The 576,716-nt window shown below is 46.5% G+C and overlaps 4 protein-coding genes, 1 non-coding gene and 1 pseudogene across 12 annotated transcripts in view; 2 read left to right on the forward strand and 4 right to left on the reverse strand.

Annotated features, from left to right (window-relative positions):
* The first annotated feature begins 14,154 nt into the window (after positions 1-14,154).
* On the forward strand, positions 14,155-283,233 carry TTC7B (tetratricopeptide repeat domain 7B). 6 transcript variants are annotated; one of them, XM_039469191.2, is made up of 22 exons: positions 14,155-14,440; positions 43,181-43,335; positions 48,053-48,221; positions 82,012-82,142; positions 94,760-94,881; positions 95,534-95,557; positions 127,298-127,376; positions 132,622-132,794; positions 142,011-142,074; positions 145,900-146,037; positions 165,523-165,606; positions 166,597-166,701; positions 169,057-169,174; positions 171,269-171,326; positions 177,335-177,407; positions 180,066-180,226; positions 205,341-205,457; positions 213,580-213,677; positions 221,112-221,162; positions 230,455-230,595; positions 242,629-242,831; positions 282,240-283,233. In XM_039469191.2, exons 1-22 carry the CDS (start codon positions 14,320-14,322, stop codon positions 282,459-282,461), a joined length of 2,607 nt encoding a protein of 868 aa, XP_039325125.1. In that variant the 5' UTR covers positions 14,155-14,319; the 3' UTR covers positions 282,462-283,233. The 6 variants fall into 6 exon arrangements, with proteins under 6 accessions (XP_039325125.1, XP_039325124.1, XP_039325126.1 ...); XM_039469190.2 differs by lacking the exon at positions 95,534-95,557 and adding an exon at positions 218,641-218,805; XM_039469192.2 differs by lacking the exon at positions 95,534-95,557.
* Positions 127,778-127,896, reverse strand: LOC120364210 (5S ribosomal RNA; annotated as a pseudogene).
* Positions 283,234-411,245: 128,012 nt separating the features above from the next.
* Positions 411,246-422,591, reverse strand: CALM1 (calmodulin 1). The gene is made up of 6 exons (XM_039468887.2): positions 422,378-422,591; positions 419,516-419,546; positions 418,227-418,370; positions 415,644-415,750; positions 415,106-415,241; positions 411,246-414,861 (listed from the first exon to the last, which is right to left on the reverse strand). The coding sequence occupies exons 1-6, from the start codon at positions 422,378-422,380 to the stop codon at positions 414,833-414,835; spliced, it is 450 nt and encodes a 149-aa protein (XP_039324821.1). The 5' UTR covers positions 422,381-422,591; the 3' UTR covers positions 411,246-414,832.
* Positions 422,592-466,528: 43,937 nt separating this feature from the next.
* Positions 466,529-466,635, reverse strand: LOC120364085 (U6 spliceosomal RNA). Its single transcript, XR_005579438.1, has one exon. It is a non-coding gene; the product is annotated as a U6 spliceosomal RNA (small nuclear RNA).
* A 44,085-nt stretch (positions 466,636-510,720) lies between these two features.
* NRDE2 (NRDE-2, necessary for RNA interference, domain containing) lies at positions 510,721-565,820 on the forward strand. Of its 3 annotated transcripts, none has more exons than XM_003939864.4 (14): positions 510,721-510,859; positions 526,423-526,531; positions 528,045-528,278; positions 532,375-532,524; positions 540,901-541,348; positions 542,224-542,629; positions 544,289-544,422; positions 547,389-547,509; positions 553,480-553,655; positions 555,720-556,106; positions 556,874-557,802; positions 559,813-559,951; positions 564,759-564,830; positions 565,418-565,820. In XM_003939864.4, the coding sequence occupies exons 1-14, from the start codon at positions 510,796-510,798 to the stop codon at positions 565,541-565,543; spliced, it is 3,495 nt and encodes a 1,164-aa protein (XP_003939913.1). In that variant the 5' UTR covers positions 510,721-510,795; the 3' UTR covers positions 565,544-565,820. The 3 variants fall into 3 exon arrangements, with proteins under 3 accessions (XP_003939913.1, XP_010348882.1, XP_010348881.1); XM_010350579.3 differs by lacking the exon at positions 510,721-510,859 and adding an exon at positions 510,965-511,062; XM_010350580.3 differs by lacking the exons at positions 564,759-564,830; positions 565,418-565,820 and having other exon boundaries at positions 556,874-557,431; positions 559,813-559,931.
* A 4,195-nt stretch (positions 565,821-570,015) lies between these two features.
* The window catches only part of PSMC1 (proteasome 26S subunit, ATPase 1), a 13,959-nt gene continuing 7,258 nt past the window's right edge, over positions 570,016-576,716 (reverse strand). The window contains exons 8-11 of the mRNA XM_010350581.3: positions 574,524-574,713; positions 573,403-573,554; positions 572,601-572,755; positions 570,016-570,378 (exon numbers count right to left, since the gene is read on the reverse strand). Coding sequence (XP_010348883.2) covers positions 570,244-570,378; positions 572,601-572,755; positions 573,403-573,554; positions 574,524-574,713 — 632 coding nt within the window. The 3' untranslated portion in view covers positions 570,016-570,243. The remainder of the gene's footprint in view (positions 570,379-572,600; positions 572,756-573,402; positions 573,555-574,523; positions 574,714-576,716) is intronic.

The following is a 576,716-nucleotide window of genomic DNA, read 5'->3' on the forward strand; positions in this document are numbered from 1 at the left end:
GTTCTTCAAAAGGTTCAACATAGAGTTACCTATATGACCTGGCAATTCTGCTCCTACGTCTACACCGAAGTGAAATGGAAATTCATGTCTACACAAAAACTTGTACAGAATGTACACAGCAGCATCACTCTCAACCAAAGAGTGGGGTCAACCCGATGCCCAGCTCCTGATGAGTGGATGAATGAATGTGGCACCCACGCAATGGAACAGGAGTCAGCCGTCATGTGGGAGGAAGTGCTGATACAGGCTACCGCACCGAGGAACCCTGAAAACATTGTGTTAAGTCAAAGAAGCCCGTTGTAAAAGGCCTCATGTTGTATGATTCCATGTCTGCAAAATCGCTGGAGCAGGTAAATCCATGGAGACAGAAAGTCCTAGGGCTGGCGGGTGGGGGATGTTTTGGAAAATCTCAAGCCCTGTTTTCTTCTGTTTTCACGCCACAACAATCAACACAGACTTCTGTGACCAAGACCAGCCTGCGGCAGCAGCTGAGTCTGATACTACCTGTGTGGAGCTAGGGTCAGCTCCCGCAGGAAGCCGACTCAGCCCCCAAGACTGTGTCTTCCTTCAACACCAGTCACAAGTCCAGGCCTCTGGCACTTCTAACCAATCAGCTTCAAGTTGGGGTGGGGGTGCGGTCTCACAACGCCCTCTTTGGGTTGAATTAATTTGCTAGAGCTGCTCACAGAACTCCAGAGAAAACTTAGTTTATCAGTTTATTATAAAGGATATTGCAAAGTTACAGATGAAGAGACGCAGAGGGTGAGGCACTTGGGAAATGGTGCGGACTTCCATGCCCTCCCCAGGCGGACCACCCCCCACCCAGCCGCGCCCAGGCACCTCCTAGTGGTCAGCTGTCCAGAGCTCTCCAGCCCACTCCTCTTGGATTTTTACAGAGGCTTTGTATCCCGCAGCATGAGTGCTGCGTGGACAACCGTGTTGAAATGTGATTAGACCCAAGGAGTCTAAACCCAGCAAGGCTCATCTGTTCCGATTCTTTCCCCCATCTTTGTGTAGTATTCTTTTCTCCAGGGTCTGGGGCAAGACCCTCTGTGGCAGCTTAAAGGAGGATGGGAGAAGGTCAAAGAGAGATCCTGTGTAACAGGGGAGGGCTATGGGAGTTACGAGTCAGGAACTGAGGACGGATATATATAGATCACATCACGAGGGGAAATAGGGACTGATCGCTGACGCTCATGGAGTCTCTTTTATGGGAGCATTCAGAAAAAAATGCTCCTAGGTGCCTTGTAGTCTGTAACTATACCACTAACTTTTGAATTCTGAGCTTTAAATTGGGAGCTGCATGCTATGGGATCTATCTCTCAGGCAACTTTTTTAAAAAAAAAATCACACATTACAACACACTTCCCAAATGTTGTAGGGGGTGGGCATCCTCTCAGCCTGACAACTCCGCTCCGTGACTGCTCCTTCATTCAAAACCCGCAGGGCCCGCCAACTACGTGCCACATGATGTGGGAGATGGTGACATGACCCAGACCCAGGCCTGGCCTTTCTGAGACTCATAGTCTGTTTGGAGAAGCAAACGAACACCCAAGTGCCTCTGCCAGAAGAGGAACGGTGGGAGCTCATGACGGGAACAGCACAAAGCGTAAGACAAAATGATGAAAGGCAAAGCTGGGAGCCCCAAGTAGTCCTTCCTCCTGGGGAGGAGATGATCCTGGGGCAGAGGGTGGTGGCGTTCGGCAGGAGTGTTCCTTCTCCCTCCTTTGAGGGCTCACTGAATGGACAAGTGAACTGATGGGTGCCTGTCGAGGGTCTGCTAAGGCCCAGCCCAAGGCTGATGGGCGTCCTGGGGAATGCAAGGAGGGCCGAGGCATGAACTATGGCACCTGGGACTCCACATCCCCCAGGAGGGGATCAGGGAGAAGCTGACATGCAGAGTGAATGGCCTGCAGAGGCAGCAGGGGTGGGACACTGGCTTGTGCGCCCAGAAAGGCAAGTGCTCCCAGAGAGCTATGTCCTCACCAGCCTCTGTCCAGATTGTACTCCGAAAGCCCGCTGCGCCGGCAGATGCCTGGTGGGCACGTCCTGTGGACAGGCACGCAGCGCTGGCGGCATTCATGGTTTGAGCCTGGGGTAGGGACGAGATGGCCGACCCACAGCTCAGCCCCCGAGAGCTGGCTTTCTCCTTTCTTGAGGGTCCATCTGAGGCAGGTCTGGGAAGGTCTGAGGATTAGAGAGCTCCTACTGCCCCTTGGGGGAAAGGTGACAGCCCTGGGCATCTGGCACCTTTGCTGGGAAGGAGGCCTGAGAGGAGGGGTGGGAACCTGTCGGAGATGCCAGCCCCTGCCCCTGCCTTCTAGAGGCTTTCCCTACCCCTCCTTCACCCCCAGGCTCCTGAGCCCTCCTTGCTCTCTGAAACTCTGCTCCCAAGAAGGCAGCTGATCCCCAGGCCCCGAGCACTCCCAGAGCTTCCCCATGTGGCAAAGGGTGACTCAGGGAATGGCGTCCCCCAACATCCATTTCAATTAACACAGAGCAGTGGAGACAGATCCCACTGGAGTGAGTTCACTCATCAAGGCGTAAATGCAAGGGCTACGCTGGGGCTGGGGAAAGGGGCATTTTAAGCCTCATCTTCCATTCTAAAAAGAAAGTTTTCACCCCAAGTTAAAATCGGACTTTAGGTGAAGGACTTAGCTTTATGGAGCACCCTGGGGCTTCCTAATCAAATCAGAGAAGCCCACCTAGGAAAAGGCTACCAGGAACCTGATCTCCTCTCTTAAACCTAACCTCCCTTCCCACTGGGGGAAAAAACCCAAGTGTTTGGAGTAAAAGGCTCAGATCCCAGCACTTTGGGAGGCTGAGGCAGGCAGATCACCTGAGGTCAGGAGTTTGAGACCAACCTGGCCAATATGGCGAAACCCCATCTCTAAAAATACAAAAATTAGCCAGGCGTGGTGGCAGGTGTGTGTAATCCCAGCTACTTGGGAGGCTGAGGCAAAAGAATCACTTGAACCTAGGAGGCTGATGTTGCAGTGAGCTGAGATTGTGCCACTGCACTCCAGCCTGGGTGACCGAGCAAGATGCTGTCTAAAAAAAGAAGAAAGAAGGAAAGAAGGAAAGAAAAAGAAAGAAAGGAAGGAAGGAAGGAGGGAGAGAAGAAAGGGAGGGAGGAAGGAAGGAGGGAAGGAAGGAGCAAAGGGGAAAAGCGGACGTGTAGGAAAGCCCAATCATGACTCCTGGGAGCCTTTGTAACTCCTGTGAGAGGCTGGAGGACACCCGACCCGGCAATGTGACTCATTTCCCTCCGCACGACTCTGAAACTTGGGACTTGGTCTGAAGAAAATTGTACCACGAAGCCTCTCCATCCTCCGTCTGCTCCCCACCCTTAGCCTGGTGCTATTTTCTCTGCCTGAGCACCCATCCCTTCTTGCCCAGCCAGCGCCTGTCCCTCCTACAGGAAGCCTCCTTCAGCAGTCCAGTTCTCTGCTACAAACCGCAGGAACCAGCTCTGGCTGATTAAGGTAGAAGTGGACCTCATCACGGAAGGGGCACACATTCTGGGAGGAAGGGGCCCAGGCTGGAAGGCTGGACATCCTCCTCAGGACTGGTCTGGCAAGGCGGAAAAGTGCTGCCACCACTATGGAGCACAGACACCCACGTGTGCCCCAGCCCCACCCACATGACCTGCCAGAGCAGCTGCCACCTGAGGTTCCTGTGAATCAGGCTGCCCACGCTCCTGCACCTGCTCTCTGAGTGGCATCTGCCTGGCAGGGTTGAGATTCCCCGCCCTCACTGTAGCCACAAGGGAGTCTGGCACAATGAGTGCCTGGCATTTTCATTATCTCTGGTGGGGGATTCCTCAAATACAGGGAAGAAGATAAAGATCCCAGATGACAAATGGCATCCTCCCACGAGTGAGACCATCTAACTGCACTCCTTCCTTCCTTCCTCCCTCCCTCCCTCCCTTCCTCTCTTCTTCCTTTCTTCTATCTTTCTTTTCTCTCTCTCTCTCTTTCTTTCATCTTTTTTTTTTTTTTTTTTTTCAAAATAAAAATAGAGACAGGGGTTTGCCATGTTGCCCAGGCTGGTCTTGAACTCCTGAGCTCAAATGATCTGCCCACCTCAGCCTCCCAAAGTGCTGGGATTACAGGTGTGAGCCACCACGCCCGGCCTCACTGCACTCCCTCTGCTGCCTGCCTTCCCTGGCTCTCACAACCTCTGAGTCTCATAAAAGGCATCCAGCCCTGCATCAGTCATTCAACGCATATTTGAGGGCCCAGGCCAGGTGCCAGGGTTGCATTTCCTCGAGATGCTCCTTAGAAGAGTGTTCCGTACCCATCACTTAAAACTCTGTTTCCTTCTGGGCAAAGGGTCTGCATCCTTAGACTGCAGCAAAACAGAGGCGTTACACAAGTTCCTAGATACCCTTAAAAAGGAAGGCCTGGTGGACTGAGGACCAGCATAATAGCTGCCAGGCTCCTTCAGCACCAGGGACATTCCAACCGTCCCTCACACTGTAGTTCATTAGAAAATAGCTTTCTAGAATAGACAGTGCTGTGAGCATCTTTCTGCTGACCATAGACAATATGGCAGTAATTTGGAAATGAAACTGATGTATATAAAGCTTGCAGCAGGAAGCGGCAAAGTTGACTTGACTGCCTTGCCTTGCAAGGAGCCCTGGGCTGTGACCAGGGTGATGAGGGTGGGTCTCCTGGGCATGCAGCCAGAGACCAAGAGCTTAGTTCTCTGTTTCGCCACTGTCCTACTGAATGGCCACATAACCCTGCGCACGTCACCTGGGTCTGTTTCCACATCTGTGGAACAAAGCTGGTGTTCGGTTCTCCCCACACGGTGGGGTGGGCGGCGGTGTGCGTGGTTAGGGGACCACCGTGGGGAAATAAAAGGCTACCAGTGGACGTTCTCTCAGTGTTGCTGAATGGTTAGAGTTGATAGTGTGTTTGGCTGGATGGAAACAAAAGTAAACAAACCAACCCTCCACTTTTACTAAAGAAAATGAGGGTTCCCCCCAAATAAGTAAACTCAGTCTCTGGGGTGGGTAGGAGCGCTTTCTTCTGGTATTTCTCACTGCTACCTTAAGAAGGAGACCGCCTGTAATCCCAGCACTTTGGGAGGCCGAGGCGGGTGGATCACAAGGTCAAGAGATCGAGACCATCCTGGTCAACATGGTGAAACCCCGTCTCTACTAAAAATACAAAAAATTAGCTGGGCATGGTGGCGTGTGCCTGTAATTCCAGCTGCTCAGGAGGCTGAGGCAGGAGAATTGCCTGAACCCAGGAGGCGGAGGTTGCGGTGAGCCGAGATCGCGCCATTGCACTCCAGCCTGGGCAACAAGAGCGAAACTCCGTCTCAAAAAAAAAAAAAAAAAAAAAAAAAGAAGGAGACCGGGCCTGACCCATCGCGCTCACGGGAAATAAGCGCTGGGAGGAAGTGTTGGGAATCGAACCTCACGCAAAGCTAAGTCCAGGCTCTGGCAGGCACCGCCTCTGCCCCGCCCCGCAGCCTGCGCTGCAGCCCCGCGAAGGATCCGCCAATGAAGCGCCTAGGAACTGCATGACCTCATCAGAAGGCTCCCTCATTGGCTGCTGCCGCCGCGCCGGCTCGGCTCCTTTCGTTCGACTCCGGAAAGCCGCGCCGGCCCCAGCCCCCCGGGGCCGAAGGCAGGTTCTTCACCAGGTCTGCGGGCCTCGAAGGCTTCTCTCCGACAGCAGACCCCTCAGAAGGCGAGGCTGCTTTCTGAGAAAGAATCGACTGTTCCTTTCAACCAGCCGAGGGCCTGGTTCTCCGTGCTGACCCTTTGACGGGCGCGTTCCCGGGATTTTGCTGGGACCTTCATCTTCCCCTGCCTGCGTCCCTGACACATCTCGCTTCCCGCCCGCTTCCGTCGTGTATTGTGTGGAGTGTTCTCCGGCTTCGAGGTAGATGGACTTTTCAAGCCCCACCTTACTGTGAAATGCCAGTGATCCTCTTTCCCACAGCTAACCTGGGAATTGGTCCACTGACACCCCCAGAGAGAGGGGAAACGCCTTTCACAAGGTCACGTGGCAGGTCAGTTACAAAGATGAAAATCAAATCCAAGTCTCCTACCTTCAAGATTTTTGTCAGACGCCTTATTATTATTCGTTTTTATTTTTAGTATTTATTTTTATTTTTTGAGACTGAGACTCACTCTGTCACCCGGGGTGGAGTGCAGTGGACGGATCTTGGCTCACTGCAACCTCTGCCTCCGCCTCCCAAGCAGCTAGGATTACAAATGTCCACCACCACCCCCAGCTAATCTTTGAATTTTTAGTAGAGATGGGGGTTTCACCATGTTGGCCAGGCTGGTCTCGAACTGCTGACCTTAGGCGATCCACCCGCCTCGACCTCCCAAAGTGGGGACTACAGGTGTGAGCCACCTTGCCTGGCAATTGTTATTATTTTTAATTTGCTGCCTGAGAGCTCAGAAGAGGAACCTCGGTGGGATGGGATCATCCATATACCAATCCCATTCCAGCCACTCTCGCTTTGACAGGACAGAATCCCTGACCGGAGCCCAGGACCTTCTCAACTAGTGTTCTCCTCTTACAAATAAGGAAACTGAAGGGTACCTGATCATGAACAAGCTAGTTGATGGGCAGCACTTGACCCCTCCACCTCTGTTTGGACTCCCAAATGTGGGGAGGAATGGAATGCCCTACCAGTCCCCAGGGAACAGTTCAGGCCATCAGCATGGCTTTAGTACCTTGAACATTTGATTTGGGAGAAAGAAAACAATCAAAAGTGTCTGTATGCCTTGCCAGCTGTCCAGCAGGTCACATAGACCTTCACCCGCAACCCTTCCGACCACCAAGTGCTTTGCTGTAGGAAAGGAGACTAGACTGTCAGGCTTTTCTCATCCGATGGTGATCTGGGACTGGGTGTGTCTGAACACTGTGACCCCATTTGGAGTGCAGGAGTTTTGAAAACCCAGGACCGCTTTGTTAGATGGTGAGAGTTGGTGAGCAGACTGGACCTGAAATCTTTTTTCAAGGCTTGGCTTGGGGGTAACATTCTCCAGGAAGATTTCCTGGACTACCCGCCACAGTGAATTCCTGCTGCTTCTCTGAGTCCACCTGCAGAGTTGTTGTTCACTTCCTTCCCAGACTGAACTGTCAGCTCCTTGAGGGATGGGACCTTATCGTACACAATGTTGTACCACTAAGGCCTAACACTGTGTCCGGCACATAGTAGCTACTCAATAAATGTTTGTTGACTTCCACTGTGGAAACCTTGCAGATTATTGGCCTTATGCAGGAGAGGGTCACTCACAATTCCTAACTGAAGCAGATTCTGTGTCTATAAGGTTCCTTCACACAAAATGAGAATTAGCTTCTTCTTTTTTTTTTTTTTTTTTTTTGGAGACAGAGCCTTGCTCTGTCTCTCAGGCGGGAGTGCAGTGGTGCGGTCTCGGCTCACTGCAACTTCCACCTCCTGGGGTCAAGCGATTCTCTTGCTTCAGCCTACCAAGTAGCCCATTAGCTGGGACTATAGGCACCCACCTCCATGCCCCGCTAAGTTTTTGTATTTTTAGTAGAGACGGGTTTCACTATGTTAGCCAGAATGGTCTCAATCTCCTGACCTCGTGATCCGCCCACCTCGGCCTCCCAAAGTGCTGGGATTACAGGCATGAGCCACCACGCCTGTCCTTTTTAAAAAATACTACCATGTCCAAAGTGCAAACTTCAAATCTGTTTGCTGATACGACTCCCCAGGAACAACCAGGTCCCTTGTGCCTACCTAGTATGTGATTTCTCTTTAAAACTCCTGATGTCAACTGGGTATGGTGGTTTATACCTGAAATCCCAGCACTTTGGAAGGCTGAGGCAGCCAGATCACTCAAGGTCGGGAGTTCAAGACCAGTCTGGCCAACATGGGGAAATCCTCTTTTCTACTAAAAATACAAAAATTAACCAGGCATATTGGCATATGCCAGTAATCTTAGCTACTTGGAAAGCTGAGGCAGGAGGATCACTTGAACCCAGGAGGCAGAGGTTGCAGTGAGCCGAGACTGTGCCTACATTTTAGCCTGGGCAACATAGCAACACTTCATCTCAAATAAACCAAAAATAACCCAACAAACTCCTGAAGTGTGAATCAACTACCTCATTTAAATCAAACCACTCCACTGGGCGGCTGGTTGGCCTTCACCTGGCTGTCCCTCTCCGATGGCAACAGATGGTGAATTAGAAGCACCAGCATTGGTGCCTATGGCGGAGTCGCTCAGCAAGTTTCCCACTGCTTTGTCCCTACAACAGGAATCATGGTTCCAGGCAGCTAGAAGTGGCCCTTGGGAAGAAAGTCAGGGGAACCTCAGGGAACTCCAAGGGGGAGGGACACAGAGCCCTCTTCAATCCATCCTCAGAGACCCTGCTCAAGACAATGGCACGGATGCAGCTTTTATTTATTTATTTATTTATTTATTTATTTATTTATTTAGATGGCGTCTCGCTCTTGTTGCCCAGGCTGGAGTGCAATGGCATGATCTCGGCTCACCACAACCTCCGCCTCCCGGGTTCAAGCCATCCTCCTGCCTCAGCCTCCCGAGTAGCTGGGATTACAGGCATGCACCACCTCTCCTGGCTGATTTTGTATTTTCAGTAGAGACGGTGTTTCTCTCTGTTGGTCAGGCTGGTCTCAAACTCCCGACCTCAGGTGATCTGTCCACCTCCACCTCCCAAAGTGCTGGGATTACAGGCGTGAACCACCGTGCCCAGCCTGATGCAGCTTTTATAAATAATAACCTTGTCCATGAAAGCAAACCTGGGTATTGGAGGTCTGATAAACCTGGGGAATGGCTAATTCAAGTGTGGCACAGTCATGACATGGAACATGACACTCCAGAGAAAAGAAGACACGACGGCATTATTAGAAAGCTCAAAACCAAACAATATCCTGTATAGCAGTGGTCCCCAACCCCTGGACCACAGACCGGTACCGGCTAATTAGGAACCAGGCCACACAGCAGGAGGTGCGAGGCGGGTGAGCAAGCAAAACTTCATCTGTATTTACAACGCTCCCCGTGCCAGCTCCGCCTCCCGTCAGGTCAGCTGCAGCATTCCCTTCTCACAGGAGCGCAGACCCTATCATGAACTGTGCCAGTGAGGAATCCAGGTTGCTCGCTCCCCATGAGAATCTAATGCCTGTCTCCCACCACCCCCAGATGCGGCCATCTACTTGCAGGAAAACAAGCTTGGGTCTCCCACTGCTTTGATATTATGGTGAACTGTAGAATTCTTTCATTATATTACAGTGCAATAATAATGAAGTGCACAATGAATGTGATGTGCTTGAATCATCTCAAAACCATCCCCCCACCTTGCCCTCGCCATGGAAAAACTGTCTTCTGCGAAACTGGACCCTGGCGCTGAAAAGGCTGGAGACCGCTGGTGTACAGGGTTACATGTCGTACCCACATTGTGAGAAGTGGCAGAAGGCAAGTCTAGTGATAAAACTAGCTAAAAAACAAAGCAAGGGTATAACAACCCCAAAATCAACATGTAGTTCGCTCTGGGATAGCCAATAGCTTCACTGGTGTTCATCTTATTATTCTTATTATTTCATTATGTAAATAATGAGTCTGGGTATTTTTGTGTATGGGTATTTTTGTTTGTATCAAATATTACATAATTAAAAGCCAGCTGAAGGCAGCTATCATGACTCACGCCCGGGGCCTGCAAGCTGCGGCGTGGTTTCCAGGTTCCCGGCGACCGCCCACAGCACCAGCTGCTGATGGCTCACACCTCCCGGGGCTCCAAGGCCTGTCCCTGGCTCTGGCAGCAAGAGGACAGGGCTGTTGCCTCAGCAAGGTGAGGTCAAAGGTTAGAGGTGGTCACTCTTTCTGCTGGCACACTGAGGCTCCTGTGGACCCCTGTTTCTGGGTTTCTGTCTCCTGCTTAAACCTGCCCATCAGCTTCAGTTAGTGGATCCCCACTTCCCCATGGGCTGTCCACTGGGATGCCCACCTGCCCACCCCAGCCCTCCACCTTCCTTCAACCCATTCATTCATTCGACCAGTATTGACTGAGTACTCACTGTGCAGTGCCAGGAGTGCCGTCGTGAACAAAACCACACACAAATCCCTGCCCTCCTCAGGCTTTTGTTCTAGTGAGGGGAGGCGGATAAGACACACTCAATTAATAACCATAGATCAGGTGGGGCAAGAAGTAAACTATAGCAGTAAGGGGATAAGGGAATGAAGGAGAGCGAATGTGGACAGGGTGGTTGCGGAAGTCTCGGTGAGGATGTGACCTCCCTCCCTCCCTTCAGAAGGCAGGTGGGGTGGGACCACATAGGTTTCTGGAGAAGAGTCTTCCAGGCCAGGCCAGGGAGGAGAGAGGGCAAAGTTCTGGCCCCTCCTCCCACCAGTGTCTCCTTCCCCTGAGTTCCCTCCTCCCTACCCTGGCCACAATCCCTGTTTCCTTCCCCCTCCCCTCCCCTCCCCTCCCCTCCCCTCCCCTCCCCTCCCCTCCCCTCCCCTCCCCTCCTCCTTTTTCTTCTCCTCCTCTCTGTCTCTCTCTTTCCCCTCCCACCCCCTGCTGCTCACCTCTTCCCTTATTCTGATTGAGCAGCAAATCTAGACTTTTGAAGTTGAGAACTGGGAGGTTTGCCGATGGCACAAGCCCCTATTCGCACTGGCCTTGGAAGGAGTGTACTGCCTGTCTCCACTGCTCCCGGCACCCCAGCTGTTCTTAAGGAACTGGCCAGAAGTCAGACTCTCTTCCCAGCTGTCCTCCACTTCTTTCCTGCCAGGCACCCCAGGCCCCATGGCCGGGTTGGGCCTAGAGGCTGTGATTTTTCACATCCTTGTCTAACCTGTACTACCTGAATGCTAGAGGAAAAGATACTGGCTTAATTACTGTTATGAGCATGAATGCCTTCTCACTCCTGAGTTTACCTGAGTGCTGTGTGCAGATAAACACACCTGGAGAACCATCCAGGGACTTTGTCTTCATAGGATCACTTGTGCCTCTCTAGGATTGCCGTGACAGCCATGGGTGAGGGCAGAATATGGCAGGAAGAGGCAGGAAGGAGCCAGAGGCCCCAGGGCCCAGCTCTCAAGCTCCCATGGCAAAGGCCCAGAGGGTTCCTTCTCTCCTGCTTCAGGTGGACCATGTTTGTCAGCTTCTGCTCCCAAGCCCCATACCCAGCAAGCTCTGCGCCCAAGCACATGGTCTGAAGAATATTCTGGCGTTGGGCCCCTGCAGGGTGGGAAGGTGGAAACCTGGAGTGTAGTAACATGGATTCATCACTGGGGTGTCATATCCTAAGGAAAAGCACTCCAGGCTGGCTCTAGGCCTTGGGGACTCCAGCCTTGTTCCTTTAAGTTCTCACACTGTGCCAGGCCCTATGTGGGGTGCAAGAGGCAGAGAGACACAGACTGACAGCTGACACGGCACTCCGTTGGCACACTGGCACTGTTCTAAGTGCCCTACCTGTAATCTCCTCAGCCAGCTCTAGGCGGGAGGTATCACAGCCGAGGAACCGAGGCCTGGGGAGGTTATATGCCACGGCCCAGGCAGCACCCGCCCTCATGAAGACATCTCATCAGCTGGGGAGGCAGATGGAAGGCCCTAGTCATTCACCTTCTAGGGTGGTGACTGAGGCAGGGTATGAGGTCGTCATGAGTAAGACCCTGCCCCTTCCCAGAGGGACACAGCAAGTGCCGTCACACAGGGTCGTCAGATGTTGAGCAAGACTTCTCCGTGACCTTGGCCGGCATCTGAAAGGAGGCCCAGGAATCTGTCTCCTGAACCAGACAGAGAATATTCCCAGCAAATCTGGACAAACTGGAGTTGGGAGAACAGGAGGGTGTCGAGAGAGAGGAAACGTCGGCTCTGGAGAGTTCTTCTTCCTTTCCCGTTCGTCTTGGAAGAAGCTAAGGGCCAGCGTGCTAAAGGGTCCCCTGTTGAAACTCGAACATTCGAATTCCCCTTTCCCTGGGCTGGCCACAGGGCCTAGCTCAACTTCCATCACCTCGGCAGTCCCTGAGGTGCCAGAAAGTGATACTGGTCACGTCAGAAAACATCTCCTCATCTTCTCTCCTCACCTCTCTTAAATGTCTGTGTTTCAGCCTCCACAATGGTAAACTGAGGTCCACAATGTGTGTGCTTCATAAACTGCAGGCTGTGGTGGGGATGAGAACCTGCGTGTGATTGCTTTTGGAAAGTTGGAGTAAGGGGCACCCAGAAGGGATGACGCTGACGCTCAGTGGCTCCTCTGACTGCGAGCGGTCGACGGACCCTTCCACACTGACGGCTTTGCTCTCAAACGCAGGACCCAGAATCCGATACTGCTGCTGCCACAGCCATTTCCCTGGCAGTGTTCTGAACACTGCAGCCACAGTGATCGTCCTAAAGTGTAGGCCCGATCACGCCACTTTTCTGTGAAAAGCCCTGCGTGGCTGCTCCACGCCACCAGCGTAAAAGCCAAAGTCTTATAATGGCCCAGCAGGCACTACACAGACCTCCCACACTCTGCCTGGCGCGGTGGCTCACATCGGTAATCCCAGTACTTTGGGAGGCCGAGTTGGGCGGATCACGAGGTCAGGAGTTTGAGACCAGCCTGGCAAATGTGGTGAAACCCCATCTGTAGTAAAAATACAAAAATTAGCTGGGAATGGTGGTGTGCACCTGTAGTCCCAGCTACTCGGGAGGCTGAGGTAGGAGAATCGCTGGAACCCGGAAGGCCAAGGTTGCAGTGAGCCGAGATCGCACCACTGCACTCCAGCCTGGGTGACAGAGCAAGACTCTGTCCGAAGAAAAAAAAAAAGGAACTCCCACACCTGCCTCTAGGAGCTCATCACCTGCCTCAGCCCCTCTCCCTCACTCCACCCCAGCCCCTCTGGCCTCTACCGTTTCTCCATCTCACCCAATGTGCTCTAACCCCGGCACCTTCCCACTTGTGCTCTCTGCCTGGGGTATACCTCCCCCAGAGATATCCTCTTGGCTCCTTCTTCAAGTCCAGTGCCACCTCTGTTAAGCCATCCCTCACCGCCCCATTTTAAATGGCAACACTTGCTCAGGCTGGAGTGCAATGGTGCATTCACTGCTCACTGCAGCCTCCACCTTCTGAACTCAAGCAATCCTCCTGCCTCAGCCTCCCAAGTAGCTGGGATTACAGGCATGAGCCACCTGCCTGTCCCAATCCTTTATGTTCCTCACTGGATCCTTCTCCGTTTCTTCAAATAGCCATTTTTACCTTCTAGTTTACGACTTTATATTGCTTATTTTTTCCCCCAAATGGAATGTAAGTTCCCTTGAGGCAGTAATTTTGTCTTTTTAGTTCACAATCGATCTTCGGCACTGGAAACAGCACCCAGAACACAGTAGGTGATCACTAGACAGGTGATTCACTGAAAGAACACAGCTGGACACCTGGCCACTCAGTCTAGGTGGCCAAGATAGGAGGCCCCACTGGTGACTGTGCCTTCCCCTCAGGGTGCGCGGGAGCTGGTGTCTGAGCCGAGGCAGCCCCTGCCCGTCTCTGCTTAGCCATCTAGGGCACCCCGGCAGGTGCTGTGCCTTGCCTGAGATGGAGGCGCCTCCGTCCACCTCTGGCTGGGTAGGGGCTAGGGCTGCTGGGCAGAGGGGCGCCTGCTAAGGGTCACAGGCCAGCTGGGCCCCAGGGAACCGCTGGCCACCTGAGATGGCAGCACAAGCTCGGCCCGCCCCACCGCACCCCTCACACCAGGCCCACTGGTTCCCCCGGGCGGTGACCTTCCCCAGGGTCACTGCCCTTGCTTGGCCTACTCCTGGGGGTCACACCAGATCCCAGGCTGTCGCTAGCTCCCTCCTGATCCTCTCCCCTACCTTCATCCTGCCCAGACCCTTACCCCACTAGACCCCTCACCTGCCCTTGGTCAGATCTCTCTCCCACTCCGCTCCCCACCCCCACCCCCACTTCCCCTCGGTCTCCACCCCACCCCAGACACCCCCAGACCCTCCCCCTGGTCTCCCTGCCCATCCTGCCCTTCGTCCCGCGGGCCTCGGTCTCCGGCCTCTGCCCCGGCCCCCGCCCCCGCCCCCGGCCCCGCCCCCGCCCGGCCCCGGCCTCGGCCCGGCCCCGGCCCCTGCTAGTGCTGCGGCTCCGGCCCTGGCCGGCAGGGGCCGCTCCTCGCGGCGCCCGGGGCCCCGCCGCGCCCGCCGCCGCCGCCCGCCTCCCCGCCCCTTCCCCAGCCGGCGCTCCCGTTACGCCGCGGAGCCGGGAGCCGAAGCCCGAGCCCGCGGCGGCGGCGGGAGGCTGCGAGGGGGCGCCGCGGCGGCGGCGGCGGGGCCTGCGGGGCCTGCGGGGCGGGCGGCCGGGCCCGGCCAGGCCGCGATGGCGACCAAGAAGGCGGGCTCGCGGCTGGAGACGGAGATCGAGCGCTGCCGCTCCGAGTGCCAGTGGGAGCGGATCCCCGAGCTCGTCAAGCAGCTGTCGGCCAAGCTCATCGCCAACGGTACGCGCCGGGCGCGCCGGCCTGGGCTGCGGGGGGCGCCGCGGCCTCCGCGGGAACGGGCCCCCGAGGCGCGGCTGGCCGCGGGGCGCTAGCAGGGGCGCGGCCGGGCCGCGAGGGAGCCGCGGCCCAGGGGATGTGCGCGGGGCCGGGGCCTGGGGGAGCCCGGGTGTCCCGAGTCACGCGGTGTGGGGGCCAGGGGCTGTGCCGGCATCCGGGGTTCAAAGGTGCAGGGCGGGCTTCTGCGGAGTCTGGGGTGTCGGGGAGGGGGTCTCGGCGAGTCCGCTGCTCCACTGGGACCCCAGGAGGTTAGGGGCCGGCCTGGGGCTTCTAAGAAGTTAGAGGTGATGAGGGTCAGGGGGGTCCCTCAGGACATGGGTGAAGTCAGTGTGTGTAGGGTTTGCTCAGGGAATCAGAATGTATTTATGGGGGTCTGGAGTATGGGGTGTTGAATGAACACAGTATGGGAAATCTGGTTTGTAAACATAAGATGTTTAAGGGGCTCTGGGTGGAAGCGCAGACTCGGGGTGTGCGGGGTGGTGGTGGAAGGCAGGCTGGGATGTGGGTCCCGGCGTTCAGAGAAGTAGTATCAAGGCTGCCGACCCGGAGAGGTCAGGGTTGGGAACAGAGGAGAAATCCAGCCAGGGGAACCTGGAGGGAGAAGATTGTGGAGCGAGGTGGGAATGTGGGTGAAGAAGGTTGAGAGATGGAGTTGGCTGGGTGAGGGGTTGGTGCCTGGGCCAGAAGGGGGTCTGAGGCGGCCTCTGAGTAGGAGCCTCCTGCCTGGAGTTGGTCCATGACCTCTTTCACTGAATTGGTTCTTGTACCCAATCAAATCAAAATTGCATCCAGAATCCCATTCCAGTGCACAGCTCCACGTGGCCTTATTTGTTTTGGAAGTGAGTATCTTTAATATTTGCTTGTCCTTTAGTACCCGCCCAAAGCACAGGCACCAGTGCACAGTGGCCAGAGGGCAGAGGGTTTGTCTCATTTCACCCTGGGCTTCCTTCCCCAGGCCTGGTGAGCACATGTTGGCTGAACGAATGAATGAAAGAGTGAATGAATGGATGGCGGCACGGCTCTAAGGAAGGCCATCTGCACTATTTTCAACCTTCTCACTTCAGACTGCTCAGAAAGGAGAGGGATGTCACGTGTCCTCCTGGAGGGTGGTTTATGTTTGTGTCCTATGGTATTAGTGCCTGGAAATTAGAACTTGGTTTTGTGCACTCTCAATGATGGACGTGTGCTGTGGGCAGTTATCTTCTGGGTGAACGCAGGTGCCATGGTGGTGTCAAGGGCGTGGAGATAGCACAGACCCTATATGGGCTCCACTTGGTGGAAAATGTGGACTCCTCTCAGTTATGTCAGCCTTTGAGGAGATGGCGTGCAGTCCTGGGCCCCAGAGGCAGCTTCCCCTTGCCCTCTGAGTAGGGCTCACCTGCTTCTCCGCTCACCTGCAGCATTTTCTCTTTTCCTCTTGGAGTTGCACAGTCTCGGGACTACTTTGTGGCTTCCCAGCTGTGTAGGCAGAATGATGCCTCTGTACAGGTTGATGTTAGGATTAAATGGGTTTCCTTGTGAGCCTCCTGGTCTTTTTTCTTCTGAATCCACGTGTTTCCTGCTGTCTGCTTATTCATTCACCTAATATTTGCATGCCCACTTGTGCCAGTCACAGAACAGTGGTGAACAGCACTGACCAAGCCCCTGCCCTCATGCCCTCACCCTGGTCTCAGAAGGAGGTAGATGATAAGCAAATATGGAAATAAATAAACAGCACAGCTTCAGATAGGGAGAAGTGATTGAAACAAAACAGATGAGTTAATTTGATTGAGAATGACACACAGATGACAGGGGACTCAAGCTATGGTGGTCCCTGGAATGAGAGAGTAGATGGGTTTTTGGTGGCCTGGGCCTTTCCTCCTCACCTTCATGGCCCCTAAAAGGCTCGGCTGTCTTCCCAGGGGCTGCTCCCGATGGCCTAGGATGCGGTCATGAGTGGGCCTTGGGAGTGGGGTTTGCAGGGGCACTGCGGTTCATGGGTCTGTGTGCAAATTCAGTTTGGGGAAACTCATGGGAAATAGATTTTTGTGCCAGAGACTCAAATGGTGAGTGGTAGCCATGGATGGCAAAAAGTTACCCAGACTTGAAAAGATCAGAGAGAGCGAGTGTAGGAAAATAAAACGATGAAGCCAAGAAAATGATGAAACCAAACCAGAATGATTGTGGCTCTCCTTTGGTGTTCAGGGGGTTGTCTGCAAGAGGGGCCTTTCCTTCCTTTGACTGGAGGCCTTCCCGCTGTCGGGCTGGCAGAGAGACTTCTTCCTGGCTTTCGGGGCACCAGCTCCCGCATAGATTCTCAGGTGCATGAGCACAAGTTCTGGGCAGATTTTGCAAAATCCTGAAGTTAAAGCATCTGCTGCTTAGAATAAGGAAAGCAACTGAATGCCATGTTTGTCATACTAAGACAGTTACCTTGAAAACAACCACAGGAAAAAAAAAAAAAAAAAAAAAAAAGGAAAGAAAAAAGAGTACAATGTTTGGAACCAGCGAGCCAGGGGCCTGATTCTTGTGACCTTGGCCACTTCTTGACTTGGTGACATTGGTCAAATCACTTAACCACTCTGAGCCTCATTTTTCTCACTTTAGAATGGGATTTAAATGACTTTACCTTGCAGGGGTTGTTATGAGGATTAAGATAGCTACTGTCTCTCAGAGCCAGCCACTCCTTCCCCTTCCTTCCCTCCCTTCATTCCTTCCTTCCTTCCTCCCTTCATTCCTTCCTTCCTTCCTTCCTTCTTTCCTTCCTTCCTCCCTCCCTCCCTCCCTCCCTTCCACAAAGAGCAAGTCTCTGCTCTATGCTAGCCACTGTTTCAGGCCCTGGAAATACACCAGTGAACAAAACAGACAAAAATGGCAAAAATCTCAGTCCTTTTGAAACTCACATCCCAGTAGGGAAGGGGCCGGGAGACAGATAATCAATATAATCATTAGGTGAAGTTTACAGGGTGTCAGATGGTGGTCAGTGCTATCAGAAGAGGAAAAAGGGGAAGGGTATAGGTGCTTTGGGGATGCGCTGGGAATGCGGGATGCAGGAACTACTAGTTGAAATAAGGTGGCCGTGGAAGGTCTCCCCAAGAAGGCAGCATCCGAGATGACACCTAAGGAGGCGAGAAGTGTGTCCTAGGAAGGGGACTTCAAGGGCAGACAGTGGCGGGGCCTTGCAGGCCGTGGGTAAGGCTGTGGCTTTCCTCTGAGATGGGGCTGCGGGAGAGTTCTGAGCAGAGGAACCCTCCTTTCCAAAGCTCCCCCTTGCAGTGGGCTTCCCCACCTAGCAGCATTAGCTCCGTACGGGAAGGAAGCATGGCAGCCCCTCCCATTCAGGGCTCTACATAGTGGACGCTTTCAGAGTGTGCTGCCCCAGCCCAGCTCCTCTGAGATAAATTGCTTTAGACATTTTGCCAAGAGGTGGATAAGGAAGAAAAGGACAAATGCCAAGTTGAAAACCGAACCTAGAAATCCATCTTCTGCCTCTACCCTGCTGTAGTCACCATTTTCACTGTACCATCTCAGAAAACCCCCATGTGATGGTAGCTAGCTGTGCGCCAGGCCCGGGTGAGCCCCAGGAGAGAATGGTCACCTAAGTTAAGGGTTGGGGGGAGACAGTCCCCCTGAAGCCTAGGCCTCGTGATCACCATCTGACACCCTGAAGCGTGGCCCGGGGACGAGCGGTGTGGGCGTCACCCGGGAACCTGTGAGAAATGCAGATTCTTGGGCTTGCTTCAGACGTGTGGGGTTAGAATCCACATCTCAGCAAGGTGTCCAGGGGCTTGGGGGACATGGGGAAGCCTGAGGTGCCCTGGCCTGGAGCTGAGGCAGCAGCGGGGGCGCTCAGGGGTGAAGACGGAGAACCGCACACCGGCTCCATTTGGCTCACAGGCTGGTCCTCGTCCCTGGGAGGACAGGCCCATGCAGTGACCTGGCACCTGGGCTGCAATTCGGACTCTACCTGTAGTGGCTGGGTGACCTCTGGCCCGTTTCTTAGCCTCTCGGAGCCTGCCTTTCCTCCCTGCTCGGCCAGGGCTCAGAATGCCCACTCTCCCGGGGCACCTGTGAGGATTCAGTGGGCTGATACCTGTCAGCCAGGGCACATGGTCATGGCGGGGTTGTTTCCCTTCTGCTGACCCCGTGTGACCCTGGGCAAGGAAGGCCAAGTCGCAGCTATCAGCCTGGCAGGGAAGAAAAGAGAGTGGGGGACCTAGAAATGACACTCTTGAGCTAGTGCCCTGTCAAGATCCCGCATATCTCAGTGACACAAGCAGGCACTTGGGAGGTCTGCGCCTGCCCTGACGGACAGCCGCTCCCCTTTCTGGGGCGGGGGGTGGCTTCCCTCCTTCCCCAGCCTGCTAATCTTCTTAGGCAAGCTCAGTGACGGAGCTCCCTTAGAAAGATTAGGCCCCAAATGGTAGCTTCTCCCTGAGGAGATCATTGCCTGTTGGATCCTATAAGATTTTGAGACATTTTAATTACCTCTTGGTGATGGGTAGGTAGGGAACTGGTGCTGGAAACAAAGAGTATTTCTGGGGCAAAGTTTGGTAGGCAAATGTATTCAGCCCATGAAGAGGGTGTGGAGATCCGTGCTGTTTCAAGTGCGGCGTCTACAGCAATGTGGCTTCCCCTCGGTGGGGGTGCAGGCTGCCCGGCTCCTGCACGCCCCCCTGGGCTCATGCACACTTCCCATGACGGAGAGGAGTCGGGTGGACTGTGGTCCTCCTTGGCTGGCCGGAGGGTCTTCTCGGGAAACAGGACTGAGGTTTAACGAGAGTCTCTGCTGTGGGGTGAGGTGGCCCTGTTGCTTAGAGGTGGCTTCTTTGGACATGCCTGGGGCACCACAGACTTCTGGGAACCCAGCTGCTCCCCTCTGCAGGGAAGGACACCAGTGAGACCTCCCACGACCCTCCATTTTGGCCTTTCCGGGCCGGTCTTCCTGCTTTCAAACACTCTGCCCTGTTGTCCCCAGAAGACCACACCTTTGTGACAGAACCTGTGTCCTGCATTTTGCATTTAAAAGACTCATTTATTTGACAGTGACCGATTGATGACACTGAGCTAGGCATTGGGGCTCGTGGCTGTGGTAGTCAGGGCAGAAGAACCTTGATTTCTTGTGGCTGCACACAGTGGGACTGGGATTGCGCAGCTCACTGCCGGCCTCCTCCATCTGCTTGGTCTGGGCATGTCCTCCCGTCACCTGCTGCACTGCCTTTGTTCCCCCACCTCCCTCGGCTACTGTGGCCTCCTGGACCCTCTCACACACCTTGCTTATTGTCTGTGCACTTTTGCTCACACTATTTGACCCTGGAATCTTCTCTGCAGATCAAAAGCCTACCCATCTGTCAAGGTCTGGTTCAAGTTCCTCCCAGCTATCCTTTCATCACAGAAAAGGCTCTTTGCCCCACAGAAGACAACTATACAACGTTAGAACCAGAGAAGACCTTAGAGATTATGCTGCGTCGCAGTTTTCAAACTGCGCTGTCCAGGAACCCCTGTGGGAACATGCTTTAGGGCTCTGGAGGTTGGGTGAGCAGACCTCACTCACTGGAGCAGTTATACTTTTCCTTAAGGCTTCCTTTGAAGGAAAGGCTAATACACTTAAAACAAAGGACTTTGAGACCCATTGATGTAGTCCAGCCTCTTATAGATGACAAAACAGTTCCAGAGAAGGAGATGTCTCCTTAAAGCCACCAACAAGCAAGTGGCGGAAGCAAGCAGAGCAGGTAAGAGCTCTGGCTTGGAGTTGGGTTGCTTGGTTTCAAAGTGTGGCTCACCTGCTTCCCAAGAGGGATTACCTTCAACTGGCAAAGCCCCCTTTGTAGAGTGGTGACACACATCCCAAACCCTTTTATGGAAGCCCTTGGGGCCAGATGTATTTCAGAATGCAGATTTTTTTAGAACATGTTATGTATACTGGACATTAGGTGACATTCCCAATGGGGTCTGGGGCAGCATTTTGTAATAAAACGGGTCAGTATTTCTGCCTCAAAGCATATGAGCAGTCACTGCAAAAGGGAGAAATAGACTATAAATAGCTTCACATGGGTTCAGTTGAGGTTTTTGCCATCCCATAAATGATTAACAGCAAAAAACAACTTTTGGTCTTTAGAGAGTCCTGGATTTCAGAAACTGTAGGTAAGATATTATGAACCTGTGACGATAGTGCCAAACTTACAGGGAGCTTGTAAGGATCAAATGAAGAGAAAACCAAAATACCCAGAAGTGCTTCCTAGTGCCTGCACAGAGTAAGCCTTCACTAGTTCCCAGCTGTTGTCTGTTGCTGGTGGTGGGGGGTGTTATCTACTCTCAGCTCCCAGCTCAGGGCTGTTTCCCTCCCCTACTCCACCTGTTTTGGCATGTGCCTTGTCTTCTTACCAAATGGTCAGCTTCTAGAGGGCCAAGGGCCATAGTTCTACCTTTCTGGCCCCATGACATGGAGTTGGGCTCATAGCACATGCTGTGTTGAATTGGGTTGGCTTTCATGGGCCGAGGCCTCTGAGCAGTTGGAACAGGCCTAAGTAAGGAAGTCAGGCTGAGGATTTTCCAAAATGGAAGTGGGGGCCAAGTTACATGAATATCACGTGATGACTCTGTCCCTGAGAAATGGCATCCTGCAAGGACAGGTGTTTGTCCTTGGGGTTGGTGGGGTCTTGTGAATCATGGCCAGCCAGAGGCTCCCGGGTTGTTAATCTGGCATTCTCCACCCGCTTCCCCCAGCCCCGACTCATTTTCCTCCTTGATTGGGCGCAGTTTTGTTCAGCTGTCAGCAGTAGCGCCATGTGCTTCACTGTAGGAGTCCTGGCCGCAGTAGATACACTCCCTTGCCTGCGATTGGTTGGAGTGTGACCATGTGACTTAGTTCTGACCAATGAGACATCAGGGAGCATTTGCTCAGTGGCGGGGCGTCTGCGAGAGATTTCCTTGTGCCCTGCTTAAAAGGGAAGACGTGGTCCCTCTTTTTCCCCTGGAAATCGTTCATAACTTTGAGGCCTGGAGCTGTGACCATCTTATGGCCGTGAGGGCACCTGGTCTAGGAGTAAGGCAGACCCAAGGAGGGTGGCAGTACAGAGAGACAAGAAGAATCTCGTCTGACTATATCACCAGGTTGCGGATGGCATTGGGCCTGGAGTAGCCCTTCTCTGGACTTCCTGTTATGTGAGAGAATAAATTCCTTCTTGCCGAAGCCACATTGAGTCAGTCATTTGGTTATTACTGGCTGCTGAAGGCATTCTAACTGGTACAACACCTCTCACTTACCCAGAGCACGTCTGCACCCAAGCTGCCCGGCCAGCTGTGCCCTGGGCATGCGGGAGTGGCCTTTGCTCCTTATTCACATTGGCCACACGTGGGTGGCTTCCTGACCCTCTGAGTGACCTCATGCTTGGTAAGTGGTGGAGGGTTGCAGGCCTTAGACATGCGTGAAAGCTAGTGTCTCCTGCCTGAGAAGCCCAGGACGAGGGACGAGATTTTCTGAGACCTCAGAAGCGTTCCCAGCAACCACCAAGACAAGGATGAGCGGATGTCTGACCTAGAGATGGGTCAGATGGGTGTCGTATAAAATATGAAAGACGGCTACAGCCACAGGAAAGCTAGTGGAGTGGCTGCAGCCCTTCCACCCATGGGGTTTGTCCATCCCTGCTTATCAAGTGTGGCTAGTGGTGGCAGCGCCAGAACCATGCAGAGCAGATCTGGTCTGGTCCTTTTAGAGGCCACCGGGCCTGGAGTCAGAATCTTCTTGCGTCTGCCCTCCAAGTGACCTTGTACACGTCGCTTGATCATCTGAAACTAGTTGTACTGACTTCATGGGTGTTAAAACAGTGCTAGTAGGGAAGAAGAATAAATTGCATTTCTTGGGTCTCTCTTTCTCTCTCTCTCTCTCTTTCTCTCTCTCTCTTCATTTTTTTTTTTTTGTAGAGACAGGGGTTTCCCTATGTTACCCAGTCTGGTCTCAAACTCCTGGGCTCAAGCGATTTTCTCCTCTCGGCCTCCCAAAGGGCTGGGATTACAGGCGTGAGCCACTGCACCCAGCCTCTTGGGTCTCTCTTGTGTGCCAGATTCTGGGCATGAACTTTTACATAGATCTCAGTTAATCATCACAAGTGAATGAGGCCAGGGGTAATTCTCATTCAGGGATTGCGTAGACTGCGGCTAGAGCTGTTAATTGAGCTGGATTCTAGCCCACTTCCAACTAGTTTCACTGTTCTTCTATTACACTAATGTTTCTCTAAACTGGTTGGATCAAAAAATTACTTAGCTTATTAGAATTAAAATTGCAAAGCCCTACTTCCAGAGAGACTGCTGCAGTGGGTCTGGGGTGGAGCTGGGTTCTGCATTCTTAAGCTCCCAGTGCTGCAGGTATGTGACATGCTTTGAGTAATACTAAACCAAGTGTAGTTTATAGATTACCAGACATCTCGGCTGAGGGTGGTGATTCCCTTGGCCCAAGGTACAAGCTGGAAATTGACATTTTAAACCGCCTCAGGTAATTTGATTAGGCAAGCGTGGGAGCCTTTGCTCTGAACCACAGTGGTTAGCATTTAATGAGCACCTACTATGTGTGGGCACAACACCAGGTATCAGAGGGGCATCAGAAGAAACAGAGTGAGCAGGTCACCAGGTAGGGAAAGCTTACAGTTCAGGATTGTCACTTAGCCTCTGGGCACCAGCATCCCCTGGGGGCTAGTTAGCAACTCTGGCATGCTGGGCCCAAGCTTCTGCTTCTGGAGGTCTTTGTGGTTTGGGGACTCAGGAAGCAGGATCCTTAACAGTGCCCCAGGTGATTATGGTTCACCGAGTTCTAGGACCAGACTTCAGACATGGTTGTCCAAGTGGGAGACAGAATGTGACCCTGCCGCCTGAGGACAGCAATGACAGCATTGCTTACAAGGCATGGAGGGTACAGCTGGGACACTGGAGAGCTCAGACTCAATGGCAGTGGGTAAGCAGGGTCTGGCAGGGCACTAGGAGGAGGACCTTGGGCAGGGTAGTGGCCTGAGGGTGACCAGGTTTTAGCATTCAAAAGTCCTGAGTCCCAGAAACTCCCTCAGTCCGGGGCAAGTGGAACAGCAGTTCACCCTTCCAGAGAGATAGAGGTAATTTAGCAAAGGGGAAAGGAACCCTGGGCAGGAGAAAGCGGTGGGCTTTGCCCTGTTAGACCTGGGTTCAGATCCTGGTTCTGACACTTTCTGTTTGTCTGGCCTTGAGTGAGTGAGTGAATGACTCAACTTTTCTGAGCCTCACTCTTTTTGTTTTGTTTTTGAGACAGGGTCTCACTCTGTTGCTGGAGTGCAGTGGTGTGATCATGGCTCAGTGAAGCCTCAACCTCCTGGTCTCAAGCGATCCTCCCACCCTGGCCTCCCAAGTAGCTGGGACTATAGGCATGCATCACCATGCCCAGTTAATTTTGGTATATATATATATATATATATATATATATATATTTTTTTTTTTTTTTTTTTTGAGATAGAGTTTCACTCTTATTGCCCCGGTTGGAGTGCAGTGGCGCAATCTTGGCTCACCTCAACCTCGGCCTCCCTGCTTCAAGCAATTCTCCTGCTTCAGCCTCCTGAGTAGCTGGGATTACTGGCATGCGCCACCATGCCTGGCTAATTTTGTATTTTTAGTAGAGACGGGGTTTCTCCCTGTTGGTCAGGGTGGTCTTGAACTCCTGACCTCAGGTGATCTGCCCATCTCAGCCTCCCAAAGTGCTGGGATTACAGGCATGAGCCGCCGTGCCCAGCCAAGTTTTGTATTTTTTGTAGAGATGAGGTTTCCCCATGTTACCCAGGCTGGTCTCGAACTCCTGGGCTCAAGTGATCTGCTTGCTTTGGCCTGCCAAAGTGCTGGGATTACAGATGTGAGTTACCATGCCTGGCCTGCGCCTCACCTTTAACTACAAGGTTGTTTTGAGGAGTAAATAAGACGGTGCAGTTTCCGGCCCCAACGTTATCTGAAAGCAGCTGACTGAGTCAGGAGTCTTGTGTGTGGAAGTAGGGGAGAAAGGTTCAGATGCTTGGTTCTTTGCAAAAGGTGCATGGGGCAGGTGGGTTGATAACAGCAGCAGTGATGGTGGATGTAACAAGCCCTGCCTGGGGGAGGTGGGGTTCTAGTTGTACTGATTGTGACTCAGGCCCAAAGCTGAAGACGCACAGTGTTGGCTGGGTCACAGAACGAGTGAGTGCGGAACCCGGGCTTCAGCCCACGGCTGCCAGACTCCACAGTCCCCCTCCAGCCGTTCCTTCAGTGCTTTGGCGAGCCCAGTACAGAATGTGGGGGTGCTGTGCGTGTGGTGGGGAGGCAGAGAGAAATGTGCCCCGGGAGGGCAGGGCTTTTGGCTGGTTTTGTTCATTGCTGTATCCCAAGCACCAGTAACGGTGGCTGGCATACAGTTGGCGCTCAATTAATTATTCAGTGAAACTGAGTTGTTGAGTTTTTGTGTGTGTGTGTGTATCAAGTACTTCCAGGAACAGAGAAGAAATTCTTGCTCTCTCCCTCTTCCCTCTCCAAAAAAAAAAGAAACTCTTAAGTTTTTTTTCTTCCTCATCTGATCAAATGTCTGCATGTCAGCTGCTTATCCTGCAAGGGAGGAACTGGGAGGAAGGGCAGTCCCTTCCAGGGGCAAAGGCCACAGCCCCACCTTCCCTGGGGGGGATCAAGGAGGCCAAGGGCCCCTGGGCTTTGAGCTGTGCCAGCCACAGGGCTCACGGCAGTGGCTCTGTTGAGCTGAGGCAGGGCACGGACCCCCTGCGGGGCGGCTAATTCTCCGTATCTCGTTGGGGAGGGTCTCACTAGTGGTCTTTATTCAGCTTCAGGCTTTGTCTCTATATGAGGCATTGGGAGCTGGTTACTTCAGCCTCACTTAACCCCTAAATAATGCTGAGGGAAAAGCAAAACCAGCTCGGGGCACCCTTGAGTCCCTCCTCACCCCTGTTCCAACCTTGCAGATAGAGGTGAGGCTTAGGCTGGGTGTGGCAGCTCACGCCTGTAATCCTAGGGAGAGTGGATGACATGAGGTCAGGATTTTGAGACCAGCTTGACCAGCATGGTGAAACCCCGTCTCTACTAAAAATACTTTAAAAAACTGGCCGGGCGTGGTGGCATGCACCTGTAATTCCAGCTATGTGGCAGGCTGAGGCAGGAAAATTGCCTGAACTTGGGAGGCGGAGGTTGCAGTGAGCTGAGATGGTGCCACTGCACTCCAGTCTGGATGACAGAACGAGACTCTGTCTCCAAAAAAAAAGAAAAAAACAAAGAAAATTATTAAATGAACAACTTGGCCTCTGCCCTTGAGGAGTTTACTTAGATTCATTTACTCATTGGACTCTTATCGAACACCTGTGTGCCAGCCACTGGCCTGAGGCCCTGGACTGACGTCTAAGACGCACTCATAGCTCTTAGCAGACAAGGGCACGTGCTCAGGGCTGGGAGTGACTGTGGGCATCTGCCTGAGTCCTGGTCCCACAGCGAAGACTGTCGGTGTCCTCCCCAGGGTGGCTGTGTGGCCCTGCCTGCCTGGGGCGCCCGGTGGCCAGTGGCTTGCTGGTGGGGATGGCTGAATGCCTGTGACCTTCTCTCTTTTGTGGACCTGCAGGGTGGACACGTGCAGAGCAGCCTTCCCCAAGGAAGGGTTCCAGGTCCCCTCCACTGCCCCTCTGTGGTCCTCTTCTCTCGGCAAATGCAGATGGGCTGGACGCTTTTGCTGAGAGGGCTGGATCCCATGAGGAATCCCCCCCTCCACCTGCCCCCCGGCCCTGGCAGGTGTGAAGCCCCACAGGAAGCCATGTTTTCTCTGAAGTGAGCCAGCCCCAAGGAGTGTTCAGTTAAGACGCCAGGCCCTGGGTCCTGCAGCGAATGCCACCCACCCGTCCCTGGCCTACCAAGCCAAGAGAGGTGCCTCACCACTGAGTCTGTGGCCTGGGGAGGTGGCCTCTGAGACCTTTCGCAGCTGGCTCGCAGCAGTGGCACCCCTTCCCGGCCACTGCTTCACTTCACGCAAAGTGAAGTGAAGCCTCCTTTCCGTGCCAAGCCTCCTTTCCGGCTGGAATCACACTTGGGGAAATCTGCCACACTTGGAGAAGTTCCTGAGGCCGGCCGAGATCTCGCTTCCTATGGACACTCCTCTGAGCAGACATTCGTCTCCACACCGCCAGGCCGGGACTCAGTGCCACCTGTCCACCTAATGACGTGCATCCTCAAGGCTGCAGCCCTTTCTTTTGGCTCTCTGCGAGTGTGCTGAGCTCGCCTGTGTGGAGCCGGCTTCCTGAGAGGCCATTTCCAAGTCCTCTGGGCTGGCCTGATAACATCCCCCCGCCTGGTGGAGTCACTTCCTGCCCTGCGGGGCTCTGGGGACAGGCCAAACTAGCTCTGTGCCAATGACTTTCAGGTTGCCTTTCCTTGCGTCAGGCTTCTCCGGGGACTGTGTGCGTGTGCATGCATGTGCGCACACGTGTGTGTGTGTGTGTGTGCGTCCACGTGTGTGCATATGCATGTATGTGAATGCATATGTGTGTGTGTGCATGCATGTGTGTGCGCGTGCATGTGTGTGCATGTGCGTGTCCATGTGTGCGTGCGTATGTGTGTGCGTGTGTGTGCACGCACGCGACCAGCGTACTCATCTCTTCTGCAGTGTAGCGGAAGGATTGTCTTCCCTTCCCACACTTTACTCTCCCATCCTGTTCTAGCCTCTGCACCGTGTGTGGATGTAGGGGGAGGCCTGGCACGAAGCCTGGACTCTGACTACCAAGATTTTCCCAGAATATTGTTTCTGCCAACTTCTTCTGGGCCCCTTCATATGTGCCTCTTGCCATCTTTGCTTTTCAGTCAAGAGTCAGAGCCAGGCCCTCTGAACGGGGCCACAGTTTAAACCAAGAGAGTTATGAGAGTTGGGGGGACCAGAGGGAGCCCTGCCGTGGAAATGGGAAGGCCTGGGTTCCGGCCCACAGTCATCCCAGGGGAGCTGAGTCTCCTGAAGGGGAGACATATTGATTGATTGGTTGATTCCAGAAATATTTATGGAGACCCTCCCGTGACGCAAGCACTGGAACTAGAACATGAGTGTGAGGGTGATAGACGGACGTAGGGGCTAGGTGGTAAGTTAGAAGGATTTTGGCCTTCACCTGTGGGGAGAGGGGAACCATTGGAGGGTTTAGAGGGGAGGGGTGACCTGGTATGACTTACATGGGGTCAGCTCATTTGTGTTTCCTTTTTTTTTGAGACACAGTATCACTCTGTCACCCAGGCTGGACTGCAGTGGTGCGATCTCAGCTCACTGCAACCTCTGCCTCCCAGGTTTAAGCAATTCTCCTGCCTCAGCCTCCCCACTAGCTGGGATTACAGGTGCGTGCCACCACATCCAGCTGATTTTTTTGTATCTTTTTAGTAGAGACAGGGTTTCACCATGTTGGCCAGGCTGGTCTCGAACTCCTGACCTCAGGTGATCTGCCCACCTCGGCCTCCCAAAGTGTTGGGATTACAGGCGTGAGCCATCGCGCCCGGCCTCATCTGTGTTTTCTAGGAGAGGTGTGCGCCCTTCTCTTGTAACCCCACTGCTTGACGGCATCCCTGCCCTGTTACACGCACCTCTCTGCCTCTCATGCCTGCACTGTGCAGCTGTATGCCCCTGGGGATGTCCATCAGCCCTGTTGACCACTCGTAAGTGGTGACGAAAGACCTCAAGGAGCAATGCCACTCTTCAGTAGGTCAGATTTCCATGCTCCGAAGTGTCTGTTCCACCCTCTCCACTCTCCCTTCCTCGGAAAGCCACTCTCTCACACCTAGCTCATGACCTTGCCTCATACTTTACTGAGGAAATAAAACAATTAGGAAACCCCCTTGTTTCATGCCACTAACTCAACCAGCTTTCCCCTCTGTCACTGCTTGGGGCCCTCACTGCCTTTGGAGGCCAGCGGCTCCTTCACCTGTGCTCAGAATCCCTTCTGTTCTCACCCTCTCAGGACCCAGCTGCCGCAGCCTTCCCTCTTCCCTCCTGGCCCTTCCCTTAAGCAGGCACAGGCACCCGAGACTTCCTGCTAAAGGCTCCCTGAACCCCCATTGCTGTCTAAGGACTGGCCCACCCCTTCCCCACCTTCCCCAGCAAACCCTCAGTCCGGTGAGTTGGGCTCATACCCCGCAGTCCCCTGAGACTCCTCACGTCGAGGCTGCCCTCTGATGTGGCCTGTGTGCTGCCAGGTCTCTTGGGTAGTCTGTGATCTTACACTTGATGTTCCAGCTGCTTTCAATGCACTCAAACATCCATTGTTCCAGAAACCCTTCCTCACCTTGGTTTTGGGAGCAGACGTGGTCCAGGTTTCTCCTCCCGGCTCCTTCTCGCGCAGTCCTCCAGCTTCGCTCTGGACTTGGTTTCTCTACTTGGATATTGAATGTCGTCATCTCGCATTTCACTTGGCCCAAGCAGCGCTCTTGGTTTGATTCCTCCTCACCGCAGTAAATGGTAAAAGGGCACCACGCTCTGCTCCACGGTGCTGTCTACAATCGAGGATTTATCCTCAACCTCTCTCCTTTCTTCATCCCGGGGTGCTTGTTTCCTGTGGCTGCTGTAGCAAATGATCGACATTTGCTGGCTTCGAACAATGCACGTGTCTTCTCTCAGCGTTCTGGAGGTCAGAGTTAGAAATGGGTCTCACTGGGCTGAGTTCAACTGTCCGTGGTTTCGCGTTCCTTCCGGGGGTTCTTGGGGAGGATCTATGTTCGTGCCTTTTCCAGCTTCTAGAGGCTGCTGGGACTGCTTAGTGCCATCTCATTCTCTCTCTCTCTCTCTCTCTTTCTCTCTCTCTCTCTTTCTCTCTCTCTTTTTTAAAGATAAGGTCTTGCTCTGTCTCCCAAGCTGGAGTGTAGTGGTGTAATCATGGCTCACCACAGACTCAACCTCCCAGGCTCAAGTGATCCTCCTGCCTCAGCCTCCCGAGTAGCTGGGACTACAGGTGTGCACCACCAAGCCTAGCTAATTAAAAAAATTTTTTGTAGAGACAAAGTCTCACTATGTTGCCTAGCCTGGTCTCAAACTCCTGGGCTCAAGGAATCCTCCTGCCTCAGCCTCCCAAACTTCTTGGCTTATAGGCATGAACCGTCACACCCGGCCACCTTCCTCCTCCTTTAACGCCAGTGGTTTAGCCTCTGCTAGTCGCTCTCCCTACCTCCATCAGAACATCTCCTTGGACTCTGAGCCTCTAGCTTCCCTCTTCTAAGGACCCAGTGGGCACACCCAAATAATCCAGGATAATTCTCCTATCTCGAGATCCTTAATTACATCCCCAGAGCCCCTTTTGCCACATAAAACAGCATATCCACAGGTTTCAGAGATGAGCATGTGGACATCTCTGGGGGCTGTTATTCTGTCTACCACACCTCCAGTTTAATCCATCAGTAAATCTTATTTTCTTTCACCTTCAAATGATGTCCCCATTCAGTCTCTTTCTCTCTTTCCACACATTTCTCACCTTGTCCTGCACAAGTCATGGACACCTGTCACCTCACTACTACAGTAACCCCTAACCATTTCCAGCCTTGCCGCCAGCCACACCCCAGGTCCGTTCTCCACAGGGCCAACACAGGCAACTTTTAAAAAACTGAAATCAGAGCATTTCCTCACCCTGCTTAAAACCCTTCAGACTCCCAATTGCGCTTCCCATGAATGCCAGACCCTCGCCACCGTCTGTGCTTACCTGCCCCTCTGCCTATCCCCACCCCAATGCCCTTTCTTCCACCCAGCCACACAGGGCTTCCCGCTGTTCCTGGGACACACCAGCTCTGTTCCCACCTCAGGGCCTTTCCAGGAGATACTCCCTGTCCTGGAATGCTCTTCCCTTGGATCTGCAGGACTGCCTCCATCTCCTCATTCAAGTCTTGGACACCCTGCCCGTGGAGTCTTTCCCTGATCTGACCGCCCAGTCCACAATAGCCCTAGCCACCCTCTTTTCATCCTCTGCACAGCTCTTACCACTGTCTGGCCCATTTTTGGTTTGTCTCTTTGTCTTCCCTGTGTAGAGTGTAAGCTCCTTGAAGGTAAGACCTCCTAGGTCCCGTTCACAGCTGTAAGTCCTTGGTGCTGGCAGGTGCTGAACAAATGGGGGTGATGTGCAAAGTGCCACCAGGACCCTGATAGCCCGGGCCAAGGGAGCAAGAGAAGCTGCCCCAACCTGATCTGAAATGTGTCTTAAAGGATGGCTGGGAATGCAGCAAGAGAAGGGAGGGAGGCAAGATGTGTCCAAGCACCCTTGGGTGAGTCAGATGGCCATGGCCTTGGAAAGATGCAGGGGACCTGGAGTGCTGGTGTGTGAGCCTGGAGGCCCAGGGAGTTGGGAGATGGGCTTTCCATCATCATCGCAGATGTAAAACTCCTTCCTTGGCTCTGAGATGATGGACTGAGCCAGGGGAACCCCTCTGGGGTGGCCAGAATAGCCGCTCTAGACCAAGAGCATGCAGTAACGTGGGTCATCTTTCTTCTTTTTAAATGATCTGGTTCATGTTTTATGTAGGTAATGAATGTACATGGTAATAAAAATCAAATTATACAAAGGGTATATGGTAAAAAATAACCCCCTCTATCATCTCCATGTCCTCTTGCTCCCTTCCATAGGAACAGCCACTCTTTAGACTTTCCAGGGGGTCCTTTTAGAAGTATTCTGAGTATCTGCACATTTATAAGAAAACACGTTATAGTTTTTTGGCTTTTCTTTGAGATGGAGTCTCACTCTGTTGCCCAGGCTGGAGTGCAGTGGTGTAATCTTGGCTCACTGCACCCTCTGCCTCCTGGATTCCAGCAATTCTCTTGCCTCAGCCTTCTGAGTACTGGGATTATAGGCACCTGCCAACATGCCAGCTAATTTCTGCATTTTTAGTAGAGTGGGATTTTGCCATGTTGGCCAGGCTGGTCTCGAACTCTTGACCTCAGGTGATCCACCCTCCTCGGCCTCCCAAAGTGCTGACATTGCAGGTGTGAGCCACTGCACCCAGCCTATTGTTGCTTTTTACACACAATACTGACTATATACCCTCTTTCGTAGCTTGCTTTTTTCAACTCTCTGTTTTTGTGATTGTTAGTTATTGCTTCATAACAAACCATTCCAAAACTTAGTGCTTTAAAACAACCACTTTTTATTATTTCCCATGATTCTGGCTTGCCAGGGCTGGCCCAGGCACTGGCAGCCAGCTATGGGTCAGCACGGTGACTTTGCTGCTCTTGGCTGGGCTCTCTTACACGTATGGAGCCTTTCCTAGACAGCTCCACTCTACTCCACATGGCCTTTTATCATTCAGCAGGTTGGCCTGGGCTAATTCTGTGGGAATTCACTCAGGGTGGTGACAAAAATATTAAGGGAAAAATATTAGAGAAAGTTATAGAATATAGTCTCAAACCATTTTAGAGACCATAAAAGAGACGCTGAAGGCAGCCAGCGTCTCTTTGCAGGAGCCAGAGAGATTAAAGCACAGGTACAAAGGAAAGTGACTAGTTTACCTAGCTAGCTTGTTTACTATGTAGTCTTAAAACTAATGTTTAAGCCAAATAGCCCTCTCAAGAAGTCGACCAAAGATATTACCTACTAATAGTGTTTGCTTTAAGCATCAGAACCTGTCCTTTAATCTTTCACTCTAGTGGTGTTGACTCAAGCCTTTGCCAATTACACTTTACTAAATGAATGCAAGTCTCACGAAGTAGTAAGGGGCGGTGGTTGCAACTATTTATAGTACTCTCCCTCAGCCAAACTACCAAAGCATAGGATCTGTGTATCAGTATAATTTATTCATCCATTGCTCCGTCAGAGTCTGTAAGACAGACCCCTGCCAGTAGTGCCCAGCATGAGGCAAACCTAACAAGGTTTGGGCTGGCCCAGGCACGTTCTCTTGGTGGTCACAGAGGAGTAAGAGGGAGGAAGTGAGTAAGCCCTTTTCTAAGCCTTTGCGTGCATTAACATTTCTACTGTTCAATCAGTCAGAGCTTGCCCTGGGGCCAAGCCCAGGGTCAGTGGGAGAGGCCACAAAGCATGGGATTCAGGAAGCTTGCAGCCAGCTCACCATGGAGTCGTATGTAGATCGCTCCATGTGTTTATGGGTGCACCATCATGATGCATGGGGTGCACCACAACTCACTGAACAGGTCTCTGGTCAAGGACACTATAGCTTGATTCCTATCTTTTGCTATTACCAGTAGGGCTGTGTGTCGTAAACATCGCTATCTGTACATCTTTGTGCTGAAGAATGCATGTATCTGTGGGTTAACTTCGTAAAACTGGAATTTCTGGGTAGCTGGTATGGGAGTATGTCAGTTGCTTTGTGGAAATTGCTAAATTGCCCCCTGGAGAAACTCATGCTAATTTATACCCCTACCAGCATGACACTGCAGGGTCTGTGTTCCTCTCAGCACTCTGGAGGCAGGGAAATCACAAGTACTACAAATGCCAGATTACTGGGAATTACCAGAAGCTCAATAAACGCGGGGCTAGAGTTTACTTAGGTCATTCTGAGGCTTAAGAAATGGAGAAGCTGGGCTGGGCGAGTTGGCTCACTCCTGTAATCCTCGCACTTTGGGAGGCTGAGGTGGGCAGGTCACTTGACAGCAGGAGTTTAAGACCTGCCTGGCCAACATGGGGAAACCCCATCTCTATTAAAAATACAAAAATCAGCCTGGTGTAGTGGTTCACGCCTGTAATCCCAGCTCCTCAGGAGGCTGAGGCAGGAGAATTGCTTGAGCCGGGAAGGCAGAGGTTGCAATGAGCTGAGATTGTGCCCCTGCACTCCAGCCTGGTTAACAGAGTGAGACTCAGTCTCAGAATAAATAAATAAATAAAGACAAAGAAATGGAGAACCTGGCTGTGTCAACAAAGGGGACACTGAGGAGCCAGCTCCTCCCGGAATAAGGGTGTGTTTCTTCCTCCTGGATCCCAGCTGCAGCAGGAATGGTTTGAATAGTCCTAAATACTTCTCTATAGACAAAGAATCCGAGTTGTTGAGATTTTTTTGTGTTGGTGTCAAGTACTCCTAGGAATAGAGAAGAGTCTTTTTTCTTCCTCATCTGATCAAATCTCTCCATGTCAGCTGCTTATCCTGCAAGGGAGGAACTGGGAGGAAGGGCAGTCCCTTCCAGGGGCAAAGGCCACAGCCCCACCTTCGCCGGGGCAGGGGGGAGATCAAGGAGGCCAAGTGCCCCTGGGCTCTTGGTGTGTGCCAGCCACAGGGCTCACAGCAGTGGCTCTGTTGTGCTGAGCCAGGGCACGGACCCTCTGCAGAGGGGCTAATTCCCCGTATCTCCTTGGCGAGGGTCTCACTCGTGGTCTCAGCTTTTCTGAGACAGAATTTCTCTCCGTCACCCAGGCTGGAGTGCAGTGGCACGATCTTAGCTTACTGCAACCTCCTCCTCCTGGGTTCAAGCAATTCTTCTGCCTCAGCCTCCTGAGTAGCTGGGACTATAGGCATGTGCCACCATGCCCTGCTCATTTTTGTATTTTATATTTTTAGGCTGTTCTCAAACTCCTGACCTTGTGATCTGCCTGCCTCAGACTCCCAAAGTGCTGGGATTACAGGCATGAGCCACCACACCTGACTCAACTTCAGGCTTTATCCCTATATCCCTATATAAGCCACTGGGGAGCTGGTTACTGCAGCCTCATTCAACCCCCAAATAATGTCCAAGGGAAAAGCAAAGCCAGCTCTGGGCACCCTTGAGTCCCTGCTTACCCCTGTTCCCTGAGAATTCTAGCAGGTGGAGGAGAGGGACTCCAAAACCGTTCATCCAGCCTCTGCCCCAGAGGGGTTAAGTGGGCGGGGGTCACCCACTGGTTGGGAAGGAAGCTGGGCCCCTCCTGGAGGCCGATGATGTAGTTTGTGCCTGGCATGCTGAGAGAGTGTAGGGAGACGGCCTGGGTTCAAACCCAGCTCCAGGATGGGCCAGCTCTGTGGCCTTAGGCATGCTGCTCCTCTCTGCTGCCTGGTCCCCTGTTTGTGAGATGGAGATGATACTAGCGTCCTAGTATCGTGTCCAGGACTATCCGGATTGGGTAAACTGCTCATTACACTGCATGGCGCTTACGATGAGCTCAGTGTAGCCGGGCTATTAATGACTCACACAACGTTCATATCTTCCTGCTACATTTCAGGCCTGGTGAACACAGCTTTCTGGCCCCACGAGATTCAACATAACTATCCTGGGAAATAGTTAATCCTAAATGAATGGAAATAACAATAGCTAATATTTATTCACCACTTACTTAAGACTATATGCATTACCTATGGTCGCTAATCTTCACAATACCCAAATGAGAAAACCAGGACTCAGAGAGGTTAAGTGTCTTGCCTGATGCCACACAGCTAGCAAGGGAAGGAGGTGGGCTTTAAGCCCAGGGCTGCCAGAGGCCAAAGCTCTTTCCCCTGCATTGCACCGCCTATAGCCTCTCCTTTCTGGAAACTGCATTTCTGGCCCCACTTTGCAGTCTGGCTGCTCCACAGCTAGCTGCGCACCACACTGTTCCTGGTGAGTGCGTAGGCACGTGGGGATTTCAGCCTCTCCTGCACACAATTCTGATGTAAGGTCCCTGTTTCTGTGTTGCACCGGGAAGCTCTCAAGGCCGTAGTGGGCTCACCTGGTTTGTTACCCAGCTCTCAGGGGTCACTGTTCTTTGTTGCATGATACCCAAAGTCTTGAAAACATTTTTTTTTTTTTTCTGTCTTGTTTTTGTGGTTGTCTCTGATGGGAGAGTAATTTTGGTCCTAATACTCCTTCTCGGCTGAAAGTAAGAGTCTATCTTTAATGTTTTGATCCTGTTTTATATTTAATTCTTTAATCTGTCTGGAGTTAATTTTCTTGTATGCCCTGGAGTGCCTTTTTTCCTTCTTGTCGCCCTGTCCTGGATTGCAGCTGGACACATTATTGGGCAATGAATGCTGGTTAGGTGACGTCTTTTCTTGCTAGTGGGTTCAAATTACTAGCCCATGAGGTCCCTAGCAAGGGTAGGCAGTGCTCATGGAGTGTTGTTCACACCACCCAGGGCCCCTCCATCATTTAGAACTGAAACGTGCAGCCTTTGGATGATTTCTTTGGCCTGACTCTTGGTGTTTTTAATATCTCTGCCCTCCTGGTAGGGAGAGTGAGTGGCAGGGAATTCACTTTTTTTGGGGTGAAGGGGAGCAAAGAAAACAGAATTTGTTTGGGAGAAACAAACAAATTAGGACCTGGACATTTGAAAAATTTCAGAAATTGTTTTGCAGCCACCGTGCTCAATTTCAAATAAGACTGTAATCTCTCTTTTTGGAACTGAGGAGCCAATACTTATCTGCCTAATAGGAAACTACCCTGACGATTCCCCTTTCCTCTCTGTATTAGTCCATTCTCACACTACTATAAAGAGATACCTGGGGCCGGGCGTGGTGGCTCACGCCTATAATCCCAGCACTTTGGGAGGCCGAGGCGGGTAGATCACAAGGTCAAGAGATAGAGACAATTCTGGTCAACATGGTGCAACCCCGTCTCTATTAAAAATACAAAAATTAGCTGGGCGTGGTGGTGCACACCTGTAGTCCCAGCTACTTGGGAGGCTGAGGCAGGAGAATTGCTTGAACCCAGGAGGCGGAGGTTGCAGTAAGCCAAGATTGCGCCATTGCACTTCAGCCTGGGTAACAAGGGTGAAACTCTGTCTCAAAAAAAAAAAAAAAAAAAAAAAAAAAATTAGAAAAAAAAGAAATACCTGGCCAGGTGCAAGGGGAGGCCTTTGGGAGGCCAAGGTGGGCTGATCACTTGAGGCCAGGAGTTTGAGACCGGCCTGGCCAACATGTGTAACCCTGCCTCTACTAAAAGTACAAAAACTAGCCAGGTGTGGTGGGGTACATGCCTGTAATCCCAGCTACTTGGGAGGCTGAGGCATGAGACTTGCTTGAATCTGGGAGGTGGAGGTTGCAATGAGTCAAGATGGCGCCACTGCACTCCAGCCTGGGTGACAGAATGAGACTCTGTCTCAAAAAAAAAACAAAAGAAAAGAAAAGAGAAGAAAAGAAATTACCTGAGACTGGATGATTTATAAAGGAAAGAGGTTTAATTGAGTCACAGTTTTACATCACTAGGGAGGTCTCAAAAAATTTACAATCATGGTGGAAGGTGAATGGGAAGTGAGTATCTTCTTCAGAAGGTGGTAGGAAAGAGAAAAAGCACAGGGGAAATTGCCACTTATAAAACTATCAGGTCTTGTGAGAGCTCAGTATCACGAGAACAGCATAGGGGAAATCACCCCCATGAGCCAATCACCTCCTACCAAGTCTGTCCCTTGACAGGTGGAGATTACCATATTTGAGATGAGATTTGGGTGGGGACACAGCCAGACCACATCACTCTCCCAGCTCTTCATGGTTTGGTTCTAACGAAAGGTTTCCAATTCCCCAAATGAGTAGGACTTGTCATATCTTTGCATATTCTATTCCTTCTGTCTGGAACGCTTCTCCGCACATTTTCCATCTTGCAAATGTGTAGCATCACATTCTTGGTGCAAACTTTGTCTCCTCTCCCACCCCCATCCAATACTGTACACATCTTCATTAGAGCCTGTATCTGTTGAATGGTCTTGAGAGACTGGGTGTTGTGAGGGAAGGGATTGTCTCCTAATTCTGAGGAAAACCTCTTTTGCTCCATTGAACATTTTCCTGTGCTGCCCTCTCCTAGTTGCTGCTTTTTTTGTTGTTGACATGGAATCTTCCTCTGTTGCCCAGGCTAGACTGCAGTGGTACAGTCCCAGCTTACTGTAATGTCCGCCTCCCGGGTTCAAATGATTCTCCTGCCTCAGCCTCCCGAGTAGCTGGGATTACAGATGTGCAGCACTACACCTGGCTAATTTTTTATTTTTAGTAGAGACAGGGTTTCTCCATGTTGGCCAGGCTGGTCTTGAACTCCTGACCCCAAGTGATCCACCTGCCTCAGCCTCATGAAGTGCTGGGATTACAGGCATGAGCCACAGCGCCCAGCCCCCATTTGCTGCTGATGGAACGAGCGCTCTCCACATCTTGGCATCATGACTCTGGCGCATTCCCCCAGAATCAGATCAGAGAAACACAAAGGCCCTGAATCCTGCCCAGCACTTGGGTAGCAGTTTTTACACCTCTCTGCAACTATGAAACCCATTGTTTCAATGAGAGTTTGGCAATCCTGGGATGTGAAACCAAAGAATCTGTGGATTCTGCAGAGGCCCTCAGTTGGGTTCTAGGAATTCTGTCTGGAGACTAGTGAACTTGAGGACTGGGGTTGGTGGGTTGTTTCCAGATAGGAGTTCTCAGCCTGAAGTTGGTTTCTTGTTTGGGAGATCTGGTTAAGATTTTGGTTTGGCCCCTGTAACAAAGGTCAGAGCCACAGCGACTTAGAAAGTAGAACAGGATAGAAGTTAATGTTTCACCTTCATGTAATAATTGATTGTAAGCAGTCTGGGGCTCGGCGGCAGCTCTGGTGTTGGGATCTAGCAAGCCTCCCTGTGTGGCACTGCTCTGCTCTGCTCATCCTCAATAGATGGCTTCCAGCTGTGGTCTCAGACGGCTGTACCATTTTCCAGCAGCACCGCCATGCTCCGGCCTGTGGGGTAGGGTGAACAGGGACTGGCGGACAAGCCCATTCCCTCTAAAGGCTCAACCGAGAAGCCTCGTGCAACACTTCTCCTCCCATCTCATTGCCATAATGTAGTCACGTGGCCCACGTCGCCACAATGTAGTCACGTGGCACCACGTTGCCACCAGCGAGCCTGGGAAGTGTACTCTTCAGCTGGGCAGTGGTGTGCCCTGATAAAATTTGGGAGTTTTAATACTAAAGGAAGAAAGGGAGAGTGAATATTCTGGGACAACAAGCAGACTCTGCCCAGGCAATGACCATCCTAACCCGGGGAGGATGCAAATGCCTTCCCCATCATTGAATTAATTCACCATGTATAGAGCACGGACTCTAGCCAGTCATTGTGCATGACACACAGGTTCTTCCTTCAGGCCTTGTCCTTACTGTCTAGAAGGGGCAGACAGATTGATCAACATCCAGGGTGCTCAGGGCTCCTGGGGCTGCTGGAGGTGGTTTGGGATGGGGCACCTGTGGAGAAGTCCGCAGCACTTGGAGGGTTAGTAGGTGTTTACCAAGTATCGGTGAACGGTGTCCTCAGGATGCCAGAGCATTCCAAAGGGGTGGCACATGTGGCACCCGGCCAGGACCTGTTTTCCATTGCTGAGGGCTGTGAATGTGTTCCGGTGGTGGGGGTGCTGAGTTGGGAGGTCGGGAGGGGGAAGTGTTGACATCTTGGTGCTACGATCCCAGCTTGATTCTCCAGCTTTCTACCCACACCCTATTCCCCTGCACTTGGTTTTCTCCGCTCTCCTGGGCTCTGCATGGTGGTTTTGGTTGTGCTGTTTCTTCAGCCTGGTTTGCCCTTCCCTCTGCTCTTTGCCAGCCCGGGTCCTACTCATCCTCTAAGGCCCAGCCAGGAGGTGTCCTCACTCTGGGTCATAGAGGTTTCCTGCCGAGAACTCAGTAGCTCTAACCCACAGTCCGTAAATGGAATTGTGGCTCTGAGAGGGTAAGTCTTGCGTCCCCACAGCTAAAATAGGTAGCCTGGGTCCTGATCTCCCATTGTTTCTGCTCCCTGGCCTAGAGACTGCCCAAAGCAGCCATTTTCAGATGCAGGGTCCCTGTGGCAGGGAGGCGAGGAGGGGTGGGGTAGGCGGGAGGGGCCGGGAGAAAGGAGACAGTGGTCCTCTGTTCAGGTTGAAAGAGGTACCTTCTTCTAATTGCCTCCCTGAATCAATGAGGTTAAATCATTGGGCCAGAGTCACCGAGTGACAAACGTGTGTTTAAATCTAGGACTCTGAATCCCAAGTTCTATTTTATTTTATGGAATTTAAAAATACACAGAAAAGAAGTTCAACATAGACGGATAATCTTACCACTCAGAAATAACCGCTATTAATATCCTGGCATATATACTTCCAGTTTTTAAAGAAGAATTACTTTTTTTTTTCTAAAAGTGACATAAAAGGACTTTGCTCAATGTAAAGAATTTAAACTGCAAAGATGAGAATTTACGAATTACCTCAAATCCTAGCATTCAGAAATTCCTATTGTTTACACTAAGTGAGAATCATTTTAGACATCTTTGTAGGAACATAGACAGATATAAAGGTAGATATTTAGACATACTTCTATAAACAGTGATGATATTCCTGTTCAGTATCATAGCCACTAGCTACATGTAGCTATTTTTTTTTTTTTTTTTTTTTTTTTTTGAGACGGAGTTTCGCTCTTGTTACCCAGGCTGGAGTGCAATGGCCCGATCTCGGCTCACCGCAACCTCTGCCTCCTGGGTTCAGGCACTTCTCCTGCCTCAGCCTCCTGAGTAGCTGGGATTACAGGCACACGCCACCATGCCCAGCTAATTTTTTGTATTTTTAGTAGAGATGGGGTTTCACCGTGTTGACCGGGATGGTCTCGATCTCTTGACCTCGTGATCCACCCGCCTCGGCCTCCCAAAGTGCTGGGATTACAGGCTGAGCCACCGCGCCCGGCCTACATGTAGCTATTGACCACTTGAAATGTGGCTGGTTAAAGCTGACATGTGCTGTGAGTGTAAAATACACACAAGATTTGGAAAACTTAACATGAAAAAGGAATGTAAGAACTCATTCATATTTTAAAAATACTGATTACATGTTGACCTGATAGTATTTTGGTTAAATAAAATATATTATTTAAATTAATTCCACTTTTTTTTTAAACTGTAGAGATAGGGTCTTGCTATGTTGCCCAGGCTGGTCTCAAACTTCTGGGCTCAAGTGATCTGCCTGCCTAGGCCTCCTAAAGTGTTGAGATTACAGGCTTGAGCCACCGAGCCTGAGCTTCTTTTCCTTCTTTAATATGGCTGTTAGAATTTTTAAATTAAGGCTGGGCGCAGTGGCTCATGCCTGTAATCCCAGTACTTTGGGAGGCTGAGGCTGGCAGATCACCTGAGATTAGGAGTTCAAGAGCAGCCTGGACAACATGGAGAAACCCTGTTTCTACTAAAAATACAAAAATTAGCCTGGCATGGTGGCGGGTTCCTGTAAACCAGCTACTCGGAGAGAGGCTGAGGTAGGAGAATCACTTGAACCCAGGAGGCGAAGGTTGCAGTAAGCTAAGATTGCACCATTGTACTCTATCCTGGGTGACAAGAGCAAAACTCTGTCTCAAACAAAACAAAACAAAACAAAACAAAACAAAATTTCAGAATTACATATATGACTCGCATATATTTCTATTGAACAGCACTGCTCTATTATAGTAAGTATTAATAAGTTTATGGGAAAAAAGAAACTAAAATGAATTTAAAAGAATTTTTGAGCTGTAAATAAATGGTTCCTCATTATTTCCTGAGAGTTCACTAAAATTTAAAAATAGAGATTTTTGAAAAATAGTAAGAGATTAGAGTGGTTTTTTTTTATAAAGCACATGGTACAGTGCTTTGAAAGATAAAGGCATGGCACTCTGAAGCTCCTCCCAACTTCTGATATATGATTGTTTTTGCAATGCATTCATTTCTGACACTTCATATTCTGTTCTGAGGCTCTAATTCTTGAGGGCATTTAGCATTCTGGAAGAAACACTCAGGCCTCTGCCTACGTATCCTTTGTTCCTGAGTCCTGGGTGTCGTTATGAGCTGGATTTCATTTCTTGAGAAGGGGCCCATGTGTCTGGGAGGAGGCTGCTTGTGGCCTTTGTGCCTGGCTGGTGTCTGGACTGGCCCCACGCACTGGGGTCGCACTTTGTACCCTGGTGTACCCTGTAGGCGCTGCTTCACTGTCTTCCAGTGTTGGATGCTGCTGTGGCCCTGCCTGATTTCCTCTTTAAGTCAGAGTCTTGCTCTGTCGCCCAGGCTGGAGTGCAGTGATGTGATCTTGGCTCACTGCAACCTCCACTCCTAGGTTCAAGTGATTCTCTTGCCTCAGCCTCCCTAGTGGCTGGGATTACAGTCACATACCACCATGCCTGGCTTTTTTTTTGTTTTGTTTTTTGGTATTTTTAGTAGAGACAGGGTTCCACCATATTGGCTAGGCTGGTCTCAAACTCCTGACCCCAAGTGATCCACGCGCCTCAGCCTCCCAAAGTGTTGGGATTACAGGTGTGAGCCACCGCACCCTGCCAGATTTCCTTTTTGTTCTTGGACGTCTAGTGAATTCTTGAGTTCAGTAACTGAACTCAGCCCTGTTTAAGTGTTACTTGGCTCCTCCCAGGACTGTAGGTCTCACCTCTAAAAGTTATTTTAGGGTTCCTAGTACATAGAGCACTGCTAACACCTATGGATTCAGCAGTTTTGGGCCGACTGCTGAGAGCATGTACAAAAGGCTTTTGTTTTAGCTCTTGGCCTTTGGTGGGCTGACCACCCAGAATCTTAGGGGCTCCTCAGTGATGACTTTTTGAATTAATTTTAGATTGCATATATAATAAGCAAATCTATTCATGTTTTTAGGACCAGGATGTTAAAGACAAAGCTAAAGTCAATTTTTTGCCACCAGCCCCGTGGAGGTCCCTCCCCAGCACCCCAGCTGTAACTACTATCATGGGCTCAAGATACGTCCTTCCAGACCTTTGAAAACTGATTTTATATTTCAATATAATTATGTTCTGTCCCATCCCAGAAAAATAGACCATGCTTAGGCCGGTCTGAGTTATTCTGGGTTTATTCAGAACAGTCTGGGGGGTGGGTGTGGATTCCAAAGAGCTGCTCCTGGCGCTAGCTTTTCATTTGAATTAAGCCAATATAGACATCAACAAGTTATAACCATAAGTAGTGTGGTCTCCGGACTAAAAGCCTCATGCAGGCATTCCCAGATATCTGTATAGTTTTGACTTTTAGACAGAAACAGACTAACACTCTTATTCTGAAGGAATATAGACTTGCATTTCAGGTCATTTTGACATAGACTCATTTTATGGTCTGGCTGTACAGACATTCTACCAGCTCCACAGGAGACAACAGAAGGGGAGCTTAGGGGTTTCATTGCACCACTCTTGAAAATACCTAACACTGGGGTGTGTGTGTGTGTGTGTGTGTGTGTGTGTGTGTGTGTGTGTGTTTTGAGATGGAGTCTCACTCTGTCACCCAGGCTGGAGTGCAATGGCGCTTTCTCAACTCACTGCAACCTCCGCCTCCCGGGTTCAAGCGATTCTCCTGCCTCAGCCTCCCAAATAGCTGGGACTACAGATATGCAGCACTACACCTAGCTAATTTTTGTATTTTTAGTAGAGGTGGCATTTCATCATGTTGGCCAGGCTGGTCTCGAATTCCCGACCTCGTGATCTGCCTGCCTCGGCCTCCCAAAGTGCTGAGATTACAGGCACGAGCCACCATGCCTGACCTTGTATGTGTTTTATAAAGATTATACCAAATACATCATAAGACACCTTTGTTTTTTTCCTACTGAACTTGAACTCCGTCCATGTTAATATGTATCTACTGGCAAAGAAATGACTGAGGGCTCGAGCCAACACTTGTGTTGAGTACCTGCTACTGGGACATTTTTTTTTAATGAACTAAATTCACCATGAAGTGGTGCCCACCTAGACCCTGTGAAGGCTATGATGTTCCAGAAGGACCTTGCTGGGGGCCTGGAGCCTCGGGGTCTGGTGGTTCTGGGGTCCCATGGTGGGGTTCCACTTGCAGGCCATTCCTTCCTTCCATCTGGCTTCTCATTTTGTTTTTATAGATGACATGGCAGAACTTCTTCTCGGGGAGTCAAAGCTGGAGCAGTACCTGAAGGAACACCCCCTGAGGCAGGGGGCCAGTCCCCGGGGCCCCAAGCCCCAGCTGACTGAGGTCCGTAAGCATCTGACCGCCGCCCTGGACCGAGAGAACCTTAAGGTACGGTGGGCCTCTGGACAGTGTGTGGTTTAGAAAGGTGCTCAGGGTCAAGCCGGATGACATCTGAGGCTCACTCGCACACTGGCATGGCTTGCCTTCTTGGAAGCGGGCCAGCTCCCCGTTGGGTGGCTGCATCAATCTCTAGGCTGGCTGACCACCGCGAGGGCTTCTGGCCCAATAGGGTCTCTCTGATGAGAGTCTTCAATGACATGCCATCCTGCACAATGCCACTTATCTCTCAGATGCTCGAATTGAAGCTCTCTGATATAACCCAGACCTTAACCTGACATGTTAACCAGTTCTACAAAAGAGAGGAGTTCATCAGAAGGGGTACTCAGCACACAGTTTCCTGCTCATGAATGTAACAGGCCACTGTGGCCCAGAGCTATGGGGGGGGGGTTCCAAACTGGTGCCAGCAGACCTGGTGTCACAGTTGGGAGGGGGCCAGGAACTTCCCTGCACCTGAGCAAGGACCCTCACCCTCTGGCACAGGGAATCTTAGGCGCTGCCCCTGTCTGTCCACTCTGTTTTCTGGTCTCCTTATACGCAGGTTTCCTTTCCTTCTCATGTGGCTTGCTTGCTTTTCTTCTTGAGACTCCCCATTCAGTTTCTTCTGCTTTTCATGGGGGTCGTCTCTTCCCACCCTGCCCTTCTGCCCCCTGCCTCGGGTGGCCCCCGGGTCCTCTGGCTCCAGATGCTTCCCCTAGTTCAGATGGCTATCTGCAGCCTCCTCCATCCTGCCTGTCTTCCCCAGGACCCCCCTTCTTATTTCCCCAGGATGTATTTCCCACTGAGGACAGTCTTTGGTGAACTTCTGGAGCTCTGACTTCTGTTTCCTTTTAATTTTGATGATATCTTTTTCATTTTTCTTCTCTTCCTGTCTTGGAATCCTCTGGGGTTCTGTTTTTGGTCTTTATTCTTGTCTGCATGTGCACGCTTCCCCCTGGGAAGCCATGTTTTCCTTGGGTTTACCTTTCATATCTGTACTGCAAACTCGAGCCTGCTCCTGACTTGCTGAGTGACCCTGGGGAGGTTACTTGCCTCTCTGAAGTTTCCGTAGGTTCGAATGGGGTGGGCTCTTAGAGGGGTGAGCTCGGACCTTCCAGGCTCCTGCATGCTCTAAGCCTGTGAGCTTTCATTTTGAGCTGTTCCTCTTCTTGGTCGTCTGGCTCCTCCTCGGCCCTGTTGCAACGGAGGGCTTGGGCAATCTTTAAGTAAGTTAGGTGTTGGTCAGTGCAGCCACAGGCTTCTGGAAACCCTGATTGAGAGCTGTTTTCAAAATGGTCTCTGTGTATGTTGTCTGCATGGGACATAGCTCCAGGCCCCTAGAAGGTGGCTGGAGAGTGTCACCTCTACATAGGGACCCAGCCCCAGGCCCCTAGGGGGTGGCCGGTGAGGTCAAAAATGTAAAAACATAAAGCCCCTCATAGGGAGCCTAGGTGCCTAAGGACTTCCTGTGGCATTTGGGCTTCAAAAACCAGGTCTCTTTCCCCGATCGGTTTCTCTGTCAGGGCCATGCCACACTTTGGTAGATCACTCGAGGCCAGGAGTTTAACACCAGCCTGGCCAACATGGTGAAACCCTGTCTCCATGTCATGTGTTCTTAACATATGTCCCCCTGTGTCATCATCTCATCACCATGTCATATGTTCTTAACAGTGTTGCTCTGTTGCCCAGACTGGAGTGCCGGAACGCCATCTCGGCTCACTGCAACCACCACCTCCCAGGTTCCAGCGATTCTCCTGCCTCAGTCTCCTGAGGAGCTGTGGCTACAGGCACGTGCCACCACACCTAGCTAATTTTTGTATTTTTAGTAGAGATGGGATTTCACCATGTTGGCCAGGCTGGTCTCTAAATCCTGACCTCAGGTGATCCACCCACCTTGGCCTCCCAAAGTGCTGGGATTACAGGCGTAAGCCACCACACCCAGGCATTGAATTGAATTCAAATTAAAATGCTTCAGTTTGAGTTCACTTCTGGATTTATAAGCTGTGTGATCTTGAGAAATTACTTAACCTCTCTGAGCTTCATGTTTCTCAGCTACAGGCCTGCTTAGCCCAGTATTGTTTTGAGGCTCAGATGGAGAAATTCTTTCAAAGCTGTATAGCACTGGATACACATCATTTCTTGCTGCGTTATTGGTTCTACCTGGAGAGTTTTTCTCCCATTGCTGTTTTTCAGCTTCCTCCATCTTATAAAGAATGTTCCAAAGCCGCACATCTTTTGCATGGGTGTGCTGTCCGGCTCACTTTGGCTAATGTGAAATTTTCTTTTTCCTTGAGCTTAAGTCCAGCTTGTCTCGAGTGAACTGAGGCTGGGAAGACCAGAGCCAGCCAGTCATGTATTGGGATGGAAAGAGTCCTGGACCAGGAGTCAGGACATCTGGCTTCTGAGTCAAGGAAAGGAAATGGTCCTTATTGTGAGCAAGGTGGCCCCAGCACCGTGTTGGGCTGTTGCCCCGTGCCCAGACGGCCGAGGCGCCCTGGCCAACCTGTTTCCTGTTCTTCCGTGCAGACCAGACTCGTCCAGCGAGGCTTTCCCAATGTGTCCAAACTGTGCCTCTAGGCTTGCAATTTTCTTCAGGCTTTTTCTCCACCTGCCTCTTCAGTTTGCTTTTATTAACCGTTTTTTTTTTTTTTTCCCTTTGGTAAAATATATGTAACATACAACCTAACATTATAGCTCTTTGTAAGTGTACAGTATAGCGGCATTAAGTACATTATCATTGTCGCTCAGCTGTCAGCACCCTCCATCTCCAGGACTCTTTGCATCTTCCCAAATGGAACCTCTTGTGATGTGTCCATTAATGCTAACTCCTCACTCCCCCTCCTCCTTCAGTTTGCCTTTAATCAGTGGTTCTCAGATACTAGAAGCTTGGAGAAGGAGGGATGACTTCTCAGAATGTCCTAGGAAATGTTTTCAAAATATGCAAGCCTGGCCTGTCCCTAACCTGGGTGGAGAACCCCTGTGGTGGATGCTTTTATTTTTTTTGAGATGGAATCTTGCTCCGTTGCCCAGGCTAGAGTGCAGTGACATGATCTCGGCCACTGCAATCTCTACCTCCTGGTTTCCAGCAATTCTTGGGCCTCAGCCTCCTGAGCAGCTGGGATTACAGGTGCCTGCCACCATGCCCCGCCAATTTTTGTATTTTTAGTAGAGATGGGGTTTGTCATGTTGCCAGGCTGGTCACAAACTTCTGGCCTCAAGTAATCTGCCTGCCTCAGCCTCCCAAAGTGCTGGGATTACAGGTGTGAGCCACCGCACCTAGCCTGGATGCTTTTTTCCTCTTTTCTAAGTCTGCGTTGATTTCTCTGTCTCCAGACGTAATTCAAATTCCTCTGGTACATCTCCATTGGGCCACCCATAAACGCTTTTGCTCCTATCAGCCCTCCTTGTCCACTCTGCCATCCTCTCCAGTGCTGCCCGATGTCCCTGCTCTCTTCCAAGAAATGCCTGGAAGCTGACGACCTTGGCTGAGATAGCCATTGTAACACACGTACCTGGCCGCCTGTGCCATGCGGTCCACCCATCAAAGCTCTAGGTTACAGTATAAATAGTGCAGTTTCATGGTGTGCTTCTGTATGCAAAAAAAGGAAAAAAAAAAAAAACAGTTTTGAACAGCTTGGGCTCTGAAGAGAAGGTCTGGCCAAGGAAGATAAATCTGTTTCCTAATATAGGTGGCAGGGTGGCCTGTTCTCTCCCTAGGTGCTGGGGGACGGGTCAGAGAGGAGGGCATGACGAGGCTTTGGGGAATAGGGGACTGGCCAGGTCAGCCTCGATGACTGGGAGGAAGGGGGCCCACAGAGAACTTCCAGCCCTCAGCCTCTGGGGAGGGGACCAGGTCACCTCAGTTTACAAACTTCAGTGGCTCAGTGAGAAACTTCGTCCTGGAAAGCAAGCAAGTCCTGATCTTCGCATTCATTTGGGAAGGCTCTCCTTGATGATTTGGGTTACGGTGTTGTGGTGCATCATTGGTGTCATGGCAGGACCCACCAGGATGTCTGGGCAGCTTCCTTTTCTGAGTCGGGTACTTCTATGTTGAACTTATGAAGCATCCCAGCTGTCCCAGCCCAGCCCAGCCATGGGCCTGAGGGGAGCCGCAGGGTTTTGATTTTGATTTGTTTTTTGCAACAGCTTTATCGAAATGTAATTCACATGCCATACAATTCACCCATTCAGAGTGTCCAATTCAGTGATTTTTAGTATATTCATGAAGTGTGCAACCATCACCACAATCAATTCAAGAACATTTTTATCACTTCCCAAAGAAACCCTGTCACCGGTAGCACCACCTCCCATTCCTAGCAAAGAGTAATCTGTTGTTTTCTAACTCTAGACTTGACTATCCTGGACGTTTCATACACAGGGAAGCATACAATATGTGGCCTCTTGTGACTGGCTTTCTCACTTGGCATCACGTTTTTGGGGTTCATCTATGTGGTAGCACATAGCAGTATGTCATTCTTTACTACAACTGAGTAATATTCCATTTTATGGCCAGCCCACATTTCGATGGACATTTGGGTTGTTTCCATTATTTGGCTGTGGAATAATACTGGTCAGAATTATCCAGTTGTGGATAATACTGGTCAGAACATTCACGTCCAAGCAGTTGTGTGGGGAGCTGTGGGGTTTGAGAGCAATAGCTGGCTGGGCTCTGAGGCATCATGCCTAATATTACAGGAAAATGCTGTTCTTTCTCTCCTTTTCCTTCTAGTCAGAATTCCTACAAGAATCTAATTTGATCATGGCCAAGTTGAATTATGTGGAAGGTGATTATAAAGAAGCTCTGAACATTTATGCCCGGGTGGGCCTGGACGACCTGCCGCTGACAGCTGCCCCCCCCTACAGGCTGCGGGTGATCGCAGAAGCCTATGCTACCAAAGGTGAGGCCCCTGCCTTCTCCCCCAAGTGTCCTGTGCCCTGGAGCCAGCAGCGCCTCCTGGGAGCTGCCTGTTTGACCCCTGGCCCTTGGCTGGTGACAAACGTGACAGTTCCCAGCAGAGCTGCTGGGGCCACCCCCCTGCACTTGCTGGGTCATGTTAAGCCCAGCAGGGCTTTGTTCCTCTGAGCCAGTGGCCATCAGCTGTCACTGAAGGGGATGAAGGAAAAACATTTCCGCAAAGTTTCTTGATAAGTAACATGCAACTTCAGCGGGGACCTTTCTTGGTAATTCAAATTCTGCACAGCATCTATAGGGATTTGAATCATGTGGTCAGTTGGCCACATGGCTGATGGTATTTTTATTCATTAATGCCGCCTCTGGGTTAATGAAGGCTAATGGGTTGACATGCAGCAATCACTAGCAATCAGTCTTCTCTTGGTTAACTCTGCACCTATTCAGGGACTGGAAGAACGTGTAAATATCTCACTGCCATGAAGCAGTTTGCACTCTAGTGCAAGAGAATGCAATCTCATGGGAAGAAAACGTCCGGAAGCACAGGACACATGGACGATTGGACCATTCCCAGCCGCCGCTTCCTCAGTCTGTCATGGGCATAATCACGCCCACTTCACGAGGCTCTTAGCAGGATTAATAATGTATGTGAAGCATTTAATGTAGTTCCTGGCACATTCTAAATGCTGCATAGAAATCTTAAAATCTCAACCCCACACAGGGCAGCAAATGGTACAAGCTAGGGATGGGTAATAGGGAGAGGTCACTACAGGCCAGCAGGACCAGGAAGGCTTCCGAGAGGAAAAGGGACACTTTGAATGGGACTTGTTAAGGCCACAGCAAGAAGTGGATTATCTGGAGTGGCTCCTGTCCTTCAGCCATCTGCTGTTCAGACCGTGTCCGGTGACTGACTGTGGCTGGCAGAGGCCAGGGCCCTAGGTGGCTTGCCCCCGCAGAACAGTCGTGAGCTGGCCATTGTGTGCTGGCCGTGCTTTCTGGCTGAGATGTGGGGGCTACAGGTGGTTCAGGCTGTCTGACTCAGTTGTTCTTTGCAGCGCTGAACAAAGACCCAGCCCATGGCATACTTCTTAAGAGCTTTGTGGTGGGGATGATGTATTCACCCAGTTCCCTGGGGACCCTTGAGTACTGCCAGGCTCATCTCATTAATCTTCTAAACGTCCCCATGGGCTAGGAAAAATTGCCACTGCTTTTGACAGGGCACTCTGGCGGTTTAATGGGCACATTCCTTTGAGGCTGCCTCTGGGGTCCTGGCAGCATTTGGCTTTTGTTTGCATCTTTCTGAGCTATCAGGAGTGCTGGGGTCTGTGCCACACGGCCACGCTCTTCTCTCCCTGGTGCTTACCCAGTGACCTCACGTGCCTGAGGAGCTGTGTGTGTGACCAGCAACAGTATTCTGGAAGGAGAGCAAACCGTCGTCTGGCAATTTCCACCCGCCCAATTGCCCTGGGGCCTAGTGGGGTTGTACCAGGAGTTGGCTTGCTAGGTGGTGGTGGGAGATGGCTTTGGGGCCTGCCCAGAGCCCACGTCTTAGGATTGGTTCTGAGATAGTTAAATGGTGACAGGCTGTCTACAGGTGGCACTGCCAGCTCAGTCTTGTGGCTGCCATGAAAGGTGGGCAAGGAGGACAGGCGACTTGGTCCCTGAGCCTGGCCCTGGGTGATAGGTGGTCAGCAGTGGGCCCCCTACCCATGAGGTTGTGGCATTGGCTCTTGGGACACCTGCTGGCTCACGGGAGACCTGGCTGTGGCTAGTTTCTGACTTCCGTGAGTATGGGTAGAGTCACATGTGTGCCGGGAGAGGGAAGGGTCACTTCTGCCTAGAGGAAGTGGCCGGCATTCTGGGGGCTCCAGGCCCTGGAGAGCCTGGTGGGCCAGGTGAGAGGCAGTGTAGAGGGATGGTTATGGGCACCGGCCCTGACCATCTCCCTGGGTCCTACTCTTTGTCAGTCACATACTGGCTCTGGGGCCTCGTGCAGGTTCCTAGGCCTCTCTATGCCCCTGTTTCCCTGCCCATCAAGCTCTCATTGGCTGGTCACGAGGGCGCATGAGATAGTACACACAAAATGCTTCCACAGTGCCGGCACGTAGTGAGCCGATCGATGCCAATGTCACGATGCCAGTGTCAGCTGAAGAGCTGAGTGTTGGGTGGGGTGTGGGGGACTAGAAGTGACTTATACTAACAGGGCAGTTGCCTGCCGGATTCATGGAGATACCCAGAGACAGGCCCATTCTCTGAGGAGTTCAAGAGGCCCTCGGTCCTAGCTCTGTGTAGGAATATTCTTGGCTTTTCTTTCTTCACCAAGGTCCCTGAGGATTTTTAAGGGGAGGCTGCTGCCAGGGGTTCTCTGAATGTTGGTCCCTCCCCATGCTGTCTGCACACTGCTCTAGGCAGCGGGATTGACCTGCACACTTTGTCACCTCAACTTTTCCCTGGTGACCTGAGGTCTGAGTTGATCAGGGCTTTCAGATAGAGTCCCTCCTTCTGCTAGGCAACGTTAGCCTTTGCCGATTGGGAACTGGAAGGCTGCTCCGTTCAGCTCTCAGAACCTCCTGTGGGCCAGCAACGTGTTAGGGGATATCCTGTCTCTAACTCTCCAAATGCTGAATTTACAGAGGAGAGAAATGAGACTAGGTGAGATGAGGAAGTGCAGCAGTGGCCGCGGCGTATTGAGAGATTCCTGCGTGCCAGGTGTGATGCCCTTTATCCCAGTATCTCATTCACTGTTTTTCCTTTCTTTTTTTTTTTTTTTAGATGGAGTGTCGCTCTGTTGCCCAGGCTGGAGTGCAATGATGCAATCTCGGCTCAGTGCAACCTCTGCCTCCGGGGTTCAAGCGATTCTCCTGCCTCATCCTCCCAAGCAGCTGGGATTACAGGCGTGTGCCATCACACCTGGCTAATTTTTGTATCTTCTCAGTAGAGACAGTGTTTCACCATGTTGGCCAGGCTGGTCTTGAACTCCTTACCTTAGGTGATCCGCCCACTTCGGCCTCCCAGAGTTTTGGGATTACAGCCGTGAGCCTCTGCACCTGGCCTTCATTCAGTCTTTATTAGGAGGTAAACATCATTATTCTTTCCATTTTACAGAAGAGAAACCTGGGGCACAGGGAGGTTAGGTAAACCTACCCAGAGTCCTACAGCTAGGAAGTGGTCAAGCCAGGACTTGACCTCAGAGACTGGCTCCAGGGCCCTTGTTCTCCTCTGAGTGGCGAAGGGGTCTCAGTCTGACGCCATGTTCCTAAATGCTCTTCTGTACTGGCACGTGGACTGGAACTTGCTTGGGCCAGGTAAGGTTTCTTTGGGGAGAAAACATTCAGGTCACTCGAGAATGTCCTAGATTTGTACTCCCGCCCTTGGTTCCTCTACCTTAATGTCTCACCTGCAAGTTCTGTCCTTCAAGCTTATATTGCTGGCTTCTCTGAAGCCTCCTGGGACTCACCCATTCAGAGTCAATCATATTCGATGTTGTCATAGCACAGTACATGAGAACAGAATCGTGAGAAACAACTGGAGTTGTGCGCATGCTCACTGCAGGCGATTCCTAGAGGAAGGTCTCTTACCCGTTACACGCCGCAGTTTGGCCTGTTGGTGCACATGCTTGAGCGCACTCCCCCAGTTCCTGAGAACTTGCTGGGAAGCTGCTGATCACCAGTTTCGAGTTTCTTCTATCTTTTGGGAGACTGCCTTTTCCTGATGCGGGCTGCTACCAATTATTATTTTAGAGAAACAGCTAACAACTGCCTGACCATCATCTGCTGGTCACCTGACATTCCTGGTGTGTGTGTGTCAGCGGGAGCCCTCTCGTGCCCTGCTCATGCCTGCCTGGCTGCCTTCTGTAACAGGGCTACTTGCGTTCTCAGCATTCTCTGTGGCTTTCTTTTCTACGTACCTAGATGAAAGTAAGCACCTATCTTTGCTTTATAAACAGAGACATAATTAATAGAAGAGACAAACTGAACAGTTCCCTTTTATTAAAATAAAATTTTAAAACTGAAAATTTTTAAATTTAAAATTTAAAAACTGGGACCTGGAGACAGCAGGGGAATTAACTTCCTTTCCAGATTGCACGGCACGAAGCAGAGGACTGGAGAGTAAATGGGGCCTGCCCAGTCCTCCTCCATGCAGACATTTTATTTCCCATATGGGAGACTATACCAAAGAGAAGGGACTTGCCCTGTGTCATCCAGTGCAGGGCAGGACCACGGCGTGGAGATGTTTCTTGGTAGGAAACTTTTCTGTCAAGCCGAGTGACCTCTGTGCCCAGGTGGGGAAGGTGGCACTGTGTCGGGCGCTTTACAGAGTTCCTTCACCTTCTCCGTTCCTCCCTGTTCCTGGGGTGGAAGTTGCTCTTCTGACACAGTGGCTAAGAGCATGGGGCTTTGGGGTCAGACTGTCCAGGTTTGACCTCTGGCTTTGTCACTTACTAGTTAAAATGTTTTGGGCAAATTATTTTCACCCCACTAGGTCTGTTTTCTCATCTGCAAATGGAGACAATAATAATATCTACCTTACAGGCTTGTTGCAGGGAATGGGTGAATACATGTAAAGCACTTAGCACCCGGGCTGATCAACAAATGGGCTATTTTTATTCTTACGTATCCCTTGGGTTTGACCACAATTGGATAGGCCCCTTCAGATGTCCAGGTAGCAACATCTGGTTATGGGGAGGGAGAGGCCGCTTTCTTCTGTGAACACATCGGTGCCTTCGTGGGTCTGCTTTGTCAGGCAGAGGGTTTGGCCATCAAGAAATGGGACCTGGGATCCATACATTTAAGGCGGAGGAATCTTTAGGGGAAGATCAAATGAAGATCAGAGGCCTGGAGCATGGTTTAGGGAAGGGAAAGTTGTTGCTGATGCTGGAGGATGCGAAGTGCCCAGAAGTCAGGGGCAGCTGGAGAAGCTACCCACGTCATCCCCTCTGCCCAGCCCCAGCCAGATGCTTGGCAGGCCGATGGAGTGAGCGGGTGTGCTTTCTTCACAGAGTGGGTGGAGGGGACAGTGCAAATCCAAGTCAGCCACGACAATTCCATCCCACAGGGCTTTCTGAGGGCAGGGCCTAAGCTCCTGCCTGAGGCATGTGCAGAGGGATAAAAGGTGTATGCAGTGCTGACTGCCCAAGCCAGCTGCAGACCCACTTTCTGGTTTCTGCCAGGATCTGTGCTTTAGGGCCTTTTCAGCTGTAGGTGAAAGAAAACCCAACCCCAACTGACTTCAGTGGCAGCTGGATTCGGGGCTCAAAGACATGGATTCTTCCTCCCTGTTTCATGGTCCCCTCCCCTCCTGTCACTGCCCATCTCAGGCCCCAGGTGAGCAGAGCAGCTCCAGACTCTCATTCTCCTGGGTGTGATCCTCAGACATCTCGCCCGGGTTCTTGTTGTGTCTTACTGGATCACATTCTCATCCTTGATCCAGTTACCAGTGACATGACCTGTGACTGGCTTAGGCCCTGAACGAAAGCCATGGTGAAGAGGGGCTGGTCCCATTAGGGGGATCAGAGGACAGACAGTGTCCATGACAGATGTCCATAGCAGTGGCTTCTCCAAATAGAAGCCCTTTCATCAAATAGGCCCAGGGCTCTTTATTTTCTTTTTTGAAGCAGCCCCTGCAGGGAAGAAGAGAAGGGAAAACTGGGGAGGAGCCAGGTGACTGCTCTGTGAGAGGGTCGCTGTGGGCTGGAGAGGATTTTGGGACCAGACCACGTGAGACCGATCAGCAGTGAAGGAACGGGGCTTTTTGGGGAAGAGCAGCCTCCACGGGTGGAGGAGCAGGCCTTACCTGTGTGGTGGACTCTTGGAGGAAGGAAGACTTGATCTGTTTTGGCCTCAGGGACAGGGCAGAGCTGGGCATTGGAAACTGCGTGAAATTCAATGTTAGTCCCATTTACGGGGGCCAGTTTCTAACCTCACAGCTGCTGGAGAGCTCAACTGCCCTGAGAGGTGGGGGTTCCTGTGCCTGAGCATTTATTGAGCGCTGATGGAGAGTGATTTACCTACGTGATTGCGCTTATCCTGAGAACAATCCCCGACCCTAGGATTATCATTCCCTGCAGAGGGGTTAAGAGGAAGCTTTTCGGAGTTGAGATGGGATTCAAAGCAAGGCCTGTGGACTCCAGCATCTGTACTCCACTTTACCGAGCTGCCTCTCAGTGGGAGCGTAATCACCCATTGTGAGTGAGGATAGGGTTGTTGCGATTTTGGTGTGAGATAACCTGCTCAGCCTTGATTGTGTTCTGTGATTTAAGTCTGGCTTTTCTTATCTACAAAATAGAGCTAATAATACTCTCACAAGAGTACTGAGAAGACTAAATAAGACAAAATGGGAAGATGCTTTGAATATATAAATCCAAGGTCAGTGGAAGGGGATTTGAATAGTCAGATCTCATGGACAGCTGAGGCTGGGAGCAGCAGGTGGCTGTGATGGCCTTGCCCTTCTTGTTCATGAAGGCCCTACCTGCCACACTGTTTAGCTGAGCTAGCCAGCAATGCTTCTAGCTGTCCCTGGTTCCATCCCTCATAATTTTATGTTATTGTTCTTTATACAAATTTATTATGTATTTACTTTTTCGAAACAGGGCATCTCTCTGTTGTCAGGCTGGTATGATCTCAGCTCACTGCAGTCTCTGGCTCCCAGGCTGAAGCAATGCTTCCACCTCAGCTGGGACTATAGGTGTACACCACCCTGCCTGGCTAATTTTTTGGTATTTTTTCTAGAGATGAGATTTTACCATGTTGCCCAGGCTAGTCTCAAACTCCTGAACACAAGCGATCCTCCTGCCTCGGCCTCCCAAAGTGCTAGGATCACAGACATGAGCCACCACACCCGGCCTTATTGTTCTTAATATAGACAAAATACATGTGTTTTGAATAAAATTTGGAAATGTAGACTAATCAAAAGAACATAAAGATATCCATTACTCCATCTACTCAAGGCAGTTGCTGTTAACACTGTAGTTCATTTCCTTCCAGATCTTCTCTACACCTCCTATATGTGTGAAATTTTTTTTTATAAAAGTGGGATTATACCACATATACTGCTTTGTGACCTGCTTTTTCTACTTCACTATAGATTGTAAACACTTTCCGTGACAGTAGATACATTTCTGTAACATTTAAGCAGCTGTATAACATTTCATGATATGGATGACGTATAATCTATTTAACCAAAGCCTCTAGTTTTGGACGTGTAGGCGGTTTTCAGCTTTCCACTGTTATACACAAGGCTGTGATGAGTACCCTGTCAGCATGGTCTTCGTGCCTGTTCTTACCGACTTCCCTAGGAGAGCTTTCCAGAAGTAGAGTTTCTGGGTCAAAAGAGAGGTATTTCCAGATTGCCCTGCAGAAGGGCTGTACCTGTGTGTGCTCCTTGCTGCAGGGTGACGAAACAGCCTCCTTACATTCCAGCCAACACTGAATGCCATCCCTTTGACTGAAAAATCGGCATTTATTCTTCAGCTGTGTATTGAGTGTAAGCTGTTTGGAAAATAAAAATATATATACTTAATATTTATTTTAAAATATTTATAAATAGAATCAGGTACCATACTGTTAGTTGAGCTGGTTAACTACTGTTACTTACACACACACACACACTATATATATAATGTATTTAATATTTTTATATACAATTGGGATTATGCTTTATATATTATTTTATATTCTTTTTTTCACTCTATGTGTGTATGTGTGTACAATTACTTTTCAATGTCATGAAATATTTTTGAAAACATAGTTTTTAAAGGCTGCACAGTGGTGTGCCTTATGGATTTTTTTCTTTTTTTTTTTTGAGATGGAGTGTTGCTTTGTCGCCCAGGCTGGAGTAAAGTGGCGAAATCTCAGCTCACTGCAACCTCCATCCCCCGCATTGGGTGCAGGAGATCCTCCTGCTTCAGCCCCCACAAGTGGCTGAGACGATAGGCATGTGCCACCACGCCTGGCGAATTTTTGTATCTTTTGTAGATATGGGGTTTTGACACGTTGCCCAGGCTGGTCTTGAACACCTGGGCTCAAGTGAGCCTCCTGCTTTGACCTCCCAAAGTGCTGGGATTACAGACGGGAGCCACGGTGTCCAGCCTGTGAATATTTTTGAACCAGTTGCCCATGAAACATCTAGGCCATTTCAGTTTTCGTATTATAAATACACTCTATAGCTTTTTTTCCCCAAGTTATTTTATTTTGGTAAAACACGTATAACAAAACGTACATCTTAATCATTTTTAAATGCGCAGTTCAGTGGGATTAAATGTATTCTTGGCATTGTTGTGTACCACCATACGTCTCCAGAACTCCTTTCCTTTTAAAAAGTCATGAAAGAATAACTCCCCATTCCCCTCCTCCCCGCAGCCCCTGGCAGACACCATTCTACTTTCTATCTGTCTGATTTTGCCTACTCCAGGTACCTCATATAAGTGGAGTCATGTGGCATTTGCCTTGTGACTGGCTTGCATTTCATTTAACATAATGTCCTCAACGTTCATCCATGTTGTAACATGTGTCAGAATTTTCTTTCATCTACAGGCAAAATAATACTCTATTGTGTGCACATGCCACATTTTGTCTCGATTTGTGGCCTAACACATGGTCTGTCCTGGAAAATGTCCCATGCAGACTTGAGCGGAAAATTGGGTAGAGTAACTGGTTATGTCTATTAGGTCTAGTTGGTTTATTGTGTTAAGCCCTCTCTCTGTTTCCTTACTTCTGTCTGGTTGTTCTATTCATTATTAAGAGGGGGTCGTTGACGTTTCCAACTACTACTGTGGAACTTTCTGTTTCTCCCTTCAATTCAATATATGAAGTTTTTGCTTCATATATTTTGATGGTCTGTGGTTACATGTGTAAATGTTTATTACTGTTACATCTTCTTATTGTATTGACTCTTTTATTAATATATAATGTCCTTCTTTGTCTCTTATTTTTTATTTTTACAGATGGAGTCTCATTCTGTCACCCAGGCTGGAGTGCAGTGGTGCTGGCATAGCTCACTGTAACTTTGAACTCCTGGGCTCAAGAGATCTCCTGCTTCAGCCTCCCAAGTAGCTAGAGCTACAGTTGTGTACCATCATAACTCTGCTATTTTTTTTGTTATTTTTTGTAGAGACAGGGTCTCGCTATGTTGCCCAGGCTGGTCTCAACCCCCTAGCGTCAAGTGACTCTCCTGCCTCAGCCTCCTAGATAGCCAAGATTACAAGAGCATGCCACCACACCCAGCGCCTTTTTTGATTTAAATTCTATTTTGTTGGGTATTAGTATAGCCATCCCTGCTCTCTTGATTACTATTTGCATGAATATCTTTGTTTATTTGTTTTGGGACAGAGTCTCTGTCACCCAGGCTGCAACACACTGGTGTGATCACAGCTCACTGCAGCTTCAACCTCCTGAGTTCGAGTGATCCTTTTGGCTCAGCCTCCCAAGTAGCTGGGACTAAAGGCTCATGCTACCACATCTGGCTAATTTTTTTTTTTTACATTATTATTTTTTAATTTTTTGTAGAGATGGAGTTTCACCATGTTGGCCAGGCTGGTCTCAAACTCCTAACTTCAGGTGATCTGCCCGCCTCGGCCTCCCGAAGTGCTGGGATTACAGGTGTCAGCCAGGGCGTCTGGCCCAACATCTGGCTAATTTTTAAATTTTATTTTGTAGAGATGCGGTCTTACTGTGTTGCCCAGGCTGGTCTTGAATTCCTGGGCTTAAGCAGTCCTCCCATCTCAGCCTCCCAGAGTGCTGGGATCAGAAATGTGAGCAACTATGCCTGGTCGGAATATCTTTTTCCATTCTTTCACTTTCAATGTATTTGTGTCTGTGGATCTAGAGTCTCTTGTAGACAGCATATAGTTGGATCATGTTTTTTTTTAAAATCCATTCTGTCAGTCTCCATCTTTTGATTGGAGAGTTTAATCTATTTACATTTAAAGTAGGCACTGATGAGGGATTTGCTGTTTTCTACATGCCTTATAGTTTTTTTGTCCCTTGCCTTCTGCAATATTGTCTTTTTTTGTTAGTTGATTTCTTCTTGTAGTGAAATGTTTAAATTTCTTTCTCATTTTGTTTTGTGTACATTTGATAGCTATTTTCTTTGTGGTTACCATGAGGATTCCATTTAATATTCTAAAGTTGTAACACTAACTTAAATGTATGTCAGCTTGCTTGACTAACATACAAAAACTCCATTCCTGTAAAGCTCTGTCCCTACCCCTTTCTGTTACTGATGTCACAAAATTATATCTTTATAAATTGTATGCCCCAAAACATAAGCTAACAATTCTTTTAAGTGTATTGTTTCTTAAATCATATGGGAAACAAAACATGGAATTATAAACCAAAGTTATGATAATACTAATTTTTGAGCAATAATTTAAAAATGCATTAGTTTCTTAAGTCATGCAGATAAGTGGAGTTACAAACCATTGTTACAATAATACTAGTTTTATAATTACTAATATATTCACTTCTACTGAGAGCCTTATTTCTTTATATAGCTTAGAGTTACTGCTTAGTGTCCTTTTATGGCACTTTGCATGGCTTCTATGAGCATTTCTTGCAGGGCAGCTTTAGTGGTTAAAAAAAAACAACAAAAAAAAACTCCTCAGCTTTTGTTTACCTGGGAATTTATTAATTTATCTCTCACTTTTGAAGGACAGCTTTGGCAGATACGGGATTCTTGGTTGATATGGTTTGCTGTATGTCCCCATCCAAATCTCATTTCAAATCGTAATTCCCATGTGTAGAGGGAGGGACCTGTGATCCCCACGTATCAAGGGAGGGGTGCAGTTTCCCCCAGGCTGTTCTCCTGATAGTGAGTTCTCATGAGATCTGATGGTTTTATAAGCGTTTGGAAGTTCCTCCTTCACTCTCTCTCTCTCCTGCTGCCTTGTAAAGAAGGTGACTGCATCCCCTTCCACTATGATTGTAAGTCTCCTGAGGCTTCCTCAGTCATGTGGAATTGTGAGTCAATTAAATCTCTTTCCTTTATAAATTACCCAGGCTCAAGGAGTTCTTTATAGCAGTGTGAAAACAGACTAATACATTGGTTGACTTTAAATATATCAGCCGATTGTAATCTGTCCTCCTATGTAATCTGGCCTTCTATTTCACCAAATTTCAGAAGTTTTCAGTCATTAGTTCTTTAAATATTCTCACTGTTCCTTCTCCCTTTTCTTTCTATAATTCCTGCAATGCATCTGTTTGTTCTCTTGATGGTGTTCCACATGTTTCTTAGGCTCTGTTCACTTTTCTTCAATCTTTTTTTCTGTTTGTTCTTCAGTGTCTTAGTCATTTTTTATTCTGCTGTCACATAACACCAGAAACTGTGTGAGCCAGTTTCTGGTGCTATGTGACATAAAGAAAAGAAATTTATTTCTCACATCCCTGGAGGCTAGGAAGTCCAATATGAAGGTTCTGGCATCTTGCAAGGGCTTTCTTGCCTTATCATCCCATGGTGGAAGGTGAGAGGGTGAGAGAAGGAGGGAAAAGGGGGCTAGATTTCCTCTTTTATAATGAATCGACTCCCAAGATACTGGCATTAATCCACTCACTCTGTCCTCATGGTCTGGTCATCTCTCATTAGGCCGTACCTCCCAACACTGTTGCAATGGGGATTAAGACTTCAGTACATGCTTTTGATGGGACACATTGAAACCACAGCACTTATTCTCAATAATTTCTATTGTCTTGTCTTCAAGTTTGCTGCCTGCTCAAGTTTGCCTTTGAAACCCTCTGGTGAATTTTTCACTTTACTTATAATAGTTTTTCAGCTCTAGAATTTCACCTCTATTTTTTATAGAGACAGGGTCTTACTCTGTCACTGAGGCTTGAACACTGTGGCACTATCACAGCTCACTGTAACCTTGAGCTCCTGGGCTCAAGCGATGCTCCTGCCTCAGCTTCCCAAAGTGTTGCAATTACAGGTGTGAGCCACTGCACCCAGCCCAGGATTTTTTATTGGTTTCATTTTAGGTTTTCTATCTCCTTTTTGACATCCCCATTTTGTGCATATACCATTTTCCTGACTTTCACTACATCTTCCTTTAGTCCCTTGAGCATCTTTAAAATGGTTGTTTCTTGGTCTGGTAGATACGCCATCAGGTCTTTTTCAAGGACAGTTTCAGTTGATATATGTTTTTCCTCTGAATGGGCTGTTCTCTCCACTTTTTTGTATGTGCCTTGTGATTTTTTGTTGCTGTTGTTGAAAAGTGGGCATTTGAATCTAATAATATGATAACTGTAGAAATAGGATTCTCCCTGATCCTCAGGTTTGCTGGTTTTTTGTTTTGTTTTGTTTTGTTTTGTTTTAATTTACTTTTTTAATGTTGTAGGCTGTCTTTGTGCCAAGGATCAGCCTGGGGTATATACTTGAGGTCTTTTTAGGTCGTCTCGGAGTCTGGGCCTTTCCATGGGCATGCGTGGTCAACCATCTGATTTTCCCCATATATGTAGTTGCCTTTGAATGCTCTAGTCTTGAATGTCTGGCTCTCAAAAGGGAAAAAGAGAAAAATCAGGTTGTGGGGGAAGGGCACTGGCCCTTTAAATCCTCTAGGTGTCACTTCTGTTGGTGTATACAGGGTGGCTTGCAACAACGGGGCGAGGTGCAGCAACAATGGCTACTGCCTCTTTGTCTTCACCCCATGATCAGAAGCAGCAGTCCGTGATCAGAACACAGATACCCAATATTTGGAAGACAGGGTGCTCTTTGCCTGCCCAACCTCCGGCAAGCGTCATAATTTGCTTCTCTAGGAATGTGTTCACAGCTTCTACTGTACAAAGAGCTGAAATTAACTGCAAGTTACCATCAAGCTTTCCCCCGGAAATTGCAAGCCTTCAAGAGACCTGGAGTTCCAAAATAGTTATATTGAACAGATTGTGCCAGGACAATAATTGTCTGTGGGGGGAGATAGATTCCTGGTGCTTCATACTCTACCATCTTCCCGGAATTCTGTTTATATCTTTTTAAATAACAGACTTATTGATCTATAACTCATGTACCATAAAATTCAACCCTTTAAAGTATACAATTCAGTGGTTTTTAGTTGTGCAACCATCACCACAATCAATTTCAGAAAATTTTCATTACTCCAGAAAAGCAACCTTTACCCATTAGCAGTCACTTCCCATTTTCTGAACCCCACCCCACTTCTATAGCCCTAAGTCAACCACTAATCTATGTTCTATCTTTATAGAGTTGCCTATTCTAGACATTTTGTGCATTTTGTGTAAATGAAATCATACATTTGACTTTTTGTATCTGGCTTCTTTCACTTAGCACAATGTTTTAAAGGTTCTTACGCATTGAGCATGTGTCATTCCTTTTTGTGGCTGAATTGTATTGTATGGATATACCATTTTGCATATTTTGTTAATCCATCCATCAGTTGGCGGACAGCAGGTTGTTTCTAGTATATGACTATTATTAATAATGCTGCTATGAACATTTGTGTACAAGTTTTTTGGTGAACATAATCCCATCCAAAACATTTTGGGTTTTTATTTTTATTGGATATATACTTAGGAGTGGAATTCAGCTTAGCAGCTTAGCAGCTTCACCTGCATGAGGTTCTAATTTCATCACGTCTTTATCAACACTTTTTGTTATCTGTCCTTTTGATTAAAGCCATCCTACAATGTATGAAATTGTACCTCATTGTGGTATTTATTTTCATTTCCCTAAAGATAAGTGGTATTTAGCAATTTTTCTTGTACTTATTGGCCACTTAGATATCTTCTTTGGAGAAATATCTATTCAGATTCTTTACCACCACCAGCCCCCCGGCTTTTTTTTTTTTTTTTTTTTTGAGATAGAGTCTTACTCTGTTGCCCAGGCTGGAATGCAGTGGTGCAATATTGGCTCACTGCAACCTCCACCTCCCAGGTTCAAGTGATTCTCATGCCTCAGCCTCCCTAGTAGCTGGGATTACAGGTGCCTGCCACCATGCCCGGCTAATTTTTGTATTTTTAGTGACACAGGGTTTCACCATCTTGGGCAGGCTGGTCTTGAACTCCTGACCTTGTGATCCACCCACCTCAGCCTTCCAAAGTGCTGGGATTATAGGTGTGAGCCACCACACCTGGCCTCTTTGCCCATTTCTAACTGTGTTATTTGTCTTTCTATTATTGAGTTGTAGTAGATCTTTATATATCTTACATACAATTCCTTTTACAGATATATGGTTTGTAAATATTTTCTCCAATTTTGTGGGTTTTCTTTCACTTTCTAAGTGATATCCTTTGAAATCAAATGTTTTTCATTTTAAGTCCAGTTCATGTTTTTATTTTATTATTTTTGTACTTTTGGTTTTGTATCTAAGAAACCATTGCCTAATGAAGTTTATGAAGATTTTCTCTTGTGGTTTCTTCTATGAGTTTTATAGTTTTTCCTTTTAAATTTAGGTGTTTGATCCATTTTGAGTTAATTTTTATATATTTTTGTGAGGTCAGCATCCAGCTTCATTCCTTTGTACGTGGATCTCCAGTTGTTTTAGCACCATTTGTTGAAAAGACTGTTCTTTCTCCATTGAACTGTGTTGACATCCCTGTTGAAAATTAGTTGAGCATATATGTAAGTGTTATTTCTGGAACTCTCTGTTCTATTCCACTGGTCTGTATTTCTATTCTTATGCCAGTACCACACTATCTTTATTATTGTAGCTTTGTAGTAAGTTTTGAGTTTTTGGGAAATGTGAGTTTTCCAACTTTGTTCTTTTTCAAGATTGTTTTGGCTTACATTTCCATATAAATTTCAGGATCAGGTTGTAAATAAATGTAAGAAATAATACTTGATAGGGATTGTGTCAAATCTATAGACTGATTTGGGAAGTATTGCTATCTTAACAATATCGGGTCTTCCAATCCATGAACATGGGATGTCTTCTTTGATTTCTTTCAAATATGTTTTGTAGGTTTTTGGCATTCAAGTCTTACATTCCTTTTGTTAAATTTATTCTAAGTGTTCTTTTTTATGTTATTATAAGTGAAACTTTTTTTTCCTCTGGGGTTGGCCATATAACTCCTACCTTAAGGATAAGTGAAACTTTTTAAAAATTTCACTTTCAGATTGCTTATTACTAGGGTATAGAAATACAGTTCATTTTTATATATTAATATTGTATCCTTTAAACCTGCTGAACTCATGTATTAGCTATAATACTGTTTTTGTGGATTCTTTAGGGTTTTTAAAATATAAAAGATCATGGCATTTGCAAATAAAGATAATTTTACTTTTTCCTTTCCAATCTGGATGACTTTGTTTCTTTGTATTGCTTAATTGTGCTGGCTAGTATCTTCGGTACAATGTTAAGTAGAAATGACCAGAGTGGATATCCTTATTTTAGGGGGAAAGCTTTCAGTTTTTCCCCATAAAGATGTTAGCTGTGGCATTTTCATAGATAGCCTTTATCAACTTGAAGAAGTTCTCCTCTCTTTTTAGTTTGTTGAATGTTCTTATCATTATAGGGTGTTAGACATTGTCTAATGCTTTTTAAAATTACATTGTTCATTTAATTTTTGTGCTTTATTTCTAAAATATGGTGTTTTACACCAAATGATTTTCATATATTAAACCAACCTTGCATTCCTGAAATAAATTTTTTTAATATGTTGCTAGGTTCCATGTGGTAATATTTTGTAGGGGATTTTAATACCAAAATTCATAATAGATATTGGCAGTATTCTTGTGATGCCTTTGTTACAGTGGTGTTATAGGATGAGTCGTGAAGTGTTGTCTCCTTTGTTTTTTGGAGGAGTTTGTGAAGGATTGGTGGTAGTTCTTTAAGTATTTGTTAGAGTTCACCAAGGAAGCCATCTGAGCCTGGGCTAATTTAATCTGCAGTTACTCTGTTGTTTTAATAGATTTTAATAGCCTTTACTTGCTCTCCCTGTCCTTCTGTATGGTGTGTTTTCATTGGAGCCCTTAGCCTCTTGATCATGGCAAACAACCCAGTTTCAGGGGTGATGACTTTCAGGGGTAGTCTCTATTCTATTCTACAGCAATACTTTGAGTAGGAGTTCATCTCATGTTATAGAGCAAACCTGATAAGTGTCATAGTTAAGGGAAACAACACTTCCTATATTTGCAATTGATTGACAAAATCAGCCTGGTGAATAAATGCTATTTTTTTCTGCCAGGAAACTGCCAGCTCCTGCCAAGTTTTAAGCAGGAGGAATGACTTAATTAAGTTTTTAAGTAAGAAAGATCTTTCTGGCACAGAGCGGAGAATAGATTAGAAGGAATTAAAGATTCTAGCAAAGGAGACTGGTTAAGGGGGTGAGCTGGCTTTGGGTCCTTTCTCTGTCCTGTATTTCAGTGGGCTGAATTCTGCAGGCTGTTTCCAGGTCCCCAAGTCAGTGGTTTTTGTCTGGGTTTGGTCAAGAAGAGGCACTGGTAGGAAACTGGAAGAGAGAGAGAAGCCATGGAATTTCTTTCTGCCTCCAGCAGCACTTTTGCCAGCAATTATGTCTCTTCAGTTGTCCTAGCTTCTGTCACTTGAAACCTTTCTCTGTAGTTTTAGTGGCCATCAGGGAGCCTCCTCTGGGTTTTGGCTCTCTATGGCCCCAGCTTCTGGGCTCTTAAGACTGTACCTCCTACCCATGTTCTTTCCAGTCCTCGGGATGTTAGTGGCTTCCTGCTATTGCAGAATCCTGGGGTATAAACCATCCTGTTTGGCCTGTAATGACCAGAGTCATTACATTCACTTTCATCTCCTATACAGACAATTCCATACATTCAATTCCCTTTATTTGAAAGAACGAGAGTGTTTTCATTATCCTAACTGGATCCGGACAGATATCAGAGGTATTGCAAAAGCCTAGATTCCAAGTACAAAGGGCTGAATCAAGGTAGGGGCAGGCACGTCAGAATCCAGAGTCATTTGAAAGAGAAGCAGTAGGCCAGAGAGATAGGCTGTGTGTATTGGGAGTTAGTATGGGAAGGTGGTTGAGGGAGGAATCCAGATGTCAGTGAAATTTTTAGCTTAGCTCACTGGGCAGGTAATATGTTGTTAAACCAAGTAAAGATTGCAGGAGTGTAACTGCCCATTGCATTCTTCTTGCCCACTGCTCGGACAAAACCAACTCAATGAGACCATGGCATTGCAATGAAGAATTTAATTGGCTGGGCATGGTGGCTCACACCTGTAACCCCAGCACTTTGGGAGGCCGAGGCAGGCGGATCACCTGAAGTCAGGAGTTCAAGACCAGCCTGATCAAGATGGTGAAACCCTGTCTCAATAATAAAAATAGATAAATAAATAAATAAAAGAAATTAATTTACATGAGGCTGCCTGTGCCACATGAGTGATGGAGTTCTTAATCAAATCAATCCCTGAAAATTCAGGGGCTAGAGTTTTTCAAGGATAGTTTGGCAGGCAAGGGAATGGGTACTGCTGATTGGTTGGGGATGCAATCATAGGGGTGTGGAAAATGGTCCTCATGTGCTGAGTCCACTTCTGGGTGGGGCCACAAAGCACAGCTCAGTGGTGGATCTGGTGGGGCTGTTGGTCATCAGAAATGCAAAAACCTGAAGAGACACCTCAAAAGGCCAATCTTAGGTTCTATAATAGTGATGGTATCTGCAGGAGTAATTGGGGAAGTTGAAAATCTTGTGACCTCTGGAACAATGGCTGAACAATGGCTGGTAATCACTTATACCTTAGCAGAATTCAGGCTCCTCTCATCCTCCTAACCTGGTGGCCTTTTATTAGCTTTACAGAGGCAGTTGAGTTTTCGGGAAGTGCTATTACCATTTAAACTGTAAACTAAATATCTCCCAAAGTTAGCTTGACCTAAGCCCAGGAATACCGTAGTTTGGGGGTTAATGGCAAGATAGGGGTTGGTTAGATCAGATCTCTTCCACTGTCATAATTTTCTCACGGTTACTGTTTTTGCAAAGGTGATTTCAGGAAAAGGAGCCCATATTCCTAGAGGGGTAGAGGGAAGAGACTGGGTTGGCTGAAGATGGTGAAATCTCTTTGTCCACAAGAGGGTGCTATTCTGGGGGAAACACTGAAATTCTATGCTGGTGCTCAGCGTAAGGGTTTCCATGCTCTTGGTTTGTTCGTCAGGATTCAGGAATAGGTCTGTGTATAGGTGCAAGACTTGGTTAAAACCCAGGAGTGGCTGAAGCCCATTTGGAGGGCATGGCTAAAGGTTGGGCCCTGCAGGGCCCCAGCAAATAACAGGATAGCTCCACCTATAAGCAGAATAGGCTAGTGAAGGGGTGGAGGGATGCCAGTGACACAGAGCTTTCCCCTGGGGTGTACAGTGCCTGAAATACACAATCATTTGGACATTTGTGCTAGATTTACATTCTCAGGGTGATGTTAAACTGTGGTGAACAGTGTAAATAGTGGCCTGAGTGTCAGGAGAAGCCAGTGTGAGGTTTAAACGTACCGCGGAGAAACTCATATTGAGATAATCAAGAGGCAGTAATCTCGAAGAAAGAGTCATCTTCTCCCTTTTTGCTTGAATCTTGAGTTCAAGTCCTCCTGCTAACCCTGGCAGGTGTAGGTATGGCGTCCGCTTCTCCAGACTCCAGAGGATATGTCCTAGTGTTGCCAGGTTGGCCACATGTCCTGCTGTGTCCCACCCATCCTCTGCTCCAGGCTGCCTGCCTCCTTGCCCACCTGCCCTCACCCCTGCCAGGCCACCCGCCACCTCTGTTTATCTTCTCCATCCATCTAGGAGTCATCTCCTCTTCCCTGTGCTGAGCGCACCCTTGGTGACACCCGTTGTTCCATACAGACCTCTCCAGCCCCGTCTGTCCACACCAGTCGCTCCATCCTGTGATTCCACCTCTATTTATAGCTAGTACCATCTAATTTGGCATTCAGATTTTAATTATTTCACATCTGCCATTTGCCTCTCTCAAACTAGATTGCATCATTAATTAATTCATTAAATCAGCAGATATGTGAGTGCTTATTCTGGGCCGGGTGTTGCGGCTGTGTCATGCCTGAGCTGCCTGCTTTATCTTCCTGCATTTGCACAGGGACAACAGTGCCTGCTGCAGAGGAGTGCCTGTGACAGGACTATTATTCAACATTTGTCCTGGCACCCAGGGGCTCACTACTGAAGATAAACTCTAGCCGAGTAACACACAAGGTGCCTAAGCAAAAGGGCAACCTTCTCAGTGTATTCTGAGATCCTCTCATTTCAGGTGAAAATAGGTTTTGATTTGGGCCTGATATAAAAACAAGTCATCTTCTGTCGAATGCCTCTTCTGCCTGCACTCACCGACGGGCTGGTTCATCTCAGTTTGTCGACTTTCAAGCTGTTTGGCTCTCAAGGGGCTGCCTCCCACTGCTCATTTCCTCTGACAGCCGGTGGCTCTCTGGGCCTCCTGAATGCAGTTTTCTCCTCTGCAGTGCATGCTGGCCGCTGTAGTTTTTATTCTCAGGGTTTGGTTTGGCTGCTTACTTCTAGGATCTCCTTGGGGCCTAGACTGCTAGAAAGCTAGCGAGGTTGTAAGACATCACCTAGGCCCGACTGGTATTGATATTTTAAAACTCCTGGGACGGTGCTTGCTCCGTCACCACCCATCCCTTGGCTTCCACCGTTTTCAAACCATGTCTGGTGTTCATTTTCTTCTCCCAAATGTTCGTGATGCTTTGGGAATGCAGAAAGCATCCATATTTGGAAAGCTCAGAACTCTCTCGGGGGCGGGAGCAGAGCACAGATTGTTCTGCAGAGGAGAGTCGTGTGTGGCTCAGAGCAGGGCTCTCCGGAGTGGGTCGCAGTGGGGCAAAGGGCAGGAAGGAAGCTGGGGCCGGCCTGGCCGGGCCTCCCTGCGGGGTCCCGACCCCTACCAGGCAGAGACCGGCAGCTGCCCTGCAGGGCCCACCGCAGCCTCTCAAGGCAGGAACGCACGTTTGTTGAGTGCCTACTGTGCGCGCCAGGTTCTGGAACTGTAATAAATTATTAGTAATGATTACAGCATTGAAATAATTCCTTCCAGACACTGTTCTAAGCACTTGTCCCTCAGCTCTCTTTATCCTCACAATAACCGTAGAGCTAGAGACAGGAATAGAGCCCCTATTTGAGAGGGGGAGTGGGGGTGCCTGCTTCCTGGACTGGGGCTGGCAGGTCGTTTGGGGAGGGGCTCCCAGGTGCAGATTCTGCCAAGTCCGGACTGAAGGAGGACACGTCCATCCTGGCGTGCTGGGAGGTGCCTTAGTTTGCGTTTAGCGGCCTGTGAACGAGTCTTGGGACCTCTAAAAGCTGACTCGGGGCCACCTCAGCGAGGACTCGCTACTCACTGCCGCCCAAGGTCGTCCCGCAGCGCCTCGGCAGCCGCCGCCAGGGGTCGCGTGAGCCGCGTCCTAGCGGAGTTGCGCCCCACGGCCGCGCATGCGCAGCGCTGTTACGGGCGTCCTCGGCCGGGTCGGCTTTGGGACCGCACCCCTCCCCCCCTCCTCTTCCGCCTCGCGCTCTCGCCCCTCCCCTCCACTCCTGCTGCTCGCCCCATCCCGCCCCGCCCCTCGCCCCGCCCCGCCATCCTGGAGCCCCTGACACGCATCCCGTGCCGGTGTCGCCGCAGGACGGCGGGACTGGTTCCTGCCGAGGCCTCCGGGACAGTGGCCCCCCCAGGGCCGGCTGACCTTTTGCAGCCCCTGAACTCGGGTTGATTCCACGATTCAACCCGAGTTCGGGGATGGAAAAGAAAGGCAACTTGCCAACCTTCTTGATTAACCTCGCATTAGAGAACCTCCTTAGGGAGTCACCATGCCGAGCTCTCTGGGAGGCGTTCACGACTCACGGGCCCTGGCTGTTCCCAGGCAGCAGCTGAGCCTTCGCCTGTGTGCCCCTTTATCGTTTTCTGGGACCACGTATATAGCGATTCTCATAGGAGCTGACAGCGTTTAATACGTTAAACATTAAATGCATGGGGTATTTACACAAAGAAAGGATCCTGCTTTAGCAGGAATTGAAGTACGTCCTATTTTTCATGGACCAAAAGTCCCTGGTAATAAGGACTATAGAAGCCCAAGGAGGATTTTCCTCAAGTGTTTCTTGATAGATTCGTGTCTTAAAGTGAGATCTAATCCCAGCCTTTATGAATTGGATATTTGCTAATCACCATGATCTTCTAGGTGTCATCCTAGAGCTGAAGGACAGACTAGTGACCAGGGACATTTTCTGCTTTTTCCATGGCAGAAAGTCTCCAGTCTGTTGGGAGCTGCGGCCACTGCTACAGACCTGCTGTGGTAGTAAGCTCACTGGATCAGGCTTTGCCCATGTGACCTTGGGCAAATCATCTCTGAGCTTGAATCTCTTCATTTGCAAAGAGAGGACAGGAGAGAAGATAGAGCTCCATCTTTTTTCCTTGAGAATCGGCTTTTGTTTTCTTTCTTTAGAGACAGGGTCCTGCTCTGCCACTCAGGCTGGAGTGCAGTAGTGCCATTACAGCTCACTGCAGCCTCAAACTCCTGGGCTGAAATGATCCTTCCACCTTGTCCTTCCAAAGTGCTGGGAGTACAGGTGTGAGCCACCACGTCAGGCCTGCTTTTCATTTCTGGAAACTTTGCTATTGCTTCAGGTGCAGTAAAAAAAAGTAGTTTTATAGAAAAGTCCATGAGTGGAGGGAATAGGGTGGTTAGCGGAGCTTTCCAGAGTGCTTTCTTTTGGCTCCATGGGAAACCCAGAATGTGGGTGCAGGGGTTGTGAGAGGGCGCGGTAGGACCATGGCCTGATGGAGATCCACCATGTAAGCCTTCTGCTAGCTGTTTATCTCTAACTCCAGAATCTCTTCAGCGTCTTCCCATTCTGGATTCTGCTCATGGTGGGAGGCTAGATGGGTGTGTTGCATGTGGCGGCTCATCTCAGGTTGCTGGTTAAAGCTTCCTGTTTATATTTAGATAGTGTAAGAAGAGTAAGAACTGTTTTATTGCCACTGACCCATATTCATATTTAATGTTGCTTGTGTTAATCAGCTCCTCACTGGTTCTCTTTTTGGAAGGAGGCAGAGACTCAGAGGGTCCAGAGAAAGCTCAGAGGGCTGGAGCGTTAGTTCAGGTTGGCTGAGGTGCTTGTTCTTAATTTCTTCTGTGACAGATGTCTGTTTCAGTCACTGCATTTTTAACATTGTTTTGAAAACATCTTTCTCGGCTGGGTGCGGTGGCTCATGCCTGTCATCCCAGCACTTTGGGCAGCCGAGGTGGGTGGCTCACCTGAGGTTAGGAGTTCGAGACCAGCCTGGCCAATGTGGTGAGACCTTGTCTTTACTAAAAATACAAAAATTAGCTGGGCGTGATAGCAGGTGCCTGTAATCCCAGCTACTCGGATGCTGAGGTGGAAGAATCTCTTGAACCTGGGAAGTGAAGGTTGAAGTGAGCTGAGATCGCACCATTACACTCTAGCCTGGGTGATAAGAGGAAAACTCTGTCTTAAAAAAAAGAAAAGAAAACATCTTTCTCTTCCACTAGAGGTGAAATTTCTCAAGGGCAGAGTCCTGTTCTGTGAAGGCCACCCCTAGCCCAGAGTGCTGCCCGCTATTGGTGCCTGGTGAGGATTAGTATAATGGAACAAGCATGGGACTCCTGTTCACTGGCCCTCTTGCTCCTTGCTATAGTTGGGGACTCCAGAAGCTACATTTACTCATCACTGGTGTGATGAGTCCTGTCTTAGGAAGGAAACTAAAACCATGACCAAAATTACATGGCATTATGTGTTATCAAGGTTGTGGGTCTGTGCCAAAATGTGAACTGTGTTTGATTTTGAATGGTGGGAATATGGGTGGTTGTTATTGTCTTCTTGATGCTTTTCTGCATTTTTCAGCTATCCCTCAAAAAAACTGGGGATTATCGTTGTCCCAGGAAAGGCATATATTGATAAGAGTACTTATTGAGTATTTACTGTATGCCAGACACTGGGCCAAGCCTTCTAATAGTCAGTTGAAACAAGTGCTGTTTTGCTTATTTGATGAGGAACAGAGGCTCTGTGGTGTTAAGTAGCTTGCTGCAAATAACAGAGCTGCTAAATGGAGAAGCAAGGGTTTAAATCCAGGTCTGTCAGAAGCCAAAACTTGACTTTTCTTTTCTTTTTTTTTTTTCTTTTCTTTTCCTTTCCTTTCTTTTTTCTTTTCTTTTTTAATTTCTTTCCTTCCTTCTTTCTTTCTTTCTTTCTTCTTTCTTTCTTTCTCTTTCCTTCTCTTTCCCTCCCTTCCCTTCCCCTCCCCTCCCCTCCCCTCCCTTTCCTTCCCCTCCCTTCTCTTTCTGTTCTTTCTCAGGGTCTTGCTCTTTGGCCCAGGCTGGGTGCAGTGGCATGATCATGGCTCACTATAATCTTGAACTCCTGGGCTCAAGTGAGCCTCCTGTCTCAGACTCTGGAGTAGCTGGGACTACATGCATACACCACCATGCCCAGCTAATTAAAAAAAAAAATTTTTTTTTAGAGATGAGGTCTCACTATATTGCCCAGGTGGTCTCAAACTCCTGGCCTCAAATAATCCTCCTGCCTTGGCCTCCCGGAGCACTTGAATTACAGGCATAAGCCACTGTGCCCAGCTCTGCATTTTCACTCTTTAATATTTGGCCCAGCAGTTCCGTATTTACATAGTAGAGGTAATTTTTAGAAGAAAGACGAAAAATAATGTAACAAGACAGGTTACCACATGTCTAATTCTGTCCCTAGGTATATATCTAAGAGAATGGGAAATGTGTGCCCACACAAGAGCCAGTACATAAATGCTCATAGCAGCATTCTTCATATAGCCCCAAAGTGGGACAACCCAATTGCTCATCAACTGATGAATGCATAAATAAAACCATTCAATGGTATATCCGTTGAGCGGAATATTATTTGGCAATAAAAAGGAATGAAGTTTTTGAGTTAGATAGTCATGGTTGTTTAATATTGTGAAGGTGCTAAATGCTACTGAATTAATCATTTTTATTGAATTAATCATTTTAAAATGATTAATTTTATGTTATGTAAATTTCACCTCAATTGAAAAAAAAGAAGTTCTGATGTCTGTTATAATAGCTATGAATATTGAAAACATTATGCTAAGTCAAAAAAACCACATACAAAAGATCATAACACACAATATGATTCCATTTATATGAACCATCCAGAGGAGGGAAATATGTAGAAATAGAAAGCAGATTAGTGGTTCCCAGGGGCTGGGAGGAGGGTAGAATAGGGAAGAACTGCTGATAGAGGTGGGATTTTTCAGGGGGTGATGAAAATGTTCTGGAATTAGCTAGTGGCAACTATGTGAATATACTAAAACTATAGAAGTATACACTTTTAATGGGTGGATTTTATGGTATGTGAATAATATCTCAATTAAGCTGTTATTTAATATATACAAAAGTCATATAATAAACAAAATTCTGCTTGGAGACCTTCCAGCCTACTGTTACCTAAATCTAATAGTGAGAGAATTAATAATCAGAGTTACTATTTTCTGAGTGTCTGCTATGTGGCAGGCACTGTTCTAAGCACCTAGCATTTTTGCATATAAAGTCAGCTGTGGATTAGAAAGCAAGGAGTCTGGCTTCAGATCTCACAGTCTTAGCCACTGTTTGTACTGCTTTACATATGAAGACAGATACATCAAAGAGATGAGAGTGTGAGGTAGAGACTGCGAATGAGAACTCAGGGGTTAGGCTGTCTGGGTTCCAGTTGTGTACTCTTGGGTGAGTCACTTGACAGATTAGAGTCCTAATTTCTTTATCTCTGATGGGGAGATGATAGAAATCCCCCCTCATAGGGTTCTCACGTAGGGTTCTCTCATAGAATTTATAGATGAATTATCGCAAACTCTGAGAACAGTATCTGGAATGTAACTAGCACCCAATACATGTTATCATTATTACTATTATATGGTTACTAAATAGAGACTAAAAGAGCATACATGCAAGTTGCAGCCTCTCATTTAATGAGCATTTCAGGTTGAGCTAGCATTTCATTTGCTCACAGAACTGTGGAGCCAGAAGGGACATTGAAAGACCATCTGCTCTAGCAAGGGAATGTCTAATCCAAGGCTGGCGTCCTCTTTGTTTATGAGGGGTGTGTGTGTGTGTGTGTGTGTGTGTGTGTGTGTGTGTGTGTGTGTACCTGTGTGCACACCTCCTAAGAAGGATATGCTGACTCTGGCAGGAAAACAGCAGTTCAGGAAAGTACCCAGAAGAGACCAATTGTGGCTCCCAGCCAAGAGACCTCCAGAAATCACAGATGCTCTGGATTGACAGGGACCTCACAGGATATGCGGGCCAGCGTCCCTGTCCTTCTGCTTCCCCCCAGCATTTGATGGTTTCTATTGACATCTTCTCCTCCCCTGTATACCCCTGCACAGGGCCTTGTCCTCCTATTGAGCTGAGTCTCTTTGACACCTGTGGGAGCCCAGCCTTTCTAGAGGGGAGAACACAAGACCAGCAATCTGGGGCTGCCTTCGCTGGGGCTTGGCTTTGTGTATCTTGAATCTCTTTTCCTGAGTTTCTTTCCAGCCTTGGAAATGAGACCCTTGGACATTGTTTTATCGCCTTTGAAGTTCCATCATGGGACTGGGTTATCAGAAACTTGCTATCATAATAAAGGCTTTCTGGTACTTCCAGCTTTAAACACCCCTGTGGGTCATGTTACAGCAAAGCATCAGGGTGTACCTGTCCCAGGCCTGGCTTCCAGAGATGTGGTTAAGATAAATGAGGAAGGAATGCCTTGAGTTGTAGTACATAGTTCAGGTCATTCTATTTAGTAGTCTTTTCTAACATTGCATAACTTTATAAGAGGTTAACTTCCTGTCCATTTCAATGCAATTCAAAAAAATCAAAATATTTGTTTTGGCTGTTAGTCTCTTAGAGTTGTACAGCTCAAGGCAGTATCTCAGTAGTTCAACCCTTAATGACACAGGCAAGGAACAGGAGGCCCAGTGATCTGGGGAATTGCGTAGGCTGCTGCATCTCGGTAGGAAAGCAAACCACCCTGAAGTTCTAGACTTTGATTTCTTGCCTTTTCAATTTGAAACGCATTTTTGTAGTCATTGCTGTTATCAGACACTGAATGGGCTGCTGTCAGCAGCTCAGTGAGACAGGAGGTTGTGAGCAGCGCTTAGTAGTCAGACAGACCAGGGGTCGGAACCTGGCTTTATCATTTACTAGCTGTGGGGCCCTTAGTTCAGTCTTATCTGTAAGGCACTGTTAACGCCTTCCTCTCAGGGTGGCTGTGGGAAGTAGAAATAGTGCCTGTCATATCCCAGGCGTAGTGCTGGGTGCTGAGTAGGCTTTGATAAATCAACCTTTATTAAAATTGAAACTGAAGTCTTGCATACCCAGATAAGGCTGCTAGCTGAGGGATCTCAAATTTAGGTAGACCGGAAAGAATTTGGGGTGCTAACCCCTCAGTAATCACTGGATTTTCAGGCAATGAGCTGTGTAGCTCTCTACGTCCTCAGCCAGTCTCCCAGAGAATCACAGGCCTTGGGGAGAGAACATAGCATTGAACCTGAATCTTTCTTTTTTTAAATTAAATTTTTTGTAGAGATGGCATCTCCTGGGCTCAAGCAATCCTCTCAACTTGACCTCCCAAAGTGCTGGGGTTACAGGCATGAGCCACTGCGCCTGGCCCTTCATCTTGATGTGGAAGGAAACAAGGAGTGGAGAGTCCGGTGTGTTTACACCTAAATAGAACAGTTCAGAGGCTGGGCATGTTTGAGCTTTTAAAAGTACAGAGGGTCCTCAGCCTGCCTCTCAGCTAGCTGCCCAGCACTCCTCCCAGTGTGATGTCCCATTGGTCTCCTGGCCTCGATAGAGTGCCTTTGCTTTTCACACTCCACCCTGTGCACTCAGCAGTCCCTGTTGCCTCTCTAGGACATTACCCAGGGCAGGAAACATTGGCCTCAGTGAATGGGCTTCCTCATAAGGGGCTTCTACTTCTGACTCCTGCATAGACCTTGGGCAAGTCACTTAACTTTTCTGAGACTCTCATTCTTTTCCCATGAGATAGAAAAGAGAATAGTACATGTTGAACAGGACCAAACAGGCGAATGCACATGGAAGGGGTTTGAAAGCAAGTGTAATTATAATTTTGTCATTAATATATTTAAAATGTGTTACTTAGGCTGGGGCCAGTGGCTCATGTCTATAAGCCCAACTCTTTGGGAGGCTGAGGCAGGACGATCCCTTGAGACCAGGAATTTGAGACCAGCTTGGACAGCATAGCGAGTAGTGAGATGCGGTCTCTACAAAAAAAAAAAAAAAAAAAAAAGAAAAGAAAAGAAAGAAAGAAATTAGCAAGATGTGGTGGCATGCACCTATAGTCCCAGCTACTCAGGAGGCTGAGGCAGGAGGATTGCTTTGAGCCCAGGAGTTCAAGACTGCAGTGAGCTGTGATTATACCGCTGTACTCCAGACTGAGTGACAGAGTAAAACCTTATCTCTTCAAAATGAAGTAAATGTGTTACACTTCTTAGAAAGGGCATTTCAGAAGTGAGTCTATCTGTGGGGACTCTCTTGTGTGGCAGGCAGATAAATTTTGGGTTGTGTGGTGATTTAGCATTCTTTAAATCACCCAATCTGGGTAGCCACTTTTAGCACCCATGCTTTAGAGCTGGCTGCAGTTGGTGAGAAAGTATTGAATTTCCAACCTTTTTGTACGTAGCTTTAACTTTGGAGATACAGATCTTACTGAGATGTTTACTAGGCATTGCTGTCATACCATTATTTATCAAGTCTGCTTTTCACTTATTTTTGTCATGCTGTCTCTGGAAAAAGGAAAATAACTAAAAACATTGTTGATGGTAGCTTTCCAACTTGACAGTACATCATCTGACATTTTAATGGGGACCAATTTTGTCCATGACCTCAGGACTCTGATTCTCAGTGTTGATATGATCCTGGACACTTGAAAATTTATAGACTAGTCCGAGGGCCTGTAAACAGCTTCTGACAGAGAACTAAATTTTCTGGAACAGCATAGGCACAAATTCACTGTGATAAATCAAGACTCTGCCACTGCTCTGAGATGTGGCCAGTGGAATAAATGCCATAGCATTTGGAAGAGTGAAAGGAACAATATTTAATTAATTTAATACCTTAAAGGGCCGCCTGCCCAAGAATGGACTTGTTGCTAGGAATCAATTTGCCAGCTCACACTTTGGGTGTCCACACACCTGCCTAATTAGAACATGAACCCACAGGAAACACTAGTTTCTCCTCACTGTGGAGGATTAAGTTGTGTAGCTGGTTTGAATCTTCTTACTGACCATGCATGACTATGGATTGCTGCCCTAGATGATTGGTTTTCAAGTATTTTAGAACACAATAAAGTATAGATGATAGCAAAATTATGTTGAACTGGGTTTGGCATGAGTTTGATTCACGGGGCTTGGCAGATCTCTGAGAGCCTTGGTCATTTTCATGAGCATTAGTGATCAGAGTCCAGCCTGAAGCAGTACAAATCGCCTAAAAGTACACCCAATTTTTCCTGACCCTTTGACATACTCTGGGAAATTAGTTTTTTAAATATTAAATCCCTGTTAACAACTTGCACAGTATTCTTGCTTTTCATATAAGCAGAAGGCAGGCTATGAAAGAGTCTACCTCTTTTCATCATTTTTGGTGGTTTTAATTTTGCACAAGTGAGCACTTAAAGCATATTTGGAAAGGTAACACTTCCAAATCTGCAATTTGCTTTTGAGTAGCTCTGGAGCTATTCTGGCAAATGGTAAATTTGTTCATTTTATTGATATTCTCTTCCAATGAAAATGTCAAGAGGTTATAACAGTTCACACAAGAGAAAGGCTACTTATTGATTATTTTCAATTGCATAAACAACATTGGTGCTAAATGGAAAGATAATGAATATTGAGCACCTATTCAAAGTCATTAGAACTGTATTCCTTATTTCAGAAAGTTCAGTAGAGACGTGGATGATACAAATAGACCTACATCAAATTTCTAGAGATGAAAACTACCATGTCTGATATGAAAAGTACACTGGATGTGATTAATGACAGATTAGACATTAGGCAAAATAAAAGATTAATGAACTTGAAGACATAGCAATAGAAATTACCCAAAATAAAAGAAAGAAAAATTATTACTATTTTTAAGTGGAAAGACCATAAGTGATCTGTAGGACAACTTCACATGGCCTAATCTATGTGTAAAGTTCCCTAAGGAAGGAGGAGGATGACATAAACATTAAGAAAAAAATGGCTAGATGTTTTTCAAATTTTACGGAAACTGTAACCCTTAGTTCCAGGAAGTTCAGCAAAGCCCAAGCACTTCATAATCTAAATTGCTCACAACCAAGGGTAAGGATAAAATCTTAAAAGCAGCCAGTGAAAAAGACATATTACATATAAATGAACAAAAATAAGGGTGGTAGCAGAATTGTTGTCAGAAACCATGCAAGTGAGAATATAGTGGAGCAAGACCTTTGAGAGTAATGGAAGGGTAAAAAAGCAAACTGTCAACCCTGAATTCCATACTCCATGGAAATCTCGCTCTAAAATTAGAGCTAAATTCGCATTTTCCAGGCAGATAGTAGCTGAAAGAAACCAGTAAGAGCAGAACTGTACCACAAGAAATGTTCATACCAGAAGGATATATGAATTTACACAAAAGAACAGAGAGTTGGAAATCATAATTTGATGAATATACAAGAGTTTTTCCTTATGATCTAAATGTTTCAAAAAACAATTGACTAAACAAAAATAATACACATAAGGTGAGTTGGTTTTATTTATTTTTTTAAATGGAGTCTTGCTTTGTTTCTAGGCTGGAGTGCAGTGGCATGATCTCGGCTCACTGCAGCCTCCGCCTCCTGTGTTCAAGCAGTTCCCCTGTCTCAACCTCCTGAGTAGATGAGACTACAGGCATGCACCACCACGCACAGCTAATTTTTGTATTTTTAGTAGAGATGGGGTTTCACTATGTTGGCCAGGATGGTCTCGAATTCCTGACCTCAGATGATCTGCCCGCCTCAGCCTCCCAAAGTGCTGGGATTACAGGTGTAAGCCACTGCGCCTTGCCAGGGTGAGGTTTTTAACCTGTGTAAAAAGTAAAATGTACATAAGCTAATAAAGGCTGGGAGGGGAGAAACTGAGGTATGCAAAAGTCTTAACATTATATGTGAAGTAGTATAATATCATTCAAAGTAGGGGCCAGGCATGGTGGCTCAAGCCTGTAATCCCAGCACTTTGGGAGACTGATGTGGGTGGATCACTTGAGGTCAAGAGTTCGAGGCCAGCCTGGCCAACGTGGTGAAACCCTGTCTCTACTAAAAATAAAAAAAATAAAAAAAATAGCCAGGCGTGGTGGTGCATGCCTGTAGTTTCAGCTACTGGGAGGCTGAGGTATGAGAATCACTTGAACCTAGGAGGTAGAGGTTGTAGTAAGCCAAGATTGCACCACTGCACTCCAGCCTGGGCAACAGAGTGAGACTCCATCTCAAACTAACAAAACAAAACAAAGTAGACTATGCCAAATTAAACCCTAAAGTAATCACTGACATGGAAAATAACAATTTTAGTGAATAAGCCAATAAATAAAATAAAATTTAAAGATACTCAAATAGATAGAAAAAGAGGAAAAAAAGAACAGATGGGACAAATAAAAAACAAATAGCAAAGTGGTAGATTTAAACCTATCTGTTTAAAAAATTGCACTAAGTATAAATCATTTAAACACCCTATATAAAAGGTAGCTGTTGTCAGATTGGAAAATAAGCAAAACTCAGTTCTGTTGTCTATAAGAAATGCACTTTAAATACCAAGACACAATAGATTAAAAGTAAAGGGATGAAAAAATTTACCATGCTAACACTAATCAAATGAAGGCTGTAGTATCTATATTAATATCAGACAAAGTAGGTTTTAGAGCAAAGATGCCAATCCATCAAAAGAATATAATAATTCTGAAAGTTTATGATCTTAATAAGAGAGCTCTAAAATACATGAAACAAAAACTGATAGAACTTCAAGAAGAAATAGGCAAATGCACAGTTACGCTTGGGGATTTATATCCATGTTTCAATAAATGATAAAGCAAGTAGACAGATGGTTGGTAAGGATATAGATGCCTTGGGACAACACAATATACCAGCTTGACCTAATCGACATTGATATGACATTCCACCACCAACAGCAGAATCACAGTCTTTTCAAATGTAACATTTATCAAGATTGACCATATGCTGGTTCAGAAAAAGAGTTTTAACAAAATTAGGAGACTTCAAGTATGTTCTCTGTTCTCCGAACTGTGTCAGAGGTCCTCAAGACTACTGTCAGGCATTGATGTGCTGGAAAGACTCCCACAGCTCAGAAGAGCTGCTAAACTCATGGTTACAGTTTATTACAGCAAATGGATACAGATTAAAAGCAGTGAAAGCAAAAAGGCACGTAGGGCAGAATTCAGGAGAGACCAGGCTCAAGCTTCCAGTTTTCTTCTCCCAGTGGAGTCCCATAGACAGTGCTTAATTCTCCCAGCAATGGAGTGTGACAGCGCTTTCGAAATACTGTCAATCAAGGACGATCACTTGAGCTACCTCGGTGCCCAGGGATTTTATTAGGGGCCAGTCACATAGGCATGGAACACCCATGTTACTGACCTTAGTCACTCTCCAGCCCCTCCAGAGATCAGGCTGATAAGCATGGCCCTAGTTCTCTGACGTCAATAACATTGTTAGCATAAACTATCTGGTATGGCCCAAGGCCTCAAATAAACAAAGACAGGTAGGATATTCCAAGGGCTTAGAGTTTATCTCCCAGGAACTGGTAAGGGCCAGTTCTTCCTCTGGAATGTACAGGGTTTGAACATCTCAAGGCCCTAAGTCAGCCCTTTACCGCACAGATCATGATGGAATTAATTTAGAAATCAGTAACAGAAAGATCTTTGGAAAACTCCCAAATATTTGGAAACTAAATAACACACTTCTAAAGAAGAAATCAAAAGGTAAGTTAGAAAATATTATGAACTGAATGAACATTAAAAAAACAACATATGAAAATTTGTAGGATGCTGCTAAAGCAGTCCTTAGGGAGAAATTTCTAACACCTAAATACCTATGTTAGGAAAGAAAAAGGTCCAAAATTAATAATTTCTACCTCCAGAAACTATAATAGGAAGTGCAAATAAAACCCAATGTATTCAGAAGAAAGGACATAATAAAGATCAGAGTGGAAATGAATTAAACAAAACAGAAGAATGATAGAGAAAAATCAGTGAAACCAAAGTCAGTGACATTGAGAAATCTTAATTGAGAATTTCAGTAAAATTGGTAAATCTCTGATATCAGGAAGAAAAGACAGAAATTACCAATATTAGGAATGAGAGAGGTGCCATCTGCTAGAGATTCTACAGGTACCAAAGGATTATGGAAAATTATGAACAGTTCTATACCAATATATCTGACAACTCAAAAGACATGGACAAACTATTTGGAAGATATAAACTACTAAAGCTCACTCAAGAAGAAAGAGATCATCTGAATGACCCTATATCAAAGAACTAGAATTTTTAATTAAAAAGCTGCTCACAAAGAAAACTCCAGGTCCAGATGGCTTTACTGGTGAATTCTATCAAACGTTTAAGGACAAAATAATATCAATTCTACACCAACATTCTCAGAAAATTGAAGGAGAGGGAATATTTCTCAAGTAATTTTATGAGGTTAGTATTTACCTGATATCAAAACCAGGTATGGAGGCACTTCAAGGAAACTTCAAGCAAATACTTCTTAGAAACATAGTATGACAAAATTTGAGGCTGGGTGTGGTGGCTCATGCCTGTAATCCCAGCACTTTGGGATGCTGAGTCGGGTGGATCACCTGAGGTCAGGAGTTTGAAACCAGCCTGCCCAGCCAACATGGTGAAACCCTATCTCTACTAAAAATACAAAAAAAAAAAAAAAAAAAAAAAAAATTGGCTGGGTGTGGTATCACGTGCCCGTAGTCACAGCTACTTGGGAGGCTGAGACAGGAGTACTGCTTGAACTCAGGAGGCAGAGGTTGCAGTGAGCTGAGGTCGTGCTGCTGCACTCCAGCCTGGGCGACACTTTGTCTCCAAAAAAAAAAAATAAATAAATAAATTGAAGCCAAATTTTAGCAAATCAAATCCAAAAATATAAAAAAGGATAATTCATCTGGCCAAGTGGTGTTTTTGCCAGGAAGGGAAGGTTGGTTTAACATTTGAAGATCAGTCTATGTAACTTATCACATTTAAAAACTAGAAGTGAAAAAGCTATATGATTATCTCAATGAACATGGAGAAAGGATTTGAGCAAATCCAACATTGATAGAAACTCTCAGCAAAATTGGTGTAGAAGGAACCTTCCTCAACTTGGTAAAGGGCATCTAAGAAAAACTTATAATGTCAAACTTAATGCTTTCTGGCTAAATGCTTTCTCCCTCAGATCAGGAATAAGATCAGGATATTTATTCTCACCACTTCTTTTTTTTTTTTTTTTTTTTGGAGACAAGGTCTCTCTCTGTTGCCCAGGCTGGAGTGCAGTGGTGTGATCATGGCTCACTGTAGCCTCAAACTCCTGGGCTCAAGTGATCATCCTGCCTCAGCCTCCCAAGTAGCTGGGATTACAGGTGTGTGCCACCACAACTGGGCTTGCTCTCACCACTTCTGTTCAGCATAGCGCTGGAGATTCCTGCCAGTGCAACAAGGCAATCAATAGAAATAAAAGGCATCCAGATTGGAAAGGAGGAAGTAAACTGCAAACAACATGATACTCTAGGACCATCTTCTGAAGCAATATTTAAAAATGGAGACTTATGAAAAACAACTCACTCAGTTTTTGTGTGTGTGATTTTTTTTTTTTTTTTTTAAGGACTTTGTTTGGAGAAGCTGCCTATTTCTTCTTCTACCAGTAATCTCCATGCGGACCGGGAACAGGATGTCATCACCTGTTATGAGAAAGCAGGGGACATCGCACTCCTGTATCTCCAAGAGATAGAAAGGGTAAGTGAGGACCATGTGTTTGTTCCTCATAACTTTTTCCCCCAAATCAGATGGTGGACATCTGTAATCAATCTCTAGGAAGCTTTCAGCTTGTCTGCCTCTGTGTGCAAAGCTTTACTTCTACTACTTAAAGCTAAAGAGAGGATGGTAGTGACTGTGGTACCTTATGAAAAATAGATAGTTGGCCAGGTGTGGTGGCTCACACCTGTAATCCTAGCACTTTGGGAGGCTGAGGCAGGTGGATCGTCTGAGGTCAGGAGTTCAAGACCAGCCTGGCCAACATGGTGAAACCCTGTCTCTACTTAAAATATACAAATTAGCTGGGTATAGTGGTGCACGACTAAAATCTTAGCTACTGAGGCTGAGGCAGGAGAATCACTTGAACCTGGGAGGTGGAGGTTGCAGTGAGCTGAGGTTGTACCACTTCATTCTAGCCTGGGCAAAAGAGGAAAACAACGTCAAAAAAAAAAAAAAAGAAAGAAAGAAAGAAAAGAAAGAAAGAAAGATAGATGGTTCAGTGTTTGTGAAGCATTTTAGCATCCTCTGAGCAGAAATGACACTGTGCGTCCGTTCATACACTCAGCACCCTGAAGTTGGCCAGCCACTCCTGTTTTCTTAATAAAATGGGTTGAGCTTCATTTGTACTTGTGTGGACTCTGTGCCAAGATCTGTTCTTCTGGGGTTTGGGAGGCTTTACCTTGGCAGATGTGGCAAAGGTTTGCTGGGGACACGGACCAACCTGAGCATGTTGGATATCCCCAGAGACCATCAGGGATGGTCTGCTGTCAGCCGTCAGTGCTTTGTCTGTGGTGTGAGTGATGGAAACGAGCAGCTGCTAAGAGGGTCTTTAGCAGAGAACGAGTGAGCTGGGGGTTCTGAGCTCAGAGCCTCAGGCAGAGGAGGTTGGAGGCTGGAGGCTGGAGGCTGGATGGGGCCAGAGAGGTGAAGGCAACTTGCCTGTTCAGATTCTCATCTTTGGGTTCTGCTCTTTACTAAGTTTCTTCACCTCTCAGCCTTGATTTTTCCATCCATAAAGAGAACATAATCATAGTTCCTATTTCATGAAAGCTTTTGTGGGGATTACATAAGGTCTTGTGAATAAAGGCATTTAGCCCAGATTCGGGAACATATTGGGTTCTTGGTAAATGTCACTTATTTTTATTAATAACAATAGCTCCTAGCAGTTGCTGCTGCTGGCAGTTCTCACAAGGACACTGCTATTGACCCTTTCAGACCCAGAGTTGTACCCTACAAGAGTTTGAAATGATTAGAAATCCTGTGAGACTTTGAAACTGATTGGAGGTCTCGTTTTCTATCAATTTTCTGGGCTCCTTGTGTTTATAAGGATTAGACTAGAGAGGGGCTGCCAAAGTCTCCCTAGCTTTTGTCACTTTATAAATGAACAGACAGGAAGTAACTTTTTTTTTTCATAAATCACAGTGCAGTGTGTTGGTGCATATGATGTGCATCAGAATTGCCTTTTTAGGAGGCAGGAAGGTTAGAGGGAGAACCATAGCAGAAGAAGCGGAGAGAGTGATGGGAATAACATTGGACCTGGTCTCAACGAGCGTGGATTATAAGCCATGGTTGAAGATAGCCAGGAATTCAGGAAGATACATGTCTGTCTTGCCAAAATTATGTTCTATCAGAAGGTTGCTATGAGAAGAGAATTTCGTTGTTGTTGTTGTTCAGAATTTATGATATGATCTTTAAAGGGATGGTCATGCAGGCTGCTTTTAAAAGCCCCATTATTTCCAGTGTCTGCCTCCTTGATGGTCTGTGCTTGGAAGTGGAGAAGTCTGCTTATCTCAGCTAAGTTGTTTCTGCTGGCCACACAGCCCTGGCCACTTAGGACCCTTATGTTGCTGCTTACGCTCCACTGTCTTCCTGCCCTGTCACTTTGGAGCTGTCTTCTCCCTTGTGGGAGAAAGGAGGCTTATCTGTTACATGTGTCTGTAGTGACATAGGAATTGGTAGATCTGAATACACTTCCTTTGTGTTCTCACCCACAGCTCTCCATTCAGTGCTGGAGTCTTCAGGAGGACCGTCAAGGAGACTTCTTGTATAGTTGTAGGATTTAGAAGAAAGCCTTTTCTTTGATTTTGGGGAAATGGTGATCATAAGATGTTGGATTTTTGACAGGAACCTTGAGGTCCAGAAAGGGAGAGCCCAGGCACACACAGAAAGTTAGGCCAAAACTAGTTTTAGAACCCAGCTCACGTGACACCTAGTTCAGGGCTGGCTCACTTCATTCTCCCAGGCTGCTGCAAAAAAATAAAAACCATGTCATTTCCCCACACCCTTACTTAGAGAAAGTGCTCAATAAGGCTGGGTGTGATGGCTCATGACTGTAATCCTGGCACTTTGAGAGGCCAAGGCAGGAGGATCACTTGAGGCCAGAAGTTTAAGACCAGCCTGGTCAACATAGTGAGACCTTGTCTCTACAAAAGAGAAAGAGAGAGAAAGAGAAAGACAGAGAGAAAAAGAAAGAAAGGAGGAAGGGAGGGAAGGAGAGAGAGAGAAAGAAGGAAGAAAAGAAAAAGAAAAAAGAAAGAGGAAGGCAAGAAAGGAAAGAAAGAAATGAAAGAGAAAGGAAGAAAGAAAAAAAGAAAGAGAAATAAATTAGCTAGACATGGTGGCATGTGTCTGTAGTTCCAGCTATTTGGGAGGCTGAGGTGGGAGGATTGCTTGAGCCTAGAAGTTTGAGGCTGCAGTGCACTGATTGCACCACTGCACTTAAAAAAAAAAAAAAAAGTCAATAAGTGTGTTTTATTTGACCAAGTAAGCTTTAGCTTTTGGTGGCATTGGGGAAGCAGCTTCTTTAGCCTAAGGTTAAATCTCAGTGTATGTAGACGATCTTCAAATTTCTGGCTGTGATTGTTCAGCATGAGTTTTCCTTTATGGGAAACCAGTTTCAATCTCCCCAGATTTCAGCACGCTGAGGTATTAGCAATGAGAGAGATTGAATGAATCCAACATCTGTTTTGATTGTAGTAGGTACTCAAGAAATTAATTGTTGATTGAGCAGAAGGCTAGGGGGAGAATAACCTTCCTTAAGTGACCAACGGGCAGGGTGGAAGTTGGCAGTTTTTATGTGGCAAGATCATTGTACGCTGTGCAAGAGATACTGGTTGGCCTTTTTCTTTTTTTGAATTTTGAACTTAATTGACTTAGTTTTAAACTCAGTAAGAAATATGTTGAATTGAAAACGGGAAAGGGAATGGAATCTGTTAAAAGCTGTGAGCAAGCCAAGGCAAATAGGGCTGAGTTTGGGAGCAGCCCTGCCAGGTAGGAAACCCCACAGGCTGTTCCTGTTTGCTCTGCTGGGCAGGCAGCCTCTCTGGGGTTCCCCTCACTTCCCTGCCTTTCTGTAGTGAAGAAACTCCTGCTTGCTGGGGCCTTTGGGCATTTTAACTTTATTCACTAGCACAAGTAAAATTTGGGGAGGATTTTTGGAGACAGTTGGGAGTGTTGTGACCAGTGACTTTTCGTAATCGTGCTTCTGAGGGAGTACCGTTCTCTGGGTTTATCTGGTGGTGGCTGGGCGAGGGTGGTGTCCAGTGATGTTCTGGGATGTTCTGAGTTGTTGGTTTCTTAAAGGGCAGTGACACCTCTGAACGAGGGCTGACCTGGCTTCCCCCACGCAGCTGACAGAGCTGTGGGAGGCCACAGAGCACTGTGGGGGAGTGACTGCCAGTGTTGGGACCCCAGCCTTGCCCCCGTTCGCCGTGGGACTTTGGGCGGGCTGCTCAGCCTCTCTGTGCCTCAGGATCCTCGTCTGTAAAGCCGAAGTCCTGGTTGCCGTGAGGCTGCTGTGAAGTGAGGCGGGTTAACCCATGTACTTCCCGGCACACGGTCAGCATGCAGTCAGTGTCAGCTCTCTTACCCTTATCCGTTCCTGTGTCACCTGGCTGTGGAGTCTTTCCTAACCTCGGACGATTTTAGATACTCAGGTTAAAATCGAGAATATTGCAACCACACTGTTTCGTTAAAAATGTTGAAGAGGATGGATGTGGTGGCTTACACCTGTAATCCCAGCAGTTTGGGTGGCCGAGGGGGCAGATTTCCTGAGGTCAGGAGTTTGAGACCAGCCTGGCCAACATGGTGAAACCCCGTCTCCACTGAAAATACAAAAATTAGCTGTGTTTGGTGGCGGGAGCCTGTAATCCCAGCTACTCGGGAGGCTGAGGCAGGAGAATTGCTTGAACCCAGGAGGCGGAGGTTGCGGTGAGCTGAGATTGCTCTCCAACCTGGGCAACAGAGTGAGAGTTTGTCTCAAAAAAAAAGTTAAAGAATTTCACGGGAATGTTTGTGCAGTAATTTTTTTCAGGAGAATTGGCTTTTCCCTTTCTTGTGCTGAAGCCAGTGGAAAAACGTTTTGCCTGGAGTCCCTGTGTCTGGACTTCTCTGTTCACTCCTGGTCGCTTGACCTTGGTCGGTTTGTTTCTGTGTGCTTCCAGGGCGGGGCTCATTCTGCCTGACTTGTCTGATTTCCGGGGACAAGACAGCTGGCCCTTGCTGAGCACTAGCACGTGCCAGGCAGTACCTAGGAGCTTTCTAGGTGTTACTCCGCCCTCTAGTTCCAGACGCAGAGGCGAGGCCAAGAAAATGTGAATAAATGAATGCTGCGTGCATCAAATATTTGTTTAATATTGTCCTTGTTATAGCAGAGTCACAGGGACACCTACAAATAGTCTGTGATAGTTTATTTTCTGAAGGAGAATAACAGATGTATTACCTCTAAAATTGAACACATAAAATAATTTAATCAAATAAATGACATTAGAGCAGATAGAAATGACAAAGGCTGACCTTGATTAGTTTATCTTCAGATGATGGCATTATGCCAACAGTAAATAAAGTTATCTACCCCGCAAGGAGCTTCTAGACACGCAGTGATGGGAATAAAGATGACTTCACCCTTGGACATCATAATATGAGCCCTGCTCTTGGCAGGTGAAACCATCCTGTCTCTGTCCTTTGCACACATCAGCCAGTCAGCTGGTTATGGCTCTCTTGAGCAGGAGGAGAGCCAGGGTGGAACTTTACCTTCTGCTGACAGTTCATTTCTCCACACCCTATTTTAGAAAAGAAGTTAACGTGAAGTTATGGGGTACCCGTAATGTTTTATTGGCTGTTTTAGTGCTAAAGTTTCTAGAAGAAGCACCAGGCCTCCACCTAGAATTACAGCGCCCCACCTAGAATTCCTGTGTTCATGAAGGAGCTGTTGCAGCCTGGCCGTGCCTCAAGTGGATATGTTCACCCGACCCAGACACTTGCAGTGATGTTGCTGACGTGTTGGATTCCTACCTGGATTAGACGCAGGTTACTGCGAATCCTGAACCTGAACCAGGTGTCCCAGGAAAAGCATTCAGCGCTGCTGCTGAGAAAGGCAGCGCGTGGCTCTAGAGGGCCAGGTGATTGTGCTTCTAACTTTAAAATGTGAGACAGTAAAGAAAAGGCCGATTCCTCCTTTCCTTCCTGTTCAGGCCTACCTTTTCACTCAGGCTGAAGCAGCAGGGACAGTTCACAGCCTGATGTAATATTTCCTTAAAGACACTTCCAGAAACTGACGAGCTAGGCAGGTACTTCTGCTCTAGGCACCTCTGACTTTGAGCCCTTCATCTGGGAGCCTGGAGTAGGAGCCTGGAGTAGGAAACAGTGAAAACTGCGTTGGGAGAGTCTGGATACCAGGCAAGAGCAGTTGCTTATTTTAATTTTTGTGTATTTCCTTTCGTTTTTCTTTCTTTTTTTCTGAGGTAGGGTTTCGCTCCATTGCCCAAGCTGGAATGCAGTGGTGCGATCTTGGCTCACTGCAGCTTCAACCTCGCAGGCCCAAGCGATCCTCTGCCTCCCAAGTAGTTGGGACCACAGGCACACACCACCACACCTGGCTCATTTTTTAATTTTTGTAGGGACGAGGTCTCTGTGTTGCCCAGGCTAGTCTCATGTCCGTGGCCTCTGCCGTATGATGAGCCTGTTGTTGTGTATAAGCTGTTGTAAATAATGCTTCCACGCCAACTTCCTTCAGATTGCTTTTTTCTCTTGCTTTACATTATTTCCTAAGGGCAAATTCTTAGAAGTGAGGATATTTTACCATTCTTACTACTATATATTGTGTCCGGTTGCTTTCTACAATTTCTACTAACTTCTTTCCCCACCCCCACCCCCCCACCCCCAAGCTGTAGTTTCACTCTTGTTGCCCATGCTGGAGTGCAATGGTGGGATCTTGGCTCACTGCAACCTCTACCTCCCAGATTCAGGCAATTCTCCTGCCTCAGCCTCTTGCGTAGCTGGGATTACAGGCGCCCACCACCACACCCAACTAATTTTTATATTTTTGGTAGAGATGAGGTTTCACCATGTTGGCCAGGCTGATCTCCAACTCCTGACCTTAGGCGATTTACCTGCCTCATCCTCCCAAAGGGCTGGGATTACAGGCCTGAGTCACCTCGCCCTGACTCTACTGCTTCCTTCTATAGCCATATAGGAGAGTAGTGGTTTCTTTGTAATGTTGACAGAAGTTATTTTGCTGAAATTGCTAGATGAAAATGGTACCTTGCAAGTTTAGTTTACATTTTTTCAATTACCAGTGAGGCTGAAATTTTTTTTATACTAGTTATATATCTAGTTACATTACTAGTTATATTTCTATTTTCTTGTTTCAAAAATAGTATTACTGTGACCATACAATTCACCCTTTTAAATCGTACAATGGTTCTTAACATATTCCCAGAGTTCAGTAATCATTACCAATATTTAATTGTAGATTTCATCACCCTAGAGAGAAACCTCACACTCATTATAAGTCAATCCCCATTTTATGTCCAGTCTCCCCAGCTCTAGGCAACTATTAATCTACTGTCTGTCTCTGTAGATTTGCACATTCTGGACATTTCATAGAAATAGAATCATACGCCAGGCGTGGTGGCTCCTGCCTGTAATTCCAGCACTTTGGGAGGCCAAGGTGGGTGGATCACAGGGTCAGGAGTTCAAGACCAGCCTGGCCAACATGGTGAAACCCCATGTCTTCTAAAAATACAAAAATTAGCTGGGCGGGGTAGCGGGCACCTGCATCCCAGCTACTTGGGAGGCTGAGGCAGGAGAATCGCTTCAGCCCGGGAGATGAAGGTTACGGTGGGCCAAGATTGCACCACTGCACCCTAGCCTGGGCAACAGAGCAAGATACCATCTCAAAAAAAAAAAAAACAAAACAAACAAACAAAAAAAGGAATAAAATAAAAATAAGAAAGAAATAGAATCATACAATATGTGATCTTTTATGACTGGCTTCTTTGGCATAGCATCATGTTCTGAAGATTCATTCATGTAGTAGCATGTATCAGTACTTTGTTTCTTTACATTTTTAAATATTGTGCCATTGTGTGGATATATGCTACATTGTATTCATCCATCCACTAATTGATATGCATTGGGGTTGCTTTTTTTTTTTTTTTTTTGCTATTATGAATGATGCTGCTATAAATATTTGTATGCAGGTTCCTGTGTAGACATATGTTTTCAGTTTTCTTGAGTATATTTACAAGTGGAATTTCTGGGTCATGTGGCAACTTTATGTTTAACCTTTTTTTTTTGTCTGCCTGTCTTTTTTGTCTAATGTTTAGAAATGGTGTTTTTCTTACAGTTTGAATAAACTGTGTCATAAATATGTTAACTCTTTATCATATTTGCTCTGAATATTTTCCTAACCAGTAATTTTTCAAAGTTGCTTATAAATTTTGAATCTGTATATAGTTCAATCTGATTATCTTTATAATTATATTTTATTTTACTGTTTTTCAAGCTTGAGTGTTGGAATAAACCTCCCTAGGATTTGATAATTTTCCACCGTTTTCCATACATACCTACATACATACATATAGATAGATAGATAGATAGATTTTTTTTTTTTTTTTTTTTTTTTTTAGAGACAGGGTCTTGCTCTGTTGCTCAGGCTAGAGTGTAGCGGTGTGATCGTAGCTCGCTGCAGCTTCAAACTCCTGAGCTCAGGAGATCCTCCTGTCTCAGTTTCCCAGTTAGCTGGGACTACAGCTGCATGCCACTGTGCCCGGCATATTTTTACATTTTCTGTAGACACAGGTTCTCACTTTGTTACCCAGGCTGGTCTTGAACTCCTGGCTTCAAGCTATTCTCCTGCCTTAGCCTCTCAAAGTACTGTGATTACAGGCATGAGCCATTGAGACTGGACCCCTTCCCCCTACCTTAAAAAACAAAACAAAACAAAACAAAACAAAACAAAGCAAAACCAAAAAACAAACTTTTTCACTATGTACAGAGAAACCTTTAAAAACAAACAAAAGCAAACATATAAAAAACTTTTAATTTCCAAGTATAGATGAAAATGGGGTTCAGTTTGGTATATATATAGCTCTAAATTAATTTTTCCCAAACTTCAGTGCTACTTTAAGATGATCTTATCTTTCCTTTTCATATCTTCTGTCATAAGTTTCTAGTCATTCAATAAATTTAGATACTACAGTAATTTCTGGCTTTTTAATTTGGTTGCACTAAGCTTCCCGTTCTTCCCTTTATAACCTTAAGCCTCCTCCTGGCTCCTCATTGTGTCACACTAATATGATAATATGACACTGTTCCATAGGCACATCTTTATGACAGGTTTCAACACCTGAATGATTAGTAGCTACTCATCACTTTTATTTTTCAGATTATCCTTTGTTCTTCTCTCTTTCTAATACTTCCAGATAAATTTTAGAATAATTTTGTTGAGTTCAAGAAAAAGCCTTGTGGGATTCGGTTGAATTCTTAATTCCATACATTAATTTACAGAATTATATTTTTAGTCTCCTGTCATCTATAACCCTCTTCCTATTTTGTCAGGACTTTTTGTTCTAAAGATTTTAGTAGTTTTTTTTTTTTTAATTATTTTTTTTAAATGGCAAGGTTTCCCTGTGTTGCCCAGGCTGGTCTCGAACTCCTGAGCTCAGGCCATCCACCCGCCTCGGCCTCCCATAGTGATGGAATTACAAGCGTGAGCCACCAATGCCTGGCCTATTTCTTCCTTTCTAATATTTTCCATCTTAGATCTCTCATGCCTTATTGCCAGAATTTATAAAGCAATGTTAAGAAATAAAGATTTTTATTTTGCTTCTATTTAAAGGTAACTCTTTAATATATCTCCATTAAAGATTATACTGTTTGTACGAGAATATATAATATCTACTCATGAAGTTAATATAGCTCCATTAAGGATTATAATATTTGTATCATAATGTATAATATTTGTTCATGAAGTTTCTCATTTGCAATTCAAATCAACTGTGTGAGGCAGCCCTTATCCCCATTATATAGATGAGGGCAGTGAAGGTCTGTGAGGTCAGAGGTGTCCTAAGTCCTCGAATGGTGGGCGAGCAGTGTCAGAACCAGACACTGCACCTGGGTCTTTGGACTAAAATCTTCGGCCGCTTCCCCTGTGCTTCCTTGGTCATTGGGTGCTGGCTTCTACCAGGGCCGGCTGCGCTTGCTAAGGACGCCTGTTGGCAGTCTCCTCGCTGGAAGTGTTTATCCACAGAACAAGTGGTGGCTTCAGCACTGCCAAACAATGCTCCTGCCCAGGCCCATGTGTTGGAGGCTCTTTGTGAGGAAGAGATTAAGTTCAAGATGCTTAGACTTCAGGGTAAGCCGTGAGCTATACTGTTCCCTCTGAGGCTTCTCCTGCGTCCTTCCCATTCTTCCCATTCTTCCCATTTATAACCGTAAGCCGCCTCCTGGCTGCCCTTGTGTTTTGGACTTTGCTCTGTGAGCAGACACAGATGAAGGGGAAGGAGCCCGGCTGTGGAGTCATGGGGACCTGGGTTTCCGCAGGAGCTCCACCGCTCTCAAGCCGCATGATTCAGGCACCTCACTTGGTGGAGCAGTCTCTGCTTCCCCTCTGGTAAAGGGAGGCTAATGGTGTGTATCTCAGTGGGGATTTGTGGAGGAAGAAATGAGGTAGCCGTGTACCCACATGGTGCCTAATACGCAGTGGGTTACTTTCCTGTTGCCTTTTATGATTGGCCTTGACAATTTATTCATTTATTAATTTACTAGGTATATTGAATGCTTACGCTGCACTAGACACTGCAGTAGGCTCTGGGTGAATAAAACAAGTGTGGCCTCTGACTTTGTGGAATTTGTAGCACAGTAGAGAGAGACAGCCAGAAATCAAGTAAAGAAATACAATGCCAAGTGCAGTGAAGGAATAGGAAAGGATGCTGTGAGCGGGCTAATAAGGCAGACTTCCTTTATGCTGGTTGTTAGAAAAGGCCCTTCGGAGGAAGCAAGAAGCAAGCTGATAACTGAGAGAAGAGAAAGAGGAAAAAGAGCTGAAGAGCAACACGATCCGGATTGGGTTTTGAAAAATTATTTAGGGGCCAGGCGTAGTGGCTCATGCCTGTAATCCCAGCACTTTGAGAGGCCAAGGCAGTTGGATCGCCTGAGCTCAGGAGTGCAAGATCAGCCTGGGCAACATGGTGAAACCTCATCTCTACAAAAAGTACAAAAATGAGCCGAATATGGTGGCACACGCCTGTAGTCCCAGCTACTTGGGAGACTGAGGTGGGAGGATCGTTTGAGTCTCGGAGGTTGAGGCTGCAGGGAGCCATGATCATGCCACTGCACTCCAGCTTAGGTGACAGAATGAGACCCTGTCTCAAAAAGAAAAAAAAATCAGGCTGCTTATAGAGAGTGGAAGGGAAATAGGGAAGTGAGAGAGGATGTGGAAAGTCCATTCAGGAGGCTGTTACAGAAATCTAACAGGAAGTCCTGGCGGCTCGGATGAGGTAATGGTAGTAGAAATGGGTAGTCACAGACATAGTTGAGAAATAATTAGGAGGGACAAACTTTGTAAAGTATAACTTTGGTTACACTTTTGTTCCTTCTGTTAAATTTAACTAAATTAAATATAATAGTTTAAATTTAAAACTAGCATATATAACGTGATCTCATTTTTTTGTAAAATGATTTTTATCTTTCTCTGCTTGATACATGTGTCCACAAAGATATCTGGATTGTCGTTCGATAAATGTTAACTGTGGTTATTTTTGTATGATGGAATTGCGAGGTGATTTTTTTTATTTTCTTTTTTGTGCTGTACTGAATTTTTTGCTTTAAAATAATCATAGCATGTCAAAATTAAAACTCTGCTGAAAAGCAAATGAAGGATGATTTTTAAAAGTTTCCATGCTGGACCTCCAAGTGCAGCAGTTGGATATGTGAGTCTGAAATCCACAGAGAAAGTCTTGACTAGAGTTATAAATTTGGGCGTTGGCAACATACTGATGATTTTGAAGCTCATAGGGATGGATGCGGTCATCTCAAGAGACCTAAGAGAGAAAGGACCGGGGCTTGGAAGGCACCATGTGCATCTCTGACACTTGGAGGATGAGTGGAGGAGGAGCCTGTAGTGGGTGGAAATGAGGTTCCCAGAGAGGAGGAACCCCTGGAGAGTCGGGGGTGCAGAGCTGAGGGCTAAGTCAGGACAGAGCTGGGCAATTTCTATAAGGTGCTGGGGTCTGGTTCACATGCAAGGGTTACCCACCTGGGTTTCATTCCTCAATGTCTTGTTTATCATGTACTTTCTACTTTTCTTATCCCCAAAGCTTGTGGGTTAGGGAACTAGTAATTACTTCAACTGTTTGGAGACTAAGGTTTCAAGACCTCTAGGATATTTGGGGTTTGGCAAACAACTGTGTACTTTGAAGAGCTGCTGACTTTCAGCAAATGTGGACAGCTTGTTTGGAGAAGACTCGCATGGTTTTTACATGAGCCACAAGTAGGCTTCCCTCTGAGAAGGCTTCCCTCATCTATATAATGGGGATAATAACGCCAACTTGTGAGTTGAAAAAGAGTAGTGGCTACATGTTTACACTCCAGTGTCCCCAACGCAACTTGCAAGTCTTTCTCCTGATTAGTTGGCAGTCTTTCTTGCAGGGCTAAAATTCAAACCTTAAAAAACCCCATTATCCGTTGACAAGATAAGAAGCTAAGTTTGGGGAGAGAGGGTGTTTTGCTCAGCTCTCCCCTTAAGAATAGAGGGTGCTACACAGTCCAACCTCACCAGGCTGCAAAGCTGCAGTGTCCCTTGGCTCTGGAGCCTGGCGAGTCTGCCTTTTTCTGGTTGATTCCGGGCTAATGCGGACCGCTCATCAGCTCATCTTGGAACTCATCAAGCTCATGCCGGGCTGCAGCTGCAGTCTGCCTGCTAGTGACCTTGGCCATTGGTGGATCACAACTATTTCTTCCCTTTGCTAGGACCTGCTTCTGTGTCGCTCAGCCTTCCTGCCAGTATCCTGGCATTCAGCAGGGCCTCTCCATCTCTAGTGCTTTTCCCGGCACCACCTGCTTATCAGCAGCCCCCGCTCCTCAGCTCTCAGTACCAGGAGGGCCCTGTGTGCCCCTGGGTTGCTTGGTGGCTTCCTGTCTAGCAGAACCATTCTCTCTGCTTTTCCAGCGCTTGCACTCCGACATCTGTGCCTCTGCACTGATACTTGCGTGAGGAAGTTGGTTTTTTAAGTTGTGCAGTGCATTTAGAGATAGGGTTTGAAGGAAGTAGGCTTGGATGTGCGTCTGATTAGTTTTCCAATTTTCTCCCCTTCTAGGTAATACTTACTAATATTCAAAACAGAAGCCCTAAGCCTGGCCCTGCTCCCCACGATCAAGAACTAGGTTTTTTCCTAGAAACAGGACTTCAGAGAGCCCATGTCCTCTATTTCAAAAATGGGTAAGCCTTCTTCATTTTTTAATCCACTTCCTAAAGAAGGAAAGTAGAAAGCTTTACAATGCTGTCTCCAGTTTAGTTATTATAACAAAGCACTTTTAAATATGAACTACCACTGGAGCATTTTTTTTTTTTTCCAAGAATGAACATTGGCTGTTTTTGTCTCTTCTCTACCTGGCTCTCTTGCTTTCCCATGAGATGTGAAGGTGGGAGAAGGGAGGGAGGGAACCCAAGTCACATGTACACAGCCACAGGACCAGTGGGGTGGGCCTGATGGGAGCCACGCCTTCCCATGCCTGCCCAACATGAATGGCTCTGCATGGGCTTCCCCATTTTGTTGAGGAAAAAGTTAATGAATTGGAAATCCTGGCACACAGGAGCATCACCCTTTCACTGGCTGATCGTTCAGGGAACTGCATTTGCCAAATCTCAGCCAGTTTTTATGACAGTGATTGTGGCTGTCATGCCACCCCAGAACATTTCCAACTTGAGTTGCCTTTGAAAAGGCTTTGAGAAAGTTGAAGAACATGAATGGGAGGGACAGCTCTCAAATGCATTTGATGTTTGTTTTCCTTTTTGTGTTGCTCTTGTGAGAAATGTGCTGATTCTGTTCCAAATCTCTTCAGTTGTCCCTTGTTTTGACATTGTGCTGCAGGATAGATGTGCATGAAGACCAACAGTAGGTATCTGGTTCCTCTGTGGCACCCCCCTAGACTTTGCATGGGAGGCCCCTGGAGGCCCATTCCCCTCCTCTAGAGTAGTGCAGTAGTGCTTTGAATGGCAGAGGGGACACAAGCCCCAGCCTCTGGAAAAATGAACAATGGAGTTGCTCCCTCTTCATTTTTAAGAGCTTCAAACCTTGGGGTGTAGCGCCCATGAAATTGGGATTTTATCTGCCTGGTGGCCCAGAGCCACATGCATTCATTTCCCATTAGTTGAAAATAAATGCCTATTTTCCAAGTCCTGTTAAACTGCTTGTGAGAGAAGGTCTGCTTTGGTCCAGAGGCCTCTGGCCGAGCTCTGCGTGGCCCACAAAAGGCCATGACACACACCCCAAGGTTTGCAGCAGCTTGATGGCCTTGGCACAAAGATGCTATTGCATCGGATCTCATCTGCCACGGATTGAGATTGTTTGAGTGATGGCGCACGTCCCCTAAGCTAAGGTGAAGTTCTGTTTTCTTTGCTGTTACAAATAGAGGGAGAAGGGAGGGAACACGGAATATTTTTTCTAGTAATGTTTCCTTTTCCTCTTCACAATAAATGGTGGTCATCACAGAGGAGCTCCCAGCCCTTGCTCTCCTCCTCTCTAACCTGTGTCTGTATGTGTGAATATGGAAGTCCAGACCTTGGAATTAATCACCCTGGGGATTCCAGGGGTACCATACCAATGTGTTCAGTTGAAAATGCTTTGTGTGAGATTAGTAAGAGTGGGTTAGAGAATTTATTTTCTTCTTTGAAGCCTGTTCCCTGGGGAGACAGGAAGACTACTGGGCCCTGGCCTCCTCGCCTGAGACACTGGCTGCCCACTGGAATCCAACTAAAAAATGAGAGGTTTGCACTAGGTGATGGAGTACATGTCATGGATTGCCTACCGACTCATTTCTCATTTTATTGTACTTTACCCAAGTTCAAGGAAATGCCTCTTGATATAGCCTTAAGGAAGTGTTTAGCTTTGAAGCTTTTTATCTTTTCCTATTGTCTTGCTCTTCTCTCTGGGTGCTAAAGACGAGGGATGGGATTGGGCCAGGTACTCTCTTTTTTTTTTTTTTTTTTTTTGAGATGGGGTCTTGCTATGTTGCCCAGGCTGGTCTTAAACTCCTGAGCTCAAGGGATCTGCCTGCCTTAGCTTCCCAAAGTGCTGGGATTTCAGGTGTGAGCCACCACGCCCAGCTCTGGGCCAGGTACTCTCAAAGGTCCCTGCTAGCTGCAGTCCCTAGGCTGGGACAGTGCAACAGTAGTGAGGGATTACTTTTAGGAGGTAGAGGTGAGGGCCAGGTTGGAGGCCACAGAACGTGGACAAAGGAGAAAAACCATTGGGACCATCAGGTGGTTTTGAACATGCCAAGTGCTGTCAGGGCTGCTTGATCCATACCGGCGGGCCACTCAGGGCCCAAGGGCCACAGCCAGGCTCATTTGTCGGTGGACACCTACGGCAAGCAGGGATAGAATGGAGGTAACTGCTGTCCCTGAGCGCCGGCAGCTCCCACGCTTCTTTCTGATGGCCTTGCTCCTGCTGTCTCACTCCTTTTGCTTTTCTGCACTTTTCTTCTATGTATCTGGAAGGATATAAGAGACAGGAGTGGCTGATTTTCAGTAGTAGGAAAACACAGTATAGAAGAGTTTGGCAATAAGAGATGGAATTGATGAAACATAATGTTTTTCTTTAGGAACATACTTAAACGTATACTTAGCTTTTTATTTGTGGTCCCTGAGGACTCACTGAATTATGGTCTTGAATCTGGTTCTTTTAGAACTCCCCTGTCTTCCAGAAGTCACTGCTGAGCTGGCATTGAATCTGGTTCTTTTAGAACTCTCCTGTCTTTTCCAGAAGTCACTGCTGAGCTGGCATTGAATCTGGTTCTTTTAGAACTCTCCCGTCTTTTCCAGAAGTCACTGCTGAGCTGGCATTGAATCTGGTTCTTTTAGAACTCTTCTGTCTTTTCCAGAAGTCACTGCTGAGCTGGTGGACTTGGGCATCTCTTTCAGAAAACCTGACGTCAGGAGCAGTTCCTGGGCCCCTGCTGAGGCCTTAGACCCCAGTGCCGCTTTTAAGTTTGGCTTACGCTTGCCCTTCATGGTCATTGGTCCTCACAGCATTGCCACTCCGCCCTGTGCAGTGGGCAGCGTGAGCAGTATTGCCCCTATTCTTTAGAAAAATCTAGACTCACAGGGGATGTACCTTGCTGCAGGTCACTTGGGCTCCAGTCCTTTCACCACTGTGCCACTGCGTGGGAAGTGCTGCTGCTCGGTGTAGAGGGGATTGATGGGAGGGATTGACTGTCCATCGCCCTGCCTCTGTGAGGTAGCACTTCACCCCCAGGTCGGGACATCGCCCACAGACAGTTCCCAGCCTCTGCTGGTTTCATGATTTCTCCTAAGGCTTTCCCTCCTGTCTCACCTACAGCACGTCACAAAGCATCTCTATCTCCTCCCCTTCCTCCCCCAGCCTCCCTTTCTGGCTCCTTGTCTTCCCTCTCCCATCCTTCTTTTTCCTCTTCTTCCCATCTTTTCCTTCCCTTCCTTCTCTAGTCCCTCTCTTCCTCAGCTCCCTCTTTCCTTATGAGGCAGGAGAGAACAGCTAGTTGTCATCAGGCTGGTAACTTCCTCCGCCTCCCAGTCCCAAGTCTCTGGGTGTGGTCTGACTTCGAATGTACCCAGATCCATTTCATATCTATTTCTCTTATCCCTCTGGGTGGCAGCAACAAGCCTGTTAAGACTGACAAAACATCTTGTTGAGGCTCTGCAGAGGGTGAGGCTCTGCAGAGGGTGAAAGCAGAGCACTACCCTCAGAGGGCCAGAGTTGCTGTCTCCAAGTCACCACTGCAAGGGCAGTGGCTTGTGCAAGGGCAGCTCAGGCACTGGGTTTGGAACCAGCCGTCTCTTCCTCTCTGGGTCTCGTGTTCTTTATCTGTGTAATAGGGTGAATATCACTCACCTCTTAGAGCAGTAGTGAGGAGCAAATAAGAATATGCACATGGAAGCACCTTGTGGGGTGTCAGGCAAACAGCAGGAGGCACGTTGTGACTTCCAGTGGTGGTGATGCCTGGCTGACTTACCAGCTGAAAGTAGGACCAGATTAAGGTCACATCCTGGTTGAAGTGGGAGTTCATGGAGAAGTTGATGACTGAGCCTCATGGAGGCAGGGCATTTCTTTACAGTGGCTGCAGGTTTAAGGGAATACTGCTCAAGATGCGTAACCATAAACTTGGATAACGTCTTACTCACTTTCAAAGAAAGTAGGCGGGACTGACTGGTCTGACCGCGGTAGCACTGGGTATTCATTTGGCAGCCCAGCTAGCAGCAGACAAATGGCCTCAGCCTTGGATTACCCTCGGCCTTCTGTGGAGATAGTTGTCACTTCCTACTTCAGTCATTGCCACCAGAGAAGCTTGATTTGGGGAGGCCAATTAATTTTGGGTTTTTAACTCTTTATAGAGTCAAGGTCTTATTCTGTGGCCCAGGCTGAAATGCAGTGGTATGATCCTAGCTCACTGCAGCCTTGAAGTCCTGGGCTCAAGCGATCCTCCTGCCTTGGCCTCCCAAAGTGCTAGGATTATAGGCATGTGCCACCATGCCCGGCCGGGATGCCAAGTAGTTACTGTGGGTTGCTTTAGGAATATTTACCCTTTTTTGTAAACAAAGGGTAGCAAAGCACATTTAAAGTAACCTTGCTTCTTGTTAGCTGTGTCAGGTGTCCGGGGTAAGCAAAACGGATTGTAGTGTGTTTTCCCTGACTTGGAATTGATTTTAATTCAGGTGGGGTGGAGATAAATTGATGCAAAAGGCAAATGACTGTGCCTATAGGGCTGTACCATTTCCAGGGTTACATCACTGAGTGCTGCCTGGGAGGCCTTGACTCAGAGAAAGCAGGAAGCCAGGCAGGGATGCTTCAAACCTCAGGCTCCCCGGAGGTACTTGCATCAAGCCATGGAGTAAAGTGATACGGAAGGGCTTTTGGATTTCTGTTTTTGTAGTGAAACAAATAGACCACTAGTCACCATTATGCATCCACTTTAAAAGGCTTTCAGTCTTCCTGCATAATCTCTTCGCAATTGTTTAGCCCTGCTCAGTGTAACCTAGACTTAGAAGGCAGGAAAAGGAGTCCAAGAGGGCCTTCTGGGTCCTGTGGGCTGCTGAGGAGGCATGCTGCCTGGGCTTATGTCTCAGAGACAGCAATGGCAGCAGACAGGCTCCCACATCCCGTGTGATTGTGGAGGTGATCATGGCGAGGGTGCCCTCCAGGAGGTGAGCATGCTTTGCTGGATGTACTTGTCTCTCTGGGTGCTTAAGCAACTTTGTTGCCTTTGTATTCTGGCCTTCTAGAGGTCATCTTCCTCTTACAGGGGTAAAAGTGTTCACGTTTAAAACTGCACACTACTTTTGACAGTACGAGTCTACTGCAGTGAACGTGAGAGAATTCACACACGTTTCCTGTAAGCATTTAATAACCACCACTTTTTTGTACACAACACTCTTCAAGAGATACAGAGATGACAAGGAAATGGGCCTTGTCATCTGGGAGATGGTAGAGAAAAGAAAAAAGGCGAAGACATAAACATTAGTAACTTTAAAGGTTAAGATGTGGTTCTATAAAAGAAAAAACAATGAAAGAACACCTGATCACTTTAAATGAGCTGAAGCTTCCAGGCCCATTTATTCCTGCATTCGAGTAGGGCCATTTGTTCATTCAGTTAATGAGGATTCATTGTGTACCATCATTGTCAGGGCTGTGTTGGGCCGTTCTCTCATTGCTGTAAAGAAATATCTGATACTGGGTATTTTATAAAGAAAAGAGGTTTAATTGACTTACCATTCCACAGGCTCTGCAGGAAGCATGATGCTGACATCTGCTTGATTTCTGGGGAGGCCTCAGGAAATTTGCAATCGTGTTGGAAGGCAAAGGGGGAGCAGAGTCATCACAGGGCCAGAGCAGGAGTGAGACGGCTAGGGCAAAGGGGGTGTCACACACTTTTAAATGAACAGATCTCATGAGAACTCACTCATTATCGTGAGGAGTACCAAGGGGGATGGTGCTAAACTATTCATGAGAAATTCACCCCTACAGTGCAGTCACCCCTACCAGGGCCCATTTCCGACATAGGGGATTATATTTCAATATGAGATTTAGATCACACATCCAAACTATTTCACAGAGCCTACATTAAGTCATGGGGATGAGTGGTGAAGAGGAGAGACAAAGTCCCTGCCTTCCTAGAATTCATGGAGAACTGAGTCTCATGGAGAATTAGGAATTACAATAAGTCGTTTCAGGACGGTCATATGTGTTATGACTGGGGAAGTCCAGGTTGCCACAGAAGCAAATGGGAGTGCTGCTCTGCTGGGACAGCCATGTGATTTGGAAAGGGGAGTGAAGATTTGGAAAAGTGGGCTTGAGGTGGCGTAGATGCCTACAGCTGGGGAAGTGCCAGAGGTCGGTAGAGTATGGAGTTAAGCCTATACTAAGTATTGTGTGTATTCTTCAACATAGGAGACCAGTCTGGCTGGAGTGATGGTTTCTGTAGACATCTGGTGATGTTCCTATAAAGCTTTCAGCACAGGACCTGGCATGCAGTGGGTTTGGTCTGTTATTCAACTAGTATTTGTTGAGTTCTGTTAAGTACCAAGTACTGTGCTCCGTACTACTATATACTGGCCAATATAAGCGACATAGTCCAAGCTCTCAGGGAGGAGACAGTCTAGTGAGGGAGACAGATAATAGGTAAGTACTGGTTGCATGTAATTACAAATTGGAATAGGTGCTAGGAAGCGAATGGGTGCAGTGAAAGCAAATAACAGAGGGCCCTTGCTTAGATAGGGTGGCCTGGCCGGGTCTCCAGAAGAGGTGACATTGAGATGAGACCAAGACTTGAAGGGTGAGAAGGAACTCACCAGGCCCAGCACAGGGGAAAGAGGACTCCAGGGAGGGGGCGCAGAATGTGCAGAGGTCTTGACCCAGGAAAGAACTTGGTGTGTTCAAGAATCAGAAAGGAGTCCAGTGTAGCTGAAGCATTGGAAGGAGGAAGGTCACAGACTCTCTGAGTCTGGCTTACCCAGAAGGCAGGTCTACTGTGCAGCATATAGTGGGAGAGTGATGATTGTTCTAAGAAAAGTCCGCAAGTCACCTGCACCAAGGGTAGGTGATACTAGGTGGTGAAGACATTAGATGCCTGTCTTCAAGGTAAGAACGGGTGTAGAGACCAACAGAAGTGGGTGCATTTCAGTTATCTGTTAGAACTACCAGAGTTAGGACTGCTAGTGAATTGGATTTGGGGGACAGAGGATAAGGGAAATGGAGGAACCAGAGATGACTCCCCAGTTTCAGCCTTGAACAGTTGGTTAGCTGGGTGGTGACAAGGAGAGGATCGGATCTAGAAAAGGAGAAATCCAGAATTTGCCTTTGGGCATGTCAGGTTTAAGATGCTCATGAGATATCTAAGTGGAAGTGTCAACTAAGCAGATACACATGCCTAGAAGATGGGTTTGACTTCAGTTATGAATGGAGAATTTCAGCATATTGATTATATTTAAGGCCCGAGGATTGGATGAGATCAGTGAGGGGACAGAGAGTAAAGAGAGAAGACAGTCCAGGACTCGGCCTGAGGACCTGCAAGAGTTGGAAGTTGAGTAAAGGAGGAGGATCCTGCGAAGGAACTGCCAGAGGTGGGAGGGAAACCCTGAGGGTGTGTCCTCATGAAAACCTAAAGGGGAAGCTATGCTTGGAAACAGGAAGTGATCACCTGTGTTGAACGTTGCTTAGATGTTAATAAAGAAGACCGAACTGTGACCCCTGGATTAGATTCCATGGCAGACATCTGTGACCCTGAACAGACTTTTGGTGGAGTGGTAAGAGCAGAAGTTGGACAGGGTTCTGAGGAGCAGATGGTAAGAGGACGAAGCGCAGCTGGGTACACCAGCCACTTCCCAGAAATGTTACTCCGCTTCCATTTTCTTTTCTAAGGTAGAGTTCATGCTGGAAGGATGGATGGTAGAGATGGTGGAAGATTAAACAGCAGGCTAAGGAATAGGGAATTCATTCTCTAGGTGTGGAGAAGCCATTGGATCCTGAAGGTGGGGTTTTGGGAAGGGCCAAGAACAGGGTAGTTCATCTGGCCACCAGGAATCCAGTGCCACCAGAGCCATGTTCCCCATTTCAATAGGATCACATTCATTTTACTTGGTTTTCAGCCACAGGCTACATTCTAAACTCAACAGGAGCCATGCCAGGAAGGTGGGGGTGATAGAGGAAGGGATGGAGCCGGGAGGGAGTCTGTGTGAGAGCTGCTTCAGCAGCTTCAGAATGAAAGTTGATCGAGCAGCGTGAGGTATAGGGCACCTTCCTGCAGCCTGGCCAGCGAGGGGCCACCTTGGGGATGCCACGTGTCACCTAGGCACTCACGTGTCTGAAGACTTGACTCACCTAGGCCGATGTTCCACACTCTTCTCATGAGTCGTTTCACTTTGAAGGGAGATCTTCGTAATAGTTGAACTGATAGTGCAGTTTTGATTCAGAAAAATCCGGAAGCTCCAACAGCTGTTTGCATTTGTTTCCATCACTTCTCTTGATACATGAGATTCAGAGAAATCCCGTTCACTAATTATTCAACACACATTGGTGGAGACCCTTCCCATGTTGCTTACTAGTGCCAAATACTCTTCTGAGTGAATGAGTCAGACCCAGTCACTGGCTTTATGGAGTTTACGTATCATTGGGGAAACAGTCGATAAACAAGGTAATATGATTTTCTTCAGGGTCACACAACTGACGAGGGCAGAGCTGGGACCTGTCCTCCTGCTCCTGGCTCCAGTTCAGTCCTCTCATCAGCTGGGCCATGTTGACCATGCCCTGTCAGTCCCCTCTCTTGAAAATGGAGTCAGGAGCAGCATAGCAATACAGTACACTTGAAAATCAGGGACCTTAAAAAGCCAGTCTGTCATCTTCCAATTGGTCTCATGTAATTAAACAATAAAAATAAAGCAAGTCTAGATGTAATTATGTATGCATAAAAAGCATCGGCCAGATCTTCTCTCTTCTGTTTAAATGTGGGCTAGGTCTTGCTCATCCCTTAATGCCATCAAAACAGTGTGGAAACAAAAGAATTTTAATTACGCAACTCCAAAACCACTCTTTTCAGTGATGAATTATGGGGACAGGTAACTGCTTTTCCGTGTACGTCACAAGTGCTAGAACTCAGTGAAGTTTAGAGATCTGACGCCCTCAGGAAGCTTCATCAGCGTTCAGCAAGATGGTGCATCCGTGTTGGTCTCTCCTTGGTTTCAGCAGAAGAACGGGGTGGGTCATTCTAGGCTCTCAAAGCTGGGGAGGAGTTTAGTGATTGGGGTTTAACTGCATCTCCCAAAGACCTCTGCCTACATGGTTTACCAGTGATATGCTGCCTCTTGGAAGGCAGGTGACAGTTCCTTTAATCACACCAAGAAACTGGAATTTCTTGACAGGTAAATTGGTTAGGATTTGTCTAGGGTAGTAGTTTTCAATTTTAATGGGAGCAGAAGGGGAGGAATAGATTCCTTTCTTGTTTGTTTATCCATTCACATATTTATTCATCTGTCAAATATTTATGTGTTAGGAACTAGGAACTAACATCCTGGCAGCAAATGGTCCCTGTGGAATTTCTGGTCCAGCCGAAGAAAAAACAAGTAAATGACCAGTGGGCTAAGCCTTTAGGAAAGGCAAACATAATCCTATTTTCTTTTCTTACCTTAGCCTTTCTCCCTAAAGCTTTTCTTTTAGAAAGACGGTTATATAATTTAGTGTCTAAACGTCAGAGTTAACTTAATTTTTGTAGCATCTCCCAGTACCTCTTGACATAATTGGAGATTCATTCCCTGAGAGTTGCTGATATAAGACTCTTGGTCATGCTCTGGATGGGAGTGTCGAGAATGAACACACAGCAGGAACACATCGTGTGGTCTGAGGGATAGTGGCCCCCGCTGTTGGTTTCAGATGATGTGTTATGGCATTCACTTGTCCTGCCAGTGTTTATCAGCTCCCACTCTGAGCCAGGCATTCTTTGGGTGCTGGGGATAAAGTGAAGAGCAGCCAGACATGCTCTTGCTGTCAGAGAGAAATCAGATTGTTATACTCTTGGATGTCTAACTACAACCTAAGATAGTTATAGCATTGAGGAGGAAAGCTATCCATTTCTGAGAATCCATTTTAAAGTGAAATTGACCCACAATTGGCGGTTATGGGAGGTTTTCCTGAGGAAGTGACTGAGCAGAAACCTGAAGATGAATTGGAAAACAGGAGCTAACCGGCAAAGGTGAGGTAGGGTGAAGGGAGTGGTGACTGTTATTGCTTAGTCAAGGGTGTCCAATCTTTTGGCTTCCCTGGGCCACATTGGAAGAAGAATTGTCTTGGGCTACATGTAAAACACGCGAACACTAACGATAGCTGATGAGCTTAAAAAAAAAAAAAAAAAAAAAAAAAAAAGGTCTGTGCATAAATCTCATAATGTTTTAAGAAAGTTTATGAAGGCCGGGCACGGTGGCTTATGCCTGTAATTTCAGCACTTGGGAGACCAAGGAGGGCAGATCATGAGGTCAGGAGTTCAAGACCAGCCTGGCCAATATGGTGAAACCCTGTCTCTACTGAAAATACAAAAATTAACTGGGCATGGTGGTGCGCACCTGTAATCCCAGCTACTTAGGAGGCTGAGGCAGAAGAATTGCTTGAACCTGGGAGGCAGAGGTTGCAGTGAGCCAGGATCTCGCCACTGTACTCCAGCCTGGGTGACAGAGCAAGATTCCATCTTTAAAAAAAAAAAAAAAAAAGAAAAAAGAAATAAAGTTTATGAATTTGTGTTAGGCAGCATTCAAAGTCATCCTGGGCTGCATGTGGGCCTCAGATTGGACAAGCTTGGTTTAGACCCAAAAGAATCCGCAGGGGCATCCTGCCCAGCCAACTCATCCTTTATTCTCTGCTTTATTTTACTCCTTAGCATTTTACTGGCATCACACACAATATAAACCAGAGATCTTCTTAGGTTTAGTGAAAGATTCCAACTCACAAGAGTTTCATAGGCTGCCTTTGACACCCATCTACTTAAAAAGATATAGAATAGAACCAAAAATTGCCAGGAGGGAAAGGTCAGGGGCTTCTTCCACATGAATCGTGCACCTAGCAGTCCCTGCAGCCACCAGGAGCTGTTCTGTTTGTCCCTTCCCACCTCAAGTGACAGCTCAGGTGCCAGGATGAGACTCACATTGGTTGGGTTTGCCATCTGCCCTGGCTTCACATCTCAGGCCCCAAGTTTTCAGGGTCTTCCAAGGGATATGCTCAGTTGTAGGAATCAGCACAGTCAGGGAAGCCCAAAGACACAATGTTCCTATCAGGTATTTAGAGTTCCTCCCAGTCTGGCTGCAAGTTATCAAGTGATCAAGGGGTCATTTTTATCATAGGAAATGTTGCCTAGTCACATAATTGACATTTTATCTTTTTAAGCTTTCTAGGGAAACAAAACTAGAACGTTAACCTAAGATTATTTTTGTTGTTTTTGTTTGTTTGTTTGAGGCAGGCTCTTGCTTTGTCACCCAGGCTGGAGTGCAGTGGTACAGTCACAGCTCACTGCAGCCTTCACCTCCTGGGGCTCAAGCAATCCTCCCACGTCATCCTCAGATAGCTGGGACTACAGGCGCATGCCACCAGGCCCAGCTAATTTTTTTTTTTTTTTTTTTTTTTTTTTGTAGGGATGGGATTTTCACCGTGTTGCCCAGGCTCATCTTGAACTCCTGGGCTCAAACGATCTGCCCACCTAGACCTCCCAAAGTGCTGGGATTACAGGCTCAAGCCATGATGCCCGGCCAACCTAAGGTTAAATTCTCAAAAGAAGAGGGGAGGGCTGGGTGCGGTGGCTCACACCTGTAATCCTAGCACTTTGGGAGGCTGAGGCGGGTGGATATAGTTGTGCATCCATGAATGAATGAGTAAATGGATGCACTCTTCATTTGCAGCTGAGATGGCTGTGGCTTATAGATGCCTATCGGAGAGTTGCATGCTGTCTGTAAAAGTAGTTGAGGTAACACCTGTGCATATCGTGCTAGGCATTGGGGATCTAAGGCTGAATAGGACAACGCAAACCGGCTTCATGGAACTTACTGCTCCTATTCTTGTTTCATTGTGGAAAAGTTGGAGCTGTACTACGACCACCCAGGTCTTCCTGGATATGATCTCATTCTGTTAAAGGAGAATGGAGGGTGCCGGGCATCAAATAATTTCCTTGACCTTAGCAAAAAATAACACATTTTCTGGAAAGATCACATGGACCTCTACTTTCTATCCTGTCTTTGCGGTTGGAGGATATATATAATAATGGTATCTTTATTATAAGAAGTTCCTCAAGCTGGCTCCGACAGTCTTTTCTGGGAAGAGCCTATTCTGGTGGAAGTTTGGTCTTGTAGGCCTCCTTACGAGGAGGGTGCCTAACCCACACATCTGGATGGGATTCCAGAGTTCCCGCAGCAGGAAAGGGGGCTATCATCTTCCCTGGTTTAGTGATTGAGAACATTTGCTCCCACAGCCTCCCAGACTTGAACTTTTTTAGACTTGAAGTACGTAGCCCTTCAAGCTGAAACCTCATGGGCTGCAGCTGGACAGAGAAGGCCGCAAGAGAGCTGAAGTGCAGCCTCTGCAGGCCGCCCCTCCAGGGCAGACCAGTGAAACAACACATGTGAGTGGGGAAAGAGGAATTCATATCCTGTCTGGTCAAGAAGGAAGCCAAGTCTCACCCTCTCTGAGCCTGTCAGACTGTGGGGAGCTGTCTTGGTAATTTCGTGATGTCTGCGTCACAGAGGGGATCCAGATGTATCTGTTGGGGAAGCTGGGTGGATGGGAAGGAGAGGAGGGGGAAGCACTCATCCCTGTTGTGGCCCTGGCCCAGCGCAAAGCTCACTCACCTACCTGCCTTTTCCCTTCCCTGGTTTAGGTGTCAAATGCATTAATATTTTGCAGGAAGGTGGGCTGAGGGTGGGGACCTGGCTCTTTTCAAGGGATATTTCCTACCTGTTGTTTAAAAAATCATCCTTTTCCTCTCCATTCTTTTTTTGCAGTGATATTTTTAGTCAGCTGTTAGAGAAAATTGCAGAGAGATTGAGCTAAAGCCCAGAAAATGACTGAGACATCTTGGGAGAATTTATGACTTTTCTTAGGATATACTAGAGCCTTCTATTGAAATGAGAGGGGATATAAATTTGCCTACAAATACCCACCTTTATATTTGTATGGCAATGTCTGCCATAGACCTGCCCACCAATAAGGAAATCTACAGTATGATTGTATGTTCTCATAGCAAATTCCCGCATTAAATTATAGGGTTTAGAAAAGTCATAAATTATTTTTTAATTGACATTTGTTTTTTCCACCTTCCTCTGTATTTTGGGTTTGAATTTCTACTTTTTATTCATGAATGCCTTCTGGTGATGGTTCTCTAGGTTTGGCGCGGACATGCTGTACCTTTTTTTTCTGCTGGCTCTTTCTCCTTCTGCCTCCCCCTGGCATAATTTCCATCTTCTGTCTCCCTGTTCTGGTTGACTGATAGTTGTGGTAGCTGGTTCTCCTCTGAATCTCCCTGGCAAATTAGCATCAGAAGCAGCGATCCCTGCATCCTGGAAATAAGCAGTTAAAATACCAGGAAGAATCCGAAGCTGTATTTCTTCTGAAGAATACCCAGAAAAACTCATTATCCAGGCTTAGAAAAACCTGAATTACAGATCTTTTTAAAAAGATGCAGTTATATTGCTTTCAAGTACATTTTGAGCTAGTAAATTAAAAACACATACACAGACAACTGTTGCCTACTCAATTCCATGCATGTTTATTGAGAGCCTGCTGGGTAAGCTCTGGGGATTTAAGATGAACAGAAAGGATTCTCTGAGTTATGGGAAAGACAAGGATGTCAATGGACAAAGATTCCTTGCTTGGCCAAACTTCAGTTATGCTTCTAAATCTTCTGCTAGGCCCATCTGTGCACTTCCTTGTAAAATCCAGTTTTAGCAGAAAAACCTGTGAAGTCATTTTAGCCAGAATCCCCCATTCTCTAATACCTGATCCTCCCCAGTGTCTGACGGGAGTTTCTCATCCTCTCCCATCCCCCAGGTGCTATCTGGTCACCCTGGCCCGTCTTCAGCAAGAATCCTGTTAGATCAGTTTAGCCAGAATCTTTCCTACTCCTGATGTTTCCTCTTAGTGATTTTCCACCCACTGACCCCCGCCGTCCTTGTTGGCTGTAAATCTTCACCTGTTTAGGCTGTATTTGGAGTCGAGCCACCCACTCCCTCCCACTGCAAGACCCAGTTGCAGTGGCCCCTCCACCTATCGCGATGGTCCTGGACAAAGTCCTCCTTACCTGCCTTAACACGTGTCATTGAATAATCTTTTCTTTAACACAACCAATAATTATATCACCCTGTGAAAAGCAGTATAATGAAGGTGTGTGCTGGGGGAGGAGAAAGGAGGGGAGGAAGGCGGAAGTATTTTAGTTAGCTGCTTAGGTGAATTCATTAGGTTTCTTAGAGGAATTAACGTTTGGACTTGGTCTTTGAAAGAGAGAGAAACATACCGGCTGACAGATATCTTGGGAGAAGTGGGTGGGGCGGTGGTCATGGTTGAGTGCTGAATCCACAAGGCCAGAAATACTAAGTGCCCCTGAGAGGCAGCGTTGCGCAGCACTGACTCCGGATCCTGCTCCGCAGCACTGACTCCGGATCCTGCTCCCGGATTCACATGCTTGCTCTTCTGCCAACCAGCAGTGTGACCTTGGCAAGCCCCTTCACCTTCTCTCTGTTTCAGTTTCTTCATCTGTAACTGGGGATAATAATAGGACCTCCTTCATAGGGCTATTAGGCTGATAGAGAGAGTTAGTAATTACAATGTGCTTTGAACACATTATTGTTACACAAGTAAGTACTATATAAGGGTTTGATAAATAAATAAGTTCAACCCTACAGGGTAGAGGGTTTGCCAGCTCCCATAGAGAGAAAGGCAAGAATTGGCAGCTAAGAAATCTGGGAAGATGGCAGCAGCAGTGGCAGTGTAGTTTCGGGTCTTCTCCTATATCCACGTTAAAAAGACACAGCTACTAGAGAGCAAAGCCAAAGCCCAGAACAACATTTAGAGCTAGACTAGGTGGCAGAGTATCCTCATGAGCCCCAACATACAAGCTGATGGGGACACACTACCAACAGTCTCACAGCTGGCATGTTATTTGTATTTGTGTGCAGCAGGGCATCTGATGGGCCTGAGAACAGGAGACCCTAAAATAGCCATCAAGTATTTACTGGGAAGCTCGCCTGGCCAGTTTGAGATTAGCAGCTGAAAATGAGAGGATTTTTGCCCAGCAAGGTCTAAGGGGCCAGAGCAGTCAGGCCCTTCTGATGACTTGAAACTGACCAATTAGGGCTCTCTTCTGGGACTAGGCCTTGCTACAAGAGAAACTGCTGAGAGCAGAATGAAAATTGATCAAGAAGTGATATAAGAGACAAAATAATGAGAACATAGAGATGAAAATTGGGGAGGGGGAGATAGCCAGGAATTGTCATAAAGGAAGCTGCTATATATTTTTTTTTTTTTTTTTTTTTTTTTGAGACGGAGTTTCACTCTTGTTACCCAGGCTGGAGTGCAATGGTGCATCTCGGCTCACCGCAACCTCCACCTCCTGGGTTCAGGCAATTCTCCTGCCTCAGCCTCCTGAGTAGCTGGGATTACAGGCACGTGCCACCATGCCCAGCTAATTTTTTGCATTTTTAGTAGAGACGGGGTTTCACCATATTGACCAGGATGGTCTCGATCCCTCGACCTCGTGATCCACCCGCCTCGGCCTCCCAAAGTGCTGGGATTACAGCTGCTATATTTTTTAAAGCAGCTTTATTTGTGTATAATTTATATATTTAAAAAACCTATAATAATTATACAATTTTGTTGTTTTTAATAAATGAATACAGGCCAGGTGCAGTGGCTTACACCTGTAATCTCAGCACTATGGGAGGCCAAGGTGGCCAGATCACCTGAGGTCAGGAGTTCAAGACCAGCCTGGACAACACGGTGAAACCCCGTCTCTAATAAAAATACAAAGATTAGCTGGGCTTGGTGGCAGGCACCTGTAATCCCAATTACTCAGGAGGCTGAGGCAGGAGAATCGCTTGAACATGGGAGGTGGAGGTTGCAGTGAGCCAAGATCACACCATTGCACTCCAGCCTGTTGACAAGACCAAGACTCAAGACTCTATCTCAAAAAAAAAAAAAAAAATTTATACAGCTATGCAGTCATCTTCACAATTCAGTTTCAGAACATTCCCATCAGCCTGAAAAGTTCCTCATGCCTGTTCCAGTCAATCCCCACTGCCACCCTCAACCCCAGGCAACTACTTATCTGTTCTGTGTCTCTCTAGATTTGCCTTTTCTAGAAATTTTGCATAAATGCAATCATAGACAGTGTAGTCGATTGCGTCTCACTTCTTTCACTTGGCATAATGTTGCTGAGGTTCACTCCCATCATAGCCTGTATCAGCAGGTCACTCCTTTTTATTGTGGAGTGGCTATTATTATTACATTGTACGGATATACAACATTTTTGTTTATTCATTTACCAACTGATGAACATTTGGATTGTTCCTGCTTTTTGATTCTTATGAATGAATCTGCTATGAACATTCATGTGCTGATCTTTTTATAAACACATGTTTTCATTTCCCTTGGGTAGATTAATAGGAGTGGGATCGACAGGTCATACGGTAAATTTGTGTTTCTCTTTTTAGGAAACCATCCAATGTTACCGTTTTACATTCCCACCAGCAGTATGTGAGGGCTCCAGCTTTTCCTATTCTCTTTAACCCTTGGCATTGTCAGTTTTTTGGAATAGAGCCATTCTAGTAAGTTTGTAGAAGTATCCAATGGTGATTTTAATTTACATTTTCCTAATGATTAATGAGGTTCAGCAAATTTTCATGTGCTTCTTTGTATTCTTAGTATTCTTGCTGGGCGTGACGGCTCACGCCTGTAATCCCAGCACTTTCAGAGGCCAAGATGGGTAGATCACCTGAATCAGGAGTTCAAGACCAGTCTGGCCAAAATAGTGAAACCCATCTCTACTAAAAATACAAAAATTAGCAGAGTGTGGTGGTGTGCACTTGTAATCCCAGCTACTCTGGAGGCTGAGGTGCAGGAATTGCTTGAACGCGGGAGGCGGAGGCTACAATGAGCCAAGATCGCACCACTACTCCAGCCTGGGTGAGAGAAAGACTCTGTCTTAAAAAAAAAAAAAAAAAAAAAAAAAGTATTCTTACTATTCTTCTGTGGTAAAATTTAGTTGTTGAAAAGTCTGTTCTTTTCACATTGTATTGCATTGACACATTGGTAAAAAATAAATTAATGTAAACGTGAAGGTTTGTTTCTGGATTCTCTATTTTGTTTCATTGATCTGTATGTCTGTCTTTAAGCCAATATCATACTGTCTTGAATACAGTAGCTTTATAGTAAGTTTTGAAATTAGATAGTGTAAATTCTCCAACTTTGTTCTTTTTAAAAATTATTTAGGGTATTTTCAGTCTTTGACAGTCCCACATAAAATTTAGAATCAGCTTGCCAAATTCTGTCAAAAAAAAAAAAAAAAAAAGCCTGTTAGGATTTCGATAAACATTGTACTGAATCATTAGATCAATTTGAGTAGAATTGCCAGATTCACAGTAGCAAATCTTCTAATCCAACCCCTCTTCATTTATTTAGCTCTTCTTTGATTTCTCTCATGTTTTGTAGTTTTCAGTGTACAGCTTTTGTATTTTCTGTTAAAATTATTACTAACTGGCCGGGCGCGGTGGCTCAAGCCTGTAATCCCAGCACTTTGGGAGGCCGAGGCGGGTGGATCACGAGGTCGAGAGATCGAGACCATCCTGGTCAACATGGTGAAACCCCGTCTCTACTAAAAATACAAAAAATTAGCTGGGCATGGTGGCACGTGCCTGTAATCTCAGCTACTCAGGAGGCTGAGACAGGAGAATTGCCTGAACCCAGGAGGTGGAGGTTGCGGTGAGCCGAGATCGCGCCATTGCACTCCAGCCTGGGTAACAAGAGCGAAACTCCGTCTCAAAAAAAAAAAAAAAAAAAAAAAATTATTACTAATTATTTCATTTCATGTGATTATGAATGGAACTGCATTCTTAATTTCATTTTCAAATTATTTTTTGTTATTGAAAACTTTTGATTTTTATATATAGGTGATGTATCCTGTAAACTGACTAATTTCTTGAATTAATTTTTATAATTTTGTAATAGATTGCTTAGGATTTTTACATATAGAGTCATGTCATCTGTAAATATAAACAATTTTACTTCTTTCTGTTCAATCTCGATCCCTTTTATTTCTATTTATGGCCTTATTGCACTGTCAAGAATCTCCAGTACAATGTTGAATAAAAGTGGTAAGAGCAGACATCCTTATTGTATTTCTGATCTTAGAGAGCATTTAGTCTTTCACCATTAAGTATGACGTTAGCTGTAGGTTTTCAATAGATGCCTCTTGTCCCTAGTAATATTCCTTGACTTAAAGTTTATCTTACCTGATATTAATATAGCCACTCTACTTCTCGTAAGGTTACTGTTTACATAGTATGTTTTTTCATGCTTTTATTTTCAACCTATTTGTGTCTTTGAATTAAAGTGTCTATCTCTTACACATAGCATATGGGTGGATCTTGGTTTTTTTATCTGGTAAAACATTTTTTGCCTTTTGAATGGAATGTTTAGTCGTACTTATTTAATGTAACTATTGATTTGATTGGATTTACACCTACTACTTTTGCTCTTTGTTTCTGTATGTCTCATGACTTTTTGATTCTTCATTCTTTCCTTCTGTCCTTTTTAATAGTTGTTAAAAAATACTTTTTAGTATATTATTTAAATTCCTCTGTTGATTTTTAACTGCATTTTTTTTTTTGGAAAAAGAATTTCTGTTTTCAGCTGGGTGCAGTGGCTCATGCCTGTAATCCCATCACTTTGGGAGGCAAAGGCGGGTGGATTACCTGAGGTCAGAAGTTTGAGACCAGCCTGGCCAACATGGCGAAACCCTGTCTCTACTAAAAATACAAAAATTAGCTGAGTGTTGTGGTGCATGCCTGTAATTCCAGCTCCTTAAGGGGCTGAGGCATGAAAATTGCTTGAACTTGAGAGGCAGATGTTGCAGTGAGCTGAGATCGCACTCTGTTGCATTCCAGCCTGGGCAACAGAGCAAGATTCTATCTAAAAAAAAAAAAAGTTCTGCTTTTCTCTATGGATTATAATTTATATCTTGAAACTATCATAATCAACTTCAAGTTAGTATTGACTGAATTTCAGTATTAGCAACTTTACTCCAATATAGCTTCATTTCCTCCTGTCTTCTTTGTGTTGTAAAAAATATATTAATTTCCCCTTTATACAATTTTTTTTACAGAAATTAAAAGATAAAAAATAATATTTATATAGTCTTTTATATTTTCCCACTTATTTACATTTCTGGTGCTTTTATTAGTTTATTCCTGTGTATTCCTACCACCCTCTGGTGTCATTTGCTTGTCATCTGAAGGCTTCTTAAAAATTTTGTATTGGGCAGGTCTACTAACGATGAATTCTCTCACTTTTTGCTTAGATGGGAATGTCTTTATTTTGTCCTCATTTCTGAGTGACAGTTTCACTGGATATAGAATCCTTGATTGGCAAGGTATCGTTTTTGTTTTTTTCTTCAGAAGTTTGAATACAGCCATACCTCAAAGATATTGTAGGTTTGGCTTCACGATAATCTCAATAAAGCAAGTCATGTGAATTTTTTGGTTTCCCAGTGCATATAAAAGTTATATTTACATGATACTGTAGTCTGTTAAGTATGCAATTACATTATGTCTGAAAAAGGTAATACCTTAATTAAAAAATACTTTATTGCTAAAAAAATGCCAATAGTCATCTTAGCCTTCAGCAATCCTATCTTTTTGCTGGTAGAGGGTCTTGCCTTGATGTTGATAGCTGCTGACTGATGGGGTGGTGGTTGCTGAAGTTTGGGATGGCCGTGGCAATTTCTTAAAATAAGACAACAGTGAAGTATACCACATCGATTGACTCTTCCTTCATAAACGATTTCTCTGTAACATGCAATGCTGTTTCATAGCATTTTACCCACGGTAGAACTTTTTCAAAATTGGAATCAATCCTCTCAAACCCTACTGCTGTTTTATCAACTAAGTTGATATAATATTCTGAATCCTTTGTTGTTATTTCAACAGCATCTTTACCAGGATAAGATTCCATTTCAAAATATATTTCTTTGTATATCTGTAAGAGCAATTCCACATCCATTCAAGTTTCATTATGAGATCACCACAGTTCAGTCACATCTTCAGACCCTACTCAGAATTCTAGTTCTCTTGCTATTCTTACCATGTCAGCAGATACTTCCTTCACTGAAGATCTGAACCCCGCAAATTCATCCATGAGAGTTAGAATCAGTTTATTCCAAGCCCCTGTTCATGTTGATATTTAGACCTCCTCCCATGAATCACAAGTGTTCTTAGTGATATCTAGAATGGTGAATCCTTTCCAGAGGTTTTCAATTTTCTTTGCCCAGATCCAGCAGAGGAATCACAATCTATGATAGAGTAAGTCAAAATTACTCCTTGACCCTTGGGCTGCAGAATGGATGTTGTGTTAGTGGCATGAAAATATTTAAGCTCTTGGGTAACCAGGTACGTTGTCAATGAGCAGTAACGTTTGGAAAGGAATCTTTTCTTCTGAGTGGATCTCATCAGTGGGCTTAAATTATTCAGCAAACCATGCTGTAAACAGATGTGCTGTCATCCAGGCTTTATTGTTCCATTTATAGAGGGCAGGCAGAGTCAATTTAGCATAATTCTTAAGGGCCCTAGGATTTTCAAAATGGTAAATGAGCATTGGCTTCAACTCAGTTACCAGTTGTATTAGCTTCTGCAAGAGAGTCAGCTTGTCCTTTGAAACTTTGTAGCCAGGCATTGACTTCTCTGCAGCTATGAAAGTTGTAGATAGCATTTTCTTCCAATAGAAGCCTGTTTCATCTACATTGAAAATCTGTTGTTTACTATAGGCACCTTCATTAATGATCTCGGCTAGATTTTCTGGATAACCTTCTGTAGCTTCTATATCAGCACTTCATCTTACAACTTTTATATTATAGAAACAATTTCTTTCCTTAAACCTCATAAACCAGCTTCTGCTAGCTTCAAACTTTAATTCTGCACCTTCTTCACCTCTCTTAGCCTTCAAAGAATTGAAGAGAATTAGGGCCTTGCTCTGGATTACGCTTTGGTTTAAGGGAATGTTGAGGCTGGTTTAATCTTCTATCCAGACCATGCAAACTTTTTCCCTATCAGTAATAAGACTCTTTTGCTTTTTTTTATTTTTATTTATTGTTTTATTTTTATCATTTGTGTGTTCACTGGAGTAGGCACTTTTAATTGTCTTCAAGCACTCTTCCTTTGCATTCTCAACTTGGCTAAGTGGTACAAAAGGCCTACCTTTCAACCTGTGTTGGCTTTCCTCATACCTTCCTCACTAATCTTAATTATTCCTAGCTTTTGATTTAAAGTAAAAGACGTGCAACTCTTCCTTTCACTTGAATGCTTAAAGGCCATTGTAGGGTTATGAATTGGCCTCATTTCAATATTGTGTCTCAGGGAATAGGGAAGCCCAAGGAAAGGGAGAGAGACGAGGAATGGCCGGTCAGTGGATCACATATACAACATTTATTGATCAGGTTTGCCATCTTATATGGCCCTGGTTTATGGTGTCCCCAAACAGTTATGATGGTAACATCAAAGATCACTGATAACAGATCACGACAGTAATTGATGGTGGTATTATTAGTATCATTCTGAAACTTCTCATATAACATGGAATAAAGCAATTGAATAGTTACGGAATGTTCTAATTCTATCATCCCCTGTGTCCTTGAGAATGAGGATTCTTGCTATGGGAGAAAGGCAAAAACAGATTTAAGATAGAAGTAGTCTAGGAAAAACTGTAGTCCTGAATCTGAGTAATCAAACTGGAAATAGCAGTATGAAAGCCGAGGTATTTGTGTCTATGTATGTGTGTGTGTGTACATGCGTGTGCATATATACACAAATATGTATTATGTGAGTAGGTGTTTGTATGTGAGAGAGAGAGAAGAGCTGGCTAAGGTGACTGAACCATTAGCAGGGAGCATCCCTAGCTCCTAGATTGTGATCTTGAAATATTAGATTTCAATAAAAGAAACCTCATTCCAGTTCTGGGGCAGGACATATGTAAGATGCTCCTGAAACACTTTTATATACATCCATATAGCAAAGAAACTATCACAGATTTCTAGGTCATTTTAAAAGGACTCGAGTCAACTATAGGACAGTTTGAATTTCAAAAAGGGTAAAAAAATTGCAATAGACTAATCAAATAAGCGTAAGTTCATGAGTTCTACTTCAGTATTTTGAAAACTAAGCAAAGAAATAGAAAACATAAAGCATTTTACTATGTGTACTAAGCCACTAGAAAGCCAAATATTAGATGAAACATCTTATAAAAATTATTCCAGCGAATAAGTGAAGATGCAGTGAGAAAATTAGACTCTCACCCGGGAGATTGATGCTGTAAGTGCTGAACATCAAGGGCTGTTAATTGTCAGAACAAGAGCCCATCACTGCTGAAGTCTTGCCAAAGGGATCAACCCTGAATGGATCAAGCCTCCAGATCCAGCTGCCAAATTGCAGGAAATACAGAGAACAAAGGCATGTATTAAACTGTAGCATGAGTGTGCACTTTTCCAGCCAGTGAGGAACACTATAGGCCGAACAGTTCTGATTCTCTAGCAGATAAGTTGTAAGAAAAAGAGGTGGTGGGGGGTGGGAATGTGTAAAGTAAGTGATTTTAATCATCAAGTGAAGAAAAGTGGACAAGACTGTAGTGTAGGGATGTATATGTGAGTAATGAAGCAATTAACCAGAAAAGTCAGAGTAGCTGTTACTTATAGATGGAGGGGACTATTCATTGGGATGAGATGTCTTTACCTTTTTTTTGGTGTTGGTTACAAGGGTGTGTACCTTCTAATAGTCCTCTAAGCCATATAATTGTTATATGGGAACCTAGAGGCTGGGAGTCAGGTCCTGGCTCAGCTTCTCCCAGAGCTGTTGGGCCAGACTTCCCCCCTTCTCTCTCTGGGACTCAGTTTCCCTCCTTATCAGTTGCAAGTAACAAATTCCTGCCTGCTTCACTAAGTTGGTTGGCAAGCCATCTGGAATAATGGGTTGGGGAATGGCATGGAACCAGCTAGCGGCATTTCAGAAGCTGATGGCTCACCTTTCCTGGGCAGAGACTGTGCCCTTTCATCCTCACGACAGCCTCGTGAGTAGGTGTGCAGCTGAATCATACTCCATTCTAGTGGGAGGGACCCAGTCTCTGTCCTGAAGGAGCCCAGTCTCTTATGGAGACTTTCTAGATGAGAGAGTGGAATAATTTTAATTAACTTGTCAATGGTTTATTAGTAAACGGCAGCTCCTCTGGATGGCTTAGAGGGGCTTGAAAATAGCTTATTCCCCTGAGCAAATTAAATATTCTCTTCACAGATCATGTTTGTTCTGCTAAAGTGCTTAGCAAAGCTTTTTTTCCCCCTATAGATAGAGCCAAGGTAAACCTGAGCTCCCTGTCTGAGTGTGAGCTCTGACTAGAAAGAGCCAAATAAATGAGGTACTGTGCGATGCAAATGAGGTACTGTGTGATGAAAATGAGGTACTATGCGATGCAAATGAGGTACTGTGTGATGAAAATGAGGTACTGTGCAATGAAAATGAGGTAAGTACTGTGTGATTCATATGTGGTGCTCTGTGATGAAAACGAGGTACTGTGCGATGAAAATGAGGTAGGTATGTGTGATGAAAATGAGGTACTGTGCGATGAAGATGAGGTACTGTGCGATGAAAATGAGGTACTGTGTGATAAAAATGAGATACTGTGTGATGAAAATGAGGTACTGTGCAATGAAAATGAGGTGCTGTGTGCTGAAAGAATTCACTTTAGAAGATTGGCTTGTGGTCAGAGCCTTTTCTGTGTTGTCACCATCTTATCAATGTTCGTCTTTTCCCCCAACACCATCTTTCTTCTGAGTTCCGTTTCTGCTGTGAAGCTCTGACCCCTCAGCATCAATCCTCTGCTATCCCTTTGTCATTCACTCCAGTAGGATCCCATCCCCTTCTTTGCAGCCAAATGTGTCTAGGTACAGAGACGGCAGTTGGCCTGTGCCGTTGGGAGCCTTCCCAGCCTGCTCTCCTGTCCCTGAGATGCTTTTGTTTTGTGTCATGGGAGGTAGTCACATTTTCCAGTGTGACTGCAGACTTCTGCATGACAGGGATCATCTTCACCTTTTCTTAGCATTGGCATCAGATAGGGCTTGGGTTCAAATCCCAGCTCTTCCGCTGTGGGCTGTGTGATCATTGGCATGCTCCCTGATAATTCTAAGCCTCTGTTTCCTCAGGTATAAAACTACAATTGAGAAGAAGAGTTTGGTGTAGTACCTAATAGAAACCAGTCCTGATTCTGCATATTTTTCTATTAAACCAAAGGGTCGCAATCACACTAGTGGCTGCTTTTGGCTTTTAGCCAGTAAATATTTTTATGCGGAATGAAGGACCGGATGGTGGGTAGTGAGAAGCAGCAGCTGGTTGGGGAAAGGGAGGGAGAGTCACATGTTTTTGAGCATTGGTTCAGGAGCTTTCCAGGTGCCATCTCATTCAGCCTGGGAAGTAGGTGTGAGTCCCATTTTGCAGATGAGGAAGAGACAAGGCGAAGCCTGCTGCCCAGTCCTTCCCCGTCTCGGTGCGTGCCTGGCACGTGGTACTCATTCCCCTTCCGTGTTCCCGAATGGCTCACGTTCCATGCATGCTTGCGCTCCTTCTTCTCATGCGCCTCCTCAACCTCTGCCCTTTTTGTCTTCTCTCCCCAGCAGATTTGCCTTTCCCAGGCCCAGGCGGGTTATCTGGCCCACTCATGAGAACGTGTGAGAATCCCGTCCGGCACCATGCTGCCGCAAACCAAGCAGCACTGCTTGGTTTCCCCAAGAAAACATTGGAGGCTTTTATTTACCAATTTAATGGCGAAGATCTTCCCTTCCCTGTTGAGTTTCTGTGTTATGGTTTCGAACTGGAGGCCTGCAGGCTTGGGAGACCTGTTGACCCACAGTCTCTCTTCACCTACCTCTACTACCTGCTTGGCTTCTGAAACTGTTTGGCCAACTGACTCCTGCACATTTAATGGTCTTTTTTTTTTCCCCCCCCTTTCTTTCAAATGATCTCCTTGGATTTTTTCTCACTTGTCATAGCTTTGAAATGTGGTCCCCAGTGTTGCGCTGGAAATGCAGTTCTCATGTCTTCTGCTAATTGAAATGGAAGTGAACGTGGCACTCTGATCCTTGCACTTGAACTTCACAGGTGCTCGTGGTGCATTTGGAAGGACTTTCCTCCCCTTGACCTCCTTTCTGCCTTTTTTTCTTCTCCACAGCCCAATTGACTGATTGGACGGGATGGCCAGAAGTCCTTTTCCTATGGGACTTTGCCACCCAGAACTGATTAGTGAAGTTGTCTTTCGTCATTGCGAGCCAGACCTGGGAATTATGTAGGGAGTTCCTGGCACGTGGTAGACTTTCAGTAAATAGCAGAGTATCAATGCATCAAACTGGGGAATATCTTTTTTTCCTTCAAAATTAAATGACTCCAAAGAAATAAAGCAGATTTTTCATGTGCTGTAAATTGACTGGAAAATGGATTCCAGAAGTCCAAAAGTTTTTTGTTTTAAACAATGATGGAGTTTTGAGGATAATAAAAGTAATAATGGCAAATACTTAAAAAGCACTTCCTACATGTATTGACTAGTTTAATTCTTACAGCAAAGCAATAAGGTGGGTACAGTTATTTTCATTTTATAAGGAAACGGTGGCACAGGCACTTGCCCAAGGTCGACAGTTAATAAATGGCCAAGCCTGGACTTGAACTCATGCTGTCTGGCTCCAGGGTCTGTGACCACACGACTCTGTTTTGTCTCTTGATGTTCAGGTATGTAGATAAGCATGTGGATTCCTAGGTGAATACTTTGAAGGACAATCCTTATATGATAGATAAGTGCTGATTGGTTTAAGTATTGTTAGGTTGAGGAGTCCACGTATGTTTGGATACTGTTAGGGTTAAACTGAACATCATTAAAATACAAGTTTATGAGGAATCATGTCTGCTGACTGGCTGACCGTGGCATTCACTGCCTCACTTCTTAGTGCATAGTAGGTATGGATGTTCTCTCTTTTTCAGTGTGTGTGTGTGTGTGTGTGTGTGTGTGTGTGTGTGTGTGTATGTATTTCTTTTGGAATGAGTACTGATATTCTTTGACTCATTCCCAGAGGTTGAAAGGAAGGATGCGAGACGGTGCAAGCCTTTCGACACTTCATATATCTTAGAGACTCGGGGCTTAGGGGAGTGGAAAGGGACAGAAGGGCGAGTGGCTCTTCTGGCCGGGCTGTCAGAGAGGTTTGGCCACCTTTCATTCATAGGCTTGTGCACGCCATGTTGGAAGAACTTGTTTGTGTCTTCCTGTCCTGGCCCATTAAGTAGGAACTCCAAGAAGCTGCTCTCTGTGACCTCTTTGACTTTATGTCTCTGATACCACCTCTGCTGCCTGGGCTGTAGTCTCTACTCCTTGCACTGTTGGCCGCCTGGCCGGGTGACCAGATGTATAATTGACTCTGCTTTTGTCACGAGGAAGCCTCAGTCACTGAGGTAGTCCAAAAAATGTTGCTAAGCCCAGTGCAGCTCTCATTAGGTTTGAGATGAGACATCCGGAAGCCTCGCCTGCTTGTTCACGTCCCGGCGTGGATGGCTGCCGCACCCTCCGTCACTATATCCGGGCTGCAGCTGGCTCGCTCCGTGGCTCAGAGAGAGCCCTTCACTAACGAGGCCAAGGTTGTGGGTTTGATCCCTGGCCCCTGACTGCAGCAAGCCATCTGTCTTCACAAATGTGTGCCATTGGATACGAGGTGGAGAGTGTGTACAGAGGGGCAGGCTGGACTCCATTCTGGGAAAAACAGCTCCTTGACAGCCGGCCACGGTGTCCTTTTGGACTGTGAAGGATATCTTTTCTTCTCCTACTTTCCAGATCTGGCTATCTGGTTTTGATTTCAGACTTTTTTAAGATAGATGATGCTAAGGGTGACATAAATTCTCAAGCCTGAGAACTAAAAGTGACGGACCTAGAAGATACATACTATGTATCTGGTTTTCCAGAGTGATGTTGACAGTGTCCAGAATGACATTGTCACTGTCAACACTTACCACTCCGGAAAACCAGATACATACCATAAGGGTACATGTCTATGATCGTCGGCTCTGTCTCATGGTACACCAAGTCCCTGCTCTGGTTGTCTCCTTTGTAACTAAGATAACTCTTTTCAGCAAGGAGATGGGGACAGGGGTCTGGGAACATTAGATTGTGCTCATTCTTTTCTTTCTTTTGGGGTTGCCCAGCTTATTAAATGTTACAGGTACTTGGCTGGCTCTGTGAGGCAGTTGAAACAAGGAGTGGGGGGTATGGAGGGGGCCTTTGTCTCACGATGATTGCAGTTTGGTTGGTGAACAGATAGAAACTCCAATGAAAATCAGTGTGGAAATGTGGGAAGTGTTATCTAGGTTGGCCTCGGCCCTGGGTCTTAACCCTAGAGACAGAGAAGCATGTGTGAAGGCACAAAGGCAGGAACGTTTCCCTTATCCACATAGCTCTCTAGAAGTTGTTAGGCCCTGGGATTACAAGCACTTTGGGAGGCCGAGGTGGGTGGATCACGAGGTCGAGAGATCGAGACCATCCTGGTCAACATGGTGAAACCCCGTCTCTACTAAAAATACAAAAAACTAGCTGGGCATGGTGGCGCATGCTTGTAATCCCAGCTACTCAGGAGGCTGAGGCCCGAGAATTGCCTGAGCCCAGGAGGCGGAGGTTGCGGTGAGCCGAGATCGCGCCATTGCACTCCAGCCTGGGTAACAAGAGCGAAACTCCGTCTCAAAAAAAAAAAAAAAGAAGTTGTTAGGCCCAACGTGTCATGTTGTAGCAGTACTTTTCCCCCAGGTCTCCAGGCTGCTAGGAAACCCCTGAGGGCATACAAGCCATTCTAGTTAAGAGAGTGCAGTGCCTTGCTGCCTGCTGGGCTGTGCTCAGTGAGAAAGGAGACAAGAAACAGGAGGGAATGTATCCCTTTGTAGTCTTGGTTCATTCGGCTAACGATGGTCCTTTTTCATTCACCAAATATTAATTGAGTGTTTCTAGTGTGCCAGGCTCTGTTTCAGAGGCTTGGGTTATGTTGGTGAATAAAGCCAAGGTCTCTGTCTTGGAGGCACTTACGTTCTGGTGGGCGATGTGAAACCATCTAAGCTCCCTGAGGCAGGGATGGTGTCCCCTGCTCAGCAGTGTGTCCCCAGGGACCAACCTGGCCCCTGCTGTGAAACATTGCTCAGTCATTGTTGAAGTAACCTACTGCTTCAGCGTTTCAGGAGTGCTAGCTGGTGAGAAGAAAACACGGAGAAAGGCAGACGGTTTCTTTGAGACCTACTGGGTTGACTTGTTGTGTCTGATCTTTAGTTATAAAATTCTCAGCCACAGAGGAGAAAAAAATATTGAATAGATTCTATCAGGGCTACCTTTTCCTCATTACGCAGGAATTTGACGTTCAGTAGAAAAAGTCTTTTATTCACACCACTACTTTGAGTTTGCACGACAATGACGGGTGATACTGAATTTCAGTGTTTTGGTGCCCGAGTCAGATTTTGAGGTCTGAAGATAATTTGGAAGGACAAGTGAAAGGGAAGAATTGTCTTTTCCCACCCCAGTCTCAAGAAATAAAAGGAGAAGAAGCACAACAACCACAACCACAACAACAAACGTTTGGAGCTCGTGATTGAAGTAACCACCCATCACAAGCTGAAACAATTCTCAAGTCCCCAGGTTTCTCCAAGACTTGGTTTTCCATTTTGATTTTGGCGCTCTGGCTTTCTTCCCAGTTACATTTCCCCCTTGGTTTGATTACAGAGGGACAGATGGCAATATTAAAGAGCTGAGAATGTGGTTCAGAGTCGTAGAACAGGAACAAACCAGGCGCGATAAGCTCCTACGTTAGAATGTCCATTTCAGAGGCCAGCCTGGAGAGTTGCTGCCATGGGGCCCACGGGGAAACGGGAGCCCGTTGCCACGATAGAGGGTCAAGAGGGAGGGTCGAGTGCTGGCAAGTCAGCAGACAAGCCCTGGAAGGAGGTTCAGCAGGAGGAGGATGAAACCAGATGCGAAAGATAGAAGAAAGGATGGAAGTAGGTCAAGGGAAGAGTAGACTCTGTCCCCATGAAAAGTGGTAGGCTTTCCTGCCAACGGGAGAGCAAGGATTTGAATGAGAGCAAGGCTGTGGGACCGTGGCCTGAGCTCTCCATCATGGGCTGAGGACCGTGATACTGGTAAGCGAAAGCAGAGCTCTGCCTGCCTGTCAGGTGGGACAAGCAGCTGGTGTTCTGGGGACCCGCCGGCCCTTTCCTCCTTGGTCCCAGCCGAGCTGTTGGGAACCATTCCACATGGAAGGAAATGCACCCAGCTCAGGAAGCTTGTGCAGCAAAGTGCAGGAGATGAACCCCAAGTTCTGACAGCTTGCCAGAGTGCCTGCTGCGCGAATGCTGGCAGGAACATTTGTTTTGAGAATAGTTTACCATAATGAATTCTGACATCATTGCACTGTCTCAGGCAAGGGTGTTGACATGGAATAAATGACCTAATGTCAGTGGTCTGTGGAAACCCTCAAAAAACAGGGAGATTGGGAGATTCCTTGGCTCTCTTATCTTCATTCTGCAGTGGAGTTTTAAGCAACAGTTCCTTCTAGATTTTTTAATTGATCTCAACATTTTAAGAATAAACGAACAGTTTGGAGATATAAAGGCAATCATGTGGGTTTTGTTTGCCGCTCTCAAACTGGGTTATCTCATAGCATTTGGAATGGAATTCTTGCAAGTTAACTTCCTTCTTTTGTTCTGATTATCCATGTACTTTAACGTTTTTCTTTTTCTGCTCTCATGGCAACAGTGGAAGCGATTAGTTGAATAATCGCTTAAATTATGTGATTTAAACATGTTTGGATGACATAGGCTTTCCTGAGAATTGTGTTTTGCATTTGGGCACTTTAAGATGTGCCTGTTTCACCTCTTTCTGCTGTTGGATTGATCTGTGGTGGGCAGGGGACCCTTCTGGGTGCCACGTTGATTGCAGTGGGCTATAGCTTCAGGTTTCTCCGCTCTGTGGTTACTGTGGCTTCTTTGCTTACAAGCAGGATTCTTCCCAGCTTGAGGAGGAATTTGCTTCTGAATCCTAAACTCTCTCCAGGAATAAACTAAAAACAGTTTGAGAAAAACTTGTATTTGCTTCGAAGGCTTAACTGGGAATACGCACCCAGTGGCTGCGTTGCCTCATCCAGCCTGGCCTCCTTCAGGGCCGGAGACTTCCTCCGTTCCTCCACCAGAGGGCCTCGGTCCTGCGCGGCAGAAACCCTCTTGCACCTTACCAGGGAATTGCATTTCTCTATTCGTCATTGATCTCTTTTTACCCGCATTCACTGGACTTCTTCACCTGGACCAGGAGATTTTCTTTCCAGTTTTGGACCAGTCATGAGTGAGAGTATCTCATTAGCTGTCATCACTGGGGCACACAGAATTTATGTTATAAATACATGAAGTAATTTGCATATTAATGATCCAAAACATAGACCTGAACTCTTGGGTTCGTATTCTGTTCCTTTCTCTGGAGTTACACTTCTGTTTTAGAGCTTCTGTGTACCCAGGAAGATAGCAGAGAATGGTCGAAAGCTCCCAGCTCACTCTCTCACTTGAGCGAGCCCTTTACTTCTGTGTTATAATGGACCAGATTCTTTGGATCATTTATAGCTGGAAAATTCTGTGCCTCTGTAACTGTCTAAGTAGCTCATTCTGTTTCCTAGGACACTGGAAACATTCTGAATGGCCAGTTCCTATTTGTAGGCTTCCCTGGGTTATAATATTTAGGTTTGATACTGCTTATTCGAGGCCTGATTTCTACCTGGTAAATCAGCCCCTGCAACCAGGGTCTCCAGTTATGTTGCCTTGGTCACATCTTATTTCATACAATTCCAAGTACTGTTCCTCCTGTACCTAGTAGGAGTTTAACCCGTGATTCTGGAGCAAAGTTAGACTACCATATCCATTTCCATCCCTTGTTTACTGTAGCTATTTCCTTCCCTCCATGTTACTTAAGAGAACTGAGCTTCAGTCCAAAGCAAATGTACTTTGTTGCCTGTGAACATGGATCCCATAAAAACAAATGAAGGAAAAAGCAGAGTAGATTGCGTGTCCCAGGTTTATTCACATCTCTGTTAGGTTTCCTTTAGTGCTGCTTGGCGTCCGGAGCACAGCTTTTCTTTTCATGCCGCCATCAAGCTTCTGATCTGATATCATCTGATATGAGTGGGTGAGAGGACTATGGGAGTATTTATGTACCTATGCCAATAAGCCAGTATCTTTAAGTTCTGGGGCCATTCTTGTGAATGAGAGCCCTGGGATGTCATGCAGGTATAAGATGCGAATTAATAGCCCTCACGAGGGCCTGTAACTTACAGAACCCACATTCAGCTTGATTTAATACCTTTGCGTGATTCAAAATGTCATCCAAGAAGAGAGCCAAATACCTCGAGCATCTGCCACAGCCTACAGAGGCTAGCTGACACGTTTGCACCGGCTGACCCGCGCTGTGGCTTTTTGGAAAGATGAGATCTGTTCTGATGAGCAAGTTATAAATATCACCTAGTTATATCATAGGTGATGGCAGTGCTTAATGTAGAGGGACTGGCTGGGGGGCATTCCTAGCTGAACAGGCTGGACGCAGCTTTCAGAGAGAAGTGGGGCTTCAAAATATTGACCAGGATGTTACAGAAGAATTATTTGTCCCTTAATGAGATGTGTCACCAAGTGTGTCCCTGTGGGGTGTGAGTGGCAGTGAGATGAGGTGGGCACTGCTCACACTCAGGAAGCTCGGGTTCCAGTCATGCACTCACTCTCAGAAGGGACCTCTGAGCCTTTGCTTCTTTTTGTCAGTGTGGGGTTTGGAGGAGGGTTGGTTTGAGGCGTTTACTGGGTTTTGATAAATTTACATTTTCAAAGAGGCAGAGTGATTGCTTGGTAGAGTTCCTGTCCTGCCGTACCTTTCATCTTCGTGTTTCTATCTTTGCCCACGGTGCACACAGTGGCTTGCTCATATTCCTGGCCCTTTTGCCCAGTGTTGTCTCCCACCTTTTAAATGAAAATCTACAATTCATTCCCACTCTACAGAGCCACTGAGAGTTTGAACACAGACTCTTCTAAGGGATCTTGCTTTTTAATTTGTTGGCCTCAACTGATCTTCGGTGTTTTATTTTTTAGGGAAAATATTCTAGGGGTTAGAAAACAAAACGGGCCATAAATCTTAGGTCAAATTTTTCATTTACCCAAAGACGACTAAACATGTGCAGAGTAATCATTTGCTTAAAATCTAGCCAACAGCTTTTATGCAGACAAAATGCATTGAAACATGCATATACAATATTTGATATTAATCCATGCCGGATGAAAACCATCAAATTCTGTGTGCACGCAGGAACTTGACAAGAGGAGTTGGAAGATTTAGAGAGCTTCTCAGAGCAGTTGAGACGAGAACGACTCAAAACCTGCGAATGGTGAGTGTGACCAGTGACTTGACCGAGGCCAGCAGGGGTATTCACGTTCATACTCTCTCATATTTATGTATTATAAATATATATGACATATAAACATACGTCACTGGGCTTGTGAATTTGAGCAAGCCTTTCACTTCTGTGTCATAATGGATATATATGTGACATATATTTATAATCTATAAATAGCAGTTTACCCATTTAAAGCTTTTAACATATTCACAGAGTTGTTTGGCTAACACTAATATTTAACCCCAGGAAATCTTAATCGTCCCCAAAAGAAACTCTATACTTGTTAGTTGTCAGTCCCCATTTTCTCCTCCCTCTAGGCCCTAGCAACAACTAATTTACTTTCTGTTTCTTTTTTCTTTTCTTCTTCTTCTTCTTTTTTTTTTTTTCCGATAAGCCTACAGCACCCGGTATTCCCAGGCGGTCTCCCATCCAAGTACTAACCAGGCCTGACCCTGCTTAGCTTCTGAAATCAGACGAGATGGGGCACGTTGAGGGTGGCATGACTATAGATTTACTTTCTGTTTCTATAGATTTGCCTATTTGGGGCATTTCTTGAAACTGAAATGACACAATTTGTGGTTTTGTTTTTTTGTTTTGAGATGGAGTCTCGCTCTGTTGCCCAGGCTGGAGAGCAGTGGCACAATCTCCGCTCACTGCCCCAGCCTCTGAGTAGCGGGGACTACAGGCGCGCATCACCATACCTGGCTAATTTGTGGTCTTTTTGTGACTGGCTTTCTTCACTTAGAATAATGCTTTCAAGGCTCCTGTGTCACAGCATGATCGGTATTTCTTTAGTTTTTATTGCCAAATACTATTCCATTGTATGGATATATCACGTTGTATCTATCCATTCATCAGCTGATGGGCATTGCGTTGTTTCTACTTTTGGGCAGTTGCAAGTAATGCTGCTGTGAACATCACGTACAAGTTTTTGTGTGGACATAGGAGTTCTTTCTCTTGGCTGTCTACTTAGAAGTGGAATTTCTGGGTCATATGGTAACTCTATGTTTAACAATTTGAGGTGCTGCCAGACTGTTTTCCAAAGCAGCTGTACCATATTACATCCCCACCAGCAGTTATGAGGGTTCCGATTTCTCCACACCCTCACCAGCAGTTGTTATTATCTTTTTAGGTGTGACCATCCTGGTGGGAGTGCAGTCATATTCCATTGCAGTTTGATTGACACTTCTCTGATGGCTAATGGTTCTGAGCATTCTGTTGTTGGCAGCGTTCTCTGCTGAAACATGAGAATGCACCTGTTAAGGCAGGTAGAATATAGGCCTTCCTGGCTGCCAGGGTGTTGAGGGGTTGGTGTATGCTTATGATTCATACCAAACCCAGACAGAATAAGGTAGATTGGATCCTGAGGGGTGCTAGTTGTTTGGCTAATTATATTAATTATAAAACTTAGAAGAGAACTATAAAACATAATTAAATTAACCGGTTGGTTAGCAGTTCGGCTCTCCTGTTGACTTGAATTCTTTCTTTTCCTTTTCAATCCTTTTACTTTCCTATCTGGGGACGTTTCTTAGGTAGACCTCTATAACTTGCCCTCCAGAGCCACAGCCAGTGGGTGTTTGAGTGGAGGACTGGTGATTATTAAACACTAAGCAAATGCCACATGTCACAGTTGATGCAGCAACCTTATGTGAGATTGCAATTTATCTTTTGTCACCCATGCTTTTGTCCTTTCTTTATCATGAATCCTTGAAATGCTGTGGGAGATAATTCAGTTGGGCAAGGCTGAGAGATTCATGTCACAGGAAATGACTTCATTGTGGTATCTCCAGAGTTTTAAGATGTAGACACACAACTCATGGGGCCAGATGGCCAAGCTGGGCTGGGCTTTCCTAGAATTATGGGGGTGAGACAGGATGGGCAGCCACACACACACACACACACACACACACACACACCCTGCCACCACCACCAAGAGCTCAGTTGACCTTCAAAGTTTACTTATATGTTGATGCGATTTATAGGCACCTTAAGTTCAAACAAAATATTTTCATTTTTAGGATTCTTCAAGGCAAAAGAACCTATAAGAACATGGATAATAATTGTTGCTAGCTGTCTTTTTCTCAAATTTACTCACTCTCAGTATTTTATAAACCTTTCCAACTGGTCAATATAACAGCTTCTTCCAAGATTTGGAAGTGCAATGCAAGTAACCAACTGAATTGGCAAGTGTTTTTGTAATTGTTTTTAAAGCCAGTCTTTCAAAATTTCTTAAATTTGGAGCATTTTTTCATATTGTTGACTCTAACTGGTTCCTTGATTTACACTGGACATTAGAAAGTTTCTACAGCTAATGACATTCATAAGACAGTGTTTCCATCAGCCTTAATAACTATAATTTGTTTTTAGATTAGCTGATAATTGTACATTTATAATATTCTTATGAGATGGAAAAATTGCTTCATAAACTTTATCTGGTGTGAGACCATAGCAGAGAAAGATTTAAAAGTATATTTGCAACAGTTCCACTCTTAAGTATATACTCCAAATAATCAAAAATAGGTGTTTTGCAGTGAGCTATAATTGTACCACTGCACTCCAGCCTGAGTGACAGAGTGAGACCCTGTTTCAAAACAAACAAACAAACAAACACAGATATACAAACAAAAACTTATACATGGATGTTCATAGCAGCGCTGTTTATGATAGCCAAAAGCTGGAAACAGTCCACATATCTAAAACTGATGAATGGGTAAACAAAATGTGGTGTATCCCTGCAATGGCATATCATTCAGCCATAAAAAAGCTGGGTACTGACACATACGCAACGATATGGATGAACGTTGGAAACTTAACGGTAAGTAACGGAAGCTGGTCACAGAAAGACCCATATCACATACTTTTATTTATATGAAATGTCCAAAATAAGCAAGTCTATAGAGCCAGAAGGCATATTAGTTGTTCCCAGAGTCTGGGAGGGAGGGGAAATGGGGAGTGATTGCTTAAAGGATATAGGGTTTCCTTCTGGGGTGATGAAAATGTTCTGGAACTAGGTAGTGCTAATGGTTGCACAACATTGTGAGTTCTTGAATGCTGTTGGATTGTAGACTTTATTAAAATGGTGGCTTTTATGTTATGTGAATTTCACCACAAGTTTTAAAACACACACACATACACACACAGCAAAAATTTGTACGTAAACATCCAGGTCTTATTTCAGGCCCGCTTCCTGCCTTTCTCTCCTTTGATTCTGAATTTATTTCATAGTTACCGATAATTTGAAGCATTTAAACCACAGGCTAAATGTAGGTTGAGTATAAAAAGTAAAAGGTGTGCTAGATGTTGGTGATCTTGCTGGTAATTTTTTATATTTATTGTTTTTTCTGGACTTCATTTGCGCTTTCAGTGGACATAGCCAAATGGCCTTCTTAATAGGTAGTGCACTGATGAAGTAATATCTTTAAAATATACAATCACATCAAAACCCCATTAAAAAAAAAGTCTTTCGGGAAGGTTAATACCCTGAGGGAAAATGAGACCTAGCATGAGTTATCTAGTAGTGAACAAACAAACAATTTAGGGCAGAAATTTTTACCACTTTAAAATTCCTCCATGGCAGATAGATTCAGAAAATGAAGTTCCTTCTTCATTTTTTTTCTTTTTAACATTTATTTCTTAGCTATAGTGAGTGAAAGTTATTTTTTTCCAGTTGAAGTTTTCAGCAAAAGTCATTAGCTTATATGACTGCAATGAGATCAAAATGAAACTATAAGGGACGGTTTAAGAAAACAGTTCAGGGGCTGTTTAGGTCCTGAAAATTGCATTCTTATGAGATCTTTATAGATTGTTCAGTTGGGGATGATCAGAGTACATTTAATTTCACATTTTTATAGACACTTAATACCAATGAGTCTTATTTGGAAATAATCAAGAAAATTTGCCTTTACCCAGTGATTATCAGAAAGCACTATGTTAGTGATTTTGTTGGATTTAACTTTCCTTGTGGTGTTTTAAGAGATTTCATATGGATGAAAGCTTAGCAGAGCTCTCTTCTGAAACATTTACTTATTTTTTTAAAAAGGCTCCTTCTCAGAAGATCAGCATTCTTTGTCTGCGTCTTTCAAAGAATGCTGAAATATGGTAGAAAACCATGCTGGTTTATTGTGGCACCTCTGGTAGAGTAGACTACCCTGGGATGTAGTGCTTCTGTTTTCAGAGGGATTTTTTTTTTTTTTAATTACTTATCCTCTTCTTTGTTACTGGAAGAGTATAAGGTAAGTGAACTGACATGCTTCAACAACAAAACACTTCTTAGTACACACCACGCATTCTTTCCCCTCCAAACATTCATTATACATGGTACTGTTTTAGGCAGTGGGGTTTTAGAAGTTTGGGAAAGCAAATTAATCTCACTTGGAGGGCAGGATCCAGATGTTTCTGGGTTTTTACTGTGAAGAAGGAGATACCCATCCAGCTTTGAAGAAAGTTCTTTCTTGAACTTTCTTTCCCAGCTAATTGTTTGCATTTTATTAGAGACAGGGTTTCACCATGTTGGCCAGGATGGTTTCAATCTCCTGACCTTGTGATTTGCCTGCTCAGCCTCCCAAAGTGCTGGGATTACAGGCGTGAGCCATCACGCCTATGTTCCCACTTTGCCTTCCCTATTGCACAAGGCCAGTGAGAACCTCTGGGCCAGGAGCCCAGGAGATGCTGAGAATGGACACTCAGGTGCTGAGTCCTAGGGGGTGGGACATGTAGGGCCTGCCATTGGTACATTTAAGAAGAAAGATGTCCTGAATGCCTGCAGTGGACGTCAGATTGCCAGTGAGGATAATTTTTTCAGGGATAGCATTATTTAAGCTGAGTACCAGCTTTTTGCCAGGTTTGAGATTTAGCACACATCATTAGTGATGCTAATATCTGCAGCTCACCTGTTATTTATAAGGGCTCTTGGGAAAGAGCATAGCCAAAAGTTCCCGTTGTTTCAGGTATAATGCACATGTGGTATTCCAGAGTGTGACAGATGGGGCGGCATTTGAAGTACATGAACCTTTTTTTTTAAGGTTTTCAAACGTCTTAGTAAATCATATTGTCTTTTTTTGTGTGTGTGTCACAAACTGGTATAATTATCATAAAAGGAAAATTTTTAATTATGAGCCTTGCAGTAGTGCTTAGCATAGTGTGATGATATACATATTTATTGACTGACTGACCGAATGAAAGAATGACTAATACAAAATAGATTCATGGCTATGCTTTTCCTCGTTTATGTTCCCAGACAATAGCCAGGCAGCTGGCAGAGATCCTGTTGCGGGGTATGTGTGAGCAGAGCTACTGGAACCCTCTGGAGGATCCACCATGCCAGTCACCTCTGGACGATCCTCTCCGCAAAGGAGCAAACACAAAAACCTACACTCTCACTCGGAAAGCCCGTGTCTACTCAGGAGAGAAGTATGAAAGTTGATGTCCTCACTTGTAGATTACGGGATGGGAGGGAAACTGGGGAAAATTTAAGGATGATGAGAAGTACAAGAGTAGATTTTTTCCCTAAAAGAAAATCAAATGAACTAGTCTTGTTTTCCAGTTTAGTAGATTCCTCATTGCTTTTCATAACTTCGGCAAATATCTGTGCACTAGCAGAGACATTTTAAGTAGGAGAGTGCTCTCATCTCAGTGCTTGGGTGCTGTTTGCAGTCATCACTATTGGTTTTTAGGATTTTCATTCCATTTATTATAAGACCTCAGCATCAGACGGCAATCAGAACTAAGGCTATCTGTAAGCCACGTGACATCGATCTCACCCATGTAACATTTCTTTTCTTCAGCAATTCATTCATCCTTTTGTTTTAAATCATGTTCTAAATGGAACTAGATATAAGAAGGAGAATCAAACATTTGCAAGTGATTGGAAGTGACATCTCTTTAGAACTTCTTTATCTTTTTAACTTTTAAATTTGAGACTTGAACACCTTGGAGGAAAATGGGCCAGAGAGTCACTGCAGTCTTAGCATGAGCCTTCCCCAGGCCAGGGGAAGCCAGACAGACGAGGAAGAGTCAAAGAGAAGGGCTGGGAGGCAGGAATGGTTGTTGACTCAGTCTCAGTACCTCCCATTCAAGCCTTTATCTTTGCCTGTTCTTTTATTTTTGTGTTTTGAGATGGAGTCCTGCTCTGTTACCCAGGCTGGAGTACAGTGGGGCAATCTGGAATCTCTACCTCCCAGGTTCAAGTGATTCTCCTGCCTCAGCCTCTCAGGTAGATGGGATTATAGGAGTGCACCACCACACCTAGCTAATTTTTTTTTTTTTTTTTTTGAGATGGAGTCTCCCTCTGTTGCCAGGCTGGAGTACAGTGGCACGATCTTGGCTCACTGCAACCTCCACCTCCCAGGTTCAAGCGATTCCCCTGCCTCAGCTTCCCGAGTAGTTGGGACTACAGGTGTGTGCCACCACACCCAGCTAATTGTTTGCATTTTATTAGACACAGGGTTTCACCATGTTGGCCAGGATGGTCTCAATCTCCTGACCTTGTGATTCGCCTGCTCGGCCTCCCGAAGTGCTGGGATTACAGCCGTGAGCCACCACGCCCAGCCAACGTCTGTATTTTTAGCAGAGACAGGGTTTCACTATGTTGGCCAGGCTGGTCTCGAACTCCTGACCTCAGGTGATATGCCCACTTTGGTCTCCCAAAGTGTTGGGATTACAGGTGTAAGCCACCACGCTGGCCTTTGCCTGTTTTTATAAGGACAAGACATGATGGCTTTCAGAATCTCTGTGTGAAGGAAAGAGGAACACACATGAATAAATATTGAAGACCTTTTCCATGTTTTCAAATTAGAAAAACAGCTGAGAGGCTGCAGGTGGCTGCTTCTGAAGCCCCAGAGAAAGCACTGACAGAGATGGCGTGACTAGATAGATGCTTTCTCCATTTGAAACTCAAGATATCAGACAACCGAAAATGATTGTTGTACTTTCAGAGGAGTCGGCATTTCTTCAGGGTTGCCACCTCTTAATAATCCTCTTAAGTTGACCCTTGCATTTCTCTCTCTTGTCACCTTCTTGTTCAAGTTTGTGTTGCTTATGTGGATTCATATGACTCAGCACATTCTTAGCTTTTCGTCGAGGCTTATCTTAATTTTGTTTTCCTCCCCCTTTTCTACAGCCTTGTGGAACCATGAGTTTGCTTAATTCCCAGCCTGTGTTTACTCTTTAGTCTTTATCTGGATTCATAAAACATCTGTTCTAGCAATTTTCAATGCTCTCATTTCTAAAACACTGACCCCTCAATATGAACTATTTAGAAGCAGGTTTGGAGTTCATTTTTAAGTGGTATTTATATCATAAGAATAGACTCTAGAGTTTTCCCCTGCTTTAGATGCTTCTTAATAACCAAGGTGTCAAGTGCATTGAGGAACTCCTTTCTCACCCTCTTCCTCCCGAGTCCGGTTTGACATATGGTGGGAGTTCTGTGTCTCTTTGAGTGCCACCCAGTATGGCTTTACCCCTCGAAGGCAGAGACGTTCACAGTGCTGGTTTCTCCATTTCCTGAACCACTCAGATTTTGTCACTTTGCTAATGTCAGCTTTCCCATCTGTACACGGAGAATATAGAAGCAAAATGCAGCTCCGGAAAACACAGTCATTGAGGGGAGCATTCCCATAGTAGCACTGACTTCTGAGTCACAGGTTTGAGTTCACATGGACACACGTGATCAGCTTTTAAAAAAACGGTTTTATTGAGATGTAATTCAGAAATTATATAATTCATCCATTGAAAGTGTTCACTTCAGTGGATTTTTTAATATACTTGCATCGTTGTACATCTATTGCCATGATTGGAACATTTGTATTACCCCCAAAATAAACCCAGCAGCTCTTAGCTGTCACTCTTCTGTCTCCCAAGCCCTTGAATTTCCATCTGCATTTTAGAATTAGTTTGTCCATTTCTGAAAAAAAAAAAAAAAATAGGCAGCTGGGATTTTAATAGGAATTACATAGAATTTTTAGATTAATCTGAGGAATATTTCCATCTTAAAAATATTAAGTCTTCTGATCCATGAACATGAGATATCTTTCCATTTATTTAGTTTGTCTTATTTTCTTTCAGCAATGATTTGTATTTCTCAGGATATAAAGTTTGTATTTCGTTAACGCTTATTCCTGAATGTGTGTGTGTGTGTGTGTGTGTGTGTGTGTGTGCATGTGCACACGTGTGCATGCAAACGTGCTATTCTTTTTGATGCTATTACAAATACAGTTTTTTCTTAATTTGATTTTTGGATTGTTCATTGCAAGTATGTGGAAATACAACAGATTTTGAAATTGATCTTGTATATTGTAACCTTGCTAAATTTGTTTATGGGTCCTAATAGTTTTTTAGATTCCTTAGGATTTTCTATATATAAGATTGTGTCACCTATTAATACTAATAGAGATGGTTTTACTTTTTTCTTTCTAACCTAGGTGCATTTTATTTTATTTTCTTCCTTATTTGCCCTGGCTAGAACTTCCAGTACTATGTTGAATAGAAGTGGCAAGCATGGACATCCTGTCTCATTCCTGATCTCAGACGAGGGAAATTATCTAGTCTTTCGTAGAGTATGGTGTTCACTGTGGGCTTTCGTAGCTGCCCTTCATCAGGTTAAGACAAGGGCTTCCTATTTCTAGTTTGTTATTGTTGTTGTTTGAGACAGTCTCACTCTGTCGCCAGACGCCAGGCCGGAGTGCAGTGGCACAACCTCAGCTCACTGCAACCTCCGCCTCCCAGGTTCAAGCAATTCTCCTGCCTCAGTTTGTTGTTTTTATTATTAATGGGTGTTGAATTTTGTCAACTGCTTTTTCTGCATCAATTGAAATGATAATGTGGGTTTTGTCCTTTTCTCTAATGCTGTGGTGTATCACATTAATTGAGTTTCACACATTAAGCCAACCTGCATCCCTGTCCAAGTCATGCTGTATACTTCTTTTTATTTATTGCTGGGTTCTATTTGCTGGTGTTTTGTTAAAGGTTTTTACATATATATTTATAAAAGATACTATTCTGCAGTTTTCTTATGATGTCTTTGTCTGGTTTTGCTATTAGAGTAATATTGGCCTTATAAAATGAGTTGGAGATTATTCCCTCCTCTTCTTTTTGAGAGTTTGTGGAGAATTGGTATTAATCCTTTAAATGTTTGGTAGACTTCACCAGTTAAGCCATCTGGACCTAGGCTTTCTTCGTAGGAAATTTTTAAAAAATACTACTAATTTAGTCTCTTTACTGGTAATAGGTCTATTTATATTTTCCATTTCTTCTTGAATCAGTTTGAATAGTTTGCATCTTTCTAGAAATGTGTCTGCTTCATCTAAATTACCAATTTGCTTTCGTACAGTTGTTCATAGCATTCCTTTATAATTTTTTTTGTATTTCTGCAAGGTTTGTTGTCATGTTCTCTCATTTCTCATTTTAGTAATTTAAGTCTTTTTTCTCTTTTTTAGAGTCAGTCGAACTAAAAGTTTGTCAATTTTGTAACCAGTTTTGGGTTTTGACTTTTTTCTATTGTGATTCTGTTCTCTATTTCATTCATTTCCACATGAAGACTATGCCTTCATTTATCACCATCAGTTTTTAGCTTTGTAATTGTTTGTGTTCAGAACTCTACTTCTTAGAATATTAGTATTCTAAGAATACTAATAAAAAGAGGGAACCGCTATGGGATTTATTCTTGTTTGGAGTTCTCTTCTTACCAAGGCAGTACTCAGGCCCATCCACATCAGCAGAAAGCACATTTTCACCATTCAGTTATGCTGGTTTGGAGGTGGGAAAGGGAATCCGTAGATAATGTGCAAACCTTGTTTTGGCTGACAGTCTCCTTCCCCACAGTCTCTTATCAGAAGTGTAAGTGTCAAGCAAAATTTAGATGGCAGAGATCCTTCTAGCTCCAGAAAAATCACAAGGACCATTCAGAAGATTGGTCATAATGGAACATAACTGAAAAAACAAGCCCTGCCAGGAAGCTCCACCCATGGTCACGGTGACCTGAATGTGAAATGGATACAGGATGCTCATTCTGCCCATCTTGAATTTGAAAGGAAATACAATGTGGAAAATCCTGGATGGAATGAGAAGAGGGATCACCTGTCACAGGCTTCCTGGCTTTCTTTTCTTCTGGGTGTTTCTGTGAAGAATTGTATCGGCTTCTGTTTACTTATATTTTAGAGTAAGCTGTTTTTGATGACACACCATACATAGAGAAAAATAAATTAAAAGTATGAAATTTGATGAACTTTTACCAAGTTAGCATAGCCATATAAGTAGCATTTGGTGAGGAAGAGACACTAATGGAGCCCTGTACACTCTACCTGCCACCATCCCCACCCAGGGCAGCCCTCTCCTGATTTCGGTCGAAATCATTAGTCTGGCCCCTTTTTGAAATTTATATACATGGAATCATACACTATGTACTCTCTAATGTTTAACTTCTTTTGTCTAACTTTATATTTGAACCATTCACCCATATTTTTTCACATGGCAGTATTTTTCATTGCTGTGAGGGACGTCATTTTATGACTGTCCTCTGATATATTTATCCATTCTGTTCGTGTTGGGCATGTGAGTTGTTTCCCATTTGGGGCTAATAGGAACAGTGCTTCTACGAAGAGTCTTGTACATGTTTCATTTTTCCCCCTGCACCTGCATGTTTCTTAATGTACATATACGTGTGTGTGTTTCAGTCAGTCAGGTATACTTTTTTTCATTGTATTTCTTCTTTAAAGAAGCCTTTGAGGTAGCTTCAATAATTAAATACTTATTAGACTAGATAGTTAACACAAAGTAAAGCAGAAGATTAAAAACAGCTATTGTGGATAGTGGTTAATATTGGATAATATTGCCAAGAAGTAGATGATGAAAGATTCATTGAATGCTAGTGAGTGCCAGGCATTGTGTAAACTCCTTTGTAGGTCTAGGAGGAAAAGGTAATCATCATGGAATACTAAGTGCAGATCTGAACCTCCTGGTTGCCAATGCAGAAGTTTTTGGTAAGGATGGGGATGCTGTTTAAAATGGAAAATGGAGGGGTCTTGGCTGGGGAGGGCAGGACAGCCCAAGCCAGGCACTGGCCAGGCCCTTCCCTGGACACAGAAAATCCTCAACAGCTTGCAAAAATAAACAAAATACAATAAAACAAAATGGAAAGTGGAGGGATATTGAAGGAGCAGGATGACTTCTTGATGGCTGAACCAAAGCTGTATAAATGACCAGCTATACCACTGGCTGGCTATCTCCTCCTTGCCTCTGGTGCACACAGCTCACCATGGAGTCATGGAGAGGCCTCCTCTCAGCAGGGACGTGGAAGCACTTGTGCAAGGTGATGTGCTATGTGGGAGTCACCTGATCCGCTCAGCAGAGTGTAGCTCAGTGGACCTGCACTCATCTGTATGAAGGACCCTTCTTTCTTTGTCTTGGGGAGACTTTTGACCTACATGAATTGACACAAAAGGGAAGCATTGTGGTGAGGCCTTGATAGTCCTCACATTGGACCAGCTAATCCCTAATAAGATGCACTCTTAATTTTCAATATAAGTCCTTTTCCTTTCTTGGTACCCACTTATCTGCACAAACCAGGGATCGACAGTAAATTCTGCCTTGGCCTGTTTTCAGACAGTGTGACTCGGGGTTGGGGCGGGACTTCAGCCATTCTTGGCCTCCATGCATCTGCTCTTACGTAGCTGGCTGTGGTTCAGACACTGTGTTTCTCCAGGAATTTCTTGGTAGTATCTCAGTCAGGCATATTAAGATTATAAAGGAACCATTAATAGACGTTGGAGTTGATTGATGTTGTCATTATTTACAAATCAACTTTCTCATGGATTGGCAGTATTCAAGGCCCTCCCTGTGCCTAAATATAGCGTTTTAGGGGATGCCAATGACCTTTAGACATCCAACTTGTCATTAGTTATGTAGTGGCTGAAGATGACAGAAGAGATGAAATGCGTTGGATAAAGTTGGATTAATTTCTTTTGCACGATTGTTCCTACCATTACAGTAAAGTTTTCTACCTGTTGGGGGAAATTTTTAAGAAAGAGCTATTTTATCTAGGAGCCCTGGCAAGATGATGATTCCTACTTATACCTGAGAATTCTCACCCTTGTTCTCTATGTCTTCTGTCGAATCAGAAAATGAGTTGGTAAATTCACAAAGTAAGAAAATGGGCAGTTTGCCTACAGGTTACCCTGTGAGTTGCTGGGATGGCTGAATCGAGGATGCCCCCTCCCATTCTCAGCGCAGCAACCGCCCGCACAGCCAACACGTGTGCCAGCCCGCCAGCTCTTGGGAGCTTGTCCTCATGCCTGCTGATCCCTGTGTTCTCCTTGTTCCCTTCTGTCCCCGACCTTCACCTTCACACAGTTTTTCCACTTTTCAAGGCTGAGGCCTGGTTACCCCAGGATCTTCCCCTGAGGCTCCTAGGCCCCAAAGAGGAGAAGGCCACAAAAGGAAGTCCCTGACACTTTTGACCATTCCCCCTGAGCTCCCTCCACACTTCCCTGAGCAAAGAAGAGGGAAGGAATTACCAAGAAATGGGTCTAGAGAATTCATAATGACTGAGCGGAGCCTTCCAGTGTGTAGCTGTTCAGGTGTGTTCTTAAAACTACCCCTTCTTCCCCCACTTCTTCTGCTGGACTTGGGAGCTTTGCAGTGCTCCTGACCCATCTTGCCTGCCACAAATAGGGAGGGTAGAGGAAGTGGAACTGGATTCACTTAATGTGCCACTTGTTAGCAACTATGGTAAAAATAACACAAACTAGCATTTAAGCAGGCTGGATGGCTCAAACAGAATTTGGAAATTAGCCATGGACTGAATTGACTGATGTTAAGTCGCAATTAGCATAGGCTGTCTTTCTTTTCAATTGGTCTGGACGATGCAGAATTGGCTAGCCATGAAAAAAAAATGGTTCATGTTACTGCTTTATTTGCAAGGTCCCAACTGCATGTAAGCACAAGCCAGTATATCAGAAAATGATTATTAGGTATGGCTGTGCACACGCACGCATGCGTGCATGTACACACACACCCCCCCCCCCACCACAGTGGTTCACGTTAATGCTTTATTTGCAAGGTCTCAATTGCATGTAAACACAAGCCAGGATATCACGAAATGATTGCTGGATATGGCTGTGCACACACACGCATGCGTGTCTGCATGTGCACACACATGCACACACACACACCCCCACACACACACAATGGTTCACATTACTGCTTTATTTGCGAGGTCCCAATTGCATGTAAGCACAAGCCAGGATATCAGAAAATGATTGCTGGGCACGGGTGTGCATGCACAGGCCTGCACACACACAACAACAACAACAGCAACATACTGAGGTGGTTGTTTGGAAGACACTTAATTCAGGGCCTTTAGGCTCTATTTCAGAATCTTAGGGGAAAGAAGTGTCCCATCCGAAAATCCCAGATTGTCTCAAGCTGACTTCTGAAGCAAGTTACTGCACATCCCAGGATTTGCTTCTCATTCTCAGGCCAGCCTTTTCATAAAATTTTAGCCTTGGAAGAGCGATAGAAATCATCCCATGGGTGGCTTCCTTACCTCTAGCGATGTCAGAATTGTAATGAGAATACCAGGCACTGTATTCTTTCTGTCTTGCTCTTTATCATTTTAAGATGCAGTACAAAAATTGCCAGCACTTCAAAGAAAACAAATGTTTATAATTATTTGAAAAATCTTTTTTTTTTTTTTGGCTTTTATTTTGTGGGGGAATCTTTTCAATAAAATGATTGTAATATTATCCCTGGGAAGATATAAACTTAGTCGTTCTTAGTCATCTTCAAAATATCTAACAGTTTTTTTTTAAACCAAGTTGATTTTTATTTATTGCACACTCTTCCTCCATTCCATGAAAAAATACTGAGTTTGACCAAATTGGTGATAATGTTCACAGTTCTACTCCAAGGATTATAGAGCTTTAGAACAGGAGGAAAAATGCTGCAAGTGCTCACAGTACAGAAAATAGGCTATAGAGAGTCCAGGTTGGGGCTCTGTTGGGTTTTTGCTATTCTCTAATCCTGAGCAACGTTGAGCTTAAAACGCTCTTTCTTTTAATCCAAGATTTAAGAGTTTAGCCAAATTCCATAAAATAGATTAATAAGAGCTCTTGCATGCTACCCCATAATAAAACTCATGAGTCTAACTAAGATAGCTCACTAAATTCTTACAGTATTAGAGAAATTATTCAAACTCTAAAATTGCTTCTAATCTCTTATTTCATCTAAATGACTAGATATGCCAGTTAGCAGGTAAGAGGTAAGAGGAGTACTGTTTAGTGAAATGCCTGCAATTTATACCTCTATAATGGGTTAGGAGAAAGCTGGTATTATTTAGATAATGTCAATTTATTGAGATCTAAATTTCTGCCTCTGTAATAGGTACATATGTTATTTGGGCTTTTAACTTGGTTTTTACGGCTTTATTTTACCGTTCTGTCTACCGCTAAAATGTATGAATTTCATAGATTACCATAGAAATAGGCAAATTAATTCAAGTGTCCAAATGATACAGTATTTTTCATGGCCATTATATAAAATTCTGGAAGCTTTTAGTGTTCTGTTCTGCTTGTATTTGTATACATTGTGTTATTTTGAAACTGCCATTTACCAAGATTGGTTTTCTTTATGCAGCATTTTTTGTCCTCAAGAAAATACTGAAGAAGCCCTGTTGTTATTGCTGATTAGTGAGTCAATGGTAAGTAGAACGTGTTTTCACACTGTTCTTTCCCCATCCCTGTAGTCCCTTTTTTGATATTGCCATTCTGCCAGTATGATGACTCTTTTTCTTGAGAGAAGATACTTTCTACAGGGTATATCTGGATGGGAAAAAACAGTAGAGGTTTAAAAAGAGAGTTGTTTCTTAATTCCTGGACTAGCTAGCAATGTCCCTTGGTTAACCTGGAGCTTGGAGCTTCTCTATCTTCTGTCTTGAAGCAGATATCTTAGTGCATTTATTAATCCACCTGGTATTGGCTGAACATTAATACAGTTGTATCTAGGTAAACCACAGCTAAAATGACCACCAGTGGAACCTTAAAAGGGGAAAGAGACTCCCAAGGGTCACCTTTATAAGCCTCTCAGTTTGCCCTGGTGTGGGGGAGAATTTGGGGATAGGTCATTTTTTGGATCTATGAACCTCTGGTTTTCACAGCAGGAACGTGATAAAACTCTGATCCTCCTGCTCTGGTTGTTTCTCCCAGGTTCCAGCTGTCACCAGACACTGTAAGGTCCAAGGTGATGAGAGCTCACTTCTGTTCCCTGTGCTATTTTGAGGGAGTTTTCTCCAGGCCATCCGATTCCTTTGAAACATTTTCTTAGTGTTCGGCCAGGTTGTTGAATTTTAGGTCCATTGCACCACTCGTCATTTATTGGGTTTCTGCCACGTGTATCACTAGGCACTGTGGTCTTGGCTTGAAACCTTCAGGATCATGTGTGTTGTAATAGTGAATTCCTCAGCAGAAAGGTGATATGTACTGAGCACCTGAGCAGAATGGCGGGCTCCTGGAATCAAAAGATCTTGATGGCTCATGTCCCCTTCCCTCATTTTACACACGAGGAACCTGAGTCCCAGAGCAGGCAGAATGCATGCATCATGCAGTGAGTGGTCTTCTGCTCCTGCTAGGAGATTGTACTGCCCCTCCCCATAACTGTCACCCCTCAACCCCAGGCAGCCCAGAGGAGAAAAGGGAATTGTAACTAAAGCAAGAGATGGCATTTCCCTCCTTGCCCTCCCCACACATACTGTTTAATGGGAGGTGTAAAATGGACTCAGGTGAAAAGACTTAGACATGGATTATGAGTATAATAACGTACATGTGTGGAGAGGAGGAGGGATCAGAAGAGGCCGTGCTCATGAGAGGCAGCTCTCTTGTCTTTGGTTAAAACTTTGGGTGTTCTTGTTCTGCAGAATGGCCCACCGATGTTTACAAGAGCAAGGCTGCTTGAGTTACCACCCCTTTTGATTTGGAAGCTCCTTGGTATTATTGGGCTTATTTCCTCTCAAGAAGCAGGTTGCCCCTCGGCTCCTCTTGCCTTGATAGTCTGCTGGTAACTTAGGATGGTGTCATTTACATTCTCTGCTTGCCTTGGCACAATCAGGGAAGCACATAGGCTGGCACTGGTGGCATTCAAGTGAATGAATCTTCCCAGGCTTCTCCACTGGTCCATCCATGGGGCCAGCTCATTTTGGCCTCCTGGTCAGCATTCCTTCAATCCGAGCTGGGCCCTTGGTAGGTAGTTCCCTTTGGGCAAACTGGTTGGTTATGGTATAAAAGTTCTGAAAGCATGATTACCGTACATTCTAGAGTACTTGGACTGTTCTGATTGAAAATATTATGTTCCATTACCAGATGATGTATTCCAGTCTGCAATTCAGAAACCATGGCCACATCTCTAAAATACTTGTACTAAGTGGAGATGTCTTTGGAATGATGTCTCCAGCTCTCCTGCTTCTTAATTGAACTGATAAAAATGAATAATACTCAAAAATTGAGATTCCTTTGAGATAGTCAGATTTGGCTCTGTGGTATTTAATTTCCAGAAAAATCTCTTGAGGGGAATGTTGAAATCCAGTGATGTCATCGGTGGATATGAAGGATGAGGTTTCTAACCAAAATGATTATGTTCTCCCTGTAAATCACTTAAGAAAATATAGGGAGAAATCAATGAAATTGCCTTTGGAAGCCTTTTTTTCATGTCCTTTGACTTCTTGATTTTTCAGTTTTTAGGCAGAAAATGACTGTGCTCAGTTTCAAAACGAAAATGAAAATTGCTGTGTTTTTTGGACATCAGAAAATGGTGTTCTTTGTTGGTTCTGACTTTAACTCAGAAGCATGAATTTGTCCATAGCATCTCTACCTACAAGATATCATTTAGAATTGTGCTGTTTTCTAACTACAAATCAAATTAGTTTCCCTTGCGAGAATGGGATTATAAGAATGTGATTTGCAGAACTACCATTGAAGCAATATTCTGGGATATTTATTACTGGGGTTTGTTTGGGGTTCTATATTGTACCTTTTAAATCAAAAGATACTGATACTTTCTCTAAAAATGAAAAACATGCATTTGATATATCTTGAAAATCTCTCATGAAAAGTATTTTTGTTTTGTTTTCTTCCAGGCATTGGTCTTGGTATGGAACATGTATAGCAAATAAATAGAGACCATTTGCAATAGGCCCTGTTTCCTTTAGGGCTGCTTTTTTGGGGGCTCAAAAGGGACTCCTAACAAGAAAAACTTAGAATGAAATCTTCAAAAGCAGGCTTGTTTCCGTAAGAGATGACTCACTTTGTAGGAAGTGGCCTGTCTTATGTATTCTTATCTGTCTTTGACATTTAAGAGCAAGGAGTTTTAAAGTGAGTAAGTACTGATGGGTGGCTAGGAGTAAATGCCTCGGACTCACACACAGAGAAAATGCAGTTTGTCTCATTAGTGAGAGGGAAGGTGTGTGTGTGTGTGGCCTTTCCGAATGTCAGGGGGAAGATCAACGTCAGCCTGCTGGGACAGGTGACCCCGGAACCTCATGTATCACTTTCACAGGAAAGAATGGGGGGCCTTTCTCTGCTGCTATGGACAGATGGATCTGCAGACTTCTGTTAATTAGCAGGAGCTGGGGAAAGCAGACGAAATCTAACTTTGTTGATTCTGAACACCCTATTAGGGAAAAAGAGAAAATGAGCTGTCGAGTCTTATACATGTGGCATATTTGGAGGAATCTGTAGAGAAATTAAAATTTAGAAGCAATGGAAATAAGTCGCTGTAAAGAGCCTTTGATTTCTGGATAGATGAGATTAATAAGTTTGAATGTGCCTGGCGTATGTCTATGCTAAGCAGAGCAAATTGACAGTGTTCTCTTGAGTCCTCTATGTTAACATCATTTAAAGAAAAAAATCTGCTTTCTTCTTGTTTTCTCTTATATTTCTATGTTGTGCTTCCGTAAACAAGATTGAATTTGTCTTTGTGTTCTGTTCCAGTGAAGATGTCGGATAGGGATTTGAATGTTGCTTGCTGATAGAGGAAAAGTGAGATATATCTCTAGGACTAATGGAAGTTGATGACACAATTTGGTGTTGGGAGATGCAGGGCTGGGAATTTTCTTCCACTCTTTAATGTAGAGCAAAAGTGAGATTCACGGGTGAGGCGCAGCAGGGCCTCACTTGATGGATGACTCGGCTGCTCTAGAGCACAGCTGCGTTTTCCAGGAGCCTGGCTGTGAACCCGAGTCCAGGGAAAACTTTGTATTGGCTGCCAAGGCTTTCTCCAAATGCCTGCCGACAGGTACAGGTGCCCTCTAGGTTCACACTTCCAGGACTTCAGCATTTGGATCATGCCATATATCATGTTCTGCAGTGCTCAGGGGATTTTGAATAAATAACCCAAGGTGCCAAGCCTCTACTCATTCCTGCCTTCATCTCCATTCCCTTGGCAAACTGGTAGGGGCAGGAGGGCCTAGGTGGCCTCCCCACCACGAAGCGCTAGCTTCTCTCTCCATCTGCTTCTCTCTTCCGTGTTTTTTCAGGCCAACCGGGATGCTGTGCTGAGCAGGATACCTGAACACAAGAGTGACCGCCTCATCAGTCTGCAGAGCGCATCTGTGGTCTATGACTTACTGACCATTGCTCTTGGAAGAAGAGGCCAGTATGACATGCTGTCAGAGGTACAGCCGCTGAGTCTGGTTGACATCCAGGTGGTGGGTGGCAGTTGCATGGTGACCCCAGGGATGGACTGTGAGACCTGGTCCTGGCCCCCCTCTATTTGTGGCAGCCATGTGTTCTTGGGCCACTCACTTAACTTTGGTTTTCTTCGCTGTAGAATGGACCTTGGGCTAAATGATTAGGTGATGGAATTGATCTAGTCTTTTACCATGAGGGTTCCATAACCCACCATGCTGTGCATTTGTGTGTGAGGGAAGGCAAACATTTCTCAAGCAGTTTCTCTTTCAGTTAATTGTCACCAACTGAAAATCCCCCATCTGTGATATTAATTTCCTTATAGAACAGGTTTCGTTTAAAGTATCAATGTGTACAGTGAAATTGCCAGTGACAATTCCAGGCAAAGCATGTTAGGTTAGCTGGTATAGAGCATTTCATAGAAGGTAAACAGTCTTCTTGGAGACTCTTACTTGTTCAGAAGGGACCCTCGTGGATTTCAGTGCAAGGTGCTGTCATCTTCTCTTTCCCTCAGTTTCTAAGAAATGCTCAGGACGGAGGCTTGACTCTCTCACAGTTTCAAGAGGAGCTGGTTCATCTTGGGCTATGGTTATGCATTATTAGGTTGCTGCCCAAAATATCCCATTCTACCATGGTAAGGCTAAATAAGTAACAAGAAGATCATTTTATCTTTTCTTTAGCAAAATAGAGAGAAAACCCTATTCTGTGAAAAGGAACTTTTTCATGTTATTTATCTTTCTCTTTCTAAATTTATACCCATTGCAACAGCCTCTGGGCACGAGGACAGGGAATGAAATACAGTAACAGATTGGCTGAAATCAGATAAGCGCCCGACTCACCCTGGAGCCTGCCAGTGCATCACCACATTAGGCAGGAACCTTAGGGAAACAGCTGAGCCTGCGTGGCTTGAATCTTTTTTTAGCTCAGGGTTTGGTGACTCTACAGGGCAGTGGTTACTCAGCCTCACAATCCGGCCTGACAAAGCAGCGTGTGCAGATGCCCCCACCACACGTGGCTCAGCCCCGGGACTTGGTCCAGGCTTGGGGTTGGCCCAGGTTGCTCATCACTAAATGGATCGAACCTCTCCCAGGACCTCGATTTCCTGGGCACCCCTTCTCCCCACCATCTTAATTCCTGTCAGCTGTGTCCAACACAAAGCCCATCACTGGGACTATGCCACCCCGCTCACAGTTGAATTCCTTTAAGGTGAATTTGTTCCTCCAGACAAAACATAACACCTATCTAGGTGCATGGATGAGCGTGGTATGCACACATCTACTTCCATCCCGTTGTGTCGCAATGTCACCTTTCCCCAGCTGGGAATTTCCTAGGTCCGAAAGAGGGGTGAGGAGCTTGAGGTGGCTGGCCCCATTGACTGGCTGGGTGGTCTCTGCCCTTGGGTTTCCCACTGTTCTATGGATGACTCGAGGTGGGGGTTGTCACCCTCATGGATTCCTCTGCAAGCTACGGCTCTGGGGCCTGTGCCTGCTCCTGGCACAGAATACCAGGACTTCGTTTTCACCCAGATGACTTCCATCTTGATATCACATGTAGCTCCCATCTCCTGGTGGTGACCCGCCTCCCAGATGACTGGGTAGTGTGGTTGCAGGAGCCTCCTCAAGTCAGAACTTCGCACCCCAGTCACATTGCCAATAGTGGAGCGGTGCCAAAGGTCACCCCAGAGAAGCTGGAGTAGGAGGGTGCAAGAAAGGCAAATGTATTACTGTATATCTGCCAGAGCCCTTTGAATTTTGTACCGGATCTGTGTTTTATCTACGAAAATTCTCAATCAACTGATACAATATATGAAATAGAGGCTGTTTATTTAACACGTATATGTGCTGTCACCTCTTCTTTGCCAGGGTCTCTGATTGATGCCAGAGATACAGCCAGTAGCAAGGCATGGGCCCTGCCCAAGAGCTGCCCTCAACCTGGAGCTGCCAGGTGTGACAAGCAGCTGCCACCCAGGTGCTGACGAGGGCAGGCCCAGCACAGGCTCTGAGTGGCTTATCCAGGGGTTGGATACTTGGCTTCAGCCTGGCCTGGGCCGACCACTTAGGCAATTGGAGCAAGTATTCAACAACTGTGTTGTCTCAGATCTTCCGACTAAAACGGCAGATGTTGCAGGAGAAAGCTGAAAGCTCATAGCATCTCCAGGCTGCCTGGCCCATGGTTGGATAGCTCAGTTACTGAAGATAGGGGTTAGGTCCGCCCTTTGCTGAGTGTGGACCCTCTCTCCCTCTGTCCTAGGCCATATCCTAGTCTGGGTGTCCCACTTTCCTTCTTTCCTCATTTACTGTTTTTTTTCCGAATCCATTGTGTGTGTGTGTGTGTGTGTGTGTGTGTGTGTGTGCGTTTTTCCTCATCTGCCTTTCCATTTTCTCAGGACTTTAAGTTAAAAGGATCACTGGATTTTTTAAAATTGAAGTAAAATTCACATAACAAACTTAACTATTTTGAAGTGTAGAATTCAGTGGCATTTAGTACATTCATACCACTGTGCAACCATCACCTCAAACTGCAAAACCTTTTCCTCACCCTGTAAGAAACCCGACACCTGTTACGCAGCCACTCCCATTCCTCACTCCCTCCAAGTCCCTGTCAACTGCCAAGCTGCTTTCTTTCTCTATGGATGCTGATTTGGGGTATTTTATATCAATCTAAGTAGCCAATATTTGGGCATTGGTGTCTGGCTTCTTTCACATAGCATAGTGTTTTCAAGGTTATCCGCATTGTAGCGTGGATTAATATTTCTTTTTATGGCTGAATAGTATTCCATTGTACAGATCTACCACAGTCTGTTTTCCATTCAGCAGTTGATGGTAATGTGGGTTGTTTCCACCTTTTGGCTACTATGAACAGCATTGTTGTGAGGGTCACTGGATTTTAAATTTCCTGTATTACCTGTCTTTGAGCTCCATAAATGTTAGTGATTATTGTTATCATCATTTCTCGTAGAGATAGTTTATATTTCCCTGTCTTCGTTTCCTGCACCGTCAGCAGGGCGATCTTTCTGAGACACGGGAATAGACAATGCCACCCTTCTGTTCAGCAATATTTGACAGACCCTCGCTCCTTTTTTCTCTTTTTGTTTTGTTTTCCTTTCTGCCCATAATGAAATTGACTTCGTTGTTTATCTTTCCACCATATGCAATAGTCCTGCATGCTCCTTGGAGAATCAAACAATACATGTAAAACATAGAAAAGGAAAGAAAAGTGCCTTAGAATCCAGCTCTCCTGAGGTAGTTGGCTACTCATTGACATTTCAGAGGCAGTCTTTACATCTGTCTTTATGAAGAAATGTGTGTGCATTATGTAGGTTTTATTGAACGGGACAGTATCCTGCACGTTTTATTGTGGATATCCCCTATCTCTCTTCTCTCCTCCATTGGCACTTCACCCATCCCTGTCTCTTCAACCCCATACCCAGGTCATTAACATAGTGTGTAACAGGCTCTAGAGTCAGAGAGCTTTGGTTTGAGTTCTGGGTCTGCCGTTTACCAGTCGTGTGGGCCTCAGCAAGTCATTAACCTCCTATGCGTCAGTTTCTTTTTCCTGTTAATTGGGGGTAATAATTGGGCATATGTACATCTCAGACAGTTGGGAGATGCGTATTTGTTAATCTGTGTAAAGTACTCGGAACGGAGCCCAGCACTTAGAGCTCATTAAGTGGCACCTGTACGCTGCTGCTGCTACAGTCACTACCACTGTATACATAGCAGTTACTGGGCACAGGGGAAGCAACAAAGGATACAAAAAGATCTTTTGCCTTCAAGGAATTTCCATTCTAGTTAGGGAGACCACATAGAAACAGAAAGAATCAAATTAGAGAATACATCATAGTGCAAGGCATGTTAATTGGCAGGTGAATATTGGAATAGGCCAATTGCTGCAGAGTCTGTTGGTTGGGGGTGCCAGCAGGAGATTATGAACAGCGGATATGTGAATTGGCTCTTCAAGGCCTGCAAGGGATTAAGTAGTCTAGGAAGAGAGAGACTACCTTCATCTTTAAGCTCGCGGAGATGTGGAGGCATTGGACCCGAGGGAACGGGAGCCCGGGGCTTGCTCTCATGGGAACGTGGTAGGAGAGGAGTTGGAAAGAAAGCGTGTGACCTGGTTGTCAGCACCACCACCTGTTGGCAGGCTTTATGTGTGCCCTTTACAGATGCGATCCAGAGGTATCACCCTGTGGCTCATCTGTGAGCAAGTCCTCTTTGCCTCAGAAACACTGCTAGAGCTTCTTCTACATGGGTGGAAGCTTCCGTGGACACAGTGCATAAAACCAGCAGTCCATTGTGAGAGAGAGAAGAGGTCTTACCTCCTTCTCACCCTGTCCTTGTGGTTTCCTTCCTTCTCTTGTCACCAGCCAGCATTACCACTTACACGTCAGGGCACAGCATGTCTTCCTGCCTCTCGGTTCCCCTCCTTGGCTTACCTGGGCCCACAGGCAGCACAGAGGGTGCTGCTCCTCTCTCCTGACCATGGCACCCTTGTGCAGTGGGTGTGCTGTGCTGCGTTGTACAGACTCAGCCTTTTAATAACTGTGCTCACAGGGGCAAGGGGAGCAGGCCTCTCTTTCCCAAGAAAGCCAGCCTTTCTCTCGTGCTTCTTCAGGATGGAGGGCCGCTTTCCCGTCTCAACACCGGCTGCCTTTGTGGGCACCACATCATCGTGCCTTTCTTTCCTTGTGGACTCTTCAACCAGGTGCTGGCCAAAGAGCATTGTACCAGCGAGACACAGACCAAAGGTTTATCACATCCTCATTCTGACAGGTTTAAATAGAAGCGCAGTGTTGACCATATCTCCAGTGCTGTGAGTTTTTGTGTTTTTAAAGACTAATTGTGAGCCCCACTGAAAGGTTTGTGTAGGAAGGAACACTTCTTTTTTCCTCTTCGTTTTCAACAGCAGCAGTAGTTGGCATGGCAACCTGCGCTATTAAAAGTAAAGCAGCAAGCACCGCTTCCTCTGTTTTTCAGAATGAACCCAAGCTGCTAAGGAGGTTTGTTTCTTGAATTTGACTATTAATGGCTCCATTTCAAAAGGATATTATGGGGTCTTTTTAGAAGGTTGTGTGTGTCCCCTCTCCACAGGCAAGACAGCCTTAAAGACAGGAATGGTATTTTTATCTTTCCTGTTGAACTCATATTCATGTGTTTATGGTAAATCTCAACAACACCATGGTTCTGTGGGTAGAACTGTCTGACTAGTGATTGTACCAAAAGGACATTGACACCTCCCCAACCTAAACGCTCATTTGATCTGGGAGCACTGTGAAAAGCATTGTGCATCTAACTACATCTGCTTGCCAGGCCTACCATTTGTTTGAAGTTCAGCATTGCATGCAGCCCTGCTTGGACTGCAGAAACCCAGCCTTGAGCTAGATGCCAAGGTTTCTAGAAGGCATCAGTGGGCATGACGCAAATGGAGCCATAGACTTCTGAGAAATCAAGGCAGGGTGTGTGTCTCATGGTAGGTGGTCAATAAAAACTTGCTGAATACACCAGTGCTTCAAAGCCATGTGCACCCTTATCCTGCCCGCTTTTCTTTGGTTTTAGAGATTCCCTAGATTTGCAAGGAGTGTATCTTCCCCAGGCAGGCCCAGAGGTTAAAAGGTCATTGAATGGGAAATGGGCAGCAGAGGAAGGGATGGGCCCGGCTTGGGGCAGAGCACCTGGACAGTTCCCAGCTCTGGTCCAGCTTTGTGAATCGGCTCGATAGGGACCATCTTCATCATTTTTGCATGACACCCTGTCCCGAAGAATGTCAGCCTCTGACATGGCCCCTGGGATCTCCATTCTCACCATTATGGAAGTGTTCTTTTGAATTAAGGATTGCTTTCTTCTGGTCCTCAGGGAAAATGCCAGCACTCTTGGGAGGAATGAAAGGGGTTTAAACCTTTAGGGTAGCATAGTTCAGAGAAACAAGGTATCTAGGTATATACCTCGTGGTTTTGTTTTAGTTCTTTCTTTAAAAATTTTTTTAATATGCCATTTTAACCTTTTTAAAGTGTAAAATTCAGGCAGGCACAGTGGCTCACACTTGTAATCCCAGCACTTTTGGAGGCTGAGGTGGGAGGATCACCCGAAGTTGGGAGTTTGAGACCAACCTGACCAACATGGAAAAACCCTGTCTCTACTAAAAATGCAAAAATTAGCTGAGCATGGTGGAGTATTCCTGTAATCCCAGCTACTCAGGCAGCTGAGGCAGGAGAATCACTTGAACTTGAGAGGTGGAGGTTGCAGTGAGCTGAGATTGCACCATTGCACTCCATCCTGGGCAACAGGAGTGAAAACTCTGTCTAAAAAAAAAAAAAAATTCAGTGGCATTAATTACATTCCTGATGATGTACAGCATCATCACTATTTCCACATTTTTCCATCATCCCAAACTGAAATTCTGTTCCCATCAAGCAGTAACTTTCTATTCTCTCCTTCTCCATACTCTAGTAACCTCTAATTTAATTTTCGTCTTTATTAATTTGCTTATTCTGGGTACCTCATATAAAAGGAATTATGCAATACTTGCCCTTTTATGTCTGGCTTACTTCACTTAGCCCAGTGTTTTAAAGGTTCTGCCAGGTTGTAACACTAGATCTTATAGCACTGATCAGCACTTCATTCCTTTTCATGGCTGAATAATATTCCATTCTATGTATCTATTCCATTTTGTTTATCCCTTCATCTGTCGATGGACACCTGGGTTGTGTCTACCCTTTGGCTCTTGTGAATAATGCTGCAGCAAATACTGGCCTCGTGCTCTCCTTCCTTCTCCTGTCCCCAGCCAACATCAATGCTTGCACAGCAGGACACAGCATGTTTTCTGAGTTCCTTTTTTCAGTTCTTTTGGGTTTACACCTAGGAGTGGAATTGCTTGGTCATATGATAATTCTATGTTTAACTTTTTGAGGAACTGCTAGACTGTTTTTCAGAGTGACTGTACCATTTTATATTCTACCAGCAATACAAAAGGGTTCAGATTCCTTCACTTCTTCACCAGCACTTGTTATTTTTAAATTATTATTAATATAGACATTCTGGTAGGTGTGATGTGATATCTCATTGTGGGATTGGTTTTTCTCTTCCATAATACCTAATGATGTTCAGCGTCTTTTTATGTGCTTATTGGCCATTTATATGTCTTCTTTGGTGAAATTACTATTCAAGTCTTTTGCCTATTTTAGAGTCTAAACAATAAACTCTGGTCGGTTATGTTTTTAGAGATGGAGTCTTGCTCTGTTCTTAGGCTGGAGTGCAATGGTGCAGTCATAGTCTACTATAATCTCGAACTCCTGAGCTCAAGCAATCTTCCCGTCTCAGCCTTCTGAATAGCTGGAAATACAGGCACACTACCATACCTGGCTTCTTTTTTTTTTTTTTTTTTTTTTTTTTTTTTGTAGAGACGAGACTTTGAGACAAGCCCAGGCTGGTCTCAAACTCTTGACCTCAAGGGATTCTCTTGTCTTGGCCTCCTCAAGTGCTAGGATTACAGGCAGGAGCGACCATGCCTAGCTTTGCTTTCTTTATTTTATTTTATTTTATTTTATTTTATTTTATTATTTTTTTTGTTGTTGAGACAGAGTTTCGCTCTTGTTACCCAGGCTGGAGTAGAATGGCAGGATCTCGGCCCACCGCAACCTCCGCCTCCTGGGTTCAGGCAATTCTCCTGCCTCAGCCTCCTGAGTAGCTGGGATTACAGGCACGCACCACCATGCCCAGCTAATTTTTTGTATTTTTAGTAGACGGGGTTTCACCATGTTGACCAGGATGGTCTCAATCTCTCAACCTCGTGATCCACCCGCCTCGGCCTCCCAAAGTGCTGGGATTACAGGCTTGAGCCACCGCGCCAGGCAGCTTTGCTTTCTTGAAATGTTGTTTGATGTGCAAAAGTTTTAAATCTTGATTAAGTCCAGTATATCTATTTTTTATTTTGTTGCTCATGCTTTTGGTGTCTAAACTAAGAATCCATTGCCAAATCCAAGGTCATGAAGGTTTACTCCTTTGCTTTCCTCTAAGAATTTTACAGTTTTGCTCTTATATTTGAGCTGTTTGTCCAGTTATAGTTATTTTTTGTATATGGTGTGAGGTAGGAGTCCAACTCCATTCTTTTGCATGTGGAAATCCAGTTATCCTAGCACCATTTGTTGAAAAAACTATTCTTTGCCCTATTGAATGGACTTGGCACCCTTGTCAAAAATCAATTGGCCATAAATGTGTGAATTTTTTCCTGGAACCTTAATTCTGTTCCATTGGTCTGTAAATGTATCTTTATGCAATACATACTGTTTTGACTTCTGTAGCTTAGTAGTGAGCTTTGAAATCAGGAAGTATGAGTCCTCTAACTTTGTTCTTTTTCAAGTTTGTTTTGGCTATTCTGGGTCCCCTACAATTCCACATGAATTTGAGGACTGGCTTATCCATTACTGCAAAAAAAAAAAAAAAAAAAGTTGAAATTTTGATAGGGATGCATTGAATTTGTAGGTCACTTTGGATGACGTTGCCACCTCAACAATGCCTATATTTTAACATCAGACCTGTGTTGTAATCTCAGTTCTGCTACTTTACATGCTGAATATGAACTTGAACAGATTCCGTTGCCTCTCTCTGAACCTGTCCCCTTACATGGAAAACACAGATAATAATAGGATCTACCTTGGAAGGTTATTGTGAGGATTAAAGAGGTAATGTATGTTACTGTAAAGTTCATGTTACTATTACTATTGGTGGCATTAATAATCTGCTCTTTCTAATGTAAAAATCTCCTCTGTGTTAAATAATAACCCTGACAGATGGTCCTTGACCCTTATGTAGGGAAGTACCCATTGTATAGTAAAAATATTCAGCCCTGGAAATGGGGAGATCAGTGTTCAAATTCTGGCTCTTCCCTTTCCTAGCTGTGAGACTTTGAGAAAGATACTTGGCCACTCTGAGCTCCTACCTCAGAGACTGTTAGGAAGCTCAGTAAGATAATGGCTATAATGTAGCCAGCACAGCAATTGATGGGTAATATATACCATTTCAGTTCTTCTCTGGTTATTAGAAAGGATTGATCTAAAATGAGTCTCCTTGTAATTTCTACCTGTTCTATCTTTTTGGAGCAATAGGGCTAGTCCAGCCCACCTCACTGACAGTCCACCAATTTTTTTTTTTGTTTCATCTTATTATCTGTTTTGAGCAGATAATGTATGCACAAGGGAAGTATTACAACAGAGCCAAGGGGAAACATGGAGAGGAAGTTACTTGTGTATTCTTCTAGAGACCGACTATGAATCCATAAGCCTCTATGCATATGTGTGTGTCTCCTTCATTGCAAAAGTAGCATGCCGCAGGACATAACATCTATGTTTTATCCAACTGCTGATATATCCTGAAGATGGTACCAGATCCACGTGTCTATATCTGCTTCTTTCTTCACAACTTGAGAGAGTTTTCCATAGTCAAGATGGCCTGGTCATGGACGGATCCTGCTCCCTATGGAGTCCACCAAATTTTTGAAAACAATTGTCATATTGTCTTTTTTTCCTTCAGCCTAAAGTGCCCCCAGTTCCTTTAGAACAGGGGTCAGCAAATTAAAGCACCAGAGGCTGAATATTTTAGGCTTCAAAGGCTAAGAGACAGAATCAAGAATAGCATATAGGTATAACAAGAGAGAAAACAAAATTTTAATCAATGAAATTCAAAATATAAAAAGAGAGTACAACTGTTTGTAACATAGATCCATTAATGAGAAGAATGGGGTTGTTTGCAGGAGGAGGGAGTAACATTTTGCTTAATTTGGGTTTAAAGTTAATACCCTCCTCACCAAATTGATGGTGAATGCTCAGCTATAAATGCACTTCTTAGCTTTTGGACTCTATGAAAACAAGCAAGCCGGGCGCGGTGGCTCAAGCCTGTAATCCCAGCACTTTGGGAGGCCGAGGTGGGTGGATCACAAGGTCAAGAGATCGAGACCATCCTGGTCAACATGGTGAAACCCCGTCTCTACTAAAAATACAAAAAATTATCTGGGCATGGTGGCGCGTGCCTGTAATCCGAGCTACTCAGGAGGCTGAGGCAGGAGAATTGCCTGAACCCAGGAGGCGGAGGTTGCGGTGAGCCGAGATCGCGCCATTGCACTCCAGCCTGGGTAACAAGAGCGAAACTCCGTCTCAAAAAAAAAAAAAAAGAAAAAAGAAAACAAACAGCAGGTCACAAAGGACCCTGCTTCAGTCCTTTCTGCGATGTCATTGTCTCTAGTCTTGGCAGTTCCAGTACTCCTCCCTGCCTTGTGTTTGCCTGCAGCCCTCTTTAAAGGATCTCCAAAAGAATGGATCCCAGTCCTCTGTCCAGCCTTCATTCAAGCATTTACCGTGCAGCTATTTTGCACATGGTGTGTCCCAGGCCGCTGCACTCTCAATTGACATGGGCCAAGTGGCAGCCAGGGTTGAAGTGCTAAAACCTGGTACCCCAAGCCAGGGGGGAGAGACTGAAGAGACTAAAAGGTAAGAGGCAATTGAGGAGACAGGAAGAATGGAATGCCCATTTCATGAATTCGCTGCATTTTGCAAGGAACAGCTACATTGGCAAAGCAGCGGATGGAGTTGTATCTGAGTAGGACCCCAGAGACCCCTTACTCAGGGTGCACGCCTGGTCTACTTGTTTTGCAGAGTTGAGAGGAGAGCATGCAGGAAAACTGCATCCAGCATTCAAATTCTATAATAAAGTCTGCGACCTTTGGAAACAACCCACTCTCTACTCCTCTCACTGTGACCAGAAGCAATGATATCCTTTAAGTGTTTGCCAAAGCAATAAAACTCCGAGGCTTCTCTGCTTGGAGCAGTATTGCTGTTTTAAAGCAAAAAGAGAAATGGGAAGAGGAAGGGCATGGATACGTTTGCTTTATTTCCAATATAAGGAGAGAAAACTTGAACAAGCTTTGATGTCTGTTTTTTCCAAACTTGGGGCGAGGAGGGGAACTTTTATTTGTAGCTGAGAGTCCCATAAGTATGCCTTTTAGAAGCATTTCCTGGACTCAGGCTCCTGTAGATAGAGACCTCTAAAACTCCATTTTAATTTGTACTTCCATTTTTAGTTAATTTAGGAGTGGCAGGTGTGGTGGCTCGTGCCTGTAATCCCAGCACTTTGGGAGGCCAAGGCAGGCAAATCACCTGAGGTTAGGAGGTAGAGACCAGCCCAGTCAACACAGTGAAATCCCGTCTCTACTAAAAGTACAAAATTAGCTGGGTGTGGTGGCGCACGCCTATAATCCCAGCTACTTGGGAGGCTGAGGCAGGAGAATCCCTTGAACCTGGGAGGTGGAGGTTGCAGTGAGCCGAGATCCTGCCATTGCACTCCAGCCTGGGCAACAAGAGCGAAACTCTGTCTAACAACAACAACAAATTTAGGAGTAAGAGCTCTGAACTGAGCATCATGAGACCTTGCTTCTAACTCAAGTCTGCCACTGTGCGTGGCCCTGGGGAGGTCCTGCCTCCTCTCTGGGTCTTAGCTTCTGTATCCGTAAAGTGAAAATGGGATCAGATAATCTCAAAGGCCTCAAATTGCTTTGTGATTCTGTCAGCCTGTGGGTCTAAGATGATGGCCCAAAATGTTTGAATAGTTTACAGAGTTTTTTATTGCTCAAAGGCAAGGAAGTGAAATATTATGCATCTATCATGTTTAAAAACAACCAGTTACACAGCTGCAAGGAATTGGGTTTATTAACTGATTCGTGAAGTATGCACGATGTGGAAAAGAAAGTCTCCCTGATGAATTGAAGGATCTATGTCATAAGAACTTTTAGATATGACCGACCTGTCTATAAGCTGAATAATGATGACAGTTCACTATGCTATTTGTTGTCTTTTAATAGTGATCAATTTTGGACCTAGACTTCAGGCTAAATTTGAGGGGTATCTGACTATTTTATTTCTGCCCCCTCCCTAGTGGGATTTGGATGCAGAATCTTACTCTCGAATTCCGAAAATAGACTTTGGCTTTGCTGTGCTTGTGGTACTGTACAGCTGTCGCTGCTGCACACCCAGTTTGTGTAATTGGGCTTTGTGTACTAGGAAGGTAATTGCTAAATCCCTTTCTGATGCCAGAAAAGCTTCTCATTCCTGGAGCCCCCTCAAAGATGGCTGATTTCTGAAAAGCCGGAAAAAGAGACTGGAAAGGCATAAGCTCTTGCTACCAAAAGGAAACACTTTTGCAAGTGACATTTTGACTCGTGTTCAAATGATTAGGATGCCATTTAGAGTCTAATTATTGTTCTACCAAATATTCATGGTATTAAATGAATGTTATCTGGGATTAGAGAGGTGGCAGTCATGTGATTACAGTGAATGGACCTATCTTTCCTGATAGAAATAATACCGCTGCCAAATCCATCTTCTTTCCTTGTGAGGGAGGTGATTTGGAGATGTCACACATGCTGTTTTGTGAGGGTGACTCAGGGATCTGCAGCTCTGGATCTGCCCCACTTCCCTTCTTGGGCCCACACTGCCGTCTCTCCACTGGACACCAGAAGTGGAAAAGGGGCCAGAATCTAGCTCATGCCACTCAAAGGCTCCTACTCACACTGCCTTGCTGTCCGCTGGCACGTCCACCCCATTCCCAGGGGTTCTTATTCTCCCCTTCATCCACCCCTCAGAACCCTGGAGATCTGCTCCTGCTTTGTTTCGTAAAAGCCAGCCCATTGAGAGCCTTCACTCTGGACCAGTCACTCTTTTGAGCATTTCACATGTATTTCTGCATTTAACCCCCATTACAACCTGATGGCTGGGAGTGAGGAGCTTGGATTAAGCCTAGGCAGCCTGGCCCTCAGAGCCAGTGCCTTCACCATGTGACTGCTCTTTTTGTCCTCATGCCCTGCATGCTGGACCTGGGTGATTAAAGAAGTCTCTTACATGTTCCCCATGCACAGAACACCTGCCGTCTTCTGAAGAGTCCATTTTCATCAATGCGACCTTTTTATTGGAACCATTATTAAAATGTGAATGCGGCTGGGTGCGGTGGCTCAAGCCTGTAATTCCAGCACTTTGGGAGGCTGAGGCAGGTGGATCACCTGAGGTCAGGAGTGCAAGACCAGCCTGGCCAACATGGTAAAACCCATCTCTACTAAAAATACAAAAAAATTAGCCGGGCGTGGTGGTGGTGAGTGCCTGTAATCCCAGCTACTCAGGAGGCTGAAGAAGGAGAATTGCTTGAACCCAGGAGGTGGAGGTTGCAGTGAGCTGAGATTGTGTCACTGCACTACAGCCTGGGTGATAGAGCAAGACCCTGTCTCTAAACAAATAAATGTGAATGCTTTTATTTTATATTCCCCCTCTCTCCACAATATTAAAACCGCAGTTTTTTACTCTGTCACATACCCATGTGATGGGGTTCTTGAATAGGGATAGGCAAACAGAACTGGGATGAACAAACAGCCTATGGGGCAAGGGTTGTGGATAGCAAATGCCCCCAGTGACAACTCACGTTCCTTTTTACCATGGGGACATTTTTTGGCAGGGAGTCTCCCTTTGTAGCTGAGGTATGGTTGACCTGAGCTGCTTAGGGGTTTATGTAATCTTCATGTTTACGGAAACACAGCGGAGGACATGTTATATATCCAGGCGGCACGCTTGGCATCAGCCTCTCGGGAGCATCTGAAGCTGTCTGGGCGCTTTTCCAAAGCTGGCGTGCTGTCACTGTATCTCATAAGATGCCAAGAGCCCATTGGCATGCAGCGCCATCGGCTGTGATGCCGGACTTACACACCTCTGAATTGGGGTGGAGGGCTAATTTGTAAGTGACCTAGATTTCCTAACTCTCTTTATGACACCCTCATGGCTTGTTATGGGAGGTGGGTTGTTTCATTATGAGAAAGAGGTCCAAACCAGTAGGGCACTGTGAGAGATGCTGCCTGTAGAGGACACACACACCTCATGTCATCTTTGTCAATTGAGAGCTTTGCGACGGGCTGGAGACGTGGCACTTCTGGCTGCCGTAGTGCTGGTGGATATCGTGGGATCAGTAAAGTTGATTGACACTTCTACTAGCTGGGAAGGTCTCAGTCCTTAGTAGCCTCATCCCACAGAGACCATGGGAGCAAGGGTCCCCATTAGCAGCAAAAAAACCCACAAAAAAAAACAAAACAAAAAAAAACAACGGAGCCTCTGAAATAGTTCAAGAAGCATGTGGCCTTTTGAGGGGCCTTTTATTTAGCTGCCCTTTGCTTTCTGCAGCATGAGTGGGCATGATAAGTGAAGTGTGAGTGGAGCAACTGTAATTAAAGCTTCAGAGGTAGTTGTGTTGTGATGACAAGCTCAGTCTTTGCAACCAGACCCCTTCACTCCCATCTGGCTCCACTACCAACTCTCTGAGGCCCCTCTGCCCCCTTAACACTCCTGTGCTTCAGTTTCTTCATCTGCAAATGGAAGATGATCAGGGGACCTGCCTGGTACTTTACAGGGTCCTTAGGGTCACCCAATGAGGCAGTGCTTGTAAAGCAGCTGAAACAGTGCCTGGCTACAGAGTAAGTGCTACCACACTTGTTAAAGAAATCAAGAATAAGCATACATTCTAGTCCAGTTCTATAAAGTTGTGTCCTATTTTCAAGGGTCTCAGATTGAATCCTCTTCTAAAATGAGGAAACATTTTGTAAAGTTTTGTAAACATTTTGTGAAGATATTTATTTCTGATATAATGCATTGCAAATCTGGGTTTTCATACATTGAATCTGGGTAAAGTGATAGGCGTGATACAATTTGTTGTATTTCCATTCCTAATATAAGAACATGAAAATTTTTAAAAAGGAAAAATAGCTAACCTTTGTTTAGCACTCGGTAGGCTGTTTCTGAAGTGTTATTGCCTGTGGCATTGCATGTAGTAACTAATTTAATCTTAGTAACACTCTGCACTCATTACTGTCATATTTCCCATTTTACAGTGAGGAATCCAAGCACACAGTGGATAATTGCTTGCCCGAATTCACACACCCAGTCTGTTGTTCACCTTGATTCTGTTTTTCTAGCTGCCCTTCGGGTCGTGTACTCCCTGTTCTGAAGGGTTCTCAGGCAGAAGCTCTACTACTTGTCGGGGGCTGGAAGGTAGGGGCTGTTACAGGAGGAGCCCGAAGCATTTGATCAGGCGTACCTTCAGGGCTTTGGCTGCTGGTGAGGTAACCTGACTTGTTAAGCAGAAAAGGAACTTCTCCGTCTGCACTGCTAAGCTCACCAGTTCCAAGAGGCTGAAGAAGAGACTGAAACAGATTCAGGGAGACAAGAATTCTGCCAATTTGGGAGACCCCAGATCACTCAGGCCACTGGGAATGAGGTCCAGAGGCCCCTTCCCTGCCTCCCTCCCTGCAGATTCAGAGGCTGGCAGGAGCATCTGATTGGCTGTCCGCATGCCACGCATGTGCCACACTCCCACCGCTTCTCTTCTTGAGAATGCCCACTCCTCCCCTGTAAAAATCAGAAGAGTTTTGGAGTAACAGGCAGCCAGAATGACAAGTGCCTGCTCCTTTGGGGGCTTCACCTGGGTGCTCCCCAAGTGATCTTCCAGCCACAGAATCCCGTGATTCTACTTCTGATGCGGACTGGAGCTGTTTTCCTTTCCTGCAGCACCTGGAACACAGCTCTGTACCAATTAGCCCTCCGTGAATGTGCTTCACAGAGTTTAATGAGTCTATTAGCCTTTGGCACACAAGAAAAAAAGGGTGCACACTTATTTATAGCACCTAGCTTTTTGATTCAGAACAGACTGTTTCAGCTGCCAAGCTCCTTTTGTTGATCAGGAAAACAGTTGATAGTTATCATTCCTCGTAGCAAAAGGAGGACGGAAAAGCATTTAAACATTTAAATGTTTAAGTACTTAGTGTTTAAGTACTTATTAAGTATATCTAAGTACTTAGTGGCGATATTGCAACGCATTGGTTGAATAGGGCTGTTAGAGCGATCCTCATTTTTGATCATCTTCCATCTTTCCACATACCGGCTCCGGTGCCTCATTTCAGCCACTGTGATCATTCTCATCTCCTCCTCCTCCATCGTCCTTCATCCCCATGCCCAAGTCAGTTTCTAGGCGCTGTTGGCTTTTCACAGCTTAGCATCCTCCATCACACCTGTCCTCTCCCGCTTAGTCCCAGCCCATGCCTCCCAGACCTGGGTCAGGTCTCCCCCACCACCCTGTCTTGCCTGCTTCATCTCAGCATGCTCTGTCATTTCCCCTCCCCACTGTGCTCCTTCGAGGGACAGTGACACCTTCCTCAGTACAGCAGAGCAGCTAAGAGGGCCCTGGGTTCAGGTTCAGGTTCAGATTCCAGGTCTGCCACTTGGTGTCCGCACTAGTGAGGAGTGTATTCAGATGTAATTAACAAACCAGCATGCAGCGGCTTAGCCAAAGTGGAGTTTATTTGGTTCCCCCTGCAAGAAGCCTAGTGAGAGGCTGGTGCAGCAGCTGCAGCGCCTCTTGGTGTCAGGGCCAGGCGCTTTGTCTTTCTGCTCAGTCTTCCTGGCCGCCCTGCTTCCGGCTTTGAAGGGGCAGGGCTGAGAGCTAAGTTTGTGCTGGCAGAGAATGCCCTGCTCTTAAAGGACTCTCCCGGAGGCCTTGCCCAGCCACTCCTGCCAACGTCCCATGACATAGGATGAGGCCTGGGGCACGTTGTCCATGTTCACCTTGCTCAGGGTCTTTGGATGCCCACCCTGTGCCATCGCCAAGCACTGAGTCCTTATTAATGCTTATGACTTTGCTTTTAGGTAGAATATGTGTTTGTCAGAACAGCTTTTCACAGTAAGCCAACTAGCATGATATTTACTGTGTGACCTCTAAATACCATTTAAAATTCTAGAATTCTTCTCTGTCCTCTCCCACCACCTCACTTTACCTTCACCCATTTATTGTCTTCACTGCAGCTCCTTGTCTCCAGGTCCCCCGCTCCCTGCCCTCCCTCCTCACTGTCCCTTAATCCTGAGCATCCCATCGTCCTTCTCCGCTTCTGCACTGGCCACCGAGCAGCATGGGAGAAGATGGCAACACGGTGCTGCAGGCTCCAGTGTGAGCCCACGCCAGTCTCCGAGTTAGCTGACCCTTCTGCGAGCCTTCTGTCCCCTTCGGTGGAGGGAGGCTTTTACTGTTGTGTAAACCTTTTTTGTTCTTTGGGTTTTCTTTTCTTGTTTTAGACAGAGTCTTGCTCTGTTGCCCAGGCTGGAGTGCAGTGGTGCCATCACAGCTCACTGCAGCCTCAACCTCCTGGGCTCAAGTGATTCTCCCTCCTCAGCCTCCTGAGTAGCTGGGACTACAGGTGTGCTCTACCACACCCAGCTCATTTTTATTAATTTTTTTTTTTTTTTTTTTTTAAGACAGGATCTTGCTATGCTGCCTCAGCTGGTCTCAAACTCCTGGCCTCAAGTGATCCTCCTGCCTCAGCCTCCCTAAGTGCTGAGATTACAGGTGTGAGCCACCATGCCCAGCCTCTGTTCTTTTTATAACCTCCTGGCACTATTCTTTTCTTCTCCTCCCAGCACCCACCGCCTTCCCTCTTTACAGAGAGGACTGTGGCTGGGCCCGACAGCGCCTGCCATTCTCTCCTCCTTATCTGGAGGATCCTGCCTCCGTAAGAAAAGGCCTCTTGGCAGGGATGCATTCATCCTGGGACCTGGCTCTCTCTCGTCTTCTGGGACCTAATTTATCTCCCCAGAGTCTTCATTCTGTAGGCTCGTTCTGCTCATGTTAGCGAGAGGCTCAAGTTGCCTCTATGAAAAATTAAGCACATAGATAAAAAGCCTTTCTTCACTACACACATCTTCCTTCATGCCTCATCTCCATCTTTTCTTTGCTTATCGGTCCCCATGGCCTGTGTTCTCCTTCCATGTTCCCCAGAGACACACTTGCAGAGCTTTTCGACCAATCGATTCCGAGGCCTCCTTGGCCTCCGTTGCCTCTGGCCCCGCTGGCCCCATCCTGGGGCCCTGTGTTGTGACGCTGCTGTGCGCCCTCCCACCCAGGTCCCTGCTTCACTTTCCTTTGCAGGTCCTTTTGCTCTCCCTTCCCACGGTCTGGCCCTGCTGCTTTCTCTCTGAATACTCTTCTGGGCTGATCTGATCCCTTCCAGTAACTTCAGCTCTTTTCTCAAATGTTTGTCTTCTGTTAGATCTTTTTCTTGAGGTCCCAGAATGTCTCTGGTAAATTACCTCATGATGCCTCAATCTTAGTATCTCCCACGTCAGACTCGTTCATGACAGCTTCTGTCCACATTCTCCCTTTCTTCTTTTTTTTTTTTTTTTTTTTTTTTTTGAGACGGAGTTTCGCTCTTGTTACCCAGGCTGGAGTGCAATGGCGCGATCTCGGCTCACCGCAACCTCTGCCTCCTGGGTTCAAGCAATTCTCCTGTCTCAGCCTCCTGAGTAGCTGGGATTACAGGCACGTGCCACCATGCCCAGCTAATTTTTTGTATCTTTAGTAGAGACGGGGTTTCACCATGTTGACCAGGATGGTCTCGATCTCTCGACCTCGTGATCCACCTGCCTCGGCCTCCCAAAGTGCTGGGATTACAGGCTTGAGCCACCGCGCCCAGCTCTCCCTTTCTTCTTAAAACAAAAAACAAAACAAAAAAAAAACCTCCCCTTTCTCTGCCCCTCTCTCAAACACACACACTCTCTGTCTCTCAGTCTCTGTCATACACATACACTCTCTCTCCCTCCGCCCCCCGCCCACACACACTCATGCATACACGAGGGCATTCTGTGGCATGGGTTTTCTCCCAGGTGTGCAGGCCAGAAATTTGGACACCTCTTGTGCCTCCCCAGCCCCCTCATGCTTCCACAGGTGACCCACCTTGCTGATTTGAACTTGGACACATTTCTTGATTCTGAAACCCCTGAACCACTCTATCCACTTTGTTCCTGGCTTACGTCCATCACGATCCTCCCCGTCACCCCAGTCCCCCAGGATCCTCCTCAAGCACTGACGTCATTGTGTCACTCTGTGCAGGGACCAGAAGCTCCTTGCTGACTGAGAGGGAAATCCGTTTGTAGATTACTCACCATGGCAGGCAATGCACCAATACTGAGAAGATAAAGAGATTGTGGTTTTTGCCTTTGATGGTTTCTCAAAGTGGGGCTGGGCTGAGGAAGGCCCAGCTCAGCTTCTGTTCTCACCGGATGCCATTCTGACTCCTGGATCACCTCACCCAGTGCTGTTTCTCCCTCTTGGGGCATTCCTGAGTTTGGCTTTGTGTTTGTGAGGTTGGTGTATTTGCCTCTTTGCCTGTGCCAGATACAAAGCTACTCGAGGGCAGGGATTGTCACAGCTTTGGTCAACTGTGGGTTGTCCTGGCCACCGGCCTGTGTGGGGACTCTGCAGGAGCCGTTTGGTGGAGGATTATATGTTTTAAGTATTCAAGGGAAGCAGATTTTGTGGGGCTTACGTTAGCGTACGTAGACACAGACTCACGTTTGTGCAGTTGCGGCACCAGCGACTCTCAGATATCTGCGTTTGTTTTTCTTTCCCAACCAGTGCCTAGAAAGAGCCATGAAGTTTGCCTTTGAGGAGTTCCACCTGTGGTACCAGTTTGCTCTGTCCCTGATGGCTGCTGGAAAGGTGAGTCCCCTTTGTGATACGCAGTTGTTTATGCCAAGGTTAATGTCATTGAATTGTGCGAAGTGATAGACTTTTTGGAAGTCTTTGGAGCCATGATGGGAAACTATCCTGGTCCTTTCTCAGTGAATAATCAGATTTAATTATTCAGGGAGCCAAGATGGACCTATCACTGAGAAGAAAAATTCTGAAATATTTGTCTTTTTCTAGTCATTGTGACTTCATCAGGTGACATGGATGTGGCTTAAACTAGAGCTCATTGTTGACACAGACACTGCCACTCAACTGAGAGTTAAGCTGGTTCCTGGAGGGGAACCTGTTGGTTATCTTGAGCGGGGTGTTACATTAGGCAGTGCATGATACCGGATGAAAATGTGGGCTGAGGGAGCCCGACGGCAGGGTGAAGCCTGGTGCTTCCCTCCCAGCTGAGTGACCCCGGCAAGTCACGAGTATCTGTTTCCTCGATAAAATGGAGTGAGGACAGCGCCCACTCCATAGACGTGTTATCAGGGGAATGAGATGCTACCAGAGGTGTTTAGAGAAGCATTCCTTGCTGGGTACACACTCAACAGAGGTAACTATTGTTCTTGTTAAGTTGGACCATTCAGTGAACGAAGCCTGAGAGAGGTTACTTGAACTAAATGAATTTAGAAATTTAGTGTTCTGTGCCTTAAATTGGATATTTATCTTTTGTAATAACAAGCTTGCACCATCATTATGTTTTTCTCAATTTTCCAAAAGTTACACAAGAAGGAAACAAAATTCAGGTGATGCCAAGGAAGCATTTCTGCTGGTTTATAACCCAGTGTCCTCCCCGATCTCTCGGAAGCCGCAGGCTCTGGTTTTCGCGGGCCCCAGGCCCCTACTTGCTTGGGCTTAAAATTGGAAAAGCCCACGAGGAAGCCACCCTGACCGAAAACCCCCCTGAGAAGGCTATAGTATTCGGTTGTGTCAAACGCTTTGAGTTTCACAGAATGATCTTCTCTTGCCAAGTCTGCCCGTGCTGTGAAGGTGCTGAAAGAGTGTATCCGCCTGAAGCCGGACGACGCCACCATTCCCCTCCTCGCCGCCAAGCTCTGCATGGGCTCCTTGCACTGGGTGAGTAGGGCCACCTTCCTCCGCACTCCTGCAGGGGACTCCGGGCCGGGACTGCCCATTTTTTTCATGTCGAGGCACAGAGAGAAAGTGAGGATAATTCATCAGCTACATGAAGACAACCCGTGTAGAGCCGTGGACCCTGGGCCTGGGCCCCTGGCCTCCTCAGGCCTCATCCACTACCCCCCAAAACTGGGAGTACTCTGGGGTACTCCAGGGTTTTTTAATGGGATCATGCTTCAGGAATAACAATAATAAGATAGAATTTTAATTCATACTCCCATACATCTTGCTTTATTCAAGCAATGTGAGACTGAGAAGAGACATGACACTGAATTAGCATCTCTGGCTGAGACAGGGTCTTGCTGTCACCCAGGTGGGAGCGCACGATTGTAGCTCACTGCAGCCTTGACTGTTCGGGCTCAAGTCATCCTTTCACCTCAGCCCCCTGAGTAGCTGGGACTACAGGTGTGCTCCCCGGTGCCCGGCGAATTTTTGTATTTTTTTGTAGAGACGGTGTCTCACTCTGTTGCCCAGGCTGGGAGCCTGGGAGCCTGGGATTTTCTATAGAGCAAAGAGTCACCGTCAACTTCAGCTCAAATGTAAATTCAACTGTCTTCATTTCTCTTCCTTCACATACGCGTTTCTCTTCAAATATTCTTGTTCAAATTTGAATTTGGCAATAGCCTGATTTGTAGCAATTCTAGTACCTCAAAAAATACATCATTTGAGTAGAAAATAGGAAACTCAGTCTAATTGCAGAGCTGGTGGTATAGATAATTGCCACATACGATTGAGTTCTAATTTCTTTAACTTCATGTCAACAGTAGCAATAAGAAGGGTTTGCTTAGAAAAGACTGACGCAGGTTGCAAACTCAGGTCGTTCACCCTTATTTCCTGGCTGTTTGTTTTTTTCACGTATTCTCACCCAGCAGGAGAAAAGTAAGCCTAGCAAAGAGATCGTTCCATTCTACTTCCATTTTGCTGGGGAAAATGTAGAAAAAACGTTTCGAAAGCTCAGATTCTCACCTGAAACGCACAACTGTGAAGGCGTAGTGTGGCCATGTGGCTTCTGACAGTGTGGGGCTGTGAGCAGGCAAGGGGATGGCGCAGGCGGCTCCAGGAGTGGGCAGGCGGAGGAGTGGACCAGGCGGAGGAGTGGACACAACCTTTGCATTTGGAACATGCCAGTTCCCAGCAGTGACTACTGCCCTCCTCCCAGCTCTGGATTTATTTATTACTGTAACATATACATTCCTAAATGCCTAAAATAGACCTCTTTTTAGAAAAAATATATAGGAGTAACAAATCTTTTTTTTTTTCCCCAAGACAGAGAAAAAAAAGATTTTTCTGTCACCCAGGCTGGAGTGCAGTGGGACGATCTTGGCTCACTGCAACCTCTGTGTCCTGGGTTCAAGCAATTCTCCTGCCTCAGCCTCCCAACTAGCTGAGACTACAGGCTGGGTCACCACATCCTGCCAATTTTTGTATTCTTAGTAGAGTAGGGGTTTCACCATGTTGGCCAGGCCGGTCGAACTTAACCTTGTGATCTGCCCGCCTCAGCCTCCCAAAGTGCTGGAATTATAGACATGGGCCACCATGCCTGGCCCTTTTCTGTATATTTTTTTCTTGCATTTTTATTTTTAAAATTTCCAAAGACCACAGAAGTCAAGAGTATATGAACTTCAGTGTCCTATCACCCAACTTCGATATCATCAGCATATGCCATACTTGGAGGAAACGAATCTTCCTGGTTTTGCCTCTTATGAATTGCGCATGAGGCCTTATTGTGGGTGGAGTTTACAGGTGCACATTTTCTCATGGGAGTCTGCTGGCACAAGGTACATGTGTTGTGGTTTGTAAAATAAGTGAATGGAGTTTTGAAATTTATAACAGCTCATGGCAAAGAGAATCCAAGCCTGAATGGATTCTTTATATCCTGGGGCGGGGAGGGGAGTGGGGAACAGAAAGGCCCAAACTTAAAACATTCCAAGAACTTTATTCTTTACAAATATATTCAGTTCAACTTCTGAATACCTAACACAGCTTTATTATAGAACCAGCCAGTAAAAAATAAAGATGAAAAAGATAGATCCCCACCACGTGTGAAAGCAACTTTGGAAAAGAAAGTAAATAAGCAACAAGGAAAACTTTGAAGAGAAAAAGCAAGGTAGGAATCCTGCAAACTGTTAGAGAGGCTCCAGAAAGAAAACAGAATCACCAGAGTGGGACTGGGAGATTTGGGAGTCATTTTCAAAGTGACTCATCAGAAATCCAATTTTGGCAGCAGAGGCTTATGGGAACTCGTGTTAGAAATTCTGCAGGTTGTTTTTGTTTTTAACTTGTCTCATTTTTCAGTTGGAAGAGGCTGAAAAGTTTGCCAAAACTGTCGTTGACGTGGGAGAGAAAACATCAGAGTTCAAGGCCAAAGGCTACTTAGCTCTGGGGCTCACGTACAGTCTGCAGGCCACTGACGGTGAGAGATGTCCCACCCCGGAGCTGCAGGGCTGCAGGGCTGGGCTGCCTAAGTCTACACTGCAGGATTCCCACAGTCCCCTTCTGTCTCAGGGGGGTGCAGAAGCTGGGGCATTCTGATGTGTCATCTGGTGGGGCCCCTGGTGCTACTGTCCTCTTTGCTTGGTCTGATGGGAGAATGGGAGGGCAGGGAGGAAGGCCTTGGGCCAGGGCTCTCAGGCCTCATTTTCAGGTACATTATGCTGGTGGTGCACTGGGCACCTCACTGGGCTTTGAGGGATGATTCACCCACCCAGCCTTGCACCTGCGCCTGTCCCACCACGTGTTCTGGGCTGTCCTGTGTGAAGGGATGCTGGATCTTAGATACAGGAATGTGGAGGAGGCAGGGTCAGACACTTCCAGGAAGCTTCCCTTGACTGGTCGGAAAATGCCCCCTCTCCATTTGCATGTTTTAATTTGCAGATATGTACATGTGCAGTGCAACAGCTCACCAGACACCCAGGGCTCTCGGGTGCAGTGATTTTGGGCATGCTTAGAGTTCTGTTGATGGGCTTCTAGCTAAGAACAAATCATGTATACTTAAGTTTTCAGTGATGTTTGCAGAAAGTTTAAATTAACAAACTTTTCCTGAAAGGTTACTATTATTTTATCATGTTTCTGTTAAATATAACACAAATGCAAAAAGAAAATCTCAGAAACAAGTGGATAACATAATGAATTTGAATTAGTATAAGGCAAAATATTCTGTAACCATTACCCTGCTCAGGAGCCAGCACCTTGCCAGCCACCTGGGAAGCACCCCCATGTGCCCCTCCCAATCACAAACCCTCTTCTCTCCCTTAAGAGGAGATACTATCCTGACTTTTATAATATTTCCTTTTTTTTTCTTCATGGTTTTGTTGTCATTTATTTTACAAATTACTCCAAAATCTTTTCTCTGCCCTAAAATATCAAAGGTCCTGGGGAAGTTTTGCTTATCAATTACTTTTCAATATGGATTACTTACTAATTTTCCATACACACGATACATTGGCAATACTCAGCACATGGCTTTTAATATAGTAGACTGAGTGAAGAGCAAATTTAATGTCACATATTAACCCATGTAAATTCTTAGTTCAGACTCCATCCCTCATTACTCCTGCAACTTTGGGAGAGTCACTTGATCCTGTGGGGCTTCCCCTTCCATTCATAGGTCAGTTGGGCCCCCTCTGAGGTTCCCTCCAGCGGTAGCACTGCTGTTCTAAGTTAGCCGTGGTTTCTAGCCACACTGCCCCCCCCCCACCCCCGGCAGCCTTTCACTGCTCTCAGTCTCATGCCAAGCTGGGAGGTGCCATGTTAGAGGTGTTAGGTAATGGCCTCCTGCAGTTCTAGCCATAAACAGGTTTCTCTAGGACTTTTTCTCTTGCCCTAGTACAAAGTACCTTTTCATTCCTAGCCAGGTTTAAGGGGACATTTCTCAGGTGCTCTGCACAGGGGAAGTGTTGACACACAGCCATTGCGGCCTCATGCTTTTGAGCTAATTTTCCATCGTCAGTGTTGGCTTTGCCTACTCCATCCCTTGTGTGCACATGACGGTGTTAAAGGTCTGGCCATTGCCCAGCGTGAACCAAGCTGGCCTTTCAAGGCATCAAGCTAGTGCCCTTGGCCCAGGACTGCAGCTTCTCAGTGCCAGAAGGAGCTCTGAAGGCTATCAAAATCAACACTGCTGGTGCTTGGCTCCCCGCCATCCCATTCTGATAGAGCTTGTCCTTCTCCACGAGTTACATGCCTACACTTGGGAGGGCAGTCGTGCTCCTCCTGGAATTCCCAACTGGTCTTTTGCAAATGGTTCCCCTATGCCTGGGAGTACCGAGAGGGATCACCCAACTCATACTGCCCCCTCGGCATCTTTCCCTGGATGAGTGCAAGCGCCTCGGGGTAGGACTGGGCTTCCTTTCCTGTCTTCTCCAGGGCCCGGTGCAGGACTAGGCAACAGGAACTCAGACATTGTTGCTTTTCATCCAGTTGAATGTACAAGTTTTGTGATGGGTTTTGTATTTGTCAAAAACTCCCTGATCTCCGATGCCACTGACTAATTGAACCCTTTTCTTAGCTTCTTTGCGAGGGATGCAGGAGGTCCTACAGAGAAAGGCGCTTCTTGCATTTCAGAGGTGAGTGGGAGTTCATCTTTTCACTCGGCTGTACATAATGACACCAAAGTATGACGAGTATAAAAAGAAGAGATATTTATAAAGATTATGTAAACAGTGTTTTACCCCTGAGAGTCTTTCATCTTGAGCACCACACATGCAGCGTCAGAACCCTGCTGCGTCACCTGTTGCTGTGTAAATCTGCACTCTGAATCTGTTTACCCATTTGGGCACATTTTATTCATTCCTAATAAAGCGATTTCAGCTCGAAAAAGATAGATACTTTTGTGTCTATGGAGATGAGTCCTTTATTAAAGACATTTGTCATCATTTAGAGAAGACATTATTCTTTCCTAGCTTTTTTTTTTAAACATGTCAAGCTGCAGGGTTTTGTATTAAGGAATGAGAAGGCCGATTTCAGGTAGTCTCTGAAATACTGAGTGTCTCTGAAATACTGAAGGAAGACAGTCAGCCCCACAAGCCCCAAACTCCCCGCCCCCACCTTGTTCTGTAACACCCTGTGCTTATCTCTGTCACTGTGCCTCTCAGGAAATTAGGAGAAGGCCTTGCAGCTATAAAATGCTTGAGCATCACAGTGTGCCTTCACATGCCTTACTTAATGTGGTCCTCACCACAGACCATTGAGGAAGACGGATAAGCAGTATGTCCCTTGCAGATCAGAGACTGAGACACAGGAGTTTCTAGCAGCTGCCATTCCACAGTTAGTGAAGTCAGTATGCAGTCAGGGTCTCCTGACTCTAACCCCGATTATCCGGCTCTCCCATACTACACAGCCCTCATTTTATTCTTGCTACAGGTATAACGAATCATGAAAACGAAATCGTTGTCTGGAAGTATAGCCCCATCATGTGAAATCTGGAATTGGTATTTGATCCTGTCACCTTAAATATATCTGAGTTACACTGATTTCTTGGAATTTTATTAGAAACTTAGTCACTTACACGAACATTTCATGAGGGCTTCCCAATACCTCACAAGCTTTGTTAGACTCTTTCCTTAGGACTGGGCTTGCCTACCGATTTATCATGGTGTCCGTGTGCCTTTTTCATGAAATCATGATCACTGGTTTCAGTTAGTCTGAAACTCTTCTGTCTCATTCCTGTATTTCCTAGCAGGCTTGCCGGTAGCTACCTCAGGTCGCCAGCCCCAGTCTGAGTAATGACAAAAAGTACCAATTGACATCTGCAAAAGATCTCCTGTCTCTGTGCTAAGCTTTTGTTGATGTTCTTTAGCACGGAGTGTGGAAAGCATTTCCATTTCAAATGATTTGGAGTTTTAAATTCTCCAGCCCTAGTTTGTAAAACCCACACATGGATGCTTAAGAAAGTGGTCATTACATCTGTTTCACTTTTCTTAAATCAGCACATCTTACTGGCTCTCTAAAAACAGCCACAGTGGTGGTCTGCCTTAAGCTGCCAGTATAACTTCATGTTATGTAACAGCTGCTCCATTGGCCTGAATTCTTTTTTGTTCATCTTTTGCTTAAGTTTAAATTCAAAGAGATTTTTAAAACATTAGTTCATATGGGAATAAAGAGTAATAAAATCCCACTAACCTAACTGGTTATATTGCAGAACGCTAACCTAAATTAGAATTTGTGTGAAATATAGAATGTTTTTCAAGGGAATGTTTTTCATTTTGTTTCAAGTACACATTAACTAGGATTGTTCTAGTGAACTGTAATCCTAACAAAAATCTTTAAGGGAAAGATTTTAAGAAAATGAAAATGATTTGTATTTCTTCTTAAATGTAAATGAATAATTTAAAACTACTTTGATGAGAAGTACTTTCTCTACTATGTATTTTAAATATCCTCCCACAGTTCTGTTTATACTAATGTTTTGCATTTTTTGTTTAAAAAGAAAACACAATTCAAAAAGTGATGGGGTTGCAGATGTAGCACATGAAAGTTAACTCTTAATTATGACTGGAACCAGAATTCAGAAATATTCATTCTCTAGTGGATCCAAAGTTTGAAGACATCTAAGTTGGGTGGATGCCTCTGAATGTGAGACTGTCAGCTGTTCCTACACTCATAAGCTCAACCCAAGCAGCTGAACCAATTCATTTGCCCTGCACAAAAGTCTAGTGAAGAAGAACATAATATTGTTTGCAAAGCTTCTGAAGATGCTTAATTGACCTGAGTTGCTTCTTCTGCAGGCCCTCACATCCTACTGAGAAATGCAATCCTGAAAACAGTTGAGGGCACCCTTCACTGTGTGGCCCACAGTATGCATAAAGCCTGGTGTTCCAGGAGGCAGAGGTGGCATGGTGGCATTGGTGTATATCACTCATTGTGGTTATAGGGTACACAATCTTGCTTTGTTTTCCCCTTTCTCTCCTAGCTTAAGTGTGGTATGATTTGTGCGTATAGGGTGATCAGCCATCCCAATCTCTTGAGGACTAAGTGCCTTCCCAGAACATGGGACTTTCAATGCTAAAATCAGGAACATCTTGGACGAACCAGGACAAGTTGGCCACCCTGTGTGTGTAACTAACAAGAGGTTCCAGAGCAATAGATTTAACCAGGGTTTGCACTTTAAAAAAAAACTTAATGCATGAATCCCATGGCCCCGGTAATCAGGACTGAAGAGGACTTCAAAGAGAATTGGCTAAACAAGGCAGTGAGGTGATAGTGTACAAAGAACAGGCTTTGGAATCACATGCTTTCCATTCCACTTCTGGCTTTCTCTCATTTGCTGGCTGTTCTTGGACAAGAAGCTTAATAGTTGATAACTTCACAAATTGTACTTATTAGTGTTACAAGATATATGCCTTATGGACCAGGACCAACGTTGATCAGCCTTCTTTATATTCTTGGTTCAACTCTAGAGAATGTTGGAAATGGAATCTAGGGGAGCACTGGCGTAGACGCCACAACATCCTTGATTTTTAGCCAGATGATCTGGGAAGCCCATGCCATGCTTTCCAAAAGCAGCCCAGCATGCCTATCTCTGGGCACTGCTCCCACTGTACTGTAATGATGATTATTTTGAGTCTCTCCCTCTGGGGTGGGGTTGGGAGCTCATCAAGGAAAGGCACTAGCATGCTTCATCTCCATGCTCCCCAGAGGTTAGCAAAGGGCCTGACATCATATTATAGATATTGCATAATGTGGATGGATGGATGGATGGATGGTGGATGGGTGGGTAAGTGGGTGGATGGATGGATGGTGGATGGATGGATGGATGGATGGATGGATGGATGGGTGGACTGATGGATGGGTGAATGGGTGGATGAATAGGTGGATGGGACGGTGGGTTGATGGTTGGATGGTAGATGGGTGGATGGGTGGACATGTAAATGGATGGGTGACTGGATGGGTAGGTGGATAGAAGGATGAGTGGGCTTCTTCATGTGAGAGAAATGGAATTATGTGGAGGTGCTTTGATAAGGGAAGCATTTTGTGAATGTCCCTATGGTGACATTTTTAGGTCTTTTAGGTATTTCTGAGCAGTCTAACCAGGTATTCAGTATATGGGCACGGGGCTTTATGAGGCTGCTTTAGATTCATGTACAGAGTTCAGAAGGCATAGTTTCTCTGATTACTAATGTCCTTTCTCTCACCTGCCTTGCTGAGGATTTCTGTCTGGTGAGTTGCCTGTGGCATACCAAAGGGGCTTTTCCACAGGAAGCTTAGCTACTGAAGTTATTCTGCGGGAAGCAAGTATTTCGGCATCTACTTGAGATCAACATAGGGTGCTTTTTCTTGTTTTCTTTGGCATTTTCCTTATTTCCTTTTTTCCTTCATAGGGTAAAGTGGTCAGTTGAATTTATTAGCCAAATTGTAGAAATAAAGTTTTTAAAATGTGTATGTTTCAGTTGTGCCTCATTAGAAATTTGGCAGTTGAATACGCATCATTAGCCAAGTTGGAAATCCTTCAGATGTTGCCCTGATGCACTCCAGAAATACTAAGATCTCTGTCACTTCTGGTTTGTTCCTTTCACAGTGCTGTGGGTAACAGAGAAAAATCATTTGCTGAGGCCAGCATGGGGCCTTTAGCCAGAACTGTCTTTATCCACACCCTCAACTCACCGGATCATTACCAGCTTTTCAGTTATTTGGTATTGGGTAGAGGCAGCCACGACTTGATTTATTTGTGAAGAATATGAATTGGGCTGAGAAAATTATAACTCTAAGAAATTCTTTTTGAGGGTTATGTAAACTTTATTATTTCTGAAAGAAGGCAAGATAAAGTAAATCTAAAAAGTTTCTTCATAGTTGTGTATTCTTTTTCCTGAATAATGATGAGAGAGAGAAACCATGATTTTTCAGTCTCGCTTTTATAAACACCAAAGAAAAATATTCTTTGATATACAAATTCATGGAAAGCCAATATTTGTAAAATTATGCTGGCACATACAAAGTGGACCTTAGAAATAAGACATTTAGTAGCTGGGTGTGGTGGCTCTTGCCCTTAATTCCAAGGTTTTGGGAGGCCAAGGTGGGAGGATCACTTGAGCCTAGAAGTTCCAGACTAGCCTGGATAACATGTTCAAACCCCGTGTCTACAAAAAAATTTATAAATTAGCTTGTCATGATGGAGCAGGCCTGTGGTCTCAGCTCCTTGGGAGGCTAAGAAGGGAGGATTGTTTGGGCCCTGGGAGGTTGAGGCTGCAATGAGCAGTGATCATGTCATCGCACTCCAGCCTGAGTGATAGAGCAAGACCCTGTCTTTAAAAAAAAAGAAAAATGAGACATTTAAAAGGATAACACAGGCAATATCAGCCTCAGCCTCTTCAACTAAGCTGAGAAAAGTTCTAAGGCTATATCTTGAGGCCAAGTGAAGAGTCCCCTGGAATGGAAATCTAGGTACTTTGCTCCTAAGATTAATATAAGGACAGAGGTAAGCTTTGCTTCACCCTCATCCTGCACGTGAGCTACTACATTTGCATAAACAATGCCCTAAATTAGTGGACTTAGCATATTTTCTGGACGGCAAACACCTGGGAGACTTGTTAGCTCCCTTTCCAGCAGCATGCAATTCAATTAAAAGGCCTTATTATTGTAGAAAGCAATCTTTGGCCCATTTGCCACCGTTGAATCCATAGTGATTTGATTTTCTTTTTTATCTTGAATTTTTTCTGCTGGCAGAAGATCCTCCTTTCATCACAGAATGTTGACAGAACAGCACGAAGTTTTGTTTACTATCTGGGTCCCACCTAATTAGTCTGCTCCATGGTGCCTTTTAAAGAAAGTAAAAGTTTGTTTTTCTCATCCCGGGAGACTGTTAAACACAGAATTATATTGTACATAGTCACATTTTGAGTTGCTTATGCTAAATACAAATGACTTCCACACAGAAGCAGAAGAGACCATGTTTGCAATCAGTTAGGAGGCCAGTCTGGTTCCCTCCCGTCTGATGTCAAAGGCCAGTTCTTAACACTGAGCGTAGTGCCTCCCCACAGCCTTACACGTCACAGTTATCTGGACGAAATCAGTAAACGGCATGGAATTTCCTAGAAGCTTCAAAAGACTGAATGAGTCTCTTTCTCTTCCTTTTTTTCCTCAAAAACCAAAAACCTCATTTTATAAGCAAAGCTGGGTCTTTGATTTTCATATGGTTCTGAAATCTAGAAATTTGGGTAAAGTGGCATGAAGGAAGCCCAAGCCAAACTTAGCCAAAGCAGCCATCGCCTTGCCAAGTGCACACATGGCTTCACCGTGTCCCAGCGTGACACAGGGGGCCCACCTGCTGGGGACATCCAACCTCAGGGCCCGCGGCCTCTTCACCTCCAGGCCCTCTGCAAAGCCGGCAAGGTTCGGCTGCCGTTTTAGATGCTAGACAAACACAGAAACATGCCCCTGTTCTGTCCCTTTAGACAGTGATAAGAGAACTGCTTTCCATGTGTTGGTGGTCAGAGGAGAAGAGTTTAAAGGAAGCATTACACAGGTAAAAAATATGTGGCCTTAGTGTAAGAATGCAAATGTGAAGACGACTTGTTTGATAGGGAAAGTAAAAATGGCTTCCTCTCCCATGTACTAATAGCCATAAATACTTTTTCAGGGCCCACAGCCTGTCACCCACAGATCACCAAGCGGCTTTCTACCTGGCTCTGCAGCTTGCCATCTCCAGACAGGTCAGTTTCTCTAATGTTTCCTAAACACGGTGCACTCTGTATCTTGATACAGCTCCTTCCGCTCTTCAGTGTGAAGTGGTAGGTGATCTTCCCATATTCCCTTGAGGCTGACTGGAATCAGGAACCCTTCTCCGAGGTTTCAGCAAAGAGCCTGGTATTTTGGTTGGTTTGAGCATCAGCTGTGAAGACACAGGAGTTCCAGGCTCTGCTTTTGGACATTAAATCCACACAGCTGGGGGGCCCAAGCTAGGGTTAGATGGTAACCTGGGGAGAGCAGCACATGGCATATATCCTGAACCCAGGAGTCATCAAAGGGCCTTCGTCCCTTGCCAGCAGGAACCAGGTAGCAGAACCCAGTGCTGAGCTGAATGGTGGGGATTTAGCCACTGGTTGAGGTCTGTTTGTCATAGGAGTATCAGTGATTGACAGGAAGACGCCAGCAGGCAGAGATAAGATACTAGGTCCTTTATAATACATGGAAGACATGAACAGTTATACACCGTGGCTACTCAAGAAAGGAGACTTAGCACTATCTCCTAATGGGAGGGACAAGTTTTGCTGGCCTTCATCTTCTCCAAAGGCAGCTTTTAGATGCTGCCTCTGCCATTCCCGAAACCCTCCTGTCCACTCCCAGCTGTTCTGGGGACGTTGGCCACATGCCTGCTCACCCACCAGGTGCAAGACATGCTGGTGGTAACCCCAGCACATTCCTGAGTGCTGACTGGGGAGGGTGATTCAAAGGTCAGCTCTCCAGACATGCCATTCCCCTGGCAGGCCTGGGCTGAGGTATGCATCTGTCTTCCTGGTTGCTTGGGAGAGGCATTGAGAAGTGGCTTCCATTGGCAACCTAGGGACTGAAGAAACCAAGATGCCTCCCCTATAAAGGTCCAGTCACCTGACTGTGGCTCACAGCTGGACTTCTGCAGCAGGTGTGGCCATTGATTCTTTGCACATCCTTCTTTGCACTTCCTTCTTTTTCCCAGCTCTCTTGTTCAGTTTCTGTCTTTCTCACTGGACTGTAGGTTCCAGGAGCCCACGTCCACCAATGTCATTGCTTTACCCTGCCACTTGGAATACCACCTGACATGTGACTCAGTAATACTCAGTAAATGAAGGAACCAGCTTTGAATTCCTTCCAGGCAGCTCTCCCTTAAAGACATCATTCCGATCCCTGTATCAGTTTGTCCCTGGTTGCTCTGGTCATCCCTGCACATCAGCATCGTGCTATGCTGTGCCTTTCGACCCAGCCATCAATACCAGGTTGAGTGCTGTTCACATAGTAGGTTGTCACCTAGGGAAGGATAAGTAGCTGGAGCTTTATGGGTGTGGCAGCAGCCTTTGTGGGTGTGTAGTGTCAGAACAGCAGAGTTCAGAGGGGGTGTTTCTCTGCTTTCCCAGGGGAGGGGATTTGACCAGGAGGAGAGGACTGACAGGACTCACTCTCTTGTCAGGCACTCAATAGCTGAGTGACCTTGCTCAAGCCATTTCATCTCCCTGGACTTCAGCTTCCTCCTGGTAACTGAAGGATTGGGGTGGACAGTCTCCCTTCCAACTGTGAGAACCAGGATTCTGTGGTTCCAAAGCAGAAAACCTTCGTTGCCAACAGTTATAACTTAAATGCATCAAGAAAAGAAGTTCATTGAGGAAAAGCAATTGGTTTGGGAAAGAGAAGTCATAGCTTTCTACTAAGGAGTGAGGTTACTGAGGGTTTGGGAAAAAGCTGGTGAGCTGAGACGAGGCCCCACAGAGGACTAGAGTTGGAGCAAGAGAGGAAGGAGTCTGTGGAATGGCTGTGTAAGAATGCTTCAGTACAGAGCTCTATTTTGAAATCTAGCTTCAGGTTCTAATTCTCCCTAGTTACTGCCAAACCTTTGTGGAATCCAGGGTGTTCAAATATTCATTTTGTGTGCGTTTTGTCAACGCTTGTGTTTGGATGATTTTGCGGAAGTCTTGAAAAACTGTTGCATTTAAAGGTTCAGGTTGTGTCTGGTCCTACATGAATTTGGACACACCTGCTTTGCATATGGCATTGCCAGTGTTTGTTCCTCGGATCCGCTTATTTTGCGTTTGGAAAGGTGCGGGGCTTTTGTTTGTTGTTTGCTTTTTTGGCCTGTTTCCTTGATGTCTGCTGGAGGTCCAGGACAAAGGAACCTGAAAGGATCACAGGCCTCTGATCACGTGAAAAGCTCTGTTAAAGGTTTAATAACGTATTAAGCACTTTAATTTCAGTAATACTTGAAAAAATGAGAACAGTTCAGCTAAGGCAGTTTAATTCCACTAAAAACCTCTGACAATTTGTATGTGTCTCCACTTAAGAGTGAAATCATCTCGGGCATAATCGAAAGTAGATCAGTTTTGTGGAAAGAATGAGAAAGTGTTTACTTAGGGAGAAGTGAAAGAGTGGGTGCAGTATTGGAAGCTCTGCAGAGAAACAGGGTCTCTTGAATCACCTTGCCATTCAGAATGTCTCTTGAAGATGGCTTCTGCTTTCATGTTTGTGGTTCATATCCTGGGGCTGCCGTAAAGACTTGGCTTAAAATGTGAATGAGGCGCCATGTGAAACAACTCGATATTTAAAGAGAATCAGATGTTGAAATGACTTCTTTCATGTGTGTGTGTGTGTTTTAAAAAACCTTTTTTGGTTTTGTTTTAAACCAGATTCCAGAGGCTCTGGGGTACGTCCGCCAAGCTCTTCAGCTTCAAGGTGACGATGCCAACTCCCTGCACCTCCTTGCCCTCTTGCTGTCAGCACAGAAGCATTACCATGATGCTCTGAACATCATCGACATGGCCCTGAGCGAATACCCAGAAAATTTCATGTAAGTGATCCTGGGCTTCCGTTTTTCCCTTACTTTAAAGTTATTAAATTTACTTCTTCCCCTGCCTTATTTCCAATCATTCTAAGTCCCTCACGGACACCCTGGCAGTCAACAATATAAAATCCCTTTTACTGTTATTTTTTCCTGATATTAAAAACAAACTTAGGGCCAGGTGTGGTAGCTCACGCCTGCAATCCCAGCACTTTGGGAGGGAGAGGCGGGTGGATTACCTGAGGTCAGGAGTTCGAGACCAGCCTAGGAAATATGGTAAAGCCCTGTCTCTACTGAAAATACAAAAATTTGCCAGGCATGGTGGCATGTGCCTGTAATTCCAGCTACTTGGAAGGCTGAGGCAGAAGAATTGCTTGAACCTGGGAGGCAGAGGTTGCAGTGAGCTGAGATCACACCACTGCCCTACACTCTAGCATGGGCAACAGAGCAAGACTCTGTCTCAAAAATGAAAACAAAAACAAACTTAGGCTGTTAAGTCATCCTAACATAGTATTAGGTCATCCTTATTTATTTAAAATACTTCATCTGCTCTTTCCCAATGTGTACCATTGGAGCACCTGAGACTATTTTAGATAGACTGTGGATAAACATTTTTATTTTAGTAGTTATACATTCTTAAATGTACATTAGAATGTAATGATTTGATGAAAATTATTGCTCGGGGGCTATTAAGAATTTTTCAAGTCAATTTAAAGAAGGATATTAAGTAAATACTAATACAGATATACTTGGATATGGCAAGAGTGATGTTAAACAAACTCCAGTGTGTGAAATTTGGGAAACAGGGCTTTATAGCTTGCTTGTCCTGAATTACTGAGGGCTTCCACTAGCTCTTGGTGATTCTCCTATTTTAAGCGACTTTAATCAAGTTACCTTCCCTCTTTGTGCCTTCGTTTGATTCTCTAGGAAATGGAAGTTCTTAAACAATCAATATCACCCATCACCTCAGAATTGTCGCTATAAACTGTCATATGCTAGAATTGTCTACCTATCTTCATATCTTTCCCCGGAATCACTGAATCCGTTGCCTGTTGGTTAGGCTTGTTGAAAAGGTCTTTGTCTTTTGGGCTGCTGGGTTACAATTTCATCCTCAGTGGCAGTAGCTTAGTAACCAGTACATAATAGCCAGAAATAGTAAACATTCCTGCAGGATGGAAGGTTCTGATTGTCTACAGGGTTGCAGGGTCAGTAATGGGGCAGGGCCTGCTTGGGACTGGAGAGAAGGGAAAGAATGCAGAAGGTGGCCCGGGGTTGCCTTCTTCACTTTCAGAAGTGAGTGCAAGCCACAAACTTTAAGTGGGTCAGCTCTGGCTTTATTTCTCTGCCTCATCACCTCACTGTGTTTTTAATCAGTGCTTTTCAGCAGCTCTCCTTGGAAAATTGGTTCACACATTTCCATTACAAACATTTCTTTGTCTTCAAGTGAAAAGGGCACTTCTCCCCATCGAGGAGAAAATTCTTGTTATAATCCAGGAAACCTCTGACTAGAGATTTCTTTTGTAGGCTCAGCTATTTATGCAGAGTGAATTAAAGAGCTTTGCTGCGGTGTTTTACTTCTTGCAGATCTCAAACTTGCTCTTTTTGCACACCAGCTATATTTCTGGATTCTACCCCAAGCTGTTTATCCCATGGAACCTTAAAACGGTGAAAGCACTTTAAGAAATATTCGATCCTTTAACCATTGGTAAAGTACAACCTGATGCAATTGAATTCAGTGTCTCTCATCAATATTTATAAAGCGTCATTCCCTGTCTCACTCTCCAACACACACAAACACGCTCTTGGTTCCTTCTTCCATAGCCGAGGGTGTCATCCAAGGGGAGGCTTATTAAACTAATAGCATACCACATGGTAAGCAGTAAACAGTGGTGGCTAATATGGCAATGCCTCCAAGTGACAGCAGCTGACAGCCTTTTCAAGTAGTAGAAGTAAGGAACAGCAGTAGAGATATTTGAGGAATGCAAGGCTGTTATTTTAATGTTAAACCATAAGCTCAAAAAAGCAAAGCATATGGCAGCAGGTCTGAGAGCCCGTCCGTGACTTGTTTGCTTTTTAAATATTTGTATTTCTTTGTGATGGGAAACTTCTTCCTAAGAATACTTTATTAAAAATCGGGGCCAAATATAATCAGTGGATCCCATGGTTTCTTCCCAACGTAGCTAAAACATTTCAGCACCAACCTAAAAAAGATTAAGTGGGCACTTGTTGCAACTGCCATGTAGTATTATCTGTTTGTTTGTGACAAGTTTGTCTCCAGCAGAACTATAGACTCCCTGAAGCCTGGAAGTGGAGGACATAGTTGATGGGTAGTCAGGCCTTGAGATGGAGGTGAAACCTTTTCTCCGTGAGGGTCAGCTCTGTCCACCTGTTGGGCAGTTACCAGAGGAGACAGCTGAAGCCCTTGGAGGAGCAGCTGGTCCCTCCAGTGTTACCTCCCTGTCGCCATGAAATGATCAAACTTACTGTTTAAGTACTTTGAATAAGCTTGACATGGTCCAAAAAGTTCTAAGCTGAGAGGTACCGTCTCAGCCACTTTGTCACTCTGAGCAGGGCTGAGACAACAGTAGAATCAGCAGTTGACAAGATATTCCTAACTGTAGGGATCACTAGAGCCAGGAATTCTTTCTTCAGGGAACCCCCAAAATAAGCTCACTATTCTGGAGAAGCAGGCATTTTTGGAAGTGATATAGGTTAGTCCAGTATGGAAGGAAAGGAACGAGGAAGACTTTTTGGTAGTGGTTGAGAGCACAGTCTTAAAATGGGACTCCCAATTCTTCACTTTCAAGTCATGTGACCTTGAGCAAGTCACCAAATCTCTCTGAGTCTCATTTCCTCATTTACAAAATTTACAAAATGTGAGTAATAAAATATCCATCTCAGAGGGTTGTGGTGAGAATTGATTTAGCTAGTGCATTTGAGGTGTTGTACCTGGTAATTACCTAATAATTGTTAGAAACTCATATTACATGACTATTGCTACCAATACTGCTAAAGTGTTTTCAAATATGATATTTTCGAATCCTTTAAAATTGTGATTAAATATTAAAATCAAAAGAATATTTTTAAAATATATCTAAAATAATACAATGAACATATGTTTGCTTATTATTCACCTGTGAATTTCCTGTATAGATTTACTTATACATGCATACTTATACATACCTTAAACATGTATATGTATTTCCTATATATATGGATTTTCCATGTAACATTGCCTGTGACTTTTCTCTGTATCCTCTCCTCTTGCCTCTCACCTGACAAGTTAATCACCATCCTAAATTTTGTGTTAATCATTCTCTCATGTTTCTATGCCATGTATGTTGTGCTTTTTTTGGAGACAGGGCCTCACTCTGTCACCCAGGCTGGAGTGCAGTGGTACAGTCACAGCTCACTGCATTCTCAACCTCACAGACTCAATGGATCCTTCCACCTCAGTAGTAGGATCTGGGAGCACGGGCATGTGCCACCATGCCCAACTAAGTTTTGTATTTTTTGTAGAGATGGCGTTTCACCATGTTGGCCAGGCTGGGCTCAAACTCCTGAGTTCAGGCCATCCACTTGCCTTGGCTTCCCAGAGTGCTGGGATCACAGGCATGAGCCACTGCACCCGGCCTGTACTCCTAAATAATAAAAATTGTGTTTTGCCTGTTTTAAACTTTTTGTAGAAAATACTGAATATGTCCTTATGCTGCTTGTGTTGCTCATTGCGTAACCTCCCATTCCCAAAGATCCTCCTTGCTGCGTACAGCAGTGACTTGTTGGTTTGCATGAATGAATAGTATTTCTTGTGTAAATGCACTAAGATTTACTTATTTAGTCTACTGTGAATAGATGTGTGGATTGTTTTCAGGTTTTGTCTATTATGAACAATGCTCGTAAATATTCTTTACAGGGCTCCTGGTGCACACGTTCAAGGATTTCTCTATGAGTGAAATAGTTAGGTCATAGGATGCGTGTATCTTCAGCTTTACCAAATAACTCCAAACTGTTTTTCAAAGGGGTTGTGTTAGTTTACACTCCTATCACCAGCGCCCCAAAGCCCTGTGGTTCCATAAACCACTGCTTAGTTCTGCCAGACTTCTTATTTTTGGAAGAATGGCTGCTGGTTAATTATGTCACCTGGTGAGTTTAAGTTGTGTGTCCCCCATCACTAATGAATTTGGACATCTTTTTATTTGTTTATTGGTCATTCAGCTTTTCTCTTTTGCGAAATGTATGTGAAATTCCTTCTTTTTTATTGGATAGTCTTTTTCTTAAAAATATGTAAGACTTCTTTATCTATTATTGTTACTAGTCTTTTTCTTGGTTATATGTGTTGCAGAAATCTTCTCCCAAACTGTGATTTTGTTTTGCTTTCTCTTTGTGATATCTTTTGATAAACAGAAGTTCTTCATTTAAAGTAATGGAAAGTAGAAGTTGTTTTCTTTACGGACAACACTTTCTATGTCTAGTTTAAGAAACCTTTCCTTTCTGCAAGATCATGAAGATAGTCTCCTAAATCATCTTGTAAAAGCTCTTTTGTGCTATCTTTCACACTGGAATCTAAGGGCCCCACCTAGAACGGACTGTCTCATGTGTGTATGGTATGAGGGAGCAAATGTAATCTTCCCCCTGGGATATCCAATTGTCCCAGCACCTCACGTTGAAAGGATTCTTTGCCCTGTTGCTCCACAGTGCCACTTTTGTCGTAAACCAAATGTCTGCAGGTGTTTCTAAGCCTCCCATTTCGTTCCCTTGGCCATTGTGCCCATCCCAGGTGATTGCCACTGTCTTGTCATTGTCATAGCTTCATTATGCATGAGGTGGGTCCTTCTCTGTATCCTGCTCTTTAGTTTGCCATGGCTTGTCTTGGACATTTGAACTTTCATATAAATTTTCAAATCAGCTCATCAAGTTCCACAGAAAACGTCTGAAGACTGCTGGGCGTGGTGCCTCACACCTGTAATCCCAGCACTTTGGGAAGTTGAGGTGGGTGGATCACCTGAGGTCGGGAGTTCAAGACCAGCCTGACCAACATGGAGAAACCCTGTCTCTACTAAAAATACAAAATTAGCTGGGAGTGGTGGTGCATGCCTGTAATCTCAGCTACTTGCGGGGGCTGAGGCAGGAGAATCGCTTGAACCTGGGAGGTGGAGGTTGCGGTGAGCTGAGATCACACCATTGTACTCCAGCCTGGGCAACAAGAGCGAAACTCCGTCTCAAACAACAACAATAACAACAACAACAAAACTTCTGGAGACTTTGGAATTAATTTAATTTAATAGCTCAGTTTGGGGAGAACTGTATATTTATGACAGTAGGTTTTCTAATCCATAGCCATTATAGCTCCCTAATTATTTAGGCCTTTACAAATATTTTTGGATGTTATATTTTTTAATAAAGATTTTCCCATTTTTTACTAGACTTATTTCTAGTTACCTGAAAAAAATTTTCGTGCTTTTGTATACACTATATGTATACAGAATATTTTTGTAATCAAATTCTCTATGTACTTGTTGTGAGGGTCTAGAAAGCCAATGGTTTTTTTCATATTCTTCTTGACCCATTCTTCTTAGTAAGTCTAAAGGTTTATATATAAATCAGCTTGGAATTTCTACATAGATAATGACTTTTGTTCTGAGGTGATTAAAATTGTTTTTTTTCTCTCTCTCTAATGCTTTAATTTTTTTAACTTGCCTTACTCTACTAGTTAAGACCTAGTAGTTGAATGAGAAAATTCTTTTACTGTTTTACCATTAAGCATTATGTTTGGCTGGGCGCAGTGATCCACGCCTATAGTCCCAGCACTTTGAGAGGCCAAGGCAGGAGGATCACTTGAGCTCCAGAGTTCAAGACTAGCCTGGGCAACATTGTGAGACCCTATCTCTATGGAAAAAAAAAAAAGATAGCCAGACATGGTGGTATGCACCTGGGGTCCCAACTACTAAGAAGGCTGAAGTGGGAGGATCACTTGAGACCGGGAAGTCAAGGCTTCACCACGACACTCCAGCCTGGGCAACAGAGCGAGCCCTGCCTCAGAAAAAAAGAATTGCATTTGTTACAGGTTTGTTTGTAGATACTACTTAAGAGATGAAAGAAGTTTCCTTTTTCCTGGTTTGTTAAGAGTTGTTTTTTTAATCATAAATTGATAGCAAATTTTATCAAATGCCTTTTCTGTATCTATTGAGATTATTATATGACTTTATTCCTTTCATCTGTGAATGTTCTATTAATTTATATTTTTTAATGTTAAACTAACCTTGTATACTTGGAATAAGCCCAACTTGATCATGGTAAATTAGCTTTTTTTCGGATTCACTTTACTTATTTTTTAGAGAATTTTGCGTTTGTGTTCATTTGCAAAATAGGCCTGTTCTTTTCCTTTTTCCTTATATCCTTGCCAGGTTTTGGCATCAAGGTTAGGTCACCCTCATAAAGTGAGTTGGAGTAGTACTTTTTCTTTTTGCCTGTTTTGGAATTATTTGTTCCGAGCATATTAACTTTTGGTAGACTGCATCTGTAAAACCATGTGGGGCTGGCTTTTTTTTTTCTATGGGAAGATTTCTGATGCTTTTTAAAAATTGTTATAGTCTATACAGGTCTTCTGTTTCTTATTTTATTAAGCTATGTATAATGTGCAAGCTGTAATATATATTATATGTAAAGATTTGTCCATTTCATCTGAATTTTAAATTTTATTGGCATAAGGTAATTCATCATGTTTATTTTTTATATAGCATCAGTTGGTTAAGTTTTTTTCACTCCTAATATTGTTTGATACACTTTATTTCTTTTCTTGAACAGTTTTGCCAGATACTTGTCTGTTACATTGATCCTTTCAAAAAACTGGTAACTTTTTTGTCATCGCACAAAGAACCAGTAACATTTTTGTTATCGCGCTTGTAGGTTTACTTTCCTTTCATGAATTTCTGTTCTCATTTTTATTATTTTCTAACTTCTGTTTTCTTTAAGTTCTGTTTTGTTGCATCTTGGTTCCCCCCCGCCTTAATCTCTTAGTTGGGTGTTCATTAATTTTTTTGGCTTATTTTCTGATATAAGCATTTAAAACTAAAATTTTCCTCTAAATACTGCTGTAGCTATAAACCACAAGTTTCAATATCTGAAATTTTTATTATTGTATAATTCTAAATATTTTTACATGTTACTCTTTTCTTTTTGACCCATTAGTTAGTTGTTTTAGAACTGTGTTTTACAATTGTCAAATATGAGTTTTTTCAATTTATCTTTTGTTATGAGCTTTTAACTTCATTAAATTATGTTTAAAGATTATATATACATTTGAAATTGGTTTGAACTTATTTTGTGACCCAGTGGTTACTTCTTGTAAATATTCCATGTGTGCCTAAGAAGAATGTTTTCAGCATTTGTTGAGGATATTTTGATCTATTTTATTAGGTTAAGCTATTAATTATGCTACTCAGAGCTGCTTCATTTTTATAGATTTGTCTACTTAATCTGTCATTTGTTGAGAGGAGGCATTTTTTACCACATCTTTATAGTAGTTTTTTTAAAGCTGTGTTATTAGGTGCATATAAATTTAGAGTTGCTGTGTATTCTGGTACATTCAACTTTTTATCATTATGTTGTAAGATACAAGGCATTTTGCTTCAATGCCTATTTTGTATGATATACATATAGCCACATACATATATATGTGTGCCTATACATCTGTATAAATATGTGTGTGCACGTGTGTGTTTGTATACACATGTATACATCTACACATATATAGACTTGGACTATTGTTTCCCATTCTTTCTGAACTTTTGTTGTTGTTGTTGTTGGAGTCTCGCTCTGTCCCCAGGCTGGAGTGCAGAGGTGCAATCTTGGTTTACTGAAACCTCTGCCTCCCAGGTTCAAGTGATTCTTCTGCCTCAGCCTCCTGGGTATTGGGATTACAGGCATGCACCACCACGCCCGGCTAATTTTTGTATTTTTTGTAGAGACGGGGTTTCACCATGTTGTCCAGGCTGGTCTTGAACTCCTGACCTCATATGATCTGCCCACCTCTGCCTCCCAAAGTACTGGGATTACAGGTGTGAGCCACTGCACCTGGCCTCTTTTTGAACTTTTAAAATATGGTTTGGATGAACTTTTGTGCTTATTACATATAGATAATTTTTTTAAACCCAGGCTTATAGTCTTATCTGGAATATTTAGTTGATTTCCATTTATTGTAAATACTGATATATTTATATTTGTGTCTACCATGTCATTTGTGCTTTCTATTTGACTTGCCTTTTGTTCCATATCTTATCCTCTCCATTTCTGCTTACTGTTAGATTGATTATATATATGATTTTTTTTTTGATATTTATGATTTATGATATATTTTTCTCAACTAATATGAAAAGGAAACATTCTCTTTTGGTTATTCTTCTTTAGAGATTTCCCAAGAAATTTTAGTGAGGGTCTATTGCTGGCAGACTTTCTTAGACTGTATCTAAAAGTGTACTTGGCTTTATTCTCCAAAGAAGTTTTTCAAATTGGATATACGATTCTAGGCTCAAACATTTTCTCACAAATCGTTGACTTCTCACAACTACAAAAGAAGCACGAGTGATCTGTCTTGCTCCTTTTGTGGTTGTTGAGAAGTCAGCTATCTGTTTCCTTGCAGTTCATTTGAATGTCATCTGTCTTTTCTCTCTGGCTTCTTGTAATTGCTCTTGTTTCTGCTTTTGTACACTTTTGTTATGATACATCCAAGGGTGAATCCTGTTCAGTATTCATTGGGCGGTTTAAAACTGTATTGGTGTTGTTTGTGTTGTCGTTTCCAAAAAGTTCCCAGCCATTCTTTTCACATATTACTTGTCTTCTTTTCTGTTTTGTTTTGTTTTGTTTTGAGACAGAGTCTTGTTCTGTCTCCCAGCCTAGAGTGTAGTGCCATGATCTCATATCACTGCAACCCAGGTTCAAGCAATTCTTGTGCCTCAGCCTCCTGAGTAGCTCAGAATATAGGCACATGCCACCACACCCGGCTAATTTTTGTATTTTCAGTGTAGATAGAGTTTTGCCATGTTGGCCGGGCTGGTTTCAAACTCCTGACTCAGGTGATTCACCCGTCATGACCTCCCGTAGTGCTGAGAGTACAGGCATGAGCCACTGTACCTGGTCTACTTCTCTTACCATATAGTAAATAGCAGATGGGTCTTTCTATTTTACTTAGTCTGATAATTTCTGCCTTCTGTCTCCAGTGTTTGGTCCATTCACATTTAATATAATTAATGATATGGTTGGATTCACATCTGCCGTTTTCATGTGTCTTGTCTTTTTGTTGCTTCTCTTAATCTGCCTTCTTTTTTGTTGAAAATTTATTTTTTAAACCCCTGAATTATTAAATATCTAAACAAACGAATGAAAAGTTAATATTAACTGATTAATGATTATCTCAGGCTCATTGTAAGTTTTTCCCAAAATAAAAATTAACAATGGACTGGGCACGGTAGCTCCTGCCTGTAGTCCCAGTACTTTGGGAGGCCGAGGCGGGTAGATCACCTGAGGTCAGGAGTTTAAGACCAGCCTGACAAATATGGCGAAACCTCTTCTCTACTAAAAATACAAAAACTAACTGGGCGTGGTGTGCATGCCTGTAGTCCCAGCTAGTCACGAGGCTGAAGCAGGAGAATCACTTGAACCTGGGAGGCGGAAGTTGCAGGGAGCTGAGACTGTGCCACTGCACTCCATCCTGGGTCACAGAGCAAGACTCTGCCCGCCCCCCTTCAAAAAATTAACAAAGTACACATTTTTATATTGACAGGTGTTCATGAATTCTGATTCACTATCTGTTATACTTGCCGTAAGGGCCCTGATTTTTTTTTTTCTTTTGCAGTACAGCTTTGTAGAAATTTCCCTTCATTAATATAGTTTACTTAGTAATTTTCCTCACTGGCCCAAAAAGGTAGAAGTAGATACCAGGCAATGTTTGGAGTACATAATTGTCTCTCCCAAAGGCAATGAGGCACTGTCCACCCAGAGCTTTGATCAGGGCATCAGACTGTGTTTCTGCCATTGAAATTAATTTTTAGAAAACAATATCAGGTTAAGAACTGATAGTTTGTTATTCTGTGTCTTTGGAAAATATACTAGATAGTATCATACTTATGGTGACATTTAAGAACTTCAGTGTTACTAAAAGGTTGTATTCTAATTCAGCAAGTCTTACAATGGTTGCTAAGGAGAGCCACTGCCAGAATTTAACTTTCTTGCCCTGAAACAATTGTGGTTATGCAGTTCTTCAATAGATTTTTAATTGATTTGAATTTTTATTGTTTCCTATTTAAATAGAACATATACTCACCCCTATTCATGTACTCCCATCAAATCAATAGCACACTTAAGAAAACATCAGATGTTACCACAAAGCAAACAAAATTGATTTTTGAAACCTCTCAAGATTACTAATATAAATATGAGATCATTATGGTGTTCGTACAAGTGTTTGAAGTGTTTTTTCTGACCCATAACTATAAGACATCAGGGGATATTGAGACACACCCTCAGTCTCCTGATTGGAGGCACAGAGCTCTTCCGGAACACTTCTGCCTATGGCCTCAGCTCTTATACATGTGAATGCGGATTTTATCAGACAATCCCATTTCTTTTTACGTTAGTGGAAACTGACTATATGGAAGAAGTAAACATATACAACATTCATTAATTTCATCAGTCATTCTTTAAGCATTCATAACCACTAATGTTTATACACTGAATTGTGACAGGCACTCTTTTTTTTTTTTTTTTTTTTTTTTTTGAGACGGAGTTTCGCTCTTGTTACCCAGGCTGGAGTGCAATGGTGCGATCTTGGCTCACCGCAACCTCCGCCTCCTGGGCTCAGGCAATTCTCCTGCCTCAGCCTCCTGAGTAGCTGGGATTACAGGCATGTGCCACCACGCCCAGCTAGTGTTTTGCATTTTTAGTAGAGACGGGGTTTCACCATGTTGACCAGGATGGTCTCGATCTCTTGACCTCGTGATCCACTCGCCTCGGCCTCCCAAAGTGCTGGGATTACAGGCTTGAGCCACCGCGCTCGGCCTGTGACAGGCACTCTTAATAGAACTTTTTACATACTCTTATTTAATCCTCACAAGAACTATCTACTGTGGGTAGTTTTTTTTTTATTTTTATTTATTTTCATTTTATAGATAAGGAAACTGAAGCACAGAGAAGTTAAGTAATTTGTCCAAGATTATACACACAGAAAGTGGCAGAGCCATGATTTCAACCCAGACAGTCTGGCCTCGCCATCTGTGCTCGTAACCATGAACTGACTTTGAAGCACGGAGTTTCTACCACATGCCGGGGGCCGTGCTAGATGTTGGGGATTACTGCTGTAAACAAGCCAGTTTCTGCGCCATTAGAGCTTATAACCCAGATGAGCAGGAGTTTAATGCTATCTCCCCTGTTAATCTGGAATCGATAAACTAGGAAACATAGCTATGATCATTCTTCACTTGAGTGGAGATACATCTAATTTTTTAAAAAGGCATTACTTGGCAACTGAGACCAGTGTTTCTTTTTCACTCAGACTCACACACACATACTTTTAGAGAACTTCAGTTTAAGTTGAAAGATCATATTGAATAATGTTTTGATTTAGTGATTACTCAGAGACCAGATATTGTGGGAAGTTTTTATGCCTGAGCTGAGTGATGAAGCAATGACCATGTCCATTATATAGCATTTGATAAGAAGTTAGACCACCAGGAAAGAGGCTGTTCATCTCATTAAACTGGAGAAATGATCCATTGATACCTGAAAGATGTCTGCAAGGAGTGAGTACACAGTAACCACCCAGGGGTTCCAGTGGGGAGGGAGGTCTTTGGACACAGGAGAATGGGTGGCGGCCTGGAAGACAACAGGGGTCACAGTGGAGTGGGACTTAGTGGTGCAGTAGCTTATTTAAAATCGACTTTCCACAACCAAAACCAAACCAAACCAAACCAACTGCCCGTTAGGAAATGGGCAAAGGAAAGGAGTTGAATTGATGTTTCTCCAAAGAAGATATACAGATAGCCAATAAGCACATGAAAAGAGTTTCTATGTCACTCATCATTAGCGAAATGCAAATCAAAACCACAGTGAGATACCACTTCATACCCATTAGGATGGATTTTATAAAAAAAAAAAAACCCAGAAAGTCACAAAGTGTTGGCAAGTATGCAGAGAAAGAAATAGGAACCCTTGTGCATTACTGGTGGGAATGTGAAATGGTGCAGACTCTTTGGAAAACAGTATGGTGGTTCCTCAAAACATTAAATATAGAACTACCATGTGATTCAGCAGTCCCACTTCTGAGTGTCTGCCCAAAAGGACTGAAGACAGAGACTTGGACAGATCTATACGCCCACATTCACAGCATCATAATTCTCAATAGCCAAGAGGTGGGAACAAGCTAAGTGCCTATCAGCGAGTGAGTGGATCAGCAAAATGCGGTTTACCCGTACAGTGGAATGTTATTCAGCCTTAAGAAGGAAGGACCTTCTGATGGATGTACCAACAGAGATGAAAATCGAGGGCATTGCGCTAAGTGCAAGAAGCCAGTCAAAAAAGGACAAAGAATGTGTGACTCCACTTATACGAGGTACCTGGAGTAGTCAGACTCATAGAGACAGAAAGCAGAACGGTGGTTGCCGGGCCTGAGAGGGGAATAGGAAGTTATTGTTCATTTGCAACATGAAAAGAGTACTGGAAATGGAGGGTGGTGATGGCTGGACAACTGTGTGAATGTACACAATGCCACTAAACTGTACGCCTAAAATGGATAACTGACAAATTTTATGTTATGTATATTTTACTACATTTTAAAGAAACGAACCTTTCCGAGCCCTCTATTGTCGTGTGTAGCTGCAGGAGGGTCTCCAGCATTCGTGCGTGATGACAGCTCCTCTGCCCTTGAGATTCTCTGGCTCTGGATCACTGAGCCAATGTCCTTCTGGGATGGACTTGCTGAGCCCAGGAAGCAGCCTCCCAGCACCCCACGCCCACCTATGTCATCTCTCTGTGGGGCATTGGGTCTGTGCTGTTGCCTTCATTAACCATAGATGCTTGTCAAGAGAGACCAAATCCCCAAAACACAATGAAAAATGGCTTAGAAACCGAAAATTCGGTTATGAGGCAAAAGGAGAAGAACTGGAAGAGAGGAAATGGCAGGAAAATGTATTTGAAGCCACATTCGTTTATGAGAGGCTCCTCCTTTCTCTGGGGTTGGAAACGGCCATGTCCTGAGATAAGGAGTGGTGCTGGCCCAAGCCCCTCCCCCTGTTTTCACACCCAGTACTAGGCTTGCCTGTGACTGGTGTCCCCCAGTTTAAATCCTCATGGAATATTCTGCTTCCTTTCCAGGGGAATTCCCTTTTCTTAGGGGTTTTTTTTTTTTTTTTTCCTGAGGGTGCTAGAGAGCAAGCCTTCAGGGCATCCCTGCCTCCCTGTCAGCCACAGAAGAGAGCACTGGCTGGCCGCCCCAGGTTCAGAAAGCCGAGCAGCTGGGAGAGGCCAGGCTGGGCCAGGAGGGGTGCCATGATGAGGCCCACACCAAAGCCACTGCTCCCCAGTCATAGCATCCAGAAGGTTTATTCATTTTCGTGCTTTTCTTTCCAAGTCCTCCCTGTATCTCAGTCAAGAATCTGGAGTATGGGAGTGTCCTCTTCAGACTTCTTGCAAGTGTTTTCCGGAAGCCTCAGGCTCCCCTGCCGCTGGCACGGGGCTGCCTGTCACAAACGTTAATACCTGTCTGTGCAATGCGTGCTTGAAACTTTGTCCATGCAGAGTAGCCTGGGAGCTCTTTGTCCATAGCTAAGCTTGTGTCTGCCTTATCCATTTTCATCTCTACTGAGTTTCACTATCTGATAAAATGATGGCGATCAGCTTTCTGCAAATGGGCGGTGTAAAGTGTTGGTTATCTAGCCAGTTGCGAAAAAAATCAGATATTCCAAACACAGTTGAATTCCAGTTCATTTGCAATGGTCTTTTGCATTTTAAAGTCAGGAAACTTTACTATTAAAAAAAAAAAAAAAGGAACTTGAGAGAAAGGAAGAGAAATAGGAGAATCTCTAAATTTATCCTACAAGTATTATTGTGGGGATCCTGAGCTGAAAACTGGTGAGAGTAGATAAGCCATCTTCAGATAGTCAGATTCATTGTCCTTTGAACAGCTCCCCCAGTTCATGGGTGGTGAGTGCCTGCTTTCAGCCAGGCATGGTGCCAGGCTCAGGAGGACCAAAGCCAGGGATGGCACCGTCTCTGCCTTCACGCAGCGTGCAGTGAGATCTGGAGGCAGAATCACACTGGAGTGTGCTGCGCCTCCGAAGAAACCCTCGCCTTCAGGGAGCAGGGCTGTCTTTTTCCAAGCTCCAGGCCAGGCATGGACAAAAGTCCCGCCTTCAGTGTCCCTTGGCCCAGTGGAATCAAGCCATGCGAAACCAAGCAGCCTCTCATGGGAACACACCGGAAGTGAAGGCAGAGAAGGCAGGAAATGTCAAACGGGCCGGGATTCAGAGGAGCGGCTGATTGATGCAGCGATGTGCCTTCCCATGCGGCACCGGAGCCCAGAGAGATGCAACAACATCCACCTCTGGTCCTGGAGAGTCACTTGAGCTTCCCAATGCCTGGCCAGGCCCCTTCCTTCCTAGTTCCCTCCTGACTGTGCAGAAGGCGCCATTTCTGTATCACAGAACTTTATGGATCAAGTCCATATCACATCGTGGTCCAAGCCCTTTCCTTTCTACGTTTAGGTAGTCTGATCTGATTTCCATTCTTCTTCTTCTTCTTCTTTTTTTTTTTTTTTTTTTTTTTAGTGAGACAGAGTCTTCCTCTTACAGGCTGGAGTGCAGTGGCACGATCTGGGCTCACTGCAACCTCCGCCTCCCGGGGTCAAGCGATTCTCCTGGCTCAGCCTCCTGAGTAGCTGGCACTACAGGCACACACCCCAACACCCAACTTTTTTTTTTTTTTTTGTATTTTTAGTGGAGACGGGATTTCACCATGTTGGCCAGGATGACCCTGATCTCTTGACCTCGTGATCTGCCTGCCTCGGCCTCTCAGAGTGCTGGGATTACAGGTGTGAGCCCGCACCCAGCCTGGATTTCCATTCTTTTGACATCTGCGGTTTTCTGCTGAACTGGGCCCCAGTGTCTCATTTCTTCTCTGTGTTCGCTCCTCAAACTGAGGCATGTGGGGAAATCAGGGCCCTGGGGGCTCAGTCAGAAATAAAGACCAGGAGATCCTCCAGGGAGAAGGTCCTCTAGGAGAGGCAGGGAGGCAGAACAGAAGAGGCCAGGACTTGCTTCCCTCATGTCAGAAATTACCAAAAGGCTTTGCGGTTGAGAGAGAACAGTTTATTTCCTTCAGGAGCGAGGAGTCTGACAGGAAGGCTTGCTTTCAACATGTCCTGTTGGCATATTTACTTCGCAGATGCCTATTTGGTACTTCCTGTTCCAAAGGCACTGGTTCAGTTCATTTTCCAAATCTGAGGGTGGGTTTTGGGCCCCGCCCTTGCTTGGCAGCCTGCCAGCCCTAGTGCCATGCACTCAGGTAACCCTCAGGAGTAGCCCTGGCAGCGGACTCTCTGGCTTCACGGATGTCACTACACGAAATGGCTCCCTTCATTAAGATGTCGCTCACAGGGATTGGAGAGGTCTTTGGAACCGGGCAGTATGGTTCGAGAGGGGGCTTCAGTTGCACCTGACGAGGTCATTTCCGGCTTAGATGCCATCTCCTGGATGCCGATCTGAGTGGAGATTAATAGCTGGCGTGGGAGCAAAAAATGAGCCAAACTGGGGTTTCTTGAGGTGATTTATTCCAGCTAACTATGTCAGTTGTTTGTTCGTGCTAAAAATACCGCTAGAAGGATGGGGGAGTATTCCAGATTGTTGACACTTTGACTGAAATGAGAAGCAAAATGTAACTGATATGAGCTCTAACAGGAGCTCCTGCCTGTCATAAAGAGGAGGGAGGATTAGGACACCAAGAGGGGCAGCCACACCACCAGGGACGGCCACGGCCCCGGCCCCCGTGCCGCCAGTTACCGCAGCCTCCCAGCTAAGATAAGGGCTGCTGAGTTCTGAAGAACGAGGCTTCTCCATCCCATACTTTGGTCCTGAGAAACTTGGGTTTGCGAAATCGGTGTGGCCTGGATTTTCCCAGGACAGTGGGTCTGGGAGTCTGGGCTGGGATGATGCCGCCCTGCTCTCACACTGATGGGTGAGACTGAAGTGGCACGAATGCCACATGAGTGTCCCAGATGTGCCAGCCTGGTGTGCTGTGACCTCTTCTCCAGCATCCGGGGACATTAAAGGTGGTCATGTGGGCTGGGTGCAGTGGCTCACACCTGTAATCCCACCACTTTGGGAGGCTGAGGCAGGAGGACCTCTTGAGCCCAGGAGTTCAAGACCAGCCTGGGCAACATAGTGAGACCCCCACCTCTACAAAAACATTTTTAAAAATTAGCCAGGCATGGCGATGCGTGCCTGCAGTCCCAGCTACTCAGGAGGCTGAGGCAGGAGGATCTCTTGAGTCCGGAAGGTCGAGGGTCTTGACCCTCAAGCCACTGCACTTCTGCCTGGGCAGCAGAACCAGACCCTGTCTCTAGCCGAACAAAACAAACAAAATAAATAAAGGTGGTTACGTTTCTAGAACTTCCTTGGTGGTTAAATAACTCCCAGACAAAAGTTCCCCAAAGAGCTACCCAGGCCAGCGACTCGCCAGGACTTCATTCCTGGAGAAGATGCGTTAGGAGAGGAGTCACCCATGCTCCTCAAACCCCCCGTGAGTGCTCCCGCCGGCAGACTGGCCCGCCTGCGGCTGGTGTGCGCCTGGGGTTTTGAGACAGAACCAGGTATCAGATTTGATATACGAAAAGCATATAGACTGATGGTTTCCAACGGCTTGCCCGTAAGCTGGCATCTGCCAGCAGGGTTTTGTTAGGCCAGTAAGCATCTCAAAAAAGTTTGAATTTGCTGACCTTCTGGTCATCACACTTGCCTATTTTTGGAAGACATTTGAGTTTTCAGCCCCTGGGGAACCCACAGTGGGAGTGGGATGGTTACTCAGAGCTCTGCAGACTCAAGCAGATGCCCCTTCTGGGGGTGACAGTATAAATGGTACCCCTCAGTGTGTACACTATGGCCTCCCCAGCTCCTTCATTGGAGATGTGGAGGACAGGGCTGGAGCACCTGTAGAAAGTGACCCAGGGGATCCCTACAGAAGGAGGGAAGCATTCTGTTCGAGACACAGGCAGGGGTGGCCTTCCTTTGGGGGCTTAATTTAAGTGGTCGTTCAGAATTCCCACTGAATTTAAGAACAAAATACATCCTGAAAAATATATATATATATATTTTTTGAGATGGAGTTTCGCTCTTATTACCCAGGCTGGAGTGCCATGGCACGATCTCGGCTCACCGCAACCTCCGCCTCCTGGGTACAGGCAATTCTTCTGCCTCAGCCTCCTGAGTAGCTGGGATTACAGGCATGTGCCACCATGCCCAGCTAATTTTTTGTATTTTTAGTAGAGACGGGGTTTTACCATGTTGACCAAGATGACCTAGATCTCTTGACCTCGTGATCCACCCACCTCAGCCTCCCAAAGTGCTGGGATTACAGGCTTGAGCCACTGCGCCCGGCCCCCTGAAAAATATCTTCTAAGACATGCTCCCTCAGTTCTTATTGGAATGAAATGAACACAGAATTTTCTAAGTGCAGGGACTGTGGAACTCTTTTCCCTAGGAAGTCTTTTTTCTTTTTAAAATCAGACCATGGAAAGTTAGGCTGGAGAGTTATGAATGAGAGCCGTGCTTCTTGACCTTAAATTTGCGCATGAGTCCCCTGGTGATCTGGTTACGTGCAGATTCTGATTCAGTGGGTTTAGGGTGAGTGGAGAACCTGGATATTATTCTATTTCTTTTCAGCTCCCAGGGGATTCTGAGGCTGCCTGCCTTGGACACACTCTGAGTAGCAAAGTATTGTAGGACCTGAGGTCTTTTTGAGCTTTGATTAATTGGAAACATCTATGTTTTCTAATGAACTCCAGTGAACAGCACATCAATACAGCAATTAGGTAAGCCAGATGATCTGAGAAGTAGTATATTTTCTGTATAACCGTTGAGGAATTAGCTCATTCAGGTGACATTATTGAGTATGTGCATTTTGTGAGGCCCGATTTGATAGCTAGTGGGAATGGTCATGTGACCCATTCCATGCTTTCTCATCCCTTCCAGCTGTTGCCAGAGAGGCCTCGGGGTGGTTTGAGGTCTCCCAGCTCCAGGACATGTCATCCCAGCATCACTGGCTCACCTGGTGGAGGTCAGGCCCGTCACGGTATTGATTTTCAGTGACGGTGACTCAGCCTGGGACCAGAGGCTGCTCTTTGCAGACCTATAACACCCTCTGAGATTGAGGTGCTTTGGAAACCCTGCCAGGAGAGCAGCAGCTCCGAGAGCAGCACATGGTGGGCCCTCAGAAATGCTGGTGAAAATGAGTTGCGATCAGTTTCCTTCCAGCCATGTGGGAACCTCAAAGGAATCCCTCCTCCCTGTCGAGGGGCTGGGTAGATGGAGTTGATGGCATCCCTCTCCCTGGGCAGCACTGGGCTGCCCTCAGACTGTCTATTGCCACCCGAGTTCTCTGGTTTCACATTCCCATCTGCCTTCTCCTGGTCACCACGTGCTGCTGGCACATCTCTTTTGACTTCTCTTACCATTCTGATCGGCTAGTTGCCAAATGGTCTTCTCAAGTTAAAATTGAACATACTTGCGCCCCGTCCCCCTCAGCCTGATCTGTTCTTTCTCTTACCTGGTGACAGATGCTCACTTTCCTCTGGGTGTTTGACAGCCAGCCCCACTCCAGTTTCCCATCTGGATACGCTCTCAGGAGGCAGCAAGAGAAGGTGAAGGTACTCAGGGCCCCCTCGGCCACTGCCCCACTTAGGCAGATCCCGAAGGCTTTTCTGCACAGCCATTTTGCATCCCTGCCCGCATTCAGTAGATAAACAAAGAAAGAGCAGGTCCCTGGCAGGCAGAGCCCAGGAGCTTGCAAACACAGATCAGCATAAGGTACCAAATGTTCAAGGTTCCTGTGATTTTGCCTCTAAAGCAGCTCTTGTGATCACAGCATTCATGGATCACCTAATTAGTGAAGGTTTTGTGTGTTAATATTCGTGTTTCTTCCTTGATGTCATGAGTGCATTTTTTTTTACTGACACAGAAGATGGGAGGGAATTATGACTTTAGTATTCTCTGAACTTCTCTAATTTGTTTTCATCGAGAGTTCTTCGTAAGGCTCAGAATTCAGAAATATCTGCCCTTTGCACTTTATCTTTGGCCCCAGTCCAAGGCTGGGACTCATCGGGGTGCGGCCCAGGCTAAAACTAAACTAGGGTGAGCTACCAGAGGTGAGTGTCCAGTGGTTGGGAGCAGCTTCCAGGGAGTCAGGGAAGGCTTCCTGGGGATGCCATGCGACATCGAGCCCGGCCCTGCCAAGTGCCACTCTGATTCATTTCCTGAGGTGAACAGTGGAAACGGTGGGAAGTCACGATGCCATGTGCCCCAGAGCTTCTCCAGGGACAGTCGTGTCTTTCTAAGCCCTACCCTAGCCAAACAAAGTTGTTATTGCAAGAGTTATCTTGAGACTCTTAAAATATTCCAGAAGCACAGCAAAATAGTATTTCTATTTGTTTGAATGAAAAGTAAAACTTTAATTAACGGGATCCTTCAAAAAATTAAATTTTATATGCACCAGACTTTTGGATGAAAGACAAGTCACAATATTCTCTCTCTCTCTCTCTCTCTCTCTCTCTCTCTCTCTCTCTCGTGTGATTGGTTTGGTTTTTTTGTTTTTTTTCTTGTTTTGTTGTTTGAGACAGAGTCTCTCTCTGTTGCCCAGGCTGGAGTGCAGTGAATCTTGGCTCACTGCAACCTCCGCCTCCTGGGTCCAAATGATTTTCCTGCCTCAGCCTCCTGAGTAGCTGGGACTACAGGTGTGCGCCACCATGCCCCACTAATTTTTATATTTTTAGTAGAGACGAGGTTTCACCATGTTGGCCAGGCTGATCTCAAACTCCTGACTTCAAGCGATCTGCCCGCCTTGGTCTCCCAAAGTGCTGAGATGACAGGCATGAGCCACCGCACCCAGTCAGATGTGATTGTTCTTTAGAGAACTATGTATGAAAGATCCTAGGAGCAACACCCCAGTGGCCCAAACACCTGCTCACCTGTAGCCCTACTCAAATTTCAGGGCCATCGTCTGGCCCAAGACTAGAAATCCTGCCCAATGGTAATGGTTAGGTCTTTTTCTCCTATTGGATCATAAATTCTTTGTAAGCAAGGGACTATATTTTATTCCATTTTGTATTCAACACAGCATCTGACACAGAGCTTTGCACATTTTTGGGTTTCAAGTATTTGGCAATGGGTGAGAAAATGTTCTGTATCTTCATTAGTGTCAGTAGCATGGTTGGATTTTCAGTCATCGTTCTCTGTTTCTTATTCAGATGGGTTTGGGTTTAAATTTCTGTCCTACCAATCACTGGTGGTGTTAACTTGGGCAAATTCCTTAACTCAGCCTCATTTTCAGGGTGGTTGTAAGAATTTGGAATTAAATATTTAAAGTGTCTGGCAGCTGCCGTTATTATTATTTTGCTTGTCTTCAAAGCAGAAATTTCCTGGCTTGTAGCTTATGAATTCACAGTTGTGAGCTCTCGTGCTTTTTATAATCACGTTTCCATTTGAAAGGTTTAACTCCTATTATTTAAGGCTGGCTTCAGTGAAGGGTTGCTGTTTGACCTGAGTCTTGAAGGATGAGTAGATACTTAAAAAACATAAATGGATGGAAAGGTATTCCAAACAGAGGGAACAGTATGTGTGAACACCCAGGGTTATGAAGGAGTGACATGTGGGGAAGGTTGACCACGGCTCAAGTCGGGGCATAGGGGATGGTGGTCAATGGACAAATCCTTTAGTAGCTAAGCCTGTGGGTGGACAGGAGCCAGACTGCAAAGGCATTGTCTGAGATGCTAGATTTGGGTCATCAGTAATGCGGTCAGATTGGTGTTTTAGCAAGATTCTTCTTTTCTTCATTACTTTTCTATAAGTTTTCAATGAGTGTATGAACAAAATATTCTTTTGTTTTGATTTTTTGAGACAGGGTCTCACTCCATCACCCAGGCAGGAGTAGTGTAGTGGCATCAGCTCAGCTCACTGCAGCCTTGAGCTCCAGGCCTCAAGCAGTCTTTCCACCTCAGCCTCCCAAGTAGCTGGGATTACAGGTGACTGCCACCACGCCTGGCTAATTTTTATGTTTTTTATAGAGACAGGGTTTCACTATGTTGCCCAGGCTGGTCTTGAACTTCTGAGCTCAAGTGATCCACCCACCTCAGCCTCCCAAAGTGCTGGGATTATAGACATGAGCTACCATGCTTGGCTCATATATATATATATATATATTTTTTAAATTAGATATATATAAATTTATATATATATAATTATATATAATTTATATTTAATTAGATATATATTTTTTAATTGGATTAATGGCTGGGTACGGTGGCTTACGCCTGTCATGCCAGCACTTTGGGAGGCCAAGGTGAGTGGATCACTTGAGGTCAGGAGTTCAAGGCCAGCCTGGCCAACATGGCAAAACCCTGTCTCTACTAAAAATACAAAAATTGGCTGGGTGTGGTGGCACACACCTGTGGTCCCAGCTACTCAGGAAGCTGAGGCAGGAGAATTGCTTGAACCCAGGAGGCAGAGGTTAACAGTGAGCTGAGATCATGCCACTGCACTCCAGCCTGGGCAACAGAGACTCTTGTCTCAAAAAAAAAAAAAAATTTGATTCATGAACTTTGTGTGGCTAGCTCACGGTCTCACCTGCATCTCCTCTGCCTTCTTTGTCATTTGACAGTTAGACATATTGAAACGTATTAAATGTTAACTTTTCCCAAGTTTTTCCATAACCCTCTTTTTGCCTCAGGATTTTCTCAGCAGATTGAATCTATATCATCTTTGGACATCGGCGGCAGCAAACAAATGCCGATCATTGTTTGTGTATGCTCCTTTCTGTGCTCATGTAACACACACCTAGCCAGATGTTTTTGAACAGCCTTGAACTGTGTAAGCAGGTTCAGTAAATAGTATGGCAAGCGTCACTACTTCTGTTTTCAGTATTGTTTTGTGTCTTGTAAACGAGCTGAGGTTTGGGGAAATGATGGAAAGTTGGCACCTTCTGTTTCTGCTTTCCCTTGGGCATCCCACGGGTTGGCATCGGGCGGGGCAGGTGTTTCTGCCCATGGTCCTGGGCATACCTGCATGGATGCTGTGCACCATCCTGCCCATACCCGCATGGCTTCTGCCCATCATCCTGGTCGTACCTGGGCAGCAGCTGCCAGGCTTTCCTCTTTGTCCATGCTCTGTCCCTGGCTCCATTTCTCTGCCAGCCTCTCTCATGCTGTTCCTCCTGAGAGGTCTTCCAAGTGCTTTTTTCCATCATTTGTGCTCAGCCACTCTACCATTGTTCTTCCTGTCTGGTTCTCTTTAATCTAAGCCCACACCTTTTCAACTCCATATCCTGAGTCAAGTGTTTGAAAGCTGTTATTTTATGTTAATTAGAAGTTCTTTTTCCAGCCAAGAAGGCTTCTTCAAAACGGTTCTCCCAAGCTGAGGCTTAGAGATACACTCTGGTGTTCTGTCCTGTGGGTAGTTAAAGGAATCATGGTTCATTGCTGTTAGAGGCACCCCTCTGCCAGCTGCGGGGCAGGCACCTCCTCTGGAGGGCAGGCACCATTGGAGGGGAGTTCTTGGCATGACCCCAGAGAGTTCCAGCCTGGACAGCACCTGCATGGCTTCCTGGACTCCCCACAGTCCTCGGCGGGACCTCCCCTTGCCACAATTGCTTGGCAACCACTCCTCACCACCCCCCAACCCAATGGTGACCTATTTGGCAGCTTCTTCTTCATTTGTCAGCTCTCCCAGTTGCCGCCGGTTCGGTGGGAGATTCTGATGGAAAAGTACTCCCATCATATTCTGGACTGGGGCAGACTTCAGCAGGAGTTAGTTTCTGGTTTCCCTAAATACCACCCCCAGGCACCCTGAGTGGCGGCCGTGTCTTTTAGGCAGTCTTAGTAAGGCTTCAAAAGCATTTCTGCTTCTTGAGATGTTTTTGAGCAGAAGCTGAGCCCTATTCTCACATCTGGCCTCAGTCTTTGTGCCCACCCGCTTGTAGATAGGGGACTGTACCCCTCCCTTTACCTGGGCCGTTGTCCCATTATTCCAGGCTTCTGCAAGCCCAGGCATGGGGAGGCTGCAGCCCTGGTCCCACTGGGAGCACCGCACCGCCTTGGACTTCCTCGTTCCATTTGGAGGGGGTGCTTGGTGTTAACCCATTCCCAAGCTTGGGCAGTGATGGGTTAGGACCACTTTCATTCTACCTCTCACAGATGAAAAAGAGACTTTCCTCCTCTAAGGTGCCTTTGAATGAGGACATCACATCATGCACGGTGAAGGAATTCTCCTGGATGTCCAATTGAAATCTCTAAAATAATTTACGTTACCTTCTGTGGTTTTTAGAAAAAGTAGTGGGTGAGGAAATGCTGATTTAAGGCCCGTCGAACTGAGAGCACAATTCTAGGAACTGGAGGTGAGGCTACAGAAAGGCAGAGAGAGGTATCAGGGCTCGTGTCCTCAGGAAGAAAATCACATCCAGAAAACAACCAAAGGGCGCCAGAGCCTCAGTGTCCTTAGCTAAGGACTGGTGAAGAGTGGCGGACGCCACCTGCCGAGACAGCTTCTTCAGAGGACCTTGACAGCGTGTGAAGTGCCAGACGCAAGGCCTGGCACGTGGGACACCGTCAGTCAGCAGGAGCTCCTCCCTCTCTTCTTTCTCTGTTTATTATTAACCACAAACACCAGCTAATATGGCACATACTGAGTAGAGAAGATAAGGGAGTAAAACTGGTATTGGCGGAAGACTCCCTGAGGCGGGGCTTTAGTTGGATTTGGGAAGAATTAAAGAAAGATGTGCATGAGTAGCAGTTACAGTCGAGGACGTGCCATGTATAGCCATAGAGTTGTGCCAGAAATGTAGCATTTGGCCTGTGAATTATATTGACAGAAGTAAAGGGTCTGATCAGATGAGATGGTGAAAGAAGAGTGGCTAGTTGGTGGATTGCCTTAAAGGACTAGATACAGCATTTTGAGTTATTATATTACAGACGGTAAGTAAGGGATCATTGTAGTTTCTCAAGGTGGTAACAAAAATGGAATTTTGGAGATCCTCATAATAAGATATCTGAGAGCTGGGTAAGTCAGGGAACAAGAAGACCACCAGGAAAAAAACCTGGGCTCATACTGGGACTTTCACTAGGATAGTGGTGACAAGTCCAGGGTCCAGGAAAGCTGATGTCTATAGGCACTCAGGCCAATGTCCGCAGAGAGACATAAGTAGAATCTGGAAGTGGCATTACCCTGAGGGGCCATGAATGAGAAAACATTTTGAGCGTAGTGCTCAGAAGTTCTGGATGGAGGGTGAAGCAGTTGATCATAACAAAAATAGGGAAAAAAGACCTAAGTGATCACCGAACGAGCCCTAGGCCCTCAGTAGCAGGGCTGGGGAGATGCAGGATCCACGGGCCCATGCCGGAGGCTGCCCTTCTTTATGGGCCTTCCGCTCAGCCTTTCAAAGCTCACAGGATTGTGAGCATCATTGTGGAGGGTTATCTGTAGATATTTATATCAACTGAGTCATGTCTCCTGTGTAATTCTGTAAACAAACCAAGGTTTGCTTTTAATGAGTTTTTGAGGTTTCACAGATAAATTGGTTTGGTTCTAAAAAAGCATGCTCTTGATACATTCCCTGTGTTCTGAATAAAATTGGCCACTCTGGTGCTTTCAGCCCGACCGCAGGGAGTCATGTCCTGCTTGCATCTGCCTTTGTGTGAGACCTATGCAAAGCAACACCTTGAGCCAGTTCTGGAATCCCGCTTCGCTTGGGCCACGCATGTGGATGTTCCCCTTCTGAAATGAGTATCGTTGCGTCTGCGGCTAAGCCCACCACTTGTCTTGATGAGATGGGGACTCTGTGGCTTGAGCTGTGGTGGTTTCTCTCTGTCTCTCCACTGCAGACTACTGTTTTCCAAAGTGAAGTTGGAGTCGCTCTGCCGGGGCCCGGATGAGGCGCTCCTGACTTGTAAGCACATGCTGCAGATATGGAAATCCTGCTACAACCTCACCAACCCCAGGTAAGAGGCCAGCAGGGCCTGCTTTGCTTGGCTTTTGCATGGGTCCCTGCCTATCAGGGCCCTCTCTGACTGGCATTTAGCAGGCATTCACTCTGTCACCCCTGTGTACCTCCAGGCCCCCACAAGTGGCAGATCATGGTGGTGGAGCTTCACACTCCTTTTTAAGGGCTGTTTTCCCAGTGGCTGATGAAGCCTCCAGATCCTGGGATTCTTTAGCTTTCACCGCCATAGTGACCCACTGGGCTCAATGCACAATGGAGCTTTATCCAGTTTCTCTCTACCACTTATTTACCTAACAACTTTGACAAGTCATAAGTCTTATCTTTCTGGTAATTTATGTATAGACCAGTCACTTATGTGTTCCAGATGGGGTTTCTGCCACAATAGTTAAAAGACCTACACAGGAAACAGACCGAATACTACTAAGAAGAGAAGTGGCTATTGGCATGATAAAATATCATTGTGGAAAAGTTAAAATCATGACTCATACAACTGTAAAATCAACACAGGTCAAAGATTTTATTTACCTTATTAACTAATGCAGGAACCAGAAAAATGTTAAGACTTATTCACAGAAGAGTTGAGAACAGATACACATAGGCAGGAGTGCTGAAATGATTTGCAAGTAGATACAAAAATAACATCCTATAAGACGATGAAAGATACTGTTTGCGGTTCTTCTTTTTTTTTTTTTTTTTTTTTCTGAGACGGAGTTTTCGCTCTTGTTACCCAGGCTGGAGTGCAATGGCGCGATCTCGGCTCACCGCAACCTCCGCCTCCTGGGCTCAGGCAATTCTCCTGCCTCAGCCTCCTGAGTAGCTGGGATTACAGGCACGCGCCACCATGCCCAGCTAATTTGTTTTTTGTATTTTTAGTAGAGATGGGGTTTCACCATGTTGACCAGGATGGTCTCGATCTCTCGACCTCGTGATCCACCCACCTCGGCCTCCCAAAGTGCTGGGATTACAGGCTTGAGCCACCGCGCCCGGCCCTGTTTGCGGTTCTTACTACAGGGCGACATCAACTCTCTCTCCCTCAAACAAAGTTCACTTGCCTCGTTACCAGTTTTCTGCAGGTGAATATCTACCCCTACGGTGCTGTCAGCAGCCCAGTCGGTGGGAAGTGAATCAGTGGTGCCTACCCCTTTAGAGTCAAATAATCCGGAAAAGGTCTGCTGGTCAACCCCCAGCATTCCGCAGACAAACACCCAATAGCCTATTTGCCCGTTTCCAAGTCTTGAACAGTTTTCCCTTGCGTGTGTTTAGATTACTAAGTGAAGGAAGTCATTTAATGAGAAGGAACACAGTGATTCAAGTGAATTCAACTGCTTATAACACTCAGGGTATTTTTCACCTTCATAGCAACGTGCCTGGGCAGTTTATATCATACTTCTAAGAGTCAGGAGCCTAAAAATGTGTCACCTAAAATGTAAATGAGTGCTAAGGGTGAGGCGGGCAGTGGGCTGGTGGCCGTGGTCTGCAGGGACCAGCAGGGAGGGAGGGCTACGAGGCACAGAACAGAGATGGTTCCCTGTGAAATTTCATTTTACGAAAGCTTCTGCAGTTAAAAAGAGATGTTCAAAGTCAGGACCCTGTTAAGGGGATGGACCCCCTGGAAACTGACAGACAGACCTGTGACCCCAGGCCCTGCAGGCAGCACACCTGGAATGCAGAGAGCTCTGCCTGGAAAGCAGTGTGCTGTCCAAGCCCTGCCCCGGCCACCCCCAGGCAGCCCGAGGCCCCCGCCGAGCTGCCAGTCCCCTTCCCAGGCACAGGAACGGCAGGGCACTGTGCTGCTGGGCGCATCCACCCTTCGCTTGGTGAAAGGTAATCATGAGACTAGCCTCTTCCCTTTTGTGGATATGTTCTCAAAATAAAGATCATTTTAATTTTTTAAAAATTCTACATTTCTAAGCCTGGAAGCAAAAATAGAAACTGTCCATATTTATCTCCCCCGAAAGCCCCCACTCCTGGCCTATGAAATCTTCAGGATTTGGGGGAGTCTTTGCCTACGAACCAGCTAGCAGGAGATGCTGCCCAGGCAGGTTGCCTCGGCCCCGGAGCTCATTCCTTTGCCTGTACCCCCTTTAGAAATGAAAAAATAAACCCATCAGCTTCATGTTGCCAATTTTCCCTCAGTTCTCCACACCTCTCCCACCTCCCCACATTTCCTCCCACTTAGCAACCAAGAATATTGAATGTGAGGAAAAAAAAAATAGCAGAATTGGAAAGCTTTTTAAAAATACTTAACCAAATGCCTGGGCTGTGGCCATACTTCCTCCGTTTCCTGAAGGTTCCTTCAGGGCCAGAGTGGGGGGACCCTGGCTCCAGGCAGTGTCTGGTGGGGACTGATGGATGAGGTAGGCAGCAGAGGCCCCACTGGTCACTCGCCATTCCCCCTCCAGCTCCCCACAAAGCCTTGAGGGAGGGGTGGTGTATCCAGCTGCCCTTATTAAGGAGTGTCCTGTCTGGTTCTTTAACTTGATTTTCTCTGGGATATAGATCAGTGTTTCTCCTGTGGCCCTTATCATTGTGTAAAGGTAGACATCCTCCCCAGTCTGCTCGGTAAGAGGTGACCCTGGCAGCGACTCAAGCCTGAAGGAAGGGCTGTGTCTTTCAGGGCATACCTGGCGGCCCTCGGAGTGAGGCCACTGTGGCTTCAGCTTCCGAGGGGCTGGGATCAGGGCATCCAGGGTTTTGGAGGAGGGTAGAATCACATGCACAAGCACCTAAGAATCAGGCCCTCTTTAAAATAAAACAAAATGAAAACTGAGCAGAAAGCATTTTGGCAGGCGGCATTTGGCTTCTCCCCGGAGCTGGTCTGTGCTGACTGCCCGGCTCAGGCACCCTGGCTTCTGAGCATGCTGGCTTGTCATGGGGCCCTCTGCTCTAGCTGCCAGTTTCCCGGTCTTCCCCACCCGCTTCCAGATCCACCCCAGGCTCTGCACAGGCCTCCGGGGCAGTAAGACGAGAAAGCCGTGGGCAGTAGCAGGGAGTGAGTGGCCAAACTGAGAACAGACCCTAGCTTCACATTCTCAGCAACCCGTTCCCTCTTCTCGATTTTTGCCTAAAGGGGAAAAAAAATTACACCAAGCTAGTCGCTAAACTGAGCGCTGGAAAACTTGCAAATAGCGTTCCACCTGCAGTTGGAGATGTGTCTCTTGCTGTGAGCAGAATGGTGGGTGGCATTCTCTTACATTTGGCGAGGTGTTTGTCATTTCAGAAGCCTGGATTCTATTTCCCTCAGTCTGCAGTTTTGCCTGCATTTAGGATAGAAATCTGTCTCATGCTTTGTCTCCTCTCTCTGGGTGAAGTGTAAGGCTCTCTCAGTCCTGGTGCATGTTGACTTGGCCACCCAGGACAGCGTGAATTCTGACCAGAATCTCACCACAAGGTCCCAGCCGGCTCCCTGAACTGAATCTCAGAGTATTTCAGCCAGGGATGATAATAACCACGTTTATTGAAACTTCTCTGTGCCAGCACTGTACTAGGCCATGGATGTGTTATCTTCAGTCCCTGCCTTAGCCTTGCAAGATAGCTACCGAGACTTCCCTTTTACAGAAAAGAAAATTGAAGCTAAAAGTGGCTAAAGAACTTGCCTAAGTTTTTCCAGTTGAATAAGTAGCAGAACAGTGATTCAGCCCCAGGCCTGGCTCGCATCAAAGCTCTCTCCACACTATGCGCGTCTCCTGAGCTGACAGCCGTTTCTTTTAATGTTCTTTTGTTAACTGCTTCCTTCCCCCTCTTGTCGCTGCTACTTGACCCTTCTCCATCATGCATCCATGAGTTGACATCTCCAGAGGATCCAAAGTCCTAATTCAGTTACCGGCCAACAAATAGCATTTAAACACACACATAGTCACGTACCCTTTTTTTGGCTCTAACCTCAGTTAGGAGTCAGAGATCCCATGTCATCCTCACAGTCAGCAGCATTTGGGCGGAGCTTTTCTTTTTATAAAGCGTATCCTCATTCCATCTTTGAAGCAGCCCTATAAAATGGGCAAAGGTCGTGTGATCTCATAACCATTTTACTGATGAGATAATTGAGGCTCCAGGATATCAGGAACTTACCTTGATTCTTCTAATCCAGGCCTATGAGGCCCGGAGAGAAACGAGAGCTCCTCTCCCGTCTGCCTCTGCTCTGGCTTCCTAGCCGAGGCCCTTCTCTTAGGTGCAGTACTTACTGTGTGCCAGGCACCGTTCCAGGAGCTGGGAAGAGGCACAGCTGAGACAGGAGCTCCAGGCTTCTGCCTCCCAGCCCACCCCGCCGCCACCAGATCACTTCTGTTTAACCTCTGTGTGGCTGTGGCAGATAGAGCATTTCCAAGAGAGGCTTCCAATATCCAGTATAACTTTAACTCCCGTTACAATTTCCTCTGATTTTTCAGTCACAATAGGGAACAGAAATCCCTGCATGTGCACATCAGTGCGTGTGGAGCACCTCCTGCTTACTTACCGTGGATTTGGGGGTCCTTCTCCCTCAGCTAGCATCACTCACCGGGAGTAGTTTCTCTCCCTTCCCGCCTCCCTCTTTGAGAAGTGCTCCTGGCAGCCTAAGGGCCCAGCAGAGAAGAGGTGAGGCGACAGGGCTATGAGGAGGAAGTGGGTGGTTCACAGAAGTGCCCAGGCACATGTGTTCCAGAGGGAGATGGGAAGGTGACTTTCCAGCTTACCGGAGAGACTGGCCAGAGTGAGAAAGTTAGGGAGACTCAGGGTTGGCCAAGGCCTCTCTTTGCCTCTTGTCCCATATTCTAGGGGTCAAGTGCAAATCTTGATCGGTGAACACTCTGCACCATGTAAAAGAAGAACTAAAAATTGCTTCAGGCATCCAGTACAATTCTCAGTCACAACTACCGAATTATTTTTATTATTATTATTATTTTTTTTTTTTGAGACGTCTCACTCTGTCGCCCAGGCTGGAGTGCAATGGCATGATCATAGCTCACTGCAGCCTGTCTCCAGGCTCAAGCCATCCTCTTGCCTCAGCCTCTCAGATAGCTGGGATCACCAGTGCACGCCACCATGCCTGGCTTACTTTTTTATTTTCAATAGAGGTGAGGTCTTGCTATGTTGCGCAGGCTGATCTTGAACTCCTGAGCTCTAGCGATCCTTCTGCCTCAGCCTCCCAAAGTGCTGAGATTACAGGCATGAGCCACTGTGCCCAGCCCTCATTATTTTTAGAGAGAAAACGTTCAATGTGGAAACAAAAGCATCTCTATTTTTTTTTTTTTTTTTTTTTTTTTTCTGAGATGGAGTTTCGCTCTTCCTACCCAGGCTGGAGTGCAGTGGCGCGATCTCGGCTCACCACAACCTCCGCCTCCTGAGTTCAGGCAATTCTCCTGCCTCAGCCTCCTGAGTAGCTGGGATTACAGGCACGCACCACCATGCCCAGCTAATTTTTTGTATTTTTAGTAGAGACGGGGTTTCACCATGTTGACCGGGATAGTCTCGATCTCTTGACCTCGCGATCCACCCGCCTCGGCCTCCCAAAGTACTGGGATTACAAGCTTGAGCCACCGCGCCCGGCCAAGCATCTCTATTTTGAATAGTTAATTGTTGCTTATACACTGTTTTCAAAAGGAACTAGGGAAGACACACTAAGGTTGTGTCTGAATGCAGTGTCCCAGCGGGTGGAGGGAACGTGGATCCTGTGCCAGTGTCCGTGGGTGAGGTTCACAATTCAGATGCTGGTTTTGTTTGGAGGTTCTAAATTTTACATCAGCTTCCCCATACTTCCTACAGTTGCACCAGAAGTCTAGGGATAAGTTGGCTGCAAGAATTGGCTGGCCATATTAACCTCAGATGTGTGTTGTAGGTACGTGGGTTTTTGTTGTTGTTGTTTTTGTGACAAAGTCTCACTCATGTCCCCCAGACTGGAGTGCAATGGCACGATCTTGGCTCACAGCAAACTCCGCCTCCCAGGTTCAAGCGATTCTCGTGCCTCAGCCTCCCGAGTAGCTTGGATTACAGGTGCATGCCACCATGCCCAGCTAATTTTTGTATTTTTAGTTGAGACGGGGTTTCACCATGTTGACCAGGCTGGTTTTGAACTCCTGACCTCAGGTGATCCACCTGCCTCGGCCTCCCAAAGTGCTGGGATTACAGGCGTGAGCCACTGCGTCTAGCCCCCTGGCATGTACCTAGAAGTTGTAAATCTTCGGAATGCTCCATCTATGTGATCTTATTTCATCCTCACACAGTTCTGGATAGGCCAACCATCCTGATCTTCATCTGACCAGGGAAGTCAGTGAGCACAGGGAAAGCTGCCTTGCCCAAACTGGCCTCCTCGTAGTGACATCACTGAAACATGGTGAGATGGGAGGCCTGGGCGATGATAATGTCTGAAACAAACCTCAGATTTGGTCCACCAAAAACCCAGGCCAATCCTTCCTTTGCAATGCCAGTACCTCATGGCGTGTCTTGGAATCCTGAAGGTGATGAATAATATGTCATCGTTCCACTGTATTTTGAGACAAATCTTGAGAAAAACTCCTAAGTGGAGAGCCATTGCAATAGTCAGATAATGTGCACTGAGTGGTACTTATGTGAAAATGCTACCTGGACAGGCCCATGCTGGAAATAGTCTGCTGTGACTAATGAACATTTGCATGCACTTTTATGTCGTCTTCTACTCAGAGGCATTTATTGTTTCTCAGTTATGGAAACAATTAAAAGAGCAGTTTGCAGAAAAACATGGCTGGGATGATGTAATAAGTAGAGGCTGACAGATAGTCTGTCCTGAAGGAAGTTTCCTTCTGCTTCCTGTGGCTTTCTCTAATGTAGTTAGAGAAATCACTGGATGTGGAAATTGCAGCCTGTAAACTGCATTAAGTTTCATGCCAAATCTTGTTTGTACTGCTTTAGCAACAGCTGCAGAAAGGAAGGAAATTGTGTCCCTTTATTGTAGAATGTGAACTTCTTCACAACAAAAAAACTCACTCTTAAAGCCCCCAGATTGGAAAAGAAAACAGATTCAAAGAAAAGCATTGAAGATTCAAACCTCAGGAGACAGATGTGATTCTTTTTGGAACTGTTTTGATAGCATATCACGATACAGGAAAAAAGCAATCGTGTTTACTTACAAGCTTCCTAGAATTTAAAAAAGAAATGTATATTAGCTGAGATCCCTTAACCATTTCTCTCCCAGCTAGGCCCGACGTGGTCTCTTGTGTGACATTGCCAGATGAACAGCCAAGCCTGTTTAGTAGGCACAAGCTGGAGAGGGGACTCAATAGAGATGGGCAGTGCAGGAAGCTGGTGGGAGTGGTGGTATGGAGGCTGCCACCAAAACCCCTCTGTGTTCTCTCCCGGTCCCACATGTCCCTAGCAGCCAGCCTTCTCCAGCTAGGAACGCTAGACAGTGCTTGTACACCAGCAGGGAAGTTAACCACACGACGTAGCCCAAAGGCCCACATTCTAGGGATCCTGATCAGGCCTACATTCTGGGGACCCCTGATCAGGCCTACATTCTGGGGACCCCGTACATTCTGGGGAACCTGTTGAGGCCATGTCTGTGATCACAATGGGAAAAGGGGGCCAGGGGTTCTTGAATTCAGCAACTGCACCTTAAAACCATCTGAGGAGCTCTGAAAAATGTTGATCACCCCAGGAGTTTTGATTGTTTGGTCCACAGTGGGACCCAGGCGTCCCATCTGTTTTTTAGAGATGCCCTGGGTGATTTTCCCATGCAGCCCAGGTTTAGAAGCACAGGAGTGGAGCATTGGTTCATGAAGATAACTCTTCATGGAAGGCGTGTTCACGGACTCACTCTCTTAAGACTTCACTTTCTAAGGTTGCTAATGCCAATCAGTTCCCCCCCATAAGGTGGATAAAAAACATAGCTTGATGTTTTCATTTTTGTGTCTTCTAATGACACAAAAGAGGCCGAAATTAGCCAGGATCTTGGGTGTGGTTTACGCTGTGTTTGTGGTATTGAGCACTGAAAGGAACCCAGCCCAGGCCAAGCCAGGAAGCAGGATGCCTCCTTCATAAGAAAGCTGCTGAAGAACATAAAAAATGGGCCAAAGGTATACATTGCCCTTTAGGAATCAGTATTGGTGTCCTCGCTTTCCTTCCCTCCTACCACCTTGCAGGTGACTGACATTTATAGCTGTGTTTTGCAGTGATTCTGGACGTGGGAGCAGCCTCTTAGATAGAACCATTGCTGACAGACGACAGCTTAATACAATTACTTTGCCAGACTTCAGCGATCCCGAGACAGGTGAGAATAAAAAGCCAGAGGGGACAAAATGGTATCACGGAGAATGTGGGGGCCTGGGACCGCGTGCCATGGGATGAGACTGCTCGGGCTGGGGTTGGAGAAATTTCTCACGCAGATAGTTTAAACACTCAATTGAGGTTCATTTTCTGCAGTGTCTTTTTCAAGTGTTTGTTCCCGGTGGGGACAGTCATAGGATTTGCCCAGCCCAGTGCTTTGAAATCGATTTCCCCCTTTGCTCTTGGAACTTAAAATTTGAAACTAAAACAAGGTGGTTTCTGTCCCTATCAGGTTTTCCCTCTGCTTCCCGATGTCTCCCTCTCTCTTTGGGTTTTAGAACTCGCTGAAATCACTGTTCACTTTCTAATCGGTTGCACCCGTAAACACACATATACCTAACACAAGATCCCGCAGAGTGGCAGGTGGGTTCCCCTGTCCCCATGTGGAGGCCTGAGGCACTTCCTGGCTATGAGCAAATCTGCACACCTCATTGTGTGTGTGTTCCACATTAGCCTAAGTACAGGGGACTGAGTCCATCTGTGCAGACCCCACAGTGGTGACACGGGCGAAGTGTCCCTTACCCGAAAGGCCCAGGACCAGAAGTGTGTTGGGTTTGGGAATATTTGCATAAACATAATGAGATATCCTGGGATTGGACGTAAGTCTAAGCACAAAGTCCATTTATGTTTCATATCCACCTCTACACATAGCCTAATTGTAGGTAATTTTATACAATATTTTAAAGAACTTTGTTCATGATGAGACAGAGTTTTGCTTGCATTTTGACTGTGGCCTATCACATGAAATCAGGTGTGGAATTTTCCGCTTGTGTCATATCAGCACCCAGAAACATCTGGATTTTAGAGCATTTCAGATTTTGGATTTTCAGATCAGGGATGTTCAGCCTGGACCAACGATTCAGTGGTAATCTGGGTGACTTGACAGACCCACAAAACATACAAGTTCACTCTTCTTTGAGCCTTAAAAATCATTCTAGCGCTTCATTTGGAACCTCCTCCTGTTCCTTCTCCCCCACCCACAGGGGACCGTGTACAGCTTAATCTCTGTCTGGGTATGCCTGGTCTTTTATGGGCTGGCTGCCTGAAAGGGACCACGAGGTTTTTTTCTTGTCCTTGTGCCACATCCCAGCTCCTGCCAGAACCCTTCCAAAGAAAGCCGCGAGCAGCCCTGAGTCCCACACTGCCACAGCTTGTCCCCTGGAAAAACCTATCTAGGTGGGATGAGAGCGACAGGGCCTTTGGGAGCCAGATGTGATGTTCACACCAGGCCCCCCGCCTCAGCTGCCTCACAGGCTGCATTTCTGCCCTAGGCTCCCTTCTACCAAATTTAAAGCTAGCTTGAGAAGTCAGATCCAAAGGTCTTGCGGCTCCTGGGTCCATAGATTTTTAGGCGCTGGAAGCAGTACAAATTGAAAAATTGGTACAGTTTAACCTGGCTTGCAGCCACTGCTTAAAATGTGGACTAACTGAACCATAGGGAAACTCACCCCCTGGAGTGACCTGACCACCCCCACCCCAGACAGGTTAGCAGTCATTGGTGGGCTTAGACTGCACACCAGGCAGAGACCCTGGCTGGAATAGCACAGCAGAGTTCTTCCTCGTCCCAGTTCCTGCCAGAGAGACCTGTCTAGGCCCCGTCATTGTGGGAAAGAGGTCAGGCGGTCAGGACTAGCCACTGCAAAGTGAGGCACACAGGGAGAGAAGAGGAAGTGAAACTCACTATATAGCACTGGCAGCAATTTCCGCTGATTCAAAGTAGCTGCTGTGGCTACCCAGCGCTGTCTTCCCCCTTTTCTCCCTCCTAATTACCCTGTGAGAACAGCCACACTAAATTCAGACCCCCTTGCTTCCAGCTGGCTTGGACCTGAATTACCCTGGAGGTCCCAAGACTTTAATTGAGAACAGATAGCGTCAGAGAATGAATGAGGTCCTTGTTATTCATTCTTCCCGTTGCCCCTTGGGACATTTCCCCTAGTGTGGTCTAGAGTCTCCCATCTCTCTCAGATGCCACAGTGTTTAGGGGAGGTGTGTGTGTGTGCCACAGTCTGGGGTGCCACTGTTCCCGGGTTGGGCCCGGCCCCCCGGTCTTCCTCCTCCCTCTCTGCTTAGTGGTACTGATAGAGCCACTCTCTCTGGTGGGGCACCCATTCATTTCCGGAGAGCCTAGGTGTCTGGAGTCAGGACTGCGGGCTCCTGTGCCCTTCCTCAACAACAAAGGGAAGCCACAGCCTCCCAGACACTGCCACAGACGGTTTCATTCTTGTGTCATCCACGAGAGTCCCTCTGAGACTCCTGCTACCCCGCGCTTCCCCCATCCCTCCCCAGGCAGCTACAGAATACTGATTTGCACGTTATCAATTTAACCAAGAGACCAGGAAATCAGAAAAATGGAAAGCCATTTTAGGAGGCCTTTTCATACTCGTAAATGAGGGGTAAAACATTCTGAAATGACAGTGTAAATCAAAGAAACTTACACATTAGGAAGGCTTGCTTAGAAATGAAAAAAATGACTCCATCTTGATTAATAAAGCCCGGTTGCCTATGACTCAGCTCATGGTACTGTCACAGAAGGGGCAGACGCTGTCGTTCACACACCTGTGTGGAGAGCCTGCCTTGCAAACCACCCACAGGTTGTTTATTTCTCTCAGCTTGATTTGATTTTAAGAGGAAATACATTTACATAATTCAAAAGCTAAAAGCTAATTCACAAGGTGCTGTAGAGAAGTGTTGCTTCCATCCCTGCCCCTCCATTTTATCTGTTCCTACAGAAAATCACATTTATCAGCGTTTTGTTTGCCCTTCCAGTATTTTTTCACACAAACAAGCATATATATCATTTCCTCTGCCCCTTTACATAAACGACCACACACTATATATGCTTTTGAGTACCTGCCATTTTGCACTTCACAGCGTATCTGAAGATGCCTGCATACCCACCCGTGGAGAATTTCCTTATTATTTTTTACAGCCATATAGTATTCCATGACCCATGGATTTTACATTCTGGATTCTTACCCACCCAGCATGACCACAGTCATTTTTCTTCCCTTTGCCTTTACACAGTTTTCGGTTCATGTGCTAAAGGAGCCGGCTAATTTTGCATACCCACTGCAGCCCTGCTCATCTCGAAAAGCAACTGGGCTATAGAGGAAAAGAGAAAAGGATCTTATCCGAGGTCAGAATGACTCCCAGTGAAACAGAAGTGACCCCGAGATCAAATGTGGCCCGGGAGAACCCAGCCCTGGCGGGTGGCATCTCCTCATCGCCATGCCCGACACTTAACTGCTTTTCTAAATCCCCTTTAAAGGGCACAGGCGTCCGACACCAGCAGAGCCCCGCGGTGTTGGCCTCCGTGAGGGAGCACAGCCACAGCCATGGTGAACTTCCACCGTGGAGCGCCTGCCAGCCCCTGGGCCCAGGCCCAGGGTCACCCGCTGTGCAGACAGATTCCTCTGCCAGGACACTAGTCCTCTTGGATCGGTTTGGTTTTGTTTTCCCCCAGAACCACATTTCTTCTTCTTCTTTTTTTTTTTTTTTAATTTCTATTATGGAAAATTTTCTAATACATCAAAACAGAGATGCTAATATTCCCATTACCCACCAGCGAGTTTTAGCAATCAGCATTCTCCTTTCACCTCTCTCCCGTCCCACGCCTGCTTCTCCTAGAGTATTTTAAGGCAAGTCCTCAATATCCTATTTTGCCTGTTAGGAGTTCAGGATATATGTCTAACTGATAAGAACTTAAAAATATATAACTACACTACTATTATTATATATCCTGGGTCCGTATGGAGTGCAGCCTCAGTGTTCGTGATTTTGGAACTGGTTGCTTAACTAGAATACGGTTTCCTACCTCTGAAATTGTCCATATGCAGAGATGGATGTGGAACAACATGAGGAGTCACCCACGTCCATAAGCTTTGAACTGGCCGAGTCCACTGTAGCCAATAGAGTGGAATTCTGTTTTATTAAGCAGACGTGCCAAACTAAAATAGCCCCATACAGAACATGAGTTCCCCTCAGGTATCACCTCGGGCGTCCCTTCCTCCCGCCTCTGCCATCTCATAGGCCCCAGCCAGTGAAAGAGGACTCAAATAGAGTGACAGTCTTTACTTTGAAGCTCTGAGTCATTGTCTTTTATTTGGAATAAGTTGGTAGTTCCTTAAATAGAGAATGGAAAAAAATTATTTTATTCCTTTGCCTTTAAAACAGAATATAGGGTAAGGGGATTTATGTTTGATAACTGGTAGATATCACCAAATACCTATCCAAAGTAAAGTTAGTCTTTTCACTTGAAATTCTGATCCGTTTTGTTTGGGAAATTTCCTCATTGGAGCTGCAGTGGTCTTCCCGTTGGGACGTGTTCCTCCAGCTGTTAGACATGTAGGCGGCTGCACTGACTTTTTTCCCCGAGTGCCCAACCAGCCCACTCAACCATAGACCACCCCAGAAGGCTTAGCGCCCCCTGTCATCATGCTGGGACCACCACATAGTGTTGCAACTCAGTACTCTGCACCTTGGAAAACCTTATTTTCAAGTAAACTGTATATAAGTGCTTCTCATAAAAAACAAATCTATGTAAAGTCAAGTTCTAACCCTTTCCAGTTGAAAAGCAAATTGTTTCCTCTCGAATGTTCTGGATATTGTAGGCCAAAGATGTATTATTTTCAGTGGATCACACTGCTGAATCTGTGCCCAGGTAAACCTTGAGTTATTTTTATTCCATGGTGGTGTTGCAGACCAACTAAATAACCAGTGGAAAAACAAATTTGTTTTCTTCGAAAAGCACTTGTATTCTATTGTCAAGTAGAGGAATGATTGTGTTATTACATGACCTCATTTTCTTTGCAGCTTATGTGAGTATATTAAAAGCTAGTTTATTTTTTCTTTGTGTTTCTAAAGTTTTTTTTTTGCCTTTATCCTTTTTTTCTCTTTCACTTTTTTAGTGTCAGATTCCTCCTCCTCCTCCTCTCCTCTTTCAAGAACCGAATCTCCTCTCCACCTGTTTGTGTCTTCTCATCTTCATTCTCATCCCAAACCTGATACCTTTGTGTGGCCCCCTGCGGCTCATTCATTCAGTGATGCAGGTCCCCGCCGGGAACCCTCTCTCTGTAAACATGGTTTTTCCTTTCTTGTTAGACCTACTTCATTTGCCTGTTTTACTTTCTGATAATCTTCCTAACTGATAAGCTGGAGAGGAAACTTCATCAGAGTTGCCAGAGAGAAATCTTGCTCATTTGAAAATCCAAAAGCTGTTTGGGGCAGAAGGAAACCTGAGATTCAGACATTAGAGCCCAAGTTCCAGCCTTCTCTTTGAAAAGTAAAGGAGACCTTCTGGGCAGGAAAGATGGAAGCTTTGCTAGAATATTGCCTCTAATTCTTGGGTCCTTCCATGCTTTCCTGGAGTTTGATATAAATGCATAAAAATTAATCCTATTAAAGAAAAGGCAAATTACAACATTTCGCAAGTAAGAATTTAATCCTTAAAACTCCTGTTTTCAATTTAGAAATGAATCCAACCAGTGTGTAATCATCAAGCCTGTATTCTAAAGATCATGGCCACAGCACTTTCAATATGTGGTTCTCAAACTTTACCGTGTATTAAAATCACACAGAGAAGTTTTAAAGCAGCCGATCCCCTGGTCCCCACCCCCAACTTGATATTCGCTGGGCCTGAGGTGGGGCCCGGGAATCTGGATTTATAAATTGCTCCCCTGTGAGTCCAGTGCCTGTGGATTTTAGACCACATTTTGAGAAACAGTGCTATAAACTGTTTTCCATTTGCAGTGAAGGAAAAGGTAGGGTTTGTGCTGTGAAACTGTGCAGAAAATTTGAACAGTATTTTAGTCTAATCTTGCTTTTAAATAACACAGAAATTTTGAAAGTCAGCTTTAGGAAGTTCCAGAACCTGTCCATGAACAGCAACGACAACAGGAAAGATCCCTGTGTGAAAGCGAACGCTGGTTGGTAAAACTCTTAAATGGGACCTAAATCTGAATCTGACCCAGGGAGTCCATTCTTGTTTTCTTTCGCTCATTTATTTAATGTTCACTGCCAGCACTGCCAGAAAATTTAATCTCTGTATCTATGAATGACAAGGGCTCATCTTTGTTCCACATGCCCAGTTATATGCTGAACAAAAGCTCTTAAGGGGAAACTGCTGCCAGAAAGAACCGCTTTCTCTAATGTGCGCATCTTTCAGATGGCTCACCCGCTGTGTTCAGCTCACACACAGAAAGCTGGGGCAGAAATGAGATTACCATTTAAAATAAACCATCCACGCTGAGAAACCCGCTGACCGTACTTATCTGCATATTAAGTGTTCTGAACTTTGCTTCCCTGGGAATGGCCCTTTTATGAAGTGGAAGATGAAGATATTGTTTAAACGCTGTGTATGTTGTTTTTAATGCACTTCTTAAAATAGACATTTTCCCTTAATACAATGCCTACCGGCAATTGCCAACTTCGATTTTTCCAGAAAAATTCTTTATGTTGACTTTTGTTGAGTTAATTGTCTTAAGATGGGATCTTCCTGTTCTAGAACAACATGGTATGTTCCCACTGTCCCGTCCACTCTTTTCTGCACAACAGACCCACCTGCCAATATCTTTCATGTTGCATCCTGGGAGCCCTGTGCTCCTGCAAGCCTTTGAAGATTGAAGTCCCGATTCTTCCAGTGAGGCACTTTGTGTCTGATTAATCAGTGACTTGCTGGTGTGATGAGCACCCACTGGGCTTTCTGCTCAATGGAGTATGTCCTGGGCAGGCTCAGTTGTTTATTCTTGATAAGCTGAAGTCATCTTTCCATCCTCAGGGAGTGTCTAGCCAGTGACCAGGTATTTAGCTCTCCAGAATCCACCCCTTCCAATAGAGTCAGCATTTAGTTAGAGAGGGGAAAACATACTGATAAACATCGAATTTCCTTATTAAAATTGTAATGAATTTAAGTCCCAACTTTTCCGTTGGGACCTGAAGTTTTATGAATTTCTCCCTCCCACCCTTTGACTTCATAGAAAGGAAAACTAGCCCAACCTTATAAACCACTGGAATCATGATTAGGGTTAATGTGTGGAAAGACCTGAAACCTGCTGGTTTGATTATTTTTCCCTTCCCTTTGGAATGTGTTTTGTTTCCAGAGCAGGAAACAAAACACATTGCATGAATCGGTCAGCTTTCATGTGCTGGGTGAACATTTAAATGGATGGGGAATGCCCAGTTGGCCTTTCTTTGGTTTAAAAAAAAAAAAAAATTGTTAGTGGAAAAACATGTGTCACTCTTGAATGGAAATATGATTCTAGATAGCCAGACTTACAGTTGGAAGGTTATTGGAACTCCTTTCGCTTTTTCAGCCTTAATTTTGATTTTTCAAATGTTTCGTTTCTTGGTTTTAATTTTCGGTTTGATCTGTTGTTCCAAGGCAACCCTCCAGAAGCATACTTTCATGGTTTTCCTTCCCTTTTTTCAGTTAGTAAGTAGTTTACCAATCTATTAACCCTTCCGAGGGCCTCCAGAGTCACACTCCTCCCACCATGGAATGTGCATTGTGGTTATTGAGTGCTGGGAATGCTGAGATGACGTGGACCCCTCTGCCACCTGCCTGCCCACTTTGCCACCTGGAGCTTGTCCCTCCTGAGATCCTAATGCTCTTCAGTGCAGCTTGGGTTTATATATGAGGAGGCAGTATTGATCTGAGGACTACAAAATAAGGCATTGCAGGGAAAAGGCCCAGCTCGGGGTGTGCAGTGGGTGGATGAGAAGCACTCCTGCCACTGATTGGAAGCATGAGACGCCCTGCCTTTCCAAGGCGGGTGGCCAGTACATTTTAGGGAGAGAGAACCAGTTGGATCTTGACATTTCTGTAATTAATGCAATTATTATTGCTGCATAGGAGAGCAATTCTAACTGTTAATTTTTCTAAAAAAGATCAGATATCATAAAACTTAAAACTGTATCTACCAAAATTGAAAGGAATTGCTCAATTCCTTGGATGTGGAATCAGTGCTTTTTTTTGCTTTTTTCTTTTTGAGACAGGTCTCATTCAGTAGATCAGGATGGAGTAAAATAACACGATTACAGGTCACTGCAGCCTGGATCTCCAGGGCTCAAGCGATCCTCCCACGTTGGCCTCTTGAGCAGCTGGGACACCAGGCACTCGCCATCACATCCAGCTAATATTTTAATTTTTAGCAGAGGGGAGGCCTCACTGTGTTGCCCAGGCTGGTTTCCAACTCCAGGGCTCAAGTGATCATCCCACCTCGGGCTTCCAGAGTGCTGGGATTACAGGCATGAGCCACCACGCCCACCCTATCAGTGCTTTTGGTGGTGTTTGTCATTCATGAATTGTCACATTTTCCAAAGGATGTTTCTTAGAGCACTGATCTCTTTGGTCAGATATATTTGGACAATACTCAGTCTCCTGCCTAGTGCTTCCTAGTTCACCTTAATCACATTAAATATTCTGAGAAGTCCTGCACTTTAAAAAATTCAAGACTTTCTTGACTTTGACCCAGTGTTCCCGAGCTAACTTAATCATTTTTTCCACCCTAGGAAATCAGTGTTCCATGGATTGCATTTGGGGAAATGCTGGTGGATATGGGGATCCAGTGCATTTGAATGACCTGAGCCTTTAGCTTATGGCAAATACTGGCCCCCACCCTTAAGAGTTGATTCCACCCTCTGAAATCCAGCTCAGCCTAGATGTGCCTTTATTTCTGACCTAAAAACAGCCCATAATAGAAAAGAGGTATGTGTTGGTGTTGTCATCACACGTTAGGTGCTTCATTAAAGAGATTTCCCTGCCAGGTTTCTTGCACCATCAAGGGCCAGCTCTGGAGAGTCACCCCGGCAACTCACCGAGTCTCCCTCAGCCTCGTTTCCTCATCTGTAAAAATGTGAATTTCATAGTTATTCTAATCACACATGCCCTTATGGTCTGGCAGTCATGGATACTGGTTTTAAGGACCAGTCAACTGCCTTCCACCTGAGTTACATGCTGGGCAGCTAGGACCAGAAGAGTGGGGGTGGCTGAGCAGGATTTGAACGAGCCAGCAGGGCTCTCTGCAGGCTGCTCGTCACTCCTTAGCGGACCCTGGGCGCTCCCATCCAGGTGTCCTAGCAGTTGTCTTTTTGGAGAAAAATCTGTGTGATGTTTTATTCCCCTCTCCAAGAATGCGCTAAAATCAAGATTACCGACTTGAGCTCTTGGCTCCGTTTTCCCTATCATTGATTCTAGTGAAGTTGCTGCTCTCTTTAGCAATAAGTCACCGGGAGAAGAAAGTTAACACATTAATGAAAGAGCATATCTATAATAAGTCTGAGAAAGGAATTCAAGGGAGTAGTGACATTTTTCTCTTTCCATTAAGACTAGCATTTTATTGAGTTGCGTTTTCTAACGCTCAAGAATGTCTATCATGATCAGGAAGTGACTAGCCAACAAGGAGGTTTATTTTAGTCTCTGTTCCTGCTTAATAGAATAAAGTAGCTTTAAAAGAAATCCGTGCATATATGAGACCCTCCCTCCGTGATGACCCTACCATTTTTGAGGGGTGGTACTTTTTAAAATTCAGCCCTAATGTATAACCTTTTTTTGCTATTTTAATTAAACTAAAATTAATGTAACATAATTCTCATTAATTAGTTCTGTAGCATCTTTCTTTAAACAAGATTGAGTGGAATGATAGGAGACTGACAGGTCAGCAGTAAGCGCCACTCAGGTTGAAGTTGGGGCGTGTGCGTTCAGAATTAGAATGTCCCAACCTGGGAGGCTTCCCCAGGACTCTAGCAGTCAAAGACACCTAGAGGCTCAGAGAGCCTTCCCCAGGCAGAAGGGCACTTCCGTCTGGAGCCGTGGCCTCATGAATATGCATCAGGGAGGGTTTAGGTGGAGATGGAAGCATCTGCCCAATGTAGTCCTCCAGAAGGTACTGTCTCTAGCCCAGAGCCACCGGCGGCAGCTAGCTCTGACAGCTGGCACCTTCCTGCATGTGTGTGAACGGCTTCCCTCCATGCTTTCCCTGTGACCGCCTGGCCCTGCCAATGCCTGCCAGCAGCATGCTGCGCCAGCCCCGCATGCCCACCGGTGACGACATGTCCCCGGCTCTCCCTGCCTTACTGGGGTCCCTCCCTGAAGCTTCCCTGGAAAGAGCTTTCCCCTTCAGGAAAAGACACATGCTGTCAAGTTTAAAGGGTGCTTGATACTCTGTTAAAGTCAATGGGAAACTGTGACCTGAGGCTATGACTCTTAATCCTTTTTTCACTTGGTGAAAAAGGGAAGTGTCCGCTAGAATCGTGACCAAGGTGATTTATTTATCAGAGAAGCCCACAGCAGGAGCCCTCATGGTTGGTGGGACCGGGTGTGGGCAACGGCCCCGCCCCTGCTGTCACACTGGGGACACATGGGGTGAAGGCCGTTCCCAGGGAAACAGCAGATGGAAAGCAGAGCTGTGGCAGTGCTGTGCAAGGAGCCACCACCTGGAGTCGCCTCCTCAGAAAGCAGGACTACCCTACAGCAAAGATGGGAACTGTCTTAACTCCTGGGCGCCAGGGGGATGAGGGGACAGCAGTTATGTGTTTTTAAAAGGTATGGAGAAATATGGCTGCTTTGAGGGTGGAAGAGAGAGTGGACCCTCACGCCTCTTCCTCTCCCTTCAAGAAATAAGAGACAGCCATCACTAGCTCCCCCGCCTCCTCCCCATCCTCAACCCCCAGGACATTCTGGTTCTTCGAGCACAGGTGACACACGGAGACAGAAGGGCACAGAGCTGCCAGCAGTCTGCAGTGTTGGACTGATTTCCAAGCCCTATCTTGAGAAACAGAATGTTTTTTTCCTGCTAAAAAATGAAAATGTTAAGGCAGAGCTAGCTGACAGAATGCTGAGTCATTCAGATTGCTGCTTAATACTCAGGGTCTTGAAGAGCTGGAGCTGCTGCTCTTTCTTAATTGTTTTGGGGGCACACCTTCCAAGAGCTGGAAGCTGAATAAGTTGACAGGTAATTCGGAATCACTTCAGGATCAAGGGAAAACAGGTACAGAGATACGTTAGCAGCGGGTGACTTCTGCGTGCCCACAACTGCAGTGGCTCAGCTACTTGTCAGAAAAGTGTGGGCAGGGCAGGTGTCTGCCGCTGCAGCAGTAGGCAGAAAGAATGTGGGTGCCAAACAGAGATGGGGGTTGGGGTGCGGCCACGTGCCGTCCTTCTCCCACGTTCACACCCATGAGGCATGGCGTGAGCTCTCCAGGGCTGGGAAGCAAGGAGCTGCCCCGAATCCTGCCAGCCTCATGTGAGGTGGTCTGCTGACGTCTTTCTCTTGGTAGAGGATGTTTTTCACACATCACGTAATGTGACTGTCCATTGTTTCTGGCACTGGAATGCTTGCCAAGTCACCGGGTGGGCAGATTCCATCTGTGATCCAGCTCATCTGTGTGCTGTGAGGAAAGAGGGAAGGGAAGGGGTCCTTCAGACTGCAGCCACTTACCTGAGGCCATCGGATAGTTAGATGGAGAGCTGGAATATAATATATACTAGCTATTTGGCAACGCTGCATGTGAAAAATACAGTGATATGAAGTATAACTAAGCCACTTAATTTATCAGTTATGCATTATTTTATGTGTGTATGTATGTATGTATTTTTTGAGATAGAATCTCACTCTGTCACCCAGGCTGGAATGTAGTGGTGCCTTCTCAGCTTACTGCAGACTCCACCTCCTGGGTTCAAGCAGTTCTCCTGCCTCAGCCTCCTAAGTAGCTGGGATTACAGGCACCCACCACCACACCCAGCTAATTTTTTAATATTTTTAATAGAGACAGGGTTTCACCATGTTGGCCAGGCTGCTCTTGAACTCCTGACCTCAAGTGATCCACCCATCCAGCGTCCCAAAGTGCTAGGATTGCAGGCGTGACCCACCACTCCCAGCCTGTGCCTTTTCTTAACAGAATTAATGGCTCTGGGATCCCTTTGGATGATGAACTTTGGTGGAATAGGACTCACATGTAATTGCCACAGCTGAGGTCTTTGTGAAATTCACCATAGGTGTCACATGCATTAGAAAAAGGTCATTTTTTGGAAAAACTTCACCTGCAAGGGCAATTTGAGCTCACCCTCCCCAGTGTCCTACTTGTGGCAGGCAGGGTTTCTTAACAGCCTTCAGTGTATGATAGGAGCATGGGTCAGAAAACCCTAGGAGGGGTTCAGAGCTTGGGCTCGGTGCCCTGAGGTCAGTGGCCTTGGTTCCTCTTGATTCCTGGTCCTCTTGGCCCGTGGGGAAATGCCTTCCCACCACAGTTCTGGGTCCTTGGCTGCCTTTCCCCACACATGGTGATGGAGAGGGGAGCCCAGAAGGAAACCCTGGATGTGGGGATCAGAATGTTCTTCAAGTGGCACTTTGCCTCTGTATCAGGTGTCCAAGATAGCATTTTCTGTTGAGGATCTAGGTGGGAAGGCAAGGAAAGCCTTTGGCTTGAGGAAATGCAGATGGCCTCAGCTCCAGGACGTCGCATGCCCCTGCACCATTCAGGTTGTTAGACCAGCTGGATTTCAGAGCAAGCTCTCACCTGCCTGCATCAGCCCTCGGTACCATGGGTCTTGCAGTGGCTTTTCAGAGCCCCTGTGTCCTGTGACTGAGTGGGAGAGGTGCATTGTCTCCTAGATGGATCGCGGCAGCTGGGGTGCAGCACACAGCCCTGAGGGTTGGGGCGGTGGCAGGACCTCTTGAAGCCAGGTGGCAGGTGAGCGATGTGCCACAGCCCAGGTGCTCTCCCTGGCTCACCTGTTGAACCTGATTATTTGGAAACTTATTTCTGCAGAGTCTTGGATTTGAAATTGGAAATATGTCCTAATTCTAACTTCTGATTCCGTTTTCAAGCCTAAGTTTGCCCATTTCTACCTTAATAGTGCTGTCATCTGATATATAATGTGAGAATACATTTGCCATGGTGAAAAAGAAAGAGGTTCTTTAAAAATATGCTGGTTAGAGCCAGTGTTTCCAGCTGTTTACCTGCGTAAGTCAAAATCCAGTGTCTGTATAGGCACTTAGCATTTCAGTTCTATGAAACAATAAAATACAGGGTTTTTGTTGTTTTTGTTTGTTTGTTTGTTTGCTTTTGAGATAGAATCTCACTATTTTCGCCCAGGCTGGAGTGCAATGGCAATCTCAGCTCACTGCAACTTCTACATCCAGGGTTCAAGCAATTCTCCTGCCTCAGCCATCTGAGTGGCTGTGATTACAGGTGCATGCCACCACATCCAGCTAATTTTTGTACTTTTAGTAGAGACAGGGTTTCACCGTGTTGATCAGGCTGGTCTCTAACTCCTGACCTCAGGTGATCCACCCGCCTTGACCTCCCAAAGTGTTGGGATTGCAGGCTCCAGCCACCGTGCCCCACCTGCTTGGTTTGTTTCTTAACCAGCTGTATCCATTCTGATTAAAGTGATGTTTATCCTTCCCCTTCCCCCAGTACTAATTCAATGAAAGACTTTCATTTGTTGTGTTATTTTCAGAAATAGTAGATGCCAACTTACGTAATTTCACTCTTGTTAGTCATCTGCTATTATCCTGCGAGTGCCCTAATATTCATCCCTGGTTCAGAACGTGAAGGCTCTCTGCCTTTGCGAAATGTGTGTACCAAGAAATTGACTAGGAAGAAAAACATTATTTCTAATAAACCTGTTATCCTTCTCTGTATTTTAATTTTACATTAGAGAAGGGAAACGTCTGTGTTTAATTGGAACCATGTGTCACTGTCATTTTTAGTCCGGATTGTTGGAAGTGATGAGACCACACTGCAGCGCCCTTTGAGTGGGTGAGGGTTCTGGCCTCTGAGCCATTGTTGTGGGGAAGAGTAGAGCACACAGACGTGCATTCAGAAGAGGGGACCGCCCTGTTCCGAATTTCAGACAGTGACATGTCTATTGACAGCACTCCTTCATTCACCGCACACTCATTTACCTAATACCTAGTATGGGTCTGGTATTGTTAGTCCTTGGAAATATCTAGACTGAGGACATAGTTCCCGTCTTCTAGACCCACATGGTCTAATAAGGGAGACAGTTGCATTAACTTTAATATATGTGGTCTGTGTATTGTTAGTGACAACCACATAGAAGCACCAAGGAACAGAAGGTCTCACTTACTGTAGGGAGAAGCGGAGGGCTCACAGCAGCCTTCCTGTAGGAGGTGGCATCAGAGCTGAACTTAGAGGACTGATTTGGAATCAGACTAGTGTTCTGAGTTCTGGTTGCAGATTAGTACATATAAAGTGCCAGTTGCAGGGCCGGAAACACGGTATGTTCTCTGAAACTGACAATCTTCACTGCTGTCATCATTGTTGCTGTCATCATCATTATCTGCCAGACCTTATTCATAGTATAATATTTTATGCTAGGAATTAATTTAGTTGTGTTTAAATATTACAGAGAAGAAACATGGGCAGTAGTTCTGATTATTTATTTGTGGATCAAACAAAACAGTTAATCCAAAAAGCAAAATTAGCCCCTCCAAAAGTCACAAATTTTTGCAGCAAAAGATTCACAGAACGTGGAAAAAACTTATGCCGTGTTTCCAGAGCAATAATTTATTGTTGTTATTTTTTGATTAATAAGTGAACATTTTAAACATGTCTTTTATTTCTAATGTAAATATTACTAGATATAATTCATATAAACCATCTCATTAGGTCTTCAATGATTTTTTAGAGTCTGAAGAGATTCTGAGACCAAAAGATCTGAGAAAACCCTGTTCTAGAGAACAAGATCTTCTGGGAACTCCGTTCCCCAGGTCACCCCTGAGCTGCAGGGAAGCAGGAGAGCTCAGGCCGCCTGGCCCATGCACGGGCTTTTTTTGACCAGAATTAGTAACACTCGCTTCCTGCCTCTCCAGGTGAGTGGTTCTCAGTCTTAGCCGCACATTGGAATCACCTGGGGTGATTAACAAAGGTGCCAGTCCTCACCCTTAGACTGAGTGCTGTGGCTGGTTGGGATAGAGCTATGACATCATGAGTTTTTAAACCCCAAATGATTCTGATGTGACGTTAAGGTTGAGAACCACTGTTCCAGCCAACGAGAAGGTAGCCAGCTTGGTAATGGCACAACAGGGCAACGACAGCCTCTAGATTACTTGTTTAACTATGATTGCTACTAAAAATCTCAGGGAAACGACATCAAGTCCTTGTTATCCAAGTTAACATATCACTTTCCATAAAAAGGTGACAAGAAATTTCGACAGCAGTTTAATAGCAGCATTTTGCTATTTAGATTTTTAAAAAATAGTAGTTAGACATAGTTTTCCTAAACAAGGACAGATTCTCAGCCACACTTCCTAAGTTGTCCCGTGATAATGCCATCAGTCAGACTCTGAACTCAGCCTCTGAGTTCCGTACCGTGCAGCAGGACTTGCTCGGCCTTTCCAGAGGCTGCTCTCCTCTCGGTCATCCTTGTGGGAACCGTTAGCCCACTCTGATTTCCATCCGCCAAAGCCCCACCAAAGGATTCGGGTGCGTTTAGAGGCATCCACGTTATCACTATATTGGAGCAATGAAAACGTGTTATGGATGACCCGTCTATTGCCATGAATACTCTTAAAATTTATAAATGATGGGTGCACTCCAAAGCGCAACTGAAATTATTTTTATGTTCACAATTTTGTATTAGTGAGAATATAACTCCATTTATTTTATAGTCAGCATTTATCTTTATATATGATTACTAGTTTAAACTTTATGATGAGTTGGTAGTTAGCACGCTCTGTGTTGGAATGTTTCTCTCCATACTAAACTTTCCGATGAAGTGCAGATTTAAGAATGATGCACTGTTAATAGGAATATGAACAGTTTCAAGTTGAAACAACTGAGAATCCTGCTCTCAATTCTGAAGCCATCCCTCCAAGAGTGAATGTTGGAAAGAGGTGGGAAGCAGGCCTCTGTTGAAGGAGGAGGTCTCCAATCCTCAGGACCTCTGAGGGGTCAACGTGAAGAGAAATGAGTTTTGCATTTTGACTTGTGCACTGCATCTATCCCTTGACTAGTGAACATGCTCAGTGGACCCCTCTCTTTAGCCTTTCAGGACAGCCGGTCTTACAGAATAATTAGGCAGGCGCATATTCTGAGCCCCAGGAGTCTTTGCTACAAACCCATCCCATCCCATCCCCTGCTAGTTTAGCATGCGCCTTAAGGAGTGACTTCTGCTTATACATGGGGCAGAAGTGTGCTTTTTCTGCAGTTTTTAAGTCAATACCCTAGAATATGGTTCTAAGCCGGGGGTGTAGCCCACCTCCCCAAGGCCAGGCTTGAATGAAATGGGAATGGGAAGTTGCTGGGTTTGTCCTGAGAATGGCCAGCACATCTACTCCAAATGCTCCCCAGAAGGCAAATCTACTCCTCCCCCCACCCCAATTTAGTTTCCAGGTTTAGGCCCTTACAGGGGTGTTTGTAATGTCCCTTTGTCATTTTCGCACACTAGAATCATCACAGCTGTATATCTAGCTATCCCCCCTCATTTCCCAGCACTCACACTGTGCTAGGCTGAGCTCCTGGAGGGGCACTTAGCATAGCATGTGCTCTGTTTGTTGAGAAAAAGATGAGCTAAAGCCAAGGGATGGGAACTAAGGCCCCAGGCCACGATTGCCCACATTTCTTTGTGGACAGTAAATCTTAGAAACATCCTGGGGGAAGGGGTGTGTGTGTTCCGCACTTGTCTGTAGGAAGGGGTGGGTTGGTTGGGTCTGTTCTTTCGCTCCTGATAGAGTCTTCTCAAAAACCTCTCACAGGCTCAGTCCATGCCACATCAGTAGCGGCCTCAAGAGTGGAGCAGGCACTGTCAGAAGTGGCTTCGTCTCTGCAGAGCAGCGCCCCTAAGCAGGGCCCGCTACACCCCTGGATGACACTGGCACAGATCTGGCTCCACGCAGGTACCACTCCGCCCCTGCCCACCACCCGCTGCTGTGCCAGAGCCTGGGCGCTTGCCTGTTTAGCCCACGCCCCTCATCAGGAGAGATCAAAGCTTCAGCAGTCATGCAGCGAAACGTTACTACTTCTTTGCTGGAACCACGAGTGGCTCTGAATCCCCTGATCCCTCTCCCCTGCCTCAGTGCCCTGGCACAGAGCTGGCATCTAGGAAATTTTTCTGGATTTGACTCTAAGGATTCTTGGGGAGTTTGCCATGTGGGATACAGGGTTTGTACTGTAGAGGTGCCAGAGAGCTGTGCCCCAGACAGTCTTTGTGAGCAACCTGGAGTCGCAGCTGTACCAGCTGGGTAGGGCATCAGTTTCCAATTATGTGTGATGGGCTTAGGAATAGCACCTGTCTCCCAGGGTTGATGAGTGCAATGCCAGGCACATCTTGGCAGTGAAGTCTTGGAGTCCCTGAGAGAGGGCCAGGAGGTGTTAAAGACACAGATGTCTTTATAAAGCCGGCGAAGGGGCTGTGTGTTTGGTGCCCCTATGTGACCTATGCTCCTCTGCCCCTCTCTGATGGCTCTCCCTGTGATTTTATAGACAGCAGCAGCCTCTGACCTGAAGACTGGCCTGGGAGACGGGCATGAGCACCCGTTCCCCAGTTCCTAGGGCACTCCGCTGGCTCAGCGATGCTTCTGCATGACTAAAAAGCCCGAAAATAAATGCAGTGTGCAGGCATTTTAATAACAAGAATCCCACTACACTGCGCTTCCAAGAAATGATGGCTGTGGATTTACTTACATATTTATATTTTGACATAAATGGTAATTCCACTCCTCAGGTCTCATTGCTTCATCTGTACAACCCTCCCTGGGCCTTCTCAGGCTTGACTCTTACAGTGCCTGGTGAAAGCCCGCATTTGGCTGAGAAGGGTGCTTATTATCCACCCACTGTCCTTCTGTTGACTCCTGTTTTGCCAAGGCTAATCATGGGATGTCCCACCCTGTTTGACACCACTGGCAGGCCTTCGCTTTGGAAACATGGTTGGATTTACCTGGCCTTGGCATGCCTCGGAGCCCAGCTCAGTCAGCCCTTTCTGTGTTGGCATCTTCCATTGAGCCATAAGAACTACCGTAAATTAACAAATTACATTCTTCTAAGCAGAAGCACAAAAGGGGGATGAGTCATGAATTTACAATTGTTCTTCTCTGCTGCAGACGCCTGCAGCGTTCAGCCTCTTGCCCAGCGAGGTCCCAGACATGCTGGCTCTGAGGGCCAAGGAGTAGCGGGAGCACCTCATCCACAGCTCCCTTATGCAAAGCCTAGGCCCTGGCAGAGGACTCTGATGCCTGTCCTAGTCAGTCACCCCCATGAACAACGACTACAGAGAGCAGAAGGGGAAGGAGTCTGGTTTAATGCCCAAGCCAGGTAAACCTGAACTTGTGGGGCTGGTGTAGGGGCAGAGTCGTCTTTCAAATTGGTCTCAAAGTTGGGTTTTTGAAGTGTGACGTCTAAAGGCCATCCCCCCAGTGGAACTAGCTCCCCTGACCTTAAAGGTGGCACTTCTCTTGCTTGTTTTCGGGAAATGTAGTGACCTGAGAGCCAACACATTCCAGGAGAGGTTCTCCTGGTGTCTCGCTGCCCCCACTCAGTTATCTAGAGACTTTGCCCCACTTTGTGTGGCCTGCCATGACCGTTGGGGAGGAAATTTTATAGCTGATTATTGGAATATCGAAGAACTTGATGGCTAAGATTCAGCTTGGACCTATCCTTTTATTTTATTTTATATTTTATTTTTTGGGGGGAGGTGGTGGGGGAATGGAATCTCGCTCTTGTCACCCAGGCTGGAGTACAATGGCGCAATCTCAGCTTACTGCAGCCTCCACCTTCCGGGTCAAGTGATTCCCCTGCCTCAGCCTCCCAAGTAGCAGGGATTACAGGTGCCCACCACCATGCCTGGCTGATTTTTGTATTTTTAGTAGAGACAAGGTTTCACCGTGTTGGCCAGGCTGTCTCAAACTCCTGACCTCAAGTGATCCACCTGCCTCATCCTCCCAAAGTGCTGGGATTACAGGTGTGAGCCACCGCTCCCAGCCTGCTTGGACCTGTCCTTGAATTTTTATGTAATCACACAAGATCCATTTCTCATTCCATGGCCCATAAGACAGTCACGTTCTCCTTCCTAGTAAATGGATGTAGCCTTACCATTCTAGAAGGTGGTGGAATTGAACTGTGGAAAGTGACTGTAGACCCTGAGCCCCTGTGCTGTATGCACGTGGTGAGCATTAGCGTGTAGGACAAATGAATGGAGTCAATTAGGATCCTTTTGGAATTCGTGCCATATTGACTCTTTCAAAGCAATGGCTTTGCTTGAGTCAAGATTTAGAATGGTATCATATCCACGCAGTCCTTCAAGAGGAAAATTTAGAAGAAGACAGATAGTTTCCACTGCACTGCCAGGTTTTACCTGATGTGATTTGAGTCGCACTGTTCTGAGAGGAAAAATAAACGTGACTCATTTTTTTGGCAGTTCATAGAAACCAGGTAACATCTGCTTCCTGGATCCATCATCAGCTCCCACAATACTGCCAGAGTCCATCCATTTTGTAGGCTTTAGAAGAAATGTAAGACACCCAAAGCCATGGTGTCTGTGTGGCCTTTGTGGGCCTGTTCTCTCCTGGTGGGTCTGAGTACACTGAGAGCTTGGGATGGGAGCCCACAGCGAAGGCGGACCCAGATTTGAGGCTTGCAGGAAAGGCCACTCCAGAGACGACCTCGGATTTCCAGCCTATTGTGGCAGAGAGTCCCTAGGCCACTTGTCTGTGATGTGCACAGCAGGGAGACCGTGACTAGGACACCTGTGCCGCTAGCCACTTTGTATGGGGACAGACCCAGGAAATGAAGGGTGCTTGCCCACAGCAGGTCCCCACTTGCTGTGTGGTAGGGGCTCGCTTCCACAGGTACATGGCACACAAGTGAGAAGCCATAAAATGGAAAGTCTCCCTCCTATCCCTGAGACTCAGGTCCCCCACAGGCAACCACTGTCACCCGCTCTGTGCACCTTCTAGAAATCTCACACGCTGTACCTCGTCCCCTACCACTCTCTGAATGTGCTACCTGGTAGGTAGGTGCACCTCAGCACCTGTAAGGTGACTTATACTTTGTAACAGCTAGAATAGAAGGGTTTTGTTTGTTTTTTTTTCTAAGTTTTTGTTTGTCTTTTTGCCAGTTTTTTAAAAATAGATTTGTCAAGTATGGTTAGACCATCGTTGAACCAATACTCTACTGATTAACATTTAGATTTGAATCTTAAATTCAGCTGATAACATTTAGATTGTTATATCAATTTGTACCATATTGACTCTTTCAAAGCACTGACTTTGCTTGAGTCAAGATTTAGAATCATATCATACATTCACGTAGCCTTTTAAGAGGTAGATTTAGAAGAAAATAGCTTCCACTGCACTGTTGGGTTTTACCTTATGTGGTTTGAGCTCCCCTGCTCTAGTATTTTGCTATTACAGATAATGCTTCAGTAGATATCACCATAAACAATCTGCCCTTCGCATTCTCATGTTCTGCATCCATGGATTTAACCAACCTTGGATTTAAAATATTTGAAAAAAATGTCTGTACTGAACATGTACAAACTTTGCCTTCTTATCATTATTCCCTAAACAATACGGTATAAGAAGTATTGAATAGCATTTACATTGTATTAGGTATTATAAGTCATCTAGAGATGATTTAAAGTACATGGGAGGTTGCGCATGGGTTATATGCAAATCCTGTCAGGGACTCAAACATCCATGGATTTTGGTATTCGAGGGAGGTCCTGGAACCACTTCCCGTGGATACTGAAGGCCAACTGTGTATTCTTTTTATCTGTAAGATAAACTGATGGATCCAAGGGTGTGTAACTCTTTAATTTTGCTAGGTTTTGTCCATTGCCTTCCACAGAATTATACCAATTTACATTCCAGTCACCAGCGTGCTAACGTCCACTTTCTCACACCCTTGCCAACACAATGAATTCTCAAAAGCCTTGATCTTTGCCAATCTGACAAGTAGAAAATGGTATTTCCATTTTCTGCCCATAGCTTTTGACCATTTATCTTCTTAGATACTGAGCTTTTCCTTTCTAAATATTTATTGTGTGTCAAAGAAATCTGCCTTGCATCTGAAATAGGTGTTGTAAACAACTTCCAAGGGTTTAAGTTTTTGTTTGTCTTTTTTGCCAATTAAAAAAAAAAGGTAGATTGATCAGTAATCTCTTCTTATGGCATCTGTGCCTCCCAAGATACTTAGAAAGCAACTACCCATGTTTATGGTTTCTTTTCCTAAAAGTTCCAGATATCTTCCAGTACCATTTGTCCACATTCTGTCCTGTAAAGAAGGTCGGAGGGAGGTTATTTTCTCCATCTTGCAATGTGGGAGCCCAGGCTAGATAGAAGTGAGCCCCTTTGCCGTCTCTCTGTGCAGAAGTCAGGGGAGCCCCATTAGAGCGTGGGATGTGGCACCTGAAGACATGGTTCCTCAGGAGCCATTCCTTGTCTTCCTTGCATTCACGCCTTACGGCTGGTGTTGGAAATTCGCACATCCACAGCCCCTTCAGCCCTGAGCCAGGGTCTTTCCCAGGCCAAACAGCTTCTTGGTACCCATTTTTCAATGTTGGCATTGGGAAGGCTAAAAATGACTTTGTGGTTGGTGGCTAATTTCTGCTTGTTACCTACTAATAATTATAGCTTTCACTTTGGCACCTCTCACGGTTGAAACCAGTGGCTATTCTTAGATGTGCAAGATCAGATTTTCTGATTTCTGCTGGAAATTTAAGGCTGCCATTCTCTCGCAAATTCCTTGGCCCTGGCCTGGCCTGGCCCTTTTGCCCAGACTCCTCCCAGGCACCAGAGGTTGCATCAGCAGGGTCAAGGGGTAATCCCTTAGGCTTGCCCCGTTCGTGACGAGATGAAGACAGCTCCCAGACAGGTGGTGTGTGCAGTCGCTGTACAGGGAACGCCTGTGAGAGAGAACACGACGTCCCTGGGGTCAAGCCTGCCCAGCTAACGTTTACCACGCACTGTTGGATGTGTCAGATGCTATTCCCAGGACTTTCAAATGTCTATTTGTTCAGTCCTTATAATAACCTTATGAAGTAGAAATACCTATATTCACCCCATTCCACAGGTGGAGAAACTGAGACCTAGCTTCAGGTCACTTGCCTAAGGTTACACAGCTAATGGGTTAGAAAGCCAGAATCTAAACCCAACCAATGTGGCCGCAGAACCCTGGCCCCAACCCACAGTAGGCACTCAGTTGCCAACACAGTATCATCTCGCATCTCCACGTACCACAGAGGAGCCAGGCACTGGAGATAGAGCAGCACGTGGGAAGGCCGGGAGCAGCCTGAGCTCTGAGTGTTAGAGGAATGCAGCCCCCTGGGGCATGAACCCTGAGGAGTAAGCAGTAAAGCTGCCGAAGGGAGGCAGGAGAAGGGCCCGGGCCTGGGTCATGTTAGCACCCCTGCTAGCCATGTTCAGATCTTTTACTTAGTCCTAAAAGCATTGGAAAGCTACTGAAGAATTTGAAGGAGCATGAAAGGTTCACTTTCAAAAGATTACTCCAAGCTGGGCACTACTCAGGAGGCTGAGGTGGGAGGATTGCCTGAGTATACTGAGTATAGCCTAGGCAACGTAGCAAGACCCCTCTCTGGAAAAACAAACAAACAAACTATATATATATATATATATATATATATATATATATATATATATATATATAAAACTCCAGCTAAATGTGAAGAATGGGATAGAAGGCAGTCAAAGTAGACGCCGGCAGAGCAGGAAATTGGGAGCGTTGGTCCAGGTGACGGAGGAGAGCAGCTTGGTCTGCAGTCTCAATGGAAGTGAAGAGGAGAGGACCCTGAGATGCTTTCGAGGCAGAGCTGCTGGGACTTGTTGTGGGGTGGATGTTGAGAGGTGAAAGGAAAGGAGGAATATGGAAGGCAACCTGAGTGTGGGGCTTGAGTCTGTGGGTGACGCGATACCATTTGCTGCCATGTGGAAGCCTGGGGAAGAACTGATGAGCTGGGGTCAGGAAGGCAGAGACTTCAGAGTCCCACTTGAGCTTGGACGTGTCGGGTGCCTGAGGACAGGGAAGTCAGGATGCCAGGCAGGCGGCTGGATGCGCCAGTCTACATTTCAGATCTGGGCTAGAAACATACCTTAAAGAGTGGGGATTTAAAGCCCCTTTTAAAGGCCTAAGATGTCAGACGGCCAAAGAAGAGAAGAACAGGCGTGGCCCGGCCCTCCGGGAGGGTCAGCACACCTGCAGGTCACTGCGGGAGGGCGGACGGGGATGAGGGTTGTCCCAGAGCACACATAGGGTGGAGGAAGAATGGGAGGTGAGAAGTGCTTGCCCTGGATTTCTGGGGGGCCCTGGGCAGAGGGAAACTGAAAGGCATTTGGGGCAAAGAAGCTGTTAGGCCCGGAAGAGCATGCCGAGATTGAACACAGGGAGGAGGAGGTTGGAAAGGCAGCAGAGCCCTAATTTTGAATGGCAAGCAAAAGCATTTGGGTTACGTTCATGCCACTGAAGCTTTGTACTAAGAGGGGTTGGGGGGAGATTTTATCTACAACATTTTTCATAGTAATCCAATAGCCCAGGAGAACATTCAGAGCTTACGGAGCTCTCGGAAAGAGGTAGGAAGTGTCCGCGACCCTGAGCAGCCCCTTACCTTTGGTGAGAGGCAGTCAGCCACTAGCGGCCAGGACAGGATGTCTCTCTTCAGAGAATGAGCTTCTGGAGCCTGCCCTGCAGCTGGAGCGACCTTGCGCTGAACTGCGCTCTTGGTGGCAGCTGATGGCGTTCAGTTCCCAGAACCCGAGAACCTGCTTCACTGTGTTTCTGTTCCTTTCGTACCAGTTCTTGTAGCTCTTAATAAGCTCACAAGGCCCTTTATTCTTTTACAGTTGAATTTACTCCTTGATGAAAGGAACAGGGAGATTTCGTTTGCTGTTGCTTCTCTGGCCTTCAGCTGTCTTCGTTGGCCTGTACCACCAAAATGGCTGCCCTGCTCTGACCCACACTCGGCATTCATTAATGTGTGAACTTTTCCTGAGCACCTACTAGGTTGTGTCCTAGGGTACCAGCCACTAGATCCTCTGCTGAGTGGTACAGAGGTGATTGTGGCCAGGAGTTGTCTACAGTTTAGTGAGAAAATCATCCTGTTTCTATGTGGGGGGCTTTGGGAAAGTATAAATGATACTCTTTTCTTCCTGAGTTCCGAACCGACGAAGACAAGGGAGGCAGATGGAGATCGAATCCCCAGATCTGCCACCGGGGAGGCTGGGTGGAAAATTGGTCCTCGTTTGGGCTGCGGACTCCCAGGAAAGAAGGCTTTTCACATAGTGCAGGTTCATAGTCAGTACCTGCCACCTTGTTCTAGCCTAGAGGCCCAGCCACATGCCTAGGTAAAGAAGGCCACATCCTGGAGTGATCTCATGGGTGGTGGCAAAGCTTAGATGTCCTTTCCTGCTCTTCCCCAGCCCCATCGTAAACTACCTGATTGGTGTCTGAAACCCCAGAGCTAAAGCTTCACCCATGGAGCCCAAGACATTATGCCCCATGAAAGTGTAATCTCCTATTCAGAGTCATTGTCTTAAGGGGCCATGGTGAAATGAAAGGCTGGACCTGGATCCCCCAAATACTCTGACCCAATGCAATAGAGCTGTGGGGCTCAGACAAATCCAGTTATCTCTTTGCACCTCGGCTTCCTTGCCCTGCGGTCTCCAAGAGGGCTGAGGCTTGACTAAGAGTTATCCTCTCAACATTTGTGACTCGCTTTGGGCTCCAGGCTTCCTGAGGAATGGAAGCTGCTGGAGGAATCCCACGGCACTGATAAGGCCTGTGCTCCTGATGGACGTGGCAGGAACATGCACAGCCTGGGGTTGATCTTGCCTTTCTGGATCCCGGCCACTCTTGTGTCATCTTGATCCCTGCCACTCTCATGTTGTCTTATCCCTGCCACTGCCCTGGGAGGGTTGCGGGCCAAGTGAGTCCCCCCACCTGACAGGTGGACAGGCCCAGAAAAGTTGACCGACTTGCCCAAGGCCACACATGAAGACCAGGGCCAAGAACCAAGTCCTCCATGTTCTCATGACACTGTGACTTACTCACTGGAATCCCTAGAACCCTCGTGTTCCCAGTGGTGTCTCGGAGGCAGAGAGAAGGGGACAAACAAGAGGTAGCCACACCGCCCACTCAGGAGTCTTTCATAACCTGGGGTAAGATCTCTTTGGAAGAAAGAGGCTCCACTGGGGAAAATGGTTTTAAAATCGCTGCAGGACATGGTGCCCTAAGTCCTTCCTTTTGAGCTTAAAAGAGAGAGATTTGGGAGCAGCCCCAGGCCGGGCATTTCCTGCCGAATCTGTCAGGGTCGCAGGCCTTATCAGTGCCATGGGATTCCTCCGGCAACTTCCATGGACTGAAAAGTACCATGGCAGCCTGGATTCTTTCTCTCACCTGATCCTGACTTGGTTCCATCTGTGTCTTCCATTTCCCCATCACGTGAAGGGAGCAGGAGCATCAGACCTGGGGCGTATACAGACCTGGCAACCAGTGAGATACTGGAATCACGTTTGGTCTCATGGAGGACCCCTGTAGAACGGAAATCACGTGTACACAGTCTTACTGGCGTTTACAGCTTTCCTCACATTGATTCTTGTTCTGAACACCTGCATCCCTGCTCTCCCGTGTCAGCGTTTTTTCACGATGCTCTAGGTGGGAGAGGCTGGGTGGCCTCACCAGCCCACAGCGTCTCTGGGACTGAGATCTTGGAAATGAACTCACTCCCAGCTTGGCAGCGAGGCAGGAGCTGGGCGTGAGAGGGACGCTCTGTCCCGCTCCCCTTGTTGCTGCCACACTCGAGAACCCAAAATCGCAGTGGGCACACATTTGGCTCTTTGCTGAGGGTGTCGAGGGAATTGTGCTACTGAAAGGCATCAGACAGCCCAGCTGTCTTAGGAGGGTGGGTGTTTGTCTCCCAGAAGGGAGAGGTTTTGCCTGGTCCTAACTGAAGGACAGAGAAATGTCTTGTTTTGTCCCTGTAGAGGCCCTGTGTGCACAGAAGTCCAGGAGGTCCCTCTTGAGTTGAGTCTCCTGAGATTGTGAGGCAGGCGTGGCTGGGCGTTGTCACCTTCAGGGCTCAGTGCATGGTGCTGGAATTGCCCGGGTTTCCGTGTCTGCAGGAGTCACCCAGGATGCCCCTCCACAAGCCTCTGGGCTCCGTCTTCTCTGGCAAGGAGGGGACTGGAGGGCGCAAGGACAGACAGAAGGTACTGGGTGCATCTGGGCCGGGCGAGGCCTGCTTTTACCAGGGCCTTCTCTTGGCCTGGGGAGTCAGTCATTGGTGCGAATACCATCACCAGGGAAGTGAGGTGTTCGAGGCAGGGACCAGCCAGGCTGATTGAGGTGAAAGGTCAGCAGCATCACCACTGACCACAGCTGTGAGATATGCACCATTTTCCCGTCCCTGGGCCTGAAGCTGGGGGCCAGAAAGGTGGATCTGCCCCAGAGCCTGCCCTGGGGAGTGCTGTCCTGGGAACGTCCTATCCCAGGCACACCCAAGACCTCACAGAAATACAGGGACCCGGCTATCGGGAGCTGCAAGAGGCTGGGCTTTCCTTCAACTGAAGGGGATGGTCAGAGAGCTTCCTGATATGGTGGGATCCATCTGGGCCCTGAAGGAGGCTGGGGTGACAGCATCACAGGCACAAGCAACAGAATCGACACAAGTGTGGAGACGGGATACCCACTGTGTATGCAGAAGCAGCACTGGCAAGGCCAGAGCCCAGGGGTGCAGGGAAGCACCTGGCTCCAAGGCCTGCAGAGGAGTCTGATGTCACCCTGGGCCAGAGGAGGCGCTGTTCTCTGCGGGTGCTGCAAGCACAGGCTCCTAGCCAAGTGGCTGGGGTTCTGATCCCAGCTCTGCCTCCAGCTTGCCCAGAGAACTCAGGGCAAGGCGCTCATCTGGACAATAGGGATAAAATCGTAGTACCTACTGGATCACCATGCAGATGGAATGAGAAATGGGAAGGCCTCCAGGTACAAAGCACATGTTTAATCTACTACTATTGTTACTGTTATCATTCATTCATTCAGTGATTCACTGAGCTCTGACCATGTGCCAGGCACTGTCCTAGTCCCTGGGGGCACAGCAGCAGGCAGCACAGATACCATCCCTGCCCTCATGTCGCTTACAGCCCACATTCCAGTGGGGGCATACAGACAGAAAATCAGAGCACAGGGCCACGGCGTGGCTGCCTGCCGGGCAGGCGCAGAAGCCACAGGCCCCAGGGAAGGAGGGCTTCAGAGCAGGTGCCTGCTGCCCCAGAGGTTGGCCTCAGGGTTGACCTGGCAGCAGCTGTGGAGGATAGGCTTGTGGAGGGGACAGGAGGCAGGGAGGGGAGGCTCTGCATAGTCAAGGCAGCTTCCAAAGTGGGCTCCAGGAGATGGCACGGTAAGGTGCACAAGGAAAATAGTACATCTTTCTTTTATTGAGACAGAGTCTCGCTCTGTCACCCAGGCTGGAGTGCAGTGGTATGATCTCGGCTCACTGCAACCTCTACCTTTCAGGTTCAAGCGGTTCTTCTGCCTCAGCCTCCCTAGTAGTTGAGATTACAGGCGGGCAACGCCACAACTAGCTATTTTTTTTGTATTTTTGGTAGAGATGGAGTTTCACCATGTTGGCCAAGCTGGTCTCGAACTCCTGACCTCAAGCTATCTGCCCGCCTCAGCCTTCCAAAGTGCTAGGATTACATGCACAAGCCATAGCACCCGGCCTAAACTTTCTTTTTTTGTCATTTTCTTTTAACATTTCTATTTCATGTGCTGTTGTGGATTATATGACATGTAATGTATTAATTCATACAAACATGCACATAACTGGGAGATGGGGTGAAAACCTCTTTTACTGTGGGGTACACAAGCGGTCAAGGCAAAAGCGCTGAGGAAGGATCTGGCAGCAGGTGGGAGAAGGGGTCCGTGAGCCCCGGCAGAGCAGGGCAGCCCCTGCGTGAGGCTCTGGGCTGCAGACTTGACCAGGTGGCCCTGCTGGCCCTGGAGAGGGGTCGTGGGGGGGTGGGGGGGACGGCGACTCAGAGGTCTCTGAAACCTCAGGCCCAGCTGACTAGAAAGATGGTGGTGCCTCAGCTGGCAAGACCTCGGGAGAAGAGGCCCTAGGGTCCAGGTGAGGCGTTCCCCCTGGATATTCAACAAGTGTCACCTGGGAGGCAGGAGGCGGCCCTCGGAAACACTGAAAGGCTCTTCCGGGAGGCCAGGGCTGCAGAGGGGTTTGGCTCCACGTGGAGGTGAGAGAGTTGAGGCCTGGGGTCAGTGGGAGGGTCATTAACAGCTTGTTTGAAAAGTGACAGCTTGGTTTGTCAAAGGGTGTTGTCACTGTGATACAGATAAGAGTTTACGGGGTGCACCAGCTTTCCCTGGTCAGGAGTGGGCTCAGGCCAGGTCTGGCGGGGCAGCCATCTTGCATCATGCCTGTGAGCATGAAAGCCGAGGCCTGCAGCCCCATCACGCTTCTTGGTATCAGGAGACTAGGTCAGAGGGCAGAGCCGTGGCCCTCTGAGGGTCTGTGGTCCTCTGGTCTGCTTGTCCCCGTGTTCATTCTGGCCCTTTCTCTATGGCGGTCAGAGCCAAGGGTAGGCCGGGCCAGCCTCTGTCCAGACACTGAGGAGCCCCAGGTGGACCCTGAGGGTGGGTGTCCTCGGAGGTCGGGACAGTGACCAGGCAGGCCTCACTGCCCTCTGTCTGGTGGTGACCTACGCCTGCCCTGCAAGGCCCGCAGCTGAGGGACTCCAGTCCCTGTGTAGGCGTGGACGGGAGGAGCTGTCGGCGGCAGCCATTTCTACTCGGAGCAGGGATCAGCTGGCTCCGGCCCCGCCAGACTCCCATTCGGGGAACACGAGCGTCAGAGGCCACTCGCAGGGCGTCAGAGGGGCCCCAGGAAAGCGTGTGCCGTTGCTCTCTCCTCACAGCTGAAGTCTACATCGGCATCGGGAAGCCTGCAGAAGCCACAGCCTGTACCCAAGAAGCTGCCAACCTCTTCCCAATGTCCCACAACGTCCTCTACATGCGTGGCCAGATTGCCGAGCTGCGGGGAAGCGTGGACGAGGCGCGGCGGTGGTATGAGGAGGCCCTAGCCATCAGCCCCACCCACGTGAAGAGCATGCAGCGACTGGTGAGTCCGCGGCCCGGCCGCACCTTCACTCTGGCACGGGGACAGCCCTTGGAAGCGGCAGGTAGCACGTGACCCTCACATCCTCTTCTGGTTCCAAAGGCTCCATGCAGTTAGCTTGCCAGGCCGTCACATGGCCTGAAGCCAGAGAGCATTGTTTCTACCATAGCTGATGCCAGTGGCGCCCTCCGGAGCTGGCTGTGCATCCCCTCAGCCCACCTGAGGTCCTGTTAGGTGCTGTGGCCTCCTGGCCAGCAGTCTAAGCCACCCTGTGGCTCTGGGTTTGATAAAGACATCTTGTGGCCGCGCGGCATTGTCACTGCCATCTCGGCCTCTGCACTGCTTGCAGTAGCCACCTTCGGGGGTTTCCACATCCCGGGAGACTTCAAGGCCAGTTTACAAACTGGGCGGCTCTCTTCCCTTAAAGGAGCCTGAGACCCCAGCATGTCTCTGAAGCCACTGGCTGGGAGGGGGCATCCTTCCGGGGGAGTGTCTGGCTGTGTTGTACTGAGCGGTGGGAGGCAGATGAGCCACTCCAGGGTCCGCGCTGCGTGGGGGTGTGGTGGCGCTCCACGAGCACACGTTCTTCTGTAGCCCAGGCCAGAAGCCTGGAGTTGCCCTGCTGCCCCCGCCCCTTGCCATGGATCAGTCTTGAGAGATCCTGGAGCCGGCCACCTGGCCGTGTTGGTTTCAGCTACGTGGGGAGACTGTTGTTCACTCAGGAGGTTCTGTCTGTTGAGAACATACCTTAGTGAAGCTGCCTCACGAGCCCTCTGTCGTCCTCCTGCGCGGGTCTAAATTGAAATTCACAAGGTCTGGGAAGCTGGTGAAAAGCCGTGCTGCATTCTCTGGGCCTGCATGCTGGGCTTTGGTTCCGAATTGTTTCATTTTTAGCAGTAGACATCACTGATGTAATGAACCACAGGAAAGAAAAGCCTTGTGTTATTACAAAGCTCAGGGCCTTCGTGTCCACACCCTTGGAGGCTTAGCACCCATAGTCAGGCGGTAGTGTGTGATATGGAAGAGTCAGCACCGGACAGGGAGTCCGAGGACAGAGTTCTGGTCCCAGCGACATCAGTGGTTTGCTCTTTAATCTCAGGAAAGGCCCCTAAGCCCTCAGCACCTCAGTGTCCTTTCTGCAAAATGAAGGCATTGGACTAGAAGGCTGTGTCTGTCCAACACTAATAAGATGTGGCTTTGTAACGAGTAAGTAAAACGTTCCCAGAAGCATCCCAAAGCCTTCATTATCTTGCCATTTTAATGTTGCAAAATGTAGAAGGGGCTGGGTACTAACTGTTGGTTTCTCGTAGCAAATGCTGACACACTGGAAATTAGGCGCCTTGGAGAGTGTTAGTGCTAGTGCTTACGAGTTAGATCTGTGCTCAAACTAAGCCCTAGTCTGACTCCTGGGGAAGCTTGGACTTGTCACTTAACCTTGTCACTGTATCTAGGAGCCTTGGTGTGTTTCTGTGAATTGGGCTTCTACCCCAGTGGGATGTGGCGAGAAAGAATGAAATGATTTCCATAATCATTCTAGCGGAGTTCCTGGACCTAGTAGGTGCTCATGAAATAGTAAACTGAAGACAGTCATTTTCAGTTTTAAAAATAAACCTTACCATAATTACAGCTACTTAATTTTTTCTAATTTCCCATTGTGAGTTTTTTTGTAGCCACACACGGATTTATAAATAATTTTACATATTATCCAAACATTAGTCTGTTTTATTAAAAATATGGCACAGTTTTTAATTTTTGTCTCACTATTGTAAGAGGAATTTGCAAAGAGCTTTTCAGATCTCTGTGCTTGCTGAGAGCATCTAGCAGAGGTGCAGTCCCCACCACGTCCCCAGGCGTTGTATTAAAAAGAGGCTGCATGTTTCCATCTCGGGGCCTATGAATTATTCAGGGAAGTGTTTCTTGTTCATCCCCAAGGAGAACACGAGACAAAAGATCAAATAGGAAAATCGTACCAGGAGAGTTTTCTGTTTCACCTTTGGAGCTTTTCAAGACACCTGAGACATCTGACAAATGCCAGATGCTTTCCTTTCTGAAAGGAACAAGCAGTTGACCCAGCACCAGGGAGCTGGTGAGCGAGGCCGGGGCAACGACAGCCTTCCAACCCTGGGAGACATGAGCTGCTTTGGAGGTCCTGCCAGTAGAAAGGGGTCGTAACAGTGAACTATTAAAACCTCTCTCAGTGTGTCCTGAGATACTGAAAAACCCTTCAGATTGGAGGCAGATGGAGAAGAACGAGACTACTGATTTTGAGTTTGGAGTCTCACAGTCAGAAACTTTGCCTAGTGACTAATCAGTGTGACTCCCAAAGGGTGGCTTGAACATTCCTTCTTGGGGATCTTCTAAATGAGGCACCTGGCCTGTGTTCTCCCCAGCCTACCCCCAAGAGCCCAGCCCACAGCCGGGAGAAGCCCCACGCAGCCAAGGGCAGGTCCCTGTCCCACTGGTTCTGCAGGACCCTCTGGTGCCTGTGGAGGGGCAGCTCCCGGACCCCACAGGCTCTTCTTCAACCCTGAGACATCACATTCCCTCTCTGTCCTATTCCCTACAGCTACACAGGAAAGCTGTGTTTCTGTGGCCTCAGATGGAGGAAGGGATGAAGGGGCCTTCACATGTATGCTAGAGGCCCAGGAGGAGGCCCCAGAGCCAGGCTGGCTCGGGTGAGAATCACAGCTCTGGCTCCTCATTTGCTGTGGGGCCTTGGCAGGTTATTCACCCTCTTGGTGCCCCATTTACCTCAGCTATCTAAATGGGGATAATATTCACACCAGCACATCACAGAGACAGATTAAATCCAAGAACTGACATCTCTTGCTAAGTCACAAAAGGTTCTGTCACTACCCTCACGGAAGTCCGGTTGGTTTGCAAGCCCCCGAGTTAAGAGGAAGGTATCAGCAGGGAGATGAGAGGCTGTCTTACCAGATCAAGCCCCAGGGAGGAGGCAAGGCCCCTGACCTGTGTGGCAGAGGGCAGCGGAAACAGAGCTGAGCGTTGACAGTTGCCTGGCATGCAGGGAGAGCAGCGAGGGGGCAGCCAGCGAGGCCTGCCCCTGGCCAGGCAGGCCAGGGTCAGAAGGTCAAAACTAGAAGGAGTTTGAAGAACAGAGCCCCAGGGAGCATCAAAGAGCCAGCCATGGAGGCTCCAAGGGAAGGAGCCAACTGTGAGACAGGTCGTGGGTCATGGAAAAAAACCCAGAGGGTGGAAAGTGTGCTTGCAGCAGCCCCGATGCTCAGAGAGGAAGGCACAGAGCCAGAGGACAAGGAGGCTGCTGGGAAGAAGGAAGCCTCGTTGTCTGTCACAGGTGGTGGTCAGGTGGCTACTGGTGATGGCAGAGAACAGTTATGCCAGGAGTTGTAAGTGGCAGCAGGCACCAGATCACCAGCTTGTGAGAGGCCTACAGTTTAAGCAGAAATGCAAACCTGTTAGTATTGTTAAAAAGCAAGAATGGGGCCAGGCGTGGTGGCACACACCTGTAATTCCAGCACTTTGGGAGGCTGAGGTGGGCAGATCAAGAGGTCAGGAGATCGAGACCATCCTGGCTAACATGGTGAAACCCCGTCTCTACCAAAATACAAAAAACATTAGCTGGGTGTAGTGGCACGTGCCTGTATTCCCAGCTACTCGGGAGGCTGAGGCAGGGGAATCGCCTGAATCTGGGAGGCAGAGATTGCAGTGAGCTGAGATCAGGCCACTGCACTCCAGTGACAGAGAGACTCCATCTCAAAAAAAAAAAAAAAAAAAGGCAAGAAAGACTTTAGTATTCATGAACAGTAAATTGGAGGTCAGACTTGAAAAGAGAAATGTAAATTCAACCCCAGAGGAAACCGACAGTCTTCTGATAGTTTTAGCCTTCAGGTATGTGTTTAAATTCATATATAGTGAGAAGGGAACAGAGAAATCATGTGTTTATTAGCAATAATGAGTTAGCACAAGACAAGGGAGGCAGAGATGATTGAGGATGGGCAGGTCTTCAGGGAGCAACGCGCTAGAGGGCTAAGGAGTGACAAAGTAATGTTGTTGACAAGGGGAGGAATTCATAGAGTGACCAGACTTTTTCCAGAAAATCTAAAGGCATATTTTTATATTATTTTTGCATAAGTGTATAAATTTACATTTATTCGTGTGCTCTGTTAAAAAGCCTTTAGATCCCAGTATGCAAAATGAAAGAACAAAACAGAGCAACTTTTTCCAAGCCAGTTATTCTACGTTCTGGGGTGGGGGAGAAGAGAGAAGTGTGGGCTCATAGTGGTCCAAGGAGCCGAGAACCAGCATCCCTGGACAGTCGTTCTGAGGCCAAGGACAGAATCACCAGGACAGGGACAGGCTATGCAAACAGGGACATCTGGTTGCCCTCTGATAACGTCAGCCGGGGCTTTTGAGGGCAAGTGTGAGATTGGAAAGTAAGAAGGGAACAAGGGCTTTCAGGAGAGAGAAGAACGTGGAAGGGAGCCAAGGAGGTTGCGTGGAAGGGAGCTGATAAGGCTGGGCGGGGAAGTGTTGCTGGGGAACAAACGTGTGCTAGAGAATATTAGCAGGAGCCTCAGGTCCGCCTCCAGTCCCTTTGACAGGCGAGAAAAGGTGTGAAGCAGAAGCAGATGGTGGGGGTCAGCCAGGGCTTGGCGGCATGGACAGCAAGGGGAGTGAGGCTAGGTGAGGCAGCTTCGAAGAGGCCTGTGAGCCGAGAGGGATGGGGAGCCAGAGGGACCAGGAGCCAGAGAGGGACCGTGCCCTGAGAACCATGGGCAGGGCATCAGGGGACAGCGGTGAGATGGACCCCCCTCCCCCCACCGTGGGGAAGGAGGAGAACTGCGGGATGAGCATCTCCAGGGCTAGGACAGAGACCATGATGTTTCACAGCCTATGCTGAGAAGCCGCAAAATCTAGATTAAAAGCATGAAGGGACCACCCCCTTAAATGAAGCTTATAGGACAAGGCTGAGGGCCTGGAAAGGGACAGAAAGCCATCGGCCCTTTGCAAGGAAATGGCAGAGGGGCTGCATTTCACCCGACCCCTCCTCCAGAGGAAGTAGTGATGAAAGACCACACGTGGAGCTTGCCAAGGAGAAGGGGAAGGTGATGGGGAGGAGAGACTGGGGTTGGGCCAAGGCAGTTGGCCCCAAGAGGGCACTGGGGGCTGCGTGCCTCATCCGGAGGGGCCCTCAGGTGGTGGGCTGAAGTGGAGTGGAGCATGGGAAGCATTTGGCAGGGAGCTTGGCTCAGGAGCGCTGCTCAGTGGAAAAACACATTTTTCAGGTTACCATAAGGGGTCAACCTAATAATAGAAGAAGCCTTTTGTTTGGGGCATGGTGGGCTCAAAAGTGCTCATTTGTCTCCTGTGGATGGATTCTGAGACAAGAAAACCTCTTAGTTCAATCAAGATGGCTGCAGGCTAAAGGTTTCATACACGGGTTGTCTTTGAGGCGTTCCTCTATGATCTTATGTTTTCTGAAACATCAGAAATCTGGAATAACATCAAATATAAAAACTTGAGGAGTGGTGCTGCCGTTCTATTTCAAGGGACGACATTAGTAGCAGACGACTTGCAGAGATTGGCTGAGCTGTTTGAAAAATGCATTTTATTATGAAATACCCGAAGGCGCAGCAGATTGATGGTAGGTTTGGGAGGACGGCCCCGCGATGTGAGGTGCAGTGGATATGTCTTATGGATTATGACTACATTTTCAGTTGTTTTAACAGCTCCAAAGGCTGACTAACGACACTGCTGACTAACGACACCACTCTGAGAAGGCAAATCTTCTGAAGTTCAAAGAGGGGCCTGAAGTCGGAGCTTTCTTTAAACTGTCTTCCAGCTTACATGCTAGTTTGCTGTGTGAAAACATCTCATCCCATTCCGCGTGATGAGCTGGAAGGAGGCAGAGAGGGCTGGAATCGGGGGAAAGAGGTGAGCTGTGGCTTGCCTGGCACTGCTAAATTACAGAACACTGGTGTTTTTCTCTGCCATCTTTTAAGTTGTCCATCTGTTCATTGAGATTTGGGAAAAATTACTGTCTTCTATTTTATTAGTTAGCACCTTGTTTTCCAATTCGTGTCCCTGTGGGAGGAGAGATTCAGCCTGAGGTTGACAGATTTCCCGGGGCTCCTCTGGAGACTGGCACTAGGTGTCTGTGTGTCTGTCCAGTTTATCCATCAGTCTAGTGAGGGCCATCTGGGTCCAGACAGGCAGGACAGGCTCACGCATCTGCATATCCGCAGTTTTCCCTCGGAGAAACGTCTTTAAGAGACATCTTTTGATCCCTTCTGTTCCTCTGGAAAAGGCCCAGGCACAAGTAAGCTGATGAAATCGACTTGAAATACCCTTCCTCTTTCAAATGGCCATCTTTAGAAATGGATCTCTTTCATCCGAAGTATCAGTTTTCTTTCCATACATAGAAAGAATGACTGGCAGGAAACAAAGCTTCCTGACAGTCTAGTGAGAAGGCCCTTTCATCTGTTAATTGTAGTTTGTTTGCCTTTATAATTAAAAAATGCCTTCCAAATTGAGGAGAGTGACTTTTTTTTTCTCTGCAGCAAGGCTTATGAAATCTTGAGTGCCCAGCCTTCCGCTGCGTCTGTGTGCTTGCTGAGAGGACCCTGGAAAGGGCACAGGCCTTCATTTCCCTATTCCCTTCACTCACTGTAACTGCAGTTACAACTCACAGTGCCGAGGACAAAGTAGTGCCTCCTGCTAGATGCTGAGTCTACCATCTCTGCTCTGTCTTCTGTCCAGTGCCACACTCTTCTTAATAGCTGCTTGATGGTCTTTACCTCTTTGATAGCTGTGTGAAGCCCTTTCAACAATTATTGATACTTGGCATAAGGATAACTTTTCTCTACAAAGAACTTTGGAGCCTCATATGCTGTATCTGTTGCGTGTGCTCTCCAAGTACACAGTGAGAGGGGACTTTCTTGTTTACTGATGGGGACCCTCCTCTTGGTGACCTGCCCCAGGTCACTTATAAGTTAGGAGCAGAAGCAGAACAAGAAGGTCGTGAGATTGTATGTTGGTGTGGTCCCTTAGGAGCCCAAAGCTTCAGTGACAGGATGGCGCAAAGATCAGGAGCGTGGTGCTGGTGCCACCTGCCTGGGTTCCAGTCCCAGCTTTGTCTCTTACTAACTGCGTACCCTGACATAACTCCCTCCATCTCTCTCTGCTTCCATTTTTCTCGACAGTGAAATGGGGGTAATTACAGTGCCCAGTGGTGTTGCTGTGTGGGTTAAATGAGATAGCAGGGTGCCTGGCATTCCGTGAATATCAGCTCTGAGTGTCACCCGTAATCCAGGTCGCGCCTCGGCTGGGAGCTCCTTTGCGTCTGTTTGACAGTGAGTGAGTCATCTCCTGGCCCCGTGGAGCTTCCCTGTTGGCACCAGTGTGACTGACTTTCACTGGTTGGAGGAGTCGATATCAGAATATATCTTGGCACGTGGTCGGCCGTGAGCACGATGCTTCGCTTTTGAGTGTTGCTTGCGGCCTGTTTCTGCAGAGCCAGGGCCTGGGTTTCAAGGTGGAAAAGGGTGGAGGAGTACATTGGTAGAGTAACCCCTGGGTGACTCGTTCTCAGGCAGAGACAGAAAGCAGCATCGCTTCTGGTGAGTCTCAGAGGGTCTTGAACTGGGCTTCCCTGCTCCTTGGAGATGGGCCCCTCCCATGGCCAGGGTGGGAGCCAGTCCCCAACCTGGAGGGCAGCCTGGCTTAAGTGTTGCCTCCTCTGAGAAGCCTTTCTTGACCACCACCCACACGCAGAGGGGCCCTCAACCCCTGACTCCCTTCTCTTGAAACCCTGGGTGAACCAACCGGGAAGTCTTTGGTCGCAGATCTGCCTCTGACTGGAAGCTCCTTGAGGGGAGGCCCCATGTTTCATACAGCTCAGTTTCCTGCATTGACCATGTCAGGGGCAGGTGGGGGGCCAGGCAGGAGAGAGCAGAGCAATACCTGTAAGCAGACCGGTCAGGTGTCCTGATCCCCTCTTCCAGACAAGGCCCCCAGAGCACCGGGTGGCTTCCCTAACATGGATTTTGAGCAGATGTCATCAGAACCAACTGTGTCTCTCCAGCCAGGACTCCTGCCTTGGTGCAGAGGCTTTGGGTGTGTGCTGGCTTGGCCTTGGCACAGCCCTTGCTGACCAGGAGTGTGGGAAATCACTTCAAGGCAGGACTAGATGATTCAACCATGTGATTTCACGTGAGACCATGGAGGCTTGGTCAGGCTGATTAACGGAGCCATCTAGCACAGTGGGGTGTCAGGGAGGCCCTGTGAGGCTGTAAGTGGGGCTGCCGCTCAGTGTGCTGGGCACAGTCAGGTCCCCAGGCTGATCTGCATGCTGGCTCCAGGGCCGAGCATGGGAGAAGGCTGGAGGAGAGCCCTCTGCTCGAGGACCCTTGGTGGAGGCAGTCACCCCCATCCCTGAGTTCATACACTCAGCTCTGTTTTCCCCAGGCACACTCTTCCTTGTCAGACTCTGTACCACATTTGGGAGACATGGGTGTCACTATCCTTCGACAGGGGCTGCTGTGGAGCAGCGCCCTGCTGGAGCCAGCAGAGTCTTCCCTGGTGACATGTGTGTCCCTGGCTGCTTGCTCTCTGTCCACATGGGCAATCACAGCTGAGAGAGGCTCAGGGAGCAGGCACCTGCCTGAGGGCACGCATATCCCAGTGCAGTCATGTCCTGAGGGTAGCTGTGTCTAGGCGCAGGCGTGTCTAGACCAGGCGTGTCCAGGCGTAGCCGTGTCCAGGCGCAGGAGTGTCCAGGCGTAGCCGTGTCCAGGCGCAGGCGTGTCCAGGCGCAGGCGTGTCCAGGAGCAGGCGTGTCCAGGTGCAGGCGTGTCCAGGTGCAGGCGTGTCCAGGCGCAGGCGTGTCCAGGCGCAGGCATGTCCAGGCGTAGCCGTGTCCAGGCGCAGGCGTGTCCAGGTGCAGGCGTGTCCAGGCGTAGCCGTGTCCAGGCGCAGGTGTGTCCAGGCGTAGCCGTGTCCAGGCGTAGCCTTGTCCAGGCGCAGGCGTGTCCAGGTGCAGGAGTGCCCAGGCATAGCTGTGTCCAGGCGCGGGCATGTCCAGGCGTGGGCGTGTCCAGGCGCAGGCGTGTCCAGGAGCAGGCGTGTCCAGGCGTAGCCGTGTCCAGGCGCAGGAGTGTCCAGGCGTAGCCGTGTCCAGGCGCAGGCGTGTCCAGGAGCAGGCGTGTCCAGGTGCAAGCGTGTCCAGGCGTAGCCGTGTCCAGGTGCAGGCGTGTCCAGGCGTAGCCGTGTCCAGGCGCAGGAGTGTCCAGGCGTAGCCGTGTCCAGGCGCAGGAGTGTCCAGGCGTAGCCGTGTCCAGGCGCAGGCGTGTCCAGGCGTAGCCGTGTCCAGGCGCAGGTGTGTCCAGGCGTAGTCGTGTCCAGGCGTAGCCTTGTCCAGGCGCAGGCGTGTCCAGGTGCAGGAGTGTTCAGGCATAGCTGTGTCCAGGCGCAGGCATGTCCAGGCGCGGGCGTGTCCAGGTGCAGGCGTGTCCAGGAGCAGGCGTGTCCAGGCGTAGCCGTGTCCAGGCGCAGGAGTGTCCAGGCGTAGCCGTGTCCAGGCGCAGGCGTGTCCAGGCGTAGTCGTGTCCAGGCGTAGCCTTGTCCAGGCGCAGGCGTGTCCAGGCGTAGCCGTGTCCAGGCGCAGGCGTGTCCAGGCGCAGTCGTGTCCAAGCATAGCCTTGTCCAGGCGCAGGCGTGTCCAGGCGCAGGAGTGTCCAGGCGTAGCCGTGTCCAGGCGCAGGCTTGTCCAGGCGTAGCCGTGTCCAGGCGTAGTCGTGTCCAGGCGTAGCCTTGTCCAGGCGCAGGCGTGTCCAGGTGCAGGAGTGTCCAGGCATAGCTGTGTCCAGGCGCGGGCATGTCCAGGCGCGGGCGTGTCCAGGCGCAGGCGTGTCCAGGCGCAGGCGTGTTCTGAGGGCAACTACGTCCAGGCGCAGCTGTCTGTTGGCTTCACAGCACTCTAAGGCCTGGCCCTTCAGTTCTCTCAGTTTACTCAGAGAGGATTCCCCTCTGAGAAACAGACTTACACTCATCACACTCTTCAGAGTCTGAGTTCCTAACCAGAAACCAAAATGATGAATTATAAGGATTTGCACTTTTCCTGGACCAGGCCCCCTGTGCGCTCTCTCGCCCTTCTCCGCAGAGGAGCTTGCCCTCTAGGCTAGACATCAGGCCCCAAGGCCTGACCCCGAAGCTGAAACGGCCACCCAGGTGGGCTGGGGCACCAAGTCTGGCATGCTGACATGACAGGTGCCAAGAGATGGGGGCCGAGCAAGTCCAGACGGCAGCCCCCGTCTGCTGTGAGGAGCCCCTTTCTGGGGCCCAAATTCACTACCGTCACTTTGCCCTTCAGCCCAGAGCGTCCCTGCCAGCATCCCAGCATTACAGATGAACAAAGAAAGGAACAGCCTTGGCCCTTGGGAGCGCCAGGGAATGGGACAGGCAGCCGTGGGGGCTTGTCACCCTGGCCTAGGGCCAACCTGGTCCTCTCACCCCTTCATGTCACACAAGTATCATTTCCTGCTAGGGAAAAATAATAACAATAAGCTCAGATACCCAAGCTCTGCTCCCTCAGGTCAGGTGAATTCTCAGGCAGTGGTGTTTCTATTAGTCACTCCCCAGTCTTCTATTGGAACACACCCTCGTCCCTGGATGGTGACTTGGGATGCATCCTCAGCCATGTGTAAGGTGGTTCCCTCCGTAGATCGTGATCATGGTGTCCATGCAAGGCAGGATCTTCTTCCCATCCTGGTCCAGGGTGAGGGAGCTTCTTCTATGGCCTCCACCCTTATCCCAAACCTAGGTGAAAACAGCCTCCCTTGCTTTCCACAGCACCAAGGCCCTTTCATGGCTTTCACTACTGCCTTAAGGAGGGCAGGCACCTCTGGGGAGGAGAGAGGGAGACCACGTGGGTCTCACTGGGTTTGCCGTGCCCACCACCTTGTTTTTGAGGCTGCAGGTGATAGCGGTGGCAATAACCAATTAAGACGAGCCTGTCAAATCCCATCAGAGGGGCAAACCCGGTGGAGGGGTTGGAGTAAGGGGAGGTACTGGTGGAACAGATACAGGGTAAGAGCCAGGTAGTTGAAAGTTTTCTTTTTTTTTTTTTGAGACGGAGTTTTCGCTCTTGTTACCCAGGCTGGAGTGCAATGGCGCGATCTCGGCTCACCACAACCTCCGCCTCCTGGGTTCAGGCAATTCTCCTGCCTCAGCCTCCTGAGTAGCTGGGATTACAGGCACGCGCCACCATGCCTAGCTCATTTTTTGTATTTTTAGTAGAGACGGGGTTTCACCATGTTGACCAGGATGGTCTCGATCTCTCGACCTCGTGATCCACCCGCCTCGGCCTCCCAAAGTGCTGGGATTACAGGCTTGAGCCACCGCGCTCGGCCGTAGTTGAAAGTTTTCTTACGATGTAAGCTATTTCCTCACATCCTTTTGAAACTGCGCTTGTTTAGCTCACAACATTTTCTCCTTGTTGGGCATCAGTGTCCTCCTTGGAAGAAAAGCAATGTCACCTCCATGGCAGTGAAGAACCTCTGCCAGCCATCCGCCTGACTCCTGCCTAGTGCCCAGCAACCCTCCCGCTCAAAACAACATCATTTGGCTCAGGGATAGTCTCTGCAGACATTTTCTGCTTGGTGCTGGATTTCTCCTACCACTGCAGCATTTTTCCCAGTGCTGGCCAGGGAGGCATGGCACCGGGCCACCCCGTCCTCACTAAGGACGAAAGCCACAGACCAGGAGCTTCATGAGCCCAGGGCAGGCCCTGAAATGTGAGCAGGCGATGCCTTTTGTCACCAGGCATTCCTTTGCTTCAGCTTAAGGAAAAAATAAATGCTGTGTTTATTCCTGTTTTCTGTCTTGGAGTCTTCGATGATTAATTATGGGAAGTACAGTTCAGTCTCTCATTAGTAATTATGATCTAAAATCATTTAACATTTGACATACTCGAGCCAAACCATGTATTCTTGAAGATTCTGCCCTGTTATTCCAGTGTGACTTCACACTGAGGTTCCACTGCCTTCCTGCTTTGCTCTCCAGCCTGGATCAAGCCCTTCATTTTCACTTTTCTGGATTTTTCTGTTTTCTCAGATGCTGGTCCCAAATTCCTGCTCCTTACTTCCCACCTTCCTGGATTTTAGTCCTGCTGCTGTCTTTGATTCCTCAGCACCCCTCCCCTACACCGCCTGCTTCTGAACTCAGCCAGAGGGGACGGCTGTCACTCAGAATGTGGCATTCTGGGCCCACTGGGCCTGCTGCTTCCAACCCATCTCAGGCCTGAATTGCTTTTCCACCATGGGGTGCTGGTCCCAGAGACCCCCCCAGTGAGGACTCGGGGGCTCTCTTTGGGCTGTGTCAACCCCACATGTTGTCTGGACCTTTAGACTGACTTTAAATTGCTGAGCCTAAAGGTCTAGGGAGAATATCCTGTAAGAAGTCTCTCCCAGCATCAAGGCTGAGGCCCTTGGAAACCTTTGTACCTAACACTCACCCAAGAGTTAAAGGCATTACAAACTGAGAATCCCATTGAAATGCCCTTCTCTAATCACCCCCTTTTACAGATGGGGAAGTGGAGGCCAGAAAGGGGAAGGGACTCACCAAGGGCACAGAGCAGTGAGTGGCCGACCCACCAGGAATCCTGACTCCATCACTTTTGAAGGTTTCATATCCACTCTTCCTATCTGTGAAATGGGAGACCAGCATCTGCCTTCTTGACATGGGAGTGGGGATGGAGGTAAAAGAGATCAGCTCTCTGAACTCCTCAGGGCCGACGCTGCCCTAGAGAACTTTATCTCCACTCTAATGGACAGGTGGAATTTCTCACCATTCTCTGGGGCTCAGACGGCCCCTGCTCTGGGTCTCGATGGTCATGCAGCATCCACTGAGCTTGGCGCCTTTCTCTTTTGCTCTTAACTAGAAAGAAGTCTTTGTGTCTTACCCCTTACCTGCCTGGATTTGTTTCTCCCTGCTGTGTAGCATGCCTGCACTCACAGCTGCCCTGAGCCCAGGACATGCCTGAGTCGCCAGCCTCAGCATTGATTGACAAGCTCATTCAGATAAAGAGAAGTTGCCAGGTTAGCCTTTGGCACTCATGTTGCCAAGGTTGGTTTGTTCAAGAGGAAGGAGGGGCCGGGCACGGTGGCTCAAGCCTGTAATCCCAGCACTTCGGGAGGCCAAGGCGGGTGGATCACGAGGTCAAGAGATCGAGACCATCCTGGTCAACATGGTGAAACCCCGTCTCTACTAAAAATACAAAAAATCAGCAGGGCATAGTGACACGTGCCTGTAATCCCAGCTACTCAGGAGGCTGAGGCAGGAGAATTGCCTGAACCCAGGAGGCAGAGGTTGCGGTGAGCCGAGATCGCGCCATTGCACTCCAGCCTGGGTAACAAGAGCGGAACTCCGTCTCAAAAAAAAAAAGAGGAAGGAGGACAGATCTACCAAGAATCACCAAGTCTCAAACCCTCAGCCTCTTGGGGGCTGCTGACCTGGAGCCAAGGCCGGTCTCCTCTGCACAGATCCATGGACACTTGCTCTGCGCCCTGGCCCTGGAGGCCACCCTGCTCCTCTTTCAATCGGGTGAGTGCATCTTACCAAGGACTGAGAGTGCAGGTGTGTGAGGCTCCACCCAGAGCATTTGGTGCACGCCCAGTCTGGTGTCAGGAGGTGGCCTTGCCTGTTACCTGGCTCCCCCAGGCCTCAGCAGTCTCCTGGGGAAAGGAGAGAATGGAACAAACCAACCCAGGTCTGAGGGCCCCAATGTCCAGAACACTCCAAGTCTCTGAGAGTTTGGAAAAGCCCTTTGAGAGCGCCTTAGCGTAAAAGAGCCTCTGCCAAGGTTCCTGGCTCTAGACTACTTTGCCCCAGTAGGACATTCCTCTCCCCATGGGACTTTGCCTATTTGACTGGCCACCGCATTCGCTGATGAACGGCACGTGCTCTCTCCCTTCCCTCCTCCGGCTGGCTTCCTCCCTCGTCTCATCTGCTTGGTATGTATATAACAACTGTGTCTTAAAATACCCTTCCAGGTGTTAGTGTTTTGGTCCCCCCCGCCTTTTTTTTTGACTCTTTCAGAACAGCAACTAGTCAGTTACCCCAAGGGCTCGTGAAGGAGGAGGACCAGCTGCCCAGCACCTGCTGTGTCTGGTACGGGCTCAGACACCTTGTCTTACTGCCCTTTGCCGTATTGCAGTTTGCAGAGACTCCTTTTTTACTAACTAAAGATCTGTGGCTACCTTGCATTGAGCAAATCTATCAGTGCCTTTTCTTTTTTTTTTTTTTTTTGAGATGGAATTTTGCTTTTGTTGCCCAGGCTGGAGTGCAGTGGTGCAATCTTGGCACACTGCAACCTCTGCCACCCAGGTTCAAGCAATTATAGGTACATGCCACCATGCCCAGCTAATTTTTGTATTTTTAGTAGAGACAGCATTCCCCATGTTGGCCAGGCTGGTCTCAAACTCCTGATCTCAAGTGACCCCCCACCTCGGCCTCCCAAAGTGCTGGGATTACAGGCATGAACCACCACGCCTGGCCTATTAGTGCCATTTTCCCAATAGCACGTGCTCACTGTGTGTCTCTGTATTACACTCTGGAAATTCTCACAATATTTTAAATTCTTTTGTTGTGATCATATCTGTTGTGGTGATCTGTGATGTTACTGTTGTAATTATTTGGGGGCACTGTGAACCGCACCCATACAAGACAGCAGACTTGATAAATAAATGTGGTCCTGACGGCTACACTGACCAGCTATCCCCCCATCTTTTTCCCTCTCCTTGGGCCTCCCTATTCCCTGAGACACTATAATATTGAAATGAGAACAATTAGTAACCTTACGTTGGCCTGCGAGTGTTCAAGTAAAAGGAAGAGTGGCATGTTTCTCACTTTAAATCAAAAGCTAGAAATGATTAAGCTTAGTGAGGAAAGTTTGTCAACAGCTGAGACAGGCCAGAAGCGAGGCCTCTTGCACCAGTTAGCCAAGTGGTGAATGCAAAGGAAAATATTGTTCAAGGACATTAAAAGTGCTATTCCAGTGAATACTCAAATGATGGGAACGTGAAATCGCCTTATTCTGATAGGGAGAAAGTTTGACTGGTCTGGAGAGAAGATCAGACCGGCCGCAATATTCCCTTAAGCCAAAGCCTAACCCAGAGCAAGTCCCCAGCCCTCTTCCATTCTCTGAAGGCTGAGAGAGGTGAGGAATCTGCAGAAGAAAAGGAAGCTAGCAGAGGGTAGTTCATGAGGTTTAAGAAGCTGTCTCAATAACATGAAAGTGCAAAGTGAAGCAAGGGCAGGTAGGAAGCTGCAGCCAGTTATCCCGGAGATCCAGCTAAGAAGGTGGCTACCCTCGACCACAGATTTTTATTTATTTACTTATTTATTTATTTAGGTCTCACTCTGCCTCCCAGGCTGGAGTGCAGTGGCACAGTTATAGCTCACGGCAGCCTTGAACTCCTGGGCTCAAGTGATTCTCCTGCCTCAGCTTCCCAAGTAGCTAGGGCTATAGACACACATCACCACAACTGGCTAATTTTTTAAGTTTTTTATAGAGATGGGGGTCTCATTATGTTTCTTAGGCTGGTCTCAAATTTATGGCCTCGAGCAATCCTCCCAACTCTGCCTCTCCAAAGTGTTGAAATTACAGGCCTGAGCTACTGTGCCCAGCCCAACAGTTTCTTAATGTAGATGAAACAGCCTCCTATTGGAAGAAGATGCCATCTAGGACTTTCATAGCTATAGAGGAGAAGTCTGGGTCTGGCTACAAAGCTTCAAAGGATGGGCTGATTCTCTTGTTTAAGGGCTGACGCAGTTGGTGACTTTGGGCTGAAGCCAGTGCTCATTCACCACTTAGAAAATCTGAGGGCCCTTAAGAATTATGCTCAATTGACTCTGCCTGTGCTCTGTAAATGGAACAACAAAGCCTTGATGGCAGCACACTGTTTAAAGCAGGCGTCCCCAAACCACAGCCCTCAGGCCGCATGCGGCCCCCTGAGGCCATTTATCCGGCCCCCAACTGCACTTCAGGAAGGGGCACCTCTTTCATTGGTGGTCAGTGAGAGGAGCACAGTATGTGGCGGCCCTCCAACGGTCTGAGGGACAGTGCACTGGCCCCCTGTGTAAAAAGTTTGGGGACGCCTGGTTTAAAGCAAGATTCACTGAATATTTTAAGCCCACTTTTGACACCTGTTCAGAAAAAAAGATTCCTCTCAAAATAGTATTGCTCAGTGACAATGCACTTGGTCACCCAAGCTCTGATGGAGCCGTACAGGGAGATCAGTGTTGTTTTCATGCCTGCTCACACAGCATCCACATTAGAGCCCATGGATCAAGGAGCAATTTTGACATAGATAGTGATTCCTGTGATAGATCTGGGCAAAGTAAACTGAAAAGCTTCTAGAAAGGATACGGCATTCTAGATGCCATTAAGAACATCCATGATTCCATGGGAGGAGGTTTAAATGTCGGCATTAACAGAAGTTTGGAATAAATCAATTCTGACCCTCATGGATGACTTGGAGGGGTTCAGGACTTTGTTGGAGGAAGCAACTGCAGATGCGGTAGGAGTAGCAAGAGAGCTCGAATTAGAAGTGGAGCCTGGAGAGGTGCCTGAATTACTGCAGTCGCATAAAACTTGAATGCATAAGGCATTGCTTCTTACGGATGAGCCAAAAAAGTGTTTTCATGAGATAGAATCTACTCCTGGTGAAGATGTTATGAACATTGTTGAATTTAGAATATCGTATCAGCTTGATTGACAAAGCAGCAATAGGGTTTGAGAGGATGGACTACAACTTTGAGAGAAGTTCTGCTGTGGGTAAAATGCCATTAAGCAGGATCACATGCTACAGAGAGCTCTTTTGTCCAAGGAAGACTCCATTGGTGAGTCAGACTCACTGTTGTCTTATTGTAGGAAACCGCCCCACCGCCTCACCTCCCAGCATCCACCACCCTGATCAGTCAGCAGCCATCAACGTGGGGGTCAGACTTCCACCAGCAAAAAGCATATCACTTACTGAAGGCACATGATTGTTAGCATTTTTTAGCAATAAGTTGTATTGTACTTAAGTTATGCATATTTTTTAGGTACAATGCTATTACACAATAGACTACACTGTAGTGTAAACATACCTTTTAGATGCACTGGGAAACGAAAAAGTTCCCGGGCCTTGCTTTATTGTGACATTTGCTCAATTGCAGTGGTCTGGAGCTGCACCTGCAAGCTCCAAGACATGCCTGTGTCGCTGGAGCTTTACCTGTAAGCATCACATTGACTCAGTCACCAGTCATTGATTCAGCATAGCAGCCTCCTAGGATTGCTGCAGGGATTAAACGGGATGATACATGTGAGATAATGTAGTCTGAGCCCGATACTGGACTAGGTCCTGAGGATGTAAATGTGAGTTTATCCCAGTACCTCCCCTCCGGCACTGAAAGTCTAGGGGGAGAGATGTTAACATATACAAGTGAGTTTCAGGGTTGTCAAGGAGACTCTGATAGACAGATGTGCAGGGCACAGTTCAGGGTGTTGGAGGTTCTTTGCTCGTGGCATATGGGCCAAATGCTGGCAGCTGAGTAGTGGCGCAGACTCCCCCACAAGTGGGAGGACAGGTGGAGTTGACATAGGCAGCAAGCCAAGCTGCTGGAGATGTGCATGGGACAGTCGGGGGAATCTTGAGTATGGAAACGTTAGTGGATGATGGAATAGAGGTATTCTTAATTTTGTTAGGCAGGACGTGGTTACATGGTTATATAAGGAAATGTCCTTATTTTTTAGAGATTCAGCCTGAAGAATTTGGGAGTAAAAATGTCACAGTGCCCACAATTTACCTTAAAACACTAGCCCTTGCCCCCGACAGATGAAGCAGATACCAAAAAGATGAACGGTTGTTCAATGTAGGTGATAGGTCTAGAGATGTTCATTATGTTAGCTGCTTCTCTGCAGGTGTGAACTTTTTCAAGATACAGTTTAAACAAGTGAGTGAGCATGATCAGGTCTGCATTTTAGAGAGATTGCTGTAGAAGCTGTGGGGGATTGGTTAGGTGAAAACTAAGAGACACTACAGTCTGGACTCAGCTAATCATAAGGTGTTGACAGTCCAAGGTGGGAAAAGGGATACTTTTTTTTTTTTTCTTTTTTTTGAGACGGAGTTTCGCTCTTGTTACCCAGGCTGGAGTGCAATGGCGCGATCTCGGCTCACCGCAACCTCCGCCTCCTGGGTTCAGGCAATTCTCCTGTCTCAGCCTCCTGAGTAGCTGGGATTACAGGCACGCGCCACCATGCCCAGCTAATTTTTTGTATTTTTAGTAGAGATGGGGTTTCACCTTGTTGACCAAGATGGTCTCGATCTCTTGACCTCGTGATCCACCCGCCTCGGCCTCCCAAAGTGCTGGGATTACAGGCTTGAGCCACCGCGCCCGGCTCGAAAAGGGAGACTTTACAAGGGTTGGTGAGGGAATTGGAGGGTTTGACGCTGACTCAGCCACATGGCTCAGGAGGCTGGATGGGTAAGACGCCTTCACCAACATGAGGAAACACAGAGGGAGGGGCAGGTATGGAATGAAGGGTGGTGGCATGTCTGGTTGGCTGAGTCGAGGTGGGGTGACTGGGGTTCTTCCTGGAAGGGTTGCCTCTTCCAGGCATGTGGCTGGGTAGGTCTGGAGGTTGAGGCAGGGCCGGGCTGGGGCAATGGTTTTGGGGGCAGCAGCAGTTGGTACACGGTAGCCGAAGCTATGGGAGGAGACGAGACTGTCTGAGATGTAAATTCCAGAAAGTAGGAAACAGAAAGGGCCTAGGAAAGAACCTGAGGAACACCCACGTTTCCGGAGCAGGAGGGAAATGTGGCTCTTGAGGACACGTGGGTTCTGATGTTCATGCGGCTTTTTCAGTCTACCTTGCTAATCCCAGCTATAGCGAGCTTGTGGGGCTGGCTCTGCCAGACTCGCAAACCCTCCTGTTTCCACAGCCCCACTCTGCTCTCAGCTTAAGGCTGCAACCAGCCTCGTTCCCTGCCATCTGATGTCCACCAAGCCACCATGCACAGGAAGGGTCTCAGCAAAATCTTTCCTGGATAAGTGTCAGGAGCAGAAGTGGCTTGAATTAGAGACATGGCTTCCACAGCGGGGAGCTGGGGCCCTTGGCCAAGTCATGTCAATTTTCTGGGCCTTAGTTTTTCCTTCTGTGTGTGGGGATGATGGTGTCCATCCTACCGGGCTGTGGGAAAATTAGATGTGACCACATGTGTGAGCCAGAGGGATTTGAGTGACGTCTAACAACAAATGCAGCGCCTTGGATCTCGGGAGAAACGTGAGGCATTCCTTCTTTATGCCTGTTTGAGACCTGATTCTCTTGCCAGGTGTCCATCCCTCAGGGGACCGTGGGTGACCCCAAGCCCATAAAAACAGTGACTGCTCCTGAAAGGAATCTTGGACGTGCACATGAGTGTGCACACATATGCAGTACTCCTGGGGTCCGCCCTTGCCAGTGTAGTCTTGATTGGATCCGTAGGTGAATGCTGGCCAGCGACCTTCCGAGTGAAGCAGAAGCGGCCGGCCCCGGCCCAGCCCCTCGGGGGAGCCAGTAAGACATGATGCTGATGCTGCGTCTTTCTTCATAAACGGAGGAGCGAGGCATGCTCACTGCAGGAAACGGCCCCTCCCCTCAGGGATCGGTGCCCCTGCAGTTTCTCTCTCATTCTCTCCATCAGAGCAGCCCGCACCACACAGATGCATGGGGCCAGAACCAAAGCACAAGTGAGCGTTCCCTGCGGGGATCTCCCAGAACAAACTAGAAGCAAAATCTGCTTCTTCCTGAGGACAACATGCATTTTTCCAGGCCTTTCAAAGCAAGGCAGGTCAATTGAGTTATAATTGGCTCTCTAATTAGAACTCCCACAAGCTGTTAAATTCTTTACCTGCTGCCTGGTATATTACACAAAGGTGACAAATCTGCTTCTGCCTTTGCAATGATTAAAGAAAGCCAGCTACAATCTCACCCTCCTTGCCAACAGCAACCCCCACCAGCCACCCCTACTGCCGCTCAGACGCCCACACACCCACCAGCAAGTATGACATGGACACAGCCCAGTTTACAAGAAAATTGGCTGTCAGGAAATCGAGCTCAGAAGGCTGTGTTGCGGAGCCACCGTTTGGAGCCTGAATGGGAGGAGACAGAGTCTTCCCATTTTTTTCTAGATGCAGGGAGTGTTCTGAGGGTGCTTCAGTGATGCTTTGAGCCTCTCCTCCTGCCGTTGTTTTGTGATGGAAGAAAACGTATCTCTTCTCCCTTTCTGAATCCTCAGCACTGAAGAAAATAGTATTTTCCTGTTGCTCCCCTTAGCCATCCAGAGGACAGTGCTTTGGATGATGGGATCGGAAGTGTGTTTTGCCACATCTGGTGTCACCTTTGTCTCCTGCGTGGTCTCTGCTCTAGTGCCAGGGCTCCTGCAGGTCCTGCTCATTCACAGGCACATGCAGTGCAGTGGGAGCCAGCACGTTCCTTCCTCTCATCTCTCCCCGGCTCCACCCACAATGACATCGCATCAGTAGCTAGGAATCAGCCATGGTGGAAGTATTTATACCATGGAAATTGGCAAGCGCCACAAATCAAGGCTTTTTTTCTCCTTCAGAGAGGCAGTGTGCTGACACCACTGGACTCAGATGGTTTGAACTGTGATGGGGAGAGGCAGGCAAAGGATATGGGAGCAGAGTCAGGGGAGCAGTGGATATTGACAGAGAGCAGCGCACAGTGGCCCTGACCCCGGGCTCCTGGGTTGCACGGTGCTCGTGGCGCAGATCTGATGGACGGTGTCTGCCATTCCAGAGGGAGACAGATCCACTGGATGGGGCCAAGCTGGGAGGAAAGAGTCTTGGAATTGCCTAGGCTGGTGGCAGGAACGAGTCTTGGAATTGCCCAGGCCGGTGGCAGGAAGGGTAGCATGGTGGGAGAGCATGCACTGTGGAGCAAAAGAGCCCCTTGTTTGAATTCTAGCTCTGTCATACACTGGCAGTTTGGCCGCCTCACACACACCTTGGCTGTGTGGCCGTGTGATTCAGCCTCTGTCATACAGAAGTGAATTCCAGCCTCGCAGGGCTGTCATGCAGGTCCACATGGGTCTTAGCACCTGCCTGGCACATAGGATGTACCTGGCAGCTGTTGGTCTTCTATGCCTTCCCTTCTCCCAAAACAGAGTCGCTGTGAGAACTGTGTGGCACAGAGTCCCCCTTCTCCCCACCCCCGTCCGCAAGTCCATGCAGGGTGGGCATTAGGCCCTTGTAACAGATCTGCCCTTTCCCTGTTCTCTAGAGAAGGAAGGGGCCTACTTTTCAGCAAAGTTTCCCAATCTGAGAGCAAGGGGGTAGGGAGTACCCAGATGGGTTGCAGGGAAGCTGATCTCTTCAGCTCCTGGGGCAGCCCAAGCTGCCCCACCAGCCCCTTCTGGCTATAAACAGCCCCCTCAATGGCCCCCTGGCCACAGAATGACCACTATCTTCGCAAAGACTCCTGTGAGCACTGCAGAAGCCATACGTGTTGTCACTTTGACCCTTCAAATTTCCTGGTCTCCCTGCAGGATAGTGTTTAGCCCCTGCCCCGGGCCCGTTTTGTGAGCCCCTGCGAGAGCTTCTGACTTCTGAGGAGGCTGGAGATGTTCCTAGTTAGCCGACCCATAAATGGCAGGTGGCCGGGTGGATCCGCCAAGCTCCGCGTTTGCCCAGCCCGGGTGAGCAGTCACATCACTGTGCCCTGCCCGTCAGAGCTGACTGGAGGTTTTGAGGAAATGGCTCTATTCTTGATGTTGAATTATTCCATATTGAAGTGATAACTGACAAGAGCTCAGTTGTGTGAAAAGAGAAAGTGCCAGGCTGGGTCTCTGCCATCAAGCAAGTGTCACTTCCGTGCCCCATCCAGTTTCCCAGGTGGCAGTCGCTCCCCTACGGTGGTCCCTGCCTGTCCTCTGTCACCTCTGCTCCAGCCCTGGGCCTGAGTTTGGAGCCAAGCCCTGGGGGCCCTGAGGAGAAATTTTTTTTAAAAAACTCTGAGAGGGAAGGCCCTCATTTCCAGCAAGCTGCCTGTTTCTGTTTTCCTCGCGAAGCAGTGTTTGTCTGCACTGATGCACTAGAGTCGCCCCGCGGTGTGAACGGAGGTCCGTGGGCAGAGGAGAGCTGCTGGCCGCGGAGGCCCCTGCCCTTTGCGGTTGTGAATTCTCTTATTTGTGGAAAAAAATTTCCCAAGGCCTATTAGTTCCAGGCCTTCCTTCATCAGAAGGTGTCTTATCATTTCTGTTTGTTTCTATTTAAAAATGCAAAAATGGTGAATGCCTGGCAGTGATGGGGAAGCCACTCGCCAAAACAACCGGACTCGCTGTGGCAGGTAGTGAATCATCCGGCCTTTGTGTCTCGAGGGGGTCTGGAAAGAACAGTTCCTCTCCAGCTGCCGCAGAGCAGCGCCCGGGGCGGGCTTGGCCGGGACAGCCCTGAAGCAGGGCCCATCCTCTCAGACCCTGTCTGTTGAAGGTTGGACTTTGGCCTGGGGTCATCCTGGCAGCTGTTTGTGTAGCTGACACTCTCCACGGAGATCCAGATGGGGCCTAAATCCCCAGGCAGCCTTGCTGAGGACCTCCTGCCATCCCCCACCCAGGCAGCCATGCCAGGCCAGAGGGGCACCCTGGCACAGAGGCTGGCCTTTCTAGGTGGACCCTCGGCTGGACAGCAGGCATGGCTGCAACAGAGCTGGGAGACGATCCCCATTCCGTAGTCATCTACTGAGTGCCGACCGTATACCAAGAATGTGCCGGGGACTGCAGTGACTTTTAGCCAGAGAGCCCTGACTGAGTGTCCCCTGGGTCCTCAGGAGCACACAGATGTCAGGAGATGCAGTGATGAGCCCCCTGCCTTCAGGAGCCTGGCAGCTCTTCTTCCCTGCACCGTTGGCACTTTTGAGCTTTCCAGAGTCTCCTGTAAACCCAGTTGCCTTCCAGAACTCGCCACTAGCCCATCCTCTGTCACCACTACACTCCGCTGCCTGCCTTTAGAGAGTCAGGGAGAAAGTTGTGCTGAATGCTCAGTGAGCCGGCGGTCCCACACCCCAGGCAGCATGAGAGCAGGGGTGCCTCCCACCTCCCCACACTGAGCATAGGCGGGGAGTGGGGCAGTGGGGTTCCAGGGCTGCCGTTTTGTTTGAGCTCAGTGTTGCTGCTGGAAGTGGGGACTCCAGCTCCTGCAGGCTGAGTTGCCAAGGACCTTCCTCCAGGAAGCCCTCCCTGGCTGCGTTGGCTGCTGCCACTCAGGTCCTAGAAGAACAGATATACACTGAGGATATAGTAGGTGCTCAAAAAAACACTCCTTGAGTGGAAGATTTCATCAAACCCTAGAAGTTTCAGCTGGAGATCAAACCCTAGAATTCGCTGCTTCACTTTCTTGATTAGAACGATGAGGCTGAGAGAAAAGCCTCTGCCTAAGCTGGCAGTTGACGGAGGTCACACAGCAGGTGTGGGAGCATGGCCCTCTGCCCCACGTAAATCCTCCCAGCCCTGCCGTCTTCGGGGGAGCATGCCTTCAGCCCTCTCGCTGAGATGACTGGGAACAGGCCTCTGGTGCCAGTGTTGTTCAGTGATCAAAGGTCAGCCCTGAGTACAGTGAGCCCCTCTCAAAGGCATGACCCCCGCCCAGCCCTGCCTGAGGGCAGGTTGAAGCAAAGGGCCGGCGAGGCTCCGTCAGAGTCTTTGGGAAGGAGTGGGTCTGCGTTTCTGGGACTCCCAGGAAGCCTCCCTGTGCAGCACTGCAGTGGTCGCATGGGAGTGCTTCTCTGACCACGGAGACCCTCCAAGCACTTCTGTGTCTGACACTCCCCTACCAGCGCTCTGGGGTCATGTCCCTGCCCATGTTCCCTCTGTGTCCCCTACCCCCGGCACTGGGGGAGTTTAGCCTCCACCTGGGCCTGCTGTTCTCCCCTGTGGAAGCAGGGGTTCCAGGGCCCCAGGGAAGCCTGCGCCTGAAGCAGGGCCAAGTTCCCTCAGAGTGTCCCTGACACCTGCATCTCCCCAGCCTGGGGCACAGCGCCGCCTTCCCAAAGGCACTGGGGCAGTGGCTTCCCTGGAGAGCAGGAGGGGTCTCTAGGGGGTGATAAGCACCAAACTTTCCACCTCGAGCCTGATCTGGGCCATGTGGGAGTGCTGCCTTGCAGACTCCTGTGCGCTGTCGGTCTCTGCCTGACTTGTTGTTGGGGAAGATAGATAAAAATAAATAAATAAGTCAACCCGGGAAATGTAGAAGTAAGTGATCAGGCATCTCTTGCCCATTACCAGTGGAAAAGTACCAGCAAGAGGGGCCGTGTTAGCGCCCACAGAAGACACTGGCTGGCATATAGCAGGCCCCCCAGCAGCAGGGCCCCAGCACGCTTCCTCCCTCCTGTGAGCTGACAACTACCGCCACGTTCCGGCCAGCCTCTGAGCTAATACTCGCTGCCTCAAAGCACACGATTGAAAGGGCAGACGGGGGAGGGGATGCTGGAGACTCTGGAGTGTTACCAAGGACTGCTCAGGCTGCAGGGTAGTGGGATGCCTGGTGTTTCCACATACTGCTGGGACCCCCAGGCTTCCTCCTGGCCACTCTCCACCTCTACAGGGTCCCCCCCTCCCAGCCTGTGCTGCAGCCAGTGCACCTGGCGTTCCTTTCTTGCTGACTGTCCTTTGATGTTACATGGGACTCGCTGGCCTGACACTTTTTCAATTAGGTCAGTGCACCACGCAGCGCGCCGGAGGTGCTTATGCTGGCACTCCGGTGAGTGTGTTCTCTGAATTTGTGAGTGCTGTGCCTTAGGTTGCAGCCGGCAGGGAGCTCACATGCACCCCGGGGCCCTGGGATTCCCCATCACCCTCTCCTGACAGGTCCCAGGGGACCCTGCCCTCAAAGCACCCAGGTGCATGGCCATGAGGGTGACCAAGTGATTCCACTCCCGGGGCTAGGCAGAGGCAGCTCTCAGCTTGCTTCATGCTATTTTCCAAGGAAAAGGCGGATGCCTCCCTTGGTCTTTCCAGTGCTGAAGTCAGAGAGGAGCTCAGACATGACTGATGCTGAGGTCAAGTCATCCTTCAGTTCTTACAGCCATTTTTCCCTCTCTTTTCCTGACTCACAAAATCACCACACCATTAATCCCAAGGGCCAGGAAAAGGCCTCTGGAGTATAGGCACCTGGGCTGGGGACACAGTAGGCAGAATGCGGCTCGTGCAGCGGTTGCAGGGAAGGGAACTGGCCTGTCCCCACACCATCCTGTCCTCCCAGGAGAATCCAGACTATGAAGGGACTGGTTTCTAGATTATCCTTGCGGACCCCTCAGCGGGCACAGGGTAGGGCAGCCACTCTTCAGGTCACCCAGACATAGACATGCCCATCAAACACCCCCCCCTTGCCTAGGTCCTCCTATGTCACCTGGATTCCAAGAGCCCTTGGTCTGGCTCACCCTGAATCTGGCAGCCACCAGGTGGAGGGAGGGCCTGCAGTACTGGGCAGACTGACAGAGGACAGCAGAGAAGTCGGCAGCGTCACCCTCATGTCCCCGGAGCCTTTCCCCCAGGCTGGTGTAGGGAGTGCCGAGCCGTGGGGTCCAGAGTCAGCTTACCATCAGAGAAGGACTCTTGGATTGTGTCTCTTGGTCCCTAAATGCCTGATACCCTCTCTAGAGATCTCCATAGTCTGCCATGGAGCAGAGAGCCCTGGGCGGGTCTTCACAAAGCCTGGGTTCTGAGACCCAGCGTCTACCTGGCTTGGTGACTGAGCCAGGTACTTGCCCTCCTCCTCCTGACCTGGGGTGAGATGCCCTATCACCTCCAAGACCCCAGGCAGGGCTGCCGAGAGCTAGGAGCCGGGCCCGGATAATTCAGGTGTGATCACTGAGTCAGTCCACTCCAGGAAGAATCAGATGCACAGGGTCAGATGTCTGTTCACAGGAAGCTTTTGGAGCAGAAACATCAGATCCTATTTGAAGTTTCAGCTCCTCCTCTTCAGCTGTGTGGCCATGAACCAGCACCTACCCCGAGCTTCCGCCTGCTTTTCTGTTTCCTTTAAAGTGGGGGGAGCATCGTATTGTCTCTTTTGGAATGTCCTCCCTCATCCTCCTTCCAACAGGCCTTGCTCTGTGGCAGATTCGGGGACTAAACACGTGAGTGACTGAGGCTCTGGAGCAGGACCCACAGCAAACCAGCCCCTCCAGTCCCGGGCCTTGAGCAAGGGCAGGAGCGTGGCCCGAGTGACAACCTGTGCCACTGAATTCCCCGCACCTGGCACAGTGCCAGGACATTAGTGCCAGGACACCCATGGGTGCTCAAGGAATGTTTGTAGAGGGGAGGAAAGAACTAGAAATGGCTTTGGTTGGAGCAGAGCGAACAGAGCCCGCACCCACCCCCACCCTGGGACCCAAACTTCCGGATGCTGTTCCTCACTCACTCCTGTGCTCTTGGCAGGACCCTTGCCCTCTCTGGGCCTGTTTGTCCCCCTATCAAATAGGAGGGCTGGTCCTTTGGGGGATGCTCTCATGCCCTGCTCACTGCCACCCTGACTACCCGCTGGACACCTGCCACAGAGTCAGGGGCTGTGGGGCGGGGGGCCGTGGGGCCGTGGGGCTGTAGGGCTTAGAAGCTGCTGGCAGACGGGCTGTGGTCCCTCTCTGGATGTTCCACCGGTTGCCAGCAACTGTTCTCTAAAAGCCACCACAGCCCATGGATATTTCAGCACCAATGCTGAAGCACCCAGTTTCAAAGAAATCAGGCCAGGGGAAATTGGGGGCCAAGTCTGTGAGATTCACGCAAGGCTGATCAAGCCCTTTGGCTTCCGGCCAGGCTGCCGGCACCCTAGCTGCTGGCGTTTACTGCCTGACAGCCCATCACTTTGCACTGCTAATTGCAGAATAAGCTCCTCCAGAATATTCCAAATCATCCTGGAAGAAAGCAGCTTTAAGAGATTCTGCCAGTCAGATGCTTTAAAAAGAAGAAAAAGTCCAAGCCAGGCTCACATTTTCCTGGGGCTTAACGGAGCCTTCATCTGGTCCTGCCGCGTGGTCTTCTTTGAGGAGCTATGTTAAGCCGTGGGATTCAGGGATGTGGGGAGAGTGGGCGGGAGGTCTGAATCCACCATTCCTTCAAGGCCCCAGAGAGGGGGCATGCGCCCTTCTGGGAGTTTTTTTCCTCCTATGCTGAAGGCCCATTCGGTAGAAAGGGAAGGGGCTTTTCCATGTGGTTCCGAGGACTCAGAGGACTTCAAAGCATGGGGATTCGATGAGAAGGCCAATGAGGGCCCCACACTGAACGCACAGTTCACACTGTCCACTCCTGGCGTGGGCTGCCTGGGGAAGTCGCAAGCTCCCTGACCCCGGAGGGGGCCGCGGCCCATCAGGGACAGCAACAGGGGCTGTGCGTCAGAGAGCGGGGGCCTAGGCACCCCTCAAACCCTGGGGAGTTCTGCTTCCCTAGCTGGTTGGCTGCTGGCTTAGAAAAATAGGCGGATTTTGGAAAAATGAGCATTGTTTCCTTCTGCATTGAGTTCAATGCTGGGAAGGCCTGAACCCCAGAAGGCACATTTCTCCAGATAAAACGTCTGACCTGGCAAAGGGGCCCCATGAGAGCGCAGCCCCTGCTGCCATCAGCTGTCCCGAGTGAGCAGAGGTGCTGCAGCCCTCGGTCCCCCAGTGCTCTGAGAGGGCGTGCTGGGGTCTCCCCTGCTCCCTCCTGGAATACTCAGCACACTCCCTGAGGAAGAGTCCCCTGGGGGTGTCCGGCCTATGCACAGACCACAACCCCTGTCCCAGAAAAAAGTCTCATCCCCCTCCTTAGGTTCTTTGGGCCTCAGAGTTTTCTCTGGGGCTGCACACCCCTGTGTCTGGCAGGGACTGGCTGGCAGTAAGTGGGGGCATTTGTTTGGCTAACTTGAAGGAGAGTGAGGAGTTTTGGTTCTGACATGGGAGCAGGGAGGGACAGAGGGAGCCACGGGGATGAAGGGATCTGCCTTCAGTGTCTGACCGCAGGCCCAAGGTAAATGGGAAAAGTGACCAGCCGGGGACCGGGCTCCCGCTCACGTCCTCCGGAGCTCTCCTTCGTCCGAGCTGTCCTCTGTCAGAAGAACGCCCTCCTTAAGGCAGCATGTCCCTGCGAGCTACGCTGCAGGCGCTTCCCTGCTCTCACACTGCCCTTCTGGGTGGGTTCCCGGCCCAGCACACCAGCTGCCTTTGTGGCTCTGGAGGTGAAGTGGCCACATGAATGTGCTGTCCCTACTTAAGAGTCTGGGGGCGGACGGGATTGGAGGCTACCCGGTGACAGCAGCAACCACCACGTCCCTGGGGAGAGGGCCACGTACAAGTCCTGGCCACCTGCTGTGTATGAGGCTTAGATGGGGACAGGCTCTCGGGAAGACCGCGGCTTGGCCTTTGGGGAAACGGGGTCGGCCCTGAGTAAAATGGGCCCAGTGAGTAAACCAGCCCCATGCCTGCCGCTGCCCAGAGCTCGTGACCTGCTGAGAGGAAGGTGGGCCTGCCTGGCGCCCAGAGGTCCTCCAGCTTGCTCTTGAGTGGTCCAATGTGGGGCTGAGGGATTGGCAGCATGTGAGTTTCACCCCACGGTGGAGCTCTGATGGGCAGAGGAGTGTAGGAGGTGTGGGGCTGTGGGGCTGGGGGGCTGGGGACACCTCCCCTCAGCCAGAACACCGGGACCTGACCCTATGGAGCTTCTGGCCCGGGGAGGCCGGCCTTCCAGCCAGGACACACACACTCAGCCCCCTGACAAGCCAGTGCCCTTTCTAAGCACTCAGAACAAACAGAAATGAAACACAAAACAGAGCCCAGTAGAGCCCAGGCCTCGCCCAGAGCTTCTAGAATCCAGGTGGAGAAGCTGGCACAGCCCCCACCCCACCCACGTGTGTTTTCAGTTCCTTTTCAAGGCATTGTTGGAAAGTGAGGTGGGGCTCAGGGCTGCCCCCTCAGCTGCGCCCACAAAATGCTTGTGCTCAGAACTGACAGTGCCTCTGACACTTGCCAGAGAAGAAAGGGCCGCCTGGGAGGAGAGGAGGCAGGGGCAGCCTCGGCTCCGTGTGCCGGAGCTGCTCCAAGGAAACCCTTTCAAAGCCAGTTCCCCAGGGGCTTCTCCGAGTGGTACTGGTTTGCGGTCTATTTATATTCTGATTTACAAGAAAAATGTTTTTGAAAACACCACCGGCTCACCCTGCTTCCCTCCGATCAATGGCATCCTCTAGAAGGAAAATGCAAATTCCTGAGAAGCAGTGACGCACACGTGCTGGTGTTTCGCATTTCGCGCCTACGGTTCAGCCAGTGCAGACGGCCGGACCGACTGTGCTGCAGCTTTGGGGAAGAGGCCGGAGCACTTGTGGGGCTCCATTTTCCTCAGGTCAGGGAACCCACTCATAGGGGCCTAGTGGGCTTCCTGAAAGCCTACTCTGCCGTGGACGTAGCCCTTGACGAGCAGAAAGCCGCTGGAGTCAAGGGCAGAGTTGAAGCACTGTAACTGGAGTCTAAAACTTGGAGGCTGGCCCTGGGCCAGGCACTGCACCAGGCTCTCCAGACCCAGCTCTTCAGGAGCCTGCCTTCTAGCCCCTCTCTGTATCCAGCAGGGTCAAGGCCTTGAGCAAGGCTCTTCTCTCTGTTTCCTCCTCTGTAAGAGTGTTGGCTCTGCGGGTGGGTTCTGGGATTTTCTTAGAGGGCAGTGTCAGATCTGTGTGTATAAGCAAATAGCCATACAGCACGCTGGGCTCAGCTGGGAGCAGCGTACCTTCTTCCAGGGGCTGCTCTCATCCCCCAGAGACCATCATGCTAATGTTTCTGGAAGGAGAGAAGGCTCTGAGTGTGCTGGCCTGACTTGGGAGCATGCACAAGGGTGACCTGAGGCCACAGCTTTCTTTAGGACTTCTCCTTCCCAACCACTCCACAGCATCCCACACCATCCCTCCTCCATCCCTCCATCTATCCAGCAGGCATTCCCCCAGAGCCTCTTCTGTACCAGTCCCACTCCAAGTGCCGTACATGCAAAGACAAATCACGGTGGTCCTTGCCCTTAAAGAGGGAGACAGATGCAGGTGAAAAGTCAGCGAACCACAGGCACTATGGAAGGGCCACCCCTCCTCTCGGGATCACTAATAGTGTCAACTGAAGAATCAGGAGGTTCATACATTTGCAGAAGGGAATTCATTTCTTATAAAGGATTGCAGCCTGCAGGGTGGCCGTCTTGACTAGCTGGAAAACGTAGCTTTGGACAGAGACCAAAAGCAAGCACTTTGAGAGAGGGGAGGGTGGAACAGGGATGTATGTGGAACTGGTTGGCCAAGTATACATATGCAACAGGTTATAGGAGGAGCTATGAATATTCACAAAAGGGGGATGTGTGCTTGTGTGTGATAAGCAAATAAGCGTATTACATGCATCCCATGTTCGCTTCAGGGTGGAGGCATAACATTTAGCTTCATTCCGTTAGGTCCTGTACATCAAAAGGTGAAGCAGGGACAGGAAGACGCACAGGGCTCTGCCTCTGTAGACCAGCCAGGACCAGCCTGTGGTTGGTGGTCTCTTGTCCAGTCAAAGCTGCAGTTGCAGCTTGTGGAATGGGAGCTCAGGGAGGGTCTGGTGGTAGGTGGGCTGCGGTTGTTTTTAATATTGCTTATCTCGAGGCCAACGCTTGTTAAGCTGCTAGAGAAAAAGAAAACCTTTGTAGCAGTTAGAAGGCACTGTATTCTTTCAGGGCTGCATGACTTAACTGTGGCCTTAGGGCTGGTTTCTAATTTGGTATCTCATTGCACAGAGTCTGTTTCATCAGTCATACGGTCTCTAGTTTAACAATGGGAATGAGAACAGCCATAATCCTCATATTGCTGAGGGCAGCCATTCACTGAAGGCGTACCCATGTGCTGGGTGACCTGCTAAGCGCCTGGCAAGCTCGACCTCATTTAATCCTCACTAAACGAGTTAGTCCAACTAACCCCCCGTTGGTTGGTATTTCTCCCCATTATGCAGATAAAGCATCTGACACTCAGAGTAAGTTGTCCCAAGTAAACGGTGGAGCTAGGATTCAAGCCCGGTCTGCTGGGGTGATCCTAGGACTCACACCCCCAACCTCCATGCTCCGCTGCCCCAGAGCGCACCATGCCCTTCCCCTGTGGCCAACCAGGTCCCCCAGCAGCAGCCAGGGTCTGTGGAACCTTTCAGACCCCTCAGCTACAGCCTGAGCCCCCAGTGTGCCATCTTGGGCCAGCACAGCTACAGCTCTGGCCACAGCCAGCTTAGCAGCACTGTCATCTTCCCAAAAGGCGACAAAGCTGAGAAGATGGGCTTTCCACCCTAGAAGCTGCCACTACAGTCCCTGACACCCCACCATGAGCTCTGTGACTTTGTTCAAAAGTTGTGGTGGTGCCTGCTCAGCTCAAGTGGCCCCAGCAGCTTAGGTGCGGTCTGAGCCACGCGAAAAGGTGCCGATCCTGGTCCTCGGTCCCCACCACCCTTGCCTTGGGCCTCACTTCCTCTGGAGAAGAAGGGACCTCACTCCACCAATGAGATTTGACCTCCAGCAGCTGCTGAGAAAATCTTTCATCCTGGGCCGGGCGCGGTGGCTCAAGCCTGTCATCCCAGCACTTTGGGAGGCCGAGGTGGGTAGATGACAAGGTCAAGAGATCAAGACCATCCTGGTCAACATGGTGAAACCCCGTCTCTACTAAAAATACAAAAAATCAGCTAGGCATGGTGGCGCGTGCCTGTAATCCCAGCTACTCAGGAGGCTGAGGCAGGAGAATTGCCTGAACCCAGGAGGCGGAGGTTGCGGTGAGCCGAGATCGCGCCATTGCACTCCAGCCTGGGTAACAAGAGTGAAACTCTATCTCAAAAAAAAAAAAAAAAAGAAAGAAAGAAAAAGAAAATCTTTCACCCTCTCTATGGCAAGCTGTGGTAGGCCAGAGCACAAGCCCTGGACCAGGCAGACAGACCCATGCTCAGTCCATGGTAGCTTTAAACAGATGCTGCTCGAGTTTCAGGATCTCCTCATTTATTCATTCTGCCCCAAATTACTCACCACCTGCCCAGTGTCAGGCCTGCAGATGCAGAGATGACCAGGGTTCACCCAGTCCCTGCCCTCTAGGCACTTACAGCAAACAAAGCCTCGTGAGGGAACAGAGCTGGAGATAAGCCACCTCAATTAATGTGTCACCCATCGCACAGAACGGTGTCAAAAGCACTTTGCAGTCAGCAAAACATACACTGCATTGATCATAATGCCTTGCATACACACAGTTCATAGAGCCTGGTGATCCACGCATTTGTCTTCCCAGGTTTACTTGTGTTTTTGGAAGCCACCTGACAACACTGCCTTAAGCCACCCATGCCCACCTCTACCCACTGCAAAGGATAATGGTGGAGTTTCTGGTCCAGGAGCAGAACAGAAAGATCTTTAAGTACTCCAGTACCATCACTGACACTAGACTTCCTACCATCCGTGGCCTTGGTGTGGCCCAGCAGGCTGCAGAATCCAGGCCCACTGTGATGTGGTGAGGGGCAGCTCGCTGCTCTTTGCACCGACGCTGCACTGCTGCTCAGGGAAGCTGAGAACAGTACCATCAGGAAGCCTACAGATAAGCCAGGCCCTGGCGCAGAAAGCACTCAGAGTGCTTCACCTCCATCCCTGCTGCGGATGCTTGATTTCCAAAACATTGTGCCTGAAGAAAAGCCACAACTAGGTAGACCCACTGACCCCCACCCAGAGCTGAGCCACAGGGCTGCTTTTCAGCAATGGCTTCTCCTTGGGAAGATTGCTTTCTTTCAGGGAGGCTATCTCCCTGTACCTGTACCCTTAGAGGGATAAGCAGTGGTCTGTGACTTGCTCTTGAACCCAGCAAACGGCTTTGCTCTTGTGCAGAGCACCATGGGGATGTCCCAAATCACCCAAATGACCTTTTTCTTTTTTGTCTCTGTCACCCAGGCTGGAGTGCAGTGGCATGATCATTTCTCACTGGAACCTCCGCCTCCCAAGCTCAAGCAATCCTCCCACCTCAGCCTCACAAGTAGCTGGGACCACAGTGCACACCAGCACATCCAGCTAATTTTTAAATTTCTTTTTCTTTTTCTTTTTCTTTTTTTGAGATGGAGTCTTGCTCTGTCACCCACCTCCTGGGTTCAAAGGATTACCTTGCCTTAGCGTCCTGAGTAGCTGGGATTACAGGCACCCACCGCCATGTCCAGCTAATTTTTTGTATTTTAGTAGAGACAGGGTTTCACCATTTGGCCAGGATTGTCTTAATCTCCTAACCTAGTGATCTGCCCGCCTCAGCCTCCCAAAGTGCTGGGAGGTGCGAGCCACCTTGCCCGGCCTAATTAAAAAAAATTTTTTTTCAGTAGAGAAAGTTTTGCCATGTTGCCCAGGCTGGTCTTGAACTCATGGGCTCAAGTGATCCACCTGCCTCAGCCTCCAAAAATGCTGGGATTACAGGCGTGAGTCACTGTGCCCAGCCTCCAAAGGGGCTTCGGTCCTTCAGGCTTCTGCCTGGGAAGACAGTGCAGGCCCGCCCCGCTGAGGGCCTCCTGTACCAAGGCTGCAGCAGGAAACCACGTGCACACAGACCTTCCAGGGGCTCTGGTGGCGGGTGCCCTCGGTGTCTGGCAAGGTGTTGGGACCTTGGGCAGCAATTATCGCAACAAAAGGCAAAAGTGAGGAAGATGCTAATTGCTCTGAAACTGGCCAAGTCCATTTCATCTCATTTGAAATAACAGGTTTAATTTAATCTCTTATTGCCAATTTGGTGCATCATCAAGATCCTATCTGTACAAAACACCTGATTATGATAATTACCAGCTTGGGAAGCAGCCTTCATCTGTGTCCGAAGAAAGGGACTAATAAGTTACTTCCTCAGTGATTTCCCAGCTCTCTGAAGCTCAGCCCCAGCCAGCTCCCAACCCGTAGCAGCTGCAGGAACACGAGGGCTGGGGAAGGTGGAAGTCTGTGTGTGTGTCCTCTCCACACACAGGGGAGGGGAGAGAGCCCAGTGTCAAGGGCACATGCAGCACAGCTGCCCGCCTCAGTGCTGCCACTCGCTACCTGTCATCTGGTCTGTGAAACTGAAGCCCCAGCAGCGCTGGCTCCTGGAGGTGAGAAAGGATGGAATGGGACCTTGGTGCCCAGTGCTGTTGGTGATTTGCGCTGGACCTCGAGCTCTTCTAGAGCAGCCCTGCACTTACCCACTCCGTCCAGCATCAAGCAATCACTTGGTGGATTTTTATTGGGTTTGATGTGGGGCGTGGAGTTGCAGGTTATATAGTAACATATCATTATCGGAATCTGCCTCCTGCAGGCTGATGGCTGGGAGCAGGGGCTGCGTGCTGCCGGTTGGGGGCAGTGTGGCCGCCTGGCTCCGCAGGGATGAGGTGCGTTAGGGCCTCAGTCAGATGGAAAAGGGCTCCAGCGGAAGGGCCCAGGCTGACCAACCGCAGCTGGGAGGCAGGAGGGGGCCGGGGCAGCATCCCGTAGAAACACATTGGCTGACAGAGGAGCCTGGCTGAACCCAGGGAAGGTTGGACCCAGCTGGTGCTGAGAACAGCTCCATGCCAGCCTCAGGAGTTAGGCCTTTGATCTCTGGAGGAGAGAGAAAGCCAGGCCTCTAGAACTGGAAAGGATGTCAGGGCTGCAGTGCAGGAGAGCACATGGGTCCTGGGAAGGGAAAGGAAGGAAGGTCCCTGGCCAGCACGCAGGGGCTTGGGTGGTGCGTCACTCCCGACAGCCAGACACAGCCAGGTCCCAGCCCCCCCTCAGTCCTCTAGGGGTGCTGGCTCTAAGCAGTGGCTCTGACTGCAGCCGGGGCTTGTTCTGGTTGATCCGCCATGGGCTGATTTCTGAGCTGCTCCTGGCTCACTGGGGAGAGGCCTATTTTTCATTCCTGTGCCAAGCCTGAGCTGGCAGCCGCTGGCAAGTCTGCGATGTCTCCCTAAGCAGCTCCAGCTTTAGGAATTAATTCCACTGAACAGATTGCTCAGGAAGCTTCAAGGTCATCTGGAAATGGCAGTTCCTACATTAGGACTACAGGTCCAGGTATATGGGCTAGAAATTTCCAAGTCCGCAAGAACCCTAGAACACCAGAGTACTGCAGAGGCTCTCAGTGGCCAACGCTGAGGGTGCCGGCTCCGTAGCCCCATGGGCTGTTGCTCTGCAGGATTTTTGAGGGCAGGTAGACATGCCCCTGGCCTATACCCTGCAGCCCGCACAGTTGACCAGATTCAGTGGGCTGCCATTTTCTAAACAAAAATCGCAGCAGGAAGGAACGGGTGAGTTCTTCCCACTCCAGGAGGGTGCTGGGAGCAGAGCCCTCCGCGTCCCACTGGGCCGTGGCCCTGGCCCTCCTGGTCTCTGCATCTCGTCCATCCACTTTCTGGTGGACAGAATGGCCCAGTCCTTTGGCTCTGGCAGCCTCCCCAAGCCTCAAGATCACAGCTGGCCTGAGGCAAGGAGCCCTCCCGGTCTATGAGCAGATATACAGGATGCTTCTAAGCTGCAGGTCTGAGCCAGAGGGAAGCGGTGTCTTGGAGAGGAGCAATTTCCCAATCATAACATGGGAAGGGGCAATAAAATCAGCAATTAGTGGTCAGAGAAATGAAAGGGAAGACACAGCATGGCAGATGCCCCCTTCCTGTTGCTTAGATGTAACTGGGTTATTACCTGAGTGCCCTGGGGCCCACATTGAGAGAGCTCCACTGAGCACTCCTCTGCTGGCCCAGGGCTTGCCTCTTAAAGCGACAGAAGCCGGGCAGGAAGTATGGGCAGCTTTAGGAGCAAGTGGACCTGGGCTGGGCGGCAGCTCGGTGTTGATTGGCCCTGGCACCTGGGGCAAGAACGTGGCCTTCCTGAACTGTGTCTACCCTATCTATCTAAAGCGGTAGTAATAGGAGATGGGCTAGATACAGTGCCCAGCATGGTGCCCGGCAGAGAACAACCCTCCCGTTGGAGGAAGAAACAGCACAGGGCTGATGCTGCAGTGGCAGTGCCTGGTGGGACCTTAGTTAGATTCTTCACCTGCAACCAAGAAAGCACATTGGCTCACCACTCATCACCCATTTGCCAGAGGCATGCAGCACATGTCTCCCTGCCAGGAGAGCCACTCAGACACCTGTCATGTGTATTCCGCATCTTGATGCACCAAGAAAGCCATGCCAGGAAGGTGTGTGATGAGCTCCGGCTGTGATCTCTCCAGGCCGCTGCTCACAGCCGCTGCCCAAAAACCTCCCTCCCTGCGTGGTTACGCTGGAGTGTTCTAGGTTGAGCACAGGCTGGTAACCGCCCTCAGAGAAAGCGGGCAGGAGCTCATTCGACCTCATGTCCTACTAAGTGCAGCCTGGCTGAGTGGCCTTGCATTTGTTCTGCTGGTTGGGAAGCAAGGATGTGGAGTTGTCAAATTCCCTTTTAAGGCGGTCCAGGCGGTCCAGAGCACTGTCCTGGGAGATGGGCGTGATTACTTGCCACCCCCAGCTGGACTCCACACCCGGAAGCACTTCAGGCAGGCACGAGGAGTCAGGAGGCGTGGTTCTGCAGTGGCCAGCTACGCTCAGCTGCTTGGCCGCCCCAGAACCATCTCTGGCAGATGCGGTCAAGGACCTGGTCATATGCAGGAACTCCAGCCCGGACACATGTTTGGATATTCATAAGAAAAGAAACATCAGGTGTTTCTGTTGTCTTCTTGAGAAGGTAGAGCTGACCCTGAAGCCTGCTGTCCCTAGCCAGGGTCGAGCAGCCCTCTGTACCTGAGGCAGTGTGGCCTCCACCTCCTCCTTGCCCAGGAGAGCTCCCTAAACTGCCTCCCCCTCCCAGAGCTGGGGGTCTCCTTCCTCCACCTCCCACCGAAGGACCTTCCGCAGGGCTTACACACTACCCTGGGCCATGGGTCTTCTTGGCTGTCACCCCAACCACGTGTTCTCCTGGGTGGACATCCCAGCTCCCCTGTGGGGAACTTACGGGTACAAGTGGCTCAGGGAAGTCAGTCTGTCTGCCGTCACACTGGCTGGTTCTGCTGACAGCCACCCTGCTGCCCCCTCGCCCATTGGTGAAGCAGGGCCCCGCGAGCAGGCGGGGCTGCCTCATGAGTGACACTGCCTAAAGGGAGGGCAAGGCTTTATTGGGAGATTCAGGATGAGATTTGAAAGAGCAGAGGACCGTAACACCTCCTCAGCGGGAAGACGAAACATTGTAAAGATGTCAGGCCTCTCCACACTCTCCAAGAGAGGTAATGCAAATGCAATTTGCCTTCTAAAGGAAATGAAGAAACTGATTTTGAAATTCATCAAAAATAGTACAGGGTAAGATTGTCAGGAAACATACTAAAAGGAAGAGCAGTGAGGGAAAGCTCTGACTCTACCCACTAAAACATGATTTGGGAGTCACAGAAATTAAAACAGTGTGGGGCTGATGCAGAAATTAGATATTGCGGCTTGTTGGAAAATAGTGCAAGGCCCCTGCTTCAGGTAATAATTCACTCTGTGATGGAGGCAGTGCCGTACAAGAGTGAGGGGAGGGAGGACAAGCTCGTTTGTGTTTAGCAAAGTAGGAGGAATCTGTCACTCCCTGCCGAGATAAAGTAGTCAACTACATAAAAGAGGGAAAATTACAATAAATAGAATTGAACATGTGTCAGCTCTTTGAAAGGATAACTTTCTAGGTTTTGAAGTGGCAACAAAAAAAAAAAAATCATCAAAGATCAACAAATTTGATTTTTCAACTTAAAACTTTTCAAAGAAAAGAATCCCAAAAGTCAAAGAATGGGCTGGAAAATTATGGTAGCAGATGACTAGCAGTCTTATGAATGGTTCCTAAACAAAAGTATGGGAAATATTTAACCTCAATGGTTATTGAAGAAATGTAGATTTCAACAAGGAGGGACATTCTGCATGTATGACATGAGCAGAAATAGAGTCACGATAGAAGGGGGCAGGTGACAGACCACAGAAACTGCTGATGGCTGAAGAAGTGGTGCAACCTTGGAGGATGGAATTTGCAAAATGTCTGGGGAATGCTAAAGAGCGTCCTTACACAGTGATCCCACTCTGGGGGGATTTGCCCAAGGGGAGAATCTCCAAATGGTTGTCCAGTCTGTTCCACTGACCACCCCCAGGGCCACTAAAAGGAACCCGTGGGGGACACTGGACTCCCTTCCCCTCTCCCCCAAGAAGTTCCTTTTTGTCTGTTTATACATAGACTGTGTGGGTGTTCTCAGTAAGATTTCATTTAACCAAAGGTTTTCAGGGATACAAAAAAGATTAGAAATCCACTGATGTAAAGAACAAAGAGGTGCTTTCTCGAAAGATGTTCATGTCTGTGTGATTCAGAACAGCAGAGAGATTGGATGTGACCTAAATGTCTCTCTCCAGAGGGAGAGATTGAGAAGGTGTCAGTGTCCATTGGATGAGACAGTACACGCATCGCTTATGGAGGTGCACGGCTTGGAAACATGATGATGATAAAATAAGTGGGACCAATGGGTATACCCCAACCGAGGAAACCTGAGATGGCAGCTGGGCACAGCCTGGGGGGACAGTGGGGGCAGGGCCTTGGTCAGGGACAGGGCTGTGAGCAATTAAAACATCTGTCATAATCATTCTGATAGTAATGCCATCAATGACATTTCTTTAGGTTAAAAAAAAAAAAAAAAAAAAGACTGGGCGTTCACACCTATAATCCCAGCACTTTGGGAGGCCAAGGTGGGCAGATCACTTGAGGTCAGGAGCTCAAGGTCAGCCTGGTCAACATGGTAAAACCACAATCTCTACTAACAATACAAAAATTAGGTGGGCATGGTGATGCACACCTATAATCTCAGCTATCAAGGAGGCTGAGGCAGGAGAATTGCTTGAGCCCAGGAGGCGGAGGTGGCAGTGAGCCTACATCACGTCACTGCACTCCAACCTGGGTGACAGAACGAGACTCTGCCTCAAAAAAAAATGCAGACTGCTGGCCAGGCATGGTGGCTAACACCTGTAATACCAGCACTTTGGGAGGCCAAGACAGTCAGATCACCTAAGGTCGGGAGTTCGAGACCAGCCTGACCAACATGGAGAAACCCTGTCTTTATTAAAAAAAAAAAAAAATTCAAAAAAAAAAATGCAGACTGCAGACTTCCAATTGGTTTATTGATGGCCCTTAAGTTTTCAGATGAACCGTATGAAGTTGCCATTTTTATATGCAAAACATGGCTGAATATCGGCCATTTCACATCAGTCAGCTCAGCGTGGGGACCATTTTGACCATTGTCCGTGAACGCAGGAAGTACTTGAGAACTCACTATGGGCCCAGCCCAGTGGTAATACATTCCCAGCTCCAAGGAGCTTAGTGGAAACTCAAGGCCAAACAGAAGCGCAGAGCTCCTGGAGCCTCTATGGCTGACTGTCTCTCTCTCTGACCCCTCCAGGCCCTGATCCTTCACCAGCTGGGCCGCTACAGTCTGGCGGAGAAAATCCTCCGGGACGCGGTGCAGGTGAACTCGACAGCCCACGAGGTCTGGAACGGGCTGGGCGAGGTCCTCCAAGCTCAGGGCAATGACGCGGCGGCCACCGAGTGCTTCCTGACAGCCTTGGAGCTGGAGGCCAGCAGCCCCGCCGTGCCCTTCACCATCATCCCCCGCGTGCTCTGAGCAGGCTCCCAGCCTCACCTGCTGCTCAGGCCTCGGAGGCCCTGCCGGGGGCCAGGGCTCATCCCGTCGCCCCACGGGGATGAATCTGCCGCACTGAGGCCACGGACGAGTGTTCGGATGGGCCACGGTGAACCATTCAAACCAACCCCGAGTCATCGCTCTCACCACGTGCGTTTCTCTTGTTTTTTGCCAGCCCAATGATAGTTTCTGAACCTACTGTCATTGTTCAAAATGGATTATGTGCCATATTTTGTTAGTTGACATCTGAGTTTTAAGTAAAATAATTATGGAATTAATCAGCAAGTGTAGAAGAATATATTCAAAGTTAAAATTCAGTGGCAGAACAGATTATTTTTATCAGAGCTGTAAAGCAAGCAACTGTCTTCTCCCCACACCCCTCCTGCCCCACCTTGGCCCAGAAACCAAATGTGAACCGTCCGTTTCCCATCTCAGCACTAGTCCCCGTCGGGACACCAGCTGACAAGTTCTTGGTTTTACTGTCAATAATTGTACCATGTGATCAATTACTGTCCTCACTTAGAACAAAGCCTGAGTCCAAGAATATTTATATTTTACCAATATATGCCTGTTACAAGAGAAGGAAATATGAGTTATTTAAGTTTAACTTTTTTATGTGAATTCAGAGTTTATTTATCGATGGAAATATGTACAAAGAAGCTTCAAATGGAATATTTACCGACATTCCTTATACATGACAGACACTTGGCTACATGGGAAGATGATGTTAATAATAAAATGATTTTTAAATGGACTCATAGCCTGTGTGATTCGTAAAAGCTCACAGACTTGAGAAAGGCTTAGTTCCTGGGGTGGGGAGCGGTCTGCACCTGAGGGCCAACTCTGGACATGTCAGCCCTTGGCACTAGAAGGCCCAGCCTCTCTCTCCCCATTTATTTTTATTTTTATTTTTTGGAGACAGGATCTTACTCTGTTGCCCAGGCTGGAGTGCAGTAGCATGGTCACTGTTCACTGCAGCCTCAACTTCCCAGGTTCCTCAGCCTCCCGAGTAGCTGGGACCACAGGCGCGCACTACTATGCCTGGCTAATTTTGTTTTTGTTTTTGTAGAAAGAGGATCTCACTATGTTACCCAGGCTGGTCTTGAACTCCTGGGCTCAAGCAGTCCTCCCACCTCGGCCTCCTAAAGTGCTGGTGTGAGCCACCATGCCCAACCCTCTCCTCACTTGTAATTTGAAGATGATCCTTGTGGTAGGGACGTGTTTCCTGAGTCCTCAGCACCCAGGCCTCCTTTTTGCAGCAGCAGGCCTGGTTTTGGTTTGGGAATTTGCCTTAGCTCTCCCCGGATGGGGCTTTGGAATTGGAGCATGTGATTCAGGCCTGCCCAAGGAGGCTCCTGCACTCATGGGCCACAGAGGGTCAGGAGTGAGCCTGTGACCTGAAGCGGTCCGGTCAGAGTGGGGGCTGCCGGGAAGGCTGTCATTCTTTCCTGCTGCCCTTCAAGCTGAGAGGTGAGGCTGGGATGGCAGCAGCTCTCTTGCCACCAGGAGGAGAAGACGTAAAGGTGTTCGAGCCAAAGACCAAATCCCACAGAGTAGACAGCAAGACCAGGAACTCGCGAGAAACAGCAGTATCTGTAGTCGCCCGGGGGCAGCCGTAGGGTGGCCCCACCTTTCCAGGACCCGGGAAAATAGGGAGTGCTGAGCTCTGACCTTAGGTGCCCTGAAGCCTGGAGGACTGCATTCAAGCCGGGTACTACCTCCCTGACTCACTGAGGCAGGTGGGCTGGGGGCAGCCAAGGAGGGAGAGACAGTAGGTGGGAGCCCCTGTTTTTGCACTGACCCTGCCAGGCGGCACATGTGGCTTTGAGTGGTCATAAGTCTTGGAATTTGCAATGTAGGACCCAGGGCAGAGGCTCGGTGTGGTGGCAGCTTGCCCTGATTGAAGGCACAGGACTGGGCTCTGCCTTCCCATGCAGGAGTGTGGGGCAAGGCCCACCAGCTCAGGACCAGGAAGGGAGGCTGGGGCCACCAAGGTGGATGGTGCAGGCGCCATGCCAGACCCTCTGCGCCAGGCTCTCACCTCGGAGACTCCTGTGCACGTCAGCCCTGCAGGGCACTGGGGCTGGCTCTCGTGTGCCTCCCCAGCACTCCTCATGGGCTTCATCTCCCTTGGGAGAACCACCCCTCTCCATCCACATAGCTCAAGAATGGACACATGGGCCAGCCCTAACAACCAGAGCCCTCCAGCTCCCCAGTGTCAGTGACTGGTTCGGGTTTGGCCATGTGACCCATGCTTGGCCGATGAGAAGCCCCCCCAGGACTTTCGTTGTGAAAATATTAGAAAACAAAGCCTCTTTCTGCTAGGTTTGATGTCCTAATAGGATTCCCGTGGGGGGCTGCGGTTGCCATTTGACGTTGTATGGGGTGGCCTGCCTGAGAATGATGTCAACATAGAAAAACAGTGAGGAAGTGGAGAGAGAGCCAGGCTCAGGGTCACCGCTGCAGCACTGGAGCCTGAGATTTTTCCATCCTAGGAGCCCGCACGGTTTCCTGTCTTGCTTAGTGCAAGTGCAGGGATTTCCATCACCTCTACCTAAAATGTGCCCAGGAAACGCAGGCAAGTCCCGTGGTCCCCAGCACTCCCCACTTGGATGTACTTCCAAACCCCTCAGTCCCCTTCGTTCATCCCACTCACCCACCTCATACTCTTGTTTTCCAGGAAGTCTTGTCCTTTCTACTCAAATCGCATGTCAAATCTCCCATTCTCTTTCATCCCCAGAACCTTGGCCCCAGCCCCACTCAGCCCAGCATCTGCACAGCTCTCAGAAGGGAGGACTGGGTTGGGGCGCTTCCTCCATAAACCCCGATGGCTTCTTAAGCTCTGGCCTGGAACTGGACTCTGTCTAGGCCCCCTGTGCACCTGGCCTGCCTCTCCTTCCCCCAGCTCTTTTGTGGCTCTGACTTTCTTCCTAGTCTTCTGATCTGCTGAGTCTTTCACAGCTAAGGACATTCATCCTTCCATCCACCTCCATCCACCCCTTCATGCACTCATTCGTCTACCCATCCTTCCACTCACCCAGCCACCCACCCATCCATCCACTCACCCAACCACCCAACCATCCATCCAACCACCTACCCACCCACCCACGCAACCATCCAAATATCCACTCACCCACCCACCCACCCACGCACCCAACCATTCAATTACCCACCCATCTATCCACCCACCCACCCAACCATCCATCCACCCACCCACCCACCCAACCATCCATCCACCCACCCACCCACCCAACCATCCACCCACCCACCCACCCACCCAACCATCCATCCATCCACCAACCCACCCATCAACCCACCCACCCAACCACCCATCCCTCTACCCACCCACCCAACCATTCACCCATCCATCCACCCACCCACCCAACCATCCATCCACCCACCCACTCACCCACCCATCCATCCACCCACTCACTAACTATCCATCCAACCACCCACCCATCCATCTATCCACCCACCCACCCAACCATTCATCCATCCACCCATGCATCCATCCATCCACCCACCCACCTGTCCATCCACCCATCCGTCCATCCACCCACCCACCCACCCATCCATCCATCCACCCATGCATCCATCCACCCATCCACTCTTCCACCCACCCATCCGTTTATCCACCCATCTATCCACCCATCCATCCATCCATCCATTCATTAACAGATGAGGATGCTAACAGGGCAGGATACTTGCCTGGAGTCATTGTGGAATTACCTGGCAGGACTGAGATTGAGATGGTCCTGAGGGATAAACCTTTTTAAGGTGCCCAGGTCTGCCCAATGGAGGCATTTTTTGGACAGTGAGATGCGGGAGATGCCCCGTTTGATTCCAGGACTACTGCTGACCCTAACTTAGGCAAGGCGTTCCTGTTCCCCAGTCTTAGTCTCCTCATCTGTACAATTCAATTCATTCATTCACTCATTCATTCATCCAACACGTATCTAATTAAGTGCTCACAACATGCCAGATGCTTATTCCAAGCACTGAGGCCACAGCAGTGCATGACACAGATGCCACATCCACTTAGGACCCACCTAAGGGCCTTTGTGGTCATCGCCCCACCTCGAGAGCCTTTGTTCAATCACATCTGAATGCCCCATCTGTCGTGGAAGGTGACATAGTCACAGGTTCCAGGGCTCAGGACGTGGATGTCTTTGGGAGCGGGGGGAGCACATTATTCTGCAGGCCACAGCGTGGGAGCTGGGAGGCTGTCAGGCTCCTGGTGTCACACAGGTGAGCCACCGTGGTGCTTAGACCAAGGGGTATGGAGGAAGTGGCAAGAGGCCCTCAACTGTGAAGATTCTGCAGACAGAGCCAGGAGGGTTTGTTCCCAAGGAGCTGGGTGTAAGGGAGGGGAGATGCCAGGGTCTTGTCCCGAGCTACAGGAAGGATGGTGCTGATGACCAGGAGACAGGAAGAGTAGGTTAGGGAGGAGAGGGGAAGCGAGTGTCTGCCTTCAGGCAGGTTGAATACAAGAGTCCTGTGAAGCTTCCAAGAGGGAGGCAGCTGGCTAGGCAGGAGCCCAGGCAAGAGCCCGAAACGAGGCAAGGGTGTGGGAGGTGTCAGGGATGCGGGGCTGGGGGCCATGGGCCTGACAGGCACCTCGGGACATGTATAACCCAAGAGGAAGAGGTCAGGGCTGAGCTCCGGGGCTGGCTGGTTTACAAGCTGGGAAATGAAGAGAATGGGAAAGAAGGAGCAGGAGCAGCTTCGAGGGAGATGGGGAGCAGGCAGGGTGAGCTTCCCGGAAGAGGCGGGTGGGCTCTCTCAATGCCCGGAGGCCCCGGCGGGGTGGCCTGAGAGCTGACCGTAGGCCTGGTGGTGTGCAGGTTGGCAGTGACCTTGACCAGTGCTGTGCTGGGGGTGGCATTTTGCTCCCCAGATTCATAGGGCGGAGCCCCCACCCCAGTGTGACTATATTTGGAGACAGGACCCTAAAGGAAGTAATTCAGGTGACATGAGGTCATCAGGAGGGCCTGGACCTGGGAGGCTTGGCATCGTCACCAGAAGAGACTCCGAAGTGTAAGTGAGCTCAGGCTCAGCCACGCCAGGACACAAGGAGAAGGCGGCCATCCGCAAGCCAGGAGGGAGCCTCGCAGGAACCCAGACTGGCCGGAACTTTTGCTTTGTTCCTTGAGTCTCCAGGACTTGGAGAAATTAAGTTCATGGTTGAAGCCACCTGTCCTCCGTGTTTTTCTTACGGCAGCCCAACCCAACTAGGGTGAGGTCCAGCCAGGCTGGAGTGGGCTCAAGCGGGAGGAAACGGGGAAGTCTCTTTCCAGGGCGTTGCTGCAGAGGGCAGGGTGGGAAGGGGCTGTGTTGAGGGCGGGCCTTGAGGAGCACCTCGTGTTTGCAGCTGGGCAGGCAGCCGGGGGAGGGAGAGCAGGAAGCTGAGTGGGGCTGGGGCTGCCTCAGCTGGGCGGGCCGGTAGTTCTGCAGAGCAGCAGCAGGAGGGAGGCAGAGGCCTGGGTGCCCCCAAACCAGGGAGCCCTGGGGAAGCGACACCCACTCCTCAGTGAGCAGGGAGCCAGCTTCAAGCAGGGTGGGATGGCAAATGGACCAGGGAGGGAGGGAGGAGGCCCTTCTTTGAAGGAGCCACCACATCCAGCCAGAAGGATCTCAGGACAGAGCCAGGCTGGGGGTCCTGGCAGGTGTGGCGGGGGCAGGCCGCTTCCCACCCCTGTCCCATTTGGGATCCATGGGCTCATCTGCCTGCCTGTCTGTCTATCTGTCTGTCCGTCTGCCTCCTTCCAGGTCCTGGGCCCTGAGCTATGACCAGGGCTCTACTGACACTCAGGGTTGGGTGGGGACCTCCCCAGGCAAGGGAGGGAGGGAACCAAGGCCTCCCGTTATCCTCCGTGCCCCTCCCCATTGTGATGGTCTAGGGGAGGGTGCATGCTCTCACGCAGGTAGGCGTGTCTGTGATCACATGAAGCCACCCCAGACTCCTCCAGACAGTCCCACGAATCTCCCGGTGGCCACACGGTCATCCTCAGGGCCCGGACCATCCCTTGCCAGTCTCCCTCCTCATCATTCCTGGAGTTCTCCACCTCTGCCCTGTGTGCCGGGCAAGTCACCAGCCTGTCACCTGCTGCCCCAGCCCCAGCCCAGTTCCCCCCAGCACAGCCAGCTCCAGGCAGGAATCGGTGACCCAGCCCCACTGAAGGGATTTCAAGGCAGGGCCAGCCACTCTGGCCACTGTCTCCCTCCGATGCCTTCACACCCCCAGTCCCGCTACTGGGCCCTGTCTCTGTATCTCCACCTTCTCATTCCTGCTTCTCCCCACCACCTCTCAAGGCCAGCAGGGTGGGCATTGCCCAGTGTGGGGACACCACTGTGCTGAAGTCCTGTAAACATTGTCTCCGGCACTGTGCCAGGAGGCTGCTCCCATCACTCCCCTAGCTCTGCCTGCCCCATCCATCCTGCCTACTCCAGAAACAGCCACACATTTAACCACAAACCTTTGAGGCCTGGCCAAGTACGCCGGGGGAGGCAGGCAGTAGCAGCCCCATTGGGCCTGAGGACCCCACACTGGCAAATGGGCCAGGCCCCAGCGCTCAGCCTCAGGGCTGCGGCCACTCCGCCACTGGCCTTCCTCCCACACTTGTGGTCATGCATTTCCTGCTGCCCCTGCCCACGCTGCCTGGATAGGAAAGAAAAAGGGCATCCTGCACCATTCAGACAGGGGCTCTGAAGATCTTCTGGGGGCCAGGCTGAGGCCCACTCCTCAAGGCCACGGCCTGGGGGGCCCACTCCAGCTCTGCACCTGCCAGGGGTGGTCCTTCCCTGGACTCAGAATCAGATGGGGCCAATCACCCCTGCCCAGCCTGCCTTCCGGGCTGAGGTGTGAGTCAGCAGGCAGCTGTTAGGCATGGTGTGTGCCAGGCAGGGGACACCAGGGTCACCGCTTCTCAGGACCACCGCACAGGGCCTCGGGGCCAGGCCTGCAGGCGGGACTCCTCTGGACACTCAGGCCCGAGTAGGGCTGGTTCTGGGGAGGAGGCGGGAAGGTGGCAGGGTACTTTCTGCAGGTCCGCCTGGAGCCACCAGCTCTGCCGACCATCCAGGCCACCCGTGGCCCCCCACAGTCCTCATCTCCCTCATCTTCTGCTGTTTGGCCATTGACCCCCTGAGGACAATAGGGCTTCCTGGTGACCACTGGGCTGTGGGTCGCACCGACCTGGCTGGAATCCCCGTTCTGCCTGGCCGCGTCACCTCTGACGGGGAAGCACTTGTCTCCTTGTCTACGGTGGGGAGTAACTTCCTTTATGGGATTTTGGGCATATTCACAGAGATCAACCTGGACTGGGCACAGAGCCTGGCCCCCAGGGGCAGACCGTCAAGGCTTCCCATCTTTATTCCATCCTTACTTGAGGGGTGAGTGGCTGCTGGGACGTGCTGAGGGTCCCTGAAGCGGGGCAGGAAGGGCAGAGCTATCTGCAGCTGAGATGAGTTCAGTCTCACTCTGCATGGAGGAGGAGGTGGGGGACCTGGTCAGCGTGGGCACGGCTGGGGGCCTCTGTGACTGCCACCACTCTTGCCTTTGCCTCCTTGACCCCACAGGGTCATCCTTGGGCTCTGGGTCCAGCCAAGGCCTGAGGAGAGTCATGCAGCCCTGTCCCACTCCGTCACACACGGAAGGCTCCCGTCCGCTGCTGCCTGAGGTGGCACCTGTGTCCCAAGCACTCAGGCTATGGGTCTGCTGGACTGGAGCCTGAATCGGGGCATGGCCACCCACTCTCCTGGAAGCCTTAGGCAAGTCACTAGTCCTCTCCGAGCCTCAGTTTCCTCATCTGTGCGATGGGGAGAACAAGGCAGTGGTAAAGATTCAGAGGGTGTGTAAGACACAAGCGCCTGGCCGACCAGAGCCCAGCCCTACCCACCATGACTCCTCTCCTGGGCAGGGCAGCAGGTCGGGGTTTCCAGCCTGAGCTTAGCCTGCCGTTCAGCAGTATCCAGGAAGGTATGGCTACCAGGAAGGTGACCTCCCCAAGCCCACGGGGGCTTCCTGGGCACCCGGCCCAGCCTGAAACCTCCACCCACGTGGCAATGAGACCTTCCTGTCTGTGTTCAGCCACGGCGTATCAAGGACCCCTGGCCAGACACAGGTACCTGGGCTGGGGAGCTGGTGGTCTTATTGGGGACTCCAAACAGAGGACTAAGCAAATAAGATAATTACCAGCTTGGCAGAGATGATGAGAGCAAATTTTAAGTGACAGGCAGAGGGTTACTTTAGGTTGGATGGTTGGGGACAGCTCTGTGAGGCAGTGACAGCTTTAAGAGAGATCGTGAGCAGAAGCCCAAAAGCTTGATGTTCTGCCACTTTCTACTAGATGACTAGGCCCAGCCAGTTTGCAAAAGGGCTGGCCCATCCTCACACTGCCCGCAAGGACCAGACTATGTAAAGACAGAAGAGCAGCCTGTAAGCTGCAAATAGGGGACCAACTTCCAATTCTCTCCAGAGTTTCTTTCTTTAATATGTTGTCCAAAGATAACAATGTTAATTTTCACAAATATTTTTATGTAGTGGTTTTTTTAGTTTGTTTTTGTTCTGTTTGAGACAGGGCCTTGCTCTGTCACTCAGGCTGGAGTGCAGCGGTACGATCTCAGCTCACTGCAGCCTCCACCTCTCAGGCTCAAGTGATCCTCCCACCTCAGCCTCCTGAGTAGCTGGAACTACAGATGCCAAGCCCCACTAATTTTTTGTAGAGACGGAGTTTTGCCATGTTACCCAGGTTGGTCTCCAACTCCTGGGTTCAAGTGATCCGGTCCCCTCGGCCTCTCAAAGGTCTGGGATAACAGGTGTGAGTCACTGCACCTGATGCAGCAGTTTTAGAAACAACAAAATTAAAATAAGAAAAGAGGGGAGCTCAGACACAATTAGACTTTTCAGTCAAGTGTTTTCAACTTTATAATTGCACTCTGGCTTTCAACTTTATAATTGCACTTCAAAAATTTCAACTTCAAATTTCATTTCATTGCTTTCAAAATCTTGAGCCAGCTTGTCCTTTGGATCTGGGCTGTGCCTGTCTGCACTGGCAGATGGACAGAGCTCCTGTGTAGAAATGAAGCCAGTTCGCCCACGGCTCTTTTTATTTTGAGATGGAGTTTCGCTCTGGCTGCCCAGGCTGGAGTGCAATGGTGCAATCTCGACTCACTGCAACCTCTGCCTCCCAGGTTCACACAATTCTCCTGCCTCAGCCTTCCGAGTAGCTGAGGTTACAGGCATTTGCCACCAAGCCTGACTAATTTATTTATTTATTTATTTATTTATTTTGTATTTTTGTAAAGATGGGGTTTAGTGCTGGGATTACAGGCATGAGCCAAAGTGGCTGGCTTTTTTTTTTTTTTCAAAGCAAGCAGCTTTTTCTTTTCCGTTGTGATCATAAAACCTACACCCACTGTATCAGTTGCCTGTTGCTGCTGTAACAAATTGCCACAAACATAGTGGCTTAAAGCAGCACACATTCCTTTCTTTTTTTTTTTTTAAGTTATAACAATATATTTTAATCTCATAACAACTTCAATTGAATACAAAACTCTTCACATTTTCAGCTACTAATATTAAATTATATCATTTTATATTATGTATCTATAACAGAGATTTATGCAGATTTACATTTTGTTCTTCAAATTCTATAGAATTTTTTATTTCCATAGGTTATTGAGGAACACAATGTTTGGTTACATGAATAAGTTTTTTTTGTTTTTTGTTTTTCTGAGATGGAGTCTCTCTTGTTGCCCAGGCTGGAGTGCAGTGGCATGATCTTGGCTCACTGCAACCTCCGTCTCCCAGGTTCGAGCAATTCTTCTGCCTCAGCCTCTTGAGTAGCTGGGACTACAGGCATGCACCACCACGCCCAACTAATTTTTGTGTTTTTAGTAGAGACGGGGTTTCACCATGTTGGCCAGGCTGGTCTCGAACTCCTGACCTAGTGATCCACCTGCCTCGACCTCCCAAAGTGCTGGGATTACAGGTGTGAGCTACCATGCCTGGCCTAACCCATTCTTTATTATCAATGATTTCAGTTGCTTCACATTGTCATACCACATACAATGGAATGATTAAGGCCAGTGCACATTTATCGAGCATTTATTATGCACCAATCATTCTACACGTATTAACTCATCTAATCCTCATGACAATCCTATGAGATGGATACAGTTATTACTGATACAGGTCCAGGTGAGAAATGGAGCCCTCTCCAGAAGTTGAAAAATCTTGCCCAAGTTTGGACGATGCTGCAGCAGACCTCAAACCCAGGTCACCTGACTCCAGCATTCATACTCTTAGTGACTCACACGCTCATTTTTCTCCCCTAGCATTCTCTGATTATCTGTCTTAGGCTAGAATTAGGATTGGCAGAATGGTAGTTCATCAGGCTATATTTATTGAGGGCTTAGTTTGTGCATTTTCCATCATATGATGGGGTGAGCAGGGCACCTCACCTCTGCTGTCTCCTTCCCCCAAACCCATAACTCCAGTGTAATCATTCAGTTAATCCTCATGACTCCCAGAAGTGGCCTGTTAACTGGCCGAAGCCATGCTGGTTGGCTCCAGCAGCTAGACTCTGCCTGGTGCTTCTGTGTGCTAGCCAATCATTAGCAGTAGTGAGGGCTATGGCCTCTCCCTAACAAGCTCACCTTGCCAGATGGTGCCCCCATTAATGCAAAGCACAGTCAGATTATACCATCAGAAACAGGTTACAAAGCGCAGTCACGTCACGCCATCGGAAACAGGTTACAAAGTGTAGTCAGGCACGCCGTCGCAGGTAACAAAGCAGGTCCGTGGTCTGGCCTGGCCAGGGCCCAGCTCTGCTATCTCAGGCATCGACAAGGATTCATGTGTAGGGTCCACCAGAGGCTGATATAATAGAATTCAGATGGCAGAACTCAGGAGTCAGCCTCTTTTCTTGTCAGACCACACAACACAATCCTCAAGGGCATCTGGGCACAGGACTGGATTGAGTCTTTGATCCTGGGGCACTGCTTGAAAAGTGGAGCCACGGGGCATGTTAGAGGCACCTGCACACGATTGCCAGCCACATCACACATCCGTAACACCACTAATTTCACATACGCAAAAAGCATGTCTCATATCCGTTGTACAGACTAGCACATCCTCAAACCCTCTGGGCCTGAGGGGAGATGTGTTCATTTTGCTGAGCAGGTAACAGCTGCCTCTAAACCAGTGGGGTTCAACCTTTTGGCTTCCCTGGGCCACATGGGAAGAAAAGTAATGGTCTTGGGCCACACATAAAATACACTAACACTAATGATAGCTGATGAGCAAAGAAAGAAAAAAAAATTACCAAAAAAACCTCATAATTTTTTAAGAAAGTTTTACAAATTTGTGTTGGGCTGCATTCAAAGCCATCCTGGTCTGCATGCAGCCCATGGGCCATGGGTTGAACAAGCCTGCTCTAGACTGTGGGCTTCTGATTAGAGTCTTTCAGATACTAACTATCCAGCCCTTGAGTATGTATTCCTGACTAAGCTTCTTTACATGTTTATATTATGGTCATCTCTATAGGTACACCGAAATTAACACATGTATATATTGCACTGTCCTTGCCAAAGTATATAATTTCAGGCAGTATAAAAGGTAGATATAGTAATCATCCCCATTTTATAGATGGGAAAATTGAGACTCAGGGTGATGAAGCGACTCCCCACAGTACCACCTGTACTCCCTCCAGCATTGGTCTGATTCTATGGCCCATTCATGGCCTCCCTGCAGGAGCCAGGGCAAAAAAAAAAAAAAAAAAGTAACATTTTCCATGCCCTTAACATGTATTAATAAATTGCTCTAAAGTCGGGTGTGGTGGTTCACACCTGTAATCCCAGCAATTTTGGAGGCTGAGGTGGGAGGATTGCTTGAACCCAGGAGCTCAAGACCAGCCTGGGAAACATAGAAAAACCCCATCTCTGCAAAAAAAAAAAAACAGAAAATTAGCCAGGCATGGTGGTGAGTGCCTGTGGTCCCAGCTACTCGGGAAGCTGAGGTGAGAGGATCGCTTGAGCCTGGGAGATAGAGGCTGCAGTGAGTAGTGATTGTGCCACTGCACCCCAGCCTGGGAGACGCAGCAAGATCCTGTCTCAAAAGAATAATAAAAATAAAATAAGTTGCTGTACCACTGTGCACGGTCACCTGCACAGGGTGAAAGCACCTGCTCAAAGTGTGGTTCTTCACTGACCACTTGGAGGGTTGTCTGTAGCCACTGAAACCCAGACTCCAGCTTCCTGCAGGCTCTCTGTCCAGCTGGACAGAAGGAGGAGCTGGTGCTGCCATGTAGCCAGCCGGAGCACTGGAGGCTCACAGCAGGGGAGCGTGGGGCTGTCACCCATTCCTGCTTCCATGGTTTGTATGGGTAACCGGGAGGCAGCAGGCGACCCCATGGCTATGTCGTCCACAGAGAGAAACCTCATCACATGTGGAAACTCTTAGCATTCATACAACATATGCTGACCTTGTCAACCAATAAATGCCTATAGAGCATTGACCCTGGGCCAGGACATCCTCCAGATCTCTGCTGTGGTTCAGTGCCCCAAGGCCATTTTCTTTTTCTTTTCTTTTTTTTGAGACAGTCTCACTCTGTCGCCCAGGCTGGAGTGCAGTTGTGATATCTTGGCTCACTGCAACCTCTGCCTCCTGAGTTCGAGTGATTCTCCTGCCTCAGCCTCCCGAGTAGCTGGGATTATAGTCATGCGCCACCACGCCCAGCTAATTTTTCTATTTTTAGTAGAGAAAGTTTTTCACTATGTTGGCCAGGCTGGTCTCGAACTCCTAACTTCAGGTGATCCACCCGCCTCAGCCTCCCAAAGTGCTGGGATGACAGGTGTGAGCCACCGCACCCGGCTGGCCATGTTCCTTCAGCTTGTGGTGTGATCATTAAGTGAGTCACATCTTTCTCCGGATCTGAGTCTTCTTGTCTGTAAAAACGGTAAAGAAGGTTTTCACTAAGAGATCCCTGAGCCTTTGTAACTGCGAATTTGCTAAGTTTAGAGATTATTAGGACCTCCATCAGAGGGACAGTAACAGGGGTTGAGCTAAGTGAAACATCAGTGCGAAGTGCCGGGCACAGGAGAGTCACTTGACTCAGAGAGTCAAGGATGTAGAAACAGGAAAAATAGTAACAGTACCGTGGAGAAACCTGGCAGACTTCACCTTCGCCAGTCAATGAAGGTCAGCATTCCCAGCAATGAGTCGTGTGAATACCAGGTACCCCCAGATATGATGGGGTGAGCAGGGCATGTCACCTCAGTGGTCTTTCCCCAAACCTATCACTCCAGCATAATCGTGAGAAAACATCAGACAAACCCAAACTGATGAACTTTCTACAAAAGACCTGACCAATACTCCTCAAAACTACCAAAAGCATGAAAAAAAGTCCAAGAAACTGACACTAACCAGAGAAGCCCATGAAGACGTAACTGAACATTAGGTGATATGGGGTCCTGGATGGGAAAGGCACTGTATTAGTAGGTCCTCACGCAAATAATGAAGACAGACCCAAGACTGGGCAATTTATAAAGAAAATGGTTTAATTGACTCACAGTTCAGCATGGCTGGAGAGGCCTCAGGAAACACAGTCAGGGTGGAAGCGGGGGCAAACATGTCCTTCTTCACAAGGCAGCAGAAAGGAGAAGTGCTGAGCAAAAGGGGGAACAGCTCCTTATAAAACCATCAGATCTCATGAAAACTCACTATCACAAGAACAGCATGAGGGTAACCGGCCCCATGATTCAATTACCTCCCACTGAGTCCCTCCCATGACACGGGGGATTATGGGAACTAGAATTCAAGATGAGATTTGGGTGGGGACACAGCCAAACCATTTCAGGCACGTTGGTGTTATAAGCTGCTGACATCTAAATAAAGTCTGGAGTTTGGTTCCTAGTAATGTACCGATGTCAGTCTCTTTGTTGGCACAAATGTGCCAGGTAACAGAAGGGGTTACATTAGGGGAAACTGAGTGAAGGGCAAATGGGAATTCTCCATGTTTTCTTTTGCAACTTTTCAGTGAATCTAAAATTATCCCAAACTTAATAGTTTGTTTTTTTCAAAGTAAAGTCTAGGCCAACAAGCACATGAAAAAATATTCAACATCATTACTCATGAGGGAAATGCAAGGCAAAACTCCAAGAGATACCACCTCACACCCACTAGGCTGTCTGTAATCAAAAAGAGACGATAACAAATGTTTGTGCGGACATGGAGAGATTGGAACCCTCGTGCATTGCTGGTGGAAATGTAAAATGGTACAGCCGCTCTGGAAAACGGTTTGGCAGTTTCTTAAAAAGTTAAACATAGAATTATCCAGGAATTCCTCTCTTAAATTTCTACCCCACAGAAAGGAAATACATGTACAAACATAAATACAAAGACTTCTCCGCAAATGTTAATGGCGGCCTTGTTTGTCATAGCCAAAAACTGATCAAAATCCAGATGTCCATCAACAGATCAAAGGATAAGCGAACTGTGGTCTGCCCATATGATGGGCTTGCTGCCTGCTGCAACGTGGGTGAATCTCCAGATAGTGGTGACGAGTTGAAGGAGCCAGTCAAAAAAGAACGTGCTGTGTGATTCCGTTTATATAAAACTCTAGAAAATGTGGTCTAAGCTAGAGTGACAGAAAGCAGACCCATGATTGCCTGAGGCAAGGAGCCTTGGAGATGGAGGGGGCCGGGGGAGGGATTTCAAAGGTGATAAGGACATTTTGAGGGTGATAGATATGTTCCCTATCTTAATTGTGGCAATGGCTTCGTGGATATATACAAATGTCAAAAGATATTGAGCTGTATACTTTAAATGCTTGTACTTTATTGCATGCCAATCACATCTTTATAAATCTAGTATTAAAAAAAAAAAAAAAAGAAAGGCCTGGAGGCTGGGCGCAGTGACTCACACCTGTAATCCCAGCACTTTGGGAGGTCTAGGCGGGCGGATCACAAGGTCAGGAGATCGAGACCATCCTGGCTAAGACGGTGAAACCTCGTCTCTACTAAAAATACAAAAAATTAGCCAGTGTGGTGGGGTACACCTGTAGTCCCAGCTACTCTGGAGGCTGAGGCAGGAGAATCGCTGGAATCCCGGAGGCAGAGATTGCAGTGAGCCGAGATTGTGCCACTGCACTCCAGCCTGACAACAAAGCGAGACTCAATCTCAAAAAAAAAAAAAAAAAAAAAAAAAATTAAAAAAAAAAAAAAGCCTGGAAATGGAGATCAGGACAGCCTGGCCTCAGTCTCCTCACCTGCAATGTGGGGATCCCTGTGTGCCTTGCACCCGCTGAGAGCTCCAGGCTTAGGAGGAGACTGAGGTGAGCGTTGCTTCTGGCCAGAAACCCCAAGGCCCTAAATCCCAGGGCTGGGCAGCTGCAGGGCCCAGGCTATTGCCCCTCTGGGGATGGATGGGTGCAAGGCCCCTCCAGGGGCATGGCCTGTTTTGGGCAGGCGGTGGCTGGTGGGGGAAGGATGGGGAGGTCCCTTTCTTTTTTCTTCCTGACTAAAAAAATGCATGATGCTACATGTGCTTTGGGATTTTTCAACACAATTATCTAAAAATAGTGTGGGCCACCACAGCCTGATTCCTTTTTAGGAAGGGTTTTGGGAACCCAGCCTGTCCTGGCGGTCAGCTCAGGAAGTGGAGGCTTGTCTGGGTGGGGCCAGGGTTTCGGTGACCCTTCCCTTGCTCCGGCCACGCCCACCCTGTCTCCCACCTCACTGAGAGCTGGGCTGCCAGGAGTGCATCGTGGAGCAGCCAATGGCTTCCTGGGCTGGGCCACAGCCCCAGTAAATTTCAGCCCCGTTGCTAGGGCACTGCATGATTTCTCTATGCCTCAGTTTCCCCAACGGGGAAGTGGAAGTCAATCACAGTCAATAAGGGCCAGAAGAGACAGGAAAGACACCAGTGAGGGAGAGTTGATGGGTGCCTGCTTCCCAGCTGCGTCTCTGTGCTCGCAAAGTCAGGCGAAGCATCCGGGTGTCCTGGACAACCCTGACACCTTCCTGCCCCACCCAGGCCTTGGGACCAGTAGGGTGAGAGCCAATTCCTGGACTCCCAAGCCCAACAGTGGCCAGCTCAGCCCGGCTCCACTGCTCACCTTCCGCTGACACACCCTGCCCCCACAAGGAGATAAGGTCAGACCCTGCATGTGGCCTCCTTTTTTTCTAGGAAGGCCCAGTTCAGGCCCCTGTCTGCCCACCAGCAAAGGCCTTGGCGCACTGCCGCAGCGGCCCCCAGACACCGCATGGTCCGTGCTGGGGCCTGGCCTGTCATTACTGTGGGCAAGGTCAGGACACATTTTCTCATCACCTGCTGCTCTTCTAAACCTGAAGGCCCAGTTTGTATCTCTGAGAGTCTGTGGTCCAAGAAGGAAAAACTCAGCAACTCATGTAATTTCAGAATGACTCAGAGCCTTGCATTTCTCTTTTTTTTTTTTTGAGACAGAGTCTTGCTCTGTCGCCCAGGCTGGTGTGCAGTGGTGTGACCTCATCTCACTGCAACTTCCACCTCCCAGGTTCAAGCTATTCTCCTGCCTCAGCCTCCTGAGTAGCTGGGATTACAGGCGCACTCCACCATGCCTGGCTATTTTATTTTTAGTAAAGACAGGGGTTCACCACTTTGGTCAGACAGGTCTCAAACTCCTGACCTCGCGATCCTCCTGCCTCAGCTTCCCAAAGTGCTGGGATTACGGCTTGAGCCACCACTTCCAAAAACTTTGAGGGAGCTTTAAGCACCCAGCTCCCGGGCGTGCCTCCCTCCTCTGATCAGTGAGGCCATTGGTGACCAGCTCTGTGGAACCCAGGGTCCGCCACAGCCAGTCTGCAGGCTCACGTGTGTACACACAGACGCGCACTGTGCACACATCCAGGTGCCACACCTCCCTGGGAGCAGGGAGGGATGGAGGGGGCTGGGCCGCCTCCTCGTGCTGTCAGGCCTGTCTCCCATGGGCTGCTGTTGCCCTGGCAACCACCACGGGGCTCAGGGCCGGAAGCCAAAGGACCAGCTCCCCCTCCCCCACTGTGGTGCCCATGCAGGGCCAGGTCTGTCTTTGAGTGCTCTGGCCACAGCTGGTTTTACAGAGAGGTAAGAGGAGGGCAGAGGGTGTCTGCAAAAGAGGACAGGATTGGCTGGGGCCGAAGAAGACTGCACTGCCCTAACTCCCCCCAGGCACATCCAGCTCCCCAGAGAGATCTCAGGAGACAGGTGATGGGACAGGTGCCCCAGAGGCCAGAGAAGGCCTGCAGCCAGGAGGAACGGGAGGCGCCCATCCGCTCTCGAAGAGGAGTCACCCCTGTGGACACCGCCATGCCAGGCCAGGACCAGTGTCTGGAGGAAGCCACTCCTGGCCGCAGCCCCCGCAGCTTCTCCCCGACACTACTCCTGGCTGGTTTCCCTGACCAGAGCCTCCCTCCCCTGGTGCCGTCCACTCTTCTGTTCCTTTCAAATTGCCCCAGGTGGTCCCTGCAGCCTCACAGACACCCCCACGTATCCTTCTACTCACGCAGAAGGGCTTGAAACCCAGAGCCGGGGCTCTTCATAGCAACGGGGAAGGTGAGGAGTTTGCCTTTGACTTGCGTTGCCCGTGGTGACGCACTGTTGTGAGTGCTCAGCCGAAGGTCCTTCCCCGCCTCCGTTTCTCCCACAGAGGTCTTAGCCTGAGCGCCCTATGCTAGCCCGATTGCTGAGCCCGACTCACTCAGCACAGTGCTATGTTCAGCAGGCACCCACGTGCACAGCACACTGCACAAGGGGCTCCGCAGGCGGTGCTCTGGGTGTCCTTCCCCCCACCCCTGCCCAGGCGTTCAGGGAGGGAGCAGAGAATGGAGGACAAGGTCAGCTCTCCCGGCCTCACTGGAGGCCACAGCCATGCGTGCTGGAGTCAGCCTCCCTGGGTTTCGAGTCCCGGGTCCACTGTGTACAAGCTGCACGACTTTCAGTCTATCACTTGCCCTCTCTGTGCCCCACCTTACTCATCTGCAAATGAGGCGTAATAAAGGCACCTACCTCATGGATTGGTTGGTTGTAAAAATCAAATCTGATCATGTCTTGAAAGCGTCAAGTTCAAGGTGCCTCGTGCAGTGAGCCTCAGCTATTCGGTTTAGAGGAGCAGGAGGCAGGGAGAAGCCGGGGATCTGCCTTCATGCCCCTGTCCCTCTTACACGGGTCACCGCCCATGGGAGTTCCAGCTCTGGGCATCAGCTTCCCCAGCTGGGGGCTGAGAAGGTGAGGCTCGCCACTGACGCTGTCTCTGGCTGCCTTGTCTCCTACAGGCCAGGACTGCAGGGGACGCAGGAAGAGCCACGGGCAGCCAGTTGCTGTATGATGTTGGACAGGTCACCCCTCCCGGGTCCCCTGTCCTATAAGAGGCTCCAGCTGGCGCTGCTCCCTCCTAAACACCTTTGTGAGCTGTGGAAAATATCCGAGACCTCGGGAGGTCCTTCTGGCTGGGGCCCGCTGCATGCCAGGCCTCCACAGCACCCAGCCCGGCAAGGTCACAACTCCCAAGAGGCTGGACACTTGCTCGAGGCCTCAGCGAGAACAAAGCTGGTCTCTGCACCTTGCCCTGTTGGACCCCAAGACCTCTGCTACAACCGTCTCCTTCTGCCTTGGCCCCTGGCCCCCAACCTACCTTCCAGAAAGTTCTCCCCCAAGTTCCTGGGTGAGAGCCAGTGGCCCTGGCATGTGACAGTGTTTGGCTTTCTCCCATCAGAAGAGCAATGTTTTCCTCTCCCTGGCTGTACTTTCTTTTAATGACTTTTTGGCTCAAGGCCCAAGCTGGATCAAAGACTCCCTGGGGTAGGACAGTAGGGGGAGGACAGCGAGTTTGCTGTGAGAAAATCGTGAAGGCGAAGCTTATAGCTTAGGGGCTGCAGGGGACACATAGACCCAGGGGGCAGAGCTGCCTCCGGCTCCCAATGGGGAAGGGGTATGCAATCGCTCTCCCCCGCTCCCCACCACAGATGCAGAAGAGGTGAGGACAAGGAGCACGGGGTGGAGAAAGGAGCCCTTTAGGGTGAAGTGAGAACAGGAGTTTCCAAGTGTGCTCGCCGTGACTGGACAACCTCTGGGTCTGAGCTTGAGGTCCCAGTGGACCCCCGTCTTCAGAGAAGCCTGAAAGATCTGATTGGATAAGGAAGGGAGTGGAGGCAGCGCAAGGAGCCTGGCACTGTCTCTAGGAGCTTCTGATTCCTTTCACCTTCCTTGTCTCTCACTCAGCACCAGCCCCCCTCACCCCCACCCCCGCCCCCCGCCAGGCTAGACCCCACTGGAGAAGCCTGGAAAGTACCACTTGACTTGGCAGATCCTGGTCTCAAGGGAAAAGGAAGCCTTCCTGAGAGTAACTGCCCTGTAGCTGGGCCTCAAAGGGGCCAGGAGGGGCAAGGGCCAGGGCCTGGAAAACACACCTGCTGATGGCAGCCTCAAGCAGCCCCTCGGGGCAGGGGCGGGGGGCGTGCGAGTGGTAAACAGAAGGGATGTGGCTCCCCCCTTGGGAGCTGCTGTGATGCTGCTGTTGATATTGTTTTGGAGAGGGAGCAGGAGGCAGCCACCGTGGAGCGCAGGGCCCCGGGGAGCCAGAGAGAACCCCTGCAGCATCGCCAGTCCCGCCGGAACACAGCTTTGGGGAGACCCAGCGAAGATTTGGGTGAGGGACCCAACTCAAAACTGCGGGCTCAGGAGAGACACTCCCTCTAGACGGAGTCACCGCGGTGTGTCCAGAATGCCTTGGGTTTCATACACACTGACCTAAGTGACTTTGCATGTACACACACCCTGCACACATGTTCCCATGCACTCTTACACACGTGCTCACACCCTGCACACAAACCCTTGCACACACAGGTTCGGTGTGTGGCCACCTGGTTCAAATCTCAGCATCACCACTTCTTGGCTCTAAACGTGGGCATTTCGCTTAGGCTCTGTAAGCCTCAGTTTCCCCATCTGCCAGGGAGAGCCAGTGCTCTCGTCTTACCTCTGGGTGACTGTGAAGGTGGCATGCTAACTGCCAGCTGAGACCCATGTACGTCATTGTCCTCCCCATTTAGCTGAGGAAACTGCATCTCAGCACAGTCGAGGGAGTGGCCTGAGCACCTGGGCCCAGTAGCAGGATGGGGCCTGAATCACATTTTGAACCGGAGGTCACCTGTACACCACCCATTCGTCATTCACTCATGTGTGTCCACATGAGTCGGCAATTCATGCACACTCATAGCTGCACACGATGGTAATAATGGCCACCATTCGTGGGCAATTCCCATAGGCTGGGCATTGTGCTAAGCGCTTTACCTGTGCTCACACAGCACCTCACACCACAGTGCCTCCCTGATGTGTTTAGCTGCAAGTAACAGAATTCAGCTAAACCAGAAATGTAGCCATTGTTATTTCACCCTGAGCATAGGCAGTTTCAGGGTGGCTTGGCAGCTTGGTGAGGTCATCAAGGATGCAGGTTCCTTCCCTCTCTCTGCCCACCATCCTCCGTGTTAACCTCATGCTACATAGTTGCAGGATGGCTGCTGTAGCACCGGCCATCACGTCTGCACTCCAACATGAAAGGAGGTGAGGGTGGACCTAAGAGAACTCTCACACCCTTCCCTTTTGTTAAAAAGCAAAAGCTCTCCTAGAGGCACCCCCCACAAGACTTTCCCTTACACGTCATTGCCTGAAATTGAGTCAGTGGCTCCCTAGCTGCAAAGGAGGCTGGAAAGAAAGGGCCTAGCATAATTGACTGGAACAATGAATCGAGATTTATCCCCTGGGCTCAGCGTTCTGCTGCCTTGATCAAATCAGCTTTCTCTTGGCTAGGCAGAGGAGGTGAAGGTCAATGAAAATGTCTACCGCTGTGCCCTTGAGCACCATCCTTCATCCCTCCTCCAGGGGGCAGTGTGGGACAAAGGACACAGCAGGCAAAGGGGTTTGAACTCCTGGGTTAGGGGGGCGGTGAGGGACCCCAAATTCTAACGCATCTACGTCCTTAAGGGCAGGCCTGCTGCAGACAGCTTCCTGGAAGCAGTGGGGCCTCCATATCTGGTGTGTCCACCCCAGGCACCAGAATCCAGGCCACTATAGCTCCGTCCCTCAGCCCAGACACCTAGTTCTGTGGTTCTCAATCTCTGTTTCTTCCTGCCATGACACGTGGGTGGGATGGCTGCATGCCCATGGCCGTCCTTCCCTTCACCTGCCCTCGCCAAAACACATCTTCCTGCAAGTGCACGATGATGCTGTCAAGGGGTAGCCTGGAGGCCCCTGTAGCTAAAGACAACGGGAAGTCAGTAGCTCACCTCCCCCAGGCATCGCAGGGAGCCAGCCGAGAGTCCCTCGTGCGCCAGTGACTGACTCGTGGAGCGTTCGTGAAGCTGGTTTGTTGCAAGGGCTGGCTGTCAGGTTCCTTCTGGAAGAAATGTTAATCTGCCCTTCAGTCAGTACAGCCTGAGGACCAGCCCTGGCTGAGTGCTGAGGGTGGGGCTTGGCTGGGCAGGACCAGCCACAGGTCTCTTTTGGGAGGTGTGTCCTGCTGGGATTTCACCTGAAAGCCCCCTCTGCAGGGTCCTGCTGCCCTGTGGGCCCCGTGGGCCTTAATCCAGGCCGTGCATTCTGGGAACACTCCCTGAGCTGGGGCCCTAGCCACTGTGCCTGCGATGTTTGGGGTCCCTGATCCTGCAAATGCTCCAAGCTCCCTGGAGCGTCCTTCCTACCCACCAGCAGCTTCTGGCTGATTTCCTTCTGCACGCTCTGCGGTGCTGGCCACCCGCCTAACGAGCCTGGCTTCTTGCTTTATGCTAGGCCCTGCAGATTTCCGGCAGCTGCCGTCTCTGTCCCAGGCACTGGTAGAGGGAGGGGATGGAATCTTTTCCAGATCAGGGTCAGAGTTAGAAGCAGAAGCCCCTCCAGGCAGCGCATGGCCTCAGGACTCTTGCTGGGGGAGCCCCAAGAAATCTAGTACTTGCTGGGCAACGCAGGACTGGGTACCCTTTACACAGATCGCCCTCCCACTGCTCCTTCCTAAACCCTGATCACTGAACTTCTTATAAATGCTTTTGGGTGTTAAGAAGGGGGCTTGGGAAGGTTGAGATGACACCACTGCCCTCCAGCCTGGGTGACAGAGCAAGGCCCTATCTCAAAGGAAAAAGAAAGACTGTGGCTGTAGATCCGGGTGGCCCTTCCCTTTGAGAAAGCACGTGGCAGGGAGTGGCTGGGTGTGAAGGGTGCACGTGCTGAAACCCAAGGAGAGGGAGTCCCCACAGGCCCCCACATGGCTGTGTCAGCAGCTCTGGCTTCCGGCAAGCGGTGGGAGGGGAGGGTGTGCTTCTCTGAAAGGTTACTAAAGGTTGTTTCTCTCAGAGGATTTGGTGCTTTGCACCCTGGATGCTTGGAGCTCAGAGCTGCGGGAGGCGGGAGATGCTGTGGGGTTTTCAGCTCATCGCCACCCTGGGTGGGCAGGGGCAGGGGCAGGGGCAGGGGCAGGGCAGGGACTGGGTGTTCTCTCTGGCTGCTGCTGCACTCCCTGCAGGGAGGGAGGGGGTTCTGGTGAAGAAGGGCCAGAGCTCAGGTGTTCACACCTGCTGTGTGCTGAGCCTGTGCAGTGTGCCGGGGGCATGGGGACCCTGCGCCCAAGGAGTGTTCATCCCTGGAGAGGGGCTGATGGTCATGCAGGTCACCATGGAGCTGAGGTTCCCAAATGGGGGCAATTGTGTCTCTCAGGGACCATTTGGCAATGTCACAATTGGCAAGGGATGCTACTGGCATCTAGTGGGTAGAAGTCAGGGGCACGGCTAAAACTCCTGTACACAGGACAGCTCCCCACCGCACAGACCTGTCCAGCCCCCAAATATCAACAGGGCATCTCTGGACCACCAGCGTGCTGCTGGGGAGCCACCTTCTGCCTGGTCAACTAACTCCGTGGTTGCAGGACCTGGGGAATAGCGAGGAGCAGCAGGAGTACCAGGACTGGCGCACGTGATCCCCTCTCCTGGCGCACGTGATCCCCTCTCCTGGCGCACGTGATCCCCTCTCCTGGCGCACGTGATCCCCTCTCCTGGCGCACGTGATCCCCTCTCCTGGCGCACGTGATTCCCTCTCCTGGCACACGCTGCCTGGTCAACCCTGAGCTTGCTCATCGGCCGCCAGCCCGCGGCCCTGGAGAGTGGTTTGTGGTCTTTGTTCGGCTGTGGGGTAGTGAGAGCCTGCTGGCCGTAGGATGGTCCAGCTCTTTTCTCAGGCTCTTTGAGTCCCAGCACACACGGGGACTGGCTCTCCTCTCAGGGTGGTGGGGCCCTCCTGGACTGGGAGAGATGCAGCCGTAAACAGGAGCTTTCTTCATGCTCAAGCATCCAGCCGCCTCCTCTAGCCTGTCTCGCTCAGAAAATGGACAGGAGGTGGCTGGGCATGGTGGCTCATGCCTGTAATCCCAGGACTTGGGAGCTAAGGTGGGCAGATCACGAGGTCAGGAGATCGAGACCATCCTGGTCAACATAGCGAAACCCCGTCTCTACTAAAAATACAAAAATTAGCTGGGTGCGGTGGTGCCTGCCTGTAATCCCAGCTACTTGGGAGGCTGAAGACGAGAATTGCTTGAATCCAGGAGGCGGAGGTTGCAGTGAGTCGAGATCACGCCTCTGCACTCCAGTTTGGCAACAGAGTGAGACTCTGTCTCAAAAAAATAAAAAATGTAAACATTTAAAAATTTTTTTAAAAAAGAAAATGGGCAAGAGACTCCCGGTTGTGTCCCCATTCCAAGACTTTCCTGCCCAGAGCACTGAGGCCCAGATGAGAACAACCAAAATAGGGTGGAGGCCAGATCAGAGTCCACACCTTACCTTGTGTTTTTGAACTCCCCAGCACCTTCCAGATCAAACCTCCATCTGCCCTTCCAGTGACATGACTTTGCATCCACTTGCTTTTCTGACTGCCCCCGCCCCTTGTCCGTCTCAAAGTCCTGGACACTTCAAAGTCCCTTCCCTCCTGCCACGGAGCCCACCTTCCACCCATCAACATTGACTTGCCCCCCCACCACGTCCCCACCCAGAAGCCTGAATGTCACTGTTCCCTCTTTCATCACTCATGCCTCAGTGCTTCCGTTCAGCACTTACTACATTTGAAATTCAAACAAAAGAAAAAAACTTTAATAATCGATTTTTTACAAACAACAACAACAAAACTTCATGCACTTTCTTTTTTTTTTTTTTTTTTTTTTTTGAGACCAAATTTCGCTCTTGTTACCCAGGCTGGAGTGCAATGGCACGATCTCGGCTCACCGCAACCTCCGCCTCCTGGGTTCAGGCAATTCTCCTGCCTCAGCCTCCTGAGTAGCTGGGATTACAGGCACGCGCCACCATGCCCAGCTAATTTTTTGTATTTTTAGTAGAGACGGGGTTTCACCATGTTGACCAGGATGGTCTCGATCTCTTGACCTCGTGATCCACCCGCCTCGGCCTCCCAAAGTGCTGGGATTACAGGCTTGAGCCACCACGCCCGGCAACTTCATGCACTTTCTAAAAACACAAAAAAGTGTAGAGAAGAAAACCAAAGCCTTAAAATGCTTTACTCCTGGAAAGCCACTGCTAACAGCTGGAGCACATCCCTGCCCGTGTCTCAGCACAGACACACACCACAGAAGCAGGATCTCTTTGGGGTGACTGCTTGTTCATCCATCAGTGTGACATGGAGAACTTTCCAATACAAACACCCAATTGTGGGAGAGTCCTCCATGGGATCCACAGATTCTAATCTAATTCTTCAGTTCCCTGTTAATGGACATTTAGATGATTTCCAACTTTTTTTTTTTTTTTCTGAGACAGAGTTTTGCTCTTGTTGCCCAGGCTGGAGTGCAATGGTTCGATCTTGACTTACTGCAATTTCCTCCCCCCAGGTTCAAGAGATTCTCCTGCCTCAACCTCCCGAGTAACTGGGATTACAGGTGCGCCCCAACACGCCCGGCTAATTTTTGTATTTTCAGTAGAGATGGGCTTTCGCCATGTTGGCCAGGCTGGTCTTGACCTCCTGACCTCAGGTGATCCACCCACCTTGGCCTCCCAAAGTGCTGGGATTACAGGCGTGAGCCACCCTGCTCAGCCCAATTTCCAATTTTTTATTTTAACAAACAAGACAAGATTGTCCAATGTCTGCTTTGAACCAATGGTAATCATAAAGGTAGTAACTACAGCGCATTCAGCACCGTTTATACACCTGGCATTGCTCCACGCACTTTATACACAGTTACTCACTCCTCCCCACCAACCTGCAACGTGGGTACTGTGAGTGCCCATTTTACGGACGGGTACAGTGAGGCACGGAGTTTATGCTAGAGATCAAAAGTTAGTAAGGGGCAGAGCCTTCACAGCCAACTTGCCCATGCTCGGGGAAATGTTTCTAATCTTTTGACAATCTAATGAGGGGTTGCAGAAAATCTCAATGTTGCTTTTATTTTCATTTTTGTTACTCAGAAGGTTGATTTTGATTTTTTGTTTTTTTCTAAGTGTTGATAAGCCATTAGCATTCATTTTTTTTTTTTAAAGAGATGGAGTCTCCCTCTGTCACCCAGGCTGGAGTACAGTGGTGCAATCATAGCTCACTGCGACTTCGAACTCCTGGGCTCGGGTGGTCCTCCTACCTCACCGCCTGAGTAGCCAAGACTTACAGGTGCACATCGCCATGCCCAAGTAACTTATTTCTACTTTTATTAATTTTTCTTTTGTAGAGATGTGGTCACGCTGTGTTGCCCAGGCTGGTCTTGAACTCCTGATGTCATGTGATCCTCCCACCTCAGCCTCTCGAATAGTTGGAATTACAGGCCTGAACCCAGCCTTAATTATTTTATGAATTACTTATCCATGTCTTTTTCTCATTTTTCCACTGAGGCCTTCACACTTTATTGATTTATTATAGTGCTTCATACACTGCAGAAGTAGCCCTTTGTTTTGGAGAGGGAGGCCCTGTGGGCAGGGATTGTCTCATCCTCATCCCCCTTTCCCCAGCCTGGCACAGAGTCAGCTGCCAATACCTGGGGTTCCAGGAGGCATGGCACCTTATCGTTCAAAATGGGACGCTGGAAGCTCCTAGCACTTGATAGGGGCACCACCAATTTATCATTGACTCCAGTGTCTGCTCTGCCCCCTTGGCCCAAATAATACCTCCCTGTGTTTGCTCAGAGTTTATGGAGTTCACAGGATGAACGTCCTCACACATTCATTTGATCTAATGCACACGCAGCCAGGCAAGCAGGCATGATGGATGCATGAGACCCTTGTTAGAAATGACGAGACGGGCTCGTAACACATAGCACAACAAAGCACCCATGGCCAAGACAGCGGTCCAACTCACGGCTTCTTGGACCAAGGATCACCTGCTCCATCTCTGAGCAACAAATCAGCGGCCTCGCGGAACCTCAGTGTGCTAGTCAGAAGAATGGGTGGAATTTTCTGCCTGCAGAGGACGGGGACCTCTACAGGCCTGGCTCCCTGACACACATGGAGACGGGCACACAGCAGGCCTTGCCCCCACCCCGTTCCCCGCCCAGTGGGGCCAGGCTAGCCAGCCTCTCGGAGAGCTCCCAGCTGGGGCTGCGCTCAGGGAGGGAGCCCGGGGAGCAGTCAGCAGCGGGCGGGCGGCACAAGGGTCCCTTTGTGCCTGTTGCTAAGGGCCCAGCTGTATTTACTCAGCCTCAGTACACAGGAGGTGCTCTGTTATGACAACTTCAACAGCATCTGCTTTCCTTCCTCAGGCTGCTCAGGCCCCAGGTAGCTACAGGTGTGTCCCCATGGTGGAGGGGCTTCCCCGGGGCTGAGCTGGAGCCGAGGGGTGGGGCTGGGGAGTATCAGAAGGGTCACTCGGCTCAGCCCCCGAGACGCTGATGGGGACGCTGACACTGGAGGGGGTCCCTGGCCCAAGGTCACAGAGGAGGGTCAGGCCAAAGCAAGCCTGACCGCTGCGGGCTGTCCTCTGTACAGCAATGATCTGGGAAGCGTCCACCTGTCCCTCACACGCTAGTGTCAGCGGTTGGCTAGGTCCCCAGGCCATTCCCGGAGAGTTTAGAGGGAGGCTGCCCAGCTCACCTCCACCCAGAAGTTTCTGGAACCAGGCCCTTGGAGGCGGAGAACAACTGAGATATGGTCATTTTTTAAGGGTCTTAATGTCATACCAACACATGGAGATCATGTTATAAGAATCATAATATTGGCCAGGTGCGGTGGCTCACACCTGTAATCCCAGCACTCTGGGAGGCCAAGGTGGGCAGATTACAAGGTCAGAAGTTCGAGACCAGTCTGGCTAAGATAATGAAACCCCATCTCTACTAAATACACACACACACACACACACACACACACACACACACGCACGCGCACACACACACACACACACACACACACACATAAAATACCAGGTGTGGTGATGTGCACCTGTAATCCCAGCTACTCTGAAAGCTGAGACAGGAGAATCGCATGAACCTGGGAGGCAAAGGTTGCCCAGAGCCGAGATCACAACACTGCACTCCAGCCCGAGTGACAATGCGAGACTCTGTCTCAAAAAAAAAAAAAAAAAAAAAGGGAGGCTGACCAACATAGTGAAACCCCGTCTCTAAAAATACAAAAATTAGCTGGGCGTGGTGGTGTGCACCTGTAGTCCCAGCTACTGGGGAGGCTGAGGCAGGAGAATTGCTTGAACCTGGGAGGTGGAGGTTGCAGTGAGCTGAGCTCGTGCCATTGCACTCCAGCCTGGCACGTGGCAACAGAGCAAGACTCTGCCTCAAAAAAAAAAAGAATCACAATATTGTTTGTAATGCTTACGATGAACAATTAACACTTTCAGCCTCCTCCGGGGCAAGAGCTTAGTGGTAGCTACCAAGCAGTTACAGGATTTATTTCCGACACATCCAGGTTGAGGGGCCACAGGAGGTGCCTGGGTGATGGGACCCTCGCTGACGGCTGTAAAACAAACTTCCTCTGGTCCTGCAGACTTCGTGGTTGTGCCTGGGGCTGTAACCACCTTTGGAGAGAATGTCAAAGGCTTATGTTTGAGGCCCTCAGTGCACCAGAAGCCTCCTGTGACACGCCCCACCCAAGATGGCCAGCAGCCAGGATTCCGGCGTGACCTTTAGCCAGTGCCCACCCTCTCTGACTCCCTTCCTCCTAGGGAGGGGTGAGCTGTGCTGGGGCTCTGCCTATCCCCACACTGAGGACTCGGGAGGGCTTGGGGGAGGCTTTTCTGGACTGGAAACTGATCTCCAAGAATCCCCTTGACCCCTGGGCTGGTGTCTGGGGGCTTCCGCCAGGCAGGGGAGCTTCCCCTGCTGGAGTCCCACCCTCTCCTCCCGCTGCACACAAAGGCTCTGTGTACTTTGGCGTGGCCTGGACTCCAGGCAGGGAATCCTGCGGGGAGCCCAGCTGCTGTGTGCACTTCCTCCTCGGTGAGGACAACCTATCCTGGGGAGGCCTCTTTGCCCCCGGGCCACCCTGTTCTGGCAAACAACCCACAGCTCAGGGCTCGACCTGGGGTGGCTGTGATCCTGGCCCACTGTTCTTTGAAAGAGCCAGCTCTGGCTCTCAGCCTTGCAGGGGAAGGTCAGGGGCACACAAGGGCACACAGGCCCCTGCCCCTGGGCTGGTACGCCCGGGCTTGCCCACAGGTGAAGCTCACCCTGCAGTCTGGGGACTCCCAGCGGACCATGCACTTACCCCCCAGCATGTTGCTCTGGCAGGTTCGAATTTGTCAGCGGGAGCTTCTGAGTGAGCCATAGGCAGATGGTGAACAGCAAGGAGAGAGCAGGCCATGTGGGGCTGAGCCCACCCCCAGGCCCAGCCCTGGGCCCCCAGAGCTGGCCTTATTGTCCTCATTTACAGACGGAGAATCTGGAGCTTGCAAGGCACCAGGGAGCATGGGGGAACGCAGGGGACAATGCTGTGTCTGGAGATGGGCCTGGAACAACCATGGGCCCCATCCCCCGCAGCTGCCTTCAGAGGGAAGCCGAGAGCCCACGTGGCCACCCAGCAGCCACGTGACATCAAGCATGTTGCTCGACCTCTCTGGGTCCCAGGGTTCATAAACAGTACCCACCTCATGGAGCTGCTGCAGTTAGTGAATCAGCCCTTCCTTCCTCCCTCCCTCCCTTCCTCTTTCTTTCTTCTTCTTTCTTTCTTTTTTTTCTTTCTCTCTCTTTCTCTCTTTCTTTCTCTCTCTCTCTCTCTTTCTTTCTTTCTTCTGTCTCTGTCACCAGGCTGGAGTGCACTGGTGTGGTCTCGGCTCACTGCAACCTCCACCTTCTAGGTTCAAGTGATTCCCCTACCTCAGCCTCCTGAGTAGCTGGGACACAGGCACAGGCCACCATGCCCGGCTAATTTTTTGTATTTTACTAGACACAGGGTTTCACCATGTTGGCCAGGATGGTCTCGATCTCCTGACCTCGTGATCCACCTGCCTCAGCCTCCCAAAGTGCTGCAATTACAGGCGTGAGCCACCGCGCCCGGCAAATTCATACTTTTGAAGCACTTAGAAAATGCCAGAAATAATCATTACATACATTTCTCAAATAAAACAAATACATGCTAATGAGATGATGACAATTAGAATGGCAACGATTACAGGATGAAACAGTCTAGGGGAAAGCAAAACAGCTCAAGCCTGTCGACCTCAGAGACTTCTTCAGCTGAGGTTCCTGCGATTCTGGGAGGGAGTCACTGCCTAAGGGGGTCTGGGCGGTACTGGTCCCTAGACCAATGTCTGGGAGATTCTCTGAAGGCCAGGTGGCTCAGAGCCTTCCTCCTTGGACTTCCCTGATCCCTGCTTGGCCTGGCAACTCACCCCACAGTGCTGGTTAAGACCCTTTTCTCCTGGGCACTCAGCCCTGTGGGGGTGTGAGGTCACACGTCGATCAACCTCTGCTAATCTGACCCAGATAGGGTTCTCTGTGCATGGCTCTGTGCTGGGCATAGGTGATTGCAGAGGGCACAGTGGAAGGCCCAGCCATCAAGGTGCCCAAAGGTGAAGGGCACACTGACCCGAACACACATCACCCTGTTGGACTTCTATTGGCGGGGGGTGGCAGGCGATAGGAATGATGGGCCCAGGAACAGGAGAGGCCAAATCAAAGTGGCCTCCAAGAGGCAACAAGGCTCAGCCCCTGGGGCAGGAGTGTACACTGCCCCAGGACTTATACTACTGTCCCTGTGTCAGAGGTGACAAAGCTGGAGCTCAAAGAGGTGAAGAGACCTGCCCAAGGTCACAAAGCTGGTAAGGGCAGAGCAGCACTTCCCAAGCCTCTGGGGGTTCATGTTGCTTCCAGGGACCAAACCTTGATCCATTCAAAAGCCGATTTTGATACCCCTTCCTTTCCTGGGCCCTCCTTTCTGTTTTGTTTGGGGAGAAGCGACAAGAATGAAGAGGAAGTCGGCGGGAGTCTGCTCAGACTCAGACAGAAAGGAAGAACTCACTCTGATTTGCACGCCCAAGAAGGCAGGCACAGGGGGAGCTGGCTCTGTGGCCCTGGCTCCTGAGTTTCTTCCGGCAGAATGGTGACAGTGACGGGGGCGGGACGAGGTGTGCGCTGGCTCACGTGAGTGACACATTGGGAGCAGAACAGCATGGTCTAATGAGAGCAGATGGGCTGTGTGCCACCAAAGGTGAGGCAAGGTGAAGGGGGCAGTCAGAGCTGGGTGAGCCGCCGGAGATGGGAACACAGGGCCACTCGTGCCTGGCCTCACTGCGTCACGTGCAATAATGACGGTCACTGTTTGCTGTGTGCTACTGTGTGCCAAGCACCAGGCAAAGAGCTTTCTACACGCTGCCTCCTCGATCCTCACAGCAGCCCCAGGCGGGTGCTATTATCTCCCTTTCAGAGTAGGAAACAGACTCAGGGAGGTAAGAGATGTGGCCTTGGTCACAAAGCTGAGGTGCAAACCTAGGCGGACTCTGGAGCCTGGGCTTTGAGCCCTAGCCCCGCCCTGCCTTTCTGCACCTCTGTCATGGCTCCTAAAGAATCTGAGTGCAGGCCGGGCACGGTGGCTCACGCTTGTAATCCCAGACTTTGGGGATGCTGAGGTGGGCAGATCACCTGAGGTCAGGAGTTCGAGACCAGCCTGGACACAGTGGAAACCTCATCTCTACTAAAAATACAAAAATTAGCTGGGTGTGGCAGTGGGTGCCTGTAATCCCAGCTACTAGGGAGGCTGAGGCAGGAGAAACTCTTGAACCTGGAAAGGAGAGGCGGCAGTGAGCCAAGATGGCGCCACTGCACTCCAGCTGGGCAACACAGCGAAACTCCATCTCAAAACAAAACAACAACAGAAAAAGAATGTCAGTGCTGGAGCTTGCCCCAGCCCGTGGCCAGAGGATGTGGGAAGGAAGCAGAAGCCTCTGGGTCGTGGAGGGTAACACTGATTGGCCCAGATTTTCAGGCAAATACCAGTGCCAGGCTCTCTGGGCATCATTGTGCTGGGACCAGCTGAATGGGTGTAGGGGTGGAATTCAGGGAAGAGCTGAGTGGAGTGGCTGCTGTCAGTCATCTTGGAAAGAAAGCCCATGAAAGAGGAGTGTCTGGGGTCCAGGAGGGAGAAGAGACTTTCTGCTCTCTCTGGGCTCACGTGTTTCCCTTCAGAGGCCTGAAGTGGTTCCGGTGGTGGCTGAGTTTTCCCAGGTCACAGGAAGGCAGCTGGGAGTGAAAGACAAAACTATGCCTCAGTTTCCCTCCTTGGTGGTGGAGGTGGCAGCAGGAGCCCAGAGCAGGCAACAGTTTCTAAGACAGCCGGTACTGAGGTCTGGTTTATTCAATGACATTGGCTAAGGCTGGGTAAGGAGGACTTCGTTCAGGACCATCATGATAGGCACAGGGGCCATCGCAACAGGGGCTCGCCGAGGGAGAGAGGAATTGGCTCAACTTCAAATACCAGCTGGATGGGTGGGGATTTATAGCCGAAGGCAGGGTGGGCGTCAGTGGATGGAAAATCCCTGAGAGGAAACATCTGTTGTGAAACCGCTCCAACAAGATTCTTGCAGCAGGCAGGGTGATCGGACAGTACCAGTGGGATGGTGGAGGCCGAGGAACCCCTTCAGGTAGCGACAGCGATCAGCCACCTAGGATAGGGGCTTCTGCCTAAACTGACTTCACAAGTTCTTTTGCCAAAACTGGATTTAACAAGGAAGTGCACAGACGGGTCTAGCAGAAGATTCAGCAGCCTGACTAAAGTTTGGCCAAGTAAGGAATCTCTGTCAGGACCATGACTGAGAGGGCCTCCACCTCTGTGCAGGGGGCATCTGCCCTGGCCACCCTAAGGAAGGAAGCAGCCTAAGAAGACAGGTGTCCCCATGCGCCCCAAAGCCTGGGAACATGTGCAGAGGCCCACTCCCCTGAGAAGGAGTCTCAGCAGATGTAGAGGAGACAGCAGAATACTGCCTGCCACCTGGAGAAGCTTCCAGAGAGCACCAGAGGAAGGCAGGGCCCGGGAAATGCCCAAAAGCAGTGGTGCATACTCTGAGGGGAAGGTATGAAAAGTGAGGTCTCAGAACAGCGAGACAGGAACACTGGAGGCACCAATGACATGCGTGCATTTTTTGTTCATTGTTCTCTAGGTTACACATCACCCCCAGGAAGATTTTGTTACTATGTCCTGCAGTCCTGGGGTTGACTGGTTCTCCCTAGGAGCCTCTCCTGCCATCACAGCGGCTGGGGCCAGAGTTGTTCTAAAGATGTCCTCTTGGCTACGTCTGGTGGCTAAGCCTCAGCTGGGGCAGTTGGCTGGAGCATCCACATGCAGCCTCTGGATGGCTTGGGCTTCCTCACACCATGGTGGCAGCCTTCCTTCATTCTAAGGAACTGGGCAGAAGCGGTGTTGCCTTTCATGACCCAGCCTTGGAGGTCACATCACTTTACCTTTGTCATAGTCATAGGCCTGCCAAAACTCAAGGGAAGGGACCAAAGAGCCCACGTCTCAAAGGGACGGGTGTTGGCGCCATGCTGTGAGAAGCATAGTGGGCTGGAAGGTATTATGGCCAGCTCTGGAAAAGACAACTGCCATATTAGTAAATATTTATTGCAAACTTACTATGAGTCAGGCACTAAACGCTGGGGATCCAGATGTGAACAACAGCCATGAGTCCCTGCCTCATGGAGCTGATGGTTCTAGTAGGGGAAGCCAGACCACTGAGCAAATAAATAAAGAAATGCAGTGGCACGTTAAGTGGAAGTGAGTGTTAAGGAGGACAAGCAGTTGAGGACCAGGGCAGACAGGGAGAGGGCCGAGTAACATGAAGGTCCTCTCCCCACATGCCCTGGTCCCCTCCATGGGGACATCTGGGGATGAGACTCCAGGATTGGGATCAGCTGGAGCAGAGACACTGAGGTGGGCGGGTGTTGGGGGCTTGGGCCACAGCTCAGAGCAGCAGGCTGGAGTTCAGGGAGGAAGAGGAGTGGAAGCGAGGGCAGCCAGGCAGTGGGGCCAGCAGGGACAGGTGGTTAGCCTTGGTGGGGACGTTGGCCTCTGCCTTAAACAAAGCAGGGACTGTGGAGAGTTTTGAGCAGAAACAGAGAACCTCTCATTCTAAGAGCAGGATTGGGTGTTTAAGAACAATTCTCCCCCACCACCATGGCACACGTTAGCCTATGTAACATGTAACAAACCTACGCATCCTGCACACATACCCCGGAACTTAAAATAAATTTTTTTTTTTAAAAAGAACAATGCCCTCCAAGCCCCAGCCTCTGCTTGCATGCCTCCAAGGATGTGGGACTCACTTCTTCATTGCTTATGGGGTCTTTCTTGTCGTGAATGAACATGAGCCTCTTTGCTACATCCCGTGTATTAAGGTTCAGCTCTGGGAGTGGATCCGTCCTCATTCCTTGGTGTTTTAGGGGTGGATGCCTAACTCTCTGAGTCTTCACACTGAACCAACCCCATCCAGTTCTTTCCCCAGTCCATGTACAAGCTCTACTACCTCCTGAACGCTCACCATTTTGGTCATTTATATCTGCCCTTTTTCTAAACCAGGGGATGGCAAACTACAACCCAAAGGCCAAATGTGGCCCACCACTTGTTTTTGCAAATAAAGTTTTATTGGAGCACAGCCACACCCATTTATTTAATGTTGTGCATGGTTGCTTTTGTGCTATGCTGGCAGAGTAGTTGAGTTGCTACATCGGAGACTATATGACCCACAAAGTTTAAAATATTTACCCCCTGGCCTATTACAGAGGAAGTTTTCTGACCCTCTCCTACATGTGCAAGCCTTACATTTCACCCCATTCACTCAGCTACTACTGCTGAAAGCAGATTGGAAGGGAGCAAGGAGGCCTATTGGGAGGCCAGGCTCCTAAAGACAAGCATTAATAATCCCAAAGTATAATACTTTCACACATTTGCTATAAATTTGTACAATTCAAATATTAATTTAGGCAGAACAGTGGCTCATGCCTGTAAATCCCAGTGTTTTGGGAGGCCTCGGCAGGAGGATAGCTTGAGTCCAGGAGCCTGAGAACAGCTTGGGCAACGTAACCAGATCCTCTGTCTACAAAATAAAAAGCGTTTGTTTTTTTTCTTTTGTTTTGTTCTTTTTGAGACTGTGTCTCATTCTGTCACCCAGGCTGGAGTGCAGTGGCACTGTCTCAGCTCACTGCAACCTCTGCTTTCCATGTTCAAGCGATTCTCCTGCCTCAGCCTCCTGAGTAGCTGGGATTACAGGCACATGCCACCAAACCTGGCTAATTTTTGTATTTTTAGCAGAGACTAGGTTTCACCATGTTTGTCAGGATGGTCTCAAACTCCTGACCCTGTGATCCTCCTGCTTCGGCCTCCCAAAGTGCTGGGATTACAGTGTGAGCCACTGCCTGGCCCAGAAACATTTTTTTTTTTTTATTAGCCAAGTGTGGTGGTGTGCACCTGTAGTCCCAGCTACCCGAGGGTCTGAGGCAGGAGGATTGCCTGAATCCCGGAGTTGAAGGCTGCAGTGAGCTATGATCATGTCACTCAACTCCAGCCTAGTGCAAGACACTGTGTCAATATATAAATAAAGAATAAGATGAATTTATACAAACACATGTTTTAAAGTTAGACGTTTTGCCTAGTTCTCTGTAGAGATTTCTATGGCACGTCTCTGGTTGCGTAAATACGTCCTGCTGTGTGTTTTCATGAGTGACCGCCCTGACACTGAAGGCCTGGAATCTTACCTTCCATCCTACCGTTCCGCCTGCAGGAGAACACCAGCGAGGAACAGAGCAGGGGGTATCCTCATGTGCAATTAAAAACCACAGATTCTTACCTCTGAAAAATAACAACGTTAAAAACCGCCGCGGGCGGGAGGCTCACAAAGGGCTGAGCGTCTGAGGCTGGCGGCGAGGATTGGCCAACCCTGCGTGCACAAAAGTGAGCAAACCCACCCCCGCGCGGCCACGCCGGCCTCTCTGGGAAACTTGGACTCGCCCGACTTTCCAAAGCAGAGGTTCGCTCAGTCCCTATAGTCATGAAGCATGGAAGACAATCTCTGAATTGTTTTCAAGGAAGATAGGGAGAAAAAGAAAACACTAAGTTGCAGTTTTGAAAATATATCTGCTTTGTTCTGGGGCTGCCTTAAAGAAAACAGGCAGCAGGAGTTACACTCTTAGATGGAGAGGCTAAAACAAGGGGAGTCTCCGGCGGGTCACGGTGGCTCATGCCTGTGATCCCAGCACTTTGGGAGGCCAAGCAGGGTGGATCAAACACGATGAAACCCCGTCTCTACTAAAAATACAAAAATTAGCTGGGCATAGTGGCGGGCACCTGTAGTCCCAGCTATGGGAGGCTGAGGCAGGAGAATCGTTTGAACCCGGGAGGCGGAATTTGCAGTGAGCCGAGATCCACCACTTACTCCAGCCTGGGCGACAGAGCACGACTCTGCCTCAGAAACAAACAAACAACAACAACAACAAAACAGGGAAGTTTTCACCTCTCTTCAATGGAAACTTCCAGAATCTGTGTCCCTTGGTCACTAAACTGTGTGGTCTCTTCTGACTCCTGTTGCCTTTGGTTCTGGGTTCTGGGTCCGTGTCTGCGTAAGAGAAACTCCAGGCCTCCCCCTCGACCCCCACCCCAGGGCTGCTGGAAGGCTCCCTGAGAGGGTGAAGGTGGAAACTCCAGGGGAGGTAACCGCCAGGTGTCCCAGCATGGGGACTGTGTGGAAGGAGGTTGGAGAAGGGAGTGGCTGGGATCCCAGGCATGGATCTCCTGGGTCTTTGCTGCCCACCTGGCATGCAGAGATGCAGGGCGGTGTGTGGGTACCATGGGTGTGCAAGCATCTTCTGGAAACTTCATTAATGAAGTTGGTGGGTGAGGAGCTGAAAAAGAGGGCAGGGGGCCGGGAATGGTTGGCTCAGGCCTGTAATGCCAGTGCTTTGGGAGACCAAGGTGGGAGAATTGCTCGAGCCTAGGAGTTGGAGACCACTCTGAGCGACACGGTGCTATCCTGTCTCTATGAAAAATGTAAAAATTAGCTGCACATGGTGCTGCATGCCTGTAGTCCCAGCTACTTGGGAGGCTGAGATAGGAAGATTGCTTGAACCCAGCAGTTTGAGACAGCACTGAGCTGTAATGGAGCCACTGCACTCCAGCCTGGGTGACAGAGTGAGACCCTGGCGTTGAGCTATGATGGAGCCACTGCACTCCAGCCTGGGTGACAGAGTGATACCCCGGCGTTGAGCTATGATGGAGCCACTGCACTCCAGCCTGAGTGACAGAGTGAGACCCTGGTGTTGAGCTATGATGGAGCCACTGCACTCCAGCCTGGGTGGCACAGTGAGACCCCATCTCTAAAATAAATTGTCCAGGCACCGTGACTCACGCCTGAAATTCCAGCACTTTGAGAGGCTGAGGTGGGCAGATCACCGGGACCAGGAGTTCAAGACCAGCCTGGCCAATGTGGCAAAACCCCGTCTCCACAAATAATACCAACATCCCCCGGGCATGGTGGTGCATGCCTGCAATTCCAGCTACTTGGGAGGCATGCTCATTTTCCGTAATAACCACAAATAGATTATTTACTAAGGTCAAAAATATGTAAGAATGGCTTGAACCTGGGAGTTGGAGGTTGCAGCGAGCCTAGATGGCGCCACTGCACTCCAGCCTGGGCAGCAGAGTGAGACCCTTTTGCAAAAATAAAGTAAATAAATAAATAAGTAGATCAGAGAGAGAGAGAAAAGAAAGAAAGCAGAAAGTGCTACCAGGGGAGGAGAGGGCTGGGGACACCATACAGGGTCAGCTATTGGACTTTCACCATGGGGGAGGGGGTGAGGGCACCACCAGGGACCAAGGGGCCACACACTCCTCCACACCCAGACCGTATTCTGGGTTCAATGAGGGCACCCTGACCTGCCTGCTCACTCCCCCGACAAGGGTTCCCTGGGCACCCAGACCAATGCTGCCCAACATTTGCTGTGTCATGGCCCTGGCAGGGTGCCTGGGTGCTGGCACTGGGCCAGATCCTCTTCTTCCTGCTCCAGCATGTGCCCAGGGCCACATGGAAAGGCCACGCCCCTGCCCAGGCCTCCCCAGCCTCAACCCTTGGTTGAGGTCGTTTCCCTTTCTCATTTGTTGCATGAAAAATCTCTCCCTAGGTTAGCAGACAGGCAGGCCTTGCTCAGAACCAGCATCCAGGGAGATGTGGGAAGTGGGAAGCAGAACACAGAGCTCCGGGTGGAGTTAGCAGAGCTGAGTTCATTAGATATCACTGGACCTGGCCATGACTTCGACAGGCTGAGCCCCATGTCCACTGAAACCGCCTTGAATCTATGAGACTAACTGGCTTCCAGGATTCTAGTTTTCCTTAATAACCACAAATAGATTCTTTTTGTTGACCAAGGTCAAAATATATAAGATAAATTTAGCAGGTCAGGCAATGGGAGCCGGCTTCAGGGTCCACCTGGCACGTTTCAGACTGCCTTGTGAGGGAGCTGACCAGCTGAAGGTGTGGGAACTCTGTAACGTCTAGCCATGGATGCAGGCAAGCAGCCGTTCATTCACTCATCCTTCCATTCTTCCTTCCATATTCTCTTACATTGTTTCTTTCAGCCTTTCATTCTTCCATCAGTCCATCCAAACATCCATCCATCATTTCATCCTTTATTTCCTTTCATCCTTCCATTAATTTATCTCACTATTAATAGAATCCAACTACCCAACTAATAGAATCCAATTGTTCTTTTATCTATTCACCCTTTTCCTTCTTTGCTTCCTTTTTTTTCATTTTTCCATCCTTCCTTCCCGCCATCCTTTTTTTTTTTTTTTTTTTTCGTTTGAGACAGAGTCTCACTCTGTCACCCAGGCTGGAGTGCAATGGCACAATCTCGGCTCATTGCAACCTCCACCTCCCAGGTTTAAGTGACTCTCATGCACAGTAGCTGGGATTACAGGTGTGTGCCACCATGCCTGGCTGATTGTTGAACTTTTAGTAGACACCAGTTTTCACCATGTTGTTCAGGCCGATCTTGAACTCCTAACATCATGAGTTGATGTCTCAGCCTCCCAAAGTGCTGGGATTACAAGCGGGAGCCACCATGTCCGGCCTCCTTTCCTCCATTCTAATGTCAATCTTTCCCGCCATTCACCCATCTATCCATTATCTTTCCACTCTATATCTATCCTTCTTTCCTCCTATTCACCTGTCCTTTCTTTCTTTCATACTCTTTGCATATATATCTATATCTATCTATATCTATCTATCTATATATATATATATCCATTCAACCATCCATCCATCCATCCATCTTTCCTTTTCCTCACTTCCATCCATCCATCATTCAGTCTCGCCAATCATTCTTCCTTCCCTCCTTCCATTGGTCCACTCATCCTTTCTACCCATCAATACATTTATTGATTACACATTTATGAGTACCTACTTGAACTGGATACTACTTATATTTAAATATTTACATTTATACGCATGTCTGAATTTTTCAATCTGAATAAACCATAAGCCTATTCTAGAAACATCCGGTAGGGAAGAAAGACTTCAAATACTTAAGGTACAACTTGAGAAATGCCGTATAATAGACGCGTTCCCAAGAAGTAACGAAGGAAGGGTGGAGTTGGCAGCTCTCCTGTGGCCATAATGTGTTCCCTGGGTGCCCTTGGGGGAGATGGGAGGTGAATGTTTACCATGCAGATAAGGAAGGCATTCCAGGCTGAAGGAAGGGAACGTGCAAAGGCACAGAGGCAGGGAAGTGCAGGGAGGTGATCAAAGAGTGCATCTTGTGCTAACAGGACAGAGCGTGGAGAGGAAGGGGCTAGAGAGCCGGAGCCCAGTCTCCACGGGCCACGTGAGGAATTTGGACTTTGTCCTGAGGACAAGGGGAGCCCTAGAAGAAGGGCCCACCTTGCTGGGAGAGAAAGAAGGAATGTTTAGGGCTGAGTAAGATGACTGCAGGCAGGCGGAAGGTCACCCCAGAAGGTAGGAGAGAAGGTGACTTGCTCTGGGGAAAGTGCTAGAGCTCAGACGGAGAGAGTGAGCGGGGTGCAGAGTGGTGTGGGCGGCGGGGGAGCAGGTGATGGACAGGGGAAGAGGGTGGTGGTACTGAGGGGTCCTGTGGGGTCAGGAGTGATGACGCTGGAGCTGGGAACATGAAAGAGAAGCAGGGATCAGAGGCCAGGGTGAGTCCAGGTTCAGTTAAGGAGATAGTGAGGCCTGGGACATCCAGGAGAGTGGGCACAGAGCTGCAGCACTGGCTTTTGCTGCCTGTTAGCTCCCCTGGTCTCCCCTGGCCCAAGGCTGGGCATTCATCATTCATTCATTCTTTCTTTTCTTTTTTTTTTTTTTTTTTTGAGACACAGTCTTGCTCTGTTGCCCAGACTGGAGTGCAGTGGCATGATCTTGGCTCACCACAACTTCCGCCTCCCAAGTTCAAGCAATTCTCCTGCCTTAGCCTCCCAAGCAGCTGGAACTACATGTGCTCACCACCACATCAGCCTAATTTATTTATTTTATTTTATTTTTTGTGTTGTAGTAGAGACAGGGTTTCACCATTGGCCAGGCTGGTCTCAAACTTCTGCCTGCCTCAGCCTCCCAAAGTTCTGGGATAACAGGCATGAGCCACTGTGCCTGGCCCATTCATTCATTTACTTGACAAACACCTTTGGAGCACCATGTACCTGTTCCATTGTAGGCCCTGGATACACAGAAAACAGGTCATCAGCATCCCTATCTTCCTGGGACCTGCATTCTGGTGACAGCAAATCCCGCTGGACAGTTCCAGAGCCTGAGACTTACAGAGATGCAGCGGCCTGCATAGGGATGCGAAGTCAGCAGGTGGCCAGGCCCCCAGGGCTGCAGGGCAGGGAAGTGGAACTGAGGAAGCTCTGGGCTGTCCTTGCAGCTGGGTGACTCAGCAAATGGCTTTTCTGCTGCAGTCCCAGACTGAAAGCCAAGGCAAGAGGGTACTGTGGGGGTCCCAAAGGGACAGCCAGGTGTCTGCGGCCGGAGCTTCCACTGGCTGCCCGGACGTGGCTGTTCCTCTCCCTCTCCCTGCCGGAACCTACCTCCTCTCCCCTCCTCCGGCCCTCAACCCTGCTGTCTCCTCTGCTTCCGGCTGCTTAGGTTCCAACCATACCCTCATTTGGTTCCTTGGCCACTGTCTGTGTCCTGAGTGAGACCCCGGGCCTCTGGCTGAGTTTGCCCTGGGCTGGCAGTGGGGTCTGAGACGTGTCATGTGGCCACTGAGCTGCCTCCACGTCCTTCTCCATAAAGCGGAGCCGCCGGGGCTCATGGACTGGACCAGGCTTGTGAGCTGAGGTGGACCTGCAGGGTTTGCTCAGCTGAGCAGAAACTGAGGCCAGTCCCGAGCCAGGGCCCCGCTGTGTTCATCAGGGCTCACATTCCCTGAGCCCACCATGCCTGGAGTCTTTGCAGGCAGGAGCCCGCTTAACTGTCACGCAAGTCAACACAGCAGGTCCTGTTACCAGCCCCTTGTCTGTAGACTAGGAAACTGAAGCACAGAGGAATTCAGTACCTTGCCCAACGTCACACAGCTCCAGTGTCCATGGCATCAATGCTGGGGTAATGTCCCCTTGCAAGACTCTGCCCCAGGCACTACCTTTTAAAGAAGGGCAGGACCACTGGCTAAGGAAGAGGGGCTGGCAGGAGCTGGGTATGTTCAGTGCAAAGACGAGATGGCTTGGGGGACCTAGAGGCTGGAGGGGAGTTTTTGGGATCCCTTTCCCTGTCTCTTCCTCATGACTTGTTTCCTGCTCATCTATTAGGCTTAACTCAAGGGTCTCCTTCTCCACCAGCGCCCTGCTGCATGCTTGCAGGATTATCTCGTTGCATCTAGCACCTTCTCTGCACCAGGCACTGGGCGAAGCATTTGATGCATTCTCTCTCGGAATCCTCATGGCTTCTCCGTCGATACGTGGCTTGGCCAGACCGGGGTCTCTGGTAGCAGTAGCAGAAGCCCCTGGGGCCAGCTTAAGAGAAAGGGGGTGTTCGTTGGGAAGCTCTGGGTGTGTTGGGGACCCCTGGTCTCACCGAGGATTCCAGCCAGGCACTGGGAGCTTCCTATCTCCTCTCCACCTCTCGTCCTCTGAGGCTGCAGCATTTATCCTTGCATGTTTCTCCTTGTGGCCCTGAGGCCCCTGGGACAAAAGTCCATTCAGTGTAGGAAGAATGCCTCAGTCAGGGCTGTCCAGTACACAAAGAGACTAATAAGAATCCAACCGTTATTTTATTTATTCACCTTTTCTTCCTTCCATTCTTTCATCTTTTCATCCTTCCTTTCTCCAGTCTAATGTCCATTCTTTCCATCCATTCCTTCCTCCCTCTCTCCCCCTCCCTCTATCCATCCATTCTTTATCCTTCTGTCCTTTCACTCGATACCTATCCTTCTTTCAGCTGCCTGGGAAGACAGTGGCAACCCACCTGGGACACATGCAGGCAGTGACGCAAATGGGATAGAGAGGAATGTCCTAGCTCTGATGGCTCTTGGGTTCAGGTGGCCTCCAGCCTCCTAATATCATCTCCAGCCTCCTAGTATCACCTCCAGCATCTTAATATCACCTCCAGCCTCCTAATACCACCTCCAGCATCCTAATATCACCTCCGAATCCTAATATCACCTCCCGCCTCCTAATATCACCTCCAGCAGCCTAATATCACCTCCAGCCTCCTAATATCACCTCCAGATCCTAATATCACCTCTGGCCTCCTAATATCACCTCCGGCTGCCTAATATCACCTCCAGCCTCCTAATACCAACTCCAGCATCCTAATATCACCTCCAGCTTCCTAATATCACCTCCAGCAGCCTAATATCACCTCCAGATCCTAATATCACCTCCAGATCCTAATATCACCTCCAGCCTCCTAATATCACCTCCAGCATCCTGATTACCTCCAGCATCTTGATCATCTGGGGACTAATACAGTATAGTTACCCAACTGGTAAATACAGTGGCAAGGGAGGGGCTATAAGTCAGGAGTAGGGGGCCTGGGGATGGCCCTTGCAGCTAGTCAGGGCAGAGGTCCCCCCACACCTGGCTTGGAGGTCCAGACAGACTCAGTCCAGTCCCTCCGTCCCTCTTCCTCACTCCCATGTAGAGTGGGTCATACCCTGAAGTGACACTGGTTCTGAGCTGTATCCATGTAGGGCTCAGGAAGGCTAAAACCAGCTTTAGTATAATTCCAGAGGTCACTTGTTTTTCTGGGGGAGAAAGTTTTCCTTTTTCCCAAGGCATTTATGAATTTCTGACATACCATACCACACATTTACTTACTCGTTAGGTTTCTTTCTCACTCTGTTGCCCAGGCTGGAGTGCAGTGGCACAACCACAGCTCACTGCAGCCTCGACCTCTCAAGGCTCAGATGATCCTCCTGCCTTAGCCTCCAAGTAGCTAGAACAACAGGCATGTGCCACCACGCCTGGCTAATTTTTATATTTTTAGTAGAGACGGGGTTTCACCATCTTGCCCAGGCTAGTCTCAAACTCTTGGGCTCAAGTGATCTGCTTGCCTCACCCTCCCAAAGTGCTGAGATTACAGGCATGGGCAAACATACCTGGCCTTATTATGTTAAGTTGCTAAATGTATTACTTACCATTTATCAGATTATCAAAGAGCTTCTGATTTTAAACAGTAGAGAACTAGCTGGGAGGCCAAGGCAGGAGGATTGCTTGAGGCCAGGAGTTTGAGGCCAGCCTGTGCAACATAGCAAGATCCTGTCTCTACAAAAAAAAAAAAATTTTTTTAATTAGCCAGGTGGGATGGTGTGGGCCTGTAGTCCTACATACTCAGGAGGCTGACACAGGACTGCTTGAGCCCAGAAACTGGAGGCTGTAGTTACCTATGATCACATCACTGCACTGCAGCCTGTGTGACAGAGCGAGATCCCATCTCTAAAAGAAAAAAAAGATGGGCCAGGCGCAGTGGCTCACACCTGTAATCCCAACATTTCGGTTTAAAAAATATATATTATTAAAGTAACTAGAGATTTATTAAACCAACAAGTCACTCTTACAAAATTACAGTTAATATGGGTTGGGGAGCAGTGATAGGGTTGGGAGGTGGAATCACTGGACCTAAGAGAGACAGCTTTGCTAAGGAGGGCCCAGGAAGCCTGAGCCCACCTAGCCTAGATCGGGGAGGGGAGGACAAGGAGGCAGAGGGTGCATAGCAGGAGCAGGGTGGGGGACGGTGGGCTGAGCCAGGGGAAGGGTCAGAAGCAGCAGAGTAGAGAAGACCAGGAGGCAGGAGGGAAGGGCCTGGCTGCCCAGAGCTGGGAGAGTAACATGGAGGGTGTGGAGGGTAGCAGAAGGGAAAGGAAGGGAGGGGAGGAGAGGGAAAATGGGGGAGGGGATGGAAAGGGAGGGGAGGGGAAGAGAGAGGAGGGGAGGGGAAGAGAGAGGAGGAGAGGGAAGGGAAGGGGAGAGGGGACACAGGCCTCGAGAGCAGTGGTGTCTCAGAGCTGCCAACTCTGCCAGGAAGGGCTGTGGGTTCTGCTGGTGGTCTTGGTGCACTGGGCCTGGGGTGAGCACTTCTCTTCCAGCGGGAACCCCTCTCTCATAGAGGGGCTCCAGGAGTTTGGATTGGGGGACATTCTTTCTGCTTTTCCCCCAACCTGTTCCCTCCCTTCTTTGACAGCAGCCTTCATCAGGCTGGAGTGGGGTCTGTCTGGAGGCCCCAGCTGTACTCTGGGCAGGGTGGGATCAGGACTCTTCTTGGTGAGGGATGGGAGACAAGGAGCCCTACCACAGACCCCACTGCAGCAGCTCATGCCCTGGGCCTGTGCCCTGGGCTGCTGGATCCCGGCACTTTGGGAGGCCAACGTGGGTGGATCACTTGAGCCCAGGACTTCCAGACCAGTCTGACCAACATGACAAAACCCCATCTCTACAAAAGATACAAAAACCAGCCACCGTGTGGTGGTGCATGCCTATAGTCCCAGAAACTTGGGAGGCTGAGGCAGAGGGATCACTGTAGCCTGGGAGGTCAAAGCTGCAGTGAACCATGTTCACAGCACTGCACTACAGCCTGGGTAACAGAGACAACAGAGAACCACTTGTCTCCAGCATCCCACTGTTTTTCTTGTGCCCAGTAGGGTTCCTGGGCTCCCAGGCCTAAGTGTGACTTACCATGCTCCCCTTGGCTCTGTGACTACAGCGTTCATCTAGATGGAGAGCTGACAGTTGATTCCCCAAACTCAGCTGGCCCCTGGACTTTCCCTCCTTGGCCCCAAGCCTGGTGGTTTCCGCACCCCCAGGACCCTGTCATTTGTCTCCTTAGGCCTTAATCCAGAGCAGGGCCTTTCAGGATTAGCAAGAGCAAAATGGTGGCTGGAAGAGCATTGTGGTGCTCTCCATGGTCCTGAACTTCAGTAGTCACTGCTCAGGGTGAATGAGATGATTTCTTTGGAAAGTAGTTGGCAGGGGAGGGGGCACTGTGTGGTCCAAGAGGTTCCTCTCCCTCCCTTTCCATGTAACACTTTTATTTGTCCACTGCTTGGAACTCTAAACCTGCTTTTCTGGCTTACATTAAACCTTCTTATCTTTGAGATCTTAGCTGAGTTGTCAGCTTCTTGGGAAAGTTCTTGGGCTCTGCAGAACTGAGGTAGGTCTCCTTCGTGTCCAGGCAGCGTCCTATATGTCCCACATCCCAGTGTGCAGTGACAAGCTGTTGGGTCCCATCGATCAATTGTAAGCTTCCAGTCCGTTTCCCTCACTGTTGTGTCCCCAGCATATAGATAATGACATAAAATTTTGGTTGAGCAGAAAAATGAATTTATGAATGAAATGAATGTGCAGTGGATGGTTTGGGGGAAGGAATGCCCTCACAATTTGTGCCTACCCTTTGATTTGGCCAGGACTCCTTTGGCAGCCTCTGTGTTAGAAACACAGAAGAGAACAAGAGCACAGTCCTTCCCCAAAGGAGTATATGACCTGGTGGAGGAATTATAGTGGCTGATCATCTCAGCTCCATTTTACAGATTTGGAGACTGAGGCTCAGGGAGTGATGTGATTCTTCTCCTATGATTACATAGTTTAGGAGTGACAGAGACGGAACTTGGCTCTGAACATTGTAGCTATCCCCTGCCTGTGCCGTCATTTCCCATCTCCAGATCAAATTCATGTTCCTGTGTAACGAAGACATCTCTAGGGAAATGTCCCAACTCCAATATTCCATAGAAAATTAGAACCCATGAGTTTAGTCTCTATTTCAGGGGACATAGTTTCTGGGGCCACTGAGATGGCACCAGGGAAAGCCCTTGGCACCCAGTGAGTAGTTTCATTGTCCAAGTTTTATCATCGGAAACAGGGTAGGAGGCCCCTTCTTTCCAAGAACTGGACTCTTGGCAAGAACCGCAAGGACCTTTCATACTCTCAAAATGTCTGAACAGTTGAGTCTCGTGAGAAGTTTGTGGTAGGAATGATATGGCCCAGCCTGGCTTCAGTCTGGTCCATGGCCAGAGCTCCTGAGATGACCCACATCTCATCCCAGTGTGGGCCTGTGGGACCTGCGGGAAATTCCACTGATGTCATCTTGGGAATCTTCACCTGCAGGGTTCTGAGGGATGTGGACAGTAGACCCTGCCCTAGTGACAGTGTTCAGCTTATGGAACTGTCCCACATATCCATCACATGACCATATAAGGACCTGAAGTGTCCTGTGTCTCTGGGGCAGACAAAGCCTGGATTCTATGGGCCTTTGATGATAAAAAATGGGCCACTGTGTGTGTTGTTACTTAATAAACCTGTTTGCTTAAGAGACAGCCGGGGGTGGTGACTCACGCCTATAATCCAAGCACTTTGGGAGGCTGAGGCAGGTGGGTCACTTGAACCCAAGAGTTCAAGACAAGCCTGGGCAACATGACAAAGCTCCATCTCCACAAAAATATGCAAAAATTAGCCAGTTGTGGTGGTGTGCACCTTTGATCCCGGCTACTTGGGAGGCTGAGACTGGAAGATCCCTTGAGTCCAGGTGGTTGTGGCTGCAGTGAGCCATGATCGTGCCACTACACTCCAGCCTGAGCAACAGTGAGACCCTCACTCAAAAAGAGACAGAGAAAGAGAGGCTTCGAAAACATGGCATCTTAGTCTATTCAGATTGCTATAGTAAAATATTGTAAGCTGAGTGGTCTATAAACAACAGAAATTCTGGAGGCTGGAAAGGCCAAGATCACGGTGCTAGAGCTCTGGTGTCTGAGGAGGGCCTGTTTCTTGGTTCACAGACAACTGTCTTCTTGCTGTATCCTCACATGGTGGAAGGGGTAAGGGAGTTCTCCAGGGTCTCTTTTCTAAGGTACTAATCCCATTCATGAGGGTTCTGACCTTATGACCTAATCACCTCCCAAGGCTCCCTCCTCCTAACAACATCTCAATGGGGTTTCTATTTCAACATATAAACTTTGGGGTGACATGAAACATTCAGACCATAGCACATGGGGTACATAAAAGAAAAATAACACAGAAGGTGTTGGGTGGGTGGAAGGCAGGAGGGAGGGAGCTGGTTAAGGACCTACCAGCCTTGAAGGGAGGCAGTTGGCCTCTGCTGGAAGCAAACTTCAGGACCAAAATTCAGCCTGCTGAAGAAGAGGAAGGAGAGGAGGGGGATCAAAGAGGGCGCCTCAGGACCCCAGCAAGGAGGCTGCTAAAGGCTGGCTTGTGTCCTTCCACTTAGTCTGAGAGCTGGGGCTGCGGAGAGTGGAGCAAACTCAGCACCCCTGCAAATGCACTGTCTGAGTCAGCTCAGAACGCTATAACTCAATACTGTGGACAGGGCGGCTTCAACAATAAATATGGATTTATCACAGCTCTGAAATCTGCAAGATCAGAGTACCAGCATGGTCAGGCTGCAGAGGGCCCTCTCCCTGGTCCGCAGGCACCTTCACCTGGTGAAGGGATCATCTCTCTCCTGTCTCTTCTCACAAGGGCACTAATTCCAGTATGAGGGCTCCTCCCTCTTGACCTAATCACCTCCCAAAGGCCCCACCTCCCAATACCAACACATTGGGGATTGGGGCTCCTGCATGTGAATTTTGGAGGGACACAAGCATCGAGTCCTTCACACCCACCCACCACTGTGTCTGGGAGAGAAGAGGAAGGCAGCGTCCAGCCTCCTGGAGTCCCTCGTCTTCTGCACCCCCCGGCTCCAGCAGCTGGCCTGCTTTCTGGGACTGGCCTGCCATGTGGCTAGTCCCCTGTCTGCGATGTCCCCGGGTGCTCTGTGCCCACCTGACTCACAGCTGAGCCCAGGAGGGAGACCCCAGGCAGGGTCCGTGTGGCTTTAGACAAGCCACCGGTCCTCTCTGGTCCAATGTCTCATCCATAAAATGGGACAGGCTAGATATTCTCTGAGGGCCCTGGGTGCGGGACATACCAAAGCTCCCATCCTAGATTCTACGGGGGCAGGGCTGGGTCTTGCAGAGAGGCCGTGCTGGCCCCAAATCCTGGCAGCAGCCGGAGCTGGCCGCCCACGCACAGGCAGGCAGGGGGAGGCAGGGTGCTGCAGCCTCGTTGCCAAGAGCAAAGAGAACTTTCCACTGGGTCCAGGTTTTCATCACCATGGCAACTGCTGGGGGGTGGAAGCAGAATTTCTCAGCATTCCAGAGAGAGATTATATGGAGGAAGAAAGAACAAGAAAGTCACCTGAGCCAAGCCTGAGGGGTCAAGGCCAGCACCCCAGGGACCCCCATTCCCTCTCTGATCTCTTCACACCCTTCTCCCCTCCTTCTCCTTTTCATGTTTCTCTCTGCCTCCTCTTCTCCCTATGTCCCTCTTTCGTGGCTCCTTTCCCTGGGCCCCTGCTTGCAGGAGGTGGCTAATCCACATGTGCTGTGTGTACCAGGCACAGGTCCAAGTGTTTCACACATGGATACTCATTTAATTCCCCCGCCCTATGTAGAAGGCACTATGATCACTCCCATTTCCCTGATGAAGAAATGGAGGCTCAGAGAGGTTGGGTGACTTGCCTGACCCACAGTAGACGGTGGACTCGGGAGTGTGATGGGACTCCAGTGACTGCACCCTCAGCCACTAGGGTATTTGGATGGTCTCCCTTGTCTGAGAAACTCAGGGGCCCCCAGTGAAATGCAGGTGGGGGTGGGAGGCAGAAAAGAGGCACAGGTGGTCCATACTCTGGGGACCCTGTTGGGCCTCCCCACTCTCTGTTCCTTCTGTCTACACCCCATACTGTCAATAGGGCCAGGGCAGAGGGCCTGGACCTCTTAATTATTGGTATTGTGATTGGGCAGAACTCCCCCTCCAGGCTATCCCGTTGGCTGCTTGCCAGGCTACTGATTGGCTGCCCTGGGACTGGGGCTTCCCCCTGGTCCAGTCAGCTATCACCGGGGAGGTGGCATCCTCCTCCCTGGTGGTAACAGAATGTTACTGAATGTTGCTACTGAGATCATAGACGCAGTTTTTTGTTGTTTAAGCCAGTCGGAGTTGTGAATCTGTTGTGAGTTGTGACCTGAACAGCCACCACCTCACTACTTGGAATCATGCCATAAGCCTCCAGCAAAGAGTCAGTTGCTTCTATGCTTCCATATGGCAGTTGCATTGGGTTTCTGTTACTTGCAACCAAACCCTCGTGGCTGGCACCTATTTCATAGATTTATGGCAATATTGAATGAGTTGGGACCTGTTTCAGGCTTAGCCATGACCTCACAGAGCTGAAGTGAGGGGATCCAGAATGGTGCCCCAGGAAACCTGGATGTTCCCCTCCTACTCATCGGACTCCCAACAGCCAGCAAAAAGTGACCGGGGAGGCTTGTGTTTCATCTGTAGTCATTGGTGGCTGCTCACTGGCCCCAGGATGCCTATGCTGGAAAGGACCAGAGAAATGAACTCATCCAACCGCCTGCCACCATTTGGACCAGGGAAGAAGCCCAAGGCACAAACTGGGCTCTTAGATCCCAGTCCTGGGCCAGGGCTCCCACCTGAGGAGCCAGCTTTCCATCACCCATATGGCAGGGAGGGTAATCTGCAGCCAGAGGCCTCCCCAGCCCCACAGGGCTCACTGAAGTCTCTCACCAAGCTAGCCCTACAAATGTCTCCTTGATTCCTGGAGCCTCGTGATCAAAGGGACTGCGGCTGTGCCTCCAGGGTCTTATTCATGCCTCACTATGTAGACAGAATGTCCCAGCCCAGCGCTGGGATAGGGAAGGGTGGGAAGACAGGGCCATTCCAGCAGGCAGAGGCTAAGGTGTGGAAGATCACCTAGCCCAGTTCTCCCGTCCCCAGCCTCAGATAATGCAGAATCACTCCTTTGTTGTTTTATGGGATCTTCCCTGGTATGTGTGAAAATCAGCCCCCTTCCCACTTTCCCCCACATGGTTTTCCCTCTGGGACCACTGAAAGGGCATGCTCACCTCTCCCCACTGAGCCACACCCGGTTCTTTTACCCATCCACCTCCAGAACCCTTGTCACCCTGGTCATTGATATCTGCCCTTTTTTTCCGAAGTAAGGAGGAAAAACTACAGCCTAAGGGCCAAATCTGGCCCACCACCTGTTTTTGTAAAGTTTTATTGGAGCACAGCCATATTGCATTTGTTTACTGTTATCTGTGGCTGCTCTTGAGCTCTGAAGGCCAAGGGGAGCAGTTACAACAGAACCTGCACCGCCCAAAGCTGAAAACATTTACGACATGGCCCTTTACAGGATGTTACTGGCCTCCATTCGAAAGCATCAGTGGTCCCCTCCAAGGTACAGGGGACCTCAGGGATGACCATTCAGGATGGATACCTTCCTTCCCTTCCTTGGACCCCATGTGTGACTGCTCAGTGCAGCCTCGGACGCCGTGGGCTTCAGTGGCCATGGCTCAGTCCTGGCTTCACAAGAACCACATCTGTGTTGTGGGCAACCCAGATGCCCAGGCGGCATTTGCACAGCCTGCTGCTGCTAAGACCTGCTGCCAAGACAAGCTCCCCCAGCCCTTGAGCTCTGCAGGGCTCGCATTCATCTTGGTGCTGCTTTTCTTCGTCACCTTTGTCCCGATCTCTTGCTTTATGAAGACCATTTTGAACCATGGGTCTCTCATCCACCTGTGCACCAGCCCGCTCAGTTTCGTGTTTTAGATGTATTTTGGCTTCTTTTCTGTGTGTTTGTTCAAGTTGTTGATGTTAAGAGAGCCCCGTGGGTCCGGACACGGTGGCTCACACCTGTAATTTCAGCACTTTGGGAGGCCAAAGTGGGAGGATTGCTTGAGCCTAGGAGTTTGAGGCCAGCCTGGGCAACACAGTGAGACTCTGTCTCTACAAAAATGTCTGTAGAAATTGGCCAGGTGTGTTGGCCTGTACCTGTCGTCTCGGCTACCTGGGAGGCTGAGGAGGGAGGATCATTTGAGCCCAGGCTGCGGTGGCAGTGAGCCATGATCGTGCCACTACACTACAGCCTGGATGACAGAATGAGACCCTATCTTATGAAATAGTAAAATAAAATAGTCCTGTGGCACATCGCTAGAGACCTCCTTGCCGAGTTGTTATTGATCTATACTCATCAACGTTCCTTAAGCGTCATCACTCAACCTTCTGTGACCCATCTCCACCTGCAGCCTGCCAGCTTCCACTTTGCCATCTTATCCGTCAGGAAGCTGCCTGACATTTTGCCTAATATCTGTCTGGGTTTTTATTCTCAAAGACTGCGGTCACCTTTTAGAAAACAGAATCACAGAACAGAAGGGACTTTTGGAAATCACCTAACTGATCCTCTTTTCTCACAGATGGGAAAATTGAGTCTCAGCAAAGCGACTGTGCAAGGTGACAGAGTGAACGGGTGGCTTATTTTTCGAGTTAGGAGTTGGGTGCTATTTGCACAACCCCATGAGGGCACGGACTGTGTATTAGGGGAGGCATTCTGCTGTAACAAACAGACCCACGCAAGTCACATCTCCCTGCAGCAGAAACACACTTCTTGTGCACATTCACACTAGTCCCAGGGTAAGTATTGAAGGTGGAGTTCAGCTGTCCTCTACACGGTCCTTCAGAGACCCAGGCTTCTTCCCTCCTGTGGCTCAGCCATCCTGTGGGCCTCATCGTGATCTGCCTCCAGCAGACAGAAGACAGAGCCCTGGCCCAGCTGGAATAATCGTCCTTCTACTCTGCTGAAATCCCAAGTGATTCTTTGCTGGCTCTCACTGCTCCCCTTCTCCTGCCAGACCTCGGCCCTCTCTGGACCCCTGTGTCACAGGCTTAGCCCTCTGCCCACTGAGAAGGGCCCAGTCTGGGCTCCGAGCTGGCCAGGTGGGCAAGGCTGCAATCCAATTCACCAAGTGGAGGGAGGCTGGGCTCAGTGAGCAGCTGGTGTGTGCTCAATAATCATTCAGTCTGCAAGGGGGGGGGCTGTCCCCCATTCTGTGTCAGGAGAGAACAGGAAGCAGCAGCTGGCAAGGTCACAACTGGAGCCTGCCCACACAGAATTCACATCCCTCTCTGAATCTAAACGTGCCTCGTGCCGTGGAGAAAGAAGCAGTGCCTACCTCTCAGGAGAATCCATCTGACAAAGGGGTCTGCAAGCCGGGCTCTCTGATAGGTAGGTGTGTTGGTGACAGCTGCTGCGGTGGCTGGGTGAGATTATGACCCCAGCCCCCTCCTTAACATTGCATGTCCACCAGCACGCTTCTCTGCTAGCAGTTTTCTTGGAATCTATGTTGGTAAAGTCTAGGCTCTTGCTCCTGGCATTCAAGGCCTTCCCTTGAGCTCATCCCTATCTCGCTTCGCCCTACGACCTATCCCATGGCATGTTCTTCCTTGAGTCAGGGTAGCACTGGGGTCTCTGACATCACGCAATTTCTAGTTCTATTTATTATTTTATTTTATTAAAAAAAATTTTTTTTGAGATAAAGTCTTGCTCTGTCGCCCAGGCTGGAGTGCAGTGGTGCAATCTCGGCTCACTGCAACCTCCACCTCCTGGGTTCAAGCAATTCTCCTGCCTCAGCCTCCTGAGTAGCTGGGACTACAGGTACATGACACCACGCCCTGCTGATACTTTGTATTTTTAGTAGAGACAAGGTTTCACCGTGTTAGCCAGGATGGTCTCGATCTCCTGAACTTGTGATCCGCCCGCCTCGGCCTCCCAAAGTGCTGGGATTACAGGCGTGAGCCACCGCGCCCGGCAGTTCTGCTATTTATTTGCAGGATGACTTTGGACAATCTCTCTGTGACTCAGTCTTCTTATCTGTAAAGTGGAGCTCATAATAATTAGTTAGCAGGGATACTGTGGGGATTAAGTGACATGAAGCTACGCATATGAGACTAGCACAGTGCACCGTAAATAGTCATTTTCTCTGTGCCTTTCCCCTTTCTCGTTTGGACTCTCAAGGCTTCCTCTTCCTCGCTGCCCAGCCAGCTGTCACTAACACCTCTGCTTCCACTAGTTTTCCACTTTCTGCTGGAGATAGAGCTTCTCTGACCAGCTCATTCCGCAGTGATCTCTTTGTCATAATACTAACTGATGGAGAAGAGCTATATATTTGTAACCTGAATAAAATGCAGGGCTCCACATGAACCAGTCTTTGCATGAATTTGCACTCAAAGACTTGTAGTCTGGCAACCAAAAGTAACTTAAAATTACATTTCAGTACCTTTTTGATTCTTGAAAAACAATGGAATTCTTGACCCTTAGCAGACTTCTCAGAAGTTTCTTTGCCACATCCACTGCAGCTCTCACCAGCCTACCCCACAAACTCTCCCCAGCCCTGCTCCCAGGGTCTGTCTCCCACTCTCTCCCCTCTAGTTCTTCATTGTGTACCTTGCTGGAGTCAGGGGTGGGAGTTGGGGTCGGGGGGGACATAAACACCACAGATTAGTATGTCTTGTCCTCTTTACCTTCATAGGTATTTGGGCTTGCCAGGGGTATCTCCCTCTCTAATTTTATTTTACTATGATTATTTTTTGAGACAGAGCTTTGCTCTTGTTGCTAGGCTGGAGTGCATTGGTGCGATCTCAGCTCATTGCAACCTCCACCTCCCGGGTTGAAGCAATTCTCCTGCTTCAGCCTCCTGAGTAGCTGGGACTACAGGTGCCCGTTACTATACCTGGCTAATTTTTGCATTTTTAGTAGAGATGGGGTTTCACCTTGTTGGCCAGGATGGTCTCGATCTCTTGACCCCATGATCTGACCCCTCGGCCTCCCAAAGTGCTGGGATTACAGGGGTGAGCCCCCACGCCCAGCCTAATTTTGAACTCCTAGAGAAAGGGACTGCGAATTCGGGAGACTGACTTTTTTTTTTTTTTTTTTTTTTTTTTTTGAAACGGAGTCTCACTCTGATGTCCAAACTGGGATGCAGTGGCGTGATCTCAGTTCATTGCAACCTCTGCCTCCCGGGATCAAGCGATTCTCCTGCCTCGGCCTCCCAAGTAGCTGGGATTACAGGCACCTGCCACTACACCTGGCTAAGTTTTTGTATTTTTAGTAGAGAGGGAGTTTCACCATGTTAGCCAGACTGGTCTCAAACTCTTGACCTCAAATGACTCATCCACCTTGGCTTCCCAAAGTATTGGGATTACAGGTGTGAGCCACCGAACCCGGCCAACTTTTTATTTTATAAAATTTAAAACAGGCAGGAAATTTGCAAGAATACTACAAGGAGCTCTCTTATGTCTTTGACCAAAATTCACCAATTGCTTACTTTTTAACCATTTTCTTTCTCTCTCTATATATGAATATATACACGTACATATATAAAATATTTGTATATATAACTATATATAATCATATATTTAACATATACATATATCTTACTTTGTACATTGTAGTGTTCGTATTATATGTATGCACATACATATCTTTTTTCTGAAATCAGAAATTGGAGATATTGTGCCTTTTTAATCCCTAAATACTTCTGTGGGAATTTCTTAAGAAAAAGAGCATACTATTATATAACCATAGCCCAGTTATCAAAATCAGAAAATTAAACATTCCAGCAATATACTATTACCTATTTCACAATCCATATTAAATTTAATCAATTGCCCCAATACTGTACTTTTATTTTCCTAGTCCAACATCCAATCCTCATTCCTGAATTGCATTTAATGGTCATATTTCTTTAGAAAAAATATTTTATGTTTTATGGGTTTTTTTTTCATGTTTTATGTTTTTCTGAATCCTGACCCCTACTCAGCAGTGCTTAGAACACTATGAACTTAATAGCAAATTAGTAAACACTGATTTGAACTGAGAAAAAAAGATTTAAATGTAGTAATTGAAGATTCTCATCCTCTGTGGCAAGCTGTTGGTTATGTACCCAACAGTCATTCTCCTGGATTGCTGGAAATGGTAGTGGTTGGATGGAAGGATAGATGGATGCATAAATGGATAGATGGATGGCAAATGGGTGAATAAGGAATAGCTGGATACAGAGAAGGAGGAATGGAAAGATGGATGGACGGATGGATGGATGGATGGATGGATCATAGATGGGCAAGTAGAGGAATGGATTATATGAACGGAGAAATGGAGGTGGTTTGGATGGAGGATGGATGGTTGGGGTGATGAATGGTTAAATGGAGAGAATCAGTAGATGGAGATTGTTTATGCCCAATATTCACAATAATGGACTGAATGAAGTGCTTGGATGGGAGTCAGAGGTTCTAGGTTCAGGCTCCAGCTCTGCCTCCTCCTAGCCGGAGCTTCTGGAGAGCTCCTTCCCCAGTGGCACCTCAGCAGCATTCTCTGTGAAACGAGGTTGCTGGGCTGAGGGGCCTTTTGACCCTTCTAGTTTGGAACAACTCGTGTCTCAGAAACGTTCAGTGGTTTTCTGAAGGTGGTGGAGTTGGTGACCACGGAGCTTGGATGTTGGTCTGGGCATTCTGGCTCTAAAGTGCATGCTTTTTAACTATCCTGCCTTCCTGCCACTATTGGGACATCAGAAGAAAGATTCGAAGGCCAGCCAGGGGTTCTTTGTCTCCAGTGCCAAGCCCCACATCCCCAGCCCACCAAGCCATCGCGTCAGCCAACCCCTCTGAAACCCCTGAACCAGGAAGCACCTGGGCTTGTTCCACATTTGTCTGTCCCTCTCAGGGCCCAAGGGATGACGCGAGAGGCATTTTCCACAGGCCCCTCCCTGCTCACTTTCCTCCCAGCTCAGCCTCTCCATTCCCACCTGTCTGTCCTAATCCCCAGCGCCCTTTGTCACACCCTCACCCTACACAGCTTGCAAGACTTCCTGCCCACCCGATGCATCACAGGAACCCAGGAAAGGTGCTGCAGCTTCACAGCTCCGAAGCTCCGAGACCTGGCTCCTTTCCAGCCACGTGCAAGTGAGGTATCAGCACCTGCCCACACGAACGGGAATTGGGCTCCACTCCCACAGATACCAAGAATGCAAGATTTTCAAAGCGCCTTAAGACAGGTATCACTTACCTCCTGGATTCTCCAACAGGAGGCCCAGCAGGTGCTTCAGATGACAGCAACCAAGGGCACCAAAAAATACATAAGGAAAAAGAAAATATTTTAGAAAGATTGTGATACTTAACACTGCCAAAGCACTATCAAAGTAATGATCATGGAAAAAGTCAGAATTCAGTTGCCCTGTGGCATTTGCAGTATAGTACTGTTTTAGTTTTGTCTGACTTTGTGCGGTGGTGGTGAGCACCAGAATCTCTCTGGAACATAGGGCCTTAGGAAATCTTGATGTGGCTCTGCCTTCCAGGTGTTTGGAGCAGCTTGATAGCTGGGTCCGAGCTCTTGAGCAGGGAGAGAGCTGAGGCCTAGGCCCGCAATCTGGCATTTCAGAGGTCTGCAGACACGAATGCCACATGAACCTCACAGAAGCCCTCCTCCAGGGCTGCTTCCTCCAGCCTCAGCTCCTGCAGCTTACCTTCCCTGGGTCCACCTGAAGTAAGGAGTGGTCTCCTTCACCCCCAGATCACAACTGTATGAACCCTCAGGGAGGTAACATGCCCAGGGCCACATAGCTAGTTTCAGACAGAGCCTTGAACCTAACGTGGTAGAAAATTAAGGACCCATGAAAAACAATCCACATTATTTGTTCCGGGAGCCTTTACTAAGAGCTGTCCCTGGCAGTGACCCAACATTGTAACTAGGTCAACAGTTCACTTTGAACTTAAAGTGGGAAGAGATAGTTAATGTGTTATTGCTATACCCTTTTGCAGACATTTTGTAGACATCAATCTTTAACCATAACATGTGTTTAATACATCTGCACATGACATACTCATCCCTCACCCAGCCCACTAACCCCTTCTGAGCACCAGCCCTGGACCAGACACCTCACTGCGCTGGTGGCCAGAAAGATGTGTAAACAAGGAATTCACAACCCAGTTTGTGATCATGAATGGGCTCGCACTAAGCACTCTGAGAGCACCAAAGACCAAATGACTAATTTTACCTGAAGACTCACCAGGGAGCTGGCGTTTTGAGCTGGGTCAAGAGGATTGAGAAAGGGGAAAGTGGGAGTAAGAAGTCACATTTCTTGAGCACAGTATTAATTAGGGTAATGTTTGCTGCTGCAACAAACAAACCCTGAAATGGACAATGAGTCAAATATGATAGAAATTTACTAGTTTTTTCATGTAAAATCCAAAACCATGTTTTTGATTAGCAGGTGACTCTCTTCCAAGTGGCAATTCAGGGACCCAACCTCCTTCCACATTGTGGCTCCACCATCTTCACCCTGCTTGTCTGCATCAAACTAGCAAAAGGAAAAAGAATGTGGAAAATTTCATGAGAGAGGCTGTAGGCCTTACCAGAAAGTGGTACACATCATTCCACTGGTTTGCATACAGCAGGCATCTCCCACACCATCTGCAAAGAAGAGTGGGAAGTGTTATTTAAGCCTATGCCCAGGAAGAATTGGGCTTGGTGAACAGCTCTAACAAACAGCTGTTCACTGTGTTATCTCTTTATATTGTATTACTCTTATTGGCAACCCAGTGCAGTGAGGCATTGTTAGCATTCCCATTTCACAGATGAGAAAGCTGAGGCTTGAAAAGATTCTTCAACCTGTCCAAAACCTCAGACCTGGCAAGTGGTTGAACTGTAATTTAATAACCAGGTTGGTCTGTGTGAGTCCCAGGCTTGTTCAACTTCCTGATATCACCAAGCTTCCCCAGGAAGGAGAAAAAGCAGAAAGCAGACATGAAGGTGAAAGGAGGAGTCTGAAAGACCAACAGAGAGTGAAGCAAAAGGAAGTACAGAGGGGCAGATTTTGAAGGTGGCAGCAGCCAGTGTGGAGGGAAGAATATGCAAAGTGAATTTCATGAGAATCTTTGCAGTTCATGCTGTCACCCACACATAGGCCATGGGTACAAAAGAAGGGTCTAAAAACAAGCCCCACTAACATCACTTGATCACAGATAGATCTTATATGAACCCAGATAGAAAAATTTTAAATAAAATACTAGCAAACAAAAACCAACCACGCATCAAAAAATAACACATAATGACTGTTGAACATGATACTGGTGATATTAGCCAAAGCAATTAGACAAGAGAAAATGAAAAGAGGCAGAAGAATTGGAAAGGAAGAGGTAACATCAATCTCTATTTGCAGGTGATATGACTATGAATAGGGAAAAGGCAAAAGGATATGAAATAATTGTTATAAACCATGAGAAGTTAATTTTTTTTTTTTGAGATGGAGTCTCACACTGTTGCCCAGGCTCACTGCAACCTTCCAGGTTCATTGCAACCTCAGCCTCTCAGGTTCAAGTGATTATCCTGCCTCAGCCTCCCAAGTAGCTGGACTGCAGGTGTAAGCCACTGTGCCCAGCTAATTTTTGTATTTTTAATAGAGACAGGATTTCATCATGTTCTACAGGATGGTCTTGAACTCCAGGCCTCAAGTGATCCACCCGCCTTGGCCACCCAAAGTGCTAGTGTGAGCCACCGTGTCTGGCCTGAGAATTTAATAAGGTGGTAAAATATAAAATTAACATGGAGAGGCCAGGCGTGGTAGCTCACACCTGTAATCCCAGCACTTTGGGAGGTCAAGGCAGGCAGATCACAAGGTCAGGAGTTCGATAACAGTCTGATCAACATGCTGAAATCCAGTCTCTACTAAAAATACAAAAATTAGCCAGGCATGGGAGGGTGTGCACCTGTAATCCCACCTGCTCAGGGGGCTGAGGCAGGAGAATTGTTTGAACTCGGGAGATGGAGGTTGCAGTAAGCCAAGATTGCACCACTGCACTCCAGCCTGGGTGACAGAGCAAGTCTCTGCCTCTAAAAAAAAAAAAAAAAAACAACTCAAGACTATAGAAAGAACATATCCATGTCTAAGTGTACAAATATATGAAAAAAGAACAAATACCAATTTAAAGATAGTGGTTATTGCTAGGGAAGGAGGAAATTATTTTATCTATAATTTTTTTGATGATAAAGGACAAATATAATGAAATATTAATATCTGTTAAACCTGGATGGATGATGCATATTTTTGTTTTTGAGTCCAATTAACATTTTGGTAGCTTAAACACAACTTTTTTTTTTTTTTAATGAGTGTCTTAACTTACTGAATATGAATCCCAGTAGGTCTCAGCCTTATTTTACCCAGCCCCTATTCAAGATCGAGTCACTCTGGTTCAAACAATTCTGACATATTTCTCCCTGCCCTTTTATAAGAAAACTTTTAATCCTAATGGTTGTAGAGGGGCAAAGATCCATCTTCTGCAACTTCTTCATGCTGAATAGGGGTGATGATATTCCTGCATAACTATCAGGGTCTCTTGTATTCAAGGTAGAGAGGAGCTGAGTCAGAAATCATCAATATGATGAGGGCCATTCATAACTACAATGAAAGATGATATCTGAATTAATAAATGTGTAATTTAAGAAAAGGTTCATTAAGCTTATCCTGTACTCTTACACAAAGAGCACAACATCAATATATTTCATAACAGTAAAGCAAAATAAGCAAAATTATTCCAAGCAAACCAAATTAGAAGGCTTTTTATGAACTGGGCATCTATTGGAACCAAGATTATGTGGGGTTGCAAGCTGATTCCAGTGTGCCCAGAATTAGAATATTGATCCAGATTTTTACATTACCCATCCCTCTTGTTTCTTCTGAACAGCAGCCAGCAATCACTGGTTGGTTCACAGAAATAAGCAAGGTCAGTCTAAATTGCAGGGAAAAAAACCTCAAAAACAACTGGGACTAGAAATCTAATAACAGGTGAACCATAGTTCTCAAAATATAATTTTTCTATCTTCAGTCTCCCAATTTTACTAAAGATAAATCATGGTGAGACCAATTTCCTTTATTATACTTTGCCTGATTATTTGTATAAAGTGCAATAAGAATAATTTTTTACATAGGCTTTTACAATTGGCTTTGATGAAACCTTGCTCCATGGAAGGAATCTCAGATAAGACCTTTTAAAAAACTGAGCCCCACCATGGATTTGTACCATCAAATACCTATGAGTTGGGTAAATTCCTCTTCTCTTGAACTCCCAAGATAACTTGGGGCTCCTGGGACTGTCAGAAAGTAACATTCTTTACTTATTATAGGTCAGGATCCCTGTACAGGGACTGTGGCAATAACATCTGAGGCCCATTTTCCCAAGGGGCTTTTATTGGCTCTGCAAGTCAAATTTGATTCCCTAAAGGAAAGCCTGCCATTCCAGTCAAAGCCTTGGTAAAATAACCAGTTTTTCCAATTGTTTACTGTTACAAAAGAAAACAGATTCTTATTGCACTTATGTAAATAGCTATACTGCCATAAATTAAGAATACTAACAAATAGTTTCCAAATTTTGGAGAAATCAGGTAGAGAGAAACAAATATGCTCCAAATTTTGTTCACAGAGGTATACTTTACTCGATTGTTAAAAGCTGTAAACATTTTAAGCAAAAAGTCAAAAAGATTACTTCAGTCTTCTATTACTGCAGTTCATGCAGTTAACTCCTGTTCTGCTTGATAGTCATGAACATTTTAGCTTTCCATGAATCCTGAAAGTTTTTTCCTCTATTCTAATGTCACAATCTCCAAAGTCATCAGAAACCTGCATTCAAGAGCACCTGCAAAATTCCTATAGCTGATTATAAAATCACCTTTTGAAAAGGACCAAAACATGACAACAATTGTCAGTAGACGACAAAAAGTTTTAGGACAGCCACTATTAAAGCCACAACTGACAAAGAAATTTTTGTTACTTCTGTGGCATACAACAGTTTTACATAATAATTATAGTTATTGATAACAGACACCAAGTCATATTAGAATTATAGGAGTTTTCCATAATTTTGCAACACATACCAATACCATATTTATACAAATACAGCCCAAAGAAAGTCAAACACCATTTCATATTTGACAATGCTTCCTGTATGATTTTTATACTAAATGAGCCCAATTTCACCTTTGCATTAGTGCATTACTAATGTTAACCCAATCCTTAATTAAACCTTATAGACAAATCCATCCATTTTAATCAGTTTGATTATAAGATAAGATTCTCATAAATCTTTTATAACTCTTTGCAAAATTTGTTGAAGAGCAGATCAGTGCTTTAAGAAAAACCTGTTGTGCTTTTATTTCAATGCCGACTTTATGAAAAAAAGCTGAATAATGCCCCTTTAACTTTATCCAGAATGTTCACACAGAAGTTCTTTTACAACATTAATATTTCACAAACCTTCCAAAACTGGCTTAAACCTTTAGCTTTATCCTATCTAACTGGACACAACCCTTTAACCCTTTAGGCAGAAAAAATACATTCCCATGCTTTCTTATAATCTTTACATATTTCACTTTTCTTACACACTTTGCACGTAAAACTATTTCTCCAGTAGTCTTAATTACATGTTACAATGTTAACTCTAGCAACTTTTATTTTTGAAAAACCTTGGTAAGTAAGGGATTTTAATTATGTACTAGGTGTGGAACCTAGGACCCAGACAGAGGTGCTGATAAGGGCTGACTCTTTTCAGCACAGCTAGGGGGCATGGCTCACCACATGTCCCCAGGCCTTATCTAAAATCTAATGCTCTAAATTAGGTAAATTAAACCATCTTCAAAAGCCAAAAAAATATTTTATGACCTTTAAGCATTTGGCAAACTTAATCTCTGACCTGCCTAATTTAAATGAAATGTCTAAATTTTGAAGACATTTTTATTTTACCAATAATCTTTAAAACCGTCTTTATTTTCCAAAGCGTACTTAAGTTACATGAACTAAAAGTCATTACGCTTTTCATTTTTCTGATAAAATATTTTATTTAAGCTCTTACTTTTTAAGCCAATTAATTAAAGCTCTTTCATATCACACACATGACATATTTAAATACACAGACAGAAGAAGATTTAGTACTTGTAAGATTTTTCATTTGTCACTTTTTACATTGGATTACTGGCTTTGGAATGGAGTCCTTGGAGGAACTCAGCCAGGAAAGTGTGTATTTCTATGGCCTAATAAGCAGGAACAGCTAGAAGACAAAATAGATTGCCCAAAATTAAGGATCCCATTTTTATAGCATATCCTGGATTCCAGGGGGGGAAAAAAAAAAAAAAAGGAATCAGCCCATCCCCATGGGAATCTTATTTCTCAATGTGAGGTAGGAACATCTCCATACATTCTAGGTGGCCAAGAGTATGCTTCTCTGATCCAAATGTGCAGAGCTGAGCATTCCTCCATAACTGCCATTAGCTAGCACCAAAAGTATATTTCCAACCTTATTACTACATATCAAAGCTGTCTCAACAAAGTAGTTTCTGATATCCCAAAAAGTTTAAACCATCAGATAACCCAATGTAAAACAGAGCAGAGCCTTAGATTTTGAGAGTGATTTAGCTGCTTTCAATTCTGGGGTTTCATGAGGAAAACAGAGATTTTTCCCAAAACAGGGTCTGTGGTGTCTCCTGTTTTTTCCTAGGAGTCCCAGACTGTTAGAGTGTGAATATTTATTTTTCACTAAGCTGACTTTTCACCACAGTGCTCTTTCTTAAAAGTCCTTTTAAATGTCTTATTACTCGGCATTAGCCAGGCCAAACAGTCAATATTTCTGTGCTCAGAGAAAGGAAAATTAAAGATGGCTTGTGGAGGAGAAGAGAATAACCAAATGATTAAGGCTGCACAGATAACAAACCAGAAAGGACTCATTCTCTAAGCCAGGATTTGACATGAGCCACCACTGGAAAATGGCAAAGACTTAACTCCCGAGTTACAGCATTTGGTAGTTTTCATTGCTCCTCCAAGAAGGAGTCTAGAGCTTGCAAAGACTTTTAATTGCTCAAGATAATTTTTGGAGCTATGAATCCCAAAATTCCTGTTCCCTGGATTGCGGAGACCAAGAGGAAGTGCCACCACATGGTTATAAGGTCAAGCTCCCAAGGACATTTTTCCACATGTGGTCTCTAGACAGGATGGTTGTCCTGAGTAACAGAAAAAACAAGAGAGGGAAAGGAGAGAGAGAAAAGCATTGTCTGTGGCAAGATGGGGAAGGACAAGAGCTCGGGGAGGCCAGAGAAAGATCCACCCATTGTAGTGACACTGAAAAGTTCAGGAAGCTGCTTGTCAGTTGCAAAAGGATTTTTTCTAGTAGTCTCATGAGCTCTCAAGTTTCCCTCTTTTAGGGGGAAAAAGCTCCCCATATCCCATGATCCTGTAAATGCCTAATCCTGTCACCCATAGCTGTCAGCAAAGAGTGCAAGGCAGATTAATCCAAAGAGAATAGTGGTTAATATCCCATAGTGCAAGATCCATTTTTAGCCAAGAGGAACTTTACTGAGAGGGGTCTCTAATCCCCTTAATCTTAGGAAGGACTCTAACCTTCCTAAGTTGGGCCTTGAACACAAGTTCAGTCAAATGTCCTTGCCTTTGATTAAGAGGAGCCTTTAACCCTCTCTGTCTTAGGAGAGACTCTAACTCCCCTAAGTTGGGCCTCTAATCCAATTCCACCCTTTACCTGGGTAAATGCATCCCACTTACCCAAAGTTGGTCAGTTGGTGTTGCACACCAGTGACGTTCCTTTGGGTCAGAAGTCTCTTCAGTATCTTACCTTTGGGGTTTGCCAAAACGGTGTTACTGGAAAAGGGTCCTGATCCAGACCCCAAGAAAGGATTCTTGGATCTCATGCAAGAAAGAGTTCAGGGCAAGTCCACAGGGTAAAGTGAAAGCAACCTTATTAAGAAAGTGAAGGAATAAAGAATGGCTACTCCACAGGCAGAGAAGCTGCACAAAGCAATCTTTAACTGAATTCATTTATTGGTTGCTATTAGTGCCAATATTAATATGATTATTTTCTAACTATTCTTATGTGTGTAAGCATGTGTGTGTATAGATAGAAGGAAGGAAGGAAGGATGGATGGATGGATGGATGGATGGATGGATGAATGAGCAAATAAGTACTATGGAATTAGAAAAAAAGAGATATAAGTAGGAAATTAAAAAGTTAAAAATTATATTCTATACTCTGTAATTGAATTTTAAATGTCAGCATAAATCAGGATTTTTCTCTTTCTAAAACGTATATATATATATATATATATATATATATATATAAAGTATATATATATAAAGTATATAAAGTATATATATATAAAGTATATATATATATATAAAGTATATATATATATAAAGTATATACATATATTTCCTGCATTGTGTACTGAATACCCTAAGAAGCCATGATGCTCCAGTAGCGATAAACAAATTTAGCATCTTGGTTGTGATCTCTAAGTACCATTTCCCACCAGAAGAACCCAGGGTCCTTTGAGAAGTGGCTGTTTCTAGGTCTGGAGCACCTTTTGATATGATGCCTCCAGGTACACAGCGCCACCTGTGACTTCATTGTTCCCCAAAATACTACACCAGAATCTACTTAAGCCTTTAGATTAAACTCCAGTTTACAGGAAAATGGAGAAGAGAGGAACATACTAAACACCAAATCCAGACTGTGGGAATTTACACAGTGTGAATGACCAAGTTTCTTTAACAAATAAATGGTATTTTCAGAAGGAAGGGCAAGTGATACAGATTGAAAGAGTCTTAAGAGACACGCCAACCAAATGCAGTGTGTAGACCATGTTTGAATTCTAATTCAGATAACTGTAAAAAGGCTTGAGACAATTGAAGGAAATTGAACATATTAGATAGTATCAAGTGATTAAATGTTAATAGCGGGGTGATGATAGTGTTATGGTTATGTTAGTTACTAGCAGATGAAGCAACATGACAGAATGTTAAAGCTAAGTAATGAGTGTGTGGGAGTTCTTTAGACTACTCTCTCTAATGTGTGCTTGGACATTTTTATAGTAAAAAGATACGTATATATACATATATATATATAAATTTTTTTTTAAAAAGGCCTTGTTAGAAGCAGAACTGGAATTCTTCAGAGACCCAGCCCCCTCCTTTGGGCAAGGAGCAGCCACAAGTTGGGTCCCATTCAGGTAGCTGGGGATTTGGTCCCTGTGAACTCAAACCACTGCTCATGATGGATGAAAAAAGGACTTGGCACATTAGCTATAGCCTCATCGTGGGAGGGAGATGCCTTCCCACTTGTCGACTTTGGGTTGCCCACGTGACATTGGCATATTAGTAGCCAGAAAGTGAGCAGGGGCTTACATTGTGCTTGCCCAATGCAAAAAACTGAAATTATAACAGTCTCTCAGACCGCAGCACAACCAAATTAGAACTTAAGATTAAGAAACTCACTTAAAATCACACAACTACGTGGAAATTGAATAACCTGCTCCTGAATGACTCCCAGGCAAATAATGAAATTATGACAGAAATCAAGAAGTTCTTTGAAACTAATGAGAACAAAGAGACAATGTACCAGAATCTCTGGGATGCAGGTAAAGCAATGTTAAAAGAGAAATTTGTAACACTAAATGCTCACATCAAAAAGGTAGAAAGAGGCTGGAAGCGGTGGCTCACACCTGTAACCCTAGCACTATCGGAGGCCAAGGTGAATGGATTGCCTGAGCATTGGAGTTTGAGACCACCTTGGCAACATGCCAAAACCCTGTCTGTACAAAACACACACACACACACACACACATACACACACACACACACACACACACATTAGGTGGGCATGGTAGTACATGCCTATAGTTCCAGCTACTTGAGGAACTGAGGTGAGAGATTTGCTTGAGCCTGAGAAGTTGAGGTTGTAGTGAGCCAAGATTGTGCCACTGAACTCTAGCCTGGGTGACAGAGAGAAACTCTGTGTCCAAAAAAAAAAAAAAAAGGCTAGAAAGATCTGAAATCAACAACCTATCATCATGACTAAAAGAACTAGAGAACCAAGAAAAAGCAAACTCCAAAGCTAGCAGAAGACAAGAAATAACCCAGATTACAGTGAAACTGAAGGAGCTAGAGACACAAAAACCCCTTCACAAAATCAACAAATCCAGGACATGTTTTTTTTTTTTTTTAAGATTAATAAAATGGATAGATCACTATCCAGACTAATAAATAAGAAAAGAGAGAAGAACCAAATAGATACAATCAGAGATGATAAGGGGAATATCACCACTGACCCCACAAAAATACAAACAGCCATCAGAGAATACATAAACACCTCTATGCACACAAACTAGAAAATCTAGAAGAGTTAATAAATTCATTGACACATATACCCTTCCAAGACTGAACCAGGAAGAAGTTGAATCCCTGAATAGATCAATAATAAGTTCTGAATTTGAGGCAGTAATAAATAGCCTACCAGCCAAAAAAAAAAAAAAAAAAAAAAAAAGCCCAGGACCAGACGGATTTACAGCTAAATTCTCCCAGAGGTACAAAGAAGAAGAGCTGGTACCATTTTTACTGAAACTATTCCAAACAATTGAAAAGGAGAGACCTTCCCTAACTCATTTTATGAGGCCAGCATCATCCTGATATCAAAACATGGCAGAGACACAACAGAAAAAGAAAACTTCAGGCCAAGATCCACGATGAACATAGATGTAAAAATCCTCAATAAAATACTGGTAAACCGAGTCCAGCAGCACGTCAAAAACCTTACCCACATGATCAAATTGGCTTCTTCCCTGGGATGCAAGTTTGGTTCAACATATACAAATAAATAAATGTGATTTATCACATAAACAGAACTAAGGACAAAAATTACATGAGTATCTCGATAGACACAGAAAAAGCCTTTGATAAAATTCAACATCCTTTTATGTTAAAAACTCTCAATAAACTAGGTATTGAAGAATCATATCTCAAAATAATAAAAGCCATGTATAGCAAACCCACAGACAATTATCTTACTGAATGGGCAAAAGGTGAAAGCATTCCCCTTGAAAACCGGCACAAGATAAGAATGTCCTCTCTCACCACTCCTATTCAACACAGTATTGGAAGTTCTGGCCAGGGCAATCAGGCAAGAGAAAAAAATAAAGAGTACTTAAATAGGAAGAGAGGAAGCCAAATTATCTTTGTTTGCAGATGACATGATCCTATATCTAGAAAACCCCATTGTCTCAGCCCAAAAGCTTCTTAAGCTGACAAGCAACTTTAGCAAAGTGTTAGGATACAAAATCAATGTGTAAAAATGGCTAGCATTTCTATGCACCAACAACAGGCAAGCAGAGAGGCAAATTATGAATGAACTGCCATTCACAATTGCTACAAAGAGAATCAAATGCCTAGGAATACAGCTAACAAGGGAAATGAAGGACCTCTTCAAGGAGAACTACAAACCACTGCTCAAGGAAGTCAGAGAGGACACAAAAATGAAAAAACCTTCCATGCTCATAAATAGGAAGAATCAATATCATGAAAATGACCATACTGCTGAAAGTAATTTATAGATCCAATGCTATTTCTATTAAACTACCATTGGCATTCTTTACAAAATTAGAAGAACTATTTTAAAATTCATGTGGAACCAAAAAAGAGCCTGAATAGTCAAGACAATACTAAGCAAAAAAAAAAAAAAAAAAAAAAAAAAAGCTGGAGGCATCACGCTACCAGATTCAAACTATACTGCAAGGTTACAGTAACCAAAACAGCATGGTACTGGTCCAAAATAGACACACAGACCAATGGAACAGAACAGAGAATTCAGAAGTAAGACCACACATCTACAATCATCTGATCTTCGACAAACCTGACAAAAACAAGGAATAAGGAAAGTATTCTCTATTTAATAAATGGTGCTGGGAGAACTGGCTAGCCATATGCAGAAAATGGAAACTGGACCTCTTCCTTTCACCTTATACAAAAATTAACTCAAGATGGATTAATTAAACACTTATATGTAGAACCCAAAACTATAAAAACCCTAGAAGTAAATCTAGGCAATACCATTCAGGACATAGGTACAGGCAAAGATTCCATGACAAAAAAGCCAAAAGCTACTGCAACTAAAGCAAACACTGACAATTGGTATCTAATTAAACTAAAGAGCTTCTGCACAGTAAAAGAAACTTTCATCAGAGTGAACAGACAGCCTACAGAATGGGAGAAAATTTTTGCAATCTATCCATCTGATAAAGGTTTGATATCCAGAATCTACAAAGAACTCAAACGTATTTACAAGAAAAAAACAACCCCATTAAAAGGTGGGCAAAGGACATGAACACACATTTCTCAAAAGAAGACATTCATGAGGCCAACAAACGTATGAAAAAAAAACCCTCCACATCACTGATCATTAGAGAAATGGGAATCAAAACCTCAATGAGATATCATCTCACACCAATTGGAATGGTGATTATTAAAAAGTCAAGAAACAACAGATGCTGGCAAGACTGTAGAGAAAAAGGAACATTTTTACACTGTTAGTGGAAGTGTAAACTAGTTTACCATTGGGGAAGACAGTGTGGCAATTCCTCAAAGATCTAAAAGCAGAAATACCATTTGCCCCAACAATCCCATCACTGGGCATATACCCAAAGGAATAGAAATCATTCTATTACAAAGATAGATTCATGCGTATGTTCACTGCAGCACTATTCACAATAGCAAAGACATGGAATCTCCCCAATGCCCATCATGATAGACTGGATAAAGAAAATGTAGTACCACGGAATACTCTGCAGCCATAAAAAGGAACAAGATCATGTCCTTTGGAGGGACATGGATGAAGCTGGAAGCCATTATCCTCAGAAAACTAACGAAGGAACAGAAACCCAAACACTGTATGTTCTCACTTATAAGTGGGAGCTGAACAATGAGAACACATGGATGCATTGGTGGGGAGCGGATAACACATACTAGGGCCTGGGAGAGCATCAGAAAGAATAGCTAATGGATACTGGGCTTAATACCTGGGTGATGGGTTGATCTGTGCAGCAAACCACCATGGCACATGTTTACCTGTGTAACAAACCTACACATCCTGCACATGTTCCCCAGAACTTAAAAGTTGAAGAAAAACAAAATGTACTTGCCCAGCTGGCCTTGCCTGTTGAGCTGTGCTGATCACTGAGGAAGAACACACCTTCAGTCTGAGCCCTAGAATGAGATCAGTGGAGCAGATCACATTCCCCACGTAGCTGCTGGGCCACAGAGGGTGAGTGATATGAAAAGCAGAGTGTAACCCAACCAGCAACCTGGGGCCGAGAGCCCAGGGCCTGGCATCTGGAAACCAGCCCAGCCTAGCTTAAGTGCAATTGGCCTGCATACCTGCTAATGTAATCATAAAGGATTGCTATTTTAAGCCACCGGGTCTGCGGGTGGCTCGTTACTCAGCACTGTCATGGGAATAGCTGCCTAATACACGAAAAAATAATGAGCTTGCTTGGTATGCTGCACCAGCTAGCAAAAGACCAATTTTTAAATCCAGCTCCGCCATTAACTATCAGTATGGGCTTTAGTCTCTCTGAGATTCAGTCACTTCCCCTGCTACATCTCTCTGCTTAAAATGCTTATTTGGGAGATACAAGTCCAGCCGGTCTCGCTAATCACAAGATTGCTCCAGCAGATGATTACTCAGCATCAAAGTTCACCTAAGATCCAGGCCCTGTTACCTTGTAAATGATCCACCAAGCCACAGGAAAGTGAGAACTGCTTAAAGGAATCGTAAGCCCTTTGGAATATGTATTTATTCAATTTGTTAAAATCAAGCTTAGAATTCGTACCATGTGTAATACGAAACACGGATCACTTGTTTTGAACTTAATACCACACATAAAAGTGTTTCTGAGAACCGTTTGTGTTCCTGACCATGTATTTATTTAATCAAATTATTTTCTGTGGATATTTAAAAATGTTTATTTGATTACCCAAGGGTTTAATCTGTGTGAAAATGGTTGAATCACATGTAACAACACCGGAAACCCATAGAAATTATGCTAATAAACAAGAGAAGGGCAAAGAAATAGTCTGTAATTGGGGTCCTGTGCACCCCAGAGGCAGGAAGTTAACATTAGAATTTTTATTAATTTCTTTGTGTGAAAATTGGGAAAGAAGTGAGGATTTACTCATATTTAACTTACAAATGATATTGAGGTAATCCCGGGTCAGGTGGCCATAGTGTGATGGGGTTAATGAGCTTCTCTCATTAGTGCTATAAGGCAGTTCAAGTTTGCCCAGGAAACTGGGTTGGCAAACTATCTACTTTTCGTTAAATCAGCCCTCACCAACTGGATAGATGACTTAAAAGGACTCCTGCAAAGGACCTATGAAGAGAAGACAGTACTAGTTATTTAAGCACAGGAGAAAAAAAAAATAAAGCAAATGACAGAGTATGAAATAAAACTGGCCACAAATCTGCAGCAATTTCCTGCCCTTGAATTTGAGATTCTCAAGGAGACTATTTGAAATGTGGATTTATTTCCATCATTGCACTAAATGCATACCAAGCCTTGAGATATTAATTTCTGACAGTGGCACTTGTACATAATTTACAGGCATTCCATGCATATACTGGAGGAAAACGTGCTCCAAAATGTTTACTGATGGAGTGCATGATCAAAAAGTTTGGAGACTATAAAGATCCAGGCAGGCATACAACATCCAAAAAAGAGAGAATGGTTGGAAATGAGAAACTCCAGGAGAGGTAACTTAGCTGAGGGCGATGGAACAGGCTCAGGAGCTGGGGTGCCTGGGTTTGAATCCCACCTCCTCACTTCCTGACAGGTTTACCTCCTTTCTGAGCTTCAGCTTTCCATAAAATGTGGATAATGATTATACTTACTTCACAGGACCATTGTGAGGACCAGCTAAGTAAACACCTGAAGTGGTATTCAGCTCATAGCAAATGCTCCCTAAGAGTGTGTTACAGAAGTTACAAAGTCCCATAGGGTCTCATCAAGTGGAAATACTGGCTATGAATAAACAACACACCAGACTATAACCCAGAATAGGAAGTATGTATCATAAATGTGAGCTCCTGGGAGCAAGAGTCAAACACGTCACATACATGGCAGATGAGTGGCAAATGCCAGGCTGGGTTCAGCTACTGGAATTCTAGCCCTTGGTCATTCTTCTCCTGTGGGATGTACCTGACCTCATTGACTCCATCAGCCCTACACTGGCTCCTGGAATGACAGAGATAAGTCAAATTCAGGTGCTACCGGAGCCCCGAGTCTGATGGTGGAAGCAATAATAATGCCAATAGACATGAAGACCCCATAAGACAGTGGCTGGGACAGGGAAGGGTCTAGACTTGAATAGGCCTTTTCTCTGTCTGCTTCCCTCCGGCTTGGATAACTCTTTCCCCCCTTTTCTTGAGCCATTCTTCCTCCCTCTCCCTTGCTGGAGCTCAGGGCATCTTCACCCTTAGCAATCAGGGTCCCCAAGGAGGAGCTCTGACCTCAGCTAAAGAGGTTATCAGATGGGGTAGCTATTCCACGCAAGCCCGCCTGAAGTAAGGTGAAGGGGTCTGATATGGTTGGGCTGTGTTTCCACCCAAATCTCATTTTGAATTATAGTTCCCATAATCCCCACGTGTCATGGGAGGGACCCAGTGGGAGATAATTGAATCTTGGGGGTGATTACCCCCATGCTGCTGTTCTTGTGATAGTGAGTGAGTTCTCATGAGATCTCATGGCTTTATAAAGGGCTTTTCCCCCTTTTGCTTGGCACTTCTGCTTGATGCTGCCATGTGAAGAACATGTTTGCTTCCCCTTCCACCATGATTGTAAGTTTCCTGAGGCCTCCCCAGCCATGCGGAACTGTGAGTCAATTAAACCCCTTTCCTTTATAAATTACCTAGTCTCGGGGATGTCTTTATTAGCAGCATGAGAATGGACTAACACAGGTTCTGTCCTCAGGAGCAAAAAACACAGGGAACATGGAGTCCTCGTACAGCTGCCTGGGCTTTCCAGTGGGAGGATCTATAATCTATCCAAGTGCTGTGGGCTAGAAATCAATTTGTTTTACAGGAGCCCAGAAGGCTGGGTGCCTTGCTCCATCCATCAAAATAATAACCAAGCAATTGGTAAATAACAGAACGACATCGATCTTGCAAAAGACAAGTCATTATGTGGCCCGTGGGCCAGGACCATGAGAGCAGGATGCTGGAATGGGAATGACAGCCTGATGAGGACTAAAATCCTAAGCAGCTGGGAGGGCGGGGGGAAGGTTGTAAGTGAACAGGACAGGGGCACACTGCTCTTCCTGCCTCTCGCCCTCGGGGTGGCTGCTTGTCCACACCCTACTCAGGTATGACGGCATCCTCAGCCTCACTACTTCCCTGTACCCCCCATTCCCTCCTTCCTGACTTTTGGGCCTCCAGGTCTCCTCTTCCCATCTCAATGGCATTGAATGCCAGGACAGGGATGGGAGAGATTGGCTAAGTCCTTTCTACTCAACTGGTGGTCAGTCGGCCACAACACTGTCATTACCTGGAAACCTGTGAAAAATACAGACACACCCAGACCTACTGCACCAGAGCCAACTCTGACAAGGCCTGGGGGACCTGTGTGCACATCGAGGCCAGGGAAGCACTCAGAGTGGTTTTCACCCTGGCTGCATATTAGAATCACTGGGAGCAATTGAGTCAGGAGCACTGGGAGTGGTTCTTGGCCATCAGTATTAATGGTAAGGTTCCCAGGGTCCAAAACCACGGATTAGACAAATGCTTTCCCCTCACAGAGAGGCGAGGTGCTGATGAGGCTCTAAAGTTAGCCAGTGGCAGAGCAGGCCACAGAACCTAGACCCCGTCCTCCTGGTATGCTAGTGTGAAGACTGAGCCCCGCTTCCGGGTCCCATGGTAACAGCTACAATCTGTCCTGGCCTAAAGTTGCTCCTGGTCCGGGGAGGGGGTACACAAGTAAAGAGCCAACCACAAGGCGGTGTGGGAAGGGCTTCTGTCTGCAGACAAACTCCAACCCCAGGAGCACAGAGGTGGAGGGAGGGATGGACCTGGCTGGAGAAGCCAAGAAGGGAGGCCCAGGGTGGCGCCTTCCGAGCCTTGTCTTGAGGAACTAAGAATTTGGCAAGAGTAAAAAGAGAAGAATATTCTAGAAAGAAGCAACAGCATTGCAAAGGCCTAGATTCACAATTGGGCTCTCTGTTGAGTGTGAGGATGGCAGAAGTTCAGAGGTGCTGGCACATTTGGTGCAGGCAGGTTGGTGTGAGATTAGGAGGGAGATGCGGTTGGGGCCAAATGGCATCACTTAGGATGCCAAGGAGGGGGGTCTGCACATGGATGCTGGTAAGAGGGTGCAGGGGCAGGAACACACTTGACTTTCCTTGATCCCTGGTGGCATAGTGGGAAATGGATGGAAGGGGACGAGCTGAGGGAAAGGAAGACACAGGAGACATGAAAGGGTATGACCTGGAACAGGGTTAAAGGAATGGTGAAGAAGAGACAGAGACAGGAGGCATCGCAGAGGAAAAATCATGGAGGAATGCAGGGGGTGGGGCCCATCGGGCTCCTGGTTCCAGTAGGGATCTCAGTGTGAGTCCAGTTTCTCAACCCCTCTCAGTTCCTTAGTCTCTTCCTGCTAACCTGGGACTCACAGGAATACCTCCACATGGGGTGGTGGTGTGAGGATTAACTGTGTTAACACAGTGGCTCACACCTATAAGCCTAGTGCTTTGGGACGCTGAGGAGGGAGGATCGCTCGAGGCCAGGAGTTTGAGACCAGCAGCACAGGAGTTTGGCCAACATAGGGAGATCCCATCTCTACCAAAAAAAAATTTTTTTTAATTAGCCAGGGGTGGTGGCACAAATCTGTAGTTCCAGCTACTTGGGAGGCTGAGATGGGAAGATCGCTTCAACCCGGGAGTTCGAGATTGCAGTAAGCTATGATCATGCCAGCTTGGGTGACAATGAAACTGTCTCAAAAAAAAGCCGAAAAGTGGGGCTCTTAGAACGTTGCCTCTGGTAGATCATAAGTACTCAATGAGTGTTGTCTTGCAGCAGAGATGAGCACTGGAACACTGAACACTCACATGCCTCTTCCTTAGCGTAAATTGTTGCTGAGAAGTGCCTGGCTAATTGGGGACTCTATCTCCCAGTCACCCTGGCCTTCCAATGGGGCTACATGACAGTTCTGACCCTAGAATGCAAGCGGATGTAATGTGCACCATGACTTGACTTGCCCAGAAAATCTCCCTTTGGATGTTCCACACTCTTCCTCCTCCTGCCAGCACATTGACAAAGCCCAGAGTGACTCTGAGGGGTCAAAATGGTGAAAGATCACCGCTTCCTCCCCTCTGTTATGTCACCCTGAATTCATTCACCTATCATTGATTTGGCACGAAAGAATCAGCAGGCTGGGCGCGGTGGCTCACGCCTGTAATCCCAGCACTTCGGGAGGCCGAGGCGGGTGGATCACAAGGTCAAGAGGTCGAGACCATCCTCGTCAACATGGTGAAACCCCGTCTCTACTAAAAACACAAAAAATCAGCTGGGCATGGTGGCGCGTGCCTGTAATCCCAGCTACTCAGGAGGCTGAGGCAGGAGAATTGCCTGAACCCAGGAGGCGGAGGTTGCGGTGAGCCGAGATCGCGCCATTGCACTCCAGCCTGGGTAACAAGAGCGAAACTCCGTCTCAAAAAAAAAAAAAAAAAAAAAAAAAAAATCAACTGCTTCACAGAAATTAATTATCCAATAAAGTTGAACATTTCCGAAGAACTAGGTTGGAGTCCCGTCTCTGATTTGAATGCAGTGACCTTGAACAAGCCACTCAATCTTCCTGAGCCTTATCAGGAAAATGGGCACAAACTGCCTCTCAGGTCTGCCAAGAAAATTAGATTAAAGTACATGTCTGTAATCCCAGCACTTTGGGAGGCCAAGGTGGGAAGATCACTTGAGCCCAGGAGTTTGAGACCAGCCTGGGCAACATGACAAGATCTTATCCCTAAAAAAATACAAAGCAAGTTAGGCACAGTGACTCATGCCTGTAATCCCAGCACTTTAGGAGGCCAAGGTGGGCAGATCACTTGAGGTCAGGAGTTTGAGACCAGCCTGGCCAACATGGTGAAACCCCATCTCTGCTAAAAATAAAATAAAATAAAATGAGCCAGGTGTGGTGATGCACCCCTGTAGTTCCAGCTACTCAGGAGGCTGAGGCAGGAAAATCACTTGAACCCGGGAGGCAGAGGTCGCAGTGAGCCAAGATAGTGCCACTGCACTCCAGCCTGGGGCAACAGAGAGACTTGGCCTCTAAATAAATAAATAAATAAAAAATAAAAAGTATTTGCGTATTCCTTTCTTGTTCTAAGAAGATGCAGGGGAAAAAAGAAAAGAAAGTGTATGTGTAAAAGGTCCTTTGTAAACCTATGACAGGATAATTGACTTTCCTTTAAGATACAGTGTTCTTTAAAGTGTGCCTCATTCAAACAAGAGATCCAAGAGATCATTTTAAATGCAGATGGTCCAGAATTGCCCTAAATATGATTCGATGATTCTCTCTGGGCTTACAGAGATTTGGGGGTGCTGCTTGCCCCTTCATGGGATGGCCTCATATTGCCGTATGATTGGTCTCTGGTGTGTTTCTGACTTGTTTATCTTTTTTTTTTTTTTTTTTTTTTGAGACAGAGACTCGCTCTGTTGCCCATGCTGGAATGCAGTGGCACAATCTTGGCTCACCACAACCCTCCATCTCCCAGGTTCAAGCGATTCTCGTGCCTCAGCCTCCCAAGTAGCTGGAATTACAGGTGTGCACCACCACACCTGGCTCATTTTTGTATTTTTAGTAGAGACGGAGTTTCACCATGTTAGTCAGGCTGGTCTCAAACTGCTGACCTCGTGATCTGCCCACCTCAGCCTCCCAAAGTGCTGGGATTACAGGTATGAACCAGCACACCCAGCCCTCCTGACTTGTTTATCTTAAGGCTATAAGAGACAGTCTCTCTCTCTCTCTCTCTCTCTCTCTCTCTCTCTCTCTCTCTGTGTGTGTGTGTGTGTGTGTGTGCGTGTGTGTGTGTATGTGTCTGTCTGTCTGTCTCTCTCCATCTCTCGCCTTCGGGCCTGTGTGTCAGACCAACATTCAGCTGTGATTGGGAAGATCTAGCTTCAGGGAGCTGCCAGTGTTGCCTGAAAGGCCCTTGCCCTGCTTTGTCCCTGAGTTCCTGGTGCACTAGTCTCCTTCTCCAAAACCCAGTTCAAGGTGGCCTCTGTGAGCCCGATCACTCCTGCCTCCCCAGGCACCTTTACCTTTTGCCTTCATCAGAGCACTTAGCACATCATAGTCCACATTTTGGGGTCATTTTCATTACTGTTTCAGCAGCTTGCAGGTAGGAGGCAGGTCACCTTCATCTTCAACCTGGACCTAGCACGATGCTTGGCCTCTAGCGGGCACTTGGAACATTTTGCTAAATGAATGACTCCATATCCCATTTGGGATAATGACAGTGATTATATCACCTCTCACTGAAAAAAATCCATGTCTCTTCATTTTTGAGTCATATGTAAAGAGTCTGAACTATTCCCTTCATTTCAATGATATTAGCTAATTACTTCAGTGCTTATGTTTTTTCTTGGACACTTTCCACCAAAGATAGACTTGGTTTCCATAAATAATTGTGGTGCACACTGCGTATCCCCTTTAGAAGATAGTGAGAGCCTCCTAATACTTCTGAGCAGGCTGGAACTGCTAAGAAAGAGAAGGCACCCACTCTGAGGGGCTTCTTAACAAGACAGGTGGTGGGGCGCAGTGGCTCACGCCTGTAATCCCAGCACTTTGGGAGGCTGAGGTGGGTGGATCACTTGAGGCCAGAAGTTCAAGATCAGCCTGGCCAACATGGCAAAACCCCATCTCTACTAAAATTACAAAAATTAGCTGGGCATGGTAGCACATGCCTGTAAACCCAGCTACTTGTGAGAGTGAGGCACAAGAATCACTTGAACCCAGGAGACGGAGATTACAGTGAGTCACGATCGCGCCATTGCACTCCAGCCTGGGCAACAAGAGTGAGATTCTGTCAAGAAAGAAAGAAAATAAAAGAAAAAAAGAAAGAAGGAAAGAGAGAGAAAGAAGGGAGGGAGGGAGGGAAGGAAGGAAAGAAAGGAAAGAAAGAATGAAAGAAAGAAAAAGAGACAGATGCCAAGAAGGAGGGACACTGCCTGTGCCAGGTTGTCATTTCCCAGGATGTCTGCAGCAGTCCCATCTACGAGCTTTGCTGCGATGTGACCTTGACACTCCTCCTATTGGGAGATGCCACCTATGCCTGCTCCCTCTTGAATCTGAGTGGACTTGTGATTTCTTTGACTAATAGGAATGGCTTGTCATACTGCAGTGCTAACTGAAATATCGCCTGGCACTGCAAAGCCAAGATTCCTCACTCCCAGGGGTCATCTGCTCTCTCACTCACCCAGAAGTCCACAAATGCTCCTTATATTGCCTCAAATCCAAGAACACCTCTGAATCTGCCTCTCACAGGCTTCTATGATCTGATTTATTTGACCTCTTTGGTGTTTTTCCAATAATATCTTCCAGCCCCTTTTATAGTCTAAACACACTCATGTACACACACTCAAGAGAACCTTCCCATCAAGTCAGGTGGATCTCCAGTTATTGTTCATCAACTCATGGAGCTTCATTTACCCTCTAAACCTTCACTCAAGCTGTACCCATGGACTGAAAGGTCATCTTCTTGTCTTTTTTTTTTTTTTTTTTTTTTTTTAGCTATTCCTAAATATTATCAATTGTATTAGTTAAGGTTAGACATGGCTAGTATGCAGCTGAGTTTCACCTGTTTTGCTTTGATATGACGAAGCTGATTGTTAAAATATTAAAATACTTTCATACTAGTTGGTAAACATCTGTGTTTCTAAGCCTCCGGCTACCTTAAACCCTTCCTCATCAGTGCCCTTGCTATTCTGGTTGTTAAATATTTTCAATATCATCCCTGAGAGTAAGCTCAGCTGCATTTAACAGAAAAAAGGGGGACTTTAACAAGATAGCTTACTTCTCTCATACCTAAAAGAAGTAAGGAGCTAGGGACATTATAGCAACTCCACAGTGCCATCGGAAACCCAGGCTCCCATCATGCTCAATCATCCCCCATGCCTATTTTCTATATGCAAGGTTATGTTAAGAAACCCTTAACTCACACCCTAACGTAAATATTGGGGCTCAAGCCATCACATCAGGATTCCAGACCAGCAGTAGAAAGAAGTGGGACAAAGGGATTCTCTTCACTGCTGAACCAGTTCCTTTTAAGCAACCCTTCCAGTAATTCCACATAACACTTGTGCATTCATTTCATTGGCCAGAAGTTAGTCATGTGGCCATATCCAGCAGCAAGGGAGGCTGGCAAATGTAGTCTCAGCTTTGCTGTTAAGGGAAATGGGGAGAGTCGTAACGGGGAGCATCTAGCAGTTTCTGACTCTTATCCTTCAAGGTCTAGCACAAGACTTCCCTGTGATACCAGTCTCTGAGGATCTCTTAGATCATACATCATTCAAAATCACAGATATATTTATTCTTAAACACTCATGGTTTTATATAATAATAATACAAAAAAATAGCTGCCACTTAATTGAAGCTTACAATGTGCCAGACCCTATTAAGTAGTTTATCTGCTTTATCTTATTTAATCCTCACAAAGTCACAATGAAGTAGGTATTAACTGTCATTATCCCCACTTTGCAGGTAAGGAAACAGGCCCAGCTGGAGGTTAAATGCTTGTGTAACGTCACAAAACTATAAAAGGTGGAGCTGGGATTTGATTCACGAGCTGTTAAGACAAAAACTATGTCAGCTACAGCATCCAACGCAGCGTTCAGTAAAGAGAAGACATTAAAAACAAATAAAACCTTGCTCGTTTTATTGTTGGATCAAATAATTAAGTCAGCATCCAGATAAAAACAGGAAATAGACAAGGGACAAGGGGCTTAATAAAATGGCCTGGGCCTCCTCCAGGTACAGGAAGCCACAAGTCTGAGCTTGCAGCTATGGCTCCAGAACTTGGGAGATTTGCAGAGGCCACAGAATGAAATACGGCTGATGTCCAGGTCTTCTCTGCCTCTGCCCCACTGTGGGGTGTTCTAGCCCATGTTCTGCAGGGATCGTTTATGCTCCAGGAGTGACCTTGGGTGCCACCTTCTGTAAGCAAGAATTTCCATTCGATGTCTGGTCTACAGCTTGTTTGGATTCCTTTAACTTCTTATGGCTCCTTATTGAGCAGCTAAGACGTTAATGAAGCCATCTTCTGCAGTTCCAACATATCCAGGCATGTTGCTCAGCGTTTGCTGACAGTGACCAGTAAATTATTATTATTATCATCATTATTTCTATTACTATTATTATTAGCTGAACAGAAATAATTCATGCAAGTTACAGCTGCCTCTGAGAGTCATTTTTGGTTTTTTCATGACAGCCCTACAGATTTTAGTGCGAGTCTTGGCTATCTCTTTCCTGGGCAGAGCCTCCTGAAAAAGCAGGTTTGCCCTTCACCTTTTGCTTGAAAAAAAATCTTACTGTGAAAAAATTTTCAGCATACACCAAAGGATTGGTTTGCACCACATGAACTCATTTTGAAAGTCAAAAAATGGTCAAGTAATAGCAAGATTGTAAGACTCAAATTAATAGTGTAATATAATGACCTTCAGGCACCGATCATCACCCAGCTACCACAGTGATCAATAGTTCAGGGCAAATCTTGTTTCATCTAAACCTTTACTTTCTCTTTCTTTCTGCAGTGGATTATTTTGAAGTACATCCCAGACATCTCATTATTATTATTACTATTATTATTGAGACAGAATCTTGCTCTGTCGCCGAGGCTGGAGTGCAGTGGCACGATTTCGACTCATTACAACTTCCTCCATCCGGGTTCAAGAGATTCTCATGCCTCAGCCTCCCAAGTAACTGGAACTACAGGCTCTGTTCAAGTTCAAGTGATTCTTATGCCTCAGCCTCCAGAGTAGCTAGGACCACAGGTGTGTGCTACCATCTTCGGCTAATTTTTGTATTTTTGTTGGAGACGGGGTTTCACATCTTGGCCAAGCTGGTCTTGAACTCATCGCGTCATGTGATCTGCCTGCCTCAGCCTCCCAAGTGCTGGGATTACATGCATAAGTCACTGTGCCTGGCCTCATTAATTCACCAATAAATATGTTTGTATGAATCCCTCAACAATTAGGATTCTTTTTAAGTATAATCCCAAATACCATTTTCACATTGCTCAAAAATTAAAAATAATTCCTTGATGTTAAGTATCCAGTCAGTGCTCACACTTCCCCAATTGTCTCATGAATATTTTCATTTTTATTGTCACTGTTGTGTACTTTGTTCGCAAGAATCAGAATCCAAAGTCCATATGTTGTAATTGGCTGATATTTCTCTAAAGCTTCTGTTAATCTATAAATTCTCCTTATGCTTTTTTTTCTTTTATTCTTTTTCCTTGCAATTTGTTGATGAAACTTGTAACTTTTCTAGAGATGAAATCCTGCCACCTCCCTATGGTGAGGTTTCAACACCTTGACACATTAACATGCCCTCCAGTTCTTTGATTCTTATAGCTGGGAGTTACCTATAGAAGCTTGATCCAATTCAGGTTTGATTTTTTTTTTTTTTTTTTTTTTTTTTTTTTTTTTGAGACAGAGTTTTGCTTTTCTTGCCCAGGCTGGAGTGCAATGGCATGATCTCTGCTCATCCCAACCTCTACCTCCGGGGTTCAAGAGATTCTCCTGCCTCAGCCTCTTGAGTTAGCTGGGATTACAAGCATGTGCCACCACGCCTGGCTAATTTTGTATTTTTGGTAGAGATGGGGTTTCTCCATGTTGGTCAGGCTGGTCTCCAACTCCCGACCTCAGGTGATCCGCCCACCTCAGCCTCCCAAAGTGCTGGTATTACAAGCGTAAGCCACCGTGCCCAGCCTCAGGTTTGATTTTTCAGGAGGTGTTGGGGTCTTCCATCAGAAGGAATGTCGTGTCCAGCCATCTATCATTTCATGCTGTTAGTTACCATTGGTGATCACTGCCTGGGCTCATTGTCCTCCAAATGGTGATAAACCGCCTTGGTGATGGACAAGTGGCATATTCAGTTAAGAGACTCTCTTTGCCCTCCCTCCTTCCCCCATCCCTGGCAGTATTGTGGGAGAGGCTTGACCTACTGTGTGGTGGGGCTGGAGGCAACACTTCCTGCCCGCTTCTTCCCTCTTTCTTCCCACCCCCACATCCCATCCATGTGGGAAAGCTTATCATTAAGGGAATGCTGGCAAGTTAGAAAGAGCCTTGAGTCTGGGCCTAGCTCTGCAGATGCCAGCCTCAGAGGTTGCTAGGATACACCACTCCCAGTGCCTCCTCGGAGCTGCATCCTTCTGGAGCACAGGACACTGATGGGCTGCCTGTGCAGTGGGGAGGGCAGAGGAGGAGTGGCACCCCACAGACAGGCCTGCAAAGAAGGAGGCGGTCCACACGCCTCCCAGAGCTCCATGCAGCAGGAAGAATGTCCCCCCAGAAGCACCTGTATACAGGGATCAATTTGGACCGCCCACAGTGAAGGCCACTCTGAACTGTAAAATCCCCTAGTCTTATTCTTCACTGTACCTGCGTTTCTTCTGCAACATGGCCTTCTATATATAATTAAGAAAACAACCTGAATAGATGAATGCCAGCCCTCTCCCCAGCCCCTGTCTGCCTAGCAAACTTCTGGTCCACCATAAAGCTCAGCAAAGAAGTGTATCCTCATCCTCAAGGCAGCCTTCAGGACTCCCTCCCTGTGCTCCAGATGCCATGTGCTGACCTGCTCACACTCAACAGCAGCATTGCAAGTGCCTGTTTTCCCACTGGGTCTTGTTCTCCTCTGCACCCCTAGCACTGAGCACAGTGCCTTGCATAGGTCAGCTTGAATGCGTAAGTGAAAGTGCCCTGCTTGCATGCCTCTGGAGACAGGGAGCTCACTATCACAAGACAGCTTATTCTGGACAACTTCAAAGTTCTTCCTTAAACACAGCTGACATCTACCTGCCAGAAACTTCCACCTGGGAACCTTGGTGAGGCTGCCAGTGCCACACTGAACAAGCCAGCTGCCTCTTCCACAAGACTACTGTTCAGAGCTGAATCTCTCTCTATTGTCCCCTGCAGCACCCACCAAAAGGTAGTGGGGTATGAGTCAGACATTCATATTCTAAGTCACCAAGCTTGACTCCCAGGAAGCCTCCCTAAGGTTAAAGTTCTGGTCCTACTTAGCCTCAGATACCTGCATTCTCTCCCTGGTCCCACTTGGACAGCACCACAAGGGCCCAACACTGTAGGGCACAAGCCTCGATGCCAGAGAACCCAGGTAGAAGGTAGAGGGTGGGCCTTGCAGGTTCCCTGGGTGTGAGAGTATCTGTCACCACCCTTTCCTGGTGCAGGTTAGGGGATGCCAAGGCCTAAAGAGGAGGCAGTTTTCTGAAAATCATCCAGGGAATCTGTCCCGATCTCAAACTATAGCTGAGAGAGAGAGTGAGAGAGAGGGGAGAGAGAGAGGAGAGAGAGGGGGCAAGGAAGAGGAAGTAGCAATGTGCTAGTATCAAATTCTACAGTCGACCTGACAGAAGCCAGCTCACTGTGATTTACACGCCACCATCCTTTGGGTAGCAGAAGAGCTGAAATCCTTTCTGACATCTCAGGACCAAACTTGTCAAATCTCAGCAACAGCTTTTGCCCATCAGCACCCAGGCTTTCTGAAGACTGTTCCTCGGAACAGCCTGGAGACGCCGAGCCAGCCAGGAATGGCTCCTGCCAGGCTGCACACCCGGGTGAAAGCTCAAACCAGGCACAATGGCGAGGCTGGTGCCTCCCTCCTCCCCCCTCCCCCCAGGCGCCCCATTCTTTCCCGTGGCATCGGTTCAAGGGCTCTGGAGCCAGCCGCCTGGGTGCGAATCCTGACTGTCGCCGTCACCAGGTCCGCAGCCTTGGCCATCGCTCACCCTGGCCCAGTCTCAGCGTCAGTGCCTGTCTCTGAACAATTAGGGCTGCGTGGGGAGCTTGTGCTTAGGACACGAATAAAATAATGTATAAGGCTTAGCCCAGTGTCTGCTCTTTAGGAGACGTCAGTTAACATTAACCATCATTCCAGGTGTTCACTTCCTGCCAGGCTCTGGGGAGGAAGTGGAGCCCAAGGCAGACCAGACCCCCTGGCCGGCCAGGGCCCACGGGCCTGCGGGGAGGACGTTCACGGGCGAGTGTGTGGTGGTGGATGAACTACGGCAGAATCTGAGCACCGGGCCTGGCCCCCGGGCTGGCAGTCGGGGAGATTGGCAGCTGGAACCCTCTCCTCTTGCAGGTGGGGATGATGATGCCTGGCAACACCATGCCTCACCCCTTGTTAGTGGCGCAGCTCAGACCTCAGGCTCCCGCCTGGCCCAGGACTCTGTCCCACAGTGGCCTTATAAGCAAAGCTGGCACCAGGATGCAGAAGCCTGGGGAGCAGAGAGGCCCATTGTCAAGGCTGGGAGGTGGGGTCAGGGAGTCTAGGATGTCAACCAATGGGAGACCACGGTGATGATGTAATGCTCGGCCTTCACCCTCATTGGCGGCCGGTCCTGCCACTCCAGACCCTGCTCTAGGGCTGTGCCTTTAGCCGCAGGTTTTCCCGCAGAGGGGGTCGTTGTTGGTCTGGGAAGGAGATTGGGGAGTGGGGGTTGGGAGCGGAGGACTGAGCCGGGAGCCCTCGTCCCTCCCTGAGCCTACCAGGGAACTGGCTGCTGCCTTTACTAAACTCAAAGCTCCTGGGGGAGCCCGGGAAGTGGGTTCTAAACGCCCCACCTCCTGGGGCAGCGCCGCGCCTGAGTCTGCGCGGATGCAAATCTCAGGAGCGTTAGGAGGAGACAGAGGCACCAGCCCCGCCAGCCTGGGAGGCTGCCTGGTACCCTGGAGGGAGGAGGGCGATGGCCTGGATCTGCAGAAATAAAGCATGCAGCTCCATACTTACGATCTGCTCTAAACATCTGTGATGATTATAGGTCTGGGTGCAAAGCGGGGGACCCTCAGCCCAGAACCGCACGGGACTTGGATTTGCTTTGGAAATCACTGTGCTTTTTAGCAAGATAGTTCCAGTGGCCTGGGTGAAGAGGGGGAGCTGGGGAGTTGGGAATGGAGACTGAAGCCGTTTTTTAAGCCTGGAGGAATCCAACCCACACACTGTAGTCCTAGGCCCTGCCCCGCCCATTCCCGCAGTGAGGTCCATGCCCGTATCTTCATTTCACAGATGAGGAGACAGGCACAGAGCAGCAGGCATGGCCATGTGGCCCGTCACGCAGTGGAGGGAGACCCAGGGGGCAGGGGACCGGGCAGGGGACCGGGCAGGGGACGGGCGCCTGACAGGCAGGTTCCAGGATTTCTGGGAGTTCTTGCTCAACATCAAGAAAACGCTGTTCTATGAGAGAAACTTCCACCAGATTCCACGGGGGAAGTGGAAGGAGCCTCGTAATAGGAGTTTCAAAGGCCTGGCCGCTGGCAAATAAGAAAAACAGGCTGAGAAAAACATCTCACCAGGCAGGCCTGCTTGTGAGGAAACCTGGCAGACATGCAGCCAGTGGTCTGGTGGCCAATCCGATAATCAGACACACACTTAATCCATCATTCCTCAGCGGGTCAGGTCACTGGCCACGCAGGCTTCAGGCCCCCTGGCTTGAGGGAACTTGGGGTTGCCTTCAGGCCCCTGTGAATCAGAAATTCTGGGCTGCTCACCCACCACCAGGCACCTCCACACTTTCCCTCCTCTGCGTGTTTGCCCCTCCATTCTCTCTGCCTTCACTGTGTCGCTTACCTGTGGTCTCAGTGAAGCTCAACAAACCACCAAGTCCACTGGCTTAAGAGCATGTGTTTCCTTCAGCAGGGCAGCTCTGACCCTGGCTGGCCTCATCCACGCGTCTGCATCTGTGGTAGGCTGGCGCATGAGGGGTGGGTTGGGCTCTCTCACTTGTCCGGGGCCTCAGCTGGTACACCTGAGCTGGCTTGGCTCTGCTCTGTGTGGCCTCTCATGCTCCAGGAGGCTAGCTCAGGCTTAAGTACACTGATGTGGCAGTTCTCGTGGCTTAGGCTCAGACTGGCACATCACTACTTTTACTGCATTTCTCCCTGCTAAAGCAAGTATTGAAGCCACCCAAGATCCAGAAGGTGGAGAGGAGCTGCAAAGCCTCACTGCAAAGGGCATAGATGCACGGAGGCCCTTCTCTGGGTCCACAGATGCAGCCAGTGTACAGCAAACCCCATCTCCGCCCCTCTTCTCTCCACCTGTCGGCAGATTTCCTGTGCTTCAAGGCCCACCTCAAGTCTAGCTTGTTGTAAAGTTTTACCTAATATTCCGCCCCCCACCCACCATAGACTAAATGAATAGCAGGATACTATCTGGGGCACTGGGTCCCAAAAGGAGGGTGCCTAAAAGAGAAACAGGATGTCACTACTGTCCCTGTGGACGCCAGCTGGGGAACCCTGCAGCTGGGACTGCAACCCAGAGACACCAGGGCCCACCCCTGCCCAGGCCTTGGGGGAGCCCCTTCTGAGGACCAGAAGCAAGCTCTGAAATCCCATGCTGCAGGAAAGGCAGGGACTTCCACACATTCTCCTGCCATCTACCAAGTATCCACTGAGAGCCTGTGGGTCGTTCCTGGCTCTGTGCTAGGCACTTCCACATATCATCTCATCAAACCCTCCCAGCAACTTACAAGGTGGGTATTGTTTTCCTCCCCATTTTACAGATGAGGAAACCAAGCCTCAGAATGTTTGAGTGACCGACTGAAAGTCATACAGCCAGGAAGTAGGGGAGCCAGGATACCGGCCCAGAGCCCTGGTTTTATCTGAAACTAACACCAGAAGTTCCTCTTCTGTCTGCCACTACCTCTCTAGTATCAGCCCTGGTAATGACAATGACAACATCAGCTCCACGGCATGGTCCTAAGCACTGTATGTTAACACAATCAGTTAATAAAAGCATCTTGCTTTAATTAATTTACTCCTCTCAGTAACACTTTGAGGTAGGTACAATCTTTACTGCCATTTGACAGATGAGGCACAGGGAGGTTAGGTGATTTGCCTAAAGTCACACCACTGGAAAGTGACAGAGGCAGGCTTTGAATCTTAGCACTGAGTCATGCTACCACACACTCACCATTTTTGTAGTCAAGATTTCATAGGCTCAGGGTCCAAGGGGACCTGTGCATGCCGGGGGGGTGGGAAGGTAGGATGCGGAGCCGAAATAGGTGAGTGGACCAGGGACAGGAGCCCAGAGAGAAGATGAGCAGCAGAGCATGGTCTCCACCAGCCTGTGCCCCTCCTTTCCAAGTCACGATGCCAACCAGAAGCCCTGCTCGAGGGTGGCTCTGGGAGGAGACCGGGATGGTGGCGCATATAGTCATGCCACCCTAGACCGCCCTCCAGGGAGGGTCCTGATGGCCTGGCTGGGCATTTCTGTGGAAGCATCAGCTGGGGACAACCAAGGGGCGGGGAGGGGAGGGAGAGGAGATGGAACTGCAGACTGGGCAGACTGAGTTCCCCATTAGCCAGGCCATATGTCCAAATGTGGACAAATAAATGCGATCAGCACCAAGCCTGGCGAGCCCAGCTCCAGAACAGCACGGGGAGAGCTCGCCCTGGGAAGCACGGCAGAGGGCTACAGAAAATAGGAAGGCTACCATGTACCCTGCCTGAGGCTGACATCTGCTACCAATCACCCTCTCTTCTAGCCACTCTGGGAGGCTGGGACAATGGAGACTCAGAAAAATTCATTGATTTGCCTGAGTTCACAGAGGTACTAATTGAGGAGGGCAGGATTTAAACTCAGGCCTGCCTAATTCCAAAGCAGGTCCTTAGCCAATGCCCCAGACCCCTGGCCAGTTTGTAGGGGTAGAGGGAGTTTCCCCTTGACCTCAGTGATAGTGGCTGGGTTGGCTGACACCCCACCCAGCCTGCCAGAGGGGCACACAAAAACCTAGGTTCTGAGCGAGTGGGCAAGGCCTGGGTTCGCATTCCAAGATAGGCTCTCAGAGGGCATGAGACAATATCACTGGGCTTAAGCATAAGAATCGTGACCTCTGGTTAATGGAACACTTTTCTGTGCCAGGCACCAGCTAATGCAGTACACCTGTGAGCCACTGCGTGATCCTCACAGCAGGACCGTGGGATAGGCGTCATTACCATCCTCCCCATGTTATAGATGAGGACATTGAAGAGAGGTGACATCTAAATGCAACCTGGTATCCTGGATTAGATCCCAGAACAGAAAAAGGACATTGGTGGAAAAACTGGAGACATCTGGATGCAGTCTGGAGTGGAGTTAGTAGCAATGTCAACGTTAATTTCTTAGTTTTGATAACCGCACCCAGTAATGTCAGATGCTAACCTTAGGTGACACTGGGCAAACAGTATACGGGAACTCTTGCTGCAACTCTTTTGTAGACCGAAAGTTCTCTCAAACTAAACTGTTTAAAAATAAAAGATGTTAAGTGACTTGCCTGAGGTCGTGCAGCTGGTGGGCGCCACAGTGAGGATTCAGTCCCAGGTCTTCTGGCTGCATAATCCAACTGTGACCACCACATTCTGCCAACTCAGGGGGCCACTGTATCACCTGCCCCTCCCTAAAGGGCTTTCACCAAGGGCTGCAGGTACCCATGGGCATTGTGTCCAAGGGTGAACAAACCTATGCCCAGAGCCATGGCAGGAGGTGCCAGGGTAGAGCTCCCCACAAGGCAGTGTTGGAGGAAGAAGCACATGTGCCTGGGTCTATGCTCAGTGCCAGTCCTGCCCGGTCCTAGCCCCAGGACCTTGGATGAGCAAATTTTTCTTTCACATGTCTTCAATTATCCAAATCCTGACTGTCTTCTGATGTCCGATCCAACTCCCATTCTCTCCCTGTTCCCATTCCTTCTCCTTGAGCATCTTCTTTGCCTGTGGAATAAATGGGATTTCAGACTGTATATTTCCAGCGCACCCTACCCCCACAACCAGCCAGCTGTGTTCCTTGATGTCCTTGGCATTGTTCACTGTCAAAAGTAAGAGCTGGCCAGGAGTGGTGGCTCACTCCTGTAATCCCAGCACTTTGGGAGACCGAGGTGGGTGGATCACCTGAGGTCAGGAGTTTGAGACCAGCCTGACCAACATGGTGAAACTACGTCTCTACTGAAAATACAAAAATTAGCCAGGCATGGTAGTGCACACCTGTAGTCCCAGCTACTTGGGAGGCTGAGGCAGGAGAATCCCTTGAACCTGGGAGGCAGAGATTGCAGTGAGCTGAGATCGTGCCATTACACTCCAGCCTGGGTGACAGAACGAGACTCCGTCTCAGAAAAAAAAAGAAAAAAAGAAGAGCTTCCCCTCAGAGGAGCCAGACAAGACCCCTGTTCTGCAGGGTCTTTCTCCCAGCTCTGAGGCTCTGATAACTCCCACACTTCCCTTTGTTCCATTTGATTTAAGAGTGGTGGCTGCTTCCTGCAGGTTTCCACCTCTGTTACCCTGGTGTCTCCTCACCTTTTCAGTTCTCAACAGAAGGAATGGCAGCGGGGAGAAAAGGGGGCTTGGATTGGGCAGGTGTTCAATTGCTATATTGAATACTGTAAGTTTCTCATGTTAAATTCTACTGGAAAAACAAAAGCAACAAGTGCTGTGTGACCCATAGGCTGACCTGAAGAACGAAACCACTGATTGATTCCCAAGGCCTGAAACTCCATTAACTACGATCCCTGTGCCGCCTATCTGGCATAGCTTTGGGAGTTAGACCAGCCCATACTTAAATCCAAACTCTACTACTTATTCACTACCTGACCTTGGCCTTGTTTTTTAACCTCTCTGCCCTTAGGGCTTTTTTTTTTTTTTTTTCATCTGTAAAATGGAAATAGTCACATCCACTTAAGGCTGTTGCAAGAATTCAATGAGCTAATACGTGGCACTTCTCACAGAGCCCGACAATGAACGTTCAGTAAGTGGTGGCTTTTGTTGTTATTATACTGATCAGCGCTGGAGAGATTCTTACACGACAAAGGGAGGAGTGTTCATTTCATCTTTGTGTGCGGCTGGAAGCCTCACGTGGAGAAAAATTCCACTTTATGGCCAAATCAGTTCGAACTGCTGCGTTAAAAATTACTTCAAAACCTCTGTTGCTTAGGCCAGGAGCACTGGATCGCACCTGTAATCCCAGCACTTTGGGAGGCAGAGGTGGGTGGACCACCTGAGGTCAGGAGTTCGAGAACAACCTGGCCAAATGGTGAAACCCCATCTATACTAAAAATACAAAAATTAGCCAAGTGTGATGGCGTGAGCCTGTAATCCTGGCTACTCAAGAGGCTGAGGCACGAGAATCGCTTCAACATAGGAGGCAGAGGTTACAGTAAGCTGAGATTGTCACCGCACTCCAGCATGGGTGACAGAGTGAAACCCTGTCTCAAAAAAAAAAAAAAAAAAAAACCTCAGGCTGGGCGCGGTGGCTCAAGCCTGTAATCCCAGCACTTTGGGAGGTCGAGGCGGGTGGATCACAAGGTCGAGAGATCGAGACCATCCTGGTCAACATGGTGAAACCCCGTCTCTACTAAAAATACAAAAAATTAGCTGGGCATGGTGGCGTGTGCCTGTAGTCCCAGCTACTCAGGAGGCTGAGGCAGGAGAATTGCCTGAACCCAGGAGGCGGAGGTTGCGGTGAGCTGAGATCGCGCCATTGCACTCTAGCCTGGGTAACAAGAGCGAAATTCCGTCTCAAAAAAAAAAAAAAAAAAACTCAGTTGCTTAAAACAGCAGTCATGAATTTTTGTTTTTTGTGTGTCCGTGTATTGCCAGGGAGTCAGCTGACTTAGTTTAAGTTGGTTTGGCAGTTCTTTGGGTCTTAAATGGACTCGTGCATAAGTCTGCAGCTAGCCAGCTTTTGTCTTTTGTCCTGCTCCATAGATCACAACACCGTCCTGAGCACATACTTCTTACGGAGATGTCAGAGGTGCAAGGGGACAAGCTCAGGTGCTGTGTCATGTTTGTTAACATCCCATTGGCTAAAGCAGGTCACATGACTGAGGCTAGATCAAAGAGTGAGGAAGTGCCCCCTGCCCCCGGTAGGAGGGTACTGCAAAGGACATGGTTATACGGAAAGGTGAAGAATTGGATCCATTAATGTCATCAAACTACCACACTTCATGCCCATGACCCCAATTATCTAGGTCCTTCCAGCATGCAAAATTCATTTTCTCCCATCACAAGACTCCAAAACAACCCCAAAGCAACCAATGGGATCAAGCCAAAGTCCACTTTCTCATGATCTCATCAGGTTTAGGTGCAGCTCCTCGTAATCCAGAGATCTATGGGTAAGTTATCCATCTCCCATACCTCCAACATACACAGTGAACTAGAGACAGGGAACCTGCAGTAAACACTGCCACTCGAACAGGGGAAGAAAAGGAGGCCCATAGCTGTCACTGGTCCACAGCAATTCTGAAATCCTGCTAGGAAAACGTTTCCAGCCACTCCTGTCCTGAGGGTAGGTGACATTCCCCGATGAGCTTCCAGATTTCCAACCAGAGAGAGGTTCCTCTCCATTTTCTCCATGGCTCCTGCTCCAGCCTCTGAGATGTTCTGCCTTTTCTATCACCCTCCTTAGTCACTTCTAAAGGCATTGTAAAACCCATCCTTTAGGGAATCTTTTCAGATTGTTTCCTACCCAGAGGCCTTTTTTTTTTTTTTTTTTTTTTTTGGAGATGGAGTTTCACTCTTGTTACCCAGGTTGGAGTGCAATGGCGCGATCTCGGCTCACTGCAACCTCTGCCTCCTGGGTTCAGGCAATTCTCCTGCCTCAGCCTCCTAAGTAGCTGGGATTACAGGCACGCGCCACCATGCCCAGCTAATTTTTTGTATTTTTTGTAGAGATGGGGTTTCACCATGTTGACCAGAATGGTCTCGATCTCTTGACTTCATGATCCACGCACCTCGACCTCCCAAAGTGCTGGGATTACAGGCGTGAGCCACCGTGCCCGGCCTCTCAGAGGCCTTTTTGCATTTTGAACAGGCTTGGTAGTTTTTCATGCAGGCTGGGGGTTCTTTTGCCAACATAGCACTCTGAAAACTTGATGGGTTCCCTATGTCTTAGATTCTGTTCTATTCCATGTGCTAAAAGTCATATCAACAGAACACCATTCAAACTTCTCTATTTCCTTCTTCCATTCCTTCCTTCCTTCCTTCCTTCTTTTCTTTCTTTTCTTTCTTTCTTCTTTATTCCTCAGAACCTCACTCTGTTGCCCAGGCTGGAGTGCAGTGGCACGATCTCAGCTCACTGCGACCTCCGCCTCCCAGATTTGAGCAATTCTCCTGCCTCAGCCTCCTGAGTAGCTGGGATTACAGGCAAGCGCCACCATGCCCAGCTAATTTTTGTATTTTTAGTAGAGACAGGGTTTGGCCATGTTGGCCAGACTTGACTCAAACTCCTGACCTCGGGTGATCCGCCCACCTCTGCCTCCCAAAGTGCTGGGATTACAAGTGTGGGCCACCGTGCCCGGCCTTTTCTATATTCTTTCTAATACTACTTCTAAACTAGGCAGTTATTTTCTGAGCTCGTCTCTTTTTTTTTTTTGCAGTACGTTATCAAACACAATCGTAAAAGCCAATGGATGCTTTCATTGTTCTACCTAGAAATCTCTTTGCCCAAGACCAAGAGTTCATTAGATATATTTATTTCTCAATAAGTTACTAAAATTTTACCTAACAACTCACTATTACAAATGGGGTTGCCAGTTCTTCCACCTCCAATTGCACTTTCTTTGCTGTTTTTCCTGCCTCCTCTAATAGTTTACTCATTCCTACCACCCGGTCCTGAAAATCAGTGCTGCATATTTTTGTTATGCAATATTTTTGTTATTTTGTTAAGTTTTGTTATGGCAGCACCACACTTCTGGGTACCAGTTTATGCACCTGTTAGCAATTTTTCCATAATGAAATATCTCAAATCTCTGTGGCTCAAAATAGCAGTCATTTCTTATTCCTCACGTCATCTGTCGGTCGGCTGGGGGTTGGCTGATTCAGGCTGAGCTTGACTGGTTCTCTGTCTCCACTGAGCTTTGATCTAGGTGATCAGCTGCCTTAGGCTGGGTCAGTTGGAGACATCCCTATTCTGTGTGTCTCTCACCTCCTGTTGGGACCAGGGGACTAGCCTGGGTATACCCACCTGAAGGCAATGATACTGGCGCAAGAGAGCAAACTCAGTCCCGCAAGCCCTTTGCAAGTCTCTGCTTGAGCCGTACCTGCTATCACCCCATTGAACAAAACATGTGGCTGAGGTCATATCTCAAAATCGAGAGGTAGGGAAGTACCTACCCCCTACAATAAGGAGGGCGCTGCAAAGTTACATGGCAAAGGGTGTGCACAGAGGGAGGCTGAGGTGAGAGGATCATTTGAGCCCAGGAGGTCAAGGCTGCAGTGGACTGTGTTTGAGCCACTGCACTCCAGCCTAGGTGACAGAGAGAGAGACCCTGTCTCAAAAAAAAAGAAAGAAAGAGAGAGAGAGAAAGAAAAGAAAGAAGGAAGGAAGGAAAGAAAGAAAGAGAAAGAAAGAAAGAGGGAGGGAGGAAGGAAGGAAAAAGATGAGTGAGTGAAATTACCACAGAAAGGAGAAAGGAGGAGGTAACTTTGCTCTGGGAAAGCTCATTTCCTTCATTTCCTTTAGAGTGCAATTGTTGGGGTCATAGACTTGGGAACCAGGCAATCTGGGTTTGTGATCCTGGCTTTACTGCTTACTAGTTGTGCTTAACTAATACAGGCAGGGCACTTAGCCCAGCTATGCCTCAGAGTCCTCCTTGGTAAAACGCTATTGTGCAACAACCCATCATCCTCAGCGGGTTACTGTGAAATGCAAATGAGCTCACCTATGTCATGTGCGCTGTCATGCATGTGTAATGAGCATTCCATTTGTGTCACTGTGTCAAGGGAACCGGGAGAGCAAGTGGAGCACTCAGGAAACACTCCCGAGAGAGAGAGAGAGACAGCCCAGGCTGCCAAGGTGGGGCCTGCTAGCCGAGGCACCTGAGGCCATGACCAGGCATGTCCCCCTGGCCTGGAGAGGCACAGAGAGCTGCCAAGCCGGTCCTACCCCTGGGCACTCTGTTTCTGCATGGAGGAGCTCTGAGAACGCAGGGGATGAAGCTGATGTTGAGTCACCATCACAGAAGATTCCTTGCAGAATGGGACAGGCTATGTGGACTTGGGCAGGCTCCTCCCAAGCTGAGAGTGTCACCTGTCCAGGGAGCGGGGAGGCCTGAGGGCTCCAAGCACCACCGCAACTTCAATCATGACACTCACAGCTTAACGCCAGTGCTGGTGCCACCTTTTCCGCTCTCTGACCCCAGGGCCTTGTTGGTTTCCAGCAATGACCTGTTTCTGAGTCTCCTGTTTCTGGCATTGCAGCTGGGGCCTCCTGGGTGCTGGAACCAGAGTCCCGAGGGCATGGCTGCCTGCACTGGGACCAGATGAGAAGGCATGTGGGCAAGCGGGCTGAGCACTAGACTAGGATCCTGCCTGTACCGCCGCACCACCCTCCAGGAGCTACGCGGACTCGGGCAGGCTCTTCCCAAGCTGATAGTGTCATCTGTCCAGGGAGTGGGGAGGCCTGAGGGCTCCAAGTGCCACCGCAACTTCGATCCTGACACTCAGAGCTTAACCCCAGAGCTGGTGCCACCTTTTCCGCTCTCTGACCCCAGGGCCATGTTGGTTTCCAGCAATGACCAGGAGACTCTTCGGTGCCACCCTCTATGACTTGTCTTTGTTTTTCTGCTTAAGCAGGCACCAGGGTTAAATCAGCCCAGTGAAAGCATTGGGTTACCTGACTCTGTGTGGGTGGACCCCACCTTATCCGGACCTGGTATTGCCCAATGACGAGAGGATGGCAGAGGCCTGTCTTCAGTCCTCTCACTGGTGTTTCTGACTGTGCGTGCTGGCTGGGCACCGGGCTGGGCAGTGGGTGGGGTGTCTGGGAGAGGTGGGGTGAGCTCCCCCAGCGTTAGAGGTAGGAGGTCGCGTGTGCTTGGTTCAGAGAGGCCGAAGTGCAGGGGAGCTTCCTGGGACCCTTTGCTTATGGCCACACTCCACAGTCTGCCAGGCAGGATGTGCCCCCAGCCTGGCTGTTCTCTCATAATCTCATGATCTCAAGGAAGGAAATCGGGTTAGCTGGACAGGCTCATCTTTTACAAAGCCACTTGGTTTTTTGTAAGGTTTGTTTCATTGCCCTCCGTGACCCTAGACTGCAAGAAAGCCAGGACACAAGGCATCAGCTACTGGGGTGGAGGAATGGGAAAGGATTGTGGGTCTCGCCCAGTCCTATCTCCTCATTTTGTAACCCTTTTTAAAAAAGTAAGTCAGGTGGCCAGTTTCACATCCTGGCTCCTCCAAGGGGCAACTTCAAGCGTATTATTTAACCTCTCGAAAGGGAACAGTACTGTTCTCTCTCTCGCTCGCTCGCTCTTTTTTTTTTTTCTTTTTTTTTTTGGAAACAGAGTTTCACTCTGTTGCCCAGACTGGAGTGCAATGTTGTGATCTTGGCTCACCACAACCTCTGCCTCCCAGGTTCAAGTGATTCTCCTGCCTCAGCCTCCCGAGTAGCTGGGATTACAGGCATGGGCCACCACACCCAGCTAATTTTTTATTTTTAGTAGAGACGGGTTTCTCCATGTTGATCAGGCTGGTCTCGAACTGCTGACTTCAGGTAATCCACCCACCTCAGTCTCCCATAGTGCTGGAATTACAGGTATAAGCCACCACGCCCAGCCACCATTCTCTTTCAAGATAAAATAATGATGCCAATAAAATGTGCCGGGTGGTTGTAAGCCTCAAATGATCTAAGACATGGGCCTATTTACAGCAGCATCACATGTATCTTCAGGGGTGCCCAACTCCCAGGCCAGTGCCTGCTGCGCCACCTGAGACTAGGGGCGATCTCTGGAGAAAGCTCTGTGACCTCCTGGAAGGGGCTACATCAGGAGCACCCTGGAGGACCTCCCCGAGCCCAGGGACTGAGCCAAGTCATTATTCTGACCACCCTTCACCCTCCCCAAACACTCTGAGCCTCGGGCTGTGATTTCCAAGCTGCCATTCCCACACCCCAGGCTCTACCATTCCAATTTGCTCAGATACACATTTCCTCTCCTTTCCCATCTCCCCTCTCCGGCCAGGAATCCCCTCCTCGCCCCAAATCTCATCCCAGCTGCTAATTTCTTCTGAAGACCAGACTGTCTCTGCATGCTAGGACGTAAATGACTTGCCAGGTGCTCCACTTAAGAGGATTTGAGGAAACCACGCTATGCCCCTGTTGGAAGCTATTTGCTTAACAGCGCTTTTCAAGGTGTTTTTCAAGACTGGAGAGGTCTCTGGCATGAACTTGAGGGTCCAGGCAAAGGCAGCGGTAACATGAAAGAATAATTGTCCACACAGAAGCTGGAAGAGTTGGTCCTGCGGGCATCCAGCTGCCATAAAAGGCCATGATTTTATGTTACTTTTGTGTCAGCCTCAGGAACAAGAATGAGGAGGAAATTCAAAGCTTGAGGAAATTCAGAAAATGAATGTTTCCATCAGCTTCGTTTGCTAACTGTCGAACTGAGAGGCAAGGATGCCCAACGTGTTCTCTGGGGTTGATTTCGACACTCTCCTAACTTGGATGTTAAGAAATGAGGCAGGACAAATTAAACATGACTGTCCTTCCTGTGCACAGGACAAGTGAAAGGGCGTGCTGTTTCTGGCTGTCACGCGTCCATCTCCTTTCTTTTTTTTTTTTTTTTTTTTTGAGACCGAGTTTCGCTCTTGTTGCCCAGGCTGCAGTGCAATGGCGCGATCTCGGCTCACTGCAACCTCCGCCTCCTGGGTTCAGGCAATTCTCCTGCCTCAGCCTCCTGAGTAGCTGGGATTACAGGCACACGCCACCATGCCCAGCTAATTTTTTTGTATTTTTAGTAGAGACGGGGTTTCACCATGTTGACCAGGATGGTCTCGATCTCTTGACCTCGTGATCCACCCGCCTCGGCCTCCCAAAGTGCTGGGATTACAGGCTTGAGCCACCGTGCCCGGCCTGCGTCCATCTCCTTTCTAATTGCACCCCCATTTCCTTTTGGGGAATTGCCTCCCTGCCATGTTTTTGGTCTCAGTAGGAAGATGATTCCAGGTACGACACCCTACCATGAAGCACAGGGGACAGAGGCTCCTCAGCTGGGACCTGTGATCTCGGCTCAGCCACAGGGACCATCTCTCCTGTTCTCAGGCTACCTAGTCCGCCATATTGCTGGAAATGAAAGTCACCACCAGCAGCTGTTCACTCTGGGTAGTGGAGTGGGCAGAAGGTGTGGCTCACATCCAGCTTTGCCATGACTAGTTATGTGACCTTTGATGTGTCATTTAACTTCTCTGGGGCCCCATGTTTTTCATCTGTGTAGCAGCTAAATGTCACAAGCATGATTTTTTTAGTACAAGAAGCTGAACACAAATAACATGTATTATATGAGTCCATTTATATACAGTTCAGGAATAGGCAACACCAAACTTTATTTTTTAAGAATGCATACATAGTAACAAAGCCATTTTTAAAAAAGGAAGTGGGCCAGGCACAGTGATTCACACCTGTAATCCTAGCACTTTGGGAGGCTGAGGCGGGTGGATCACCGGAGGTCAGGAGTTGGAGACCAGCCTGGCTAACATGGTGAAACCCTGTCTCTACTAAAAATACAAAAATTAGCTGGGTGTAGTGTGGCATGCCTGAAATCCCAGCTACTTGGGAAGCTGAGGTAGGAGAATTACTCGAACCTGGGAGGTGGAGGTTGCAGTGAGCCGAGATCACACCACTGCACTCCAGCCTGGGTGACAAAGTGAGACTCTGTCTCAAAAGGAAAAATAAAATAAAATAAATAAATAAAAAGGAAATGATCTTCATGAAATCAAAGCAATGAGTACGCAGGAGATAGAGGGAGAGTGAGTGAGGAGGGCCACCTGGGGAGGCTGGCTTCGTTCTGCTGTTTAACCTTGACCTGGGCTGTTGGTTACACAGGTATTTGCACTATGATTATTACAATTACAGTTATTCGTAACATTTTCCATCTCTGTGTGTCCTTTTCTGTATGTCTGCCATGAGAATGATGAGGAAGAAGAAAAAAATGGATGACGGATTTAAAGAGTTGTATAGACTGAAATGCTGCCCACATATTAGGGCTCAGGAATAACCCCTCTTCCTGCCTGTCCTTTTCCTCTAGGTTCAGAATCCAAAATGTCCACACTAAAAGGAACCATTGTAGTCCAGCCTCTCATGTCCCATTTTACAGAGGGGCAAACTGAGGCCTAAGAAGGCAAAGATATCTCCTCTTGCCTCTCTTCCCCTACCCTCCTAAGGGTTCCAGCCCTGAGATGTACGCCCTCCTGGATCCCTATGCTCTCTTCTTGCCTCGAGCACCTGGAGTGTATGTGTATCCAGCCACCTTGGAATTCAGAGCCCACAGAGCGTTCCCTCTCCTTGGGAACCAGTTCTAACGCCTTCTATCTCAGGCTGAAAAAAACCATTTGCAATTTCCTCCCACACTCGACTCCCTTCAGATGCGCTCAGCCTCAGGCGTAGTCGAGGGCTTTATTATTTTTTAAGGAACACACATGTACCCTCCCAAGCTCCCATCAGTCCTCTGAGCATCCTTCTGCAAACCTCTCCAAAGGCATAAAAACCAGGCTGGGAAAAGGGCTGGGCCCGCTGCAGGTGAATCCAGGATCTGGCTCAGACATTACGAGAGCGTAAGAGGCTTTCTCGTCTCCTTGTTCCCTCAGCAGATGCGGCCTTATTTCCCGTTGAATAAATTGTCTCTAGCTTGGTGCAACCAGGAACTTTACAAGCAGTCCTGCTCCCAAGCCCAGTAATTTGCCAGAAATTAGCAGTGACTAAGATGCACCCGCCTCCCTTTGTTCTGGGCAGTGGGGATCGGCTTTTCCTGAGTTTTCATTTTCAGCACTGGTCAGAGAGCTGTGGTACTCAGCCACCCAGAGTTCCCGGGCCTGGGGTTAGGGGTGGGGGAGCTTCTTCCCTGAGATTTGCCTTCGTTCCTGTGGCCTCACCCAGGCTGATGACGGAGGTGCCACTGACTTTCCATGACATTTGCTGTTTTTTTGTTTCTTTCCCATTTCCTTCTCACTTGTCTTCCAGAATAAGAAAGAGACAAAGAAGCAGACAGAAAGCCATTTTCACTGCTTTGTTAAATACTAAAAGCCAGAGGGGAAAGACCACTAAGTCTGTGGACACATAACCTGTCCACCGGCAGGCCCAGCCCAGGCACGAAGCCACAGAAACAGGGCCACCACCCCAGTAAAATGGACTCTATCTATGAAGGTCTGTGTCTGGGCCCAGCTCTACAATTTAAAGGTTGAGTAATTTTGTGCATTTTACTGCTCCAAGCTTCAGTTTCTGCATCTGTAGAATGGGTATGATGTGGTAGAATTAGATATGCTCCACCGGCTGAGATGAAGAGGCAAGACCGGCTACATTATTTGCAGGGCCCAAAGCAAAATGAAAATGGGCAGCCCCTTGTTCAAAAATTATTAAAACATTTCACGATGGTGAAAACAAAGCATTAAACCAAGCACAGGTCCCTTCTGATATGACTGCCCAGATTGTACAACCATGACATCCACCCTGTCAGCAAATAGTGGGAACCTACTTTGTGCAAGGTACAAGTCACAGGACCTAATAAATGCCAAGTGCTCACCGGCCAGGCTAATAGTGGGTACTTAAGAAGGAAAAAAATGCCTTTTTTTTTTTTTTGAGACGGAGTCTTGCTTTGTTGCCCAGGCTGGAGTGCAGTGGCACGATCTCAGCTCACTGCAACCTCTACCTCCTGGGTTCAAGCGATTCTCCTGCCTCAGCCTCCTGAGTAACTGGAACTAAAGGCATGCACCACCACACCTAGCTAATTTTTGTATTTTTAGTAGAGACTGGGTTTCACCATATTGGCCAGGCTGGTCTCGAACACCTGACCTCATGATCTGCCCTCCTCTGCCTCCCAAAGTACTGGGATTACAGGTGTGAGCCACCATGCCCGGCTGCCTTTTTTTTTTTTTTTTTTTTTTGAGAAATGGTCTCACTTTGTTGCACAGGCTGGAGTGCAGTGGCGTGACCACAGCTCACTGCAGCCTCAAACTCCTGGGCTCAGTAGCTGGGACCACTGATGCATGCCACCACACCCAGAAAAATTTTTAAATTTTTGTAGAGCCAAATTTTTAAAATGTAAATTCTTGCCATGTTGCTCAGGCTGGTCTCAGTCTCCAAAGTTCAAGCGATCCACCTGCCTCGACCTCCTGAAGTGCTCAAATTGCAGGCATGAGTCACTGTGCCCAGTGAAAGGATGCTTTTTAGTTCATGCAAACCTCAAGCTATAATACAGCGTGCATTGTAATCCCATTTCACGTATGTGAAAACAGATAGCAAGAAACTTATCAAAGGTCCACAGCTAGCAAGCAAGAAAAGCAAGAGCTGAACCCAGTTCTGATGCCAAGGCCTAGGGCTTTCCTAGCTTCACAGGCAACTCCAGCAAGCAGACATGAGTGGGGAGGAAAGTCCCAAACCTCAGCTGAAATTCAGAGGACAAGGTCTCCTTTAAAGCAGTGGGGATGGGCTGGGGCCTCTTTCTCACTTGGGTGTCCAGGAAGTCTCCAGCCCCAGCCCTAGCCCCTGATGCTAGAGGACCTCCTGGAATCATCAGCTCCTCCTAGGCTGTCTAAGAGCCAAGGGCCCAGAGACCCTTTAAGTGACTGCTTAGAAGTCTGTGAGTCACCAAGGTGAGAAGGGACATCAACAGGGCCACACAGAGGGTTTTGGGTACCAATTCAAATGTCCCAACCATTCTCAAAGGGACGAAGAGAGCCTACATTGCAAGCCAGGCATGTCTGCAAAACTGACTTGAATTTTGTAAATGCACCATCTGCCATTGAGAATGTAAATATGGTCATTCCATCAGTAAAGCAAATAAATTTCTTTCCAACTCAAAAATGTAGCACAGGCCAGGTGTGGTGGCTCATGCCTATAATCCCATCACTTTAGGAGGCCAAGGCAGGTGGATCTCTTGAGGTCAGGAGTTGGAAACCAGCCTGGCTAACATGGCAAAACCCTGTCTCTACTAAAAATACAAAAATTAGCTGGGCGTGGTGGCACACACCTGTAATTCCAGCTACTCAGGAGGCTGAGGCATGAGAATTGCTTGAATCTGGGAGGTAGAGGTTGCAGCGAGCTGAGATTGCACCACTGTACTGCAGCCTGGGTGACAGAGCAAGACTGTCAAAAAAAAAAAAAAAACTAGCAGAAATTGCACTGGGAGACCCTCAACTCCAATTGTTCAGGGTCTCCTAGACCCTCTTTGGAATGTCCCCCTCATTGCCACGCTACCACCATGTGGGGGGCCCAGGGTGCTGCCCCCCCTTTACCATTCCACCCAGGCTGGGGTGCAATGGCATGATCTTGGCTCACTGCAACCTCCCAGGTTCAAGTGACTCTCCTGCCTCAGCCTCCTGAGTAGCTGAGATTACAGGTGTGCGCCACCATGCCCAGGAGGCTTAAATGAGAAAGATCACCTACTGTGAGCTTGGCACGTAAGAGGAGCTGAGTATGTGCTAGTTCAACCCAAAAACAAGTTGCTCACTAAAGTGGACCAAGATCAGCCCTTAGGCTCCAGAGCCAAGATCTGTGGGACTGTATTTCCTCAAAATCATGTGCCTGTTCTTCCCAGACCAGGCAGCCACGTATGGGAGTGCACTGCACAACAGGAATGATAGACCCAGAGTTAGGCAGCCTGCGAGGGAGGCCGGATGAGATAGATTGCTTCCTTAAACTACAGGTGGATCCCCAGAATGGACAGCAATGGACTAGTGCCTCCAACCCACCCCATCACCCACTGGGCCCACCAGCCTCAGCTCCCTGTGTAAAAATCCCTGCCTGAGCTTTCCAAGTTGGCAGTGAGAGAGAGGCCCCTACAGTTCCAATTGTTGAGGATCTCCCCCATCCTCTTTGGCACGTCCCCACTCATTGCCACGCTACTACCATGTGGCTTTGGGGGCCCAGGGTGCTGCCCCCCCTTTACCATTTCTTCTAATTTCCCTTCACTCCCTGTGCCCACCCAGGAGCAGACCAAAGCCTTTAATCAAAACTTGATGAGGATCCCTACGATGCCGAAAGGGAATTAAACAGTCGCACACAGCCGGGCCATCTGGCTTGCTGGCTTCAGTTCTCTCCAAGCCCCCAGGCCCAGCCCCAGGGATTGGAGGCAGTACAAGGGCTTCACCCACCAGCTGCTCCCCGACCCCTCCTGCCTTGGGGACCCTACACCCTTCTGGAAGTAGGCCACTGCTACTTCTCTTCATGTTAACCCAGAGAAATAGAAGATGTTGGTATGTGGGAAACAGAATTTTTTTTTTTTTTTCCTTTTTGAGACAGAGTCTTGCTCTTATGGCCTAGGCTGGAGTGCAATGGTGCAATCTTAGCTCACTGCACCTCTGCCTCCCAGGTTCAAGCAATTCTCCTGCCTCAGCCATCTGAGTAGCTGGGATTATAGGCACCCATCACCATGCCTGGGTAATTTTTGTATTTTTAGTAGAGACAAGGTTTCACCATGTTGGCCAGGCTGGTCTTAAACTCCTGACCCCAGGTGACCTATCCCCCTTGGCCTCCCAAAGAGTTGGGATTACAGGCGTGGGCCACAGAATCCAGCCCAGCCCAGATCTTTTTTTTTTTTTTTTTTTTTTTTTTTTAATTGAGATGGAGTCTCACTCTGTCACCCAGGCTGGAGTGCAAGGGCATGATCTTGGCTCACTGCAACCTCCACCTCCTGGGTTTAAGTGATTCTCCTGCCTCAGCCTCCTGCGTAGCTGGGATTACAGGCGTGCACCACCATGCCCGGCTAACTTTTGTAACTGTAGTAGAGACAGGGTTTCATCATGTTGGCCAGGCTGGTATCCAACTTCTGATCTCAGGTGATCTGCCCACCTTGGCCTCCCGAAGTGCTAGGATTACAGGTTCGAGCCTCCGCGCCTGGCGGGGGAAACAGAATTCTAGGCATCTTCCTCCTCTTTGTTCTTCTCCACAAATGTTCATTTATTTTCCTGAAGTTTCCATCTCAAGAGGTCTCAGGGAAGAAGCCCTGGAGTTGGGGTCAAAAGACCTGGGTCTTGACTGCTGTGAACTGGCCATATGGCCTCTGTCAAGTCACTTCGCTTGCCATTCTGTCCCCTAAAACGGAGACAGTATTGGCGTCCCTCACTGCGCAGCTGGGAAGATCCTGTGGCTGCTACAGGGAAGTGGCATTGTGTCTTAGTGTTCGGGCCACTGCGATCCCTGCCCTGCCTGCCCAGCGTGGATATTTTGGCTCCCTCTGGAATTGAATGGTGCCCAGAGCAGGAATCTATGCTCAAGGTCCCCAGTGGCTGCCAGGGCACTGTTAGTGCTTGCCACAGAAAAACCAGCTTCTAACAGCCCCTCCTGTACCTAGGGCAAGAGGAAGGGAGAATAATGGGAAAGGCCGGGGCTCACCCTGAAATTTGCACAAGAAAACCTTTTCCAGTGTGATTTTGGTCTCTTGGTCTGAGTGATACAAGTAGCAAGGGGATGGCAATTGTGAATTCAGAGCAGCCAGGGCGCTGTTCTTATTAGTAACACAGGAGGGAGAAGCCATGCCTGTCAATCCCAGCACTTTGGGAGGCCGAGGCAGGCAGATCACTTGAGGTCAGGAGTTCGAGACCAGTCTGGCCAACACGGCAAAACCTCGTCTCTATCAGAAATACTAAAATGAGCTGGGCATGCTGGCGGGCACTGGTGGTCCCAGCTACTCGGGTAGCTGAGGCAGGAGAATCATTTGAATCTGGGAGATGAAGGTTGCAGCAAACCCAGATCACCAGTGCACTCCAGCTGGGTGACAGAGCAAGGCTCTGTCTCAAAAAAAAAAAAAAAAAAAAAAAATGGAAGAGAGGCAGAGAAAGAGGAGGAATCGGTAACCCAGAGAGACAGACAGACAGAGCCTGTAGGAAAAGACTGGATCATCTAGGGAGACACAGCAAGAGCCTGGGACAGTGAAGAAGGAGGAGGCAAAGACAGGAAAGAGGAGTTACAGGGGCTGTGCCTAGAATATGCATATTAAAAAGAAAAACTGAAATCACGATTTCTTTACTGCAGGCCTACAGCCTTCCACCTCAGTGTCTCAGATGAGATCACCAGGAAGACACACGTGGAGTCATTTGCACGAGTAAAGCTGCAAATTCATGTTGCTAGAACTTGAGGTTCAAGGTTGTCCCCTAATAGGGCTGCCCTTGTTCCCTGCCTTCCCTCATGCTTCTGGAACAGGACCAAGAGTGCTGGGGTGCAGCGAGTGGGGACCCTCCTCCTTGTCCTGCGGAAGCCTGGCTGAGAGCAGCAAGTCCTCGTGGAAGAAGGGAGGGGACTGCCCCGCTGTCCCTTCCTCTGAGCTCCCCAGCCCACTCACTGTCTGGGCCCTCTGCAGTCATTAGCCTGGTGAAATGCAGTGTTTCTTCTTCCTTGGTCTGACCTCCCCATCTAGCCTGTGGGCTCCGCATGAGTTCCGCTCATTTCCTGGCAGCAGGGTACTGCGAGTCATGCACAGGCTCAGAGCCACGTGTCCAGGTCTGAATCAGGTCTGATTCTTCCTCCCATGGGCCCTGGCAGCTTACCCTCTCCATGCCTCAGCTTCCTCACCTGTCAATGAGAGTGACAGTGGCAGTGGCATTATTACCACTAGGTTGTTATGGCAGAATTACATCCCCCCTTCCCTAATTTCTATATGGAATCCCTAACCCCCAGGACCTCAGAATGTAATTGTATTTGGAGATTGGGTCTTTACAGAGATTTTGTTACAATGATGTCATTAGGGTGGCCCTAATTCAACGTGACTGGTGTCCTTAGATGAGGAGATTAGGCTAGGTGGGGTGGCTCACACCTGTAATCCCAGCACTTTGGGATACTGAGGTGGGTGGATCACAAGATCAGGAGTTTGAGACTAGCCTGGCCAGTATGGTGAAACACAGTCTCTACCAGAAATACGAAAATTAGCTGGGTATGGTGGCACCCACCTGTAATCCCAGCTACTTGGGAGGCTGAGGCAGAAGAATCGCTTGAACCCAGAAGGCGGAGGTTGTAGTGAGCCGAGATAAAGCCACTGCACTCCAGCCTAGGTGACAGAGGGAGACTCCATCACAAAAAAAAAAAAAAAGAAAAGAAAGGAAAAGAAGAGCTTAGGACAAAGATAAGGCCTTGTGAAGACACAGGGGGAAGAAGCCCATTCTGCAAGCCAAGGAGAGGGGCCTCAGGAGATACCCACCCTACTGACACCTTGATCTTAAACATCCAGTCTCCAGAACTATGAAAAAATAACTTTCTGTTTTTAAGCCACCAGTCTGTGACATTTGTTATGCAGCCCTAGCTGACTGATACAGTCATGGTGGGGATGAAATGACTTCTCATCTTATAACCACCCAGGGGGTTCACTTTGCTGCCTAGAGAGAGCCAATTTATTAAGAGAGGAGAATTGCAATAGAGAAAGAGTAATTGACACAGAGCCAGCTGTGCGGAGACCGGAGTTCTATTATTATTCAAATCAGTCTCCCCAAGCATTAGGGGAGCAAAGTTTTTAAGAATAACTTGGTGGGTGAGGGGAAGCCAGTGAGCTAGGAGTGCTGATTGGTCAGAGATGAAATCATAGGAAGTCAAAGCTGTCTTCTAGTGCTGAGTCAGTTCCTGGGTGGTAGCCACAAGATCAGATGAACGAGTTTATTGATCTGTGTGGTGGCAGCTGATCCATCATATGCAAGGTCTGCAAAATATCTCAAGCCCTGATCTTAGGGGCAGTTTATGGAGGGTCAGAATCCTGTAGCCTCCAGCTGCATGACTCCTAAACCGTAATTTCTAATCTTGTGGCTAATGTTAGTCCTACAAAGTCAGTCTAGTCCCCAGGCAAGAAGGAGGCCTGCTTTGGGAAAGAGCTATTACTGTCTTTGTTTAAACTATAAACAAAGTTTCTCCCAAAGTTAGTTCAACCTACACCCAGGAATAAAGGACAGTTTGGAGGTCAGAAGCAAGATGGAGTCAGTTAAGTTAGATCTCTTTCACTGTCTCAGTCATGATTTTGCAAAGGTGGTCTCAATCCAAAGCACAGAGCACAGTGCCTGGCACCTCCTGAGGCTCAGTAACTGTTAACCCTTCCATGGTGTGGTGCTTTAAGCAGACATGGAGCACTGGGCACGGTGGCTCACACCTGTAATCCCAGTACTTTGGGAGGCTGAGACAGGAGGATCGCTTCAGCCCAGAAGTTCAAGACAAAGGCTTATCTTTGAACAAAGGCTTGTCTGAAAAAAAAAAAAAATTTAATTAGCTGGGTGTGGTGGCATGCACCTGTAGTCCCAGCTACTTGGGAGGCTGAGGTGAAAGGATCGCTTGAACCCAGGAGGTGGAGGCTGTAGTGAGCTGTGATCGTATCACTGCAGTACTCCAGCCTGGGTGACCAAATGAGACTGTCTCAAATGAAAAAAAAAAGTAGGGGAGCTGGACTCGGTGACTCATGCCTGTAATCCCAGCAGTCGGATCATCTAAGATCAGGAGTTTGAGACCAGCCTGGCCAACATAGTGACATCCTGTCTCTACTAAAAATGCCAAAAAAGTAAAAATCAGCCAGACGTGGTGGCAGTTACCTATAGTCCCAGCTACCCAGGGGGCTGAGGCAGGAGAATTACTTGAACCCAGGAGGCAGAGTTTGTAGTGAGCCAAGATCACATCACTGTACTCCAGCGTGGGGGACAGAGCAACTCTGTCTCAAAAAGAAGACATGGAACAAGGAAGCCAGAGAGGTTTGTTCTCATCTTGGCTGCAGCTCTAACTCAGGCAGCTCACTTCCCTCCTCTGGGCTGTTCCCCAAACATGAAATGAGGGGATTAGAGTGAATGGCAGTGATTTTCCCACTTTTTGATAGCTAGTCACGATGAGAAACAACTGTTTACTTCCCAGTCCGGTGAACACATGGGTGCCGAAACAGAACTGGCGCATACCAACACTCACCCCTACCATGTGCAATGCATGCTGGCGTTTTTCATTCTATTCTGTTTAGATGGTGACCTCTGAATTGATTTCATGATGACTAACCTAGTGGGTCACAACTGCAGTTTGAGGAGTATGGGGCAAGGCTCCTCAGGGGCACTAAGGAGCCCCTACCCTGGGGAGGAGAGACCCCATTGGTCAGGACTTCAGCTGTGCAACACCCACCCTTCCCGTCTCAACCAGAACAGTCCTGCTGCTCTATGCTTTATCCATTGGGCTTCCCCATAAGGTTCAGTTGGAAAAAGGTGTTCTCTAGTTAGGACTCCACGTACCCCCCAGAAAAAAAAAAAAAAGAAAGAAAAAAAAAAAAAAAACAGAGAAATATGAAAAACAATTGGACTGGGAGACCCGGGGTGATTCTGAGCTCTGGTGTTCTGTGGGTCTGTGATTAAATGAAGTTGAGCAAAATAATTGTAAAAGCAGAACAGAAATTTCTAGGAAAAGATGGAGTTGGAAGTATTTTACCTGAAGATAACTTACTGATTTCTTTCAAGGAAGTGCATAATTATTATGCATTAAAGAAAATGATCACCTTTATCAATCATCTTTTCTGTCCCAGATCTTTTCTATTACCTAATGTAAAATCTTGTCAGGAAAGACATCGATGCCCATTGCATAGTTATATAAACTGAAGCTCAGAGAAGCTCAGAACTTGTCCACAATCACATAGCTATGGGGAACATCTTGCTTTCCTGAGAGAAGCTAAGGGGAGAAAATCTTGAGCCAGAGAAAGCACCATGGCAGACCCCTAACATAAAATGGAGAAACCTGACTAGGCGCCTCTCAGAGCTACTATGAGGACTGATTGAGACAATGCAAGTGCCTGGCTTACAGTAGTTGCTCAATAAACAGTAGCTATTGTTATGGTTGTAATCCTTCCCTTTGGAAAGCTAAATTCAACCCACAGAACAACACCACCACCCCCACAATGCACACACACACACACACCCCATATGCTGGTGCTAAAATCCTACTGCATAGCATTTATTGCCAGTTCAGTTTTTAGGAGAAAGGAGCACAGTAAATATGGTTTCTAATCAAACAAAACAAACAACACATTACAAGGAAGGCACATGAAGACACACTGCTCATATTGCCTTGAACACAAGTGCTGAAAGGACGGCCAGGCGAGGTGGCTCATGCCTGTAATCCCAGTACTTTGGGAGGCCAAGGTGGGTGGACCACATGAGGTCAGGAGATCAAGACCAGCCTGGTTAACATGGTGAAACCCAGTCTCTACTAAAAATACAAAAATTAGCCGGGTATGGTGGCAGACACCTGCAATCCCAGGTACTCGGGAGGCTGAGGCAAAAGAATCACTTGAACCCAGGAGGCGGAGGTTGCAGTGAGCCGAGATCGCACCATTGCACTTCAGCCTGGGCAACAGAGCGAAACTCTGTCTCAAAAAAAAAAAAAATGCTAAAAGGACATGTTCACTCCATACTCCTCCCCTCTTTCAGATAACAAGAACAAAGAGAAAGAGAGGAATTTTCCTTCCATAGTAGGGATCCAGGGCTCGATCGTCTCTGAAATTGAAGTTGCCATAGAGCTGACCCAATTGCATCCCCTAGCTGATTTTCCACATGAGGAGGGTCAAAAAAAGGCAAGGGGTAGACCCCGGGTTACACAGCATGCCTATGGGAGTGGTGGCCCAGGACTACAGAAACCCAGTTTTAAGCCTTTACAACTCAGAAGGCAGGAATTTCCCTAGCCTTCATGGGTTTCCTGGCATGTTGACCTTCATGCAGTTTGGTGCCAGATGGTAACCTCACTGACCCCTGACTTCCTAACAGCCCTCAGCTCCAAAGGCTGTGCCTAGAGATAGGAGAGAAGCAGAGTTTCCTATCCAAACTGCCAGTCTGCCGTTTGCTGCCTTGCCGCAGAATCCATACTTGAACAATAAGCATCCTCAGTCCTGCCGCACAGACAGGCATGCACGAGCGTCTGCCGCTAACACGTCCGTTTGCCGGACTGTGAGCTTCCTGAGGGCAGGGACTACGTCTTTCCAGCCATATGATCTGGAACAGGCCACTTAGGCTCTCAAAGCCCCAGTTTCCTCAGTTTCTTTATAGAAATATTAGGGACCGGCCAGGCGCAGTGGCTCAAGCCTGTAATCCCAGCACTTTGGGAGGCTGAGGCGGGTGGATCACGACGTCAAGAGATCGAGACCATCCTGGCCAACATGGTGAAACCCAGTCTCTACTAAAAATACAAAAAATTAGCTGGGCATGGTGGCGCATGCCTGTAATCCCAGCTACTCAGGAGGCTGAGGCAGGAGAATTGCCTGAACCCAGGAGGCGGAGGTTGCGGTGAGCCGAGATCGCGCCATTGCACTCCAGCCTGGGTAACTGAGAAAGAGCGAAACTCTGTCTCAAAAAAAAAAAAAAAGAAATACTGGGGAGATGAAATGAGATCAACACGATGTCTGGAATCCAGGAAGTACTTAATCAAGGTTGATTATTATTATTATTATTTTATTGATTTTTTTTACTTGTATCCCAAGCACCTGAGATATCATAGTGCCATGCAAAACAAAACAAATAGATGCTCTGTAAATTTGAATGTAATACATGCGCCAGGAGTGGTGCCATTTATCAATCACCTTCTATCTACAGAACTTCTACTACACACTTGTATCAGTCAGCTATTGCCATGATATACTGTGTGACAAAGCACCCCAAAACTCAGAGAATTAAACAGCCATCATTTACCCTCACTCCAGGGTCTGCAGGTCAACAGGGGCAAGACTGTGCCCACTATGTGTTCACTCTGGGGCCCAGTTTAAAGGGGCCACAGGGGAAGTGGTTGCTACAGAGATGGCAGAAGAGCAAAGAACATTTATTTTTTTATAATGCTCTACAGGCTGGGCATGATGGCTCACACCTGTAATCCCAGCACTCTGGGAGGCCAAGACAGATGGATCGCTTGAGGTCAGGAGTTCTAGACCAGCCTACCCAGTATGGTGAAACTCTCTCTCTACTAAAACTACAAAAATTAGCCAGGCATGGTGGCGCACGCCTGTAAGCCCAGGAGGCTGAGGCAGGAGAATTGCTTGATCCCTGGAGGTGGAGGTTGCAGTGAGCCAAGACTGTACCACTGCACTCCAGACTGAATGATAGAGTGAGACTCCATCTCCAAACACACACACACACACGTGCACACACACACACACACACACACACACAAAGTGGAAACACACAGTCTCTTAGGGCCCAGGCAGAAAACGGGTACACTGTTCCTCTGTCTTCTTGCCATTGGTCAAAGCAAGTGACATGGTCAACATCAACGTCAGTGGGGCAGGGAAATCTACTCTGCCCCGTGAGACTGTGGCAAGCATGTGGGTGTACAATACAAGCGCAGGGGAGTGAAGGATTGCAACCAGTAATCCCGTATGTCCAGGCAAACCCAACAAGTTGATCGCTAGCTGGCAAGTGACTGAGGATGGGTCACCCCACCACTGTTTTCCTCCTATCTGTATCCCGGAATTACCAGAAGGATGCATCCCCACGGGGATCCTGGGGGTGGAAAAAATTCAGACACAAAATCAAGTGCATTTTGGAGCATTTTGCAAGTATAAAGTGTAAAGCATTAATAGAGTAATTCCTCTCATTTTGCCCTCTGCTGTTAGTGATGTTCGTTCAAATCCTTCCTAACAGGGTGTTTAATTTCAAGAAGCTGAAAAATCAAGCAGACGATGTGTTGTTTATGAGCAAGTCCAGGGTCTGGAAGTAAGAAGAAAGCACGGTTCAAGACTTCAGATTATTTTTGTTAGCCTAAAGCCCCCTCTTTTGCTTCTCCAGGACATCAGACCCAGTCTGACGGGAGTCAGCGGGAGTCAGAGGGCAGAGGTACTTGGGGACCCTAACTTCTGGGGAGACGGAAGCCTCCGGGGCTCCAGGTGCCATCCCCCACCGGGGGGCACCCTCCATCTTTGGAGTTTGGCCTTCTGTGACCTCCCTGGGGACATTGGAGAGGGCTGGAAGGAAGGTCGATGGAGCAGAGCTGCCGGGTGGGGGACGTGGAAGGAAGTCTATATTTGCTCCCTTGCAACAGCAAAGACTGTTTACCTCCAAGTCTGTGTTTTTCAAGGAAATGGAGGCCAGCAGAGGAAAAACGCCCTTGTGAAAACATTTCCATGAATTTATGTTGTTCATCTGGAGAGGCACAGCCCCCCGGCGAGGCCTCTGGGATTCGACATGGTCGTGACGAGGCTGGCCTGCTGGATCAAGGACGGAAGAACGCCAGCCAGGCTGGGAGGTGACAGGTGCCACCTTGGCTCAGCAGGACCAAGGAGAGATGAATACACACCCCCAGGGCCTCTCACTCGCTTTCAGATCTGTCTCTCATCATCCGACAGCGCGAGGGAACGCAGTGGGGTAGAATCAGAACACCTGGGTTTGAGGCCACAGGTTGGCTCATTGCAGGGAAATGTGACTCTGGACAAGTCACTAGGCTGCTCTGGGCGTCAAGGTCCTTTTCTTAAAGTGAGATTGAAGTCTTATACCTCTCAGGGTCATTGTGGGGACCAGATGAGAAAGTGAGTGTGAAATAATGATTGCATCTCCTTTCTGAACAGGGCAGGGCCAGGGCCGGGGAGAGCTCTCCTTAGGCACAGCTCCCATGCCGGAATGGTTCTGTGGAATAAGTTCAAGGAAGCCATTTCACGCCTGAAATCCCAGCACTTTGGGAGGCTGAAGTGGGCGGATCACTTGAGGTCAGGAGTTCGAGACTAGCCTGGCCAACATGGTGAGCTCCTATCTCTACTAAAAATGAAAAAATTAGCCGGGCGTGGTGGCAGGTGCCTGTGGTCTTAGCTACTCAGGAGGCTGAGGCAGGAGAATCACTTGAGCACAGGAGGCAGAGGTTGCAGTGAGCCCAGATCACACCACTGCACTCCAGCCTGGGCAACAGAGCCAGACTGCGTCTCACACACAAAAGCATTCTAGGAAGCTGCTGAACTACACCAGAGGTGATAATCAGGATTCTTATACCACCTGGCGTATTTTTTCCAGGCCAGGTGAAAAGCTTGGGCAGCCAGGGCAATGCATGGGAGGAGATTTGCAAGGAAGTCTCGCTGGATGAGAGAGGACGGCCTTGGAAGGTAAGCAGTTACTTAGAGAAGTAGCATTTAGAGCTAAGAAAGTTGTATGTGGATAAGTGGGGCAGGCGCTCTGGGCAGGGAGAGTGCTGAGAACAGCGGGCTGGCGAGGGGACTCCTGCCAAGTCCCTGGAAGAGGTCGACTGGATCCGTGTGCTGAGTGAAGGAACAGCACGGAGCAGCGGTGGGAATGTAGGAAGAAGGGAGAGGAAATGAACAGGAGAAGAAATGAACAAGGACCCTCGAACACCAGGCCCAGGGTTGAGTGTTTGTCCCAACTAGAATTTTTTTCAGGAGGAGATGATCATAAAACCAACTCAAACTGGCTGCAGCACAAAAGGGAATGAATTAGTGAACATAACTGAAGAGTTTGGGTGTGGGGCTGGGTGGGATGAGCTGCCTTCTCCAGGGAGGTTTCCCCATTCAGGGGCTCAGGAGGACTGCCTTTGAAATCACGCTTCCAGGTTCCAGGCCAGAGGAAGACAAGCATCTGTCTCGCAGAACTCCAGGCCAGCATCTAATTACAGGTCACTTGCTCCAACTGGGATTCTTACCTACCCTTTAACCAATCCCTGTGGCAAATCAGGCCTCTCTCCTGGAACTGGGGATGGGATTAAGTTCCTTTTTTTTTTTTTTTTTTTTTTTTTTTGAGACAGAGTTTCGCTCTTGTTACCCAGGCTGGACTGCAATGGTGTTATCTCGGCTCACCGCAACCTCCGCCTCCTGGGTTCAGGCAATTCTCCTGCCTCAGCCTCACGAGAAGCTGGGATTACAGGCATGCGCCACCATGCCCAGCTAATTTTTTTTGGTTTTGGTTTTTTTTTTTTTTGAGACGGAGTTTCGCTCTTGTTACCCAGGCTGGAGTGCAATGGCGCGATCTCGGCTCACCGCAACTTCCGCCTCCTGGGTTCAGGCAATTCTCCTGCCTCAGCCTCCTGAGTAGCTGGGATTACAGGCACGCGCCACCATGCTCAGCTGATTTTTTGTATTTTTAGTAGAGACGGGGTTTCACCATGTTGACCAGGATGGTCTCGAACTCTTGACCTCGTGATCCACCCGCCTCGGCCTCCCAAAGTGCTGGGATTACAGGCTTGAGCCACCGCGCCCGGCCCGGGGTTAAGTTCTATACAAACTTAATATTGTTCTGTGTTTGAGCACGCAGGATGGTGGTTTCCTGTGAACATTCAGGAAACCATTCCCAGAAGAAGAAAACAGGCAAGCCCCGGGGCTCCTCCTGCCAGCAGTGGGGACCGCAGCAAGGGGAGCACTAGGGTGGCATCCCCATCTTCCTGCCTCAGCCTCCCAAAGAGCTGGAATTACAAGCCTGAGCCACCACACCCAGCTGGACCCTGCATATACTATATTATATTATATTATGTTATGTTATAGGCAGGATTTCACTCTGTCACCCAGGCTGGAGTGCAATGGCACTATCTTGGCTCACTGCAACCTCCACCTCTTGGCTCACTGCAACCTCTACCTCCCAGGCTCAAGCAATCCTCCCACCTCAGCCTCCTGAGTAGCTAGGACTACAAGCGTGCACCACCACGCCCAGCTAATTTTTGTATTTTTTGTAGCAGTGGGGTATGCTATGCTGCTCAGGCTGGTCTCAAGCTCCTGGGCTCAAGCAATCGGCCCACCTTGGCCTCCCAAAGTGCTGAGATTATAGGCGTGAGCCACCGTACTTGGTACAAACCCAGCATTTAGGCAGTGACCCAATGGCCTCCACCAAGAGTGAGTGAGCTCAGTCTCCACTCACCCACAGTAGCCCCACGCCACACTGAGGACGTGCTCTCACCTCTCAGGCTCTGCAGACAGAGTGTGTAACAGGCCAGGTGGGGCTGGAGTGAGGGCCGAGCCAAGAGCCGGGATTTGGGCAGGGCAGTGGCTCCCGGCTTTCCCTCCAACAGCGGCCAGTTGGCTTCACCAGCTCTTCCCACCTTCATATCATCTCTCCCTGTAATCCGACAAAAAGCTTTTACCTTGCTTCATCTGCAGGGAAGCCCGAGGATTTAGATCTTTTGCATTTCAAATGTTTATTCATGTTTTAATTTAAATCCCTAAAACTAATTCTGGGCAAACCATGAACCACATGCCCCCCTAAGATCCTGAACCCCTTTCTCATTCTCCAGTATCTCATCAGACTAATGTGATAGATACGGTGTGATTTGGAGGGGTGTGTGTGTGTGTGTTTAATAGACAAAAAAAAAACAAAAACAAAAACAAAAACAAAAAAAAACAGGAGGGTTTTGGAAATGTTAAACTGTTGTTTCAGTCTGTTAAATTTTGGATGGTTTCCATGGTAACTGGTAAGTTTGCTTCTTTGTTCTCTCCAGTTTTCTGGAGAGGCCGAGGCAGCTCTCCACAGCTTCTCAAGTAGGCTTGGATCAAAGTCCAGGCACGGGAAGGGGCGAGCTGCCGCCTCAGTTAGTGAGCTGTCCCTGGAATTCACCACCGACTGCGGTGAAGCTGGAGTCTGAATAGGCCTCATGTAGATCTTACTCCCCTTCCCACGTGTTCCTGAGGCTCAGGACGATTCTATTGAGCTCCAAAGAGTCCATGTGTCAGAGGCATTTGAACCAGAGCAATTCTGTCTTGAGTAGGGGCTGGAAGCTGAGACCTACCGGGCTGCATTCCCAGGACGTTAAGGCATTCTCAGTCACAGGATGAGATAGGAGGTCGGCACAAGATACAGGTCACAAAGACCTTGCCGATGAAACAGCTTGTGATAAAGAAGCCGGCCAAAACCCACCAAAGCCACGATGACCAAAGTGACCTCTGGTCATCCTCACTGCTACACTCCCACCAGCGCCACGGCAGTATACAAATGGCATGGCACCGTCAGGAAGTTACCCTATACAGTCTAAAACGAGGAGGCATGAATAATCCACCCCTTGTTTAGCATATTAAAACAAACAAACAAAAAAAAACAAAAAAAAACCATAAAAACGGGCAACCAGAAGCCCTCGGGGCTGCTCTGTCTATGGAGGAGCCATTTCATTCCTTTACTTGTTAATAAACTCGCTTTCACTTTGTGCCATGGACTCGCCCCGAATTCTTTCTTACTTGAGATCCAAGAACCCTCTCTTCAGTCAGGACCCCTTTCCTGTAAGGCATGTGCCTGCCGGAAGCCCAGGTCTCGGGCTGCAGGGTTCAGAGGTGGGGTGGTGGGGGGGTGGGAGCAGGCAGCCTGCCCCAACCTTCCTGAGATGTCTCTCTGCCACCCGGACACCCTGATGCCTGGGCCTGTGGAGGGCACCCTTGGACTCTCCCTCAGGCTGGGGTCCCCCCTGCTGTTCCCTGGGCTCAGCTGGTTGTGCAGCCTCACATCCAGGGCCCCAGCTGAATCTGGGAAAACTGCTGTGCTCACAAGAATTGCTTCCCAAAGGGGTCTGGGGTTGAGCCTCCGTTTTGCCAGCTGGAGTCCCAGAGTCCCACTTACAATGCTTTCTGCTTTTGGCCTCTTCCCCTCATCCTCTAAAACGGTGTTTGTTAGCTCTTGTCCTGATGCTCCATGTTGTAAATACGATTTAGTGGGCGTGCCACCAAACTGGCAGGACACTCGGCCGGTGTCCTGGCAGGCAGGCGACAGGGTCCATACTCAGAGAGGGGGAATTGGGGCTACAGGGAATGGGTTACCAACACAGAATGTCAAAGCACCGCAGGGCTAGACGGGCACCAGACCCACGTCTGAGGGTGGGCCTGAGCCAGAGTGGCAGGAAAGAGCTGTGGGCAGAGGCGGGGCCCTCACTGAGGAATACAGCCATTGCTCACGCACAGCCCAGCCGCCACTTGGCAGTCAACACCTGTCCTCACTCTCTCCCTCCTCAGTCACCCGTGGTGCCTCCCTTTGGCCAGCCCCGTCTAGAAACCAGCAGGCAGGTGTATCCATGGATGCCGTGGAGCCGGGCTGGGAAGGGCTGGGAGTGAGACTGGGTGGCACAGAAGAACCAGCTCCAGCGGGCCCAGTGTTCCCCAGTGCCCACAAGAGTAGCCAAGCTGCACTCCTCCACGCCCACACCCTAGGCTCCGGCGAGTCCCAGGCCCTCCCGAGACCTCCTATTCACAATCAGGACACTCCTTTGGGGGAGTGGGACTGGGGCCTTGCTATATCCAACTTGCCTGCTTGGAGCCGGGGCCTGTGTGGGGCTCTGTGAGGATGGGTTGATGGGACCAGCCCTAGGCCTGAGACACTCTCAGCCTAGTGAACTGGGCGGGTGGAGAGGACTGGAGACAAGGGGCCTGGGCCTTGAAGATGCCTGGCTCCAGGCACCCATGCCCACCCATCACCACACACACCTGGGGCCAATGTTCATGGACCAGGGCAGCAGGTGGAGTCATTTATAAGCAAGCCAGGGAATCCAGGGAGGAACCGATGGGTGCTGTGCCTGGGAGTAAATGTGGGTTAAATGCAAATAACTTTTAAAAGACCTAAGCAGGCTGGTCTCACAGTGGCTCACACCTGTAATCCCAGCACTTTGGGAGGCCAAGGTGGATGGATCACTTGAGGTCAGGAGTTCAAGACCAGCCTGGCCAACATGGTAAAACTCCGGACTCTGCTAAAAATGCAAAAATTAGCTGAGTATGGTGGCACGTCCCTGTAGTCCCAGCTACTTGGGAGGCTGAGGCAGGAGAATTGCTTGAACCTGGGAGGTGGAGGTTGCAGTCAGCCAAGATCGTGCCACTGCACTCCAGCCTGGGCAACAGAGTAAGACTCTGTCTCAAAGAATAAATAAATAAATAAATAAAATTAATAAATAAAAAGAAGGTCTAAGCAGCCATCCAGGCGCGGTGGCTCACGCCTGTAGTCCCAGCACTTTGGGAGGCCGAGGCGGGCAGATCACAAGATCAGGAGTTCAAGCAGACTGACCAACATGATGAAACCCTGTCTCTACTAAAAAATACAAAAATTAGCTGGGCATCGTGGCTCGTGCCTGTAATCCCAGCTACTTGGGAGGCTAGGGTAGGAGAATTGCTTGAACTGGGGACCCGGGAGGTGGAGGTTGCAGTGAGTCGAGATCACGCCACTGCACTCCAGCCTGGGCTACAGAGCGAGACTCCATCTCGGAATAAAAAAGAAAGAAAGAAAGAAAAAGACACACACTCTCGATCCTCCAGAGGCACGGGGAACGGGGCGCCAGGTGAGAGAATGTGGCTGCTTTCCGAGCATAAGCAGAGACCAAGGATAGGAGAAGGAGCCATCTGGCTGTCCGGAAGGAACAGTGTTCTAGACCGAGGGAACAGCAAGGGCAAAGGCCCCAAGGCAAGAGCACATTTGGTGAGTATGGGAAGCAACAAGGCAGAGTGTGTGACAGGTAGGGAGGTAAGAGAGAGGCCACAAAGGAGGCCGGGGCCAGGACACGTGGGCTCTAAAGGAAGGAATGGAAAGGGGAGCCACTGGAGGACGCTGAGCAGAGAAGAGATGGCTTCCATGCTCAGACACTGTGTTCGCACCAGAGGACCAGCAGAGGGTGGGGACAAATCTTCTGTCTTCGCTCAAGAGAAAGCTTTTAAAGGCCAAGTCCCAGTGGCCAGGTGCGGTAGCCACAATTGTAATCCCAGAACTTCAGGAGGGCAAGGTGGGTGAATCACCTGCAGTCAGGAGTTCGAGACCAGCCTGGCCAACATGGTGAAATCCCATCCTACTGAAAAAAAAAAAAAAAAAAAAAAAAAAATTAGCCAGGAGTGGTAGCATGTGCTTATAATTCTAGCTACTCGGGAGGCTGAGGCACAAGAATCACTTGAACCCAGGAGGTGAAAGTTGCAGTGAGCCAAGACTGCGCAAGCCTGGGTGAGAGTGAGACTCTGTCTCAATAAATAAATAAATACGGGCCAAGTCCCAAGGAGAGAGAAAGGCAGGTGCAGGGGTAGAGGCCAGAAGGGAGGCCTGAGATACTTGACCTTGGCCCAGGACGCAGGGCTGAGTGCCACAGGGCTCGGGCACACATCCTGGCAGCCCAGCGACAAAGGCTTGGTCCATCTGTCCACCTGTGCACTCCTCCCTCCACTCCCAGGAATTTTGTCCCCACCACTGTGACAACACTGACCTTTGAAAATGATCACCGTCCACTGAGCAATAGCCGCTCCATGCCGTAGGTTCCTGGGGCACTCTCTGCTAAACGAAAGTGGTTGTCACGGATCCATCAGCCCGAGGGTCAGGGGCTCGCAGGCATTCAGCCCGGAGGCCCCTCTGTTTCACGCAGGCCTGGTGTGCTCAAGGCCAGGCCCCATGCTAGGACACAGCAGCTAGGAGACAAGAGGCTGATGCCACGAATCCACACAGCAGGTGCTGAACGAGGCTTGAATAGATGGGATGATCTCTGAGGATTTTTCACCCCTCAGTAGGTTGCAGTCCCCAGCTGCGGTGGGGAGGAGACACATTTCTCCCCAGCTGTCAGCAGTCCGAGTGAGACAGCATCTGTAACCCACGCCTTTTCAGGGAGAAGGAGCCAGTCACAGTGTTTGAAGAGGGAGATTGGCTCCTTGGAGGACATGACAGTGAACCTGGGCCTGGAAGGGCCAGGGTGTTATCTGTGAACCCTGGACTTACCAAGTGGGACTCTCTGGGGCAGGGGCTGAAATCCTGTGTCTGTAACAGCAACTTGGCTGATTCTGAAGGGAGGCACCCCAGGCTGAAGGTGTAGCTGGAGCAGAGGCCCAGCAGGGGTCTGGCAGAGTGTGTCTGGGGGACAATGTGCGGAGCTGTGCGGCGGACAGGGAGAAAAGCACAGGGAAATGGCCCTGGGAAGGAGGGTGCATGGGGTCGAATAACAGAACCAAGGAACTAACACACAATGTGGCAGGCCCACGTGCACACAGCTGCAGCCCGTGTGGGCATCAAAGATCCCACAGGCCCCTACCTATCAGAACCACTTCCTGGGCAATATCATGAGCCTACGGATTTTAACTGGGTGAAGGCCTCCCGAATACCCAGGAGAAGAAATTAGTTAAAATGCATCAGGCTGGGTGTGGTGGCTCACACCTGTAATCTCAACACTTTGGGAGGCTAAGGTGGGCAGATCACTCAAGGTCAAGAGTTTGAGACCAGGCTGGCCAACATAGTGAAACCCCATCTCTACTAAAAGTATAAAAGTAAGCCGGGTGTGGTAGTGGGCACCTGTAATCCCAGCTAGTTGGGAGGCTGAGGCAAGAGAATCGCTTGAACCTGGGAGGCAGAGGCTGCAGTGAGCTGAGATGGTGCCACTGAACTCCAGCCTGGGCCAACAGAGTGAGACTCTGTCTCAAAAAAAGAAAATACAATAAAGGCTGGGCACGGTGGCTTATGCCTGCAATCCCAGCACTTTGGGAGGTTGAGGCAGGCATATCACGAGGTCAGGAGATCAAGACCATCCTGGCCAACATGGTGAAACCCCATCTCTACTAAAAGTAGAAAAATTAGCTGGGTGTGGTGGCATGTGCCTGTAATCCGAGTACTTGGGAGTCTGAGGCAGGAGAACCGCTTGAACCAGGGAGTCAGAGGTTGCAGTGAGCCGAGAATACGCCACAGCACTCCAGCCTGGGCAACAGGGTGAGACTCCATCTCAAATAAATAAATTAATTAAAAAGTGCATCAGAATGTTCATCAGCTGGCCAAGCAGGTGGACCTGCTTTGACACTGGCATCTGGGAGACCAGACCATGTCGCAGGTAAGTTCTGGTGGGAGCTGAGAAAGACAAGCCTCCAGAGTGGCATGGGGCAGAACTGGAAGAGAAAACCTGGCCAATTAGGCCATTGTGTCCATGGGGGACTTCCCAGGAGGCAATCAGAACACCAAACGGGGGAATCCAGTCGTTTGTGGCTTGCTGGGTGAGAGGTGCTGGCTGGGGCACTGGGAGGCCTGGGTTCAGTCCTGGGCTTACCACCCTCTCCATGTGGGATTTTGGTTGGTTCTCTGTCTCTGTTTGAGAACACATTCTTCACCTATTAAGTGGAAGCCTAAGGCTGGGTGCGGTGGCTCATGCCTGTTATCCCAGAACTTCAAGAGGTCCAGGTGGGAGGATCACCTGAGGCCAGGAGTTCAAGACCAGCCCTGGCAACATAGCTAGATCCTGTCTCTACAAAAAAATACAAAAAAAAAAAAAAAAAAAAAGTGGGATCCTAGACCACTTATCTCAGCATAACTTTCCCGCTCTAAACATTAAGAAAACGAGCCTCATTCTACCTCTTCCTTGGGAGGACTCTGGAGAAACCCTGGGTGTGGCAGGGTTTTCTCCCTGCCAATCTGCTTGGCATTCAGAGAGAGCAGGGTGTCACTAAGGCTGCCTGCCACCAATGCCTGAGCCAGGAGGCCTGCAGGCCCGCCTGGAGCAGGTGAGGGTTCAGGATGTGAGTGGGTTTTTCCCTGAAGCTTCTCAGGCCAGAGCCGAGGGAAATATCAGCATCCTGGCAGTTTGCCACCTGAGTCAGCCCAGCTTTGGCTCATTCGAGGAAAGCGAACTGCAGGAAGCCAGGAAGTCTGGTGCGTGGCAGGGTGTGTGTGTGTGTGTGTGTGTGTGAAGGTACATGTCCTTATATGGGCCTATCCATGGGGAAGGGTTCACAGGTGTGCAATACTGGCATTAGTCCCGTACATATCATCGTGAGCATAACAGCCTCAAAATATTCTAAAACTTCCTTACCTGCTGGTAAAAGCCACTGGCCCCTTGGCCAGGCGTAGTGGCTCATGCCTATAATCCCAGCACTTTGGGAGGCTGAGGCAGGCAGATCACCTGAGGTCAGGGGCTCGAGACCAGCCTGGCTAACATGGCAAAACTCCGTTTCTACTAAAAATACAAAAAAATTAGCCAGGCATGGTGGCGCACACCTGTAATCCCAGCTACTTGAGCAGCTGAGGCAGGAGGATTGCTTGAACCCGGTAGGTGGTGGTTGCAGTGAACTGAGATTGCACCATTGCACTCCAGCCTGGGCAAACAAGAGCAAAACTCCATCTCAGAAAAAAAAAAAAAAAAAAAAAGCCACTGGCCCCAACATCCCCTGAGTGCCCCCTGATGCCCCAGCTCCCTCCCTGGACCCCTGAGACCTCCCCCAGGAGCCTCCAATTGAAGGGTTAACTCTCAACCCTGCACCAGCAAAAGCAAGAGAGTGTTCTGGTTGGTGGAAAGAACAAGGGACCCTCCCTGTTGTTACATACCTTGACAATTGCCTTGTGAGTATGTACATGTGTGTACATGCGTGTGAAGGTTTGCATCTTTGAGCTCCTACAAGCCAGCTTCACCAGAGAGCCTGTCACTCATCTTTCCACGACAGTTTAATAAAAGGAGTCCTCTTACATTATTTCAGAGAAAGGAGTCTAAAGTTTGCAGGCAGGAGAAAGGAGTTCCCTGCCCAGCTGTGCTCAGGGGCCCAGGTCAGGAAAGTAGCTCAGAGAAGCTGTCACCTGCCGAAATCACTCAGCCAGAAAAAAGAGGAGCTGAGGTTTGAACTCAAACAGCCTGGATTGCACTAGGCATGGGGTTTTGTGCTCTGAATCAGCCTGGGAAAAAACAGCAGTAGCTGTCAGCTCAGCTTCCCAGCTTGCAAAAGTTTCTTACATCTGTGGAGCCTCCCAACTCATTCATTCGGTAGGGGAGCTCCCTCGAGCCTGTGGCAGAGCCAGGACTCAAACCCAGGTATCAGTGACTAAGTGACTGGGTTCTTAGCATTGTCCCCACAGGCAGCAAAATGGGCACAGGGATTGTGGGGCACAAGCTTTCTTCTCACTTGTAATATGCAGCATCACACACACTGGGCCAACAGTTTCTTAGCTCACCAAAAACCTGCTAAGACAAATGTGTCACTGACCAAAAGAAGGGAAACCAAAAGATGGGAGCAACCTAAACGTCCATCAACCGATGAATGGGTAAACAAATGTGGTATGTCCACAATGATGGATGGGTAAACAGAATGTGGTATGTCCACACAATGGAATATTATTCAGCCATAAAGAGGAACAAAATACTGATACATGCTACACTGTGGATAAACCTTGAAAACACCATGCTAAGTGAAAAAAGCCAGACAAAAACCACATATAGTATAATTCCATTTATATGAAATTTTTAGAGTAGGTAATTCCATAGAAACAGAACACAAATTGGTGGTTGCCAGGGGCGAGGAGGAAGTGGGAATGGGGAGTGAGTGCTAATGGGCATGGGGTTTTCTTTTGGGTGATGCAAATGTTTTGGAACTAGATAGAGGTGGTGGTTACACAACACTGTGAATGTTCTAAATGCTCCTGAATTGTACACTTTAAAATGGCTGATTTTATCTTATGTGAATTTCATCACATTTAAAAAAAAAACAAAAACAAGGGAAAGGCTGGGCACAGTGGATGCTTACCTTATTTATTTTTAGCCTTTCTTCTTTTCCATTGTAAGCATTTTAAGGCTATCTTTTTTTTTTTTTTTTTTTTTTTTGAGCTGGAGTCTTGCTCTGTCACCCAGGCTGGAGTGCTGTGGCGTGATTTCGGCTCACTACAACCTCCACCACCCAGGGTTCAAGCAATTCTTGTGCCTTACCCTCCCAAGTAGCTGGGACTACAGGTGCCTGCCACCACACCCAGCTAATTTTTGTATTTTTAGTAGAAACAGTGTTTTACCATGTTGGCCAGGCTGGTCTTGAACTCCTGATCTCAGGTGATCCACCCACCTTGGCTTCCCAAAGTGATGGGATTACAGGCATGTGCCACTGTGCCCAGCCAAGGCTATACATTTCTAACTACTACTTAAGTTGGATCTCATTTGGAAATGTAGAATTTTTTTTCATTCAATCCTAAACAGTTTCTAGATTTTTATAATGATTTATTCTTAAACCCACATGTTATTAGAAGTGGATTTTAATTTTCTACAACAAATAGTTATTTTTAAAATTGTATTTTTGGCATTATTTTCTATCCATTGCCTTGTTGTCAGATAACATGGTCAATATGATAGGATTTTTAAAGTAATTGTTGAGATTTACCCTTTGATCTAACATGTAGTCAATCCTAATTATCCATTTAATTAATATCTTCTTAATTGATATTAGTAATTTTATTATACTAATATCATTACTTTGTTGCTTATATAATTATATATCTGTACTTACAGTTATATAGTCACATCGTCATATTGTTTATTAATTTGTGATTAATAATAGCTGATTAATATTTCTAATGTTCATTCTCTACTTGCTGGTCCTAATGTTCTACATACATATGAGATCAAACTTGTTAATTCCATAGTTCAAATCTTCTATTGTCTGCTTGACTTCTCAATTACCAGAAGTATACTAAAATCTCTTTACTTTTTTATTTTTATTTTTATTTTTATTTTTTAGAGGTGGGGTTTCACCACATTGGTCAGGTTGGTCTTGAACTCCTGACCTAGTGATCTGCCCACCTTGGCCTCCCAAAGTGCGGGGATTACAGGTGTGAGCCACTGCACACGGCCAATAATGGATTTCTTATTCTTAGCATTGTTAATTCTTACTTTATGCATTTTTATGCTATGTCGACATCAGTTCTTACATACTAAAGTTGGAATATGTTGTAGGTCGGGCATGGTGGCTCATACCTGTAATCCCAATGCTTTGGAAGGCTGAGGCAGGCAGATCACTTGAGGCCAGGAGTTTAAGACTAGCCTGGCCAACATGGTGAAACCTCATCTCTACTAAAAATATAAAAATTAGCTGGGTATAGGGGCACATGCCTGTAATCCCAGGTACTCAGATGGCTGTATGAGAATCACCTGAACCCTGGAGGCGGCGGTCACAGTGAGCTGAGATCACGCCACTGCACTTCAGTGCAAGCAATAGAGTGAGACTTTGTCTTTAAATAAATAAACAAATAAATAAAGTTGGCATACATTGTTCATTGGCATGCGGCTTGGCAGTTGTATTTAATAATGTTGTTTCTACCAAAAGCTTACAAAAACTCCTCAAAAGGTAAAGACTGTGTTTCCTATTATTTTGAAATCCTCTCTAATTCAGGGCTGTGAACATTGTAGACACCAAACCTGAGAACAAATAATCAGAATACAACTCTCTCCCTCTCTTTCCTTCAATCAGCTGACTTTCCCAGTAGGAAACAGCAAAAGAAGTACATTCTTAGTTCTTTCTGGGTTACAGGTGACAGCCTGAATGGGAAGGCCAGGCAGTTAATTGCAAGGCTGAGTTAAAGGATTTGCCCTGTCTGAACAGCTGCATCCAGATCCTGAGTTCCCTTCCAGAATGCTTCAAAGAGAAAGAGCTCGTTAAGATTTAGGCAACCGCTGGGTCGTCAACAAGTTCTGGGGTTTTGGGAAGTGTCTTTCACCTTAAGTTGGAATTAGGTCTTAGGAGTTGAGGGACGTTGCATCACAACTTCCTCTTGAAGATCAAGACTTTGGTAGAGGCCAGGCTCAGTGGCTCACACCTGTAATCCCAGCACTATGGGAGGCCAAGGCAGGAGGATCACTTGAGCCCAGGAACTGAAGACTAGCCTGGACAACAAAGCAAGATCCCATCTCTACAGAAAATAAAATAACTACCCAGGCAAGGTGGTGTGCACCTGCAGTCACAGTTTCTCAGGAGGCTGAGGTAGGAAGATCACGAGCCCAGGAGTTTGAAGTTGCAGTGAGCTGATTGTGCCACTGCACTCCAGCCTGGCTGATAGAGTGACAGAGAGACCCCGTCTCAAGAAAAAATAAAAATAAAAATAAATAAAGTTACTTTCAGATCACTCCATTGTTTGCGGGGGAGAACAAGTGAGAACTCTGATAGAACCATAGGGTTCTAGCAGGGAAGGAGTAGAAAGAGGCAGGTCTCTGCCCCGGTATAGACAGTAGAGGGATATTAACAGAGCATAAAGAGAGGGCCTACCCCCTGATCTCTCCCAAGTCTTGTCAAGTGCCTCTGTTAAGAGACTGACCTTTAACAAGAACAAGCCCTCCGTTATTCTCCAGAGATGACCAAGCCTGCAAGTTTCCAAACAAGCTGCAGATGCTTCCACACGGACATACCAAGGAAGAGCATCAGAAGCTCTCAAGCCTGGCTTGGTTGAGGGCCCGGCAGACCCGTCCACAAGCTCTGGGGAACAGGCACCAGAAGGCTACATACTGGCAGTTGTCATTATGATTTCCAAAGGGATGAGGAGTGATGCTTACATAGAAGGCTTGTGTGCTTTTAACAGAGAAAGTGGGTAGCGGTTTCAAGAACCAACATGAGTTTGGACAAACCAACCAAAGTAATGGAAAACTGGCCTCATTTTCTTCTGTGGTGACAGAATTCACATTGTATGGAATGAAAAGTGCCTTCCACGTGCTAGCCACCAGGTAGAGGGCTCCCTGTCATTTCTTCCTACAACCACCTTGTGAGGAAGGGGTTTCCCTATCTCTCAGATTAAGACAGTGAGGCACAGAGTTGTCACTTGCCAAAAGTCACAGCACTTGGAATGGCAGAATTTGAACACAGATATGTGAATACACAGCCTGGGTAAATTTCACTACATCTCATTGATTCCTCTCAAAGTCAGGTTTTAAAAAAGAAGGAGCAAAACGTTAAGCCTGATAAAGAAGTCGGGAGGGGTCCATGACAGTGAGAAAGACCAAAGTCTGCCTTGTGGACACAAGATTAGATGTCCAGTGTTAGTTCCACCAAGCTGCAGTAGCACCAAAGGGTGGGGTTAAAAGGAAGCAGATTCCAGCCTAGTAAGAATGTACTCACAAGTGGCTTAAAATGGAATGTTTTGGCTGAGCACAGTGCTCACACCTGTACTCCCAGCACTTCAGGAGGCCAAGGCAGGCAGATCACGAGGTCAGGAGATGGAGACTATCCTGGCCATGGTGAAACACTGTCTCTACTAAAATATGAAAAATTAGCCAGGTGTGGTGGCAAGTGCCTACAGTCCCAGCTACTCAGGAGGCCGAGGCAGGGAAAGCACTTGAATCCGGGAGGCAGAAGTTGAAGTGAGCTGAGATCCCACCACTGCACTCCAGCCTGGCGACAGAGCAAGATTCCATCTCAAAAAAAAAAAAAAAAAAAAGTAATGTTCTTGGAGAAATAAGAAAAGAAAAATGAGAATGTGTCAAATGGCCTTTGTTAGGGTATTGGTTAGCTAAATTACGCTGTATTAATACAGCCAGATTTTAAAATTATATTCAAGAATGTAAAGTGATGGAGAAATGTTCAGTATAAGAAGCAAAAGAGGCTGGGCGCAGTGGCTCACTCCTGTAATCGCAGCACTTTGGGAGACTGAAGCCGGTGGATCACCTGAGAGAGGAGTTGGAGACCAGCCTGACCAACATGGCAAAATCCCGTCTTTACTAAAAATACAAAAATTAGCTGGTGTGGTGGTGTGCACCTGTAATCCCAGCTACTTGGGAGGCTGAGGCAGGAGAATCACTTGAACTTGGGAGGAGGAGGTTGCAGTGAGCCGAGATCTGGCCACTGCCCTCCAGCCTGGGTAACAGAGTGAGACTGTCTCAGAAAAAAAAAAAAAAAAAAAAAAAAAAAGTGAAAAAGAGAGGATTTAAAAAGTATGAATACATGATTTCACTTATGTATGTCTAGAATAGGCATATCCATGGAGACAGAAAATATAGTAGTAGTTGCCAGGGGATTAGGGGGTGGGGGGAAGGAGGCAGGAAGGAAGATGGGAACCACTGCCAATGGGTGCAGTTTCTTTTCAAAGGTGATGAAAATGTTCTAAAATTATATAGTGGTGATGGTTGTACAACCCTGTGAATGTAGTAAAGCCGACCAACTTGTGTGTTTTTAAAAGGTGAATTTTGTAGTACATAGATTATAGCGTGAGGAAAAAAAAGATACAAGGAGTAAAAAGATTGTGGGCCAGGCGCAGTGGCTCACACCTGTAATCCCAGCACTCTGGTAGGCTGAGGCAGGCGAATCACCTGAGGTCAGTAGTTCAAGACCAGCCTGACCAACATGGAGAAACCCCGTCTCTACTAAATACACAAAATTAGCCAAGCGTAGTGGTGCACATCTGTAATCCTAGCAACTCGGGAGGCTAAGGCATGAGAATCGCTTAAACCCCGGAGGTGGAGGTTGCAATGAGCTGGGAGATCATGCCATTGCACTCCAGCCTGGGCAACAAGAGCGAAACTCCATCGCAAAAACAAACAAAAAGATTATAATGCTTAAACAACAACAAAAAAAACTTACACATACAGCGGGTCCCCATGTCGTAAACTCTCTCTTCATCCATGTGGTGAGAAAAAATTCCAAAAGGAAATGCAGTCTCAACTATAGTTTATAGGGTAGTGGGTCATTTGCTATCACAAATTGTAATTAACAGCATTTCTATTAACAACAGAAAAATGCTTTTGTAAAAATGGGAATGGGCTGTTAATTAACTTCTTGTCATCAAAAGTGAGAAACACCAAGGTCTGCCTTGTGGAAACAGGATTAGATGTCCAGTGTTAGAAGTATTCCAAGTTTGAGAATCACCAGATATGGATACTTGCACTCAGAGGGAGTTTTATCTAGAATATATGACCTGTTCCTTTTAACTAAGATATTATTTTATAATCACTTTTTTTTACTTGCTTTCCATTTTTAAAACAATCTACCTCAAATCTTGATTTTGATATGTCTATGTGGGAAAAAAAAATCTACCTTTTGCTAAAAAATGCAGTAACTTAAAAAAAAAACACACAACTTGAAGGGTATATAGAGACTCAAAATGAAATATTACTTTAAAAGCAAACATGCTTTCATACAGCCAAGATCTAAAGATTATGTTGTAACAAAATGTTCAAATAATTGTTACCAGAGGAAACTCTGGATTTTCCTTTTAGGCTTTGTAAAAATGAAAATAAAACTTTTTTTAAAATTTCTTTTTATTTTTTGTTCTTCTTCCGTATATCCTCTGAAATGAAAATAAAACTTTAAGATACCACATTTAAAAGACTATCTGGGGCCAGGCGATGGCTCACGCCTGTAATCCCAAGGTAGGTGGATCACCTGAGGTCAGGAGTTCAAGACCAGCCTGGCCAACATGGTGAAACCTCATCTCTACTAAAAATACAAAAATTAGCCAGACACGGTGGTGCGTGCCTAGAGTCCCAGCTACTCGGGAGGCTGAGGCAGGAGAATCGCTTGAATCCAGGAGGTGGAGGTTGCAGTGAGCCAAGATCACACCACTACACTCCAGCCTGGGTGACAGAGACTCTGTCTCAAAAAAGAAAGATTATCTGAGCCAGGCACGGTGGCTCACACCTGTAATCCCAACACATTGGGAGGCCAAGGTGGGAGGATTCGTTTAGCCCAGGTTTGAGACCAATCTGGGCAACACAGTAAGACTGCATCTGCATAAAAAATTTTTAAAAATTAGCTGAGCACAGTAGCACATGCCTGTAGTCCCAGCTACTGGGGAGGCTCAGGTGGGAGGATTGCTTGAGCCTGGGAGGTTGAGTCTGCAGTGAGCTGTGATTGTGCCACTGCACTCCAGCCTGAGAATGAGATCCCATCTCAAAAACACACACACACACACACACACACACACAAAATCTGTGTCAATTCACACTCATTCCTAAGGTTGCTGACACAAAGAAAGTAATTCTCGTAAGGAAAGCTGCCACTTGCTTTAACCAGAGTTCAGGGGCTTTAATGGGAGTTCTGGTCCATGAGCTAACTCCTCCCACTCCTTGGCAGAGAGTTGAGGGCAGTGGGAGAGAAGTACCAAGCTATAAAAAGCTTTATGTTTTATTTCCTTCTAAGGCATCCTGAGTCATTGGGTGCTCCAGCCCCAAAGTGCCCGGGAAAGTTCAGCTCGAATCGGAAATGTGTGTTTTTCTAAACCGGAGCTGCTGAAACACCAGATGATGTCACTTGGACTGAATCCCTTACAGGCCAAGTGGTAGCTTCCTATTTCCGTCCTGGGAGAATGGAAGTCACTTACGAATCAGTTTCTCTGACCCAGGTTCCAATATTACACCACAGTCTTAATAGCAAGCTTAACCTCCCCTCCACCCCCAACATGAAGCTGCTGAGAATTTCAAAATCCCATTGTCATCTCAAAGGACACAGCCCTCCTACACAACTTTGCCTCCCATTCTTTAGGCTGCAATTTCATCCATCTACACACTAAGCGATGCCAAACCAGGTCGGTCATAATCCTTAGAAAGCCACAGGCAGAAGATACCCAGTCTGGTACTACCTTACCAAGGAGGAAACCACGGCCTGGAGAAGGTAAGGAACCTGCCTAAGGCTGGAGGAACAGAACTAAAGCTAGAAGCCGGGTCTAAAACCTCAGAGCAGAGAGCTCTCTCCACGGTTAGGTCCACGCCCTTGTAGTCCCAGCTCCCGTGTGTGCAGGAGTGGCTGTTTAAATGTTTCCTGGAGATGTGTCTTGAGCCTTGTGTCCAAAGCAGGAGCTTATCCTTCCTCCCTTTTCAGCCCTCTCACTCCTGCGCAGAGTGGGAAAGGAAACACACGAGGCAGCCTGGAAAAGACCCTTCTGGAAGCAAAGGGGGCAGAAGCAGGCGACCTCTCCTGCTAAAGAGGGTCTGAGCCAGTGTTAACTAGGGGAAGGCTTTGATGAGGTCATAAACTGGAGCTGCACCCCACCCCGCTTTCCTCCGCTTGTCCTGCTCTTGACATGAACCAAGTATGTACTTGTCATCTAAAATTCCCATCTTACTGGGAAAAAAAAAAAAAAAATACACTGCTTTATGCAAGTCCTCAAGAGACTTGGAGTTAAAAGGAAAATAATCTTTACAGTGTAAATTTTCTGCATAAAACCCAAGTATGGACAAATAGGCTGAGAACAGGTTAAAAATGTCAGCTAACAACCTACTTAAAACTCGAGTAAGGCAAGGCTGTTGTGGAATGTGTCTGTATTTCTGGCCCCTCACGCTCACAGTACGAGAGCCCAGGTGAAATCACATCTGAGGCAGGTCCATCTTGAGAGCAAAAGGAATTGAAAGCTATACGAGCTAAAAACCTACACAGTTCGCAGTTAGAGATGAAAGGCTGCAGAAATGTTTATTGAATACAGTGCCAGGTTTATAAATAAAACTTATTTACAATTTCCATAGTTGGTCCCCCATCAGAGAGGTGGTTAAATCTCCAAACAGTTTCTCTCAAGATTTACAGAAACGTTCAAGTACATCCCCTTTTCAAATCGCCATGGTGAAGGGCAACTTCGGTAACAAAAGAACTACCACCATCTTTGCTACAGAAGTATTTAATTAACATCATAATAGATTTGGAGAAAGAACACACACTCCACCCATGCCACTACCTTCTTACTCCAAGGGATACAGACAGCAAAGAATTTCTGTCTCCTACAGGACAACTTCAAGGGATAAAAAAACAGTAACTGCCAGCTGGAGGGATAGATTAAGACACATTAGTGGAAATCTAGTCACTGCCAGAGGATAAATATATTTAGGATATACAATAAATAATTCAAATGTTTAAAATAATTGAATGAACGGAAGAGTAGACTTGACCAAATTTACATTCTTTGTTCAGGAAGAGGTTCCCAGTATGCTGAGGGGTTCATAGTACGCTTTTCCTCTGATGAGACACAGCAGCGCTAGGCCTACTGCACAGCCGTTCATTACAATATTGTTACAAGTACAATCAGACATGCATTTATAAAGAGAATATAAAAATATGTACAATAGCTCATTTTCAATGTGTGTAAGTTGCCGAAAGACACCAATGAAAGTGTGCAAAAATTCATTTGTCAAAAAATCAGAAAAAGCCTTCCTTGGCAACAGTGCATCAAAAGCCCATCTGAAAGATCGAGATCCATTTGCCTGGCTCAACACCCACCCCAAACAGATGGAGAACAAAACTATGAAAGGGTTTGCCAAGTACTCAGCAGTTTCTTATGGCAAGTCTCAGGCTAAAGCGGGATGCCAGTTCAACTAATCACTTTATATATAAATATATGTATATATTTATAGAGGAGTTAGAAGTAGGGGCAAGAGTTTACAGGAAGGTGCTAACCAACTTCAAGGGCACCGCCACGACACCCAGCTATCTCCTCTTGCAAACTCATGCAGACTAACACCCAAGGTTTGGGTTGGTCATCTCCCTAAATGCCAGCGGGGAAGGCTACAGTGGATTCTGCCTCACTTCTGCTCAAAACTGGAACTCAGCATGCCCTGGAGGGGGCTGGGGTAGGGTTTCTGCTTCCCAGACAGGATCCTGGCCATACAAGAATCCTGTTTCAAAGGTAGTCTTTTAGGATAGGATAGGCTACAGGACCACTAAGAGTCCACCTAGCTTCTAAAAAGCCTTGAGGGTTAGGCTACCTCTCAAAAAAACAAGTCAGATCACCCCCTCCAGCCCCCTTTGAAAATACCAAGAGGTCACTGACCACAGGCCTGAGACTGGGTCAGCAATCAGGCTCTTTGACCACCCCCCACCACAAGAAATATCCAGGACATTAACTTACTCAAACCAGGAACTCTATCTCACCAGAAGAGAAACCCCAAGATACCCTTGGGCATTCCTTTCAGATTCAGGGAATTATAAAAGCCAACCCTTAGCTCATAGTGTCAACCTCTCTTCTCCCAACCACCCAGCCCAAAGACCAGCAGCAGAAGCACGTGGGCGATGTCTCCTCTCCACTGCTCTGACCTACCCCTCTGGCAGAAAATCTAACAAGCTACAAAATGCCAGAAAGACAGGGAGTAGGAGAAGGAGAAGCCAAGGGTCTCTATAAATCAGCCCTGAATGCACCCATTTGGCTGCCAAGAGCTTCTCACTGCCTTGCTAGCAGCCTGCCACTGTTCCCTGGCAAATTGAAAACACCCACACAAACACTCAAAACCCCAATCTCCTTGCTAATAAGATACAACCAGTTAACATCATGAAAAATGCACATCTCCAGCCTTCATTTCAAAAAAGAGCTCTGTACTAAATGCAATATGCTTTTAAGGGGGCTTTTTACAGGGACCAATCTCAACGCAAAGACCAGTACCAGATGTCTGAGTTTTGGTTACAGGTTTATAGTTAGACACAAAATTCACTCCAGACTGGAGTTTTACTTTCAAGCTGGAAGCTAGCATTAGTTCTACTTGTAGGGAGAGAAAGTAAAGTCAACTTGGGGGAAAAAAGAAAAAGTAAAAGCAGGCTAAGGTTAAGTATAATCATAAATTAAAAGTGGTGAATCAAAGGTGACTGGTAGTGTCTTTTAGGCATGAAGAGACTGGCTTAGAAAAGTGACTACTGCTTCTACCACACACAGCAGAGGATTGAATTACAGACACACTAAATCATGTCTCTTGCACAGATGGTCTCAAGTAGTTACATAAGACAGGTAATCAGCAGCACAATTGAGAACAACCCCTAAATACATGCTTGAGAGAAAGTGGGTTTGTTTTTTCCTTAAGAGCTCTACTGCCTGAATAGATCATTAAAAGTTACCGTAATTCACACCTTCCCCCCTCCCCCCCAATGAAAATGCAAATAGACCTACATGTCCATAAATAGGATGAAGCAATTGGTATCCGCTTTTTTTTTTTTTTTTTTTAGGAAAGGTCTTGGGCTCAGAGGTTGGTGCTGGGACCTTGGGAGGGAAACCCAATGCTGAGCTGTGGGCATTTAAATGTACACTGGCCTCCCCTCCACCTGCCTTGTCCCCATTTAGATCTCAGCTTTACAAAGCATTTAACACCACTTTAAGTTAATGGTCTTTTTATTGGGAAAAAAAAAAAAAAAAAAAAAAAAAAAAGACCAGCATTTACAACTTGGAATGGATGTAAATTGTAATTTCTTTGAACAGCAATGTTGATGGTTGTGCTGAAGTCTACAGCCACAGCCTACTCTGCCGGCTCCAAGTCATGGTTCAGGAGGTTTTAAAAACAGAGAGTCCAAAGATGCTCCCTTGGTAAAAGTTTCTTATTAAAAATTTGTGTGAACAGTGACAGCCTGACACCTGTTTCACTCTGGAACAATGCAGCCAACACTAAACCAACATACGCGGGTGTGGTACCAGGGTGTGTCACTGTCACCACGGGTCGGAGCACACGCAGTACAAGAGGACCATCCTACCCAGTGGGGCCATGTCTGAACGGTTTATCCTTCACCCATTTTTCTGCACGTCATCCTGAGGTAAACCAATTTTAAACGTGTTCGTTTTCAGTAAACCAGCTATGACAATTTATGCTAAACAAATTGAACTAGAACCCATTTGAACAGGTTTTGAATTTGTTTTTTCATTTTTCGTTTTTAATACAAATGCCTGACTGTGCTCAATCGTCAAGCTGCATGCATGAAAAACTGGCCAGCCCAAACAGTGTATTAATCATTAGCAAATGGAACTTTAAGGAGTCCTTATCATTAAGGTAGTACAAGTATTTATGTTGTAAAACTGACGTGTAGCTTGATCGTTAGGGGACAGGACCACCAACCAATACATGCAGATTTTGTGTGTGTGGACAGAAGGTACTTTTGACATTCGGTTTTGCTATATAGAAACAGAATGAATAAATGAACTTTTTTCTTTTTTCTTTTTTTTGCAAGAGGTAAGTAAAAGATTCAATTTGATTCTTCTAGAGGGGGGAAAAAGGAGTTGAAAGTAGGTCTTCATTTTGCAGTCATCATCTGTACGAATTCTGAAAAGACAAATATAATGGTAACTTTTGGTTATCTTTGAAAGAGGCTCTAATGAACACAACATCTCTACTGTGCATAAAATAAGGTTGCATGTTCTTCACATGTACCCCCAAACCTAAAATGCAATAAAACAAAATTAAAAAAAATAAATAAGGTTGAAGACTGTCTAGTGAAGAAGTTAGCTTGTTTACAGATCCTAAAGGTAAAACCATGAAAAACTGAGCTCAAAGAACTTAGTTTTACCTTCATAGTTGACTTGTCCATCTCCATCAATATCTGCTTCTCTGATCATTTCATCTACTTCTTCATCTGTTAGCTTTTCTCCTAAGTTTGTCATGACGTGACGTAGTTCTGCTGCACTGATGTAACCATTGCCATCCTGTGAACATTCGGCAATTGTTACTGCTACTGACGTGGTGTGGGCCAGCAGGTTTTTGACTTAGTTATGCCCTCTCACGTTACTGCTGACTCTGCTCCCATCAACAATCCTCTGATCTCTAGTTCCCACCTCTAACCTACTAAATACATGCAAACAGTTAATGCAAAAACAGGATTTTCAAAAGCTCACAATAATTCAAAGTAACAGTCAAGAAACATGGTCCAAAATTCCTATTATGTCTACCCTCACTTGATACGGTTACCATAAAAAGGATTTTCGGAAGTGAGATCAGAGGCTCAGGCAGTAGACTAAGTCTTCCGCGTCTAACATTGTTAGAGCTTTTAGAAGTGACAGCAGAAAAAGCCATAGTAAGTACCATCTGCTATGTAGATGCTGGATTACCTTGTCAAAGACTCGGAATGCCTCACGGATTTCTTCTTCACTATCTGTATCTTTCATTTTTCTAGCCATCATAGTCAAAAATTCAGGGAAGTCAATGGTGCCATTACCTCAAATTAAAAAACAAAAAGCTCATGTAAAGTAAGCACTCCATTAATGCTGCCCTGCAGTCATCATTTCAGAACCACCATACAGAATGATAAACACGTGCTGGGATGAAGTGGCAAACTCTCTTACTAGGTTCAGTCATCTGCAGGTCTAAAATGTTCAAATACTTCACGGGGCAATTTCACATAATTTCAAACTCATCATCGGTACCCAGGATAGCATCTAATTATACAAAGGCAAAGGCACATCTGGATTCGAGCCCACGGAAGGGTCATGAAGGGCAGTACATTCGAGAGAAAAACAGCACACAACACCACAGGCTGAACCTTTCTACTCCCAAGGGAAGAAAGCACCCCCAACTGCCATCCTTGACTCAGGGAAATCGCTCAGGTCTAACTCTGCCTTAGCTAGTGACAGTAGTAATGGAAAGAAGGCCTAGAATTGAGCTGCAGGTTAAGAATATAAAACGTTTTAGGGGAGAAAAGATTATGAGAGAGGAATATTGATTTTGTTATGCCATGGGCCATATCTTCTCCAGGATCATTTCTTGGCCACACTATGATGGTAAGTCACCTAACTTGTTTTCTTCCAACTCAGTATCTTCATTTCCCATTAAGGGAAAAGCTCAGAAGCCTTCTCACAGCTCAGAGCAGTAACACTTAGAGAACTGTCAGAAGAATCTGTTCTATGGCCAGTACTCCAAACAACTCCTCTTTAAAACGAAGAGATAAATACCCCTAAAGACAAGCACTCCAGACTAAAAGTGTAACTTGAACTCAATGGAAATAAAATTAGGAAGAAAAACCCTATGTTAAGTTACTAACTTTCACCAGTACCTTTAAAAGAAAATAACTCAGGGATCCCTTTAAGACTTTTTGGTCTCAAAAATTTTGATATTGTTTGTATTCATTGAAGACAAAAGAAATTATCTAAAGCTATCTCACAGCCATGCAGAGGTCAGGTACCATCCTATTTTCTCAGTGCAAACACGGGATTCCACAGCCTGGCACAGCTTCTTCTTCCACACAATCCAAGAGCCTAACAGACTTCTCCCCTCCCCAGGCACAGACTCCCAGGGCTCCCACAAAACAAGAGGAAGCTACTCCATGTTCCCGGATAGCTGATCATCTTAGCAGTCGAACTAGACAGAACTATGGACAATCTTTTCTTTCTGGAACACTATTAGTGAAAACCACTCTAATGGGCTGAAAGCTTTGTCAAAGAACTTAACCAAAAGCCCTTCATCCAAATGTCTGTGACCAGACAAGCATTATTCTACTCTACCACCTTCAAGTCAATCATCTAGAAAGTAAAATCTAGATCCAAATTGTTTATTCTTAACTCATCTTTTTTTCTTTTTCCCTTCTCTCTCCCCAACTCATCTTTTAAAAAGCATGTTCTATAATGTTACTTGTGTGTGTTTTGTGTGTGTGTGTATTTATATATATGATACAAAAATACCCTTTTTTTTTTTTAGGGCAGGGAAAGTATGCTTCAAAGACTGCTTACTGATGATAAATCAGCAATAAAAGGCCTGTTGTCCACTGCTGTAGAGTCAAGAGCAATGGACAGGGTTACTGCTGGTGCCATCTACCCCTGCACCTTACAGCTTCCCCTTCTCTTAGGTTCTGCAGATCTATCCCCCAGTCACCACACACCCCACCTCCGAACCTCACATGCTCCTCTGCAGCAAACACATCTACAGCTCACACTGTACTCACTTCTATGGTAACATCTAAGAGTGCTCATCACCCACTTCATTCGGCAGTTCCTCCTCCTCCTCTTTTAGACACAGTAAGCTTGTTAAAAAGCACATTCGACGGCTCTTTAATTTTACCTCCCTCTCAAGACTCAGTGCAGACTCATGGGCCAGTTGATAAAAGATGTGAACTCAGCCTGGAACAGTGGCTCATGTCTGTAATCCCAGCACCTTGGGAGGGCAAGGCGGGCACATCATAAGGTCAAGAGTTTGAGACCAGCCTGGGCAACATGGTGAAAACCCCGTCTCTACTAAAGACAAAAAAATTAGCCAGGCGTGGTGGCATGAGCCTGTAGTCCCAGCTACTTAAGAAGGCTGAGGCAGGAGAATCACTTGAACCCAGGAGGCAGAGGTTGCAGTTGAGTTGGGATCGTGCTATTGCACTTCAGCCTGGGTGACAGAGTGAGACTCCCTCTCAAAAAAAAAAAAAAAAAAAAAAAAAAAAAAAAAAAAAAAAAAAAAAAAAAATTGAGCTCTAGGTCACAGCAAGCAGAAAAAAACAACACAGTGATCCCCATGCAGGAAACGTTCTAGACAGTAAGCAGGGCAGACGCAAGGCCCATAATCTTCCATTTTAATTGTCAATGGCCCTAAGGCAACCACAGAAAGGATCTTTGCACCTTTGCTTTGCTCTGGGGACCTGAACCAGACAATCCTCTAACATGTCCAAACTTGAATTACACAACAATGGCCCTTATTCATGATTCTAAAGCCCTTACCATCAGCATCCACTTCGTTGATCATATCCTGCAACTCAGCTTCCGTTGGGTTCTGACCCAATGACCTCATGACAGTTCCAAGTTCCTTTGTTGTGATGGTGCCATCGCCATCTTTATCGAATAGGGAGAAAGCTTCTTTGAATTCTGAAAAACAAAAGTTGACCCTTTAAAACGAGTGTCTTTATCCAACCCAGTCACAATACACACTTGCGGGAACTTGCCAAAGCAAGCCATTCAAGTTGTGCAAGGTGTCAGAAGCTGTCTGGTTTTTATCTACTGAAATAAAGACCACAACAGTCCTATTGGACTGGCCTTCACACAGCAGCCCACAAAGCAAACACTGCTCCCAGTAAACCACAGTATTCCCATGTTTAAAGGCAGCTAAGCTGGAACATGCTTAAATTGGTCCTAAATCCAATCTGTTTTTTTTTTCTTTTGGCATGAGAATCTCGCTCTGTCCCCCAGGCTGGAGTGCAGTGGTGCAATCTCGGCTCACTGCAACCCCCTGCCTCATGGGTTCATGCAATGAAATTCAATCTGATAAGACTGGTCCATGTGCCTCCTTCAAGTCCCTTCCTGTTACATTTCTAAAGCCATAAAAATCCCTTGTTTCATAGCAACATGAAATGATTACTAGAAATGGACATTCCCAGGTAACCAGTCTGTTTCTCTCTACATGACTTTTAGGATATTTCAGAGGCATTTCTGGTTTCCTAAAGAGACACAGTCTCAAAACAAGTCCTTCAGGGAATAAAAAGCTAAAATCTGCCAGACGTAGTGGCACACGCCTATGGTCCCAGCTACTTGGGAGGCTGAGGCAGGACTGCTTGAGCCCAGGAGTTTGAGTCCAGCCTGGGCAACACAGTTTAATATAACTTTCTTCCCAATTATTACAGTGGTCCCAACACTCATTTTCATTTATTTTAGGATAGCAAGCACAAGCTTTCATGGCAGATTACTAAAAGACCCGGGGCATAAGAATTGTAAACTAAACTGTTGAGTAGCAGGCTCAGTACAATTTAATCATACGCAAACTTTGCACGCTGTGGAACATGGTCAAATTCTCCAGAGTTTAACAAGTGGCCATCCTTAGTTTTACTTCCTTTCACCTCATCTATAAAGTACTGGCAGGAATAACACCTGACCTAAATGTTTCTTCTTACTGTTCTTCTTTAAATAAATTCCTAGAAAACTGCCCAGACTGTAGGGGGGAGGAACAGAGGAGTCACCAAAACTGAGTCAGTGCCTAGTTCTGGCCTTCTGGGGACTCCCTGGAGTTGTTAACTTACCAGCAATCTGTTCTTCGGTCAGCTGATCAGCCTACATGAAGAAAGAAAAAGTTATCATTCAGTCCACAGTAGTTTGCTTGAGATCAACATAGGTTTTCCAGCTACATTTTTAATATTGTTCTTTCAAAAATCACTCTTAAAAAAATTTTGAAACCTGTAGCACTGTCACTTAACCAAAGTAATTAGAATAAAGGGAACCCTCTACACTATTTTAACAAAGGATTACAAGGAAGCGACAACATCTGCTCACTTCTAAATTTTCTTTTCTGGGCCTGTGGCTTAGAGTTTGCTCTGCGATCTAACTAGGCTAAGTTCACAATGTGAAAAATGGCACCTCTAGTGGCAAAAGGCCCCACAGCACCAGCTGCAGTGGCAGCAGACTCTAAGACAGAAGAGCGCCACCTACTGCATCATGGACACCACAGTCCCCCCCCTTCCACCAACAAGGGACCCAGCCCACTGCCACTGCCACCACAGCCAGGATCAGGATCTCATCCAGGGGCAGGCTTTTAGCACACCTTGCACACTGCTCCAGGCCCTCAAAATCTCCAAACTAGCGTTACATAATGGCATTGGGTTGGATTAACAGGCTTTTATATCCATTTTATGAGAAATAATAATTAAGTAGAAAAAAATACACAGCAACCAGGTACCCCACCAACTTCATTTCCATGTAACAAATGCTTTCCAATCCTTTAAATTAGGCAGTTATTTGTTAAAAGCCTACCATTACAACCGATAATGCCCTAGGTCAAATTATCCTATGATTCAGAAGCCAGGAAAAACTGGTACCATCTTACAGTGTTACAAAACTGCAAAAATTAAGTACACAGAAAACTATACAACAATTACCAGACTATAAACATACTTCTCTCTTTTCTGGCAAAGAGTATCCATTAAATTTGCTGGAGAGTATTAACCCTACCTACCTTAAGAATGACGTAAGAACTGCTCTTAATAAACACACTTCATTTGAGTAATGGCAACGAAGGTAATTCTCACTTGTATTATTTGGTCTCTACCACACTGAACCTGTGCTTCCAGTCGACGGAATTCGAAACTTCAAGGGCAGCTAATATGTATTTCCATTTTAATGAAGGATACCTAAGAAGCCAGTTACAAAATAAGTCCTAATAGAAAGCTGATGAAGTTTATTCTCTTAAGTGGAAACTTTAACAGTAGGAACGGTGTTCCAATACATTGAATTTGAGCAAAAACTTGTTTTTTACAAATTACAAATGGGTTTTCCTTTCTACCCCACTCACTAAAAATTGGCTTTCTTTAAAGGAGGGAGACACGATGATTTATGTAACATCAGGGCAACATCTGTCTTGCACAACAGAAAGCGCTGCCACACCTCGCAAGAGAAACTGTCACCTTAAGGGGAAAACAGCCCCACCTCGCTACAAAACTCTGTTAGTAGAGGGGTTACCAGGAGCATGAAGTTTCTAGACAACGAAATCCTCCTCCCCCAAATGGCGCTAGCCCTGTGAGCAAAAGCCCTACAGAACCCTGCGGGGAACCATCTCTCCACCCGCCAAACCAGAAATGCAGTCGGTGATGTCAGCCCTGTCCGCCTCGGGAGGAAGGGGCTGTGGAAAACACCCAGCGAGGCGCACAGTCGCATCTGGCAATCTAGAGGCTGCAGAGAAAGCGGAAATGTGGAGGGCATCTCTCTGCGTCCTGGAAGTGGCAAGGGGCAGGAGGAACGAGCAACCAGGGTATGGGCAGGGCGCGTACCCGAAGGCAGGAGGAGTGCAAGGCGGCCCCCAGGCGGGCGTCCGGACGCCGCCGCTCCTCGGCCTGAAGGGTCCCCAGCCCCAGCCCCCGCGCTCCAGGGCCGCGGCCAAGGCCGACCCGCACCTCCCACCCGCTTTTGCTCCCCCAGGCGGCGAGCCCGCCGCGCCACCGCCTCCTCCCGGGGCAGAAACTTTGCGTCTCTAATGGAAACCGAGCCGCGCGCCAGCTCCCTCCTCCCCCGCCCCCCCGCCCCAATTAGCATGAGCCGGGCGCCTCCCGCGGGAAGGGCCTCCTGGTGCACCGAAGTTCACGCCCGCCTGCACTGCCGCACCGGGTGGGGGGCCGCAGGGGTGCGAAAGCGGCAGGCACGAGCCGCGGCCACACCGCAGGGCCCCGCCCGGGCGAAGGGCGGCCCGGCAGCCGCTTCCGCCCTCTCCGCCCCCAACCCCTCGCCTTCCTGCCCCCCAACCCCACCCTTCCCGGTTCCTTCCTTCCCAGCCCACGCCCGCGCCGCGCCCCCCGGGAGGAAGGAGGGAAGAGCGCCCAGCAGGGCCGGCCAAGGTGGGGAGGTGGCGGGCGTTGACTGTGCCCCCAACACTCGGCTAGAGCAATGTGCGCCACCGGCCCGCTCTAGCCCATTCATTCTCCGCGGCCCGCCCGATGTGCCACCTTCGCGCCGGGGGAGAAGCAGGGTGGGGCGGGGCGGGGGGGAAGTCTAGTGCCCGGCCCCGCCCGGCTCCCGGGCCGAAACGCTTCGCTGCAGGCAGCCCGGGTGCGGCGCTGCTGGATGCAGTGGGTGCGGGGCCGGGAGGGGGGTGGGGGTGGCGGTGGGGGTGGGGGTGGGGTAGGTGGATGCGGAAAGCCCCGCTGCAGTTGTGGCTGGAGCCCCTGCCGGTGGACGGCCCACAGCCAAGTCCAGCTCCAAGGGGAACCAATAAATGAAGCTCCCTGGCAGAGGTCGCCGAGATGCAAATCCAAAATGCATCCTCCTTTAAACGCAGCGGCTGCGTAACACTCGAAAGAGAACTACCTCCCCCAAACCAAAAACAAACAAAAAACAAAACAGATCTGAGAAGAAATCTTGGGCAGCTGCTACGCCGGCATTTGCCACTCCCGACCTACCATGGTGCGAGCGAAGGGAGCAAGAGCAGAGGGAGCGAGGGTGGCTGCACCAGCGCGGGGGCTGTGACGGCCGGGGTGCCTCCGGTGCTACCGCTGCCGCTGCTAAGGCGCGCTGAGCGCTGTGCCGCCGCCGCCGCCGCCTGCGCCGCCGCCTGACTGCAAGTAACGGCGCCGCGTCCACGAGACTCGCAACAGCACTGCCGGAGCGCGAGCCTGCTCCCCGGTATATATATGGCGCGTCGTATCCCTCCGCCGCGGCGGAGCCGCCTCGCGCAGAGTGGAGCTGCGGCAGCCGGGCCTTGCCCGCCTGGCCCCGCCCCCGGTCCGCCCGGTCTTCCGCCGCCCCCTGCGCGCCCGTCGCGGCGGCCCTGCGCGGGGTCGGCCACTGGGAGCGTTTTGGGCTGGGCGCGCGGTCTCGGGGCAGGTGTGGCGGGGAGTTCTCAGGTGACGCCCATCCCGAGCCGGGGCGAAGACAGAGCGCCTGCCTAGTCCAACTCTGGGGCGACCCAGAGCTTTGGAACCCTTCGCCCCCCTACCCACCCCGGCCTCACCCCACCTGGGTGACTCTCCCACCTCAACGTTTCCAACCGCTCCACTGGGGTTGCCGGCTTCCGCGTGCCCCTCGTCCTTGAGTCTGCAGCAGCCACTTTAGGTTTGCGGCGCTGCGGGAGGTCCTGGGACTAGGGGGTCCGCGGAGAGGTTGAGGCAGAGGAATCGGCCGCACTCCTTCAGCGGCAGAGAAGGGAGTCTGCAGAGGACGAGGTAGTTGTCCTCGTGGACGAAATTGGTCCCGTGTTCTGATTTTGGAGCAATATCCGAGCCAAATTACATATGTCCAGTTGCTAAATCTGTGTCATGCTGCTATGCTAAATCAGTCTTTAATGTTTTACGTTTCCATTGAATATTTTTTAGGATGCCTGACTACTTCTCTCCTACTATTTTGTTCCCTTTTTCCTGTGGAGAATACTATTCATCCTGGCGCCCGTCTTAATAAAATTAGTGTACCTGTGCAGTTTCTACAGACCTTAAAACTCGGGCTTTAAATTTTTGGTAATTTTTCTGATCCTGAGAGGGGTCAGAGTCTTTATTCATAAATCCACAGAAACAAAGAAGGGAAAAAATAGATGTTTCAAATCCCCTAGATTACAAGTGGAATAACATAGCCAATTGCCTCTATTATGGAGCTAGATTGTATTTTAAACTACAATCTTGATTATATTCATTTTTAAAGAATATTTAAATGTACTAATGTTTTCCATTTTTTTTAAACATATTTCTTTTAAAAGAATATTTAAATCTTTAAGTTTACTAGTGGTTCCATTTTTCTGGAAGGTAGTAAAAGAACAATTTCAGCCAGTAATGTGAAACCCAGGACTTGTAAAAATCTTGACAAAATGCTACAGTTTCTTTTCTTGCCAAGGCAGAACACAGAATTTGATCTTTTGTTTACAGGGCTCAGGCAACAGTTGGAGGTTATCATTTGCTTACTCTTTCACAGAATATGGCAAAGTGTGTGATTAACATGATCTGCTAGAAAGGGCTTTGCTTGGTTATGTTTGTTTCTGGTTTCGACAAAATCTGCAGGAAGATGTTTTAAAAGAAGGGGAAATACAGGCACATTGCAAATGCCACAGGACTTCTTGGGATAACCTCAGAAAAGACACCAGCATCTGTGGAGCTGTTCCTACTGATGTTCCCTCTGGAATCCCGCAGAGTGAACCTGCTGTTTAATTTAGAGAAAGGCTGCAGCAGCAGGCCAGGGGATGGTGCTGCCTTCCCTCTGCATATTAGAAAGACACTATTCACCTCACAAACCTAATCCAATCCCTGCAAAAATTTTAAAGAATATTCAATAATCCAGTCAGTTACAAGCCTAAATGGCCAAACTCATTATTAAAACTGATTCTAGGCCGGGCGCGGTGGCTCAAGCCTGTAATCCCAGCACTTTGGGAGGCCGAGGCGGGTGGATCATGAGGTCGAGAGATTGAGACCAACCTGGTCAACATGGTGAAACCCCGTCTCTACTAAAAATACAAAAAATTAGCTGGGCATGGTGGTGCGTGCCTATAATCCCAGCTACTCAGGAGGCTGAGGCAGGAGAATTGCCTGAACCCAGGAGGTGGAGGTTGTGGTGAGCCGAGATCGCGCCATTGCACTCCAGCCTGGGTAACAAGAGCGAAACTCCGTCTCAAAAAAAAAAAACTGATGCTTTCCCAAGGGTATTGATACTCTTTCTGTGGGGCTTTTCATATGGTAGGTAGCGAAATACAATTTTTTTTTTTCTTGAGACAGAACCTCACTCTGCTGCCCAGGCTGGAGTGCAATGGCCTGATCTTGGCTCACGGCAACCTTCGCCTCATGGATTCAAGCAATTCTCCTGCCTCAGCCTCCTGAGTAGCTGGGATTACAGGTTACAGGCACCTGCCACCATGTCCCGCTAATTTTTGTATTTTTAGTTGAGACGGGGTTTTGCCATGTTGGCCAGGCTGGTCTTGAACTCCTGACTTCAAGTGATCCACCTGCTGCAGTCTCCCAAAGTGCTGGGATTACAGGTGTGAGCCACTGCGCCCAGCCGGGGAAATACTTTTAAAACATGGTATGTATTGTGTAAGTAGGGGAAAATAATGGCCCAGAAATGAAATGTGTTTAATTATTCAGGATCTACTTGTTTCTGATAGTCTTCCAATCCTTGTAATTATTTTGGTTAAGTTGCTACAGTCTATGGTTTTGAAAGCCAAGCATTCTCTAAAATAATGTTTTTCCTCTGTCATTAACCTCATTTCACCCAAATATAACATGTTGAAACTTTTTTATGACTTTACTTGCTAAAAACTGTGCATTTCAGAATCCTTTTACTTCCTATAATAAAATTCATTTTTCTGATTCTTCATTTTTTACAAGCTAGAGTTCTCTTTTGGTAATGGTAATTCTTTTTTTTTTTTTTTTGAGACAGAGTTTCGCTCTTGTTACCCAGGCTGGAGTGCAATGGCACGATCTCGGCTCACCGCAACCTCTGCCTCCTGGATTCAGGCAATTCTCCTGCCTCAGCCTCCTGAGTAGCTGGGATTACAGGCACGCACCACCATGCCCGGCTAATGTTTTGTATTTTTAGTAGAGATGGGTTTTCACCATGTTGACCAGGATGGTCTCGATCTCTCGACCTCGTGATCCACCTGCCTCAGCCTCCCAAAGTGCTGGGATTACAGGCTTGAACCACCGTGCCCGGCTATCTTTTGGTAATTCTTTAATGTATCAAAGCCCATCTTGGTTTTCAAGTCCATCGGGTTTATAATGAGGTCATGCTTGCACAGTTTTATGGACATGCTTTTCACAGTTTGACATATAAGAAGGTCAAGTGACTTGCCCAAGATCTTACTGTGAGTCAGGGATGGAACATAAACTAGAGCTTGAGCCCTTGCTCAGGGGTTCTCATATTAGATAATATATTTGTGATGTCGATATCTGAACATTTTAAAGGTCGAGTGTTAAGAGTTTGTGTGTTTCATAAAGCAGATTCTTCTGACTGCCTACTTAGAAGTCACTGGGTTTTCAGCAGCAAATAGACTGCTTTAAGTAAATACACTTCCTAATTTATGAAGAGATCAGCAATCAGGAAAAGAAGCCACATTATTGTGATACCATAATTTACTGAGAACCAAAAACCTATGGAACATTTCATATTTAAAGGAAATTGTTCTGTAGGAAGTTATTTAAATAAGATAAAAGTAAATGGAGGAAAAGTAAAAATGATGCAGCCCCAAGCCAGGAATCTCATTAAGTATCCTTTCTGTCACTCACCAAATCACACCAACCCTCTCAATCTGACAGAAAGGACACAGATGTAACAAGAATTTTGTACTTAGTCTAGAAATTCATTCTAGCGGCCGGGCGCGGTGGCTCACGCCTGTAATCCCAGCACTTTGGGAGGCTGAGGCAGGTGGATCACGAGGTCAAGAGATCGAGACCATCCTGGTCAACATGTTGAAACCCCGTCTCTACTAAAAATACAAAAATTAGTTGGGCATGGTGGTGCGTGCCTGTAGTCCCAGCTACTCGGGAGGCTGAGGCAGGAGAACTGCCTGAACCCAGGAGGTGGAGGTTGCGGTGAGCCGAGATCACGCCATTGCACTCCAGCCTGGGTAACAAAAGCAAAACTCTGTCTCAAAAAAAAAAAAAAAAGAAAGAAAGAAAGAAATTCATTCTAGCTGTGAAACCCTGTGTCTGAGGTTATATGATTATAATATACACACACACACACACACACACACACACACACACATATACATATACATATATTAAAGATGGAGAAATGGAAATAGTTTTAAAATAACAATTATTCAGCATTGACTATGGCCAGGCCCTGTGCTGAATGTATTATTTCATCTTCCTACCCATCCTGTGAGACAGGTATCATTATTCTTACGAAGGAACGGAGGGACTGAACAATTCAGTGGCTTGCCTAATTTAAGTGGAACCCAAAAATCTAGCTGAGAGCCCAAGCACTTAAGCATGACACAACTGTCTCCTGCAGTTTAATAGAATTTTTCTTTTTTTTTTTTTTTTTTTTTTGAGACAGAGTCTTGCTCTGTTGCCAGGCTGGAGATGCAGTGGCACAATCTCGGCTCACTGCAACCTCCACCTCTTGGGCTCAAGTGATTCTTCCGCCTCAGCCTCCCAAGTAGCTGGGACCACAGGCACTTGCCACCACATCCGGCTAATTTTTGTATTTTTAGTGGACACAGGGTTTCACCATGTTGGCCAGGATGGTCTCAATCTCTTGACCTTGTGATCTGCCCATCTCGGCCTCCCAAAGTGCTGGGATTAAGGGCGTGAGCCACGGCGCCCGGCCAATAGTATTTATTTTTAATTTAATTTGGAGTAGGAGGCAGAAGCAGCAAAGATTAAGATGAAAATTTGGTTTATAAAGGTACTTCTTTACCCAAGGATTTAAAATTAAAATAAGACCATAGGAATGTAGTAACGACTCTTTCTCCTACATAAGGAGTATGGAGTGTTTGGGAAAGAAAACCTAAAGCAAATGTTTACTTTGTGACATTTTCTAGCTGGAGGACAATTCTCACTTTGCCTCTAAGGTCTAGAGAGGTCAAGAGCCTTGCTCACTGTCAGACATCTTATTGTGTATGAGGGAGGTAGAGACAGATATGGTTGGTTGGTTGGTTGGTTTGATAGTAAATAATACCTCTTCACCATCCTCGACCCCCTCCTTCTCCACCCCGTGGTCCAATAGTACTTAGATGAATATCCACCTTTCAGGATTCTCCACTAATCATCTCCAACTGCCAGAACAGATTCGTGCTGTTTGCGTGTGGATTTACATTTCATTAAATTCTATATAGGATTATTATAAAAAGCCTTATTATCCCTATCAATAAATAAAATACCCATTATTTTTTCATTTAAAATTTTGTGATTATCTTTTTTGTTGTTATAATATTTATGAATGACTCATATAGGTAATGAGCAGAGGGAACATTCTTACATTTAAATTTGAAAATATGTTACTATCAGAACATAATAAGCAAGTGTTAGGCCACGCCAACTTACCATGAGAAAAACATTATCCATTTTAGCATATAGGGTATCTGTTTAGTGTCCCATGATTTTAAATGACTGATGGCCAGACTAACTGTGCGTTCCAGCTTGTGATGGTCACCAGTATACTCAGTTAGTGGTCTGAAGTGCAATATTTCCAAACAGCGCCATTCACCAGCTTTGAGAACCTCATTGTTTGTTTGTTTTTGTTTGTTTTTAAACACTTTCCTTTGTATAGTAGAAAATACATCTTATCCTCCATTCACAGGGCTTGTGCTTGTTTTGCTAGTAGCTGTGGTGATGGATTTACCTTCCTCTATTCCCTTTCTGGTCAGGCCACCCTCTTGACCAAGGTCATGAATATGCAACACAGAAAGTGGGGGCAGGGATAGAGAATGAGAACAGAGCAAAATAACTGGCCTTTCCATATCGAGTAACTATTCCAGTAAGAAATTTTTTTAAAAAATAAAAATAACTGGCCATTCATGAGACTGGACCCATGACTTGAGCCTCAGCTTTGTGCTTTAACCAACTGAGCCCTTAAGTCAAAGGCAGCCAATGGTTACACAGACTTAGGGACGAGTACTGTGTGTGAATTCAGGTAGCAAAATGCCCAGTGGGCATAGTTTTGTGCTTTAGTTGTTTATACTAACTTCAAGCTGGGTTTTTTTCTCTTTCTGTTTTCTGAGATAGGATCTGGCTCTGTCCCCTAGGGTGGAGTACAATAGCATGATCATAGCTTACCGTAACCTTGAACTCCTGGGCTCAAATGATTCTCTTGCATTGAACTCCCAAAGTGCTGGGATGACAGGCATGAGCCACCATGCCCGGCCTGGAAATTCTTTTCTTAATTGTATTATTATTATTATTATTATTATTAGAGATGGGGCATCACTATGTTGCCCAGGCTGGTCTCTAACACCTGGGCTCAAGCAATCCACCCACCTCGGCATCCCAAAGTGCTAGGATTGCAGGCGTGAGCCACTGTGTCCAGCCAGGCTTGGAAATTCTTAAACTACCATTTTCATTAATCTGAAAGCAAGGGCAATAGTAACTTTAATTAGCATCCAAATGATAACCAGCAATTTCTTATTTCAACATATGTGCTAGAGTGCAGGCCAGGCTATCGAACAGTTCTAAGAGTTTTCCACACAACAATAGACATTTTAGCAGCTTACAAATGATTTAACAACTATTCAGTTGAGGGATGTGTGGCCACAGTGATAAGCTGAAATGGCAGGTTTTGGGGTGGCTCAGTTTGCCTGCAGAGCAGAGCCAGTGATTGGCACAAATGGGTACTTTCACTGACATCTTGATACACAGAAAACCAGGCCATAATGATAAATCAGGTAAATCGATGCTGGTTGTGGGTTATATCAAAGAATTGGCCCCACCATTCCAACAGAGTTAAGATCTAGTTTGGCAACTGTGTGGTTTGGTTTTCAATCAATAAATAGCCTCTGTCCTGCCTTCTAAAGTTGTGCTGCTCAATCCAGTAGTCACTAATCACATGTGGCTATTTAAATCAAACTTAATTAAAATTTAAAATTGAGTTCCACAGTCTTAATAGCCACATTTCAAGTGCTCAGTAGGCCCATACAGCTAGTGGTTACCATATTGGTCAGTGTAGAACATTTCCATCATTGCATTAAGTTCTATCAGATAGCTCCATTCTAGAGATTTTAAAAAAGGAAACCTCTATGGTTGCCTCGATCAGGAATGTTGAGGATCCCAAAATTTCCAATAGCACATCCATGATCTTTGTGTATCCCAATGAGCTTGTCCCCTTCTGATCTATCCAACACACAGCTGCCAGCAGTTTCATCATGTCACCCCCTTGCTTAAAAACCCTCAATGGCTCCCAATGCCTTTCAACAGTTCGCCAATCTACTTTTTCAGCATCACCATCCTTTGTTATTCTACGTATTCTTTGCTTCAGACAAATCAGTCTAGTCTCTGTCCCCTGAATATACATTGTCCCCTCTCAACCCATTGCCTTTTCCATGCCATTCCCAGTGTCCAAATGCCTGTCCATATCCACACCACCTATCTAAATCCTACGGGTCCTTCATGCCCAGTTTAAATGCAACATGTTTCAAACTTTCCTGATTATCACAACTCCAAATGAACTTCCTCTCTGCTGAATTCCTACCCCTCTTGTCCTTTTCTGCCTGAAATTATCATTTCATAAATCTAACATCAACCCGATAGTAGTAGAAGCCAAGATATACTTTTTGAACTCAGCATAGTATTTGACTCATTAAACACCAGTCGATTATTTAACTAATTAGTGTTGAGCTCGATTCACTCTGAGGACTGAAGAGGATATTAGAAGTGAATTTCTCAAAATACAAAAGGAAAAGAAAAATCCTCTGCTTTAATTGTGAACTACCACCTGAAATCAGTTTTCCTTGATTTGGTGGCAGGTCACACCTCCTCAGGAACATCCTGAACTATCCCTGCTTTGATTCCAACCTGTATCCTTTTACAGTCACAAGTAAGCATATACTCTGGCTGACCCATCCTTTGACAATTTTCTTCATGCTTTCACATAACTGGATCCATCCTTTGCTTCTTATAATGGAGAAAATATGGTCAAAGGGAAGTTGTCTTTGAACAGAAAAACCACCTCCATCTAAATCTAGTGAAGATGCTTACTGAGTTGTATTCATTCTAACTAGAGGTTCTGAGTCATTGGCTAATAAACCAACTCCAGGCACCACAACAGGATAATTGAATGATTTGACCACTGAAAAGACGTATCTTCAGAAGTGTTTTCAAGTTGTACAACTGAATACCAGTGTGTTTTTCCTTCTCATTCTCATAAACCAAAAGGTTAGACAGAAATTTTGTCTTATTTCAAGGAAAGGTTACTCAAGGTTTTGTTGTTTACACAAAGCAAATAGCTTTTTCCGAAGAAGAGGACAATATTACTGCACCTCATTTGCTAGGTTAAATGGCTGCTTCGCTGGCCGCTTAGCCACATAGACTCAGGTATCTCATCTGTAACATTAGTGTAATAAACAAACCCTAGGGAAATATACAATGTGGTTGCTTATAATATTTAAAATGTCAGTGTGCTAAATGGCAAGGGCTGGGTCAGAAATTTATTTAGAACCCAGATGAGGAGGTCTGAGTTGGTCTGTGGAAGGGTTCAGCAGTGGGAAAATCCAACTCAGTCACCCATCATTCGGCGGCACTCCCAACAGGTTGGTGCCCAGGGCACTGAGCCCTCAGCCACCTCACCCTCCACCAGTCCTATGGAATGCCGCTGAGTCATCACTGTCTTCCCAGACAGCCCAAGAGATTTGTGACCCACAGAACTGATTTATAGTTTCATGTTTCACTGCTCTAGCTCTTCCCTGCCACACGAAGGTTCACAGTTGCACCTGTTTCTCACAAAGTTTGAAACTTAGGAAATGACCTTAAAACTGAATAGCTGCGAAACATATGAGCCATTTTTTAGATGGTCTACTGACGGAGATTCTACTAGAGGCATTTCTGATTTTCAAATCCTAAAGAAGGGGAGAAAACTGAGAAAAGCTATTCTGTGCTTTGTACCTGTAGGAACTTTATTTTTATTTTTTAATTTTTTTTTTTTTTTTGAGACAGAGTTTCGCTCTTGATACCCAGGCTGGACTGCAATGGCGCGATCTTGGCTCACCGCAACCTCCACCTCCTGGGTTCAGGCAATTCTCCTGCCTCAGCCTCCTGAGTAGCTGGGATTACAGGCACGCGCCACCATGCCCAGCTAATTTTTTGTATATTTAGTAGAGACGGGGTTTCACCATGTTGACCAGGATGGTCTCAATCTCTTGACCTCATGATCCACCCGCCTCGGCCTCCCAAAGTGCTGGGATTACAGGCTTGAGCCACCGCGCCTGGCCCTTATTTTTTAATTTTTTATACAGATTCAGTTGAGACCTGTGGGAACCTTTGCATTAGGGAATACTTTGTGGTTTAAGCACACATTTCAAACTGTTTGATATGTTGATAGCATAGGCTCCCACCGAGCCATTCTGACTTTCGAAACTTGTTTTGCCTATGAATATTTGCTAGGCAGCCAGCTAGGTTAGAGGGTTAGGATGCTGCTGAAGAAGACATGGAACAAGCTTTTCTTTCTGTGAAAGAGCACTATGCTCTAAACAAGTCTAATCATACTGTTTTAACCACTTAAATCAAAATTTTAGAAACCAGCCTAAAAGTCACATAATGAGAAATAAAGATATAAACATTATTTTTCTGCTATGCAGAACAAAGAGTTTATTACAAATGTTTTACATTAAAAAAATTTAAAACCCTTAGCAAACTAGGGCTAGAAATGATTGATTTTTTAAATAGATTTAAAGGGTACAAGTGAATTTTTGTTACATGGATCTATTGCATGGTGGTAGAGTCTGGGCTTTAAGTGTGACTGTCACCTGCACAGTGTACATTGTACCCAATAGGTAATTTCTCATCCCTCACTTCTCTCCTACTTTTTGGAGTCTCCAATGTCTATTACTCCACTCTGTATGTCCACGAAACATGATTATTTTTATTAGCACTTTGCAACACCCTAAAAATACTTCAGAACTTTATGAAATAATTAGAATTGTGTAGCCACATTTCTTTTTATGTATCACTCATCTCAAAAAATAAGCTTCTCTGAGCTCTTCTGGGAATAAGAAAGGGAAATGCTATTAGCCTAAAGAAGACAGAAGAAATTATGATAAAGTTTCACAAGGAAAAAGTGTCAGCAATTTAAATGAAGGTCAAAGATTGAAGGCAAGCGGTAATAGATAAGGCTTTGCACAGAGAACAATTCAGAATAGCCAATCCCTAAATGGATAACAAAGTCCAAAGCAGTCTCCTCAAGATTTTCCACAGTCTCTAAGAGGCCCTGTGAATGATAACATTCCTCTACTCCCCTTATTATGATTGTCCTTTGATTAAAATGTTTTCAAAGGTCAAAGGAAAGAACAGTCTAAAAGCCTACCCTCTCCCTAACTAGTCACTTCTTGGGACTTAGTTTTCTTATCTGTAAAATGTAAAAGTTAGACCAGATGGACTTTCTCTGGTTCTCCCAGATTTAGAATTTCATGATTCTAAATATTCTTGCTTGTGAATTTTGTGAGGAATTTATGTGGAATTCCCTAGTAACCAAGAGACTCTTAGAGATGTGGATGTATATACATCTGAGGTCACAGTGGACTTATCTCAAGAGTTACATCTTTTTAGAAATGCTAAAAATTGGCCTGGTGTGGCAGCTCATGCCTATAATCACAGCACTTTGGGAGGCCAAGGCAGGTGGATTGCTTGAGGCCAGGAGTTCGAGACCAGCCTGACCAACCCTATCTCTACAAAAAATACAAAAATTAGCCAGGTGTGGTGGTAGATGCCTGTGGTCCTAGCTACTCTGGAGGTTGAGGCACAAGAATGACTTGCACCCAGGAGGAGGAGATTGCAGTGAGCCAAGATCATACCACTGCACTCCAGCCTGGGTGACAGAATGAGACTGTCTCAAAAAAAAAAAAAAAAAAAAAAAAAAAAAAAGGTTAAAAATCATTATAGAATTCTGACTTTGTCAAATGATACTCATATAAAATACTTAGAACAGACTAGACCATGCCTACTCAAATTGACTGATCATGACATTTATTCCCCAAAATTGCTCCCCCTCACCAAAAAAAAAAAAAAAAAAAAAAAAAGGAAAGAGAAAAAAGAAAAAATCCAAGGCCAGGTAGAAGACATCATCTCTTTACAAAGACCAGAAAAGCAACAAGAGACCAGGAAAGTGAGCAATTTTGTTTGAGTGAGTCAGATAGGTTTTTAAAAAATCATTTTCTTCTAAATCTTTGTATTTAGAAGGGAGAATGTAATAGAATACATACAAAGGAAAGCTTGGAGATAAGCCATGATATTTAAGATCATTATGTTCCATAATGATATTTCCTTAATTTAAAAATAAAAAATGGAGACAACTCAATGAAAGGAAAAAAAATTGTGTTGAAAAAAGAAACTGAACCTTCTACACTGTAGACACTCCATAAATATTGGTTGATCTTTTTTTTTTTTTTTTTGACACAGGGTCTCACTCTGTCACCCGGGCTGCAGTGCAGTAGCCTGATCATAACTCACTGCAGCCTCAAACTCCTGGGCTTAGGTGATGCTCCCACCTTAGGCTCCCAATTAGCTGGAACCACAGGTGCGCACGCATCACCACACCCAGCTAATTTTCGTTATTTTTTGTAGAGACAGGGTCTCCCTATGTTGCCTGGGCTGGTCTCAAACTCCTGGGCTCAAGTGATTTGCCCACCTCAGCCTTCCAAAAAACTGGGATTACTGGTGTAAGCCACTGCATCCAGCCTTTCATTGATTTTCTTGGAACTCAAAGACCCTTTCAAATCCAGATTCTTCTACCATTGTCCTAATCATTGTTCATTCATTCCTTCAGTAAACCTTTAAATGTAAAGTAAATTCACTAGGCACAGACAATATATAATGATGAATTGAATAGGCCTTGTCCTTAAGGAGTTCACAATTCAGTGAGCTCATTTGCTGACCACTACAAAGCAACAGTTTTACATGTACTAGGATTTAAGTAATAAGCCCTAAGAAATATTTTGTGGCACACCAATTCACATTTAGATAAATATGGTTCAGGCTTCCTGGTAAGCCTTACTTCCTTGTAAAACTGAGACCTTTCCTCTGGAAGTGTTGGAAATATTGGGAAGACTGAATATAAAAATAAACACATAAGCAACTTGTACAATGTAAAGCATTATACAAAGAAACAGATAAGCCTAAGTATAATGACATAATGACGTTATGGTCCAATTTCTCCACAGTAGAATCAAATACTAGAGCTGGAAGGGAATCTGGAAATTCTCTAATGCAGTCCTCAAATTCAACATACTAGAAAACTGAGGTCCCAAGAACACGAGAAAGGGACTTACCCAGGAGTTCTCAATTTGTTATTGGCACAGTCAGATCTCTTTTTTTTTTTAACATCAGGATCTGGCTTGCTACAAAAGAAGTCACAGTACATATTTCCTATACCATATAAATTGCAAAAGAAACATGACGTATTGTTTTTGGTGCAGGTATTTTTACAGTGAAATGCTCATTTGGAAGTTCCAAGATATTTGCTCACTTGGCAAACATCTTTGGGGATGACTACTAACCGCCTACAGAAAGAAAACCACAGCTTTTCTCCTTTCTGAAGAAGACTTTGAGTAAAAGTTTAAGAAGCAATAAACAGCAACTGACAAGTATAGCCTTAGATCAAAGAACCTTCACTCGAGTACAGCGCACACACCACTACTGGTTGTAAAGCCTCAGGAAAAACCATTAGTAACACAATCTTAGAAACAGAATGTGAATACAGCTCAATCACAAAAATCAGACATCCAAGCCACCTTGTGCAAAAGTCACAGATAGACGTTCGGAGGTTACACAAAATGGCAGTTTTAGGAAATCCACAGGGTTTAGTTTTCTTAGCTAGCTTTTCTTGGAGCAGTGGCAATAACCAAGTCATGTTTCTTTACTTTTTCTGTAGGTCACTGATGGAAAATTCTGCTCGGAGAAAACGATTCCGTTCGTTCCCAGATCTGCCTTCCAGTTCCCCCAAATGTTTGAGCCATCTTATAACGAGAGCTTCGGCTCTAGAAGATGCGGTGTTATTGTGGTAGAGAAACACAGGCTTGCCAACCACCAGCCTGGGTAGATGCTATTCTGTGCTGTGCTGCTAAATTGCTAGGCGACGTTAGGCGTGTCAATCGACTTCTTGGGTGTCAGATTTTTCACTGCACTCTGGGCTGAGAGGTACCTTCTGGCACGACACAGACCATGGCAGCAGATGTGGCCCATGGGAGAGGTTACCTCCCCGGACCTTAGCCTCTCCCTGGCAGGGCCTTCCCCACAGAAGCAAGAAGGGGCTTTTCAAGTGGGAGGAGGAGGCCAGGAGCTTCCTCTCGGTCTACCCGGCCAGCGAGGGCCAAGCAGCGGCTCTCGGGCCTCTGCCAAGTTCATCTACGCGGATCCCGGGCGCCGCGCGCTCTCAGGCGGGCTCTTGGCCGCGTTTACTCCGCAGCCCCTGCAGCTCGGACGCAGCTGAAAACCAGAGCCCAGCGGGCCCCTCCCGCCGCAGGAGACAAGGAAACCGCAGGAAGGAAATGGAAACCGGCCCTTCTAGAAACAAAGTGCCCACGAGGGTGTTTCTCGGGTGGTCGGGCCCTGCGCTCCCAAACAGGAAGGGTCGGTTCGGTGGCAGTTCGAGTGCGGGTTTCGAGCTCAGGGGCATTGATCTCGTTTCTGCCGCGCCAACTGTTTTCACAAAACCCGCAGGACGAACAGCAAAGAACAAGGGGGGCAGGCGAGGCTAGTTCAGGTCGCCTCGTGGACGGCCACGGGCCGCAGCACGGGAATTTGGTATTATTTTTCAATCAAGTTTCTGTCTCGGGGGAACCACTGCCCGTCAAGCGGAGAAAAAGAGCAAGCGCAACGCCCAACCCTTTGGAGCGCCCGCGGGCGGGGCGCGGCACGGGCGAGGGCACTATATCTCCCAGCGGAGGAGCACACGGCAGTGTCGTCACACACGCCTCGAAACGCGCTCTGTAGCCGGTTGCTTAGTTGGCGCTGCTGAGGCTTCTTTCCTCGTTCAGTTTGACGAGGACGCTCTGATAGGCCGGCGCGACCCTGCAGTGGTTGGCCGGAAGGAGCCGCGCCGCCTGATTGGCCGCGCTGCACCTGCAATGCGTCAAGCCACGGCGGGCGTGGAGGGCTCCGCTTGAATGATCGGGGCCGGCGGGGCAGCCCGCGGCCTTCGGAGGGAGCGGCTCCGCCTATGGCCGCCATCTTTACTAGTGGCAGCGCGGACGGCCCCAGACGCAAGGGGTCTTCGCGGCGCTCTTTGGCCAGTAGAAAAAGGCTCTGCGACAGTTTTGTTTGGGGCTTCCTTTTCCTGTGCGGCGGGTCGTTTCGTGTTTCCCAGGTCCTAGGGATGTGGTGGGGGTAGAAAGTGAGGCCGCGGGGCTCGGGGCAGAGCTTAGGGTCTGCGGAGGGGGTTTAGCTACCGTTTTAATAAAACCGCTTGGTCTGCGTTTTGTGGGCTCGCGCAGCGGGGTGCGAATTGATTCCATTTCTCCCAGCAGAAATGAGATTTGCTGCCTGGGCATCTTGCTTGAGCCGGAGAGCCGTTCTGGAAAACTCTACCCAATACGTCATGTACTTGCTCACGCTGTGCGCGGTCCCGCCGGCCCGGAATGCGTTTTTGTTTTTGAGAGCTGTAAATCAAACAGCTGCGCTGGAAACTATTTCTCAGCTCCAGAGGCGGTCGCCTGCAGGGGCAAAACTCAGCTTGCCTGACAGACGTGCCACGAGACGTTGGGTGAAAATTATTTTCATCATATTGACTCACTTGCCTTTTTAAGGCAAATGTTGTGTTTGTGTGTGCATCCGGTTTTTAGCGGTCTCTGATGTCCACCCCCGCAAAAAAAGCGGAGGGAGGGGGAGGAAAGGGGAAAAAAAAAGTCCTCTTTTACTGTATCAAAAGTGGTCGTTGTTTAGGACTCGCTCTCTCTTCAGTGGAGGTGGGTGAAAAATTAAAGACCTGTTCCCTGGATGAGTTGGAGATCGGAGAAATAAAGGTCGTGGTTGTCTCCGTTTAGCGGGTGGAGAGATCTTTTGTTGGTTTATTTGAACTGCGTAGGTGCAAATTTGGTGGATTGTGGATATCCAAAGGTGAATTCTGGAGCTGCCTGGGTGTGGGTGTTGCCATGGTGACGGGACGAGGTAGCTGGTGAATTGCAGGGCCAATAAACCTGTCAGGGCCAGGCCCCTTCAGTGTATGGAACATTAGTATTACATTACTGTCACTACTGTGGTTTAGCTATCCTGGCTTTCGCCATTCCATCCCTGGCCAAGATTCCTGGATTGATCAATGCAGGCACACACGGGCATGTTGATTTCTGTATTGACTAATATAGGCATACTCATTACCGTGTGTAGATTTTCTGATTAGATGCTGCATCTGGCAGCATATTTTTGTACCATTTGCCATACATTTTGATTTGTAAATTATTGCTGTTCTTGGTTAATCTTACTGGTTTGGGACATTTATTTATTGGCTTTTATGCCTTGTCCCTTAGATCAGTCACCACCTTACCTTAGGGTGCCTTGTGCTTAAAACTAACACTTCATATTGTCGCTTATCAGTATAATGTCAGAGCACTGAGTTCATGGGCATGGCAATAGAAAGAAACTTGCTGCATTGCATAATCTCCCTCTAGCGAGAGCCACTCTTGTCCCTGTAGAGCACACAGTGTCTCAGTGTTCTTTGACAGCTGCAGTGCTAGGAGCCGGCCACTTTGTTTGTTGGGCGAGGTAAAGTGCTAAATCTTCCAGAGCTTCGGTTTCTGTGATATGAAGAGAATCAAATCTACCTCACTGAGTTCCTGTGAGGATTGCATGATATGCGGATGTGCCAGAACTACATAAATTGTGGAACTGTTGACATAATGATATGCAGTTACTAATGCATTTGTTGAGTCTGACCTTATGAGAGGAAGATTTTCCTTCAGGATTTTCCATCTCATGGGAAGAACAGATGGACAAACTCATATCTAAAAGAAACCTTAAAATAGCATAGTTTTGTAATGTAGACAGTATTATTATAGCCTTATTAGCATACAGTGCCAGATTTGAGGGGCTCTTAGGATGATGAGCTCATCATACTTTGTCTTGGATTTTCCTGGTTTTAGCATTGAATGTGTCCTGGAAAACACTTCTGTCCCAGTCAAAACAGGACAGTTGGTCACCCTTGGACTCTCTTTTTTTTTTTGAGACAGTCTTCTAGTCTTCCAGCTCCATCTCCCAGGCTGGAATGCAATGGCACAACCTTGTCTCACTACAGCCTCCACCTCCTGGGTTCAAGTGATTCTCCTGCATCAGCCTCCCAAGTAGCTGGGATTACAGGCACCTGCCACCAAGCCCAGTTAATTTGTTGCTGTTGCTGTATTTTTAGTAGAGATGGGGTTTTGCCCTGTTGGCCAGCCTGGTCTCGAACTCCTGACCTCAAGTGATCCAGCCACCTCAGTGGTCTCCCTAAGTGCTGGGATTGCAGGCCTGAGCCACTGGGCCCAACAACCACCCCTGGACTCTTCAGTGCCAAGAGATGGGAGGAGGAACAGAAGGGGAAATGCAGATTCCTACTATATAAAGATGATTCAGGTTCCCTGCAGCTGAAGGCGACTGGGCATAAGAAATTGGATGTCCTCTTATGAAGTAAGGGTGAGCTGACACCTCAAACAACACATCCAAAGTCAAACTGAGAACTTTTTCCATTTTTACTGCTCTTCCTTCCCTCAGTCCCCACACGTTGTTAGGTTTTGTTTTTGATTTTAATGTTTTAAAATTTTCCTATTTCATTGTAGTTTTTATGTCTGGTAAACACATTACCAGACTTTTAGGCCCTTAGAGTACAGAAATTCTTTCTTATGCTATGGATCCCTTTGCCAGTCTGACTCCGAAGCCTGGTGCTGTTAGTGTGTTGTCTGTATTCGTAATTGAAGGCATGCTGCATTTAACTTAGAGGTAGGTAATGAAAATAAAGATGTTCTATTTTTCTGTCCACGTTCATGGACCCCCTAAATTCTCTCCATAGACTCCAGGTTGAGAACCCTTGCTTCCTCTCCATTGCCCAATTGAAGTTCTCTTTCCACTGTATCCCCTTTTACATCTTTCCTCTTTACATTCTCACTACCACCACTGTAGTTCAAGATACTGCTACTGTCGTCTTAACTATTGCAAAAGTCTCTATTGATTAGTCTTTGCCTTAGTCCATTCCTGATGCTGTAACAAAGTACCACAGACTGGGTAATTTATAAACAACAGAAATTTATTTCTCACAGTTCTGGAGGCTGGGAAGTTTAAGATCAAGGCACTGGCATATTTGGCGTCTGGTGAGGGCTTGGTCTCTGCTTCCAAGATGGCACCTTGCTGCAGCATCCGCATGTCGCAGAAGGCAGACGGGTGTCTGCAGAAGGGGATAAATGCTGTGTCCTCACATGGGTGAAGAGGTGAAAAGGCCAAGCAGCTCTCCGATGCCTCTCTTATAGGGGTGTTAGTCCCACTCATCAGGATGGAGCCTTTATGACTTAATCATTCCCCAAAAGCCCTGGCTCCTGATAACCATCACCTTGGGGTTTAAGTTCTAACGTATTCATTTTGGAGGGACACACACATGCAGATTGCAGTGATCTCATTCCTAGTTCCATTGTATGCCCAGCTGATGGAGCAATTTTTCTAAAATACACATTTGACTATGTCATTTCCCAGCTCGAAAGCCTCAGTAGCTTCTCATGGCCTCAAACTTGAGTCTAAATGCATATAGAAGTTCCTTCAGAGCCCTCCATAGTTACCTTTTCAGCCCTAATAACCCGCTACCTAAATTTTAGCCATACAAGTTGCTCTTCAGTTGTTGTGCTTTTCCCCCACCACCTTTATTCATGTCGCTACCTTGGCCTAGATTCCTGATTTCCATCATTTCTGCCGAACACAGTTATAATATCCTTAAAGGCTTACTTCAAATGTGAAGGCAACTGAAATAAACTCTTCCTTCAGTGGGCTCCCTCAGCACTGAATTTCACTGTCTTCTGTTACCACATTCTACTTTCGTTATGCGTATTTGCACCACTTGTGAGTGTGACCCTGGGCCATGAGTATGTAAAATGTAACAAAGGTGAAGCTTGTTTTTTTAAAGGACATTTATTTTAGGTTGGGAGATCATGTGAATCTAAGTAACACTTTTTCAAGGTAGGAGAAAATGACAAGTATTTCAGGAGTCCAGAGAGAGAGTTTGCTCTGCTAGAGGGATCAGAGAAAGCCTTGTGGGGGAAGGTGGCATATTCAGCATTCCATATGGATGTACATAGGGGAGGCATTCCACACACAGGGAACGTCAGGAACAAAGGCAAAGACGCTGAAAGAGCAGCTATGGTGGGGAATGGGAAGAAGGTTAGTCTATTATTAAGGAGCATCCTGAAAGACCAAGCTGGTGTCAGGTTTGTTAAGGCCAAATAGGAAATGGCCACATATTCCAGGCAAGAAGATAAGACTATCCTGTATGCATGGAATCCATTGATAAGTTTTGGAAAGAAACTGACAAAAATCAAAGGTGATTTAAGAAAACCAAATGTGTTAGCAAGCAATGAGTTGAAAAAAGAAAAAACAAAAAAGAGTACCAAATATGGCCAGGTGCTGCAGGTCACGCTTGTCTGTAACCCTAGCACTTTAGGAGGTGGAGGTGGTTGAATTGCTTGAGCCCAGGAGTTCAAGACCAGCCTTGGCGAGATGGCAAAACCTCTCCTTTACAAAAAAAAAAAGAAAAAAAAAGGAAGAAACAAAAATTAGCCAAGTGTGGTGGTACATGCCTGTGGTCCCAGCTACACAGGAGGCTAAGGCAAGAGGATCACTTGAGCCAGGGAGGTTGAGGCTGCAGCGAGCTCAAGTGTTAGCAGAGTGCAAGGTGAATTTTTTCAGTGTTCTTCTTTTTTTCTTTGAGACAGAGTCTCACTCTGTCACCCAGGCTGGAGTGCAGTGGTGCAGTCTCAGCTCACTGCAGCCTCTGGCTCCCAGGTTCAAATGATTCTTGTGCCTCAGCCTTCCCAGTAGCTGGGATTGCAGGTATGCACCACCACACCCAGCTAATTTTTTGTATTTTTAGTAGAGATGAGATTTCCCCATGTTGGCCATGCTGGTCTTTAACTACTGGCCTCAAGTTGATCTACCTGCCCTGGCCTCCCAAAGTGCTAGTATTACAGGCATGAGCTACCACGCCCAGTCACAAGGTGAATTTTACCAAAAGGACTGTAGATAGGGAGACTAACGAAAGCAATAGTAAGAATAATAGGCTGGGTTCAGTGGCTCACGCCTGTAATCCCAGAACTTTGGGAGGCCAAGGCGGATGGATCACGAGGTCAGGAGATGGAGACCATCCTGGCCAACATGGTGAAACCCCGTCTCTATAAAAAATACAGAAAGTAGCTGGGCGTGATGGCAGGCGCCTGTAGTCCCTGCTACTGAGGAGGCTGCGGCAGGAGAATCGCTTGAACCTGGGAGGCGAAGGTTGTAGTGACCTGAGATCGTGCCATTGCACTCTAGCCTGGTGATAGAGTAAGACTGTCTCAAAAAAGAAAGAATAATATTAAATATGTATTGAGCACTTACAGTATGCCATACAGTATTTTTTTACTTGCAGTATCTTGTTTATTGCTCATAAAAACCTTGTTATTTACTCCTTGTCACAAATAAGGAAATTTAGGCTTACAAAGGATAAGTAACTTGCCCAGGTTCACCCAGAGCTGGAAGTTGAACCTGTTTTATGGTTTGTAGTACTCAGCCCCTAAGTTAATTATGATCTGAAAGTGGTTGCAGTGGGTTTAGGGAAGGAGAAGACAAGAAATGTTACCTTTTATAAGTGACAGTATTTTTGTTTTGCTTGTTTAGAGACAGAGTCTGACTCTCTCACACAGGCTGGAGTACAGTGGCATGATCATAGCTACTGCAGCCGCAGACTCCTGGGCTCAAGCAATCCTTCCACCTCAGCATCCTGAGTAGCTAGGACTATAGGCATTAGCCACTATGCCTGGCTAATTATTTTAATTTTAATTTTATTTTTTTTAATAGAGACGGGGTTTCACCATGTTGGTCAGGCTGGTCTTGAACTCCCGACCTCAGGTGATCCGCCTGCCTTGGCCTCCAAAGTGCTTGGATTACAGGTGTGAGCCACCACGCTCGGCCTAATTTTAATTTTTTTGTAGAGACAGTGTCTCACTATGTTTCCCAGGCTGATCTGGAACTCCTGGGCTCAAGCAGTTCTCCAGCCTCAGCCACCCAAAGTGCTGGGATTTCAGGCATGAGCCACTGTACCTGGCAGTGTTTTTGTACTCTATATTTGAAGTGAAGAATGAAAAAGCATCATATATCACCATAGTTGGACTGGGCTTTTTCCCCCCCAATAATGGCCTCAGCATGTATCTCCTAGATACTTTTCTATAGTAAAGAAATAAGATACCAGTAAACAAAATATGTTGCTACAGATATGCCTCACTTTAAGAAAACTCATAATAGTGAAATGGGGAAAGAGTCTGGATACCAGTTGGATTTTGCCTTCTGCTGGAACTTCTTAGAAACCTCACAGAAGGAAGTGGCAGCAGCACTGGCTTGGAGGCGTACTTTTATGCTTTCTAATATGCCCCCTCTGGACATTTTCCAACTATAAACTGGAATTTTTCAAGGCATTTGCCTCTGGGTGAAAGACCTTTCTTGGATTAGTATCTGTTTAAAAATCTGTATGGGGCCAGACATGGGATGGCTCATGCCTGTAATCCCAGCACTTTGGGAGGCAAAGGTGGATGGATCATCTGAGTTATCTGAGGTTAGGAGTTCAGAACCAGCCTGGCCAACATGGCGAAACCCTGTTTCTACTAAAAATAGAAAAAATAGGTGGGCGTTGTGACATGTGCCTGTGGTCCCAGCTACTTGAGAGGCTGATGCAGGAGAATTGCTTGAACCCAGGAGGCAGAGGTTGCAGTGAGCCAAGATTGCCCCAGTGCACTCCAGCCTAGGGTACAGAGTGAGACTCCATCACCAAAAATGAAATAAAAACAAAAGTCTGTAATGGTTTCAGGGCACCAGAGGAGTGATTTTCTTATTCTCTGGTCAAGTCAGCAAACTGCCCCCCGCCACACACACACACACACACACACACACACACACACACACACACACGCAGCCTAAGGAGGCAGAGCGAGGGAGTGTGCCCTTCAGAAACTGCTGGATTGCTTCGTATTTCCCTAGTGTTCTCTTCCAAATAGCTGAAGACTCTAAAACGAGGAGCAGCGAGGGCCAGGTTTCATTTATTCTAATACCTTCTATTCCAGTGCTTTCTACTCTCATACTTCCCATCTTTTCCTGTTGCAGATGGTACAGTTAAACCCTATATATGTCAAAAACTTCTTCCAACCTACGCTTTTCACTCAGAGGCTATCACCTTTAGAAATTATAGTATATATTACATAATACATTGACTGCTTTTTTTCTCCTTTGCTAATATTCTTATACTACTTTGTATGTCTTATCATTCCAATTAGATCATACATTCCTAAAAAGCAGAAATTACCTTAACAAAGTCCTCCTACTACATGCACCATCATCCTGAATGTAATAGTCACTCCATATTGATTTGTCGTTATTCTCTTTTCTCTGATTTACCTTTCATACTCAACATATATCTCTGATGACAACATTTAAAAAGTTTAATGATACTCTAGATGAAAGTTATTTACTCAGATTTTATTTAATAATGTTTATTGAATTCATGTGCCAGGTTTCTTAGAATATGAGTGCTGATTATTTTTGGGGGGGTTCATAGTTCTTAGGAAGTTTTTGGATCAATAACACCTTTGAGAATCTAATGAAAGTCATATGAACCTTCTCCCAGAAAAATACACATACATTAATGTATGGTCATGCATCACTTGACAGTGGAAATATGTTCTGAGAAATGCGTCATTAGGCAATTACATCGTTGTGTGAACATCATGCAGTATGTTTACATAAACCTAGATGGTGTAGACTATTATACCCCTAGGCCATATTGAATGACCTGTTGCTTCTAGAACACAAATCTGCACAGTATGTTACTGTGCTGAATAGATAATTGCAACACAATGGTAGGCATCTGCAATGCTTGTTTATTATCTTGAAAAAAATATTTGCCTCAAAGAGAATAGTGATTGCATGAGTTATTTTCAGAACCATTTACGAGTGGGCTTTTTGTATTCTTTCCTTTGTGCTACTGTTTCTAATTGACATCAGCTTTGCTAAATTTTATTTATTTATTTATTTATTTATTTATTTATTTATTTATTTATTTTTAAGAGACAGGGTCTCGCTATGTTGTCCAGGCTGGAGTGCAGTGGCTATTCACAGGCGCAATCCCACTACTGATCAACACGGGAGTTTTGACCTGCTCTGTTTCCGACCTGGGCTGGTTCACCCATCCTTAGGCAAGCTGGTGGTCCCCCGCTCCTGGGAGGTCACCATATTGATGCCGAACTTAGGGTAGACACCTGATCAGCATAGTGCACTACAGCCCAGAACTCCTGGGCTTAAGCAATCCTCCCACCTCAGCCTCCTGAGTAACTGGAACTACAGGCACTCGCCACTGCACCCAGCAGTATTTGCTAAATTTTATTACAGAAAGGGCCAGCCATGGTGGCTCACATCTGTAATCCTAGAACTTTGGGAGGCCAAGGCAGGCGGATCACTTGAGGTCAGGAGTTTGAGACCAGCCTGGCCAACATGGTGAAACTCCATCTCTACTAAAAATACAAAAATTAGCTAGGACTGGTGTCTCATGCCTATAGTCCCAGCTACTCAGGAGGCAGAGACAGGAGAATCGCTTGAACCTGGGAGGTGGAGATTGCGGGGAACCAAGATCATGCCACTGCACTGCAGCCTGGGCGACGGAGACCCTGTCTCACACACACACAAAAAGACTGATGAAGCCAGGCACGATGGCTCACACCTATAATTCCAGCACTCTAGGAGGCTGAGATGGGCAGATCACTTAAGCTCAGGAGTTTTAAAAACAGCCTGGGCAACATGGTGAAACCTCATCTTTGCTAAAAAGACATAAAAATTAACAGGGCATGGTGGTGGGTGCCTGTGGTCTCAGCTACTTGGAAGGCTGAGGTGGGATGATCACTTGAGCCTGGGAGGTGGAGGTTGTAGTGAGCCAAGATAACCTCAGGGCACTCCAGCCTGGAGACAGAGCCTGACCCCCATCTCAAAAAAAAAAAAAAAAAAAAAAAAGAGAGGAAAAATGACTGACGAAGAGTAAGTCCTATCATCTGGAACCTGAGGGTATGTATATGAGATCAATGATTTTGTGTAAAATGTATATGTTAAAGGGTGCAGAGAGGGAACAAGAGCTGTCATTTGAGAATTTCTTATGCATGTGAATAATTTAACAGTGGGATGACTGGACAGTGAACAATGTTTACAAAGGTCCACAACTCCTTGACTGTGTCTGGAAATTGTTGCAATTTTTATTATTCCAGTAAGACAAGGTATTGAGATTCCCACAAAGGATGAGATTTCAAGTGACTTTTAGGAACCTAATATGACAGATTTCTTTCTTGCTAGATGAAGTCTTTTTTTGTTGTTGTTTTTGAGACTCTTTTTTGAGACAGAGTCTCACTCTTGTCCAGGCTGGAGTGCGGTAGCACAATCTCAGCTCGCTGCAACTTCCACTTCCCAGGTTCAAGTGATTCTCCCGCCTCAGCCTTCCAAATAGCTGGGACTACAGGTGTACGCCACCACACTGGGCTAATTTTTTTTTATTTTTAGTAGAGACGGGTTTTTGCCATGTTAGCCAGGCTGGTCTCGAACTCCTGACCTCAAGTGATCTGCCTGCCTCAGCCTCCCAAAGTGTTGGGATTACAGGTGTGACCCACCATGTCCTGGCCTGGATGAAGTCCATTTTCAAAGGTAAAATGATCTGATTACAGCGTGAAGAATCTCTCTTCTACCAATAAAAACATATCTATAGGCAGTGCAGACATTATCAGTGAGTGTTATTGTGGTTCTTGGATGTGCAAGGCACGCTGTGGGGGTACCAAGCTTGTAAAACACATCCCTGCCCTTTAAGTTCTCAGACTAGACTGTAACCAGGATGAAGCCAGAAACCATGTTTTGGTTTATGCAGGTTTTCATTACATATTATTTGCTTGTATTCTCAATACTTAACAACTATGTCTGGCATATACTAGTTGCTAAATAAATATATGTTGAACAACTTGAATCAATTAAAGTAGCCGGAGAGGGAAAAAAACAGGTCAATGAAAGAATAAAAATGCCTATTTTGTAATGTTGCTTGTGTTTTATATATGTATGTATTTTAATTTATTTATTTTGAGACACAGTCTCACTCTGTTGCCCAGGCTGGGGTGCAGTGGCACAATCTTGGCTCACTGCAATCTCCGGCCTCCTGGGTTCAAGCGATTCTCATGCCTCAGCCACCCAAGAAGCTGGGATTACAGGCGTGTGCCACCATACCTGGCTAATTTTTGTATTTTTAGTAGGGACAGAGTTTCTCCATGTTGACCAGGCTGGATGAATTTATATTTTTAAAAAGTGGGAGCCGGGCTTGGTGGCTCATCCCTGTAATACTAGCACTTTGGGAGGCCCAGGCTGGTGGATTACCTGAGTTCAGGAGTTCAAGACCAGCCTGACCAACATGGTGAAACGTCATCTCTTCTAAAAATACAAAAATTAGCCGGGCTTGGTGGCCTACGCCTGTAATCCTAGCTGCTTAGGAGGCTGAGGCAGGAGAATTGCTTGAATCTGGGAGGCGAAGGTTGCAGTGAGCCAAGATTGTGCCACTGCACTCCAGCCTGGGCAACGAGAGCAAAAAACTCTGTCTTAAAAAGAAAGAAAGAAAGAAAGAAATGGTGTTTATTCTGTCACCAAGGCTGGAGTGCAATGGTGCAATTAATGCAGCTTTTTTTTTTTTTAACTTCTGCAATTATTAGTTTACTGTAATAGTATCATCCAGGACTCAGATGTTCAGTATTCCTCCTGAAATTACATAAACAAATGTAATTGGGAAGAATCCAAGTCAAAATTATATAACAAAACAGCACTGCATCACAAAAGCATGGAAAATAATCTAGAGTCCTCATGTAAAGATGAGAACATACTTTTGTATTAGTCCTTCAAGTACAGACTTTCAAAATGTTTTATTCTAATGATCTCCTGCTCTGAGTAGATTGGTTACTCTTCACTTTGTAAATATAAGGGGCTGTGTGAAATTTGTTACCAACTGATCAAGAGTTTGGAGTTTCAGATACGGATGAAAACCATCTCAGTTTAATTTTATTTATCCCTATTGTGATATGCAGGGTGTATACACATAAGCTTTTTTATCAGCTAACTATAGGAAAAGGGAAACACTGGGCCAGTTGTGGTGGCTTACACCTGTAATCCCAGCACTTTGGGATGCTGAGGTGGGTGGATCACCTGAGGTCAGGAGTTCGAGACCAGCCTGACCAACATGTTGAAACCCCCACCTCTACTAAAAATACAAAAATTACCTAGGTGTGGTGGTGGGAACCTATAATCCCAGCTACTCGGGAGGCTGAGGCAGGAGAATCGCTTGAATCTGGGTGGCGGAAGTTGCAGTGAGCCAAGATGACACCATTGCACTCCAGCCTTGGAGACAGATTGAGACTCTGTCTCATAAAAAGAAAAAGAGCCGGGCGCGGTGGCTCAAGCCTGTAATCCCAGCACTTTGGGAGGCCAAGGCGGGTGGATCATGAGGTCAAGAGATCGAGACCATCCTGGTCTACATGGTGAAACCCCGTCTCTTCTAAAAATACAAAAACTTAGCTGGGCATGGTGGCGCGTGCTTGTAATCCCAGCTACTCAGGAGGTTGAGGCAGGAGAATTGCCTGAACCCAGGAGGCGGAGGTTGCGGTGAGCCGAGATCGCGCCATTGCACTCCAGCCTGGGTAACAAGAGTGAAACTCTGTCTCAAAAACAAAAAAAAAAAAAAAAAAGAAAAAGAAAAAAGAGTATTTTAACTTGGAGATGTATAAGTCAGAAACAAGTATTTACAGAAGGAAAAGCTAATTTTTAAAGAAGTTTACATGTGTTGAGCAGTTGAAAAATAGATTTTTTAAATAGTCATATGGAAGATCATTTACCATTTGAAAATCATCTACAAATTTTGCCTCTGATAAAATAGTCGTTAAAGCAACAAAGATCAAAAGAAGCAAAAAAAGACATTATATAATGATAAAAGGATCAATGCAACAACAAGAAGAGCTAAAGATCCTAAATATATATGCACCCAATACAGGAATACCCAGATACACAAGACTTATAAAGAGACTTAGACTCCCACATAATAATAGTGGGAGACTTCAACATTAATATTAGACAGATCAATGAGATAGAAAATTAACAATGATATCCAGGACTTGAACTCAGATCTGGAATAAGCAAACTTAATTAACATTTATGGAACTCTCCACTTTAAATACACAAAATATACACTCTTATCAGTACCACATCATATCAACTTACAAGTTTAAATGAAATATTGGTTGGCTCCTTGTTTGTTATTTTCTTCCCTCATTTTTTTTCATGTCTCCATTATTAAGCACGATTATAGGCATACCCATATTTAGACCGCATTCTAGCCCGGACAATAAAGCAATAAAGCAATACCCCCATTCTCTTCCTCTTCCTCTTTCTCTTTCTTCCTCCTCTTTATTCTTTTTTTCTATTCTTTTTTTCTCTCTCTTTCTTTCTTAAAAAAAAAAAAAATTAGGCTCCTTGCTGCTTATGCAAATTTCTGCAAAAAAAAAATCATGAAAAAATACTAAGCAATGTCACTTTTATGTGCCAAATCCTGAGAACAACAGATACTTATGCACACACGTAAGGTATTTACCAGAATTTATTTTCTAGTGTCTTGTTTTATCCTTCCCTTTGTTGGTATAACATAACGTTTTACTTTTTTGAAATGGTTTGGATTGGGGGGGGGAATCTCACTATGTGACATGGTTTGGCTATGTCCCCACCCAAATCTCATCTTGAATTGTAGTTCCCATAACCACATGTGGTGGAAGGGACCCAGCAGGAGATAATTTAATCACAGAGGCAGTTACCTTCATGCTGTTCTTGTGATAGTGAATTCTCACAAGGTCTGATGGTTTTGTAAGTGGCTTTTCTCTCTTTCACCCAGCACTACTTGCTGCCACGGTGTCAAGAGGGATGGATGTCTTTGCTTGCCCTTCCGTCGTGATTGTAAGTTTCCTGAGCCCTCCCCAGCCATGCTGAACTCTGAGTCAATTGAACCTGTTTCCTTTATAAATTACTTATTCTCAGATACATCTTTATTAGCAGTGTGCGAATAGACTAATACACTGTGTTATTCAGGTTGGTCAAACTCCAGGACTCAAATGATCCAAGTAGCTGGGATTACAGGTGTGCACCATGGCACTTAATGTAAAAGTATTTTTGAAATTTCATTCTGTTTTTTGCAATTTGCTTTAAATTGCTTTTTTATTCAACATACGTAATTTCTCTTTCATAGTCTAAAACTCTTTAATCATTTTGGTTATGTTTTTACATAGATTCTGAGTGAAAGTCTCCCTGTGAGTTGTCTGTGAAGAGTTTTTAAGTTGTAACACTGACTATAGGTAAAGATATACTGAACAAGAACATAAAAGAAAAATAAAGACATATTATAGTTATTATATATAAATTTTTAAAACCCCAAGAAATAAGCTGCAGAGTGACATTATAACAATATTTATCTTGTCAAATAACAATTTTTAAACCAGTGTTCACCAGATGGATCCTTTCATACAAGATACAGTATAATATATCTTACCTATTATCTTAAACTCATAAATTACAAAGAAATATGTTATAAAGAAATCAGCTTCCTTTCAACTATAACTTTGCCCTCCTCATTAATCTTTCTACATCTGGTTTTTATTGCAGTTCTGTTCACAGCCGTCAAACAGGTTGTCTTTAAGATTTTTTCTTTTTTTATTTTGACATAATTTCAGTCTTACATAAAATTTGCAAGAATAGTACAGAGGATTTCCGTGTATTTTTCACCCATACATCCCAGATTTTAACATTTACCACACTAGTGTCTAGGCTTGCACTCTCTCTGTCTCCCTCCCTCTCTCTCTTTCTCTCTCTTTCTCTTTCTCTCTCTCTCTCTCTCTCCCCCCACACACAGACATGATGCTCCTTTGTCCCTAAATATTTCAGTGTGTGATTCCAGAAACAAGGTCATTATTTTACATAGCAGGCCGGGCGCGGTGGCTCAAGCCTGTAATCCCAACACTTTGGGAGGCTGAGGCGGGTGGATCACGAGGTCAAGAGATCGAGACCATCCTGGTCAACATGGTGAAACCCCGTCTCTACTAAAAATAGAAAAAATTAGCTGGGCATGGTGGCACGTGCCTGTAATCCCAGCTACTCAGGAGGCTGAGGCAGGAGAATTGCTTGAACCCAGGAGGCGGAGGTTGCGGTGAGCCGAGATCGCGCCATTGCACTCCAGCCTGGGTAACAAGAGTGAAACTCCGTCTCAAAAAAAAAAAAATACATAGCCATAGTACAACTATCAAAATCAGGAAATGGATACAACACCGTTGCTTGATACTGCCTATTCTGTAGTGGTCACTTGAATTTTGCCAGTTGTCAATAATGGCAATAACATTCTTGATAGCAAAATGAAATCCCGAATCATGTATTACATTCAGACCTCCTTTCTCCAGTCTCATTTAAGCTGAAATTATTTCCCAGTCTTTCTTTGTTTTTCATGACATTAACTAATTTACTGATTTCTACCCAATCAATATACTGAGAATTTTTAAGAAGGTGAGTATATTCCTAGAAACTGAATTAAATCACTGTCAAAATGCACAGGAAAATGTTTAGGTGCTAATTATCTTAGGTTACATTCATTTAAAAAACTATGCCCAAGGAAATGTGAGAGCAAAGGGTAAGCAAAAAACAATTTAGAATTCTAATTTTTTCCCTCATTCTAACCCAGTCCAATCTCTTTTTTATAGAGGAGAAAATAGAGCAAGACACATTAGATGATTGATCAAAAATCCTCCAGTTCTCCTCCTTCTGGGATCTCTGTACATTTCTCTATAGCATAATGCTTACTAAAAGTAGTACATTGGTTTATTTTTATTAATTCCATCCACTGTGTTTGGTTTGTCCATAAGAATTCTGCCCAGCAGTGGCCTCTTTACATATTTATCATATATAATACTTGGTGAATATGTTAACGTTTATAATGTAATGCTTGTCATATAGAAGTTAAATGTGTCTTGTAATCCCAGCACTTTGGGAGACCAAGGTGGGTGGATCATGAGTTCAAGAGATCAAGACCATCCTGGCCAACATGGTGAAACCCCATCTCTACTAAAAATACAAAAATTAGCTGGGCATGGTGGCATGCACCTGTAGTCCCAGCTACTTGGGAGGCTGAGGCAGGAGAATTGATTGAACCTGGGAGGTGAAGGTTGCAGTGAGCTGAGATCGCACCACTGCACTCCAGCCTGGCACCTGGTGACAGAGCAAGACTCTGTCTCAAAAAATGAAAAAAAAAAAGAAAACAGCAAAGAAGTTAAATGTGTCTTAGGACTATCTACATAGTATTTGGATAGCAGTGTGTCAATTTTTCCAGGACACAGGTTTAAGGTGAGCTTAGTTTATACATCATGGAAGACAAGATGTGCTCCAGGTTATGTACTAAAGGAGGGAGCCTCTTAATGAGGTATACTGCCCTAAGCTTTCCACCACAGTGTCCCTGATAGCACAGAGGACTGAAGAGCTGTGCTGCTGAAGGCCTGCACAGTGGCCTGATCTAGCCTACACAAAGCTACGTGTTTCTTTGAGTCTTTATGCCTTTCATGTTTGACATTCATATACATTTTATGTTTCTTCTAATTGAAAAGATGTTCCCCCGCCAAAATCAAAGGAGATAGTACTTATTTTTCCTGTGACTTCAAGCACCACGTACATCACCACACCAGTTTGAGATGTACACAACTAGTTTATGAAGAGAGTTGTGGAATTCCATTCTTTCACGCACGCAGAGTCCAGATAGGACAAGTAGTGACTCATGAGTGACTCTTTGACAAGGAAAAAGCAATCTGTGGGAAACTGCAAGGATAGGGCTCAAGGGCAGAGCAGTCGTTTGGACTTTGATGCCACCATGAGGAGCTTAAGAAATACTGGGAACAATAAGATGAATACAGATTGGGAGGAAGAAGACCAGGATTCTGGTCCCCTCTCTGCTACTCACCTTGTCATATGATCTTGGGCAAAGCTCTGATATCTGCACTCTGGTTTCTTTACATGGAAATAGGCAGGACTAAAGTAGAAGATCTTACATTTCTTCTGGCAATAATATTGTGTGATTCAATATGAATTAATAGCATCCATTAACCTGGTATTAGTTGCTATGTTTTTTAATTTACAAATTTAATTTGATAGATGCCCCTAAGACTGTTACTAGCCACATACTGCTGATAATATGAAGTATTTTTTTCAAAGCAATGAGTATATTTACACTTTTAATTACCTACTGTGAAATCTAGGCCTGCCATCTTATGGGTCCTGAATGATACTACTGGACAGGGTGGTATGTCTAATAGTGTCAGGAAATAATTTTGACACAAATTAAGTGAATACCTGCTTATGTATATGTAGCTTATATCCATAGGAGTTTATACAGTATTTTGAAATTTTTTTTCTTTGATAATTCCTAACTTCAAATCTGTAGGAAAAAAAAATCAAGTAAATCTAAGAACTTCCCCACCCCCAATTTTAATTGTTTACTGACTCCAATAATTACTTGCTAGGCAACGTTTCATTTTCTAAATGGCTGGCTGCAGGTAGGTCTTTTGCTGTTGAAACGTTTGAAACAAGAGACTGGTTCTTCGAGGTAATTATGCGCAAGTGCTGGCATGTGTATTTTATGAAAGCTGTGATCAGCTACTCATCCACGATTGTGAAACAGTCTTTCTTTTTTCTTTTAATATAGCTGAAAAAAGATGAGAATAGATGGTTTTCTGTTGTAGCTAGGGTGAGCGTTTATGGAATTCGTTTCTTCCACCCCCTGCTGATGCACTTAGTGTTTGTCTTCTGTCACCTAGAGGATCCAAAACACAGAACTTTTGTTCACAGTGAGCACGGGTGGAATTAGATAGTGAAGACACTTTTCAACTCTTTCAAAGCTGTAACTTTAAAAATATTATATATAAATAGGCTGGGCATGATGGCTCACACCTGTAATCCCAGTACTTTGGGAGGCCAAGGTGGGAGGATTGCTTGAGCCCAGGAGTTTTGAGACCAGGCTCGGCAACATGGCAAGACCCTGTCTCTACAAAAGACGAAAAATTAGCCAGGGATGGTGGCATGTGCCTATACTCCCAGCTACTCATGAGGCTGAGGTGGGAGGATTGCTTGAGCCTGGGAGGTCAAGGCTGCAGTGAGCCACGATTGCGTCGCTGCACTCCAGCCTGAGTGACAGAGTGAGACCCCGTCTCAAAAAAAGAAGTAAATAATAGGCAAGGAAAAAGGATACCGATTCTCAAATAAATTATAGAATTTCTCTCTAAACTTTGGTTCAATGCAAGTCCAAATAGAACTTTTTTTGCTTCCTTCCCACTAATACAATTTGAGACCCTGAAATACTCAAAGGATTGCTTTTGATGGGCATCCTGAGATTTTATCTGGGGAAAAAATGATAATTCTTCTGTTTAAGGTTGCTGATTTCGTGAAGCTTTTTAAACGGCATTTTATTTCCCACTGGTTTTCAATTTACCTTCAGTACACTTCAGTATTTGTGGAGGTCCTAATTCCTTTTGAGTGGAAATGTAATTATAGTATAGTAGAAGGCAATAGTTGGTCATGGCTGACAGTGCAAGCTCCTGCCATAACTAATTTTCATTGATATGGATTCCTACAACTGAATCAAACATAGGCAGCCCATATCAATCAGAGAGAACTACTGTGGAGTTCTACCCAAACCATTTTAGCTTCTCTGGGCTCTTTTTTTTTTTTTTGCTGAATAGAGACATTGGCTGAGATTATCTCCTTCCTGCTGCCTCCCAGAAAGTTAATGCCAAGAGATCCAAGGCACATCTCATGATTTAATGATCAGATCCCCTTTCTTTAGAATTTCCTCTTGAGCTGGCCTAGTCTTATTATTGACTTTTGGGAGTGCCTAGGACTACAGCCTCATGCCACCATGCCTGGCTAATTTTAAAATTTTTTATAGAAAAGGAGCCTCACCATGCTACCAGGCTGGTCTCAAACTCCTGGGCTCAAGCAGTCCTCCCACCTCAGTTTCCCAAAGTGCTGGGATTACAGGCATGAGCCACCATGTCTGGCCTCTTTTTCTGTATAAACTGATTATATATTTAAGATTTTTATAAATATTTTAAAAGTTTTAAACTGCTGGTCAAAGTTAAAAAGTACTCTTTTGTGGGCTGACTCTTAATAGTTTACTTAAAACATACTTGAGAAAGTTTTTGGTTTCTACTTCCAGTTGCTGAAATAATGTTTCAAAATTTCTAAACCATGTACATTTGCTTTTGTTCTTTTTGTCCCGCACTTTGTGATGTAGCAGTGTTTAATAATCCATAGGCTATAGACCTTTGCAGGACTCTCTGGAATCTTAGCTACATTGAATTTCCTTACAGCAGTGAAGTCATTTCTGTTGCTAATCATATGTCAATGCCCCCGTGGGGAATGCACTTATTCCTAAAATACACTGTCATAAAATTAAATGACTATACCAATTGCCAACAATATATTTTATAGAAATGAAATTTGGTCCACAAAAATAAATCACTATGGGAAAGATACCTCACAAATCATGTTTTGTGAGGCTCTAAGTTTCACATAAAAAAGATAAGGTTTAAAATAATTCTGAAACATGGGGCTGGGTGCAGTGGCTCATACCTGTAATCCCAGCACTTTGGGAGGCCAGGGCAGGCAGATCACTGGAGATCAGGAGTTCCAGACCAGCCTGGCCAACATGGCAAAACCCCATCTCTACTAAAAATACAAAAATTAGCCAGGTATGGTGGCAGGCGCCTGTAATCCCAGCTATGCAGGAGAATTGCTTGAACCCGGGAGGTGGAGACTGCAGTGAACTGAGATTACGCCATTACACTCTGACCAGGGTGACAAAGTGAGACTCCTGTCTAAAAAAAATAAATCTGAAACCGGGCTTCAGTGAAGGACTGCAAATTTGTAATTTACATGTCAAAATATAAATGTATAGCTATCCATTTAATCTCAAAGTTTAGTTTACTTTCTCTCCTGCCACAGGAATGTTTTGGGTCATAAATCTAGAAATAAAATCATTGCCATTTTTTTTGCATTTTACTTAATTATGCAATTAAAATATTTTTCTTTAGGCAGTTACTTTGGGAGAACAAGGTACCAGTGTAAATTTAAATTGAGCCAGTTGGCTATATAGGGCCTTGTGTAATAAGATGTATTTTAAAAGTTTGTTAAGCAGAATTGCTTAATAATGGAATAAGGGAATAAGCTGGCTAGAAAAGAAGCAAACTAGATCCTTCTTCCTTTTTTTGCCCCATTTCATCTTGCGTACATCCTATTTCTGTGAACACTCAGCATAAATTGAGGAACACTCTTGGTATTCCATATAATTTTTTATTATTAATAAAAAATAATCCAGATGTACTTAGAGATCCCTTCTAACAATTCAAATTTTAGTAAAATTCAAATAATCTTTTATGCAGTTAACCTTAATAATTTCAGAGGGTATGAATGGCAGGCATTTATAGGGTATCCAGTCATTGTTAATGGAAATATATCCTGAGTTGGGGCTATCCTGATAGGAGACAGAGAGAGAAAAAAAAAAAAATCAAACACCTGTAGCTTAATAAAAGCATTACCCATTTCAAGTTTGTTTTCTTTTTGTACAATCTTCAACATTAAAAAAAATTTTTTTTTTTTGAGTCAGGGTCTTACCTGTGTCACCTGGTCTGGAGGGCAGTGGCACAATCATGGCTCACTGCAGTCTTGACTTCCTGGGGCTCAGGTGATCCCTCCACCTCTGCCTCTGGAGTAGCTGGGGTCACAGACACATGCCATAATGCACAGTTAATTTTCATGTTTTTTTAAATAGAGACAGCATTTTACCATATTGCCCAGGCTGGTCTCAAACTCCTGGGCTCAAGCTATCCTTTTGCCTCTGCCTCCCAAAGTGCTGGGATTATAGGCACGAGCCACTGTGCCTGGCCGGGAAGTCCTTCTTATTTCTACTTATTTATTTATTTATTTTTGACATGGAGTCTTGCTCTTGTTTTCCAGGGGCTGAATGGCAATGATGCGATCTCAGCTCACGCAACATCCGCCTCCCCAGTTGAAGCAATTCTCCTCCTCAGCCTCCCTAGTAGCTGGGATTACAGGCATGCACCACCATGCCCGGCTAATTTTGTGTTTTTCATAGAAACAGGATTTCTCCATGTTGGTCAGGTTGGTCTCAAACTCCTGACCTCAGGTGATCTACCAGCCTTGGCCTCTCCGAGTGCTGGGATTACAGGTGTGATCTGCACCCAGCCTAGAAAGTCCTTTTTAATAGGATGTAAGGTTCATTTCTTTTATTGGGTTCTAGAGTTTGATCTCCCCCAAAAGATGGCTATTATTCGATAACTAGCCATGTTTGGGGGCAATACCTTGTAGGATCTGGAGGTTGGTTGATGGAGAAGATTATTCCTTTTTAATTACAGCAGAAGAGTCTTGTGATGACAACCCAAGGGCATGATGCTTCCTTTTGGGTGGATATCAGCTGCACATCTTCCACCACCCCTTAGCGTGCATTTTGTTGAAGGAGGAAGCGGCTTCTTGGCTGCCCAGTGCCTGTCCAGTGTCCATGCAGCACTGCACTAGAATTCCCTGCAAAGGGGTCTCGTTGACCAGGGTGAACTGTGGTTCCTTTCTGACCGACAGTAAGCTGACCCTTAGCAAAACTATAACATAAGAAAGGGTGTTTTTGACACCCTTCACCGTGGTTTTCACTCTTCCCCCTCCATGGTCATCAAGCCACAGCTTCCACCTTCAGATGTTCAGGGTATTTATTTATTTGTTTATTATTATTTTTATTATTATTGAGATCGAGTTTCACTCTTGTTGCCCAGGCTGAAGTGCGGTGGCATGATCTCGGCTCACTGAACCTCTGCCTCCTGGGTTCAAGCAATTCTCCTGCCTCAGCCTCCCAAGTAGCTGGGATTACAGGCACTCTCCACCACACCCAGCTAATTTTTTGTATTTTTAGTAGATGTGGGGTTTCTTCATGTTAATCAGGCTGGTCTTGAACTCCTGACCTCAGGTGATTCACCTGCCTCAGTCTCCCAGAATGCTGGGATTACAGGGGTGAGCCTCCATGCCTGGCCCAGGGTATTGATTTAGTATTCTCCACAGTATAACCTCTCTTCAAGCTTGCTTTCTGGAAAGGAAGCGTTATTAATATGCAAATGCAAATTTAGGTTAATGTCTTACCTCTCTCAGGAGTATGTGCATTTCAAACTTTTCTAGTTATGGAATGATAGAATCATCTGGCAGCAAATGTATTCTAGGGCCCTTCTGGAAATTATATCAGGTGAAACCCTCTTTTATCCTGCCTTCTTTTAAGGTCTTGGCCTCCAGTCTCATCTCCAAGATGCCTTCTCCTACTGCTTTCTCTCATTCATTTATTCAGCACCTATTTATAGAGCTCGAATATGTGCCATGCACTAGGCTAGGCACAGGAATGCCAAGATGAGCTAAAGAAAGGCACAGCTCCTGCCATCGGTACTCCGTTGAGAGATTCTGGTATTAGTCAAATAATTGTATAAAGCAATGTCAAGTCATAACTATGGTAAATGTTATGAAGGAGAAACAGAACACTGTGTGTGTCTAACCACCTGGATCCAGACAGAGGGTCCAGGACACATTCCCTGAGAAAGTTTGAGCGAAGTTAAGGAGGCAGAGGAGGTGGGAAATAAATTTGCAAGGAGAGGATTTGTAAATGATGGTGATGGCAGTGTTTTCCTCAAGTTGCACTGACTCTCTGCTTCCCTCCCACCTCCTGTGTGCTTCTGCCCTCAACAGAGTCAGCATCTGAAAAGCAGGATCACTTGAGTGCTCTCCTTCCAGCACTTGACAGGTAGGGGATCAGTGTGCCCACTGTCTTTCCCTCCTGGCTTGCCAGTGTGACAAAGCAAAGCAGGCTTCCAGTGTGTTAGACAGGAGATCCCCACTCCTACTGCCTCAAATGGGCCTTAGAACTAGGTTGATGTTGCAGGCTGGGACAGGGGCTTCTTACTTCCCTATTTGTTAGAGTGTAATCTGGCAGCTGCTATAAATATAGGAGGATCCGAAGGTCAAATCTTTAGTAGGTCATTTCTGGTAATTGCTGTAGACTTAGTGTTCGTGTCCCCTCAAAATTCACATGTTGAAATCCTAACCCCAAATGTGATAGTATTAGGAGGTGGGACCTTGGACAGGAATTAGGTCATGATGGCATTAGAGACCCTGGAAGGGTCCTTCACCCCTTCTGCTATGTGAGGACACAGCCAGAAGACAGCTGTCTATGAACCAGAAAACAAGCCCTCACTAGACATAGAACATGCTGACACTTTGATCTTGGACTTCTCGGCCTCCAGAACTGTGGGAAATGAACTTCAGTTGTTTGTAAGCTACCAAGTCCATGGTATTGTGTTACAACAGCCCAAACAGATGAAGACTAATCTGATTAGTAAATCATGAGACCTGCCAAAGTGGCAAAATAGTTGATCATTCCCACTTAAAAAACAACAACAACAAAAACCTTTGTAATTTTCAATCGATTCAAGGCATACCTCTTCTTCTTCTTTTTGTTTTTTTGTTGGTTTTTTTTTTTTTTTTAGGCAGGGTCTTGTTCTCTCCCCCAGGCTAGAGTGCAGTGATGCGATCATGGCTCACTGCAGTCTCGACCTCTTGGCCTTAAGGATCCTCCTGCTCCTTAGCATCCCAGTAGCTGGAACCACAGGTGTGCACCCCCACACCTGGGTAATTTATTGTTTGTTTTTTTGTAGAGATGAGGTCTCACTAGGTTTCCCAGGCTGCTCTTCTATTTCTTCTTCTGAGGCAGTGGGAAGAAAGTTACATGATTATTTCATGCATCGAGTCTTCATCTGGGAGATGATTCATCTTGTGACAGCCATGTCTGGCATATACTAGTTACTAAATCATATATTTTGAATTCACATACATTATATGTGAATAATGTATTCACAACAAGATGAATGACTCCTTTGTTTTTTGAATTCTAGATTAAATTAATCCTTAATGTGGGCATTCTGGGCATTCTCTAGTGTTTTCCTGTTTTTTTTTTTTTTTTTTTGAGACGGAGTTTCGCCCTTGTTACCCAGGCTGGAGTGCAATGGCGCGATCTCGGCTCACCGCAACCCCCGCCTCCTGGGTTCAGGCAATTCTCCTGCCTCAGCCTCCTGAGTAGCTGGGATTACAGGCATGCGCCACCATGCTCAGCTAATTTTTTGCACCATTAGTAGAGACGGGGTTTCACCATGTGGACCAGGATGGTCTCGATCTCTTGACCTTGTGATCCACCCGCCTCGGCCTCCCAAAGTGCTGGGATTACAGGCTTGAGCCACCGCACCTGGCGTGTTTTCCTGTTCTAATGTATTTTGTTCTGCATTTTCTACATCCAGTTTTGTGCCCCAGGTATGCATGTGTAGGCTGGCTTTCAGCTGAGCCTGCTTGGGCTCACTGATGCTACTGATAATGAAAGACCGAGCCGCAGCTGGTGACCAGCTCAGGAACACTCCAGTTCTTCCTGGTGTATATAGCCTTAGGGTTTCCATGAAAACCGTTCTTTTTATTTTTTATCCTTTAAGAAATTATGGCTGGGCCTGGTGGCTCACACCTGTAATTCCAGCACTTTGGGAAGCCGGGCCAGGCGGATCACTTGAGGTCCGGAGTTTGAAACCAGCCTGGCCAACATGATGAAACCCCGTGTCTACCAAAAAAAAAAAAAATAATAATACAAAAAAATTAACAGGATGTGGTGGTGCATGCCTGTATCCTAGCTTCTTGGGAAGAATCGATTGATCCCCAGAGGTGGAGGTTGCAGTGATTGCACCACTGCTCTCCCGCCTGGGCGCAGACTTGTCTAAAAGCAAAAATTAAAAAAAAGAAAAGAAAGGAAAAGAAATTACATACACATTTCCTGAAATGTTTTATTGTGAAAGGTTTTTAGGGTGCAGTGGCTTACACTTGTAATTCCAGCACTTTGGGAGGCTGAGGTGGATGGATCACCTGAGGTCAGGAGTTCAAGACCAGCCTGGCCATCATGGTGAAAACACATCTTTACTAAAAATAAAAAACTTAGCCAGCCATGGTGCCTGTAATCCTAGCTATTCAGGAGCCTGAGGCAGGAGAACTGCTTGAACCCAGGAGGCAGAGGTTACAGTGGAGCTGAGATCATACCACTACACTCCGGCCTGGGTGACAGGGTGAGACTACATCTCAAAAAATAATAATAATAATAATAATTAAATATAGACGTATTTAGGGTAAGATATAAAAAAGAAAAAAAAAGTCGCTGCCATCTTTCTTTCTAGCACTCCCCTATCAACCATATCCGCTTTTCTCAGTGGGGTTTGCATCTTTTCAATATCTTTTCTGAAATACTTGTATATTTTTGAATATATATGAATGTGAATGTGTATGTATATACATACACATATTATGACTATATATGTATATATGGTTACATATTTATTTTACAAGTTTATATTGTATGTAATAGTCTATGACTTAGTTTTTCTTTTCATATATTTTTGTAGTTTTTCTTCCTCTTTCCTTCTTCTCTCCCTTTTATTCTTAACAATCACTGCAAAGTATTCCATAATACAGATGTATCATTATCTAGCCAGTTTTTCATGGATGTGTTGTTGTTCACTGCCACATCATTGCTGTTAACAATAATACGGCAGTGAACAGTTTTATTCTTCTATCTTTGTCCATATGGGAAAATATTTCTTTAGGTTAGGTTCACAGAAGTGGTAAACTAGGCATATGTATTCGATTTTTTTGGGAAATATTTGTGGCATCCCTTCTGCCTCCATTACTCCCCCAACCTGTGCTGCCCTGGATCTCTCTGCTTTGACTAGTCTTGCAAGCTTCTGACAAGGGAGCTGACCAGGGGCTGGAGGCTGAGTGGGCACCACAACAGTGACTGCTGCCAGTATCCATTCAGTCAGAGATCCAAGAAAGTCGGGAACCGTGGCAAAAGCAGAGGTGTCTCAGGAGGAACTGCTGACACCTCTTCCTGAATGTCCAGGAGCACAGATCATGCTCTAGAAAGCAGAAAGCTAAGATTCTGGGCTTTGAAGGAAGACACAACACATGTTAGAATCTTAGTTTGCTTCAGTGGAAATTAACCTCTTCCAAGTTTCTACCTGATATGTAAGTGGAGACAATTTGCCAGCCTGTGTTTAGAAAAAAAAAAAAAAAAAAGTTTGATTTCTGTTTTATATCATACATTGGCATAAATTTCAGATTAAAGATTTAAATGTATGAAATAAAACTAGAATGTTCTAGAAGAAAATTTTGATGAATATTTATGTATTCTAGGGATGGCCTTGACTTTTCTAAGCATGACACCAAAAGGAGAAACAGTAAAACAAAATAAGCTGTTTTGACTAAAAGGAAATTGCAAAAACTTTCACATGACAATAAATTCCAACATAAGCAAAAACTTATGATACAGAACAATCTGTGAGAATATATTCGCTGAGAGAGATCCAAGATGGCTGATCACTAGCAGCTCGGGATTGTAGCTCCCACTGAAAGCGCAAAGAAGGAGAGGACACCACACCTTCACATGAATTCTTGTTGCTCACGCACCAGGAGATTCCCAGCGGAGGAGCCCCACGGGTCGCCAGCGCGACTCTTGTGACCGGCGAGGCAGTTTTGCCGGCCCCTCGGAGCGTCGGTTCTCGGTGCAGAGTCGGAAAAGCACCCTCAATCTTAACGCCGCTGATTTAGTCGGTGCAGTGGGTTGCTCAGATTTCGGCGCTGAGAATCAGTAAGTTGGATGTCCACTCAGAAACCCAATTACAAAGACGGTGATTATAAAGACTACAGATGGATGAATCTACAACGAAGGGAAGAAAACGGTCAAAAAAGGCTGAGAATACCCAAGATCAGAACGCCTCTTCCTCAGCAGGGGATCCCAGTTCCTCATCAGCAACGAAACAAGGCTTGATGGAGAACGAGTGGGTTCCAATTACAGAAGCAGGCTTCAAAACGTGGATAATAAGAAACTTCAGTGAATTAAAAGAACTTGTTATAACACAATCTAAAGAAACTAAGAACTTTGAAAAAAGGTTTGACGAAATGTCAACAAGAATACAAAATTTAGAGAGGAAAATAAGTGAATTGATGGAGCTGAAAAACACAATACGAGAACTACGTGAAGTATGCACAAGTTTTAACAGCCGAATTGACCAAGCAGAAGAAAGGATATCAGAGGTCGAAGATCAACTCAATGAAATAAAACAAGAAGACAAGACGAGAGAAAAAAGGATAAAAAGGAACGAGCAAAGTCTCCAAGAAATATGGGACTATGTGAAAAGACCTAATCTACGCTTGATAGGTGTACCTGAATGTGACGAAGAGAATGAATCCAGGCTGGAAAATACGCTTCAGGACATTATTCAGGAAAATTTTCCCAGCCTAGTAAGGCAGGATAATATTCAACTCCAGGTAATACAGAGAACACCACAGAGATATTCCTTAAGAAGAGCAACTCCAAGGCACATAATCGTCAGATTCACCAGGGTTGAAATGAAGGAGAAAATACTAAGGGCAGCCAGAGAGAAAGGTCAGGTTACCCACAAAGGGAAGCCTATCAGACTTACAGCAGATCTCTCAGCAGAAACCCTACAAGCCAGAAGAGAGTGGGGGCCAATATTCAACATCCTTAAAGAAAAGAACTTTCAACCCAGAATTTCACATCCAGCCAAGCTAAGCTTCACATGCGAAGGAAAAATAAAGTTTTTTGTGAATAAGCAAGCACTCAGAGATTTCATCACCACCAGGCCTGCTTTGCAAGAGCTTCTGAAAGAACCACTACACATATGAAAGGAACAAACAGTATCAGCCTTTCTAAAAAAATTATCAAAAAGAGCATCAATATAATGAAGAATTTATATCAACTAATGGACAAAATAGCCAGCTAATGACAGTATTAAACTCACATATATTATTATTAATTCCAAATTTAAATTGACTAAATCCCCCAATCCAAAGACAGGCAATTTGAATAAAAAACTAAAACCCATCAGTATGCTGCATCCAGATCCATCTCACATTCAAGGATACACAAAGACTCTAAACAAGGGATGGAGAAAGATTTACCAACCAAACAGAGAGCTAAAATAAATAAATAAAAAACAGAAGTTACAATTAAGCAACAAAGATCAAAAGAAGCAAAGAAGGACATTACATAATGATAAAAGGATCAATGCAACAACAAGAAGAGCTAAAGATCCTAAATATATACGCACCCAATACAGGAATACCTAGACATACAGGACTTATAAAGAGACTTAGACTCCCACATAATAATAGTGGGAGACTTCAACATTAATATTAGACAGATCAATGAGACAGAAAATTAACAACGATATTCAGGTCTTGAACTCAGATCTGGAACAAGTAAATGTAATTAACATTTATAGAACTCTCCACTTTAAATATACAAAATATACACTCTCATCAGTACCACATCATATCAATTTAGAGGTTTAAATGAAATCTTGGTTGGCTCCTTGTTTGTTATTCTCTTCCCTCATTTTCTTTCATGTCTCCATTATTGAGGACAATTGTAGGCATACCCATATTTAGACTGCATTCTAGCCTGGGCAATAAAGCAATACCCCCATCCTCTCTCCCTCTTCCTCTTTCTCTTTCTTCCTCTTCTTTATAAAAAAAACAAAAAAACAAACAAACAAACAAAAAAAAACACCTTTATTGAGGTATTATGCACATACCATAAAACTTACTCATTTTAAGCATGTAATTCAATGAATTTTGGTAAGTTTACAGTATTGTGCAACTATTATCATCCAGTTTTAAAACTTAAAAAAACAAATTCTCCAAAGATCCCTTTCTTTGTTTACAGTTATTCAGTAAAAAAAAAAAAAGAAAAAGAAAAAAAAAAAAAGAGAATATATTCGCTGAATATATGCCATAGATCTGTGTAACATCCTATAAACACATATGTGAAGAATTCTAATACATATATTAGAAATCTGGGAACTATGGCTCACTCCCATAATCCCAACATGTTGGGAAGCTGAGGCAGGAGGATCTCTTGAGCCCAGGAGTTCAAAACCAGCCTGGACAACATAGTGAGACCCTGTCTCTACAAATAACTTAAAAATTAGCTGAATGTGGTGGCATGCACCTGTGATCCCAGCTACTCAGGAGGTTGAGATGAGAAGATTGCCTAGGCCCAGAAGTTTGAGGCAGCAGTGAGCAGAGATTATGCCACTGTACTCCAGCATGGGCAGAGGCTCTATTTCAAAATAAATAAGTAAATAAATAAGAAGACAAAGGCCCACTTATGCCTAGTGTTTCATTATTGGAATGCTAACCATGTGGGAATTATTTATATCCTACTGCTCAAGATCATCGCGAAGGTCTGATTTTTCACACGTCCGCAATTCAAAAAATTGCGACCTCTGGCATAAATGGGTTTAATAATTTAACAAAAAGAAAACATAAAGGACCTTTTTTTTTTTTTAAGATGGAGTCTGTTACACAGGCTGGAATGAAGTGGCATGATCTTGGCCCACTGCAACCTCTACCTCCCAGGTTCAAGTGATTCTCGTGCCTCAACCTCCTGAGTAGCTGGGATTACAGGTGTGCACCACCATGCCCAGCTAATTTTTGTATTTTTAGTAGAAACAGGGTTTTACCATATTGGCCAGGCTGGTCTTAAACTCCTGATCTCAAGTAATTCACCTGCCTTGGCCTTCGAAAGTGCAGGGATTATAGGTATGATCCACCATGCCCAGCCTGGGACCATAAATATTAAAGTATAAATTGATACAATATTTCCAGAGCTAATCAGATGTTTCTGGAGCTAATCAATGTTATACATTAAACCATGTATATTAAAAGTTTAAAAAATCTTGACTCGCCATGACCCAGCAATTCCACTTCTTAGAATTTTTATTGCTCATTAAACTTTTTTAATGGGTCTCAAAATTCTGTGACAAATTTTTGGTCAAGTCGTTTCCATTAAAAAGTACTGATTTTGGCCGGGCGCGGTGGCTCAAGCCTGTAATCCCAGCACTTTGGGAGGCCGAGGCGGGTGGATCACGAGGTCAAGAGATCGAGACCATCCTGGTCAACATGGTGAAACCCCGTCTCTACTAAAAATACAAAAAATTAGCTGGGCATGGTGGCAAATGCCTGTAATCCCAGCTACTCAGGAGGCTGAGGCAGGAGAATTGCCTGAACTCAGGAGGCGGAAGTTGTGGTGAGCCGAGATCGTGCCATTGCACTCCAGCCTGGGTAATAAGAGCGAAACTCCATCTCAAAAAAAAAAAAAAAGTACTGATTTTAAAAACTAATAAAACTGCCACACACAAAAAAGAAAACCAAAGTGGTCCACAAAACATTCTCCTTTCCTTCTGAAGGTTCTATGATGCATTGTTATCATCAACCAGTCTTTTACTACTAAACTTAAATGGCCAGTAGAAACAAACAGTTCTGAGACCATTATTCCTCCACCACTGATGAAGACCAAGGTGGCAGGTATTAGGGATAATATTCATTTAGCCTTCTGCTTTCTGGACAGACTTGGTGACCTTGCCAGCTCCAGCAGCCTTCTTGTTCACTGCTTGATGACACCCACCACAACTGTCTGTCTCATATCATGAACAGCAAAGCAACCCAGAGATGAATAAAAGTATGGAACACTTTGTGAATTTGCATGTCATCCTTGTGCAGAGGCCATGCTAATCTTCTCTGTATCATTCCAATTTTAGTATATGTGTTGCTGAAGTGAGCACCCACTTCTTATAATTTATCCTAAGGAAAAATGATGGATGTCCACAAATATTTAATTCACAGTTGTGTTCATTTCAATTTTTAGATAATTTTTTTTTGAGACAGTCTTGCTCTGTCACCCCGACTGGAGTGCAGTGGCGTGATCTTAGCTCACTGCAACCTCTGCCTCCTGGGTTCAAGTGATTCTCCTGCCTCAGCCTCCTGAGTAACTGGAATTAGAGGCATGTGCCACCACACCTGGACTAATTTTTTTTTGTATTTTTAGTAGAGATGGCATTTCACTATATTGGCCAGCTGGTCTCGAATTCCTGACCTCATGATCCGCCCACCTTGGCCTTCCAAAGTGCTGGGATTATAGGCGTGAGCCACCGCACCCAGCCTCAATAATATTTTTTAATGGGATACAGCATTATCAGAGAGCATTCATCTATGAATATACAACAACATAATTGAAATGGATTTGTAGTATGTCATTGATGTTGTAGAGAAATCATGACAGGTAAAGATGCTATTGGTACACTGGTAAAGTGAAAAAATCAAGTTCTCTGGAGCCTCATGTACATATGAAACCTATGCTTTTTGTTCCCTAAGGTGTACTTATTTATAGGGTAAAGGACCAAAATGCTAGTAGTTATTTGATTTGGAGGTATTACCACTGATTTTAATTGTATTATTTTTGCTCATCTATGGTTTCTAAGTATTTTATATGTTACTAAAAATTATTCTTAATGAAATTAGTATTTTCTGTGTACTATTTCTTTTATTATTATTTTTAAATGGAGTTTCACTCTTGTCACTCCAGCTGGTGACTCTTGTCACACCAGTGGCGTGATCTCGGCTCACTACAACCTCCACCTCCCAGGTTCAAGCAATTCTCCTGCCTCAGTGTCCCAAGAAGCTGGGATTATAGGCACTTGCCACCACGCCCAGCTAATGTTTGTATTTTTGGTAGAGACGAGGTTTCACCATGTTGGCCAGGCTGGTCTTGAACTCCTGACCTCAGGTGATCCACCCACCTTGGTCTCCCAAAGTGCTGGGATTACAGGCATGAGCCACCACACCAGCCAATTCCTAATTTTTTTTTTTTTTTGAGAAAGAAAAAAAGAATAATAAGAAAAAGAATAAAGAAGAGGAAGAAAGAGGAAAAAGGACAAGGGAGAGAGAATGGGGGTACTGCTTTATTGCCCGGGCTAGAATGCAGTCTAAATATGGGTATGCCTATAATTGTCCTTAATAATGGAGACATAAAAGAAAATGAGGGAAGAGAATAACAAACAAGGAGCCAACCAACATTTCGTTTAAACTTCTAAGTTGATATGATGTGGTACTGATAAGAGTGTATATTTTGTGTATTTAAAGTGGAGAGTTCTATAAATGTTAATTACGTTTACTTGTTCCAGATCTGAGTTCAAGTCCTGGATATCGTTGTTAATTTTCTGTCTCATTGATCTGTCTAATATTAATGTTGAAGTCTCCCACTATTATTATGTGGGAGTCTAAGTCTCTTTATAAGTCTTGTATGTCTGGGTATTCCTGTATTGGGTGGGTATATATTTAGGATCTTTAACTCTTCTTGTTGTTGCATTGATCCTTTTATCATTATATAATGTCTTTCTTTGCTGCTTTTGATCTTTGTTGCTTTAACGACTATTTTATAAGAGGCAAAAATTGTAACTTCTGCTTTTTATTTATTTATTTTAGCTCTCTGTTTGGTTGGTAAATCTTTCTCCATCCCTTGTTTTGAGTTTTTATGTATCCTTGAATGTGAGATGGGTCTGGATGCAGCATACTGATGGGTTTTAGTTTTTTATCCAAATTGCCTGTCTTTGGATTGGGGGATTTAATCAATTTAAATTTAGAATTAATAATGATATATGTGAGTTTAATACTGCCATTTAATATTAGCTGGCTATTTTGTCCATTAGTTGATGTAAATTCTTCATTATATTGATGTTCTTTACTTGTTGGTATTTTTTAGAAAGGCTGATACTGTTTGTTCCTTTCTATGTGTAGTGGTTCTATCAGAAGCTCTTGTAAAGCAGGCCTGGTGGTGATGAAATCTCTGAGTGCTTGCTTGTTCACAAAAAACTTTATTTTTCCTTCACTTATGAAGCTTAGTTTGGCTGGATGTGAAATTCTTGGTTGAAAGTTCTTTTCTTGGCCGGGCGTGGTGGCTCAAGCCTGTAATCCCAGCACTTTGGGAGGCCGAGGCGGGTGGATCACGAGGTCGAGGGATCGAGACCATCCTGGTCAATATGGTGAAACCCCGTCTCTACTAAAAATGCAAAAAATTAGCTGGGCATGGTGGCACGTGCCTGTAATCCCAGCTACTCAGGAGGCTGAGGCAGGAGAATTGCCTGAACCCAGGAGGCGGAGGTTGCGGTGAGCCGAGATCGCGCCATTGCACTCCAGCCTGGGTAACAAGAGCGAAACTCCGTCTCAAAAAAAAAAAAAAAAAAAAAAAAAAAAAAAAAAAAAAGAAAGTTCTTTTCTTTAAGGATGTTGAATATTGGTCCCCACTCTCTTCTGGCTTGTAGGGTTTCTGCTGAGAGATCTGCTCTAAATCTGATAGGCTTCCCTTTGTGGGTAACCTGACCTTTCTCTCTGGCTGCCCTTAGTATTTTCTCCTTCATTTCAACCCTGGTGAATCTGACGATTATGTGCCTTGGAGTTGCTCTTTTTGAGGAATATCTTTGTGGTGTTCTCTGTATTACCTGGAGTTGAATATTATCCTGCCTTACTAGGTTGGGAAAATTTTCCTGAATAATATCCTGAAGCATATTTTCCAGCTTGGATTCATTCTCTTCGTCACATTCAGGTACACCTGTCAAGCGTAGATTAGGTCTTTTCACATAGTCCCATGTTTCTTGGAGACTTTGCTCGTTCCTTTTAATCCTTTTTTCTCTAATCTTGTCTTCTTGTTTTATTTCATTGAGTTGGTCTTCGACCTCTGATACGCTTTCTTCTGCTTGATCGATTCGGCTGTTAAAACTTGTGCATACTTCAATTAGTTCTCGTATTGTGTTTTTCAGCTCCGTCAATTCACTTATTTTCCTCTCGAAATTGTGTATTCTTGTTAACATTTCGTCAAACCTTTTTTCAAAGTTCTTAGTTTCTTTGGTTTGGGTTAGAACGAGTTCTTTTAATTCACAGAAGTTTCTTATTATCCACATTTTGAAGCCTGCTTCTGTAATTGGAACCCACTCGTTCTCCATCAAGCCTTGTTCTGTTACTGATGAGGAACTGGGATCCCCTGCTGAGGAAGAGGCGTTCTGATCTTGGGTATTCTCAGCCTTTTTTGGCTGTTTTCTTCCCTTCGTTGTAGATTTATCCATCTGTGGTCTTTATAATTACCATCTTTGTAGTTGGGTTTCTGAGTGGACGTCCAGCTTATTGATTCTCAGCGCCGAAATCTGAACCACCCACTGCGCCGACTAAATCAGCGGCGTTAAGATTGATGGTGCTTTTCTGACTCTGCACCAAGAACCGTCGCTCCGAGGCGCCGGCAAAACCGCCTCGTCGGGTCACAAGAGTCGCGCTGACGACCCGTGGGGCTCCTCCGCTGGGAATCTCCTGGTGCGTGAGCAACAAGAATTCATGTGAAGGTGTGGCGTCCTCTCGTTCTTTGCGCTTTCACTGGGAGCTACATTCCCAAACTGCTAGTGATCAGCCATCTTGGATCTCTCTCCACAATTCCTAATTTTAAAAAAAATCTCCTGCCTCAACCTCCTGAGTAGCTGGGACTACAGGCACACACCACCATGCCCAGCTAGTTTTTGTATATTTTGTAGAGAAAGAGTTTTGCCATGTTGTCTAGGCTGGCCTTCAGCTCCTGAGCTCAAGCATTCAGCCTACATGGGCCTCCCAAAGTGCTGGGATTAAAGGCATCAGCCACTGCGCCCAGCCATTATTTCTGGTTCATTGGCCTCTATTCATCTCTTTATATCTGCATAATAAAACATTACCCTTTTTAGTAAGGTCTCCAATTTTTGGATCTTTTTTTGGGAAATCTTTAGTAGGTAGAGGTCCTAAACCCTACCTTCAGGATATGAAAGAACAGATTTAGAGGTGAGAAAATAGACTAAAATTCCTCATACTTTGTAATAACAGTTTATTATTATTTCAGATAGGAGATATGCTATGTAATAAATGGCTTACACATTCCTAGAAATAAATTCTGGCTAACTTTTTATTATGTATGGATAAGTATGCCTGTAGATATTCAGGATTATAACAAATATCTACACTACAATTTTACTCCTACAAATATTTATGAATTATGTAGTGAATTGAGAAAAATGATATCACTTTCTGTTGTTACACTTTCTGAACTATGGGATGAGTTCACTCAAGCTGTTTATTTTTCATTCATTTGATTTTATTTTAAATTCCTTTGATTTTATTCAAAATTGTTTTTCTGCAAATGACAGTGGAGCACTCCTTATAAAGTAACAGCACCTAGGTACCCTGGACACGATTCTCTTCAGCTCTTATTGTGTCTTCAGTCATAGCTGCAGAACATGGCTTCCAGTGAAGACGGATTTCATTCTCAAGTCCTCTAAAGAAAAATGGCTGGCTGGGCGCAGTGGCTCACGCCTGTAATCCCACCGCTTTGGGAGGCTGAGGCAGTCAGATCACCTGAGGTTAGAAATTCAAGACCAGCCTGGTCAAAATGCTGAAACTCTGTTTCTACTGAAAATACAAAAAACGAAAAAAATTAGCTGAGCATAATGGCACACACCTGTAGTCCCATCTATTCAGGAGGCTGAGGTAGGGGAATCACCTGATCCCAGGAGGCAGGGGTTGCAATAAGCTGAGATCATGCCATTGCTCTCCAGCCTGGGTAATGAACGAAACCCAGTCTGAAAAGAAAAGAAAAAAAAAAGAAAAGAAAAGAAAAATGGCCAAACTTATATAGATGAGTAGTCTATTTTATTTTATTTTTAATTATCTTTTTGAGATGGAGTCTGGCTCTGTTGCCCAGGCTGGAGGACAGTGGCATGATCTCAGCTCACTGCAACCTCTGCCTCCCGGGTTCCAGCAATTCTCCTACCTCAGCCTCCCAAGTAGCTTGGATTACAGATGTGCACCACCACACCCAGCTAATTTTTTATATTTTTGGTAGAGATGTGGTTTCGCCATGGTGGCCAGGCTGGTCTCAAACTTCTGACCTCAAGTGATTCACCCGCCTTGGCCTCCGAAAGTGCTGGGATTATAGATGTGAGCCACCATGCCCAGCCTGAGTAGTCCATTTTAATTAGTTTATTATTCTGAGTTTGGTGAAATCCTTTAAGGAATATTTGATTTATTCATTTATGTTTTCATTCAACAAAGTATTATATGGTATTATATGAGTATTATAAAGTATTATATGAGTTAATGTCCTAACTCATTCCTTTCTTTTCTCAAACCTACTGTGTACTGGTGCTATGGTAGACTCTGAGAATAAATACCATGTTGAGAGAGGAAAATGTGCCATCTGCCCTCATGGGGCTTGCATTCTAGTAGAGGGAAAGACATACATACACATGAGTTGCAAACTAGAGGTGTGTGAGACTAGCATGTTGGGGAGCAGTGGAGGGAAAAAGAATCAGATAAGAAAAGGCATCCCAGCGAGAGGAGTCATGTAAAAGATGTGGAGATGCTTATTGTGCAAAAGAATGCATCATCCTGACAGCAACATGGGAAGAAGAAGAGGGAGAAGCTGGACTAGGCAGGACAAGGTGACTGATAACAGGACCCTGGACTAAGGGGACAGCAGTGGAGGGAGAGAGAAGGGAAGAGATGCTGTGTAAGGTAAAGAGATAGGAACATGTCTTGCCTGGATTTGAGGAGTAAAAGAAATAAGAGATGACTAGGCTTGGTGACTCACGCCTGTAATCCCAGCACGTTAGGAGGCCAAGGAGGGTGGACCGCTTGAGCCCAGGAGTTCGAGACCAGGCTGGGCCATATGGCAAGACCCTATCTCAACAAAAAATACAAAAAAAAAAAAAAAAAAAAAAAAAGAATTACCTGGGCATGGTGTCAAGCATCTGTAGTTCTAGCTACCCAAGAGGCTGAGGCAGGAGGATCGTGTGAGCCTGGGAGTTAGAAGCTGCAGTGAACTGAGATCACACCAGTGCACTCCAGCCTGGGAGACAGAGCAAGACGCTGTCACAAACAAACCAGGAAGACTCCTAAGTCGGGAAGCCTTAGAAGTCCCCTAGGAGCATGGATATTGCTGTCCCTGGACATGGGAACAGGTTTGGTGGAGATGAACAAACTGAGTTTGAAGCACCTGTGAGACCCTAAGTGTGTATAGGTTTAAAGTCAGGGAGAGTCTGGGCCAGAAACACAGATTTGGGAGGTGTCTGTATCTAAGAGCTACAAGCCAGTGACAGCTAGGAAGGAGCCCAATGCTTTAGATGCTTAGACTCTCAATTATTGTATCTAGAGAACTACTCTTTCTTCTTTTTTTTGAGACAGAGTCTCACTCTATCACCCAGGTTGGAGTCTGGTGGCGTGATTTTGGCTCACTGTAGCCTCCACCTCCTGGGTTCTAGTGAGTCTCATGTCTCAGACTCCTGAGTAGCCGGGATTACAGGTACCTGCCACCACGCCCAGCTAATTTTTGCATTTTTAGCAGAGATGGGGTTTCACCATGTTATCCAAGCTGGTCTTGAACTCCTGACTTCAAGTGATCCACCTGCCTCAGCTTCCCAAAGTGTTGGAATTACAGGTGTGAGCCACTGGGCCCAGCCTAGAACTGCTCTTTCATTTCCACTATTTCAAATTATTCATCCCGTAAAGGAAAATTCCAGTAATAATCGCAGCAACTGTAATAACTAAGTTTGCATAATAATCAACTGAGAAGTTTAAAAATGGAGTCCTGGGCCAGGCGCGGTGGCTCACACCTGTAATCCCAGCACTTTGGGAGGCCAAGGTGGGTGGATCACAAGGTCAGGAGTTCGAGACCAGCCTGGCCAAAATGGTGAAACCCCATGTCTATTAAAAATACAAAAATTCGCCTGATGTGGTGGCATGCACTTGTAATCCCAGCTACTCAAGAGGCTTAAGGCTGGAGAATTACTTGAACTTGGAAGGCAGAGGTTGCAGTGAGCCAGGATGTATCCATTGCACTCCAGCCTGGGTGACAAGAGCAAGACTCCGTCTCAAAAAAAAAAAAAAAAAGAAAGAAAAGAGAGTCCTGGATCCCACCCCCAGAGATTCTGATTTAGTAGGTGAGGCAGAGACATTCAACGCTCATCAGATATCCCAGCCTCCCTGCTCCCTATTCCTCAACCCTATTCAGCCCCTGGCATTGAGTGGGCTCCTGGAACAAGTTCTGACCACCAGCTTGTGAGTATATGTGGTGGAAGTGGTATCTACTCTCTTCTCCAGAGCAGCAGCAAGGAGCCTTACCTCCAGGTGGTAGAGCCACAAAGAAGAAATAGTGTGCCCCAAAGCTCTGCATGACAGGTTCCCTGAAGGATTCTCAAACCCAAAGTGAATTTTGGATGAGGGAGAGACAAACTTTTTAGTGTTAAACGGCTGCAGTTGCAGTGCATGTCTGCTACTGCATCACAGCTTAGCCAGTCTGGCTATTTTTTTTTTTTTTTTTTTTTTTGGAGACGGAGTCTCTGTCGTTCAGGCTGGAGTACAATGGCGTGATCTCAGCTCACTGCAGGCTCTGGTTCCCGGGTTCAAGCAATTCTCCTGCCTCAGCCTCCCAAGTAGCAGGGATTACAGGCACCTGCCATCACACCCAGCTGATTTTTGTATTTTTAGTAGAGACGGGGTTTCACCATGTTAGCCAAACTTGTTTAGAACTCCTGACTTCAAGTGATCCTCCTACCTCAGCCTCCCAAAGTGTTGGGATTACAGGCATGAGCCACTGTTCATAGTGTTCAGCAGAAACTAGCTTTTTAATTTATTTTTACTTTTTTTTTTTTGAGACAGTGTCTCAATCTGTCACCCAGGCTGGAGTGCAGTGGCACAATCACGGCTCACTGCCACCTCAACCTCCCAGGCTCAATTAATCCTCCCACCGTGGCGTTCCAAGTGCTGGGATTATAAACATGAGCCACCATGCCCAGACAAGACCAGTTTTTTTTTTTTTTTTTTTGAAATGGAGTCTTGTTCTGTCACCCAGGCTGGAGTGCAGTGGTGTGATCTCAGCTCCCTGCAGCCTCTGCTTTCCAGGTTCAAGCAGTTCTCCTGCCTCAGCTTCTTGAGTAGCTGGGATTATAGGCACCTGCCACCATGCCTGGCTAATTTTTTGTATTTTTAGTAGAGACGGGGCTTTTCCATGTTGCCTAGGCTGGTCTCAAACTCCTGGGTCCAAGTGATCCTCCTGCGTTGGCCTCCGAAAATGTTGGGATTACAGGCATGAGCCACTGCACCCGGCCAAGACCAGCTTTTTTTTTTTTTTTTTTTTTTTTTTTTTTTTTTTTTTGAGACGGAGTTTTGCTCTCGTTACCCAGGCTGGAGTGCAATGGCGCGATCTCGGCTCACCGCAACCTCCGCCTCCTGGGTTCAGGCAATTCTCCTGCCTCAGCCTCCTGAGTAGCTGGGATTACAGGCACGTGCCACCATGCCCAGCTAATTTTTTTTTTGCACTTTTAGTAGAGACGGGGTTTCACCATGTTGACCAGGACGGTCTCGATCTCTCGACCTCGTGATCCACCCGCCTCGGCCTCCCAAAGTGCTGGGATTACAGGCTTGAGCCACCGCGCCCGGCCTTAAGACCAGCTTTTTAAACTAGCACTGGGACCAATGAGTGAACTGACCTTTTATGATGCCACAGGTGTCATGGGTACCTTAGAAACATTCTCAATCCCAGAAGGTTAGATCCGCCATAAAGTAGGCTTGGCTAGCAAATGGTGTGCACTTCATTCGGCAATGTTAATGGTATATGTCACGAGGGAAGCATGACTTTTCCGTATAATGTGTTGATCACACTTTGAGCATTTACTATGCGCAAGGCATAGTACTAAGTACTGCACATGTGTGATCTCGTTGCCTTCACCCTTATGAGGTAGATAATGATTCTACACAGGTTCAAAGTGTTAGAGTGTGATTTGAACCCAATCCTGTCTGATTCCAAACTTGTACTTTTACTTACATGCTCTCAATTTGTCAACTTTACTCCCCTGATGTAGATAGAGCTGGGGACTCGCAATTGAGGATGACTTTAGTTGCCCCCATCAGAATGATTTGCAAACGTTATGGTAATACTAAAGGTTATTTATAATTTAAACAGTAAAAGAAAATTTCAAACCTGCTTTCAGGTTTTCAGGCTGGGCACGGTGGCTCACACCTGTAATCTCAGCACTTTGGGAGGTCAAGGTGGGAGGATCCCTTGAGCCCAGGAGTTCGAGACCGTCCTGGGCACCATGGTAAGACCCCACCACCACCGCCGTTTCTACAAATTTTTTTTTTTTTAATTAGCCAGATATGGTGGCATGTACCTGTGGTCCTAGCTATGGGAGAGGCTGAGGAAAATTGCTTAAGCCTCAGAGTTTGAAGCTGTAGTGAGCTGTGATTGAACCACTGCACTCCAGCTTGGGTGACAGAGTGAGTCCCGCTCTCAAAAAAATAACTAAACTAACTAGGCCTGGCATGGTGGCTCATGCCTGTAATCCCACTTTGGGAGGTCAAGGCGGGCGGATCACAAGGTCAGGAGTTCGAGACCAGTCTGGCCAACATAGTGAAACCCTATCTCCACTAAAAATACAAAAATTAGCCTAGTGTGATGTGTGCCTGTAGTCCCAGCTACTTGGGAGGCTGAGGTGGGAGAATCGCTTGAACCCAGGAAGTGGAGGTTGCAGTGAGTCCAGATCACATCATTGCACTCCAGCCTGGGTGACAGAGTGAGACTCTGTGTCAAAAAAAATAAATAAACCTAAAAATTAATAAATAAAATCAGATTTTCAGCTAAGCATTTTTCAGGCTTTGGAAATAGCATACTCTCAATTTTCCTGACAATACATGAATTTTTTTTTTTTTTTTTAATTTCTAAGGGCTGCAAATGAAGTTTGTTGTGGGATTACAATTTCTTCTCTGGAGATCCCAGACTTGAATGAATTTGCATATCAGCAAACCAAATTGAGACTACATGTTACTTATAATAAAATTTCTTTACAAGTTCTAGGCATTAACTATGTCTAGAAGTCTAAAACTACCCTCCAAATTGGCAGCCTACATGGTTCATGCTCCCTGGATTCTCAGCTACCCACCACTGTCCTCTTCTACTTAAAAGCAGAATTGTTTCTTCTTGAGGTGCAAGGATTTAATTCTCCCAATCTCCTCCTGGCCATATAATTTTGCATTTTGCAGCCTCTTCAGGGCAGGTGGCAGGATGGTTCCCCATCTCTACTAAAAATACAAAATTTAGCTGGACATTGTGGCGGTTGCCTGTAATTCCAGCTACTTGGGAGGCTGAAGCATGATAATCACTAGAACCCAGGAAATGGAGGCTGCAGTGAGCCAAGATCACGCCACTGCACTCCAGCCTGGGTGACAGAGCGAGGCTCTGTCTAACAAAGAGACATGTTAGATTTATGTCGAACAGAGAATGGTTATGACCCCCTCAGAGTTTGGCTAACTCCTGATGGACAGTGGAGCAGTTGGGAATGTTTAAGTTAAGCAAGAACAACAGTAACAACAAAATATCTCAAAAGCCTTCTCAGTAAGAGAAACTCATTTCAACAGACTGTGGTGCATGTGCTTTTTAAGCCAGCTGATAGGGTCAAATATTGACAAGCATTCAAATGGACTTTTTCTTATCAAATAGAGAACCTTGTTGCAAAACTATCATTTATGGTCTACAACAGTTGATAATCTTGTTAGAAACCTTGACTAAGGCTGGGTGCAATGGCTCACACCTATAATTCCAGCACTTTGGGAGACCAAGGCAGGTCAGGAGTTCGAGGCCAGCCTGGCCAACATGGTGAAACTCTATCTCTACTAAAAATACAAAAATTAGCCAGGCATGGTGGCACACGCCTGTAGTCCCAGCTACTTGGAAGGCTGAGGCAGGAGAATTGCTTGACCTCAGGAGGCCGAGGTTGCAGTGAGCCAGGATCGCACCGCTGCACTCCACCCTGGGTAACCAAGTAAGACTCTGACTCAAGAAAGAAAGAAGAAAAGAAACCTTGACTAAAAGGCCCTCTGATTTTTTCTTTCTTCCTTTCCCTTGATTTCTTTCTTTCTTGCTTGCTCTTTCTTTCATTCGTTCGTTTTTTCTTTCTTTCTCTTTCTTTCTTTCTTCTTTTCTTTCTTTCCTTTCTCTAGCTCTCTTTCTCTTTCTTTCGTTCCTTTTCTTTTTTTTTAGACAGGATCTGACTGTCACCCAGGCTAAAGTGCAGTGGTGCAATCATGGCTCACTGCAGCGTCAACCTCCCAGGTTCAGGCCCATCCTCTTACCTCAGCCTCCTGAGTAGCTGGGACTACAGGTGCGCACCACCATTTCTGGCTAATTTTTGTACTTTTATAGAGATAGTTTTGCCATGTTGCCCAGACTGGTCTCAAACTCCTGGGCTCAAGTGATCCTTCCACTTCAGCCTCCCAAAGTGCTAGGATTACAGGTGTGAGCCACCACATTCAGCCTAGACTTTTTTTAACTTCCCCTCAGAAATGGGTGGTACAGAGGGAGGATGAGATGCCATAACTGGGAAAGTGATTTTCTCTGCTGTTGCTAAAAAGATTGGTTGGTTGATATAATCTAATGCCAACTCCCGGAACAGTTGAAAATTTTAGAATAATCACATGCAAGCCCAGGAAATATCACCAGACACAATTTGCTCAGGTCCCATTTAAAGGAGCATGAAAGAAAAATGGCCCTGCATTTCCAAAGTGCCCCCATCCAGGAATCCACACCTTGCCTGTCATAAGTCGCCACAGAGGAAGGCATTTGCCCTGCGTGGAAAGTTCACTGAACACGCTGTGCTGACTGTTTGAAAATTGCTTGTTCCAAAAGCCCTTCAAAAACCAGTAATCCTATTAGCTTGGAACAGTTGCCTACCTGCAGTAAAAAGTAATTACAAGTGTCAGCCCACAAAAAATTGCTTCAGTGTCTAAATGAATGGGGACTCTTCTTTGGGAGGAATTACTGTTCCTGAATGAGTCAGCTCAGCCCATTGTCTCTGCCTTGGTTGCTGATGAATTGTGCCATCTGCCTACACCAATGGGGAGGGGTGAAAAAGGTGAGGGAACAGGGAAGGACAGGGCCTGGCCAGAGCTTATCAGCAGAAGGGCTCTCCTGGGCCATGCCAGTGTGGAGGCGAGTGCTCTGCTGAGCCACCTTCAAGCCTTTCCTGAAAACGTGGGCACCCCTGGTAAGTTTCCCATCCCAGACCTTGGCCACTGGTTGCATCATAAAACCTCTGAAGGTCTGGTCCTTTCCTTCCATTCTTTGCCTGACAAAGAGGTCTAGTAGACTGGCATCTCTGAGTACACAACTGGGTAACAGTGCAGGGGCATTAAGGTAGACTGTTCCCAAAGGAAGTGAATGGGAAGGGTTTGGCAAGGGTGGAGGATCAATTTGTATAAGGAAAAAAATCCAGCATATTGGGGTCATATATTTCCAGGAATACTCAAAAACTCAGGTGTTCAGACCTCCTAAAGCAGGGGTTCCCAACCCCCGGGGTGTAGACCCGAACCTGTCCATGGCCTGACAGGAATGGAGCCACGGAGCCAGCCAGTGGGCCAGTGAGTGGCAGGCAGGCAAGCACTACTGCCTGAGCTCCCCTCCTGTCAGATCAGTAGCAGCATTCAATTCTCAAAGGAGAGCAAACCCTTTGGGGAACTGCCTATAATGGGGATCTAGGTTGCACGCTCCTTATGAGACTCCATTGCCTGATAAAAAGTGCAACAGTTTCATTCCCAAACTATCTCTTCCCCTCAGCGCCCCCACCAACATCCCCTCTTCCTCTCCTCCCCAGCCCTCGCTCCCCTCTTCCCCTCCCCAGCTCTCCTCTTCCCCTCCCTATCCGTGGAAAAATTGTCTTCTCTTGTTTGAGCCAGCGCTCTTGTTTGGTGTTTCCACTGTCACCAGTAGCTGGAAGGACTGGGATCCCGTGGAGCCCACTTTAGACTGGGAGGAGCGAGGCTACGAGCCAGCAGCCTGGTCTGTGGCTCAGATCTCAGGTTTTCCAGGCCTCCTTGTCACCTCCTGTAACATTTTACACAGGAGCAGTGGTTGTTGTGAGCTCTCCTGTTTTGAAATTCTCTGTGCTTGGGGCGCAGCTGGGCTGTGCTGTCTGAGCACTGGTGGAAGACAGTGACCAGCCAGCTTTGAGGATGAGGGTTTTTGGTAGAGGGCTACAGTGATTTTATTTATTTATTTATTGAGACAGAGTCTCACTCCGTTGCCCAGGCTGGACTGCAGTGACACTGTCTTGGCTCACTGCAACCTCTGCCTCCCAGCTTCAAGTGATTCTCCTGCCTCAGCCTCCTGAGTAGCTGGGATTACAGGAATGTGCCACCATGCCCAGCTAACTTTTGTATTATTAGTAGTGATGGGGTTTCGCCATGTTGGCCAGGCTGGTCTTGAACCCCTGACCTCAAGTGATATCTGCCCACCTCAGCTTCCCAAAGTGCTGGGATTACAGGCGTGAGCTACCACGTCCAGCCTCCGGTGCTTTCTTTCTGGAGCTCTCAGGAGCTTAGTGGAAAGGTTTTTAGCAGGCCCTCTATGTGTGGACGTCAAAGGGGCCTGCTTAAGTCCGGAAGAAAACTTAGAGATACAGAACTGCTGCAGATTGGGGAAGGCATAGATGGTCAGGTAGAGGCCTGGTCTAGCATAGCTGTGTGCCTGGAGTCTGGGACCTATGCAAGTGACTGCACTTTCCTGGCCTTGATATTAGCCATTATCTTCTTCAAATGAAGATAAGCACTTGCCCGAACCTTCTACTGGTAAGCATGTGGACGTGAAGAACGAGCCCATCTGCTGAGCCACCAGCTTCCTGCTTGGTCTTCCATTTCAGTAACACCTAATATAGCTGGGTGCAGTGGCTCACATCTGTAATCCCAGCAATTTGGTAGGCCAAGGCGGGTGGGTCACTTGAAGTTAGGAGTGCAAGACCAGCCTGGCCAACATGGTGAAACCCTGTCTCTAATTAAAAAAACAAAAATTAGCCAGGCATGGAGGTGTGCACCTGTAATCCCAGCTACTCAGGAGGCTGAGGCAGGAGAATCTCTTGAACCCAGGAGGCAGAGGTTCCAGTGAGCCAAGATCATGCCACTGCTCTCCAGCCTGGGCAACAGAGTGAGACTCTGTCTTAAAAAAAAAAAAAAAAAAAGGTAGGCAACTTGGAGTTGCCTGCATAAGTAACAGACGAGAGAATGGTTATGTGGCTGTACACTAGCCTGTTTTTTTGGTCTCTCTCCAGCTCAAGTTTAAAATTAATATTGATTCATAATATTGAACACCTAATTTAACTGTGAACACATTTACTCCTTAGAGACCAACAATATCAGTTTAGAATGTGTTCTAAGAAGACCTGAGTTCTCTTCTAAATAATTATGCCTGGGGTTAGTTACATTTGTAATAGTAATTAAGCAAATCCCTGAAGTGATTATTTATTAATTATTAATTCAAAGTATATTTTCTTTCTACCACTCTAAATTGCCTTTATAATAATATCTATGACAAATGTTACTAGAAAGGTGTGTATTTACTGTGCACCTATTAAAGATGTCATTTGACATGTAGTGCGCTGCTTTAAGTTGCTTAGCAACTACTATGCTTTTGCAAATAACCATTTTCAATGCAAGGACTATGGCAACAATTCATCTATTTTTTATAGAGTACTTTATTCGGCATATTTTGCTGGCGAATTTTAACCATGTGAAACTTCCAACCCCCTTTAGTTAGCAAGGGGTTTTATTTTATTTTTTAGAGATGAGGTCTTGCTATCTTTTTGAAGGGGGGTTGTACGTCCTTATGAGTGGAATTTGTGGGTCATAGATGCACATATGTTTAGCTTTACTAAGGGCTGCCATACAGTTTTCTATAGTAGTTGTACCAATTTACATCCCCATCTACAGTGCATGAGTGTAGGTTACTCCTTATCCTTATCACTCTGGGCATTTTCTTTCTTTTTTTTTTTGAGACCGAGTTTTGCTCTGTTGCCAGGCTGGAGTGCAATGGTGTGATCTTGGCTCACTGCAACCTCCACCACCCAGGTTTAAATGATTCTCCCACCTCAGTCACCCCAGTAGCTGGGACTATAGGCATGTGCCACCTCGCCCAGCTGGTTTTTGTGTTTTTGGTGGAGAAGGGTTTCACCATGTTGGTCAGGCTGGTTTTGAACTCCTGACCTCAGTGATCTACTCATCTCAGCCTTCCAAAGTGCTGGGATTACAGATGTGAGCCACCGCGCCCAGCCTGGCATTTTCTTTTCTTTTCATTTTAGCTATTCTGATGGTTAGGTTATGGCATTGTACTAATTAAATTTGAATTTTCAGGATGGCTAATGAAGTTGAGCACCTCTCAAAAGTTTACTAGGCATTTTTTTTAGGTTCATGGTTTTTTAGGTTCAAGGTCTTGCTATGTTGCCCAGGCTGAACTTGAACTCCTGGGCTCAAGCCATTTTCTTACCTTGGCCTCCTGAGTAGCTGGGACTACAGGCATGCCCAGCTCTGTGTGTGTGTGTGTGTGTGTGTGTGTGTGTATATATATATATATATATATATATATATATATATTTTTTTTTTTTTTTTTAAGACGAAGTTTCACTCTTGTCACCCAGACTAGAGTGCAATGGCACAATCTTGGCTCCTTGGCTCACTGCAAACTCTGCCTCCTGGGTTCAAGTGATTCTCCTGCCTCAGCCTCCTAAGTAGCTGGGATTACAGGCCTGTGCCACCAAGCCTGACAAATTTTTGTATTATTACTAGAGATGGAGTTTCACCATATTGGCCAGGCTGGTCTCGAACTCCTGACCTCAGGTGATCCACCTGCCTCAGACTCCCAAAGTGCTGGGATTACAGGCAGGAGCCACCATATCTAGCCTCCATATATTTTATTTTCAATGTAACATTCCACATTTATTCTGTAAATGTCAAGTGCTACTCCTGAGCACTTGGCTAGGTGCCTAAGTGAGGTAGAAATTGAGAATAAGCACTTGACTGCTTTCTGCTTTTCTTTACCTTGGAGAACCCATCTTTTTACAAAGGTTTAGGTTCTGTGTAGATATTTCTGAATGTTTATTATATATTAACATTTATTCTAATAATAATATTATTATATTATATCAATATATATCATATTGACATTTCCAAATGTTTATACTCCAGAGCCACATGCCCACATGACCACTCAGTTATTCTGTTGTCTGAAACCAAACTGTCTCTGTGCTGGTCTTGGCCTGTGAGGCATCTTTTGGGCCTTGAAGTGTGGTTAGGAGTGGGGAAGCGGGTATGCAAGGGGTTCTCGGGAAGAAAACAGCAAACTAATTAGGAATAGAAGTGAAATGGTGGCGCCAAGGTGAGTAGACTGGCCTGACTCCTGCAGACCTTTCACACGAGATGGGCGTGTTCAGGGTGGTATGGCCGTAGACTCCCGTAGACCTTTCAGGCAGACAGGAGTGGAAGCGGTTAGCCCCTGTATTCCGCCGATTGAAGCGGTGGTGCTGCATCCTCGTGCGGAATGGGGCTGGAAGGAGGAGATGGCAGGGACCTAGTCTGGATGCTTTTTTTTTTGAGATGGAGTTTCACTCTGTCACCCAGGCTGGAGTACAGTGACATCATCTAGACTCACTGCAACCTCCGCCTGGAGTGATTCTTGTGCCTCAGTCTCCCACATAATTGGGATTACAATTGCACACCACCATGCCTGGCAAATTTCTTTTGTATTTTTAGTAGAGACAGGGTTTCACCATGTTGGCTAGGCTGGTCTCTAACTCCTGACCTCAAGAGATCCGCCTGCCTTGGCTTTAATAGCACTAGTATTATGTGATGATGGCATGGATTAAAATGGCAGATCGTTATGATCCTTTCGGAGGAGGAGAGACCCATGGTCTCCTTGAGAATAGAATGAAAGCGATGGGTCTTCTTCCCAGAAAAATATGCACACATGTACTAAGTATTATGTGTAATTTGGGGAGGTTCATGAGTCCTGGCAGGTGAGAAAATAAAAGAATTTGGGAAAGAGGTATATTTATATGGGGCAACTGATGGAAATCAATAGGGAAACTTGGAAGAGGAAGTAGTTTGGGAAAGAATTTAACAAGTTTATTTTTATGCAACAGGACATGTGATTTCTGCTGCATGGGGGTGGGGGACAGAGATCTGAGTCATTTGGTTAAATCGCAAGAGTTTTCATTTTGAGAATGAATGAGCTCCCTGAATTAACACAAAAGCAGAAAGCAATCAAGTATTTCCCAAAATGAATAATGGGGGCAATATTAGTGCAGGTAATATTCATAGAAGAGTTTGGAATCACTGTGATTAAAACCATACAAAAAAAATAGGCATCAGGTGAATTCCTAAGTAAATTATTCCACTGATATTCATTATAAAGCTTACAAGTTAAGTTGTAAAAGTCAAGATTAGAATAGAGGCAGATAATTTAAAATTATAGTTACAATAAGCTTGGCTGGGCACTGTGGCTCATACCTGTAATCCTAGCACTTTGAGAGGCTGAGGCAGGTGGATCACTTGAGGCAAGGAGTTCAAGACCAGTCTGGCCAACATGGCGAAAACTTGTCTCCATAAAAAATAGCCAGACATGATGGCACACGCCTATAATCCCAGCTACTCAGAAGGCTGAGGCATGAGAATTGTTTGAACCCAGGAATTGGAGGCTCAGTGAGCTGAGATCGCACCACTGCACTCCAGCCTGGGCGACAGAGTGATACCCTGTCTCAAAAATTAAAATTAAAATTATAGGTATAATAAGCTTAAGATGGTTGGGCGTGGTGGCTCACACCTGTAATTCCAGCACTTTGGGAGACCAAAGCAGGTGGATCATGAGGTCAGGAGTTTGAGACCAGCCTGGCCAACATAGTGAAACCCGATCTCTACTAAAAATACAAAAAATTAGTCAAGCATGGTGGCTGGCACCTGTAATCCCAGCTACTCCAGAGGCTGAGGCAGGAGAATTGCTTGAACCCGGGAGGCAGAGGTTGCAGTGAGCCAAGATCACGCATTGTACTCCAGCCCAGGCAACAGTGTGAGACTCCATTTCAAAAAAAAAAAAAAAAAATAGGGTCTGGCGTGGTGGCTCACGCCTATAATCCCAGCACTTTGGGAGGCTGAGGTGGGTGTATCACGAGGTCAAGAGATGGAGACCTTCCTGGTCAACATGGTGAAACCCTGTCTCTACTAAAAATACAAAAAATTAGCTGGGCATGGTGGCGCGTGCCTCTAATCCCAGCTACTTAGGAGGCTGAGGCAGGAGAATTACCTGAACCCAGGAGACAGAGGTTGCGGTGAGCCGAGATCGCGCCATTGCACTCCAGCCTGGGTGACGAGTGAAACTCCATCTCAAAAAATAATAATAAAAATAAAAATTAAGTAAATAAATAATAATAATAAGCTTAAGATGAACAGATATGTCCAAATCTCTGAACTCTTCCAAACCACTTTCCCAGCACCTCTTTGCTTCATGGAAGCAACGTGAGTTGAAATGACATGCCTCTTTGCTGTTCTAGGTTCTCTGCCTACATCACCCCCTTGGTATCAGGGGCATCAGTGTCTTTTGACCCTATAACCTGCACTCAGATGGGAATTCTTTGGTGACTGCTCTCCTAAGAGAGGTAAGGGAAAACAATATGGTTAGTTCCCAAAATATATGGAGCTGTCGTCCACCCTGTACAAGACCTCATTACCCTGACATCTGGATTTGGGGAATTCATCAGTCTGACTAGAAGCAAAGTGACACACCTATTCCAGACACTGAGGTGAGAGGTCTCTCTGAATCTTCCCTCAGTCTCCCTCCCAGGCCGTTGCCACCTTCCCAAAGGGTCTGGTGGTCCTTGAACAGGCCACACAGAGCACCATGTGGGGCTAGGCTGGGACTGACCATGCCATATCCACCCCAGATATGAACGGCCTCTGTTCGCTGTAACTGGCACTTGATCTCTTCATTCGGGTTCTTCAGATAACCTGAAAGCAGACACTTTAGAATGCATTATTTGGGTATCTCTGGGCAGAGAGGTTTATTTGCTAAAATAATTTTCTGTGTCAGTTTCAGAGGCCAAAAGTAATCTTTACTTCCCAGGGGCTACATAGCCTTTGGGTCCTATTAGGATGGTTATGGCATAATCAGCCTAAAAGACGGTCACTCTCCAGAACTTGCAAAAACTGGAATTATTTTATTTACTTATCTTGTAGATGGGGTCTCCCTTTGATAACCAGCCTAGAGTACAGCGGCACAGTCTTACACTGCAGCGTTGAACTCCTGGCATCAAGGAATCCCCCCTCTTTGGCCTCCCAAAGTCATTCATTCATTCACTCATTCATTTATCTGCTAAGAGTCTCCCTCTGTATGGAGTGCAGTGGCCTGATAGCTCACTGCAACCTCCGCCTCCTGTTTCAAGTGATTCTCCTGCCTCAGCCTCTTAAGTAGTTGGGATTACAGGCATGCACCACCATGTCCAGCTAATTTTTGTATTTTTTAGTAGAGACAGGGTTTCACCATATTGGCCAGGCTGATCTTGAACTCCTGACTTCAAGTGATCTGCCCACCTCAGCTTCCCAAAGTGCTGGAATTATAGTCGTGAGCCACCATGCCTGGCCAGATCCATATCTGATTATCTCCTTTGTAAAGGCTAATCAGAATCTCAGAAGAATGCAGCCATTCGTGTCTCACCTATCTGTGACCTGGAAGCCCCCTTCCTGCTTCCTGCCTTTGCTTCAAGTTGTCCCGCCTTTCCAGATTTAGCCAATATACTTCTTACATATATTTATTGATGTCTCATGTCTCCCTAAAATGTATAAAGCCAAGCTGTGCCTTGACTCCCTTGGGCACATGTCATCAGGGCTTCCTGAGGCTGTGTCATGGGCATGTCCTCAACTTTGGCAAAATAAACTTTCAAAATTAACTGAGACCTGTCTCAGTTTTCCTGGGTCCGCAACAATAAGACTTAAAGCAAAAGATTTTTCTCCTTGGCCCAAAAAAGCAAGTGATCCAGACCTGCCTTGTTTCTGCTCAGCTGGAGGAACCAGGGTCGGCTTGGTGGGCACCTGTCCTGAGTGAGGAGTTCCTGGAGGATCTTACACAGGCCTCATCGAAGGGAAAGGTTTAAGTCAAGGAGGAAGCATCGAAGGAGTTCAAGCCTCAGATTCCCAGGTTCAAGCCATTCTCCCACCTCAGCCTCCTGAGGAGTTGGGACTTTTAAACTTTTTGTAGAGAAGGGGGTTTCCACCCCTATTTCTGAGCATGCTGTTATTTTCTTTTCTTCTTCTTCTTCTTCTTTTTTTTTTTTTTTTTTTTTTGAGACAAAGTCTCACTCTGTCGCCAGGCTGGAGTGCAGTGGCATGATCTCGGCTCACTGCCACCTCCACCTCTCGGGTTCAAGTGATTTTCCTGTCTCAGCCTCCCAAGTAGCTGGGATTATAGGCACCTGCCACCATGCCCCCCCGAATTTTTGTATTTTTAGTACAGACAGGGTTTCACTGTGCTGGTCAGGATGGTCGATCTCTTGACCTCGTGATCTGCCGACCTCATGATCTGCCCGCCTCAGCCTCCCAAAGTGCAGGGATTACAGGTGTGAGCCAACGTGCCTGGCAGAGCATGCTGTTTTCAATGTGGACTTCATGAGCAAGAAAATTCATCTGACTGAGAATGGGTTAAGGGCGGATAGCCACGATCCGATAATCTATCTGGTTCATTAAACTCATGCACGTTGGAGATTTATCCTGGTTTCTAGGAATACTACTACTATCATTGTGTCTACTGATTGGCTATCAGAAGCTTAGGCTGGACCTAAATAGATTGATTTCATTTCTAACCATTCAATTCTGCATGTAATCATAATTCTACCCCAAGTCATCTTTGATTCCTGGACCTAATTTTTTTCCCTTAAAAAAAAAAATGGTCGGGCACAGTGGCTCACACCTGTAATCCCAGCACTTTGGGAGGCTGAGGAAGGTGGATCATCTGAGGTCAGGAGTTCAAGACCAGCCTGGCCGACATGGTGAAATCCCATCTCTACTAAAAATACAAAATTTAGCTGGGCATGGTGGTGAGTGCCTGTAATCCCAGTTACGCAGGATGCTGAAGCAGGAGAACCACTTGAACCCGGGAGGCGGAGGTTGCAGTGAGCTGAGATAGCACCACTGCACTCCAGCCTGGGCAACAAAAGCGAAACTCTGTCTCCAAAAAAAAAGAAAAAGAGAAGAGGGTTTTACTATGTTGCCCAGGCTGGTCTTGACCCTGGGCTCAAGCTATTTTTCCACCTTTTCTTCCCCAAATGCTGTGATTATAGGCATGAGCTACCACACTCCTCAAATGCTTCCCTTTCAATTGACACATTTTTTTCTTTTGTTTTTTATTGGCACATTTTAAATACCTGTAGATCTAGGAGCACCAGGCAGAGTGGGCTGAACAGGCTGGAAGAAACCTTCGTTCCAGGAGCGACTTGGAATCCCTGTGGCTGTGTGTTTACCACAGTCAGGCCAGCCAGGCCTGCAGGTGCTGAATTTGGACTCCCACTGAGTCCATTTGCGACTTCTGTCGCCTTGCCAACAGCTCCTCCTCGCTCCCCACTGCTCTAGAAGTGATTATGGAAGCAGCCCAGCGAGGCCTTCTCTAACCTTTCCTTGCCTCAGCCTCACCTCCCTGTGAGTTTTACAGCAGGGACCATGTTCCAGTGGCGCACCCCTCCTGGCAAAGACAGTTTCCAGGAGATTAAAACCTCCCTGGGGGCATGTCATCTCGGTGTTATATGTTCTCAATCTCTATAGTACAGGACAGTGCTAGGAATCTTGTCAGGGCTTTATAACGTAAATAGGAAAAGAAATCAAATGTGTAGACTCATTGAGGTCTTGGTGCATAGCATAGCAATCACTGCTGGCATGTCTAAAGGTTTGTCGGATGATATGACACGATGTCAGTCCTTTCAAAATCTCAGCTTCCTCTTGCTAATACACTGGATCCTAGAGATTCTTGCTTTTGAGCTCTGTGGATAACGATGGCTTGCTATGACTTGTACAGTGACTGAAAGGCAGAAGACCAGGATTTCCCATGCATTCTCATTGTGAAAGGTTCACTTCTGGAAGGTTATTCACAAACTCACAAATATGGAAACCAATTCGCTTTCTGGCACATCAGAGACACTAATTTAGTCTTTTGTCTTTACTATGTGATCCCATTTAAAAGAAAATCTTCCCAGTGCTGCTTTTTTTCTGGTTTCTGAGAGTCTCATGCTATGATGTATAAAGTTTTACAGTAATTGAAAAAGTAATGACTAATACCCAAGGCGGTAAATAAATCACCAAGTTCATTAATCCAAAGCACTGAATGTCCATTTGTAGAACACTACAGCATGACGTAAGATGATATTACTTGACAGTATAAAAATGGGAAAGTGGAAATTAATTTTATTTTAATTTTTAATGCATTTTGGCTTATCAAAAAAGATATTCAACATTAACGAAATTTAATGTTTATGCTGGCATTTATTAAATGACTGATTACTAAGCAAAATAAGTGACATGCATTTTTAAAGCATTAAAGATTCCCTGGTGATAATTAGCTTGAAGGTCTAGGAGGAAATCATTATCAGCATATTCTGCAGATAAAAGCAGATTTATCTGTCAAATTCCATTTGACTGGTATTGAAACTGCACATAGATATACAGGTTGCATATATATACAGGTTGTATAATCCCTGTAGATTATACAACCCATATGTTTAAGGAATGTGAAACGTTGCAATCAGCTGCTTGATACTTTTAAGAGACGTTGAAAGACATGCTTTCACTGGTTTTGTTGAATCCGTTAGCTAAATATTTGAGGATAGTGAAAAGTAAGGAGATGAATTTCCATCCTCGATGCTACCTTTCAGTGTAACACGGAAAGATCTGTGTCTTCTGCTTAAGCCAATCAAGCTGCATTGTGGCGGTTCTGTCCATGACATAAGCATATCTAATGAGGCAAGGTGGAGAGCTGCACTAGGAATGTTGCTTCACCTAAATGACTGTCACCACCATGTGGCATTTCATTGCTGAGATCTTTGAATTTAAGGGCCCTGACTTGAATTTTGATTCTTTAAATACAAAAACTCCTTCAAAACAAAAAGCAAGTAAGGATGGGTTTTCACTAGGGAAAGAGATGTCATGCCTGGGACTGAATTAGTTGATAAACCAATCAGGTCCACTACCGATATGTGCTAATGTGTTGATTTCTTGTCCCTAGTTGTAAAAGTGGATTTATCTGCAGAATTCCATTTGACTGGTATTGAAACTGCGCATAGAATTCCAAGCTCTTGATAAAACCTTTTATCTTTGGTTTTTTGTCATTGTTGATTGCTTGTTTTTTTTTCAGATGGAGCCTTGCTCTGTTACCCAAGCTGGAGTTCAGTGGCTCAATCTCGGCTCACTGCAACTTCCGCCTCCCCAGTTCAAGCGATTCTCCTGCCTCAGCCTCCAAGTAGCTGGGATTACAGGCACCCACCACTATGCTCAGCTAATTTTTGTAGTTTAGTAGAGACAGGGTTTCACCATGTTAGCCAGGCTGGTCTTGAACTCCTGACCTCAAGAGATCCACCTGCCTGAGCCTCCCAGAGTTCTGGAATTACAGGCGTGAGCCACCTCGTCCAGCCAGACATCCTGTCTTTGAAGTGTGGTCAGTGCATTTTCTGCTCTAACAGGGCCTTTTGGCTCAATTTATCTAGCTTCACAGGCTACAATGATCAAATTAACTAAATGATTGCCAAATATCCACCAAGTATACCACAGATTGTATTAAAATTAATTAGAGTACTAATTTTAATATTTACTTAGGTCCATTATTTTTCTGCAAATAAAAATCACTTCTACTCTAGATTATAATCTGCTTCACATTCGTGGCCACTTTGCCAATGCACCTTGTAGAGCCACCTTGGCTCATAGTTTGCAATTATTTATGCAAAACACTAGCAATCAGAAATGGAAATTTATTTAAATAATCTTGGAGGAAATAAATTTAAGACTAAACTGTCCTTTGGAAAATAACTTGTATCTCCTGTATTATAAAGGCAAAAATATTCATTATATATTATTCATAAAAGCTGCAACTTGAATATGTACATTACCAGGACTCTACTATCTAGATGTTACTTTGTTTACTCTGGGGTGCATATACTATATTTTTCATTTTATTTATTTATTTATTTTTTAAGACGGGGTTTCACCATGTTGGTCAGGCTGGTCTTGAACTCCCGACCTCAGGTGATCCGCCCGCCTTGGCCTCCAAAGCGCTTGGATTACAAGCATGAGCCACCAAGCCCGGCCAACTATATTTTTCAAATCTACAAGTATATTTTTCTCCAAAGTGTGATCACACTATTTTGCTTGTTGTTTTAAAACCTTTTAAGAAACATGTCCTATATCATGTCAGCTTTTCACATTTTTACATATAAACTGACTTCATCACTTTTAAGGCTGCATAATATTTTACTGTATGGACCCTTAGGTTGTCAACAATTTTTCACTGTGATAAACACAATTGATGCATATTTAAGATAAACTCAGGCCAGGCGCAGTGGCTCACGCCTGTCATCCCAGCACTTTGAAAGGCCTAGGTGGGAAGATGGCTCAAGCCCAGGAGTTTGAGACCAGCCTGGGTAACATTGCAAAACCCTGTCTCTATGCGGAAAAAAAAAAAAAGGAAAAATAAAATATAAACATCTAAAAAAGGACTTGCTAGTTCAAAAATACTGCCTTTACCTTGTTCTCTTCCCTTCAGCCTACCTTTTTTTTTTTTTACTTGCTTTTGTGATTTTTAAAATACATATTACCAAATTTGGCCAGGCATAGTGGCTCACACCTGTAATTCCAGTACTTTGGGAGGCTGAGGAGGGTAGATCACCTGAAGTTAGGAGTTTGAGAACAGCCTGGCCAACATGGTGAAACCCTGTCTCTACTAAAAATACAAATAAATACAAATACATGCATGATAGTGTTTGCCTGTAGTCCCAGCTACTCAGGAGGCTAAGGCAGAAGAGTTGCTTGAACCTGGGAGGTAGAGGTTGCAGTGAGCTGAGATTGCGCCACTGTACTTCAGCTTGGCAACAGAGCAAGACTCCATCTCAACAAAAACAAAACAAAACAAAACAAAAACAAAAAACCAAATTCCCATGCAGAAGATTTCTATCTAGTTATCTCCTTACCATCAGTCCATAATCATGCCTGCTTTCCCCAGTATTTTCAGTCTTTTTAAAATCTTTGCTATCATTTATTTGTGATGAAATTTGCACATCTTTGATTATTAATAAGAACAATATCTTTTGACATGATTATTTGCATATCTTCTTTTGTGAATTGCATTTTTTTTTTTTTAAGACAGAGTCCTGCTGTGTCACCCAGGCTGGAGTGCAGTGGCACAGTCTCAGCTCACTGCAACCTCCGCTTCCAGGGCTCAAGTGATTCTCACGTCTCAGGGTCCAGAGTAGGTGGGATTAGAGATGTGCCACCACGTCGGGCTAATTTTTGTATTTTTAATGGAGACAGGGTTTTGTCATATTGGCCAGGCTGGTCTAGAACACCTGGCCTCAAGCAATCCACTGCCTTGACCTCCTAAAGTGCTGGGATTCAGGAGTAAGCCATCACACCCAGCCTGTGAATTGCATTTTTATTTCATTTAATTAATCATTTTATGGGAGAGACTCACATTTTTCTTGTGTTTTATAAGAACTCTATATATCTTTAAAATATTAGTCCTAGATAGTGTAAATAGTGTTTTTAAAATTTTTGTTGCTTAGCTGTTTATATTTGTTTTTGACACTTTCCTGTAGTTCAGACGTTTTAAATTTTAATTAAGATCTATCAACATGTGCTTGTTAAAACGTTTAGCTTTGGTGTCATATTTGGAAGATCTTATTTGCCCCAAGATTTTTAAAGTACGTATATTTTCTTCTAGTTTTTGCATATTTTGAAAAATACTTGAGCCAACTAGAATTTATTTGGTAGTAGAGAGAACTAGGAATACAATATACCTTTCTCCAATAATTAAAATGTATTTGAAGATCATCAACTGAATAATTTATACTGTGTTCACTGATTTGAAGTACCATACTTATGATAAACGAAATTCTGTTTCTGTATTCTCTATTCTGTTGTGTTTTGTTTTGTTTTTGTTTTTGAGACAGGATCTTGCTCTGTCACCCAGGCTGGAGGGTGGTGGCATGGTCTTGGCTCACTGTAACCTCTGCTTCCTGAACTCAAGTGATTCTCGTGTCTCAGCCCCAAATAGCTGGGATTACAGGCATGTGTCACCACACCCAGCTAATTATGATATTTTCAGTAGAGACAGGTTTTGCCATGTTGGCTAGGGTGGTCCGAAACTCCTGAGCTCCAGCAATCCATCCACCTCCGACTCCCAAAGTGCTGAGATTACAGGAGTGAGCCATCACGCCAGGCCTTTATTCTGTTTTATGTCTACCTAGTGTAATACTGATGCCATGCCATTTAAATTACTATAGAATACTAAACAATACATTTAAAACCTGGTAGGGCAGGTTGACATGACTATTTTAATTTAAAAGATGTTCTCAGCTCTTATTACAAGGTTATAAATGGTAGTTTGGGCATGATGAAGAAGGATGTTACTATTAAATTGAGTTTTTAATTTCTTTTTTTTATTTGTGATGAAATTAATAATCGAAGATGTGCAAATTTCATCACAAAAAATTGAGTTTTTAATTTTTCTTTTTTTTTTTTTGTTTTGAGACAGTTGAGACCCTGTCACCCAGGCTAGAGTGCAGTGGCACAATCTAGGCTCACTGCAATCTCCGCCTCCAGGGTTCAAGTGATTCTCATGCCTCAGCCTCCCAAGTAGCTTGGATTACAGGCGTGTGCCACTATGCCCAGCTAATTTTTGTATTTTTAGTAGAGATGGGGTTTCATCATGTTGGCAAGGCTGGTCTCGAACTCGACCTCAGATGATTCGCCTGCCTCAGCCTCACAAAGTGCTGGGCCAAGTCATTGATTTCATCTCTGCTGCAGTTATAATGAAAAACCATCCCTTTCATTGTCCATTCAAATAATGTTCATAAGATGATGGGATGTCAATCACATCATCCATCACATCATCTTATGAACATTATTTGCTAATGAATGTGTCTCTTTTGGTAACGATCGTAGCCTTAGAGTCATCCCTCACCTGGAGATGATATTTGATCACCAGCATAGAGAGCACAGTACTTAACATACAGTTGGAAGATATTTATGCTTATTTTTTAAAATAAAAACATAGGAAGCTATGTTTTGTGATTTTTTTTCTTTTTAATTATTATTATTTTTTGGCATCAAAGTATCATTTCAATATTAACCCTAAATTCTTGTTTTTGGTCTTTCAGATCACAAACATCTGTTTATAAGTTGTTTGTAAAACTGTGATTTGCATTAGATCATCGTTGCTTAATAAGTCTACCTTTGGTGACTTTGGGAACCCTGTTCCGGTTGATGTTAGTAAACTCACACTCTGTTCTGTAGAAGAGCCAACCACATGATGTTGTAGGATGGACTCCTGGCAGCAGCATCCAGGAAGGAGGCTTGATGAAGGCGGGAATACTTGTTACCTTTTGGTCAGGGCTGAAAGATGTCTGGCCCTGTGTTTAATCTTATTCCTGGTGATTATACCATGGTAAATAAAGGAGAGATCTATCTTTCTTTCCTTTCTTTCTTTCTCTTTCTTTTTCTTTCTTTCTTTTCTTTCTTCTCTCTTTTTTTTCTTTCCTTCTGTCTCTCTCTTTCTTTTTCAGACAGAGTCTCACTCTGTCGCCAGGCTGAAGTGCAATGGTGTGATCTCAGCTCACTGCAATCTCCATCTCCCGGGTTCAAGCGATTCTCCTGCCTCAGCCTCCTGAGTAGCTGGGATTGTAGGCACGCACCACCACACCCAGCTAATTTTTGTATTTTGTTAGTACAGACAGGATTTCACCATGTTAGCCAGGATGGTCTCAATCTGTTGACCTCATGATCCACCGTCTCGGCCTCCCAAAGTGCTGGAATTGCAGGTGTGAGCCACAGCGTCTGGCTCTTTCTTTCTTTTTCTTTCTTTCTTTCTTTTTTTGAGACAGAGTTTGCTCTGCCGCCCAGGCTGAGTGAAATTGTGCAACCCTAGCTCAAGTAATCCTCTCATCTCTGCCTCCCTCCTGAGTAGCTGGGACTACAGGTAGGTGTCGCTATGCCTGGCTAATTTTTGTGTTTTTGTAGAGAGTGCTTCACCATGCTGCTCAGGCTGATCTTGAACTCCTGTACTCAAGTGATCCATCCACTTCAGCCTCCTGAAGTGCTGGGATTACAGGCTTGAGCCACTGTGCCTGGCCTTCTCCTCTCCCATTCTTACGAGCACAACCCAGTCTGGCTTGAGAAAGGGGTCAGTGGAGGCTAACAGTGGTTACTGGAAGGCTCTGCCTGTATGTATATGTTTGGGGTGTGTGTATGTTTGGGGTGTTGTGTGTGTTTGGGGTGTGTGTGTGTGTGTGTGTGTGTGTGTGTGTGTGTAGAAAGGCAGCACCTTTATAATTATACTTTTTTGACAATGACAGTGACATCTTTGTTGGTGTAGGGGAGAAAAAGTAGTATCTTTTCCTCACCCATCACAAGGTTCATGGCTGGCACTGCTATAACAGGAGACAGATTGACAAAAGCAAAGCATGACAAATTTATTTAGCCAATGTTTTCTGTGACACAGGAGCCTTCAGAAATGAGGACTCAAAGACCCAGGGAAAACCCTGCATTTTTATGGACAGCGGTGCCGAGGTATGTTTAGAGGACAGAAGGGGCTGACCTCAGGTCATAAACTGGGGGAGCTTAGCAAGGCCTGCTTGTTCAGACTCTTCTTCTTTTTCTTTTTTCTTTTTTTTTTTTTTGAGACAGAGTTTCGCTCTCGTTGCCCAGGTTGGAGTGCAGTAGTGCTATCTCTGCTCACTGCAACCTCTACCTCCTGGGTTCAAGCGATTCTTATGCTTCAGCCTCCCAAGTAGCTGGGATTACAAGTGTGCACCACCACGCCCAGCTAAAAATACAAAAGTATTCTTAGGAGAGACAGGTTTCACCATGTTTACCAGGCTGGTCTTGAACTCCTGATCTCAGATGATCTGCCCGCCTCAGCCTCCCAAAGTGCTGGGATTACAGGCATGAGCCACTGCACCCGGAATATTCTTCTTGATATCTCTGTGACTTCATTCCTTTCCTCTGGGAACAGGACAGGACACTGATCACACCAGGGTCTTATGACCTACTTTGTGGGACGTAGGTCAGAACATTTTCCTATGGCCATGTTTCAGGGGAGAAAGGCACGAGGTCAGAGAGTGACATTTCTGTTCTTTGAGTTTTCTTGACTTCCTTCAGCTTAAAATTCTTAGGATGCTAAGGTGTCCTATTTTAGGGTGTCATGTTCTGAGAGATGACGTTGGGTCCTTTCAGTCCTGTAGAAGAAACTTGAGTTAACTAAGCATTTCAAAAGGTTGAACCCAAGGAATTCAGCAGAAAAATACATTTCAGAAAAACCCGAAAACTAATACACAAAACCCCTCTGTCCTTAGACCTAACTCATGATAATGGTTGCCTTGGGGGAGATGGTGGATGGACAGTGCATTTGGGTTTGGGTTGGAGTTTTTCAGTCTCAGCACTATTGACATTTGAGGTCAGATTATTCTTTTTTCTTTTCTTTTCTTTTCCACAGAGTTTCACTCTTGTTGCCCAGGCTGGAGTGCAGTGGCGTGATCTCAGCTCACTGCAACCTCCATCTCCCAGATTCAAGTGATTCTCCTGCCTCAGACTCCCAAGTAGTTGGGATTACAGGCATGCACCACCAAGCCCAGCTAATTTTGTATTTTTTTTTTTTTTTTTTTTTTTTTTTGAGACGGAGTTTCGCTCTTGTTACCCAGGCTGGAGTGCAATGGCGCGATCTCGGCTCACCGCAACCTCCGCCTCCTGGGTTCAGGCAATTCTCCTGCCTCAGCCTCCTGAGTCGCTGGGATTACAGGCACGTGCCACCATGCCCAGCTAATTTTTTGCACTTTTAGTAGAGACGGGGTTTCACCATGTTGACCAGGATGGTCTCGATCTCTTGACCTTGTGATCCACCCGCCTCGGCCTCCCAAAGTGCTGGGATTACAGGCTTGAGCCACCGCGCCCGGCTTAATTTTGTATTTTTAGTAGAGACAGGGTTTCTCCATGTTGGTCAGGCTGGTCTCAAGCTCCCGAACTCAGGTAATCTGCCTGCCTCGGCCTCCTAAAGTGCTGGGATTACAGGCATGAGCTACCATGCCTGGCTGAGACCAGATAATTTTTTGTGGTGGGGACTGTCCTGGGCTGCATCCCTGGCCTCTCCCCTGTAGATGCTCATAGCACCCCAAATTGTGACAACCAGTAGTATCTCTGGCCTTTGCCAAATGTCCCCTGGGAAATAAAATTGCTTCCCCTACACCACCCCCACTCACCACACCATCATGTTGAGAGCCATTGATTTAAATAAAAAGCTAATAAGCACAAATAGAACAAGTGAAGAAAATGTTAGCATGTGCTAAACTGGGGGTGGGAGACAGCACATGATCATTTGTGTTATTATTATTATTTATTTATTTTTTGAGAGAAGGTCTCACTCTTTGTCACCCAGGCTGGAGTGCAGTGGTGTAATCTTGGCTCACTGCAACCTCAAACCTTCCAGGCTCAATCCTCCCAAGTAGCTGGGACCACAGGGGTGCATCGCTATGCCTGGCTAACTTTTGTATTTTTTGTAGAGACAGAGTTTCGCCATGTTGCTCAGGCTGGTCTCAAACTCCTGTGCTCAAGTGATCTGCCCACCTTGGCCTCCCAAAGTGTTGGGATTATAGGCATGAGCCATTGCACGGGGCCTGTTTTATTATTTTGTATCTTTAAATTCTTCCCAAACACTCAAAAGGAAAATGTATCTTTAAAAGACCCAAATCCTTTAGATCGCCAATAATTGAAAGTGATATAATCAAAAGTGCCAATAAACTGCTATCTTCCTCCTGTCCCAGGCCAGGCTGGTCACAAGCAGAACTAACCCCTGGGGTTGCTTGCTCTTTCATCTGCCTGTTCGCACATGTATTTCACAGAGATGTTTGTAATTCATTTTCTTAAACATACTGTTGTCCTAAAAGTTAACTCAAAAAAAAAAAACAGTCTCACTCCTGATCACTGTATATTGGCCTGGTTTATTAGTCATCCTGATTCCTGGCCATCTGCCACACACCCTCCTTCATATTCAACCATCTAATCCATTCTTTATGCTGCTACAGACTGGTTTTTCCAAGACACAAGTATTTGATATTTCTGTACTTAAAACGCTTCGAAATAAGGTGTACAAATGATGTAATACTGCAATGCAATTCTTTTTTTTTTTTTTTTTGAGATGGAGTCTAATTTGTTGCCCAGGCTGGAGTACCTGATCTCGGCTCACTGCCACCTCTGCCTCCTGGACTCAAGTGATTCTCCTGTCTTAGCCTCCCTAGTAGCTGGGATTACAGGCGTGTGCTACTACACCTGGCTAATTTTTGTATTTTTAGTAGAGACAGGGTTTTGACATGTTTGCCAGGCTGGTCTCAAACTCCTGACTTCAAGTGATTCACCTGCCTTAGCCTCCCAAAGTGCTGAGATTACCAGTGTGAGCTACTGCACCCGGCCAGCAATGCAGTTCTTATGTGCACCCAGAATAAGCACAGAGTCCACAGGCTTAAGGGCACAGTTCCCAACTAGACGGTCCTGACTTCAGATGCAAGCTGCAAGCTCCAGAGGTCCCCAGGCCACCCATTTTTTCTTTTTTTCTCTCTCTCTTCCTCCCTCCCTCCCTCCCTCCCTTCCTTCCTTTTACTTTTTTTTGACGCAGGGTCTTGCTCTGTCACCCAGACTGGAATGCAGTGGGACAATCTTAGCTCACTGCAGTCTCAACCTCCTGGGCTCATCCTGATTATCACCTCACTCTCCCAAGTAGTTGGAACTACAGGCATGTGCCATGACACGTGGGTAATTTTTTGGTATTTTTTGTGGAGATGAGGATTCACCATATTTCTCAGGCTGGTCTTGAACTCCTGAACTCAAGAGGTCCTCCCGCCTCAGCCTCCCAAAGTGCTGAGATTACAGGTGTGAGCCATCGCACCCAGTGGCTCAAGTGGCAACAAATTTGGGAGTTTCCATGACACCCTCGGGCTCAATAATTCCCCAGAATGACTCAAAGAACTCAGAAGAATGCTGTATTTACTACTACAGTTTTATTATAAAGGATACAATCAGGGCCAGGCGCAGTGGCTCATGTCTGTAATCCCAACACTTTGAGAGGCCAAGGCAGGTCAATCACTTGAGGCCAGGAGTTTGAGACCAGCCTGGCCAACATGGCAAAACCCATCGCTACTAAAAATACAAACAATAGCCAGGCTTAGTGGCACACACTTGTAATCCCAGCTACTCGGGAGGGTGAGGCACAAGAATCCCTTGAGCCCCAGCTACTCGGGAGGCTGAGGCACAAGAATCCCTTGAGCCTGGGAGGCAGATGTTGCAGTGAGCAGAGATTGTGCCACATCCTGGGTAACAGACACTCTGTTCAAAAAGAAAAGAAAAGAAAAGAAAAAGGATATCCATCAAGACTAGCCAAATGACAGTTCTGGGAGAGTCTTGAATGTAGAATTTTTGTGCCCTCTGAGAATCAGGATGCATGCTGATGTGTTTACTGAACAGGAACCTTACTCAGCCTGTGTCTAGAGTTTTATTGGGGTTTCATGACACAGGAATGCTGGACTGAATGCGTTATTCAGTATGATCAAATTCAGCCTCTAGCCACCTTCAGTCCCTGGAGGTCACTCCCTGGGAGCACCTACTCTCTAATCACAGAGTTGCTCTTTCCAGGCATCTGCCATCAGAGTCATCTTGTTAGCATACTCAGGTGTGGTCAGGGGCCCACCATGAATAACAAAGACACTCCTATTCTATCACCGGGAAATTCCAAAGATTTAGGGTTTAACGCAGGGAAGAACCAGGGACAAAGACTAGACAAATGATTAAACAACCCATGACATCAGGATTCTTCACAACCTGATCCCAGTCTTCAGAGGCTCCCAGCCTCTCCCATTACACTGCAGCCGGAGAACCCATGAGGATCCTTGAACACACCTTGCTGTTTTCTAACCTGGGACATCTGTGCGTGCTGCTTTCTCTGCCTTTGCTTGTTTTCTCCCTTGACTAGTTCTCATTTGTAAGACTCAGGTAAGGAGCTCCACCTCCTTGGAGCTTTCCAAAGGGGCAGAGTTAATCTCCACCTCCACGGTGCTGCTAGTATCTTTGCACTTAACTCTTCAGGCAGACTTGTTTGTTGAGATGTCTGTAGGTACTGTTGGAATGTAGTGGATGGCCTTTGCTGAATAAGCATTGAGTAGAACCATGCCTTTATTATCTGAAGTATATTCGTCCTTTTTTTTTTTTTTTTTAAGATGGTGTTTCACCATGTTGGTCAGGCTGGTCTTGAACTCCCGACCTCAGGTGATCCACCCACCTTGGCCTCCAAAGTGCTTGGATTATAGGCGTGAGCCACCATGCCTGGCCTTCGCCTTTTTTTTTTTTTTTTTTTTTTTTTGAGATGGAGTTCCGTTTCTGTTGCCCAGGCTGGAGTGTGATGGCACCATCTCAGCTCACTGCAACCTCTGCCTCTCGGGTTCAAGCAATTCTCCTGCCTCAACCTCCCGAGTAGCTGGGATTACAAGCATGTGCCAACACACCAGACTAATTTTGTATTTTTAGGAGAGATGGGATGGCTCCATGTTGGTCACGTTGGTCTCAAACTCCTGACCTCAGGTGACCTGCCCGCTTTGGCCTCTCAAAGTGCTGGGATTACAGATGTGAGCACCTGGCTGTACTTATTTTAGAAAGTGTCATTGTGGGCTGGGCGCCATGGCTCGAGCTTGTAATCCCAGTGCTTTGGGAGGCTGAGGCAGGTGGATAACGAGGTCAGGAGATCAAGACCATCCTGGCTAACACAGTAAAACCCTGTCCCTGTCTCTCAAAAAAAAAAAAAAAAAAATTAGCCGGGCGTGTTGGCATGTGCCTGTAGTCCCAGCTACTTGGGAGGCTGAGGTGGGAGAATCACTTGAACCCGGGAGGCAGAGGCTGCAGTGAGCTAAGATCTCAGCGGTGCACTCCAGTCTGGGTGACAGAGCGTGACCTTCTGTCTCAAAAAAAAAAAAAAAAAAAAAGTGTCATTGTGCCCCTCCTGGTTGCTCTTTTCATATCTCTATCTCATTCCCCATTCTCCAGTGAAGTGGCTGTCCATTATCACCAGTGTCTCTCTTGGCTGCTGGTGGACAAGCTAAAACTTAAAATCCTATGGTTGGCAGGGCACAGTGGCTCCCGCCTGTAGTCCCAGTACTTTGGGAGGCAGAAGTGGGATCACTTGAGGTCAGGAGTTCAAGATCAACCTGATCAACATGATGAAACCTCGTCTTTACTAAAAATACAAAAATTGGCCTGGCATGGTGGCAGGCGTCTGTAATCCCAGCTACTTAGGAGGCTGAGGCAGGAGAATCACTTAAACCCGGGAATCGGAGGTTGCAGTGAGCTCAAATCACACCACTGCACTCCAGCCTGAGTGACAGAGCGAGACTCCGTCTCAAAAAATAAAATGAAATGAAATACGATGGTTTACAATCCTGACCAGCCAGTTCACAGTTTGGAGAACTCAAAGATAAAATTGATGAGGTGACATAAGAGGTGAGGTTTGCTAAATACCTAACTACAGGGAGTGATTAAGTGTGTTGTAATTCCATCCATCGAGTGAAATACTACTTTCATTGCCATTCCTCATTGAAAGGACTGGCAAAAACTGCATTGACTTTTGCACCAACCTAGTAATACATGTTTATGAGGTTTGTAGTAAAACAGAAATGCTTATGTATAACGTTAAGAGGAAGAGCAATCACAACTATGATGAAAAAATTTATCCATAATCTAAGACACTGGGAAACCCTAAAAGAAAGACCTGTAATCCCAGCTACTCGGGAGGCTGAAGCAGGAGGATCACTTGAGCCCAGGGGTTTGAGGCTGCAATGCCCTATGATTGTACCATTGCACTCCAGATTGGGCAACAGAGCAAGACTCCATCTCTAAACAAACAAAACAAAGGCTGGGCAACAAAATGAGACCTCATCTCTACAAAAATTTAAAAATTAGCTGGTGTGATGATGTGTGCCTGTGGTCTCAGCTACACAGGAGGCTGAGGCAGGAAGATCCCTTGAGCCTGGGAGGTTGAGGCTGCAGTTAGCTGTGATCTCACCATTGCTCTCCAGCCTGGGTGACAGAGGGAGACTGTCTGAATAGTAAAAAATAATAATAAAATAAAATATAAAACAAAAGAAACTCCAAAATAATATTTGTCTTTGGGTAATGGAAACATGGGTGATCATTTCCCATCTTTTTTATACTTTTCTGTATTGAAAACTTTTCTTTTATCATGCAAAATGGTAGGAGAGAATAGTTCCTCTCTGTATTCCTAAATAAGGTGAAAACAAGTTTACTTTGGATACTTTCCCCTGTGACTGGCAATTTAAAGGTGAAAACATTCACACTTTCCCTCTTTTTGGCAATGAGAGGAAGCAAGGAAGAAAGGTACAGATGGGAATACAAGGGGGAAGACAGAGACCAGCCAGTTCTCTGGCCAGGAGAATTGCCAGAGAGACAAAAGTCAACAAGATAAAGGAGGTTTTATATGGAGACTGGGACCAAACCAGTCCTTAAAATGCCATTTTTCTAGCCAAAGAAAGGCAGCCTGAACAGTAGGGATGTAACTATTTGCTGATTTTTAAATTATTTTTAAAAAAGAGGTTTGTGTTGTTTCATTGCTCTCTTTCACTATCAATATAACATGTTTTACTTATCACCTTCTCGAAGAGCTATAATCACAAAAGCTGAAAATTGTTTCAGAGCATTTTGGGAAGAAGTGCTAGTTTAAGAGTAAGCTACCTGAGAAGATTTATCTAACCTTTCAAAACTGGTTGAAATCACTCTTATCGAAGGCTCTTAAAAATGTCCTCATCCAGAATACACCAGCCTCCATATAGGACAGTAAACCTAAGCGGGGTTCTTTTTTTTTTTTTTTTTTTTGAGATGGAGTTTCGCTTTTATTACCCAGGCTGGAGTGCAATGGCGCGATCTCGGCTCACCGCAACCTCCGCCTCCTGGGTTCAGGCAATTCTGCCTCAGCCTCCTGAGTAGCTGTGATTACAGGCACACGCCACCATGCCCAGCTAATTTTTTGTATTTTTAGTAGAGACGGGGTTTCACCATGTTGACCAGGATGGTCTCGATCTCTTGACCTCGTGATCCACCTGCCTCAGCCTCCCAAAGTGCTGAGATTACAGGCTTGAGCCACCGCGCCCGGCTAAGCGGGGTTCTTTTAATGATTATTCTAGATGGCAGTACACTTCTTAAGTTATTGATAAGTTAATTTCTGCATAACTTTTCAAAAGCTTACATATTTTAGCAGGTTCTAGGGTGCGCAAATGGTGAGTTAGGCATAAATAGGCGGGTTTAGCTATGACTGAAGATCTGTTACTTGGGATTGTGTCCACATCTTAAGACATTTCCAACCTGAGACCTCCATCACTCCTAAACAAAACAAAATAAAATAAAACAGAAAAAAGATTACACCAATGAAGCGGCTCGGGCTCTTTTATTTCCTTGCTGATATTTCTGATTTCCAAAGGGTACGTTTTGTTTCATTTGACTTCATGGGAACTACCAGAAAATTCCTTAAGATGGTTGGAGCTGATAGACCCGTTTCTCCAGTTTTCTTGATTAGTCAGTGAGGATTCTTTCCCTCTTAAAATGAATGGAGTTTGTTAATACATGTTCTGAGTAGACCCTTTTAAAAATGTCATTTGTCATTCAAACTATTAATAATTGGAGTACCCTCAGGTTCTAGGATTGTGACTTTGAGTGAGGAAACGGTATCATTTATTTATTCATTCACTTGTTCATTCTGTAGCATTTAGGACTCTTGGTTGCAAGTGACAGAAATCAACTTGAATTTCTTTACTGAAATGTGAGATGTAATATAAGGATACCAGGCTGTTTCCTAGAACCCAAGCACAGGAATGAGGCTGAGCTCCAGGTTGAATCAGAATCAGAGTTCCAAAACCTCGGAGGACCCTCCTGCCAGCTCACTTCTGGTTTTATCCTTCTCTCTCCACAGGCAGTTTACTCTGGATCTCCCCCAGCTCCTGAACTATTATATCTTGCAGTCTAGATATACAAGGAGAGGCAACTTTTCCCCTTTCAGTTCTAGTTCCAAAATTCATGGAAAAGAACTTTGCTTGGTCTGGCTTGGGTTAGAGCTGGGTTGAACACTTATCAACTAAGGATATGACGGAGCTGGGTCTCGCGCTTACCCTGACCTGTCAGATGGGGCTGGGACAGCCAGACCTCATTGTACTGATAAGACTTCTTGTGGATTCAGAAAGGAGCCTGCCAATTAAACAAAACAAAACATGTTCACTACCTATTTCTTTTTCTTTCTTTAGTTTTATTTAAAAAATGATAGAGATGGGGTTTCGCTATGTTTCCCAGGCTGGTCTCGAACTCCTTGGCTCAAGCAATCCACCCACCTCAGCCTCCCAAAGTGCTAGGATTTTAGGCATGAGCCAACATGCCCAGCCCCCATTCCTTTTTCTACAATATCCTTCTCCAAAACTGAGTGGGAGGGCCGGGCACAGTGGCTCACGCCTATAATCCCAGCACTTCGGGAGGCCGAGGCAGGTGGATCACGAGGTCAAGAGATCAAGACCATCCTGGTCAACATGGTGAAACCTCATCTCTACTAAAAATACAAAAATTAGTTGGGCATGGTGGTTTGCGCCTGTAGTCCCAACAACTTGGGAGGCTGAGGCAGGAGAATTGCTTGAACCCAGAAGTTTCAGGTTGTGGTAAGCCAAGATCGTGCCATTGCACTCCAGCGTGGGTAACAAGAGCGAAACTCTGTCTCAAAAAAAAAAAACCAAAAAAACAAAAAACAAAAAACTGAGTGGGAATTATGTATGCGGTATTTTGCCAACAATCAAGTACTGAGTACCTACCTAGTCTGTATCTAAGTGCCTCTTGCTTATCATACTTTTGTTCATATTATGTCTTCTGGAAAGACCTAACAGCTGTTTTCTATAGTCTTTAGTTGTCACTCATACCCACCTTTTTTCCATTCTTTTTTTTTTTTTAAACAGGCTCTTGCTTTGTTGCCCAGGCTGGAGTGGTGCCACCATGGCTCACTGCAGCCTTGATCTCCTGTGCTCAAGCAGTCCTCCTGCCTCAGCCTCCCAGGTAGCTGGGACCAAGGGATTGTGCCACTATGCCTGGGTGTGGGAAGTAGAAAAGTTCATCTTCGAAGTTTTTCTTGTTAAAGAATAAATCCTTACAAGTCACAGTGCTTCCATTATGTTGTGGGAAAAAAAATAATAAATCCTTCTTGCTTTTTACTAATAACTTTTTGTTAAGCCCCATCCTATGTAGCTGTTAGACAGGCTTACAGGCACATAGTATACTCCACGTCCTTGTGATTTAATCAAGATATCTATGCTGCGGCCGGGCGCGGTGTCTCAAGCCTGTAATCCCAGCACTTTGGGAGACCGAGGTGGGTGGATCACGAGGTCAAGAGATCGAGACCATCCTGGTCAACATGGTGAAACCCCGTCTCTACTAAAGGTGCAAAAAATTAGCTGGGCATGGTGGCGCGTGCCTGTAATCCCAGCTACTCAGGAGGCTGAGGCAGGAGAATTGCCTGAACCCAGGAGGCGGAGGTTGCGGTGAGCCGAGATTGCGCCATTGCACTCCAGCCTGGGTAACGAGCGAAACTCCGTCTCAAAAAAAAACCAAACAAACAAAAACAAACGTATCTATGCTGGACATGCTCACAGGCATGTCCCAGTTCACAGCCTATGCCCCTTCCTTATTTGGAGTTTCTTTTTGTTCTCCACTGCTTGTAAACTGTTTAGAAAAGTTTTTTGTTTTTTTTTTTTAAGACAGAGTCTTACTCTGTCACCCAGGCTGGAGTGTAGTGGTATGATCTCTGCTCACTGCAACCTCTGCCTCCCAGGTTCAAGTGATTCTCCTGCCTCAGCCTTCTGAGAAGCTAGGACTGCAGGTGCTCACTATGCTCAGCTAATTTTTTGTATTTTTAGTAGAGATGGGGTTTCACCATGTTAGCCAGGATGGTCTCAATCTACTGACCTCGTGTTCCGCCGCCTTGGCCTCCCAAAGTGCTGGGATTACAGGTGTGAGCCACCATGCCCGGCTGGAAAAGTTTTAAGTTGTTAGCCAATCAAGTTTTAATTAGATTGTGAGGTCTGACCGCAGCCAGTGGAGATCAGATGCAGTAGCGAAGACAATCCCAAATGTGTAAAGGATAAATACGTTTGCTTTTTCTTTGTTTCCTGTACTCTCGTGGCAAGATGCCTGGTAAAAGTATCCTTCCTGCAGGAAGTAAAAAATTGCCTTGCGGCCGGGCGTGGTAGCTCACGCCTGTAATTCAAGCACTTTGGAGGCCAAGGGGGCACAGATCACCTGTTTGAATCAGAATCCAAATTAGATCTGTATAATACTATGTAGGGTCAATATGTCTCTCAAGCCTCTGAACTTATAAGTCCCTTAGTCTGTTGGTGCTGGTATAACAAAATATCTGAGGCTGGGAAATTCATACATAACAGAAATTTATTTCTCACAGTTCTGGAGGCTGGGAAGTCCAAGATGAAGGTGCAGGCAGGTTTGGCGTCTGGGGATGGTCTCTCTGAGTGTTTTTTTTTTTTTTTTTTTTTTTTTTTGAGAAAGAGTTTCACTCTTGTTACCCAGGCTGGAGTGTAATGGCGCGATCTCGGCTCACCGCAACCTCCGCCTCCTGGGTTCAGGCAATTCTCCTGCCTCAGCCTCCTGAGTAGCTGGGATTACAGGCACGCGCCACCACGCCCAGCTAATTTTTTGTATTTTTAGTAGAGACGGGGTTTCACCATGTTGACCAGGATGGTCTCGATCTCTTGACCTCGTGATCCACCCGCCTCGGCCTCCCAAAGTGCTAGGATTACAGGCTTGAGCCACCGCGCCCGGCCTCCTCTCTGAGTTTTTAAGATGTCACCAATGTTGCCATGTCCTCCCGTGGAAGAAGGTGGAAGGGCAAAAAGGGAACAACGCGAGTTACCTCCAGCTCTTTCAGAGCTCTATCCTCATGACTTAATCACTTCCTAAAGGCTCCACTCCTGTTTATTTATTTATTGTTTATTTGGAGACAGAGTCTCACTCTGTTGCTTAGGCTGGAGTGCAGTGGCACGGTCTTGACTCACCACATCCTCCACCTCCCTGGTTCAAAGGATTCTCCTGCCTCAGCCTCCCAGGTCCCATTTCTTAATACTATTATACTGGTGATTAGGTTTCACCGTGAATTTTGGAGGGGACAGATCTTGAAACCGTAACTTCCCCTTTGGCTCTCTCGCATTATTTTTTCCCCTTGTACTTCATTTATTGACGAAACCCAGTAGTTTGATTAACACAGTTTCCCACAATCAGGGTTTTGTTGATTGCATCCCCTGCTGGTGTTCAACCTGTTTCTCTGCCCTGTTCATTTCCTGAAAAGTTGTTGGATATAAAGAAATAAATGTTTTAGGCTGGGTGCAGTGGCTCATGTCTGTAATCCCAGTACTTTGGGAGGCCCAGGAAGGTGGATCTCCTGAGGTCAGGAGTTTGAGACCAGCCTGGCCAACATGGTGAAACCCCATTTCTACTAAAAATACAAAAATTAGTCAGGCATGGTGGTACATGCCTGTAATCCCAGCTACTTAGGAGTCTGAGGCAGGAGACTTGCTTGGGAGGTGGAGGTTGCAGTGACCTGAGATTGTGCCATTGCACTCCAGCCTGGGCAACAAAAGCAGGGAAAAAAAAAAAAAAAAGGAATAAATGTTTTAATTGAATAGTAATATTCTTAAATATTGAAGTTCAGCTTACAAATCTTATTTCATTTATAAGTCTAATAAGTTTTAGCAATAATTTTTAAGCGGTCTTGAGTAATATGTGTTTCAGTTTATAAAGGTGGTTAAACACTGTCCAATATATTATATGATTCTTTGGGGTTGGCCTGTGGACCCACTGCCTTTTTCTGTAAATAAAGTTAATTGGAACACAGCCATGCCCATTCACTTATGTAGTTCTTGTCTATGACTACTTTCCAATATAATGACCTGGCTGGGTGCAGTGGCTCACGCCTATAATCCCTGCACTTTGGGAGGCCAAGGTAGGCGGATCCTTGAGGTCAGGAGTTCAAGACCAGCTTGGCCAATGGTGAAACCCAGTCTCCACTAAAAATACAAAAATTAGCCGGGAGTGGTGGCAAGTGCCTGTAATCCCAGCTACTGGGGAGGCTTAAGCACAAGAATCACTTGAGCCTGGGAGGCAGAGCTGGGAGTGAGCCAAGGTCGTACCACTGCACTCCAGCCTGGGCAACAGAGTGAGACTCCATCTCGCACACACACACACAAAAAGAAAGTACATGACCTAATTTTTATATCATAGTAAAAACAGACCCTCTGGAGAGGGGACACGGACCTCTCTGTTGAACAGCCATTATTTATACTCATTCCAAGGCTTCTAACTTCTTGTCCATAGTTTTTTTTTCAACTAGGGAAGGTGAGCTTTGCTCATGGTGTCTATTCTGTGAGCTCAGAGCTGCCTTGAAATGGAATCTGCAGCCTCCCTCATGCTCCTGTGATAGGACCCTGTTATTCTTATAAAACTAATCAATTACACTTACAAATACGGTGAGCTTTAGATTCTCTTGGATATCCTGAAACTACTTAAACCTCATTAAGATTTCAATTTACTGCTGGGCATGGTGGCTCACACCTGTAATCCCAGCACTTTGGGATGCTGAGGCAGATGGTCAAGACTGGAGTGAGCCATGATCACACCATTGCACTCCAGCCTGGGTGAGAAAGTGAGACCTTGTCTCAAAACCAAAACAAACACAAAAAGATTTTAACTTAAAACCAGGAATCTATATCAGTTACTTGATTATCCACTTTCAGTTGTTCTTATGAGGAGGGTCTCTTGAGCCACATTCTCTTATACATTTGTAAGTACACAATATACCTAATATACCCAGATTTCTTCATATTACAGAAACATTATTGTGGTTTTAATTTCTTAAAACTTCCATATTAATTCTTACTTTTCTGGGGTGGAAAGATAGGAGGCATTGGGATAGACTATTTCCATCCCAGTTACCTGAAGTGATCTGCTAAGAAAGACAAATGCTGCCCCAATTAATTGACGTAACTTAGAGTCAAAGATTTTGGCAGAAGCTGAGATTTAAAGTTGCAGACGTACAGGAATTACTGCCCCTACTGTCATACTAAGCTCATTTTTGTAAGTACTCTGCCAGGGACTTCAAAGCTTTAAGGGCATCTATTTTGGACTCAGAAACTAATTCTCATGCAGGTCTGCAGCCTTCATTAGAGTCCATCTATCCCTTGATTAGATGATTACATTTGCACCTCTGGTTTCTAATGTATTTCCTATCTAACTAAAGATCTTTAACTCCCTGGGATCCCAATAAATATATCTTTGTTTATCTATCTATTTTCACTTGGAAGAACTTCAGTTTATATCTCTAATATATAAGAACTTTAAAAAGTCATCTCAGGCTGGGTGTGGTGGCTCATGCTTGTAATCCCAGCACTTTGGAAGGCCGAGGGTGGTGGATTGCTTGAGCTCAGGAATTCGAGACCTGCCTGGGCAACATGGTGAAACCCTGTACCTATTTAAAAAAAAAAAAAAATTAGCCAGACATGGTGGTGTATGCCTGTGGTCTCAGCTACTTGGGAGGCTGAGGTGAGAGGATTGCTTGAATCGGGGAGTTTGAGGGTGAGCAGAAATCACACCGCTGCACTCCAGCCTGGGCGACAGAGGGAGACCTTGTCTCAAACTAACTAAATAAATAAATAAAGGCCACCTGGGTGACATTAGTACCTTAGTACATCTAACAGAATTCACAAGGATTACTTTTGAATTGCTTGTACTCTGCCTACCTTCTTATTTCTCCATCTATCTTAAAAAGGTCTTTTTACAATTTGTCCAATCAGAATCATCATGAGGCCACATCTTGCATTTTCTTGACATGTCTGCAAGATCTTCGAATCTATCAGTCTCCTGCCCTCTTAAAGCCATCGATGTGTTAAGGAAACACGGTTGTTTTCTATAATTTCCCATATTCTAGATTTGGCTAATTGTTTCTTGGTGGTACAGAGTCTTCTAAGTTATTCCTTTATTCTCTATTTCTGGTAGCAGGTGTAATTAGATTTTTTGGGAGGGGGTGGGGACGGGAGTCAAGAATACTTCATAGATATATAACTATCAAAAGACCCTTGAACTTGATAGGACTTTCCATTTTTCCGTGTTCTGGGGCATTTAATATGGCAACCTGATTGAAGTTTGGATATCTTACATGATTTTGAACCGAACTAGCAATCATAACTCACATAATAGCTAACATATATTAAGTGCTTTTCATGGGCCGGACTCAATGCTAGGCCCTTTATAAATATGATCGTTTAATCTTCTCAACATTTTGCAGATAAGGAAACTAACGCTTAGAGCGTTTAAGTTGAACCGGTTAGCAAGGGGTGGTCTAAATTTACGGGTCGAATTGGAATCCCAGTTTCCTCAGTCCCTTTCCGCGGTGAATAATTCCCTCCCCGGGTTTTCGCAGTTCGGGTTCTCACAGTGTCCCAAGCATTAGGAAGCCTCCATTCCTTGCCCCGCCCCCTTTGGCCCCGCCCTATCCTGCTTTGCCCTGCCCCCTGCCCCGCCTTGTCCCCGTGCCATGACGCCCCTCCCCTCTGGGCCCCGCCCCTCCCGCTTCCGGGTCAGGCCCTAGAAAGCGCCGGGAAAACCACATTTCCCAGAGTGCACCGCCACGGCGGGGTCCTCGGACCGGCGCTTGCTCGCCTGCGCCATTTCTGTAGAGAGGAACGGCGGTGCGGCCTGTGGTCATGGCGCTGTTCCCGGCCTTTGCGGGGGTTAGTGAGACCCCCGATAGTGGGAGCTCCAGGAAAGGTAAGCACACAAATGAGCCGAAGAAGGTACTTGGCGGGCATAAGAGGCTGTTTCTCGGGTCCAGGTCTAGACTTTTACCTTGGATTTGTGTATCCATTTGTATCCCAGGGTTCTCCGCGGCGCTGCAAAGCCTTCTGGGAAGGGCTCAGGACCTCGTCCGAGGTCTGGGGCCCAAAGGACTCTTCTGGGCCGAGGTTGTAGAGGTATGGAGGGATGGAGAAAGACGGGTCCATGCCCTGGAGTTGGGACTTCTATATTAGGATGTTGTTAAGTCCTGTTCTTTTTTCGAGCCTCAGTTACTTCATCTTTAAAATGGGAAGAATGATACCCGACATCTCAAAGAAACCCTTGGTGCAAATGCAGAATGCTTTTATTACATATTCCTTCCTTTCCTGTTATACTTATTTCTGAAATACTTACTAGGTTGGTATTACTTAGCAGGCCTAGAGCTAGGGGATTCGTATCCAAATCCTAGTCAGTTTCTCCCTGGATGAGCACATCACCCAGTGATGTGGGCCTACTGTGTATCAAGTTATAGCTTTACACATTTTGCTTAAGCCCCAGACATTTCCAACAGAGCTGCATTGTTAAAAATTGGGGTACATAGTGAGTTCATTTAAAAAGTAATTAATCCTGGCCAGAAGCAGTAGCTCACGCCTGTAGGTGGAAGGATGGTTTGAGCCCAGGAGTTCACGACCATCATGGGCAACATAGGGAGATTCCCATCTCTTAAAAGAACAATTAGCCGGTGCACACCTGTAGTACCAGCTGCTCAGGAGGCTGAGCTGGGAGGATTGCTTCCCAGAAGTTTGAGGTTGCAGTGAGCCATGATCGTGCCACTGCAACCTGCCTTGGGGAGAACCCCGTCTCTAAAACCAAAAAAAAAAAAGTGATTTTAAATTATGTGCCACATGTGACATAATTCTAAATTATGTGCCCGATTGAGTCTTACACCTCTGTTATATCCTCTTACGTAGTTTCTACACTTTTTATAACGTTTCTCATAATTTTTTTGATTTTTTTGAAACGGGATCTCACTCTTGCTCAGGCTGGAATGCAGTGGCACCGTCATAACTCACTGCAGTTTCAAACTCATGGTCTCAACTTCCTGTCTCAGCTTCCCGAGTAGCTGGAACTACAGGTGTACACCATCAGGCCCAGCTAATTTTTTAAAATTTTTATTAGAGACCAGGTCTCACTGTGTTGACGAGGCTTGTCTTAAATTCTTGAGCTCAAGTGATCCTCTGCCTCGGTGTCCCAAAGTGCTGGGATTGCAGGGCTGGGCCACTGCACTCATCCTGTTTCTCATAATTGAGAGTAATTTCCTGTGTAATATTGTGGTCTTCCTTTACTAGACTGTAATATCCATCAGGTTGGGCAGTGTTTGTCTATTCATTGTAGCATAGTTAGCCCCTAGCACGGGTCCAGAATATGATAGGTATTCAATAAATATTTGTTGGATATACAGATCAGTAGTAGGTACTTAATAATTATGTGTTGTACAAATGCATGAGTACACCTAAAAAAAGTGTGTATCACAAGGTAGGATGTTATAGATAACATAGGTGAACTACAAGAATAATTACTTCTTCTTTTCCTTTTTTTTTTTTTTTTTTTTGAGACCAACTCTTGCTGTTGCCCAATCTGGAAACCAGTGGTGCGATCTTGGCTCATTGCAACCTCTGCCTCCTGGGTTCAAGTGATTCTCTGCCTCAGCCTTTTGAGTAGCTGGGACTACAGGCACTCGCCACCATGCTTGGCTAATTTTTGTATTTTTAGTAGAGACTGGTTTCACCATTTTGGCCAGGCTGGTCTTGAACTCCTGATCTTGTGATCTGCCTGCCTTGGCCTTCCAAAGTGCTGGGATTACACTGGTGAGCCTCTGTACCCGGCCCAGGAATAGTTACTTCTAACAGAAGGTTCAAAGAAGGCTTTATCTAGGAGCTAATTTTTTCTTTTGCTTTAAAAATAATTTTTTTTTGAGTCAGAGTCTCACTCTGTCACCCAGGCTCGAGTGCAGTGGTGCAGTCTCAGCTCACTGCAACCTCTGCCTCCCAGGTTCAAGTGATTCTTGTGCCTCAGTCTCCTGAGTAGCCTGGATTACAGGCATGCACCAACATACTTGGCCAATTTTTTGTATTTTTAGTAGAAATGGGGTTTCACCATCGTGGCCAGGCTGGTCTCAAACTCCTGACCTTAGATGATCCACCCACCTCGGCCTCCCAAAGTGCTGAGATTACAGGTGTGAGCCACTGTGCCTGGCCTACTTTTTTTTTTTTTTTTTTTTTTCCCTTAAATAGAGACAGGTTTTTGCTCTGTTGCCCAGGCTGGTCTCAAACTGCTGGGCTCAAGTGATCCTCTGGGCTCAGCCTCCCAAAGTGCTGGGATTACAGGCATGAGCACTGTGCCCAGCCGGGTGCTAAGTTTTGGCTGGATCTTCAAGAGGGTAGAATTTGGACAAGTAAAGATGGTAGAAGGGTATACCAGGGCCTTCAAGGCCTGCAGAATGAAAGTATGAGAACTGCAAATCATCTAGTTTTTCTGGAGATATAGTGGTGTAAAGAGGAGCCTTGGGAAATATGGTTGGGCTGATGATAATGGAGGATAGTGATCTTTAATAACACGTCAAAGCTTTATCTTTTTATTTTGAGAGAGGGAAATCTAAATTTTGCAGAGGAGTCTTACTTTTAAATAGTATTTGACATTCTCTGAATATCCACCATCAGGAAAATGTGTGTAAAAGTATGTTTTATAAAGTATTGTCTTTTAAAAAAATTTAAACACAACATTATCTCTGGTAATGAAAAAAGCCATAATTCTTTTCTGGTCATTTTCACTTAGCAGTATTCAAATTTCACAAGATGTCTCAGAAATGGAATTTTTTTTTTTTTTTTTTTTTTTTGAAAGAAAGGGAGAGAGAGAACAGGAGTCTTGCTCTATTGCCCAGGCTGGAATGCGATCTGAAAGTAGGTATTAAAAACCTCTTTTATGCCGATAATTGTGCTTAACAGCAGAGACAGGAAGGAATAGGGGAAGAAAATAACAAAAAGCCAACCAATATTTCATTTAAGTTTGTGAAATGCTATGCAAATGCTGAAGAGTGATTTACTTCCAATTATGTGGTCACTTTTAAAATAGGTGTAATATGATACTGAGAAAAATGTATGTTCTGTGGACCTGGGGTGAAGAATTCTATAAATATTCAGAGTTTACTTGTTCCAGGTCTGAGTTCAAATCTTAGATGTCCCTGTTCATTTTCTGTGTCGTTGATCCGTCGAATATTAACAATGTGGTGTTAAAGTCTCCCGCTGTTATCGTGCAGGAGTCCAAGTCTATTTATAAGTCATTAAGAACTTGTCTTATGTATCTGGGTGTTCCTATATTGGGTGCATATATATTTATGATAATCGACTCCTGTTGTTGCATTGATCGTTTTACCATTATGTAATGTCCTCTTTTGTTTCTTTTAGTCTTTGTTACTGTTAAAGTCCATTTTGTCAGAGACCAAAGTTACAACTCCTGTTTTCTTTTCTTTCTTTCTTTTTTTTTGCTCTCCATTTGATTGGTAAGTCTTCTACCAACCCTTTGTTTTGAGTCTTTGTGTGTCCTTGCTTACGAGATAGATGGGTTTTGACTTTTTATTCAATTTGCCTGTGTCTTTGGGGCATTTAATCCACTTAAATTTAGGATTAATACTGATATTTGTGAGTTTAATATTGTTGTTTAATGCTAGCTGGCAATTTTGCCCATTAGTTGATATAGATTCTTCATTATGGAGATACTCTTTACCTTTTGGTGAGTTTTTGGGATGACTGATACTGGTTGTTCCTTTCAGAAGCTTTTGTGAAGCAGGACTGGTGGTGACGAAATCTCTTGAGTGCTTGCTTGTTCATGAAAAATTTGATTTTTCCTTTATTTATGAAGCTTAATTTGGCTGGATATGAGATTCTGGCTTGAAAATTCTTTTCTTTGAGGATATTGAATGTTGACCCCCCATTCTCTACTAGTTTGTAGGGTTTCAGCTGAGAGATCTGCTGTGAGTCTGATAGGCTTCCCTTTATGGGTAACTTGACCTTTCTCTTGCTGCCCTTAGAATTTTCTCCTTTATTTCAACCCTAGTGAATCTTAACGATTATGTGTCTTGGGGTTGCTCTACTTAAGGAGTATCTTTGTGGTGTTCTCTGTATTACCTGAAGTTGAGTATTTTCCTGCCTTACTAGTTTAGGAAAGTTTTCCTGAATAATATCCTGAAGAATATTTTCCAGCTTGGATTCATTCTCTTCATGCCATTCAGGTACACCTATCAAACGTAAATTAGATCTTTTCACATAGTCCCATATTTCTTGGAGACTTTGCTCATTCCTTTTTACTCTTTCTTCTCTAATCTTGTCTTCTCATTTCATTTCATTAAGTTGGTCTTCGACCTCTGATATCCTTTCTTCTGCTTGATCAATTCGACTGTTAAAACCTGTGCATACTTCACAGAGTTCTCCTATTGTATTCTTCAGTTCCATTAATTCACTTATATTCCTCTCTAGATTCTCTATTCTCATTAGGATTTCATCAAACCTTTTTTCAAGGTTCTTAGTTTCTTTACATTGGACTAGAACGTGTTCTTTTAACTCACAGAAGTTTCTTATTATCCACCTTCTGAAGCCTAAATCTGTTAATGGAACGCACTTGTTCTCCATCAGGCCTTGTTCCCTTGTTGATGAGGAACTGTGATCACCTGTAGAGGGAGAGGCATTCTGATTTTGGGTATTCTCGGCCTTTTTACACTTGTTTCTTCCTATCATTGTAAATTTATCCACCTGTCATCTTTGTAATTACCGACTTTCAAATTAAGTCTCTGAGTGGACGTCCAACTTGTTGATTCCCAGCGCCGGAATCTGAGCAACCCACTGCACTGGCCAAAACAGCGGCGTTAAGATTCGTGATACTTTTCTGCCCTGGAATCTGCAGTCTGGCTTCCTTCTTGAGTCCCTTTTTCAATCAGCTGAAAAAGTGACTCTGCCTTCCCGGAGCTCCAAACGTCGACCAAAAGGGGACCCAGTCCTGTTTACTCTGCACCGAGAACCCCTGTGCTGGGGCGCGGGCAAAACCGCCGCGCCGGCTACGTGCTGGTGACCCGTGGGTCTCTTCCGCTGGGAATCTCCTGGTCCGTGAGCAGCAAAAATTCGTCTGAAAGTGGCGTCCTCTCGTTCTCTGTGCTTTCACTGGGAGCTGTAATCCTGAGCTGCTAGTAATCAGCCATCTTGGATCTCTCTCCAAAAATGGAATTTTACAGTTGAATTATTCAAGTCAATTTCCAAAATAAAGCCAACATTGCATTTTATGGCTATATGCCTTAGGTCTCTTTCAATATAAAACAGTTTCTCCCTCTTCGTTTTCCCATGTGATGGATTTGCTGAGGAAACTGTGTCATTTGTCCTGTAGATGTTTCCCACCAAATCCTCATAGTGTGTCACTTAACATGTTTCTGTATCCCAGTATTTTCTGTAAACTGGTATTTAGATCTAATCAATTGATTAGTTTCAGGTTTAATCTTTTCATTGAAAGTACCTCACTGGGCTAGGCTCACACCTGTAATCTGAGCACTTTGGGAAAGCAGAGGTGGGTGTATCACTTGAGGTCAGGAGTTTGAGACCAGCCTGACCAACATGGTGAAACCCTGTCTCAAAAAAATAAAATAAAATAAAAAGGAGGGATCAGTGTACTTAGCTGTCGAGTCAAATCAGGAGGATGCCCTGTCTAATGTTCCTTCTTTCAGTGATGTTAAGATTGACCAGTGGATTCATGTTTGCAACCTGATTCATCCCACATGAAGCAGCCCATCAACCTTACACCTAATGATTTTTGCAGCCATTTAGATTATTGCTTAGGTTCATTATTATTTCATTGAGATTGCAAAATGGTTATTTTCTAATTGTATTATTCCTACACACACACACACACACACACACACACACATTTATTTATTATTTTTTTGATATGGAGTTTCAATCTTGTTGCCCAAGCTGGAGTTCAATGGCATGATTTCAGCTCACCACAGCCTCCGCCCCTCTCCCGCCCCTCAGCCTCCTGAGTCCTTAGGATTACAGGCATGTGCTGTCACGCCCAGCTAATTTTTTGTATTTTTAGTAGAGACAGGGTTTCTCCCTGTTGGTCAGGCTGGTCTCGAACTCCCGACATCCAGGTGATCTGCCCACCTCAGCCTCCCAAAGTGCTGGGATTATAGGCGTGAGTCACTGCACCCAGCCTCTCCTATATTTATTAATATTAGTTATTCTCTGAAGAACTATTAGGATACCCTGAATATAGTTTAGGCAGGAAAGACAGGATACTTTTTTTGTTTTGTTTATTTTTTTGAGACAGTCTACTTGTCACCCAGGCTGGAGTGCAGTGGCGAGATGTGGCTCACTGCAACCTTCGCTTCTCGGGTTCAAGTGATTTTCCTGCCTCAACCTTCTGATTAGCTGGGACTATAGGGGTGCGCCACCATGCCTGGCTAATTTTTGTGTTTTTAGTAGAGAGAGCGTTTCAGCATGTTGGCGAGGCTGGTCTTGAATTCCTGACCTCAAGCGATGCACCTGCCTTGGCCTCTCAAAGTGCATGAGCCACCTCACTCGACCTAGGATAAATATTTGATTTATTTCTTTTGCTAGTCTCAAAATAATGAGTTGGGGTCCCAGTAACTTCTAGAGGTGACCAATGAGGTGTGAGGTTTTTTTGTTTTCTTTATGAACTCCTGAATTTTTAACATTTATATTTCAATTCATTGCAGGTAGGTTGATTTTTTTAAGAGATGGGGTTTGACTCCATTGCCCAGGTTGGAGTGTAGTGGGGTGATCATAGCTCGTTATAATCTTCAGTTCCTGGGCTCAAGCAGTCCTCCTGGCTCAGCCTCCTGAGTAGCTGGGACTACTAGTGTACACCACCACACTCAGCTGACTTATTTATTTATTCATTTATTTATTTGATTTTCTGTTGCCCAGGCTGGAGTGCAGTGGCTGGATCTCGGCTCACTGCAACCTCTGCCTCCTGGGTTCAAGTGATTCTCCTGCCTCGGCTTCCCAAGTAGCTGGGACTACAGGCATGTGCCACCACCACGCCCAGCTAATTTTTATATTTTTAGTAGAGATGGAGTTTCACCACGTTAGCCACGCTGGTCTTAAACTCCTGACCCTAAGATCTACCCGCCTTGGCTTCCCAAAGTGCTGGGATTACAGGTGTGAGCCACTGCGCCTGATGACTTAACTATTTTTTTTAGAGATAGGGTCTCACTACGTTGTTCAGGCTGATTTTTTTTTTTTCCTTTTTTTTTTTGAGACGGAGTTTCGCTCTTGTTACCCAGGTTGGAGTGCAATGGCGCGATCTCGGCTCACCTCAACCTCCGCCTCCTGGGTTCAGGCGATTCTCCTGCCTCAGCCTCCTGAGTAGCTGGGATTACAGGAACGCGCCACCATGCCCAGCTAATTTTTTGTATTTTTAGTAGAGACGGGGTTTTACTGTGTTGACCAGGATGGTCTCCATCTCTTGACCTCGTGATCCACCCGCTTCCGCCTCCCAAAGTGCTGGGATTACAGGCGTGAACCACCACGCCGGGCTTTCAGGCTGATCTTGAATCTTGGCCTTAAGCAGTGCTCCCGCCATGGCCTCCCAGACTGCTGGGATTACAGGCATGAGCCATCATGCTGGGCCTGACCCTATGGTCTTTATTTAATAGCTTTCTTGCTTTTTGTCCTAAGAGATGTCCAGGGATCATCTTACATTTTCTACTGTGGCCTGGAGTTGGCCATTTCTCCAGGGAATCCTGGTTTCTTTTAGTGGAAAATGGTGTGGATATATGAAAACCACATGCTGGGTTCTTAGGGGTGTCATCACCACGGTGTGGTCATTACTTCTAGACTTTTTCAGTGGATGGAACAAGGAAGAGAAAAATACATCAGGAATTCATATTAGTGTTTTCAGTCCAAATTTAAGATTATGAAATTTTTACTTCTTTGATTTAATTTTTAAACTTCTTTATATGTTCAAAATGACAGTATTAATGTGACTAATACTAACAGTTTCAGATTTCTTTATGGGTGTATTTGTTTTAAGGACGTATCCCACAATGGATATGTGGTCAAATTATTGAGTTTGAAAGTCACTTGAAACAATTTCATGTGTGGTTTTACCACCAGTTTGATATTTAGATATATTCGTTCCATTTGTTTTCCATTTTTAGGGATTGTTTTTTCTTTTGAATTTGGTTTTGTTTTATGATGATGTAAAACGCTGAGTCTAACGTTGAGAGTGTAAACCATGTATATTCAGAGAAGAAAATATATATTCCATCTCTGTTCCTCCAACCTGTCACTTTCCTTCCCCTGCAGGTTACCATCGTCATTAGCCAATGGTATCCTCCCATTTTTTTCCTCCTTTCTGTAAGCAACTGTATTTCCCCTCTCTTTCTTCAGTGTATACTGTTCTGTGTTTCACCTTGGATCCTGGAGATCGCTCTACACTCTGTGGAGATCTTCCTCATTTCTTCTTCTGGTGCACAGAACTCCATCGTGTGGCTGTCACATGCTGTATTCAGCCAGTCCCCTATTAAGGACATTTGGACTGTTTCCAGTCTTTTGCTGTTATAAATAGAACCAGTGTACTTTTTGCCTTACACTATAAAAAATGTTATGAAAATGTAAAGTAGTGTTAGCAAGCGAGTGCAGAGTTTCAATTAAAAAAAACATTACACTCCTGGACAGGAAAGACACCCAATACCAAAATGAGTGAAAGAGGCACTGCTTTCCTCTTGCTGGCTACCATTAAAAGTTAGGCCAAGGGCCGGGCACAGTGACTTACACCTGAAATCCCAGCACTTTGGGAGGCCAAAGCGGGCAGATCACTTGAGCTTAGGAGTTTGAGACCAGCCTGGGCAACATGAAAAAACCCTATCTCTAACAACAACAACAAAAACTAGCCGGGTTTGGTGGCGTGTGCCTGTGGTCCCAGCTACTCGGAAGGCTGAGGTGGGAGGATTGGTTGAGCCTGTGAGGTGGAGGTTGCAGTGAACTGAGATCTCACCACTGCACTCTAGCCTGGGTGACAGAGTGAGAGTCCATCTAAGAAAAAAACCAAAGAGGCTAGGAATTAAGTAGGTATCACATTCAGGAAGGAGTCTGTTGGGGCTGTGTTTAGCAAAGTTCATGCTTTCAACAAACAGGAATAGGAGCATCCATTGTGTCAGGAGCAGCAGAGAGCCCCCATCGTCTGACCCCTTTAATCCTGGAGCTTTTCTTCCTACCCTCAGATTGTTGACAAGGATTGTGTACCCTAAAACATTGTTGCTTGGGAATCACATATTTGACAGATTTGGAATGGAAGATGGTGTATTAGTTTATTTAATCTTCATATTATATGAAGCAGACATATTGTCCATATTTGGGGAAGAAACTAACCACATTATCTTTTTCCCTACAAATGTTTTTCTTCCTATGTCCACAAATCAGAAAACGACGCTACCATTCACCCAAACCAAAACTTAGACACATACCTTGACTCCCCACTTCCACCCATTCAGTTCATTAGTGCTTCGAAACAACTCCGAAAGTCCTTAGTTTCTCTGTAATCTCACTACCACTACCTAACTTTTGCCATCATGTCCCCTGGATTGCTATAGCAGCCTCGTAAAGTAGCGTCCCCACCGTTAGTCCTACCTTTGCTCTCCGAACCACTGTCCACAGTGTTGCAAGAATTTTAAAATGTCTTTATTTAGAAATATTATGGCTGGGCGTGGTGGCTCACACCTGTAATCCCAGCACTTTGGGAGGCTGAGGGGGGCAGATCACGAGGTCAGGAGCTTGAGAACATCCTGGCTAACACGATGAAACACCACCTCTACTAAAAATATAAAAAATTAGCCAGGTGTGGTGGCACGTTCCTGTAGTCCCAGCTACTCGGGAGGCTGAGGCAGGAGAATTGCTTGAACCCGGGAGGCGGATGTTGCAGTGAGCCAAGATCATGCCACTGCACTCCAGCCTGGGTGACAGAGCAAGACTCCATCTCCCCCCCACCAAAAAATTATGTGCCATTCACTGGTTTAAATGCCTTACAAATACCAACTTAGTGAATTCTCATAACAACCCTGTGAAGTTAGTACTGTCCAATTGTATGTGCAGAGGGAGCCAGTAAGTGACTTCTGAAGGTTGTGTGATTAGTAAGTCACAGAGTCAGGATTTGAACTCAACAGTTAAGCTTCAAAGTGTGTGCTCTTATTTTTTTGGAGACGGAGTCTCACTGTCACCCAGGCTAGAGTGCAGTGGCATCTGCGCTCACTACAACCTCCGCTTCCAGGGCTCAAACGATTCTCCTCCCTCAGCCTCCTGAGTAGCTGGGACTACAGATGTGCACCACCATGCCTGGCTGATTTTTGTATTCCTAGTAGAGGTGGGTTTCACCATGTTGGGCAGACTGGTCTCGAACTCCTAACCTGAAATGATCCATCCGCCTCGGCCTTCCAAAATACTAGGATTATGGGCGTGAACCAGCGCGCCCAGCCTAAAACATGTGCTCTTAAAACTACTCTTTGCTGCTGATCTTTCAAACGGTGTATCTGATTTCGTCACTCTCATTCAAAACGTGACTATCTGCCCATTGCTCTTAGGGTAATACTAAGCTCTCAAACATGTTTTTTAAGGTCCTACCTCTCCTGCTTCATTTTGCCCCTATTTCCCCTCCGTCCCAGTGGCCAAGCCACAGTCACTTATGCTATTTCTCAGTGTCTGTTTCCCAGACACGTTCTAGGAGCCTAATTCCTTCACTCCTCCTCCTCTAGATCTTAGCTGAGATATTTTCTTAGGCAGCTTTCTCTGATCCAGACCTTGTTTGAATTAGGGGACGTGCTGTCATTATTCCCTGTATATTTTCTCTCTCTCTGAATTTGTCACATTGTGTGTAAGTGACGGTTAGTAGGACAGCACCATGAGGGTAGTGTTGGGTTTGTCTTACTCATCTTGCATTCCTAGCACCTAGAGCAGCACCTGGCTGTTAGTTTAAAAATTACCCAATTAAAAAAAAAAAGAGACTCAGAGAAATGATTTCGTTCAGAGTTGCACAACTAAGAAACAACCAGTTTGAACACAGGTCCTTCCAACTACAGAGCTTGTGTTATAAACCGTGCTATGATATTAGAACATTGGGGTTTTGGTCCTTTATATAATACCTTTGGAATTACTGGGCCTCTTCAAATGGTAGGTTGACTGCCTTGGAAGGGCTGGCTTTGCTCAGGTTCTCCGGAACAATCATCTTAAATGCAGTTCTCAGCCATGTTTGCTGGTGCTTTTTGTATAAATAAGTTTGTGCTCCCAGATCCTTTGTCAGAAAATGAGAGTTCCAATCAAAACTAAGAGCTTGTCTTATTCATTTTAAAGGAACAAATCTCTTCCATAATATATACACTACTTTCTTTATATAGTTGGCCCTAGAAATGTTTTTGAATTGCCATCTCTGGAGGAGCACTTTCCTCTGAGTTCACCTAAACAAACTAGTAATCAGTGCTATTTTGTTATAATAAAAGGGAAATGGATGTAGAACTTGGGTCTTCTGTCCAATTATAATTTAAAATCTATTTTAAAGTTCAAATCTTTTTATGGCAATTTTTTCCTCCCTCTATGTGTAATGTAATTGAATTAAAGCATTTTCACTAGTGATGGAGAAATAGGGTTACATAATAAATGTTCATAAAAAGTATTTCAGCTTAAATTATTCAGCGATGATTCATTATATTATTTTCTGTTAAATTACCCTGAAAATTTATACATGCTAACATTTCTACCAGATACCTGCCTGTTTTTGTTAGGCAGTAGTTCTAAAGTGGTTTTTCTGCCTGAGGTTTCCACATTTCTTGGTGTGTATGCATAATAAAATATATGGCAGAGTGTTAATTTCCAGGCACATTCCAACTTGTAATTTACTAACAACCTGAGATTTGTCAGCCAGTGGGATTCTCTTTCTTAAACCATAGGCATTTGGTGTGCTGCCGATCGTCTCTATAAATGTTACATCTTGCTTAGTATTGGCATAATTACCTATGTACATATTTTATATCCATCAAGTATGTAAATTATGTGAGGATGTAATTATTGAAAAGGACTTTGCAATCTGATTAATAAAGCATCTTTTCATCTCGGATGGCTTTCTCCAGAATTCTGTTGAATTTAACAATCCAAATGTATTTGTTTTTTTGTTTTTGTGATGGAGTCTTTCTCTGTCGCCCAGGTGGAAATGCAGTGGTGCAATCTCAGCTCACTGCAATCTCTGCCTCCCAGGTTTAGGCGATTATCCTGCCTCAGTCTCCCAAGTAGGTGGGACTGCAGGCGCCCCCCCCCCCCCCCCCGCCTCAATGCTTGGCTAATTTTTGTATTTTGAGTAGAGAAGGGGTTTTACCATGTTGGCCAAGCTGGTCGACCTTGTCATCTTACTGCCTTGGCCTCCCAAAGTGCTTGGATTACAGGCATGATCCGCCGTGCCTGGCTCCAAGTGTATTATTTGACAGTGAAGCTTATGATTGTAAGCACCATGTGAGCAGAACCTTTCTTGTTCCCCACTGTACCCCCAATACCTAGACCTGTGCCTGGGCATGTAGTTGGTATTCAGTAAACTTACGTAATATTTAAATATACATTTACAATGAAGAAAGGAAGAATTATACTAGTTGCACTTTATGCCCAGATAATGGATTTTTTTTTTGTTGAAGATTTCAAATTTCTTCAGTTTGTTCATTTGATTAGGTGTTGGGGATATAAACATGCAAAGATGTGGTCCATATTCTCATTCATTTTATTTATTCAACAGTTATTTATCGAGTCCAGTTGCTTTGTACCAAGGCACTGTGCTAGGAGTTGGGAGTACAGTAGTGAATAGTCATGGCCTCAGCCCTCATGGGGCCTGTAGTTTGGGAAGTGACAGGTGGGAGGAGGGGAGGGAGCTGGAAACTTGGATGTAGGAGTTGTAAGCCAGTTGGTTATTTGTTTGGCAGAATATTTTTGTTTCTTTTTTCTTTTGCCACTTCTGTAGTATCTCAGCAGTCATTACTAATCTGGTCTCTATAAGGATTTGAGTTGTTGACCCTTGGCTTAGAGTATAGTGGGAAGATAATGAGATTACAATGTGAAGATTGCCATAAAAGCCCCATGTACCAATTGCAGGGAGGCTTTAGGAGAACCAGCCTCCCTAGTTGAGGAAGTGAAGAGAAGCTCCATGGTGTGGGGTGGAGGGAACTGGATGAAGAGTCACAGATTCAGGTTCAGATGTGTGCCCATAGCCATAGCTGGGCCTCCAGCTGTTGGTCTGTAAGTGAGGCGGAGGTGTCCAGGCTGTGCTCTGAAGAGCTTTCTCAGACCCAGCTCCTCCCTCTGAACTCCCAACTAGAGAACATCCCTGCCTTTTCTGTTCTTCATTTTGGACTTCTCTGGGAGATTCCATTTGAAAAGCGGGTTCCTTGCCTAAGAAATTTTGAAAGTCCATGGACTAGAGGACTTCCAAAATCTTTCCAGGCCTGGCACACAGTGATTGTTACTTCTAATATTTCATGCATGTCCACTGTTAATATGCTATCAAAAAATAAAACACAACTTCTTGTCAGGTGAAAATAAATTTTGCTCTGCAGAAGGTCATTCCATTGGCATGAAGGTCACAGAGGGTCCATGAGGATTCGGGTTCAAAACCCAAGACTTTTCTTTTCTTTTCTTTTTCCCTTCCTTCCTTCCTTCCTTTCCTTTTTAAAATAGAGATGGGGTCTTGCTTATGTTTCCCAGGCTGGTCTTGAACTCCTGGGCTCAAGTGATCTCCTCCCCTCGGCTTCCCAAAGTGCTAATATAGTAGATGTGTTGGCTGAGTTTTATCTCTTTCTGAAATTTTCCCCCCACAGTAGTGCCATACGGCAAAGCCTCAATTGCATCTTCAAAAGCCTGGCACAGTGGTGGCCTGCCTGTAGTCCCAGCTGCTTGGGAGGCTGAAGCAGGAGGATTGTTGGAGTATAGGAGTTTGAGGTCAGCTTGGGCAACACAGCAAGACCCCATCTCTCAAATTTAAAAAGCCTTTCTTTTGTCTTCTGAAGGACTTTGAAGAGTCACACATGGTACGTTGTGATGTCTGTATTTCTTTACATTTTCTTCCAGCTGTCATCACTATCTAGAATATTTATGTAGAAATATACTGGAATTGTTTGAGAGCATCTTTTCCTGAATACTGTTTGTTCTGTCTTTTTCCACTTTTTTTGGTTCATGATAGAATCTGATTATTGTGGAAGTAATTTTGATCTCAGTGAGCAATAGGAACTAGTTTCACATATCTTTTGCCAAGAAGTAGCCCCAAGTGAAGGGAGCCAACCTCAGAAGGAAAAAGACAGTGGAAGGCTGCATGAGCATTTGTTTAGCATTTAGTAGGTGTGACCTTACTAATTACTTAACCCCTTTGAGTCTTAGTTTCCTCTTCTGTAAAATGGTGATCATAATACCTCCCATAGCACCCTGTTGTGAGGATTAAAAGATGAAAAGGATGTAAGTGCTTAGTCTGGTGTTTGGCCTGCTGTAGGCACTTAAGTTAGAATCTCTCACTTCTTTCTCTTTTTTCTGTGCTGTTTAATATGCCTTTCTTTCTTTGGGATTTTCCTTCCTTCGTCTTTCTCACAAGTATTTGTTGCATACCTACTATAAGCCAGTGATTAAAACAGTACCTGTTGTCAAAAAGCATACATTCTGGTGTCTTCTCTTTACTAAGATGCAGTTATTGATATAGTTTGACTCCGTGTGCCCCCCCCGCCCCCCCCCCCCCCCCCCCCCCCCCCCGTCTTGAATTGTAATCCCTTTCATCCCCATGCATCAAGGGAGGAACCTGGTGGGAGGTGATTGGATCCTGGGGGCAGTTTTCCCCATGCTGTTCTCATGATAGTGAGTGAGTCCTCATGAGATCTGATAGTTTTGTAAGGGGCTCTTCCCCCTTGGCTCTTCACTCTCTTCTATGCTGCCACCACGTCAAGGAGGTCCTTGCTTCTCCTTCGCCTTCCACCACGATTGTAAGTTTCCTGAGGCCTCCCCAACTATGTGGAACTTCGAGTCAATTAAACCTCTTTCCTTTATAAATTACCCAGTCTTGAGTATTTCTTTGTAGCAGTGGGAGAATGGATTAATACAATTAGGAATGGTCTGAATCAAATTTGAGGTCATAAAAGCCTAATGCTTTGGAAACATTCGTACTCATTAGACACTATGGATGGATGGAATGCATCATGCCTTGTTGCCTTTTAGGCTGTACTTGTTACGTGGCTTTTGCTTAAGCTGCAGCTTCATATCACAGAAGGATTTCTGCCTTGAATATTTTAGAGTGTATTAAAGCCATGCCTTGTGAAATAAAAATTTCATGGATTCTGTTCAGCTTCTGTGGACTTTGGACTGACTGTTCAAAATGTCTGGCTGACATTGGCTGTGAATTAGGATGTCAGCTGATGAGATGGATAGATCTCCTGCTTTAGAATCATATTGAGTTAATTTCATTGATCTTTTCTCCTTTTATCTGTGCAGAGTTAGACTGGCTGAGCAACCCAAGCTTTTGTGTCGGATCCATAACGTCCCGGAGCCAACAAACTGAAGCAGCCACAGCCCATGTTTCTGAAGGGTCACCACTGTCAAGGTAGTTTTTGTTTGACAGATGAGTTTTCGTTTTTGTCAGCTTACTGTCTATAGCTTAGCTGAAATGATGCTCCTTAGAAAACTCTAATGAAAGAGCTATGTCAAACTCTTACTTAAAGTAATGAGGTAATCTTTGACTGTTTTTCCTTACCTCTTGTACTGTTTCTTTGCTTTGCTTTGCAGTGGCAAGTACATGACACAGTTAGTGCCTGTAATTAGGCCAAGAGGGAAATGGCATCATTGTGATTCTCAAGTAACTTTACTAACCTCATTAGTAACCTTTAGAATATCATAATTCGGATATTTCTTTAGCTGCATTTTCAACCCTTTTGTAAAAATAGAGGGAGCTTGTATAATATAAGATTAAAAATGGCCTGAAAACATCAGGGAAAGCAAGATGGCACATCGCTCTCCTCAGCTGTGAAGGAATTTTGTTTTAGACCATTGAACTGAGAAATAAGCTCTCTCACAAATATAGACTAGGTGGTTTCACTAATAAGGTGAATAGGCTGTGAAACCCCGTGCTCTAAATGTGTAAGAAGCCTTTGGAGATTGAGAATAGTTGATGCATGAGAGGGAGTTGGTAGATATTAGATATTTCAGTAATGAGGAAGAAGAGCTTGTCGTCATCTCTGAAAACAAGGACCACAATTAAATGTGCTTTTTTTTTTTTCCCATTAACCTCATGTTGGCTTAATATATGACACTGAAAATAAACATTTTACAATGCTTGCTTTAAATTTAATCAGTTTATTTTTTAAAAATAAAGATGAGGTCTTGCCGTGTTGCCCAGGCTTGTCTCAATCTCCCAAGCACCTTGAGCAGTCCTCCTGCCTTGGCCTCCCAAAGTAGTAGGATTATAGGCATGAGTCACCGCACCCAGCAAACCTTTCATAATGTCTTAAAAATAATATATTTGGCCAGGCGCGGTGGCTCAAGCCTGTAATCCTAGCACTTTGGGAGGCCGAGGCGGGTGGATCACGAGGTCAAGAGATCGAGACCATCCTGCTCAACATGGTGAAACCCCGTCTCTACTAAAAATACAAAAAAATTAGCTGGGCATGGTGGCGCATGCCTGTAATCTCAGCTACTCAGGAGGCTGAGGCAGGAGAATTGCCTGAGCCCAGGAGGCGGAGGTTGCGGTGAGCCAAGATCGCGCCATTGCACTCCAGCCTGGGTAACGAGAGTGAAACTCTGTCTCAAAAAAAAAATATATATATGTATATATTTGATAAGTAGTAGGTTACTTTCATTTAAAGATGTATAAATGTGGAAATATAGGTTTAGAAACTATTAAAATTAGAATTTCTTCACGTGTTTTTATTTGAGGTCCAGTTCCTAAGTCTTGCAGGTGAGGTGTAATGCAGGAAGTTACTGTCTAATATATAGGCAAACAGTAAATCTGTGTGAACATTTATAGAGTTCCCTCTTAACTATTCGTTGACTTAATTACGGGTTATTATTTTTCCTACGTCTTTTTAGAAACGAATTCTAAAGTTGGTTTTCCCAAACAGGAGTCCTCTGAAATCAGAGCCTTCAGATGAAAGTGACACTAACAAAAAGTTCAAACAAACAAGCAGAAAAAAGAAGAAAGAGAAAAAGAAAAGAAGGAAGCACCAGCATCATAAGAAAACAAAGAGGAAACATGGACAGTCGAGTAGCAGCAGGTCTGAGACAGACACTGATTCTGAAAAGGACAAACCTTCCAGAACCATCGGAGGCAGTAAAAAGGAATCTGAGAAACCGAAGTAGGTTGCTCTTCTTGAGTCCCTATGATATTTTAAGTCTTGAGTTTTTCTCCTTTAATTGTTGCCACAAATTAGATATTTGAATAACCGTTCAGTCAGTCAGAAGAGAGCTCTACCATTATATCAGTTTAAAAAAGAAAAGGAACAAATTAGGGACATGATTTCATTTGAGAAATGTTATTAGGACACCACAGTAATGATTGGGTGAGTCTGGTTCAGACAAAAAGTCTTTGGGATTTTCAAAAGGTGGCGGATGTGCTGCAGTGGGCCTGTGAGTCAGTTAACTGCATAGTTAAGGGTTCCCTTTCTGAGGGCCATGGGTCTCCACACTCAGGGTAAGAGGAACAAAATCTTCTTTCTCTGCCTTGATGTGTCTTTCATCCAGTCACTCCTATCACCTCCTGTGTGTGTACATGATCACACACATTTTAAGATTAACATAGCACTTAAATAATTGTCATGTTTTTCCTTTTCCTTTTCATATTTATTCAGGACCACTATGTTGAAGGTGGTATAAAACAGTTCATGACTACAGTATGTCCATTCCTTGGGGGCTTTATTTCTCCCACATTTTATTCTGCTTTCTTTCTGTTTGTTTTTTTTTTTTTTTTTTTTTTTAGACAGAGTTTCACTCCTGTTGCCCAGGCTGGAGTGCAGTGGCATGATCTTGGCTCACTGCAACCTCTACCTCCTGGGTTCAAGCAATTCTCCTGCCTCAGCCTCCCAAGTAGCTGGGATTACAGGCATCTGCCACCAAACTGGCTAAATTTTTGTGTTTTTAGTAGAGATGGGGTTTCACCATGTTGGCCAGGCTGGTCTTGAACACCTGACCTCAGTTGATCCACCCATCTCGGCCTCCCAAAGTGCTGGGATTATGAGCATGAGACACTGCTCCTGGCCTACTCTGCTTTCTACCTTGAGTGTATATTTCAGTGCATTCTGCAGAACAGCTACGGCATAGGTGCTCAATACAGCTTTTTCTCTGTTCCTAGTTGAACTCTTCCTAAGTAGAGGGGTATTTGCCTGTAGGTGGAGAGGTGGCATATGGTGAAACTACCTGAATTGTTGCTTATTTAACTTTTTCTTTTTTTTTTTGCTCATATGGTCTAGAAGAGAGAAAACTTAGGTACTTCTCTAGAACATCTTTAAAAAAGAAATAGTGCTGTTGATATTTTTGCAACTCTTCAGGAATTTTTTTTCTTTTTTTTTTTTTTTTTGAGATGGAGTCTCACTGTGTCACCCAGGCTGGAGTGCAGTGGTGCCGTCTCACCTTACTGCAACCTCTGCCTCTCGGATTCAAGCGAGTCTGATGCCTCAGCCTGAGACTATAGGCATACATTGTAGCTGGGACTACAGTGCATGCACTACCACGCCCAGCTAATTTTTGTATTTTTAGTAGAGATGGGGTTTCACCATGTTGGCCAAGGCTGGTCTCGAACTCCTGGCCTCAAGCAATCCACTTGCCTCAGCTTCCCAAAGTCCTAGGATTCCGGGCATGAGCTACTGCGCCCGGTCTTCAGGAGTTAGTTACTTCCATTGTGTGCTTAGAAGTCCCATTGATGTCAGTGAGAGCTCTACGTCAGAGCAAGTCTGGAACCTGGCCGTTAATGCTTCCATCTGAGAGCCAGTCACTGCAGGCTTAGGGGATCCCTCTGTCATCAGATTGTGCTAGAGAGCACTGGAGACCGGTGTGGCTCAGAGGAGCCAGATTGATGTAGCAGCCCTCTGTGTATCTCAGATGCTCTACCTGCAACCCAAGCTTGCTCTTTAGAGGAACAAATAAAGCAGTCGAGCCAAAAGGTTCTGAATTTGACTGAATTTTTGAGTGCAGGAATCAGACCTGTCTTGCTTACCACTATATTCCCCCAGTACTTGGTGCACAGGGCCTGACACAGAGTAAGCACTTAATGCGTTTTTGTTCAACGAATGAATGAATATGTTTTTGGTATCCTTACTTTTTACTGTGTCTTTAAAGCAAGCTACTTTAATTGTTACGTCTTCCCAAAAATTCGCCTTTTAGCCACTTGTCCTTTTTTATAGCTGAGGAAAATGAGTTTTAAAGGATTTCCCGAAACCGCACAGGAACTATCTTTAGAACTTGAAGGATAGTTAATTTCAGCCTATGCTGAATCATGTCAGGGGATCTTTACAGCTCAGAGTTTTGTGATCCAGATAAAACTGGATAGTTTTATGATTCAGATGGCATTTTTAAGTTTGTTGATATTTTATAGAATAACCTTATTACGATTGTCTTGTCCCTCTTTTTTACTTTCTTGTTATTAACTTATGTATTCTCTTCCTGAGAATGTGACTTGGAAGAATTTTTTCCACATAGACAAGGACTACAGTATTAGGGAGTTGTGAGACTCTTTCCATGATGTCAGGAAAGTGGGTTCATGAGGGTAGCAGACCACATGAGACTCTGTTTCAGGGTGGTGATGAATGGCTTCCCCAGAGGCCACAGCTACTAACTTACCTTGGATTTCTGGGATGAGTTTTCCCTCACCCTCAGGTGGAGGCCCCTCCTTCCTCGCACAGAGCCCAGACTACCACATCCTGCTTCCTTAGCTCAGTAGGAGAGGAAAATGCCTGATTACGCCTCAGGAGTGGTCTGCAGCTGGCTTATACTTTTTTCTTCCGGTTGGCTTTCCATTTCTTTCTCGAATGGCTCAATCAGTTTGCAGTAAGCTCTCCATCTTTTCATTGGCCCTTAGACAGAAAGCCCTCTGCAGTTGTTCTGAAGGGGGATGTGTTAAAATCTCCATACATTAACCTGAGGCTCATCATTCAACAACTATGTATTGAGTAGCTATTTAGTGTTTCTGAAATGTCATTCCATTGTATTGCCTGCCAAGAATAATTAAGAAGCCTCCAGAATCTTTATTTTTACCTGGGCAGAGCTGAAAAGCAGAGATGGAACAAAAGTTAATGGCTGTTTTGACTACTTTGGCAGCTTCTTGTATCAGTAGCATTATCAACTGATTTTCTCTAGAAGATGTTAGATGCCGGGGGGCGGGGTGGGGGTGGGGGTGGGGGGTGGGGGGAACCTTCCCTCCCTCTCAACGCCCCAGGAGTGGTTACTTTTGTATCTGAGCTGAAAGACTGCCAGCTCACACATTGGTTCAGAGAGATAGCTTAGGATCTTGTCTTCCGGGGAGTCTTGTGATTCTGCCCTTTACATACGAGGTCCAGAAGTATAAGCAAAACGGTGAATAAAGTCCAGACTGTAAAAATGAGGCTGAGACCAAGCCTAAGTAATAGTGGAGGCTGAACAGTTCCGAACCATGGCTTTTTAAAGAAATTTTGAGTTAGAATAAAGTAGTCACTTTCAAGTAAGTTAGGTGAAGTTAGGGCAGTGCACATTAATGTCGGTGGTTGTCACCTTTGGAGGTGTGGTAGTTGCCTCTGCCTAGCCCTCCGAGGTGCCTCAGAGCAGGAATACTTTTTAGGAAAAGACCTTGTTTATAAATATACAGGAAATTCAAGTTACAGTAATGTTAATGAAATATTTAAAAGAACTCCTGTATACCTGTATTATTCGGGTTAATTTTTGAGACAAGAAGACTTCTTTTGTTGGTAGAGTGTCATTTAGTGGTGACAGGTTTTGCTTTATTATCATTTACTTATTTTTTTGAGACAGAGTCTCACCCTGTCGCCCAGGCTGGAGTGCAGTGGTGCGATCTTGGCTCGCTGCAACCTCTGCCTTCTGGGTTCAAGTTATTCTCCTGCCTCAGCCTCCCACATAGCTGGGATTACAGGTGCGTGCCACTGTGCCTGGCTAATTTTTGTATTTTTAGTAGAGATGGGGTTTCACCATGTTGGTCAGGCTGGTCTTGAACTCCTGGCCTCGTGATCCGCCTGCCTCGGCCTCCCGAAGTGCTGGGAGTATAGGCGTGAGCCATCACGCCCAGCCTTCCCTTATTTTTTAAAACTCTTTGCCCAGAGCGAGAGTCCTCTTCCATCTCTATGGCACATGTACATTTTATGTATTTCGATATATTTGATGCCATGTGGAATTCGAAGTGTTTAATATTGCTGAAAATGCCAACTGTGTCAGTGGAAGATTTTTAAAGTCCCTTCTTCCTTTGTCCCACAGTCAAGGAAATAATGCTGCAGCTGATACTGGACATCGCTTTGTTTGGCTTGAGGACATTCAGGCTGTGACAGGAGAAACCTTCAGAACAGATAAGAAACCAGATCCTGCAAACTGGGAGTACAAGTCTCTCTACCGAGGGGATATAGCAAGGTAGCCACCTTGTTTAGCCTGATTTTCGCCGTTGGAAAGTAACTTTTTTCTCCTCGGAGCTCTCTTAGCACTGTCTGTCTCCCTGTTTCTCTCTCTCATCAATTCTGTTGGTTTTTATTACATTGTTCAGGCACATGTCTCATCTCATATTCTAAAATGAAAGCTTAACACTTGAAGGTAAGTCAGATTAAGCTTACTTCTCCCTGGTGCTTGGCATAGTGCCTGGCACCGAAGGTGTTCGATTAATATTTGTTAATAAGTGAATCCAAAAGTACCTTATAATAAGTAATTGTGACAGAATATCTGGTAACCATTCAGTCTAACCTATATGCCGTCTTTAAAAGTTGCAAAGCTTTTTATTTACCCCCCACATCTGTCATTGAAAAAATGGCATTTAGTGGTAAGGACATTTTCAAAATGTTTCTAGCATACACCATCAGATAATCATAAAAATAGGTGATATATGCTTTAGTAATGAGTTTGAACTTATCCCCTCTAATCTGGCAATCAAAAATATTTGAGTACTTACTAAACCCTTTAGGCCAAGCTTGTCCAACCCATGGCCCTTGGGCTTCATGTGGTCTAGGATGGTTTTGAGTGAGGCCCAACCCAAATTTGTAAACTTTATTAAAACATTATGACATTTTTTTGTGATTTTTCTTTCTTTCTTTCTTTCTTTCTTTCTTTCTTTTTTTTTTTTTTTAAAAACTCATCAGCTATCAATAGCATTAGTATATTTTATGTGTGGCCCAAGACAATTCTTCATCCAGTGGGGCCCAGGGAACCCAAAATATTGGGTACTGTATTAGTTCATTTTCATACTGTTATGAAGAAATACCTGAGAGTGGATAATTTATAAAGAAAAAGAGGTTTAATGGATTCACAGTTCCACATGGCTGGGGAGGCCTTAAATTATGGTGGAAGGTGAAAAGGGAGTGAAGTTGTGCTTCTATGGTGGCTGGTAAGAGAGCATGTGCAGGATAACTGCCCTTTGTAAAACCATCAGATCTCGTGACACTTATTCACTATCATGAGAATGGCACAGGGAAGACCCGCTCCCATGATTCAGTTCCCTAACGCTGGGCTCCTCCCATGACGTGGGGATTATGGGAGCTACAATTCAAGATGAGATTTGGTTGCAGATTCAGCCAAATCATATCTGATACCCCTGCTTTAGATATTTAGTACTTTGTAAGAAACTGTTGGGAACTTAAAGAACAGTAACACACAATCTGTTTCCAAACAGTTTACAGATAATGAGAGTTGAAGATAGAGAATCATCAGTTGTGGAATAAAAAGCCAAGAGGAGATCTTGGAAATCTTTATTCTTTATAGGCCAATGACTTTGTGAAATAAATTTCAGTTTCCATTACTTTGCTGTATCTCTGAATTTTAATCCTGTTGTCACTCATCCCGACATTCTACCTCACCACATAGGCAATTCCAACTAAAATTTCCTTCCTGCTAAGTTAATAACAGTTGTTTTCTTCAGTACATATTTGATCTACCTACTGTCAATGGAAACTTCATGGTTGAGTATAAATGACCATTATATTTTCAATGTATTAATGTATTTTTCAGTAATCTTAATGCTCCCTGAGGTATTATTTGGTTTTCCATGCCACCGCAGGGCACTGCCCCAGATGTGGTAGATCCCAATAAAAAATGGGGCAGTCAACAGAGATTGGACATGAGGTAGTGGCCGTGGTGCTGTATACATTGTTTCACTTAAGTTACCCTGTCTGATCATCACAGCTGCTCTGTGAAGAGGAGGAGAGCTCTTTCATTTTACAAATGAGGCAGAGGAATCACAGAGAGGTTAAGTAACTGCACAAGGTCATGCAGCCAGGCAGCAGCAAGGTTGGAATTTGAACCCTTATGTCTCTGCCCACATTTCAAATGTTCTTTCACTGCCCATGCAGAAAGATGAGACAGGGTATGTGGTAGGACGTTTTCTAGCTTTGGAAACAGAGGACTCTGGTTGTCATCCTGACTTTGCCATTTACTAGCAATATAGTCCCAGGCAAGTCACCTGACCTGTCTGAGCCTCCATTTCTTCATTTGTAAATTGGAAATTGTAACTTCTGCCGTGCCTTGCACTTAAATATCAGAATATTTGACACAGAATTGGAAATTGGTGTGTAAATATAAAGGGTTAATATTTATTAAAAGATGAAAAGAGGAGGATTTACTAAGAAAGAGTGGCTTCTGAGCTTTTGCTAATGAATGGCACAGACCTTAGGAAGAGAGTCACTGGAGACAGCCTGATGAATCTAAACCACAAGGGTACTGCTGCTAGAGGGCTTAGCCCATTGTGATTTCCTAGCAATTCGGTAAAGTTTACACAAGATACATCTTGCCTGGATTAATAGCTATATAACTTTTAGTATTCAGGTCTGGGAAGTTATCGATCTCATGGCACTCTGAGCTATTAAGAGGAAAGTGGGAATACTGTCACTGAGCAATAGGCTCAATGCCCCAAGTGCATAGAAGTCAATACGATGGCACCAGCTTTCAAGAAAAGAAGCAACTTTATGGCAAGATCGACAGGAGGTAGCACTTGAAGCTGTCACCCCCAGATGAGATCTGTGTTTTATAGGAAGAGAGTAACTGTGAGGGAGCTAGGAAAATGGATCGAGGCGTGGTTTGATTGGTTATGCAGACAGGCAGTGTAGGGTTCTTGGCACTTAAGTTCATATTGCAGCAGCTCCCCTCACTTCTTAATTTGGTCCATGCTCCTTGGTTCAGGTGTCTTGGTTCCCTATGCAGTGGACCTTTTTGTTCCCTGGCTTTGGGGTCACCAGTTGTGCACACTTGATTCATCTGCACGTGCTCGTGACATGCAAGCTGTGGGTCCAGTGCAACTGAAAAAAAAACTCATCATTCTGTTGTTGACAAAGTGGAACTAGTTGATTCTGCAGTTCACAATTTTATGTCAGGTACTGAATTTTCACACTTTAGGAGGAACACTGACACACCGAGAGCACTGAAATGAAGGTGAACAGTTAGGATTTGACTAGCACTGTCATGTGAGGACTAGATGGGCATTTGGCCTAGGCAGGGATATGATCATTGTCTTTTTTTCTTTTTTTCCCCCTCCCACCTCCGATCATTGTCTTTAAGCTTTGTTGGACTGTCCCTTGGAGGCTGGATTGACAGTATTTTGTGTGGCTTGTGAAGTCAGAACCAGTACTAATGAGTGGAAGTTCCAGGAAGTCACATTTGGCTCAGTGTAGAGTAGCATATCTTCTACTCATGTGAGCATCCCGCAGTGACACTGGGTGTCGAGTATTATGGTAAGCAGGGGTTAGGTTCTAAAGTTAGTATATAACTTGAAAATTGAAGTCAAACTATATTTGGAAAATTCCTTAAGACTAATATACTGTCTGATGGTGAAGTTTAGCTCAGTTTTTCTCCATTTTTGGAATAGATTGTTATTTCTTTGGCTATACACCAGATAAAATACTTGGCTTATGTTTAGGAGCCAACTTTGATAAAATAATAATAATTTAAACTTATCTAACCCTCATTATATGGCAGACACTCTTCTAAGGACTTTACATATATAAACATTTTTGGCCAAGTGCAGTGACCCATACCTGTAGTAGACCCAGCACTTTGGGAGGCCAACACAGGAGGATGGATTCAGGCCAGGAGTTCAAGACAAGGCTGAGCAACATAGTGAATCTGTATCCCTACAAAAATTTTAAAACTTAGCTGAGTATGGTGGCATGTGCCTATAGTCCCAGCTATTCGGGTGGCTAACTAAGGTGGGAGGACTGCTTGAAGGAGTTTGAGGCTGCAGTGAGCTATGATTGCATCATAGCACTCCAGCCTGGGCAACAGAGGGAGACCCTAAAAAATTTTTTTTAGTCATCTGCTCTGGCTCACAACTGTAATCCCAGCACTTTGAGAGGCTAAGGTGGGTAGATTGCTTGAAGTCAGGAGTTCGAGACCAGCTTGGCCAATATGGTGAAACCCTGTCTCTACTAAAAGTATAAAAATTAGCCAGGTGTGGTGGCACACACCTGTAATCCCAGCTACGCAAGAGTGTGAGGCATGAGAGTCGCTTGAACCTGGGAGGTGGAGGTTGCCGTGAGTCACGATTGAGATCGTGCCACTGCACTCCAGCCTGGGCAACAGAGCGAGACTCTGTCTCAAAAAAAAAAATTAATAGCAACTGCATGATATAGGCATGCTATTTGCATTTTACAGATGAGGAAACTGAGGCACAGACCGATCATTTTAAATTTTATTTTATATATTTTTAACTTGATCACAGTCACCCAACTAGTAAATAGTGGGGTTGGAATTTGGACTGACCAGTCTGGCACTGTGAGGGCATTGAGAATGGAAGCCAAGCAAGGAAAGGCAAGTCCGTGTTGCCAGCCCCACTCCTCCTGGGGTGCAGACCCACTGAGTAGATTTTGGGCAGAATGGTGTGCTCCAGTAAAATGCACTCTATCTTCCTCTGCCCCTCCCCGCTCCCTGCGTTTTTAGTTTTGTTTTGTTTATGGCCAAGTGCCAGTAGCTGCATTCATTTAAATTAAATATACATACGGCATTCATGGAATGTTGAAACAAAGTGGGGGTTCCTACTTCTGGAATTATTCAGGTGAAAGTTAGCTGATTTTGTTTTTGTTTTTTGAGCCAGAGCCTTGCTCTGTTGCCCAGGCTGGAGTGCAGTGGTGCCGTCTTGGCTCACAGGGTTGCAGCGATTCCCATGCCTCAGCCTCCCAAGTAGCTGGGACTACAGGCATGTACCACCACACCCGGCTAATCTTTGTGTTTTTAGTAGAGACAGGGTTTCACCATGTTGGCTGGTCTCAAATTCTTGGCCTTAACTGATCTACCCACCTCAGCCTCCCGAGGTGCTGGGATCACAGATGTGAGCCACCATGCCCAGCCATTAGTTGATTATTTGATAAGGATTTTATAGGAAAAATGCCTTCATTTGGGAGGATATTGTGTTAAATTATAGCCTAGGTTCTAATTATTAAGATCTTATGCTAAGTAAATTGGATACAACCTAAATGTCTAACAGTAGGGAAGTGGTTAAATAAATTATGGCACATCCATCCAATGGAACAGTTTGAAGTCAATAAAAATTATATTTTCTAAGATTAATGGTATGCAGAAATGCTTATAAGTAGGAAGGATGGCTTGAAACTATTTTCACCTGGAATTTCACTAATTTCACTAATAAACTAATTTCACTTGGAATTATTCAAGTGAAAGTTAGCTGATTTTGTTTTTGTTTTTTGAGACAGAGCCTTGCTCTGTTGCCCAGGCTGGAGTGATATCAACTGTTTTTAAAAAGGACGTCTGGATGTGGTGGCTCACATCTGTAATTCCAGCACTTTGAGAGGCTGAGGTGGGCAGATCACCTGAGGTCGGGAGTTTGAGACCAACCTGACCATCATGGAGAAACCCCGTCTTTACTAAAAATACAAAATTAGCTGGGTGTGGTGGTGCATGTATGTAATCCCAGCTATACGGGGGCCTGAGGCAAGAGAATCGCTTGAACCCGGGAGGCGGAGGTTGCAGTGAGCCGGCATCGCACCATTGCGTTCCAGCCTGGGCAACAAGAGCAAAACTCTGCTTCAGACAAAACAAAACAAAACAAAACAAAAACTAAAGGATATATGTGCACACAGTAAATACACACTGAAAGACATGTAGCGTCTGAAAGTAGATAGTAATATAGGCCGGTAACATGTTTTTTCCTTCTCTTATCATTTTCATCTAATTTACACAAATGCAGCTGTTAAAGTCAGAACAGTAAACATTTTTCAGGAGTTTTCATGAATATCTGAAATACTGTATATTTTTTGTGAGACTAATGAGGAATCAATAGTATTAACAGAGAATTAAGGAGAACAAAACTAGCTTTCTAACTTCAAGTTTGTTCCTTAGGGAATGACAGCCTCGTTTAGAACTACATTAGTGCTATTTTATTTCATCACACCTTTGTTAAGGTCGTTTTTGACTCATAAATGGAATGGCAAGAGATTATCATGCGAAAATCCAGAAAGAATTGGGAGTGAGACTAAAGGGTTTGAGAGAGAATGTTTATGTCTGTGTGAGAAAATAGTCCCCTCCAGTGGAATGCACCGTGTGTGGTTAGTGAGTGGAGCAGAGGCACTCAGAGAGGGGACCTGTTGGCGGTGGAGAAGCCATAGAGGTGATGGGAGAGAGCCCGGCCCCGAACCAGGGTGAAGTGGAGCAGTGCGTCCTGGGAGCTGACAGAAGATGAAGGCAGTTCTCCCCTGCCTTTTGCTCCCCACAGCATTTCCAGTTTTATTAGGAAAAAATTTTAATACACAGTAAAAATTGAAAGAATTTTACAGTGAATGCTCGTATTCCTGCCCCTACGTCTACCATTAACCTTGTACTATACTTGCTTATCATATCTGTCCGTCCATCAACCCATCTTATTTTTTTGATGCATTTCAAAGTACACTTAGATCAATAAACAACCCCCCAACTACTTCAGTGTGTGTATTATTAACTAGAGGTCAGTATTTAGTTTTATTCTTTTGATTGAAAATTTACATGCAGTGTAAATGCACAAAGCTTCATTCTCTTGAATTCTGGCAAACATAAACATGCCTGTATAACCCAAACCTCTATTAAAATGTGAAATATTACCATGACCCCCAAAAGTGTCCTCGTGCTCTTTCTGGTCTCTGCACCCCATCCTCCCAGAGGCAATCACTGTTCTAATTTTTTTCCACCATCAATTAGTTTTTACCTGTTCTAAAATGCACGTAAGTGGAATTACACAGTGTGTACTCTTTTGTATCTGGCTTCTTTCAGTCAGCGTAATGTTTTTGAGATCCATCCATCCGTAAGGCACTTAACAGTAGCTTGTTTTTACTGCTGGTAGTGTTGCATTGTATGGCTATACCTCCATTTACTTTTCTGTCTTTTGTTGGTGAACATGTGGACGCTTTCAGTGTTCGGCTGCTAGGAATAAAGCTGCTGAGAACATTCGTGCTCACGTCTCTGTGTAGACATGTGCTTTCCTTTTTCTTGGGTAAATACGTAGGAATAGAATTGCTGGGTCATAGGTCAGGTCTGTGTTTAGTTTTTTAAGAAATAGCCAGATCTTTTCCCAAAGTGATTATACCAGTTTACATTCCCGCTGACAGCAGATGAGAGTTCTGATCACTCCCCAGGTTACTCACCAACATGTGGTGTTGTCAGCCTTTTAAATATTAAAAACTGTTCTAGTTGGTGTGTGGGGTACCTCATTGTGGTTTTAATTTGCCTGTCCTTGTTGACTAATGATACTGAGTATTTTTTTATGTGCTTATTGGCTATTCATGTCTTCTTTTGTGGAATTTCAGTTCAGATCTTTTGTCCATTTTTAAAATTGAGTTGTTTGCTAACATACATACAGAAAAATGTACAATTTTCCTTAGCTTTTGCCTGTGCAAATATTTAGTAGTCATGTGTTTGTTAACTCTGGGGACACCTACACGTTCCATAAAAGCATTGTAGAACCCAGCCTCTTTCTCTAGAGTAGAAAATAACCAAGTGTAATTTCATTTGACATACTTTGTTTCAGGATTAAAAAAAGAATCTTAGGCCTCTATGTTATCTTCTTAAGTAGGGATACAGGAAAATATTAAAGAAACAGGACTAGTCTAGGAGACAGATGATCCAGGTTCCCAGGCCTGTGTCATTTAAGAACAGTTAAGAGAGGGGAAGATGAGGCCGGGCGCGGTGGCTCACGCCTATAATCCCACCACTTTGGGAGGCCGAGGCGGGTGGATCACGAGGTCAAGAGATCAAGACCATCCTGGTCAACATGGTGAAACCCCGTCTCTACTAAAAATACAAAAATTAGCCGGGCATGGTGGCGCATGCCTGTAGTCCCAGCTACTAGGGAGGCTGAGGCAGGAGAATTGCCTGAACCCAGGAGGCGGAGGTTGTGGTGAGCCGAGATCGTGCCATTGCACTCCAGCCTGGGTAACAAAAGCGAAACCCCGTCTCAAAAAAAAAAAAAAGAGGGAAGATGATTATTGCCTTGCCTGTCACATGTGGCTGTGATGATCGAATAACATAATGTGTGTGACAGTTCTTTACAAGGCTTCAGGAAAATAGAAATTACTAAGATCTAGCAGACAGGCATGATCTTAAATTCATGAGATGTTAATGAAAAGCTGAAGTGTTACAGGAAGAAGTCAAGCCAAGCAGAAAGAAAGTTAATTGCTGGTCCTTGTATATCTCCAAATAGAAACACTTTGAAGGTAAGGTGAATTTGGCTAGATGCAATTAACTTGCATAACAAGAGTCTAATGAGCCTTCAATCATTCAGAGGTAGTGCACATATTCCCTCAGTAACATTTTTTCTTTTCCTAATATAAGATACAAGAGGAAAGGAGACTCCTGCCTTGGCATTAATCCTGCGAAGCAACGCATATCTTGGGAAGGGACTTCCACAGAGAAGAAGCATTCACACAAGCAGGTTGAACGCTATTTTACTAAGAAGAGTGTGGGGTTAATGAACATCGATGGAGTTGCCATTAGCAGTAAAACTGAACCTCCATCATCTGACCCCGCCTCCTTTATACCAGTGAAGGACTTGGAAGATGCAGCTCCTGTTACAACCTGGTTGAATCCTCTGGGGATTTATGATCAGTCAACTACACAGTGGTTACAAGGACAGGGTCCTCCAGAGCAGGAATCCAAGCAGCCAGACACACAGCCAGACAGCGAGAGTGCGGCTCTCAAGGCCAGGGTGGAGGAGTTCAACAGGAGGGTGCGGGAGAATCCGCGGGATACGCAGCTGTGGATGGCATTTGTTGCTTTTCAGGTATGTGTTGCCATCCCAGTTCTCTTACCTTAGAGGAACATTCATGATTGTGGGCGAACTGATGGACTCTGCAGCAGTTTTTGAGCTTATGAGGAAATTTGACACTGGGTATACAGAGATGATTAGAAGAGAGCCTTTGCCCTGAGCTTGCTCAAAAGTCCATTGAGGAAGATGGCCATGTGAAGAATGAGTGCACCCTGGGGTAGTAAATGCTGTAATGTGTAACTTGGGAGTGGAGTGAGAGGTGACTTACAGTGAGGGAGGAGAAAGGGCTACCAAGAAGGAAAAGGGGAAACTGGAACACAATCGTGAAAGAAGAGGCGTTCACCAGATAGGGAGAGGCATTCCTGAAGTACACAGAAAGGGCAGAGCTCACAGAATTGTGAAAGAGAAAGGGCTGCCCAGTGTATTACCCAGTTAGAGCCATGCGCTCCCTTTGGAAAACGTATGGGTTTGTCTGAGTCCCTCGTTTTGAACCAGTCATACAATTACCATATTTTGTCCCACATTTGGCCCTTTTATTGGTAATGTCTGCTCTTAAGAAAGACTTTCAAGGCATTGTTTGTTAGTCATTGATATAGAAATCAAAGTTTCAAATGACAAAAAGTGGACAGTTAAGTAATAAACACAAGATCAGATATACCAGGTGACACAAGCACCTTAGGATCCAAATAAGCACAAGATCAGATATACCAGGTGACACAAGCACCTTAGGATCCAAATTTTCTTTAAAAGAAATTGTGGCAAACCAGTGATTTAAGAAAATCTGAATGACATTTCCCTAGGGGGTGGTAAGAAAGTCGCTAAGCATTGTTGAAACTCTCAGGATCCCCCAGGTCTATTTGCATTTGTAAATTGGTGTTTTTGTTGTTGAGGACGAGGTCATGAAAAGTCCTGGCCTGTATGCCATCGAGGAAGGAGAGCAGGAAAAGCGAAAGAGGTCCCTGAAGCTCATTCTGGAGAAGAAGCTGGCCATTCTGGAGCGGGCCATTGAGAGCAACCAGAGCAGTGTGGATCTGAAACTGGCCAAGCTGAAGCTCTGCACAGAGTTCTGGGAGCCCTCCACTCTGGTCAAAGAGTGGCAGAAACTGATATTTTTACATCCCAATAATACGGTCCTTTGGCAGAAATACCTTTTGTTTTGCCAGAGCCAGTTTAGTACCTTTTCAATATCAAAAATTCACAGTCTTTATGGAAAATGCTTGAGCACCTTGTCTGCTGTGAAGGATGGCAGCATCTTATCTCACCCTGCGTTGCCTGGCACAGAAGAGGCCATGTTTGGTAAGGAGATAACCAGATCCAGTTATGTGGGAGGAGTTAGACTTTCTTTTGGCTTTACTTGAAAATGAAAATCTGTTTTTGCTTTATTCTAGAAAAAGTCTAAATTGTTTGATAGAAGTGATTTTTTAAAAATAGTATTATGGGCTGGGCGCGGTGGCTCAAGCCTGTAATCCCAGCACTTTGGGAGGCCGAGGTGGGTGGATCACAAGGTCAAGAGATCGAGACCATCCTGGTCAACATGGTGAAACCCCGTCTCTACTAAAGGTGCAAAAAATTAGCTGGGCATGGTGGCGCGTGCCTGTAATCCCAGCTACTCAGGAGGCTGAGGCAGGAGAATTGCCTGAACCCAGGAGGCGGAGGTTGTGGTGAGCCGAGATTGCGCCATTGCACTCCAGCCTGGGTAACAAGAGCGAAACTCCGCCTTAAAAAAAAAAAAAAACAAATAGTATTATGACTCTTCTTGATAACAGATTTGCCCCCAGCTCCCAGGACGGGTGGGGGCAATAGAGCCAGTAGAGTTAAGAAAATATCACTGGACAGGGTTCTGCTTATTAACCAAGTAAACATAGGCCAGTCTCTTAACTGCTTTGGCAGTTGATGGCCTTATCTGTTGAGATGCTTGTACCTATCTCACCCAATTATAGAGTCCCTGGCAGTAATGTCCGTGAGACGCCCTGACTGAGAACCATTGCATAAATAGAAGTCGTGGGTATTACTATGCTGTTAACATTTTTGGTGTGTCCTGAAGGAGCCTGGATTATAAATTTTGGCAGTAATGAGATGTCGGAGGCTGCATGTTATGCAGAGCCAGAGTAATCACTCTTGACCTTGAATCCTGAAGGCTTTACCTCTGTGTCCTTGGGCACGTGAAGGCTCTGCTGTGTCCTTGGGCAAGTCCTCTTTGAGCTCTGTTTTCTCTGTCAGCAGCAATGCTATAAACCTGCTTTACAGGACTGTGGTGTGCAGTGAAGGAGATAATCTGTGACGAGTCTAGCTCAGTGTCCGGCACAGAGCGGGGATTGATTTGATCACGACCCCTGCTGTTGCACGTTAATTCCTGTTGGCATCTAAAGATAGAAATGCATTGCTCCCAAAATGATAAGCATGTGTCACACTGACACAGAGTCTTGAATTTGTTACTGCTTGTGATCTACTCAAATAGCTGTTATTTAGTATCTGGAATTGTACCACAAGTAAGATGAACTGCAGCGTTCAGACGTGGAATCTTGATTTGTTTACAGCCGACTCTGAACATGGGATGAAAGTTGCTGGTGACTCATGCCATCTAGTGATCAATTGAATACAGCTCTTTGCTTTCTGATAAAAATTTGCTACGCCATCCTTTTTCTATTGTTTTTCTTGTAATAATGAACTCTGATTATTTGATAGCATTCAGACCAACCTCTTGACTTATTTTTATGTACTATATACAGTTTTTATTATTAATATTTGTGTTCTGTGTTTTGTACAAGAATTAGAACAAACCTACTTGGATTGTAATACTGTTTGAGTCACTGTAAATCAGGGCATGTATCACAGCTTTGGAAATTAACAGTGATTGCAGGTAAAGGTGTGTTAATTGCCTGTTTTTGAGAAGTCACGTTCTTTCCCTTTAATGGTACCAACCAGGCCTCTTCCCCTCTGCCGTCCTGTTTGCAGCCCTCTTTCTTCAGCACTGCCACTTTCTGCGGCAGGCCGGCCACTCTGAGAAGGCCATCTCATTGTTCCAGGCCATGGTGGACTTCACATTCTTCAAACCCGACAGCCTGAAAGATATGCCTACCAAAGGACAGGTACCCAGCTCGGCTCACCTCATCTCTCTCCTTTCTATCTCCTTCTCTGGAGGGAGAGGGGGAAGGTGTGGGTAATGAGAGGTGGCGGTAGTGTTTTTAAAATACCATATCCTCCTTTATATCAGTCTGCTGAGGAGGACTTCTGAGAAATAGTCCACTTATCCAAGCAGTTTTGTAATGAAACTAGTGAGATGTGGATAGGTAAAAGAAGCTTCCCCCTCCTTCACAACATAAGGGCTTTCTGAGGACCCACCCTGGAAGCCTGCCTCCCTCCCTCCCTGCCTTCTTTCCTCCCTCCCTTCCTCCCTTCCTTCCTTCCTCCCTTCCTCCCTTCCTTCCTTCCTCCCTTCCTCCCTTCCTTCCTTCCTTCCTTCCCCTCTTCTCTTTCTGCCTTTGTTTCAGTGCTGGTTAGCTCCCCCAGTCAGGGAAGCAGTTGTCATGCCATTTTAAACCTTCTATGAAGGTTTACTGTCTCTTCCACCCTTGTACGTTCCAGTTTGGGTCTTGCATCACTTCCCCAATGAACCTAATAAGTACCCACAATCTTTGCTAGAGTTCAAATGAAATGACACGTAGGCACCTTGTCAGCCATGATCCTGATGGGGAAGGATTAATCTTTTAGATGACAAGCGAGCATTGCCAGTGTTTGAGATACATGAAGTGAAGAAATAAACAATTTTTATAGAGCTGTACAAATAAGAAAACGTATCTTTTACCTTTTTCCACTAAAGACAACTCAGTTTTCTACTCTATAAAGATGTCTAGTGGAAGATAAATAGAATATCTGAATTTACGGTGAACATTTCAAAAGCGTTTCTTGAGAGGCCAAGGTCTCCATTGTGTGGGTTTTATGAATTGCCAGTAGAGACCGTTTTTATCATGCTACCTCTAGAAAAAGTTGGATTAAAGAATTATACTACTTAAATTGCTGTAATTGATTATTAATAAGCCGTGTAACAAAGTAATTTTAAGGCATGCTTTGAGATTTTAAGACCAGGCTGTACTACAGAAGTGCTTCTCAGCTGACTCTAAGGAGTCTTGTGGGTCAGGATCTGAATTTCTCTCACCCCCTCCCCGCCCCTTTCATAAGATCCCCTGTGATAAGAACAGAGCGATGGGTGGGGGGCTCTGCCTACAAATGTGATCCATCAAGGACCACTGCTCTCAACCCTGATCCATGTGCTACAGCGCATGTAATTCCAAAGCATTTACATGACAGCTTTGGAATAAAGTTTCTTATTTAATCACATTGCATATTGCCTTTATAACTGAGAGACATTGTTACCATAAACATAGTAGCGTGATTTAACACAGGCAGGTCTGATACTACTGGTCTGTGTTTCTGCGGAATAAACAAATTGATTATACTCATTTATCACACTATTTTAAAAAAAAAAACCTTTCTTTTTCTTGAGTAAACTTTCTTTTCTCTTACAAGAGCCAGACCTCTAAGGAGGGCGCGTAGTCTTCCTGGTTCCCCTTCCTGAGGACGACTGACGTGTCAGGACGCTTGCCCTGACGTGACTCTCCTGGAGGCCATGCTCTTCCAGGCGTGTGTGGCACTGCCCAGGGCTCAGGCTGGATAATCCTGGGGCTCCTGGCCCTTGCTGTGCCCACTGGAAGCCTGCTTGTCCTCTTCAAAAGGTTTCTTACAAAAGCTTTCATTGAGTAGGTTATTGGCTCACCTTTACAGTCCTGTTTCCAGTTGATAACATGATCACATTTCTGTTCATTACAGTGTTCACGTTCTGTTCCATAGGGAAAGATTTATTGCCAGTGAGCTGCTTACCACACACTGCAGATCTAATGCACGAATGAATGAGGGAGGCGCTAATGGGGCCAGGCTTTAAAATGCAGACCTTTAGGCTGGGTGCAGTGGCTCACGCCTGTAATTGCAACACTTTGGGAGGCCGAGGCAGGGGAATCCCTTGAACCCGGGAGGCGGAAGTTGTGGTGAGCTAAGATCACACCATTGCACACTCCAACCTGGGCAACAAGACCGAAACTCATCTCAAAAAAAAAAAATGTAGGCCAGGCTTGGTGGCTCATGCCTGTAATCCCAGCACTTTGGGAGGCCGAGGCGGGTGGATCACTAGGTCAAGAGATCGAGACCATCATGGCCAACATGGCGAAACCCCGTCTCTACTAAAAATACAAAAATTAGTTGGGCGTGGTGGTGTGCGCCTATAGTCCCAGCTACTTGGGAGGCTGAGGCAGGAGAATTGCCTGAACCCGGGAGGTGGAGGTTGCAGTGAGCTGAGATTGCGCCACTGCACTCCAGCCTGGCACCTGGCAACAGAGTGAGACTCTCTCTCTCAAAAAAAAAAAGCAGACCTTTTTATTCCCTGGTTGCCTACCTTGTTTGGATCTGTGTCAACAGGTATTTATTGAGTCCCTGTTAGGCATTGAGTATTGTGCCAGGTGTTAGAAATATATAGTTACTTAAGGTATGATGGTGCTCAAGAGCTCCTAGTCTGTCTTGTTGGAACCTTCCTCTCAAAATATCTTGAAAGCAGCATGACTTTAGGGACTAGCTTGGGGGTCAGTGGCACTAGGTGAACTGCCAGTGCCACTGTCCATGGTTAGACTGGCCTGGCAAGATAAGAACTAGGAAACCACTTCCTACGCAGCTGGAGACCCTTCTTGCTGAACCTTGACTGGTCTTTCTGTAACCTAATCTCAGGAGGGACTTCCCATCACTTCTGCCATATGTCTTGTGTTAGAATCACCAGGTCCAGCTCACATGCCAGTATGAAAACCATGAGGCAGGGGTCAGGTTGTGGGGGCTGTCTTGGAAGCTGCCTGTCACAGTAGATCATTCTTTTTTCTATCTTTGGGTATGTAGCATGTATCTACTTCAAAGACTGTTGGCAAACGTGATTTCAAGGATCATACGCTTCATTTTGCCCACTGACTCAGCAGTTTTGTACAAATGAAGTCTGACATCTATTCTAAAACCTGAACAGGTAGAATTCTTTGAGCCCTTTTGGGACAGTGGAGAGCCCCGGGCTGGGGAGAAGGGAGCCCGAGGCTGGAAGGCGTGGATGCACCAGCAGGAGCGAGGTGGCTGGGTGGTCATCAACCCAGGTAAGTCACCTCCCAGTGAAGACGTGTACATCTTTTTCCTCTGGAATTTGTTTTTACATCCTCATGATTATTTGTTCATCTGTTTAAGCTATTTATCTGTAGCTTCAGAACATTGCACAAAAATCAAAATGTCAAAAATGTTACATAGATGTCATGGGAGAATGGACTGTTTCTTCCCCATAGAAGTTTTAAAGCAGTCCACTTACTCCTTCAGTACATAATGCTTTCGGGATTTGAAAGTTTCTGTAATTTTTCCTTTTATAGGTTGCAGCTGAAGAAAGACCCTTGTTAATAACCACCCCAACCCCCATTCTTCTTTTTTTTTTTTAAGAGATGGAGGAGTCTCATTCTTTTGCCCGGCTGGAGTGCAGTGGCGCTGTCTCAGCTAACTGCACCGTCTGCCTCCAGGGTTCAAGCAGTTCTCTTGTGTCAGACTCTTGAGTAGTAGGGATTACAGGCTCCTGCCACCACGCCCAGCTAATTTTTGTATTTTTAGTAGAGATGAGGTTTCACCGTGTTGGCCAGGCTGGTCGCTGGTCTCAAAAACACCTGACCTTCAGTGATCTGCCTGCCTCAGCCTCCCAAAGTGCTGGGATACAGGTGTGAGCCACCATACCCCACCCCATTCTTTTTTAGTATGTATTTCAGACAGTCTTTTTGTCGTCCTGGCAATGTACAGACCAACAGATACTTGAAAAAAAACTTACCTTTTTACCTTTTTAGGAATATTATAAAGTATTACTTAGCAGTTATATAACTGTCATTCTAGATGACCCAAAGTACTTTCCAGATTTATACTCTAACACAGAGCTGTCGAATATAAATACAATGCGAGCCACTTGTATAATTTCAGATTTTCTAATGGCCACTTTAAAAAAGTAAAAAGGAACAGATGATGTTAATTTTGATAGTATATTTTATTTAATCTAGTATATCAAAACATTTTAGCATGTAATCAATATTTTAAAATTAACCAGAGATTCAGATGCCAATTGCATGCTTTAAAAAGAAAAAAATTGTTAACTAGGTATTTTGTATCCTTTTTTTAGTACATCTCAGTTTAGACTAGCTACTTTTTTTTTTTTTTTTGAGACAGAGTCTCGGTCTGTCGATCAGGCTGGAGTGTAGTGGCTTGATCTTGGCTCACTGCAACCTCCACCTCCTGGATTCAAGGGATTCTCACGCCTCAGCCTCCCACCTAGCTGGGATTACAGGTATGCACCATCATGCCCACCTAATTTTATATTTTTAGTAGACGCAGGGTTTCACCATGTTGGTCCAGGCTGGTCTCGAACTCCTGACCTCAAGTAATTCACCCACCTCAGCCTCCCAAAGTGCTGCAGTTACAGATGGCACCCAGCCCAGACTAGCTACTTTTCAAGTGCTTGATAGCCATGTATTACTTGCAACGTATTGGACAGCACAACTCTTAGACATTTAGGAACTGCTTCACAAAGGCAGTTCCAGCATAGAGGGAGATCTGCCAGGCAGTGGTTTCATTGAAAGTTCTGTAGGGAAAGAGCAATGGACAAGGACTCAGGAGAATGGCTCCTTGCGAGGTATGACCTTCTTTGTTTATTCATTGGCACCATGAAAACTTCGGATTAGGTATTGTTTCCATGGCAGTTCAGAGCTGCAGGCTAGCATTTCTGTTACCACTGGGAAGTGAGAGGGGCCCTTCAGGTGTTTTAGGGTAGCTCTCCTCTGGGGAGTGCCATCAGACAGTGATCATGCCTCACTTGGGGCTGTTGGAGGCTCAGCTGTTTAGATTTCCCTAGAGTATTCCTTTCTAAAAAGAATGAGAACTGCTGCTCAGGCTAACCAGTGGTTTTATATATGAAGAAAAACAGCCTGCATGAAACGGAAGTAGGTATTGCACTCAGCCACTGAGTCTGCAAGACCGCACGAGCAAGAGCCAAGAAACAGAAGTCTGATTAGTAACTCTCTGAGTGACTGACTTAGCAAAGGGCTGTGTTTTTAGGTTTCGTTTTTCGGTTTTTTGGTTTTGTTTGGTTTTTGTTAGAGAGCGAGCCCATTACAAGCATAGTATCTGTTACACAGTTGGCTGTGTTCTATTTCTGTGATGATAAAGTTTTCATAGTAGTATCCACAGAATAATTTTACTTCTGATAAGTTTCCAGATGTCTAATGGTCACTTAAAAAATACATATATATTTAAATATATATATACACACACACACACACACACACACACACACACACACACACATATATATATATTTTTTTCGAGATGGAGTCTTGCTCTGTCACCCAGGGTGGGGTACAGTGGCATGATCTTGGCTCACTGCAACCTCTGCCTCCTGGGTTTAAGTAATTCTTCTGCCTCAGCCTCCCAAGTAGCTGGGACTACAGGTGCGTGGCATCATGCCCAGCTAAGTTTTTGTATTTTTATTAGATACAGGGTTTCACCGTGTTAACCAGGATGGTCTCGATCTCCTGACTTCATGATCCACCTGCCTCAGCCTCCCAAAGTGCTGGGATTATGGGTGTGAGCCACTGAGCCTGGCTGCAAATTAAGCCGCAAATTAATATTAAAACCTTGACTTCTAGCATCAAGTTAGAGACTTGTGTTGGTACTTACATTCTCTGCAAGCTTCTCACACATTCCCATTATGGGTAAACTTTTGCTGTTTATGAATTTCTTTCTAATGAGTTTAATGGAAGTCCTCCAAAACACTAGGAGGGTCAAAAGAAAGGCTGCAAAATTTCTTGATTCCAGCAGACCTAGTTAATCAGTTTTTGTTTTTATTTTTAATTTCTCTTAGTTATCCTGACAAGGTTAGCATTTAGAGGATAGTTGATTTCATCACACATTTGAGCGTTTCTCATAGCGTGTTTCTTCTCTCTTGTCCTTACTTTCTGTTAGTGTGTAATTGTTATTCATGAATGTCTGTCCAAAGCCATGTAATCTTTTGAGTCCGTAATGTAGTAGATTCAGGTGTCTAAGTCTGATATATGGCTCACAAAGGTAATTTCTCTTTTAAGAGTTTTTCAGGCTGGGCACGGTGGCTCACGCCTGTAATCCCAGCACTTTGGGAGGATGAGGTAGGTGGATCATGAGGTCAGGAGATCAAGACAATCCTGGCTAACATGGTGAAACCCCATCTCTACTAAAAACAGAAAAATTAGCTGGGCATGGTGGTGGGCACCTGTAGTCACAGCTACTCTGGAGGCTGAGGCAGGAGAATTGCTTGAACCTGGCAGGCAGAGATTGCAGTGAGGCCAGCCTGGATGACAGAGTGAAACTCTGTCTCAAAAAAAAAAAAAAAAAAAAAAAAAAATATATATATATATATATATATATATATATATATATATGTGTGTGTGTGTGTGTGTGTATATATGTCTATATACATATATAAAGAGTTTTTCAGAGTGATTAAAGGATTACTTTAAACAGATTTTTAGAAGAAGGTGATAAATAGTTAAATTTTAGTTTCTTTTTTAAGAAACTCAGAAGAGCATTTAGACAGAATATTGGTAGAATAATAGAATGCTAATATATACATTATGTGTTTATTTGGGTTTTAAAAAATATTTTATTTTGAAATAATATAGAGTCACAAGAAGTAGTAAAAATGTACTAGGAGGTTTACGCACGCTTCGTCCAGTTCCTTCCACTGGTAACGCTGCAGCACAGCGTCAGAACCCGGCAACTGGCATGGGTACAATCTGCAGAGTTTACTCACATTTCACCATTTGACATGCACTCATTTGTGTGTGTGTGTCTCTGTAGTACTAGGCAGTTCTCATTTTGTGTAGCTTTGTGTAATCACACCACGTCAAGATACAGAACTGTTTCATTACGGCAAGGCTCCCTCATGCTGTCTTTTTTAACCACATCTGCCCCTTCCCCCTCCCTAACTCCTGGGAAACATTATTCTCTCTCTCTTATCCTGTTATCTCATGAAAGTTATATAAATGGAATCATATGGTATATAACTTACTAACAATTTTTTTTAGTTGTAAGATGTATATAACATAAAATTGATCGTTTTTAAGTATACAGTTCACTGACAGTAAGTACATTCACACTGTCACGCAGCCATCACCTCCATCCACCTCCAGGACTTTTTCATCTTCCCCAATTCTGTACCCATTAAAGACAAACTCCTCATTTCTCCTTCCCACCAGGCCCTAGCTGTCACCATTCTACTGTCTGTCTCTATGAATTTGACGGCTTTAGGAACCTGGTATATGTGGAATCATACAGCAATTGACCTGTTACTGGCTGATTCCACTTGGCATAGTGTCTTCAGGCTTCATCCATGTCGCACCAGGATTTCCTTCCTTTTTCAAGCTGAACACTTCTCCACTGTATGTATCTACCACATTTTGTCTGTCCATTCATCAGTGAACGCTTCGGTTGCTTCCACCTCTGGGCCATTATGAATAATGCTGCCGTGAACGTCTTAGTTCTGGCAGATTCTCGGCGGTGGAATTGCCTCATCACATGGGAATCCCGTGTCTAGTACGCCGTGCTGTTCTCCACACGGCTCACGGCAGCTGCACCATTTTACATTCCTACCAGCAGTGCACAAGAGTTCCCATTTTTCCACATCCCTGGCAACAGTTGTTTTGTGTGTAACTTTCTGAGACTGGCTTTTTAAATCTAGCATAATTTCCCTGAGATACATCCATATTGTTGCATGTATCAGTAGTTTGCTCATGTTTATTGCTGAGTAGTATTCCATTATGTAAATAGACCACAGCTTAACAGTTCAACCTACTGAAGGATGTTTGGATTGCTTCCAGGTGTTGGCAATTATGAATAAAGCTGCTCCCGAGCATTAGCATATAGGTTTGTATGTAAGCATAGGCTTTCATTTATCTGGGAGAAGTGCCCAAGAGTGCAGTTATGCTAAGTGCATGTTTAGTTTTGTAAGAAACTGCCACAGTGGTTTCCTGTGTGGCTGTACCATTTTATATGCCTTATTTATTTTTAACATTGAACTTTACAGTAACTCTGGCTTTTCTCTTCTTCCATTCTGTGTGTTCAGAGTTAGGAAACAAAGTATTAGATACCCTGAGTTGGCTTTTTAAAAGGCAAGTTCTAAGGAGCATAGGTCATAATTAATTATAAGGTCCCTGGCTAAAAATAATAGTGACTTTTTATTAAATAAATTGTATTAAAAAAATAGTGACTTAAGAAAATCTAAACTAATACTGCCATTAAATGTCATTTAGCATTCAAAAACTGTGTTGTCTCATACAGTATCCTCTAGCCACATGTGGCTATTTAAAATTAAATAAAATTAAGAATTCAGTCCAGGCATGGTGACTCATGCCTGTAATCCCAGCACTTTGGGAGACCGAGGCAGGTGGATCACGTGACGTCAGGAGTTCGAAACCTGCCTGACCAACATGGCAAAACCCCGTCTCTGCTAAATACAGAACATCAGCCAGACCTAGTGATGGCACATGCCTGTAATCCCAGCTACTCAGGAGGGTAAGGCAGGAGCATTGCTTGAACCTGGGAGATGGAGGTTGCAGTGAGCCGAGATTATACCACTGCACTCCAGCCTGGGCAACAAGAGCGAGACTCCATCTCAGAAAAAAAAAAGTAGAAAAAAAAAGGAATTCAGTTCCTTACTAGCTACATCTCACGTGCCCAGTGAGTCACATGTGGCTACCTGTTAATGCAGATACGTAGAGCATTTGTATCATCACAGCGAGTTCTGTGGGACAGTACTGTTGTAGAATATGTGTCATTTCCATTTTAATCACTGTAATATTTAAAATACTATGATTTTATCATCTTGTCCTCCTTGTTTCCTGAGGACTTGACTGATTACAATAGAGTTCCTAAATCCCAGAGTATCTGGGGAGGCTGGCATGGCTCTTACACATCTTGGCATTGTGGGTGCCCAGCACTCCCTGACATAGCTGATTGAGTGGCGATGGTGGTTTTATATGCTGATGAGGTGAAGAAGTCTCATTCTTGTCTAGACGAGGATGACGATGAACCAGAAGAGGACGATCAGGAAATAAAAGATAAGACTCTTCCCAGGTGGCAGATCTGGCTTGCTGCTGAGCGTTCCCGAGACCAGAGGCACTGGCGGCCCTGGCGCCCTGATAAGACCAAGAAGCAAACCGAGGAAGACTGTGAGGATCCTGAGAGACAGGCACGTACCCTCTGCCCAGGTGGAAGCTGACCGGGGGCCTCTGCCTGCTTTCCATTCCGGTGCACTTTGGTTATCTCAAAGGAGGCCCCTGGAGCTTTCTGAGCACTTGGCTGGCTTAGGAGATGTAAACCCGCTCCTTTCCATCTGTGGAAACTTCCTTCCTGCTGGGTATCTGTAGAATTTCCTTGGTGATGGGGGAGCATAGGAGCATATAGGCACTTGACCAGAGAGCACCTGTCCCCTAGTAGGTGGTGGGCCCTTGTGGTCACCCCTCTGGAGATGGTCTTCCAGGTGATTCAGTTAATTTTTCACATGGAAGGAACCCTGTGGGATACATACAGATTGTTTACAAAACTCGGAATCCCTATCCTAGAGCTTTCCTTGTGTCCGCTCTGCCCACCCCACTCTTGAGTCCGTGAAGCTGTAGCAGGTAGACTGGACTCTAGAAGACATGAGGGGCTGGCTGTAGGGTCCGTGTTGGACAGTTGACATCAGCGTGTCTTGCAGAAGAAGAAACTAGCGTTTACTGAACACCTTTAGCGTGCCAGGCACTTCACCCGTGTTACCTCATTTATGTTACCATGTGACTTGGTACATGCTGCCCTGTGTTTTGTGGCCAGCAGCTCTGGAGGTTTTAAATTAAAATGAAGAAATGCTACCTTGATACTTGGAATTGATCCATTTTTACAAGATACCAATTTTGTGTCTTGGAGTTCTGTGACCTTTTCTACAAATGAGGTGCCCTGAAGGCAAGGAGTTTATCCCTTTTGTTCACTGCTGTCACATCAGTGCCTAGAACAGCGTTTGTGCTGTGGTGAGCGCTCAGTGAGTCTTCTTGGATGTTGAAGGAATATTTGTTTGATGACGGGGCATCTGCTTTGGGCAGAGGGATCAGCACAAGTGAAGGTCGCGGAGTGCGAGGAGTGTTTGAGGAGTAGGGAATGGGGTGGCCAGACTGGAGTGGGGACACAGAGAAGTAGGGATAGAGACAGAGGTGGTCTTTGAAGGAAGGAGGAGCCAGCTTCTAGGGAAGCCTCAGCTCCCTGGAAGGCTAAGGGGACTGCCCTTGAGGCCCCTTGCCTCACTGAAACTGAATGTCTGCAGAAGAGTGGAATCTTTCTTTGGTTTCTGAGGATTTTGTAGAGTTCACACCCTTCTGGAAGTCATTTCTCAAGGCTCCGAGTCCCAGCAGCCTCCTGGAAGCAGATTTCTGGAGCAGGCTGCTGCTGCGAGCAATTTCTTCTTCTATTTAGCTTTTTCTATAATCAAAGCCTGGGGAAGAAAAGCTTTCTAATTTATTTTTAACACAAAGAAGCAGCTTTCTGATTAATTGATGGTTTTGATTGAGTCCCACATACTCTAGTTGATAGTGCTTGTGTTGTGATGTCCTCTTTGCTGAGAGCCACAAAGACCAGTCAGATAAGCAGCACGAGGACACAAAGGGTGGCCTCCTTGGCCTTATGTTTTTAAATGATTACATGAACTCAGCTATAGACACTCACAGTTAGTATTAGGCTCTTACAATTGCTTTTAACATGCTCCATCGCTCCTGTAGGTTCCCTCCTACCTTGCACCTGTTTATCTAGTTTTGAGCATATTTTTCATTTCTTGGGGCAGTTTTGTCCAAGGAAACCACAAATAGCAAAGTTCTTATCTTCCATCTTACAATAAACAATTTTTCACAATCATGCGTTATCAGAGTACAAAAGCAGTTACGTATGCTTTCAGAAGTGAACATGTTTCCAGATTTTCTACAGATCCGTCAGGATACTTTGAAAGCTCCTGCCTTAAACCCGTTCACGTCTTCTCTCCTTCCCAGGCCTCCCCACATGTGGAAATGTTTATGGCACCACAGGGCCACTAAACAGTTACCCTCCCGCTGTCCAGGTTGTCTTGCAAGGCCTCTGGCTTTTGCTAACAAAGAGCTGAGCTCTTCTCTATTTAAAATGTATTTAATTTGAATAATGTTGAATCATTAGTGCATGCATATAAAGAGTGGTGAAAAGCGTGCAGGTTTTGTTTGTTACATGGGTCACTTTTTTTTTTTTTTTGTCTTGGTTGCAGGTGTTGTTTGATGATATTGGGCAGTCTTTGATCAGACTTTCAAGCCAAGATCTGCAGTTCCAGCTGGTGGAGGCCTTTCTGCAGTTCTTGGGTGTGCCTTCTGGCTTCACTCTTCCAGCCTCCTGTCTCTATCTGGCCATGGATGAGAACAGCATCTTTGACAATGGACTTTATGATGAAAAGCCCTTGACTTTTTTCAACCCTTTGTTTTCCGGGGCCAGCAGTGTGGGCCGCATGGACCGGCTGGGCTGTCCTCGCTGGACCAGGGGTCAGAACCGAGAGGGTGAGGAGTTCATCCGCAACGTCTTCCACCTGGTCATGCCTTTGTTTTCAGGCAAAGAGAAGTCTCAGCTCTGCTTCTCCTGGTTACAGTATGAGATTGGAAAGGTAATTCGAGTCTCTTCCCGTGTCTGGGGACTTTTCATTTCGTGTCGGTGTTTATAAACGGGATTGTAAGGCTCCAAGTGCTCTCCCTGGAACTATGCCCCAGCGCCGCCTCCTCCAGTGACCCTGATGGCGCCTTGTGTGTTTGCCCTTCTGAGGGGCTGCAGCGAAGACAGACGGGAACAAGTCAGGCAACCCCAGTGACTCTTGAGCTGTTTATTGTATTGTCTTGCCTTACCAGCCCGTCACTACATGAACAGTGAGTGCTCGAAACAGTTTTAAAGCAGCGTCAGAGCATTCAGGAGCTTATTAAAATAGATAAGCTACTTATAATACTTACCCTCCTCCTTCTATCTGCTAGAAATGAGTCCGGATCAGCTGTTCTGCCCTCTGCTGGCCACAGTTAGTATTGACTCTCTTAAGACTTCTGAAGTCTTAACTACAGATTACACACACCAGGTTGTGTTAAATGGTGTGATAAAGTGTGGCCACATCTCTATGGAGAAGAACATTTGTAGATAACAGCCTTGTTTATAGAGATTTTAGCTGGAACCCTGGATTGTTAACCTGGGGGCACCTGTGGCCCTGGTTAAAGTTCTCATTTCTTTTCCAGCTCAGAGAGCCTCAGTGTTTACCAGGCCCGTGATGAAGGAAGTGTAGATGCCTTTTTTTTTTTTTTTTACACTGCCAATGCTTTCTAGAGTTGGCAGTGTGGAGAGATGCCTTAAAATTACAGAGCACCTAGAGTCATTCTTCTCTTTCTCCTGTAGGTCATGTGGTGTCTGCACACTAAAAACAAGAAGAGATTAAAGTCACAAGGGAAGAACTGCAAAAAACTCGCCAAGAATCTCCTTAAGGAGCCAGAAAACCGCAACAGCTTTTGCCTCTGGAAGCAGTATGCCCATCTGGAGTGGTTGCTTGGCAACACAGAGGATGCTAGGAAAGTTTTTGACACAGCACTCGGCACGGCAGGAAGCCAAGGACTGAAGGACTCTGAACTCTGTGAGCTCAGTCTGCTCTATGCCGAGCTGGAGGTGGAGCTGTTGCCGGAAGTGAGAGGGGCCGCCTCCGCTCGAGCTGTTCACATATTAACCAAGCTGACCGAGAGCAGCCCCTACGGGCCCTATACTGGAGAGGTGTTGGCTGTTCACATTTTGAAAGCACGAAAGGCTTACGAGCACGCGCTGCAGGACTGTTTGGGTGACAGCTGTGTCTCCGATCCAGCTCCCACCGATTCCTGTACCCGCCTAATTAGCTTGGCCAAATGCTTCATGCTCTTCCAGTATTTGACCATCGGGATTGGTGCTGCTGTACGGATATACGAACAGGTATTTGCCAAACTGCACGGTTCTGTTTTCCCAGAAGGCTCTGGCGAGGGGAACAGTGCCAGCTCCCAGAGTTGGAGCAGTGTTCTCGAAGCCATCACACTGATGCATGCAAGCCTGCTGAGATTCCACATGAAAGTGAGTGTTTACCCGCTGGCCCCTCTGCGAGAGGCACTCTCACAGGCTTTAAAGCTGTATCCAGGCAACCAGGTTCTTTGGAGGTCCTATGTCCAGATTCAGAATAAGTCCCACAGCGCCAGCAAGACCAGGAGATTTTTTGACACAATCACCAGGTCTGCTAAACTCTTGGAACCTTGGCTGTTTGCAATTGAAGCTGAGAAAATGAGGAAAAGACTAGTGGAAACTGTTCAGAGGTAATTCCAGACAGACATTTGTTCGTGTGCCCCACAGATGTTTATGGAATGCTGGCTGTGTTCCCCTCAACTTGCCGGGTCTCGGGAATACAGGGATGAACACGGCATGGTGCCCGGAACACCTGTGTGGGATGTGAGTGCTGTAGAGTAATGGATTGAGGCCAGGCGCGGTGGCTCATGCCTGTAATCCCAGCACTTTGGGAGGCTGAGGTGGGTGGATCACGAGGTCAAGAGATCAAGACCATCTGGCCAACATGGTGAAACCCGTCTCTACTAAAAATACAAAAATTAGCTGGGTGTGGTGGCGCATACCTGTAGTCCCAGATACTTGGGAGGCTGAGGCAAGATAATTGCTTGAACCCAGGAGGCAGAGGTTGCAGTGAGCCGAGATTGTGCCACTGCACTCCAGCCTGGGTGACAGAGCAAGACTCCATCTCAAAAAAGAATGGATTGAAAGGCGAGCCAGACACAAAGTAGCGGTGCCTCTCAGGAGAGGAGTTGGTCCCTGTCTCCTGGATGTGCTCTGGGGAGTGTGAATATTGCTTCTCTGTGCATGGGTGGTGACCGTCAGGCCATGGGAGTGCTGAAAAGCTGTCAGAAAAGACTGATAGCTGAGAGCACAGGAGCTGGGCGTCTGCTCTGTGGATTCTAGTGCCAGCTCTTCTCGCCTGGGTGAACTCGAGCAGGCCACTTCTCCTCTCATAGTCCCTCTCTGTCAAATGGGAATGAAGAACCTACCTCAAGGGGTCTCTCTGAGGGTCAGTGAGGTAGGTGCTTGGCACAGAGTGCGGAATGACTGGGAACTTCTGTCAGCATTCCTAGTGACAGCAGTGTCGTGTTTCATTGCCATCTTTGATACGATATTTTCTTTTTGTTGTTGTTGTTCTTGAGATAGGGTCTCACTCTGTTGTTCAGGCTGGAGTGCAGTGGTGCAGTCTCAGCTCACTGCAGCCTTGACCTCCTGGGCTCAAGTGATCCTCTCACCTCAGCCTTTCCAGTAGCTGGGACTACAGGCATCACCACGCCTGGCCAATTTGCTTTTTGTGTGTGTGTGTTTTTGTAGAGATGGGGTTTTGCCATGTTGCCCAGGCTGGTCTCTTACTCCTGAGCTGAGGCGATCCTCCCATCTCAGCCTTCCAAAGTGCGGGGATTACAGGAGGGCGCCAGGGCGTCCGGCCTGATCCAGCGTTTTCTCTCTGAAGGTTAAATGTTAATCTGGGGACACATTAGCGTAGGCATCATTGTTTTCCCAGAATCTTTGCAGTTGCTTCAGTCTGACCTTACAAGGCAAAATTGCCTTTGGATAATATTTCACGTTTTATTCCATTGGGATTTTGTTCCCTCCACGCGAGCCTTGTCTTCTCTACTTTATTTTTATTTTTATTTGAGACAGAGTTTCACTCTTGTTACCCGGGCTGGAGTGCAATGGCGCGATCTCGGCTCACTGCAACCTCCGCCTCCTGGGTTCAGGCAATTCTCCTGCCTCAGCCTCCTGAGTAGCTGGGACTACAGGCACGCACCACCATGCCCAGCTAATTTTTTGTATTTTTAGTAGAGACGGGGTTTCACCATGTTGACCAGGATGGTCTCGATCTCTTGACCTCGTGATCCACCTGCCTCGGCCTCCCAAAGTGCTGGGATTATAGGCGTGAGCCACCGCGCCCGGCCCGCCTTCTCTACTTTAAATCTAAAGGCCTTTTCTTCCTGTAAAGTAGAATTTGCATTCTGTTGATTAAAGGGTAGCTTTCTTTAGAAAACAGAGGCTTGGGGGTTTTTGTGTAACTCTGAGACAGATTCAGTGTGGTGTAGAAACCACAGAACCCCCGGTCTGTGCCTTCTCCTGGCCTTGGAGCAACCCCATACACAGCACCCCATGCCTGAGGGACAGCTCCCTCCTGACTCTCTCTGATCTGGCTGTTGCTGACATTTGTCATCACTAAGGCATCTCTTCCTTCTGTGATGTAGGATGAGAGAACTTGTGTCAGAGTCACGTGAGCCTTTGCCTTGCAGGTTAGACGGTCGAGAGATCCACGCCACGATTCCTGAGACCGGCTTAACACATCGGATCCAAGCCCTGTTTGAAAACGCCATGCGCAGCGACGGTGGCAGCCAGTGCCCCTTGCTGTGGAGGATGTATTTGAACTTTTTGGTAAGAAAATGTTGAGATGTTGTGTGTTCACGCAGAGCTCTATTTCTTCTTTGCAAATAAGAAAGTGCAGGTGTCCAGTAGCCCCTGCCTGGGAGAGCTGGAGGACTGATTTCACTCTCATCTTCTTGGCATTGGTGGATCGCTAAGAAATCCTGATGGAATAATGTCACATCTCTCAGGACTTGGCAAGAGGGTGCAAGTGGTCTGTCTCCTCTAAATACTTGGTAGAATGAAGTTGAAGACTAGTTACTGGGCTGTTCAGTGCAATGGAATTTAATGTGGGTTTCTCTGAGTTTAATTTCAGGTCGGCAATTTACAAAATGGTCTAAGAGCTTTCCTTTTAAAGAAACCTATTTTCTTTGCCATTCTGCTGATAAGAATTTCTAGGTCCTGATTGTTTTGTTATTAAAAGATAAGATTCGGGCTGCATGCAGTGGTTCACACCTGTAGTCCCAGCACTTTTGGAGGCCAGGGCGGGAAAATTGCATAAGCCCAGGAGTTCGAGACCAGCCTAAGCAAGATGGGATACCGCATCTCTACAGAAAATTAAAAAATTAGCTGGGTGTGGTGGTGTAAGCCTTTGGTCCCAGCTACTCTAGAGGTTGAGGTGGAAGGATTTCTTGAGCCCAGGAATTTGAAGTGTCAGTGAGTCATGATCATACCACTGCACTCCAGCCTGGATGACAAAGTGAGACCTTGTCTCTTAAAAAAAAAAAAAAAATGCAATCTACAATGTAATTTTAAAAATCAACGTTTCCAGTCAGGCACGGTGGCTCATGCCTGTAATCCCAGCACTTTGGGAGGCCGAGGTGGGTGGATCACCTGAGGTCAGGAATTTGAGACCAGCCTGGCCAACATGGTGAAACCCCATCTCTACTGAAAATACAAAAAGTAGCTGGGCATGGTGGTATGTGCCTGTAATCCCAGCCACCTGGGAGGCTGAGGCAGCAGAATTGCTGACCCAGGAGGCAGAGGCTGTAGTGAGCCAAGGTCATGCCACTGCACTCCAGCCTGGGCGGCAGAGTGAAACTCCATTTCAAAAAATAAAAATAAATCAACGTTTTCTTTTTTGTCTTTGAGACAAGGTCTTCCTCTGACGCCCAGGCTGGAGTGCAGTGGTAGGCTCCGCTCACTGCAACCTCTGCCTCCCAGGTTCAAGCTGTTCTACCTCAGCCTCCTGAGTAGCTGGGATTACAGGCATGATTCCAGCCAATTTTTGTATTTTTAGTAAAGATGGGTTTTTGCCGTGTCGGCCAGACTGGTCTCAAACTCCTTACCTCAGGTGATCCGCCTGCCTCGGCCTCCCAAAGTGTGGGATTATAGGTGTGAGCCACTGCGCCTGGCCTAAAATCAACATTTCTAAAGCAGCTTTGTGTTTATTTGAAAGTACCGTAGAGATTAAATATAGTGAGACACCATTTAATTTTGTGAATGTGAATGTACGCTTTTAGCCAAACTTTTTTTTTTTTTTTTTTTTTTTTGAGATAGGGTCTCACTCTGTTGCCCAGGCTGCTGGAGTGCAATGGCACTGTCACAGCTCACTACAGCCTCAGCCTCCTGGGCTCATGCAATCCTCCCACCTCAGCCTCCTGAGTAGCTGGGAATGCAGGCATGCACGCCCATGCCTGGTTAATTTTTTTATTTTTTGTAAAGATGGGATCTCATCATGTTGCCCAGGCTAGCCTCAGACTTCTAGGCTCAAGCAGTCCTCTCACCTCAGCCTCCCAGAGTGTTCAGATTACAGGCATGAGCCACTGCGCTTGGCTTGTTGATTGTTTTGTTGTTTTGGCTAAAATTGCAGTTATTTTCAAGATACTTAAAATCCTTTAATTTGGTCATCTACCTACACAGTAAAGAAGGAACTATGAGTTATATAAGCCAGTTAGCTGATTTCATGGGATTGCTGATAGAGGTCTTCTTAAGTTAAAGGGCACAGTGGCATTTCTAAATTGTGAATCATTAGATTTTCTTTTACCTTCTAGTATAATTTCTTCCATCCTGTTGACAGCTGACAGGAGTCGGTATGTCCTAAAAGCCCATCATTTACAAGAGCTGGTGGGAGGGAAAATAAGCCCCTTGAGTTCTATCACACATAAACGAATAAACCTCTCAGCAGAGTGTCAGTCTTCTCTCAGGAATACAGGGAGGGTGCATTATAGAAATGTATCTTTTTTTGTTTGGGCAAGGTTGGTTATGTTTTGTTAAATTACTTAAAAAAATTGTATAAGTTCACAGTTGCTCAGATTTGCTTTTAAGGAGGTAAAGGAGAATCAAAATTTGCACAAGCCTGAAGACCTTCGGCTTCCTTGTTTTCTTAGAGATGTTGCTTCCCCCATGGGGAGGCGGCACACATGGGCTAAGAGGATAGACAAATGCCAAAACAAGTGATTGCGAAGCACCAGATAGCATCTCCACACGGAGCACGCGAACACTTGGGACGCTAGTGACGCAGCTGATGGGCAGCTGCCCCCTGCTGTCGCCTCCCTCGCACTCATGGAGGGGGAATTATTAATGGCTCAGCTCAGGTCTGAGTCATGAGCATTTTTTTTTTTTGGAGACAGGGTCTTGCTGTGTCACCCAGGCTGGAATGCAGTGCTGCAATCTTGGCTCAACAGCAGCCTCCCCCTCCTCAGCTCAAGCAATCCCCACACCTTGGCTGGGAGCATAGGCGCACACCCCCATGCCCAGCTAATTTTTATGTTTTTGTAGAGACAGTGTTTTGCCATGCTGCCCAGGCTGGTCTGGAACAAGTGAGCTCAAGCAGTCTGCCTGCCTCAGCCTCCCAAAGTGCTGGGATTATAGGCATGAGCCACCAAGCCCGGCCAGCATCTTACTGGTTGAGTTCCTCAGATGGTTTGGATGAGATTCAGTTCCTGGGTTCGTGTGAGGGACGAGGCCTGTGTGTGAAGTCTCTGGTCCCGCTTCCCTCTGGGAGACTGGCCTTGGCTGAATCACACACTCACCCAGGGACCCATCATGGCAGTTGTGCTCCTCCATTAGCTGTTTTCTTAGGTTCCCAGCAAAGACCTGAGGGGACATTTACCTGGCCACAGTCCCGTGGGGTGGCAGACACAGTACCATGGGAACGCCAGCAAAGAAGAGTCGTTCCCTGTGTTGTTTCATCCTGACTTAGGAATTTCAGGAGGGGTCTCAGTTGTCAGTTTAGAAGGTGAGGAAGGAGGACCAGGAGAGCCAGATAGCGCCCATGAGCTCTTCCCTCCCTCGAGACTCTGCGCCAGTCAGAAGGCAAAGGTACACACAAGGCCACGTCTCAGAATACGGAATCATGGACGGAAGCCACACATTGTCATCACCAAGCTTTCACTTGGCGTCGAGCCCTTCCGTATCTCCGTACAGCGAGGGCATCTCTGGCGCTGAGGGAGGCTAGCCAGCTGTGTACCCAGGTTTGTTGGGTTCCAGGATTAGCTGTGTATGGCTGAGACAGTACAGCCATACAGTTTTTCTTTTTTCTTTCAAAAAGGACAAAAGGCTTACATTTTGTCCGTATCTTGAGAGAGGACATTGATATATGTTGGGATGGGAAGGAAGGGCAGCACTCAATGGCTCTTTGGTTATAAATTGAGAAGCTCAGCCTCAGAACTGGAGGCTCACCCCAGGGAGAATCTCAGGAGTCCTCCGAGCCTCACAGCTGGCCCTGTGCGTGGCACTTGCAGAGGCTGGAGGCAGCCTGGGCCTTGCCTGAAGCAAGGTGGTCAAGCTCTGGTTCCTGTGGGAGTTAACTGAGAGGCACTGGCCTCGGAGTTCCGGCTACTTGGGAGACCGAGGTGGGAGGATTGCTTGAGCTCAGGAATTCAAAGCCAGCCTAGGCAACAAAGACCCTGAAAAAAAAAATCAAGCAAACAAAAATTGAAAAGGGAGTAAGACCATCCTTGGTAGATGGAGTTCCTGAGAAGTAAATTGGAGTCCCTACATGCCACTGTTCGGGTTTCAGCAGTCCTCACTGGTCCCAGGCTGGGTGCTGCGCACCGGCCACTTGGCTGGGCAGGGCTGGCATCCCCTAGAATATTCTTCTGAGGGACGGGAGTCTGAGGAGGGGGTGGGTGGAAACACAGAGACTTCAGCTCCACAGCCTGCCTGTGCCCACTCCTGGCTGCACAGCCTGCTGCCTGTGGAGCTGCCCGTGTGGGCTGCATTCCCTGGAGGGGCCTGAGAGGGGCTGTCGGAGGCCTCAAGCTGGGTCTCCTTCCACACTGGGCTGGGAAGGAGGTTGTGTGGCTGAATTGGGATGGAGGGTTTTATATCTAGAGAGAACGCGTGCTGAGCATCCACACAGTGGTACTGAGATTGCCGATGCCACTTGCCCCATTAGGAAGGTTGCTGATCACAGTCCTGGCTGTCGTTTCTCTAAAAGATAGTTTTCAGAAAATGGCAAGTATTAAAGTAGGTATCTTCTGTTTTTTTCTAAGTATTGTAGAAGAACTTTTCTCTGTTTGAATAAGGTCTTTGGCCTCATCTCACTGGCACACTCCTTGGTTTAAGCACTAACGCCAAGACGTGACGGCCCACAGCAGAAGAGAAGATACAGACTTTAAAAAGTCAGACGTGATCAGGATTGACACTCTGGGGCCGTTTGGCGGGGGGAAAGTGACCCTCGCACAGCAGTGGCTTCAGAGAGCCCTCCCTGGCACCTGGTCCTGCCGCACGGCCACCGTGAGGGTGCCAGGCCCTCCGCACAGGCGGGCTTACCGCAGCCGAGGGGCTGGTGCACGCCAGTCCAGGGGTGTTCGTGTAGCCTGGGCCTCTCTGTGCCAACTAATCATTTTTGTATTTTCTCCCCTCACCTCAGGTTTCCTTAGGAAATAAAGAAAGAAGCAAAGGTGTATTCTACAAAGCACTTCAGAATTGTCCTTGGGCAAAGGTAAGTGTTAACGCCATGGTGTCTTCAGCTTCCTGAAGACTCCCTGCCAGGTCTCTGCCCAGCTAGTGTCTTCCTGGCCTGCCCCTGTGGCATTGGGGATGCTCGGCTCATGGACGCCATACCCTGTCCCAAGGTAGATCCAGAGCCTTTTCCTGGTGAAATGTCCTTTCGGAGGCAGAGCCTGGCCCTGCCTGGGGTTAGTGCTTCATGTAAGTGTTGCTGTGGGTAGCTGGTTTCCCAGCGTTTGATTAGAGTTCAGCCCAGATGCCGAAAGAGCTGGGATCATGTCCCAGCCCAGCTGTGAGAGCCCAGGTCAGGTGACACTCAGAAGTCAAACTAAGGGTGACAGCCAGCAAGCCCTGGCCTGCCTTGTGAGAGAGAAGGTCTCACTTGGCATTTGCTCGCTTTCACTCTGGAGTTCAGTGTCCTTCCTGAGCATGCCCAGTGTGGCCCGAGTTAGAAAAGTCTGAGCTGAGGGGGGCGTGGGCTGTGGAGGCGACAGGAGGAACCTGCCCTTTCTTCCTGAGCGCCTCCAGGCTGACGGGAAGCAGCGGGCTGAGCAGGGTGGCCTTCCTGCCTGCCCCTAGGTGTTGTACCTGGACGCTGTGGAGTACTTCCCCGAGGAGATGCAGGAGGTCCTGGATCTGATGACCGAGAAGGAGCTCCGGGTGCGCCTGCCACTGGAGGAGCTGGAGCTGCTGCTGGAGGATTAGAGAGCCGCGGGGAACGGACCGTAACTGTGAGGCCAAGTCGCCCACCCTGCAGAGCCAGGAGGCACGAGGGGAGAATGTGTGCGTTGGAGATCTCAGCTTTTGAAATGTTCTTTCTCAATATTAATGTGTCTGGGCTGCCAGCCTCTCACATCTGGCACACTTTTTGGGTGTGAAGATGACACAAAAGCTGTTTATATGTTATATATTTGCATGTGTATATATATGTACATAGCCAGGGAGTCATGCCAAGTGGTCATTAAACCAGTGATGGTTGAGGTGTGGCCACGCCCTTGCCCATTCTGTCCCTGAGCGCAGCTGGCACTGGCCCCGCAGGGTGATGCGTCCCCTTGGCTGGTGTCATGGTGGCCCTGCCAGGCCTTCTCTGAGATAAAGGTTTGGTTTGTCAGCACTAGGATGTCTTCCCCAGGCTGGTGAGCAGGAGATTTTGCTTGTCTTTAGAGCCGCAGTTAAAACTTGGTGTTTTGGCCTGCGTGCAGTGTGTGGAAAGTTCCTTGTCATTCTTAGTTCACTGTGGAGGTGACTGCTCCATCTGGAGCTGGAGGGACAGCATGCCCTGGGGATGCTGAGTAACTCAGGCCTGACCATATGGAGTCAGAACCCGCTCTTCAGCAGGGCCGAGGCCACTGGAGTGTGGAAGGCTGCCTGGGGCAGTGGTGGCCTCTGTGGGAAACCTGTTCCCAAGCCACCTCAGAGCCGAGCGTGCTGCCCCGCCAGCCCCGGGCCTGCCTGCAGGAGGGGCCCGGCGTGCTTGTGCAGCAACGCTGCTTACGCTGTGATGGCCAAGGCTGGTTCTGGTGTTACTTTCTGAGGGCTGTGAGCAGAGTGAAACGTCCACATCCATTTTTCAGACTTGCTCTGCCTCCGAAGAGATTTTTAGTGCTGAATCATTTTCACAATTAACATATGGCTGAGAGGAATGGTGGCGAGGGAGGTCAGGAGGCACCTCTGTGCTGTGTCCCCAGGAGGAGGAGGCAGCTGTAAGGCCAGCAGCCCTGGTAGCTACTACCTGTAAGGTACATGTTATTTTGTGTTGGAAAAGTGAAGACATGCTTGCTGCAGAGGGAGTGATGGGGGAGTTCACCTCAAATGGTTCCACTGAGGAAGGGCTCCATAGAGCCAGTGGGTTTTCCGCAGGCAGACGGGGCAATCCCTGTCTGGCTCACCAGTGCAGGAAGCCAGGGAAGAAAGTGCTCTGGGAGTTCTGTTGTTTGACAAGCAGTTCACCCCTGCATTCCCAGTGCTTGGCACTGCAATTCTCGGTGACCCGCTGCTGAAATAGTCATTTCAGCATGTTGCTCAATAAGCAAACTGGAGAAGCGGCTGGGGTAGGTGCGGTGCAGCCGCTGTGCTGACACACGCTAGGGCCCGGCGTTTGCTGTAGCTTCTTTTGTAGGACTGACATGAAGGAGATTGTCCCTCTAGAGTAAAAGACTCAGCTATTACCAGCGAGGAAAAGGCAGTACTGATGTGCTGGGGGTTTTTTTGTTTTGTTTTGTTTTGTTTTTTTGTTTTTTTTTTTTTTGAGGCAGAGTTTCACTCTTGTTACCCAGGCTGGAGTGCAATGGCGCGATCTTGGCTCACCGCAACCTCCGCCTCCTCGGTTCAAGCAATTCTCCTGCCTCACCCTCCTGAGTAGCTGGGATTACAGGCACGCGCCACCATGCCCAGCTAAGTTTTTGTATTTTTAGTAGAGACGGGGTTTCACCATGTTGACTAGGATGGTCTCGATCTCTTGACCTCGTGATCCACCCGCCTCGTCCTCCCAAAGTGCTGGGATTACAGGCTTGAGCCACCGCGCCCAGTGGTTTTTTGTTTTTAATCTCAAACTTATGGAAAAGGTACAAGTGTGTTACAAATAATTTTCTTTCCTGAGCCATTTGAGGGTCAGTTGCTGACAGTCTCCTGCCCGCCCGTGATCCAGACATGGAACAGGAGGTCAGCATGGACGCAGTCCTCCCTGCTGGTCCTCCGGCCCCGGTCACGTCCTCTATGAAAAGGCTCCAGTTCTGGATCACGAGTTGCATTTGGTTGTCATCTCTTTGGTCTCCTGACTAGAAGCTTTTTGACGTTCAGGTCGTGGACACTTTTGAAGTGTTCTGAATTTGAAGAATGTTCTTCAGTTTGTGTTTGCCTGGTGTTTCTTCATGACTGGATTCAGGCCGAGCATCTTTGGCAGGCGTGTGACAGCACTGTCACCCACGGGTGGCACATACTTTCAAGGTGCCCATCACTGATGTGCTTTTTGACCACTTGATGATGGTGTCTGCTGTGCTTCTCCTGTGTGATTTGCCAATGGAAGTGTTTTGCGGGGGACTCTCAAAATCTGTAAATACCCCTTCCTCAGCAAACTTCCAGATCAATTCCATGTATCGGTATTTGTATCGTTCCCTAAAGGGCTTTACTGTGTTCTATTGATAGTTAACTGTTTGGATGCTCAGACTCTTCCGGATTTGGCAGTGGGAGCCCCTTCACACAGGCTTCTGTGTCCTCCGGACATGTCTCTCATTCCTTCAGCATGCCTTTGCTTTCTGGCAAAACAGACTTTGGGTTCATCTTGTCCTTTCCCTGCCTGGTCCTGGAATCAGTCCTCACTCCTTTTAGTGGAGAATATTTAGAAGCAAAGTCTGGGTCTAGGGGTGCTCACTGCAGTTGGGGTACACTCCCAGTGGACAGAGGTTGTTCTCATTTTTGTCCTTTCTGTATCTAAGTCCTCAGATAAACCTGCCACCGTCCCGTTCACCTCCTAGACTGCCTCCGTACATAAGCAGCCTCCCTCCCGCACCATCCTGCCCCCGCAGGTGCCTTCCTCACCCACTTGGGCTCTCATACTGCACGCCAGGCTGCCCACAGCGACCCCTACATCAGACCACCCCAGCCCTGCATGCATGCCCCACACGGATGCCAGCCTCACCTTGCCCATGCTGAGTCCCTGTGCTGTGGCACCCCTCCACACCGACAGCTCCACACCCTGCTCGGACTGACGCCCGCCCTCCCCACGAGTACCCTGCCCTCACCCTGCGCTGGGCCACCCCACGTGTGATGTCCAAAGTGGTAGGCACAGTGGCCCCCTAAAGAGGGCCACACCCTAAGCCCTGGAACCTGTGACTGTTCCATAGCAAAAGGAACTTTGAAGATAAAAACGAAGATAGTAAACTTTAAAACTGGGAGTTAAAATTAAGATAAACCAAAATTTGGAGATTACCCTGGATTATTTGCATGGGTCCAGTGTAATCACAAGGGTCTATAAGAGTAGACAAGACAGGAAGAAGGGCCAGTTGGAGAGGGACTGAGCCTGCTGCTGCTGGCAAAAGATGAGGGGCCGGGAGGGAGGGAGGCCTTCACACACTGGCGAAGGCCTGCTGGCAGCCAGCAAGGAAATGCTGACTTCGGCCCCACAACTCCAAGAAACTAAATTCTGCCAACAACCCTCAGGAAGAAAACGGATTCTCCCTTAGAGCCACCAGAAAGAACAATCCTGCCAACAGCTTGACTTTAGCCTGGAGACATCGAGTTGGACTTCTGACCTATAGAACTGAGATAAAATTGTGCTGTTTTTTTTTTTTTTTTTTAAAAGACCGAGTCTGCTGTGTCACCCAGGCTGGCCTCAGCTCATTGTAACCTGACTTCTGGGTTCAAGCGATTCTCCTGCCTCAGCCTCCTGAGTAGCTGGGACTACAGGTGTGCGCCACCACCCCCAGGTAATTTTTGTATTTTTAGTAGAGACGATGTTTCACCATGTTGGCCAGGATGGTCTTGATCTCTTGACCCCATGATTTACACGCCTTGGCCTCCCAAAGTGCTGGGATTACAGGGGTGAGCCACCATGACTGGCCAAATTGTGCTGTTTTTAAACAAAGTCTGCGGTAACTTGTTACAGTGTTAACAGAAAATTAATGCACCCTCCTGACTCAGTGTGGGCCCTTATGACCCAAGCCAGGCCACCTGTTAAGGGAATACTTAGCTTGATCTGCCCCACTTAATAGCTTTAGGCCTGAATTGTTCAGAAAGGAAAGAGAAATGAAGGAAATACATGGAGAAAGGGAAGGGGAAGTTCCAACATGTTTCTGAACACCTTGAAAGGGATGAGGTTTCTGAGCCCAAGAACAAGGACTTTCAGGATAGCTCTAGGAATCCTTAGTCTCTTGGGAACACCAGTAGTTATTTTCTGCCCTCAGAGTGCTGAGAACCCGCATGGTCCACAGAACTTCCAAAAAGGAAAGCTGTTCTTCAGTCTTTTTGGAAGCACCAGACCCATTAACTCAGCCGTTATTATTTGAACAATAAATATCCCTGACTCTGTAGTTGTGATCAGTTCTCCCTCACCCCGGAATTACTGGTGAAAGCCACTCTGGGGTGTGATGCGGGAACGCGTAGTGAGGTCCACACTCCCTGTGAACGCAGCCTAAGGTTCCTGCCCGGAGGCTTCCCTGCAGCTGGGTGCACCCACATGCTTCTGCCAGTGTTTGTGAAAGAGCACGCTTTATTGAGAAGCAGACTGCTGCACAGTGACTGACAGACGAGGCCACCCAATGGGCACTCACACATCGTACTCCAAAAGACACAGGATGTTTTGCTAATAAAAACCAATGGGAACAGGGATTCCTCTGGGCAACTCCCCCAACCTCATCCCTTTCAGGGATGGAGAAATCTCCCATTTTCCTGATGGCAGCTGTGGTTCACTAGAGATAGAGCCCTTCAGGGGTGCCTTCCTGTTTCTTATAAAGAACATTTTCTTTAGATTTTTTGAAGTCTTCATTTGTTACTTTCATTCTACGTTCTCTTAAGGCCATCAGACCAGCTTCTGTACAGATTGCCTGTAAGAAAGAACAGTGTGTTCAGAAAGTGAAATACTTTTTATTCTAACAAGGAATTCAGGAAAAGCTATTCTGGGGCCAGGCACGGTGGCTCACGCTTGTAATCCCAGCATTTTGGGAGGCCAAGGTGGACAGATTGCCTGCGGTCAGGAGTTTGAGACCAGCCTGGCCAACATGGTGAAACCCTGTCTCTACTAAAAATACAAAAAATTAGCTGGGTGCCTTGGCAGGAGCCTGTAATCCCAGCTACTCAGGAAGCTGAGGCAGGAGAATCACTTGAACTGGGGAGGCAGAGGTTGCAGTGAGCCGAGATCATGCCACTGCACTCCAGCCTGGGCAATAAGAGCAAAACTCCATCTCAAAAAAGCTATTCTGAAAGAAAGCATGAGACACCCAGAATGAACACAAATTGCTTATTTAGGAAACATTCGATTTAAAAAAAAAAAAATTTAAGCATCCTATTTTCTGAAAGGATGTAAAGTGGCTTAAACTGGGAGTTGCTGTAACTAAGAAGACTGGCCCAAGGATCAGGGCTGTGGGTTCCAGTTTTGGCTCAGGTTCTAACAAGCTACGTGGCTTGGCAGGTCAGTAAATTTTTACAGCACCACTTTCTTTGAAGAGAATAATATTCCTAGGAAATAAATGAAATTATGCCCTGAAACTTTGAGGCAATTGAGAGTGTCTATTTCATTTACCTATAGTCATAAAAGAACATGTATTCTGGTTAGATAATGTAAGTGGCAGTATCTACACTATAGAATAATACTACAGAGTACAGTGTTTATTCCAATCTATTAATTTCTCAGTAATTACTTGCCCGAAGTAACAGAAAACAGTAACCCATGTTACATGTTTTTGTTTTAGGTCTCATCTGTTTAGAAAGAAAGGAAAGAGAAATGAAGGAAATAGAGGGCAGCAAATGAACATGTTACATGGGTTATTGTCATTGTTTTCTTTTACTTTTGGAAGTAAGTACTGTACCAAAAACACAGTCCTGGCACAAAAGTTTGTGTGGTTATGGGCATCAGGTCATTTACTTCAAATGGCGGGTGAAAAGAAAGTTTTGTGTATAGAAAGATAAAAAGCAGGCAGGGTGTGGCGGCTCACACCTGTAATCCCAGCACTTTGGGAGGTGGAGGCGGGCAGATCATGAGGTCAGGAGTTTGAGACCAGCCTGGCCAACATGGTGAAACCTCGTCTCTACTAAAAGTAAAAAAATAGCTGGGTGTGGTGGCGTGCACTTGCAGTCCCAGCTACTCAGGAGGCTGAGACGGAAAATCACCTGAACCTGGGAGGCGGAGGTTGCAGTTAGCCAACATTGCGCCACTGCACTCCAGCCTGGTGACAGAGTGAGACTCCGTCTCAAACGAAGAGAGAGAAAGCAAATGGGTAAAACGTTCACTATTGGCAAATCACTTGCTATTACTGCAACTTTTCTGAAGGCTTGAAAATTTGCAAAAGTTTTTCAGTAAGTTTTTAATCTTAAATTTTCAATGTTACCTTTAAAATATCTTTCAGTTTTTTAAAAAAAAGATAGATTTTACTCACCAACATAGACAATAACCTAGTTCTCTAGAACTGACTGCCAGTGATCTGTGGGCTCAGGGCAGGTGCTGGCTTGGAAAGACACTGCCTGTGCTGTCCCTACCTAGCCATGGCACTCATGCCCCATGAAAACCCAGCTGTTCCCAGGGAAAGCAGGTTCAACTCATATTCAACACTGCCAGGCCTTGCTGTAAATTCTTGTCATCTGGGAAGAAATGTCCTAACTCATGCACATTTGTCATTAAACCAAGAGGTATAATCTGGTACAACCTTCCAGAACACAAATTGGGATGCAGATATAGTGGGTGCTCAGTCCCCACTCTGCAGCTCTGGGGAGAGTTCTCCCAGGATACACTCATCCCCTGACCTGGGACTGAGTGGCTACATTTGACACACCTTGAGAAAGTCATCTGGGCCTATGGAGGAGGGAGCTTTGTACCAGCAACTCAGCTTTATGACTACAGATGAGTTAGGGTCATTTACTGCATAAAATGATGCATTAAAAATGACTTCAAATAAGCACATATACCATTTGGATGTAATGGTAGACCAATATGATGATTAAAATACAGACACCCACCTGTCCAGGCCAACCACCATCCCAAGGGCACATATAGACTCTTTCCTGACTGATGGCCACATTCCCAGAAATGAGCTGAACATGGTTAGGCTCTCACCTTGATGTCAGCACCAGAGAGGTCATCTTTAGCCATGATCAAGTCGTCCAGGGTTACATCATCAGCCAGCGTCATCCTGCTTGTGTGAATCTGAAAGATGCGCTTCTTAGTCTTTTCATCAGGCAGGGGGAACTCGATCTTCCTGTCAATGCGGCCTGCAGGAACAAAAAGTTTTCAAGTCACACCACCACCCAGACCCAGGCTCTGCCATGGCTCAGGAGACCTCAGCCCATCTCACATGTGAAGTTTCAGTCAGACGGTATTCTGTGGGAAGGATGCCCAAATTTTAAAAGTGAACATACATTTTTGTAGTTTGTAAATTTCTACATTTGAATTCTCTTCATTTAAAAGAAACCCTCTCTGCTTTGGTACCTTCAGAAATAAATGAAAGGAGCAATTCCTGAATGGCATATTCAGTGAAAAAGGACAGATTTATCTTGTTAAAAACATTACAAAAGATAGCAAACAAATCAGTTTCTTCTGATGCTACCTGAGTGTAAAATGAACCAACCCAACTATCACAAGAATTATTTCTTCCAGAAAAAGCAAATTCTGGAAGCTAAAGAGGGAATATAATGGAAAATGAAAGATCAAGATGTAAGACTGGAATTCAAAGGGCCAAAGTGCACAGACTCTATCATGCTCTAACCCTCGTCTCAATGAGACCTATTTTTGGTAAGTTATCCTAAGTCTCACTGCAGTATTTGTTTTTTATGTATCATTTTAGAGTCCTCCCAAAGCACACTTAAACACAAATATGTAAACACATTAATTCCCATGATGAAACAAAAGCAAATTTAACCTGGTCTGATAAGTGCTGGATCCAGAGTTTCTATTCGGTTTGTGGCCATGATAACTTTCACATCTCCCCTAGAATCAAATCCATCCAGTTGGTTCAACAGTTCCAACATTGTTCGCTGAATTTCTCTCTCACCACCAGAATTTGAGTCATATCTTTGGGAAAAAAGGGTAGGAATGAAGACCAAACTCATCGCCTGCTAAAGAGGAATTACAGCAAAGACCTCATTATATGACAAAACACCTTAACAGACATTCCTGTTTCAACTCACATGGCACTCCCTCAATTATTCTTGGAAAAAAATAAATCTGGCACCCCTTGCCATGGTCTGAATGTATTTCCCCAAATCTGTGTGTTGAAATTTAATCCCTACTGGGTGGTTATTAAGAGAAGAGACCTTCTGGAAAGGGAGAAAGGCATGAGACAGAGCCTTAGACAGCATGTGTTCCTTATCAAAAGGGATAAAGGCCTGCCTTATACGGCATGTATTCCTTATAAAAAGGCTGCAGGGAACTAGGATAGGCCCCTTTGGAGCATTTGTCCCCTCTGCAGAACAGGTACCATCTAGGAAGCAGAGAGCAGCCCCACCAGACATCAATGCCAGTGCCTTGATCTTGGACTTCTTAGCCTCCAGAACTGTGGGAAATAAATTCCTATTCTTTATACAAAATACCAGTCCTAAGGTATTTTGTTACAGCAGCACAAATGGACTAAGATACTCCTCATCAGCCAAGTTACAGATCATACATTTTCATAGCAGTTTCTGTGCCTGAAATTGGATCATGTATTGTTTCTATGACTGGCATCTGATCCCTACAACTTGACTGTAAGCTCCTCCAGAGCAGGGACTACTGTGCTCACAACTGTGTCCCTGGGGTCGATGGTCCTAGCTCGGGGCGGGTGCTCAAGACATGATTATTCACAACTGACCAATCTCCAGACGTTCACAGTTCCTGGGCAGTTGTTACCTAGCTCCTGGGAGAGCAGAGTCTAAAGCATCCACAGAAGGCCACGCACGGCAAGTAACTGTGGCCACAGGGAGAGCCCCGAGATCGTTAATTCTCAAGAGAAGAACTAGGCGGTGCTGTCATTCAACAAGGCCAAATAAGTATGAGAAAGTCTACCTTTTTGTCCCAATGGCGTCAATTTCATCAATGAACACGATGGACGGCGCGTGTTCTTCAGCAACTCGAAACAGTTCCCGTACGAGTTTGGGCCCATCACCTAGGTACTTCTGAATAAGTTCAGAGCCAACCACTCTCAAGAAAGTGGCTGAGGTTTGGTTTGCTACTGCTTTGGCTAATAAGGTTTTACCTATTTTAGATGAAAAAAGGAAAAAGACACCTCAAGTGCTGTTTTAACTTAAAAACTCATAGCATTACCACTTTAAATAGACACCAGAAACAGTCGGGGCCCCACGCTGAAAAGGCATGCCACCAATTCAGGTGTCGTGCCATTCCATTAAGTAGATAAGAGGAAACTTAGAAACATCTACTAACACGTTTGGATTATCCTAAGCTACTTTACTAAACTCATCATGATACATGAGAAAATACTTTTTTTACTCGGTTACTTTCAAACCTTGACCCAGTTTCCCCTGAAGAACTACAAACTACAATTACCTGTACGAAGAATTTCTCTGGACCAGCAATGAAAGAAATCTCATTTTTTCCTCTGGTTGAGCCTTTCTTGGGCTCCTTCAAAGTTGCATACATTAACCTGATCCATCCAAGTCAGGGTTGGAGAGCCAAACTAAACTCCTACAAAACCATCAGTGCTGGAAAAAAAGGTCTGGGAATCCTAGCTTTGGTCTTAAGGAGACACATGATAAGAGCTTCCAAGGGAAGTTCCTCCCACTGGTCTCAGGGAAGAGCTCAAACCTCATTTCCAATACTGCTCTACTCGCTGATATTTCTCTTTCAGGTCAAAAACAAGAGTCAGCAAAGAGTGTCCAACTTGAGAATTTTTGAGTTGGAAGACCTGGGTCCCTTTGATGGTGAGAGAGGATCTTGGCAAGGGCTGGGTAGGTGCCTCAGGATACAGAGGTAGTTAGGGGCAGGACTGGCAGCCTGACACCAGCACGGGAGGAGCCCGGAATTGGCTAGCTGGTGAGTGACAGAGAAGACTTCCCAGAACTGGGATGGCTGACAGAAAGCTCAGCTTTGCCACATGTGGCAATGATGTTCCTTTTAGGTCAGACCGGCAGAGTAGCAGATGAGAAGGCTGGACTGCTCCCTGAAAGCATCAATGAGGGAAGGTGAACAGAAAACAAACAGGACCTTTTCAGTGGATAAGATCTTACATGCAGAAGCAGCCAAGTCTAGCCATGGGGCTGCTTCTATGGTCAGTGGGATCACTGAACAAACTGCCCACTCCTCTGATGGACCTGTCTGTCCAGTCCTGCCTCCCAGTCCTATACTGTGACCCCGTCAGTACTGGAGCCCCACAGGAAGCCTGTGTTCCAGCTCTAGCCCTGTTACTAGCTCAACTCCCAGAGGGGCCTTGGGCGAGTCACCGGCTGCTCTGAAACATAATTTCCTAAGCTGTAAGATGAGGGGCTGTAGGAGTGAGATCTCTTCTAGCTCTTGGCCTCTGGGTACAGGTGTCTCCTAGTCTCCATTGTGGGCACCCGTCAGCACAGATCCTCTTAGGAACACTGTCAGTTCTCTCAAATGACTGTGCTTCCTCTGGAATTTGCACAGCAGTGAACTTCTAAGTCCTGAGCTCTACCAAATGAATCTGATACCACAGAAGAGAGCTTTTTTTTTTTGGAGGCAGTCTCACTCTGTCACGCAAGCTGGAGTGCAGTGGCACAATCTCAGCTCACTGCAACCTCCGCCTCCCAGGTTCACGTGGTTTTCCTGCCTCAGTCTGCCGGGTAGCTGGGACTACAGATGTGTACTACCACATCCGGCTAATTTTTGGATTTTTAGGAGAGATGGCGTTTCACCGTTGGCTAGGCTGGTCTCGAACTCCTGGCCTCAAGTCATCCACCCACCTCAACCTCCCAAAGTGCTGGGATTATAGGCATGAGCCACCACGCTCAGAATAGAGCTTTTAAAGTAGTATTTCTCCACTATGGCTCCAAGGCTTGACCATACTCCAGATGAAAAGATCAAAATCTGTGGGGATGGGGCCAGGTGTCCGTTTTTTGTTTTTTTTTTTCTTTTTTTGGACACGGTCTCACTCTGTTGCCCCGGATGGAATGCAGTGGTGTGATCATGGCTCACTGAAGCCTTGACCTCCAGGGCGCAAGTGATCCTCCCACCTCAGCCTCTAGGACAGCTGGGACTACAGGCATGTACCACTACGCCCAG

This window comes from Saimiri boliviensis, chromosome 2 (assembly GCF_048565385.1).
Source record: "Saimiri boliviensis isolate mSaiBol1 chromosome 2, mSaiBol1.pri, whole genome shotgun sequence".
Classification (NCBI taxonomy): domain Eukaryota; kingdom Metazoa; phylum Chordata; class Mammalia; order Primates; family Cebidae; genus Saimiri; species Saimiri boliviensis.

What these genes read in the sequence shown, in the direction of transcription:
- TTC7B (XM_039469190.2), top strand. Translation starts at nt 14,320, where the DNA reads ATGGCGACCAAGAAGGCGGGCTCGCGGCTGGAGACGGAGATCGAGCGC. An exon ending in TGCTGATTAGTGAGTCAATG is followed by an intron (nt 142,075 to 145,899) that starts GTAAGTAGAACG and finishes GTGTTTTTTCAG; the next exon opens with GCCAACCGGGATGCTGTGCT. An exon ending in CTTCAGCGATCCCGAGACAG is followed by an intron (nt 213,678 to 218,640) that starts GTGAGAATAAAA and finishes TCACTTTTTTAG; the next exon opens with TGTCAGATTCCTCCTCCTCC.
- CALM1 (XM_039468887.2), bottom strand. An exon ending in GACCGAAGAACAGATTGCTG is followed by an intron (nt 418,371 to 419,515) that starts GTAAGTTAACAA and finishes TTTGTTTTTCAG; the next exon opens with AATTCAAAGAAGCTTTCTCC. An exon ending in CATTCCGAGTCTTTGACAAG is followed by an intron (nt 415,242 to 415,643) that starts GTAATCCAGCAT and finishes GAATGTTCACAG; the next exon opens with GATGGCAATGGTTACATCAG.
- NRDE2 (XM_003939864.4), top strand. Translation starts at nt 510,796, where the DNA reads ATGGCGCTGTTCCCGGCCTTTGCGGGGGTTAGTGAGACCCCCGATAGT. An exon ending in GAAGGGTCACCACTGTCAAG is followed by an intron (nt 526,532 to 528,044) that starts GTAGTTTTTGTT and finishes TTTCCCAAACAG; the next exon opens with GAGTCCTCTGAAATCAGAGC. An exon ending in CACAGAAGAGGCCATGTTTG is followed by an intron (nt 542,630 to 544,288) that starts GTAAGGAGATAA and finishes TCCTGTTTGCAG; the next exon opens with CCCTCTTTCTTCAGCACTGC.